The 439,109-nt window shown below is 46.6% G+C and overlaps 4 protein-coding genes and 1 pseudogene across 53 annotated transcripts; 4 read left to right on the top strand and 1 right to left on the bottom strand.

The window, feature by feature from the left end:
• The first annotated feature begins 32,236 nt into the window (after positions 1 to 32,236).
• On the top strand, positions 32,237 to 63,988 carry SFXN1 (sideroflexin 1). Of its 22 annotated transcripts, none has more exons than XR_014834778.1 (14): positions 32,242 to 32,317; positions 33,486 to 33,579; positions 44,318 to 44,490; positions 46,139 to 46,309; positions 47,022 to 47,120; positions 49,061 to 49,136; positions 49,992 to 50,077; positions 51,225 to 51,352; positions 51,975 to 52,024; positions 53,154 to 53,548; positions 58,866 to 58,967; positions 59,393 to 59,442; positions 60,010 to 60,057; positions 61,760 to 63,988. XR_014834778.1 is itself a non-coding variant. In XM_085006810.1 (13 exons), the coding sequence occupies exons 4-13, from the start codon at positions 44,327 to 44,329 to the stop codon at positions 61,854 to 61,856; spliced, it is 969 nt and encodes a 322-aa protein (XP_084862936.1). In that variant the 5' UTR covers positions 32,242 to 32,288; positions 33,486 to 33,579; positions 40,255 to 40,497; positions 44,318 to 44,326; the 3' UTR covers positions 61,857 to 63,988.
• Positions 63,989 to 139,506: 75,518 nt separating this feature from the next.
• THOC3 (THO complex subunit 3) lies at positions 139,507 to 431,077 on the bottom strand. Of its 25 annotated transcripts, XR_014838023.1 has the most exons (22): positions 430,735 to 431,077; positions 429,704 to 429,860; positions 427,628 to 427,832; positions 423,835 to 423,996; positions 423,615 to 423,715; positions 419,712 to 419,973; positions 417,499 to 417,672; positions 416,220 to 416,289; positions 415,144 to 415,220; positions 408,621 to 408,789; positions 407,496 to 407,598; positions 351,453 to 351,591; positions 336,886 to 337,022; positions 331,450 to 331,563; positions 330,904 to 331,137; positions 278,695 to 278,788; positions 274,632 to 274,781; positions 274,170 to 274,266; positions 270,396 to 270,467; positions 175,791 to 176,201; positions 174,309 to 174,391; positions 139,507 to 139,702 (listed from the first exon to the last, which is right to left on the bottom strand). XR_014838023.1 is itself a non-coding variant. In XM_003123664.7 (6 exons), exons 1-6 carry the CDS (start codon positions 430,999 to 431,001, stop codon positions 419,810 to 419,812), a joined length of 1,056 nt encoding a protein of 351 aa, XP_003123712.1. In that variant the 5' UTR covers positions 431,002 to 431,077; the 3' UTR covers positions 419,440 to 419,809. The 25 variants fall into 25 exon arrangements, 1 of the variants encoding a protein (XP_003123712.1); XR_014838022.1 differs by lacking the exons at positions 139,507 to 139,702; positions 174,309 to 174,391; positions 175,791 to 176,201 and adding exons at positions 265,111 to 266,384; positions 342,437 to 342,642 and having other exon boundaries at positions 419,702 to 419,973; XR_014838027.1 differs by lacking the exons at positions 330,904 to 331,137; positions 331,450 to 331,563; positions 336,886 to 337,022; positions 351,453 to 351,591 and having other exon boundaries at positions 139,507 to 140,776; positions 175,791 to 176,058.
• Positions 157,729 to 206,142, top strand: HRH2 (histamine receptor H2). Of its 4 annotated transcripts, none has more exons than XR_001303215.3 (4): positions 157,729 to 157,798; positions 178,574 to 180,162; positions 187,597 to 187,739; positions 203,386 to 206,142. XR_001303215.3 is itself a non-coding variant. In XM_005654980.4 (3 exons), exons 2-3 carry the CDS (start codon positions 179,084 to 179,086, stop codon positions 203,576 to 203,578), a joined length of 1,272 nt encoding a protein of 423 aa, XP_005655037.1. In that variant the 5' UTR covers positions 157,729 to 157,798; positions 178,574 to 179,083; the 3' UTR covers positions 203,579 to 206,142. The 4 variants fall into 4 exon arrangements, 2 of the variants coding, with proteins under 2 accessions (XP_005655037.1, XP_013843011.1); XR_014838019.1 differs by having other exon boundaries at positions 178,546 to 180,162; XM_005654980.4 differs by lacking the exon at positions 187,597 to 187,739.
• Positions 226,741 to 236,541, top strand: LOC146405574 (large ribosomal subunit protein eL32 pseudogene; annotated as a pseudogene).
• Positions 288,523 to 357,307, top strand: CPLX2 (complexin 2). Of its 2 annotated transcripts, none has more exons than XM_021084435.2 (4): positions 288,523 to 288,548; positions 351,915 to 352,034; positions 352,178 to 352,353; positions 353,101 to 357,307. In XM_021084435.2, the coding sequence occupies exons 2-4, from the start codon at positions 352,004 to 352,006 to the stop codon at positions 353,296 to 353,298; spliced, it is 405 nt and encodes a 134-aa protein (XP_020940094.1). In that variant the 5' UTR covers positions 288,523 to 288,548; positions 351,915 to 352,003; the 3' UTR covers positions 353,299 to 357,307. The 2 variants fall into 2 exon arrangements, with proteins under 2 accessions (XP_020940094.1, XP_020940093.1); XM_021084434.2 differs by lacking the exon at positions 288,523 to 288,548 and adding an exon at positions 344,872 to 345,071.
• Positions 431,078 to 439,109: the final 8,032 nt, after the last annotated feature.

Below are 439,109 nucleotides of genomic sequence, written 5' to 3'. Positions count from 1 at the left end.
CTCTACTTTCACTCGTTAGGAGTAAATGCATATGAGGCTATAATCAGGAACCTCTCCTCGACTCTTCAAAATATTGCAGAGTCTGCTGCAAAAGCAACAGACGTACAATAAAACCCCTAGACAATCTGGCCAAAGTTGTTCTTGATAATAGCATAGCCCTTGATTATCTTTAAGCTGAATAAAGAGGTGTCTGTGCTGTAGGCAATGCCAACTGCTCCACCTGGATTAACAATTCTGGGGAAGTTGGAGTTCCCGTCATGGCTCAGTGGTTAACAAATCTGACTGGGAACCATGAGGTTGAGGGTTCGATCCCTGATCTTGTTCAGTGGGTTAAGGATCCAGCATTGCCTTGAGCTGTGGTGTAGGTTGAAGACGCAGCTCAGATCCCGAGCTGCTGTGGCTCTGGCGTAGGCCGGCGACTACAGCTCCAATTAGACCCCTAGCCTGGGAACCTCCACATTCCACGGGTGTGGCCCCAGAAAAGGCAAAAGGTTAAAAAAAAAAAAAAAAAAACCGCAATTCTGGGGAAGTTGAAACTCAATTACATATGATCACTGAACAAGGCTTTAAAAGGTGATTCCATCAAGAAGTTTCTTGTTTCTTCTTTGTCTTTTTATGGCCACACCTGCAGCATATGGAAGTTCATGGGTCAGGGGTTGAATTAGAGCTACATACAGCTGGGGCCTATGTCCACAGCCACAGCAATACCAGATCTGAGCCACATCTGCATCCTCTGCTGCAGCTTGTCACAATGTCAGATCCTTAGTCCACTGAGCAAGGCCAGGGTGTAAACCAGCATCCTCACAGAGAAAATGTTGGGTTCTTAACCCGCTGAGCCACGGTGGGAACTCCAAGAGGTCTTTTTAACTTATTTGATTTTAATTGGTTTGGGTCGTGGGGGGCATGACTCCAAGTACATGCTAGACATTGGGAATTATTCTGCTTATAATAATCATAATAATCTCCCTGCTGCATTGTAGTTTCTCAAGAGCTTTGAATCCATGTTCACAGCTTCTAACTGCCAAGCAAATGATCTCCAAGCAAGTGATCTCCCTAACACTGAAACATGGAAAGAGAAATAAAGGGAGTGACAACTAAAAAAAAAAAAAAAAAAAAAAGAAAAAAAAAAGTGAGCTTGTAGTGCAACCTGTGAATACCACAAAAGAGTCAGCAAAAAACAGGATCAACAAAAGCTTTAAGAAGTATAGACTGGTGGCTGAGAGTGGCACTAATGCCTTAAATTTTGGTTATATCTCTCAGTCTGAGAGTTTGATCAAAAGGGAAGAATTGTTTTTAAAAAAAAGAGGTGTTCCCGTCGTGGCACAGTGGTTAACGAATCCAACTAGGAACCATGAGGTTGAGGGTTCGATCCCTGACCTTGCTCAATGGGTTAATGATCTGGCGTTGCCATGAGCTGTGGTGTAGGTTGCAGACGTGGCTCGGATCCCGTGTTGCTGTGGCTCTGGCATAGGCTGGCGGCTACAGTTCCAATTCAACCCCTAGCCTGGGAACCTCCATATGCCTCGGGAGCGGCCCAAGAAATAGCAAAAAGACAAAAAAAAAAAAAAAAAAAAAGAAAGAAACAACAGGAGTTTCCACTGTGGTCCAGTGGGTTAAGACTCTGATTGCAGTGGCCCTGGTCACTTCAGAGGCTCGGGTGTGATTACCAGCCTGGTGCAGTGGATCAAAGGATCCAGCATTACCAGAGCTGCTGCATAGTTGCAATGGCTTGGATTCAATCCATGGCCTGGGAATTTCCATATGCTGTGGGTATGGCCATAAAATTTAAAAAAAGAAAAAAAAAAAAAAAAAAAAAAAGAAGCAACAGGCCCAAAATGAAGCCACTTATGCTAAGTCCCTATTACACTGTTGGTGGGAATGTAAACTGGTGCAACTACCATGGAAAACAGTATGGAGATTCCTCAGAAAACTAAAAATAGAACTATCATTTGATCCAGCAATCCCACTCCTGGGCATCTATCCAGAGAAAACCATGACTTGAAAAGACACATGCACTCCAATGTTCACTGCAGCACTATATACAATAGCCAAGACATGGAAACAACCTAAATGTCCATCGACAGAGGAGTGGATCAAGAAGATGTGCATATACACAATGGAATATTACTCAGCCATTAAAAGGAAAGAAGTAACAGCATTTGCAGCAACATGGATGGACCTAGAAATTATCATGCTAAGTCAAGCCAGTCAGAGAGTGAGACACCAACATCATATGCTTACATGTGGAATCTAAAAAACGGACACAATGAACTTCTTTGCAGAACAGATACTGACTCAAAGACTTTGAAAAACTTGTAGTTTCCAAAGGAGACAGGTTTGGGGGGGGTGGAGGGATGCGCTGGGTGTTTGGGATGGAAATGCCATAAAATTTGGTTGTGATGATCATTGCACAACTATAAATGTAATAAAATTCATTGGAGTAATTAAAAAAAAAAAAGACAATATATCCAGCCTAACTGCAGTTTCAGCCTTTCTCAGGAGTGGAATTTTAAACCAATCAGCCTAGAATTTTGTAAGCACTATTGAGGTAATCTGCCTAAGCGCCCGCCCCCACCCCAGCCCCAGCGCCTAATGAAAGGTGACCTCACCTGAAATAATCTGCTCTTTTAACTTCTTTGTCCCACTCTCCTTTTGCCCATAAAAGCCTTCCATTTGGTAATCTTCTTTCCGCTTGTTAGATGGGATGCTGAATTCTGGAATCTTTGAATAAAGCCACTTAGATCTTTAAATGTACCCAGTTGAATTTTTGTTTTTTAACAGCTAAAGCATATTTAGACTTAAAACATAACTTGATAAGTGGTAGCAAATAAAAGAGGAGAAACCAACACAAAATAACCTAAATCTAAATTCTTAGGTTTGCAAAATAGCTCTAATATCTGAGGGTAAGTCACCCAGAGAACTCCCCCCTTCTCAAATTCCTTAGTTGGAGCTCCAGTCTTAGTTGGATTTCCAACATTGGATTCAGAGCTCACGCACATTAATCAACATTTAGTTACAAGGACCATTTTCTCATTACATCATTTAAAACCAGTTCTACTCCAACAGAGTTGGCCACAAAGGAAAACACATTTTTTCCCCATTTATTCTCAACGTAACTGTGCAAATGAACTTCCACTTGTTTTCAGGATGAGAGTGGCAGAGGGGAAGCTCCTATGAAAAACCTCTCCAATTTCCTGCTAATTTCTTCAAGGGACAGCATCCTGTGTCAGATGCAGTAATCCTTCTCTTTACGCATCTTGTACTTGACAATAGCAAGCAGTGAAAAAGCTAAATTCCATGAAAAGACAGAAGAGAAACAGGCAGATCCCTGAAATCTGATGTTCTCTCATTTTCCACTACTCTAGAGCAGCATATTGAATAGAAAAGCTTTATGCAAAACAGAAAGAAAAGCAAAAGCTCGGCAGATGGCATCCAGACGGCCTGCTATATGAGGGCCAGGAGGTAGAAACATGTTCTTCAAACTGCAGAATGGAGCTAAATTTCACCCTCCGCACACTTTTCTCAGTTCAAGCAGCTCGTTAGACATATCCTTCCTCTCTCCTGTGTGCACCTGGGGTTGACTGCCTGTTCCTTGATGTGACATCATCTCCTCTAGAATGAGATGTGCTCTCCCAGGGACTCTCTTACTCTGCTGTTGGTGAAAAAAAGCTTAAAAACACCTGGCTGTTCAGAAGTTTATAGCGCTAGTGATCACAGGAACCCAACAGGGGTTTCAAAATTAGGGAAAGAGAAATTACTAAAATAGAGACAGTCAGAAGAGTCATGATAAGGTAAAAACATACCAAAGAATTAACTGTTCGTGTTAAGCAAAATGCGAAGATAACATGGAAAATACATTAATAATATTATAAATATGTGAAAATATACATGTAAATGGGAAAAAATCAAAAGAAAACATGGAAAATGTATACATGTTAGGGTAGTAGGATATGACAAACATTTAAAACTTATTTTAGTGTAATAACAATATGATTTAAAAACTAATCATTTTATTTGAGTATAAATGTAACTGGGCCAAATCTTCCTTAAGTCTTTCATCAACCATCTCCTCTCTTTCATTTATTCAGCCAGTAGACAATTATTGAACACTTAATACAATAAAAAAGATTCTGCTTTTAAGAAATTCACGATTTAGGAGTTCCCATCATGGCGCAGCAGAAACAAATTCAATGAGGAACCATGAGGTTGCGGTTCGATCCCTGGCCTCACTCAAGGGGTTAAGGATCCGGCATTGCTGTGAGCTGTGGTGTAGGTCGCAGATGCGGTTTGGATCCTGCATTGCTGTGGCTGAGGCATAGGCCAGTGGCTGTAGCTCTGACTAGACCCCTAGCCTGGGAACCTCCATATGCCATGGGAGCAGCCCTAGAAAAGGCAAAAAAAAAGAAAAAGAAAAAGAAATTCACAATTTAATGTAGACTTATGATTCAGACAATAGTGATGATGACAGTTATAAAATAATATGCCCAGAAGAGAGCCTGGTATATTGTTGGCAATATAAAATACGTGTTAAATATATATTATTAACAAAGTGTTATATTCCACTTTGTCCAGAGGAATAACCTCAAAAAAATTCAATTTGTACTTTTTCTTTTCTCTTGTTCTCTCTTTTCCTTTTGTTCTTTTTGCTTTCTTTCTTTCCCCCTTCCTTCCTTCCTTTCTTTTTCAAAGAAAATGACAGGAAATTGCCTGAAATCACAAGGGTTTCTGTCCACTAGCTGGGTTGGAGTCCATGGGACTGCTGGAGACCAGAGAAAATTCTGAAACGCAGTGCTCTGGGACAAGTTCATCCCCTAGGAAGTGGCTGTGTATGGCAACTGGAAGAATAGAGCATTAGGGATTGTAACCATTGGAACCAAGGAAAGAGGGACCTTTGACTGAGCTCAGAGTGAAGGGAGGGGCTTCGTCTCCCTTGAAGACTCAGTGAAGCCTGAACAGAGATCTCAGTCACCACCACAAGACTGCACCAACACCAGTAAGAAGCATAGCCCCTGAGTTTCCTGGTCAAATGTGGGGACGGAAGGATCCCCATCCATCCATTTATGTAACCTTTATTGAACACCTATACTAAGAGAAACCCTCTTGTAATTACTGGGGATATACAGCGAATTAAACAAATAACTCTGTGGCTCTTGTGGTGCTTACTTAATGTGGGAAGAGACACCACGAGAATGTAAATAAGGGAGATCCTTTTGGATCGTGAAACATGCTATGAAGTATAACTGGGTAAGATTGTGGCAGGGAGAAGGGACTTCTTCTTTACCCAGAGTGGTCTCGTTGAGGAAGTGATATTTGAGAGGCGACCTAAAAGAACGAAAGGAACAGCCAGGCAAACATCTGCAGAGAGGTCTGCATTGAAGGATCAGGTAATACGAAGGCCCACAGTTGGCAATGAGTTTGATTTGTTAAAATTAATGAAGGAGGGCAGTGTAGTTGGAGCGCAGTGATAAATTAGGAGAAGATCAGAGATGATGTCAGAGGGTAGAGAGGCTGGTTCTAGTCTAAGAGGCATAGGAAGCCAGTGGAGGGTCTTAAAGCAACAAATATGTGATCAATTTATATTTAAAAAGATCACATTGCCTGCTCTGTGCAAAGGGATTTGGGGGAGCAGGCAGTAACTGGGAAGCCACTTAAAAGATATCATAGCTCTAGCACGAGAAGATGGTGGCAGGAACTAGGTGACAGCAGTAAGTGGTAAGAAGTGATCAGGCTCAAGATCTATTTTGAATGAAAAGCCGGTAGAATTTGCTAATGGACTGGATGTGAGGTGTGAAAGGAAGATATCAAGGATGGTCCTTGTGCTCAAGCAACTCATGCCACAGAGATTGAAAAGAGATGGAGAGCAGCCGATTGGAAAAACCGGGGGAGACTCAAGGGTTCTGTTTGGATATGTGAGGTTTAAGATGCCTTTGGGAAATCCAGGTGGAAACATCTATCAGACAACAGACTACATGACTTGAAAGTTGAAGACAGAGGTTGGACTGAAGGCAAAAATTTGAGGATCATCAACATATATAGATGAAATCACATCAAAAGGGAGAGAGGAAAAGAATTGAACAAAAAGCTCCAAGGCATTTCTACCCTTAAATGTCAAGAGAAGTGGATAAGCCAGCACTGGGTGTTAAAAAAGAGTAGCAAAACAGACGAAAAGCCAGGAAGAAAAAGGATGATTTCAAAGCCAAGAGAATGTTTTAAGAACGGGTCAATGGATGGCCAATATAAGAAAGCCCATTTGGTTTAGCAGGATGGAGGGAGCCTTGCCAAGGGTTGATTCTTTGAAGTGGTGGGGGAAAAAACTGATTGCAGTGGGTTGAAAAGATACGGGGAAGTAAAGATGGCAACTAGAGGTAACATTCAAGGAGCTTTGCTGTGAGAGTGTTCCTGTTGTGGCTCAGCAATAGTGAACTTGACTAGTATCCATGAAAATGTGGGTTCGATCCCTGGCCTCACTCCAGTGGGTTAAGGATCCAGCATTGCCATGAGCCACAGTGAAGATTGCAGATGCAGCTCAGATCTGGTGTTGCTGTGGCTGTGGTGTACGCTGGCAGCTACAGCTCAGATTCGACCCCTAGCCTGGGAAATATGCCACATGTGAGGGCACCCTCCCCATTCCCCCCCCCCCAAAAAAAAGAAGCTTTGCTGTGAAAGGAGCAGTGAAGTAAGCAGATAGTTAAGGAAACATGGGATGAAGGTAAGGAACTTTAAAGTGGGCTGTATTAATTAAGTCATGCTTGGGTGCTAGAGGGAATGAGCCAGAGAGAAGGGAGAGAGGAAATAACTATGGAAATATGGTCTTTTATTTTATTTTTGCTTTTTAAGGCCACACCTGAGGCATATGGAAGTTCCCAGACTAGGGGTCAAATCGGAGCTACAGCTGCCGGCCTACGTCACAGCCACAGCACACAGAATCTGAGCCTGAACTGCGACCTACACCACAGCTCACAGCAATGTCAGATCCTTAACTCACTGAGCGAGGCCGGGGATTTAAACCGCATCCTCGTGGATCCTAGTTGGGTTCGTTTTACCACTGAGCCAGGCAGGCAACTCCCTGGAAATATTGTCCTTGAGTAGAGGAAAGGACATGGGACCCAGAGCAAAATCAGAGCTTTTTGAAGAGAGTTTCTGGATTTCCAGGTAATAAATCTAATTAGTTGGAAAAAATTATAATTGCATATGCAGTTTTACTTCTGCTTGGTAAAAGCACCTTTCATGTATTATCTTACCGAACCCTCACATCAACCTTATGAGGTCACTATTATTACTATCCCAGTTTTGCAAATGAGAAGATACACTCTATGAGATTAAATAAGTTGCCAAGGTCACAAAGCTAGTAAACGGTATACTGCTGTTAACTTGTGGTCGACTTATTAACAGTAGTAAACGACAGTACTGTTAACAGTGACGTGAACAGAGTGTTCTGAAGGAAGCTAAATGAGGCCTTAAGCAACAGAGGAGGTCAAAAGAAGATGAGTGGGCAAGGGCGAAGGTATAACTCACCCACCCGGGGCATTATTCATTTGTTTAAAATTCATTGTCTGGTGTTCATCAGTTGCCACATTCTTTCCATATAGAAGTGCCTCTTTGGTTATTGCTGCTCTAACCTAGGTAACCTAAATGGATATGAACACTAACTAATAAGGACCCCATAAAAGTTCAAGCAAATTTATTTACATCCATCTTATTATTTTTAAAAGTCTTTTTTTTCAGTTTTTTTGTTTTGTTTTGTTTTGGGGGGTTTTTCGTTTTGTTTTGTTTTTTGGGTTTTTTTTTTTTTTTTTTTTTTTTTTGGTCTTTTTAGGGGCACACCTGCAGCGTATGGAAGTTCCCAGGCTAGGGGTGGAATCCAGAGCTGCAGCTACCAGCCTACATCACAGCAACTAGGGATCCGAGCCACAACTTATACCACAGCTCACGGCAACGGGAATCCTCAACCCACTGAGCAAGGCCAGGGATCGAACCTGTGTCCTCATGGATACTAGTCAGGTTTGTTACTGCTGAGCCACAATGGGAACTCCCACACCTCAGCTCTGAAACGTGCAAGAAATATAATGGTCCAAAAACCCATATTCTAATCAAAATATAGACTTGTCCCACCCTAAACAGGGCATCTAGTCATTGTATTCAAAAACAGTCCCTTTTTATAGGCAGAAGAAAACAGACAACTAAATCAGCCTGTGGAGAGAACTGCAAATGTTCTCTATCAAATCTTTAAGAAACACCACTCAATTCTGACCAACTATCTTCAGGGAAGCAACAGATTGGGCCAAATTCACCAGATCCAAAGGTGATGAAATAAAATTTTGTTTTTAGTCTTGTAACTCCACTGGATGATATTTGCCTTAAAATAATTTCTAAAAATAGTGTTTCAAGAACAAACTGTGACTGATTAGAGGGTTTTTTTTTTTTCATTTAGGTCCAGAAGATGTATGTTATTTTTTCTTCTCACATTCCACATGCCAGCTAAAGCCGCTTCTTTCTTTTACTCAAAGTATCTTCAAATATATCGCCTCCAGAAAAGGAAAGTTGCTAAACCACTACCTTCTATATAACCTCACTTATATTTCTTTTTTCCTCCATATGCACTGATGCATCCTTTAGATTAAGTAGCCACACACACACACAAAAATGCATACTGTTCTTTGTAGCATCTTTCTGTTCTTTCTTTCTTTTTTTTTTTTTTTTTTTTATAAGTGTATGTGTTTGTGTTGGCATTTAGGGGTATTTGTTCTTCTTTCTTCATTCCTAAAAATGCATCATCTCTGGAGTTCCTGTCATGGCTCAGCGGAAATGAATCTGACTAGCATCCATGAAGACTGAGGTTCAATCCCTGGCCTCACTCAGTGACTTAAGGATCCGCTGTTGCTGTGAGCTATGGTGTAGGTCGAAGATGAGGCTCAGATCTGGCATTGCTGTGGCTGTGGAGTAGGTCTGCGGCTACAGCTCCAATTAGACCCATAGCCTGGGAACCTCCATAGGCTGCAGGTTTGGCCCTAAAAAGGCAAAAAAAAAAAGAAAAATTAATCTCCTACTTTTTCAGTTTGTCTGTGAGTACACACACATACACACAGTTTTATATCCACATTCACTCATTTAACAATTGTGTATTGTGTATTGTGTGCTGGCACTGTTTAAATGTGTGATTTGTGGTAGTAAAGAAAATAGGTAAATTCTGCCCTCAAAAATTTTAGAATCCAGTAGTGATATTAGGCAAAAATAAAATATAATAAAAAAGTAGATGTACAGTGTAATGTCTAATATATGTCACTAGATATATAATATAGTGATAAGTGCTATATTAAAAAATAAATCTGGGCAAGGGCAGTATATTATACTTAAAAATAGCAGATGAGGGATCTTATAGAATATGGCTCTGGAATTAAACTGTGTTTTAAAACTGACTCTGCCACTTATGAGCTCGGTGACCTTAGGCAATTTAGTTAATCACTTGTGTGATTCAATTTGTATATCTATAAAGTGGGGATAATAATAGCACTAACTCAAAGGGTTGCTGTAAGGATTAAATGATTTAAAATATGGAGAGTACTTAGAGTAGTGCCTGGAATATAGAAAATTCAATAAATGTAAGTTATTAATATTATTAAGGGGAATAGGGGGTGATGAAGGGTGATTTTTCAGAGAGAATGTTTTCAAAGAAGCCTGTGTTGGAGTTCCCGTCATGGCGCAGTGGTTAACGAATCCGACTAGGAACCATGAGGTTGCAGGTTCGATCCCTGCCCTTGCTCAGTGGGTTAACGATCCGGCATTGCCGTGAGCTGTGGTGTAGGTTGCAGACGCGGCTCGGATCCTGCATTGCTGTGGCTCTGGCGTAGGCTGGTGGCTACAGCTCCGATTCAACCCCTAGCCTGGGAACCTCCATATGCCACAGGAGCGGCCCAAGAAATGCCAAAAAGACAAAAAGACAAAAAAAAAAAAAAAGAAGAAGAAGCCTATGTGAGGAGGTGAATGGAGTAAAGCACAGACTCCTGTGATGTCTGGAAGAAGAACCTATCAGGCAGAAGGGAACACAAGTACAAAGAACAAGGGAGTTGGTATAGCTTGAACAGAACAAGTAGGCAGGAACTGTAGGGAATGAGGTGGAAATCAGGGGCCAGATCTGCCAGTGCTTCGTAGGCATAGAAGAACTTCAGGTGGTGTTCTGAGGAAAGAAGCCAGCAGAGGGCTTCCAGCAGGGGGTGCACGACCAAATGTTTAGAAGGATCATTCTTGCTGCTCTGTGGAGATTAAGCTAAGGAGGGGCAAGACAGCTGGCTGTGAAATACTTTCCAGCACATCATTGCCCAGTATTCAAGATATATTAATAAGCAGAAAAAAGCAAGGTGTAGACAGAGTGCATGGTGTATATCTCCATTAAAAAACGTGTGTGTGTTTGTGCAAACGTACAGACACATGTATATGTATGCACAAACATTATGTATATATACACATAAACATTTTTACACGTTTTACATATATATACACAATCTATGCATATTATTTGTGTACTTTTCATGTGTATTTACCCTACCTTGGGAAAGATATGTCAGAAACCATTAACAACCAGTGCTCTGAGAAATACGTGTGTGTGTCTACCTATGGAATTTTATTATAAATACTTGGATACAAAGATGTCTAGAATAAATTTACAAACGATAATAAATTATACAATACTCTTTTTATAAGTTTCACATAGGGAACTGAGTCTCACAAGATGCTTCATTGATTTTTACCAAGCTCCTATACTCTTAGTCAAACTATGACTGCAATTGAGCAGCAAGGTTAGTTCTGACAAAATATTGATTGATGTGGTAAGACAAAAGTGAAATAACAAAGATGTATATTTGAACTTCACTCAACCAATAATGTGAGCAATTTCCACAAATGAACTAAATATCTATCTCCAACCCCCATCTCAATGAGGTGGTTACTTTTATCTTAGTTGGTTAAAATTCACCTACCTTCCTGTTTTCTTGGGGTTGAGTCTAGTTCCAAGCCATGTTGGAAGGGCTCATTGATCATTCATTAATTCAAAGATGCTACTATTTTCACATTCACACACACCTATCAAATGTCAATATTTCTATATATTCCTCATTTCTATCTGTCATGACTTTGGCTCTGTCAGGTGTTTCCATAAGCCACACTTGAGAGTCAGAATCTCTATGAAGCTAAAATTCCATCTCCCTAGGTTCATTATAGCATCTTCCAAGGAAGCATGAGGCAGGTTCCCTCTCCCTGGAACATATTAATATCTAGATTTTCAACATTTCCCCTCTTCTCTCCTCTCCCTTCAGCCTGATAAAATCATTTCCTGTCTGGAACAGGAACAAATACTATACTCTTTAGTGCCGTAATCCACAGTTTAGTAGACAGTGTAGCGAAAACTGGCTCGTTCTTTAGAGAAAAAGAATGTTGAATCCCTACCTCACACTATATACAAAAGTAGATTCTAGGAGTTCCCCTTGTGGCTCAGCAGTGAACAATCCTGACTTGGATCCATGAGGATGTGGGTTCAATCCCTGGCCTGGCTCAGTGAGGTGTGGTATAGTTCGCAGACACAGCTTGGATCCCGAGTTACTATGGCTGTGGTGTAGGCTGGCAGCTGAAGCTCTGATTCAACCCCTAGCCTGGGAACTTCCATATGCTGCAGGTGCAATCCTAAAAAGCCAAAAAAAAAAAAAAAAAAAAAAAAAAAAAGAGAGAGAGAGAGAGAGATTCTAGATGGATTACAGACCTAACTGTGAAGGCTAACACCACACAACTCAAGAATTAAATACTGGATATTGTCTTTACAACCTAGCAATGGGGGAGATCCTCTAAAACAAGACCTCAAAATCTCAAAACCTAAGGCAACCAGTGAATGGCTTTAAATACATCAGCATTAAAGATTTCTGTTCAACAAAACACAGTAGATAAAGTTAGCAGAAGGATGATGGGTTGGGAGAAGATATTCTCAGTGTTTACAGTAGACATGGAACACCTGCAAGGAACAAAGACAGGAAACCTGATATAAACAATCAACCAAAAACTAAAAACAAACTGGCAATGAACATGATCAAGCAAGTGCTAATAATAAGTAAGGAGATAAAGAGATTCTCAGAATCACTGATAACCAATACAGATCAACAACAATGCAGAACTTTGTCATCAAACTGGCAAAGATCAGAGAGAAGAATAACGTCAATTCTTGGTAAGATCTGAGGAACAGGAGGTTTTTTGCACACTACTGGTGAGCGTTTGGATATTGCTGCCATTCTGGAGAGTCCTCTGACAGTACATATGTAAATTAAGTGTGCTTGTGTATATAGAAATCTCATCTAGAGTCTTTATTAAACACGACCATAATTGGACATCTGAGAAGGTGTTTATCACAGAGCTGTTTATGGCATTGAAAAGTAGAAGGCACTCTGTGCCCACACGCAAAGTGGAGGAGGAAAATATGGTGGCTCCACTCCAAGGAACTGTATCATCTGTTAGAAGGGACAAAAAATATATGTGAAAACCATAGGAACAGATCCCCAAAACTTAGTGGTGAGTGAAAGAGAAGCCAAATGAGATCTACAGCAGAGTAACATTTCTGTAATTTAAAAACCATTCACCTAAAGCAACATTCTACATATTCTACAAAGACAGAGTAGTGTGTTAGAGCTGTTTCCTACGGAAGAAAGGAAAACAGACGAGGAGATGGGGATCCAGTGAATAAATAATATAAGGGGGTGTTTCTTCTCAACATGGTTTGTTTTTTGCTTTTTTTTTTTTTTTTTTTTTTTTTTTTGTCTTTTTAGGGCCACACCTATGGCATATGGAAGTTCCCAGTCTAGGGAACTTCTGCAGAGAAGGCTTCCTGGAATAGCCTCTCTAAAATGAGCCCCTTCCCAGCCTTTCTTTGCTCTTTGCTCTATCATCTTACCCAGACCTCTTTTTCTTTTTTTTTGCTTTTTTTTTTTTTTTTTTGCTTTTTAGGGCCACAGCCATGGCATATGGAAGTTCCCAGTCTAGGGCTCAAATCGGGACTGCAGCTGCCAGCCTACACCACAGCCAAAGCAACACAGCATCTGAGCTGAGTCTGCGACCTACACCACAGCTCACAGCAATGCCAGATCCTTAACCCACTGAGTGAGGCCAGGCATCAAACTGGCGTCTTCATGGAACCTAGTCACGTTCATTAACAGCTGAGCCATGAAGGGAACCCTTTACGCAGCTTTCTTCATTTCACCTTTTAATCCCTGAAATCCTGTATGCATTGGATTACTGTCTGTCCCCCATGGGAGGGACTCTGTCTCATTCACAAGTACCTGTCTAGTGCCAACACAGAATAGATGCTCAGTAGGTGAATGTTGGGTGGATGAAAGGATTGGACTTAAAGAGCAAGCAGGGTATCATATTCTTCTCAGAAGAGTTACAGAAAGGGAACAGAAGTGAAATATTATTTCTTCCCTATTTCTGCTCTATTATGCTAAGATTAATTTGACTAACGAACCGGTTTCTTAAAACCCATAATGGAGTGACTCAGCTTTCTCAAAATAATCAACATTGTGTTCAGCCTCCAGGACCTATTTAAGACAAAATTGGCTTCCAACTGATATTTAGCGTTGCTTTCTTTTTAAACAAAGAGCCAATTCAAGGTGTGCTTTTCAGACGCTTTGGATGTGAGACACATTGTGTTTTCACTCCCGAACAAGATTTTTTGGAGATTATTGTCTGCATATTTAAGGAACAAAAGCCTAAGGCTGGAGTTCCCATTGTGGCTTAGTGGTAACGAGCCTGAGTGGTATCCATGAAGACGCAGGTTCGATTCCTGGCCTCAAGCTCAGTGGGTTAAGGATCTGGTGTTGCTGTGAGCTGTGGTGTAGCTTGCAGACATGGCTTGGATCTGGCGTTGGTGTGGTTGTGATGTAGGCTGGCAGCAACAGCTCCAAATCTAACCCTAGCCTGGGAACTTCCATATGTGGCAGGTGTGGCCCTTAAAAATTTTTGTAAATAAAATAAAATAAAATAAAATATAAAAAGCCTAAGGCCTGTCTGCCCACTGCCCACCATCCAGCTCCCAGCTTCCATTATGGGCAGATGGCAGGTCAACTCTGCAGTTACCTTCAGTCAACTCCCCCTCCTCAAGAACAGGATGGGCCACTCTGCATCAACTGAAGGAGGATACAGGTCTTTGCTGTTGTGGATGCCGTGGCATCCCTTTACTGCCATGGCTCCCATCTCCAGCTGTACATTGAAGCACTAAAAATCCAGATTCCAAGTCCTGCCTTTTAAGACCCTGATATAATTTTTCTAGGTTGCGGCCTAGAAATTTGGATAAAATTCACAAGTTTTTGAAAGCTCCACATATGATTCCAAGCTGCAGCCAGGGTTGAGTCACTATTTTAAGGACTAGGGCAAATGGCATGAAAGACTCCTGCTGCTTGCACTCTGCTTCCAGAAATTCTCCAAGCTGCCTATTTGTCCATTCTGCTTTGCCGGTCCCTCGGTTTTTCCTACCTGGGCCCTGGCCCTGCTGCATTCTCTCCCTAACCTTTCCAGTGAAGGAAACTGGGGGACTTTAAGACCTCTCCAAGGAAAGAAAACTCAAAAACCTCTGGCGAAGAAAAGAGTTCCCAGACACTTATCACTCACCTGTCTCATTGTAATGCCCCCCTCCCAACTTGAGCAACCTGGCCTACTCCTCCCTGCCCCCTACTAGGAAGGCATGTGACCCACTCCTCACCCCACCCTTATAGGAGCCTTTTATGCCCCCAACCAACCAGCAAGTGTATGGCAAGACCCTTCTTTCCCCAGCCAATCAGCAAGTCAGCTGGTGTATCCAAAGACCTCTCCTCTCTCCCTGGACTATAAAAACAGACATGCCCATACACTCAGGGTTGGCTCTCCCTGGTTATCAGGAAGTTGTTCCTCTGTGCTAGCAGTTGTTCCTCTAATCTCAATAAACAATAAACTCTTCTTTCTCGTCACCTCATTATGAGTCTGAAAATTCCTTTTTCCAACCCATGCATGGACCACAACAGAACCCACAAGGATATGTCTTCCAGCTTTGACCTCACCCCTCCTGGGGAGGATTCCTACATGCCTTCTAGCTATATACCCTCTCCAGTCTGGGTGGCAGAGGGCTACACCTGCCCCTTCTCCCCCTATACCCACCCCTTGAGATCCACAGCCAAGCCCTCCCCTCCCCATACCCACAGTTCCCCACATGGGACCACCCATGCTCACCTACTCAACTCAACTGGCTTGGCCTCTATGCTGCCAAACATACTACATACTGTGTCCTCTCCTGCCTCTTTACCTTGCTTTCTCCTACTTGTCCCTTAAGCCACCTATTACCTCTGTCAGGATCCCTTCCCTGACATGTATACAGAAAAGGCCAGTTGGTCCTTCCTTGGGGATCCATGTCTGCTGCTTAGTCTACCTGGCCCCACCTGAGATGGGCCCTGAGTGTCTTACTGGCAAGCGGACTGTGTCTAACTCAGATCAGTGTCCACAGTACCTTCCTGGGGCTTAACCGGAGAAACCATCAGAGAGCATGGTGAGTGAACCCACAAACAAATGGGATATCAGAGAAAACTAGTAGATTTGCCTTGGTTCTCAGGTGAATCCCTGTTGGGGCTACAAGCAGTCATTTAGCATTGTTATTTTTAACTTTCCAAAGTAAGAATTCTCAGAATGCAATAGATCATGATGGAAGAGAGTATAAGAAAGGGAATGTATACATAAGGATGTGACTGGGCCACTTTGCCATACAACAGAAATTGGCGCAACATTGTAAATCAACTATACTTTTTTTTTTAATTTTAAAAAGTTTTTAGAAATTTTTTCTTTTGTCTTTTTAGGACTGCACCTGTGGCATATGGACGTTCCCAGGCTAGGGGTCGAATTGGAGCTGTCGCTGCTGGCCTACACCACAGCCACATCAACGCCAGATCCGAGCCACATCTGCAACCTACACCACAGCTCACGGCAACACCAGACCTTTAACCCACTGAGCGAGGCCAGGGATTGAACTCGCAACCTCATGATTCCCAGTCGGATTTGTTTCCACTGCGCCACGATGGGAATGCCAACTATACTTTAATAAATTAAAAATGCAGGTTTGCATGACCAGATTTGATGGAAAAGAAGCAAGTTAGTGAAAAATGGCCTGAATTTAGCCCAAGGCATTTTTTTTTAATTGTCTTACCTTATATTTAGAAGAATAACTTACCAACATTCAAAAATTAGGGAACTTATAGCAACAACAACAACAACAAAAAGACAAAATAAATAAATAAATAAATAAATAAATAAAATGAAGTTCCCGTCCTGAATTTAGCCCAAGGCATTTTTTTTTAATTGTCTTACCTTATATTTAGAAGAATAACTTACCAACATTCAAAAATTAGGGAACTTATAGCAACAACAACAACAACAAAAAGACAAAATAAATAAATAAATAAATAAATAAATAAAATGAAGTTCCCGTCGTGGCGCAGTGGTTAACGAATCCGACTAGGAACCATGAGGTTGCAGGTTTGATCCCTGCCCTTGCTCAGTGGGTTAACGATCCGGCGTTGCCGTGAGCTGTGGTGTAGGTTGCAGACGAGGCTCGGATCCAGCATTGCTGTGGCTCTGGCGTAGGCCGGTGGCTACAGCTCCGATTCAACCCCTAACCTGGGAATCTCCATATGCCGCGGGAGTGGCCCAAGAAATAGCAACAACAACAACAAAAAGAAAAGACAAAAAAAAAAAAAAAAAAATTAGGGAACTCTACAGATTTGGTAGATTTCTGGTTTCTCTTGAAACAAATTGGAAGATGTGGCCCCTTGGAGCTCATATATCCACGGCAACAATTTGCTGGGCTGGGACCCTCTGGTGGGTGGTGGGGGTCCTGAGCATTTGGCCCGGCTCCACCCTCTCTGCTGCTCTCATTACCAAGATCCAGACCCTCGGGGCCTTGGAGCTCTAAACCCTGGTGTCCATTAACCTTGTGCACGGTGATTAGCATGTACTTCATCATGAGCTGTGCTGTTAAGAGCATTTGACCTGGAATCAGGCAGACCTGGAGTCACAGAAGCTGTGGCCTTAGGTATATCACTTCACAGCTCTGAGCCTCCTTCTCTACCTTCCAAGTCTCACAGACAAAAAGAGGAGGCAGACTATGATCACAGAAATTTATGGGAGGAGAGAATTGCTCTAACAGCATGAATATCAGACATCACTACCAAAGGGTGTACCCAGTGGAGGGTATAATGCAGAGCCTGGCAAATTGAAGGTTAGCTTCCTCTGGGAGGTGTCTTTCAGCGGGGCTTTGAGGGATGTGTATCAGTTTGTCCAGAAATTAAGACTCTGGAGAAAGGCATTCAGGCAAAAGTTGTACAAAGGCCAAGAGGAGGAAAATAACCTTGGTATATTCTGGAAGAAGTGAGCTGGTCATTGTCCCTGTATCTGGGTGCACAACAGGAGGTGAAACTGGTTGGAGGTTAGGATAAGTATCAAAGGAGTTCCCATCATGGCGCAGTGGTTAACGAATCTGACTAGGAACCATGAGGTTGTGGGTTTGATCCCTGGCCTTGCTCAGTGGGTTAAGGATCCGGCGTTGCCATGAGCTGTGGTGTAGGTTGCAGTCGTGGCTCGGATCCCGAGTTGCTGTGGCTCTGGCATAGGCCGGCGGCTACAGCTCCGATTGGACCCCTAGCCTGGGAACCTCCATGTGCCGTGGGAACAGCCCAAGAAATGGCAAAAAAGACAAAAAAAAAAAAAAAAAAAAAAAAGTAAGTATCAAAAAGCCTTGAATGCCATACCAGAGAGATCAGACTTTATCTGGAGGCAAGAACCAGTTTTCAAATGGGGAGTAACGTGAGCTTCAGATCATAGAAAGATCACTCTGGAAGCAGAAATTAGGTGAAAGCACATGCCCCAAACATTAGGAACTATATGCAAAAAAATATCTGCTCTTTTAGCCATAGAGGGATTGTTTGGGAATGTTTATATCACAGCTCTTTTATTCATAATAACCAAAAACCAACTTATTTATTCAATTGAGCACTAATCTAGGTGCTGCTGTGAATGCATGTTGTAGATGTGGTTAACACCTGCAATCAGTTGACTCTGCATGGAGAAGATTGTCCTCCATAATGTGGGTGGGCCTCATCCAAGCAATTGAAGGTCTTAAGAGCAAATTTCCCAGAGAAGTGTAGCCTCACATGACTGCAGCATCAACTCCTGAGTTTCCTGCCAGCTGGCCTCTCCTACCAATTTCAGACTTACCAGCCCCCATAATCATGAAAAAAAAAAAAATCCTTACCAGAAATCTCTTAGAAAGAGGGAGAGAAAGAAGGAAAGATGGACATATGGATAGAAGGAAGAAAAGATGGAAAGAAGGAAGGGAGCATGGGAGGAAGGAAGGGGAAAGGAAAGATGGATAGATGGACAGAAGGGTGGATGGATGGCTAACTAGCTAGCTATAGAGATATAGCCCATTGATTCTGTTTCTATAGTGAAGCCTGACTCATACAAGTAATTAACCCTGCACAATTTACTTGAGAACTAGAGATGTTCATGAAAGTGATTACTGTGTGCCCAGCTCAGTGACTGCTAATCCCCAACTTCCCTTCTACTATAAGGCTCTGCTGAGTTGCTGGAGCCAGAACCTCCAGGCCCTCTCTCACCTGAGAAAAAAAGCAGAATGCACAAAAACAAATATGCCTGAATGAATGGCATGAATGGAGTCTCCTGGTCCAGTTAGTTGAGTGTATGACACAGCCTCTCAGTGGACTGGTCTACAGCCTCTGCATTGAGAAGAGACACTTGCCTATAATATATCAACAAGACTCTACTGTACGGCACAGAGAACTATCATCAGTGTCCTATCATAAGCCGTTATGGAAAAGAATATCTTTAAAAGAGTGTGCATATATATATGTATATTTATATGTGTGTATATATATGTATAACTGAATCACTTTCCTATACAGCAGAAATTAACACAACATTATAAATCAACAACACCACAATAAAATAAAAGAGATAACTAAAAAGGACCTACTGTATAGTGCAGAGAAATCTACTCAATATTCTGTAATAACCTATATGGAGAAAGAATCTGAAAAAAAAAAGTATATATGTAACAATCACTTTGTTGTACACCTGAAACTAACATAGTATTGTAAACTAATTATAATAAATTTAAAAATAAAGATATTGACAAAGGTAAAAAAAAAAAAAAGACCCTCGTCCCAGAGATCTGTCCTGCTGTATTTATCCACAGCACTCACAGCAAGGTACTGTACTCATTCCTTGTGTTGATTGTCTGTCTCCCATTCCTAGAATGTCAATTGCCTGAGGTCAGGAGATTAAATCTGTTCCTTTTGATGTAAAAATCCCCAGTGCCTGGAGTAAGTACTAGTGTGCAATTGGTGTGCAATTAGCATTTATTGAATAAAAGCATGAACGAATGAATGAACAATGACGATTACAGTGCAATCTGAGAAAATGTTTGTGAACTATAACTTAAGTGAAGCCAGCAGATCATAAAATATGTGCATCGTGAGTCTGACCACATATTTAGCAAACAGATAGACTCTCCCACTGGTCCTGCATTGTGCTAGTCACCAGAAAAGCTGAAGGAAATTGAGTTCCTTATTATATTTTATTTTTTTTTACTATTTATTTTATTTTATTTCATTTTGCTTTTTAGGACCACACCTGGGGTATATGGAGGTTCCCAAGCTAGGGGTCCAATCGGAGCTGTAGCTGCCGGCCTTTGCCAGAGCCACAGCAATTCCAGATCCGAGCTGTGTCTGTGACCTACACCACAGCTCACAGCAACACCAGATCCTTAATCCACTGAGCGAGGCCAGGGATCGAACCTGAAACCTCATGGTTCCTAGTTGGATTTGTTTCCACTGTGCCATGATGGGAACTCTGAGTTCCTTATTTTAAATGGTTCATGGTCTAGAAAGAATACAGAACTATAAAACCATTAAATGCCACCAGAGATACTTGTGAAGTGCAGTAGGAGCCAGGAAGCATGAACCCTAATAACAACAGCTCTCAGTTATCTGAGTTTACAATGGACCAGGTGCCCTGCTAATGTTAGCACATAGACACACAGATCATTTCAGGTAATCCCTGCAATAGCCCCAAGTGGCAGGTCTTGGTCTCATTTCTATTTTAGGAATAAACTAAGGCCCAGAGAGGTTAAAGAAACCATTTGTTTAGGATCTCATAGCCAGTCAGGGCAGAAATGGAATCAGAAGCCAAGTTGGTCTGCCTCCAGAGACTTTTTTTTTTCCTTTTTGCCTGGTGTGGTATGTGGAAGTTCCCAAACCAGGGATCAAAGTTGTGCCACAGCAGTGACCTGAGCCACAGCAATAACAATGCCAGATCTTTAACCCTCTGTGCCACCAGGGAACTCCAGAGCCTGTCTTCTTAAGCTCTGGTGCATATGTGTCCAGTCATACACAAGAGAGTTAAACTCAAGCACAAAATGAACAGAAGTTTGATGAGGTCAGAAAATTCTAGAAGAAAACATACTAAAAATCTACCAGGGAGAGTACTGGGAATAGCATGGAATGTGTACATAAACTTTTCCATGTCTTTCAAATTCATATGATTATGTATTCCTTTTACAATCATAAATAACTTTGCTAATAGAATCTAGAATCTAGGGTTTTCCTTTAAATGCTAATTTAAAAGAAAATATTGAGTCTCACTGAATTCCCTTTTCTACCTTGAGGAAACTTTCGTCTTACATATTCTGCAAAGATCTTTTTTTTTTTTTTGTCATTTTAGAGCTGCACCTGTGGCATGTGGAAGTTCCCAGGCTGTGGTCAAATGGGAGCTGTAGTTGATGGCCACAGCCACAGCAACACCAGATCTGAGCCAAGTCTGTGACCTACACCACAGCTCATGGCAACACCAGATCTTGAACCCACTGAGCGAGGCCAGGGATTATTGCTCACCTCACCGAATTTTCATTCAGAAATGCCCCCCCCCATCTTTGCTGACTTAAGCGTTGTTTTGTTTTTGCCATGCCCCGAATGGTTCAAAGTCCATATTAAAATGCCAGGGTTTTGCAACCTTTGTTGATGCAAGCCTAGCAAGAATTCCAAGGCCCTTAGCTTCCTTATCCACAAAGCTGAAAAATACTATTTTAATTTCCCTGGAAGCCACTTCTGAAAGATATTGATTTAAAACAATGGTGGGAACACATGTGGATACTTGCTTTTTGTTCTTTAAACCTTTCACTCATTTCTTCTTCCTTCATCTGTCTTTTTTCCCTGATTTTTAAAATTTAGTTTCATTCAACTCAAACATCACTGCTTCTGCAAACTACTCCCCCTGTCAGTTAGAGACTGAAATCCAACTCAAAAGAGCTTATTATTAATATATATGTGTGTGTGTATATATATATATACATACATATATAGAGAGAGCTTATTATTTATATATAGAGCTTATTATTAATATATTAATAATTATATATATATGTATATAATGGATGTGGGTGGATTTATTCACTCTTATAACTGGAAGCCCAGGAGGAGATTTGGCTTCAGGATTGGCTGAGCCCAGGGGCCTGCAGTGATGTCATCTGAATGCTCCCTCTCTTGCATCTTTCAGCTTAGTTTCAATTCTGCAAAAGAGCAAAAAAAAAAAAAGCAGCCCTGGAAGGCCCTGGTTCACATTCTCCCCACTTAGCAACCCTGATAGGGGCAGAGGAAAGAGATGACTGCTCTTTTTCCCTGTTGCTATATATAAATTGGGGGGAGGGGGAATTCTGTTTGGCCAAGCTTGGGTCTCATACCCTTGACAGTGGCAGGCATGAAAAGATAAAGTCCCATGATTGACAATCTGACCAGGATCAAATGAAGTGAGAGTTGGGAGCACACAGAAAGAAATACTGGGAAGGCAAAACACACACAAGAAAGGATTTTTGAAAAATAATGCCTCCAATTCTCTATACACCACATCATTTGTGATGTCACCTGGTAGTTCCTTCCATCAAAGGATGAAGAATCTGGGGCGCTCCCTGGTGGCCTAGCTGTTAAGGATCCAGTGTTATCACAGCTGAGGCTTGGTTGGATCCCTGGCCCAGGAAAACATACATGCCACGGGTGTGGCCAAACAAACCCCCACCCTTTTTTTTAATGGCTGCATCCACAGCACCTGGAAGTTGCCAGGCCAGGGACTGAATCCAAGCTGCAGCTTCTATCTCTGCTGTGTCTGTGGCAACACCAGATCCTTTAACCCACTACACCACAGTGGGAAATCCACAAATCCTTTCTTTAAAAAAACAAAAATTAATGAGGAGTTCCCTTGTAGCACAGAAGGTTAAAGATCCGGTGCTCACTGCTGTGACACAATTCCATCCTTGGCCCTGGAACTTCCACATGCTGTGGGCAGGGCCCAAAAATAAAAATAAAAAATAATCTGGGCTGGTCTTGTGAATTGGTTTCACCAATAGGAGGAAGCAGAAGTGAAAGTAGCTATGGTATTCTCTCTCCATCATCTTACTGGAAAAAAATGAGACTTGGAGCCAAACCAACTTAGTCCACTTGTCCTGGCTGGGGTCTCAAACAATGAGAGCCCTGCCAAGACCCCACAAGCCACCAATGGATGCACACATGAGTAAGCCTTGCAGAACCCAGCTCAGAGCTAAAGAACTGCCAGCCAACCCATAGACGCATGAACAAAAATAAGTATTTATGATTGTATATCCCTGAGATTTTGTGGTTCTTCTGTAGCATCATTGTGGCAACATATAAAGATACACTTTGTAACTACTAGACCTGTCTTGCATCCCCATTCTGCAGGCAGAGCTAGTCAGTCCCTCCTCCATGCTCTCATAGCACTTACATAGCCCACATTGTACTGTTGCAATTTTTTATCCTGAATTGTAACCATTTATTGTAACTAACCTGTGTATGTACTTCCTTGCCACCAAGTTCACCAAGGGAGGAATTTTTTAAAAATTATTTTGAGCCCCAGAGGTTAAGAAATCTGACTAGGAACCATGAGGTTGAGGGTTCAATCCCTGACCTTGCTCAGTGGGTTAATGATCCGGCGTTGCTGTGAGCTGTGGTGTAGGTTGCAGACGTGGCTTGGATCCCGTGTTGCTGTGGCTCTGGCGTAGGCCGGCGGCTACAGCTCCGATTGGACCCCTAGCCTGGGAACCTCCATCTGCCGCAGGAGCAGCCCTAGAAAAGGCAAAAAGACAAAAAAAGACAAATATATATATATATATATATATTTTGAGCCCAACACTTGGCACAGGATGTGGTGAAGAACCAAAACTGGTTAAACGTTCCTAGGAATTCTGAAGATGAGGAGTAACACCAAAAACTATCTGTGAAACCTACGCTGAGTGCCCGAATCCCCAGCCCGGTGGAACACCTTTTGTTATGCATCAGACTCATTTGTTTTTCCTTCTCTGTGAATTACATGATTCATGTTTTTCCTATGTATTTCTACTGGATTAATTCTCTTTCTTCTTCTTCATTTGTAACAATCTGGTTTTTTTGTTTGTTTGTTTGTTGTCTTTTTCTAGGGCCGCAGCCACCGGCATTTGGAGGTTCCCAGGCTAGGGGTCCAATCGGAGCGGTAGCCACCGGCCTACGCCAGAGCCACAGCAACGCGGGATCCGAGCCGCGTCTGCAACCTACACCACAGCACATGGCAACGCCGGATCCTTAACCCACTGAGCCAGGCCAGGGATGGAATCCGCAAACTCGTGGTTCCTAGTAGGATTCGTTAATCACTGAGCCATGCTGGGAACTCCTGCAACAATCTGAATTTTTTAAAAATATTTTCTCCCGGAGTTCTCATCGTGGCTCAGTGGTTAATGAATCCGACTGGGAAACACGAGATTTCGGGTTCGATCCCTAGCCTCGCTCAGTGGGTTAAGGATCTGGCGCTGCCGTGAGCTGTGGTGTAGGTCGCAGCCGCGGCTCGCACCCCGTGTTGCTGTGGCTCTAGCGTAGGCCTGTGGTTACAGCTCAGATTGGACCCTTAGCCTGGGAACCTCCATATGCCTCAGAAGTGGCCCTAGAAAAGGCAAAATGACTAAATAAATAAATAAAATATTTTCTCCCTATGTTTTCTTTGTCAGATCCAGGTATTGACAATATTTCATGCCAATCTGTGTGAACTCTTTATTATGGGATCATTGATATACACGAATCTTTAAATTTAATGAGGTTTAACTTTTTACCTTTCCTTTATATTCCATCCATTTTTGTTTATTTAAGAATGCCCCAGGTCATAAACATACCCTCCTATATTGTCTGCTAAGAAGACAGGAGTTTTGGAGTTCCCTTGTGGCACAGTGGGTTAAGGACCTGGTACTGTTACTGCAGCAGCTTCGCTGCTATGGCACAGGTTCAACCCTGGCCAGGGAGCTTCCACACGTGGAGGACACCACAAAATTAAAAGGCAGGGGTTTTGTTTTTCATATTTGGGTCTTCAATCTGTATGGAGTTTTGTGTATGGCATAAGGTAAAGATTCAATGTCCTCAGTATCACTTAGTGAATATCTAACTTTCCCCTTCACATGGGATGAAACTAATAGTAGATTCCTTCTACTTGGCTGCACTAAGCTATTTGTTGCACAAACACACCACCACTCTATATTCACTGGACAAGTCACTCCACCTTGCTCTTTTTCTTCAAAATTGTTTTGGCTATTTCTGGCTCTCTATTCTTCCGAAAACATTTTACAGTCTCTTGTCAAATCATCACACTTGTACACACTAGAGTTGACAGAATTTTGTTTAGAATTGCACTATCTACTTATCTATCTATCTAATTTTAGCATCAACAGTCTAAAGTCTTTTTCCTGGAGGCTGAGAATCTCCTGATCACTTACCTGATTTTCTGGGAATTTTTCTTTCTCCCTCATCTGAGTTATAGTTCTCTGTCTTTTCATTTTTATAGGTTTTTGGTGTGGTGACTTTTTTACAGATAATAGAGTTGTAGCCTCTCTTACTTCTGGTGTCTGCCCCCCCTGCGGCTGAAGTTAGTATGCAGTTGGGGAGTTGGGGGGGGGTGGGGTGTGGGGGGGGTGGCTTGCTGTAGGCTTCCTGATGGGAGGGACTGATGCTTGTCCCTGGTAGCTGGAGCTGATTCCTATCCCTCTGGTGGGTGGGGCTTTGTCTCTGGATGGGATTAGAGGCAGCAGTGTGCCTGGAGGGTCTTTAGGCAGCCTGTTTACTGAGGGGCGGGGCTGTGATCCCACCTGGGTTGTTGTTTGCCCTTGGGCTTCTCAGCACTGAGGGGTGGGGCAGATTTCCCCAAAATGGCCACCTCCAGAGAAAGGCATGCTGCTGAATACTCCCAAGGGCTTAGCTTCCAATGCCCTTCCCTGCAACAAGCCATTCAGCCGTTTTCCCAGAAGGTTCTCCAAGAACTGCAGTCAGGTTCGACCCAGATTCCTATGGAGACTTTGCTTTGCCCTGGGACCCAGTGCAGGTGAAAGTCTGTGTGCATCTTTTGAGAATGGGGTCTCCATTCCCCCAGTCCTGTGGAGCTCCTGCACACAAGCCCCACTGGCCTTCAATGCCAGATACTCCAGGGACTCTTTCTCCCAGTGCCAGATCCCTACACATGGCAGTTTGATGTGGGGCTCAGAACTCTCACTCCTGTAGCTGAGTCTCTGTAAACCAGTTAGTTTCCAGTCTGTGGGGCTTCCCACCTGGGAGGTATGGGGTTATTTATACCGTGTAATCGCCCCTCTTACCTCTTGATGTGGCCTCCTCTTTGTCTTCTGGAGTAGGATATCTTTCTTAAGGTTTCAGGTCCATTGCTCAGCCTTTAGTTGTGAATTTTGTTGTTTCTGGGAGAGAAGTTGAGCTGCAGTCCTTCTATTCTGCCATCTTAATCCCATCCTCCTATCTATCTATTTAATTTTATGGCCACACCCACAGCACAAGGAGGGCCTGACTCGATGCCAGATAGGTCCCCAGATGCCAGATAGCCCACCGCCTTCTGTTTCTCCTCCTTCTGCTTCTGAAGTTCCCGAGGCGATATCACCCCCACAGCAGATTCTCCAGAACCTATGAGCAGGAGTCTCCGTTCAGCTCAGGGAGCAGCCACTCCAGCATTACAAATGCCCTTATGGGAGACACAGTTGCCCCTGATGGGACCATACAAGAGGGGGGACGTTTTTATTATTACCAGCCCTTTTCCACTGCCGATCTCCTCAACTGGAAACACCATACTCCCTCATATTCTGAAAAGCCTCAGGCACTGATTGATCTCTCAAAATTCATTTTCCAGACACACTGTCCCACCTGGGTAGACTGCCGGCAACTCCTTTTTACTCTATTTGACACTGAAGAGCGCTGGCGAATTGCAACAGAAACCCAAAAATGGCTTCAGGCCAATGCAGGGGGTCGAGCAGACTTGGCAAACTGGGTGAGGGAAGCCTTCCCAGAAGAAAACCCCCACTGGGACTATGACACTGAAGAAGGGAAACGTAACCTAGAGAGGTACCGGCAGGCCTTCGTACAGGGGGCAAAAGCTGGGGCTAAAAAGCCCACTAATATAGCTAAGATCAGTGAGATACTACAAGAGCCGAATGAAAGCTCAGCCAAATTCTATGAGAGACTATGTGAGCCTTTCCGAACCTACACCCCTTTTGATCCCGAGGCCCCTGAGAACCAACGGATGATAAATGCTGCCTTTGGGGGACAAGCCCAATCAGATATCTGTAAAAAGCTACAGAAATTAGAAGGTTTTGCAGGAGAGAATGCCACTAAACTGTTGGAAATAGCCAACAAGGTTTTTATTAACCGAGACCAGGTGGCCCGCCGTGATGCAGAAAAGAGAATGAAACAAAAAGTGACTCTTCTGGCAGCTGCCCTGTCAAAACCAGTGCCCCTAGTGGGACCACCCCGTAGGGGACAAGGCACAAGACCAGGGAAAAGGAGTCCCCTGGAACATGACCAATGCCCTTACTGCAAAGAAAAGGGACATTGGAAAAATGAATGCCCCAACCATCCTGAGAAAAAAACCAAGGCCCCACCTAGCCGGAACCGATATGAGCCATTCAGCACCAACCTGATCGGCCTAGCTGAGTCTGATTAGGGGAGACCAGGCTCTCTCCAACTGGGCCCCTGAGAGCCTATGGTCAGAATTCAAGTAGGGGGCCACCCCATAGACTTTATGGTTGACACAGGTGCCGAACTTTCTGTGGTTACACAACCTGTGGCTCCCCTCTCAGGGAAAGAAACCCCATTGTTGGGGCCACAGGTAACCAAACCCACAGGCCCTTCTGCGGTCCTCGACAATGTCGGTTAGGAGGCCATGAAGTAATACATGAATTTCTTTACCTGACTGACTGCCCAGTCCCCCTGATGGGAAGAGACCTGCTGGCTAAAATGGGGGCACAAATTTCCTTTTCTACTGATGGATCGGCCCACCTTAATTGACAGAACCCCCTTCTCCTTTAATCATGGCTCTTGCTGTAAAAAGAGAAGAGGAATGGCGCTTGTACTCTTCCCCTTCAGAAATGGGGACCATTCCCCAGAACTAGAGACTAAATACCCATTGGTTTGGGCTGAAAGAAACCCACCAGGACTGGCAAAACGCCACGCTCCTGTCTTGATTGATCTAAAAGCCGGAGCTCAACCGGTAAAGCTAAGGCAATACTCAATTCCCAGAGAAGCTCGACTGGGAATCCAGGTTCACCTGGATAGGCTGCTTCAGCATGGACTGTTAATAAAATGTCAGTCCCCTTGGAACACCCCTTTACTGCCCGTGAAAAAACCGGGAACACAGAACTACCGCCCAGTACAGGACTTGAGAGCCATAAATGAAACAACAGTCACATTACACCCGTCCATCCCTAACCCCATCCCTAACCCGTATACCCTGCTAGGGCTGATCCCCTCCACTGCTGAGTGGTTTACTTGCCTGGACTTAAAAGACACCTTTTTCTGCCTCTGGGTGGCACCTGCCAGTCAGCCCTTGTTTGCTTTTAAATGGGAGAATCCACATACAGGGACAAAGGAACAGCTCACCTGGACTAGACTCCCACAAGGATTCAAAAACTCTCCCACTCTTTTTAGCGGCGACTTAGCTGCTGACCTGGCTGAATTTCCTGGACAAAAACTGGGCTGTGTTTTGCTACAGTATGTTGACGACCTCTTACTGGCTGGCACCATGGAGGCTCAGTGCCTAGAAGGAACAAGAGCTCTCCTTTCCCTACTGATGGAGGCAGGGTATCGGGTATCAAAGAAAAAGACACAAATCTGCAAAAAACAAGTCAAGTATCTGGGCTTCAACATCATGCAGGGCTGATGAATGCTGGGGACTGAAAGAAAGCAGGCAGTTTGTGCCATTCCTGTCCCTACCACCCACTGGAAGGTTTGTGAGTTCCTAGGGGCAGCAGGATTCTGCCGGATATGGATCCCTGGGTTTTCAGACCTGGCCAGGCCTCTGTATGAGGCTCTAAAAGGGGAAGAAAAAGCTCCCCTTAAATGGGGACCAAACCAGGAGACAGCGTTTCAGACAATCAAAACCAAACTCACTGAGGTTCCAGCCTTGGGACTTCCTGATGTAACCAGAGAATTTAACCTTTTTGTTCATGAGAAAAATGGGATGGTTTTGGGAGTCTTAAGAATTTGGGCCTTGGCAGAGGCCAGTGGCATATCTGTCTAAACAAATTGACTCAGTTGCTGCCAGATGGCCTCCCTGTCTCTGAGCGCTGGCAGCTACCACCTTGTTGGTGAGAGAGGCTGACAAGTTGACCCTGGGACAAAACCTCAATGTTAAAGTCCCACACTCAGTTGTAACCCTAATGGATACCAGGGGCCACCATTGGCTCACACATGCATGAAGGACTCAATTCAAGGGTTACTATGTGAAAATCCACAGGTAAAACTGGAGGTTGTACGAACTCTGAACCCAGCCACCTTTCTGCCAGATGAAGAGGGGCCCCCAGACCATAACTGCCTGGAGGATGGGTAGAGGCCTTCCCTACCCGAACTGAAAAGACAAGGGAAGTAACCAAGGCACTCCTGAGAGACATTATTCCCAGATATGGAATGCCTCTGACCATTGGGTCAGATAATGGACCAGCATTTGTGGCCGAAACAGTACAACAGGTGGCAAAAGCTTTACAGATCCGATGGAAACTACACTCTGCTTATCGCCCTCAAAGTTCAGGGAAAGTAGAACACATGAACCGGACCCTTAAACAGACACTGGCAAAGTTATGTCAGGAAACTGGCTTGCCCTGGGTAGACATGTTGCTGGTGGCCCTACTAAAAGTGAGATGTTAAACCCTGAACAGGAATAGTATTCTCGCCATTTAAAATATTATATGGGAGGCCACCTCCACTAATCAGTTTAAAAGAAAACACCAGGGAGTTGGGAGACTGGGAATTACACAAACAATTATAAGGACTGGGGCTCACTATTTCTCAGATACATAAATGGGTCACAGAATACCTGTGTTCTTAGGTATAACAGTACACCCCCACAAGCCGGGGGACCAGATTTGGATAAAGGACTGGAAAAAGGAGACTTTGAGGCCCGTATGGAAGGGCCCCTGCACTGTAATTCTAACCACCCCCACTGCTCTTAAAGTAACAGGAATAGATGCTTGGATCCATCATTCTAGAATTAAACCGGCTGGCCCAGCTGACGCCCGTGGAGAGTGGGAGACTGCCCTCGATCCGGAGAGACCTCTTCGCCTGACAACACAGAGAAGGAGACGATGATCTCAAAGCCCTGCTCTGACCACACCAGAAGCTGGTCAGTCAACGCACGGCTGAAGCTTGAGGAATCAGCAGCCTGTGAGCCCAAATGGAAGGAGGGTTTCAAAATAAGCATTCACATTGATGGAAGAGGGCTTGACCCTGCAGCTGTGCTACATTTCCAGAGAATCACGTTTGCGCTCCAAGCTGCCTCTCACAGTGTCTTTCATTCCTTTTATGAAGAGATAAAAAACACCCCACCTCCCATTCCGGCCACAACTAAGAACTTGTTCTTAGCCCTGGCAGAAACTATTGCACAAACTCTCAAGGTCTCCTCTTGTTATGCAAGCGGGGGAACGAACACAGGAGACCACTGGCCTTGGCAAGCCAGAGAACTGGACCCATTAGAGCCTCATAATGAGACTGCATGCCCCCAACTCACCAATGGGGTATGACTCCTCAGAACTGCTATTATAGGGAGAAATTGTCTTGCGAGGCGGGGAGGACGGTTTAATGTTTCAGTTGGAAGCCTAACATGTTTAGGCCTAAGGTATTATAATCTGACTGCCCAAAAGACTCAATGGTGGTCAGCCTCCAATCGCTCAGAGCCCAAGCTTAATCCCTTGTCTAACTTTTCCCTCCTTCGACAAACATGGGAAGATATCAGTACTAATATCCAGTGGTGGGCACCAAAGGGATTATATTGGATTTGTGGAAAAATGGCCTATTCCATACTCCCCCCCAAATTGGACTGGGACATGTGTACTGGGAACAATCAGACCTTCCTTCTTCCTGCTCCCGCTGTCACTAGGGGAGCAACTGGGAGTTCCTATACATAGGGCACAGGGTGCCCAGAGAGACCGGAGGGCTCTCCAAATTGGAGACCGGAAAGATGATAAATGGCCCCCAGAATGGATAATTCAATATTATGGACCTGCCACCTGGGCAGAGGATGGCTCTTGGGGATATCGCACCCCTATCTATATGCTGAACCATATCATCAGACTACAGGCGGTTTTGGAACTTATAACAAATGACACTGCAAGGGCCTTGACTATATTGGCCCAACAACAAACTAAAATGCGCAGTGCAATCTACCAAAATCGCTTGGCCTTGGATTATTTACTTGCTTCTAAAGGAGGGGTTTGTTGAAAATTTAACTTAAGTAATTGCTGTCTACAAAGAGATGACACTGAAAAGGTGGTAGAAGAAATTGCTGACCGCATGACTAAACTAGCCCATGTACCTGTACAAACTTGGAAAGGATGGGATACAGACAGTGTCTTTGGTAAATGGTTCTCTTGGTTGGGAGAAATTAAGACAATGGTCGGAATAATTATGGTTATACTCGCAGGGTGCCTACTTGTTCCCTGCCTTGTACCTCTCCTGATAAATATTATAAAAGGTTTTTATAAAAAAACATGGTTGAAAGAAAAACAGCCTCCCACCTGCTACTTATTAGAGGCTACCAAAGGGTTATGACTGGTGATGATCTGTAAAGGGGTGCAGATGCACCCTGAACATCAAGAGGGGGGAATGAAATGGAGTTTTAACTAAAGAACAACCCCCCACCCCCACCCCTTGGCTAAGAAGGCAGCTGCAAGCCTTTCCAGCTGTGCTAATCCCTATGCCACCCTTCTTGTAATAATGTAACAACTGTGTGCTCTCTGTCCAAGCCAGCAGCCCTGCTAATCAGGTACCCAGTATTGCTTATCAGTTCTGCTCTGTAACCTTGCTTGCTCAGTTTCTTAGGGAGGAACACTGCTTGGGGATTGGGGAGGTCCGGGATGCTTACCTGGGAAAATCAAGACCTTGTAGTGTATAAAAGTTACTGAGAACAAAGACCTGGCGCTCAGACTCTGGAGGTGACTCCTCTGAGCCCGCACCGGTGCTGAATAAACCTTGCTTTTCCATATCTCCGAGTGCTGTTTGTCTCCTTCCGTTGCCACAGTTTTTGCGGTTTCCGCAACAATCTCTCCGCTGGTTAACCATGGTGGCAGCCTTCGTTCTGGCCTTTCTGCCTCAGCATCTCCTTCTCTACAGCCTATTCACACAGCAGTCAGCTTGATTTTTAAAGACACGAATCAGGTCGTGGCCCTTGTATTACCTAAAATCGCCTTGTAGCCCCAGTGGTGCCAAATTCCACACTTCGGGAAACAATGGTTTAAATGAGTGAGTGAGTGGATGCTGACTAGGAACAGAGAAATGGTCAAGTAAGAAGTCATCCCTAGGGAAAACCAAAATGGAAAACACGGCACTGGCCTCAGCAGAGACCTATACCACGGTGAGGATGAACTTGAGGTTCACGATGGAGCCAGAGGCTAAAGCACGGGCACTGGCCATCGCGCCTGAACCGGGAGGATACCGCGCGCAGGGCGCAGCGACCGGGAGGGCGAGTCCAGGGCCGCCTGCGCGCGTCCGCAGCCCGGCCCAGCCCGACCGCGTGGCTCCGCACGGGGACGCGCTCCGAGGGCGCGCTCCGGGCGGCGGCGGCGCGCGGGGCAGCCGTGGCGGGAGAAACGCTTCCGGTGGCGGAGGAGGCGGCGCCGAGCAGGTCCTGCAAGCGGCGCGAGTGGTGGCCCGCCGGGAGCGGTGAGTCGCGAGCGATCGGCCCGAATGCAGTGAGTGGGAGACGCGCCGGGAGCCTGGCAGAGGGACACGAGCTGGAGCGGGGGCGCGCGCCTGCGGAGTGGTTGCAGGGAGACCCCCGGGCTGAGAGGTCAGAAGCCCCCAAACCATAGCCGGGACTCCCCCGGCCAGGGGCGTCCCTGCACTTTGGGGACCCCTGCCATCCCGCTGCCTGAACTCCCCACCTCCAGCAGCCTGACCTACTCCGAGATCACCCTGAGCCCCCGCAGTGGAGTGGGTCACCCCTGATGGGAGGAGGCCCACCCATCCACTCCCGCAAGCGCCCTGCCACGCTGTCCCCACGGCCGCGTGACGAAACTCGCCGCGGGGGGACACCCAAGATGGCTGCCGCGGGGACAGGCCACGATGGGGACGGGCGCCAGCGATTGAGAAGTGGCCCAGTTGCACCGAACCCCTGCCCCTCAAGTTCCTAGCTTCCTGGCTTCTCTTCCTTGCGCAGAGCGGGGCTCCAGGGTCAGAGACCACCTGGCCCCTGCCCCAGAACTTGCAATATGGTAGGAAAGAAAGAGGCTGGTAATTGGAATAGTGGTCCTTCTGGGACCTTGCATTTTGTGCTGACCTCCTAAGCTTTCCCACATGTTACAGGTCGCTAACCTTCTCAGAATGACAGTAGCCGCAGTGTCTACTTAGTGTGGGCTGGTAATTCGGGTCTACCTACTTTACACTCATCCAGCCCCAGGAGGTACTTGGCTTTGCCTTCCTAATACAGATAAGGAAGCTGGGGCTCAGAGAGGTTGAGTAACCTGCCTTAAATCACACAGTTGGTCACCTATAATCTCAGCTTAAATATTACTTCCTCAAATATGCTCTCGCTTGGCTGCTTGTTTGAAATTGCTCCCTCATGCACACATTCTTTATTAGATTACTCCTGTGTTTTTTCTTTAAGAGCATTTGTCACCAGTTGAAATTAACTGTTGACTTGCTTCTTTGATTCTCTGTTTGTGATCATGGCCTCTGTTTTGCTTCTCTCACTGTTCCCTGCATCAGGTAGACCCTCACTGAGTGCCTGAATGAAAAAGCTTAGCACAAGTGACTTCAAAGCTAGGGCACTTAACCACTCCATGGGCCTTCTGAATTCCCCATGGCATTTTCTGGATACTTTTCTCAAAGTCGTAATCTCTATTCTCCCTCCTCTTCCAGATCTTGACTTGGGTGCCTCTAGCTTTGCTTGTCCTTTGCCCATCCCCAGTCTACTGAGCTGCTTCCATGTTCCAGGCATTGTAAAAGGTGCAAGGTGGGTAGACAGGTAGATAAGGAGGCTTTGCAGCTCTTAAGGTGCTGATCTTGCCATATACAAGCTGTAAGATGAGAGGGAAACCTGGGAGGATGAGTGGAAGCTCCACCATCAGGTTCTGGGACCTCAAGCAGGTTCTTTCTCCCCTCAGGACCACAGGTATCTGGCTTGTAAAAAATGATGGTGTTTGGGAGTTCCAGTCGTGGCTCAGTGGTTAACGAATCCGACCAGGAACCACGAGGTTGCGGGTTCAATCCCTGGTCTCGCTCAGTGGGTTAAGGATCTGGATGGCCATGCGCTGTGGTATAGGTCCAGACACAGCTCGGATCTGGCATTGCTGTGGCTGTGGTGTAGGCCGGTGGCTACAGCTCCGATTGGACCCCTAGCCTGGGAACCTCCATATGCCATGGGTGCAGCCTTAGAAAAGCCAAAAAAAAGAAAAAAAAGATGGTGTTTGGAGAGGAGGATCTACCAGTTTTCTCCCCAGCTCTAATATGTAATTGCTTTAAGTATGGATTCAGGGGTTAGATTGAGTGCAAGCATTTGATTTAAGTCCCATGGGCTTTCAGGAAAGGGCTATCTGTGGTTGCAGTTGTTCAAGGAGCTATAGAGCAAAAGGTAGAAATAATTCTGGATCGGTAAAATACTTAGAATGCTCCTAGTATTTCATAAAAGTTTGAATGAAATCCCACGTGGGTGGGTATGGAAAGGTGTTACCTGTGAAGGAGGGGGTGCTATTCCTTCCCCCTCCTCACTTCCTGCAGAGGAAGCTGAGGGGACAACTAGAGGAGCAGTGACCCTTGGAGCAGATCCATTATACAAATTCTTTGCTCTCTGATGCCTTAGAATCTGATGCCTTAGAAAAATGGCATCTGGACATTGTACAGCTATAAATGTAATAAGTTCATTGAGTAATAAAAAAAAAAAAAAGAAATATGGCATCCAGAGTTCCCTTCGTGGCTCAGTGATTAAAGAACCCAACTAGCATCCATGAGGATACAGGTTTGATCCCTGGGCTTGCTCAGTGGGTTAAGGATCTGACATTGTGGTGAGCTGTGGTGTAGGTCACAGACGTGGCTCAGATCCCACATTTCTGTGGCTATGGCGTAGGCCAGAAGCTGTAGCTCCAGTTCGGCCCCCTAGCCTGGGAACTTCCATATACCTCGGGTGTGGCCCTAAAAAAAAAAAAAGGCATCTATGGAATGATTGGCCAGTGGGGATCTGCCATACAGAATAGGGAACTCTACCCAATATTCTTTGATAATCTATGTGGGAAAAGAATCTGAAAAAAGAATGGATGTGTGTGTATGTATAATTGAATCACTTCATTGTACAGCAGAAGTTACCACAACATTGTAAATCAACTATACTTCAATAAAAGTTAAAAAAAAATAAAGAAAAGAAAAAAAAAAAAGAAATATGGCATATATATCCTACTAATGCAAGCAGTGGGTAGATACATTTAGTTGGGAGTATAATTATGAATGGGACTAACCTTTCGCTTGAGGTTAAAGATAAGAAATAAATATAGTAAGTCATTTTGCAAGGCTGACTATTGTCTAGAAAGTGAAAAATTAAGTTAGAATACATGTCAAACCTACACTTATTTATACAAAGTTCAAAGTTATTACAGTTTTAGTTAACTACTATTCCTTTGTGAAATATTTTCATAGTATATATAATCTGTGATTTGATCCCTTAAAGTTGGTGGTAAAATATCCAACTGAATTTGTCCCAAATCCTGTAGTTTGGTAGTACCATATTATTTTTATAGGCTGAAGCCACCATCTCAAGTATAAACCAGTAGAATTTTTTAAAAAATGGGAGTTCCCGTCGTGGCTCAGTGGTTAACAAATCCGACTAGGAACCATGAGGTTGCGAGTTCGATCCCTGGCCGTGCTCAGTGGGTTAAGGATCTAGTTGTTGCCGTGAGCTGTGGTGTAGGTCGCAGATGCGGCTCGGATCCTGCATGGCTGTGGCTGTGGCTGTGGCCGGTGGCTACAGCTCTGATTAAATCCCTAGCCTGGGAACCTCCATATGCTGTGGGAGGGGCCCTGGAAAAGGCAAAAAGACAAAAAAAAAAAAAAAAAAAAGATAAGGGGAGTTCCCATTGTGGCTCAGTGGGTTAAGAACCCAGCTAGTATCCATGGGGATGAGGGTTTGACCTCCATCCTCCCTCAGTGGGTTAAGAATACAGCATTGCTGCAAGCTGCAGTGTAGGTCGCAGATGTGGCTCAGATCTGGCATTGCTGTGACTGTGGGGTAGGCCTGCAGCTGCAGCTCTGATTCGGCCCCTCGCCTGGAAACTTCCATATGCTGCATGTAGCCAGAAAGGAAGGAAGGAAGGAAGGAAGAAAAAATGGATAAGAACTTCACTCATCGTAAAAAACCAATTAAGAAACCCAAACCTGAAGTCGATGTTGAGGACTACTGGATTATGAACAAGGATTGTATTGTCACCTAGATGTTTTCAGGGTTTATTTTTTGTTTTTGTATTTTTTTTTTTTTTTTTTTGTCTTTTTGCCATTTCTTGTGCTGCTCCCCTGGCATATGGAGATTCCAGGGCTAGCGGTCCAATCGGAGCTGTAGCTGCCAGCCTACACCAGAGCCACAGCAACACAGGATCTGAGCCTTGTCTGTGAACTACACCACAGCTCACAGCAACACCGGATCCTTAACCCACTGAGCAAGGCCAGGGATCGAACCCACAACCTCATGGTTCCTGGTTGGATTCGTTAACCACTGAGCCATGACAGGAACTCCTAGATGTTTTCAGATTAATCCAAAAATAGCATCCACCTTTTGGACTGAGAGGCAGGGGTGGGGAGGATGGTGGCAGGGAGACAAACAGAAGGCAATCATTCCTCACGTCTTTCTGATTCTACACTGGCCCCATATCTCCACCAGACCCATCCCTGGAGTGGAGGAGGGTATGCAACAGAAAGCCATTACTGAGCGGAAATGTCCTTTGGAAGAATCTCCTTTTTAGTATGGAATTCAACTTCTGATCTCTAATTTGATAAGAAAGGAATGCTTGTACAGATGAGCAGCACAAAGCCAAATTAGGAAATGTGCTCTTTGAACAAACGTTGATTGCCCTTGCTGGCCATATCACCTCTAGCCCCACAAGTGTCAGGATCGGGGTATAAAGTCCAACAGAACTGCCACTTCCAGGCTGTGCTATGTTGGCCATGGCACTTGATTTCTCTGAGTAACTATCCAAAATAGGGGGAAATTTCTTAGCTGAGGTGGAAATTTAGCAATCTAGTAACCCATGGAAAGCCCATTGCCTTGCACACAGTGGACCCTCAGCCATGTCCCCCTACAGTGACTTTGATAGGATGTGTCTCCCATATCTGGCCCAACCAGACTCTTTCTTAAGGCTTTCAAACTGCAGTTGTTTCAACTAGCAATAAGATTCCAGTTTAATAATCTAATTATCATTGTTAATCTTCAACCAGGGTTAAAGGTCTTAGACCACGTATCTGATAAAGCACATTCCCTACTGGTTTGTTTTCTGTGAAGTTTTGGAAAATTCCTTTTTTCTAGTAGTGAAGCATTTTCTTGGCCTAAGGTTTAAAGTAAAATTTATCTTAGAGAAAAATTATTTTTCTTAGACATGTCTGATCATTTTCAGAAAGCTCAGGCAGCCAAGTACCATTCCATTCCTCCCCTGATCCCACCAGGACCACCAGCCACTATGTTTATGGGCAGGACTTCAGCCACTGAAGACAGGAGATGCCATGTGTGGAGAGCGACTTGTTAGAAACAATCCTACCTTTGTTTAGCCCTTTACAGTCAATAAAGGTTAATAAAGTCCTCATGTCCACCTCAGTTTGCTAATTCTTCCAACTCTGTCAGCCAACTCTCATGTCTATTTTACAGATGAGAAAATTGAGGCTCAGAGATGTGAAGTGACTCACCCAGTGACATGCCTAGAAAGAATCAGGACTCTAATCTATTGCAGGGGTTCATAACCAGTTCTCATTCCATGGTTGTGAGGGTAGGTACTTAGGGAACCGGGCCACAGGGCAGAGGGGGTCTTCCTCAGCAGGACCTAGCCAGCAACTACTGTGACTGGCCATGGAGTCATCTAAATATTTATATTGCCCCTGAACAAGGATAAAAGTCTTTCCTTAACTGGAAAGGCACTTCTTTTAGGGCTATACCCACGGCATGTGGAAGTTCCCAGGCTAGGGATCCAAGTTCGCGAGCCACCATTGTGACCAGACTGTTATGAGGGTTACAATAAGTGATTATTAAACATTAGTGTTATTATCAGGCAATATCCTAATTTTTTTTTCTTTTTTTTTTTTTTAAGGGCCTCACCCATGGCCTATGGAGGTTTCCAAGCTAGGGGTTGAATCAGAGCTACAGCTGCCAGCCTACACCACAGCCACAGCAACACAGGATCTGAGCTGCGTCTGCAGCCTACACAGCTCATGGTAATGCTGGATCCTTAACCCACTGAGCAAGGCCAGGGATGGAACCTGCATCCTCATGGATCCTAGCTGGGTTTGTTAATGCTGAGCCACAGAAGGGAACTCCCTAATTTTACTGATAAAGATAAAAAAACTGGGAGTGATGGGATAATGTGTACAAGATCACAGTGTCCTCACTGGAGCGTTTGAAATCGGATCAATTGCCTCCTCAAGCATAAGCTCCTAACCACTACACACCCCTTCCCTCATCACCTCCATCTGAGATCCCAACTTCTAGGGCAGTTAAGGAGGTATGACTTGGAGCCAGGAATTCACATTCAACTAATCAACTGAACTTGGTTCCTATACTTATTGGAATGAAACTGATCACCATTGTCTAATTGGAGCAGACTCTTTACCAGCCCTAAAGGCTTATGTGTGGTGGGAGGTGGTCCCACCCTGGAGGCAGGGGATGGTCCTTGCCCTTGCAAAGCTGTGCACTGACTGTGCTAACATCTCACCTAAAAGGGAGGCAGTAGTGACCTCCCAGAATTGTTTTTGATTTGTTTTATTTTTGTCTTTTCTAGGGCCGTTCCCTCTACATATGGAGGTTCCCAGGCTAGGGGTCTAATCGGAGCTGTAGCCGCCCGCTTACACCAGAGCCACAGCAACACGTGATCCGAGCTGCATCTGCAACCTACACCACAGCTCATGGCAATGCCAGATCCTTAACCCACTGAGCGAGGCCAGGGATCGAACCCAAAACCTCTTGGTTCCTAGTCGGATTCGTTAACCACCGAGCCATGACGGTACTCCCCTCCCAGAATTGTTCATCCAGGTTGTGATGTATCTTAAATTATGACTTGAAAAAAGATGGGGTTAACTACCATTTCCAGTTGGCCTGTAATATGTAATGTATTTATACCCGGAGAATCTCTGTCATGACACTCATTTTGGCTTCAAAAGCTTATAAATTCTGTGACTGAGTTATTGTAGATTTTAAAGCAGGTTTACTCCATTGAAATAATACAAAGTTTTGAAAAGTATGTACAGATTTGGACACAAGAGTCATCCCCACCCCAGGTTAGTAATAAGATTTGCCCAGGTTAGTAATCTGATTATTCAGCTGAAGACTTCATCAGCAGAAGTGGGTGATGTCCAACCACTGTAAGCTCTTTATGGGGATGGTATCTATAAGGACATTCAAGGGAATTTAGGTTGCATATTTTATTTGTTTTTCAACTTATCATTTACTGCATGTTGTGTCTTTCCAAATCCAGGCCCAAGCCAGTGGTGGGTACAGGAGAGGACTTCAGGGCATATTGAATGCATACATTAATTTTGTTTGTGAATGAATGAATAAAAAAAGACTTGGAGAAATTCATTTTGATGAGATTTCATGATATTATATTTACCCAAAATTTTTACCAAGGTATTGAATTTTAACAGTCTCTTCCCCCTATAAGAGATGATTTCTGTCCCCTTTGAGGGTTTAATTATTATATCAACATATATAATATGTAAAATAATATCTGTAGGATTGAGTCATTTAACTGCAGTCTAATGCATAATTATTAATGGCCCCAGATAGCTGACCCCCTTCGTTTATTGACTTTAAGTGACAAACCTTGACTTTACTTTTTAGCATAAGCGTGTCAGTCACCACAGAAATTTTTTTTTTTAATCTCACTTTTTTTTTCCTCATGCAAATAAGTATGTTCAAGGAGTTCCCTGGCGGCCTAGTGATTAAGGATTCAGCATTGTCACTGCTGTGCCGCGGGTTCAGTCCTTGGCCTGGGCACTTCTGCATGCTGCGGGTGTGGCCAAAAATTAAAGGAAAAAAAACCCTTTCATATCTTTAAAATCTAAATTTTTCTTTAAAATCATTCATGAAAAAGATCAAGTCAGAATTAACACCTCAAACTGGTCAAGCATCAGGAAACTCTATTATAACTATTTAAATATACGGAGACCCTCTTTCACCGTCAGTTCCTCTTAATGCCTCAGTTCTGGAATCTTCCATCCTCCCTTGCTTCTCTGCACCTCCTATTCTATCATTTCTTCAGAGCATGGTCACTGAATCTGTTGGAACAGCAGAAATGGGTTGATATGAGAAAACTATAACCTTTCACAGTTGACCATCTGCAATTATTAAACCAGCTGGTCACTGGTTAGCAAATTTTTCTTTGGGAAGCTCCTTACTTAATCATCTGTAGCTGTGATATTTCCATTGTTCCTGTCTCTTCTTCCCCAGCCTCTCTGAATTTCTGAAGATATTTCAGCCATTTGGCATTACTGTCAAAGCCTCAGGTAGACATGGCAACACTTCCACCTGCCGTGGGTGCAGCCCAAAAAAAAAAGAGAGAAAGAGAGAGAGCGAAGATCCTCCCACTGATGTCTTCCAAGTCTCTCCATGGCATCTTTCACTTCCTCTGGTTGCTGTAAAGTGGACAAACTCCAGGGTTAAGGATCCGGTGTTGCCACAGCTGCGGCAGAGGTCAGCCAAAAAAAGCTGATAAACTCACTCATTCTTTTTTTTTTTTTTTTTTTTTTTTTTGTCTTTTTGCCTTTTCTAGGGCTGCTCCCGCGGCATATGGAGGTTCCCAGGCTAGGGGTCCAATCAGAGCTGTAGCCACCGGCCTACGCCAGAGCCACAGCAACGCGGAATCCGAGCCACGTCTGCAACCTACACCACAGCTCACGGCAACGCCGGATCCTTAACCCACTGAGCAAGGGCAGGGACCGAACCCGCAACCTCACGGTTCCTAGTCGGATTCGTTAACCACTGCGCAACGACGGGAACTCCAAACTCACTCATTCTTGAACATATACCTTGGCGTCCCACTTAATCTGTCCCTTTGAGGTGTGGCATTTTCCCTTGCCACCTCTGCAGTTAGGTGGCCTAACGGTTATAGGATCTGGCATTGTCACTGCATGCAGTGGCTTGGGTCACTGCAGTGGTACAGGTTTGTTCCGTTCCTGGCCTGGGAACTTCTGCATGCTTCAGGCATGGCCAAAAAAATGAATAAATGAAAGAAAATAATAAAGTACAATACAATAAAATAGGACTGGCCAAGTAACCCAAAGGATCAAATATATCAGTTTACTTTCACCACACTATTGCTGATATTATTGGCACTCAAACACAAACCTTGCAGGTTTCAGTTTCAGGTTTCCAAAAAAAAAGAAAGGTAACACACCCACACACATCTTGTCCTCTGTAACTATTTTGAACCATTGTGGCTTCGGGATCATTCATGCCTTTGCCAGTAGCATCACGACATAGTGACTTCTGCAGTCTACTCTGCAAAAATTCCTCGTTGAGAAGCACTTGTTCTAAAACTGTCACCGTCCATTGTCATGAAATAGTTTCAGACCTGCATGGTCAGCGGTGCTTAAGAGCTCCCGAAAAAGGTGTCTGATCTTTGACGGGTGCCAGCCTTGGTGGGGAGAGGGGGGAAGTTCAGGGATCGCAAGTTCCGGGGTGGCTGCGCTCTTTATGAGTAAACGGGACCGCAAGAAACCAAGTCCATTCCTTCCCCTAGCATCCCAGAGCCTGTGTTTCCTTCCTACCAAGGTGCCCCCAGTGGCCCCAGCGGTTGGTCCGCGAGTGTGGGATGGATGATCCTGAAGCGCAGATCCCGGCAGCTGGTGGGCGCTTTAGAGCGCTATAGGCCACCAACCAAAGTGACCCAATTTGCCACGCCCTGGCAATGAGGCGGGAGGTGGGTGGAAAGGCGACGCGCCTGAGGGGCCCACACTTCGTGGCCAAGGTCATGGGGTATCTTGGACCCAGAGGCCGCTACAGGGTCAGGAGCCCCAACCCTGGCCCCCCGCTACCCGGCCCTCAACTGGAGGAAGACCAGTGACCCAGGGCAGCAGCAATTTTTTTTTAGCGTGGAATAAGAAAAGAGTTCTTCTTTTTTTTTTTTTTTTTTTTAAATTTTCCCACTTTACAGCAAGGGGGTCAGGTTATCCTTACATGTATACATTACAATTACATTTTTTCCCCCACCCTTTGTTCTGTTGCAACATGAGTATCTAGACATAGTTCTCAATGCTATTCAGCAGGATCTCCTTGTAAATCTATTCTAAGTTGTGTCTGTTTTTTTTTTTTTTTTTTTTAAACTGGACTCCTGGAGTTGCCGCTGTGGCTCAGCAGAAGCGAATCTGAGTAGCATCCATGAGGATGAAGGTTCAATCCCTGGCCTTGCTCAGTGGGTTAAGGATCTAACCATGAGCTATGGTGTAGGTCACAGCTACGACTCGGATCTGGCATTGCTGTGGCTGTGGCGTAGGTTGGGGTTACAGCTCCTGATTCGACCCCTAGCCTGGGAAACTCCATATGCCGTGGGTGCAGCCCTAAAAAAAAAAAAAAAAAAGAAAAAAAAGAAAAATTGGACTCCTAATTTTACAAACTTTTTTTGGGGTGTTTTTGTTTGTTTTTGTCTTTTTGGGGCCGCACCCGTGGCATATGGAGGTTCCCAGGCTAGGAGTCTAATCGGAGCTACAGCTGCCAGCCTATGCCATAGCCACAGGAATGAAGGATCCGAGCCGCGTCTGCAACCTACACCACAGCTCACAGCAATGCCAGATCCTTAACCCATCAAGCAAGGCCAGGGATCAAACCCGCAACCTCATGGTTCCTAGTCAGATTTGTTTCTGCTGCCCCAGGACGGGAACCGCTCCAGAAACTAGTTTTTTTAGAGTGGAAAAAAGTGAAAATTCTTCCTGTGCTTGAAAGTTTATGTGTGAAAATGCCTGTCTAATTGGAACCTGGAAGTCACTGCTAATAATTAAAATTTTATCTGGTTTGAGGTCAGCTGTCTTTGTAGGACTGTTCATATGGCATCTTGATCCACCTTTATGACTTTGAAATAGTCGAGGGCGAGGGATAGGCTCTCAAGTCCAGTTGGTATTTCTTATGCCAGGGTAGAGTTCTATTAAATTCCTTTTAAAGTAGGGAAAATAGTGCTGTATCAGTATCCTATTACTACTTAACATAAAAAAACCGTACATTATCTTTTTTGTACCCAGCAAAGAACATACCTAAGAACTAGGGAAGCACTGAAAAACAACTTAATGCAAAATGACCAGGAAAAGAAAGCCACTATTAGAACCAGTATTAGAAATGTAGGAAGAGGAAATAGGTATAAGAAAGCAATGGTTTGAAGCCTTAATAGTGATAAGATCCTGCTACTATCCTGTGGAGAGGGCTAGTCTAAGGAGGTCACCAGCTCGGAGGAAAAAGATTAATAAGGAGGATACAGCATTATTTTTCATGGTGAAAAACTGAAAATCACCTAAATATTGAAGGTGTTGCTAAATACATGAATATGAATATTTAGGGCCATAGGGGGTGCCGTGACATGAAGTGCAGGAGACAATCAGGATATTAAAATATAGAGTATGCTGTCAACTTTATTTGTTTAATTAAATGATAATATGTATAGAAAGGGTCTCCAAGGAAATATACCAAAACATCGACAGTGGTTATTTCCGCGTGGCTAAATTATAACAGACTCTGTTCCTTTCTGCTTTATTTTCCACAGGAAGCTTACGTTATTCAGAAGACTACAATAAGCATGTATTACAACAGGATAAAGCTGTTCTAAAAATAAGCATGTGTTACTCAGAGAAAGAAATTAATTGCTTTTGGGAAAAAAGTAATGGTTCTTAGCCAGAAAATACATATTTTTATGAGGAAAATTATAGGCTCTGTGTTACTACTCTTTGTGGGGTTGTCAAATGCGTTTTTCCCACTATGGCCTTCTTAGATTGAAGAACATGATTTTTCATTTTTGATTGGTGCTTTATATGCTGAATCAGGCTAAATGAATCCGAGTCTTTATTTGTAGAATTTTTAGCATGTAAGCCTTTTTTTTTTGCATAGTCACATCTATTTGTAGGAATAACAAATTTAGTAAATCAAAATGCAGCCATAGTTTGACGATGGTTGTTACATCCAGAAACAGGGTTTCAAACTTCAGAACCTAGTACTGTAGATGTTATTTTTAACTTTTTATATTTTTACTTTTTCTTAAATTATTTCTAGGTTTCCCCCACGTAAGGGATGAAAAACTATGATGTACTTATAAAAGGAAATATGGGGGAGATTATTGAAATTTGGTTGAGATCCACTGAGAGTTACAAATTTAGCTTTGAATTTAGATCATTTTTCTGTCATTTACAGCAAAATTATTTTCATCACATAGGAGTGAACGTGACTATGTGAAGATTAGTGTGACTAATAAAGTTTCTAAATGTATAGTGACATTGTAAATCTGAACTAGGCTTGTCTTTTGGACCCTCCCTAGTCCAGGACAATGTCTGGAGAACTTCCACCAAACATTAACATCAAGGAGCCTCGATGGGATCAAAGCACTTTTGTTGGACGAGCCAATCATTTCTTCACCGTAACTGATCCCAGGAATATTCTGTTAACCAACGAACAACTAGAGAACGCGAGAAAAGTTGTGCATGATTACAGGTAACGTTAACACTTATGCTTTGGGGCTTAATATATTAATAGATCTTGGGAGCCTATCATCTTTCCCTTAGTGATTGTTCAACATGTTTTTTGCACTTGAATCCTTTTTACAAAAAAAAAAGTAAGAAATAGAAAGACATGTTTTATCCCCCATTGCTGGCCTTTAACACAGATCTCCAGGGTCCATAGTCACCTGAAAATACGACAGCCAGCCCTCCAACTCATAGGTTCCAATCTCTGAGGTCCCCTTTCCAAACGCCATGCCTCCTGCTCTGTAGTACAACCAGCCCTGCATCCGCATCTTTCTGTCTCCAGATGGAGGCAGCATCTTGCAAAAAGCAGGTTGTCAAGAATTAGGGTAGATTGGTTGCTTCTTCTATGGTAAAGCCCCAATGAATAAACCTCACAGATGGTAGCTCAGATTGGAAGGATGCTGGTGGCACAGTCTGTAGGTTTGAGATGGACTCTGTCAGTTCAAAGAGCAGGCATGAGGTGAGAGAAGAGACCTGCTCTAAGGCAGTGGTTGCAACTTGCATATTTATTTTAATTTTTTGAAAAAAGTTTTTTAAATATTTAAAAGTTATACTCCGTTTATGGTTATTACAAAGTATTGGCTATGTTCCCCATGTTGCACAGTGCAGCCTTGAGTATACCTTATACCCAGTAGTTTGCACCTCCTACTTCCCCACCGCTGTAGTGCCCCCTTTCACTGGTAACTGCTAGTTTGTGCTCTATACCTGTGAGTCTGCTTCTTTTTGTTGTATTCAGTAGTTTGTTGTGTTTTTTAGGTTCCACATATAATTGATATCATACAGTATTTTGTCTTTGTCCTTTTTTTTTTTTTCTTTTTGCCTTTTCTAGGGCCGCTCCTGTGGCATATGGAAGTTCCCAGGCTAGGGGTCAAATCGGAGCTACAGCTGCTGGCCTACACCACAGCCACAGCAACGTGGGTTCCAAGCTGCGTCTATGACCTACACCACAGCTCACAGCAACGCCGGATCCTTAGCCCACCGAGCAAGGCCAGGGATCGAACCCGCAACCTCATGGTTCCTAGTTGGTTTCGTTACACTGAGCCACGACGGGAACTCCCAAAATACATTTTAAAAGTCATTTAAACAAAGAATATTTTGATCTTCCCATCGTGGCTCAGTGGTTACAAACCCGACTAGGATCCATGAGGACGCCGGTTCCATCCCTGGCCTCGCTCAGTGGGTTAAGGATCCGGCATGTCTGTGGGCTGTGGTATATAGGCTGGCAGCTGTAGCTCAGATTCGACCCCTAGCCTGGGAACTTCTTTATGTGCTGTGGGTGTGGCCCTAGAAAGACAAAAACCAACCAACCAAACAAACAAAATCAAAAAACCCCATGAAGAGTATTTCAAAGTTGAATACTTCCCTATTATCCAAGGTATTTTTGTTCCAAATTATAAAAAATTTGAGAGGTATGGGCTTGAAATGCTCATTTTTAAATGTTTATTATCCTTTGTGTTATTAGAATTTCATTAACTCTACGTAATCGATTTGTCACTCTCTCCAGACACAGAGGTTTTAGGTAAATGCAAACTTGAGACCCTTCTAGCTACCTTGCTCTAGACCACTGGTGAGATATTTGGGATGAATGAACATGTTATTTGCTGTTGTTTTCCTAGGCAAGGAATTGTTCCTCCGGGTCTCACAGAAAATGAATTATGGAGAGCGAAGTACATCTATGATTCAGCTTTTCATCCTGACACTGGCGAAAAGATGATCTTGATAGGAAGAATGTCAGCTCAGGTTCCAATGAACATGACCATCACAGGTTGTATGATGACTTTTTACAGGTAAGTTCTGGCACTGTAACAACAGTTACTTTGCTTTATGTTACAGAAGCTTAAAGTACACTTTTGTATGTGAGTGGTTTTATTGAAATAAATAGCATTTCATGCAGAGCTTCATTTTGGATAAATGTCGCAACTCCAGGAAGTCGTTTTACCTTTTCCCTCTGTTGAATAGAATTCTCCTGGTGGCTCGACAGGCGACTGAATTTTTCCCTAAATCTTAGACCCAAAAGACAATGAGAAAGAAAATGAAAAGAGCCTCTAAGCAAATTCTCTTTTTAATCCGTTCATATGCTATATCAGTATAAGCAGAGGTGTAGGTGTGGACACACAGGCTTACACATGCAGTGAGAAGGGACTAAGACTGCTTAGCCTACCATGGCTTTTGTCCCTAAGAGAAGGGGCCTAATGTTAATCAAGTGGCTACTCTGTTCTGGGCTCTCTCAAATTAAAGAGAAACATTGAAGTAAGGTAAAACGCCACCCTCCTCATATCCCTCTGAGTTGGTTGCTCTGAATATGCAGTGAATGAGGAAGCTGAGAATTAAACACCTGCCCAGCCACACTCATCCTGAGCCTTTGACCCAGAAGGCGTAGTGCCCCCCCCCCCCACTTCCTCTCCTCTCCGGGGGCTGGTGTTCAGATCTTCCGTTCCATTCCGCACTGCGGCTAGATCACAATTGCCCGTGGGTGTGTGATGGCTTGCTCTGTTTCAGGACCACGCCGGCAGTGCTGTTCTGGCAGTGGATCAACCAGTCCTTCAATGCGGTGGTCAATTACACCAACAGAAGTGGAGACGCCCCCCTCACTGTAAAGTAAGGCTGGACGTTTGGACCGTCCTCCGTATTTCTCTGGCGTTCTCTTCCTATTCGGTGGTGATGCCCTCCTGTTTCAAAAAGTATACTCCTAACAAATTGTTTATATTCTTCAGAATCTTGAGGGGCACATTTTTCAGTTGATTCAGTTCACGTTTTTCAGATCTAGGGTATGAGAGATGTCTTCTCCCTTTCTATCAAGATCATGGTTTGGGGGAGTGCCCGCTGTGGGGCAGCAGGTTAAGGATCTGGTGCTTCTCTACTGTGGCTGGGGTCGCTACTGAGATGCAGGTTGGATCCCTGGCCCCAGAACTTCTTTACATAGCAGGTGTGGCCAAAAAAAGAAGTAATGGTTTTTGCAGCTTGTCTTCTCAGACATTATCCATTAATCCATGCTCTTAGTGGCTCCAGTAGGAGAAGACATCTCTCATACCCTAGATCTCATTCCCCCTGCAGGACACACAGCAGGCAGCTCAGGGCTGGCCTGTGGGAAACGACAGTCTGAACCCCCCTCTACTCTGTGTGTATGGACACATCCCAGCATCAAAAGGAGCGGCACCAACAGTGTGCTCTCTGCAGAAATCAAGGGGTCTTTTATATCTGATAGGTCTTTACAATAGGTCATTCCTGGAGTGACCAAAAGACAGTGGATGAATTTAAATTTTCGCCTATCAAAAAAAATATTCGAACAGATGAAATTTCACTAGTTAACTCAGACTTTGAACCTAACTTGTGTACCACTTCAAAGCATTTTCTCTTTTAACTCTTAAATGGCTTTTTTTTCTTTTTTTCTTTTTTTTTGCACCCTGGGCATATGGAAGTTCCCAGACTAGGTGTCCAGTGGGAGCTACCGGTGCCAGCCTACACCACAGCTCATAGCAACGCTGGATCCCTGACCCACTGAGCGAGGCCAGGGATCAAACCTTCATCCTCACGGATGCTAGTCAGATTCATTTCCACTGTGCCACAATAGGAACTCCTTTAAATGGCTTTTGACTATCTGCAGTCTTCTGTTGTCATCCTAGGGAACAAAGAATACTGAAATCTTTAACCCAGCAGCGTTTATCACACCTTTATTTCATCCAATCCTTGAATTAAAATTTGTTTTAAATAAGAGAGAACTGCTTGAACTTAATTATATTTTGAGGATGACTCTTTTGGTGTTATTAAGATTTCATTAAGATGTGATTTTTAGAATGACAGCACTGCATTTTTATTTTCAGCATGTATATTGACGTTTTGAGAAGTATTTTTTTATTTAAGCAAATACGGCACAGACATCTATGGTGACATACATTTCCCCACATTTGTAGCTTCCTCACAGCCACAGCTGCCTTCCTTCCCCCCAACCCCCATATCATCTGTACATACTTGTGTGGTGTGTGGTTAGGTGATGTGTGAAGAATGCCATGTTTGTGTGGGTCTGCTTGCTTTTTATATAACTCTCTCTATTTGCAGTGTAATGATGAATGCAGTTTTATGGAATCTCCATTCTTTTTTTTTTACATTTATTTAATTGAAGTATATTTGATTTACAATGTTGTGTTAATTTCTGCTATACAGCAAAGTGATTCAGTTATATATATATATTCTTTTTCATATTCTTTTCTGTGACAGTTTATCACAGGTTATTGAATATAGTTCCCTATGCTTTAGAGTGGGACCTTCTTGTCTATCCATTCTCCATCTAATAGTTTGGATCCACTAATCCCAAACTCCGAATTCATCCTTTCCACACCCCTCTGCCTTGGCAATTACAAGTTTGTTCTCTATGTCTGTGAATCTGTTTCTGTTTCATAGATAAGTTCTTTTGTGTCCTATTTGATGGCCTCTCTATTCTGAATCATGCTCTTCCACAATTTCCCCTTCATTTCTTCCAAAAATGTTATACTTCAGTTTCCTGAATACATTCTTTTATTTTCTATTTTCCTTCTTTTCAGCGAACTGGGAACAGCCTATGTTTCTGCAACAACAGGTGCTGTAGCAACAGCTCTAGGACTCAATGCCCTAACCAAGGTACTCAGATTTGTATTTCCGTAATAAAGCTTCTTAATTTGTTCTCAGCTGCCTGGCTCTAAGGCTCTCTATTATTTATCAAAATAGTGCCAGTCCTATGACTTTTTTCTTCTAGCCATTATCTTCAACTGCTTTTTTTCAAATAGCTCTTTCATTAAGCTAATATCTGCCAAGACCCTGGTCTGTACCTGCAACTGTGTACTTTTTTTTTTTTTTTTTTTTTTGTCTTTTGTCTTCTTAGGTCTGCACCTGTGGCATATGGAGATTCCCAGGCTAGGGGTCAAATTGGGGCTGTAGCTGCTGGCCTATGCCACAGCCACAGCAACAGCAACATGGGATCTGAGCCGCATCTTCGACCTACACCACAGCACACTGCAACACCAGATCCTTAACCCACTGAGTGAGGCCAGGGATCGAACCTGCCTCCTCATGGATGCTAGTCAGATTCATTTCCACTGAGCCACGACGGGAACTCCCTGGAACTGTGTGTTAAGTGCTAAAGGCTCACCCACCCATACAACCTACTAGAGGCTGGGTAGCAAGCAGGGTGCCTCAGGGCATTCCTCTGAAGAGATGGAGGAGCCAGCCTCTGAACCCAAAATCTGGGGACTCCATAGCCCCCTTGTTCCATCAGCCACACAAAACCATCAAAATATCTTGGAAACAGAAATCTGCCTTGTCCCAGTATGCCCATGCAAATAGAAAAGGCCTCTAGAACACAAGTCCTGAATGTACTGCTGGTCTGAGTTTCTGTACAAATAGGACTCTGCATTTTTTAGCGGTTTTTAAGAAATCAGTATTTGCATTCAGTCCTCTAAGAAAAAGATCTTACTTTTGGAATTATCTTTTCCACAGCATGTCTCTCCACTCATAGGACGTTTTGTTCCCTTCGCCGCAGTGGCTGCTGCTAATTGCATTAATATTCCATTAATGAGGCAAAGGTAAGGTTAATATGCACTTTTTGAGAAGACTTGTCTTTGCCAGCAGGGTCTCTTGGAATAATTTGCTGCATTGAAACTTTAAAAAAAATTATCTTAATATTTACAGATGAAATTATGTAGGATCTGGGATCTGCTTTCAAATAATCTGTTGTTGGGGGTGAGGGTGAACCAGGCTGATGAACCAGGCTTCTCCGTGAGTTGCTAACTATTAAAGCAGGTTGAGAAGCATATAGGGGTTTAGAATGCTCTTCTACTTCTGTATGATAAAAAGTTTAAAAAACATCTCTCAGGAGTTCCCGTTGTGGCTCAGTGAGTTAACCCAGCATAGTATCCATGAGGATGCAGTTGCGATCCCTGGTTAAGGATCTGGCATGGCCACAAGCTGAGGCGTAGGTCGCAGACATGGCTCAGATTCGGTGTTGCCATGGCTGTGGTATAGGCTGGCAGCTGCAGCTCTGATTCAACCCCAGCCTAAAATAAAATAAAACAATAAAAATAAAAAATGTATCTCAGACTTACGTCTGTGCCCAGAAAGTGTATTCTCTAAAATAGGTTCTCTCCCCCAGCCCCTGCCAAATTTTCTTTTGGGGTTTAAAATCATATTAATTTATATCTTTGGAAGTATTTTTTTAGAGCTGGCAAAAATTAAAGGAGAAGAAAGAACGAGAAAAAGCATTTTGGAATGGATAACGAAAAACAGGGTAACGGTTGGAGCTCTAATAGTGTTAGTGACCATAGTTAAATACCCAATAGTGCCGTGTACTTGTGACCCTGTGTCAGTATAGTTAGTTTACTTAATAATTATCGTTTCTATCTCTCATTCGGAAAATTGCTCAGATTTGCACACAAGCATAGAAATTAGCCTTATCTTGAAGCTAGCGTATTCACCGGTTGAGCCTTATTGCTATTCAAAATGCCGTTCCTTTTTTTTTTTTAAACAAAGTTGACTCGTGTTATTTTACTTTTATGTTTGTCACACGAGGATTAAACTTGTTCTAGTCTTTTAAAATAGACTGGTTCCTGCCCAAAATGACACTTGAGTGGATTTTTGGATTGAGTAGGGACTTGGTCTTTCATAAGTACTGCTTCCAGCTGTTCCATGAAGACACCTGTGAACTTCTTTGCCCACATCTTGCTCTCTCTCTAGGGAACTCAGAGCTGGCATCCCCGTCACGGATGAGAATGGGAACCGTCTGGGCGAGTCGGCAAACGCTGCCAAACAAGCCATCACTCAAGTGGTCATCTCCAGGATTCTCATGGCAGCCCCTGGCATGGGTGGGTAGAACTCAGCCATCCATTCATTGATTCCATTCATTGATTCCGTACCTTTTGTTCTCCATGTTGATGTGACAGTTTAGTCTGATAAAAACCGTGAGTAAATAGAACTAACACTAGCTCACATTTGATGTGCATTATTGCATCTGATCATCCTGGCCCATTTGATATGCTTGTCCCTATTTTATAGATGAGGAAAACAGAAAACTGAGGCTCAGAGGAGTGAGGTAACTTTTCTGGCATCACTCAGCCAGCAAGGGGAACGTTTATACACCATTCCATGCAGAATGGACACCTAGGGAAGGTTGCATTTGTTTCGTTGGTATAGGAAGAAGTTCCTGATGTTTGCTCTGTTGCGTATTTAACGTTAAATGTAAAGTTCTCTTCAAGATGATACGATTTTCCGGTCAGCAAAGAGCATTGCGATATTCTTCCCAAATCTAGACAATGGAAAGAATAGATTTTACAAAATGCCAAGGTATTTTAAAGAAGAATTGCAATTACTTTTATTCTGCCAGTGTAAAAATAGCCCATGAGCCTTTTGTGCGATTGTTGGGGGTGGGGAAACATGAGCTGAAAAGAGACATTCATGAGATTAAAGTGGATCTCTCTTTACTTCCAGCCATCCCTCCATTTATCATGAACACGTTGGAAAAGAAAGCCTTTCTCAAGGTAAGCCCCAGTTCTACTTATCATGTCTCAATCCTTTCGATTCGTTTTCAGACTTCCAAATGTATGAACTTTTTTTTTATGTGAATAGTGAATAAAAAATTCAAAGGCCAGTGGCAGTTGGGCCCTTTTATGAAATATTTTTATTTCTTTTTTTTTTTTTCCTTTTTCTTTTTTGGCATCCCTGCAGCACTTGGGGCCAGGGGTCAGATCTGAGCCGCAGCTGCAACCTAGCCCACAGCTGTAGCAATGCCAGATCCTTAAACCACTGTGCCCAGCCAGGGATTGAACCTGTGTCATGGTGCTGCAGAGACACCACCTGTTGTGCCATAGCAGGAATGCTGAAATATTTTGTTTCTGATATCAGATCTTTGAAAAAGCTCTCATAAATCTCCATTTATTGAATGCTGCCCACTCCTCTTGAGAGGTTATAACTGAGGTACACACTCATCTTAGTATCAGTCAGATGCTTAGCAGGGGAATAATGAAGAGAAGGTGTGAATTTGGAAGAATTTGGAAGCTGCTATACATGCTATCAGAAAGGAAAAGATAATTTGGAGCAGTAGCTTCATAGAACACTGAATTTGGTGTATTTGTTTTTTGTTGTTGATCATATCTAGTAATGCATTTATCTTGTCAGCCGCCTCCTCTCAACTTCTGAAGATATTACTGGATGAAGCTCTCACAGAAAGCTCTGTGCATTTCCTGTGTTCCTTTGTAGCTTCCATGATTTAATGCAATCATAGTTATGCTTCATCTTAGCTTTCCAGTTCTTATAACAAGTAGGAAACAGTGGGACCAGGTGACTCACTGGTCTCCTGCTGTGTTTGGACACCAACACCATTATACCTGCCAGGAGGAATGAGTCTGGTTCCTCCCTGGAGGAGCAGGTGTACTGCCATGATCACTGTGGCTCTTTCAGGGTGAACTGTTTTGGGTCTTAGTAACAGAAACTCAACATTGAGGGGACACTCTCAGACTGAAAAAAAGGACATGGTTCACATACCAAACACTTCCAAAATGATTTCAGTGATTAGAAGATTCTAAACATCCAACATACATATTCCTTGACCTGTATACTTCCTTCTTAAGGCCAACACTAAATACTCTTTTTTTTTTTTTGGACCTCTAGGTTGGGAACCTCCATATGCCGCTGGTGTGGCCCTAAAAATAAATAAATAAATAAATACTTTTTTTTTTAAGTTTTTTAAAAAAATTTTTTATTAAAGTATAGTTGATTTACAGTGTTGTGCCAACTTAAGCTGTACAGCAAAGTGACCCAGTCATATATATATGTTTTTTCTCATATTATCTCCATCATGGTCTATCCCAAGAGATTGGCTATAGTTCCCTGTGCTGTACTACAGGACCCCATTTAAGTGCTTCCAATACAATCACCTTCTTAGAAAAAGAAGCCAAGAAAGTATCCTTTGAAGAAACAGGCTGAGGGCCTGATTTGACCAGCGTGTCAATGCATCCGCCCCGTGTGAAGGAAAGGGGACCCTCGTTCTTTCTTGGGAGCTTTGGGTACGTGAGCAAGTTGTGTTCCCTGAGCCTCTTCCTCTTGCCATCTTACATGTCTCTGTGATTTGCATGATAGGGTGTCACAGCCACTCTGTAGTGACTCAACTGTCCCGTTGCTCCGGGGAGCATTCCAGCGGGGGATCCACAGACCCCCTCCAGGCCATGACAGGAAGCCACACCCTCCTAAGCCCTGTGTCCCTATCCATCCTCTGTGTGGATTCCTACAGTCTTAAGTGTCAGATTCAACCGAAATATAAAACAATGGCACAGGTTTAATCAGTAACGCTGTTAGCAAAGACCAATATGTAATGGTGACCTCCTTTGACATTTTACCCACTTCGGTAAGCTTGTATTTTGAGGATTCATGAAAAGGCTTTGCTGAAGTCTCTTTCTGTTGCCACGTTTAGAAAAGAGGAATTCTTTAAAGCTGCTGAGGCATTTGTTTATGTGCTGGAACAGTGACTTGATCTTAAAATCACCAGATTATGTAAACAGATGAACTTTTCAGAGCTGCCAAAGAATTCCTGTAGGGGCCGGAACAGTGGCTAGATCTTCAAACTACCACATTATGTAAACATCTGGAACTCACCAACTTTGACATCTCAGTGATCTTCAGACTATCTGAAAAAAATTAATGTTCCTTCCTCGGTCCACCCCTGCTTTCCTAATGGAAAATGATTTGCACTTCGAGGGAGAAGACCTATCAAATGAATATGTATACATTCTTTTTCGCATGTTATCCTCCATCTTGTTCTATATCACAAGAGACTGGATACAGCTCCCTGTGCTATACAGCAGGATATCATTGCTTATCCACTCTAGTTCGCATCTACCAAACCCAAACTCCCAGTCCATCCCACTCCCTCCCCCTAGGCAACCACAAGTGTGTTCTCCATATCTGTGAGTCTGTTTCTTTTTCTGTGGATAGGTTCATTTGTGCCATATATTAGATTCCACATATAAGTGATATTATATGGTACTTGTCTTTTTTTTTTTTTTTTTTTGCTTTTTAGGGCCGCACCTGTGGCATATGGAGGTTCCAAGACTAGGGGTTGAATCGGAGCTACAGCTGCTGGCCTACGCCACAGCCACAGCAACACCAGATCTGAGCCACATCTTCAACCTACACTACAGCTCCCAGCAATGCCAGATCCTTAACCTGCTGAGCGAGGCCAAGGATTGAACCCGCAACCTCATGGTTACTAGTCGGATTTGTTTCTGCTGCTCCACAAAGGAAACTCCTGTCTCTCTCTTTCTGACTTCACTTAGTATGAGAGTCTCTAGTTGCATTGCAAGGGCATGTGTTCACCGAGGCAATGTTTGGATTCGCCTGGTTGTTCATTTCTTAAGTGATTGGCATGCCAACTTTGGAAGCCACGGAGAATTGAAAACCATGTTTAATAAACCCAACCTCCTCTTCCCATGGAAGTTAAGCAATATCAGGTTTTAAAGTAAGATGCGATTTCTGGGTGGATACAAGGTTTGGAAGTGGTTGTCTCATCATGTTTGTGTGGCATCCAAGTGAAATTTCACAAGAGAGGAATAGTAAGTGTGGGGCATTCCACCAACAGTGTACAATTGTGAGTTTGCAGGTGACTGTGAAAGCAGCGGGAGGCCACCTTCACTGGCAGTATCCCCATCACTGAGGCTTTCTCATTCCTTTCTTTCCACCTCTCAAATGCCACCCAGCACCCTGTTAGCAGAGGGATGTCAGCAGCCCAACTCTGGAGTAAAGACTCCAAGTCTCACCAGTGGCCACTGCGGGTGGGACATTATTCCATGGAGACTCACTGAGTGCTATGGCTCTTAGGCATACAGGGCTGCTAACATGTCCTGATCGTGCATTGGGATTCCAGAAATTCTACAAGAAAGGCTGCATTTGGACCTACATGCATGCTGAAGCGTTATGTCGCCAGAGAAAACATGTAAAATGAACTTGGTACTTCACTCTCCCAACCCAGCCACGCCTTTGAACTCCTGCGGTCTCAGTGTTGGAAAAAGGTGCCGCAGTGACTCTAATGTCTCTGTGACAAACACTGGAGAGGAGACATGGTTGGGCATATTGCATCATTTTCTTGCTGAGACAAACAGAACTTGCTATAGAGGCAGCCTGGCTTTTTCTTCCATGAAGCAACTGGCAAATGATATAAGCTCTTAGCCTACCGTTGCCACTCTGCCCTACAATGGATAAATAAATAGTGTGTTTTTTCCTCTCTTGTCTTCATTGGGGTTTTTAGCTTTGCTTGGTATCGTACCCTTCAATACTAATTTGGAGGTGTGCCAACTTGCTTCCCCTCTGCCTGCCCCCCTCCCCTGCTGAAGGGCTTCACTTGGAGCCAGAAGGGGCCACTGGCATCAGAAGCCCTGTGGCAGGGCTACGGGAGACGGTTAGAGTGGCTAGTGGGTCAGTCCAAGCGCCTCGCCAGCTGCAGAGTTTGGCTACAGCTGAACTGGTTCAGACCAGCGTGGAGGATGTTTTGAAAAAGGCAATGGCTGAAAGTGCTTGAGCTTCCCAGACAGACACCCCACTCCCACATTCAGGGTCGCTGCTACACAGAAAGATTGCATTTTGCCCACGGACTGAGCTCCGTAGGGTGAATGGATAGTATGGCCATTAGCAAAGCATAGGCAGAGGCAGCTTGTAGTCACATCCATATGTTTCCCCCTCCAATGCCCTTTCACATGCTGTTTGGAAAGGCAGGCTTTTCTGAGCCCCCTTGACAAAGGTTCAGAGATCATTTCCTCAGCGGTTAGTAAGGCCCACGTGGTTGGCGTCCCCCTTGGTCCGTGGACCCTCTGAATGTTCTCATAGCTCTGCAGCCAGATGCGCCTTCCCACGGGGATCTGCTTTTCTGGGCTTTTACCTTGGACGTGGCCAAACTCCTCTGCAAACGTGAAATGAACTGAACATTCTTGGCTTTTTTAAATGGTGAGCTTGGGGAACATTCAACATGACTCATCCTTACCCCCATGCCTTATTTTTTTCCCAAATTGGAGCGCTAGCAGAAAGCATCAGCTGCAGGCAGGTGACTCACAGAAATCTTTGCAGTAAACTGAAAAGCTTACTGCTTAAAAATCTGGTCCTTCGCCCAACAGTTTTCTTGAAGGACAGCTCCTGTGGTCTCTTTACCTTGCTGGCACTTTCATTGGGGAATAAAATTGGTATGGTTTGGGGCAGCTAAGAACTCCTCATTCCTTAGGTTCTAGTTCTTTTATATTTTCTTTTTTCTTTTTACTTTTTATTTTTTTGTTTGTTTTTATGGCTGTACCCGTTGCATATGGAAGTTCCTGGGTCAGTGACTGAGGTGCAGTTGTGACCTATGCTTCAGCAGTGGCAATACCAGATACTTTAACCCTCTGCCCCGGGCTAGGGATCAAACCCCCACCTCGGCAGCCACCCCGAGCCACTTCAGTTAAATTCTTAACCCACTGCCCCAGAGCAGGAATTCCATATTTCTTTTAATAAAGATGGACTGCTCTGGAGTTCCCATTGTGGCTCAGAGGAAACGAATCTGACTAGTATCCATGAGGATGCAGGTTCGATCCCTGGCTTCATTCAGTGGGTTAAGGATCCGGTGTTGCCTTGAACCATGGTGTAGGTCACAGAAGCAGCTCAGGTCCCACATTGCTAAGGCTGTGGTGTAGGCCAGCAGCTACAGCTCCGATTGGACCTCTAGCCTGGGAACCTGCATATGCCGTGAGTGCAGCCCTAAAAAGACAAAAAAAAAAAAAAAAAAAAAAAAAAAGATGGACTGCTCTGTCTGCTCAGTAGATTTTCAAGATTGTCTGCTGATTAAGTGTGAATGTAATATTTATGTGTTCACTCATTTCTTGTATTCAGCTGGATACAGACGTCAAAACTTACATTGTATGCAGTGGATGTGTGCATTTTATGTCATAAAGCTACTGGAGAAAAGGTCATTGGGAGCAGAAAGAATTTAGAGTCACATTAATTTTTGAGCTTTTACCTCATGGAATATATATCTGTTAAATTTATGGTTAGTGTCTTTAATTCATTTAAATTTTTCATTTAAAATATCCTGTTTGCAGAGTTCTTTGCTCGGTAAGATATGTCCCTCCCTCGAGGAGTTCTGTGATTGTCTAGGGGAAAACCTGAACTTCCACAGCTCACTTATTTCATCTCAGACTAAGTTCTGTTTAAAAAGTAGGGATGGGTGTTCCCACTAGGGCGTGTCGGGTTAAGGCTCTGGTGTTGATGCCGCTGTGGTGTAGATTGCAACTGTGGCTCGGATTCTATCCCTGGCCCAGGAACTTCCGTGTGTGGGAACTTTCGGATGCAGCAGAAAAAAAGATGAAGGGATGAGGGAGGCAGGAGGAGGGATGGCATCCAGGTTGGGTTTCATGGGAGGAGTCACAATTCTCCAGGATCCTTGTCATTACCGAGAGTCTTTGCAGCAAATCCCTCTGCATGAGCCGCTGTATCATCAGCCTTTGGTGTGTACACATCAGTCAAGATCACACACAGCTATTCGAGAGTCCACTTGAAATGAAGAGGCAGCTCTCATGGGCTCTCATGGGTTCATCTTCCTGCAGGATCTCATTCAGTGCGTAGCTTGCCTTCCCATCACCAAGTCTGTGGACCTACACAGATGACACACATCTGGGCAGTGCGAGGAGGAGATATGCCATCTCCTAATGAAAATCCTTCATCATCAGATGGAGCCAGTTACCCCAGATACAATATTTCCTTTTCCTGCTCTCTGAGGGGTGGGACCCCTCCTTGAGAGCTCTGTGGATCTGTCTCTGCTTGACGGCTCGTCTCCCTCCCTCTCTAGTCCACGCCTCTCCCTCTTCACATTAACCCAAGTGATGTACCTTTTCACCGAAGGCGTCTTCTCGGGGACCAGGGTACGCCTCTCACGCAAGCCTCCTTGGAATCATGACTTTTTAAGAGTGTGTGTGGACTCTTAACTAAGTTGGCTGATTTCATTACAACCAGTTCACAGCTTGGTTGCAGCCCTTTTGTGGCCTTATTTATATAATCTCTGTATCTCATCACTCTTTATATTGTGTTCTGTGCTTTTTGAAAACTCCCTTTTGAACACTAAAAATCTCACAGCATTATGCTCCCCAAAAGAGCAACCAACTCACTCATTTCTATTTAAAAAAAAAAAAAAAAACAGAGTGAAAGGCAAAAAATGTGTTATGCCAGCAGTATTTTAACCATACTGACAGCAACGAAGACCCAGAAAGGAAAGGTGTGGGGTGGGGTGGGGGGATGCTTGTTGGGTTTCTGCTGCAGGTCCAGGCACTGTAACAGGTGCTTTATGAATGTAATCTGGCATATCTTCACCCACAGGCTTTTAAGAAGCTGCTGTGATCCTCAGTCTACACAGAAGGAAACCAAAGCTTGGAGAGGGTGGGCTCTGCCTGTCCTTTCCCCGACAGTGGGGACACATTGGTAGGGGACAGAGTTGAATGCAGTTTTGTTTGTCTCCCAGCCTTGGAACCATGCTATGCTGCACTTCCCCAGCCAGGAAAGAAATTATAGCTAAGCAATAACAATTTCTCTAGCTCCTGTATATAGCCGGGCATCTCTCCAATAATATAGGCAAGGGGGGAAAAAAAAGAGAGGCTGCTTAATCTTTGCATGTGCATTCCTGGACAGGTCAGAGAGAGTTACAGGAAGTCAGAACTAACACATTTATTGCAGTGTTGCCCCCCCCCCCCGCCCCCGCCCCGCCACCGCCGCCCCACTGCATTTCACTAATCGAATTCTAGCTGGATCTTGTTCTGTGTTGGAGTTCCTTCCACGTAACCCCCAGAAGACATTGTCTCTAAGAGCCTGTATACAAAGTATTCAAAAGAATTTCTTTCTCAACACAGAGGTTCCCGTGGATGAGCGCACCTATTCAAGTTGGATTAGTTGGTTTCTGGTGAGTAGAATGACTTTGATGTCATTGATTTCTTTCTTTTTCTTTTCTTTCTTTCTTTCTTTTTTTTTTTTTAAAGACAAATATACGGCCTATGAAAGATGAGGGGAAGGGAGGATAATACAGGACGCAAGTTTTGAAAATGGGACTGTCCCAGAACATCTGAAATTTATGGTCCCAAATATTGGTGAGAAGTAAACTGTCTTTAGAGAAACCTACGACATTGGAGGCTATTTGCGTGATTCTTTTTAAAACTCCTTTTATCGCTTTGATTTAATTAAATTTATTTATTTATTTATTTTTGATAGGCAAGAAATAGATTTATTAAGACAGGACATTTATGAGAGATGCAAGTGGGAGGCAAGGTGGCTCTGCCTCTTTGATTTAAAAAAATTATTTTGGCAGTCCTTGGTAATAAAATTACACAAACAGGACATATTTTGTGAAGCAGTATAACACGCAAAAGAAAGAAGGGGGATTGTTATCAAAGTAAAATAGAAAAAGAATCTGAAAAGTCGACCCTTTAAAAATGCCCTGATCTGTCTTTTTTTTTTTTTTTTTTTTTTTAAGTTTGGTATTTGCTACACCTTTGTGCTGTGCTCTGTTTCCTCAGAAAAGGTATGTATTTGCTATTCTTCAGAACGATCACGAGTCTTAACTCTAAAACCAGTTGATGGCACAGGTCTGTTTCACTAGCAGGAAAGCTGTCTCAAAAACATACAAAGCTGGAGTTCCCGTCGTGGTGCAGTGGTTAACGAATCCGACTAGGAACCATGAGGTTGCGGGTTCGGTCCCTGCCCTTGCTACACCTGCAGCATATGGAGGTTCCCAGGCCAGGGGTCCAATGATCTGGCATTGCCGTGAGCTGTGGTGTAGGTTGCAGACGCGGCTCGGATCCCGAGTTGCTGTGGCTCTGGCGTAGGCTGGAGACTACAGCTCCGATTAGACCCCTAGCCTGGGAACCTCCATATGCCGCAGGAGCGGCCCAAAGAAATAGCAAAAAAAAAAACATACAAAGCTATGGTGTGGGTTCATAATGACATAATGACAACACTATGTGCTGTGTCTCAGGTCACTGCTGTGGTGTGGGTTTGATCCCTGGCCCAGGAACTTCTGCATACCACAGGTGCAGCCAAAAAAAAATAAAATTTTCTAAAAAACATTTTTTAAAAACAAATCTTTTTAAAAGACTACTTATATATCAAAATGTCAAAAGTTTCTCTGGACAGTTTCTCTTCATATTTTTATACAATAAGTATGCATTTATCACCAAAAAATAAGCCTTACTACGTATATACATATAATGCGTTCAAGTACATTTTTTAAATGCATAAAGCCAAGGCTAGCAGTGGTCACTCAGTAATGTGACTATAAGAGATGTTTTTTTTCTTGTACATTTCAGTATTTTCTGAAAGTTTTAGAATCGGCATGTATTATTATACATGGACAAAGTCTCCTTAGTGCAAGTGAGCTTTTAGTGCTGACAGTTCCACTGAGAGCATATATCTTCTTTCATGAATGGTGGACATTTTTACTGTTCTCCTTGGGAAGTGGCATGACCACAGATTTTTTTTTTCCAATACCATCAGGGTCTGAGAGTGTCATCACCATTCATGCTTGCCAGCGATGTGTGGTTTTTAAGGCTTTTAACAAGATGAGAGGTCAAAAAAGGGTATCTCAGAGTTTGGCTATCTCTTACCATGGCTTTCTTTGACTTTTTGTTGTTGTTGTTGTCTTTTTCTAGGGCTACACCTGCAGCATATGGAGGTTCCCAGGCCAGGGGTCCAATCGGAGCTGTAGCCACCGGCCACAGCCACAGTCACAGCAACACCAGATCCAATCTGCATCTGCGACCTACACCACAGCTCACGGCAACACTCAGTGGGATCCTTAACCCACTGAGCAAGGTCAGGGATCAAACCCACAACCTCATAGTTCCTGGTCGGATTCGTTAGCCACTGAGCCACGATGGGAAGTCCGCTTTTATATTTTTTTGCGGGGGGGGGGGGGGTCACACCCATGGGCATGTGGTAGTTCCTGTGCCAGGGATTGATTGAACCCAGGCCACAGCAGTGACCATGCCGGCTCCTTAACCGCTAAGCTACCAGGGAACTCCTCTTTGATTATGAACGCCAATTTTCTGAAAGTAACAGGGTAATCATTTCCTAGGCACATCAAGTATTTTTTTAGACAGGACTCTATTGCACCAGTCATGGGGTCAGGTAGGGAGTGGGGAGAGGTGGTCCTTTCTCTCCTCCCTTCAAGTTCTAATTCCCACCTCCACCCGTGCAATGACCTTGTCATTTCTCCTTTATCCCAGTTCCATGTCTGTGACAAGCTTGGAGGCCGAGCTGCAAGCCAAGATCCGAGAGACCTCTCCTGAACTACGGCGCGTGTATTTTAACAAGGGATTATAAAGCCCGGGGGGGTTGGAGGGGACCATCTTTGGCTGATCCTGCCCCCTGCAAGCTGGGTGTAGCCCAGATGGGTGAGGAACATCCTGTTTGCCCTGGGTTCTCCCGGTGACAGAGCCCTTTTCAAGATCCACATTAGCCTCTTAGAGTCACCCTACTGCTTACAGCACAGCACCTGGGGTGGGGCAGGTGTCCCCCACCTGTTGGCCCCCTTACATTTGAATCATGGGATAATTTACAGAAATACCCTTCCTATAGCTTTTATAGTCATTGTTTTTTCAAAGACGGTATCCCTCACCCAGAGTTTTCAAAAGCACTGGTAGGTGTAGAATAAATGTCCAGTCTATGCCCCACAAATATTGATTATCAGTGAAAAGGAAATCTGGGTAAAATACTGAATTTTTATCCCCCTCTTATTTCAAATCATGGAGATCTCAGTAATGAGTTGGGAAAACACAAAAGCTCTGAGATGTCACTGTGAAGTGACTCACAAATAAGAAGGGCAGTTTCCTTCCAGGTTGGGCAGGGGGCAACCCCTCCCCCCAAAAAATGATGAGTTTTTTTTGGATTTTTGGATACAAGCCCCTTCATACACCTCCTGAAAGTCATAGTAACAGACAGTCATGATGCAAGATCCCTGCAGTCAACAGCTGGCTGCTTTCGTAGTGCTGGCAGATTTCTTGTTGACTTTTAAACGTATTCTGTTTGAGATTCTTAGGAAGATATTGATCTGACCTTACACTTGTCTTTTTCTTCACTTATTGAAATCAACTAATCAAATAACTTCCATGTACAAATGTCCCGTTTGGGAAGTATATTCAAAGCCACTGCTGTATGGCTGGGTTCAGCCCAGCTTGTTTGATTTTTGATTTTTGATTTTTTTTTTTTTCCTTTGGAAGTGAGAGTACAGTTCCATCTACCTACATGTTTCTTCTTGTCATCCCGATAGCTCTCCTTGGCTTTCAGAGAGCTACAGGAACACTGTGTATGTGAATCACTCACTCAATGAATTTGGCTTGAATGCTGTGTCTGACATTCCACCCTCTTTGAAAATAATGAACCCACGCATCATTGTTTACATCATTTGTAGTAGTTGCACATATAATATATTTAATGGAACAGAGGTTGTGTTTTAATTCTATAAAGACTCAAAGGCAGATATAAGGGTGGTTATTCCATTGAGTGGAGACCACGCAATTCAATATTGTGACGACTTCTAAGTGAAAATCATGTAGAAACTAGTTTGGGCAGATTTTTCTTGACAATGTGACCAGACTGAATTTCCTCATAAAGAAAAAAATGTGTGTGCCTCGTGTCTGTGTTTCTCTTTTTCTCTGAAAGGATTAACGGACCTGAAGCTTTGGGTCACCCCGAGCCTTCTTTTATGCTGCCAACATTTTCTTATTTAGCTTTTCTGTCCTAAGCCATTGGAAACAAAAGAGCTTCCCCATGGCAATCTGGTCTTGGATATATTTTGTTGCCGTGGATGCTTCTCTTGAAAAATTGGCAAAAGCTGGAAATTCAAGGCAGATCCCCACGAGGTGCTTCAAGGGCACTTTTAACAAGACGTGAAAGCACTTGGGGTCTACCCCACTTGGCCCAGCAAACCCCAGAATTCTTCCCCTCCACCTCCAGTCAATTGGTAGCTCCATTTCAGAATCCTAACCATCACTGAAAAATTAATGACTAGTCAGAAGATTGACAAACTAACTGAAATTGTAATACACACTAGGATGGTATGACCAGAGTATCATTACGAAAGGGATAGAGCTTGGAGATGTGTCTTTTTAAACATCATTTATGGAAGCTTCTAACTCTCGATGCTTTTATAGAGAAATATGAACTGTATCGTTGAATCATAGTTTATAAAAAAGGAACAAAATGAACCAAGATTGGCAATCTTTGCTGATCTCTTAGAAATACCTTTTCTGGAGAAAAGTTCGCATGAAGTGCAATAAGCTTGTAAAGGTAAATAGTTATTAATATTTCTATGAGATAAAGAATTATGATTGTAAGTATTAACTGACTGGCAGTTTTTATTTCAGTATTAACACAGTGTCTTGCCAGCGTTGGAGTCAATGTATTATTTCGATTCAACTGGATGAAATGTTAAATAAACTCAGAATGAAAATAAATTCTCTCTTTTATTTGTATGTAAAGGATGGTGCAGTTTTTTAGTATTAGAGTCAATGGTACCTTTCATCCAAACTTAATGTCTGGGTACCATCAGTAACTCCTAATGGAGAGTTTTGTTTTTTGTTTTTTGTTTTTTTTTTCTTTTTACAGCCAGATCTGCGGTGTAGGGAAGTTCCCAGGGTAGGTGTTGAATTGAAGCTGCAGCTGCCGGCCTACACCACAGCCAGAGCAACACCAGACCTTGACACATCTGCAGCCTACACTGTACCTTGTGGCTATGCTGGATCCTTAACTCACTGCACAAGGCCAGGGATTGAACCCGCATCCTTTTGGAGACACTGTTGAGTCCTTAACCCACTGAGCCACAATAGGAACTCAGGGATATTTTTGTATTATGCCTTTAGCAGGAGATACATTTCCCGGCTTGGCTACCAGTCTTTCACCTTGAACATCACGGAAGCTGTGCACACCCCCCACCAGCCCCACACAGCATAATTCCAGGAATAATTATTATGAACACAGCAGGAAGGCGATTCTGCCTTAGACCTTAATGACTGATACCGTTGCACACAGTGGTGAGGTCAATTTGCTTTCATATTGTTTGTCAGAGTCTAATGTGGAACTAACCTTCGCCATAGTTCACAGAGAAAGTCTAAATTAACCCAAGGTCCAGGGAAGTGGGGGTGCATTATTAACAGACCTCAGGAAGAATTGAACAGTTGACTCTCCTTGGTCACCTCTGTTTTGCTACTGAAGCTCTGTTTCAGACTTGAAAGCCTTGTGAAGAACTCTCAAGAGAAGGTTTGAAATCCTACAAGAGTGTTGGGCATCTGAATCAATAGTCAAGTGTGAATTATAGGAGGAAAATCAATACTGAGTTTAAAGTTAGCTTTCTTAGGAAAACCTCTGATCTGGCCTCCTCATTATAACAGGTTATAATGATAAAATATTAAACCCCATTTTCTTTTTATCTCAAAATCTGTGCTTAACCAGTATTATTAGATACAGAAACACAATAATTTTAACTTTTGATATAGAAAAGACAGTGAATGGCCCAAAGTTGAGAAAGAAAATTTTTTAGCAGTGTAGTATTTATTTTTATAACCAAGATGAAATAAACAGCATAAAGTTATAGTCTCCCTATAGAAATCTAGAATTTTGACTCAGATATAAATAACAACCATTTAGAAGCTTTAGTGCTAAATTTAAAATTTGTCTTTTTGTCTTTTTATGGCCACACCCACAGCATATGGAAGTTCCCAGGCTAGGGGTCTAATCGGAGCTATAGCTGCCAGCCTACACCACAGCCACAGCAACACCAGATCTGAGCTTAGTCTGTGACCTACACCACAGCTCACGGCAACGCCAGATCCTTAACCCACTGATCGAGGCCAGGGATCAAACCTGCAACCTCATGGTTCCTAGTCAGATTTGTTTCGGCAGCGCCACAAACGGGAATTCCCCCAAAAGTTTTAGCATCATGAAAAGTATTGATCTAAACAGGATTTTCTGAAGTCAAATAAAAGTTTTAGTAATGGTTTTTATCTAATAAAAGCGTTGCAGAAAAATCAGAATTGTTACAACTGGACTTGCAAAAATGTATCTTTTTAAATTGAAGGCTAAAACTTCTCTTTCATTTTTACTTTTTTAAATTTTAAATTATTTAAATGTATTCAAGAGCTGAGGTCTAGGAGTCAGGGCCAGTACAATCTGGGTTGTATCCACTTTAAAAATATATGTATTTGGGCTACTGACATTCTCTGTGACCTTCAGTTTTGTGTGTCTGGATTGTTTGGAGAAAATAATTGGCTCTACCTCAGAGAGTTGTAGTCAACAAGGTAATTCCTGGATGTCAGGTGACAGACTGCCCAGCACATAGCAAACGTTCAACGGATGGATGCCTGTCGTGTATTTGTCTAGAGACACTGCACATGGATTCAGAATGCCAGGGCATCAATATGCTGGTAAGATTTCAGCATCCCAGCAGCTTCCTCGGGCTAACCCAGGGGAAGATAGTTTTTAACCCAGATTAAAATAGTTACAGGGAGACCCTTGAATCCATCCTTTTAAAATGTCCAGCAATTTAGGTTTTGCCTAAACAAGACAGAGGTAGGAAAAGTCTCTGCTCACAGATGAAAAACTGGGGCTTCAGTATTGCAAGTTCAAGGCTGTTTCTGGTCACTTGAAAACAATAGTAGGAGCCAGGGTCTGACACCCAAACCCACAGCCCTGTCCAAAAACGTAAACAACTGGAATGCTCTAATAAAATTAGTTTTTCAGAATGTGTGTTCTAGTATATTCAGAATGTCACTGAAGGAGTTCCCATTGTGGTTCAGTGGGTTAAGAACCTGACATAGCATCCACGAGGATGTAGGCTGGATCCCTGGCCATGCTCAGTGGGTTAAGTATCTGGCAGTACTGCAAGCTGTGTTCCAGGTCACAGATGCGGCTTGGATCTGGCATGGCTGTGGCCGTGGTGTAGGCCAGCAGCTGCAGCTCCAATTTGATCCCTAGCCCGAGAACTTCCATATGCTACAGGTGTGGCCATAAAAAGGAAAAAAACATCACTGAAAGCTGCAAAAAAATAAGATTACATTTGGTAGTGATGATACAGCCATTACTAAACTCTGGATAGGCAAATTATAGTCCATAGCCCAGCAACATCTGAGTTCGTTAGAAATGCAAGTTCTTGGGCCCCAGTCCTGACCTACTGAGCCAGCATCTGCAAGAGAACAGGAGTTCCAGATCCCTGTGAGAAGTTCCAGCTGTGTCTCACGGCCAGTGCTCCTGGAGACCTGAGCTCCACTGGGTCAATTTCAGATCAACCTCAAATGCTCTGTGAATTTGCCCATTTGCCCCTCATCAGATTCCAAGGAAACATCCAGCTTCAGCGTTGACATACTGAGGGACACAGGATCAACAGGCTTAAGAGGGCAGGGCTTTCTATCTTGTCCACGGCCATAGCTACATCCCCTAGAACAACTGGCACTAGCCCAGGAGCCCCCAGGGTCATAGTGTTCAACAGGGCACTTTTCGGGAATCTGAAGACATGTCCTCACATTGCTGATTTCCAATTGTGGAAAAGAAGCCACTTGGTGTGACAGAGAGGTCCTCACTAGAACATGAAAAGAACAGGGCGTCCCAGAGTTTCTGGGAACGTAGCTGGAAATGAACTCTCTTCCTGAGAACGGAGAGGCACAATGGCTGGAAGCATCCCAAGGGGTAACCACTGTTCTGGAGTCAGCCTGACTGGCACAGAGGCCACCACTGCCTCTGGAGCTTCTGGAGCAGAAGGAGCCCTTGGAACAACACACACAAGGGCTTGTTTAACCCTCAAGGAGCCCATGATGTGCCCAGAGAAGGCATTTGAGGCTCAGCGCAGTAAACAGATTTGTCTATCATCACCTTCAGTCACCATCTCAATCCAAAGTGTTTTCTGCTGTACTTCACAGCTTCTCCACCAATAGGCATAATTAGAACCGGCTTTGGTTCAGCATTTCACAGTCCTCAGTTCCTCTGGGTACCATCTCCATTAAAAAGGTGGGGAGGGAGTTCTCCAATGGCTTAGGGGGTAAGGCTCCTGCATTTTCGCTTGGATCTGGTATTGCTGTGTCTGTGGCATAGGCTGGCAGCTGTAGCTCTGATTTGACCCCTGCCTGGGAAAATTCCATATGCCTCGGGGGTGGACCTAAAAAAAAGAAAAAAGAAAGAAAAAAATAAATAAAATAAAAGAGTGAGGAAACAGTCTTGAAGAAATGAAAAACACAAACCTAACTTGGTGCATTCAAGAGGCTATGAAAGATCTATTCCCATTTCTCCCATATAGACCTGCAAACAAAATGTTCGTAGAACATGTACAATGCAAACAAGCACTCAATGGCAGGTGAGCAAGGTCGTTTCTAGAGAGTGATCTCGGAGAGACAGCAGTGAGCGAGGGCTTGAAGCAACATCTTAATTTTCTGCTCAGGAATTGAACCTAGGCAGCCTGGATGAAAACCAGGAATCCTAGCCACTAGACCAGCTAGAGGCTAAAAGCAGAACTGCCCTGATTCTTGCCCCTGTTGAAAACAAGAATGTTTCAAGGAGGCAAAGACTGTAAAAACTGGTACAAAGTTTATTATCAGAGACACAGGAGATGTGGGAGAGCACACAGGGAAGTACTTTATTTATTTAAGACAGCAGCAAGGCAGTAATACACACCCAAAGGAGGAATGCAGGTGCAGGCGTCACCCTAAATAAGGCATACGCCAGAGGGGCGATTTAAACCACTTATATGGGACATTTCTTCTGGGTCTTTGTTTTCCTTTGGCCAAGTATTGTGTTTTATTTCTCACACCTGACCGGACCCAGGGTCCTCCCTGATATGCATGCCCATCTTTTGGCCAAGATAGATTCCAGAGCAAGGGCTTACGGGACAGTTAACAGGACTTATTATGGCCTGGTGCCCCCTCCCCTTGGGCCCCTAAGAGTTTTTCTGCCCATGTGTAATCGGGGAGGTCTCCTTGACCCCAGAAGTGATTGATGTGGTCATCTAATCTTTTTCATTCCAGCAGAGCTCCGCTCCTGCCATTAACTTTCTCCTTGAGTGTCCGAGAGAAGCAAGGCCCAATTTATGCAGCCTTACAAGTCCCAGCTGTTCTCAGCCCAGAGGCCCATCAACCTCCTACCTCAATAGTATCCCATATGAGAATAATAGGAGTGATGGTTCTCAAGTGTGGCTCCTGGACCAGCAGCAGCAGCAAAAGCCCTGTGAACTAGAAATGCATGTTCTCAGGCCCTTTCTACACCTATGGAATCAGAAATGCTACCAACTTCTCACAAATCTCTCCAAAGAATTTTGATCCAATCCGTTCCAACTTGAGGATCACTGGGTGGAGGTGAGAATGAAGGCTAGAGTTGGATTCAGCTCGGTTCCCTGTACTGAGGCAGGCTAAGCCCTCTAAACCTCAGTTTCCTCATCTCGAAGATGAAGTGAATACTATTTCCATCATTGGGTTATTGGGAGGATTCAATGAGTATTACTAAATGGACAGCACTGCATCTGGTGTCTGGCAGAACACACACTCAGCCCATTGTAGGTAAAGTTATATGATCCCAGGGCCAAAAGTTTGACAACACTCTGTTGGTGATCCATCTGGGAAACCAGCCCTCTCCTGGCTGATGGTGGACATCCAAAGTGCTGTGATTTTCTTGCAAAAGAGTTTGGTGGTCTCTAACAAGATGTATAGGAGTTCCCACTCAGCAGGGTTAAGAGCCCAACACAGTATCCATGAGGATGCAGGTTCAATCCCTGGCCTCATTCAGTGGGTTAAGGATCCTACATTGCCACAAGCTGTGATGCAGCTAGGATCTGATGTTGCTATGGCTGTGGCAGAGGCCAGCAGCTACAGCTCTGATTTGACCCCTAGTTGGGAACTTCCATAGTGCCATGGGAGTGGCCCTAAAAAGCAAAAAAAAAAAAAAAAAAAAAAAAAAAGACTTACAAAAAGCATGTACTCTCCTTCTAAGAATTGATCCCATAGATGAATACACGCAGGCTCACAGGAGGCCTGGTTGCTCCTGTGGAAGCGGGAGCCTTATGAATGGAATGTCAGGGGAGGTGGAGGAAGGAGGGGTGGTGGAGAATGTTTCCAGAAGATGGTGAGAAACTGCTGGGGAGGGAAAAAAAGAAAGTGTACACTGTTGTGGGGTAATCCAAAGTATGAGAATACATTTTCCCTTGGGAAAAATTTTTTAATTTCAGAATTGGATTTTTGTAAAAGAGAAGGATAAAAAAGCATCAACTGTCATACATAGAAACTAATTTGGGAAGAAAGGCTATCTCTGGATGGTGGGATTTTAAGTGTTAAAATTGTATCCCCTTTGCTTTTCTAATTTTCCAGATTTTCTTCTGCTTCTAAATTAAAGACATATTAAATGCTTCACAAAAACAACACACACACACAAACCCAATTTTGTAATAGTAAGTGCATTGATATATATACACCTAAAAAGACATATTAGAAGGCTATACACCAAAATGGTTAACAGTTGGTGTCTCAGGACTTACAGGTAATCTTTCTTTTCTTTTCTTTCTTGTCTTTTTAGGGCCATACCCATGGCATATGGAGGTTCCCAGGCTAGGGGTCGAATCGGAGCTGTAGCGGCTAGCCTATGCCACAGCCAGAGCAATGCCAGATCCAAGCCTTGTCTGTGACCTACACCACAGCTCACGGCAACGCTGGATCCTTAACCCACTGAGCGAGGGCAGGGATCGAACCCACGTCCTCATGGATCCTAGTCGGGTTACTTAACCACTGACCCACGACAGGAACTCCAGGTAGTCTTTATTTTCTTTACCACTTTCTGTTTCTCAGGTTTTCTGGAACGCACCCGATTTGGTTCTAAAATCAGAAGGACATCAAGTTCAAGCCATTGAGTGACCTTGGGTCAAGCGTGGAAGCAGGTGTCTCTCAGTTCCCAAGTGCTGGGATTACTGAGCCATTCATCCACCTTCCCGTTAATTCCAGCTCCCCCGCTGGAAATGATGGAAACAGTATCTACCTTAAAGACAGACCTGAACCTGTTGGTTTGGAAGTGCCAGGCCAGAGAGCACCGCAGCGTCAAAAGACATCACCAGGGGGCAGCAATGGCTGCAAAATCGCGCGGCTGGAGCCCGCCAATCCCCCAACTGCCCGCAGGTGGAGCAAGGCTTAAGCCTCCAGAAAGAGCATCTGGGGATTTCTGAGGCCAAGTCAAGAAGTCGGTTTGGGAAGCTGCAAGAAGGGCATGATGTCTCCAGCTGCAGGAAGCTGGAAAGACGTCCTGATTTGGCGTCAGACAAGCAGGAATGGAGTCATCCATTGGGGCTCATTGTACAGGGGACCTGATTCCAGGAGGGGGGTGGGGGCTGGAACAGAGAACAATTTTAGAGCGGCCCAGATCCTGCCCCCAGGGCCACCTGGTCCTGTGACACAGGCCAATCACACCTGGACAAGGAATCTTAAAACCTTAAAGCCAGCAGGGGCGGGCAGCTGGAAATCAGAGAGGGCTTTAAGGAGTGGCATCTCAGCTGACACCTGGAAGAGGAGGAGAAATTTCTCACTGGAGGAGAAAAGGGACAGGAAGAAAACTATGGCTTCTAGGTACAGGGGTGAGTCCATGTGAAAGACCTGGAAAGACCACACACCGAAGGGAAGTATGGCTGAACGCCGTGTGCAAGGGAGGGAACTTTGGGGAAGATGCTACCAGGTTCTCAGGGTCGTGAAGGCCCTTCAGTGTGCAGTGAAGGGGGATGGGGGTGGGGGCAGTTTCATCCTGAAAACAGGGACTCAGTCTGGAGGGTTCTATGCAGCGGAGGAACAGCAGTCACTTTCTGCTTCCGTGATATGGGGCAAGTCGGTTCTCTCTGAGCCTCAGCCTTCTCATCTGTGCAATGGAGACAGTAACAGCCACCACAGGTCTTGCTGTGAAGCTTAAAATGAGTAAATGGTGAACTCGAAATCATGGCTGAACTTCCCTCTTCCATTTATTTCTCAACCCAGTGGGAAAGACAGACAAGCAGGCCATTTCCAGGAGGGTCCCAGTGTCAGAGGCAAACATTAGTCGTGCAGGGGAGGCTTCCCAGCTAGTATCCAGGGGCTAGGAAATGGTTTCATCATATGTGATTGCAATCAAGAGCAAGTTCTTTCCTCTTATGCCCATTTAGAATAAAAATGTATTTTAATCATGTGCAATCTCCAGGAAAGATGGTAGCATGAGAGAGCAAAAACTTTTAATAATAAAAAGCTAAATATAGAGATGAATTCCATTCGATTGAAATTCCAAAGGATGCCACCTCTGATACAAACCCTGAATAATAATTTCAGTCCAGAACATGGAAGGGGGGAGGGGATGCCAGGAACCCATGTCCCCAGCGGAGCCTTGTCAGGTGAAGCAAGAGAAAGGCTGGCCGGCTTTCCCACCGGACCTCGCAGAAGCTGACAGTGAAACCAGAAAGAAGCAAAACGTTTTCTTCCAACCTGGCCTCCTCCTCAGGGGAGGGAGTCACATGGGAAAATCCAGTGATGATGACCTGATGAGGAGGAAGAAGATGCTGTCACCAAGAGAGATGCTGGGCCTGGATTCCACTTCCGTGGCAAACTTCCAGCTTCCCGGGGCTCCTTTTGAAGGCAAAATATGGACAATGGGCTGCGGGGGAGGGGGAGTGCGGCGGAGGAGGAAAGGAATCCCAAGCTGCTAAGTAGAGCCCGCCAAGAAAAGATAGAGGGAGGCGGGCAGAAAAGCCACCTGGAGAAAGTGTGGACAGCAGCTCTCTCAAGTCTGGGAGTTGAGCGTGGGGAAGCGAGGGTTTGGGCGGGGCAAGGGGTGCAGAGAGGCAGCCATCGGGAACCGCCATGCTAGAAAGTGGGCGTGAAGAGGCCACCCCAGTTTGAGCGCAGGGCAGGGTTTCTCACCCCCGGTTTCAATTCAGGATCACCTGAAGAGTGTATCAAGCGTCCCAAAGCTCAGGCCCCGTCCTGATCAATTTCATCGCAGTAATTCAGAGGTGACCTGGGAATGGGCATTTCAGCCCTCTCCCCACCACCCAAGCCTCGGGTTCTGAGTGCAGCCAGGGTTGAGAACTGCCCTTCTGAAGATCAGGGGTGTACCCGGAAGTGATTTAATGACTTTGGAGGTGCTGGGGGAAGGGGAGGGAGAGTGGTTAATCGACTATATGATATGAACGTCCTGCTGCGAGCTAGGCATATGGACGTGCATTATTTAAATCCGCTCCACCACCATGAGCCCCCATTACAGACAGTGATGGGTAACATTCACTGAGCAGTTCTTTTACCCTCATTTCCTCTCACGACCCCCTATAAAATAATTATGACTCTAGCTGTCCCCACTTCCCAGATGCAGTTGCAGCATTTCAGGGACTTGCCAGAGATCAGTCAGCTCACCGGTGGCAGAGCGAGGCAAAACTGAGAGCCGGCACTTTCAGCTAATACACCCGCAACCCTTCTGTCCTGCCCAGGCCCTCCCCTCAGCCTGCCTTCCATCGCAGGCAGGGGCCAAGCCAGCCTCTGATCCCAACGGAACCACGACTAAGGCTCCAGAGGGAAGGAATCTGGAATGTCCCTGGACGCAAACAGCAGATGTCCCCAGGACGGCAGCCCGTTAATCCTGGAGAACGTGGCTCTGAAACAGATACCAGTGTGAGTAAGAGTTTGAAAAATGAAGCTTCTGGAGCCCTGCAGGGTGTTCCATTCCCAGCGCGCACACCTGCTTCCGGCATCCTTTCCCATCCCGGCTCCATCAGGCTCCGCCTTGAGCTCCTCCTCTGCGCTCTGCCTTGCTTCAAGCCTCAACCTCACTGACCTAAAAAGCTCTTTATTTTTACCACCAAAATAATGCATGCTCATAGAAATAAACTAAGATGACACAGACCTGTGTACAGTGATCGCATCCGTCGTCTCTTTCCTAATCCCACCCCACCCCCACCCCACACACTACCATCTCCGGGGGCGACTGGTCTGTATATCGGTCTGTGTTCGTCCAGACATTGCACATGCTTCTGCAAACCTGTGTGCTCACCTGTAAGTGTATTCGGTTTGATTTTGTCTATACCAATGAAATATACATATTCTACTACAATCTCATTTCCCCCCATAAAACATATGCCATGACTATTTTTCAAGGGAATATATCTAGAGCCTCCTCATTCTTTTTTTTTTGAAATTTTATATAATTTTATTGATGCATCTTTATGAGCCTCATTCTTGTTAAGAGCTTCTTAAGAATCTGAAACATTAATTCCTATAATCTACTAATCATTCTTCTATTGATGGACATTTCTGTTCTTTTCATGTTTTTGCTACTAACAACAACAAAAAAAGATGCTGTTGTGAATATCTTTGTGCCTAGTTTTATATTCTTTTTCTTTTTTTCTTTCTTTCTTACTTTTTTTTTTTTTTTTTTTTTTCGTCTTTTTAGGACTGCACCCGCAGCATATGGAAGTTCCCAGGCTAAGGGTGGAATTCGAGCTGTAGCTGCTGGCAGACGCCACAGCCACAGCAATGCCAGATCCGAGCCACATCTACAACCTACATCACATCTCACAGCAACGCCAGATACTTAACCCACTGATCAAGGCCAGGGATCAAACCTGCATCCTCATGGATGCTTGGCAGATTCGTTTCCACTGAGCCACGATGGGAACTCCCTAGCTTTATATTCTTATGCTGTTGTTTCTTTAAGAGACATTCCTAGATGTGAGATTGGCTAGGTCCCAGGATGTGAACATTTAAAATTTTGATATGATGATGAAAGCTAGCTGTATTTAGTGTTTATTTTGATGTGCTAGGCATTATAAGCACAAATTGTTTATTATCCCACTTAAACCTCTCCATCAACTCTCTAAGATAAATTCTACTATTATCCTCATTTTTCGCACAGGCCTAGGGAGGTTGAAAGACTTGACCCAAATCACACCAGTCATACATGGTATATCCTCCCAAAAGGTGGTATTGCAGCTACAGATCACATTTGAATCCTAGCCTGGGAACCTCCATATGTTTTGGGTTTGGTGCCCCCCCAAAAAAAAGTGAAAAAAAAAAACTGTAACTATATAATAAACCTTTAGAAAAAGGCAGTATTGGAGTTCCCATCGTGGTGCAGTGGTTAACGAATCCGACTAGGAACCATGAGGTTGCGGGTTCGGTCCCCGCCCTTGCTCAGTGGGTTAGCGATCCGGCGTTGCCGTGAGCTGTGGTGTAGGTTGCAGACGCAGCTCGGATCCCACGTTGCTGCGGCTCTGGTGCAGGCCGGCAGCTACAGCTCCGATTTGACCCCTAGCCTGGGAACCTCCATATGCCGCAGAAGCAGCCAAAGAAATAGCAAAAAGACAAAAAAAAAAAAAAAAAAAGAATTTCGCCTTAGCAATGGGCCATTTCCTCACACACTCCTCAGCATAGGATATACTCGTCTTTGAAAGAACTAAACATCTAAAGATGACTTTTTTTTTTTTTTTTTTTTTTTTTTTGCTTTTTAGGGCTGCACCTGCGGCACATGGAGGTTCCCAGGCTAGGGGTCGAATTGGAGCTATAGCTGCTGGCCTACACCACAGCCACAGCAATGCAGGATCTGAGCCACATCTGTGACCTACACCACAGCTCACGGCAATGCTGGATCCTTAAGCCACTGAACACGGCCAGGGATCAAACCCCAACCTCCTGGTTCCTAGATGGATTCGTTTCTGATGCGCCACGACGGAAACTCCTAATGTGACTTTTAAAAACTTTACTTCTCACTCCTTGGGGTGAACCTTCTGAGCCTTTACTGCTATCATCTGTTTTGGATCATTATCTCCCTTTCTTGGACCACTGGCTCCTGCTGCCAGGGTTCCCTCTTCCAGCCCATCTTCCTCCACATTGCAGGCACAGCCTCTCCTGAAGCCCTTTGACAAAGTCCTGGCTCCTTGGTCTGACATATAAAACTCTCCATACCTTCTCCCTGCCAGCCTGGCCAAGCAAGTAACTTCTCTTTGGCCCTCCTGTCCTTTTCCATTGGCTTTTGCAAACCAATACCATGTACTTTCACACCTCTGTGCACGTGCTCTTCCCTCTTCCTGTCAGACTTTTCTATCTTTGATATGCCTGGCAAACTCCTACTCGTCCTTCAAAACCCAGTTAAAATGAGCCTTATTGAAAGTGGTATGAAATCAAGGAGAACACCAAAACATTAATAGTGACAGTGAGCCTGCCAGTGATATTTATTTCAGTTTTATATTTTTTGCACTTTCCACATGTTTTGACATGAGTAACTATTACTTTCATAATTAGAAAAAAATAAACTTTAATGTTTGAGCCTTTTTCAGAGAAATGGCTTAGTCTTTGTTTTCTAAAGTCGTGCTTTAGGGCTTTGACCTGGATAATTCTAAATTAGTCTCTGAGAAGAAACTTGGCCTTGCCTCTTTGTTCATATTCAGGTCCAAGGACGTGTCCTTTTCCTCTGAGAAAATTTCCAGCTGCATGGCATGTAGTTGACCCTCAATAAGTGGCTGCTAAATGCATTAATTAATTAATTAATTAACAAAAAAGTCAAAGGCTCGCACACACGCAAACACAGACCCTTGGCTAAATTCTAAAGCCTAAGCTTCTCAGAGGTCCTGTTGTGGCTCAGCAGGTTAAAGACCTGACATTGTCTCCATGAGGATGCAAGTTCGATCCCTGGGTTAAGAATCCCGTGTTGCCACAAACTGCAGCATAGGTCACAGAGGCAGCTCAGATGTGGTGTTGCTGTGCCCTGTGGTGAAGGCCACAGCTGCTGCTCTGATCTGACCCCTGGCCTAGGAACTTTTATACACTGTAGGTGTGGCTGTAAAAAGAAAAAAAATAAATGCAAAATAAAGCATAAGCATCTCTTGCATTCAAGAGAAAATTCCTTCCCTGGCTCCTCTCCCACACATGCAGGGATGGGCACGTCCTCAAGCAAGTCCTTACATGAGACAGTTTCCCTCTGAGTCTTCAGTAGCTGAGAGAGCAGATGTTACATGTCTGACTCAGTGATGAACCTTGGATTCATTCCCCAAAGCTAGGAGGCAGAGTCTGAGAGCAGAGGGATGGAGGAGAGGCACCGGGGTATTCGGGTCTGGCTATTTCTGTCCAACGTGGATTCTTCTAAAAATAATCTTTGCTCTAGAACTTGATGGTGCAATGGCTGAACATCAGAACTACCATGGCCTGCCTCCTCCCCCGTTTATCTTTCACAGGGATTATGCCCAATAACCCATTTGCTCTGTTAATATTGACTGAGACTTTAATATGCCTCAGGCACTGCTGTCCTCTGTGCCTGGCCATTTAGTCCCCACAGAAATCCTCTGAGGTAGGAACTGATGTCACCCCATTTTACAGGTGAGAAAACTGAGGAGCAGAAAGATGATGTGGCTCCCCAGGGGGCCAAAGCCAACGGGAGGTGGCGCCAGGCTTGGCCTTTGGAGGCAAAGTCTGCACCTTTCCCAAAGGGAGAGGCTGAGCAGGTTTTCAGCATTTTCGTTTCTCATTCCTCTCACCTGGATATTTTCCAGATTCTCTTTACCTTCAGATTTAAAAATATATATATATATACATTTTCCTCCTTGGAATGTGTCTAATTGGGAAATGAAGTTTCCTGGTAATCTGGTCATAAATTCCTTAGCAAGAGCTGAAATGAAAGGCTTGTCCCTGGTAAAGTTGCATCAGGAGTGCCACCTTGGAGACATGAGGCAGATGGGAAGGAGAGCATTCCCTGTGCACAGAGCTGACAGGGAGCAGGGTGGTGGGGGATGCCTGGGTTCCCCAAGATTCGCAGCCCTCAAAGGCCAGAGGCTTGAGTTCAAGAGATGCCCTAGGTTAGAGGAAGAGCAACGTTGACTGACCCCCTTGCATCAAAAATGCACCTCCAGCGTTCCCGTTGTAGTCAGCAGAAACGAATCCAACTAGTAACCATGAGAACACGGGTTCAGACCTCACTCAGTGGGTTAAGGATCACTGAGCCGTGGTGTAGGTTGAAGATGCAGCTCTGATTCTGAGTTGCTATGGCTGTGTCATAGGCTGGCAGCTATAGCTAGCCTCCATGAGGACATAGGTTCAATCCCTGGCCTTGTTCAGTGGGTTAAGGATCTGGCGTTGCCGTGAGCTGTGGTATAGGTCACAGATGAGGCTTGGATCTGGCGTTGCTGTGGCTGTGGCTTAGGCCGGCAGCTGTAGCTCTGATTCGACCCCTAGCCTGGGAACTTCCATATGCTTCCAATGCAGTCCTAAAAAGACAAGAGAAACCCCACCAAAAAACAAAACCTCCATAGAACAGTAGAAAGGGGGGACTCTTTTTCTCCTCCCAGTGTCTGTGCTGGGAGCTATTTGCTTTCCTGTAATAAAGACTTTTGCTTGCTTGCTGCCTGTGTGTTCAAGAAGTTCATTCTTCAGCTCCGTGAACAAGATCTTGGATTCCAGTAACATCTTTCCTGTAACAAAACCTGAGACTGTGAGCCCCATGGCAGAGCAGCTCTCCTGGGTTCTCTTGCCCTGCTGCTCTCTGCCTGAGGGCACCTTCCTGATGAAGTCTCTTGCTTTGTCAGCACGTGTGTCTCCCCGGATATTTCACTTCCCAGTGTTAGGCAAGAGGCCATTCTCCGGCCCTGAAAAGGGTGCAACAGAAGAACACAAAACCCAGGCTTATACCCCTGTCCCAAAGCCTGTGGGATTCTGTGCACATGGTGCCAACTCTTTGGACCTGCCTCTTGCTTTCAATCTTGGTTTTGCTGCTTCTGAGCTGAGCGACTCCACCTGGGTGAGTCTCCTCGTACCCTCCTCCATCTGCAAAATCTGATAATCTGAGCAAGAGCCCACTTCATGCAGCTGTTAGAGGATGAAAGCAGATAATACAGAATGAAGGCTTGGCACCATGCCTGGCATACAGGAAGTGCTCAGAAAATAAAGGTGAGCCATTATTTCCTCTATCAGGCAGGAAACTCCATCCTGCCCTGAATCTGGATGATGGAGTCTCTAGGAAACCAGGGAATTGGGTTTTGTTTTTAGTCCATAGCTGGCAACAATTGTTCAAAATGTATCTTCCCCCAGGGAATGGGGACCGCTTTCCAAAGAAAACAATTGGGGCTGTGGAGAGAAGTGTTACGTAGCTTCTGAGAAAAGGGGACTAGAGAAATGTGGACCCTTTATTTCTGCATCTGTGCTCCATTTATCCTAAGAGTCTCCATTTAATCACACAGGGAAAGGCGGACTCCATGGGGGGCGTATTTGCATAATAAAAGAGGTGATTGAATTCAAATATGTGCCGTCTTTACCTTTTAGAGGCTCCAATCCTTTTGTTCTCCGTTCTAATCATTTCTGGCAGTTTTTTCAAAGGCTAAAGCATGTGGCACTGGGAGATATCAATTCAGGAGGAAAAAAAGCATTCATAAAAGGGGTTAATTTGAATCGTGGGCAGAAAGCCTTTTTCTTTCCCTCTCCTTTTTTTTTTCCTTGTGAGGGGCCCTGACCTTGAAGGGGAGAGCGGTGACTGACAGCAGCAGAAGGAAAAGCACCTGATTTCCTGCTTTCTTTTTCCTTCCTTCTTTTTTTTTACCCCCCAGCTGGGGGAGGGGATATTTCTTCAAAAGTGGCATTTTAAAACATTCTGAATGCACATCTATCTTTTTTAAAACAAAACAAGCTGTAAAATGGTTCCATAAATGCAAACAAAATATTGGAAAATGTACTTGAATTTCAATATTATAACCAGTTGGTGAGGCAGAAAGGCACTCCTGGAGGATCTACCATAGCCTTTATCTACTCAAAGTCTTTGATGTGTTTCTACTACATCCATTTTACAGAAGAGGAAATTGAGGTTTAGATGGTTCAAGAAATTCCCAGGAAAGTGCCTGAGGGAGAAATTTAATCTCATTCTTTTAATTTTTTTTTTGTCTTTTTACGCTGCACCTGAGGCACACAGAGTTTCTCAGGCTATGGTTCGAATCGGAGCTGCAGCTAGCTGCTGGCCTACACCACAGCCACAGCAACGTGGGATCCGAGCTGCCCCTGCAATCCACTGAACCAGCGTCCTCGTGGATACGAGTTGGGTTTGATACCAATGAGCCACAGTGGGAACTCCTGAATCCCAGTCTTTTTACCACAAGACAAAGCAAGCAATACAGAAAAAGGCAAAAATAGATACTGCTGATCCCCAAAAGAAACTCACAAAGAAAAAAAAGAGGGGAATGACTTCTTAGCTTTTATAAAGAGGAAAAATATATAAAATATAAAGAAAACTATAAGCAGAGAGATTCTGAAACACAGAGTATCAGAAATAGACCCAGAAAAATACAGGTTATGTGGAAACAGCTCCTCCGGGAGTCAGGGAGGTAATAGGAGCTGAATGAGGAAGTGAAGCCACCTGGAGGGGACCCGGGCATTCTGTCCCATCCAAAAGGGTGTGGTCAAGGATGGGGGCGTGAACTGAAGTTTAGCCCTTGCCCTCAGCCTCTACCGCAGCTGCTGGCCCGCAGAACCCCCTGAGCAGAGCTCAGGGTGGAGACCAGGAGTAAGGCACTCTGTGCTCTGGGAAAACTGGAAGAACAGGTCTTCAGAGAGTAAGTTTTTTTTTTTGTTTTTTTTTTGTTTTGGTCTTTTTAGGGCCACACCACGGCATCTGGCATCTGGAGGTTCCCAGGCCAGGGGTTGAATTGGAGCTATAGCCACCAGCCTACCCCACAGCCACAGCAACACTGGATCTGCATGCCACTGAGTGAGGCTAGGGATCGAACCCGCAACCTCATAGTTCCTGGTCGGATTTGTTTCTGCTGCGCCACAATGGGAACTCAGGGATAGTTAGATATTTTTAGAAGATTTTATGAGCCCAATTCTTGCATTTCTCATCTCTAGATAAACACTAAAATCCATCAATGATACTGATGTCTGTGACTAGTCAGTAGCAATCGCCATGAGGAAACTCCAGCGGGAAACGTGTATAAAGTGTGTCCATGGCTGCACGCACTTCTCCCCTCACCTTTATGGCACATCTCTTGATACGTCTCCTTTCCTTTTTGGGACAGCATCTGAAATAACTGCCTCCTGAGCTGCAGTTTGTGGACAAAACAAAAGGAGTCCTCTGTGGGAACAGCCACTCCCTAGGGTGGGCCGGTGAGCCCTGAGGGAACTCAGGAAAGAAACACAGACTGGCCCGCAGCTGAGGTGCACATCAAAGGAGTGATTCCCGAAGCCCAGACCCTTCTGTCTTCCCTTAGAAATGGGTTTTCTGTAAATCGGGTTATCCGTAAATCTTTTGTTCCTACTACCTTCCCTTTGCTGCAAAAACTCCTATATCCTAGCTTCCCCGCTTGCCTCCTTGGAGTGGTTTCTCAGGGTGGGTTGAGGATAGGGATCTGGTAATTCTTGTCTTGGCCAGAAGCTTTGAGTTCCAGCTCCTTGAAGAGGACTTAAAGTCCCACAATAGTCAATAAAGCCAGGCAATGAAGTATCCAAGGATACAGAAACCACTGATGGGGACAAGGTCATCTGGGTTGCAGCTGTGTGGGAGCAGGTGGAGGGAGGACAAGTACCTCAAGAGCTCCTAAGAGCTGGGAGCTGCAGAGACTGACAACAGTGATGCTCTGAGAAGGCAGCCTGAAGGTCTGGGGCATAAATCCAAACACAGAGCTGGGAGGGGGCTCCAAGGCTCTGATTTGCAGTTGAGTGCACCGGGTCAGAAGGGATCTGGGAGCTGGGATGACCTGGGGCCTTGAGGCTCTCCTAAAGGCCAAGGAAAGACACAGAGCCGCTTGGGGCAGGGTGGGGTGGGGGTGTTGGGGAATTGTTGAGAATAGTATATGGTACAATCGGGGCAAAAATTTTGTGGGTAAAAGTGAAAAAAGATAAAGGTTTAGATACTTTAGTGACCCAAGGATACAGATTGCTGACAATAAAGAGGGATCTGGCAGCACTGAAAGATAATATTTTGTAATACTTGGTGGAAGCAACAGAGAAGAAAGAGGAAATTGTGGGGTGTCAAAACAAAACCGCACCATGCCTGTGTTAAGGGCGGCAGGACAGATTTTATTCAGACAGGGGCAGTAGGACAGAGAGATTCAGTCCTTTAATTTTATTTATTTATTTATTTATTTATTTATTTATTTATTTGCATTTTAAGGTCGCACCTGCGGCAAATGGAGGTTCTCAGGCTAGGGGTCAAATCGGAGCTGTAGTCACCAGCCTAAGCCACAGCCACAGCAACTCAGGATCTGAGCCTCCTCTGCGACCTACACCACAGCTCAGGGCAACACCGGATCCTTAACCCACTGAGCAAGGCCAGGGATCGAACCCATAACCTCATGCTTCCTAGTCGGATTCATTCCCCCTGAGCCACAACCCACAACGGGAACTCCTGAAGGTGAACTTTATCATGGTGACATCCACTGGCAACATTTGAACTTGCTGATTATTCTTCAAAATGTGGAACAACAGACATAATGGGCACTATGAGACCAGGCAATAGGAAATAAACAGCACCACCAATGAGTAACAATTGGGAAAAAAGAAAAGAATGAATTGACACCAACCAAGCCTCTAACTGGCTTAGAGGAAATGCAAAGACAGACAAGCATGCCGAAAACAGCAGGGGAAAACAATCAGCTAAACCTAGAATATGCTAAGTTTTACGGGAGAATGGCCCAGTTTCCTCAACAAATGGAAAAAAGAAGAGAGAGAAGTAAGTTTTATAGATTAAAAGAACTGTAGGAGACCCGTCAACCACAACAGTGTGTGGGTCTTACCGAACGTAATTTGGACATTAAATAGTATTAAGGGATTGTTTCCTAATTTTGTTGAGTGTGATAATGGCATTGTGATTAGAGTTTTTAAAAGTCTTCATTTCATAGAAAATCACATTGTTGTTTTTATGGGTGTAATCATACCATGTCTTAAACTTGACCTAAAATAGTCCATCCCTCCTCTCCCCCTACCAACAAAAAGTTTGGGATGGAGATTGAGGAAACAGAAAGGCAGACGTTAATAATTGTCAGGCTGGGGAGTTCCCATCAGGGCGCAGCGGAAATGAATCCCACTAGGCACCAAGAGGCTGAGGGTTTGATCCCTGGCCTCACTCAGTGGGTTAAAGATCCGGCGTTGCTGTGGCTGTGGTGTAGGCTCGCAGCTCTAACTCCACTTCGACCCCTAGCCTGGGGACTTCCATATGCCAGTGGGTTTGGCACTAAAAAGCAAAAAAATAAAGAGGGCACTCACTGATGCTTCATGGGAATCGGGGGCCCGTGTTTTCAGATATTCTAGTTTTACAAAGAAGCTTGGAATTGAGTTTTTATGGGAACTCTCCCAATGTTTGTGTTAGCAGATTCTGCATTTCAAAAGATCCCTGCACCGCCCCACTGTGGACCCAGTGTTAATTGTGAGCCCCTCATCTGGACTTGGGGAAAAAAAGGCCAAACTCCATTGCTCGGATGAAAAGTAATTCTTTCTACTCTGGGAATAACTTGTCTGCTTTTGGTTTTAAACCTCATGGTTATTTTTGAAATGCCGGTTTATTTTCTCAAGGCCAACTGAAACAACAATTGATTTTAGAAATGTATTTATTTCCAGGTCTCATTTTCCTGCTGTGCCTGAAAGCTGGACCCCTGCCCAGTCCTCCCTTCCTCAGTGTCCCTGTGACACTGCCCTGACTTCCTTAACCCTCCTCCTCCCCCATGTTCTTTTTTAAAAATTAAAAAAAAATTTTTATGTGTGTGTGGTTTTTTTAGGGCCACAGCTGCAGCATATGGAAATTCTCAGGCTAGGGGTCGAATTGGAGCTCTAGCTGCCAGCCTCCACCAGAGCCACAGCAACGCCAGATCCGAGCTGCATCTGTGACCTACACCACAGCTCAGGGCAATGCCGGATTCTTAACCCACTGAGCAAGGGCAGGAATCAAACCTTCATCCTCATGGATACTAGTGGGGTTCGTTACTGCTGAGCCACAACCGAAACTCCCCCATCTTATCTTTTTAATTGAAATATAGTTGATTTACAATGCTGTGTTAGTTTCAGGTGTATAGCAAAATGATTCAATTTTATGTTTTTGGTTTTTTGAGCTGCACCCATGGTGCATGGAAGTTCTCAGGCCAGGGACTGAACCTGCACCACAGCAGTGACCAGAGCCGCTGCAGTGACCATGCCAGATCCTTAACCCAATGAGCCACCAGGGAATTCCCAGTTTTACAGTTTTATATAGATTCTTTTTCAGACTCTTTTCCATTATAGGTTATTAAAAGACACCGAATATAGTTCCCTATGCTATATAATAGGTCATTGTTTTATCTATTTTATCTATATTAGTGCATATGTTAATCCTGAACTGCTAATTTATCCCTTCCTCCATTCCCCCTTTGGTAACCATGTTTATTTTTTACATCTATGAGTCTGAGTTGTGTGTGTGTGTGTGTGTAAATAGGTTCATTTGTATCATTTTTTTAGATTCTACATATAAGTGATATCATGATTTCTCTTTCTCTGCCTGACTTGCTTCAGTTAGTATGATAATCTCTAGATCCATCAGGTTATTGCAAAAGGCATTATTTCATTCTTTTTATGGCTGAGTAGTCCATTGTGTGTGAGTGTGTGTGTGTGTGTGTGTACCACATCTTCTCTATCCACTCCTCTCTTGAAGGCCACTTAGGTTGCACCCACAACTTGGCTATTTTACACAGTGTCAGCGCTGTTCTGAACACTGAGGTGCATGCATCTTTTCGAATTAGAGTTTTCATCTTTTCCAAATATATGCCCAGGAGTAGGGATGCTGAATCATATGGTAACTCTGTTTTTTGTTTAAAGAACCTCCATACTGTTTTCCACAGTGGCTGCACCAATTTACATTCCCACAAATAGTATAGGAACGTTCCCTTTCCTCCACACCCTCTTCAGTGTTTATTGTTTGTAGTTTTTTTTCTTTTTTTGCGTTTTAGGGCTACATCCTTGGCATACAGAAGTTCCCAGGCTAGGGGTCGAATCAGAGTTTCAACTGCCAGCCTACACCACAGCCCCAGCAACTCGGGATCTGAGCCACGTCTGAGATCTATACCACGGCTCAAGGATCCTTAACCCACTGAGCAAGACCAGGGATTGAACCTGCATCCTCATGGATCCTAATCTGGTTCATTAACTGCTGAGCCACGAAGGGAACTCCCTTTTTTTGGCAGGGGCACACCCACAGCATATGGAGTTTCCCAGGCTAGGGGTCAAATCAGAGCTGTAGCTGCAAGCCTACACCACAGCCACAGCAATGCACGATACAAGCCTCCTTTGTGACCTACACCACAGCTCACCACAACACCGGATCCATAACCCTCTGAGAGAGGCCAAGGATCAAACCTGCATCCTCATGGATGCTAGTCAGATACGTTAACTCCTGAGCCATGACAGGAACTCTGCAAACTCCCTGTTTGTAGACTTTTTGATGATGGCTACTCTGACTGGTGTGAGGTGATACCTCACTGTAGTTTTGATTTACATTTTTCTAATAATTAGTGATGTTAAACATCATTTCATGTGCTTGTCGGCCATCTGTATGTCTTCTTTGGAGAAATATCAACTTAGATCTTTTGCCCATCTTTCGACTGAGTTGTTTGTTTTTACATTGAGCTGTGTGAGTTATTTGTGTATTTTGGAAACGAATCCCTTGTTGGTCACATCATTTGCAAATATTTTTTCCAGTACGTAGGTTGTCTTTTCATTTTGTTGATGGTTCCTTATAAGTTTGATTAGGTCACATTTGTTTATTTGTGCTTTTATTTCTTTTGCCTTTCCTCCTCCATCTTTTTTTTTTTTTTTTTTTTTTTTCAGTGCCGCACCTGCAGCGTGTGGAGGTTTCCAGGCTAGGGGTCAAATCAGAGCTGTAGCCATCGGCCTACACCACAGCCACAGCAATGCAGGATCTGAGCCGCACCTGCGACCTACACCACAGCTCACGGCAACACCGGATCCATAACCCAATGAGCGAGGTCAGTGATCAAACCCGAAACCTCATGGTTCCTAGTCGGATTCATTAACCACTGAGCCACCACAGGAACTCCTCGTCCTCCCTCTTTTAATGCCCTGTTCGTTCCTCACTCCTCTTTGTTCCCGCAGGTGGCACAAGTCAGGGCCCCCATTCCATCTCACCCTCACACACTTCCATGGGCAGGTGCCCATGATTTTTGTCACCATCATCATGGCCATGACACCGACGTCCCTCTCTCCAGGCCAGCCCACTCTCCTGATGATCTTCCAAGATACCTCACTGACATCTCAACTTCACAATGATCCAACCAGGAGCACCATAGTTCTTTCCCTGCTATTTCCCTCTCCTGAAGTCACTGTGAACAGGGCCACCACGCTCAGAAATCATAACCTGGGGTACCAAAGAGCCGTCTGACCTCAAACTTGAATCTACATTCTTTCATTGATTCATTCAACAAACACGTTTTGAGTGCCTACTAAAAAGCAGGTACTGCCTGGGAACTGGGAACACAAAAACAAGACAAAGTCCTTGCTCTGATGAAGCTGACAATATAAAGGCAACTCCACAACACAGCTAAGCAAAAGCTGATAGTGATTCTGAGCAGGTGACTTTGGGGCAGAGCCCTGCCTGGGTGGAGTGAAGAGTGAGCCATGTGGATATTTGGGGAAGAGGATTCCAGGCAGAGGGAAGGGCATGTGAAAAGGCCCTGAGGCAGTGGTGTCTTGGCAGATTCTACAAACTGCAAGTAGGCCAGGAAGGTGGGAATTGAGTGAGATGGAGGCAGAAAGAGAAGGGATCAGAGAAGGAGCAAGGAGCTGGGTGGTGCAGGATCTTATCAGCCACGGGAAGATCATATTTCATGGACATTTGTGTGCTATCTCTCTGCGTTCTGCTTGGAGAATAAACTGTAGGAAACAAGAGAAGTAAGGGAAGTTCCCATCGTGGTGCAGCGGAAAGGAATCTGACTAGGAACCTTGAGGTTGCGGGTTCAAACCCTGGCCTTGCTCAGTGGGTGAAGGATCTGGCGTTGCCATGAGCAGTGCTGTAGGTCGCAGACTCAGCTCAGATCTGGTGTTGCTGTGGCTGTGGTGTAGGCCGGTGGCTGCAGCTCTGATTAGACCCCTAGCCTGGGACCCTCCATACGCTGCGGGTATAGCCCTAAAAAGATAAAATAAATTTAAAAATTTAGAAAATAAAAATCCCTGAATCCACCTTTAGAAAGGGTGAATTTCATGGGATATAAATTATATCTCAGTTTTTAAAAAAATGAACGCTAGAAGATATAGGGGCCCTCTGTCTTGCCTAGCCTGTCCACACTTCCTATGGCGCCACTCTTGTCCCAGCTTTGCCCCAAATTGAAGTCAGAGCCCCTGCACTAGTCCTGCTGTTCCCTCACTGGCCCCTGTGAGCACCCAGAGGATGACTTTTAAAATGCAAATCACCCTTAAAATTCATTTTGCATTTAAAATGTAAATGTCTCTCCCTTAGGTAAAGAGCTCTCATTGCCTTGGAATCAAATCCAATCTTCCTGTGGCCTATAGGTTTGTCCCCTGCCTGCCTTCATCTCACCCCATTCCACTTCCTCCCATCACTATACTCCAGACACACTGTCCTTTTCTGTTTCTCAAGCCCCAGGCTTGTTGCTACTTTGGCGCCTTCCACTGGCTGTTCTTTTGGCCATGGTTCCCATTCCCACAGATCTCTGCGTGGATCTAGCACAGTACCTGGCACGTATGTGTCGAATAATAAACAAATCGTCCTGCATCTGCCACTTACCAGGGATGTGCCCTTGATGTCAAGGTGCCTCACTGTCCCAACCTGTGCAACGGGACCTCATAGGACCAACTGTGGAAACTTGGTGAGATGATGCACGTGAAGCCCCAACGCTAACTTCTTTTCTTATGGGGTAAAATGCCCACGTAGGAGTGTTCTCAGGTGGCTGTAGGGTGAGATCACCAAACCCTAGCCACTGGACCTCAAGGGCCAGCAGTCTCCAAGGTTATAACCGAAATCTAGTGTCTGAACCAGAATTGGAAAGAGAAATGACCCCCACTAAACTGCTCCATGCCACACTCTTTGGTTTCTTTTAAATTTGTGTGTGTGTGTGTGTGTCTTTTTGCCTTTTCTAGGGCCGCACCCGCAGCATATGGAGGTTACCAGGCTAGGGGTCTAATTGGAGCTGTAGCTGCCAGCCTACACCACAGCTCACAGCAATGCAGGATCCTTAACCCACTGAGCGCAGCCAGGGATTGAACCCGCAACCTCATGGTTCCTAGTCAGATTCGTTAACCACTGAGCCACGACAGGAACTCCCATCTTTGGCTTCTTTTAACACTGAGCTGGGGCGGGGGACAATGTTTTGAAGGGCTGTTTCTTCGGGTGCACAGACCCAGTCCCTAGTCCTAGAGGTGACTCACAGCAGATGCTAAACATGTGTGCCCGTGTGTGTTTCTGCATGCACGCACATTTGTGTAACCGCCAAGCAAAGCAGGCCTTTCAGATATTCACAAGATTGTATGCTGTTAACATTATCTTGACAAACACATTGGCAACCAAGAACTGAAAACATGTCCCAACTCTTTGCCCAGTAGTTCTCCATCCAAGATTGTTTCCTCATGATATTATCCGAAATACGAAATACGTTTTTACAGGAAATTTTTCCATCCCCATGTTTCCTTTACCAGTGAAAGCTTGGAAACTACATAGGGTTCAAAAATAGCAGTGATTAAGTCAACCAATTCCGGACACATGATGAAAAATATTACGGTCATCAAAATTCTATTTAGGGAGAGCTGATAATAACTGGGAGGGGAATAGGATACAACATTGAAATTAAAGGATGGTTACAACCTTGACAACAGCAAAACCTTATACACAGAAAAATACCCTAGAAGGAAATCCAATAAAATAGTAAAGCGCTACCTTCGGGGGGTGGGAATAAAAGAAGATGCTTTTTTTTCTTTATTATTTTCTCAGAGAAAATTTCCTAAATTATCAAAACACTTACTTGATGATTTCAAACATTGTAGAGAAGTAGGTGAATACAGCGATGCATAAGGAGGACCACAATTGTGAAGACCACAATTTGGTGTCATGGGACAGGAGAATGCAAAGGGAAACTGAGGCACCGAGTGGGCAAGGAGAGGAAGCTACCACTGAGTCCTTCGTATGGCTTATATCTCAACATAAGGCAGCTAGTGGGTTTATGTGCTCCAAATCCATGCCCTTCCCTCCATGGTCACCTGTCCTCAACCATTTTCATCATCAGCATCAGAACCGTTATCATTATCATCATCATCATATCATTATTGTCCATTTCCTCAGTTCAAAGACACCTAAAAAACTGTATTTCATTGCAGTATAATGTTGTGTTATTTTATGCTCTACAGCAAAGTGACTCAGTTATACATATAGACACATGTTTTTATATTCTTTTCCATTATGGTTTATCACAGGATATTGAGTGTAGTTCCCTGTGCTATACATTAGGACTTTGTTGTTTATCCATTCAATATGTAATAGTTTGGGAGTTCCTGTCGTGGCTCAGTGGAAATGAATCTGACTGGCATCCGTGAGGACACAGGTTTGATCCCTGGCCCTGCTCAGTGGCTTAAGGATCCAGCATTGCTGTGAGCTGTGGTGTAGATTGTAGATGTGGCTAGGATCCCACATTGCCATGGCTGTGGTGTAGGCCAGCAGCTACAGCTCCCATTTGACCCCTAGTCTGGGAACCTCCATATGCTGCTGATGCAGCCCTAAAAAGACAAAAAAAATTAAAAATACATATGTAATATTTTGCATCTGTTAATCCCCAAATCCCAATCTTTCCCTTCCCCCATCCCCTTCCCCTTGGCAACCACAAGTTAGTTCTCTATCAAAGACATCTTTCTTCATGTTTTTTTTTTTTTTGTCTTTTTGCCATTTCTTGGGCCGCTCCCGCGGCATATGGAGATTCCCAGGCTAGAGGTTGAATCGGAGCTGTAGCTGCCAGCCTACGCCAGAGCCACAGCAAGGCAGGACCTGAGCCACGTCTGCAACCTACACCACAGCTCACGGCAATGCCGGATCGTTAACCCACTGAGCAAGGGCAGGGATCAAACCCGCAACCTCATGGTTCCTAGTTGGATTCGTTAACCACTGCGCCACGACGGGAACTCCTCATGTTTTAACATTTCTGAAATCAGGATATTTCATGCCATCGATGTGGCAGTTTTTCTTTCTCTCCAAAAGTTTGCTAAATGAATGATTCATCTATAATCAGTACTGTCCTAGAATCCAGGAAAAACTGTAATTGGTGATTTTTATTGAGTAGTTATTGTGTGCCAGGGACCATGTATAAGTTCATCAGCTCCCTAGAGCAGCTGTCTAAAGGAAACATTTCCTGTACTATGTTAGCAATGAAGAATGAGGCTCAGAGAAACCAGTAACGTGCCCAAGGCCACCCAGGAAGTAAATGGCTGAGCCAGGACTGGACCTTGAAAGCATCATGCACTCTAGTTTGTCTCCTCCAGAACTTTCCTCCTTGGCCACTTGGCTGCCTCTACCCCACACTCTCCTGTTCCCTGGCCCTGGCTCCCTGAGCCACACAGGTGGCTTCTACCTCTGCCTCACCCAACACACAGCTAAGGGAAGAGCAGTTTTTTTTGTGGATGTTGAATAGATCATTCCCAGGTGACTCATCAAATCTCCCTCTGAGGGACCACGAGTCCTCCACAGACAGTCCCTTTGTTTCCAGTAGACTCTAGCTCTTCCATAGACACATGATTTAAGCTTGACCAATCAGAATGTCATATTCCCTTAATCATGATGATTGGGTCAGAGATGGACACCTGACCCACTTAGAGTCAATGAGATACCCTTAGCCCATTTCTGTGAAGGTAAGAACTATCCTGTGGCCTCTTTCTGCCTAGAGAGGAATTAGAGAGAAGGTAGGAAGGGCTGGATCTGCTGTAGCCACCTTGTGACATGAGGCCTGGTAAGAAAGCAGAGGCAAGAGAAGGGGCGAGAAAGAAACTGAGTGCTGGATCAAGCCATGCCAAACAGTAATCACACTTAAACCACCTGTGTCAGTTTAAATACAATGTTCTTTGCTAATAATGTCCAAACGCCACCATTTGGCATACAGGGCCTTCCTGATCTGGCTTCAACCTGCAATTTGAGCTTCCAGGCTTTGCACATGTCTGTGTCATCCATTGCTCTGTCTGCTTTGCATCACTCACCCTTCAGCAACAAACCAGCGATTTCCCTTCCTCTTAAAAGCTTTTGTAGATGCTGTACCTTCTGCTTCAAATGGCCTTCCAAGCATACACAGTCTTAGACGTCCAAAGACAGTGAGTTTCCATCACAGGATTTCACAGGCAGGAAGAAGGGCATTCAGAGGGGATGTTACAGAGAGATTTCAAGACATCAGATAGGGATTGGGTTCAGCCTGGGGTTTCTCTGGCCTGGGGGTTGATGGCCACCTATGCCAGGATCACCCAGGGGTGACTGTCGAAATATAAATTCATCAGTTCAAAAATTCAGCCCAGACCTACAGAATCAGAATTTCTAGGACTGGGTCCAGGGAATGTGCCCCTTTCTCAAGATCTCCGTCCTAATGCTTTTTGCTAACATTTGAGAACTTCTGGCCTACAAGAACATCAGGCCTCTTTGGATCCTGTAATCTTACAAAATGTGGGTGTTTATCAAAGTCTCAATGTCCCTCCCACCACTTCCCTTCCCAGGGGAATTCCTGGCTCCCATCTTTTTGTACCCTGTGAACTCTCTTCCTTGGAAATCATCTCTATTGTGCTGCCTTAAATGGGAAGGGAGGGTTTGCCGTAAAAGGTTTTATCAGCTGGAACTCCATTGCCTCACCTTTTCCCTGAAATACCGTGTGTGTGAGCAGAGCTTCTCCAAGTGTATGCAAAATCTGCTTAACACAAATGCTTTTCTCGAGCCTGTTCCTTCTGCCAAAAATGTCATTAACTTCTGTGTCTTTTTAACACAGTCATTGAATACCTACCCTGTGCCAGCTATCTACTAGGTGCTGGGGATACTGCGATTAAAAACAGACCTAGTCTGGAGTTCCTGCCATGGCTCAGTGGTTAAGAAACCAGACTAGTATCAATGAGGATGCAAGTTTGATCCCTGGCCTCGCTCAGTGGATTAAGGATCTGGAGTTGCCATGAGCTGTGGTGTAGGTCGCAGACGTGGCTCGGATCCCTCATTGCTGTGGCTGTGGCGTAGGCCAGTGGCTGCAGCTCCGATTCGACCCCTAGCCTGGGAACCTCCATATGCCGCAGGAGCGGCCCAAACAAACAGCAAAAAGACAAAAAAAAAAAAAAAAAAAAAAAAAAAGATCCTTTGACAAATGGAGCATCCCAGGCTTAAGGTCAGAAGCGATCCACTTCTTGGCTGTGGGGTGGGCGTGGGGAGGTACCTCTGGTTCCTCCAGGAAGTCATGGGATGTGGAATGCAGAAGATGAGTTCTCAAAGAAAACCTGATGCTATCATCAAAGAAGGGAGGAGGGAAGCTGGGCAGCTAAGATCAGCAGACATCTTCTCTTCCTGGATGACCCGAAACCCCGGCATATCTTTCAAGAGACAGCTCAAAGGTCAAATTCTATCCGAAGATTGCCTTGACCTTCACAAACGAATTTGCAGGTTCCTCCTCTGTGTGCCTATGCTCTGAATTGTAAGCACCTGTGGGCCTATCATTTTAACCCCCCAAAACCCACCCATAGACAGTACACCCACCAAGGTCAAAAATGCACTCCTATTCATCAGTGAAACCCTAGCAGCTCACACAGGGCCTGGCATATCCTCAGAACTCAGTTAAAAAAAAAAAAAAAAAAAAAAAAAGGCTGCACTGAATGTGGTACCATCAGCTGAAGATAATTGGGATCACGGCCCTGAGATTTCTTTTAATCTATCATTCTATATTCATTTGAAAGTCCAGGGCGAGTTGAGTGACAAATTGCGGAGACCTCTCTGAAGTGCCTTTCAAGTCACACAGCCAAATCAGTTCAGCAAATTATATGTAATCAACGAGGAAATCAATAAGCACTGCAAGCGCATTAAAGAGTTTAGCAGATTCATTATGTATTTAGCACATTCAGTCCAATTTGCAGGAAGTTCAGAGAAAAACAGGTTTAGCATGTAAACAGTGACTCTGATTGAGTTTTTGGAGAGTCCTGGCTGCACAGCCCTTAGAGGTGAAAGCAGATCAGGAACCTCAGCATCCCCCCACCCGACTATTTAGTCCAGCCTGCCCCAGGCCAGTCCCATGAGTCAGGGGTTTCATCTCCAAAGGCAGTGATGAGTACCTCACAGGTCATCTCTTCTTGGAAATTCTCTGGGGGGAAAAGGAAGGGGAGGGAGGAAGGATGTATGAAACTTCTTGGGACTTTTGCCTTTCCCTCAATTTCTCAGCAGCCTTATGCCTCTGAAAAGAGGTCATTTACTAATTCATCCAACAAACCTTGTCTGAACACTTGCTGTGTGCCAGGTCACAGGCCAAGCTCTAGGCTCAAGCTGAACCAGACCTGGATCTGCCTTCAAGCAACTCACAGCACAGCAGCCCAAATGGAGGCTCTGAGCCCCTCTGTCTGAGGAGGAGGAGGGGACCTTTGAGCAGGGTGCTGAGGAATGAAGAGGAGTGCGTGATGGGACATCTCACACAGGGAGACAAATGTCCTCAGAGGGACAGAGGCAAAGCAATGTGTTTGGCGAATGACACCGAACTTTAAGACAGCATGGGCGATGCCTCTTGCACAGAAATCATAGGGCCTCCTCCAGTCTTACTGGTTCAAATCCCTCTCACTGCAGATTCAGTCACTAGGGCTGGGGGAGGAGAAGTCATTGCCCAGCATCATCCAGCAAGTGGCAGACACTAAATGTGGCTTCTGGCCACAGCCCCACATCCTTTACAGATTCCCCTTCACCGCAGATGCCCCAGTCACCTCTGGCCACAAATCTTCCCATGTTCCTATTTCGTTTCTCTTTTTTTAAATGATTTTTTTTCCATTATAGCTGGTTTACAGTATTCTGTCAATTTTCTACTGTACAGCAAGGTGACCCAGTCACGCATACCTATATACATTCTTTTTTCTTCATGTTCCAATTTCTGAATCAGGCTGATTAGTAGCCCCAATTGGGGAAATCACAGGGCATACAGCCACTCAAATTCCCTTTTATTGATTTGGAACAGCTAACACCAATAGAAGAATAATTTACACTGGCAAGGATATAACATACACACCCACACTAGATTGTGGTTCCCATGGCAGACATTGCTAATCAAGCCCTGCATTGTTTCCCACTGATTTCTTAACCCCCGCACTCCAGGCAGCCAATTAGGAAAGAGTTGTCACTTAAATGAAAGCTGCCTGTCTTTCCCTGCACAGGCATTTAACTCTGCCAGCTATTACCAGGGTTCAAGCTGTAAAGAGTAAAATAATAAAGGGAAAAAGAGCAACTATCTAGCACAAATAATAAGAAGCCGAAGAAGTTCCAAAACAGTGGCCAAGCATTGATTGCAGAGCAGCGATGCGATACTCAGCAGCAAACACAGGCTTCAAATTTGGTACCTGCTGGTTGTATGGGCCTTTCTATCACTCTCTCTACAATAGAAAAGCAACTCAAGTTAATTTCAGCAGAAAACAGGAATCCACTGGCACATTAACGCCAAAGTGAAACTGGCTTTGAGGCAGGGGTTTACAGGATGTCATCTGATGTTTTCTTGGCCTCTCTTCTCTCAATCCTGCCTTCCCCCACTCTGGCTTCTTTCCCAGGCCACAATTGCCCTTTGAGGGGACAGGCTGGCCCAGCCTGCAGCCCCACAGCTCCTGGCCAGGAAGGAGAATGTCCTTCTTTCCTGTGGTTTCCACTCAGGTCCTAATTTGGGCTCGTATTGTTCCCAAATGGTGTGCACTGCACGTGGGGCAGGCTCCCCCAGGAAAGGGAAAGGGATGATAGCCAAAGGGGGTGGAATAGGTGACATAAAAATGGATGGCATTTAGAAAGCATGAAACAGGAGTTCCTGTCTTGACGCAGCGGAAACGAACCCGACTAGGAACCATGAGCTTGCGGGTTTGATCCCTGGCCTCACTCAGTGGGTTAAGGATCCGGCATTGCCGTGAGCTGTGGTGTGGGTCTCAGGCATGGCTTGGATCTGGTGTTGCTGTGTCTGTGGCGTAGGCCGGGGTCTACAGCTCCGATTAGACCCCTAACCTGGGAACCTCCATGTGCTGTGGGTGTAGCCGTAAAAAGACAAAAGACCAAAAAAAAAAAAGAAAGAAAGAAAACATGAAACAGCTCTCTGCCATTACGCTGAGGGCTGCCCACAGAAAGCAAAGGAAACGCTCTCAAAGCTTAGAGAGGATGGAGGGGGGAGGGGAACCTGGTTTGCTGTCTGTCCCTCCTCCTCCTCCCACCTAAGTGAAACAGAAAGTGAGAAGAACCCATTGTGCAGCTCAGGGCTAGTCCTGGGGGCAGGAGATGCCCCTGCAGCCTCAAACTGCAGGGATCAGCAGCCTCTGGATAAAAGAACTTCTCCTGACTCCCTGCCTTCCCTGGACAGCCAGGGGGACAGATGCAGACTCTGTCCTAACTGCAGGGCTGATGTAATTCAGTCCCTCCCAAACCACAGCCTCAGAATCCCCTGGGTCCTCTGCTGAAGTGCAGAGACCTTGGCCCCCTTTGATTCTGAGGTTCTGGTACACGACCCAAGAATCAATAGTTTAAAGGGGCTCCCCCGGGTGATGCCAAGGCAGCAGGCCTCTGTGCCTCACTTTGAGAGACTCCAGTAAAATTCCCTTTGGAGTCCAGTATCTGCAGCATTCAGTAGGTGCTCAGGAAGGGATAGCGCAAGGCTCTGGCAGCTGGCTCTGTCTGGCAAGAGCCCCCCAGGATGTCAATGGAAATGAATTCTCATCTGTAACAGACAGGCTGCACCATGGCTCCATCTGGAAAACTGCCCCATGGCGGCTGCCAACCCTCTCCCGCAGGGGCCAGCATGACTGGCCCAGGAGTGGATCCTATTCCAGGTGATTTGGGCCCGTCTGCTACTCCCTTTAAAGAGCTGGAGTTCAAGGAGTTCCCATCGTGGCGCAGAGGAAATGAATCCGACTAGGAACCACAAGGTTGCAGGTTCGATCACTGGTCTCCCTCAGTGGGTTAAGGATCTGGCATTGTGGTGAGCTGTGGTGTGGTCACAGATGCAGCTCGGATCCCCCATTGCTTCGGCTCTGGGGTAGGCCGGCAGCTACAGCTCTGATTGGACCTCTAGCCTGGGAACCTCCTTATGGCATGGGTGCAGCCCTGAAAAGACAAAAAAAAAAAAAAGAGTTCAGGAGTTCCCCTTGTGGCTCAGTGGATTAAGAACCTGACTAGTATCCATGAGGATACAGGTTCGATCCCTAGCCTCGCTCAGTGGTTTAAGGATCTGGAGTTGCTGCAAGCTGTGTTGCTGTGGCTGTGGTGTAGGCTGGCAGCTGCAGCTCAGGTTTGACCCCTAACCTGTGAACTTCCATATGCCATGGGTGCGGTCCTAAAAAGGGAAAAAAAAAAAAAAAAAAAAAGCTGGAGTTCAAAGTCATACGCCCTGCAAAGCAAGAGGGGTGGGACAAACATGAGAGCCAGGCCCAGTCTAAAGGGAAAACCTCTCAGAGAATTTCTGAGTTTTTTTTTAAAGAGAAGCCAGGAATCTGGATATTTTTTAAATGTTGAGTCTTATAATAATTAAATGTCTGATGATGTTTTTAAAACTTCAGAACTGTCAAGGCCAGCCAGAATATACCTATAAACCACAGTGTGAGTTTCTAATTTTGCTGAAATCAGTCTCATTCTCTGCCTTCTTTGTATCTAGGTGTAGCTACTGACTAAGTTCTGGCCAGTTGAAGTATTGAGGCCAACAGAAGTGTTGTGTAGGACTAGCTGCAAGTTTTCTTAAAAGGGACTTCCCTTCCTCTTTCCTGATACCTGGAATATAGGAGTGATGGCTGGAACCTCAGCAATCACATTAGACCCTGAGGTGACTTAGATAATAAAAGCATGTGCAGAGCAGAAAAGGAGGAGTCTGAGTCTTTTATGACATTGAGAAGCTGTCATACTAGCCCTGAGCTTCTGACTTCTATACTTTTTTCTATTTCTCATATATTTTATTTCAGTTATAGAGAGCCAAACTTAATCCCCTATGCCCTTCCTAGTTTCGATAAGGCCTGGCCATAATGCCTATCCGTAGGTTTCATAGTAAGACTCTGGACCATTCTAGCAAAACTCCTTTTAGTTGAACTAGTTTGAATGGGATTTTCTCACACAGCCTCTCTTTGCCCTCTAGTCATTCTCACCTCCCCATTCCTTACTCACCGAAGACTATGCTAACCATCATTTTCAAATTAAATAGTGGCTAAAGATCATTTTTTTTAAAAAAAGATATAATCATCACTGTCACACAAACACAAAATGAACATGTGTCAGAGATGTGATGTCGCTCATGAATCACAATGGAACGAAGATGATATAATGATATTATAAGAGGTTTGAGGGGAACCCAAGGAACAGGCTCTTGAATCAGCAGTCGGGAACACTGCCATGGATGTGTTCGCAGAGGCATAGCTAGCCTTCTGCGTGGCAGAAATCAATTGGGTCCCCACCGCAAATTTCACCTGCCTCGATGCAGACAGGGATCATTTGCTTTACTGTCCGCTTCTACAGCTTACAGAGATGTGAACTAGCTCAGCCACAGACCATGAAGGCCACAGAGCCCCAGAGAATCAGAAAACCTCAAAGGACCTGCCAGGTATTGTTTTTAAACCGAACAGCACCTGGTCATTCTCTGAGTATTCCTGGCCATTCTCTGAGTATTCTTGGCCATTCTTTGAGTATTCCTGGCCACTGAAGGACGTCTCATGTCGTCCCATGGGCACCCTCCCCTACCCCCACCACTTGACGTTGACCAATACCCCCTCCTGCAGGGCTGTCAGGCTTTAAATGACTCCACGCTCTCAACTCCCATGTTCACCTCTTCAGATCAATTTCTTGAACTCTGGCCTGTTTACCTAATAGACAAACTCCATCTGTCTAAACAGCTCCGATCTTCCTTCAAAACCCTGTTTGGCCCACAGCCTTCCCTCCCCTACCCCCACCACTTGCCCTTGACGTTCCTACCTCAAACAATACCTATGGACATTTCCCATCTGAACTGGGCTTTGGAGGAGGAGCAGGAGTTTGCCAGGCAGAGAACATTCTAGATTAGTGGGAATACTCATAGACTCACTGGAGGCGCTATTAAAAATGCCCAGACTCTGCCCTGAATTTCCTGTATTTGGAGAATAGCCTCAGTGCTTTTACCAGGACTCTCAGGGGGTTGGGGCATGTGAGGAGACTGAGTGGCTGATGGAGATGTGTAAATGGAGACTCACTGCCCCCTGCCAGTCCCGCAACTCACTCCCCTGCCCCACAGCACCAGCCTCCCCTGGGCGGCATCAGCGCTAAGTCATGGCCTCTGTGCATCTAGTTTGCAAATACCTGCCTGCCCAATACATAGAGCTCACTCTCCCGCCCCACCCCACCCCCAGCTCCCTCTCCAGTTTCTCTGTTCCCCTTCACCATGAAGGTTCTGCCTTCCATGCTTGTGGTTTCTCATTTTCTTGTTTGCCTTAAACCTGCTTCGGTCAGGCTTTTGGCCCAACCCTCCACCAAAACTGTTCTGCCAGTCACAGCCTTCCACACAGCCAGATCCCAGCTCAGTTCTCCATCTTCCCCTCGCCAGACTCTTGACACGTGGCATGTCACCCTCACCTCCTGACCAGGTGTCCTTCCTGGCTCAAGCCCCACCCTCCTGGTCCCCCTTTGCTCTCATTTCCCTTCTTCAGAATGTCCCTGGCCCCAGGACTCAAGCACCTTTTCTACCAATACCCCCTCCTGCAGGGCTGTCAGGCTTTAAATGACTCCACGCTCTCAACTCCCATGTTCACCTCTTCAGATCAATTTCTTGAACTCTGGCCTGTTTACCTAATAGACAAACTCCATCTGTCTAAACAGCTCCGATCTTCCTTCAAAACCCTGTTTGGCCCACAGCCTTCTCTGCCTCCCCATGAGGTCACCTGCTTCTTCCACCAGTGCAGCCAGAACCTTGAAGTCAGCCCCCTCGTCCCCCTGCTTTTCACACTCCTCGTGCCATCTGTCAGAAAATCCTTGTGCTGCCCCTGAAATGGATCCAGAATCCCATGACTTCTTGCTCTTGTTTTAAGCTGTTGTCTACTGACTTGGATCTATGGTAGCTCCTGAGAGGTCCCGGCTGCTACTGCCCTGGTCCCTTACACAGCACTTACTCAACACAATGGCCATGGTGAGCCTTTTCAATCACAGGTAGACCTCAGGGACAGCATGGCTTCAGTTCCAGACACCACAACAAAGCAAGTATTGGAGCATCATGATAAAGTGAGTCACACGAACTTTTTGGTTTCTCAGTGCCTAGAAAAGATACGTCCATACCACATACCATCTGTTATGCGTGCAACAGCTTTACGTCTAAAAAAACCAATGTACAGGAGTTCCTGTGGTGGTTCAGTGATTAATGAATCGGACTACCATCCATGAGGACATAGGTTTGATCCCTGGCCTCGCTCAGTGGTTTAAGGATCTGGCGTTGCCATGAGCTGTGGTGTAGGTCACAGATGTGGCTCAGATCCTGAGTTGCTGTGGCTGTGGCATAGGCTGGTGGCTACAGCTCCAATTCAACCCCTAGCCTGGAAACTTCCATATGCTTTGGGTGCGGCCCTAAAAGACAAAAAACAAAACAAAAAAAAACAACAACAACAACAACAAAACAAAGCCAATGTACATACCTGAATTTCAAACTACTTTATTGCTGAAAAATTCTAACCATCATCTTAGCCTTCGGCAAGTTGCAATCTCTTTGCAACAGTAAGTCAAAGATCACTGATCACCATAACAAACTTAATAACAATGAAAAAGTCTGAAATAGTGTGAGAATTATGAAGATGTAACACAGGGATAGGAAGATAGCCAACGATGCTGGAAAAATGTGCTAATGGACTGGCTTGCCACAAATCTTCAACTTGGAAAAAAAAGCACTACGTCTGGGAAGCTCAGTAAAGCAGTGTGATGAAATAAGGTCTGCCTCTATAAGTCTGATCAATGCCATTTTTCTGCTTAAAATAAATGCCCAGTGGTTCCCATTGCACTCAAGAGAAAAGCCTTTGTTCTAAGTTGGGCCCTTCCAGGCCCACAGGGTCTAAGCCTGTGCTCTTTCTAACCCTCTCTGTGCCACACTCCCCTGGCCCACTCTGTTCCAACAAGCTGGGTGTGCCCCCTTCAAGGGCCTCTGCTCTGGCTGTGTCTGCTCCTCAGAGCCACCCTTCCCCATATCTGCTTGCTAATGCCCCACTTCTTCAAGCCCCTGCACAAATGCGTCTTTCCCTGGTCACAGCAGAACCACCCAGCCACACCTGCCATTCATTCTCATCTTCTAAAATTCTGTGTAATATAAGGACTTATGGTGGGGTGTTTGTTTTGTTGTTTTGTTTTGTTTCGTTTTGTTTTTGTGGTCTGCATTTCCCCAGCTAGAATATAAGCTCCCCAAGGGCAGGGATTTTTTTCTGTTTTGTTCATCAATTTATTCCTAATGCCTTAAAGAGTGCCTGTCACATAGTAGTTGCTCAGTAAATAGCCATCATTGAATTTGTTCGATGCCAGGCCCTCAGCCACCACCTTACATGGCCATCCCATTTAAAGTCTCAACACTCCTGTGGGTAATTGCACAGGCAGCAGAGCAAGGCACGGCAAGGTGGAGGGACTTGCCCAAGGACACAGTGTAAGTGCCAGTCCAGAAGCTGACCCTAAATTTCGTTGGAGTTCAGGACAAGTTGCTGCCACACTGTAGGAGGGGCTGATGTCAGACCCTAAGGGTCCTGGACGCCCAGCTGATGATATTGGACTTTGTCTGGGCCAGGGGTTCCCACCCTTCAACAAGAATCAGGATCACCTGGGGGATTTGATAAAGATGGTTTTCTGGGTACTACTCTCAAGTCTGAGTTGGTAAGTCTGGGATGGGGCCAAAGATCTGCTTCTTTTCTTCATTCTTTCTTTTTTTTTTTTGTCTTTTTGCCTTTCCTAGGGCCACTCCCACCGCACATGGAGGTTCCCAGGCTCCGGGTCTAATTGGAGCTGTAGCCGCTGGCCTACGCCAGAGCCACAGCAACTCAGGATCTGAGACGCCTCTGCAATCTACACTATAGCTCACGGCAACGCCGAATCTTAACCCACTGAGCAAGGCCAGGGATCGAACCTGCAACCTCATGGTTCCTAGTCAGATTCGTTAACCACTGAGCCATGACGGGAACTCCTTTCTTTCTTTCTTTCTTTCTTTCTTTCTTTCTTTCTTTCTTTCTTTCTTTCTTTTTCTTTCAATAGCTGCACCTGTGGCATATGGAAGTAAGTTCTCAGGCTAGGGGTCGAATGGAGCTTCTGCTGCAGGCCTACACCAAAGCCACGGCAACCCCGGATCCAAGCCACATCTACAAATTATACTGCAGCTTGCAGCCATGCCAGATCTTTAAGCCACTGAGGGAGGTCACTCATCCTTACAGACACTATGTCAGGTTCCTAACTCCCTGAGCCACAATGGGAACTCCAGGATCTGCTTTTCTAACAAGTTCCCAGGTGATGCTGCAGCTGGTCCAGGGACCTCACTTTGAGAACCACTGGTTAGGGAAGGGGGGACAAGAGGGGCTTTCATCAGGAGAGGTGGGATCCGTTTCACTTTGGAAAGGGCCGTGCTCAGGCTGGATGGGAGGTAAGGAACGCCCGCAGGGCTGAGAACAGGCGGCAGCCTGAAGTGGAGCAGAGGGTGGCTGGGCTGAAGAGCAGGTTGGGCCGTCTCCATGTCCCCTTGTGCCCTCTCCTCCGGTGACAAGAATGAGACATCTCCTTGTAAGAAGATGAAGGCCTCCTGGCTCCTCACTCACTTGAAATTTTAATTATCTGCCAGAGCGTGATTTCCACAGCCACCCCCACTAGAGGCGGGTGTGAGACAAGCCAAATAATTCCAGAGCGCATGATTTCAGCAAAAAAGGAATCACAGCCTCCCTGGCAGCGCGAATCTAGAGGCAGTGGAGGAGGGAGTGGGCAGGGGCTGTGGACAAGCCCAAGGACTCAGTTTCCACAATTGTCAGATCAGTTACCTAAGAACTACCCAGCAGCACCTGCTCTGCCCCAGCCCTGGATGCTGAGGACTCACGATGGGGCTTTCCTGCCAGCACAGGAGGGACCGTTTTTATTTGCACTGCCAAAGTGTGAGGTACACACTGCAATCTTCATTTTAACAGCCGTGCATTTATTCAGAAGTCAGTGAGAAAAATGTGTGACTAGTATATCTAATCTGTGCTGTTAAGGAGAACGAATTTTTAGGTGGAGCTCACTCAAGTTTTTTTTTTTTTTAATTTTAATTAAAGTATAGTTGAAAATCATGACTTGCAAAGACACATGTACTCCAATGTTCATTGCAGCACTATTTACAATAGCCAAGACATGGAAACAACCTAAATGGCCAGTGACGGAGGCGTGGATCAAGAAGATGTCGTACATATACACAATGGAATATTACTCAGCCATTAAAAAGAACGAAATACCAGCATTTTTTGCAACATAGATGGACCTAGGAACTATCATGCTAAATGAAGTCAACCATACAATGAGACACCAACATCAAATGCTTTCGCTGACATGTGGGATCTTAAAAAAGGACAGACTGAACTTCTTTGCAGAACAGATGCTGACTCACAGACATTGAAAAACTTATAGTCACCGGAGGAGACAGTTTGGGGGGTGGGGGGGATGTGCTTGGGCTGTGGGATGGAAATCCTGTGAAATTGGATTGTTATGATCATTATACAACTGCAGATGTGATAAATTCATTTGAGTGATTAAAAAAAAAGGAAAAAAAAAAAGAAAATACATCATTGGTGCTAATGTAGACATTGGGAAGACATTTTGATACTCCTGAAACTTACTACAAAAATTTTAATGGCTCTCACAACTGTCTAGTTCTTGAGGCACAACTTGTACTTATTTTGGAGCAGAAATAACTCCTGATCATGCACATATTTTATAGACGATATCTACCACCTGATTATTTGTTGTTGTTTTTACAACATAGTAATTTCCCCTTTGGAAAAAAAAATTAAAGTATAATTGATTTACAATGTTGTGCTAATTTCTGATGTACAGCCAAGTGACCCAGTCATACATATATATACACTCTTTTTCTCATACTATCTTCCATCATGTTCTATCCCAAGAGACTGGGTATAATTCCTTGTGCTATACAGTAGGACCTCATTGCTTATCCATTCTAAATGTAATAGTTTGCATCTACTAACCCCAAACTCCCAGCCAGGACATGGAAACAATTTAAATGTCCATCTATAGATGAATGGATTAAGAAGATGTGGTACATACACACAATGGAATACTACTCAGCCATAAAAAATCACAAAATAATGCTTTGCAGCAACATGGATGCAACTAGAGATTCTCATACTAAGTGAAATAAATCAGAAAGAGAAATGATCAAATTTTTAAAGTGAGTTCATCTCAAGAAAATGTTCATTAAACAATGTGTATTCAGCAATTGTATAATGCTTGCTCACTATTCAAGGATGTAGTGATCCAATAAACAGAGCCGGCTCCTATTTATAATGTATCAACTTTGATGAGGAACAAAACACTCAGATGCCTGCTGGCTAAAAGTATAAAAAGCACAGGAAAATGAAAGGACAGAGGCAAAGAGGACCTTGCGTTAAAAACCAGCATCGGGGTTAGTATAAATAGATCATACTTATAGGTGATAAGAGCAGGGGAAATAATTTTTTTTTTTTTTTTGCTTTTTAGGGCTGCACTCGAGGCATATGGAAGTTCCCAGGGTAGGTGTTGAATCGGAGCTGAAGCCTCTGGCCTACACCACAGCTCACGGCAATGCCAGATCCTTAACCCATTGAGCAAGGCCAGGGATCGAACCTGCGTCCTCATGGATCCTAGTCAGATTTGTTTCTGCTGTGCCACCATGGGAACTCCTAAGAGCAGGGGCAATGATCTTAATTGAAGTTTGGTGAACATGCAGAGACGAATGGAATACATGGGGACCTGTGGCAGCCTCACAGACAAGCTGGACCATCTTTACAAGCATGATGTCCAGATAATTCCCTGCATTGTGACATAGGACAGGGTACCCAGAGTATCCTATAAAAATGTACCTTGTGCCTTGAAAGTTCAGTATACATCAAGGCAGACAGCTACGCTTAAAGACAGCTACGGATCTGTATTCTTGGAGAGGAGACAGGACATAGCATAGCATAAGGGCTAAAAAGAAAAATAGCAAAAACAGGGAGTTCCCGTTGTGGCACAGTGGAAAAGAATCCAACTTGGAACCATGAGGTTGCAGGTTCAATCCTTGGCTTCATTCAGTGGGTTAAGGATCTGGCATTGCCATGAGCTGTGGTGTAGGTCACAGATGAGGCCAGGATCCCACATTGCTGTGGCTCTGGCACAGGCCGGTGGCCACAGATCCAATTAGACCCCAGCCTGGGAACCTCCATATGCCTTGGGTGTGGCCCTGGAAAAGACAAAAAAAAAAAAAAAAAAAAAAATTAAAAAAAATAAAGAGGTAGTGTGTATAGATATATGACTGGGTCACTTTTCTGTAATTGACAGAACAATGTACATCAACTATAATAAAATTTTTTAAAAAATCTGTCACTCCACAACACTTCATGTTTCTGCTTAATTAGCATTGCAAGCAAGTCTTCGGCAAAGCCTGGCTCTGCACAATCTGGGTTTCTGTGAAGCCAACTCCGCTGGGCTATTTCTCCTCCAAGTTTGCATTGGCTCTTAAAGGAACTTTGCCTCTCACTCTCTGAAAACACCTTGAAATACACTTTGGATGCTCCTTCCTAAAAGGTTCACCCATTAGATTCATTTCCAGCCTCCTCTCCTTGGGGCAGCAGGTGGGAACTAGCATCCTATTTTAAGGAGCAGGCGCCTGGTGAAAACAGAGCCAGAGCTGGCGATGGCTTCGCCAGGGTCAAAGATGTTCTTGTTTGGAGCTGAGCAATGAGTCTCCACCTCCTGGACCTGACTCCCAGCATGCACGAAAGGGAAGGGACAGGAAGTTAAAAGTGGTGGAAAATAAGCAAAGAGAGTCTCCAGCAGCCACTGGGCGATCCTGAGAGGACATTTGCATGTGAGGGATGAGGGTGGACAGAAGCCAGGGACTGCCAGTCCTTCTCACAACAAACCACTGTCACTAATCCTGATTAACTCGGCTGTGGTGGTGCAGGTGGGCAGCAGAGGGGACAGGGAGCCGTTCCCAACCAGCGCCTGCAGAGCAGCAGGGGCCGGGCATGGTTGTCCCCCCCACTTCGCCCAGCCACCGTACCCCCCACTGCAGCCACAAAGGAGGCATCAGTTTTCCTCCTGAGTTCCCGGCTTGGAATCTTCAGAAGGCTGCTCAAATCTCTGGCCCAGCCAAGTGTGTGTTTTGTTGTTGAAGCCACAGAAAAATTCAGGGCAAGAGAAAAGACAAGTTGTGACCAAGATGCAGGGAAGGGGTGGGTCCATCCATTCTGCAAATTTAAGCTCCCTGCTCAGTCCAGCTCAAGTCCTGGATCCTAAATGCCCCAGAAGGGGGTCCAGCACCCTTAATAGGTGCTTGGAAAGTACTTGTTTATGGAGGAAAGAAGGAAAAGGCAGAAAGGCCTTTCTTTCTGGTTGGTCATCTTTTTCCCTCCTGTTTGTAGAGGGCTAGTGTTACAGCAGCTGCCCAGCAGCTCTGCACTGCAGTGTATCAGCTCTGGCGACAGCCCTGTGGCCGTAGTGTGCCAGCTCCAGCAGCTCTGTGGCTGCAGTGTATCAGCTCTTTCACCTGGCGAGAAACCACGCGAGCCCTCGGAGAGTTAAAGAACTCAGGTGTATTACACCAGCGGGCTCAGAGGAGATCGCTCTCCAGAGTCTGAGCCCCAAAGAGGGGTTTCACAAGGCTTTTATGGGCTAGTTCTTCCGGGTCCGTGCTTGGCAGACCAGAGTGAGAACTGTCCAGTTTACAGAAGCAGATGTGGGGGTGGGGGGGGTAGGGGTAATGGGCCGGGTTTTGCTTAGTCATCATGGCGGGGTCTCTCCTTTCTACATTTTTATCAGGGCATTTTCCCCTACATTTCTCCCTCTTGATGCTTTTCCACTTTCTTGGAACAAACATCAATTTTTAGAGGTCAAGTTGTGTCTGATGTGTCCAGGGGGGCATATTGTGTCCTGACTAACATTTGCAACCTTGTAGACTCTATTCATGTGGTTATGAAATGAGTAATTGCATTAAAAATTCAGGGCCCAAACAAGAGGGCAATGATGAGTATAGTCAGAGGCCCAGTTAAGTGTAGGAGCCATGAAGCCCAGTTTCAGTTCTTGTTCCAGTAGTTTGAAGATTCTGCCAATTCTTGCCTTCTCTTGGTTATTCGCTCTTTTAATTGTTGTGCCATGCCGCTGATTACTCCTGACTTGTTGGCATAAAGACAGCATTCTTCCTTAAGGAATAAACAGAGTTCCCCTTTTCTGCTGTCAGTAATTCTAGTCCCTTCCTGTTTTGTGATACCACCTCCGCCAGGAGTGCAGTTGTTGTTGGGCTTTTATGGCCATTACGGTGGCCTTCCAAGACTCTTGAACCATTATAGTCATGTTAAGTACTGATCTCTCTAACAGAGGTACTCCAGCAAACCAAAATAATCCTCTAAAGATAGAGGATTTTGAAAAGAGGCTGTTTTCCCACTTATATGCTAATTATCCCCATGGCTCTGCATGCTCCAGTTTTAGGTCTTTAGCAGACTACTGGATTGATGGTGGTGCTGGTGCTGGAGAGCAGGGTGTGGATGACGGCAGTGTTATTTACCTCTGTGTGTAATGTGTAGGTGAACCCACCTGGTGTTCCCTCCAGCTTGATGAGGTCCTCTACGGCTGTGGGGTGAGCCTCAACCTCAATGTCTCATACCCCTGTAGGGTTGTTCTCGTGCAATCATGCCCAACAATCAGTCTTGTATTCCAATTTTGACATTTGAGACACTATTGAACTCCATGGGTGGGGGAACCTGGATCTGTTTGTTGGTTATAAAGGCTGTTATTAGGGTGAAGAGCCCCCTCATTATATTTGTTAGCCAGTGATGAGGAGGACTCCCAAGGTACTGGAAGTCAGAAGATACGCCATACAAATAAACAACCTAGGGTCCTTTTCCCATTCCTGACTTCAAGTACAAGGGTTAGGGTGATTTCAATGGCTAACGTCCCCCACCAGAACACGAGTTCATGTTAAGCCTCGCATAGAACTCCTCAGGTTTCTACTGTGCATAGACTGACCAGCTTCCAGGGGTGACCAGAGCAGGGCTTAGCGCTCCCTAATGATGGCGAAGGGAGTCTCTGGAACTTGACCTTGAGGGGTTTCTCAAGGTGCTATATAGACTCCCAGATGTCCATGTCAGCAGCGGATGCAGCCTTCTTGACTCTGGTGTGATGGATCCATGGGGTAATACCTGTAACCTTTATAGCAGTTGGGGTTGCTCTGTGACACTTAATTTACAAATGTTAACCAATAACCACAAAGAATGTATTGAAGCCCATGTTTCTACACTGACTACCTGAATTAATATTCTGCCTCAATTCCCCCCTGAGTTGGAGACTGTGGGGAAAAGGGACGTCATTAGGGAAAGCAGTTAGGTCTCCACTCATGGGTCGGTCAAGTGGGCTTTGATACATTGCTTTGGGTACCCCCTCTATCAACATTTGAAGGTTGATAGCTTTTAATCAGGATGTAATGAAGTGAGAAATACAATTATACAGGGTCCAAATAAAAGGATCAAGATCACAATGAATATGGTGAAGAAATATTTTCACCACGAGGAGGAGGTCATCTGGTTCCACAGGGCAGCTCCAAAAGCTGGAGCCGGACATCTCATGAATCTACTGTTGAAAATCCAGCAGGGAATTAGACACATTCTGTGAACTATCAGGAATACAACATTTAGATTTTATAATAGCATAGGTAACTTGTATGATTTTTCTGATTTCTCTGGCTGGTTATGAAATATTGGTATGCCTTGGTCAGCATGTAATTAAAAGCTACCTTATGTCCTTGTGAGGGGTATGATTTATGGCACCACCTTACTTTTAAAGTTAACTTACTCAAATATATTCTAAACAGTTCCCACCATGCACAAAATTCTCTTCTCAGTGTCCACTTCCCACACACCTTGTATCATTTTCTGTATCCATATTAGTCTGTCCCTTATTTTCCAACCAGAGCAATCAGCTGAAGACAGACTATCTTTCTTTTGCCTTAATAAAATGCAATTTCATTCCTCATTCCTTCTATATTGAAAACACACACATTCTACTTTTCTCAAGCAACCATGAACTGTCCTTTATAATTTCTAAAAACACATGTTTTTCTTATAGAGACCATGTCAGGGTGGCACTGATCATATTGATTAATCATTCTTTAGTTTGTTTAGTGACTGATATCGCAGTGTCTCATTTGACTTCTGTAAAACCTAGGTATGATTAAGATATTTTACCTAATGTTGACAGCTGTAATGACATATTGTATTAATTAGATCAGCAAACTTCAATTCTAATTTAAGATATCAATTTAATACTGACTATTTCCCAGTTTACCTGAAACTAAAATTAATTCTGGCCAGTTAGTTACCTTTCATATTTTGAGAATTTATATATGTGAAGCCTTATATAAGGAAATGCAGGAAAAAAGGTATCTTTTAAATCTAATACAGTTATCCATGCTGCTGTTTCTGGAATTTGTGAAAGAGTGTAGGGATTGGGCACCACTGGATATAATGGGGCCAGTGTCTCATTTATTAGATGAAGGTCTTATACTAGGCACCAATCCGTTAAGTTTCTGCACTCCCAATATAGGAGTGTTACAAGGGCTGATACATTCAATTAATAATCTCTGTTCTCTTATGTTTCCTATATAATTGGGATAAGTCCCTGTCATGCCTCAGGTCTCAGAGGATACTGCCTTTGGCAAAGAAATAAATTCTGATCTTTAAGACTTATTTCCACCAGTTGAGTATTCTTTGCTCTTCCTATCTTTCCTCCTATGGCCCAGACTTCTGGGTCAATATATATTTCCATGAAGGCAGGCATAAACCTTGATTAGGCTTCATTGCCATGTACCTTTTTTTCCTTCTTTTTCTTTTTTTTTTTTTTTTTTTTTTTTTACGGCCACACTCATGGTATATGGAGGTTCCTAGGCTAGGGGTTCAATCATAGCTGAAGCCAACAGCCTACACCACAGCCACAGCCACGTGAGATCTGAGCCACCTCTGCAATCTACACCACAGCTCACCTCAGCGCTGGATTCCCAACCCACTGAGCAAAGCCAAGGATTGAACCCGCAACCTCATGGTTCCTAGTCAGATTTGTTTCTGCTGTGCCACAACGGGAAATCCTCCATTGCCATGTGAATTGGAGCTTTAACCTCTTACAAAATATCTCTTTCTAAAAGAGGAGTTGGAGATGGGATTAAGATGGCGAAAGAGAAGGACTGAAGCTCAACTTCTCTCCTAAAAACAGCAAAATTCACAACCAAAGGGTGAGCAATCTTCACCCAAATGAACCGGAAACCTTAAAAAATATCCTACTCCAGAAAAAAAAGAGGAGGCCACATCAAGAGGTAGGAGGGGTGATTTTGCGATATAGAAAACCCCATACCTCCCCAGTGGGAAGCTCCAATCTGGAAACTAACTGGTTCACAGAGACTCACCTACAGGAGTGAGAGCTCTGAGACCCACAAACTCTCATGTGTGGGGATCTGGCACTGGAAGAGCCCCTGGAACATCTGGCACTGAAGGCCACTGGGGCTTGTGCACAGGAGCTCCACAGGACTGGGGGAAATGGAGACCCCATTCTTTTTTGTTGTTGTTGTCCCCCCCCCCCCGCCAGGGCCACTCCCATGGCATATGGAGGTTCCCAGGCTAGGGGTCCAATCAGAGCTATAGCCACTGGCCTACACCACAACCACAGCAATGCCAGATCCAAACCGCATCTGTGACCCACACCACAGCTCACAGCAACACCAGATCCCTAACCCACTGAGCAAGGTCAGAGATCAAACCAGAAACCTCATGGCTCCCAGTTGGATTCTTCATTAACCATCAAGCCACAAAGGGAACTCCAAGACCCCATTCTTAAAAGATGCACACAGACTTTCACGTGCACTGGGTCCCAGGGCAAAGTAAAGTCTCCATAGGAATCTGGGTCAAACCTGACTGCAGTTCTTGGAGGACATCCTGGGAAAGCAGGGGTGAATGTGGCTTGTTGTGAGGGAAGCACATTGAAAGCAAAGCTCTCGGGAATATTCAGCAGGCATGCTTCAGCGCTGAGAAGCCCCAGGGCACCAAACAACAATCCAGGTGGGATCACAGCCCCGCCCCTCAGTAAACAGGCTACCTAAAGACCCCTCAGGCACACAGCTGCCTCTAATCCTACCCAGAGACTAAGACCCACCCACTAGAGGAATTAGAATCAGCTCCAGTGGGCAGGCATAAGCCCCTCCCATCAGGAAGCCTACAGCAAGCCCCCATACCGACTTCAGCCACATGGGGGGCAGACACCAGAAGTAAGAGAGACTACAATTCTATTATCTGTAAAAAGGTCACCATACAAAAAACCTATAATAATGAAAAAACACAACTATAACTCAGATGAGGGAGAAAGAAAAAACCCTATAAAGTCAGCTAAGCAATGAGATTCTCAGCCTCCAGGAAAAAGACTTTAGACTGTTGATGCTGAAGATGATGCAAGACATTGGAAATAAACTGGAGGCAAAGATGGATAACTTACAGGAAACACTGAGCAAAGGGATACAAGATATAAAACTTAAACAAGAAGAGATGCAAAATACAATAACTGAAATAAAAAATTCACTAGAGGCAGCTAACAGCAGAATACAGGAGACAGAAGAACGAATAAGCAAGGTGGAGGACAGATTAGTGGAAATTATGGATACAGAACAGAAAAGAGAAAAAAGATTGAAAACAAATGAAGAGAGTCTCAGAGAACTCTGGGACAATGTGAAACACACCAACATCCATATTATAGGGGTGCCAGAAGGAGAAGAGAGCAAGAAGGGGACAGGAAAAATATTCCAAGAGATAATAGCTGAAAACTTCCCTAACATGGGAAAGGAACCACTCACTGAAATCCAGGAAGCACGAGTACCATATAAAAAGAGGAGTTGGACTCTCTGGAACAATCAGAAAGGCATGAGAGAAAAAAATGGATTCCCAGTCACAACTCAAAGGTTGTGTAAAAATTTTTGTAACTTGCTTTCCAGAAATATGAATGTGGTGGATTCATGAGGGAGGGGCCCAGGATTGGAGATGAGGATGAAAAAGTGGCTCCCATATTCAGGAGGAGGTTGATAGTCTGTCTTCCTACATTTAGAGTCACCCAGGGCTCCTGAGTGGTGATAAGGACAGGAGCCGTTATGGAAATGTCCCATCAGTCTTGATCCTGGGCCTGAGGGCTCAACACCAGAGACCTCTATCTTTGGGGGCAGTCCCTCTCCCAGTGATCTCCCTAACATGTGGAGCATGGCCTAGGTGCTGTGGTCTGAGGCTTGGGGCATTCGCATTTAAAGGGTCCCTCTTTTGCACAAAGGCAACAGGCTCCAGGCATAGGTCTCTGCCCTAGTCCTCTTGCCTTGGAAGCTCCCAGGTTGACTCCCTGTAGCACCATTAACTACAGCCTCAGCCTTTTCTCTGTCTCTCCTCTTGTTCTCCTTTCATTCTTCCTGGCCCCAATTATAACATACTTGAGTTGCTTCTCTGAGGTGCTCTAGGTCCTGACCAGGGCCAAAAGCCAGTTTTTGGAGCTTTCTCCATAGATCTGGCACTGATTGTGCTATGAATTTATCCTTAAGAATAATTCGGCCCTCCATTGTTTCTGGGTTCCTTGGTGTATGTTTTCTCAATGCCTTTCTGAGTCTTTCTAAGAAAACTGATGGACTCTCTTGTTCCCCTAGTAAACCTCCAATAGTTTTTAACGGGTTTTACTCACAAGGCTTTTAATCCCTCAACTATACAAGTAATAAAATGATTTCTATGCCCAATTGTGGTTATCTCCCTCATCAGCAGACCAACTGGGATCACTCATAGGAACTGCCTGACACCCTGTGGGGAATCTTGTTCTATCTCTAATTTGCCTCTGGCATTTATATCATCATTCCATTCATCTTCCCCAGCTTTGAGCAGTTTCAAAGACTTTATGTATTTGTTTTTCACTTATAGTCAATGTCTGTTTTTGTAATAACATGACGTCCTTCCAGGCCAACTCAAAGGACTGCATGAGACCCTGAAAGACCTCAATACATCTGGGTCATCAGCAAATTTTCCCAAATCTGTTTTTATTTGCCTTAAGTCCTGAAGTGAAATAGGCGTATGGACCTGTATCGGTCCCCATTCTCTGTCTGCCTCTTCTTGTAAAGAGAGTAGAGGGGGATATAACTTTGGCACTGGAGGGGGAAGAGGAGCCTTGGGCGGTATTGGAGAAGGCTGATTAACTTCTGGAGGGTCTGACCCAGTTGGGCCAGGATATGGTGGGCACCTAGGTCTTGAGGGAGTTGGCATAATGTACTGAGAAAGTCCACAAGCCTTCCTCAGTGTAGTGTCTTCCCTCATTGTAAAGATCTGACATAAGGCACCTCTGACCATCCCCCTTCTCATCTACCAAATAGGTCTCACTGGAGAATAGTATTATCAGCTAGAGAGCCTTCAGACGGCCATCACTCTCCATCTGACAGATGATATAGTGGCCAGGCTTTTGTGCAAAAGAAAGTTAAATGTTTCTTTTTCAGAGCCTCAGGGTCAAACTTTTTCCAGTTCTTCAAGGCACATGTCAGAGGAGTTGCTATTGAGCTGTGCACCAGGCTTGAGGATGTGGCTCCCATCCGAAAAAGAGGAAAGATCAGCATCTAGTGCCTATTGTCCCTTCTTGGTTATGTGAGGCCGTCCCCTCTCTTAGAGGGAGCAGCTAGACATTAGTGGTCAAATATCCCATCCGACCTTAGGCTGACTGGAATTAACCACTCTTTACCAGCATAGCCTCTCTTCCCGTCATCCCTGCCCATTGCCTGTCTCTGGACAGAGGTAAAGAAAACCCAGGCATACAGGCCCTGCCCTGAGTTTTTGAATCCCAAGATTCGCTCTGACATGCCCTCTATTAATATTAGGAAAGTTTCTAAGCCACAGTTAACAGGTAAGTTGGATGAACCAGCTGTCGATTTCTCCAACCAGGGTGAACATAAATAGCAAAAAGCAAAACTGACATGCTCAGGCTCTGAGGCTAAACACTTGGCCTAAGTTGGCTGAATACTAGTTATGAACTCCTTTTCCCCCAGAGGCATGGTAACAACTCAGGGTGGTCTTAACATCTAGGTCTGTTTCCTTTGCCCCCACAGCTCTATTTGAGGTAACAGCAAAGGAAATGATGAAAGATCAGGTTAGTTAAGAAAATCCTTTTTGAAATCTTTGATCACACATTCTAGGACCATGGGTTTAGACTTGGGCGAACCCATGGTGTCTTTCTGTGGATCTTGTTTGTGGCCCGATATTATGAGACCTTCTCTGTCCTAGTGGGTGGTACCCCCGATAGTGTTGCCTCTGCTGTTCCTATAAGCAAGACAGCTGCCACTCAGCTCGCTCAATGGCCGGGGAGAACACCTGCTTTGTTGCAAGTGTCTCTGATCCACCTGGGCCCCGCATCTTGGGAAGGCACTCTCAGACAAGTTCTAATGTTTGGGCAAAGGACAGGGGGCCTCATACCCAATCCTCCTTATACCCTGAACTGAGACAGGGATGACAGGCTTGTCTCCCTGACTCAGATCCTGGGCCTCCATGAACTGACAAAATGGGCAGTCCCATGGTTTAGAATCTGGGATGGGAGTTCCTGGAGGCCCGGGGCCAAGGTCAAGTTAGATTGTCTCCTTGGAGGAATTTATGGCCCAAATGGCAGGAGCACAGGGGTCTCTGGCTCAGAGGCTTCTGGGTTAGGTCCCACCCCGTGTGGCCACCCTGTGCCGGTGTCGCAGACAAAACAAGGGAGGGTGCCCCCTTCTCAGAAGGTGGCCATTCAGGTGTCCGCCTGACCGCCCCCCTCTCGGGAGTTTAGGTGCCTCTTAGCAATTGGCTGGTTCGTATAAGCCCCGAACTTGGAATGGACTCGCAGGGAGGGAAGAGAACCCTCAGAGTCCGCTGCAGCCATAAGCCGTATGAGGTCACCACGGAACTGCAGGTTAGGACCCATTCGGACTCCGTAGCCACTAAGACCGTGGAGCCACAAACTCGAACCTGAAGCGCAAGCGAATCAGGCCGCTCATTCACCCGCACACACTCAGAGGTTATCACGATGCCTCCCACCCCCTGGGAGTCCCTAACTAGTAGTTCGATCAAGCACAACTTTCAATTGGCTACACCTGACAGTTGCTCCACCCAAGCAAGAGGTTCCTCTGCTTCCGATGTGGAGCACGAGGACTACTGCTCCGGTCAGGCACAGCTTGTAACCGGGAGCATCTCCTTCAGGGGGTGATCAGTCCCCTCTTCTGCCCACTGGGGCAAGACCTGACTGGGGTTGGCCCTGGGGCCTTACCTTGTCCGGATGCCTTCCTGGTGAGCTGGTCTGTCTCTCCACTGAGTCCGGTCGGTCGGGGTTCAGTCACCGGGGAGTCAGGAATGCTGCTCACGAAGGAGGACCCGGAATACCGTTGGGTGGAGCGCCACCTCGTTCGGTTGAGGCTCCTCAGCTCCCGGGCAGCCTTGCCTCCGTTTCGGTGGCTCAAGGGGCCCAGAACAGTTGAAATCTCACTGGGGCCTCCAGAAATGTTACAGCAGCTGCCCAGCAGCCCTGCACCGCAGCACATCAGCTCTGGCGACAGCCCTGTGGCTGTAGTGTACCAGCTCCAGCAGCTCTGTGGCTGCAGTGTATCAGCTCTTTCACCTGGCGAGAAACCATGTGAGCCCACGGAGAGTTAAAGAACTCAGGTGTATTACACCAGCGGGCTCAGAGGAGATTGCTCTCCGGAGTCTGAGCCCCAAAGAGGGGTTTCACAAGGCTTTTATGGGCTAGTTCTTCCGGGTCCGTGCTTGGCGGACCAGAGTGAGAACTGGCCAGTTTACAGAAGCAGATGTGGGGGGGAGGGGTGGTTAGGGGCAGTGGGCTGGGTTTTGCTTAGTCATCATGGTGGGGTCTCTCCTTCCTACGTTTTTATCATGACATTTTCTCCTACACTAGGATCTGTGTGAACTTCGCATATATTATCTTACTGCCTTCCAAAAGCCACCGGAACTTTATTTGCTTACTTATTTGTTTATTTATTTATTTATTTATTTGTCTCTTGTCTTTTTAGGGCCCCACCTGCAGTAAATGGAGGTTCCCAGGCTAGGAGTCCAATCAGAGCTACAGCTGACGGCCTATACCACAGCCGCAGCAACTCAGGATCTGAGCCACGTCTGCGACCTACACCACAGCTCATGGCAATGCCAGATCCTTAACCCACTGAGCAAGGCCAGGGATCGAACCCACAACCTCATGGTTCCTAGTCGGATTGTTTCTGCTGCGCCACAACAGGAACTCCTCCACCAGAACTGAACTTTAAACCTAGAGCCTTTGTGTTTTAGATCAACCAGATTGAAAATATCTGTGCTGGGAGTGCAATGGATAACCCCCTAAGAAATGCAAAAATTTCCAACCCTTTAAGTAATTAACTCTTAGAAACCCTTTACTTAAAAGGGAAAGAAATTCCTAATGAATTAGTGGATCCAGGCCTTGATCCACGACTGCTCCTATTGTCAAAAGGGAAGTCTTCCTGCAAAAGAAAGAAAACAAAGATCACTGGTCAGACAGATTCAGCCAGGAGAGGATGCAGCTGGCAAGGACTAAGACGTGCAGGGTACAAGGGACAGTCAGCAAACACAGCCTGGGGGAAATGCAACAAGACAAAGGAGCACATTTCCACAACAACAAAAAATTACTTTTAAAAACTGAGAGAGAGAGGAGTTCCTGGTGGCCTAGTGGTTATAGATCTGGTGTTGTCACTGCTGTGGCCCTGGTTCAATCCCTGGCCCAGAAATTTCCACATGTCCCAATCTGGGTTTTGGCTGGTTTTGAGTCAGAGGCATTTCAGTTTCAAGGAGGCCATGATGAAAAAAGGTTTGAAAACACTAAATTAGACCACACAAGTTGTCACATACATATAGATAAGAGGCAAAAGGGAAAATGTTGACTATTTACTGCTTATCTGATGGAGTATTGTTAAGGTTTTAGGTATGATAATGGTATTGTGGTTCATTTTTTTAGAGTCTTTATCTTTCAGAGACTACTACTGACGGAGTGACAGATAAAATAGAAAGTAGAAGAGAGACGAAGACAGAGATTGAGAGCCAGAGATAAAGGGAGTTTCATTGATGTTTCTCAGAGCAGCAACCTGTCTCATTGTTGTGGTGGGGATCCACATGCCAAGGGCATGTTCCATTCCCCCCCCCCCCAAAAAAAAACTGAGAGAGAAAGAAAAGAAAGAGATATGCAGGGAGAACTTTAAATAGGGTTTAGGAGAACACACCAACCAATTATTATGGTATGATCCATGCCATCCTTGGATCCCATTAGCACATGCATTTTAAAGAGAGATGACTGGGGGGGTCACCCCCTAAGGGAGCAAAATGTGCTTCTTGGGGGAGTGGAAGAATCTTAACTATTACAGCAGTATGTGGCCCTGCAAAGGGCTGCAATACCTATACAGTATATACACAGTTATTTGAAATATACAGTATATCTGTGGTATTAAATATGTTATGTATCTGTGGTATTAAAAAATTAAATATGCGGTATGAAATATAGAGTGTATCTGTGGTATCTGTAGTATTAAAATTTCATGGAGATGTTTGGCAGGGCTCTGTGAAATTTTAATACCGTGGGTACGGTCCTAAAAAGCAATTTTAAAAAAATCTATTTGAGCCAACATTTTCAAATGAGAGATTCCACATAAAACTCCCCATTTCCAGCTTCTTTTGAGAAATCAGATTCTCTGTACTTGTGAAACTGACAGCACTAATGGCCTGAACTTAGCCAAGACACAGATTGGGACTGGAACCCACACGCTGGGACTCAAACCCAGCCTAAACCCAGATTGGAACTTGAAACCACAGTTTTATTTTATTTTATTTTTTTTATTTATTTTTTGTCTTTTTGCCATTTCTTGGGCCATTCCTGCGGCACGTGGAAGTCCTCAGGCTAGGGGTCGAATCAGAGCTGTCACCACCAGCCTGCACCAGAGCCACAGCAACACGGGATACAAGCCTCATCTGCAACCTACACCACAGCTCATGGCAACGCCAGATCCTTAACCCACTGAGCAAGGCCAGGGATCGAACTTACAACCTCATGTTTCCTAGTCGGATTCATTAACCACTGAGCCATGACAGAAACTCCAAAACCTCAGTTTTAAATTAGAGTCACTCATCCTGTATCTGGACTTACTGAGGTTCAGGTTCTTCATGCCTCTTACACAGAATTCAGTGAGAGACAAAGTGATAGGCAAGAAACAGATTTATTAGGGTAGGGTGCTTGTGAGAGATGTAAGCAGGCAGGCCAGGAAGGATCCAGTGGGCTACAGTTTTATCATCCAATGGGAGTGGGGGACAGAAAAGACGGCCTCTTCCTCTTTTTTGGAGTAGTAGTAGCTCCTTCCTAGTCCCGTAAGATGTGTATTCAAATCAGCAGAAGGATGGTCCTCAAACTCCTGCCCTTGGTCTGAACCTGAATGCAGGCCTCATCCCATCCCCCATTGGTCACCATGGCTACCCCAGGTCATGTTGGAAATACCCAGGCTCACAATTCTGTTCATCTTCCCACCTTTCCCTTCCCTGCCAACCCTCAGTGTATGGAAATTATATTATTAACAATGGCCACTGACCCACCACCTGTGAACCAGGTAGAGTTTGGCCACATGATCTCATTGGACCCTCCAATCAAACCAGGTGTCTGTGCTACAATCATCTCTACCTTACAGACGACAACACTGAGGCTCAGAGAGGTGTGATGACTTAGTCAAAGCCACACAGCTATTTAAACCTGCTCTTTTGATCCCAAAGCCTGTGTTTTGTCATACCAGCTGCTGCCTCCTTCATGTGACCATAACACACAGGCTCGGTCTCCCAGATCTGTCGGCAGCCCTAATCTGAGAGTGGAGGGTAGAAGCCACTCCAGCCACCCCCTCCTCCCTAGGACCTGGCCTCTGTCTGGTTGGTTCCCTGGCAGGAGTGCATCTGCCATATTTGACACTTTTTGTTTTTGTTTTTGTCTTTTGTCTTTTTAGGGTCGCACCCAAGGCACCTGCAGGTTCCCAGGCTAGGGGTCCAATCGGAGCTGTCACCACCAGCCTGCGCCAGAGCCACAGCAACACGGGGTCCGAGCCACATCTGTGACCTACACCACAGCTCATGGCAATGCCGGATCCTTAACCCACTAAGCGAGGCCAGGGATCGAACCCTCAACCTCATGGCTCCTAGTCGGATTTGTTTCTGCTGCACCACAATGGGAACTCCTCCAGAGTGGATGATTTTTTTAGCATTCCCTCTTCTGTATGAGGAGGGTCTTGGATTATAATAATCTGAACTAAAAGAATATTCTGAAGTGAAATTGACATATTTTGTGTATAAACCAAAATTTGCACTATCAAATGAAAATATTATACCTCACAGTTTGTACTTTTTTCCACTGTTTTAAATTTTTAAACACAAATATAAGCTCTAAGTAGCCACATGGAATGATGGAACTGAAGAAACAAAAGTTCACTTTCTTCGTTTTTGCAGTTACTCTGCTTTCTCTTATTTCAAATCTGTTGCCCAAACATGGGAATATACAGCTTCATAATTCCTCCCAAAATGAACTTGAACAATTCCAGATCGTTATGAACTTACTCTCAAACCCAGGGTTTATAGCTGAGTCTGGGTGTACTGCTGTCAACGGTACGATGAGGAGTTCCCACGATTAATTTTACGTAGAATAATATATTTTTAAAGAGTAAGTAGTAAAAATGTGCTAATTTGAAGGTGATATGTTATTCCAACTCTCAGCAGTGACCAAAGCCATTGTTTAGGACTTAACATCAACAAATATTTTTTCAAGAAGGACTATATCATCACTATTTAGAATTGCAGGCACAGGGTGAACACAAGCAAACTGACTTTTAATTTGTCATTGTGGCTCAATTCTCAGACTATATACCCTGTTGTTCCCCTGGTCACCCTGAGTGCTCAGTCCCTCCAGAATAGACTTCCCTGAGCCCAGAAGGGACCCTGTGTGAGCTGCCCACTGAAGCAACAGAGGGAGGGAAAGCCCAAAATTTAGTGTCAAATTTGGCATTCCAAGCAAAAATTCTTTATAAACCACGAGTAGTGAAAACACCCATCAATACCCTGAACACACAACTGTTTCAGAAGATTCTAGCACAGTCTGAAGGTACATAGCTCCTGTGTGCTCACTATGCATCTGTGAACTCCTGTTTAATGTCAACAATCAAGTCTGATACGGACTCTCTGGACACTGAGTGTCTTATAATTCAATTCAGTTCTGACACTGGCCCGAATTGGTGCTGACCCCTTGTAAGGGCTCAGTCCCACAGACTGCCCCACTTAAGACAGCAGACGCAGGTCCCAGGTCGCCATGTGTGCTTCTCACCAACCAGCATTAAATTCAGGGGATTCCCACAACCTCCACCTCAGGTGTAATAATTTGATAGAATGACTCACAGAGTTCAGGGACGTGCTTTACTGATGCGAACCGGTTCAATGCTGCAACTCAGGAACAGCCAGACGGAAAAGGTGCACAGGACAAGGTATAGCGGAGGGGCAGGGGCTTCCACGCCCTCTCTGGACGCTCCGCCCTCCCAGCCCCTCAATGCGTTCACCAATCCAGAAGCTCTCTGAACTCCCATCATTTAGGGGTTTTATGGAGGTTTCATTCCGTAGGCATAAATCATCGGCCATTAGTGATTAACTCAATCTCTAGCCCCTCAGCCCTCCCTAGAAGTTAGTGGTGGCGCTGAAAGTGTGAACCCTCTAATCATGCCTTGGGCTTTTAGCAACCAGCCCCCATCCATAAGCAACTCGGGGCCCCGCCCACCAGTTATCAGCATATAAAAGGCTTTCTTTTTTAATTTAATCAATTACTTAATTTTTTTTACAGCCGCACCTGCAAGTTCCCCGGCTAGGGTCAAATCAGAGCTGCAGCTGAGGTCAGAGCCACAGCCACAGGAACACTGGATCTGAGCCACATCTGCAACCTACGCTGGAACTTTCGGTTCTGCTGGGTCCTTAACCCACACAGTGAGGCCAGGGATAGAACCAGCATCCTCACAGAGACAATGTTAGGTCCTTAACCTGCTGAGCCACGGCAATAACTGCCTTTTTATTTTTTTAATAAAATATAGTTGATTTACAATATTGTGTTAGTTTCAGGTATCTGTAGTGATTCAGGCTTTTTTTTTTTTTTTTTTTTTTTTTTTTGCAAATTATATTCCATTATAGGCTATTACAAGATATTGGGTATAATTCCTTGTGCTAAGCAGTAAATCCTTGCGGTTTATCTATTTTATGTAGACTAGTTTGTGTCTGCTAATCCTTTATGCCTAATTTGTCCCCCACCTCCACCTTTCTCCTCTGGTAACCATAAATTTGTTTCTATGTCTGAGTTTGTTTCTATTTTAGTATAGAGATTCATTTGTATTATTAAAAAGTCTTGTCTCCTCCCCACCCCACTCCTCATGAATATTCCAAGGGTTTTAGGAGCTCTGTGCCAGGAAAGGGAAAAAGAACAAATATATAGTTATTGTAATCTTCCACTTGGTATATACTATCTCATTTAATGTCTTCATCATAGTTTTGTCAGGGTGATACTGTCATCCCCATTTAAATGATGAAGAAACTGAACTGAGACTCAGAGAGGTTAGTGGCTTTGTCTAAGGCATCACAGCCAACCCAGGCTCTGGACAGTCCTGGGTCTTCCAGATCCAAAGGAGAGATGGCTTTACCTTGCTCAGCATGGGGTGAAAAGGAGGCTGGTTCTCTTTGACCATCATCCTGAAGCCAGAGGCACAGGAATCTATCTCCATTGACAGAGCCGGGGCTGTTGACCCTGGCAGAGAAGTTACCAGGGAGCTGACTTGAGCAGCAAGGAGGGAAGGTAGGGGTGCTTGTTTGTTCTTGCTTATTTAAAGGACGTTGTAGCCACCAAATGAAAGGGGGATCAAAGTGACCTTTTGGGAGTTCCCATCGTGGCTCAGTGGTTAACGAATCCAACTAGGAACCATGAGGTGGGTTTGATCCCAGGCCTTGCTCAGTGGGTTAAGGATCTGGTGTTGCTGTGAGCTATGATGTAGGTCGCAGACTCGGCTGGGATCCCGCGTTGCTGTGGCTGTGGCGTAGGCTGGTGGCTACAGCTCCAATTAGACCCCTAGCCTGGGAACCTCCATATGCCACGGGTGTGGCCCTAGAAAAGGCAAAGACAAAAAACAAAAAACAAACAAAAAAAAAACCAAAGTGACCTTGCGCTTTGGGCCAGGCAGCCAGACAGCTTCTAGATCAAGGAAGAGCATGGCTTGGGCGTCCAGGTGGCAAACTGCCAGTGCTCAGCCCTGGAGGAGACAGAGCCATAGGAGGACAGATCTGCATCCCTATTTTAGATTTTGGAAACTAAAGCTAAAAGAGGCAAAATGACTTGCTCAAGGTCACTCAGCCCCCAGTGCCAAAGTCAGGTGCTGAACCCCAGTCCCGTGACAGCATGGTCTGTGACGTATCCACAGTGCAGGGCGGCCCCAGGAGGGTCCAAATTTCTTCCTCGGAAGCCACAAACCCTTATCTCTCCCAGCAAGAAGTTGCCACAGCAGTGACGACTCTGCAGCCGCTGCCTACGACTTTTTCTATTCTGGGTACAGGGTGTGCAATTAACATAAGTCTGAATACATTTCTCATTTTTTAACAGGAAATAGAAAGACATGAGGAAAGAGATGAAAAAGCTCATGTTAACGAGTGAAATTGTGTGTCATCATTCTTTAGACTCCTTCTACCTCACTTTCTTCCTCCTGCCCAAGAAGCCCATCTAACTCACTCCTCTTTACCCCCCAGGCCCGGTTGAAAGGTCACATCTTCCACGGAGCTTTTCTGGAGCCTCCAAGGCAGAGTTGATGGCTCTTCCTTTCACACCATAATCTGCTGGGTATATCCTCTTCACACCCCACCACCCTGTATTCATCGCCTGGGGTTGTCCTGCCTCCAGTCCCCATGCTACTAGGGGAATGGCTTGGCCGAAAAGTTCTAGAAAGTTCTTTCAGGGCTGCAGGCTCCTTGACACTGTCTGCAATGCCCAGCTTCAGAGAGAAGAACCCCACACCCCAAAAGCTGTCGGGCTGGCTTCAGACTTGTTTGCACAACTTCCTGGTGGCTTTGCAGTGCACTCAGAGTCTGCGCAACCTCGATGAAAGGTCAATGGTTAGCCCAAGCTGCCGAGCGTCCTCCACGGAGTCCAAAGTTATCTCAGATGTGCCCCCAAATCAGATGGCAGCCCCCTGGGGATCCCTGGGCCTCCAGCCTCCTGGGCTAGGCCTGCTCTTAAATATTTCAATAAAAATAGCTCACACTCCCATTTGAGATATCTACATTTTCTCTTGGCAGCCTTTGCTCTTATCTCCTATTTCCTCTGAGTTCTCTCTCACCCTCCATGCTATCTTGGCTCCTTGCATCTCCCCACCCCAAGGCCCTGTGCTGTACAGAGGCCTAATCGATTTGCTCCTCTAAATTACCATGAACACAAGGTTCTGTGAATAAGAGATTTCCATGCAACATCTAGGAGGATGGAGGGTGGATCCTGCAACTCTCTCGGCACAGGGAACAGCTTTCATTTGAAGGTTACCCTAAAAGCCCACCAGGAGGATGCTCTCGCTGGTCACCTGGACCCTTCAATGCTTGGTGCTTGCTTGTTGACCTTCTTCTGCTCTTTCCCTTCCATGACAGCCTGGCAGCTCCTTTCAGCTTCTTGCGTTTCCTTTTTTTTTTTTTTTGCCTGCCCCTCAGCATATGGAGTTCCTGGACCAGGGATCAGATCTGAGCTGCAGTTGTGACCTATGCCAAAGCTGTAGCAATGCTGGATCCTTTCCCCCACGGTGCCTGGTGGGGATCGAACCTGCATCCTGGCACTGCAGAGATGCTGCTGATCCCACTGCACCACGGCGGAAACTCTGTCTTTCCATTTTAAATCTCCTCTCAATCAGAAAACTTCAGCTCCCTGGTCCCTCCTCTGTTAGAAGCTCAGGGCACATCCACAGCTCAGCCAAGGGCCCTGCACATGGAGCCACGGTCCTCAAGCTGCATGGAAAGCTGCAAGGCAGGACCATAACCATTTCCTTCTCTGTGACAAACTTCTAGGTCAGGGCTCCATCCTTAGGAACAAAGGAGGTCCCAGGGGCGGTGTGTGGCTGTTTCACTTTCCACGCTGTCCTCTGCATGGGGCCAGAAGCACTTCAAAGACAGAGACGGTCTGATGCGTTGCCCCAGGCCCATTTCTGCCCAGAACCTGGGAAGGATGATGGAAGAGAGGAAATGAATGGATGGATGATGACCCAGCGCAGACACCAAGAGGAAGGTGGGAGGAGCAAGGGGGCACTTTGGAGTTGAATTTACTGATTGTCACACATTCCTGGAGGGGTCCGGTCATGTGGAAAAGCACATGTCTATCTCTTTGGGGTATGGATCAATCATCTGACCCATCACTGTGGTCGACCGTATTCACTCCTTTCCTGCACCCCGTGAGCAGAATATACACCCTTAATCCATGGCCTTGGACTTGGCCGTGTGACTTGCTTTAACCAATGGGCCTGAGTGGGTTGACAGTGAGGCCATCCTGAGCAGAGAACTCCAGATGCATTGCCTATGGGTGTTCTTGCTCCCATGCCTCCAGTGTTGGTCATGAGATGATCTCACTCTGAGAGGACCAAGAACTGGAGACACAGGGGGTAGATTCAGATTCAAGCCCAGCTGAGCCACATACCAGGGAGTGAAAAATAACCATTTGTTGTTGTAAGCCACTGAGTCTAGGGGACAGTGTTTGTTATCTAGTACATACTGACTCATAAGGGCATCTAGTCTAACCTCTGCCCAATGCATAAACCACTCCTCACCATTTCTGCCAATTGGAAATCAAGCCTCGGCTTGCATACCCCCAGTGATGGTGAGCTCACACCTCACAAAGCTGCTTAATCCCATCTCTGGACAGTTAGATCCCAAACCATGTCCCCCTACCTGCATTCATGCATTAGTCCTAGATCCCTCTCTCCCTCCTTCCTGGCCTCAAAAAGCAAGACCACACCAGCACAACGTGACAGAGGCTAAAGCAGTATGATGTTGCAGCCCTACCCCCTGCCTCCTCCTCGGACCTCCAGCTGTTCCTATACCACAAGGTCTCTCATGCCTTCACCTCTCTACCTGCTTTCCTAGCCCACTGTCCTCCACAAACACAGAGCCTGAACTGACCATTGCAGCTCCTCAGCATGAGCAGTGGCCAGACCCTCATCTCTATCGATCTAGACAGTATGCCTCTGTGGGAAATGCCTGGTTAAAAGCACACTCTGGAGCTGGACAGACCTGGGCAAATCCCAGCCCAGCCGCCACCTGTTGTATCCTCTTGGGCATGCCATCACTTTATTCTTGGAACCTCCATTTTCTCATCTGCAAAATGAGGGCAATAATTGCCTCTACCTTATAAAAGCAATAGTACGCACCATACACTTAGCATAATGCCCATTGCATAGAAGGCACTCAGTCTTAGCAGAACAATTACAAGACTAATTGTTTACTCTGGACGCCTATTGAACGTACTCTTACCCACCTTTCTTGAACAATGTTTTCTTTGAAAATGGGTTTTTTGCATTATATTAAAATACTCGTACAACACCAGAAAGAACAAAGAGAGAACATCTAATCACCCAGAGACAACACTGTTAAAATATTAGCCAACGTCCTTTTGCAGAGATGTTTGATTTTTCCTGAGACAAGTACTACCCCTCGCCTGCCTCACGCAGTCCTGAGGGAGGGAGCAGGGGCAACAGAATGAAACAGCTTTTGGGGTTATGCAGGCTACTCGAATTCCAGCTTTGTCACTTTCTGCTGTGTGACCCTGGCTCAGTAATTTCACCTCTTGGAGCCTGATGGCATCTCTGGAATGTGAAGGGATTTTTTTTAACAGCTTTATTGAGATATAATTCACATATCATACAAGTCACCCTTAAGATATATAATTTTGGAGTTCCCACTGTGGCTCAGTGGGTTAAGAATCTGACATAGTGTCCGTGAGACTGCAGGTTCGATGATCCCTGGCTTCACTCAGTGGGTTAAGGATGCTGTGTTGCTGTGGTGGTGGTGTAGGCCCACAGCTACAGCTCTGATTTCACACCTGGCTGGGGAACTTCCATGTGCCACATGTGCAGCCATAAAAAAGCCATCATATAATATACTATCTTTTATGACTGACTCATTTCCTTAATGTTTTCAAGATGCATCCCTGCTGTGTGAGGGGATTTTTTTTTTTTTTAATTATTAACCTGGACGTTTTCACATGCCACCATCACTCCAAAGAACCAGGGCTGGCAATATTAACCCTGTAAGCATCCATAAATGGTAAAGTCCAGGTATCTTCCAACCTTTTGAATTCAGTTCTCATAACAAACCCATGAGAGGGTTTGGGGCATTTTACAGATGGGAAAACAGAGGCTCCTTAAGTGGGAGTCCAAGGAATTCCTGCAAAGAATGTTCACTGTCTGCTCACCTTGTACGGCTCTGTCCACAAACTAGACCTCAGCAGGCAGCAGTCGCCAGAATCCCCAGAGGATGCTCCAGCTGTTCCATCCTCATGGTTTCATTCCCCACACTCTTGGCTCTAGACCTCTGGGTCAGAGGTTTCCAAATCACACTGAGATCATGTTTATTTTAACGTCTTTTACTGGCTTTTAAAATAGCTGAGGGCTATAAAGCTCTTCGAAGAAAACAGGGGGAAACTTTACGGCATTCGATTGGGCAATGATTTCTCAGATTATGATACCAAAAGCACAGACAAAAGTAAAAATGAATATATTGGACTATATCAAAATTTAACACTTCGGCACATCAAAGGATACAAACCACAGAGTGAAAAGGCAACCCACTAGGAGAAAATAATTGCAAATCTTGTATCCAATAAGGGCTTAATATCAGAGTATAGAGAGAACGAATACAACTCTACAACAAAAGAACAAACAGCCCAATTGCAAAGTGGACAAAGGACTTCGACGGACAGTCCTTCGAAGAAGGTAACATGGAATGAAATCTTGCTGTTCACTACAACACGGGCGGACCCTGAGAATATTCTGCTATGAGAGATAAGGCAGACAAAGAAAGATGAATATGGTATGATCTCTCATACGTGGACTCTAAAAACATAAAACCAGCAAACACAAGAAAACAAAACTCATGGATCCAGAAAACAGAATGATGGTTACCAGGAGTGAAGGGGATGAAAGGGTGGAGGAAATGCAGAGGGTCAAGAGGTACAAACTTCTTCCAGTTCTAAAATAAATAAGCAATGGGAGGAGTTCCTGCTGTGGCTCAATGGGATTGGTGATGTCTCTGGAATGCTGGGACACAGGTTTGACTCCGGGCCCGGGAACTCCACATGCCGTGGGGCAGCCAAAAAAAAAAAAAAATTCATGGGATGTGATAGAAAAAAGAAAAATAAATTCACAGCAAATAAAAAAAAGAATATAATTTTTTTTAAAAAAAGAAGATATACCCACAGTCAACAAGCACATGAGAAATGCTCATCATTATGGCTCAGTGGTTAATGAACCAGACGAGGATCCATGAGGATGCAGGTTCAATCCCTGGCCTTGCTCAATGGGTTAAGGATTCGGTGTTGCCGTGAGCTGTGGTATAGGTCATAAATGTGGCTCAGATCCTGCGTTGCTATAGCTGTGGTGTAGGCCAGCAGCTACAACTCCAATTCAACCCCTAGCCTGGGAACCTCCATAGGCCGCAGGTGCGGCCCTAAGTAGACAAAAAGACAAAAGAAAAAAAAAAGAGAAAAAGAAAAATGCTCAACGTCACTAATCATTAGGGAAATGCAAATCACAATGAGGTATTTAGGATGACTACTGTCAAAAATAAACAAATAACAAATATTAGCAAGACTGTGGAGAAATTGGAACCTCTGTGCGCTGTTAGCAGGAGAGTAAAATGGTACAGTTGCTGTGGAAAACAGTGCGGTGGTTCCGTAAAGAATTAAAAATAGGATTACCATATGATCTAGCAATTTCACTCCTGAGAATATATACCCACAGGAACTGAAAGCAGAGGCTCAAGGAGATATCTGTAGAGCTAAGATCACAGCAGCAATATTTACACTCACCAAAAGGTGGAAGAAACCCAACTGTCCATTGGTGGAGGGATGGATAAGCAAGATATGATGCATACATACATTGGAAGATTCATCACACTTCGAAGGGAAAGAAATTCTGGCCCAGGCTGCAACATAGATAATCTTTGAAAAAGTGATGCTAATTGAAATAGGCCAGTCCCCAAAAGACAAATACAGCATGATTCTGCTTCTATGAGATAGTCAAATTCACAGAGACAGAAAGAAGAATGGTGGTTTCCCGGGGGCTGGAGAAGGGAGAAATGGGGAGTTATTATTTAGAGGGGACAGAGTTTTGGTTTTTCAAGATAAAAAATTTCCATGGATGGATGGTGGGGATGCTGGCACAACGGTTGAATGGGCTTAATACCCCTGAACTGTACACTTTGAAATGGTAAGAAGTTCAATTATATGTTATGTGTATTTTACCAAAATTAAAAGTACAAATAAGTGAATGAATGAATGAAAATAGCCCAGGGTCCTATATTTTCTTAGAAGCCACAGTCCTGCAAACTCTAAGAACAGAATGTGTCCTGTTGCTTCTTAGGCAGGTATGGGGTCTGCCACACCTGATACCCTTTTGGTCCAGGCCTGCTAAGGCAGCACAGGGCAAGGGATAGACAATAAGAGCAGCCCCACGCTCCCGTCACCACACAAAGGACTCACACTCACGCAGATTTGTTTCCCAGAATGCTGCTCAGGTGATGATTTTATGGATAAAGAAGAGGCTCTGAGAGGGTGAATCACTTGCCCAAGGTCACACAACTTTCTCAACGCAGAGAAAAGCCACAGACCCATGAGCCCTTTCCAAAGCCTGCACTCTTTCCTCAACCTCTTGGCAAACTGGCCCAGAGTGTGAGTGATGCTAACCGCTGCCTCAAAAAAACTCTCCGTTATCATTTCCCCTTTCAGGTCTTCATCCTCCCTTCACAGAAAATGAAAGGTCCAGGAGTTCCCGTTGTGGCTCAGTGGTTAACAAATCTGACTAGGAACCACGAGGTTGCAGGTTTGATCCCTGGCCTTGCTCAGTGGGTTAAGGATCTGGCGTTGCTGTGAGCTGTGGTGTAGGTCGCAGATGCAGCTTGGATCCTGCATTGCTGTGGCTGTGGCGAAGGCCGGCGGCTGCGGCTCTGATTCGACCCCCAGCCTGGGAACCTCCATATGCCGTGGGAGCGGCCCTAGAAAAGGCAAACACACACACACACACAAAAGGGAAAAGAAAATGAAAGGTCCAGGGCTAAGACGTCTGTGAATGTCACTCATTCAGTCCTTCAGCATGTATTACTGGGAACATCCTGTGCTCCAGGTACTTCTCTGGCCCCGTGGATGCAGCAGGGACCAGAGGGGCAAAGCCCCTGGCCTCATGGAGCTCACAGACAATAACCACATAAACATATAGGTGATTCTCAGAATAAAAGGGCCCCAAAAGACAAGGTCAAAGGTATCTGGGGAAGGCTGCCTTAAAGAGCAGCCTGGATAGGCCTCTAAGGAGCCAGCCATTTAAAGAGCAGCAGAGACCATTCTAGGCAGAAATAATAGCAAAAGTGATGGGAACAAATGTGGCTTCTTGGGGAAATAGCCAGGAGACCAGCAGAGCTGGAGGGTGGTGAATGAGGGGCGGGCAGATTGGAAATGGGTGGGGAGGCAGGTGCTGAGGGCAGGAAGCCAGGGAGCAGGGTTCAGATTTTGTTCCAACTGAAGAGGAGTGTCTTGGAGGAAGTGAAAGAATAAGGAAGTATCCTGGCCCTGAATGTGCTGTGCAAACTGTGAGGGCTGTGCACCTGTAAGAGGTGATACCCTTGCTCTCTTCTGGCGTCCCTTTTAGTATCAAGAGAAGAATTCATCTCCTGGGGGCTCTGTTTTCTCCCTTCAGGTCTGTCTTGATACTCTGGGCAAACGGACACACCTAAGAGCTAAATAAGCAATAGCTTGTTCTTCTCATTTCTTTCCCTGTTTACCTTTCTGGGCTCTGATAGGCTCTGGCCCTGGATTCTGACCTTTCCCAGGACCTTCCTACTTGAGCCTTCCCTGGGCAGGCAAGGGTGACCTTCACCACCTGGGCAGGGGAGTGAGCACCACCCTGGGCAGAGCTTGAAGGGAAAAAGACTTAGAAGGAAGAGAGCAGTGAGAAAGCTCCAGAAAGGGGGGAAATTAATGTTGGGTGGGACCTTGGAGATCAGCTGGGAAAACTGAGTCCTGGAGAGAGAAAGTGACTGTCTAAGGTCATATAGCAAGTTGACCCACGTGTGAGGCTCTTTCAACCATGGCCAGTAATCTGAGACACCCTCGTGCATAATAGCAATAATAACAATAACAACACTATAGCTAATAATCATTAAGTTTTCACTCTGTGCCAGACACTGTCCTAAGGCATTTACAAGTTTAACCTTTCTGCTTCTCAGAACAACGCTATGAGGTAGGAGCTCTTGGAGCCCCAGGTTCTGGAGGACACAGGCAATAGCTACTGGACAGGATTCACATTCACATCTGTTGCCTCCAGAGTCCCTCTCTCTTCTTTTAAATTGCAGCAGAGTTGATTTACATTGTTGTGTTAGTTTTAGGTGTACAGCAAAGGGGTCAGTTATATGCATTCTTTGTCAGCTTCCTTTTCATTATGACTTATCACAAGATATTGAATATAGTTCCCTCTGCTACACACTAGGACCTTGTTGGTTTATCTATTTCATATAGAGTAATGAGTATTGGTTAATCCCAAACTCCTAATGTGTCCCTTCACCTTTCCCCTTTGGTAATCATAAATTTGTTTTTTATGTCTGAGTCTGTTTCTATTTTATAAATAAGTTCATTTGCATCCTTTTTTCAGATTCCACATATAAGTGATATCATATGATATGTCTTTCTCTGACTTACTTCGTTTCGTACGATAACCTCTAGATCCATCTACGTTGCTGCAAAGGGCATTATTTCATTCTTTTTGTTTTTGTTTATGTTTTGTTTTTGGCCCCTTCCACAGCATGTGAAAGTTCTGGGACTAGGGACCAAACCTGAGCCACTGCAGTGAAAACATGGGATCCTTAACCCACCGCACCTCAAGAGAACTCCCTATTTCATTCTTTTTATGGCTGAGTGGTATTCCATTGTATATATGTACCACATCTTCTTTATCCATTCCCTTGTTGATGAACACTTAGGTTAGGTTGCTTCCAAATCTTGGCTATTGTAAACAGTGCTGCTATGAACACTGGGGTGCGTGTATGTTTTTGAATTTGAGTTTTCTCCATATCAATGCCCAGGAGTAGGATTGCAAGATCATATGGTAGTTCTATTTTTAGTTTTTTTAAGGAACCTCCATACTGTTCTCTGTTTGGAGGCCCTACAGACAGTGATGTGTTAGGACATACTGTTCTCCATAGTGGCTGCACCAATTTACATCCCCAGCAACCGTGTAGGGGCAGAGCCCCACGCCTAACAATTACACTGCCAAACAGAGGCTCAGAGCAGGGATATCGTTCGCTCAGGGTTGTTCCAGCTTACTCGCATTCATGCTGTAGTCACTGCCACACACTATCCCCCAAAGAATATGTCATGTGCATCTTTATATTGGTGGCACCAATATAAAGCAAAGGCTTGGCACTGAAAACACTGATTGAATTGGAACTAACTGTGGTAACAAGTTTTGCTTAAACGTTGCAGATTCATTTGGTACATGAAGGGGGAACAGAGGGAAACTGCAGGAAGGAAACAGATCAAACACCCAGCTGGTGGCTGCTGTAGTAGTAGAAAGAACATGGGCTTTTTGGAGTTCCCATCGTGGTGCAGCAGAACTGAATCTGACCAGGAACAATGAGGTTGTGGGTTCAATTCCTGGCCTTGCTCAGTGAGTTAAGGATCTGGTGTTGCTGTGAGCTGTGGTGTAGGTTGCAGATGCAATCCACAGCATTGCTGTGGCTGTGGTACGGGCCGGCAGTTGTAGCTCTGATTAGACCCCTAGCCTGGGAACCTCCTTATGCCAAAGGTGCAGCCCTGCAAAAAAATAAATAAATAAATTAATTAAATAAAATTCCCAGCCTTGGGGGCATGGGTTAACTCAGCTGATGGACATAAAGCTGGCCAGTTTTTTTCTGCAAAGGGCCGATAATAATTGTTCTCAGCTTTGTATTTGGTCTCTATCGCAACTTCTCAACTGCTTCTGTAGTTTACAAGTAGCCAAGTACAATGTATGTACAAAAACAGGAAGCAGCTGATTTGGTCCATGGACCATGGTTTGCCCACCTCTGAGACAAAGCACCTGGGCCAGTACACCCAGGCCAGGCACACACAGTGCTACATTTTTCTTTCATGAGCCCCGGGACCTTCTGCCTTTGTGGGTTTCTTCCACCACAATAGAATTACGTGGGCCCCAAAAATGTCTTTTTATGTGAAAAAAAAATTATTTTTCTTATGATTTTAGAATAAATTAAACTATTTTCAGGGGTTACTAAAAGTATTGTAGGCCCTAGACCCTGTGCCTGTGTGCCTGAAGGATGGGCCAGCATTTTGCACACAGCAGGTGCTCAATAAATGGAACTTTCTTTCTTGTCCCCTTTTCTTTGCCGGGTAGACCTATAATTTTGTTGGCTTGAGGTGCAATAAGAAAATACCAGGGACTGGGTGTCTTAAACCACAAACAATTCATTTTCTCATAGTTCTGGAGGCTGGACACCCACGATCAAACAGCCAGCATGGCCAAGTTCTGATGAGGCTTTCTTGGCCCTGGTACTCTCTCACTGTGTGCTCGCTTGCACACTGGCACTCTCTCACCGTGTGCTCACATGATCTCTTTTTTTGTGCAGAAGTGAAGGAGAGGTTAGAGAGAGAAGCTCCCGGCATCTCTTCTTACAAGGAAACCAATTTTATCAGATCAGATCCCCACCTTTATGACTTCAACATTCAACCTTAATTACTTCCTTAGGGGCCCCACCTCCAAATATAGCCATATTCTTGGTTAGGGCTTCAACATATGAATGCGGGGTTGAGGTAGGGGCACAGCGTTTTAGTCCATTACAGCCTGGAATTGAACAAGGAGGCAAGACAGCCTCTACATGGAAGGACCTATGAGTTCAGGCTTTGCCGTGAGGCCATCTGCGAGTTAAACGCGGGCTGGACCCTCGCTGGCCTTTGTCAGATAAATCATTTCCCTCTCCTTGTCCCCAGGTTCTTCTTCGATAAAATGGAGGCGATTATAATTTCTCTGTCATGGGGCTGTCATGGGATGTTTGGAAAGCATTCAGCCGAGACTGGCACATGGTAACTATGCCATGTTAGTAAGAGTGATAATGGTGGTGATGATGATGATGGTGATGATGGCAGTGGTGCTAAGGATAGTGATGATGGTGATGGTGATGGCGATGGTGATAGAATGATAGGATGGTAGTGATGGTGACGTAATGGTGATAGAGAAGATGATGGGATGAAAATGATGATGGTGAGGATCATTTTATTTAAAAAAAAACAAAAAACAGGGAGAGAGTGATTGGATGGCTCCAGTGTCTGGGGTTCCTCAGCGGAGCATAAATCATTTCCATCAGCAAGGCAAAGAAGGCCCACCAAAAGGAGTGTGTCCTAGCATCTCTGGGTGGGTACCGACACATCAGATACCTTTTTCTTGGTGTCCTGGAGCTACCATCCTACCATCCTACCCCATCCTAGCCTTGGCGCTCCTCCCCAAGGCTGCCTCCACTTGAGATGCCAGCCACAAGTCTCAGGAGCCACCCACACTTATGACTGGCTGGCTATAAATTTCCAGGTTCCCATGGCTCCCACAGGCTTGATAATTCTCTAGCATGACTCACAGAACTCACTGAAAGTGCTATACTTATAATTACAGTTTTATTTTAAAGGATGCAGATCAGCACGAGCCAAGTGAGGAGACACATATGATGAGGTCTGAAGAGAGGTATGCAGAGCATCTGTGCCCTCAGTTTGTGGACTCCAGATGCATCGCCCTCCTGGTGCATTGATGTGTTCCCCAACCAGGATGCTCCACCACGCCACAGTGTCAGAGTTTTCATTGTCATTTCATTAGGAAGGCGTAATTGAATAAATCATTGACCAATTAATTGAACTCAATCTCCAACCCCCTCCCCTCCCTAGAAGTCAGGCCGGCTCGAAGTTTCAATTCTCTAATCACATGATTGGTCTTTCTGATGACCAACCCCCATCCTAAAGCCACCTAGGGTCCCACTGTAAGTCTCCTCATTAGCACAGCAAAGATACTCCTATCATTCAGGAAATTCCAAAGGCTTTTAGAGTTCTGCAATGGGATGAAAACTCGATATATTCTTTATTACACCCCCGCTCCCTTGAGAAACCCCTTTTCTCCCTCCCCAAAGCCTTGATTGAATTTCCAGCTCTGCACTTATCTTTCTCAACCTGGGAGTTATCTTGCCTCTGGAAATGACCTTGGAAGGGGCTGAGCTTATCCTTCAACCATATGTAAACTCCTTCCGCTCACCTTTCAGTACCTACAGACCGTTCATAAATCTTCTGACCTGGATCTTGAGCTTCAGGCCTGAACCCCACTTCCTGGGCTAAAGCTGAGATCCCCTCACTTGCTTATATCATCTCCTGGATCTGCCCAGATTCCCCATCTCACCTGGCCACTGCTCAAGAACTCTGGCTGTGCTTTCTATTTTTTTTTTTTTAACTTAAATTCTTTTTTAAATTTATATTTAATTTTTAAAATGATTTTTAAAGGTTATACTCCATTTACAGTTATTACAAAGTATTGGCTATATTCCCCATGTTGTATAATATATCCTTGTAGCCTATCTTGCACCCAACAGTTTGTACCTCCCACTCCTCCACCTCTATATCTGCTGTGCTTTCTTAACGCATCCCAACTTCAAACTCTGAGCTTGCCTAGCCTCTAAGACAAGCCTGGAGTTATGGCTTGAAATGAGTCCTAAAAAGACATAAATTCAATTGCCAGTGGCACATACCCAGCTTTGCCATGTCTTGGCTGGATGACCTTGAGCGAGTCACTTCAAGTCCAGAAGGTTACATTTCCTCATCTGGAAAAGAGAAAAAGCATCCTCCATTAGTCAGGATGTAGGTAGGATTTGCTGTAGTAACAAATACCTCCTGACCATAATAAGGTTCTTTCTCACTCACACCCTCACTCATGGTCCTGTTCTTTCCTAGAAATACATCTAGAGCACATGGTCTCCAGATTCACCAGGGCAGAGGGAACAGAAGGGATGGAGGAGGTACACTGACTCTCAGCTGCTTTGGCCCAGAGGTGACTCATATCACCTCCACTCACACGCTAGTGATCCACAGTCATTCCATGGCTCCCACACACATACAAGGGTTGCTGGGGCAGGTCTATGTGCTATTTGGCAAAAGCCAACCATCTCTCCATGGACTCTTTGACGCACCAGGAGATGGGGACCATTGAGAAAGCTTCTGTAGGTAAAGACTCCAGCCAGGTAATCATGAATCAGTTACCTGATTCCCCCAAGAGCTCTGTCTGGCTTGGTGAGCCCTTTGGTCTTGACAAGAGAGGTGGGTCCCCTTTGTGCTGTTTCACAATGCAGCCCCCTTGCCTGCTGGCTGGCAGGGTAGGACAGGTCCTAGTGGTCTGGACACGGGAGCTGTCCAACTGGACTGAGATAAGCCCTGTAAAAATAACCACGTTATAGAGTTCCCGTCGTGGCTCAGTGGTTAACGAATCCGACTAGGAATCATGAGGTTGCAGGTTCGATTCCTGGCCTTGCTCAGTGGATTAAGGATCTGGCGTTGCCATGAGCTGTGGTGTAGGTCGCAAACGTGGCTCGGATCCTGCGTTGCTATGGCTCTGGCGTAGGCTGGCAGCTACAGCTCCGATTGGACCCCTAGCCTGGGAACCTCCATATGCCACGAGTGCGGCCCAAGAAATGGCAAAAAGACAAAAAAACAAAAAACAAAAAACAAACAAACAAAAAAACACACCCCGTGCCAACCTCCACACGGGGATCAGAGATCCTAACTTCCCAGCCCTCAAATCCAAGCCAGAGGCAGTGCTCATGTCAAATGTCACAGACCTTTATCTTGGCAGTCAAAGTTCAAAAACCATCTGACTTAGCATCGTCACTTCCTATTTTCTGGTAAAATTTCCTCCGTGCAGTTGCAACTGAGTGGGACAGAGGAATGCAAATTGTGGTGTCAAGAGAATGAGTTCATGGTCCAGGGTGTCATTAATTCCCAAAGAGTAAAAAAGAGGCTATGGGAGAATGGACAGGAGGAAACTAGACACTAGAGATGGCAAGAAAAGACGAGGAAAGGGCTGAGACATGATGGATAAATAAGAGTAAGGAAGCCAAGAAAAAGGGCAGGAAATGGCATGTGCCAAGGCAAAGAGGTGCACAAGTTCATTGTCAGGAGCTGGAAGGGGCTTGGTGTTACTGTAATATAAAGCCCAGGGTGGAACAGGAGATGTGACTAAAGGAGTAGCCAGGACCAGCTCCTTCCTTCCTTCATTTGTTTATTCATTATTTAAGGAATACCCAGAGTTCCTGTCATGGCTGCCTGTGGACATGAGTTAAAAACTCCCAGTTCCTTCATCCCAAGAGTTTAGAACAGAAGCAAACAATATCAATAATAACATATCAATAAATAATATCAATGCAATAAATAATAAATAATATCAATGCAACCAGATGATGGCATTCACAGAGGTGTGGGCCATCTTCAGTGGTGGCACTGGAGAAGAAGCAGTTAGTTCTGCCCAGGGCAGATACGCCAGGCTCCCCAGAACAGACAGGAACTGAAATTTGGGAGACCATGGGCCCTATTTAAGTATTGTACTTCCACAGCCTCCCTGCCTCACCTTCTGGGGGGTCCTGCCCCTGGGAACTCCTGATGCCAACTCCCAGCCTCGCTCAGCAAGCTGGCTCTACTCACCCTTGGCACCTTCCCCACTTCTCCTCTGGGGAAACCTCAAATGCTGGGCCCTCTCACCATTCCCCAAGTTATCCTTTGGCACTAGGCCGGACTTAGGCTTCCAGAAAGCTGGGGCCAAGTCAGATTCTGTGCCCTTGGAGGTTTTTTTTAAAAAATGTCCTTTTTTGACTTTTGCTCTGTCTGCTTCTGGAAGCTATGAATTCAAGTTTTCTACTCCCTCCAGATTTCACAAGCACACCAACAATGGACTTACCCTGGTATGCTCTCGTGGCCCAACAGGTTAAGGATCTGGCATTGTCATTGCTGTGGCCTGGGTTGCTACTGTGGTGCGGGTTTGATCTCTGGTCCGGGAACTTCTGCATGCCCCAGGCACAGCTAAAAAAAAAAAAAAAAAAGGCTTATCCTGCCCCTAAGAGTGGGTCCATCATTCACCTTTCAAAGAAGAGAAGACAGAGACTCAAAGATAAAAAATGGCAGAGGTGGAGTGAACTCCAGCTTCAGGGTTTCATGCAGCACAGCTGCCATGCCACCCACCACAGGTCAGTCAGGGTCAGGGCAGCTGCGAACTGGCCTTCAGTGAGAGCCTTAAAGCAATCGCTATTTATTCAACAAATAGTTATGGAGCTCCTACTATGTGCCAGATACTGTTCCACATACTGGCACTTCGTCAATGAATAAGGTAAACAAACACAGAACTTGGGTTTCAGTGAAAAATGATAAACAATAAATGAGCAAATAAATGAGTAAATAGGACCATTTTGGAGAGTGGTATCCTTATGAAGAAAATAAAACATGGATTTCCTCGGTACTGAGCCTGAATAGTATCCATAAGGATGCAGGTTTGATTCCTGGCCTCGCTCAGTGGGTTAAGGATCCAGCATTGCCATGATGCAGACTTGGCTCGGATCCTGCATTGCTGTGGATGTGGCACAGGCCTAGCCTGGGAACTTCCATAAGCCGCACTTGTAGCCCTAAAAAGTGAGGGGAAAAAAGAAAGAAAGAAAGAAAAGAAAACAGGTAATGGAATATGAAGTGATGGGAGGGGAGAGGGGATACTCATTTAGATATAGAGGTCAGGGAGAGCCGAAATGTTTAGCCATATAGAGAGCTCAGGCCAAGAAAGCAGCAAGTGCAAAGGCCCTGAGGTAGCATGAGCATAGCATGTTCATGAAACCCCCAGTGTGGCTGCAGCAGAGTGAGGAAGAGGCCAAGTGCTATGAGATGAAATCAGAGATATAGGTGGGACCTGGTCATGTAGGGCCTTCATTTGGGAAAGAGGCCAAGACTGACCACACCAGAGAAAAGTCAGATGGGCACTTGTCACAGAACTTAGTTGGGTTGTCCACTTGCTGGGGCAGGAGAGAAGGCTGCAAGATCTGAAGCCCCAGCTATCCACGTAGTGGCCTCATGGGGTCTGCTTACTGGAGGCCTCCTGGATTTTTGCATCCTTTTCTACTGTTAAGCCTAGTACTACTCACTCCACCAGCTTAAAACCTCTCTCTTTTATTTTCCCACTATGCACATGAATACCAGTTTGGCCTTAGAGGCCTTCTCTCTCTCTTTGAATTGTCCAACAACTCTGAAGTCTTTCTTAGTCCAAAGGTGGAATGCAGTCCTGCTTCTAAGCACCAGAGAGAAGTGAAAGTATGATCATTCATCAATGCTGCTTCTTCTGTTATTGCCACAAGGTGTCGCTGTTGAAAAGAGGTCTTGCACAGTCCTGTGGACAGCTATCTAAGGTAGCAACTCACCCTGGCAGATCTGACCTTCCTTGTTGGTGCTGCAGATGTGCTCCTTGCTTGGACTTAATTTCAGCTCTCTTGTGGAACATCCTATACTCAGCTCTTTCTGAAGCACCATCCCAAGCCAGCGTAGTTGGGTCCAGGGGGGCTTTCAGCCATGTGAACTCAGCTCCTCCCATGAGCCCAGACTCCCTTTTCCTTACTGATGAATCTTTCTTTGGAGGATGATTAGCAGATTCAGGTCAGGAACATCCCAATGAAATTTCCTAATTTTAAATATCAGGGAGTTCCCGTCGTGGCTCAGTGGTTAATGAATCCGACTAGGAACCATGAGGTTGTGGGTTCGATCCCTGGCCCTGTTCAGTGGGTTAAGGATCCAGCATTGCTGTGAGCTGGGGTGTAGGTTGCAGATGCGGCTCAGATCCCGCGTTGCTGTGGCTCTGGCGTAGGCCAGTGGCTACAGTTCTGATTCGACCCCTAGCCTGGGAACCTCCATATGCCTCGGGAGAGGCCCTAGAAATGGCTAAAATAAATAAATAAATAAATAAATAAATAAATAAATAAATATCAGAGAGCAGGCTTAGGGGTTCTAGTCCCTTCTTTTCCAAAAGACCCTTGTATAATTTGTTTTAGAAAAGAAATCAGTTGAAACTCATAGTTGCCAAATCTTCTCGTTTTTTTTTTTTTCAGTAAAAGAATTTATTTTTATGTGAAATCTCCAGACCTTAAAAATACCACCAAGGCCTGTCAGCTACAAAAAAATAAAGCACTATTAATAAATCATTTATTTAATTCCTGTCATACAAACACATCATACTTATATATATACTTGTGTATGTGTGTACTTTTCCAAATTTAGAAATCAGGTTTTTTTCCCTTCATCAATGAGAAAGTAAAAAATGGCTCGCTGTCAGCCAGACCGTGATGTTCCGATCTGAAAATAAATGATACTCCATGCTAACAGAATACAAACTCAATCCCCACGGTGTGGGGCTCACACTGGGCCACAGTGTATCTGTGTTTCAAACATAGCAGAGAAAAAGCCATTTAGAGCCACAGAAAAAAATCGAAAATTCCCCCTCCTTTGACAAAATGTGAATGATTCCTGCTTTTTTACTGCCTCCAAGATAAAATGCTTAAAGATCCCCAGTGATGACCTGCCCTTGCTCCCTGACAATATCTAATCCAGAACCTGCTTCCCTAATCCCACTTTGGAATCATCCAAGTCAAAACCAAAACCTCTAAGATATCTTCTCAACCCCCATTGCCATCCTCCACACCCCCATCCCCACCTTGTGCTTCCTCTGCGTGCATTCTCCCTTGCTGCAGCAAGACAAATACACCTACCTTTTGATTACAGGTGTGCTCCTGCTGGTCTTGGATGGGGGCTTTTAGCAACAGCGCATCTTCAGCACCATCCATCCACAGCTGTCACGAAGGCTCTCAGCACCCTCCTTAATGGCCACACCACAGCGCGTGTCGTTTGGATGGCAACGTCTCTGTGGCTTCTGTGTGTTCAATAGTCCCCAAGGAGTTCCCGTCGTGGCACAGTGGTTAACGAATCCGACTAGAAACCATGAGGTTGCGGGTTCGATCCCTGCCCTTGCTCAGTGGGTTAAGGATCCGGTGTTGCCGTGAGCTGTGGTGTGGGTTGCAGACAGGGCTTGGATCCCACATTGCTGTGGCTCTGGTGTAGGCCAGTGGCTACAGCTCCGATTGGACCCCTAGCCTGGGAATCTCCATATGCCGCGGGAGCGGCCCAAGACCAAGAAATAGCAAAAAGACAAAAAAAAAAAAAAAAAAAAAAAAAAATAGTCCCCAAGATCTGTTCTGTTAACATAATATCTCATCACACACTGTAACCATTTTGTTTTATTTTATTTATTTGTATCATGTATTTGCTTTATGGTAACTCTTGGCTTGTTTTCTGTCCTCCCCCCAGGACCATGAAGCTCCGTACAGGGCCAGAGACCCCCATCCTGCTCCCGACCAAAAGTCTGATAACAGCTGGGTGAATGGCGAACCGAAGCAGATGGGGACTGGGAGACTGTCCATCACCTAAGGGAAGAGAGCAAGAGGAATAGTGCAGGTTGCGACCCGGAGTCGATGGCACTGACCCTGGAAGGAAGCTGCAGCCTGTGAAGGAAGGGAAAGAGCAGTGCAGGCCTTGGCCAGCTGCCCACGAGCTGGGACCTCTCAGAGTCTATGAATAGCTTTCAAACAGGGGAGCCCAGCAATGCTAAGGTCCTGGGACCAGAATAAGTGTTCTACTAATAAGGACAGCAATGTGGTTGGACCAGAGGTGACACCCAGCCCTGGGACTGAGATTTTTTTTCCTCCTCATTCCCGTCAGCACCCCTGAAATTGTTGAGACAGAGAGCATTCTGTCTTTCAACTTACAGAATTGCAAAATGCCAGCGGTCCCCGCCATCTTTGCCTGCCTAGCTATGTTTTTAGACATCCCAGAAATCCAGAGAAACTCCCGGCCTCTGCCAGCACACAGAACTTAAGAGCAATGTCACTAACAGCTTCGTGGGTGCTGATTCCCTAGGGAAAGAAGGCTCCTCTGTGCTGAGTTTGGAAGGGAAGACGGAGCTCTTTGGAGCTGGGACAGGTGGGATAGAATCAGACAGGGGATCTCATACCTCTCTGTTCTAGGCAAGACATGAGCTGGAATTCAAATGTAGAAAAAGAGATTATGAACCACAGATGAGAAGTTACAAAACCAGAGTTCCCATCATAGCTCAGCAGTTAACAAACCCAACTAGCATCCTTGAGGACATGGGTTTGATTCCTGACCTTGCTCAGTGGGTTAAGGCTCTGGCATTGCTGTGAGCTGTGGTGTAGGCCAGCAGCTACAGCTCTGATTTGACCCCTAACTTGGGAACTTCCATATGGCATGGGTGCAGCTCCAAAAAGACCAATAAATAAATAAATAAATAAATAAAAGTTAGGAAACCAATTGTGGGGCTTTGAGCCAGCTGCTGCTCCCCGCCCGCCTGCAGCGTGCCATTCTAGAAAACAAGACAGTGGGAACACGTGGTTGCCGAGGGCTCTTTCCAAGCTGTGGATGGTCTGTGTTATGTGCTCTGGGACAAGTCACATGTGCTTTCTGATCTTCAGTTTTCCTGCCTGGAGGAAGGGAGACAGAGAGCAATAAATGCTGATTAGAGCAGTGTAGCTTCTGGGCCACACGTGGCGCTGGGCGCTGTGGATGCTGAGATCAAAGATGCTCTCCCAGTTCTCAGGAAGCCCGTCATCCGGAGATGGGACAAGAAAATAGCTCATCGTCATTGTCATAATGCTTGAGGGGCAATAAGAGGTGCTGATGGAAGGACGCTTCATAAAGATGTGACAGCCAAACCCCAAAGAATGAGTAGGAATTTCTCTGGGGAGGAAGGGGGAGGAACATCTGGGACAAGAAGCATGGCGGGGAAGCGTTTTATGTCAGGGGAGTATCTGCCTCACGGATGTAGGTTGGATATTTGCAGCAAAAGTCACAGGGTCCAGTGCCTGCAGGGATGGAAAGTGACATAGATGAGTGAGGGGGCAGTCGGCTGAGATCAAAGAAGATGTGGGGGAGTTCCAGCTGTGGTGCCGTGGGTTAAAGATCTGGTGTTGCTGCAGCTGTGGCATAGATCTGTGGCTTGGGAAATTCCATAAAAAATGAAATGAAATAAAATAATGAAATAAAATAAAATAAAGGGGTGGGGATGCAGAGACAACTCATGCCCTGTGGAAAGAGAGAGATTACTCAGTTCCCATCGAAGGCCCCTGGTAAGAATTAGCCCAGTGCCTGACTTTTCAGGAGGGAACAAAAATCTGAATTTTTAGCAGAAAGTCATCTAATTTGTAAATATCAGCTCCAGTGTGCCAGACAGGTAAGACAGGCTGGACACAACACTTGGCTCCTCAATTTGCAACCTCTGAGCAAGGTAGTCTCTGAGGTCCCTCCCAGCAATTCATTCCTAAAAAGGCAGGCATCTTAGGGATTGAGAGTGTGGGTTAGGGAGCTGAGAGGAGCTTAGTTCAAATCTTGGCACTGGCTCTAACCAGCTAAGTCACATAGTTTATGAATGTCACTGCCTGGAGTTGGGGGCAGGGACACTGTGGCCAGGCCACACCAGGCCCAGCATCGGTGAACCAGTTTTCCACTCCTGCTGCCCCTGACCCTGCAAGTGGCGGGGGGCGGGGCGGGGAGCTGCATGATTTCCTGGTGGGCTCAGGTCTCTGCAGGGCCAGGGAGTCTGGGGGGCCTGCAAGGGACCTGCAGCCTCCATGGATTTATTGCAGGCAGGTGCAGCTTAGAGGTAGATCCAGTTGCTGTCTGGAGATGGGGCCCCATGGAAAGACCTAGACAGATGTCTGCGTCAGGGAGGGGAGGTTCAAAACTTCCTTGCTTGGCCATTATGATATTGTGATTTATAATAAGAAATATATATATATATACACATACATATATATACACACATACATATATATGGTCTCGCTCTATATATGTATTATAAATAATATGGTCTTTGTCCCCATTTCTGGCACAGAACTTTAAAACCCTTGGAATTTCCTAAGCATTAAAAGCAATAAAAATGTCTTGGAATTCCCGTTGTGGCTCAGTGGTTAACAAATCTGACTAGGAAGCATGAGGTTGTGGGTTCGATCCCTGGCCTTGCTCAGTGGGTTAAGGATCTGGCGTTGCTGTGGTGCCTACTGAACCCCTAGCCTGGGAACCCCCATATTCTGCAGGTGGGGCGCTAAAAAAAAAAGAAAAAAAAGTCTTGATATTTGTAACAAACCTCTTTCAACCATACCTGAATTTATGTTAATGAGGTGACTAGTGGAAAGCCCCTAAGGTGGGGGGGCTGGTTGCCAGGGGAACCAACCACATGATTAAAGGTTGGAACTTTCAGTCCTGCCCACATCCGGGAAAGGAAGATAAATCAGAGGTTGAATCAACCTCCTAGGGCCAAAGATTTAATCAATTTTGCCTATGTAATGAGGGTTTTATAAAGGATGGAGTTTGTAGAGCTTCTAGGTTTGTTGAACTGGTGCGTTTGGAGAGGATGTGGAAACTCCGCCCCCTTTCCCTACACATCTCTTCCATCTTGGCTGTTAACTGGTGGTCTAGAAAGCAAAATATTTATTCTGAGCTCTGAGCCACTCTAGGAATTTAATCAAACCCAAGGAGGGGTGGTCCGTTGGAAGCAGAGGTGAGAATCTGCACTTGTGATTGGCATCTGAGGTGGGGCAGGGGGACAGTCTTGTAGGACTGATATAGGATCTGGTGCCACCTCCAGGTAGATAGGGTGAGAACTGAGTTGAATTATAGCACCTCCAGCTGGTATTGAAACTGACAACTTACTTGAACCTATCCAGAACTCAGATTGGGACTTGTACCAATGGTTTTTATTTATTTATTTATTTATTTATTTTTGTCTTTTTGCCATTTCTAGGGCTTCTCCAGCAGCATATGGAAGTTCCCAGGCTAGGGGTCGAATTGGAGCTGTAGCCACCGGCCTACGCCAGAGCCACAGCAATGCGGGATCCGAGCCACATCTGCTACCTACACCCCAGCTCACTGGCAATGCCGGATCCTTAACCCACTGAGCAAGGCCAGGGATCGAACCTGCAACTTCATGGTTTCTAGTCGGATTCGCTAACCACTGAGCCACAACGGGAACTCCTCCCACCAATGGTTTTTAAATTCGCATCACTCACCTGGTGTCTGGACTTACTGAGGTTCAGGTTCTTTGTGCCTCAGCGCAGAAGGAATTCAGTGAGAGACAAAGTGATAGGCAAGAAATAGATTTATTAAGATGAGATGCTTGTGAGAGATTCAAGTGGGCAGGCAAGGAGGCTTTTTCCCAAGAATTATGTGGGCTACAGTTTTATAATCCAAGGGAGGGCAATGGGGGTGGAAAAGACCGCCCCTCCCTCTTTCTCCCAGTAGTTGCTCCTCCTTGGTATCCGGTAAGAGAGTATTTGACCCTATAAGGTCAAACTAGGACTGTCGAGGTGCTTATTCAAATTAACAGAAGGGCAGTCCTCCCACTCCTGCCCTAGGTTGGCTGAATGCAGGCCTCACCCTGTTCCCCACCCAATGACCTGAGGCCTATCTCATGCCTCCACTAGTGAAGCAAGCCTGCCTTTTTTTTTTTTTTTTCCTCTTCTTCTTCTTTTTATGGCTGCACCCATGGCATATGGAAGTTCCCGGGCTAGGGGTCAATCAGAGCTACAGCTGCTGGCCTACTCCACAGCCACAGCAATGCCAGATCTGAGCCCCATCTGCAACCTACACCACAGCTCACAGCAATGCCAGATCCCTGACCCGCTGAACGAGGCCAGGGATTGAACCTGCATCCTCATGGATACTAGTAGGATTTGTTTCCGCTGTGCCACAATGGGCACTCCCAAGCCTGACTCATTCTGATGGCTCTCCCGAATGATCACCAACTCAGTGGCCCCTCTCCATCCGTGGTCCCCCAGTGGGGCCCCCACAACCACCCATGCAACTATCCTACTCCATCTCTATCAGCATCAGAATTGCTTGGTGGTTTTGGAAGAAAATACACATGGTAGCCACAAGGGTGAATAGGAATGGAGGAGATGGGAAGGGGTGGGATTTCCCTCCAAATCCTCTTGACATTGGACACTTCTGCTCTGTCCTCCTCTCCCATCCCCTGGTCTCTCAGTCCCCCTAATCTTATGCCTCTACCCTCCTCAGCCCTCCCAAGATTTCCTGTCCTCCAGCTCCAATCTCCATGTAGTCTTAGGCAAAGCACATTCACTTTTCCAGAGTCTCCACACCCAAGATCAGTATGACCTTCACACATCTGAAAGGTCATTACACTGAGTACATGCTTAGTAAACAGATAGGTCTCCCAGCTACCAAGGAGATGGGGTTGAGGAGAGGTTAGAAGTATTTTTTTGTATATAGTAATAATAAAACTCCTAGCATGAGAGCGCATTGCTTGGAGTTATAAAATATTTATGTCATTAATACTATTAAGAAATCATAATAGTGAACATCTGTTGCATATTTACACAGTACCAAGCAGCCCCCTAAAAGCTTTACCTACAATATCTTCATGTTTACAATGAGCCCGTGAAGCAGACACTACCTCTTCTCTGTCATAGACCAGGAAACCGAGACTCGGGGTGGTTGGGTGATTTTTCAAGGTCACACACTTACTAAGTGGATTCGCATCCAGATCTGCTGGACGCCAGAGCCAGGGCTCTGAACCACTGATGCCAGCAGGAGGAAACCCGATCTGAGAGCCTAGGTGCTCAGTCATTGTAGTAGACAAGAGGTGGCTTCAAAAGAGTGAGAAAAATGGTAGAAATACCCTGGAATGAACTTACAGGCAAGCAGGCAAGGCCAGTGCAGTTTAACAAAGCTCAACCAAGAAGGAAAGCTGGGATAAGGGAGCACAACTCATGTTCTTGAGGTTTTAACGTTGACGCTCCTCAAATTACACCATTAATTTGTTCGAATGCCAGTAAAAATCCCAATAGTGCTTGAAAGAAGATCTTGGCAAATTAATTAAAATTAATTTTGAAGAAAAGACTACTTAAGGGTAGCCAAGAAAATGTTCAAGAAATGGAAGAAGAAGGGGAGCTCAGGCTATGCATTTCTTCTTCCAGTGCATATTTATTGGGCACCTCTTACATACCAGGTGCTTGAAGATACAGACCATCTCTGTCCTTAAGAAGCTGACCGTCTAGTGGATACTAAAACATGCCCTAGAACTAGGTGCATGCAAATGGTGTGGCTCTGGGGCAGAAGCAGACAGGAACAGTGAGGGTCCAGACACAGGCTCTTGAAAGCAGGGGGTCAGAGATTTAATCTGGAAGATGTGTATTGACGGCTCTGAATGTGCTGCATCACTGCATCTCCCAGCAGTCCTGTTAATCAGGAAACTGATGATCCTCTCTTTACCCAGGAGGAGACATAAGTCCCAAGATCTCGACCTGCTCAAGGTCACACAGCCAGCAAGTAGCAGAGCAGGGCCCCAAATCCAAGCCTGTCCAATGCCTATGTCCCTGTTTGGAGGCCCTACAGACAGTGATGTGTTAGGATGTCAAGACATCTCAGATCAGTAGGAAAGGGTGGCTTAATCAATCAACTGTGCTGGAATAATTGAGAGATGATTAACTTGATTTTAAAAACAAATTTGAAATGGATTAGACTTTTTTTTTTTTGGCTCTCCCCACAACATGAAGAAGTTCCCAAGCCAAAAACCTGCACCATAGCAGTGACCCAAGCTGCTGCAGTGACAATACCAGTCCTTAACTCACTGAGCCACAAGGGAACTCCTGGACTAGATATTTAAATGTAAGGCAAAAATCATAAAAGCAATAGAGAAAATAAAGGGAAGTGGATCAGATATTTAAATGTAGGACCAAAGCCAGGAAAATAATTAGAGAAAATAAAGAAGAAAAAAGGTTTATAATTTTGACTTGAAAAAGGTGTTTCCCAGGGTGACATGAGGGTCTGTAATGATAAAAGATGGACAGATGTAACCCCACTGTGATTTAAAACTTCTTCATAGCACAGTGCACAGAGACAAAGAACAAAATAGAAGGTTTATTCACAACATATGTGATAGACAGTGCTTGAGATTCAAGGAGCTCTTGGAAGTCCATAGGAAGAGAAAAACCCCTAATAGAAAAACGGGCAAAGGACAGGAGCAGGCAACTCTGGAAGCAGAGAGAATCAGAGAGTGTTGGGCTGGTTGCTTGCTCCACACACGTCCCCTTCCATATAACAGAAAGTCATTGGGAATTAATGAGGCTCAATCTACATACACATGACAAAAGTGCAGGAAATTAACTGCGATAGTTTAAACTATACTTTAAAACTATATTAAAAAACATTTAATTTATGGTGTGTGTGTGTTTAGGATTCACACTGCCTGGGTTGGAATCCTGGCTCTGATATTATTAGTCATACAGCTTTGGGAAAATTACTTAATCTCAGTTTCCTTATCTGTCAAATGAGGAATAGTGGTATCATCTTCAAGAGGTTGTCCTCTGAGTATTAAAACCTGTATTATCGGAGTTCCCATTGTGGCTCAGTGGTTAATGAATCTGACTAGGAACCATGAGGTTGCGGGTTCAATCCCTGGCCTCACTCAATGGGTTAAGGATCCGGCGTTGCCAGTGAGCTGTGGTGTAGGTCGTAGACGTGGCTCGGATCCCTCATTGCTGTGGTTGTGGTGTAGGCCAGTGGCTACAGCTCTGATTAGATCCCTAGCCTGGGAACCTCCATATGCTGCCGGTGCAGCCCTAAAAAGACAAAAAAAAAAAAAAAAAAAAAAAAGAAAGAAAGAAAGAAAGAAAGAAAAAAAAAACAACCAACTGCATTATCTTGGAACAGTGCTAGGAACACACTAAATGCTCAGTAACTGGGAGCTATCATCACCATTCACAGAGAAAAGAAGCAAAACAAACAAATAAACAAAAAACCCCAAACCTAGAAGAATACACATCAAATTGTTAATGTCCACTCCTCTGAGAGAAGGGATGGGGGTGGGATAATATCAGCCTTCAGGCACATTTACTTTAATTAAAATTGTCATAACAAATATGTTTTCTTTGGAAACTAAAAGAAAGCAACGAGGAAGCTTTCTCCTCTGAGTGGAGAATAAAGAAGGAGAAGAAAGTGGAAACGATGGGAGGAGAGAAGCAGAGACCCCTCCTGGTCCCCAGAGGGTGAGCAGTGAAGGAAGTGGCTGTAGGGAGTGGGGAGAAGTGGCATTCAGCTCCCCACGAGGCAAGGTGGGGATTTGCTTGTGAAGCTGCTCCATGTTCTTACCAAAAAAAAAAAAAAAAAAAAAAAAAAAAAAAGCATTTTTTTTTTTTTTTAAACTTAGACTAGTTCAAATAGCTTTTTTTCCTGGTAACCAAAAAATCCTGATCAAAACAAGAGGCTGATAACATAAGAAAATAGACTCAGCCATACAGAGAAACAAAAAATAGCCAACTAGAACACAGAGTGATCCATTTTCACCTATCATATTAAAAAATATTTAACAGATTGTTAAATGCTCGGTGTTGAGGGGGGGCAGAGTCAATATTCACACATGGCTGCCACTGAAAGTATACATTTGGCCAACCTTTGGAAGAACACTTATCCAGGAATCTATTTGTTCTTAGATCTAGAGATTCCACCTTGGAGAATTTTCCCAAGGATAACTTGGATCACGTCAAGAAGATGCAAGTTCAAGATGATATTGATGGTATTGGTGAGAAAAGCTAGAAACAAACTAGATGTTCACTTGTAGGAGAATCATTAAATAAATGAGGTACCATAACCTAATGGATCACTAGCTCCTGGTAATCACGCTCTTGTTTAATGTGTGACGGGACATATACCTGGTGGGACCCAAAACTTGCTTTTAACCAATAGAACACCTCAACCTTGAGTGGATATGACTCTGTGATTGTCTTACTGAAGATCTCAACTTCTGTTTTGTTAGCAGATTCTCTGCCTTGTGGCTTTGATGAAGCAACCTGCTGAGTTGGGGGCCACCAAATGGCAAGCAATGGAGTGTGGCTTCTGGCCAACAGTCATCGAGGAACTCAGGCCATCAACCTCAAGGGGACTGAATCCAGTTAACAACTCTATAAGTAAACTTGAAAGCCAATCCTTCCCACTTAAGCCTTCACAGGAGTTTGGGGTTGGTAGATACAAACTATTATATTTAGAATGGATAAGCAACGACGTCCTACTGTAAAACACAGGGAACTATATCCAATCTCTTGGGATAGACCATGATGGAAGAGAGTATGAGAAAAAGAATGTATATATATGTATGACTGGGTCACTATGCTGTAGCAGAAATTGGCACAATGCTGTAAATCAACTATACTCTAAAAACAAGCCAAAAAAAAAAAAAAATCCAATCCAGCTGATACCTTGGTTACAGTCTCGAAAGAGACTCTGAAAGGAGGACCCAGCTAAGCTGCACCCAGACTCTTGACTCATATAAACTGTGAGATAATAAATGTGTGTTGTTTTGAGCCACTAGGTTTGTGGTAATTTGTTTTGTAGCCATAGATCATGGATACAGAAGCCATGTTACTGTTCAGAAAAAGGTACCTTAGATCTATCTACATAAATATGGAGAAATGTCCATGCTACATTTGTGTTTAAAAAAAAAAACTAGGTGTCAAAATAATATATGTGATATGATCCCACTTTTACAAATAAATGTCTAAAAATATTTTTATGAATGCTAAGGCTCTGGAATGAGATATAGATCAAACTATTTATAAGTGTCTCCCTGGAGGGAATAAGATTTCCGGAAATTCACTTAACCCATATGGTTTGAATTTTTCAACAAACTTTATTGTCTTGAGACTCAAAATGTAATGATGAAAGTATTTCCATTTAGAAGATACAATAATACTATTCGGTTAAAAGATCAAAGAACTCAGAGTTACTGCTGTGGCTCAGTGGTTAAGGACTGGCATTGCCACAAGCTGTAGTGTAGGTTGAAGACTCAGTTCGGATCCCGCATTGCTGTGGCTGTGGTGTAGGTCAGCAGCTGCAGCTCCAACTTGACCCCCTAGCCAGGGAAATTCCAAATGGCTTGGGTGTGGTCCTAAAAAGCAAAAAAACAAACAAAAAAATCAAAGAACTTAATAAAATATTTTGTCATTTGTGGGAGATGATGCTTCATGGCCAATCCAACACTCCCATTCCCAGCCCTCTTCTTGGCCTGCCATGCACACAGAGGCTGGAAGTGTGACCGTGTCACTTGGCAAGTCTCCTTGTAGGCAGGGGTAGCCACATGGCAGGTCTGGGCAAATGAGACAGAAGAAGTCCAAAAGAGAGACAAATGTCACTGGCTCCCTCCAGGCTCCCTTTCTGCCTGCCCCCACAGAGCACCCCCTGCTAGGAAGAGGCCATTAGAAAACCATGTGGCATGGGTTATAAAAGCAAAGGTGCGTCAAGCAAAAAAGGCTCGAAGGAGAGCCATGGGATCCAGGCTGGAAACTTGAGGCTGAACGTCCAGAGTAAGTAATACCTAAGCTTGGCAGGGGAGCAGATGGAGAGGAGAAAGGCAGAGTGGCTCCACAGAGGAACACGAAGTCACCGTATTCTCAAAGAACAGCACATTGAGGATGGCATCATATTTTCTGCACATGCTTGTGTTTCCTCCTTGAAGCCAGATGTGTTCAGCTGTAAATCATAAAAACCCTGACTCACAGGGGGTGTTTCATTATTGCACAAGTAAAAAGTCTTTCTGGAGCTGTTCCAGGAGACCCTCCAGCACGTGGGTTCTGAGTCTGTTTCTTTTCTTTTTCTTTCTATTTTTTTTTTTTTTTTTTTTTTTTTTTTTACTTTTTAGGGCCTCACATTCAGCATATGGCATATCCTAGGCTGGGGTTGAATCAGAGCTGTAGCTGCCAGCCTACAACACAGCCACAGCAATGCAGGATCGGAGCTGAATCTGTGACCTACACCACAGCTCATGGCAATGCTGGATCCCCCACGCAGTGAGTGAGGCCAGAGATTGAACCCCAGTGAGTGAGGCCAGGGATCGAACCCGCATTCTCATGGATACTGGTCAGATTTGCTTCCACTGTACCACCACAGGAACTCCCCTGAGTCTGTTTCTTTCGAGGATTTTTGGTTTTCCCCCTCATGGTCACAACATGGCTGCCTCAGCTCCACAGTCCAGAGAAGGAAGTAGCAGAACAGGCAGGCAGGGCAGCAGGAAGAGATGTGGCTTCTGTCCCTCTTTCTTGTTACAGGAGGGAAATTCGCCTCCCTCCCTCCACAACCCCCGTGCTCTAAAGATTTCCCCTGTGTCTCATTGGCCAAAGTGGTCAAATGACAATCTCTATCTGTACTGGAGGCAGGCAGAGCAAGTCTCTGACTTTCCAGCCTTTAAGATGGGTGAAGGGAGGACAAAGGCAGGGGAAATCACTGTGGTAGACCACAGCCATGCTCTCTGCCCTTGTTTGGTCCAGGGATAAACTGCCCAAGACTTCTTAAGCTGGGTCCCAGACTTAGCTCCAAACGCCTTGCTTCCCAGCTCTGACCCAGCCAGGCTCTCTGGGGATCAGCCCAACAGCATTCCCAGACCTGGCTTTTCCTTCATTCCAGGACGTTGTCTTCTTACCGGAGTACCCAGCTCTGGGATGCCTGTGTCCATTAACACTTCCTCCAGCTGCTTTACTTTTTTTTTTTTTTTTTTGTCTTTTGTTGTTGTTGTTGCTATTTCTTGGGCCGCTCCCTCGGCATATGGAGGTTCCCAGGCTAGGGGTTGAATCGGAGCTGTAGCCACCGGCCTACGCCAGAGCCACAGCAATGCGGGATCCGAGCCGCATCTGCAACCTACACCACAGCTCACGGCAACGCCGGATCGTTAACCCACTGAGCAAGGGCAGGGACCGAACCCGCAACCTCATGGTTCCTAGTCGGATTCGTTAACCACTGTGCCACGACGGGAACTCCCCCTCCAGCTGCTTTAAATATCTTCTCCCATCCTTGCTTCAGGACATGGCTAGTAGCTCCTATTTTGTCCATTAGTTCCGGTTCCCCAGAGAACAGAACCAAGAGAATGTGGAGAGAGAGAAAGAGAATTATTTTAAGGAACTGGCTCATGCCATGATGGAGGCTGACAAGTTCAAAAGCCACAGAGTGGGCTGGCTGGCTGGACACCCAGGCTGAATGCATCCTCTCCTACCCTAGATTCCCATGGTCAGTTTGTGTGTGCCTCTCTCTCCCTTTTTTTTTTTTTTTTTTTTTTTTTGCTTTTTAAGGCCGCATTCGCAGCATATGGAGGTTCCGATGCTAGGGGTCCAATCAGAGCTACAGCTGCTGGCCTACACCACAGTCACAGTAACACCAGAGCCAAGCCACAACTGCAACCTACACCACAGCTCACGGCAACACCGGATCCTTAACCCACTGAGTGAGGCCAGGGATCGAACTGGCAGCCTCATGGTTCCTCGTTGGATTCATTTCCACTGAGCCATGGTGGGAATTCCTCTGATGGAACGGTCTCTTTTGCTAGAGGAATGGGCTAGGAGAGAAGATTGGTTAAGAGCCGGGACTTTGGGGATGGCCAAGTGAATCCCTCAGCAAGCTGCAGGATATTGGAAAAAACTCTGACTTTCTGAGCCTTGGTTTCCTCACCCGCAATGTGGGGGAAATCACAGTATTGACCTCACAAGCGAGAATTATTGGAGATGATGTGTTACACAGAGAACATATCATCATATACAGAAGATGGTAGATACTCAACATGTTGTGTTTCTTCCTATCTAGTGAGCTAGAACAGAGGCATCTTGCAATCTTTTAAAGGCGCCGGGAAAATAGCCAAGTCCGGGCTCCTAGGAGTAGCATCTGTCTGGGGACTCCCAGCCCAGAGACCTCTCCAATGCCTCTCTCAAGACTCAGAGCACATGATGGCCAGGAAATTCTGCACCTGTCCACACATTCTAACCACCGTCTTGGGGACCCTACTACAAACCCAGAGCCATCCCAGAGCTCAGGACAGAGACAAGAAATAACTGATGACAAAAACCAGTGGGTTTCTTTAGAATTTTCCTCAGTCCGCTTCGTTAAATGTTATCACTCTGCCATGTCATTCATTATCTTAATTGTTGTAATCTTTTTTTCTTTTCAATTTTGAGCTGTCAGACTTGGCAGAGATTACTCATCCAAGAGAAAGCTTTTTTTTCTTTCTTTTTTCTCTTTTCTTATTTTGGTCAGATAGTGGTTTGGGTTTCCTCAGAATGAGAAGCTTCATTTGGCTTCCTTTGAAAAATGGTTCTTCTATATTCAGAGCAAGGAGGAATTTGAGGCCATCAGATCCCAAAGCCCTCTTGCAAGGTGGGGGGGTGCCTATTAGTAACAATGGTGACTTCCTATACGATCAACCTGCTCAGTGTCCAAAAGGCTTCAGATTTTCAGTAAAGAACTGGAAACCTTTGGAGCTGGAAGGGGTTGCGAACATCAACCCAAGCTGCTAAGTGGCCAACCACGAATTGCCGCACTTTATGATCTATGAAGGCTATCACTTCCCTCTTAAAACCCTTCAGTGGCTCATTTCATTGAGGATGAAATCCTCAAGCCTCACATGGCCTTGCACCAGTATTACCATCTCCAACCATGCACCCTCTTTCTCCTAGACTCCGCTGTGATGAATCCCTACATGTTCCTTACCAAGGCCCAGCCTGTCCCTACCTTGGGGCGTTGGCACCTGCTGCTCTTTCTCCATGGGACTCTTACCCCCCTTATCTTCATATTCCTGGCTCAGCTCAAATGTCACACGCTCAGAAAAACTTTCTCCAACTGTCTTAAACAAAGTGCCACCCCCAGTCACGCTCAGTTACATTACCCTGCTTTGCTTTTCTCATAGCGATTCTCTTTAGCTAAAATTATCCAGCTTGTTCATTGTCTTTTTACTTCTTCTAGCAAGTCAGATCCTTGAATATCTTGTTCATCGCTCTATCCCAGAGTTCACCCAGGGCCTGACACATAGTAGGTCCAAAATCATGTGTTGAATGAATGAACAAATTTAATGTCCATTTCTTTTTTCATGGGAGCCTTATCCAAACTCTTTGAGGCAGACATTACCATTATGTTTATTTAATGGTTAGCTGACGTGGTTGAAATAAAGACATTTTCACAGATAGCCAAGAAAAGCATGGGTGACTCTTCAGTTAAAGGTCATAAAATTAATTTTTACTAAACAATTAACTTCAGTTTTGTAAACCATCAAGTCATAATCCTGAGATCATTATAACAGAAGTACAAGACTGTTTCTGGGATTTCCCATTGTGGCTCAGCGGGTTGAGAATTCAACATCATGTCCACCAGAATGCAGGTTCCATCCCTGGCCTCGCTCATTGGGTTAAGGATCTGGCATTGCCACAAGCTGCAGAGTAGGTCATAGATGGGTCTCAGATCTGGTGTTGTCATGGCTGTGGTGTAGACCACAGCTGCAGCTCTTATTTGACCCCTAGCCCAGGATCTTCCATATGCTGCAGGTGCAGGCTTAAAATGGAAAAAAAAAGAAAAGAAAAGAAAAAAAAGAAAGAAAAAAGAAAAAAAGAAAAAGAAAGAAAGAAAATAATGTTTCTGAATGTTTGTAATCTGTATCAAGGATTAAATGTCCTACGGTGGATTTTTGAAAGATTTTTTTTAAGAATATTTTTCCACCGAGCCACAACGGGAACGTCTGAAGGATTTTATTTAGACTATGCGTGAATTAATATATGTAGATTAATGAAACTGAATGGTTTTTAATTTTTTTAAGACCATTTCCTAAAAGGGCTTAGAGATGCAGAAGGGGTTTCCCAAGGCCCCTTATTTAGCTATTCATTGATTTGTTAAAAAACCACTCCAGAGCTCACTGACTTAAAAAAAAACAAGCATGTGTCATTTCTCTCTCAGTTCTGTGGGTTGACTGCGTAGTTCTCCTGCGGGGCTTGCCCGAGCTCGCCAATATAGCTGTAAGAGCTGCGACAGAGGCCCTTCTGTCTCCACGTGGCCCTTCAGATGTCCTCACAGCCTGGTGGTCTCTGGGCATTACCCCGAGAGAGTAAAAGCTGAAGCTTCAAAGCCTTTTAAGCCCTAGCCTCAAAAATGGCACAGCATCACTTTTATTGTGTTCTATCCATCAAAGCAAGCCAGGAGGCAGGCCTGGACTAGGGGAAGGGACATAGACTCCACTCTCACAGGGAGGGGTTCTGTCGCATTGCAAAGGAGCCAAAGCCATACTGTGGCCATCTCTGAAAATCAGTCACAGATAGTAAGTGCTGGAAGCAGCTTGATTGACCTCTGCCTCAGCAAGGAAGACCATGGAACCCTGACTACCTGTGACTCTGGAAATACAAATGGCCTAATTTAAATCTACCTCTCACTCACATTATATGCCCACAGGGGGCTGGAAGGGCTTCTGAGACTGTACCCTGGGACCCAGAGTAAGGGACCCACCTCTTCCTGGATATCTCCTGAATAGAACCAGTTTTATGACAGACAGGAAAGGGATATGACAAGGACTCACTGGCCCAGAACCTCTGCCTAGAAGTGCCACAAATCAGAGTACCTGTCATGGCTCACTGGATTAAGGACCTGAGGTTGTCTCTGTGAGGATTAGGTTCCATCCCTGGCCCTGCTGTGTGGGTTAAGGATACTGTATGGCTGTGGCTGTGGCATAGGTTGACGACGTGACTCTGATTTGACCCCTAGCCTGGAAACTTCCATATGCTGCAGGTTCAGCCATAAAAAGAAAAAAAAAAAAAAAAAAAAAAAAGTCACCAATCACATCCACAAATCCAGCAGTGGCCAAACAGGTCAGAGACAATTTTTCTCTCTCTCTCTCTGGGAGGGACACTGAATATGAGTGGACAATAACCTCATCCACATGGAACCCATCTCCCCTCTTTGACAGAGCCAAAACATCCTTCACAGAGACAAAATCTGTCTTATTCTATTTCTATTATTGGTCCAAGTGCCGCTATCTCCTCTGCTCCCTCTGCCCCCAGAGCCCTGCAGGGAGGCAAAGGTCACTGGGGGCCTTCTCTTCCCCAGGAAACACATCCCAGCTCTTCCAGCCACCCAGTGTGAAAACCTACTACAGCCCGCCTGCTCACAGGATCAAGTCCAACGTCCTGCCTGTGTCCTTATAAGCCCTCCACGGTCTGATTCCTGCCAGCCTGGGAGTCCGCATTCCCTGAATGCCCCAGGCTGTTTGATGGCCTGTGTCTGTCTCCACTCTGCTTCCTCTGCCTCAATGGCCCTTCAGCTGCTCTTCACCTTGTCAAATGTTTGCCTTTGAAGATCTGCCTCCAAAACCATTCCTCTCTGAAGACCATTTTCATTACCCTTGGCAGGGTTGACCAACTTTTCCTTTTTCTAAACCCTGTCATGGTAGCATCTATGAATTCACTCACTTGGCCAGCACTTTTTTGAGCCTTTATTACTGCTCCAAGCTCTGGGAAACACAGGGAATAAGACAAACAAGTTTCCTCCTCCTTCACTCATTCCATTCTGATGAGCAAAAGCAGGTAATAAGCATGTAAACAAATGTATAGGAGTTCCCGTCGTGGTGCAGCAGAAACAAATCTGACTAGGAACCCTGAGGTTCCAGGTTTGATCCCTGGCCTCCCTCAGTGGGTTAAGGTTCCAGTGTTGCTGTGAGCTGAGGGGTTGGTTGCAGATGCGGCTCAGATCTGGCATTGCTGTGGCTCTGTCATAGGCTGGAGGCAACAGCTCTGATTCAACCCCTAACCTAGGAACCTCCATATCTCACACACGGCCCTTAAAAAAAAAAAAAAAAAAAAAAAGTATAAACAAAATAACTGGATAATGATAGGTGTCTTCACTATAGTAAAACAAAAGGTAGGGGTGAGAGGAAAAACACTGTGGCGAGGGGGTGACTGCTTTAGGTGGAATGATCAGGCCTCGTGGCCTCTCTGACATCTGAGCAGACAAGGGAAGATGAAGGGGAAGAGTATTCTGGGCAAAGGGAAGAGCCAGTGTAAACGGCCTGTGGTGTGGTCCAGCTTGGTCTGTTCCCAGCATAAGGAGGAAACTGCTGAGGCTGAGGCACACGGAGGAAGGTGGAGAGTGGTGAGACATGAGATCAGAGGGGTGGGCTGTGGCCAGATCATGTTGATGATGATAAGGCTCTTGGATTTTATTCTAACTACAACAGGAAGTGATGGAAGGGTTTTCAGCAGGGGAGTAGAGAGGTGTGATCTGATTCACACTTTTTAGAGTTGACCCATGTTGTTTTGTGAATGGCTGGTGAACAAGACTGGAGTCCCCAGGACAAGTCTGGAGGCTCTTGTTGTCCTCCCAAGATGCTGGTGACCTTGTTGCATGGCCTCCCCCCAAAAGCTGTGACCTTGGAGCTCTAGAGAACTGTGACTTTAGTCTCTGCATCTCAGTACATATGGAGCACAGGGTGAACCCAGAGTGACAGATTGCCTTAGGGTGATGTGTCAGTCATCAATAGCACGTGCCTAAAACAGACCCAGCGGAACCAGCTCTCTTTCCCTCTCTCTTGCCAAGTTTCTGTAGGAACCCTCAGAACCCCGTCCCCCATGTATCAGGTTCCCCAGGTACCCAGGGACAGCCCATCTGACCACCTGCCTCTCTTACCCAGGGTTAGCCACCCAGACTCAGCACAATGCCCTGGCCATCCCGCCCTCCCAGGGTGCCCCCTGCAGCTGAGGTTGGCAGGGCTATTAGCACAGCAGCCTTGACATCTGACATTTAAGAGAGAGTGTCTCCCATCTGAGCCTCCATTTTCTCATCTGGAAGTGGGCTTTCCTTACCCTCCAAAGCCCCCTTTCCCCAGACTCTCTTACCTGCCTCTTTTCTCTCAGTTCATTCCTTCCTTCCACTAGAACAAATCCACCCTGGGCTTTTCTTTTTTTGTCCTTTTTAGGGTCGCACCCAGGGCATATGGAGGTTCCCAGGCTAGGGGTCAAATCGGAGCTGTAGCTGCTGGCCTACACCATGGCCGCCGCAATGCGGGATCCTTAACCCACTGTGCAAGGTCAGGGATCGAACCGGCGCCCTCATGGATACTAGTTGGGTTTGTTAGCGCTGCGCCACCATGGGAACTCCTGCCGCTGGGCTTTTCTGGAAGTCCCCTTGCACTCAGCTAGTAGCTAACAGCTGGACGCTGGGTCCCAAGCCAGGCAATGGTGTTGGGGGGCGGGAGAGGAGGGTGTGGGCGACAGGCAGGGAGAGGGAAAAAGTGAGAGAAAGAGGGGGCAGTTGTGACAGAAAGAAAGACGCAGGGGGACATGTCAGAGCCAGAGAGAGGAGGAAAGAAGGTCCGGCAGAAAGAAAAAGAGAAAGTGTGGGAGAGTGTGGGAGAGAGTGTGGAGAGGGAGAAAAGCCAAGGCCAAGAATGTGAGTGTGTGCGCGTCGCGCGCGGAGTGGGGGAAAGAGAGGAGGGAGCGAGGGAGCGAAAGAGCCTTGGAGAGGGAAGGAAGAGAAGCAGCGGCCGGGAGCCAGGAGGAGCGAGTTGGGGGCGGAGACGAGGAAGTGGGCGCGAGGCGCAGGGCGCGGGCGGAGCGCGCCGCCCGCTCCATCCCTGCCCAGAGCGGAGCCGGCGCGCGCGCAGGACCTCAGCGAACCGAGCGGAGCCACCTCAGCGGCAGCAGCTCCAGGTAACGCAGCCGCCACCTCCCTGCGGCGTCTCGGCTCCGGGTGGGGTCCCCGGACTAGAGCTGGCCAGGCCGCCCCTGGCGGCTGCGCTCTGTTTCCCACGGCCGTCGTGCCCCTGACCCTGGGTTCAAGCCCTCGCCCCGCCGCGCGAGGGCGGTGCTTGACCTTGGGCAAGTCTCTCCCACCAAGTTAACCTCTGTGACCCGCGGGGGCGACGCCCTGGGGGGCCCTTGCGAGCAAGGGATGCAGCGCTCATCTGTCCGCTGCGGTGCCCCTGGCGTGAGAGCGGGTGTGTGTCCCCTCCGCCCCCTTGGGGGTGGATTTGGAAAATCCACTTTCGCTGAGAAACAGCCACTGTTTTGTCCCCGAGTCTGGGCGCTGGCGTTTTCTCAGGGAGGAACCGCTTTCTGCATAAGGAAAGGCTGTAGAGCTGGAGTCGGGGAGGGGGCCTCTAGCTCTTCAGGGAGGCTTGGTCCTCCCGGGCTGCCGCCCCATGCCTGGGAGCGAGGATCTGGCAGCGCACCGCCGGGCGGGAGCATCTGGAGGGCTAGCTTCCAGGATGAGCCGGGCATGTGGCCTCGGCTTGGAAACCCAGTTCAGCCGCTTAAGTAGAGCCATTGACCTTGAGCATGGGAGCCTCAGTTTCCTCTCCTATAAAAAAGGGGCGTGCTTAGGCTGCCTTCGAGGTGGTTGTGAGGATTAGGAGGTCGGGCAGGAAAGTATTTGTGGTCGTGGTAGTCCCCAGGGGCAGCTGTCATACCCTAACTCCCTGGCAGAGTCCTGGCGCTGGTTGCCTCCTGGGAACTCATTGGTATGTGCCAGGTCCTCTCTGGTCCCCTTTGCCAGAGATGGTCAGTGGCCCAGCTAGGCATGAAGCAGGGCCCAGGAGCCCCATTCCCCGGCCCAGAATCCTGAGGGTTCTTTCAGACATGAAATCTGTGAAATGACAGCTTATATCCAGTGAAGACTCTTGGCTGAATCTCTGTGAGCCTCAGTTTCCTCATTTATTATAGAAATTTATGAATTCTTCCCTATTCGTGAGATTCCTGTTACTGGAGGTGATAAAAGGCAATTTATAGACTACCTCAACTGCTATCTCTGACCCTGAGATGTGAAGAGAATTGAATAGAATGAGGACATTTCTCTTGCACCTGCCGTGTGCAGGCCAGGGACTTGATGCCTTATGTATATGGTATTGGCTGTAGTCATCACCATAATGGCGGGAAGCCAATGCCACCAAATCCCAATGTACAAATAAGAAAACCAAGGGGTCCGTGATTTCCGCAGAGACACACTGGTGGGAAGTGCCTGCACTGGGATTGGCCCCAGTTCTCCTTGACCCCAGAGTGCTTCTGACAGTACCAACCCACCGCCCAACGATGACTGTGAATGGTATCTAGCACAGGGACTGGCACCTGGTTAGTTGGTTTCTTGTTGGCTGGTTTCTTGTTAAACATATAACAGGAAGAGCCGCTGCATAATCACTGGAGAAAGTGAGTCCGAAGGCTCCAGTGGGGTGGCAGGAGTGCTGTGGCCAAGTGATTTCTCTCGGGGTCCAGAAGGACAGAATGTCACTATGCAACAGCATATAAGAAGCAGACATCAGGCTGACTCAGTCCAGCCCCCCAACTTCTGTTCCTTCCTCTACCACCTTGGTCCAGTTCACCTCACCACCGTTAACCTGGGCCTAGGCTGCTTCTCTGGGCTTCAAGGGCAATTTTTCTTCTGCGTCCTCCCCTGATGACCTGCAGAACTGACCCTCTCAGCTGATGTATCTAAGGAGAAAACAAGGCCAGCTGTGGTCCATCTCCACTAATGCCCCAGAGAGGGGGAAGCAGGGTTTAGGTCCCAATCCCAAGGATTTAGCTCTGCTTGGGGGCGGGGGGGAATGTCTATTGATGGGAAAACCGGTGTCCCAGCTCTGTGAAAATGAGCATCCCGGCAGGCTGGAGAAGTTCCTTTGCCAAAAATATTTTAAAAGAAGAGGAGGACATCCAAACAAAATGATGAGAATACGAACCCAGGCTCTTTCAAATGGAAAGATATTCTGTCCAATCTCTTGGGACAGACTGTGATGGAAGATAATACGAGAAAAAGAATATATATGTGTATATATAGATGAACGACTGGGTCACTTTGCTGTACAGCAGAGATTGACACAACACTGTAAATCAACTATAATTTTAAAAATTGATATGCTTTTCAGCAAAAAAAGAAAAAAGAAATAATAAGACTATGAACCAAGGCTCTTACAAATGGAAAGATATTCATCAATAATCAGAGAGCGCCTAAATTGCTGACAATAGGGGATCAATTAAGTAAATTGTGGGACAGCCACATGGCTACTGAAAATGTTTAATGGATGGAGACATGCTTCTGCATGTTCAGATCTATGGCATGGTCATAAATTGGTGGCAAGTGCTTAGAAAAAAGACTGGAAGGAAATAAGTCCAAGAATGTTAAGTGGGAGATTTATTCCCTCTGTATCATTTCTGAACTTTCTAGATTTTTATGCAAAGAGCATATACTATCATTAGTGGACATAGAACTGTCTGTCTACTAATGATAATAGACCCCACCCACTTCCACCTCCTCTTGGCCAGCGCCCAGGACAGGGCTGGCATATGGATGCTTGTCAGTAATAGGGACACCTCTATGTTGAGGCCTGGCAGTCACCTGAGAAGGAAGAAGGAATATTAAATGGTTAATATCACTAATATCGGACATTTGTTATGCCCTCACACTTGTGATAGTCCTATAGGGCAGGTACTATCCATACCCCATCTGACAGAGAAGAGACTGAGTGTCAGATACTTTCAGCCACTTGTTCAGCATCACACAGGAGTTAAGCCCAGGCCATCTAAATTCAGAGCCCACGCTCCTAGCCAGAGTCAGGAAAGATCAGCAGGTTCCACTGGCTGACATTTTAACCTCTATCACCGAAACCCCCGGGGAAAGCCACGCATCTCTGGCTTTACACGTAAAGAAATGGCTCAGCCATGATCTCCCAAGTGCCAGGCTTTGTGCTGGCTGCCGGGGACCCAAAGGTACCTAAGGTGCCCTTTCTACCCAGGTGTAGGGAGGGTATTGTGTAAACAGTGTCCTCAGGGCTTTGATTGGGGGGCGGGGGGGAGTTGTTTAGGAAACTCTGGGACCTCAGAGGACCCAGGGTGAAGGTTCCCCAGAAGAGATGCTATCTGAAATGGTTCTGGAAGGGTAAGCAGGGATCTACCAGGTGAGCAAGAGAGGTTAGAACAGTGCTTGGAAACTGGGCACAGTTTGGTGGTCCAGGGGACATGTGTCGATGTCTGGAGATATCTTTGATGGTCACGACTGGGGTGAGGGGTATGCTGACATCTAGTGGGTAGAGGGCAGGGATGCTGGGAGACATCCTGCAATGCACAGGACAGCCCCCACGAGGAAGAATTAACCTGTCCAAAACAGCAGTGGTGCTGCGTTGAGGAACCCTGGGCCAGAGGAGAAGGACATTCCTGAGCAGGGATGAGCCCGTGCAAAGCCGCCACACATGCTTACTCAGTGCATCCTTTGAGCCTGTGATTGCACTGCTGGCCATCTGGCCTCTTGGCTGCCATTCTGCCCCCACCACCAACCAGAATAGTCTCTCTCTCTCTCTCTTTTTTAAACATAAAAGCTTTATAGAGATATGATTCATGCCATAAAATTCACTTGTTTAAAGCTTCCGAGTCAATTGCTTTTGGTATATTCACAGAGTTATGTAATCATCACTGCTATCTAATCCCAGAACATTTTCATCACACTGGCGGTCACTCCCTATCCAAGCCTGCCCCCCTTCCCACCAAATCCCCTACCATTTACTTTCTGTCTCAGTAGATGTGCCTCTTCTGGACATTTCATACAAAGGGAATCCTATAGTGAATGACCTTTTGTGTCTGGCTTCTTTCACTTCACGGTATGTCCTCAAGGTTCATCCATGTCGTAGTGTGTGTGTCAGTACTTCGTTCCTTTTTATGGCCAAAATGATGCTCCATTGTATGGAGAGACCACATTTCGTGTCTCCATTCATCATGTGATGGGTATTTGGGTTTGGCTACTATGAATAATGTTGCATGGAATATCTGTATACAGGACATACATTTTCATTTCTTTGGGATATATACCTAAGAGTAGAATTATTAGGTTGTATGATAACTCTGTGTTTATTCCTTTGAGGATTTGAGGGTTTAGTCCCAGTGTGTTTTCCAGAGCAGCCGCACCATGCTACCTTCTCATCAGCAGTGTCTAAGGATTCTGGTTTCTCCACATCCTCACCAATGCTTACAATGTGACTTCAGGATTCTAGCCATCCTAGCAGGTGTGAAGTGAGATCATCGTGGTTTTGATTTGCATTCTGCGGATGGCTAATGAACCTGAACATCTTTTCAGGTGCTTATCAACCATTTGTATATCTCGTTTGCAGCACTGTCTATCCAGATCAGAGGCAGCTTTTAAAGCTTGGTTGTGTCCTTCCCTTACTTAGATTGAAATGCAGACCCCACAGAGGCGTGCAAGCCCTACACGACTGGCCTTTGCCCCTGCCTTCTACTGCATCTCCCCTCACTCTGCGAGCTGGTCCCTGTGCAAGTCCTTTGCAGAGTTGTTTCCTCTGCCCGGATCATCTTTTGCATAGCCTCAGAAAGGGCTTCGCTGTTCTCTTGATCTCCAGGGCCTTCCCTGCCCTCCCTTCCCGAGCACATCTCCAGGTTTCTTCTGATCATTCTTTTTACTATCTGCTAAGATCCAGAGGAACTGGCCCTCCTCTGTGACCCTGGGCAAGTGGCTGCCCCATCTGAAAAGCAGACAGGGGCATCCTGGCTGACCGTACAAGGCCTTTCCAACTCTACCCTTCTTTGATGCTGGCTTCCCTGTGACAGCGCTGCCAGGAGGGCGCCAGCCTGGCGCCGTGGCAGTGAGAGAAAGGTGGCTGGAGCCAAGTTGGTCATGGATTGGAGCAGGCGGCAGTGTGGCTGATTACTGCCAGCCCCGTGGGGACGGTCTCCAGGAGCAGGTGGCAGCCTTGACCCAGTGCCCAGCCTCCAGGAACAGCAGGAAGAACTGTCAACAGTTCCAACAAGGACTGGACACCTTGGCCACTTTCAGCTCTGGAATCACTCACTTTTCCTGTGAGAATAAGATTCTAACCTTCAAACCCTCTCTGAGTAGGGGAGCCATTGGGTCCCTCATTCAGCCACTCAACAAACACAGGAGGGTGCCAGCTTGGTGCCACGGCCCGTGAGAGAAAAGTGGCTGGAGCCAAGTTGGTCATGGGTCAGGGCAGGCAGCGGCATGACTGGTTTATCCATCTCTCTGTGTCTTCGACACACTGCCCAGGAGTAGGCATAGAGATGGATAAATATGACACCTGCCAAAGAATTCAGATGTAGTGGGACAGGCAGACAGGTAACAAGTGGCAGGACAGATGCAGCCCTGAAGCTGTGCTCAAACCTCAGAGACTGGAGAACCCACTGCCCTGGGGGAAATCAGGGCAGGATCCACAGAGCTGGGTGTGAGGTGAGCAGGAGAGCAGCGGGTAGAAAGAGCATGGCTGGGTATTCTAGGTGGAGAAATGGGTATGCAGAGACACAGAGCTGCAATGCCTCCAGGTGTGCTCAGGGCATTCAGAACAACTAGGTTTTACCTGAGGTGCCAGGAGCAGTGGAAAGAGGCGATAGGGTTTCCAATTCCCCAGGGCTCTGAGCATAAAAAGCCTGTGATGCCAGGCTAAGGAGTTTGGACTTTGTCCTGTAGGCTGCAGGAGCCACGCAAGGATTTTTTTTTTTTTTTTTTTTTTTGTCTTTTTGTCTGTTTTAAGGCCATACCCGAGGCATATGGAGGTTCCCAGGCTAGGGGTCCAATAAGAGCTGTTGCTGCCGGCCTACGCCACAGCCACAGCAATGCCAGATCCAAGTCGTGTCTGTGACCTACACCACAGCCACGGCAACGCTGGATCCTTAACCCACTGAGCAAGGGCAGGGATTGAACCCACAACCTCATGTTTCCTAGTTGGATTCGTTTCCTCTGTGCCATGACAGGAACTCCTTAAGTAGTTACCTTTAACCAGTGTCCCCATTTGGGGAAATACTGCCTTTTTCTAAAGGTTTATTATATAGTTACAGTTTTTTCTTTTCACTTTTTTTTGGGGGGGCACCAAACCCAAAACATATGGAGGTTCCCAGGCTAGGATTCAAATCTGATCTGTAGCTGCCGACCTATACCACAGCCAGAGCAATGCCAGATCCTTAACCCACTGAGTGGGGCCAGGGATCAAACCTGCATCCTTGTGGATACTAGTTGGGTTCTTAACCCTCTGAGCCACAGTGGGAACTCCCCTTTTCACTTTTTGATTGGATAAACCATTGAGGTGGTTCAGAAGTACAATATGCAGAGTTGCAGAAGGAGCGGCCCCCTCCACCCTGGCCCCATCTGCCTTGTCCCCTACTCAGAAGAGGAGGTCAGTTTTGTTATTTTGCTGTGATGGATCCTTTCAGATTTTCTTTATGCACAACCTATACTCTTCATATACAAACAAATACATATTCTTAGCCTTTGACATATTGAGAACGTATTACACACACTTCTGCATCTTTATGTTATTTTTCAGTCCCTGTAGAATTAATTCTCAAGGTTGAAAACTTTGAAGAAGGACATGTGGGAGAAGACAGTAACAAATTATAGTATCGCCATCCAAAGAAAACCACTGATTAGTAACCATGAGGTTGCGGGTTCAACCTCTGGCCTTACTCAGTGGGTTAAGGATCCGGCATTGCCGTGAGCTGTGGTGTAGGTTGCAGACGTGGCTTGGATCTGGTGTTGCTGTGGCTGTGGCATAGGGGCAGAATGAAACCTACAGTTTTGCATGTATTTAGACTTGAGTTGGGTGAGCATGTTTAGAAAGCCTGGCATCTAGACCAGAAGCCAAGAGGTATGAGTTGGTCCCCCAGGGATGGGGGCTGGGAGAGCGTAGCCGCGGGAGGAGACGAGGATGGCGTCTTGGGAAGAGAAGGGACAAGGAGGCCAGTGGGCAGTTGGAGGAAGGATGCTTCTGGGTCCAGCATGGTGCATCCCATAGAGCACTCACATCCACGGAGCCCTTTGTGAGTGACATTTGCCCAGTTAACCCCTCACAACAGTCAGATAATATGAGGACTATTGTCACATTTCATCTTCCCAGCACCGCACGTTGCGATTTTATTCCCATTTACAGGTGGGAAAACGGAGCCTTCGACAGGGTCCTGGCTCCTTTCTGCTACGTGGTGTTGACTTAGTGTGGGACAGGCAGCCCTAGGGGTCCTGAGGCGGACTTGGGTGGTTCAAAGATCAAACAACCATGCTGTCATATAGTGAATGGATTTGGTTTTGGTTCTCCTTCAGACTTTCCTCTTTAGATCAAAGAAAGGATCTCTAACACCTTTACAGCACAGCCTTTTTAACTAGGAGAGGGTTAGGCAGCAGTAGCTGCTCGGAGTTTAAGAACATTTGTTGTGGAGTTCCCGTCGTGGCACAGTGGTTAACGAATCCGACTAGGAACCATGAGGTTTCGGGTTCGGTCCCTGCCCTTGCTCAGTGGGTTAACGATCCGGCGTTGCCGTGAGCTGTGGTGTATCGCAGACGCGGCTTGGATCCCGCGTTGCTGTGGCTCTGGCGTAGGCCGGTGGCTACAGCTCCGATTGGACCCCTAGCCTGGGAACCTCCATATGCCGCGGGAGCGGCCCAAGAAATAGCAACGACAAAAAGACAAAAAAAAAAAAAAAAAAAAAAAGAACATTTGTTGTGTGTGTATGTGTTTTAAGTGTAGTTGGTTTCCAGTGTCGTGCCAGTTTCTGCTGTACAGCAAAGTGATGCAGTCATATGTATGTGTGTGTGTGTGTGTGTGTATCTCTCTCTCTCTCTCTCTCTCTCTATATATATATATATATATATATACATATATATATACATACATATTCTTTTTTTCATATTCCATCATGGTCTATCCCAAGAGATTGGATATAGTTCCCTGGCTATACAGTAGGACCTCTTTGCCTATGTATTCTAAATATAAGAGTTTGCATCTATTAACCCCAAATTCCCAGTCCATGCCATTCTCTCCCCGCTTCTCCTTGGCAACCACAAGTCTGTTCTCCATGTCTATGAGTCTGTTTCTGTTTTGTAGATGGGTTCATCTCTGCCATATATTAGATCCCTCATATAAGAGATATCATCTGGTATTTGTCTTTCTCTTTCTGATTTACTTCACTTAGCATGAGAATCTCTAGTTGCATCCATATTGCTGCAGATGACATTATTTCATTCTCTTTTATGGCTGAGTAGTATTCTATTGTGTATATGTGCCACATCTTCATAATTCATTCATCTGTCAACGGACATTTAGGTTGTTTCCATGTCTTGGCTATTGTGAATAGGGCTGCTATGAACATAGGGGTGCATGTATCTTTTTGAATTGTAGTTTTGTCCAGATATATGCTCAGTAGTGGGATTGCTGGATCATATGGAAATTCCATATTCAGCCTTCTGAGAAACCTCCATACTGTTTTCCACAGGGATTGTACCATATATTTTTTTAATTAAAAAGAATTTTTTTTGGCCATGCCTGTGGCATACAGAAGTTCCCCGGCCAGAGATTGAACTCCAAGCCACAGCAGTGACATCACTGAATCCTTAACCACTGGGCTACCAGGGAACTCCCCGGTTGTGTTTCCGCTGCCTTTATTTTCAGGGTAACCTTTGAGGGAAAGTAATCCAGGTGGTTACTGTGATGATAAAACAATTCCTTTTGCAATGCCATCACTTTAAAGAAAAATATTAAGTACAAAATAGAATTGGGTATTTTGTGGGTATGGCAAAAGTCATGGAGGTGGCACATGAGCGTGTGAGGTTTGGGAAGCACGGGAGGCTTAAGACAGGGTACACTGTTGGGGACTGGAAACAGAGGGTTTTTCCCACTTTCGTCCAGCTTCTCTGTGTGCCTTTGCAAAGTGGCCCTCGGCCCAGGCATTTGGCTTCTCTGTGCCGCCTTTGCAAAGTGGAATAACCATGATCACCCTGAAGGCTCCACTGATTCTCCTGCAGGACTCAAGATGAGGTCATGGGTATGTAGAGGGGCTGTGGAAAGTGGGGTAGGGCAGAGAGGATTACATAAGATAACCAGTGTGTGTGAATGTTCCTGGCAAGCCTTAGCTGTTTGCCATTGATATCTTTAAGGTGACCAGCTGGCTGCAGGACTTTTGCCTTGTACAAGCAAGCTGTACCCTGCTGGAAGGGCAACAACACCTTTCTGGAGTGAGGCTAGGGGAAAGAAGAAGAGAAGGGAAGGAAGATGCAGTGTTGGCCAGGAGGTTCTGGTGCCCGGCTGGTGTGGTAGCCGCTGCGACCGATGCTGATGGTGGTGATGATGGCAATGGCGGCGGTGATGATGATGATGATGATGATAATGGCAGTGATTATGGTGAGGGCGGTAGTAGCTATGATGATGGCTGGGATGGGGATGATGATGATGCTAAGGTGTCCAGGTGGAAGGCCTGAGAGCTTCTGTATCACGGAGAAGCAGAAACTCAGTTCTCTGGGGCTGCTTGGAAAAAGGTCTTAGATTTGTTCTCTGGCGCTTCAGAACTTTTCAGGAGCCTAAGAAAAATGTCTGCAAACTCACACACACATGCATGGAGACACAAATGCCAGATCTAAAATACCCAACATCCCCCCCCACAAAATTGCAAATAATAATTGTTTAATTGGCAGTCTATGACAGCTAGTCAGTGGCAGCTCATTATACCAAACAGCTAAATACAAATTCTGTTTTCTATGGAGTGTGCATATATTACAATGCCTTTATTATCTAGAGGGGTAGGCCTCTAAAAGAAGGAGAGTGAAGGGATCTATAAGGGTTTTAAATGCTCATGACCGATGGGCAAATAATTTGGAAGGTAGGAAGCCCCCCATTGTTGCAAGTATGCAAGGCAGTCAGGGATGACTGCCTCTCTGGGAAGCTGTGGAAGGGGTTTGTGAACATCAGAGGACCACTGAGCTTTGTTTCTACCCAGAGCCCTCCTAGTTTATTATTTTGGGGGCTCATGATTCTCTCTCACCCTCTCCAGACACACACACACACACACACACACACACACACACACACACACACACACACACACACACACAAAGTTGCCAGAAGAAACCTTTGAAACATTCTTAGCCCATCTCCCCAGTTTTCTGCTGAGGAAACTGGGGTGTGAATCTTGTGGGAAGAACACAGCAAGTCAGAATCACACCAGGGACGCAAATTCAAGGTCCGCATCCCCAGCCCTGTGCCCTTTCCACCCTCCCCCTGCCCTCTGAGCAGGTTTGGCTCTGGGTTTGCTGAGATTTGAGCTCCCCCAACCCCACTCTGCAAACATTGGGAATCCAGGGTCTCACCTTTCCCAAAAGAACCAAGGTAGAATTTTCATTTGACCCAGTCCTACCCTGAAAAGTTCCTCCCTGGGCCTTTCCCACACTTGCCAACCTGACTTGGCTGTGGGCTTTGGCCAAGTCACAAACACCGTAAACCTCAACTTTCTCATCAGTACAATGGAGATGAATAATGATGTCCATATAAGAGGGTTGCAACAGAGGAATTAAATGGGATAAAGCGTGTAAAATACTTAGAACATTGCCTGCACTTTCAAAGCACCCTGAAATGGGATATTATATGGTTAGGATGGTTGTTTCAGTATGCATCTGCTAAAGCCAATTAAGTTTAATTGAACCCTTATAAAGTGCCTGTCAGGGAGCAAGGCCGAATAGATCCTGGTCCCCACGCTGCTTATATTCCCATGGGGAGGGAGATATAATGGACAGATTGGGAAGCAAGACTAATGCCAAGAAAAAAACAATGTGCTCTGCAGAAAGCCACATGAGGGGAGAGGATGGAGGGCTAAGAGAGCTGCTTTGGCTTCAAGGAGGGCTCCCTTCACACAGCGGAGATTAACTCCAAGATGCCAACGTCCACATCAGCAGCAGATCACAGACCCAAGGAGGAGGGTGTGGCACGTTCAAGGCACTGGAGCAGGGCCAGTGTGGCCAGGTACCCACTGAGGTCTGAGGGTAAAGTAAGAGGTCAGAGGGGTGTGGCGCAGACCCCATGGGGCCTTGGGAGCCGAGGGGAGGGTATAACAGGAGAGTGTGGGTGTGACAGAAGCAGGAGGGTGGTGTTGGAGGTTAAAGGGAGTGCAGTGAGGTGGATCGGGAGCAATCACAAAAGTCTAGGCAAGAGATGGTGTCAGCTTGGACTAGGACCAAGATGGCAGCAACCAAGGAAAGTAACTGTGTCATGAGGTAAGTATTTTAGAGGCAGGATCCACTGGGTTTGCTGATGGGTTGGATGTCGGGGATGAAGGAAAGCGGACATCTAGGATGATGCCTAAATAGGTAGCCTGAGCCCCTGGTGGATGACAGGGAGGCAGAGGCTAGAAAAGAGACTCCGGGACCCTCCCTCAGCCTTCATTTATACACAATGTCCAGAAAAGGCAAATCTGTGAAGCCAGAAAGCAAGTTGGTGGTTGCCAAGGACCAAGGAGAAGGAGTGATTGCTTAATGGGTGTGGAATTTCCTTTTGGGGTAGTGAAAATGTTTTCAAACCAGACAGAGATGGTGGCTGCACAATTCTGTGACTGTGCTGAAGGCTACTGAATTGTCCACTTGGATTTTATGCCATGCGCCTTTCACTTAAATTGAAAAAAAAATGAAGGAGAAATAAAGACTTTCTTAGACAAGCAATATATCACCAAGGGAATTTGTTGTCACCAGATGTGGCTTCATGTTCCCACATCAACCATTGGCAGAGGCCAGGAAAATGGTGTGGTGTCTCTCACTGATAAGAGAAAAAAATAGTCAGTGAATGAGCTGGACTTGATGCATGTTTTGGGCTGGAGTGGTTGGCTGTGGACACTCAGAAACTATGGAGTCAGGCCTGGTTCAAAGCCCTGCCTGCCTCTTTACCAGCTGTGTGTCCTTGGACAAGTGACTTAACCTCTCTGACTTGAGTTTCACCATCTGTCAAATGGAAATAATAATTTCTGCCTCACAGAGATATTAAGTTATCTGTAGCTGCTCAGCAAATGGAAGGGGTCATTGTCTTGGCTTCTGGTTCAGGTCACCTTCCCTCACTGTGATGCCCAAGTCATGACACTCATCATAAGAAAATGTCTCCCTTCAGAGTTCCCATCGTGGCGCAGTGGAAACAAATCTGACTAGTATCCATGAGGTTGCGGGTTTGATCCCTGGACTTGCTCAGTGGGTCGGGGATCTGCAGTTGCCATGAGCTGTGGTGTAGGTCACAGATGTGGCTAGATCTGATGTTGCTGTGGCTGTGGTGTAGGCTGGCAGCTGTAGCTCCGATTTGACCCCTAGCCTGGGAACTTCCATATGCCCCAGGTGCAGCCCTCAAAAGAAAAAAAAAAAAAAGAGAAAAAGAAAAGACCTCCCTTGGAGTTCCCTTTGTGACTAAGCTGGTTAAGAACCCTACGTTGCATCTGTGAGGATTCAGGTTCCATCCCTGCAGCTTAGATCTGATCCCTGACCTGGGAACTTTGTAAGCCCCAGGGCCGCCAAAAATGAAAAAACAAACAAAAAACAAAACAAACAGACAAACCCACTGATTTGAAAAGATATATACACCCCAATGTTCATAGCAGCACTATTCACAATAGCCAAGAGATGGAAACAGCCTAAATGTCCATCAATAGAGAAATGGATCAAGAAGATGTGATGCATATATACAATGGAATACTACTCAGCCACAAAAAAGAATGAAAATTTGCCATTTGCAACAGCATGGATTGACTTGGCATTATGCCAAGTGAAATAAGCTAGATTGAGAAAGACAAACACTGTATGAAATCACTTGTATGTGGAATCCAAAAAATACAACAAGTGAGTGCAATAGTCCTTTTGATGACTGCCTTGCATACTGTCACAGGCACTTTTACACCATTTCCAGGTCATGTGATGAATTCTGAGAAGTGCTACTGCTGGCTCAGGAGTCTGAGTGTTTTTAACATGCATGGGGTTTTCCAGGCCTGATAAAATGTTGCCTTCTGCACATCCACACACAAACACACACACACGCAGCTGTCACTTGCCACTACCCACAGCATCAAATTTCATTCCTCCCAGTGCCCACAGCCTCTCGCTGCCCCCCTGCCACCCCGCCCCACCATGGCACGTGCTGCTCATTGCTGGGCTGCGTCTGTACTTCCAGGGGCGTGACCTGCCTTGTCCTTTCGGTTAGTTTCCTGGCCCCTGCCCCCTAGTTAGGCTTCTGGGTGAAAGGAGGAAGGAGCCCCAAATGGCTGTCAGCCTTTCTGCAGTGGAGCTGCACCTCGGCCTGGTGGCCTCTGTCAGTGGGAATAAAGGGCCCCTGGGAAGGCCAGAGATCATTTCAGTTCCTGCCGTCTGTGCCTCAGTTACACTGCTCAGCACCCCATATGCTGCAGCCACTCTAGGTCTTGCAGAGCTTCATCCTCCCTCCTTAAAGAATGAGTCACCGTGCAAGGTGACTCCCACTTCTTGGGCCCCTTTGGAACTCCTGACAGGGGCAGGGCTCCTGAGGGGCTGATGGCTAATGCTGAGACCGCTCTCTGAGGCTCTCAGCACCAGGTACCCAGAACACTTGAGATGGCCAATTACAGAGGTGGGGGGATGTTCTGAGAAATTACAGCCCCTAAAGATGAGAAACTGCCTGCCCGGGGACCCCGGGACATCAGCATCTTATTACCCGCAGTGATAACTGGACACACACAGTCTGCAGGGCCCAGCTAGGCCTAACCCCAGCTGCCACGCCCCCACCCCTGTTGTCCCAACCGGACAGCTGGGCCCGGAACCTTCCAGTTCTGTCACCCTTCCTTCCGCTCACATGCCCCCCGAGGTTTCCCAAAGCTTTTTGGTTAAAATCCGCCATCTTTCTGCCTCCAAGTTTTTGTTTGTTTGTTTCAGTTTTGGCCAACTTGTGGCATGTGGAGTTCCCAGGCCAGGGATCAGATCTGAGCTGCAGTCACAACCTAAGCCACAGCTGTGGCAACGTCAGATCCTTAACCCACTGTGCCAGGCCAGGGATCGAACCTGCATCCCAGCACTCCCAAGACACAGGTGATCCTGTTGCACCACAGTGGGAACTCCTGCTTTCAAGTTTTTATAGAGGCTGTTCCCTCTGTCTAGAATCTGTTTGTTCCCTCTCTCTGGAATCTGCTTGTTCCGCATTGTCAGTGAGTTAGCTTTTTTCTTTCTATACAGATCTCAACTCAGTATCCCCCACACCAGGTCAGGTCCCCCCACTATATATTCCTGTGGCTCTCTATATAACTGTTAACCCCTTTATATAACTGTTAACACACTGCAATTAAATCAGCAGCTCTGCCATAAGTTACTTCATGTCCCGCTGCCACCCACCATGCTGTCCAAGATGTGTCTGCTGTGTCTATAACAGCACAGTGTCTGCCCCGGGAAAGCGCTCAGTAGATATTTGAAGTATACATGAATGCTATTTCCTGGCTGTCTGGCTTTAGACAATAGTAAAAAATAAATTTTTTGTTATTATGAAATAATAACCCTGTACTATTATTATATATACTGTCATCTGCCATGTGCCAGGCATTAAGTGGTTTTTGTAGTTGTTTGTTTGTTTGCTTTTTTTGCTTTTTAGGGCTGCACCCGAGGCATGTGGAGGTTCCCAGGCTAGGGGTCTAATCAGAGCTGTAGCCGCCAGCCTACAACAGAGCCACAGCAACACCAGATCTGAGCCGTGTCTGCGACCTACACCACAGCTCACAGGCAACGTCAGATCCTTAGCCCACTGAGCGAGGCCAGGGATTGAATCCACAACCGCATGGTTCCTAGTCGATTCGTTTCAGCTGTGCCACGATGACGGGAACTCCGGCACTAAGTTTTTTATAGGCCTTTACTCTCTGCATTTTCACCTCTGCAAAGTGAAGAATGACATACTAGTATCCCTATTTTACAAAGGCGAATACCAAGGCTCGGAGAGGCCGCAGTCACGTGCCCAAGGTCACAAAGCTATTAAATGACAGCTTTGGGATTAAAACCCAGATTCATCCAAAGTTAAAGTCCTTGCCTTTCAGCCCCCACGGCTCCCTTCACTTCTCTGAGGGTCAATTTTTGCAGAATAAGGATCCTTACTACCCACTCCACAGGCTCAAACTGTCTTCCCTAGAAGGTGCCTAGCACACAGTGGTTGCCTGCCAAATATGCTTTTCTTTTCCTATTGTAATTGATGGCCTGGAAAATCAGATTCCTCCTCCAGGCCAAGTACAAAACCCTGAGCACTAACTCCCCCAACTGATTCCTCCAAATTGCTGGTTCCCTGAGTGACTGCCTGGGACTTAGGTACGCAAACCGCACAAGGGGAGCTTCGTTTCATTTCCAAAGGAAAAGGGCAAAAAAAAAAGTGTTGACTTGGTTTGATCAAATTTGATGAGAGGAGACCCCAGCCTCTAGATGGGTGGCTCTTCTAGATAGCCTTGTCCCTCTGTTGGCAGGCAGAACACACCACCCGTGGCCTCTCTTCTGGGATTTTGTGGGTGAGGAGCAGTGAGAAGGGAGTTAGGGTATCAGGCAGACCGGGGTTGTCCCTGGGCTGTACCTCTGCTGGTGGGCTGACCCACAACCCCTCAAGCCTCCATTTTCTTTGCTGCCACAGGGGAGGCTTGAGACAGGAAATGGAATCCCAGGTTCTACCCACCACAACTCAAATGGGGAAATCACCAAGGACCACGCTCGGAGGAGAATTTTCCTAGGGCCCTGAAAACGCAGAATTCTACCCACTGTGCACCCCCCAGAAATCACAAGGCTCTGTCAGAAGTGAGTATGAATGGGAGGTGGAGTGAAAGAGAATGGAGTAAGGACCCCCGGAGGACTTCCTGGAGGAGGTGATAGAGGAAGCTAGGTCTTTAAGGAAGAGCAAGAGCTCAGCAGGCCTGGAAGGGAGGAGGGGCATTCCAGGCAGCAGGAACAGCCTGTGCAAAGGCACAGAGTCAGAATGGGCCTAGGACTTTCCAAAGTAGGAGGAATTAAAAGCCACCAGAGCTGTTTCTCAAAGTGTTGTCTAACTAAAGGGCACTAAGCAGGCAGGAGCTAGGTCTGGAGAGAAAAGACGGAAGAACCTTGAATGCCACGGCGAAGATCTAGCTACACTTAGAGACAACCAAGGCCGGTAATAGGAGGTGATCAAAGCAGGTATCCCCACCCAGAGCCCAGCACAATGGACTTAACACATGACTGTGAGCACACTGATGGCACTTAACACACTCAGCCGTGGCTGCTCTCAAGGGCTAATTGGCCAGGGTGGCCTCCCAGAGGCACCTGATGTGATGAGTCAGACTCTGAGCTGGACCCTGCTTTTTCCTACGGCCGCATTTGCTAGATGGTAACCATCAGTAACGGTCAGAAGCCGGCCCAGGGCATCAGTGAGGGACACAGCCACCCATGAGCAAATTCTCCAGAAAGTACCTTTGCAGAAGATCTTCAAGCAAAGATGAGATGATGGAAGCAGAAGCAGTGTGACTCGTACAACTGCAACATCTGTGGTCAGCCTGTGGGAAGGGGAGAGGAAGTGGCTGAAGCCTATTTTAATGAATTCCACATAATTTTCACATGTACACATATACAGAGAGAGAGGGAGGGAGGGAGGGAGAGGTCGACCAGACAATTATTTCATCTACATGGACAGTGGGACAAGATCTAATGTACACTGTAGTGTTTTCTCAACATTTTGTGTGTGATTGAAATGTTTCACTATAAAATGCTGGGGGAAATTGGCCCATTCTCACATATCCATTCAGATGTACTAACTAGACCCATCAAATGCCAAGCTAAGGGCCTTTAGGTTTCCAAAGTTGGGAAGCCGCATACGCACACATACACACTTACATGCACACACTCATTCTGTGTACCATGGACCTCTCCCTTATATAGGCAACGGGAAGTATTTACTGTATGGATGGATGGATGGATGGATGGATGGATGGATGGATGGAAGGATGGATGGATGCAAAGTGGAGGGAGGTGGTCCAGATGCAGGCCCTACTGGAGAACAGACACAGAACCACACTAACAACGCAAGGTGTCAACAGTGATTCAGTCCAAAGCGCGGGGGTGGGCGCCCCTGCCTGCAGGCACTCAGGAAGTCTTCAGGGAGACGGACCCACAGGCAAGCCAGTTTTCAAAAGTTTCCTTTACCCCACTTCTCTTTCACAACCTACATCAGTACCTGTTTTTTGCTAACCGAAAGAAATCCAAAGAGAATTTTCACTTTTACGAAAAAAGCTGAAAAGCGAAAACAGCGTTCCAGTTTGTTTTTCGGCAAGCCATTACAGAGGCAGCCTGCACCCAAGGCTAGGATGGCACCACCAAGCTTCTTCCCCAGGAACCACACTCAGCATCTCGGCATCCAGCCTCCATTGCTCTGAACCTTGTCTGAGCATCTGTGCTCTATCTTGATTTATTTTTAGCACAATATGTCCTAAGATAACCTCTTCTTTGCTTGATGCCATTTTGGCTTTGGAAAGGTTTCAAAGGCATGCTCTCCTTTTGGATCACAGGGAAACTTGTGTTTGGAACGGGAGAGACTGAGGGAAAAACAGGGAAGGGCGGGACTCCAGGTGAAGGAGACAGCAAAGGTGAAGGCGGGAGGGAGAAGGCGCCCTGCATTTGGATGAAGTCCCAGTTGCCCCAGTGGCCAAGTTGGGGGACAATTACAGGGCTGTTTGGGGAGATCCACTTAGAAGGGCAAGCTGCAGACTGGTGCAAGCACAGGCCTTAAGGCAGGCTGGAGGAATGTGAACTGAGTTGGGATCCAGTTCTCTCTGGCCACTGTGCAGGGGCATGGCATCACTTGACTTCTCCTCAACCATTCAATAGAGACAGTGATTCCCCTCACGTGGGATGGTTGTGAGGATGAGATGATATTTCATCTAATATGCCTGAACTCACCTTGCTCAGAACTCCCCTGCAATACAAGTGTGCCATCGCTGGTTGAACCACTCCCTTGCTGATGGACACTCAGGCTGCCTGCCATTGTTTGCTGCTTGCCAACCTGCTGATGTCCTTCTCCATGGGTCTTCTCATGATGCTGGTTGTATTGCCACAGCCTAGGTTCCTGGAAGTTTCTTCATTCTCCCCACAAGTTACAAGATGGACTGAGCTCCACACAAAAGTTCCTGATTTCACAAAACGTCACTGGAGATTTCTGGGACCCAGGCTATAAAACAGAAGAACAATGGACAGAAGTGGTTCTTCTTTGAAACTCCATGAAAAGGGGAACCACTGCTGTTCTGTTCATCTTTGTCCCTCCAGCACCTGGAACAGCATTTGGCACATTGTAAATTCTGAAAGGCATATTGGCTGAAAAGAACAGAGGGAGGGAGGGAGAGGAGAAAGAGAGGAGTTCATTTTTAATTATATGAGAGACTGGTTTATTTAGATTTGAAAACCTCCCAACATTAACTAAAATGTCAGTTCAAAATACCTCATCCTGGAGTTCCCGTCGTGGCGCAGTGGTTAACGAATCCGACTAGGAACCATGAGGTTGCGGGTTCGGTCCCTGCCCTTGCTCAGTGGGTTAACGATCCGGCGTTGCCGTGAGCTGTGGTGTAGGTTGCAGACGCGGCTCGGATCCTGCGTTGCTGTGGCTCTGGCGTAGGCTGGTGGCTACAGCTCCAATTGGACCCCTAGCCTGGGAACCTCCATATGCCGCGGGAGCGGCCCAAAGAAATAGCAAAAAAAAAAAAAAGACAAATAAAATAAAATTAAAAAAAAAATACCTCATCCTGGCTGTTAAGGAAAGTCAGAGAAAATTTTGATCAGAAATAGGGTTTCTCAAAAAAAAAAAAAAAATCACTCTTGCTGCTACCCCCTCCAAAGTTAATTAAGTGTGGCGTCAAGAGCCATGCTGTTTAGGCTATTTATGTCATGAAAAGATCTTCTAAAAATAACACCCAGGGGCCCAGCCCACTAGGCTAGGTGGCTGAGCCAGCTGGAGAGGCAGAAGGTGACCAGGAGCCGTGATCCCGGCACCAACACAGTGGTTATGATTAAATGATGCTTCTTATATTCAGGTTGCCAAACCGCTCTAGGCAAGAGCCTGGGAGAGGCTTAATTTCTGTCACACACTGATGAGCTTGTTTCTGAGAGGGGTTCCGCTGTCGACTTGATTTTCTGCACACTCCTACATCCCAGGAGACTGACTTGCTGGCTGCTCTCTGGAAAATCAGGATCCACTTAAGAGAAAGGGTCCAGGAATCAAGCAGGGCCTGAGCTTGTTTGGTATCAAATGGAATCACAGAAAATCAGTGCTAGGAGGGAATTTCACCTGAGAAGCATCATGTGTTCAGCCACTATGTTGAAGTGATGTTTGCAATGGGACAGGAGCTGAAAAGAGAGGAAGGAGAGAAGAGAGGGAGGGAGGGAGGGAGGGAAGAAGGAGGGAAGGAACTAGAAACCACTGAAATACCGTGATGCGGTGCTAATAAATAAACCACAGCCACCACCCAGCGGACTGTTATGCATGAGAAAGACTGAGTTCTGTACCAGCTGACCTGGAAAGTGAGGTTTAGAGAGATGTTTCAAGCAGGTGTGGGGTGGGGCTGAAGTTGGCATACTACCACAGCAGACTAAATCTGGTCCTCTCCCTGGTTTTGTGCAGCTTAAGAATAGCTTTTACGTTTTTAGCCCAGAAATGGCTTTAAAGAGTTTGAGGGGGGGAGAAAAATCACAAGAAGAATACTATTTGGCAACACGTGAAAATGAGGTGGAATTCACATTTCAGTGTCCTTAGTAAAGTCTTCTGGGAGCACAGCCACTTTCAGTCACGTGCATGTCGCCTGGAGTTGAGTAATTATAACAGAGACCGTGCGGGAGGCAGAGGGGAAAATAGTTGCTACCTGGCCCTTTCCTGAAAAAGCTTGCCGGGCTCCTGGTTTTGAGTTTGATGGGATTTTGTAAAACAAGACTGTAGAGCACTGTTCTCGGCACTTTGTCAAGAGTCCGTGTTTTACGTTTGCTTGTTTTTTCATTCCTTTCATTGTCTCTTCATCAGATGCTTAATGCCTGCCCGTGGAACCAGGCACTGAGAACCAGCAGTGAGCCAAGAGAGGCAGCCCCTGTCCTCATGGAGCTTAGAGTCTGTGTCTAGATCTTTCTTTCCCCAGTATAAACAACCCTAGCCCCGCCCCCTCCCATGGTATCTCACGTGGTGACCTGGTGGTCCAGCCCCCTTGCATCCTGCCCCGATTCCTCCTCCCACTATGCATCCTGATGGCCTCAGTCCCTTCTGAGGGGAGGTACAAGACTGGCCCTGTGCTTCCTGGCATCGGAAGGTGGGAGTCAAGGTCTAGAAGGGTCCATCTTCTTTTTTTCTTTTCTTTCTTTTTTTTTTTTTTTTTTTTTTTTGTCTTTTTGTCTTTTTAGGGCGGTACCCACGGCATATGGAGGTTCCCAGGCTAGGGGTCCAATCAGAGCTGTAGGTGCCGGCCTATGCCATAGACACAGCAATACAGGATCCGAGCCACGTCTGTGACCTACACCACAGCTCACGGCAATGCCAGATGCTAAACCCGCTGAGTGAGGCCAGGGATTGAACCCAAGTCCTCATGGATGCTAGTTGGGTTCACTAACCACTGAGCCACGACGGGAACTCCTAGAAGGGTCCATCTTGAATCGGGTCACCCTCTCGGTCTGGTTTCAACAGGGTCAACACTCAGCCTTTGCCTTTTCAGCCCATGCTCTCCCGTGGACCGCAGATGGAGAGGCCGTAGTAATTGACCCCCATCACGTTGTGGATGGGAGCAGCCGCCTGCTATGGAAAAGGCTGCAGCCATGTTTCCACCTGATGCCTCCCACAGAAAACCAAAGCCACCTCCAGACTCCTGCCCCAGTGCCTCAGTCTCCACGCCCAAACTGGAGAGTGGAAATCTGCCCCGCCCTGGGAGGAAACCGGCTCTGCAGGAGGCTGTTTGAAGAAGGGGTTTGAACCAGGAACCTCACTTCGAGGACTCGCTGTCCCTCATTTTTATTCAAACTCATGCCCGACGCCTCCTAGGAAACGGCTTTATTTATTTCTAGGAAAATAGCACCGGGTCGATCACTGCAGACTCCCCAGATTTGGACACTTCTTTGGCTCTGCCCGGGAGCCTGGAGCCCAGAGGTTGACCTCACTGACACACTGGAGAGCAGGAAGAGAATCATCGAGGGGCCTTGGGCAAAGGAAGGAGCCATAGGGTCCCAGGATGGCATCCAACAGCACAGCCTCTTCCTCTTGTCTGGACCCTCTTGCATTCAAGGTCACTGTCAGCTTGATCCTCATCCTCCTTATCTTCATCACCATCGCTGGCAATGTGGTGGTCTGCCTGGCGGTGGGCTTGAACCGCCGGCTCCGCAGTCTGACCAACTGCTTCATCGTGTCCTTGGCTGTCACTGACCTGCTCCTCGGCCTCCTGGTGCTGCCCTTCTCGGCCTTCTACCAGCTGTCTTGCAGGTGGAGCTTCGGCAAGGTCTTCTGCAATATCTATACCAGCCTGGATGTCATGCTTTGCACGGCCTCCATCCTCAACCTCTTCATGATCAGCCTCGACCGGTACTGCGCGGTCACGGACCCGCTGCGCTACCCTGTGCTGATCACTCCTGCCCGGGTCGCCATCTCCCTGGTCTTAATTTGGGTCATTTCCATCACCCTGTCCTTCTTGTCTATCCACCTGGAATGGAACAGCAGCAGGATGGATCCCAGCGGGGTCAATCACACCATCTCCAAGTGCAAAGTTCAGGTCAACTTGGTGTACGGCCTGGTGGACGGGCTGGTCACCTTCTACCTGCCTCTGCTGGTCATGTGCATCACCTACTACCGCATCTTCAAGATTGCCCGGGATCAGGCCAAGAGGATCCATAACATCAGCTCCTGGCGGGCAGCCACCATCAGGGAGCACAAAGCCACAGTGACTCTGGCCGCTGTGATGGGGGCCTTCATCATCTGCTGGTTCCCCTACTTCTCTGTGTTTGTTTACCGTGGGCTGAAAGGGGATGAAGCTGTCGACGAGACTGTCGAAGCCATCGTTCTATGGCTGGGCTATGCCAACTCGGCACTGAACCCCATCCTGTACGCCGCTCTCAACAGAGACTTCCGCACGGCGTACCAGCAGCTCTTCCGCTGCAGCCCCACCAGCCACAATGCCCACAGAACTCCTCTGAGGTCCAACAGCTCTCAGCTGATGAGGAATCAAAGCCAAGAAACCAGGTGGCAGGAAGAGAGGCCCCTGAGGCTCCAGGTGTGGAGTGGCGCCGAGGTCGCCGCCGCCCAGGAAGCCACAGACAGGTAACTGCCCTGTGGTTTGTGTGCGGGATGGGGCATGGGGAGGGGACCCATGGTCACAGCTGTTCATGAGGTGCTGGTTTGGACGTTTGGTGCTGGGAACTCTTCGTGAGCACTTTGCAAATCACATGTTGTTCCGGCCTCCCAAACGCCCCCTGAGGTAGGCCTTTGTACCTCTGTTTTAAAAGAACAAGTCAAAACTCAGAGAATTTGGCCAAAGCCACATAGCTGGGATCTGGATAGAGTGCCCCAACTCCAGAACTGGCGGGGGCCCTTTTTTTCTAGTTACCTTGTTCTAGCAGTTGGGAGTCTTAAGTTTGAGGCCCAACACTGCCACTTAGTTAGTGGTCATTAAATGTTCGCTAAAAGCCTCCAGGACAGCCCTCAAGGGGCCACACACTAATGCTGCCTCGTACAGGTTAAATCAGCAACCCTGCTCTGGGCCCAAGTCAATGAGCACCTGTTACCCATCAGCTCTTCCTTTGGAGGTGCTCAAGTGGGAGAAGAAAGAGGGCTGGCCGGGTTGGGAAGGCAGAGCCTTGAAAGCCAGGCTCGGCCATTGTACTATGGGTCTTAGGAGGAGAAAGAAGGATTAGAACAAGGATGGGGGTAACCCAGACAGCTCTGTGCTTTGGAAAGAGGGCTCTGGTTGCCCCCTAAGACGTGGACCAGAAAGATGAGATGGGGACATCAGTGAAGGGAGGTGTGGCACTCGTCCATGAGAGAAGAGAAGAGAAGAGAGCAAAATCTAGGAGGCTATAAAAATATATATATATATTAGGCTCAGAGACCATTGGATGCCCAGGATGCAGGAGATGCAAGAGAGAGGATGTCCCAGGATCCCACCCCCATATGGTATCCAGGCTGAAAAGATAACAGAATCAGAGTGAAACTGAGATCAATTCACTGGTGACAACGCTAATGCAAGAGATTAAGGGGAATTATCACCAAAGACATAATTGGCCCAAGAAAGCTCACACATGGAGAGAAAATTTATAGGTCTGAGCAAGCCCTCACTGTTGAAAGGCGTTGGTAACAGGATGCTGGTAGACCACACACAAGGGCTCAATAAATGTCACTTCGTTTCTCTTTCCACAGACCATGCCTTTGTCCCCTAGAATGCTGGTCTATGTGCCTGACCCATTCATCCATCCATTCATTCATCCATCCATCCATCCATTCATTCATTCATTCATTCACAAACATTTGTCAACTTTCCACCACATGCCTGGAACTGTGCTGAGGGCCAGGTTTGTAGAAATGACATTTGGGGCATCTATTGCGATGAACAGGTATGGAAAGTCAGCTACACAGTCCCGGTCTCAGCTCTGCCTTCCTCATTTTGTGGCTTGAGCGAGTCTCTTCCCCTCTTGGGCCTTGGTTTGCTCATTTCATAGAGTGTAGGGTCTGTCCTCAGGCAGCCTGCCCTGGGCACCCCCTCGTCCTCTGAAGCACACATGAGTTCAGGGGTGCGGATAGGTTCTACCACCCCCAGTGGATACTCATCTGCTCTTGAGCATCGAGCATCGGACTTGAGAAAAGCTTGGGGGGACACTGCACACCCACACCCTCTGGATGCTGGTCCCTGTGGAGTGTTGTGGTGGTGGTGGTGGTGGTGGGGGCAAAACTGTCCAGTTGGACCCCTGGGCCTCGTGTCTCTCTGGTCCTTGCAGTGGCCAGCGTAGAGACTTGGGTCTCAGGCCCTCCACCCATCCACTGCTATCCTTTAGAGCAAGCCTCATTGCTCCTGCATCCTGCTTCCTCCCAGCCTCCCTCTCAAATCCATCCCCCAAGCCATCTTAAAGGCATCTCTCCAAAATGCAGATCGGGACGCTTCCAGTCTGGCCCTGATAGATCAGTTGACTCTGTCCTTCCTGCCTCACTCAGGAAGTGGCCTCCAATATAAAGCTAATTTAGTTCACAGAGCAAACAAAGGACAAAGCATGGGGTGTGGATTCTAGAGAAGGCAATGGGCGCAATTTAGTCGAGCATCATACCACTTCCTACTGCTCTTACTTGTGTGACCTGGTTAACAGGCTGCCTTTACCTTGAATCCTTAGGGAGACACCCAGTAGGTGTTCACCAGCAACGGCTAATCCTCACTGAACACTCACGCCTCATTGAACAGCCAGTTTTATGTTGGCCACTGTTTCTATGTATTCATCCTTCTTATCCCAGTCTTAAACCCATCTGTGCCAGGTGCTAGCGTACAAAGGGAAATAAACCAAGCTCCCCACTGAAGGCCACCACCCTTGTCACCTGTGATAGCTTATGGTGACAGACTAATAGTGGTTCCATGCAGCAGGTGCCAAGGATTGAAACCAGTGCGCAGGGCACCCACAGGAGTCAGCGCATGACCCAGAGAGCCCATCCCTGGGAGCAGACCTCAGAGCTGAACCTAAAATGCAGATGGAAAGGCCCATTCCTCCAGGGTGGTGCTGGACCCTTTAGACCCATGGCCTTGTCTCATCATCTGCACAATGCTGTGAAGGAGATGCTTGTATAGTTTCCATTTTACAGATGGGGAAACTGAGGCTCTGAGAAGTTAAGTTGTTAAAGGGACACAAGCTAGCAACACAGCCCAAGCCAAGGTCTGAGCAGAAACAGAAAGCGCAGCCCCCATTACTGACATCCTCTGGGTTGCAATCAGCATCCACCTCCTTTTCTGATCATCACAGCCACGCTGGCCACCAAGGCCAGCTGGGAGGCTGTGCTTGCCTGGGTCAGATAGCAGCTGCAGAGCAGAAGGGTCCAGCAGAGGAGGAGGGGGAACCAGCTGGAGGGCCTCGTACTTTGGGGAAATGGGGGTTCAGGAAACCAGGAACAGCCAGAGGTTAATTTTCTCAGGGAAGCTGCCAGGGCGATCGGGGACTTGTGTGGCCCTCCATGAGGTGGCTTCCATTATGACGATAGAGTGTCCTTCCTGTTCCCCATCTGGGGTCAGAAACCAGCACTGACCTGACCTAGAGCCCTTATCACTACCAAGGGGCTGGAGGTGCCTGCCTGAGCTGAGAATTCCAAGGGACTGATCCTACCTGCCCTAGTTGGTGATGGCAGAGGTGGAGGTGGGGGGGTCAGGAACAGCCAGCGAAGGTGAGATTTCAGGAGCGAGCGGCTGGCTGAGCCGAGTGGTCCTCTCTTCCCTGAGGCCAATCAGTAGCCTCCCCGGCAGGATGCTCTGTCTCCCCTTTCCTGACCCTGATCGGCCACCTTCAGGCTGCCCCTCATCTCCTCTCCCCTTTGCTGATCCCAAGCCCCCAGCTTCACCCCGTCCGCTCCCCTGACTCTGCTCAGTAACCTCCACTAGATACAAGCCTGCATTAGTTCCCAGGTTAGGGCTGCTGCAACAAATGACCATGAACTTGGTGATGGAAAACAAGAGTTTTCGATCAAGAGTCTGAGATCAAAGTGTTAGCAGGGCTAGTTCCTTCTGGAGGCTTCAGAGGGGAATCCACTTGCTTGCCTCGGCCACCTTCTGGGGGTCACTCACATAACTTGGCTCATGGCCCCTTCCTCCCATCACCCTGACCTCCTGCCTCCACGGTCACCTTTCCTTCCCCTCTTCTGTCACTAAATAGCCCTCTTATAATAAGGGTCCTTGTGATGATGTCTAGGGTCCGCCAGGATAATCCGGGATACCCTCCCCATCCCAAACTGCCTCACTTAATCACATCCACGAAGTCCTTTTTGCCATCTGAGGTCACATTCTCAGGTTCCAGCCATGGGACGTGGCTTCTGGGGGCCAGGTTCAGTGACCACAAGTCCCAGCTCCCTGGCCTGGCCTTAGAGGTCCTCCACCATTGGTCCCTGTCCCCTCCTGACACCATCCCCAGGCCCACACCCAGCCTCCAGCCCGTTCTGCCCCCACAAGACCAACCACTCCGAGTCCGCTCATTCACAAACATTCACCAAGAATTTGCTCCACTGTTGAGGGGGAAGCACTGAGCTGAGCAAAGGCCATCTTTGCAGAGCGATGTTATTTCAGCTCAGTGATTTTCAAAATGTGGGTCCCCAGCCAGTAGTAGCAGGCTTCTGGGAGCAAACTAGCCCACACTGGACCACAGGGTGGCCTTACCTGAGGCAGAGCTAGGAGTCCAGCCCTAGCTGACTGACCCCAAAACCAGGCTCTTTCCATGCTAAGATGCTGCCTAGACTTGAATTTAACCCAGACTCAGTGCTAGTCCCATAGACAGCGGATGGGGAAACTAAGACCCAGGGAGGCAAGTGACCTCTCTTGAGGCCCAGAGAGAGCTGGGGAGGGGCTGGGAGTAGACCCCTGGATCTCTGGACTCCTGCCCAGGGCTCTGGGGTCCTTTTCTATACCCTCAACTTGCCCAAGGCAGGGAGCTAAGACTCCTGGGCACCTGGAGGAAGAGTCTCTTAGGGTAGGGTACCTTCTTTTCTGCAGAGACCCCAGGCCTGCCGCTCTGCTACCCCCCAAGGCCTGCAGGTTGGAATCAGAGCTCAAGGAAGCCGAAAAAAAAAAAAAAAAAAAAAAAGGCACAACCTAAAAGCTGAGAGTTATTTGGGGCAAAGTGAGGACTATAGCCTGGGAGGCAGCCTTTCAGAGAGCTCTGAAATACGGCTCCAAAGAGGTAGGAGGAGAGTGCCAGTGTAGATGTGATTTGGGTGAAGGGGGAGCCCCACACAGCCATGCCCACATTTGAGAGAAGGTCACTGCTGGTCTCGTAAAGGTTACTACTCATCACATGGAGCAGATGTCACCATGGAGGGTTTTAGTGCTTTTCTAGATATGAGAAAGGGCAAGAATTGGGCTCATCCAATCTTCTCCTGGCAACATCTACCCATCTGAAGACCTGTCCTGCCAGTTTTCCCAGCGCACAGAGTGCCTCACTCTTGCTCCCCACTCTGAGCTCCTTTCAGGGGGTGCTGGGGGTCTGCAGCTGCAGTGGCTCCCGATTCAATCCCTGCAGAGGCAGATGACAAGTGCCAGTCTCCAGTTCACAAAGCCCTGGGGAGAAGAGGTCCAAAGTCAGGCAAGGACCCACGGGTGCCCCTGCCCCTCACAGTCCCCTTGCTGGGCCTCTCCTACCTGCCCTCCTTCCTCCTGCGGCCACACAAAAGGGAATGGGCTTTGCCAGATGAGAATGGACTTCCCTCTGCCCCTGCTCTTGGCATCCAACACAGAGTTCTCATCGGGACCAACAGGGCTGGCCCTGCCCCGCCTATACTCCCTAACTCCTCCTCTGGGCCCCTGGATCCTGTCCCTAAGCCTTGTCCCACCCCACACCCCCTCCTTCTTACCCCTCTGTGCACGGTCTGCTCCCCTCGACTGTAAGCCCACATCTAGGTGTTGGTCACCACTGTGTCCCTAATACCTAGCACTGTGCCTGGTTCCGGAGGTCCAGTAACACCTGTTGACTGCACAAGTGAATGAAGAATGAATTGATAAATGAATATCTCATTCTAGGTCCCCAAGAGCCCCAAGAATTGACTCATACCATCCCTGCTCTAGAGATCAGGGAACCAATTCTCAAGGAGGGAAGTTCCGGGGCTCAGTGGGAGCTCAGAAATTGCTGCTTCCCCTTTTCTCACTTTGACGTCACACCATGGCCTCCCTTCAAATAGTGGTGTCAGCAGCGGGCCTCGCAGGGGAATCCACCCACCCACCTGCTCTGAATCACAGCATCAGGGCGGGTGGAAAGAGCCCCACCCTCTCCCCAGCCCCAGGAAACGTGACAGGATCCTTGAGGTGCTGTAGGAATCCAGAGAGTTCCGACAATCTTCCTGACATCTGCAGGCAGTGTCCTCGTTTGGCCAAGGATGGGGGGCCCCAGGGGAGGGAGGCTGGCTTTCTCTTCTGCTCCAAGTCCAGTTTCCAATGGCAGAGGGAGTAAAAAATTTAATGACTGAGGTACATAGGCTTCTTAAGAAAGAGCTGTTGAGTTCCCGTCACGGCACAGTGGAAACGAATCTGAGTAGGAACCATGAGCTTGCAGGTTCAATCCCTGGCCTCGTTTAGGGGGTTAAGGCTTCAGCGTTGCTGTGAGCTGTGATGTAGGTTGCAGACACAGCTAGGATCCTGCATTCCTGTGGCTGTGGCTCCCATTGTACCCCTAGCCTGGGAACCTCCATATGCCCTGGGTGCGGCCTTAGAAAAGAGAGGAAAAAAAAAAAGGAACTGTTGCTCAGAAAGTTCTGCATGATTTATCCCTTCTGAAGCCCAAACTAGTTTACTTGAATCATTTGGACCGTTGAATAGACTTAACTTTTTGGCACATTGATTCCAGTATTTCATAATGAGCTCTTACTGGTGCTCTTTTGCAGAGTCGCCCAGAGCAGCTGGCCACACACACCCCTGCCCCGCCACCCCCAAGCCCTCCCAACCCCCACCCCACCCCTGACCAAGGGGTCTAGGTGCCCCCCAACACTGGAATCCTCCCGGCTGCTGCTTTGTCACCTCTGCCCTTGGGGGTCACACCACAAATCTTCTGAGGTTTCTTCCTGCCTCAGCGTGAAAGTTAGGGAGCCCAGTGAGTCCTGGCCCCTCACCAGTTAGAGGCTGGGTGATGCTAAACGAGTCGGGACAGTCTGAGCTCAGTTTCCTCACCTATAATACTATGGCAATTATCAGACCTCCTTTGCAGACTTGTGACAATAAAATGGAGCAAGGCCCTAAGTGCCTGTGGAGGCCTTTAGCACAGTTCTTGGCAGGTGGCAGGTGCTTCTTCAGACGTAACAGACATGAATTTTCCTTCTTTGGTCCCCACCTCTTCCTCTTTTTCTTTCTTCACATTTTGTCTCTTTTCTATCATTTTCTTTCATTTTTTATATAACAGTCTTATTGCGATAGATGCCACATACTGGACGTTTCACTCGTTTCAAGTGTCCCATTTCCTGGTTTTTAGCCCACTCAGTTGTGTAGCCATCACCACATTCAACTTTAGAACGTGTTCATCACACCCAAAGAAACCCTGTAGCCTTCAGTTATCACTTCCCCATCCTTGCATTCCCCAGACAACCACCCATCTGCTTTTCCATTGCTGTGGATGTGCCTGCTCTGGATATTTCAGATAATGCGTGGTTTCCTGTGCCCGGCTTTTCCACTTAGCCTGACATCGTCGAAGTTCTTTCTTTCTTTTCTGCCTTTTCTTCCATTCTGTTCTGTGGTTTTTTCCCCTCTCCCTTCCCTCCATCCCTTCCGTCCATGATCCCATTTCTCCTTCGCCACGTGCTTGGGCTTCAGGGCAGCTCTTGGTGGTGGCTAAGCCCTGGCCTGGGAGCTCTAGACGTGAGGCTATGCCATGGACCCCCAGGTGGCCCACGTCCCTACCTCCCGCCAGGGTGGCCTCTGGAAAGCCTGTTCTCAGGCCTGCGGAGGCTGGTGACCCGGGCGCGTACTTCTGCGCAGCGGCCGTGGGCAGAGCAGATGGGCTACAGCAAGGAATTAATCCTTTTCATCTTCTGTCTCTTCAGAGAGTTTGGGGAGTGAGACCCCACCCCCAGCCCCGGAGAGGAGGTCAGGGGAAGGAGAGCAGAGGGAGAGGAGGTGGGAAGCCTTTTACAGCCTCAAAAGTCAAGGAGAATAAATCGCGGCCCCCCCAGGAGTCACTTGAAAGGTAGAGAACCCCTCATTTACCCTCCTGCTGATTGTCCCTTTGAAGCCACCGGCGCCCCACCGTCACCCAGGTCATCCTCTCTCACTCCCTCCCTCCCTCCCTCTGGCTTTGCCCAGACTCTGCTCCCCGCCCTTCCCCCACCTTCTCTCTGGCTCCTTGGGACACAGAGCTGACAACTGCTGTGGGGCTGCCTTCCAGGGGCTGTGATGGGAGGGAAGGGGAGCCCCGCCTTTGGGGCAGACACTAGTAGCTTCGTCCCTATTAAAAAAAAAAAAAGAAGAAGAAGAAGAAAGAAAGGTGACCACTCTAGGTGCACAAATCAGGAACAAGTCCTTTCTCCAGTGGTCCCAGCCCCAGGGGCACATGGCTTGTGAAGCGGATGGAAGTCTGGGTTTCAGCCCTGATGGTTGCATGCAGAGAAGAGCCTGCACAACCACAGGGAGGCCCTGCAGACCTTCCAGACCCATGGAGACGGCGTGGGCGTGGTGGAGGGCCGGGCAGAGCAAGCCTCTCCTGCAAAGGGCCAGAGAGCAAATATGCAGCCCCCAGCTTCTCTGTCACCTCTACTCCATCCTGCCAGTCTAGGTGAGTGCAGGCAGAGACAATACATAAATGAATGAGAATGGCTGTCTTCCCATCAACCTTGATTTGTGGGCGCCAAATTGTGAATTCCATATCATTTTTGCCAGGCACAAAGTGTTATTCTTCTATTCATTTTTTTCCCCAACCATTTCGACAAAACAGGTGGTAGACCACAGGCTATGGTCTACCAACCCCTGGTGTGGGGGAAAGAAAAGGATGCCAATTCCAGCCCCAGCCCTGGAATTGGCTCTGTGACGTTGGGCAGGTGCTTGCCCTCTCTGAGCCTCAGCTTACTCATCTGCAAAATGGGGCTAGAAATACCTCACTGTAAGGACTGGGATGAGGCTTAGCACCAATTTATACAAAGTACCCAGATAGATGCTTGTAAGTGGTAGTTTTTCTTTCTCCTTCTTTCCTTCCTTCCTTCTACCTCTCTCCCTCCCTTCCTCCCTCCCCCACTTCCTTCATTCCTTCCCTCCTCCTTCCGCCCCCCCCACCCCCCTGCTGTGGCCCCTGTGTATAAACAAACAGCTGAAAAATCCAGGGCATGCTTGGTGGACTTGGGTCTCAACTGTGCCACTGAATCACTCACATTTGGACCCTGACCCTGAGCCTTCTGTCCTTATCTAAAAATGGGGAACTTGGATCTGTCTCCAGGGACCGTTCCAACACTAATCATATATAAATGCTCAACAAAGAGAGAAATTATGCCACCCCCCCAACTGTGTTTGTGTCAGGACTCTTCTGGCAAGGGCAGGGAGGAACTTGTTCCATACTAATGAATCGTTCTGAGTGTGGAGGCAGATGCAGTAAAACATGTCCTTGTCGTGGCCTGAGCTTGGAGTGCAGGGTCCCTGGCCGGTGCAGGGGCAGGCTGGGTGCAGGACAGGGTTCCTGGGAGCGCCCCAGCCTGGCAGATGGGGGCCCTGGGTTTCTCACTGTCCCTATCCCTGACTGGCTGTGTGGCCTTGGGAAGATCCCGTGCCTCTCTGAGCCCTGGTTTCCTCCTTGATCAAAGAGAGTTAAGGCTTATAGAAGCTGCCATTGCTCCTAAAGAAACAGCCATGAGTCACAGGGTTCTCTGGGGGGTGCTGCTGTGTTCTTTAAACCCATGGTAGTTGTTTGTGGTGGTGTTGGAGGACAGGACATGGGGTGTACCTGAGACCCAGTGGGCATTTTAGGGTGCACACAGCCGCTGAGGCTCTCCTGGCATGTAAGGACCATTCCTTCCCTGCCCAGAGATGGGCGGGGAGGTGGGGAGGAGTTTGTCCCAACTGCCAGAAAGTGACAGGTGGCTCTGCTTGTCCACATCTAATCATGCGAAAGGCTGCATCTTGCAAGGAGGGTTATAAGCTTTGGGGTTCAGGGGCTCGTGGATGAAACCCAGGCCTTCCTCATTGTAGGAATGCACACATGCATTGTCACCTCTGGGGGCAGACACTCTACATGGGTGGCAGGGTGGTCCCTGGTGGCCAGAGGAATTCCCCTTTCCACACTGATTTGGGAGACATCGAATATGTATAAATGCTTCATTATCATTGAAATGGAACATGAATTTTTCTTTTCTTTTCTTTTCTTTTTTTTTTTTTTTTTTTTTTGTCTTTTTGCCATTTCTAGGGCTGCTCGCTCGGCATATGGAGGTTCCCAGGCTAGGGGTCTAATCAGAGCCGTAGCCGCGGGCCTGCACCACAGTCACAGCAATGCGGGATCTGAGCCGTGTCTGCAACCTACACCACAGCTCATGGCAGCGCCGGATCCTTAACCTACTGAGCAAGGCCTGCAACCTCATGGTCCCTAGTCAGATTTGTTAACCACTGAGCCACGACGGGAACTCCTGGAACATGAAAACTGAACATCAGAGAGGAACTCCATTCCTGCTGCCCTCTTCCCCAAGCCCTGAAGTCATGCTCTCTCCTCCCTGTCTGTCCCTCCTGGGCAGATGTGGTCCTGATACCACGGCGACAGGAGGATCCCCCACACGAAGATTCTAAGCAGCTCTCTGTCTTAGGGGCTGCCGTGTCCTACTAATTCCTTCACTCACTCCTTCTCCTGTTACTGAGTCCAGGTTCAGACTGCTCACCTCATGACAAGCCAATAAATCAAGAGACAAATTGTTGGCACAAGCAATAATGACTTTTTCAGCAGGTCAGAAAACTGAGAAGACGGTAGACTACTGTCCCAAAGAACCATCTTACCCAAGTTAGAATTCAGGCTTCTTTTATACTGAGAGGGGAGGGTGTGTGGCTGGTTGTTGCGAACTCCTTGGTGTGGGAATCCTTTGTTCTTGCAACAGGTCACATAGGGCTGCCGGCTGCTTCAGCCCCCTGGTGTTTCCACCTTCCTCTGGTTCTGGAAAACCAAATGCCCTTGGACTCTCTCACCATTGTTTCTGCTGTGGGTGATGCTTAAGACATCACCTGCAGTTACTGCCTGAGCAGTCGGGGGCAGCACTGGCAATGAGGACAAGCAAGGGTAAGAACCCATGGCAACGCCTAGAGATCTCAAAATAGTGTCTTATCCCGTCGCACCTGAGCAGCACTCCACACCTGACACTGGGCCCCCATTCAACAACCCACTACTGGTGACGGTAACTTGTACCCACCACTGCTCTGGAAATAGCTGAGCTGGGTAGATGTGGGGTTGCCTGGGCACAGATGGTCCTTGGGCACCTGACCGCGCCATGCCTCTGGTTCTTCATCTGTAAACTGGGAATGTTGCTGGTACCCACTTCCCAAGGCTGTTGTCAGGGTTAAAGGAGAGACTAGAGGAGACATACAGGCCTGTGATCTGACCCGTGGGGAGCCCCAGTGAACACCAGTAGCTCACTGGTGGAGGAGGGGTTGCACGAGGAGGCTCGAGATAGGCTGCAATGTACCCCTGTTGTATTTTGCCCTTGTCTCCACATTATTTTTGCTGATATCAGCAACCCTGTGACCAACGTCTCCATGCAGAGAACATTGTGTTTCCTTCTGATTATTTCTCTAGAAACTGAATTTCTGGAACCAGAATCACGGCTGAAAGGGGAGGGATATTTTCGACCTTTTGTTACACTTCTCTTAATTGTTTCTGAGAGACAGGCTTATGGAATCCCGTGCCGCTAGCCACAGCTAAAGGCATCACTTCCCAGAAGCCACACAGGGGAGAAGGCGAAAGTCTTCTGAGAGGGGCTGACTAGGGCAGAGGGTATAGTCAGCCAGGAGAAGAGGTCTCTGGAATTTAAGGGTGGACCCAGGGGACAGGGAAGAGAGGAGAAGAGTCTCTGAAGGGGCTGAGGAGGGACCCTCAGAGGTGAGCCCACATCCGGAGCCTGAGATGTTCAGAGACAAGAGAGCACATAAGTCTCAAATCAGAAGGACCAGCATGGTGATGCCAGGGGCTGAGCCCAGGATGCAGCACCTGGCTTGCCTGGATGACCCTGAACAAATGGCACAGCTTCTCTGAGCCTCAGTTTCCCATCTGTGAAATGGGTGTGTGTCTTACAGGGGTGGGATGGAGTGAGGGATAGCAAATGCCTTGGAGAGTTGCCTTGGGTACGTGGGTTCTTTTCCCCTGAACACCCCCACAGGTGTGAGTGGGCTTTGGGGCATCCTTCAGCTTTAAAAAGCATTCCAGAGTTTTAGAGAGAGGATTGGGCAAGCCAGCCAGTCTCAAAGGTTCCTGGAGGGTTGGAGAGAGGGGGAGCGTGACCTGAGGTCTTCCCCGTGACTGGGGAGATCTGATCAGGACCCAGAGTTCACAGGCATGGGATAGGGGGTGGGCAGGGAGTCTCCAGTCTTGCAGTTTGGGGCCAACCTGGGCTCTTTCAAGGCTCCACCACTTGTTTCCTGTGAGTCTCTTGGGCAAAGGGACTAAAGCTCTTTGGGCTGTGATGTCCTTATCTGTTGGAGATAAGACTGATAGCTGGTAACTCTATCCTAAAACCAATGACTCTATCCTAACTCTATCACATGGACTTTGTGAAAGTTCAGTATTAAGTGCCTGACCCCGATCACTCTCATTGTTTTATTATTCTGCCATCTCATTCATCAGCAAAAAGTGGGTGGGAGTTCCTCTCGTGGAGCAGTGGAAACCAATCTGACTAGCATCCATGAGGATGCAGGTTCGATCCCTGGCCTTGATCAGTGGGTTGGGGATCTGGCATTGCCGTGAGCTGTGGTGTAGGTTACAGATGCAGCTCAGACCCCAGGTTACTGTGGGTGTGGCGTAGGCCAGCAGCTATAGCTCCAATTCAACCCCTAGCCTGGGAACTTCCATATGCAACAGGTGCAGCCCTAAAAAGCCAAAAAAAGAAAAAAAAAAAAAAGGTGGGTGATGTGGAGTTAGAGGAAGGGTTGAGTGGAAGTAGGGCTCTCCACGCCTTCACGCCTCCTTCAAGCAGCAAGCCCAATGTGCTGTAATCTTCTCAGTGCCCCTTACTGACTGGGTGACCTTGGGCAGTTTCCTAACCTCTCTGTGCCTTAGTTTCCTCCTTCATCAAATAGCAGGACTAACAGTACCTACCTCCTGGGGCTGATGTGTGAATTAACTGAGCTAATACTTACAAAATGCCTAGAGCCAGTTCTGGCCTGCAGGAGGGGCTCAGTGGATGGTGGCTGTCATTTGGTTGCTCTTAGGGCTCAGAGCACAGGCTTTGGACCGAGCAGTGGTGGCACAGAGGCCTGTCCCTCCACCCCCTGGCTGTGTGACCTTGGGCAGGTGCTTCACTTAACTCCTTGAAGAGCTAGTACCCTCACCTGTAAAGCAGGGGTGTGGCAGTGGCCAGATGGCACGCCAAACACACAGTAGAAGCTGGATGTGACTGTTGACTAGGGGCCTTAAAGAGGACCCCATGAAAACAGTCAGACCCACGCCCTGCAGCCTTGGCTCTCCCAGGGGTGGGTGTGTGCTCCTCCCCAGAGGGGCGCACTCCCAGCCCCCACTCCCCCAAGGGCACCCAGCCATGGGCAGGCACCATCACCCTGACCTGGGTAATCATAAATTCTTGGAAGAGGGCCAGTCAGGCCACAAGCTGAGACCATTCCTTGGTCAATTCCTAACACTTCTCAGTTCCAGAGCCTTTGGCAGGGCTCCAGCACCTGCCCGATTGTAGGTAGACCCCTCTAGCAAGATCGGCCCATTCTGCCTACTAAATCCCTTTCGGCGCTCTGCTCTTGCTGCAGCCCCAGGCTCCTCCTCCAGCTGAACCTGACTATTCTCAGAGCACAACCCACAGCTTGTGCTGCTCCCTTGGCCTCAAAAAACTTGTCCCCTTCCAAACACCCCTGTTCAATTTCTACTCGTTACCTCGGACCTAACTCCAATGAGGCCCACTCCATGGAGCCTTCCCCAATCCCCCGTCCCTGGGGCCAGAAATAGTTCTGCACACACCATCCTGTCCACGTACACTTAGAGGCACCTCCCCCATGCACACTCAGGCACTGACACACCCACTCTTGGGCGCTCACACACATACACACTCAGGCACCCCCACTCACACCCTTGAGCTCCCTGAGACCCGTAGCCCCGCCCTGTCCATCTCTGCCGCTCTCATTTTAGCTCCCAGTCAGTCCCCCTTCTGTCGTTACTGATTTATTCTGGTCCTCAGGAAGGAACCTACCACATTTGAGCATCCACAGCTGTGAGTTTACACCTGAGCTTTGCAATCGCATGATGGGCGAGGGGGTGATTTACCTGCCCAAGGCCTTGGTCTCCAGGTCTATGAAATGGGACACCTGCACTTGCCTTAGAGCACCACTCGCTAGAAAAAGGATGCCAGACACCCCTCTGGGGACCCAGCTCATGGGTGCCCAGTGCTCGCTTGTCAATTACTTACTACTCATTCACCAGTATAATTCACAGATGCCAGCCATGTGCCAGGCCCCACCGGGATACTCAAGTCATAGTTAACCCTTTCTTTAAGCTCCTGGTCTGGTCTCAGGTCTCCAGTGTTCAGGGGTGGGTATCCTGGGAGGTCCTTAATCAAGATCTTTTTTAGGGGCCTAAAGTGCCCTGATCCTCACCATCTGTCTCCCTTGTCATGGGGAGAATGTTAAAAGGGAGGAGGAGACTTCCCGTGGTGCAGCGGGAACGAATCCAACTAGGAACCATGAGGTTGAGGGTTCGATCCCTGGCCTCACTCAGGTTAAGATCCGGCATTGCTGTGAGCTGTGGTGTAGGTCACAGATGAGGCTCAGATCTAGCATTACTGTGGCTGTGGTGTAGGCCAGTGGCTACAGCTCTGATTCTCCCCCTAGCCTGGGAACCTCCATATGCCGTGGGTGCGGCCCTATAAAGGCAAAAAAATAAACTAAAAGGGATAAGGGTTTGTGACTGTTACCTATTATCTCAAAAAGTCCCGGGCAGGTCTGCGGGTGCCTTGCTTGGGTGAATCTCACCTCATTTGGCATGAAAACGAACATTTTTTTGCAGAGCTCCTGCAGGAAGCCTTTGCCCAGCCTGCTCTTGAGGCTTGAAAGACAGAATGACAGTTCCATCTCTGGACGTACAAGCGGGAGCCCATCATCCTGCCCCCTGCCCTCCATCCGCAAAGCAGATGCTGGTGGAGGCAAACCCTCTGTGTGTACGTCCAGAAAATTATGAGAAGGACCTGAAAAAAAAAATCACTTCTTTCATGAGCAGAGGGCTGAAGTTTGGTCATTTTAGGCAAATACTGGGTAATACTGGTTTGTGGTAAAAACCAAGTTTTTTGTTTTGTTTTGTTTTGTTTTGTTTTTGGCCCACCCCTGGGCACACGGGGTTTCCCTGGCCAGGGATCGAACCCTCACCACAGCAGCAACCCTCAACACAGCAGTGCCAACGCTGGATCCTTAACTAGCTGCACCACCAGGGAACTCCCCAACAAAGTTATATGAAGCTAACACGCCTATGAGTGGACACTGAGTAACTTGGCCTCTTGAAATTTCCACTTTGTGGCTTATGTTAAGACAACCAGAAATCAGCTCCACTTGGAGAAGAGGGACAGCCTTGATTTGAGCCAAAGCTTAAAGCAAGGAGACAGGGACGTGATGTGTTGTAGCTAGCTCCCAGGCCACTAGAGAGCCACTTCTCCCTTCTGGTCTCTTCCACTTCCCTTTCCTCAAGAAGGAGAGGGGACTTTCCTGTGATCGAGTTCCCAGGGTGTAGGTGACACTGCCCATCTGGGTGTGGCGGTTCTCCCAGATGATTGAGTGCACAATAAACAAGGGTCTGGGTTCAGGGGTCAGTCCCGCCTTCAACACCTGGTCCCTCCAGCCTCGGTTCTTGGTGACCCTTGGGGCAGAGCAGCTAATAGCTGTATCCATTATGGGGAACAAAGGAGGAGGGAGAGAAGGAGAATCTTCCAGAATTACTAGACATTTCATGTCTCCCATCTCCTTTCCTGGCTTCCACAGCCCTTCCCCTGGGTTCATGCCCATTTTACAGATGCGGAGATAGAGATGGGCTTCAGCAAGGAGGTGCGGTTGTCTAAGCCCCGACAGCACCGGGGTGAGGAAGCCTCAAACTTGAACGCAGGACTCCAGGTCCCAAATCTCACATTTTGTCCCAATCATCTTAATGCAGGGCTGGTGCTCAGAAGCTGAAACAGTAACCACCCCTCCCTGTCTGTCCCACGGCCCCTGCCCACAGGGCTCTTCCAGGCTAGTATCTGTGGGAAGTTACATATAAAGCCAGCATGAGGCACGCCACAGGGGGGTAAGGGCTGCCCCACTGCCAGGGAAAGTGCTTCTGATGCTGCTGATCTGTGAACTTGGGAAGTCAGAAGACAGGAGAATCACTGTCTAAACTGAGATTTATTGGGTTTTTCATTCGTTAGTTTGCACACACGATAGAAACCTGCTGTAAACTTGCACAGTGGGGGTTGTGATGAAAGCTCCAGAGCTTGCCTTTGGTCTGGGAGACAGATGGGTAAACCGATGGTTAACCCAGGGAGGTGAGTGCCTGAGTAGAGGGGCTCTAGGAGCCAGGCGGGAATCAGTAATCCTGGGAGACCTCAGCTTCCCTAAGGAGGTGATGCCTGAACAGAGCCTTGAGGCAGAAGTAGATGTTGCACAGCAAAGATAAAGGTGCAGATATAAGAAATAGATTAATGTGTGCATGTTGCAGTTCTATGGGACAATTTGTACTATAAGCAGTAGAGGGATGGAAAAGGGCACTGACCTTCATTATCTGTAGTCCTTACAGTAGTCTCGTGAGCTTGCTATTATTAACACATTTCACAGATGAGAAAACCGAGGTTCAGAGAGACCTGAGCAAGGCTTCTCTTACAGAGTAGCACTGTATTGAGTCCTGACCCCTGGTGGCTGGACATACTATAGCACCCTCGTGTGCAAAGATGGAGATTTAGTGAACATTTATTTAGGGATGATATTAGGACAGTGTTAACTGCCAATAGCAGAAACCCAGTTAAAAGATGCTGGGCTTGGTGGAGGTATGGAATTGGCTTAGAGAAATGAAGATATCAAGAGTATCTCCATGCTGGATTCAAGCACTTATACATCATGATAAATTTGTCATTATCAGACTTCTCACTGTGGTACAATGGGATCATCAGTGGCTCTGCAGCACCAGGACGCGGGTTCGATCCTTTAACACACGGTGCTGGGCCGGGAATCGAACCCGCGTCCTGGTGCTGCAGAGCCACTGACGATCCCATTGCATCACCTCACCCCACAAGGAGAGAGTGGGGACCTTTGGATCTCAAGGAAGAATCAAGGTCCCGTCATCAAGAGAAAGGGAATTGGTGATGGGAAGGTGAAAATGAGATGCTGCAAGAAGCACATCCTAGGTAACAGCCACAGTGTCATGTGCTCTTCTAGAGCCCCATTAACATCTCCTATCTTCAAGTGTCAAGGTTCAGGACAAAGATGGGCCATGGGGCCAGGAATGGAGTCAAAGGATAGGAAATCTATTAGAATCTCTAGATGTGTGTAATGTAATAGAGTCTGCACATTGTGGGAATCGAGATTCATTAATCTCTTATCCCAACTTACACTTGGGATGGATGGCAAGTAAGGGAGGAAGGGCTCCAGACCACAGGATTTTTTTTTTTTTTTTTTTGTCTTTTGTCTTTTGTCCTTTTAGGGCCACACCCGAGACATATGGAGGTTCCCAGGCTAGGGGTCTAATCGAAACTCTTGCTGCCAGCCTACACCACAGCCACAGAGCCAGATCAGAGCCGCTTCTGCGACCTACGCTACAGCTCACAGCAATGGCAGGTCCTTAACCCACTGAGTGAGGCCAGGGATCAAACCCGCAACCTCATGGTTCCTAGTTGGATTTGTTTCTGCTGCGCCACAACGGGAACTCCCACTAGAGATTATTAAGTGAAATAAACATGGTACAAAATTTTTATAAGAGGATAGAAATTCCATATGGTAAGGAGGAAGGAGAAGGAGAAAAACAGGCAGTTTAAAACAACAAAGACAAAGGGAAATTTTAGAAAAGCTAGAACAAATATAAAACACAGAAGCACATGGAAGAAATTAGTCAAAATACATCAATAATCATAGTACATGTAAGTGGAATAAGCTAGGTAGGCCTTTTTCTTTTTTCTTTTTTTTCCCCCATCTTTTTAGGGCCATACCCACAGCATATGGAGGTTCCTAGGCTAGCTTGAATAGGAGCTGTAGCCACCGACCTATGCCACAGCCACAGCAGTGTGGGATCTGAGCCACATCTGTGACCTACACCACAGCTCACGGCAATGATGGATCTCAACCCCCTGAGCGGGGCCAGGGATCGAACCCACATCCCTATGGATACTAGTCCAGTTCATTAATGCTGAGCCATGGTGGGAACTCCAAAGTAAGCCATTTTTATAAAAAAAAAAAAATCATCATACTTGATATTTTAAAATCCAAACAAATACTTTTACAAGAGATAGACTTAAGGAAATAAAAATGTTGAGAGTATAAGGAAGGAAAAATAAGATATACTAGGCAAATACTAGCCAAATGAAATCTGGGTGGTTATATTAAAATCGGACAAAATGAATTATAAGCAAAAAGTATGACTAAAGATAAAGATGGTCACCATCTTTTGAAAAAGAGTCAATTTACTAGAAGGATAAGAATTCTTAAACTTGTATGGACAAAATAAAACTAGCTTCAAAAAGTAAAATTGACGAAGTAAAATTGACAGAACTACAAAGATAAATTAATCCTTAACACCCTAAACAAGCAATATTAAGAATGAAAGAGATACGCTTACAGCTTCTGAGTGATTATAAGAGAGATACTAAGAACACTGTGATCAATTTATGCCCCAAACGAGGGAAAACTCAGAGGCAGTAAGCAAATTCCTTGCAAAAGGGAACTTGCCAAAACTGATTTGGGAAGAAATAGAAAATCTGAATGGTCCTATAACGATTAAAAATAAATGAAATGAATGAAACTCTGGGAGTACTTGGTTTTGCCGAGAAATTCTACCAAACACTCAAGGAACAGATCCACCCAGTCCTGCCGAAACTCTTTCTCGGGAAAGAAAAAAATGCAACTCTCCCCTGTTCATCTGATGAGGCCAGCGGATTGTAGATTCAGAAGCAAGTATGAGAAGGGAGATGATAAAAATGAGGGACAATGCAGATGTCCCACAACAGGCGACTGGATAGATAAACGGGAGCGTCTTCCCTTAATGGAATATTTTCTGACAGTGAAAATGAACTATGGGGCCGCATCAACACGTGTTAATCTCCAAAATACAATGTTAGACACCACCTGAAAAAAGGTAGCTACAGAAAACATCCTAAAACCTGAGCACATTTATATGAGTAAGGCAGACAGAATAACAATACATTGTTGAGGGATATATACCTATTTGCTAAAACAAGTTGGTTGCTAGTTAATTCTCTTTCTGAGAGGTGGTTGCACTGGTATCCATTTTAATATTCTTTAGCATTTTTAAGCCATGCCTATGTAGTTTTGTTTTTTTTGGCTTTTGTTTTTTTGCTTTGTAGGGCTGCACCCACGGCATATGGAGGTTCCCAGGCTAGGGGTTGAATCGGGGCTGTAGCTACTGGCCTACGCCACAGCCACAGCAATGCAGGATCCGAGCTGCATCTGCAACCTATACCACAGCTCACTGAAACGCCGGATTCTTAATCCACTGAGCAAGGCCAGACATCGATCCTGTGTCCTTATGGATGCTAGTTGGGTTCGTTAACCCATGCATACGTGTTTTTTATGTAGTCTCTTTGAGGTATTTCATTTAAAAATATCTAATGATGGAATCAGCCATGTGGCAAAAAGATGCGTCCGAATAGAGGAGCTATTTGAGATGTTTCTTTTCTTCTTTTTGTTGGTCTCTGCATTCTGAATTGTTTACTATGAACATGTGATAGTTCCACAATAATATTTTAAGTGATTTCGTATTAATATTGCAAGCCTTTTAGAAGAAGTGGTTATTTCCGGAGTTCCTGTCGTGGTGCAGTGGTTAACGAATCTGACTAGGAACCATGAGGTTGCGGGTTCGGTCCCTGCCCTTGCTCAGTGGGTTAACGATCCGGCGTTGCCGTGAGCTGTGGTGTAAGTTGCAGACGCGGCTCGGATCCAGCGTTGCTGTGGCTCTGGCTTAGGTCGGTGGCTACAGCTCCGATTCGACCCCTACCCTGGGAACCTCCATATGCCGTGGGAGCGGCCCAAAGAAATAGCAAAAAGACAAAAAAAAAAAAAAAAAAAAGAAGTGGTTATTTCCTAGCTTAGGGTTAGCTGGTCTTCGATAATTTCACTGATTTATCAGAGTTCAGGCTCCGTCTGGAGTGTTAATCCAAGGGTAGATACCCGCCTGCTTGGTCAAATATGTACCCTGTTGGCACAGAGAAGGGCCAGAGCCTCTGAAGTGCCAAGGATGTGACCTTGAGGTCCAGGTGAGGGCAGGTGTTCTGGGGAGGGTGGGACTGGCCAAAGCCACAGGGGGAGCGTGGGCCAAGCCAGGACTCCTGCATTGGCTAAGCCGGAATGTGCAACGCACTGAAGGAGGCTTGGGTGTTGGCCGTAGCTGTTGGCCGTGTCCTTGTTCACAAAGTCAGGCATCTAAATCTACAGCTCCTGTCTGATGGACTCTAAAGGGAAGCATGATGCTCCTCCCTCTCATCATGAGGAAGGGAGACGTGAACTTGATTCCTCTGGGGGCCAGAATGCCTTCCCAGATGATGGCTAGAGCTGAGGCCAGGCACAAGCTTCCCGGGACATCCAGAGGACCCACAGTGGGTCTCAGGTCCAAGGGAGGAGTGGTTCCCAGCTTGAAACTCGACCAGGAATGCTACCACTCCACCGCAGGCAGGGAAGCAAGAAACTAGGTAGCTCCTGTGGCTTCAGACAGAGCTGAAACCAGATTTTGTCCTGACCTGGCTGCAGAGACTCCAAGCAGACTTCTCCTTGCTCAGCCTCTCCTGCACTGGGGCCAAGAGGGAGCTGGCCTGGCCGGGAACTCACCAGGACACTCCCCAAACTGAAACCCCACCCCTCTGGATGGGATGAGACTCGAACCCAGCTGCACCTCAGATTGGGACTTGAACCCACTATTCCTGACTTGGGAGGGGACTCAAACCCACTGTCTTTTCATTGAAACTGTTCGCCTGGTCTCAGGACTTACTGAAGCTCAGGTTCTTTTGTCTCGGGGCAGAAAGAATTCAGCGAGAGGCAGAGACAGGCCAAGAGTAAGGTTATTAGCATAGGATGCTTGTGAGAGACACAGGCCAGGAGAGCAGCTCCAAGAACAAAGAGGGCAACATTTTTATAACCAAAGAGAAAGTGGGGAGGGAAGAAGGCCACCTTCTTCCTCATTCTTGGGTGGACATCAAGGCTTACATCGTTACTTCCTCCTGTAACCCTATATGGTCTAACGGGACTGCCAGGGTGTTATTTATTTATTTATTTATTTATTTATTTATTGTCTTTTGAGGGCTGCACCCATGGCATATGGAGGTTCCCTGGCTAGGGGTCTAATCGGAGCTGCAGCTGCTGGCCTACACCACAGCCACAGCAACATGGGATCTGAGCCTCGTCTGCCACCTACACCACAGCTCACCGGCAATGCCGGATCCTTAACCCATTGAGCAAGGCCAGGGATGGAACCCGAAACCTCATCATTCCTAGTTGGGTTTGTTAACCACTGAGCCACAATGGGAACTCCTGGGACTACCATGGTGCCATGTAAATCATATATGTGTATTAGCCAAAAGGTGGTGACATATATGAAAATATGGTAATTCATCTCAGGTTTTGGTATAATGTCCCCTTTCACTTAGTTTCTTTCCCCTGTATTTCTGTCTTGGCTCCATGTAAGGATATAGTTTTTCCAGAGTCCATTATCTTACAGACTTCTCAAGGCCAAAGGCAGGTCTTGGATCCCCTTTTCTGTGGGAATGGCCGAAGTCACTTTAGTTTCAAAACGTTCTGGCTGTTGCTTAGCTGCCAGATGTCCTGGGCACTTTCTGGTTGGTGTCTAGCTCATGGCAATCTCCGGAAGTCTCTCTCTCTCTTCCCCTGGTGGAGTCTCAGCTGTGAAACTCTTACTCTGTCCCTATCAAAGCCATAGTCACTTGCAAGTCCCCTTCCCCCGTGCAGCCCATAGTCAACCTCTCACCTGCATTATATGCACCCGCATCTCTATCCCACCTGACGGTTTTCGTTGAAATATATTTATAAGAAAACTTTATATCATCGCCATAAATGGAAATGCAGGGTCACTCGTGGGAAATTGAAAGTACTTGTGAACATAGATGAAATGACACAAAATAATGCCATCCAAATTTGGCCAGATCCCATTGTCTGATTAAAACTCTGAGCCTGCCCTGATCCCTGTGATAAAGAGAGAGACCTGCATGTTGGATGCTGAAAACACAGGCATGTGACACTGAGCCTTTCCCTCTGACCTCAGGGGTCTTGCAATAAAAGCGATAAAGGAATTCTTTCTTTACCAAAGTGTAGCTGATTTACAAGACTGTGTTAGTTTCTGCTGCACAGCAAAGTGATTCAGTTATATGTACACACACATTCTTTTTTATATTCCATAAAGGAATTCTTATTCACTGAATGTTGCAGAAGGAATAATCAGGTCAGCCATCCACTTCTTCGCAGGCAACAGGGCAAAGGAATTTTGTAGGCCCAGAAGTGGAGGAAATCCTCATCTTTCTGAAAACATACATCAAACATTTTATTAAAAAATTTCCGGGAGTTCCCATCGTGGCGCAGTGGTTAACGAATCCGACTAGGAACCATGAGGTTGTGGGTTCGATCCCTGCCCTTGCTCAGTGGGTTAACGATCCGGCATTGCCGTGAGCTGTGGTGTAGTTCGCAGATGCGGCTCGGATCCAGCGTTGCTGTGGCTCTGGTGTAGGCTGGCAGCTACAGCTCCGATTAGACCCCTAGCCTGGGAACCTCCCATATGCCGCAGGAGCGGCCCAAGAAATGGCAGAAAGACAAAAAAAAAAAAAAAAATTTCCTCCCAAGTGTTTGGCTAACTCACCTTCAGGGAGCTTCGATCAGATTGACTCAACAGATATCATCTGAGGACCTACAGTGTGCCAGCCACATAGTAGGTCTGAAAGGCAAGAACCTGGCCTTCAGGGACCATGCATTCTAATAGAGAGACAGACATAACTCTGTCTGATTTTAATGCAGGCTGAATAAATTTTTGTGTCTTCTTCTCCCAACCTGCCCCCAACTCATGCAAAACATGATGTCAGTGCTCAGGAAGCATGTCCTTAACACACAGGAAGAGCAGACATTAATTGGGATCCTCCTATGAGCCAGGCAATGCATGGGATACTTTTAGACCTATTTTATGACACTTAATCCTTTCAAGAACTGGAAAGGTGGTTATTTTTACCTCCACTCAAGGTTCAGAGGGGTGAAGTAACTTGGCTGAGGATACACAGCATGTTAGAAGCTCAGTTGGGATTTGAAAGTGAGTCTCCTGGATGGGGCGAGAAGTCCCTGTTGCATGTGGGAGGTCCCCCCCCCCAAACCCACCCCACCCTTCCCAGGGCCAAGAGTAACAGAAGCAAAGGCCAGAGGCTGGGTCTGGCCCCAGGGGCCTTGCTCAGGGGTCCCTTCAGCCCTAACCTGTGCTTGTGTCTCCCCAGGAAGCCAGCACTGTCCTGCACCGTGTGCTCCAACAACCTTCTGAGCTGCTGCAAGAGCCTTTGGGCACTTAGGTTCCTCCAGAGACACGTGGGAGGCCCCTCCGAGGAACAGCCAGGGGAGCCGCTGGCCGAGGAGCCCCCAAAGACACCACCCCAGGAAGCGGTGAGGACGCTGCCCTCTGAGGCTGTCTAGACCCAGCCTCTGGACACTGAAGATATTGGCTCTTGGTCACCAAGATTTGACTCCTGGAGCCACTAAGGGTCCAGCAGCACCCCCTCCCTCAAACCACCTAGCCTGAGCCTGGGGTCCTCCCACCTAGGGTGGGGCAGCCTGGTCTGTGCTCTGACTCCCCTGGGTGCCTGCAGTTGCGCTGAATCTCATGGGTTCAAAGCTCACGCTGGTGCTGGCCCTGAGTCATGAGCAGAGACCCGAGGACTTTCAGGGATGCAAGCTCAGGTGTGTACACGGACGCGAATGTGCGGAAACACGCGTGCCTTCTGAGCCTGACAGAAGGTGTTGCCACGAAGCGAGAGGGGAGAAGGAAGGAAAGGACAAGGAAGGACGTTAGCCTTTGATGAAGACCTACTATGCGCCAGGTACTTCACCCACAGGAGCTCATGTAATCCTTACAACGTGCAGCAGGGACCACCTACCTCCCTTCACAGCACTGGAGACTGAGGCTCCGAGAAGAACCAGGCCGGCCCGGGGCCGCTCAGCTAGAAAGTGTGCCTGGAACGTGGGAGGCACTTGAGAAGTAGTTGTTGAAGGAAGAAAGGAACAGATGAATGGACAAACGGGAGGATGGGTGTAAATCCAGGCCTCGAGCCCAGGCTCTTGACACTACACTGCCTCTCTAGAGAGGCCACGGTATGTCCTTGACTCAGCCGACCCTCCTGCTAGCGAGGCTCAGACCCAGAGCCTGGCTGGTGGGGGTGGGGGGGTCCCTTCATGCTGCAGTACTCACCCTCTCTGGTGCTTTCCATAAAGAAGGAGTGGCGTGGAGCAGACTTGCTGGGGAAAGTGTGTGGGGCCACGAGGAGAGGCAGCTGGAGGCCGGGAGGGACGCAACAGGTGTGAAAAGGTGAATTAGCCCTGCAGCGCCCCCTGCTGGATGGATGTGTGATCTGGGCGTGGCAGTGGATGTCTATGAGCGGCTCTTTACTCCTCGGTCCAGTGGAGGGAAAGCTCCCCTTTCCTATTTACAGGGTTGTCGAAGAGACCCAAGGAGGTGGAGGAGGTGACAGCTCCAGAAAGATGAGGGTGTCCGGGGGCTCTCCTCGCTGCTGCTGCCTCTTCCTGAATCCACCCTTCCCTGGGTTCCAAGGCTCCTTTCTGGCGTTCCCCGCCCAGTCCACTGGTACCTTTCAAGCCCTCTTCCTGCTCGCCATCCTCTCCCCAGCCATCAGATGTGGCCACTCCCCAAGGCTCTGTCCTGAGCCTTCTCCTCTGGCTGCAATTTCCAGCCCTATGAGGCCTCGTCCACTCTGTCTCATCAGAAGTTACCAGGAGTCTTATCTCTAAGGAGATTACCTACAGCTTTGTATCTGGGTCCAGGCTCCTTCTGTGAGCTTTCGACCAACTTTCACAGCTGCCTGTCTACAGCTGCACCTTGCCCTTCTTCCCGCACCTGCTCCTCTTCCAGGGTCCTCTTAGACAGAAGCTCTGCCATTGGCTTCCGAGGTCAATCTTGGTACCACCGTTCTCCCAGCTCCTCATAGTCCATCCTCTCAAATCCTGACTCCTCTGTGTACCACCCTTTACCTGGTTCTATCCACTTGCCCTGTCATCCCTCAGTCCCACTGCCATCCCCTCAATCAGGACAATTGAAATGGCTTCATGACAGGTGCCCGTATTCCCCACTTGCCTCCCTCCAGTCCACTCTCCACCCTGCAGCCACAATGGAGCTGTGTGAACCACAAAACCATGGAGATTCCATCTTACAGGAAGCCTGCCCACCCCACAGGGTCAGCCCTGACTGGCCCCTCCAACCTCCTCCTCCCCACGCTCCCCTCCATCTCTTCACCCAACTCCACCGGAATTCTCCTTCGAGCTTGTTCATCTCACTGCTCCTTGCAGCTACCAGATCACACAGCACTGTTCCCATGACTTGGGAAGCTTCTCTTGCCTTTTCAGCCACAGGATCTCAGATGAAATATTACTTCCTGACCCTGTTAGTCCAGGCTTCCCACCCCCACCCTCCAGAACTGTCCTTGGAAGCCACAGGCATGGTTGTCATTTACTGTCATCTGAGTGGTTCCCTGATCCCTGTTCATCTCCCCCACTCAGGAGGTCGAGTCCTGCCTGTTTTGTTGACCACTGGTGTCCAACCTTGTTGAAGACTGTTTGGCCTACATAGTAGGTGCTTAAAGTAGCTTATTTGCTAATATACCTAAAGGCATGATTTGCCCCAATGGCCCCCAGAGATGCTCAGTCTTTTGGCTGGATTCCTTCTGGACATCCCAGAATCCCCTCCTTGGAAGTTTTCCCAGGAGTCTGAGTCTCTAGGTCATGGCCAAGTAAATGGAGCATAAAACTGGTCTGTCTGATTGATCACAGACTCAGCTGGTGAGGTCTGAGGTCCAGGTGCCCATGTGCCCTCTGCCACTGCAGGTCTCTGAGCTGCCCCCACCCTCCTGGCGCCCCCCTATTGGCTGCAGAAGTGGGGCGCATGCTGCCTGGAGGAGAAGCATCTGGAGTGGGACCCCAAATCCATGTTTTGTGTTACCATCATGGTCCAATAAAGCTATCAAGACAGATGCTGCCTTGTGGTTTTATTTTTTAACTTCCTGATGAGGAAATACTCCCCAAATTTCATAATACGGTATGTCTTGATTTAGAAAAAGAATCATGATAAAATCGTTGGGGGTAAAGGCCAACTAGAAAGTTGCCTTAAAAAGTAAAAGAGTTTCCTGAAAATGACGTCTCATCTGGAAACACTATTAGAAATGAGGGATGGGCTGGTAGGAAGGATCAGACCTTTATCCTGCTCACCTGGTGACCCAAGTACATGGTAGCACTCAGTGTGTGTGGAATGGAATATTTCTGAAATTTTCAGATTCAGAGATGCTTTTGTTAGGTGGGAGAAAAAGGAATCTTTTTTTTTTTTTTTAATGGCCTCACCCATGGCCTATAGAAGTTCCCAGGCTAGAGGTCGAATTGGGGCTTTATCTGCAGGCCTACACTGGATTCAAGCACATCTGTAACCTATGCCGCAGCTTGCAGCAACGCGGATCCTTAACCCGCTGAGCGAGGCCAGGGATCAAGCCCACATCCTCACGGAGACAACACCGGGTCCTTAACCTGTAGAGCCACAATAGGAACTCAAAGAAATCTTTAAAAATGGACAACTTAACGCACATGAGAGAGGGTGCATTAGGTACAACTTTAAAAAATCAGGCCAATGGAAAAAAATCGTGGATTATGTGCAAGAAATGAAACCCACAGTCCCCCTTTGGTTTGGGAAAATGGAGGGAGGGAGCTGACCAGGGTCAAGATCATTGACCACAGCGTCAGCAGTGAGCAGTGTCCCCTGGGGTGGAAGGAAGAGGCAGAAGGACCAAGACACACCTTGGTGAATTTCCACAGGAGGCAGAGGAGAGATCGTGAGTCATCACAATCAAAGCTTAAGGGAGCTGATCCGCCTGAAATGGTTTCTCATGTATTTCAGGACAGAGAATACAAAGCGTGTTAAGGGATCCTTGGGGAAGATGAAAGTAGCAGACTGATGGAGTCATTAGATGATGTCAAGCAGTTCTCTGAAGATGGTATAAAAAGGCCAGGAAAGTGTCCCCTGCATGATAACCGTGCATGTGGTGAATATAAGGGCACTTCATAGAGGCCACCAGCCAGGGCTGGAAGCCTTGGAAACACAATTTCCAGAATCCCATGCCAACAGCTTTAGATCCCACCGCTGGGAAGCAGGGGAGAAGCAAAACCATAGTTGCTCAAAAGGCCAAGGGCGGGGGGTGGGGAGGGAAGGGAGGGAAAGAGGGCCCCCGAGTCAGGGGGCTAGAAGGAGCCACCGCAGGGGAGTCTGCGTGGAGCACAGCGAGCACGGCATCAAGAGGGCACTGAAATGACGAGGTCTGTGCTATGAAAAGATCATTCAGAGACTAGTTTGGGGACATCCACTGAGGGGGCAGAGGGTGGAAGCAGAGCGAGCGCAGGCAGCTCCATTGCAGGGGAGGGTTGACAACCACATCTTATTAGGAGCCACTCCAGACTCTACAGCTGACTTCAGGCTGTGGGCTGGGGACCCAGCGGAAACAGACCTTCCCTGCCCACCCCAGCCCCCAAGAGAGATGGGCTTATACTGAAACATTACCAGGCAATCAGGGAAGGAATGGGACACGGGGGCCATAGGTAAGGATGTGGGCCAAGGCAGCCGTGAACTTGTAAGGAGAAGGCTCCCAGGGCACATTGGGCTGCGTTTAAACTCAGGTTAGAAGTTTGCTGGGTGGTAGGAAGTGCTCAGGTGCCTGGATCGGGGGTTGGGCGTCCCATCTCAGCTAAGCAGCTGCAGTTCACATGCTTGGCTGATCAAAATCCATCTGGACCTTTGTGGGGAGAGTTTATTGTCTTCTCTCCATTTTGGGGGGCTTTTTCCATGTCACTCAAGCAGGAAATGACAGCCAAGGACACCCTTCTCCCACCACAATTCCCAAACCTCACCGAAATTCCAAGCATTCCAGGGATAACTCAGGAGCCATCAAAGGTCACCAAGAGCCCACTGAGAAAAGCCCCCTTTGCCCCACCAGCAGTCCTATGGGGCTCATGATTTTGTTATTTTGGAGGTCGTTGCAGATGTTGGCACCAGGTCCCCAACCTTCCCACTCAGGGTCACACAGAATAACCTGTTCTTGTGCCCTGAGATGCCACCACGTGAGACAAGGCACAGGCTTGGCTGGATCACGCTCTTCACTCCCTGGAGCTTTGTCAGGGCTTTCATGTCCCTGGTGGGCCTGGCAGGATTCCCAAGGAAATAGGGCTCCAGAGGGACCTGCCATCTGGGCTGTGTGACTCCCAGATAAACCTGTCCTTCACTTTCAGCTGACATACACAAGCCCTTCCATGCACCCAGACGTTACGTCAGCCCCTCTACTGGCACTGGTCCAGTTTTTCCACTGGGTACAGGTAAAGGACAGTATCCCCACCATCTGGGGTCTGAAGAGGGACAAGGATGCCCAAAGTGAAAAATCTAGGGAGGTGATATCACTGGAATTCCAACCCAGACCTGCTTGTCTCCAAAATCCATTTTATCATTCATATGATGAAATTCACTTTTAAGGATTAAGTGATCATCAGAAATCACCTCTTTTCAAAATTGTGACCTTACAGAGAAAGCCAGAGTTCCTTGGACCACCCCCATCCTTTTTCTCTAGGGATTCGCAAGGCAATCACTGCTACCAAGTGTGCTGGATGGTGTTTGGCTCAGTGTTGTTTGGTTTTCAACATAACAGTTCTGATGAACCTCAGGAACCGAATTTAATAATTTGTCTTCAAAGTTCAACCACATTCCATTTAGCTGTTCCCCTAGCTGGGGCCATCTGAATTGTTTCTACTTTTCGGCTTTTTATTTTATTTATTTATTTATTTGCTTTTTAGGGCCACACCTGCAGCATATGGAAATCCCCAGGCTAGGTGTGAAATAGAAGCTACAGCTGCCAGCCTACACCACAGTCACAGCAATGCCAGATCCGAGCCGCATCTGAGACCTACACCACAGCTCACGGCAATGCTGCATCCTTAACCTGCTGAGCAAGGCCAGGGATCAAACACGCAATCTCATGATTCCTAGTCGGATTCATTTATCGTTTCTGTTGCACCACGACAGGGACTCCCTAATTTTTGGCTTTTTAGATAATAATATGCTGGAGTCCCTGTTGTGGCTCAGCAGGTTAAGAACTTGACACAGTGCCCATGAGGATGCAGGTTTGATCCCTGGCTTCTTTCAGTGGGTTAAGGATCTGGCATTTCCTAAAGCTGCAGCTCGGATCCAGTGTTGCTGTGGCTGTGGTGTAGGCTGGCAGTTGCAGCTCCAATTTGACTCCTTGCCCCTGGGAACTTCCATATGCTGCACCTCTGGCTATAATAAATAAATAAATTAATTAATTAATTAAAAAATGCTTTTCCATTATAGGTTATTATAAGATACTGAATATACTTCCTTGCACAATACAATAGGTCCTTGTTGTTTATCTAGTTTATATAGTGTGTCTGTTAATTCCATCCTCCTAATTTATCTATCTCTCCACTTTCCCCTTTGGTAACCATTTGTTTTCTATGTCTGTGAGTCTGTTTCTGATTTGTAAATAAGCTCATTTGAATCACTTTGCTGTACACCTGAAACAAACACATTATAAAATCAGCTATACTTCAATTAAAATAATAATAATATGCTGATCATCTGAAACAGTGTTTCTTTATGCACATCTGCAAGTTGTGTTGTTGTTGTTGGAGTGTGTGTGTCTAGTATGCGTATGTGTAACTCTGGATCTGGAGCATATGTGTTGTTGAATAGTACTCCTGAGAGGTGCGGCTCATTCTAGGTCCCACCACCAACACTAGGGGGGCCTGGCTCCCCACCATCCACTTGTGCTTTTTCTACCTCCTTGCACACTAGTTTCTCCAAGCATAAGATGGGGATAATTACAGCATCTCCCAGGGTTGTTGGGGGAGTCAATGAAATCATACTTGCAAGGTACTTAGAACAATGCAATAAAAGAACTTAGATATTAGTCCATGCTCAATAAATGTCCACAGTGGCTACTACTAAAAAGCAAGTCATTCTAAGCACTCTTGTGCTCAAACACCTGCGTGGCTTCTATCACTCATAGATACAGACCAGGTTCCCTGGCTTGGCATTCACAGCCTTGCCAGATCTAGGCCATGTTCCCTTGGTGCTCCCATGTGGAAGTAGGTTCCAGCCATGAGATGTACCCACCCCACTCTGAATGGCTGCGCCTTCTTACTCTGTCAATTCTGAGCTTTTGAGATGCCAAGCCCTGGCAAGCTACCCCTCCCCCAAAGTTGGGGAACTCCCTCACCACCCTGGGAGCTCAGTCCAGGATGGGAGACCAAACCAGAGCTAACCTGGACACCCAACATCTCATAGAGATTTAGGGATGAAGAGAATTCTGAGTTTACTCCAAGTCTTTTTCCCAGGGCCTTGGGGTACATCTGACCTAGTGGGCTGAGCCCAATAGGACATTGAGAGTGACAGGTACAGTCCTCTCTGACCCTCATTTTCCCATCCATGAAATGGTGCTGCATACATTTTCCTTTACACTATTCTAACCTAAATGGCCTTTTAAAGAGAAGGCCCCTTCATTGTTAACTGGGTTCCCCTTTTTTTTTCTGTTGTGCACCTGGATGAGTCTGAAAACGAATTTATCTGCATAATGATGGAAGAAGAATTTGGAGTTCCTGAGGCACAGTCTGGAGTGGCAGATGGTGAGGAGGAGGGATGGGAAAAGAGGAACGAGACGAGAGCCACCAAGACAGGGACCATGCACATTCCCAAAATGACACTTCGAGGAAAAGGGAGTGCCTAGTGTTCATGTTATTTTCGTGATACGATGCAAACCCTTCGCCACCTCTCTTCCTACAAAAAGATCTCCAGAGAAGTCCACTGTCCTCATGCATATGTCAGATGAGGGGCTTTGGGGGGAAATCTAAGAAGAGGGTGGAGTTTCACATCTGGGTTCAGGACAGAAGGGACCCTAGAGGAGGTAGGTACCCAGAGGCAGGGGAAGACGATGAGAATCTGAGAACTTGAGCCCTTTGGGAAGTTACCAGAGTCTTGGGGAGGGCTGTGGACCTCCTAGATGGGAATGAATGAGTGGGATCAAACCAACCTTGTCCAGATCACAAGGGGCTGGGAGCCTCAGATGTCATTTCGGTTACACAGGGTTCATAAAATCTACTTGATAGCATTAAGAGATATAATGAGTAAGAGTATCCGATGGATACACAGAGACATAATTATTTCAGGTAGATTTTCTTCCTGGTTACACCCTCCAGAAAATGGCTGCCCCACAATGCCAGACACAATGTAATAGAAATTTCCAAGTTGAGGATCAGGCCTCACACAGCATCAAATGCTAAAGCACTGGGTGAATCTAAGCAGGTGTTTCAAACAGCCTGAAAAAGTTTAGACTCATATTACATGTGAGAAGAGGAGATGGGGGGGTGGTCTCTGTTCTTGGAGACTGTATCCTCAGAAATAGGTCACTAAAGATAGGCTCAGCTCCAGCTGAATTATAGTTTGAGTCAGCCAGGCAGGGTAGGGAGCTCTGAAACATCGTGGAAATAAGCCACAAATGTGTCCACTCAGATATCCGGGCCATTTTTTCTCTTAGCTGGCAAAATGTGCAGTGACCCTACACTTGCAACAAAATTAATGGCACCCTCTTTTGGAATTAAAAAAAAAAATCTCTTGCTGTGCTGACCTTTCTTTGGGTTTTTACTTTCTTAAATGATATAATTCACATACCACAGAATGATTCACATACATTCATTGAGATATAATTCACATGCATTTTAAAGTATGCAATTCAGGAGTTCCCATCGTGGCGCAGTGGTTAACGAATCCGACTAGGAACCATGAGGCTGTGGATTCGGTCCCTGCCCTTGCTCTAGGAACCATGAGGTTGTGGGTTCGGTCCCTGCCCTTGCTCAGTGGGTTAACGATCCGGCGTTGCCGTGAGCTGTGGTGTAGGTTGCAGACACGGCTCGGATCCTGCGTTGCTATGGCTCTGGCGTAGGCCGGTGGCTACAGCTCTGATTCGACCCCTAGCCTGGGAACCTCCATATGCCACGGGAGCAGCGCAAAGAAATAGCAAAAAAAAAAGACCAAAAAAAAAAAAAAAGTATGCAATTCAGTAATTTTTAGTATATTCACAAAGTTGTGCAACCATCACCACTAATTCCAGAACGTTTTCATCACCCCAAAAGAAACCCCATGCCCACTGGCAGACACTCCCCTAGCTCTGACAATACTCATTGCCTTTCTGTTCTCCATGGATTGGCCAATTCTGGATATTTTGCCATATATACCTGCAGTCAGAGAGCACTTGGAGTCTACAGTGATATCTGCTGAAATTCAAAACCCCAGTGGTCATTTTTTCAGCTTACCAATAAAAATCATGCGCTTACCAATAAAAAAACAACTTATTACCTAAAATTAAAACTCTTTACTATACCTCCCACTAAGTTATTTGATTTGGATACTTCCCAAAGGCAACCTAGGAAAGGAACCGTACACACACACACACATACACAAAATGGGAAATGTTTGCAGCATATTTTCAGAACTGACTCTGCCGGGACAGGAAGGAGTAGGCAAATTTCTGTTCATAGTTCTTACCAACAGCAAAATAAATTTTCCCCTGACCCAGATGCATAAATGTGAAACAGAGATTGAAAGACCTAGATTTGAAGGGATGCCAAACTATTTACCTGCCTGGGTACCCAAGCAGCTAGGGCCAGCCTTGATCCTGGTAGATTTGCTCAGAAAAGCCCTTTTCTATTGGAGATTTTACTCAAAACTTGGGAATAAGGCTAAAGGGTACCAGCATGTCCTCTGAGGGTCACATAGGAGTGTACTTAGCAGGCCTGGCCAGGATTATCTGATTCGCTAGAGGAATGTCCCTTCGTTTGATTTACTATTTACAATTGATTAGGGACCAGATTCTGCAAGTCACACATTAACTTGTATAAGAGTGATAAGTTGCAAATAATTTTCTTCTGACTCAGGAGAAATGCAAAGGATTTCTGCCCAGCAGAAAAGGTAAAGCCAAAGGTTTTGGTTTATTGTTTGGTGGAACACCAATTAATTTTGTGTTTAACTTAGCAATCTTATTTCAAGATTCTTCCTTTCTACATCTACAGCTATCTCTCAGATACTTCTTTGATCCAACTTTACCTTCTGTTTTTCCCCTCACTAATGGGTTTAAATTAATCTGTCGTGTGTTGACTATACATTTGTATGAGTCATTTTTTTTTTTTCTTTTTAGGGCCGCACCTGCAGCATATGGAATTTCCCAGGCTAGGGGTTGAATTGGAGCTGCAGATGCAGGTCTATGCCACAGCCATAGCAACATAGGACCTGAGCCACATCCGTGACCTACACCACAGCTGCATCCCTACCTTACAGCTTAACCCACTTAAGCCATCCTTAACCCACTGAACGAGGCCGGGGATTGAACCCGCATCCTCATGGATACTAGGTCAGGTTCTTAACCCACTGAGCCACAACGGGAATTCTTGAGTCATGTTTTTAATCTTTTAAACGTTGTACTTTGACAGAATGCTGGGTTTCTAACCACAGCCACTGCAATGCTGCTGGCAGGGTCATCCGGTTCATTGGACACAGTGAGGACAAAAATTTCCAAGACGTACAAAGATACTGGGGACCTGAAAATAAATTCAGAGCCTCCAAAATATGAAAATAAAAATGTAAATTAAAGAATCAATAAATGCTTACTGAAATATCTACAAGAAACAACATTTAAAATATCTATATAAAGTATAGCCTGTTGACTGCAGCTCACCTCAACTCATGATTATACAGAAATTATTTTAAGATGGAATATTCTCCATGGTCACAGCTTCTGATGTTAGGAATCCCTCAAGACAGAAAGGGAAGGCATGTGTTGATTTCACCCACTGTAAAGTAAAGTAAAAATAGCTATGTACTTGGAGACCATCTCTTAAAGGGACAGGCAGTCCCACTCACCCCATTTCTGAGATGAGATTGATATTGGGCTATGGAAACCCGGCTCCACCTGCCAAACCCATCTGGGCTCCCCAGGACCTGGCAGGAGAGGGTAAGAACCATTCCTGCCCCCCTCTGACTTCCTTTATCTCCAGGATACTGTGTCCTTTCTCTGCGGTCACTTGCCATGCGCCAGAGTCTCTGGGGCAGGCTGGGGTCATGATACACATCAGCCGTCCAGCCTGGCAACAAGACCCACTTCGCCTCTGCATGACCCACCAAACTCCATGGGAAATTGTACTAATAGGAGCCTCCTTTTACTACCTAGGGGCAACAGCCATCCAACCTATTTGGCTTCGTGGAATCTTTGCCCCAGGCTGTGATGACCTGGCACTAAGAAATACCAGGAATGTTCTGATTTCGAGCTGTCTTGTGGGTCATCCATTCACTGCTGGTATCCATGGTAACCCCTTAGGGGCAAAGAAGAGATCTCAACAGGGATTTCATATCCTCATGTCCACACATCATCAACTATTTTTAAAAAGATCCTCATTTCAATTTTTGATCATCCAGAAGTATCCATTTTGATCTGCCATGGATAGCAAGTGCGGTTATCAAATAGCATTACCGCCTTTTTCAAGCACAAGAAATTGAACCACACCAAGATCATCTTAGAGCCATGGGGCGGGAGTGAAGGCTCTTGTTCTCACCTCCCTGAAACTGTGGTCAGGCCCACATTGTTTCATTGTTGACAAAGTCAAATTCTATTTTGACCCAAGGTAAGAGGAGAAAGCAAATATGCAAGCTGTGGGTCTCAAGGCTTTTACCACGAGGGACCCCACTCCTCTCTCAGTCAAAACCCTAAGACCTGAATTGCGCTGCTGATCAAGTTCTAATGGAACTTTAGGGCGTGTTATTTATTCGTTTACACCTCAGTTGCCCCAACTGTAAAATGGGAGTGGCCATTAGTGTAAGGATCAGGTCATGATAGAATGAGATAATGTCCCCACAGTGCCCGGCACTTATTTGGTACCCAGTAAATATTTACTTTAAAACTCCCACGATTTTAAAATAAATAACTATTTCACATATCACCAAATAAAGGTCGTCAAGGTGTCTAGGTCTAAGATAATCCTGTAGTTTGATGAATGATGAAAAAATGCTAACCTGGGGGGACTTATTCTGCACTTTATCAGAAGATGTTTTCGGACCCTACCTTAAATGACTTTATTAGTATTGAATTCAATTGCAGTTCACCAGCTGGCATAATATTCCTGCTTGCAGAATATGTTTAAATATAAACATTGATTAGTTTTGATTTTGCAGTCTTATTTTTATTCTGGAATAATACGCAGGCAGAAGCTAGACAGGGGGAGGGTGACTAAAGCAGTGAGAAGGGACAGAAGGCCCAGAAGGGCCAGAAAGCCTGAGCTGGAGGTTATAAACTGCAGAAACTGCTATAGGAGCCCTCATGGGGTTGTTTAAATATTTACCCAATGTTTAAATAGAACACGACTTGGAAAGAATTGGAAAGGATTGAAATCCTTTATTTGGCAAGATCAGATCCATCCTTCTTCTTCCAACCAGGGGTCTCCAAAAACAAAAGTGACATGCTATTAGGAGAAAATGTAAATGCGTCACTTTCGTGCACTGCTGAGTTAAGGCTGCTGGGTTTACTCCCACTAAACTTGTTCTTCTGTCTATTCAGTCTATTTCTTGCCCCGCAGGCAGCTGTCAATCATGGTTGCCCAAACCTGTGGGCACCCTCTCCCTTTTCAGGTGGCTTCCCTTATTGTGAATTCCTCCTGCCCAAGGGAGAATGCAAACAGCCGCCTTTGCCAGCCTTCTTCGCCCCTCAGGTGCAGGCATGTGACTAAGACTTTCCCCATCAAAGGCAGGAAGCACCTTTCATTTAAAAAGAAGCTCTGTGCAGAAAGCGGTGGGCGGCCACAGCCACAGCTCCTGCCAGCCTGTTCTGCCACGAATCTGTGAGCTTTCTAATAACCCCTATGCGAATAAATCCTTTCCTGCTTAATACCCAGCTCCTGGCACAGAATGGGTACTCAGTGAATCCTAATTGAATGAGGTCTGGAGAACCAAAACCTCTGCTGAGCATGGCTTTTTGAGGACATGTCTGCAGCCTTGGGAAGAAGAGCTGGGTCCACTTCGACCTATGTCTTCCCTGATTCACTAGGAAAACAGGGGCCATGTCCTTCAAACCCTTGGTCTGGCAAGAGTTGGCACAGAGTGGACCCCTCCAATGAGTATTGAATCAGGGAGGAGGGAGCAGATGTGTGACACCAGCCCTCACCCCTGACTGGTATTTTTTCATGCCCTCTACCTCTTCCTGTCTCTCCGGGATGGCTTTATGTCCCTGGGGCACATGACCCATTGGAGAAGGTGGGACAAGGGGCTCTTCCAAAACCACCCTGGACTCCAGGCAAGGGGAGGCCCCTGCCTTGATTCCTGTGCCTTGTAAAATCCTCTCTTGGCCCTCCAGCTGCAGCTCCCTGGCGTCAGGAGTCTCTGGGGTCAAGAGGACGTGTCTCCTCCCCTTGTAAAGCATGCCTGGGGGAATTTGACCCCTGGATTTCCTCAGCCAAATGATGGGCCTGTGCAGGCTTCCGGCCAGATCCAACATCTAGAGGGCAGGCCAGGCCCCTTCTACAGAGGGGTCCCAGGGCGACTACTTGCAGGGGGAGTTGTATGGAGTTTTAACGCTTGAGTACAAACAAGACCTGGGGTGGAGGGAGTGGAGCCTGGGTGGGAACAGAAGGAGGGTGGCCTCACACCAAAGTCCAGTTCTCCCCTCCCACCCTATTCTGGTGCAAAACTCCAAAGAGTCCAAAAATTCACCTTCCAGGGAAGGGTTTTTTTGGGTTTTTTTGTTTGTTTGTTTTGTTTTTTTGCTTTTTAGGGCTGCATCCGCAGCAGTTGGAGGTTCCCAGGCTAGGGGTCAAATCAGAGCTACAGCGGCCAGCCTATGCCAGAGCCACAGCAATGCTGGATTCGGGCCACATCTGCAAACTACACCACAGCTCAGGGCAATGCCGGATCATTAACCCACTGATTGAGGCCAGGGACCAAACCTGCAACCTCATGGTTCCTAGTAGGATTCATTTCCCCTGCGCCATGATGGGGAATTCCACAGGGAGTCTTTAGGTATACTATGTCAAGGTCAAAGGATAGAAAGTATTGAATTTTAATAGTTTGTCTGTGTCCTTGTTACCTAATGCTCTATAACAAATTACTCCCAAACTGAGCACCTTAAAATAGCAGGCATTTATTAGCTCACTTATTAGTCTCTAGGGTCAGGAATCCTGGACCTGCCAGGCTGAGATTTCTGCTTCAGTCTCAGGAGGTTATGATTAAGGTGTGTCAGCCCAGGGGCTACGGTCTCATCCGAAGGCCCGACTAGGCTCACTCCGTGGTAGTGGGCTGTGCCCTGTCCCTCTCAAGCCGTGGATCATTTCCTTGCCTCATGGGCCTCCCCTACCTGGCAGGTGATTTCATCAAAGCATGCAAGCCAGAGGCAAGAAAGAGAGTCTGCCAGCAAGTCAACGTTTTGTCACCTATCACAGAAGTGTCACACATCACTTTTGACTATTGGTTGGAAGCAAGTCAGTGGGCCAGTCCATACTCAAGGGGAGAACGCAAAGCACCCCATTGCTGGGCCCAAAATGTCCCACCCCGGGGGCTCCAGCAGATGCTAGATGCTTCACTTAGAGCCCAGCCCTGGGCTGAGTGTACAAGGCTCCCACCACAGAGCCCAGAGCTCCCAGAGACCCACCCTGTACCCCGGACAGATGAGCAAAGCCCCATTCCAAGGGAGCTTCCGTGAAGGGCAGAAATTACCACCTCCAGTTCCAATTACCAGCTGAGCTAATTGCAAAAGTAATTGCAATTGAAGGATCTAATTATCAGGCTGGGCCAGTGAAAGCGCCTCCTCCCCGCCTTTGGGGAGACTCCCTCTGCCTCCTGGGGGCTGCAGACATGGTGGGAATCCCATTCTTGAGGAATCGGGAGGTCTGGCCTGTGTCCCAGAAATCAGATTGCCAGAGATAGGGCACCCCCAGGGAAGGCTCCCCAGCCCTCCGAGTGCCCTCTCCCCTTGGGTTTTGGTCCCAGCCCTAGACTCTTAAGCCACTTGACCTGCTCCTGTGCTACACACACAGGCACCAAATATGAGCAGAGGGCGCTCTGTGCTGGCATCTGCGTCTTGCCCTCCCCCTTACTCTTCCCTCCCCCATGGGTCTCTACACCAGGCACGGTCAGCTCCAGCACTCTGCCTCCCCTGTCTGGCCCGGAGCTTGTCCCCTGCCTGGCTTCTCTCAGAATATCCCTCCTGCTGTGTACATTCCCAGCCTGGCTCCCACAACTCACCTTCAGGACCCATTCTTGGCACTTTCCACCAGCAACACCCAGGGCTGCAGGGCACATCTGACCCAGGAAGGCCAGCCTGGCCTGGCCCTGCATGAGTTCCGTGCAGGGCACAGTGCAGGAGCTCACACATCATTGTGGAGAGGATGAAGATCAACGAACAGAGGCCACAGAGGTAGCCATCCTCCCCTACCTGATAGCTGCTCCAACTGCCTGCTGCCCTCCACTAGGCCACCTCCAACTCCTGCTCACACCCTTAAGGTAGCCATCCTTGGGCCAAGCCCTACATACACCATCAACACCCTTGGGAGGTTGGAGCTGGGCCAAGGCCTGCACAGATCCTGGACTCAGGTCCCAGTTCTCCAGGGGTGATCTGACAGAGGGGTTGGCAGTGGGCTCCAGGGGGGCTCATCCTCCTGGGCCCCGACTCCTTGCCCATGGGGGGTAGCACAGCTGGAGGGCAGGACAGGGTCTCTCAACACATGGGAACCATGGCAGGGGTCCCTCTTGTCTGGGCCTGAGGGAGGCAGGGGTAGGCACTGGGAAAGTTCCCGGTTCTGAAGAGAACTTTCCAACTCAGGAGTGGCCTGGCCACTCTCCTATTTTAATCTGTTAATGGGGCCTCATTGCCCTTACGACAGAATCCACACTGGTTTTTGTTTGTTTGTTTATTTTGTCTTTTTATGGCTGCACCCATGGCACATGGAAGTTCCCAGGCTAGGGGTCAAATTGGAACTGCAGCTGCCTGCCTACACCACAGCCACAGCAATGCCAGATCCTTAAGCCACTGAGAGAGGCCAGGCATCAAACCTGCATCCTTGTGGATTCTAGTCGTGTTCTTAACCTGCTGAGCCACAACAGGAACTCCAGAATCCATACTCCCTGACTGGGCTGACCTGTGGCTCTCTGCCCCATCACTTTATCCTCTGTGTTCCCCCCTCTCCCGCCACCGCTGCCACCATGGCTCCTCTAGGTTTGGTGGAGACCCTGAAAGCTTCCTCAATTTGGGGTGGATCTCTTGAATGAAAAGAATGCAAAATAAATGCAACATGGATTCCAGAGCCCTGGAAAGTGGAGAATCCACCGAAGCTCTGGACCATAAGTCTCACAGCTGACTTGCCTCTCCCTTCTGTACCCATGCGACCCCAGCTCCCCTACAATGCTCACCCCACCTGCTACCTTCCTTGACCAGCCTTTCCCTGGCCCCTCCTTCCACTCCCCATTCCTGACCAGTTTAGGCTCCCAGGATGCTCTGGGAGTGGCTTTGCCATGCCCATATATCGCTGTATCATGGTATCACTCTGAGAGTCCTATCCTCCCACTAGGCTGGGGTACCCTTCCCCCACAAGGGCAAGGGCTGTGCTGTCATCTGCATTTTGGCCTGGGGCATACAGGTGTCTCTGGAGACCTGTTGAATAAATTAATGGAAGAACAGGTTTCCCACAAATAAGTAAATCCATGAACATCTGTTACCTGTTCCAGAAGGCTTAAACATATCCAAAAGCCAGGGTGACCCCTTCAGAAAGTTCTCCTGGAACCCACCCACAGCTGCAACCAGCCTGAAATTCCCAAGCTCCATACTCCCAGACCCTGGAGACCAGGCATGGGAAGGCCACCAGGGGGCAGTGCGGGAACACATATGCTCATCCAGCAGGACCCGTAACTGCCCTTCCCTAAGGCTTCTTCCCTGCAGAAGCATCTCTGCCTGCCCAGCCCCACCACCCTGCGGCTCTGAGTTCCAGCTACTCCTCTGCACTGTTCAATGAGAAAACCAGGACTACAGCGTCAGACAGGTCCAGGATCAAACCCTAGCTCTGCCATTTCCATCCAAGCTGTGTGAATTTATGCAAATTCCTTCCTTTCCCTGAGCCTCGGTCTTCTAAACGGCAAGGTTGTTGCTATGCCCTCAGGAGTCTCCAGAAATGATAAACTGCCAAATGCAGGTTGACGATTGGTTAATTCATCATTAACCAATAGATTCAGTCCGCTGTCTGACTCCCAAATGATGCCACATTAACCCAACTTTAGCTTTAGGGGAAAAAAATGTTGAAAATGCCAATCCCATAATATGGTTATAAAAAGCTCTGATTTAGTCTCTATTAAAGACATCATGAACAGTTTATTGATTTTTTTTAGGGGAAATGAGAAGAAACAGAAGCAAACCCTTCGGGGTGCCAATTGAATTAGCAGTTGGGAGTTGATTACACAGGAGACGCAGCCAAGCACTGACATGGGTGCCTGTCCCTCCACTGTCTCCTGCCCTTGCCCATGGACAGTGAGCTTCCCAGGCTGCAAAAGAGGCTGCATGCCTCTCTGGAGCCCCAGCGGCCTGCACAGGAGCCAGCACACAGTCAGGTGCTCCACCAATGTGTCCTGCATTGCTCCGAGGAAGGCTCTGGGAAATACTTTTTCTCCCGCTCTCCGCTAGAGTTTCTATCTGCATCATCAAGAGTGCTTGGCTGCAAGCCCTAAACCCTGACTTGAGGGAACTGAGTCTATTGGAAAGATGTCAGGTAGCTCACAAAAATGAAGGGAGTGCTGGGGGCGTGGAGCTCAGCCCAAGTCCATGCCAGAGGAGCTCTGGGGTGGGGGCGCAACTGGGGAGAAGGCTTCTACTCTCTGCCAGGCTGCCCCCACCGGGATGAGGGGCCTTTGGCATCTCACCCTGAGGTAAGACCACCCCCTGGCCTAGCCTGGCCTGCATCTTGCTGGGCAGCCCTAGGACAACCCCACACAGAACTCAGGAGAAGCATATCTCCCGGAGAAAGGAGTAGGGAGGCTAAAGAATAGCAAAAGTCCACGGCACAGTCCAACAATGAGTCCAGGCCCCTGGAACTCCCTCTTATGTCCCTGGGTCCAGCCCTGCAGCGTGGAGCATGGCAAGTTGGAGATTTGCAGGCAGGAAGCAAGATTCCTCCTTCAGAGTACCTGAGAGCTGGCAAGACTCATGGAGGATGGAGAGGATGGGAAGAGAGAGAGATGGGTGGGAACTTGGGACAGACAGTCCTGGGAATTCATTGCAGCTTGCCTGCCATTTGCTGTGCAACCTCAGGCAGACCCCTGGCTTCTCTGGGCCTCAGTGATATCATCGGTTCATCATGGAGTTCCCTGGTGGCCTAAAAGTCAAGGATCCAGCATTGTCACTGCTGTAGTGTGGTTCAATACTGGGTTCAGAAAATTCTGCATGCCAAAGGTGTGGCCAAAAAAAAAAAAAAAAATCAGTTCATCTTGTTCTCAGCTGCAGGACACAAGTCCCCAGCCTTCCTGCCTGTGATCTCTCCATCCTCCCCACCCGCTGCCCAACCCCAGGCCAGGCCATAGATTTCAGGCTTGTTGTTATGGCAACACCCTCACTTCCAGGTACCCATTCATGTATTAATTAGAGTAATACAAGCCACTGAAACACAGATCCAAATAAAAAAGGGCTCTACACATCCGAATTTGATTTCTTCTTCACATTCCAGCCCTGAACCTGGATTCCTGGTCAGTAGGAGTTTCCTCTTCATCACTATGGGGGAGCGGGCTCCACTTATAAACAACATCCTCTTGAAAACAAGAGCCTTGTCTCCATCTTTCAAGTTAGTTTTTTGTTTGTTTGTTTTTTGCTTCTTAGGGCCACACCCGCGGCATATGGAGTTTCCCAGGCTAGGGGTCCAATTGGAGCTACAGCTGCCTGCCTATGCCACAGCCACAGCAACACCTTATCTGATCCGTGTCTGTGACCCACACCACAGCTCACGGCAACACCGGATCCTTAACCCACTGAGAGAGGCCAGGGATTGAACCCACAACCTCACGGTTCCTAGTCGGATTCGTTAACTGCTGAGCCACAAGGGAACTCCTCCTTCCATTTTTAGGAGGGAAAGAAAATGAGGAGGGCCACACCTGCTCCTTAAAAGCCTCAGCCCCCAAAGGGAGACTATTGCTTCTGCCTGCATTTCACTGGCCAAAATTCAAAACTCAGCCCATGGTCCCATCTAACTACAGGGGAGGTAAGAACCAGGGTGAGAGTGGATTTTGCCGGAAGTGGGCAGCAGTCAAGTCCAACCTCATTTTTGGGGGGCATCTCTCTGACCTACCCCACATCCCTAGCGGTGCATCTACTGTCATTCACTCATTCAGTAAATATTTACTTAGCACCTACTACGTGCAGACTCTGTGAGGGGAACCAGTGACACACTGATGAATCAGACGTCATCAAAGGCCTCAATGAGCTCAAGATCATTAGAGGCTATAAAAATGTGCAATGACACCCCACTGTGATCTGAGCTGGTAGGGAGTGTGTAGGGAAGGGGGGCTGATAGCATGTTGAAGGAACACAGGAAAAACCCCTCAGGGGAGATGACATTTAAGCTGAGTCCTGCCAGGTGGGTGGCAGTTGTCCCAAAGGAGGATGACAGGGACAGTCCAGAGCATGGTTCAGCCTGCTGTGTGGGGTGGGGCTGGTCAAGAGGAACAGACCTGAATTCTAACTTTCCTTTCTGGGTGAGCTCCTGGGAGATGATTCTGCTTTTGGGTAATGGATGGAAGGAAATCAGTGTGGAGTAGGAGATTCAGGTCGGATGCCAGGTCCTAAGGGGTATATTGATTCCCCGTGGCTGCTGTAACAAATTCCCACGAGCTTAATGGCTTAAAACAATACAAGTGTATTAACTGACCATTCTGGAGGGTCGGAAGTCCAAAATGGGTCTCAAGGAGGCTCCAGGGCAGAATCTGTTTCCCCACCTTTACAGCTTCTAGAGGCAGCCTGCATCCCTTGGCTCATGACCCTCAGCCTCCAGCTGCATCCCTCCCGTCTCTGCTTCTGCCCTCAGATCCCCTCCTTGGCCTCTCCTGCTCCCTTCCTTCCTTATTAGCACCCTTACCTGACTAGGTGATTATAGAAAGCCCACCCAGGTATTCCAAGAGATCTTCTCATGTCGAGATCCTTCACTTAATCACATCCAGGAAGTCCCTTGTGCTATAGAAGATCACACGTTCCAAGGATTAGGATGTGGACATCTCTGGGGGGCATTATGGTCACCAAGAGGATGCTCAGACAAGAAAAGGAACATCTGTGCAGGGGGCCAAAGCGCAGTGACAAGGAAGCCAGGGGTGTGCAGGAGTCAGAAGGAAAGGTTTCAGAAGCTGGTCTGCAGGATCAGGACCCCCAGCCCGCCACAGACATGTATTCATGCCCTGCCTACATCCACGCTCCCTCATCTGGTAACCGAACCTCAGCTTTCCTTATGAAAATACTTTTGCACATTCTTAACCCAGAGGTTGGCACATGAGCCAGCTGATGCCAACCAGAGCCTTCCATGCCTGGTTCGGGGTGGGAGTGACCCAAGCCAGGACCTGAGACCTTACTTGTAAGTTATTCCGGAGTGACTGGGGAATAATCGGCTGCTGCTTGTCATCTTTGGCCAACTCCTCTGAGACAATACACATAGAGAAAGAAGGCTTGAGTCATAAAGGAGACCGTAACATTGTCTGAGAATCTGCATCTAGCTCTGCCTGAAGCCAACACTGAACTTCTCAATTACGTGAACAATAACAACAGCAAAATCCCATTTGGCTTTAATCTCATTTCTTGCGGTGGCAACCAAGTGGATATTGACAAATGCAGCCTCCAGCACTGGTCTCTCTGGGGGCTGTAGGCAAAGTCTCTCTCCTTTTCCTCAATCTTCCCCATCTTTCAAAACCGTTTCATGCAACTTTCCAGGGAAGCTGCCCTTGATGCTCCACACTGTCAGCTCACTTGGTCCTGCTTAGAACACTTCCCATAGGATCCTGATCTCTGCAGTGGGCCACCTCACCCAAGTGCCTTCCCAGAGCCCCCTTGGCCTTCTCTGTCCTTTCACCCTTAGGTAAGGAGCTGCCCACCTGCTCTCTGGCTACTCTTACCTCCTAGAATATGACCTTCCATGAATCTGTGAGAACCAGATGCTAAGCTGCAGGAGAGTCAACAGCTGCCATCCTTGAGAAGGGGAAAGGGAAGCATTGTTGATGCTTTGCCAAGATTGCTGTGCCTTGTCCTTGTTAAGCCAACTCAAAGCTTCTCCCTCTGGGGTCTTCTCTGCAAGGCCGAGGTCAGCCAACAGAGGATCATCTGGCATCTTTTAAACAGAGAATCAAGAAGGGTCCTTGATGTTCCTGATGTCTCAGCCCCTCCACGTCTCTGCCTGACAGTCATGAATATCTACTTGAATGCCTCCAACAACAGGGAGATTACTACTTCTCTGGCAAATCATCCTCTTGCTGTACAGTGGGTCCAAGTCTGCTCCATAAACTTACTTTTCTTCCAGCCCTCAGGGAAAGCCTGACTGGCCACCTCTCCCTGCTGCCCCTCCACTTCCCAGTGCTGGCCCCAGCCCCAGCCCTCACTGGCTGTGCACTGGGACAGTCTCTTGAGTTTTCCACCACTACTGCCTCCCACCATATTTCCATGGTCCCCTCCCTCCTACTCTAAATATCTCCAGCTCTTCCCTGATGAGTCCCTGAATGTCACCTGGCTCTGACAGCAGGAAATGAGGGCCCAGCACCCCCAGGGTTCCCAATCTCACCCAGCTAAGTCATAACCTTAGCCAGGCCAAGAAGGAGAGTCCCCACCCACAGACCTCTTTCTTTCCTTGAATCTTTTTTTTTTTTTTTTTTTTTGGTCTTTATAGGGCCACACCCAAGGCATATGGAGGTTCCCAGGCTAGGGGTCGAATCAGAGCTACAGCTGCCAGCCTACACCACAGCCATAGTGACATGGGATCCGAGCCACATCTGTGACCTACACCTCAGCTCACAGCAATGCCAGATCCTTAACCCACTGAGTAAGGCCAGGGATCAAGCCAGCATTCTCATGGCTACTAGTCAGATTCGTTACCACTGAGCCACGATGGGAACTCCTCCTTGAATCTTAAGAGATCCTCATCCAGGAGTCAAATAGTCACTCACCTGGGGGCTCCATGCTGAGGGAGTCCAGGACAGTGCATTTCCTGGCAAGAGATCTATGATTATGTCCAGATCAGGAAACTGAGCATGGGAGAGGGGACCTCATATTGGAATTAGCCCTGATCCTTGTATCCAACTCCAAACGCTATAGCTCTTTGGGGATTCCAAAGAACCTATCCTCCCTCTGCTACATCTGGTTCCAGGCAGGCTCTCAGTAAATGTCTCAGGAAGAAAGGGGAGTGGGAGGAAGAAGGAGAAAGCATTTCTGAGCACTTATGTGCTAGGGGCTTTTACTGACACTTTATTTCATTTGAAACAAAGTGGTGATTGCTCCTGCCTTCGGAGAGGAAATGTGACCAGACCAAGGTCACCCCAGTTGGTGGATGTCAGAGCCAGAGTTTAAATGCAGCCTGTTCAATGCTGAGCCACCCCATGCTACGCCTCTCTCCACCCTTCCTTCCTTGGCGGGAGCATAGGCTACAGATGCTCCAGCAATGTCAGAGGCTGCTGCTGAAAGAACGTGCATGGCTGCTGCAGCTCTTCCCACGGAAGGAAGAGGATGTAGCTAAGAGGAAGATGCAATGAAAATTTGGGATGGAGGTGGGGGGTACAGCAATTTCTCCAGATCAGAACATCAGATTTCGTGAGCTCAGCGGCTTCTCGGGAGGAAGCTATTCTGCCCCAAACCAGCCTACTTCCAGAAGCCACCCCAACTCTGGTGGATGGAGCCACACTCTCCTCCCAAGCCAGTCATAGCCCCAGTAACTGTCCCTGGGTGAGCTTGGTATTTAGCAAGGACCAAGGGGCCTGTGGTTTCAGTTATTCTGTGAATGTTTGTCATTATTATAGATCCCCTTATCGAATTCCCACCATTGGATGCTGTAGGGTCCAGCTGTGCAACTCTGGGCAAATCAGTTCTTCTCTCTCAATCTGTTTCTCATCTATAAAATATGCATGATTCTAGTGCCTGCCTTCAAAGATTGTTGGAAGAAATAAATAGAATGAGTAAGCCCTCAAATGATGTGAGTTACTACTGTTATACTCCTTCTATCCTGATGACAATGTGGCTGAGAAGGTCCTGTTATTCCCATTTCACAGAAGAAAAAGCTGAGGCTCGGCAAGGTTCAGGACCTCTGCTCAAGGTCCAATAGGGAGATCTGGGCATGATACCGGAAGCTCCCTTTTTACCACTTCATCTCCACTCCTAGTGGTACATGGGGGACCAGGGGCTCTCAGGAGCATCAGGCCTGATCCCCCAGGCCAGTGGGAGAAGACAGACACATAAATAGACAGTTACAACTCCAGGGAGTAAGAGCTGTGAAGGCAGGCCTAGATGGGAGGTGGGGGGACAGAGAAGAGGCCCTACCCAGCTGGGGAGTCACCGAGGTATTGCATGAGAGGTGAGCTCTCCGCCAGGTCCGACAGGTGAGGGCTGTACATGGGAAGCGACTGCCACAGTGGTAAAGACATAGGCTCGCAGCCTAGCTCTGCCCCTCAGCTCTGTGATCTCAGAGGAGTGAGTTTGCCTCTCTGAGCCTCAATTTCCTCATCTATGTAGCTTAGTGACTGTGAGAGCGTGTCACTGAAAACACCTGATGCCCAGTAGATATTTACGGCTTACAAAGTTCTTTCTCCTCTCCGTCTCCAAATGCTTACTGAGCGGCTCATGCCTTCCTGAGCCTGGACGCAGGATCATCATTTTTTCCTGCTACGGGCAGAGTTCAAGGAGCTTCTGCGACTCGCCTAAGGTCACATCAGTTCAGAGTCCACCCTGCGTTCAAGCACCACAGAACGCTTGTGAAGAGCTCCTCACTTCAACGAATCCTTCAAACACCTCTGGGAGGATGAAGGGATTGGCTTTCATTTCACAGATAAGGAAATGAAGATGCAGAACGGAGGTTTTGCATGAGATTGTCAAGGACCCCGCCCCCTTGACAAGGCTAAGAACCCCGTGCCCATCCCCATCAGAGCACCTCTGCCACCTAGCCCCACAGAGAGCCCTGGACAGACCCCGAGGTCAACACAGGCAAGCTGGTCCCCCAAAAGGGGGCTTTATAAGTTGACTAGTTGTTACCGAGGTTCCACCTTTTGGAGGAAATAAGCTTACCAGGGATGGTTGAATTAGCTGCTAAAAGGCACAGATTATTTCTTCATTTGTAAAATAGTAGTGAAAATAATCCTTACTGCTGCTCCCTGCTGCCTTGACTAGCAGAGCCCTGACCTGATTTCCCTCTGGGACCCATCTCACGCCTCTCGTGGCCCATGAGACTTGCATGTCCCCATCCCCAGCTGCAGGCACAGGACCTAGCAGGGTTGGCCAGCATGTCACAGTTCTCCAGCTGCCAGCTTTGGATCCAAGACCCAAGATTCTTGGTGACTCTTCATGGGAAAGGAAAACTCTTTCCAGTGGTTCTATTGTGAGAAGAGGATGGAAACAAAATGCTGGTCTCCCCAAGAATGAGGGCAACACAGGGGAACGGAGCCAAGAAACAGACCCTGCATCCTGGGCCATTGTCTGATTGGGTGCAGCCTTGTCTTCAGCTAAAACAATCCTCTAAAATATTTCATTACAGACACCAAATTAATCTCCCCTTTTCCTTAAGCCACATTGACTCAAATTTCAGATACTAGCAACAGCAGAAACTTGACAAATCCAGTAACCCAAAGTGGAGCTAAAATATCACATTTGCCATGACGAAAATACAAGAAAGCACTAACATCTTAATGGTAGTAATTAAACAAACAGGAAAACAATCAAATTAAATACGAGAGTTTTATTTATCTAGAAGGCAGTACTTAAGGAGAAAATCATTTATTTAGGGAAGCATAAGGGGAAAAATGGAGATGTCTGTACTTCTGAAGAAGGCAGGAGGGTACTCAGAAGGCAAAACCATCATGGTTTGAGAGCTAACCATGTGTTAGGTGCTTCTCCAGCTGTGATTGCTTTCTGTCCTCAAACACGCAGCACTGTTGGTGGTTTTCTACCCTCTTTCACAAACGAAGGAATTGATGTTCATAGAAAACAGACTTGTGGTTGCCAAGGGGAAGGGGAGAAGGAGTGAGATGGATGGGGAGTTTGCGGTTGGTAGGTGCAAACTATTACATTTAGAACAGATAAGCAATGAGGGCTTACTGTACAGCACAGGGAACTGTATTCAGGCTCTTGGGATACAACATAATGGAAGATAATATAAGAAAAAGAATGTGTGTATATATATATATATATATATATATATATATATATATATATATATGTATGTATGTATGACTGGGTCACTTTGCTGTACAGCAGAAATTGGCACAACAGGGTAAATCAACTGTAATTACTTAAAAATTGCGTAAAAAGAAATCGATGTTCAGAGGGAATGGACACATAGACAAGCACACGTATAATTCGTACCCAGTTCCACTCTAGTCCAGTCCAAGGCTATTTCCTCATTAAACAGAGCCTTCAACAATAACTTACTAAGAAGCTAAGGCATATGAGAACTGAGGATGCCTCTGTGATCCCAGTCTCTGTTGGGCAACATAGGAACATCCTAGAAAGTCTCCCAAGTCCATGATAAAAATCAGGGCCAGCACCAATGGTGACAGGGCTCCAGAGGCCACCACTATCCCCAATCCCTTCCAGGATTTCCAAAGGACAAGGTGAAGGTTCAAGGGTGTCTGAGTGTAGAGCCTATGCATGTCCCATACGACCTCTGGACCCATGCAGCTCCTGTCTTTGGAGCTGGCAAATTCTCTCTGCTCTTGAGAAAAGCACTAACAGTCTGGCCTGAAAACCCTTTGACATTTCCCTCCATAAACAAGAAGAAAGCCCTTGAAGATCATTATACAACCTCTACCCACTGGTGTAAATGAAAGGCAAATCTTTTGTAAATTGTTTTCAAATTTCCATCCAGAAACTCTGCACCTGTGGGAGACACAAAGAACTCAAAGCCACGCTTAGCCAGGACAGGGTACGGGGCTACCATCGAATGGACATTTACGGTTGCAGCCAGTGCTGGGCTTCGAGCTTTCCTGAATGCCCCAGCCCTCTGTAAGGGAGGACACACTGGTCTCTGTTGCCCAGATGAGAACACGACAGTCCAAAGCAGGGGGGAAGCACAGAGTGACCCAGGGCAGAGCAGCTCCCTCTGTCTCCAGAGGCTCTCCTACTCTCATTTTACCACCCTTGCCAGTACACGAGAAACAGTAGCCAGGCAGGAGAAGAACTGAGATCTTTGTAGCTCTTTGTTGCTGCAAAAAGAAAGGAAAAGCACTAACAGTCCCCCTCCCTGGCATCTGCAGAGTAGGGTTGCAGGAACTCTAAGGAACAAAGTCACTCACATTCTGCCCTGACATCCTCAGAATATATCGCGGCGCTCTGGGAACACGTCTCCTTAGCCCCATAAATAATTGAAAATCCAATGCGTCCCATGGCATTTCTGCTGAAATCATCACTCACCCACACTCCCCGTGCTTCCTGCAGAGCCAAAGAAATTCTTTCTGATTTTTTTTTTTTAATGCAGCCTTTGGCTGAAAGGGGTTTTGGAATTCAGCCTCCACGGAGTGCCTATTCAGTACCATGCCCAGTCTTAAGCATTGGAGGCACAGAGATGACCTGGACTTGGCCCTGCCCTCAGGGAGCTTAGGTCCTGCAGAGAGGAGAGAGATTCAACAGACTATTAGGACTGTCACTGTAAATTATTTATCAAAATTCAGAGGAGGGGCCATCAAGAAAGGAGGAAAGCATGATAGGTAAGTGCAGACTGGACTGGCAGGGCTGTGCCTTGCAGGGGCAGGAGGGGGAGTCAAGGGGAGCACCACACTGGGAGAAAGGTGTTCTTGGAAAGGGGCAGGAGGCAAGTGGGGAGCCAGCCTAACAGCAGAAAGCTCTGCTATGAGCCATATGATTCTTTCTTAACCCTCAGATCTTGCTCAAGCTATTAAACTCATAAAATCACAAGTGTGATGGGGTTTTTTGGTGGAGATGGAGGGTATGCAAGGTGTGCACACCAATAGCTGATCTGAGGGGACAAGCACAGAGGCAGGAATTGAGGGCCATGTGGGCGGAAAGCCAGGGGCATGCAGAAATCAGGGAAGGTGTGAACTGACACAGGCTCTGCAACTGGCCAGTCAGTACATACTAGCTCCCATAGTCATTGGCTTAATAATGGACACATGATCCTAATCAGCCAATGAAAATCAGCCCTGTGACTTTTGCTGGAATGTCTAGAAAAGAGAATTTTGTCTCCCTCGCTCGCCCCCTCCCCCAGAGCTGCTGCTGATCACTGTAAGGGGAGCGCCTGCCTACGAAATGAAGCCGACATAGGGGAAAACATAGTTTTACATGCATGATTTAAGCTTCTCAGCATGACTGAAGCTCCCTGCACCATGAGATATTCAACTACACAAGCCAATCATTTTTCCTTTTTTGTCTAAGGGTATTTGAGATGGTTTATCACACTGGTGACCTCTAGGGTGGTGACAGTGGGTGCAAAGACCTATAGGTGGAAGATGGTCGGTGTGTCCAGATGCTCCCACTCAGCAGGTTATAGAAGGAAATGCAGTTTTGTGTAGGCGGATGGTGGCTAGGTCATAGAGAGCCATGATGTGAAGCCAAGCATGGGCTGTGGGAAGCAGGAAAGGACTTTAAGCAAGGCAGCGGTACAATCAGATATATATATATATATATTTATGGACTCACTCTGTTTATTCAAATGTGTTTAAAACCTAGAAAGAATTCCCCAAGTAGAATGTGAGCCAGACATTTTTCTTCTCCAGTTTTTCAGCATGAAGGTGCTATCCAAAGTACTAAGATTCCCAAGCGGACTCTTCCAGGAAAGGGAGCTTGCTGAGGCTTGTGGGAGGAAATTGGCATGCTGGCTCGTACATTTGAAATGCCAGCTAGTTCCCGTCCCTTGTTTCTGCACAAACTAAATCAGTCCTGAGCTGTTTGTCTCCCTGCTCCCATAGACAGGGAAGAAAGTCTATTTGTGCATGGCTGCTCCCTGAAATCAACCCCAGGACACACACCAATCTTTTGTCCTTGCCTCTGCCTGGGCTGATGGAACAAATACAACTTATAGACAAGAAGATGGGGTAATGAGTTCTTTATACTGGATGTTTGCAAACAGCCAGAATGATTCATACTTGTCTAGGGTTGGTGGTAGATGGTATTATTGGCCCCAATTCTTCAGTTTTTCCTACATCCAAGCCCTTTGTCATGTGATGAGTCTCTCTCATTTAAAGAATAGGGCGTAGGGAGTTCCCATAATGGCTCAGTGGTAATGAGGACTCAGGTTTGCTCCCCGGCCTCGCTCAGTGGGTTAAGGATCCAGCATTGCCATGAGCTGTGGTGTGGGTTGCAGATGCATCTAATACCTGGCATTGCCACAGCTGTGGTGTAGGCTGGCAGCTGCAGCTCCAAATCTACGCCTAGCCTGGGAACCTCTTTACGACGAGGGCACAGCCCTAAAAAGACAAAAAAAAAAAAAAAGAACATAGTGTATTTCCCCTTTCTTTGACTTTGGGCTTGGCCATATGATTTGCTTTGGCCAAAACAAGTGGATAAAAGTGACCAGGAGCCTGTTCCAGACCTAGACACTAACAGACCTAGGCATTTCCACTTAGCTTCTTGCAGTTCTGACATCACCAGGAAGAGTGTGAACCAATCAGGCCACTGTTGGAGGATAATTCTCCATTCTCCACACATCTTGTGAGCAGAGCCACAACAGGCTACAAATTTTCAGGTTCCACTGCAAAATGAAAAGGCAGGGTCTCTTATTCAAAAAGTATCAATAATCATTCAAGATCAATGATTGCTATATTCATGGCCCTGTGCATCTGCACAGTTCACACACCCAGAAAGTCAACCTGGCAGAGGCAGCGATAGCTTTTGTTTCAAACCAGGGGCAAGCAAACTACGGACTTCAGGTCAAATCTAGTCTGTCACTTTTTTTATTTGGCCCTAGAGCTAAGAATGCTTTTACATTTTTAAATGGTTGGGGGAAAAATCAAAAGAAAAACACTATTTTGTAACATACAAAAATTATGTGAAATTCAAATGTCAGTGTTCATAAATAAAGCTTTATTAATACACACATCTGAAAGGCACATTTCTTTTACATTGTATTCAGGGCTGCTTTCACACCACTACAGCAGAAACAAAGTTTGTCAATGCAACAAAGACTGTGTGGTCCATAGAGTCTCAATTGTTACTTGTTACAGAAAAAGTTTGCCAGCCCTCTTCCCTACTAGAAAGAAGAGTCACCTAATCAATTCCTGCCTGGATGGGCTGAGCACCAGCTAAACCACAGAGCTCTGAGAATGAGGGCTGTGGTTGTACACCCCTGAGATGTTGCATCTCTTGTGTAATGAGGCAGTCACTAACCCATCAGGCTTCAATCTAAGTTAAGGTTTCTCAAAGACTGTCATGTGGGATGACTTCACAAGTAGGTGGAGGAGTCCTCCATGGCATTGAATTGCATCATAAGAAAGCACTACTGTTTTCCATTCTCTTTAAGTCTTTATTTCATCAAGTAGAAAGCCTCTGTTTGTTTCTGGTAAGTCTTCAACGCTTTCCTCACTCCCAGCCATTCTTCAAACAGAAACAGAGCAGACCTTGAGCTCAGTACCTCTATCAGGTAAGGCATCTCTAGAATAGATACGAGTGTTGTTTTCATTGTATTTCTTTTTATGATTTGCCTTCTATTTCTGGCAAGCAATACTAATTTTCTATTTATGCCAGTGTGTTTGTTTCCTTTTAAAATGCAGTTGTTGATATAAAACTGGTGAGTTTATTTGAACAATAATTAGAAAGGGGGTATTATTTAAATCAAAATATTGAGCAAATCATTGTGAAGGTACAAGTAAATATGAGAAAAACATTACAAAGGTGGGGGACAAATGGTTGAGGTTTGGAAAGCATGGATAGAGATGACTTCTGAGAGGAGTCCCCATTGTGACACAGCTGAAACGGATCCAGCTAGTATCCATGAGGATATGGGTTCGATCCTTGGCCTCACTCAGTGGTTAAGGATCTGGCATTGCCATGAGCTGTGGTGTAGGTTGCAGAGGAGGTTCAGATCCCACTTTGTTGTGGCTGCAGCATAGGCAGGCAGCTGCAGCTCTGATTCAACTCCTAGCCTGGGAACTTCCATATGCTGTGAGTGCAGCCCTAAAAGAGAAAAAAAAAAAAGGGGGGGGAACTTCTGAGAGCCTCTCTTCTCTGGTTGCAGAACATGATGCTAAGCAGGTTAAATCTGGGATGAGTGAGAAAAAAGAATGAATATATGTAGGTGTGACTGGGTCACCTTGCTGTACAGTAGAAAATTGACAGAACACTGTAAACCAGCTATGATGGAAAAAAATCAAAATCATTTTTAAAAAAAAATCTGGGATGACCCTCCCTGGTTCAGGCTCTCTCTCTGATGCTCGTTAGCTGCGCAACCAGAATTGCCTCACCTCTCAGAGCCGTTATCCCATTGCCACAAAATAGAGATGATGTACTTGTCTCTAAACTGCAGTGAACACTGCTAGCTGCCTACCAGCGTGCCTCTTCCTCTGGCTCCTGTAAACAGAACCTCAATTTTGTTCAGGTATTTACTATCCCCCAGGTAAACACGAGCTTCAGGAAAGCTGATCCCAGCTCCAGATGTAGCCTAATTACCCTTGTCAATGATTTGTCCAGAGGTAGATTATAATCCAACGCTGGCACTGAAGCACAAGAGACTTGTGTGAACATTTCGTAGCTCCCAGGAGAGAGTCACTGGAAATAATGTTCTCTTATCTTTGCCTGGATATTATTGGTTCTGGATGTGATTCCTGGAACCAGTGTAGCTAGCTGCTTCTGATGAAACCAACAGCAGAACAGATGGGTGGACAGACCCCAGGCTTGGCAATATTGCTGAACTGCCCAGTCCACCGACCCCGAAGCTAACCTTCCCCTTGGAAGTAAAATATGTGGCCTCACAGAGCTGGGGTTTCTCACACAACCACACATTGGCATTTTATATTCCAGGTTCAAATCACTATGTTAGTACATCTGCCAAATGGTCCATTTATACCATTCTGGTCTGTGATTATACAGACAATCTTTGCACATAGGCATCTGTAACAGAGTCTCCCATTTGCCAGCCAGTGTTCCTTCCTCTTCTGCCTTACAAACAGAACCCAGATTTATTCAGGGTAACAATGTGTCCAGTTAAAAGGCTATGTTTCCCACTCTTCTTGTGCAGGTAAGTGCAACCACATAACTAAGTTCTGTCCAAGGATGTGCAAACTAAAGTGAATTGCAGGCATTCCAGGAAGACTGCCTCAAAGAAGCTGATACAGCCAAAGCACACTCCTTTCTGCCCTTCCTCTCTTCCTCTTCCTCCTGCCTCCAGTGGAGCTGTGAGAGTGGGAGGTCCGGGAGTCTTCTTGGATCACGTGGTATCCTTGAGGATGGAAGTCTTGTGCAGCAGAGCACAAAGATGGAAGGAACCTGGGTCCCTGATGAATTTCTGAAGCTTCTATATCAGCCCTGCACTCTACCTTCCTGCCTATTTGATACAGTAAAATAAACCCCATGTGTTTAAGCTCCGGTGACTTTGGGATTTCTGTTACATACAGTAGCACCTAATCCTCCCTGATATGTTTCTAATTGGAAATTCCTTGTTCTTTATCAAGAGGCTCATGTCTGCAAATATATAACAGTGTGGCTGGAATAATTTTCAGATACACAAAGAGCTAAGATTTAATACGATTTTTATTGACACTCAGATTCTTCAAAAAAAAAAAAAAAAAACCTTAAGAGCTGTTGGGAGAGTGAAAATGGATGATTTATGTCATGCCCTTAACTCAGAATCTCATGCACACAAAGCACCCAAGCAGTGATGCCTTCTAGGTAATTATTATTGTCCGCTGGTCCAATGCCTTGATTTGACACATGAGTAAATTGAGATCCAAAGAGGGAGAAGTGCCTTGTCCAAATCTTGTAGCCACTCAGCAGTGCAGGCAGGACTAGAATTCATACTTCTTTGCTCTTGCTTCAGAGGTCCTTCCCCTCTCCTGTGCCCTTTTGCAAGGTAATGCATTCTACCACCAGGGAAGTGTGTGGGGTGGGCGTGAGGAGGGGGGCTGGATACCCACATCCTTCCAGAGACCCTTCTTGTAGTGATCTTAGTCCACTGAAGCTGCTATAACAAAATAACACAGACTGAGCAGCTTATTGATTGCTCACAGTTCTTGAGGCTGAAAGTCTGAGATCAAGGTGCCAACATGGTCAAGCAAGGGCCCTCTTCCAGGTCACAGGCTTCTCATAGTGTCCTCACATGGCAGAAGGGGCTCGGAAGCTCTCTGGAACCTCTCTTACTAGTGCACTCATCCCGATCCTGAAAGCATCACCCTCGTGATCTAATCACTTCCCAAAGGCTCCCAATCTCCCACTGCTATCACCTTGGGGATTAGGATTTAGACATTTGCATTTGAGGGAGATACAAACATGCCAACCATAGTATCCCTCTCCTAGGCAGCCAGCCCGGGGAACACCTCAGTTTTCTTCCAAGTCCAGGATTCCATAACTTGTTCAGGACCAGGATGAAAAGGAAGAAGTGAAAATCCTTCGCTCTCCCATCTGTGTGCTTCCCTGTTTCTATGATGCCTGTCAGTGGGTATAATAAATGTGTGATGGAATGAAAACAAAATTGGAGAAAGTAAAGAGTCTAAACCTCAAGTTTTACCAACACCAGCTGCCCATGGAGGTGGCAGCCATCTCCTGCCTCCGCTCTCAGACCCCTCTTGAAGCCCAAGATCATCAAAAAGAGGACCAAGAAGTTCATCCGGCCCCAGTCAGACCAATATGTCAAAATTAAGTAGAAATGGGGGAAACCCAGAGGCACTGACATAGTTCAAGGGCCAGATCTTGATGCCCAATATTGGTTATGGGAGCAACAAGAAAACAAAACATGCTGCCCAGTGGCTGCCGGAAGTTTCTGGTACACAATGTAAAGGAGTTTGAAGTGCTGCTGATGTGCAAAAAACCTTACTGTGCTGAGATTGCTCACAACTTCTCTTCCAAGAACCGCAAAGCCATTGTGGAGAGAATGGCCCAGCTGGCCATCAGGTCACCAATCCAAATGCCAGACTTCACAGCAAAGAAAATGAATAGACAAGAGTTCTGCTGTGGCTCAGAAGGTTAAGAACCCAGCTAGTATCCATGGGGATGCTGGTTCGATCCCTGGTCTCAGTGAGTTAAGGATCTGGCATTGCCACAAGCTGTAGCAGATGTGGCTTGGATCCCGAGCTGAAGTGAATAGTGGGCTCGTGTGCACATTGTATCTGTGTTACCAAAACCATGAAACTTGAAAAAACTGTTTTACCAATACCTGGAACACAAGCAGGGTGGGTTTCTAACCTACTTCCTCCTATCTTTGGGGTTTTTGCTTGCCTTCCTTTCATTCGCTCTGTCTCCTGCTGGGAAGGTGGGCGCCATAGGACTTGGGGGTAGATAACACCCCCGTGGAAGAGGGGCTGGAGGTGTCTGATCTCACTCTAAGGCCTAAAGAGAAGACTCAAAGGCTCCAGAAACTGTTTGGATGCTGCCTCCCTGCTGAAGGAGTAGCTGTTATTGGCAGGACTTTATCAACATTTTCTTGGTGCTGTTATTAAGGCAGCCAGCTTGCCCCAAGCTGACGAAATTTAAAAGCAGCATAAAATGTTTTTTTTGAAAAAAAAAAAAAAAAACCTTAAAGCTGAGAGAGTAATGAATGTTTAAAAGCTTGGTTCATTTGAAACTTCTCTCTGGAGGAGATTAACCCATTCACTGATTAGGGGTTCCAAAAAAATGATTATTAGTGAATTCCCAAAACCATGTTAGACATTAAAATATCTCCAACCATTTAATTCTTAGAAGAACCCTATGAGGCAGGAATTACCAATCCAGGGGTAGCTGAGGGAGCTAGACTCACACCTGGGCCCATGAGATGGCACCACACACTCTGGTCTCCACTCTGGGCCCTCCTGTGTTCTGGTCTCCACCATGGGTCTGGCCTGGGATTCAGCCAGGACAGATGGCCAATGCAGCCTGCCCAAAGGCAATCTCTCATACTTGCCTGCCAGTTCTCAACTCTTCCAGCTTGGCCAAGAAGGTCAGAAAGCTTTTGGGGTGGAGCGTGGGGGAGGGGAGGGGAGAAAAGGGGATGCCATGGGGCATCTGCTTGGGCTACTTCCTCCATTCTGGTTCTCATTGCCTCAGAGGAGAAGGCTGCCACACTCCAAGAGAGTGGAGGGAAAGCTAGTCTTGGTGGCCCCCAGGGCAGAACTAAAGACCCCAGAGAGGACGCCCACAGAGAGGCAAATTTGAATTCCATAGATAAGCTTCTAACAGAGCTGTCCAACTAGACCGTAATGAATGTCCTGCCACTAGAGGTATGCAAGCAGAGGCCATGCCGCCACCTTCCAGGAATTCACTAGGAGCCTTGGGTGATCTGAGCACTCACTCAAAACAACCTTTTTTCCAGGAGAACATATCACAACCGACCTTGTGTTAGTATGTGCTGAGCACTTGCCCTGCCTGGCTCCACTCTGGGTGCCCATTCACTCCTAACAACTCTGCAGGGAGGGGTCATTGGATCCATGTGCAGAAGCTCAGAGAGGGCAAATATCTTGTCTAAGGTCACACCGCTTGACCCACGTCCTACTGTCTCCTGCATCTCTGCGTTAGTCACTCTGCATCCTACTTGATGTCAGCCCCATTGGCAGAAGGCAACATTTCCATAGGGGAGAACTTGTCTTCCTAACATTGAAAGTCACTACTATTTATTGTAAGTTTGCTACGTGCCAGACACTCTCCCATGTAGATGTTACGTAACTTAATTCATCCATTAAAATCATCTTTCTCCTTTGATATGTGAAGGAACTGACTTCCAAAGTTGAAGTCACTTGCCCAAGGCCACAGCTAACTAGTCAGTGGCAGAGCAAGCCTGACTGTGAGCTCGGGCTCTGCTTCATTTTGATGCTTAACTGTTCAGGCAGGGGGCAAATCCAGCTGTGAGAAATGGAGAATAAGAAGAGAACAATGAGAAAGAGGGGGAAATCGGGATGGTCTGGGGCAGCCATATGAACAAGCAGGGCTTATAGGGCTGTTGGGAGCCTGAGGAGGACCCTTCCAAACAAAGCTTGGCTGCAGAACAAGGGAGGCTGCCCAGGCTCCACTGGTTTGTATGGCTAGCTGTGTAGCCCTAGTCAAGTCACTGCTCCTCTCTGAGCTTGGAATAGTCCATGGTTTAAAGCAGAGCTCCAAGCCCAATGGGAAGAGGACAATTTGGGAAACTGAGGTAATTAGGCAGAGTTAGAAAAAGGTAAGAATCCATAAACCCAGACCCTCCCAGTCCCACTCACCAGTTGGCCATCTGGGAGTGCTAACTCACCTCCCTGTTCAGGAGGTACTTGGAAGTGGAGATCCCACCATCTGCAAAGCATTGAGTCCCAGCTATTCAGGGAAGGAGCTGCAGTAGCTCTTAGAATCTGTCTTAGGCTTCTGTACTCTCAGATCTTGGATATTCATGTACTTTGCCTTCTTCCAACCAGAACCTACCAGGGGCTCTCTTTCCCAAACCAACCAGCTTCTAGGGAGTTGACACTCTGGGTCTCTTTCATCCATTTTTTTATCCATTCAACAAACATTTGTTGGGCACCAGCAATGTACCCATCCCAGAGTTAGGCATGTTCAGGTTCATACTCTTGTTACTCAGGGGTAAGGTTAATTATTCCCCTTGGGCCAGAAAAGAGAGAGCAATTCAGCTATGGTCATATGACTAGGAAGGGGCAGGGTCCATACTTGAACCCACGACCTAGCTACCACACTGGCCAGCCCTGGTTCCCTGTGACTGAGACAAATCCACAACCCAGGGCCTGCTACTGGTACCATGTGCGTGTGGGTCTGAAGGTCCTGGATTTCCCACCGTCCTGGCACCTGTCACAGTTTAGCAGGTTACCATGGTATCGCTCCCCAGCACCCCGGGCAGCGGGGACCACCATCTGTTTACACGGCTGTCAGAGGAATTGATGTCATGCGAAATTGTCAGCTCAGCAGGATGGGAGGAGGAAGAGTGGGCGGCTCTGAAAGCTTCCAAGCCATCAAAACTCATCTCAATCAAAGCCACGAGCAAGTGCTGCTCCCCCGGGTGGAATGGAAGAGAAGAGGATAGGCTGAGACCAAAAAAAAAAATCCCAGGAGGAAGAAGCAGGTAGCAAGAGTAATGGTTAGTATCATTCTTTCCATTCTTACATTCCTTTACAAATCACAAGCTCATTTTGGCCTCTCACAGCTCTGGGAGTTGAGCATCACCATTAGCTCCATTTGACAGATGTTCTCAAATATACAACTGAGGCTCAGAGATGTGAACTGCCTGCTCAAGGTCATAGAAAACTGGATGGCAGTTCCAATAGGAAACAGCTCCCTGTTCCTCAGACTAAGAGGCAAAGAGTTGCTTTTGGACAAGATGAGAGGCAGGCCTGCTCTAGGTGGCCCTGCTTAGGGATGCAAGGGCATTTTGCCTGTTGATCACACCAACAGACACTGGAAGCATGAAGAGCATGGGCTGAGAGTCCCAACCTCTGATTATAGCTCTGACACAGCCGATGCTGCAATAAGGGACAAAGCAGCTGGTGGTTGCCCAGGACTCAACTAGGAGACATTTAATATCCCTAGAAATATAACTGGAGAGTGGAAATCCGATACTTGCTGCTCAGCATCCAACCCTCTTCCTCAGCAACAGCCTACTGATTCTCCTCTGGAAACAAAAAACTCCTTGAGTCTCACTCTGCTGGGGTTTGAGAGAGGCTGGCCCACCACCTATATAACTCAAGTCTAATCCAATAAATATCTCAATTCTGGGCCGCAGTGACTGTCTCAGGCATAGGCACATGACCCAAAGTGAGCCAATGACAGCCAGGAAGGAGACCTCTCCCTCCCTCTCCCTTCTGCTGGGCTGATGAAAGGAGATGATGTGGGCAAGACACGGGCCATCATCTTGTACTAGAGGGCAGAGCCTGCCTGAGAAGGGAGACAACATCAGTGAAAGCAAGGCCAGAAAGGGGAAGAGGTCAGATTTCCCCTGTATCCAACCAATCCTGAAGGAGAACCTATTGGACTTGCATGGACCAACACATTTCCGCTTTTGCTGAGATAATTGAGTTGGGTTTTCTGTCACTGGCATCACCCCTACTCATCTCAGTGAGGGTGCCCTATGGGATTGGGAGGAGTCACTGAAGAAGCTGGGGTAAGAGTGAGACCTCCAGGGCAAATTGAATAGCAGATGGTTGCTAAACTGACTTCAAAGGAGTGTAGGCAGGGTAACTATAGGATTTTGGTCCTACTGGGTGGGTTATGCAAGTTGGGACTGAAATGGAATTGCTAGAGTGAAGGGCAGACTGGGGCAGCCACCAGAGTCCCCTTTCTCCACCCTTCTCTGTGTAGCACCCAGCTTTGCCTCTAAATAAATGCTGACCAAATATTTTGAAAATACTGATTTGAAGGAACCTAAAATATTAGCCCACTTAAATGACCTGCTTGTCTCCAACTAGCCCAAGTACTATCAAATCTGGTAACCTTGAAAAAATCCTGTTCTTTTTCTGGGGCTCAGTTTTCTCATCTGTAAAGTGGGGACTCTCCTTTGCATTTTGCTGATGAGGAAAGGGAAGCAGTGAGGGGACAGGACTTGATTGACCTGCACTGTGGAAGCATCAGGAAGAGCTTAGAATCTCTCATCCCTCACTGAAGATCCTGGTCTTCCATTTTCGAATAAGCAAAGGCTTTCAGCTGGGAAGTTTTCCTTACTTTAAAAATAGAACTAAATAGAATGTCTTTCCTCCACTGAACGTTCCTGCCTTTTTTTTGCCTTTTTTTTTTTTTTTTTTTTTTTTTGGCTTTTTGGCTTTTTGGCTTTTTGCTATTTCTTGGGCTACTCCCGCAGCATATGGAGGTTCCCAGGCTAGGGGTCGAATCGGAGCAGTAGCCACTGGCCTACGCCAGAGCCACAGCAATGCGGGATCCGAGCTGCGTCTGCAACCTATACCACAGCTCACAGCAATGCCAGATCCTTAACCCACTGAGCAAGGGCAGGGACCGAACCCGCAACCTCATGGTTCCTAGTCGGATTCATTAACCACTGCGCCACAACGGGAACTCCTGTTCCTGCCTTCTTTGTCATAGATTAGTTGACCATATGTGCCTGGGTTTATTTCTGGGTTTTCTATCCAGACCACTGATCTCTATTTCTGTTTTCATGCCAGTACCATACTGTTTTGATTACTGTAGCTTTATAGTATAGTCTAAAGCCAGGAAGCCTGATTCCTCCAGTTCTGTTTTTCTTTTTCAATACTGCTTTGGCTATTCATGGTCTTTTGTGTTTCCATACAAATTTTAAAATATTTTGTTCTGGTTCAGTGAAGAATGTCATTGGTAATTTGATGGGGGGAGGGACTGGGATGGACTGGGAGTTTGGTGTTAGTATATGCAGGCTATGACATTTAGAATAGATAAGCAATGACATCCTACTACATAGTACAGAGAACTATATCCAATTCTTGGGATAGAACATAATGGAGGATAATATGAGAAAAAGAAAGTATGTACATGTATGACCAGGTCATTTTGCTGTATGGTAGAAATCGGCACAATGTTGTAAATCAACTAGTCTTTAATTAAAAAATAAAATAACTCTGTTGCTCATTTATTTTATATAATTAAAACTAATATAATATTGTAAATCAACTATACTTCAGGATAAGTAGATATACATGTAATTACTCCCTTAAGGACATAAACTGAAATATTTATGGGTAAAGGATTTGCCTCAAGATCATATGGAAGAGAGATCATAGATTAGTTGACCATATGTGCCTGGGTTTATTTCTGGGTAGAGTTAAATAGTAAAGAAGAACAGCCAGGAGATGTTGAAAACGGGGTGATGAATACATAAGGGGTTTATTATACTGTTTTTCTGCTTCTGTATAAATTTGAAATGTCCATAATAAAATGGTAAAAAATAAAAATAAGCCCCATGGCCTCCTATCAATGTGAGCTGCTCTGACATGTTTTAACACATTCCACCCGCAACCTGGGACAGGTCCAGCCCAAGGGAGTTGAAAAGAAGTGTTCCAGGATAATTAATGGAGATAATCATTTGCGCTTTTCTCTTATTGTGATTTTTGTCTTCCTGCATCTCAAACACATTAGTGACTTTGTGCTTCCTGACTTGCAGGCAGGCTGAGGCAGGGCAGGAAGGTAAGGTTGCTTGGGTCTTCAGTGAAGGGCAGGGGGAATATTATTGAAGTTGGCAAGAGGGGAATAGAAGAGGCTTCCCCAGCCTGGATGGGGTCCCACCTTGACAAAGCTCCTGAATCTCAAGGGCAGCATAGAAACCACAGAACCACTAGTTCTGCTGGAGCCGGGACTGGAACCATTTCCGTGGTGACCAATGGGCACCACTGATGCCTGGTGACAGAGGGGACCCTTTGGAAGCTTTGGCAAAGAACATGTGGTTTTATCTTAAACCAGGGGGGAAAGCTGCTCCCCTGAAGCCTGACATTGACCTTCTTGTCTGTCAAACAGGTTGGGGTGTTTGGATTTTAATTTAAGCCAATTTAAAGAAAATGGAGGAGTGTAGACATAGTGGGCACACAACAGGGATGGCAAAATAAAGCAAGAGGCTCTGGAGGCCAAAGAGCAAGATTCTGGTCTGGTTTTGCTGCTTTCAGGGCTGTGAGACCCTGGTCAAGTCTTTCCCCCTCCCAAGACCTAGCTTCCTCACCTGTAAGATGAGGGTGACGAACGGACACAATGGGCTTGCTGGGAGGAGGGGGATGAGGAGATGCCCTGCACAGTGCAAAACACTTTCCACTACCTTCTCTCTCCACCATCCCACCCGCCCCCCACCACCCTGCCTTTAGGAAGAAGCCATTTAAATGGAACTGTATGTAATCAATACACTGGCTGCAGAGGCTAATTCAGAACTTATTTCTGTTCCTTGATTAAATGACAGTTTAAAATCTGGTATCTCATTTTCTGGGTTGGCTCCACAGAGTCCTCTGGAGTCTTCTGCACACAGTGAGGAGACCCCCCCAGTTAAATCCACACACAAGGATAGGTCATCTGGAGAGCCAACAGCCCGGCTAAGAACCATCTTGCCCTCCAGCCCCCACATGGCAAGGAAGACGAAACTCACACTGTGACAACTCCTGATGTCCTCTAGTCTCGCTTCTCTTCTGGACTGCTCTGTCTCAGGAAATGGCATCCCAGCCCCCACCCTGAATCATCCTTAATTATCTCCATTCCTCACATCTCCACATCCCATCTATCAGCAAAGCTGCTGGTTTCCCCCAGCTCCTGCCATCCACCCACTTCGCTCCATCCCCACGCCGCCTCCCAATGCAAAAGCTGCCATCTTCTCTATCTAGAGCCTCCTCACTGGCCTCCCAACTTTCCCGGCCCCCCTCTCCTCCCTCCACATGACAGCCTGAGTTTGTCCAAATATAGAACATACTTAAAATATTAATCAAAATCCTCCAATGGCTTTGTACTAGGCTTAAAATAGAAAGCCACTTCTCATATTGGCATACCAGCATCTCCTAGCATCCACCTCATCTCATTGATCATGGACCCATCTTTGTTCATTCAGCTCCAGCCCCTCTGGCCTCGTTCTGTCTCTTAAACACACATGCTAAGCCTTTTCCTACTTACGAGGCTTCTGTATCTCCTCAGAGCTGCCTCCTTCTCATTCCTCAGGTGTCAGCTCAAAGGTCCCTCTTCAGAGAGGCTTCCCCTGACTGCCCCACTTAAAGCAATCCTCTCATCCTAACCGAACTTCATTGTGTAAGTGAGCCAAAGATAGTCGCTGTATATTAGCCACCTAGGTTGTTTCTTCAAGGAGGGCTGAGATCTGCTAGCTTGAAAGCCCATCAAACTCACATTGTTAGGCATTTCATTACTTTTTTATTATTTATTTATTTATCTATTTTCTTTTTAGGGCTGCACCTGTGGCACATGGAAGTTCCCAGGCTAGAGGTCGAATCAGAGCAACAGCTGCCAGCCTATGCCACAGCCGCCAGCTTATGCCACAGCCATAGAAATGTGGGATCCTACACTGTGGCTTGTGGCAATGCCAGATCCTTAATCCATTGAGCAAGGTCAGCTCAATGGATTGACCCACATCCTCATGGATACTATTCTGGTTCTTAACCTGATGAGCCACAGTAGGAACTGCCATTTCCTTATTTTTGAAAACTAGCAAGCAGGTTTTTAGCTATTTAAGACCTGCCTGCTTTTCACACTCCATAAAACTACACCGCACATCTGCTGGCCATTGATAAGGTAGAACTGGTGGTTATAAGACCTCAAGCTACTATGGCTGTTCAGAGGTCTCTGACCCAGGGGCTCCCCACTGTGATGCTGAGTGACACCACCTAGACTTGTAACCCTCATCTATGTCCCCCCTCCCCCAGGAATCCCTTCCGTATGTGACCCCTTTGCCATGAGGCTCTGGGCAGGCTCCTCCTATGAGAGACTTCCCCCGCCTCATGAAACCCTATTGAAGTCCCACCCAATAAAGCCTGCTGTGTGTTACAACCTCTCAGGGTCATATATTTTTCCTTAATGAGGCCTGAATTTCTTGACTCCTCTCCTCCCCCCACCCCAGACTCTTATCCACTACCTTGTTTTATTTTCTTCATAAAACTTATCACTCTCTGAAATTAGCTGGTTACTTTGCTTGCTTGCTTTTTGTCTCTCTCCTTTATTATAACGTAAAAATCCATGTAGTCAGTCAATAAGTCTATGAAAAGGATACATGCCCACTCTAGGAATCAAAGAAATTGCAGAGTACAATAATGAGATGTTATTTTTTCACGCACGTTGGTAAAATGTCTAAAGTTAAGGATGTGTTATTGCAAGAGGAAGGGGGAAAGGGTTACCCACATACTCTGCCAGGGGGAGTGTGAATGAGCATAGCATCAGGGAGGATAATTCAAAACTTAAAACATATACAACCCCTGACCAAGCAATTCCACTTTTCAGTAGCTACCCTTTTATTTTTTTGTCTTTTTGCCATTTTCTTGGGCCGCTCCCACGGCATATGGAGGTTCCCAGGCTAGGGGTCTAATTGGAGCTGTAGCTGCCAGCCTACACCAGAGCTACAGCAACGTGGGATCCGAGCTGCATCTGCAGCCTACACCAGAGCTCACGGCATCGCAATGCCGGATCTTTAACCCACTCAGCAAGGCCAGGGATCGAACCTGCAACCTCATGGTTCCTAGTCGGATTCATTAACCACTGAGCCACAACAGGAACTCCTTCAGTAGCTACCCTTTAAAAATCCAGGAGTTCCCATTGTGGTTCAGCAGGTTAAGAACCAGACATAGTGTCCATGAGGATGTCCTTGATCCCCAGCCTCATTCAGTAGGTTAAGGATCCAGCGTTGCCATACACTGTGGTGTAGGTTGTAGATGCGGCTCAGTTCTGGTATTGCTGGGGCTGTGGTGTAGGCCAGCAGCTGCAGCTCCAATTCAGCTCCTAGCCCAGGAACTTCCATATGCCACAGGTGCAGCCATAAAAAAAAAAAAATCCTTATGTCTGCATAACGAGGAATGTTAAGAAATAAATCAACAGAAGAGGACTCACACTTCCAAGAAGATGGAGTAGTTACACTTTCCCTATTCCTTTGTTAACTACAACTAAAAACCCTGGATGCTATATATAAAAGAGACATTAAAAGACTCTGAAAGGTGAAAGAAGGTAAACTGGCTAGGGACTTCAGAATCCAAGCAACAATACGGTGGTGAATTCCCTTGGGATTTTTGTTTGGTTTGGTGTTTTGTTTTTCTGTTGTTGTTTTTTTTTTTTTGTCTTTTTTTGCCTTATCTTGAGCTGCTCCCTCGACATATGGAGGTTCCCAGGCCAGGGGTCGAATTGGAGCTATAGCTGCAGGCCTATGGCAGAGCCACAGCAATGTGGGATCCAAGCTGCATCTGCAACCTACACCACAGCTCACGGCAACACCAGATCCTCAACCCACCAAGCAAGGCCAGAGATCGAACCTGCAACCTCATGGTTCCTAATCGGATTCGTTAACCACTGCGCCACGACGGGAACTCGTGGTGTTTTGTTTTTCTGCTTTCATTGGTTTTGTTTTTGCCTCATACATCCCAGACTTAGAGCCAAAAAAGCCAGCAACCAAGAAATGCCAACAGGCATAGACAGAAAAGACCCAACAAAAGCCTGCTTTCTCTAGCCAAAAGACTGGGGAAAGGGCAACCTAGAAAAACAGAAAACTTCTGGACAATAAACACTACTCTACCAGAGTCTCACCCTCACCCATACCAGAAAAGACTAAGTGGGGAGCCTAGAACTCCATCCTTAGCAGGCTATAAAGAGGCACCCCAAGCCCCCATCCCATCAACCCCAGCTGATGTCAAAGAAAACCAAGCAGGGAGAAGAAATGAGCAACCCCCTCCATCCATGGTGTCATGGAGGCCACCTGAGGAATAGTAACAGGGCACACCCTTCCTTCCTTACCAGATAGGTGTCAGTGGGGGCCACATGGGGAACTAGAACTCCCTCACACAGCCAGCAGTAATGAGGAGTTCATACCACCTTGGGTGTCAAGGGGAGCCAGATGGAGAGTCTGGACTTCCGTCCCTATCTGGCAAAAACAGAATAGCATTCAACTTCCCTTGCCAGAGAAGTTTCAAAAGAAGCTAGCTAAACTGGAAGGCTTAAGTAAGATACAGAGCCTAATAATTCCCAAAATGTCTAGGCCTCAATCAAATCATTTATCATACCAAGAACTAGGACAATCTCAAATTGAGTCATAAAAAGCATTAAGAGATGCTAACACTAATATGGCATAGATATTAGGGCTATATGACAAGGATCTTCAAGCAGCCATCCTAAAGATGCTTCAACAAGCAATCAGGAATATGACTGAAGCAAATGAAAAAAAATTGAAAGTTGGGCAGAGAAAGAGATAGTCTCAGCAAAGGGGCAGATAAGCGTAAAAAAGAATTGAATGGAAATTTCAGAACTGAAATATATAATAACTGAAAATTTAAAACTCAGCAAATGGGTTCAGCAATAGAATTGGAGAACAGAGAACCCAAAAATAGAACAATAGAAATTAGCCCTTCTGAACAACAGAGATAAAATAGATTGGAAAAAAATTTAACAGAAACTTGGGGACATAGGGGACTATAAAAAAGACTCAACATTCATATCATCAGAGTCCCAGAAAAAGAAGAAAAAGAGGGCAGGGCTGAAAAGGTACTAGAAGAAATAAGTGGCTGAAAGTTCCCAAAGTTGGAAGAGACATAAACCCACAGATTCAAGAAGCTGAGCAAACCCCAAAGACCCAGCAATGAAACCTCGGATATCACTTTACCTATAGAGGAAAAATGATTTTAATGACAGCATATTTCTCATCATAAAACATGAATGCCAGAAAGAAGTAGCACAATAGTTTTCAAGTGCTGAAAGGAAAGAATTGTATGCATCAAAAATATTCTTCAGGAATGTAAGAAAAATCAACATCCTCAGATAAACGAAAACTAAGAGAAATTATTACCAGCAAAACTACCCTAAAAAATGGCTAATGGAAATTCTCTACATAGATAGAAAATGACAAAAGAATAAATCTTGAAAAATCAGAAAGAAAGAATATTGGTAAGCAAAAATATGGGTAAATACAGTACAATTCCTTCTCCTCTTGAGTTTTCTAAATTAATCAGGAGTAGTGATAGTAATATATCAGCTGAAGTGGTTTCAGAACAAAGAAAATCACCAGAGACAGAGAAGGATATTATGTAATGATAAAAGAGTCAGTCCACCAAGAATACAGCAATTTTAAATGCATACGCACCAAAAAACAGAGCTGCAAAATATAGGAAGCAAAACCTGATAGAACTAAAAGGAAAAAAAATACAAATCCGCATATTCATTTGGAGGCTTTAACACACTCTCTCAATAATTGAGAAAATCATTAGACATAACAATTAGGGAGAAAATCAGCAAGGATATTAAAGAGCTTACCAACAACAAACAGTATCTAATTGACATTTATAGAACCACTCTACTCAACAACAGCAAAATACACATTCTTTTCAAGTGCGCATAGGACATATACTAAGGTAGACCATATCTGGGGCCATTAAAAACCAAAAGAAAGCAAACAAACAAAAACAATCTCAACTGGTTTAAAACAATTGAAGTCACGCAGAATATGCTCTTCAAACACAATGAGATAAAACAAGAAATCAATAACAGAAAGATAATAGAAAAATCTCCAAGTATTTGGAAACCAAACAACATGCTTCCAAGTAATTCATCAATCAAGGGATAGCAAAAAAGACAAATGAACCTACATATAAAATAGAAACAGACTCAGAGAGAGCAGGCTTCTGGTTGCCAAGGGTGAAGGGGAAGGAGTGGGATGGATTGGGAGTTTAGGGTTAGTAGATGCAAATTATTACATTTAGAATGTATAAGCAATGAAATCCTACTGCACAGCACAGGGAACTATATCCAACCTCTTGGGATAGAACATGATGGAAGATAATATGAGAAAAAGGATGTATGTGTATATACATATATACAACTGGGTGAGTCACTAAGCTGTATAGCAAAAATTGGCACAACATTGTAAATCAACTATAACTTAAAATTTAAAAAAAAAAACTACATTGAGCTGAGTGAAAGTGGAAATAGGGTATATCAAAATTTATGACATAACATAAGCAGTGCTAAGAGAGAAATTTCTAGCACTAATGCATACCTTAGGAAAGAATAAAAGTCTCAAATCAATACTCAAAGCTCCCACCTCAAGAACTTAGAAAAAGGAGAGTAATAAACTCAAATAAGCAGAGAAAAGGAAATAATAAAGAGAAGAGGATAAATAAACGAAATTTAAAAATAACAAAACAATGGAGAAAAGTCAATGATAGAAAGAGCTTGTTCCCTAAAAAGATCAATAGAATTAACAAACCTCTGGCACAATCAAGGAAAGGAAGAAGAGAGAATGATGAATGAAGCCAGGAATATTACTACAGACCCTGCAGACATCAAAGGGATAAAATACTCCAACAATTCTATACACATAAATTGACAACTTTGATAAAATGGATCAATTCCTTGAAAAACACACACCTCCCCCAATCACCAAATATTAAGTGATCCCCTGAATAGCTCCAAAACTATTAAGGACATTAAATTCTTAATTTATTTTTAGAACTTCCAAAAATAGAATCTCCAGGCCTGGATCACTGGACGATCTCCTGCTAAACATTTAAAGAAGAATGAATATCAATTCTCCACAATCTCTTCCAAAAAACAGAAAAGGAGGAAAGACTTCTTTTTTTTTTTTTTTTTTTTTGTCTTTTTGTCTCTTTAGGGCCGCATCCACGGCCTATGGAGGTTCCCAGGCTAGGGGTCTAATCAGAACTGTTACTGCCTGCCTATGCCAGAACTACAGCAATGCCAGATCCAAGCCGTGTCTGAGACCCACACCACAGCTCATGGCAACGCTGGATCCTTAACCCACTGAATGAGGCCGGGACTCAAACCCACAACCTCATGGTTCCTAGTCAGATTCATTTCCACCACACCAAGGCGGGAACTCCGGAGGAAAAACTTCTTAACTCTTTTTTTACGAAACTACTATTACCCTTATAACAAAATCAGATAAAGACATACAAAAAGAAAAAAAAGAAACTACTTACCAATATCCCTCATGCATATAGACACACAAAAAAACTTAACAAAATATTAGCAAATAGAATTGGCAGTATATGAAACAAATTATACACTATAACCAAATACTGGTCAATATTTTAAAAACAATTAATGAGACTCTTATTAACAGCCTAAAGAAGAAATATTGCAGGATGCATCAATTGATGCAAAAAAAAAAAAAAAAAAAGTATTTGACGAAATTCAACAGTCATTCATGCTCAGAACTCCCAGAAAAATAGGAATGGAGGAAACTTCCTCAACTTGATAAAAGCATCTACACAAACTCAACAGCTAACATTCTACTAAATGGTGAAAGCCCAGTGTGTTTTCTCCCTGTAAGATTAAAAACAAGGCAAGACTGTCTGATCTTGTCATTCTCCTTACTCAACACAGTGCTGCAAGCTTTAGCCAGTGGAATAAGGCAAGATAAGGAAATAAAAGGCATCCAGGCTAGAAAGTAATAAATAAAATCATAATCATGTCATCTGTCAGTATTAGCAGATGACATGATTACGATTTTACATGTAAAAAATTCCAAGGAATTTAAACCAACAAACCAAACAAACAAAAAACCCAAAACAAACCTATAACTTATTAAGTATAAGCAAGTTCAGTAAGGTTGCAGGATATAAGATAAACACACATACAAATACAATTACACATACAATTACACACATACAATTACACACATACAATTACACATACAATTACACACATACACATACAATTACATTTTTATATACTAGCCATACACATGTGAATGCCAAAATTAAAAACACAATAATGTTTAGAATCACTCAAGAAAAGAGAGAATATGTACAAATCTAAAAAGATGTGTATGAGATTTACATGCTGAAAAATATAAAATGCTGATGAAAGAAATCAAAGAAGATCTAAACAAATGGAAATATTTATTCTGTCCATGGATTGGAAGACTCAGCATAATAGGTTATTGTTTCCCCAAATTAATATACAGGTTTAACAAAATTGCTATCAAAAGCCAAGCAGTTTTTTGTGGATATAATTTCGATTATTCTAAAATTTATGTGGAAAGGCAAAGGAACTGAAATAACTAATGCAATTTTTTAAAAGAAGAATAAGGTGGAGGAAATCATTTTACCTGATTTGAAGACTTATTATGTAATTATAGTAATCAGGATTGTATGGTATTGGTGGAGGTAGACACACATAGATCAATGGAGCAGAATAAAGAACCCAGAAATAGACCCAAGTAGATACACTCAATTGACTTTCGATAGAAGTTCAAAAGGAATTCGGTGGATTTCAGCAAATGATGCAGAAGCAATTGGACATCCCTAGGGGGAACAAAACTCAACCTAAACCTCACATCTTAAATAAAAATTAACTCAAAATGAATTATGGATTTAAACGTTAAAATTATAAAACTTTCTGGAAAAATAATAGAAGAAAATCTTCAGGGTCTAGAGCCAGGAAAAGACTTCTTAAATTTGATGCCAAATGTGAATCCATAAAAGGAAAAATTGATAAACTGAATGGATCTCATTAAAATAAAAAAAAATATTTCTCTGTGAGAGACCCTGTTAATAGGATGAAAAGACAAGCTAAACACTAGAAGAAAATATTGCAAACTATGTTTCCAACAGGGATATCTAGGGAAAAGAAGTGTGTGAGCGTGTGTGTGTGTGTGTGTGTGTGTGTGTGTACATATATATGTTTATATATACATACCCATATATGTAAATATGTATTTTTGTGTGTATATATATATTTGAGAAGTTCTGAGAGTATGTAAATTATATATAATACAAACATACATAATATAATAATATAGTATATATATCAATCATCTTGTGATGATAGAATGGTTCTGTATCTCTACTGTACCAATGTTAATACCCTGGTTTTGGGAGTTCCCGTCGTGGCGCAGTGGTTAACGAATCCGACTAGCAACCATGAGGTTGCGGGTTCGGTCCCTGCCCTTGCTCAGTGGGTTAACGATCCAGCGTTGCCGTAAGCTGTGGTGTAGGTTGCAGACGCGGCTCAGATCCCGCGTTGCTGTGGCTCTGGCGTAGGCCGGTGGCTACAGCTCCGATTAGACCCCTAGCCTGGGAACCTCCATATGCCGCGGGAGCGGCCCAAGAAATAGCAACAACAACAACAACAACAACAAAAAAGACAAAAAAAAAAAAATATCCTGGTTTTGATATTTCACTATAATTTTTCAAGATGTTACCATGGGGGAAACTGGATAAAGGGCACATAGGCTCTCTCTGTATTATTCCTGACAAGTGTATGTCAAGCTACAACTACCTCAAAATAAACAGTTTAATTAAAAAGTAATTGTTTGCCGCATGGAAAATATTGTATTCAGGAGAATAAAACTGGAAACAGCCTACATCTTCTTAAGAAGCAAAATGGTTGTCTATAATGTCAGCTCCATAAAATAGAATATTGTGTAAAACCAAAAGGAAAGAGAAAAAACTTATCCCTGACCTGAAAAGCTGGGTTGCAGAACTCTGTATAGCATGGTGCTATATTAAAAGGCACACACACAGTGTGGCTATCTAAATGCTCTCACACTGCATTCTCTGTGATGGCAATATTACAACCAGGGGGTCGATACTTAATTTCAGGGAAGCTAAGAAGTCTTACTCTTCTTGTGTATAAAGCACAGCTATACCCAGAGTACATAGCAGACAAACAATATATCTACAGTATTAAAATATTTCATGGGGAGGGGAGATGTGTTAAGTATCAAAAACCAAAAATGTTTCAGAATTCCCTGGTGGCCTAGCAGTTGAGGACCTGGTGTGGTCACTCTTGTGACTCGGTTCACTGTTGTGGTACAGTTCTGATCCCTGGCCTGGGAACTTCCTCATGCTGTGCCTTTGGCAAAAAACTTTTAAAAGTTTGGGAAAAAACAAGAGAGAGATTCTTTTTTTTTTTTTCTTTTGTCTTTTTGCCTTTTCTAGGGCTGCTCCCATGGCATATGGAGGTTCCCAGGCTAGGGGTCTAATCGGAACTACAGCCACTGTCCTACCTCAGAGCCACAGCAATGAGGGATCCGAGCTGCGTCTGCAACCTACACCACAGCTCACAGCAATGCCGCCAGATCCTTAACTCACTGAGCAAGGCCAGGGACCGAACCCACAACCTCATGGTTCCTAGTCAGATTCATTAACCACTGAGCCACAACGGGAACTCCAAGAGACAGATTCTTTAAAAGGGCAATAATGAAAGAAGTTGAGAACTCCTAGCCTAGACTTGAATTTCTCAACCTCAGCGCTGCTGACATTTTGTGCTAGATAATTCTTCATCATGTAAGGCTGTCCTGTCATTGCAGGATGTTTAGCAGCATCCCTGACCTTTACCCACTAGATGCCAGTAGCACCGACATGCAGTTGTGACAATCAAAAATGTTTTTAGACGTTGCCAAATGATTGCCCCAGTTGAAAGCTACTAGACAAAGACTGGAAGTCACACACCAAACCCCAGCTGTGGGGCAGACAGTGCAGTAGGAGTGATGAATCCGTAGTGCTTTCATTTTTGACAAGGAGAATATATTCAAGGTTCACGTGTGTCATTAAAAATTAATTTTTCAAAAATTGCTCTAGCTGGGAAAGGCAGTCCTAGAGGGGGGAAGGGACATGGGTAGCCCTTGGGACTTGGAGCTAATCCCAGCCCCTTCCCTCCCTGCTCTAGGACCACCAGCAAGCGCCCCCAGCCCCCAGCGAGCCTCTGTTTCTCACCCTCCTCTTGCACATGCACCCCCATGCTGACACTCTCCACCAGGCCCTCCATTCTCCATGCTTTGCACCCAAACCCCCATGCTCAGGCAGCTCTCTGTCAGGAATGCTGTCTGCCTCTCCTCTGCCTGGAAAGCTCTTACTCATCCCTAGATTCCTTCCTCCAGATAGCTCTCATCACCTCCCATCAGCATTTAAAAGGGCCCTGTGCTGGGATCCCACAGAATGGTCCCACCATGCAAGATACACACACCATACCTGCCTGGTGGATAATCCACCTTGACTGCCCCTCCCCCTCCACTGCTCTCCACCTGGCCCTCAGCTGGGCTCCTCTACCCTCTGAATCTGGTTGGCTCAGCAAATGTGAGGCACCAGCAATGACGGAGTGGGAGGGGGGAAAGAGTGAGGTGGATGTTGAGTTTCCCGCTTCCTCCCTGCTGGCCAGCCCCATGGCCCTGCCTGGAGTTCTCTTCCTAATACCACAGCTCTGGCAAGACTCCTTCCTCTTGTCCTCTATCCTCTGAGGGTAGTCGCGGCTTCCCTCTTGCTACCCCATCTCTTGTTAGTGCCTCAACCTGGTCCCCATGCAGTAAATGCTCCTTTCACTGTGCCCACTTCTGCTGTCCTCAAATTGTTCTTGACAGGGCCCTGATCTGATACCCATCTCCATTCCCACAACTCTAATATGAGCTCCCAGGGGGCACAAGGGCTGAGTGCTTTCATTCTGTTTGATTTTGTTTCTAATCTCAGAACCCCAGTGGTCAGCACTGATAAGAACTAGAACATGGGCAAGGTTCAGGGAAAGCTCACTGAAAAAATGGATGAAAGAATAAAGAATGGATGGATGCACTTGCCAATAGAGGGAAAGACAGATGGGCGGGTGGACAGATGCATCCATGTATGATGGCAGGACGTTCAGACTCCACTTTTGCAAACATTAATAACCACTGAAATTCCTTGAATGCTCGCTACTTGTCAGGCATGGCTCCAAGCCTCCACCCGCTCTCTAGCCCGTAAGGCAAGAGAGGTTTTCATGAGAAAAGAGAAGCTCGGAAGGGTTAGGTCACTTGCTCAAGGTCACAGCTGGGAAGTGGCAAGGCCAGGATTTGGTCCCACCAGCCTCCAGAGTCTGCAAGTCTGATAACAGGGAAATGTGGCTGGATGACTCCAAGGTCCAACACTGCCGCAGGGATACTCCCCCAGGGCCTCTCCTATCCCATGCCTGCCTCTGACCCCCAGGCCCTGGGGGGCCCTTGCTCTTGGCACAGTGGGTGTGGCTTCAGATGCTTCCCTCTGAGACCACCCCCACCCCCACCCACCCTGCACTCTGAGGACATCTGGTTTGTACCTGTGGGGCCCAGAGAGGCACCAGGCCCCTTCCACTCCAAACTGACGAGACCTTGTTTATCTCTTAAGCAGGCAGGAGCTTTGCAGGTCTTTGGGTTTCTGCTCAAAGGAAAAATCTCCTCCCCAGGGAACTGCTGGGCTTGTGAAGAACAGCCTTAGGCACCTGCTCCCAGTTCTGGCTCTAGAGACACAGGCGTGGCCCATGATCCCAGCTCTGGAGTATTGTGCTGGACCCTTCCCCTCTGAGCCTCCGTAAACCAGGACCCCTAGTGCTTCCCCACTGGAAGGTGCGAGCAGGAGATGAGAGGTCATATAATTAAACTGCACAGGTAGTGAACAGCCATCACCATCACTCTCTCACGTGCCTGGCTCACCTGCTCCCTTTTCCACAACCATTTCGGCAGAACTGTTTGATTTAGCCATCTCTGTAAGGACAGCCAAGAACCTTTCCTCCTCATTTGGCAAATTAGGAAATTGAAACACAGAGAGCTTAAGGGGCCTGTCAGAGGTCACGCAGCAGGACGGAGGCAAAGCAGGGCTCAAACCCCAGGAAATCCCTGCCACTTCCCAGCACCCCATGTCCCCCACCGCACCTGGCCCCAGGCTCAGCTCTGTTGGGGGAGCAGCAGGCATTATTTATTTCCTGCATTATTTATGCATGGCACGTTTGGAACAGGGCCCTTGGTGATTAAAGCGCCTCGGGACAGAAAAGCCGAGCTGAAACATGAGTGAAAATATTAAAAGGAAAACAAAACAGCAGCATCAACAGGGATGTCTCCCGGTGAAAGCGCAGGAATACTGCTGAGGACGTGACCTCATCTCAGGCACTCAGGAGGTGACAGCGTCACCTTGGATTCTTCTTCTGGATTCTAGTCACCCTAGGATCTGGTCAACCAATGTCATCATCTACAATCTCTAGAGTTCTGGGGTCAGGCACACCTGATTTGCATCCCAGCTCTGCCAGTTCTAGCTGTGTGACCTTGGACAGGTGAACTTGCCTCTCTGGGCCACAGGATGCTGGCTGCTGGGGGCAGCTAAGGAGTAGGTGAAATGCTGGAGGTGAAGGCACAAGCAGAAGACCTGCTACATTTTAGCCTGAATCAGCAATAGATTTCTATTCTTCGTTTACATTCTAAAAAGCTTTTTTATATACAGTTTAGAGAGGGTGAGTATTCAAGCTCTGCAGCAGGAGGTCTGCAACACAAGCCTGGCTCCAACTCTTGTGATCAGAGAGAAGGTTATATAACATTTCAACATCTCATTTTCCATGTTTTTAATTGGGGCTAACCATCACCTCTATACCTGAGTTGTGTGAGGTTTAAATGGGATAATACATACAGGGGCTTGTCACAGTGCCTGACACAGGACATGCACTCCATAACTGTTACTAATATTTCCCATCTTCCCAACATGCATCCTTGGTAGTCAGGATATGGATCATTGTCCCTTTTTGCAAGTGATGGAAGTCAGGCTCAAGGGGATGAAATGGCTTGACCAGGTCACAAAGCCAGGTACTGGCAGGGCCGTGACCTCTGCAGCGGGCTCCTGACTCTGTCGGTACCTGATCCATGACAAGAATCCTAAGGTCATTTATTCACAGAAGCCTGTGTTCTTGGTCAGCTCTGCCCAAGTGAAATAGACTGGAAGACCGTTCGTTTAAAAAAAACAAAAACAAAAACAAAAACAAACAACCCTAGTCCAAGCTTCAGGCTGATTCTGGTTTCAAACCCTCTCCCTAGCTGTGTGACCTTGGTTGGTTTACCTAACCTCTCTGGGCTTCAGTTTTTCAGATTTAATTTGGCGGTATGATTACTGCCTATTCCTCAGGGTGGCCACGAGCGGGAAATGAGGATAGGTGTAAAAGTGCCCAGTACTGTGCCAAAGACACAGCGAGGGCTCAGAAAATGCCATCATTCCCTCCCCTGCCCCCATCAGTGCATCTGTTGTTGCCTCCCCTGGGGCTCCTGGCACCAGCTTCATGCCCAGCCAGAGGGACCTGAATGACTGGCGGAACCTGACATTCTGGCTGACAGAACAGCTTCGTCTCCATCAGCCTGCCCCGGCATCCCAGGCACCTGCCACAGCAGGGTCCTTCTACCTAGACACGGGGAGCTAATGAGACCACGAGGGGGCTGGGACAGGCCAGCCCAAGCCCCCAGGTCCTGCCTTTCTCTTCCTTTCCCCTTTCCTTCTCTCAGCTCTGATTCCTCTCTCCTTCCCTTCATCCCTTTTGAAACTTTCAAGGAAGCAGCCTAAGCCCTCTGATGATGATTCAAAAATGATTAACATCAAAGATGTACAAGGGGACTCAGAGCATCTTACTCTGCTCAAGGGGCACTGAGAATGCAAAGGCGAATCGTACACTGCGTTGCCCTTGAGGATCTCCAGAGAGAGTGATGCTTCAACAGAAATGTGCAAAACTCCTGTGGAGTTCCCATCAGGGCTCAGGGGAAACGAATCTGACTAGTATCCATGAGGACACAGGTTCAATCCCTGGCCTTGTTCAGTGGGTTAAGGAGCTAGCATTACCATGAGCTGTGGTGTAGATCGCAGACATGGGTTGGAACCTGCATTGCTGTGGCTGTGGGGTAGACTGGCACCTATAGCTCTGATTCGACCCCTAGCTTGGGATCGAATGGGAACCTCCATATGCCAAGAGTGTGGCCCTAAAAATTCCAAAAAAAAAAAAAAAAGAGAGAGAGAATGTCCGGTAATAAATTAGAATGATAACAACTGCCTTTTATTTATTTGGCGCCTTGTATGTGCTACTATTGGAGGTCACAGCTCCAGTTCAGAGAGGTCATGAGTATTACCTCAGGTCACACATCCAAGAAAGGTTAGAATTGGAATTCAAAAGCAGGAGTTCCTTGTCATGGCTCAGTGGAAACAAATCTGACTAGCATACATGAGGACAGGTTCGATCCCTGGTCTCGCTCAGTGGGTTAAGGATCCGGCATTGCTGTGAGCTGTGGTGTAGGTCGCAGATGTGGCTTGGATCTGGTGTTGCTGTGGCTGTGGCATAGGCCAGTGGCTACAGCTCCAATTCACCCTTAGCCTAGGAACCTCCATTTGCCATGGGTGTGGCCCTAAAAAGACAAAAAAATAATAATAATAAATTAAAAAACAAATCTCTCTGTTCTCAAATTCTGGGTTCCTTCTACTTCATCAAGTTTATCTCTGAATGTCTAAAACACAAAAGAAATAGTTATCGTGCAATATGCAAAATGAAGCAGAGCATGCGAGTTCCACGGTGGCCCAATGGGTTAAGGATCAGGCGTTGTCACCGCTGCAGCTCAAGTCACTGCTGTGGTGCAGTTCTTCTGATCCCTGGCCCAGGAACTTCTGCATGCTGCAGGCATAGCCAAAAAGTAAAAACAAAATAACAGCACAAAGAAAATAAAAAATTAACAATAAAAAACAAAACCTATATTTTAACTTTTTTTTAATTTAAAAAAAATTTTTAAAAAGAAAGTGAAGCAGAGGACAAATGACAGAGTGAATGCTTTTAAGGCCCAGGGAGGGGGCAGGAAACACTTCACAGAGCATTCTCATAAGCTGGATGTGGAAGGACGGTGGCGGCGAATGTATCTCCCTACGCCTATGTCTTTATTTCCACTTTCCTATCTCTGTGTCTCTGTAGATATATCCTCCTACCTCTAGATCTATAAGCTGGCCTCCCAACTTCTCAGCGACCTGAACAAAAAAGTGTCACCACTCCTCACTGTGTATGGTGATTACAACTGAATTCACAGAGTTGGGGCTGGTTAATCAGAGTTGAGTGGTTAATCCAAAAAGTCCATTAAAACAGGAAATAATGTAAATGAAATGTATGCTGCCTGTCTTAATTCACTCAGGTTGGTATAATCAAATACCTCCCACTGGAGAGCCCATAAGAACAGAAATTTATTTCTCAGAGATCTGGAGGCTGGAAGTTCAAGATCATGGTGTCAGCATGGTCACGTTTCAGTGAAGGCTCCCTTCCTGGATCATAGCAGCACCTTCTGGCTGTGTCCTCACATGGTGGAGGGGGCTGGGGAGCTCTCTGGGATCTCTTTTATAACATTAAGCCCATTCTGAGGGCTCCATCCCCATGACTTACTCACTGCCCAAAGGCCCCACCTTTGATACCATCACATTGGACACTAGTATTTCAACATATGAATTTGAAGGGGACTCAAATATTCAGACCATAGTTCTGCCTAAATATCTTATTCTAACTTAGCATATACATGTGCCTGTATCTGAACAGTATTTAGATGGAGGCCTTGAAGAATAGGTCTGTTGATGGAAATCTGCCTCTCTTTTCTCCATAAACTGTAGCCATAGAGTTCCTATTGTGGCTCAGCGGTAATGAAACTGACTAGTATCCATGAGGATGCCAGTTCCACCCCTGGCCTCACTCAGTGGGTTAAGGATCTGGCATTACCATGAACTGTGGTGTAGGACACAGAGGTGACTCGGATCCCATGTTGTTGTGGCCGTGATGTAGGCCGGCAGCTGCAGCTCCAATTCGACCCCTAGCCTGGGAACTTCTATATGCAGTGGCTGTGGCCAAAAATAAAACAAAACAAAAAACACCAAAACCCCACAAAACTGAAGCCATAATATGTCTAACATTTACCATTTACATTTTAGGCACCCTCAAAATGAAATAAGAAAAAGCATCCTGAATGCGGAATCCTTCTGGATTTTTATGCATATTTTCCTACTACTTTACAGGTCTCTCATCCACACATAATTGGACAGATTTCTTTTTTAGCAACTGACCTTTATGGAGTGTGTCCAACACATTCGGCTTAGTTCTTCGAATAGAAATAGAGCTTTCTTTCCTATACTTGTATTGAACTCCTTATTGTAAGTTATGCAGTTAAATATGATGTGAACTCATAAAATATGAGTGCAGAAAAGAGAAAGTGGTTGTTCCCAGGAAAGCTAAGTTGAATGCTTTGGATGCTCTCCATAAAAATGAGTTATTTCAAGGTAACAAGTACAACTGATTCCTGCTACACAGCAACTTGACTGGCAGAGCATATAGACTTGTGGCAACTCAACTAGAGAGTAACCTACTAGCCTTGGTTTTCACCCCCCACCAGCTTCAGAGTGGTGGGTCTAGTGACTCCAAGGAGTTTAAGACATTTTTCATCTCAGTTCAACAAGATTTTCCTGGGCTCCCCTGGGTGCTGGCAATTTAGGATGAGCTTCCAGTGTTTGCCATCTTTCTCCCCACTACACATGCACACATCTAAGCAGACGGTAGTGATCACCAAGGGGGGTTCCCCCCAGTTGCGTAAGAGCTCTCAAGGGCAGAGTTAAACAGACACTGCACGCTGGGCCCTGGGCACAGCAAGAGGAGTTGTGCCAAACCTACACCCTGGGGGCTTAGAGCCCAGTGCTGGGCATCAGTGAGTCTTGAATGAGCTTTTTCTCCAGGAACCAGTGTCCACCCCCGCCTCAGGCTCCCTGCCCATGCACAAGGCTGCCAGCCCATCTGTGTCCTTGAGAACATGCTGGGCTCCTGACCCAGGCAGCAGCTGGTCCACTACCTGCAGCCCCCAACCCGGCACCTGTCCAACTCTGAGACAGTGAGGACAGAGAACTGGAATCTGTGCTGGGAAGGAATGTGGAACTCATCCAGGGCATGGAATGTGCATCTCACTCAACCTGGAGCCAGAAAAAGCCCTGATTTTCAGCAAATTCGGCTCTCTACCAGCTCTGCAGAAGGAGGCAGGCACTAAGTTTCAGTTTCCTTATCTGTGAAAGAGGCATAATAAATGTCTACCTCATAGAGCTATTGTAAGTACTGAATAAGAGAGATGCCATTAGAACTCTTTTGATCGGAAATGACAGACATTCATTGAATTCTGGCTTAAGGGGGAAAAATGAGATGGTGTATATTGGTTCAAGGTGTAATTGAAAAGTTTAAGAGTCCATCTAACCTGAGAAACTAGGTTCTCAAATGACATCATCAGAAATCTTTCCATGTCTCTGTCTGCCTCTCCCTCTCAGTTTCTCTGTGTCTTTGTCTCTCTGTTTGTCTCTCCATCTCTCTCTCTCTCTTCTACTGTCCTCCAAAACAACCTTTATTTTCAGACAAACTTTCCCTTAAAGCAACCCTAGGCTTATTTTCACCAGCAAAAAGATAGTGTTTCTTTACCAGTAGTCTTTTATATACATATATATGTAGTGATTTTTATTTTTTTCCATTATAGCTGGTTTACAGTGTTCTGTCAATTTTCTGTTGTACAGCATGGTGACCCAGTTACACATACATGTATACATTCTTTTTTCTCACATCATCATGCTCCGTCATAAGTGACTACTACCAGTAGTCTTAAGATTGGCTTTAATTGGGCTTTGCTTGGCATACTTTAGGTTAAATGTCTACTCCTCAACCAATCACTGTGGCCAGGGAGGTACCATATTCCCACTGGCCAAGCTTAAGTAGATGTGTCTGTGTTTGAAACCCCAATTCCAGGTTGGCTCAACCCCACACAGTTAACAAGGACTGGTTATGAAGAAAGAGGTATCCAATAGAAAAATCAGGATGCTATTATACTGGACATGTCAAAATAATAGATATCGATAAATATGTATAGGAAGTCTGTTAAATTTCAACAAATGGGGTTATTTGCCATCCTTATCAACATCATCATCATTATCAGTCATCACTATTAACATCACTGTCATCCCTGTCATCCTCACAGGCACATAATAAATCCTACTTGTGTTCCTATGAGCCACTGCTCCCGTGTATCTTCTTCTACAACAACCCTATACCTAGAATAGGGCTCTTTGCACTCAGATAGGGTCTCTGAGAGCTCAAGGCTCCTCTGTTTGCCTGATCCCCTGAAAGTGTCCAGCCTCTGTCCTCATCCTTTTTCTGTGTTCTGAGATAGATAGGTGTGGTCACTGCTCTCACCCCAGCATCAGACCCCAGCCTCTACTCTCCTCATATCCTCATAGCTGAAGCCCCCTGACCACCACTCTACAGACTCAATTCTTCACAAAATCAAGAAGTTTGACAGAATTCCAGCCCCATCCTCTAAAGCACATCACACACAGTACCACAGTCCTGCCCATGACATTAGGACTTGTTTTCAGCAGTGGAATTTATCCTTGGCCCTATAGGCTCTCTGCATTGGAATTTATTCTGAGTCCTAGCTGGCTATCTGTATTGGATGAATACATCAGCAAACTTTTGGTTGCAAATAACGGAAAACCTCACTCAAAATGACTTTTAAAAATAAAAGGAGGAGACTTCCTGTCATGACTCAACAGTAACAAACCCAACTAGCATCCATGAGGACATGGTTTGATCCCTGGCCTTGCTCAGTGGATTACGGATCCAGCATTGCCATGAGCTGTGGTGTAGGTTGAAGTGAACCTGGAGGTGAAACCAAAGTTTGCCTATATTCCCAGGGACAGCCTGCCCTCTCTTTTCACTTAAACTCTCTTTTGGAGTTGGGAGACAAATAGTTTAAATTCTTTATCCTGAGTCTGGGTAAGGAATAAATTGAGTTTCTTTGTACTCCACTTGCTATTTTTCTGTAAGCTTGAAATGATTTCCAAATAAAACAAACAAACCAAAAACCCGATAGGACATGGCCCCCATGTTTCTTACCCCCAGGTGAGATTCATATAATCTTGATATTTGCTTTATCTTTGCCACAGAAATGATAGGAAAAGGGGAAAATCGACAAAGTTGTTCAGAATACAACTAAACAACTGGGAGTACTGGTCTGGGAAGGAACTTCTGAGCTTTAGTTGGCTAGATGTACATAAAGGAACAAAATAATCAAAGCCTTCCAGACAAAGATTAAGGGAGGGAACCAAAAAAATAAACACCTCCAAAGTGGAGCCAAATGTTACTTTATCAGGAGCACGTCTCCTGTCTAACTACCCCAAAGATTCATACAGGATGTGGGTTGATGAAAAGAGACTGACTTGTTTTCTCCCTTTCCCAATGGAAGTGTTTATAGCAATTATACTGTGCTTGCCTCATCATTTAGGTTGAGGGGAGGAGCATATAACTTGTCTGTTTAGTTCCCTGGTCTTTAGATCGAGAGGAATGGCACTCCAGGAACTGTACCAAGACACTGCAGCTGAGGAGCCTTGTCTACACCTGAACCTGATTTAGAAGACATGATCCTAAACTTGAGTCTCTGCCTGACAACACAGTAGATTTGGGGGGAAGTACTAGCATGAGTGAATGTATTTTACACATGGGAAAAACGCAAACTTCTGATTAGAAAGAGGACCATGGTTGTTTTAAAACATGGCCCCCAAACTCCTTGATGTTCCTCCCATTGAGAGGTTGCATCTGTGCCCATTCCCCTTGAATCAAGGTCAGGCATAGAGATGGGTTGACCCATGGAGTTTGATAGAAGTGACACTATTTGACTTCTGAGGCTAGATTAGAAATGGCCATGCATGCAGCACTATTCACAATAGCCAAGACATGGAAATAACGTAAATGTCCATCAACAGATGAATGGATTAAGAAGATGTAGTAAATACACACAATGGAATACTACTCAGCCATAAAAAACAACAAAACAATGCCATTTGTAGCAACTTGGATGGAACTAGAGACTCTCATACTAAGTAAGTCAGAAAGAGAAAGACAAACACCATATGATATTACTTATATCTGGAATCTAATATATGGCACAAATGAACCTATCTACAGAAAAGAAAAACTCATGGAGTTGGAGAACAGACTTGTGGTTACCAAGGGGTAGGAGGAGGGAGTGGGATGGATTGGGATTTTTGTGGTTAGTAGATGCAAACTATTGCATTGGGAGTGGATAAGCACTGTGATCCTGCTGTATAGCTCAGGGAACTATATCTAGTCACTTGTGATGGAACATGATGGAGGATAATGTAAGAAAAAGAATACATAGATATATAGATAGATGATATATATATATATATATATATATATATATATATATATATATATGACTGAGTCACTTTGCTGTATAGCAGAAATTGACAGAACATTGTAAATCAACCATAATAGAAAAAATGAAAATCTTAAAAAAAAAAAAAAAGAAAGAAAGAAAGAAAAGAAAAGAAACAGCCATGCAGCTTCTGCCTAGTTCTCTTGAGATGCTCACTTTTGGAATCCAGACAAGAGGAAGGCTGACCAGCCTGTGGCAAAGTCAAGAGGAAAGATATCCCTCAGTTCTCAATCCCAACTGAGCCCCCAAATGACCATCGACACCAACTTGCCAGCCATGTGAGTGAGCTGTCTCGAGGGTGACATCACCAGCTCCAGTCAAGTGTCCCCCATTGATGCCACATGGAGACGAGACCAGCCTTCCCCACAAAGCCTGCCCAGATTGCAGATTAGTGACCTAAGTAGATGATCATTTCTTATCAAACCACTGTCTTGAAGTGGTGTATTGTGAAGCAAAAGTAACTGGATCACCATGCAAATGGATGCAAAGGCACTTCAAAAGAGAATGATTTTGATATCAAGTATTGAGATACTCTTGGGAAAATTTTTTTAAACCATGAATATTTGTTCAGAAATGAGTCTCTTGGAGTTCCCGTCGTGGCGCAGTGGTTAACGAATCCGACTAGGAACCATGAGGTTGCAGGTTCGGTCCCTGCCCTTGCTCAGTGGGTTAAGGATCCGGCGTTGCCGTGAGCTGTGGTGTAGGTTGCAGACGCGGCTCTGATCCCGCGTTGCTGTGGCTCTGGCGTAGGCCGGTGGCTACAGCTCCGATTTTACCCCTAGCCTGGGAACCTCCATATGCCGCGGGAGCGGCCCAAGAAATAGCAACAACAACAACAACAACAAAAAAAAAAAAAAAAAAAAAAAGAAATGAGTCTCTTGATAAATGTGCTACAAAAATCAAATGAAAAATAAAGAATGTTGTAATGAACTGTCCAATTTTACTGAAAAAAATAAACTTCAGTAGTTGATGCAATTCTCACCTGTCCTTAAAATCAACACGGAGTTTTAATTACCACCTTTGTTAATTACATGCTATCATTAATCTTATTATTTTTAAACTCTTGGCAAAGTCCAAATCAAATCTGTTAGCCTGCATATATTACAAAAATGGTTCCCTACTTGAAGTCATTTTTATGGAGTGGGATATTTTTCTCCTGGTCCCCAATTATTCTTAGAAAATCAGATCTTCTTGGGAGTTTCCATTCAGTGACGAACCTGACTAATATCCATGATGACATGGGTTCAATTCCTGGCCTTGCTCAGTGCGTTGCCATGAGCTGTGGTGTAGGTCACAGATGCAGCTCAGATCTGGCATTGCTGTGGCGGTGGTGTGGGCCGGCAGCTGTGGTTCTGGTTCAACCCCTAGTCTGGGAACCTCCATATGTCATGTGTGTGGTCCTAAAAAGACATGGAAAAAAAAAAAAAAGAAAGAAAGGAAGAAAAGATCCTCTTCGATGTGCCTTGACCATGTCATGCTATTGTTGTATCCTTTGGCTGCCAGACTTGCTTCTTCCTTAGCACCAGAACGAGAGGATGTTTCCCAATCTTCCAGGATACCCTCCCAAGGCCAGCCTGCCCATCCTACAGCATATGTCCAGCCCTGCTTCACATCCACTGAGAAAGGGCATCAGGGACACCACAGCCCCACCATGCCCTGCGCTACCTCAGTACCCTGCCTCCGACTCAGCTTTTCCATTTATCTGAACCTCCCTGGTCTTTCATCTTTCTTCACCCTCTTCTCTGTGCTGTCCTCGGCTCTCCTCTTCATTGCAGATGTATACTTGGATTTTACCATCCTCTTCCAGGAAATAACCCAGACCTGTTCCAGCCAGTCCCCAGTGCCAGTTCACAATGCTGACATTTCTGCCAGATTGGCCTGATTTTTCACCAAGACAAATCAGTAGTAGTTAACCACACATTCTCAAGGAAAACTGAGGTTGACAAACTTCACACTGCCTTGGGGCTGGGTCTTGGGGCAGGAAGCTTGTGGATGGGACTTCACATTAGAAAATTCCAGCAAGGCATCTCGAGGGGGTGGCAATCACCGAAATAATTACCAGCCATACTAAAGGGGGACATTGGAGAAAACAGCGAGAACTTCATTGCAGGCCGTGTGTCACCCTGATCACGTCTATCTCTGGGGGTCGCACGTTTTCGGGCAGAGCCCAAGGCATACACCAGAAAACGCTGTCCTGTGGAGGAGATTGCTAGAGTAACCCATCTTGCAGAACAACGCTGAAGATTGGTCTTCCATGATTATTTTGTAAAAGACTTTCTAGTGTACAAGACACAACTGTGCCCAACTGTATATAGCTGCCAATTAGTTTCCTTGGTTTTTACTTTGTCTTTTGCTATCTGTGTTATGACTCAGTGTGGATTTGTGTTTATATAAATTTTATTTGTATGATTTCATGTTATTACTATTTTTTTTTTTTTTGTCTTTTCTAGGGCCACTCATACGGAGGTTCCCAGGCTAGGGGTCTAATCAGAGCTGTATCCCCAGGCGTACATCACAGCCACAGCAACGCAGGATCTGAGCCGCATCTGCAATCTATATACCACAGCTCACGGCAACGCCAGATTCTTAACCCACTGAGCAAGGCCAGGGATTGAACCCACAACCTCATGGTTCCTAGTCAGATTCGTTAACTACTGAGCCATGACAGGAACTCCTGTGTGATTTCATGTTAAACCTCAAATAAATGCTTCCTTATGCGATTGTTAAAAAAAAGAAAAAAAGAAAATTCCAAATCTAGTCCAACCTTCTTTCATCAAACTTCAGGGGCCCAGAACCCATATATAGGGGTTAGAATTCTTTTTCTTTTTGGATTTTGATTTTTCCATTATAGTTGATTTACAGTGTTCTGTCAGCTTCTACTGTACAGCAAAGTGACCCAGTCATATATATATATTCTTTTTCTCACATTATTCTTTATGTTGAAAGTATCAGAACACCCAACTCCAATTGGTTTAAACAATAAAGGAAAGGTGTTGCCTCATATAAACTGAAAAGGGCAGAGGTTGGCCTAGCTCAGGTCAGGCTTGACTCAGACTCTCAAACGATGGCACCAAGAATCCAATTTCATTCTAGCTCTCCTCACTACAACAGTAGATGCATCCTAAAGCTGGCTCCTCTCTTGTCATAGGATATCTGCCAGTATCTCCAAAGATTACTAAAGTCCTCTCACCAACAGCTCAATACAAGTCTCAGAAATAAGTCTTTATGTTAATTCAGCTCCATCAGAGAGACCATTATCTTCCCCCAACATTCTCCCTGCACTTCCAACACACACATGTGTACACACACACACACACCCTGAAAAGTATAAAGGGATGTAAAGAAAAAAATGAACACTCATACCATCTTAGCGTATGTTTTTTTCAGCATTTAAAATATCTGTATGTCTATATATCTATATTACTAGAGAGAGAGATTATATGTATTATATATATATACATATTTGTATACAACAAAAATGTTATATATAGTTTATACCTAACAAAACATTTACTCTATGCACTCATTTTGAACTTTTCCCCATGTTAATTAATATTCTTTTATAATATAATTTCTAATGGTACCACCTAATTCTGTCTCCTGTATCAGGGACCAAGTACCTGTTTATACATATCATTGAGTTTTCACAAGGACCCTGCCACACAGGCATCTTTGTTTCCATTTTGCAGTTAGGGAAACTGAAGCTTGGAGAGCCCATCATCTCTGGTCCCTGAGACTGGATAAACACTCACAAAGGACTTGCCTCTCAGTTGCCCCAGAGAGATACGAATAATGGTGTCCTTAGTCCCTGGATGCCACCCATAAACAATGAGCCAGGCTCTGCTTATCTGCTATTCTCTCTGTTAGGACTATGCCTCCCACCTAGTCATTAGAACCCTCTCTACCCCCAACCAGGCAGTGCCAGAGAAGTTGCTGACCCTGATCAGCTGGACTGCTTGTCTACTGCTACAATAAGCAGCTTGGTGGAGAGATAAATGGATGTGATTATTAGCTCAAATGAGGTTTAGGGATTATCTCTGGATTTTCTCTATCCTTGTGGCAGACACAATGGCCAAGGGAGGGACTGTGATTTCAGAAGCCAGGGGAGGGGATCTTTGTGACTTGAATTGTACCAAAGCTTGAGAGTCAAATGGGTTTGGGTTGGGAGCCAAGCTCTATGACCTTGGACAAGTCAAGATCTCTCTGAGCCTATTTCTCTGTACAAAGAAGTGGAGACATGCTCAGAATGTTCTTTCCCATCAGAAAAAGATCACTGTCAAAATTTGAAGGATTTTGTGTACAATTCTATAAAGTTCTACATGAGTTACTGTGAAGCATCTCATCTCCTATTGTGACTTCTCAGCAACATCTTAAAAGAGCAACTGAATTACTATTCAAAACAACAACAATAATAATAGCAGCCATGGAGTTCCCTTTGTGGCGCAGCAGAAACGAATATTGACTGGTATCCATGAGGATGTGGATTCCATCCCTGGCCTCACTCAGTGGGCTAAGGATCTGGCATTGCCATGAGCTATGGTATAGGCCACAGATGTGGCTCAGATCTGGTGTTGCTGTGGCTGTGGTGTAGGTTGGCATCTGTAGCTCCTATTCGACCCCTAGCCTGGGAACTTCCATAGCCCTAAAATGCAAAAAAAAAAAAAAACCAACCAACCAAAAAAAAAAAAAAAAAAAAAAAACAGACAGCATTTACTGAGCTCTTTTTTCTTATTTATTTATTTTGTCTTTTTAAAAATTTTTATTTACTTTTATTTTAGGGCCACACCTGCAGCATATGGAGGTTTTCAGGGTTCGAACTGAAGCTGTAGCTGACAGCCTACACCACAGCCACAGCAACACCAGATCTGAGCCACATCTGTGACCTGCACCATAGCTCATGACAATGTGGATCCTTAACCCACCAAGGCCAGGGATGGAACCTGCGTCTTCATGGATATTAGATTCATTTCCACTGAGCCACAATGGGAACTCCCTGAGCTCTTTTTATATGCAGGCACTTGACAGGCATATTACCATTTAATCCTCTCAATAATCTTAAAAAAAAAAAAAAAAAACAGATTCGATTCTATTCTCACCTTATGTATGAGGAAATTTGGTTTCATGTGGCTTGCCCAATGTCACAAATTTGGTAAGGGGTTAGACCAAGCCTAGAATATAAGTACTATTCCACAAAAGCAATATATATATATATATATATATATATATATATATTTTTGTTTTTTGTCTTTTTAGGCCCACACCAGCAGCATATGGAGGTTCCCAGGCTAGGAGTCTAATCAGAACTATAGCCGCCGGCCTACACCACAGCCACAGCAATTCGGGATCCGAGCCACGCCACGTCTGCGACCTACACCACAGCTCATGAAATATGGGACCCTTAACCCACTGAGTGAGGCCAGGGGTTGAACCTGCATCCTCATGAATACTAGTCGGGTTCGTTAACCACTGAGCCACGATGGGAACTCCCCCAAAACCAATATTTAAAGCTTCTGCTAAATTCCTTACTTGCATGTGCCGTGAATCATGTGGAATATCTTTTTTTTTTTTTTTTTTGTCTTTTCGTCTTTTCTATGGCCGCACCCTTGGCATATGGAGGTTCCCAGGCTAGGGGTCCAATTGGAGCTGTAGCCACCAGCCTACACCAGAGCCACAGCAATGTGGGATCCGAGCCCTGTCTGCAACCCACACCACAGCTCACGGCAACGCCGGATCCTTAACCCACTGAGTGAGGCCAGGGATCGAACCTGCAACCTCATGGTTCCTAGTCGGATTCGCTAACCACTGAGCCATGATGGGAACTCCAATCATGTGGAATATCTTGATATGGACTTGAACTGGCTTCATTTGACCCCTAGCCTGGGAACTTCCATAGCCCATAAATTCCACAGTAATTTTTATGCAACCTGATTGTACTGTTTTATGAGCATTTACCATTCTTGCTTCTCTGAGTCGTTGTTTCTTTACCTGTAAACTGGAGGTGATAACATTTCCCTTCAAGTGGCTGTTTAGAATTGAGTAAGGTAAAATAAGTGTTCAAGAAATAACATTTTTCCTTCTTTTCTCCCTCAACAATTAGTACAAATTGATTTGTTGGAATAATGACAGCTAGGATCTTAAGAACATCAATAAAAACAGGAAAACAAGTCATGTGTGAAATTGATAATGGTGGAATTTTTCAACCTACCTAGTCAGTGTGTCACACTGTGCCACAACTTTTGAGATGCTCTGCACCACACAGACGTAAGAAGTGGATGGCCTGGAAAATAGAGCGGAGAAGGTATCATTCTCATTGAGTCAACCAACATTCATTGAGCCACTTTTCCCAGCTCTGTGGGTTCAGAGAGAAACACAGCTGACTTGTTCTCATGGAGATTACATTCTGATGAGAGAAACTGAAAACAAATAAATGTCTCAAAGAGTAAGAAGTGTTTTCAAAAACGAAACAAGGTAATCAAATAGAGTGTAACTTATGATGAGAAGGGGCTATTTCAGAGAATGTAGACAGATACAACTTCCCAGAGAAGACGTTTGTACAAAGGCCTGAATGCTGAGAAGTAAGCAACAATGAAAAGAGCCGAGACCCTGAGCTGTGAATGAGAGGTGCACATGAGGAATGAAAAGACACTGTGTGGCTGGTGTGGAGGAAGCAAGAAGGTGAGAGGTGGAGCAATAGGATCTGAAAGATAGCTGGGACAGACCATGAGAAATTTTAAAGGCCTTGAGAGGAACTTAGTGTTTTATTCTGAGTTCAGTAGGAAGATTTATTAGAGGGATAGGAGGCTAATAACTTTATCTGTTTCATATTTTTATTTATTTTTATTTATTTTTTATGTTTTTGTCTTCTTAGGGCCACACCTGAAGCATATGGAGGTTAGCAGGCTAGGGGTCAAATCAGATCTGTAGCAGCCCACCTACACCACAGCCACAGCAATGCGGGATCCAAGCTGTGTCTTCGACCTACGCCCAGCTCATGGCAATGCTGGATCCTTAACCCACTGAGCAAGGCCAGGGATCAAAACTGGGTCCTCACGGATACACATCAGATTTGTTTCTGCTGAGTTAGGACAGGAACTCCTGTTTCATATTTTTAAAAGCCACATAGGGCCCAAACAAATACGAATACTTGATTTATGACAAAGATAGCATGCAGAACAGTGCAAGGGAAATTGGTCTTTCTTTCAATAAATGGTGCTGTATCAATAGGGTAGCCATATGGTCAAATAAAATTAATCTTAACCCCTACTTCACACCACACATTAAAATCAATTCTATGTGAATCGTAAATTTGAAGAAAAAGGTAAAATAATAAAGATTCTAAACGACAACAAGGAGAATGTTTTCATGACCTTGAATAGATAAAAATTTCTTAAACAGAAGACAAAAAGCACTAACTGTACAGGAAAAATTGATAAATTGAACTGCACTAAATTTAGCAACTTTTGTTTTTCAAAAGACACCATCAAGAGAGCAAAAGAGAAAACCACAGACTAGGAGAAGACAGTAACAATATATCTAGTCTCAAAGGATTCCTATCCAGAATATATAAAGGATTCCAGTACATCAATAAGAAAACAACAGATATGACAGTAGAAAAATTGGCAAAAGACATGAGCAAGCACTTCACAAAAGAAGTTTTCTAAATAATTATTAAACATGTAGATAAGTACTTCACTAGCCATCAGGTAAATTCCAATTAAAAGAACTACATGCACAGAATGGCTAAAAGTAAAAACAGATTACAATGCCAAGTATTGGTAAGGATATGGAGCAATGAGAACTCTCATACACAGCTTCTAAGAGTATAAACTGGTATCCCTGCTTTGGAGAACTGTTTGGAAATATCTACTACTAAAGTTGAGTATATGTACACCTCACACATTTGTTTCATTCATGGGACAATAAAAACGCTTACATATATATATATATAACAAAAGATTTTATATATAAAAACTCTTACATATATATATATATGCACAAAAGATTTATACAAAGTTTGAAGGCAAAAATTCATCAACAAATTGAGATATAGTCATAGAGTAGAATAATAGAGCGATGAAAAGCAACCCATTGCTGACAAAGGCAGCATGAATGAATCTCACAAACACAATACTGAGGAAATGAGGCCAAACAAAAAATACATTCTGTATGGTTCCATAAGTCAGCAACACTAATTTAGTGTCAGAGGTAAGAACTGTGGAAGAATAAGGTGATAATAACTCTTCTTTGAGGAAGAGTAAGGTGATAATAACTCGGGTGTCATGAAGGGGACATGCAGTGTTCCGTTTCATTCTCTGGGCACTGGCTGCACAGGTGTGATCACTTTGTGGTAATTAATCAAACTTGTTTTCACGATTTGCATTCTTTTCTGTATGGGGTATTCCTTTAATTCCTTAAATTATAGTTGATTTACAGTGTTATGTACATTTCTTCTGTACAGCAAAGTGACCCAGACATACACACACACACACACACACATACATACACACACATACATATATACCATATACATACACATATATATATATATATATATACACATTCTTTTCCTCATATTATCCTCCATCATACTCTATCACAAGAGATTGGATATAGTTCCCTGCACTATACAGTAAGACCTCATTGCTTATCCATTCTAAATACAGCTGTTTGCATCTACTAACTCCACATGGGATATATGTTTTAAAAATCACTTGGGGGGGCAAGAATGGAAACCAGGGACACCAGTTAAGAAGCTGTTGTAGTAGTCAGCTGAAGATGAGGATGATGTATACAAGATGGGATGTAGAGGAGAGGGAAAGAAGTAGACTAATTTAAGATATATTTTGGTGGAAGAGCTTAAATGATTTGCTGATGGATGGGATACTGAAGGAAAGGAAGAATTCGACAGCGGACCAAGCAGCTGGGCAGATGTGGAACCAGTGGTCCAGATGAGGAAGACCAGGAAAGGAGCCAGCACCATTTAGACACCTTCATATGTTACCTCATTTCCCACCCATCCCCAGCAACATTCCTTTTTATCTCAATTTAACAGAAGAGGAAACTGAAGCTCTCAGAGATTAAATTATTTGTCCAGGCTTATACAGGTCTGGGAGGAAGCAGAGTGGGAAAATCTGTACCTGGGAGGCAGCCATGTACAGAGTTGGCGCCTACAGACCCAGGTCAAACAGCCAGGGTTTGAAGCCTACCTCTGACAGGGTGCAACCTTGGGCAAGTCTCTTGATGTCTTTTTTCTTTATGTGTAAAGTAGAGATGAGGCACACCTCATAGGATTAATATATGTCAAAGGCTTTAAAGGGGCCTGATAAAAGTCAATTGTCTGTAAGTTAGCCATTATCAGGGTCCATGTGGACTTCCCAGAAGGGTGGAGAAACAGAAGGTAGATTTAATTCTGGAGCCAAGACTGAGTTTCATTAACATGGTGATTGGCCTTTTAAAACACTGAAACAAAAAATGGCATGTAATATTATTGCCACATAATAGAGACCATTGAGACCAAAATCCAGGAGCCAAAAGACCTAAAGTGCAGAGGAAATCCTGGCTTGGCTGGGTGTTGGCCGCCTAGGTGCCAAGATGATTTTCTGTATGTTGGAGAGGAAAACTGTTGCAATTTTTCAGCAGCCATTATGGATAACTAAATTCCAGCCTCCTCAAAGTGCTCAGAGGTAAGGGCCATGGGTTTTTAATTTTCCAGAGTCAGTAGTTCAAAGAATTCTGCGCTCTTAATTAAATGATGCTTCTCTCAAACCTCTCTTACTTAAATGATTACAGCAGCCTCTAAACTGATTCCTCCAATTTCTTCCTCTTCAACAAATGCTTAGTGAGCGCCTACATTGTACCATGGTCTCTGCTAGGTTCTAGGAACAATAAGAACAAGCCCAAATGTATGGACTCCTCATGGAAGTTCACGACCACATCACTCCAGAGTGATATTTTTGTTAGTAGAAAGCACTTTACATACTGTAAAGGACGGACCCAGTGTTGCTACTGTGAGATGATCAAGGTGATGATGCCAGTTGTTAAAGCAGAGCTCTTGCCTTTCAATGGCTCTCCATTGCCTGTAGGATAAAAGCATACAGTGAAGTCCAAACTGAATTCCACACTCATTTCCCATCTCTCATCCCTTTTGCCAGGTTTACTTTCCATTTCTATCGAAGCACAACCAGTCCCCTGGTTTCCATACCTTCGAAGGTATGGAAAGGATCTCGAATATTCCATTTCCTCTGTCTGAAACACTCTACCTCAGTCTGCCTGGAAACTCCCATTTAATCCTTCAAGATCCAGTTTCGACTCTGTAACTCCTCCCCACAGACAGTGTTCATCCCTCTGCCTCACCGTCTACGTGAGCATTTCTCAAATGGGATGAAGATATAAAAGAATGACCTAAGAATCACCTTAAAATCCTAGGTCCATCCCTACTCACCAGACACTCGGATTCAGTAGATCTGGGGGTGCATAATGATTGAGAACTCCAGCTTCAAGTCAAACAAACTCAGGTCAAGTCCCAGCTCAGCTCTTTACCGGCCTTATGACCTTGGCCAAGTTACTTAACCTCCCAAAATCTCTGTTAGCTCTGCAAAATGGGGATAGACATAGGCAGGAATGATAAGTTGAGACATCATGTGTAAAATACTTAGGACAGTACCTGATACCTGGAAAGGGCTGAACAAATTGAAATTGTTATTGAGAAGAATTCTATTCTGACCCTAGCAGTCTATCCATTTCTTTTCCAACCTACCCATCCCCAGCTTGAGAACCACTGCTGGACTATTTATAAAATTGTATTATGATCTATTGTTTCTGTGCCGTGTCTCTTACTAATGTTAAATCCAGGAGGGCATGGGCCATGTCTTAGTTCTAGATCCTCAGCACACAATACAGTACTGGGAATAGCATCACCACATAGACTGTGTGATCTTGGTCAAGTTAGTCTTGCTCTTTTAGCCTCAGATCTTTTCAATGTTGGAGAGAATAATATCTATCAGATAAGGTTGTTATGAATATCCAATGAGATTATGAATGTGAAAGTGCTTTTTATGATGTGGAAAGTGAGTTGCTATGGTGAAAGGGGACTGTGACTCGGACCTGTCATCTCACAGTCACACATCTATAACCCTCCACCTTCTCTTCTTCCCCAGCCCATGGAATATAAATGTGACCTTCTTTCCTTAAACATTCTCGTTAATTTATACCTAATAGAAGATTGCATGATGACATGCACAATAGCTCAAACCATTCCAGGAAGAAGGGGACTACAGATTCATTGGTGTGAGGTTAGTGCTCCTCAGAATGCTAACTACTGAGAATACTGCAGGGAATTAGACATTCACAACCTTTGCCCTAGTAAAGTCTCAGTCCCATTTGAGGGAAAGCCAATGATAGGCAAGAAAACATATAAATAAAATTTTTTTTGTTGTTGCATTTTTAGGGCTGAACCCGAGGCATATGGAAGTTCCCAGACTAGGGGTCCAGTCAGAGCTGCAGCTGTCAGCCTACACCACAGCCACAGCTACACCAGATCCAAGGCATATCTGTAACCTACACTGCAGCTTGCGGGAATGCAGGATCCTTAACCCACTGAGCTAGGCGAGGGATCAAACCCGCATCCTCATGGATACTACTTGGGTTCTTAACCCAAGAGCCACAATGGGAATTCTTGACCTCTCTCACATGTACATTCACTCAGCAGATATAATTCAATTCTATTATATGTCAGTCACCATGCTAGAAGATGGAAATACAGAGAAAAATAAAATATGCAACCACTTTTTATGAGCCTGGTAACAGAGAATATAGATACATAAGTAATTACAATACAATGTGACAAGAAGCCTTGTAGAGAGATGTAGAGGCTGGGGGATCTTAGAGAAGAGAATGGTTGTGCCTTAGGGATTAGTTAATATTCTTTGAGAATGAGGACATTTTAAATTGAAGATAAAGTACAAGTAGTAAAGGGAAGAACATTCCAGACAAAGGGAGCAGCAGGTGCTAAGGCACTGGGGTAAACCTGTTCCAAAAGAGTGGATATCTGCCCTCGTGGGAACAAGCTGAAGAGGAGACGCTGAGTCTTCCTGGCAAAGGGTCTTAAATGCCACAACGAAGAGCTTGCATTGTATTATAGGTACACGATACATATGGAAGGTTTAGAATGCTCCCTCTCAGGAATGGTGGGTGAAGGACTAGAGTGAGGGGCTGTAGGCAGCTGAATCAGTGAGTGGAGTTTGCAACAGAGAGGGTACAAGATCTGCATTTGGTCGTTAGTCACAGAAATGGAGAGATAGATATTTCCAAGGCAGGATGTCCTTTGTTCCCTAAGTAACAGGACCCCATTTGTCCCCGAACTTCACGGCAGACACGACTGTATGGGGAACTCCCACATGCCTCCCTCTTGTTTTCAGACACCTCTGCTGGCGCCCTCTCTCGTCCCCGTCGCCAGCCCCCGCCTCCTTTCTCTGGAAGCTTGGGTCTCCCTGGGAGCGGGTCTGCCCTTGGGGGAGGCCTCTCGGCTCTGTGCCCGGCAGCTCGGCTGACATTCGGGGCGGACGGAAGAGGGGTTCAGTGCCCCCAGCGTGCACATGTGCTAGTCGGGGCAGGAAGGAGCGCCTCCGCGGAGGAGTCCAGGAAGAGGGGGAGGGAGAGGCGCTCCAGAAGCTCGGTCCCGGGCACCCTGGTCGGCCGCGGAGGAGCTGCAGCCTCCAACAGGTTCGTAGAACGCGCGCGCGCTCTCTGTTGCTGAGCCACCACCTCCTCCGCTGGAGAAGGTTCGCCGGAAAGACCCCAGCCATAGGCCCCGCGCTGCGGGGCTCCCAGAGGGCGGTTTCCTCCGCCTGCCTGCCTTCTCCCGGTAGCGCTCAGCTGCCGCCGGCTCTTCCGGGGCGAGGCGGAGGGCGCCTCGGGCTCCTTCTCGCTTCAGCACCACCTCAGGGACAGCTCCCGCTCCCGCGGGGGTACTCCCCCCGGGTGAGCCCTTCCACGGGCGGACAGCCGCCGCCCCGCCAGCTCCTCTCCTGCTTTGGTTCGGGTTCGGTACCACCGCCGCGGAGGCCGGTCCCTCGCCCCCACGGGCTCCGCTCCCCGCGTCAGCACCGTGGCGGCGGGCAGCTCTCGGCGGGCGCCAGCTTCCTGGCGAGCAGGGAACAAAGACCAGGAACTGGGGCCTCCCGCGTTTCTTGGGAGTGGATGGTGGCACTGATGGGGGAATTTCGGCTACCCCAGAGCGGTGTCAGGGGCGACCTGGGAAGGGGGGCCTAGTCACAATCGCTCATCACCATCTTGGCTCTGTAGTTCGCCAAGGCCTGGCCATGCAATGGCGGGTCCCGGCTGGAAGTGGGAAAGAGGGTGGGAGGGAAAACAGCACAAAAGGGTCCCGGGCCACAGTTGGGCAGCCTGGGCCTAGGCTGGGAAGAAGGAGCGCGCCACCCCCTTTTTCCTCCAAACCCCCACCTCCACCCTAGCTCAGGACCACGGACTTCCTTCAGAGAGCCTAACTAGCACAGGTGCTTGAGGCCGGCTGCTGCAGTCACTGACTCTGGCTGTCCCCGGAACATCCCTAGAAAGTGTGAGGCTGAGTTTCCGTGGGGGGAGGGGGCCGAGAAACCGCGGGGAAGCCTCACGAAGCTGGCGGCTACACGCTCCCCCTCCCTCCTCCCCAGGGTTCCGCCCCCACCTCCAGAGAGACGCCTGCAAGGAAGGAAGGGGGAAGAGGGGACCTGAGCAGCAGGTTGTGAACAGGGCTTGGTTCTGGGAGGTTGCAAGTAGCAAGAAAAGAGGTGGAGAATCTCGGAGGTTCCCAAACAGGAAAGCCAGTTCAGCAGCAGGAGACCAAATGTGAAAGAGGAAACCTTTTCTCTGCTAGCGAAAGCTGGGAGGGCCCTTGACTCACGTGATCCTCTCCCTCACCGGGGAGAGTCTCCTGGGGAGAAGGGAAGACTTAGCTTGGGGGCAGAGGTGATTTGCCCAAGGTCACTCAGCAGTTTAGCAGCAGAATTGAGCCTAAACCCCGGGCTCTGCAAATCCTGGGCCTGTTGTGTAAGATTCATAGAGAAGTCTTAAAATTCCAGATGCTGGGAGAAGGGCAGAGTAGTTTCAGTTCTGAGTCCTAGTCTCAGCTCTGTCACACTGTCACCTGATCTTGGGAGAGTGACCTTTGGAGAAGACAATGGGTTAATAGTACCCATTTATAGTGAGGATTTAACGAAATACCTATATGAGATTAGGGCAATCCCTGGCACATAGTAAGTGCTCCAAAAAAAGGTAGCTACCATTCCTGCTAGTATTCCCTCTGTAAACATGTGCTGAGGACTCTTAATGCACTGGCTGTGAACTGGGGAGACGGAGAAATATGCCAAGAAGGCCACAGACCAGCACAGGAAGCAGAAAACAATTGCAATGTGATATGATTTGTGATGTAATCAAGGAGAGTATATAAGGCTGTGGGATCTCAGAAGCAGGAGTGATGAACTGTGGGAAAAGAGGAGGAAAAGTACCTTGGACAGATGGAACCATGTGTGAAGGTCCAGAAGTATGAAATCACAGCCACCAGGGTGATATCTGTGTGCCAGAGGCTCCTCGGTATGGGGACTGTGAAATGAGAGTGGAGAAAAAGGCTGGTGTCAGTCTCCAAAGGGCTTTTTGTGATGAAATATTTCAAACATAGTTTTTAAAATAGAAAGAATAGTATAATAAACCCCCACATACCCATCATCCAGCTTCAACAGTTGGCCAATTTTGTTTCATCTCTACCCACACCCACTCTCATCACACATACACATGCACACACAGGGAGGGAGGGAGAGAAACTTATTTTGAAGCAAACCCAAGATATATCATTTCATGCAGAAGTATGTTAAATATCAATAACGATTTCTGCCATTCAAATGCGGTTCCACTTTGGAAGTCATTAACTCAAATCATGACTTTCTCTCCTCAGTGTGTTCTGAACATTCTTATCCTTAGCAGAAAGTTTTGGTAAGCCACATACATTAGAGTAACTGTTTCAGGAAAAGTAAGGGGTATATCAACCCGCAACAGATTCTTCCAAGCCAGAATGATCTCCACTACCTACGCTGTGCCCAGAGGCCATGACTGTTGGCAAGGTTGATCAAAAGAAAAATAAAAGAGTGAGAGCTTTCCGTTGAAAGTAATCTGAATCATAAGCTCATAAAGATAGAAGACTTGAAATGGAAATCATTGATTTAAAAATCAAGCCCAACAGCCACATGAGGCAAGGATCAGAGACAGAGAGGAATTTATCCAAATTTCCACAAGGCTGAGACCAGAGCCAAGACCTTTGAATTCATGATCAAGAGTTCTATTCAGTTCACCATTTTGCTTAGAAGATTAAGCCTTAGAGTTCCCCAGCTCGTACATTTGGGATGCTATTTCCTTCCCCATCTCAAAGAAGCTTGAAGGAAGAGGTGGAAATGAACAAGAAAGGTCCCTCCTGATTCTCAAGAGGATGAAAATGTATGGAAGTTGGTCTCTCAGGTACCTTGACAAATTTCCCTTCTATATCCTTTTGGAGAAGGTTGAGGATGGTGGTACTTATATTCTGGCTGATGCACATTAGCAATGACCCTGCATTCAGACACTCGGACCTTATTTCTGTGCCTTTTTTGTCCATCCTGCTCGCTTTAACCAGATGCATGTGAAGCCTCTCTTTTCCAATTTGCCCTGAGTTTGGCTGCACATCCCTGTAGGCAACAGACCACCATTCCTTTGAGGTCTTAAATGAGGAGTGTTTGGCCCAGGAGGCCCTGGCAGGACTCAGAGCTCTTGTGCCTTCCTGGAGCATGATGTCTCTCCTGTTACTGATAAAATGTGACAGCCGTGATGACTGTGTGTGCGTGCTCCCATTGGGTCCTGAGCACCTCTAAGCCAGCATTTTTGCTTTTCAGGATGTCCCCAGGTATTGTCCTTGTGAGGGCAATACCTCACAAGTTTCCTTGAGTCTTAGGTAGACAAATTAAAATGTATGTAAGAAGTTCTAATCATCCCTGATGAAGAGAAGTCAGCCGAGAACAGTCAATAAAATTGCCTTATTTCTGGGAGTATGATTGCAGGTAAGACATAGGAAGATGATAAAGATAGTGAATTTCAGCTTGTGAAATTATCCCAGCTTTTAGCCTGAGATGAGACCAATTTAGATATAACATATTATATTATCTGAGCCTAGCTGAATTGTAGCATCACAAAGGGCCTTGGTGAGCATCTACCTTCCTTCAACATGGACTCATCGAATGGTTATTGTGTGTCAGGCACTGTTCCAGGTGCTGAACAAGACACCCCAGATCCCTGCTCTCATGGGGCTTATAGACTTCAGGTAGACACAGTCATTAACAACAATGAAAAGGTACATATGAAAACATTTAAATAAACAAACAATAGGGGAGGTGTGTCTGCAATGGTGACATGGAACTGAGGCTCAAATAATGAAAAGTCAGTTTGTAAGAATGTGAAGCAGGGCGTTGCATGCAGGGAAAATAGCTCTGGCAGAGGCCCTACTGAGAGCCTAGACTGTCTGGGATAAAAAAGAGGCCTCTGTGGCTGGAGTAGAGTGAGCAAAGGGGGAGAGTAGCAGCAAATGAGGGCAAGAATGAGGCAGGGACCAGACTGTGCAGAGCCTTCTAAATGCAATCAGTTGTCACTGGACGGGTTAAGCAGAGAGGCATGATAAAAACTGGTTTTACTTTTAAAAGCTGTCTCTGGTTGCTGCATAGAGAATGGATGATATTGGGATGCTGAACTGGGCAAGAAGGGGCAGAGAAGTTGAGTTGCAGCCTCCCTGCTACTGAAGTGCTCAGGATGCAGCAGAGAAGACAATGCAAAAACAAACAAACAAAAAATACAACAATAGTCTATGAGAAGGGCTGCTTTGAGAAGGGATGTGCAAGGCATTGTGGGAATAAAGAAACAGAAGAATTCATTCAGCCTGAGAGGCATCAGGGAAGGCGTCCTATTAGTGGACAATGGCTGTTGAATTATATCTAGAAAAGGAGAGCAGTAGAGTCAGTGCCCAGGAGAGAGAGGCAACAGAGCAGCAGTGGAGTTCATGGAGTGGGTGCCGGCTTGCCTGGGTCCAAATCCCAGCCCTGCCATTTAGCAGCTGTGTGCACTTAAGCAAGTTACCTACCTCTCTGTGTCTCTGTGGTCTCATCTTTAAAATGGAGATGATGAGAATCACAACACTAATTCCAAGAGCCTTCTGTGAGGATTAAACAAGTCAAAATTTGTGAAGCATTTAGACTATGTCTGGCACTTAGAAAGTGACAATAGAGTGGCGGTTAAATTAAAATGGAGCAAAGAGGGGGTGGGAGAGCAGAAAGCACATGCTGGAAAAGATTGAATAGAGCCTAACACTGAAGGGCCTTGAAGATCAGGCCAGAGATGCTCATCTTGCTCTATATGCAACAATGGGTCATTGAAGGCTTTTAAGCAGGGGGGTTAGGAATGAAGAAGATAAAACCCGAAGGCCCAGAGAGGGAAGACAACCTATCCCCAGTCACACTGCCAGTTACTGGACATTGTTATCTGTCTCCCCTACTGATCCAATATTATAGGAGGGCAAGGGCAATATATATTTTGTCGTCCCCCCCCCCCCCCATTGTAGCCTCAGGATTAGAAGAATGCCTAGGATATTCTCAGGAAATATTTTTGGATACATTGCTGAATCAATGACCACCCAGGGCAGGGAAAGTCAGAATCCTTGAATCTTCGAGAAGGTCAGTGCATTTTTGGACAGCGGAGAAATTGCTCTCAGGAAAATAGAACAAACTCCGGGGGATGTTGACTTGGGGACAGAGAGCTCTTCCAAATCTTAGCTTCTCCTGTGACACAGACACTGCCACCCACACTCCCCCAGGCGCCCCCTCCAGTGGCAGCAAGCATTGCTACATAGGGTTCAGAAGTTAATCTTGGTAAAGTGCCTGGAAGATGAGAATCGCTCCCCAGACATTCAGCGTGGTAATTGCCAGTGAGGAGAAAATGTATCTCTCCATTGGCAAGAGGCAGGACTTTGTGTTCCACAAAACCCAGCCATTAGAATTCCTGTCTCTGTCTCATCAGGAAGCTGTGACAGCCAGGCAGGCAAGTAGGGTCTTACAGTTCAAGCAGCAGATGGCAAAAGATTCAGAGGCACTCAGATCCAGCTCTTATGTTGCTGACCACCTACTCCAAGCAGGGAATGGGGCCAGGTGCTTCTTCAAACTGGAGAGAACTCCAGCCCTAGCACTTCTGAGTTGCGTGCTCTTGGGCAAGTCCCACCATTTCTCTGAGCTTCAAGTTCATCTGCTATAAAATGGGGATAACAGTGCCAGCCCACCTAGGTCATTTTGCTTTTTATTCTGACCATGTGTTACCTCTTCTCACAAATGTGGAAACTGAAGTTTCAGGGTACAGCTCATTGATTTGTCAATGCTCACTGAGGACTTATGATGGGCCAATTACTCTGCAGGAACTGGAAAGACAATGAAGACTAAGACAAATAAGACACAATCCAAGCTCTAGCAAAGCTTGTGTTCTAGTGAGGAGACAGGAAACAAGCGAGTGAACAAATTCCACCAAGTTATCTAAGTTCTAGGAAGGAAATAAAAGAGGGGGTGTGCTAAGGAGGGCAGGGGCTGCGGGGAGACTTGAAAGAAGACACACTGAAGCCGACACCTGGACGGGGAAAAGCAGCTGGCCATGAAACAAGTGTCCAGGCAACAAGTGCAAAGGTCCTGAGGTAGGAATAAACCTGATAAGGTCATGGGACAGAAACCTAGTGAGCAATGGAGGACGGTAGACAGGAGGGCAGAGAGGTTGACCAGGACCAGAGCAGGCAGGTCCAAGCAGAGGGGTGGCAGAATTTAAATTCCAAGTCACTTCTCGCCATCACCCCACTGGTAAAGGACCTAATGTGGCAAATCCCACGTCAGAGTGATCCCTGGACCACCCTCAGGCCCACAGTCCCTGCTGCCATCCCCAGAGCAGGTCAGCCAAAGGGCAAGCAAAGGGATGGATTCCCCTGCTGGGAAATAAATCCATCAGCTGGCTGGCTGCCGGGTGGGCACCCCAGTGCCTCACAGGCAGCATCCTAATGCCATGAGGCAGGAGGGGGAGGGAGGAGACACAGGGCCAGCCCGAGCTGAAGTGACTGGGTAGGAGAGGCACCTGCCTCAGGTGCCAAATGTAAGGAGATGCTAAAAAAAGAGAAAAAAAAAACCCTCAAGTCATGAAGACAAAAAACATTATGTGCAATACTTTTAAATAAAATTAATGCAAAAAAATCCATGATGAATCAAATACAAAACATTTTCAAATAAAGGCAGGATTCCAAAAGAGTCAGGTTGAGGGGTGAGTCATTTGTGTGCAGACTCCAATCCTGATCCTAAGATGTTCACTCAACTGCCAGGACACTTCCTGGGCCAGGGCTTTGTTCCCACTGGGAGCCAGCATCCAGAGCTGATCTGTTAATGACGAACCCAAAGAAGCAGTTCCCAGCAGGGGCCTCAGAGATCACTGCACTGCTTCAGTTGCAGAGGCAGAAGTCCAAGCAGGAGCCACACAGCTAGGAAGCGTTTCTTGCCCTGTAGCCCCGGTGCTGTGCAACATCAAGCAGTTCAAACCCACCCTTTGTATGTGATGGGACCCTCGGTAAGGCACACTGCCTCTCAAGAGTCAGTTTCCCCATCTGTGACCCTGGAACTAGTAAGATGTGCTCCCCGGGATTCAAGAAGATGATTTTTAAAGTCCTTTAGCACCTTGCTACTCATGTGGTCCACAGTCCAGCAACATCAGCATATCTTGAGAGCTTATTAGAAATGGAGAAGAGGGAAATCCCAATGTGGATCAGTGAAAACGAGCCTGACTAGTATCCATGGGGCTTGGATCCTGCATGGCTGTGGCTATGGCACCGATTTCACCCCTAGCCTGGGAACTCCCATGTGCCACAGGTACAGCCCTAAAAAGCAAAAAAATAAACATAAAAAATAAAATAAAAAATAAAGAAATGGAGACTAGTAGCCGATTATCAGACCCACAGGATCAGAGTCAGCATTTTAACAAGACCTCCCAGGTATGGGCATTCATGTGAAAGCCCAAGAAGCTGGTCAATTCTCGGCACATGGATGTTGCTCAATAAATGATAAGGCTACCCCTCTACCCACCAAACCTTGGGTTAGATCCCGACTTCAGGCAATTGGAAAAATCCAAGATGGAGAGAAGAGGTCCTGACATGGCCACTTCATTAAATTTTAAAAGGTCAAATTTTGAAGCCAGAGTCCGGCTGAGCTCCTTCTATGCATAACCATATAGAGCCTCCATTTGTTCATCTGGAAAATGGGAATAATAATAGCAGGAACCCTATAGATCATTGCAAAGATAAAATGAGTACAACCCTCAGCACAATGCTTAGCACAGAATAGGTGCTCACTAAATGCTTGCTCTTGTTTCTAGTGGAGGGAGGGAGTGTGGGGGATCTCAATACATTGCTGAGCACAGCCCATGTGATGAAATAGATAACACTTGGGAGTTCCCATTGTGGCTCATCGGAAATGAATCTGACTAGTATCCATAGGCTCAACCCCTGGCCTCCTCAGCAGGTTAAGGATCCGGCATTGCCGTGAGCTATGGTGTAGGTCACAGATGTGGCTCGGATCTGGCGTTGCTATGGCTGTGGTATAGGCCAGCAGCTACAGCTCCAGTTCGACCCCTAGCTTGGGAACTTCTATATGCCACAGGTGCAGCCCTAAAAAGACCAAAAAAAAAAAAAAAAAGAAAAAAAAAAAGAAAGAAAGAAAAAGAAATAGATAACATTTGTATAGCTCTTTGGCATTTACAAAGCATTTTCATTCATGTCATTTCACCCAACTCTCAATCCTTTAGGTGAGCTGGCACGAAATTTATTTACTTTACAGAGAAAAATAATCTAGGCTCTGAAATGTACAATGATGTGTCCAAGCAAACCAGGGTTTAAATCCATGGAATCTGACACTAAAATCCATGTCAGCAATGAATCATCCAACCAATAACCATGAAAAAGATAAAAACGGAAAGAGACAATTAATATTAGGCTCTAGGGATGGTGTCGTCCAATCTCCTCGTTTTATAGAAGGGCAAACTGAGGCTTGAGGAGGAAAAGAGACTTGTCCAAGGTCACTCAGACAGAGCACCAGCCCTGGGGTCAGAACCCAGTTCACAGAGTTCCCAGTCCAGTGTCCTGTCCAGAATCCAGACCCGTGTGCTTCATCTGATAGACTAGCCTCCATCTGATGAGCCCAGGGGTGCAGGCTGCAGGTGGCCAGGGCTGGTCCCCTGGGCAGGGGAACAGAAGGTGCCCCCAGCCCCTCTTTCCACTCCAGCCCAATCAGAGGAGGAGACTGCAGAAGCTGGAGTTGCCAAGGCGAGGCCTTTGGGGTTGCTAAGACACAGTTTGTGAGCCGTCAAGTGGCAGAAGAGGACTTGGCTGAGGCTGGGGCTACGAGAGAGCAGGACCTGCCACAGTGATCTTGGGAGCTGGGGAAGGACCTCTAACTCTACAGGGTGTATCAGCCAAGAGGAGGGTTGACTCTCACAGACAACCCTGTATCTCCACTCTTGACACCCCACCCCAGCCAGGAAGCCAAGTCAACTCTCCTGGCAGAAGGATAACCCCCCCCATCAGCAATAATCTCATCAAGCACAAGTCCGCAGCTCACTCCTCCCATTCCCCAAAACTCCCCTGACCCTGGCCCTAGGAGGAGCTCTCTAGAGCACAAAGCCAAGCCCTGCAATGCCCTTCATCACCCTTGGGATGAAGCCCACACCCTGCTAAACGTATCCCCTCAGACTTGGTCCCCATAACCTCCCAGCCTCGTCTTCCTCCCCAAGGCTCTGGCCAAACCAAATTCCTCCAAGTGCCTGGAAGACCATGCCTTTGCTGATATGGTTCCCACTGCCTAGAAAGCCCTTCCTGCCCCACTGTCCTCTAAGCCTCAGCTCCAGACTCACCATCTCAGGGAAGCCCTCCCTGCTGCCTCTTGGCAGTGAGGCACCTCTGACCAACCTGCCTTCTAGAGTTGGGTGTCATGTTGTATTTACACTCTCCGCTTTCCTGTTTGTGTCCCCATCAGGCTGTGAGCTTTTTACATCTCATTCCTAGAATAAACCCAGGTTCCAACTGTGCAAGATCAAGACATCTCTGAGCCTCCCCGCCCTCCTCTGTGCGATGGAGATTATGACCTTGGCCTTGCCAAGCTAATGAAAATATTAGAGATTATGGATGTGAAGGGCTTGACATAAGGCAGGTGCACTGAAACTGCTGCCATTGCCCTGTTCTTCATGTCGACACCACTAGCGCCCAACACAGAGGGCTCACTCATATACCTGCGCCTCTGAGTCCTTCACCTATTTTCTCACTGAATAATCACCCACTGTGTCACTAAAAGGCTCTATAAACAGCAAAGCCCCATTCAAGTATAGGTCGTAATAATTCTGATCATTAACACTCTTGATTCCCTTAAGCCCCTAGACCTGTGTCATCCAGACTTGCTCTCTATCCACCCTTCATTCACAGAACAAAATTTACTAAGTACCTACTTTGTGCCAGGTATCTGCCTAGCTCTTTGGGACTCAGCAGTAGGTCAACATGAAACACTTAACTGCACCACCAGCCTCTCTTTCTTCGACTTCTTAAAGGTCACCCTCCCGACCCAGCAGGCAGGTGGTCCTGCCTGAGGCCAGGGAGGTTCCCATTTGCACAAAGATGCCGAAGATGCTGGCACTGGGTGGTCTGCAGGCTCCACCCACACCCATACCTCCCTCCCGGCTTGTGCACCTCATCAGTCAGGAAAACAGTAAATCTGCCCAGTTTCCAATCCAGTCACTAGCTTTAAATTCAAGTACTGTCAGATCCCTGAGAGCAGGGAGCACGCCTGCCCTTTTCACTGCAGTTGTCACCAGCATTTAGAACATGGCCTGGCACAGTCATTCAGCGTCTTATTACTCATTCATTCACTCACTCAACAGATATTTATCAAGTCCTGCTAAGTGCCAGACTCTGGGGAACCAGCAGCAGGTCCCTGCCTCACTGAGCTCCTGTCTTAGAGGGATTAAGGGGGTGGGTGGATGGAGGAGATTTTATTAGGAAGTAACGGTGCCTTGGGGGAGCTGAGACTGAGGGATTGGGTGCTGTGTCACCCAGAGTGGTCCCAGAAGACCACCACTAAAGGAAAGAGCCTTGAGACAGCTGATCTGTTGGAATCCCTGCTTTGCCCCGTACCAGCTCTGCAATATGGGGCAAACCCCAGTCCCTGTCTCTGTTGATGAGGCCAGAATCTCTGCTTTCTGAGTCACCATGAGCAGGAGGAGAAAATATTTAAGGAGGAAGGGATAGGTTGTGCTCAGTTCCCCCACCCCATCCCCACCCCTACCCCCATCCTGAGCGAACACTGCGGGTCCCTGCCATTGCCAAGCCTTGGCATCCAGCCAAGAGCAGAGCTGACTGCAGTGGGTTGAAAAGGGTGAGGGCTGCAGGTTCTCATCAGACTCCACACACATCCCTGTGGGAAAATGAGCAGATCATTTCCCCTCTTGGCCCCTGTGTGTTCTCATCTATAAGATGGGAGTGGAACATTGACCTCCTTCTTCCTAACTATGTGAAAGCAGATCTAGCAAATTTGTCAAGCATTGACCAATGGACAAGTACTTACTGGGTACCCATTGCCTTTATGGGAATGCTTGGTGCCTCCCAGGAGAAAGAGGAAGGTAACTAAAATTTGAGGGGCTGCCATGTAATAGAAATCTTCACAGTCCTTATCTTATTTAACACCACCACCGATAATAATAAGCATTTATATGGCACTTCATGTATGAAGTTGGTGTTATCAGTAGCCCCATTTTATATATGAGGAGACTGAGGCTGAGCAAGATGGAATGGATTTCCCAGAAGCCAGAATTCAACCCCCCATATGACTGACAGTATATCCCACCCATCGACACCAGTCAGAAATCAGAGTTAAGCCAGAAAGCAGAATGGTCAATGGTACAAAGAGAAGCATTGTCTGAACCAGTGACCAAGATGGGCAACTGCTGCCAAGAGTAGGGGAGGTGGGGACAGGGGGATTGAGTCTGATGCCACGCAGGGCCCCATCCTGCCCAGCCCCTTGCTGGAACCCAGAGGATCAGGGTGGCTTTAGCACAGGTGAGGGGCACGCCCCTGGAGGGGCCTGGGGTTCAGTGCCCATTCAGGAAGCCCACTCCCCCCAGAAGCTCTCTCCCCTCAGGACTTAACACCCTCTCTCCTCCTCCAGGAAGTCGTGTGTCTCTGGCATGCTACCTGCTCTGCTCTGTGACTGAAGGCTCCGGCATCACAGCCCAGCCGAAGGTAAGAGTGCCGCCCAGGGTCACACCCATGGACGGTGTTCAGAGTGCCCCCCTACACCTGGTGAAGGGCGTCATGATGTCACTTCCCCTTTGCGATTGCCAAAAGCGCTCCTAAGCAACATGTTGGAATGATGTTAGCTTGTGTTACAACAGGAAAGTACTTTCTTGTGTGTGATACCTTATTCAATGATGCTCTTCAAAAGACCTTAAGGAGGTATTGTTCTCAGCTTCTGGACAAGGAAACTGAAACACAGAGAGGGAAAAGGACACATAGCTGGAAGGTGACTAAGCCTGAATTCCAACCCACTTTTTCTTGTCTGTATTCCCAAGTGGTCTATGCACCTTGTAGGTGGTTGGTATCTGTTTGATGAATGAATGAGTGAATTAATGAATTGCCCAAGATCAAGGACTGGAGGCTGGCTCTCCTCTCCCTCCCAGTTCCCAAGTTTTTCTGCTGAACTGTGGCTTTCTGTGTTGATGAGCTCAACACACCCTTCCACACCCCCACCCCAGAATCTCAAGCATCTCACGTGTGATGTTTTATTACCCACCCCCATGCTGCAGACAAAAGGATGAAAGGTGGACCAGTCAGCATTGGTCCCTCTCCCAGGTGGCCCCCAAGCTCCGATCGCACCCAGCATCCCTCCATCCACATCGCCTCTTCCCCACCACCCACTACCAGTAATCCAATGTGCATAGTTGTAAACTTGTTTCTTTAAATAAACAGTCTTGAGTTTCATACCAAATAGTCTTTTAAGAGGAGGAACGTCTCCAGGCCACCTCGTATTTAGCATACAGTGAGCCACATATTTGCACAGAGAGAGAGTGTGTGGATATAGAGATCGCTTGATCGCTATAGATATCGTTGCTCATCCAGATGGGAGCTATTTATGATGCTGAGTCACTTGCAGAGAGTGCCACTGAGGGAATCTAGGCTGGGCTCTGAGCCCCAGCATCACAGACCTCATGGCTCTTTGCCTCATCCTCACTGTTCACACATGAGAGAGACAGAGAGAGAGAGACAGAGAGAGTGGTCTCCCCTCGTGGTGCAGGAACAGAAGGAGACATTTTGGCCACAGTATATGAAGACTTTCTCATAACCTGATCCTGTTTCAAGGCATTGTCCTCCATCCAGAACACCGCACGCTTACAGAGCATCTCATCCAATTTATTCATTATATAGGAGCAAAACCTGAAACCCAGGGAGGAAAGGGACTTGCCCAGTGTCACACAACAAATCAGCTGGTCCCACAGCTCAAATTTTCTGATTGCTGTCTGGAGCTCTTCCCCAGCCCCCAGCAACCTTCTTCAGTGTACCTTCAATATCAAGCCATTTCAGCCCCTCTGGTGCTTCTGTTCTCTGTAAACCTGGAGCTGTCATTAAGCACTTCCTTCCCTGGGCTCCTCCAGGAGGGGAGTTGAGTCTGACTCATTTGGGTATCGGCCATGCTCAATGCAGGACCTGCACACACTAGGCACTCAATGCATGGGCACGGGGTGTTATATAAGACCAAACTTAGTACTAATTCCTGGGAACCCTAGTTCTCCATTTGGAAAAGCACCCATTTATCTCCACTCTCTCTTTCTTTTCTCTAAGCCAGTTCTCTATCTGTGCAAAAATAGACTCCCTCCCACTCACCACCCACCTCTACCCAATTCTATAATGAATCAATTTTATTAATAGGTTTTGGGATGGAAACTTGACAAAGGCTTTCTGTGAAAGTCACCCTTTATCTCTGTATATAGTTCACTTCTCAAAGCATTCTACTAAACTGGTCAAGTGGGATTTCGCCTTACATAAAATATTCATTAATCCACTCTTTCCCTCCATACAGAATGTGTTTGTTTAAGCATTTGGTGATCTCTATCCTTTATTATGGATTCTATTCAATTGTTCTAAGAGACAGTGGGATGAGATAGAAAGAAAGCGGGCTTTGGAATTAGGACTTGGGTTGCAACCTAGCTGCCCATTTAATGGCTCTGCATTCACACTGATTGCTGTGAGAATTAAATGACATAATGTCTGTAAGCTATCTTGCACATGTAAGTGCTTAATATAGGTTTGTGAATGAACAAATGAATGAATGAATTACTCAGGACTCTCATAAAACAGATCCTGAAGAGTGAGAAACCAATTGACCCTGGGGTCTGAAGTCTTGAAGTCTGACAAGTCCAGGAGGGTAGTCTGAGATGTCCTGTGAGGCAAACCCCAGGGATTAAGCTTCTGGTTGGATGGTCTCCAGGCCAGAAAGGGAAGTAAGTTCTTTCTGGTGGCCTCTTGTGGAAGGGATTCCCTCGGCTCAAGGAAATTTGAGTGTTGAACCGAGGTCAAAATAGAAAACTCCTTGAGAGTAAAAGTTGTGTCTTTTTAACTGTCAGATTCTAACTTTCCTCCAACCAGAGCCTGGCTTACGGTAGTAAGGCATAGATGAAGAGATATGCAGTAAGTGTGCATGGAGTTGAGTAGAATTGACTTGAGCTGACTTGGCTTGAATTGACTTGAGCTGTTTTACATTTTCCAATGGACCTAATACTATGGTCTCCCAAGAGAGAAGCTTCCTGGAACTCAAGCTTAGCTTAGACCTGGTCCCACAGCACATGCCTGGTCCCCAAGCCTGATGTACTGGGACCTTTGGAGCCTTCCAAAGATGGAAGCATCTCAGAGAAGACCATGGCCATAGCCAATACTGAGGTAAAAGTGTAGCAACTTGGCTGGGTCAAGGGGCACCACAAGGCTATGTCCTTTAGGAATCTTTAAAACTTACTGGAATTCTGCCAGGACCTTTCCATGTTTTTAGGGCAACAGATTCTTCTCTTCCTGACAGAGAAAGGCCCCTTGGAGGGGGGGGTACCCAGTTAAGTGGCATATGGCCTCTGGCTTTGAGGGGAGAAAACAGGTGGAGGCCAGAAGTTACACAGAGCCCCATACTGCAGATTCTGGCACAGCTATAAACTGGTCCTCCTGTTGAAGTGAGGGTTTGGGAATCTGAGTGATGTATGATTCTAGACTTCTATCAGGCAGTGGTTGCTAAAGGGAACAGTGACCCAGGAACCATAGTGAGGAATCAGACTATACATCTGGCATCATAATATAGAGGTCAGCCAGCATCACTGGGGTCTCCTTTACTGGCTCCATCTCAAGCACTGCCCATCAACAGGATGCAACCAGTCATCTGAAGGAGAAATGCGGGAACAAATGAGACTCAGCTGAGCAGTGGCTGCTCGAACCCTCATTGTATTTAGCTGTATTGTATGCATCCCTCTCCCACACTGGCTTGGGAACCCATCAGAGGCACCACATCTATTCTTCTCAGTACCCCCCATGTGCCATCTAAAAATCTTGGTACAGGTTAGATATTAGTGTTCAGTAAATGAATAATTAGGTCAGAGTAAGGCTTACAATGCCAGTGGAAGATTTCAAGAGGGAAAGATGGAAAATTTCAAGATTTCGAGATGGCAAAAGTCCAAGGTAAAGATATCCAGCCAGGAATCACAGCATAGATTCAAAAGTTGCCCCTCAGCAGTGTGGCTTAAAGGGAGAATTGGACTAAATGGAGTCAAGACAGTGTGATGCAGTGTGGGCTTAAAACAATGTTCCTCAGTGTCTCAAACTTCTGAGACAGGCTCTTGGGGTCATCAGAGGCTGAGTTTGAGCAAGAGACATTCCCCCAAACAATCCTATTTACATTTTTTAAAATCTTCAATTTTATCTGTTTTATATATCGGATTTCCACACACATTTTCATTTTTAAAGGACTCTTACAATTTTAAAAAAATGCATTTGGAAAGCACTAGCATTAAAATAGCCTAGGCATTTGGAGTTAGACTGCCTGGATTCAAGTCTCAGCCCCAAGCTTTGACATCTGTGGGAATTCAGGAAGGAACCCTTTTGAGCCTCCGCGTTCTTATCTATAAACCATCCTTCCAGAGATGTGTGAGCAGTAACTAAGATATTACAGTATTTCCCAAAGGCTAACACATGTGTGATTGATGGTGCGCACAATGGCTTTAGGTGGTATGTGGATGAACATTTATTATTTTAATAGCTCACAATTGATGCATGTTAGAAAAACATAAGCAGCACATTAGACTCTGTGATTTATGGAAATAATATAGCATTTCCTTTTAAAATAAAATTCTGTGCTTTTTGAAAGGCAAATCACTAAGTAAATGAATAGTACTGACATAGCAGAAATCATGAAGGTGGTACATGAATAACTGAAATGTGGGGAAAGTTGAGATAAACTATATAAAACCCTATCACAGTGTCTGTCATTCAGGAAGGGCTCAAAAGATTAGCTCATGTATCCTTCTTCTCTTGTTTTAACTTGCTGGGATGGCTGGTCCTAGAACAAAGCTCATCCATTTGGGCAAAGTAGCTGCCTAGGCTTGGTCAGTCTGGAATACAGTGTGTGGTGCTGCCCATGGGCAGGCAGCAGTGGTCAATTCAGGGCAGGACAGCAGTAATCAGGTGCCAGCAGCCAGCTGGCCACAGAATCTTAAAGCAGGCTGAGGCTGCTAAAGCAGCATCCACAGAGTGGACACCAACCATCAGTGGTCCATGAGATCACTTGAAGGATTATTCAGGCACCAGTTAAATACTGGCAAAGTGTTACCTCCTTTTTGGTTGACTGAATCAAAGATGAAGCCTCAACTAGAGGTTAGCATCTCCTAATGCCTCTTTGACACTTGTTGATCTTCCTTTTCAACACTGAAGCCCAGCCTTCAGCTGGCTAGAGTCTCTAGCTGAAAACGAATAACAATGTTGTATTTTCTGTGTATTTATTTTTACCATTACCTTCCATTTCTAGAACACAATACAGGTGTCCTATTTCTTAGAATGATCTCACGTTCCCTTTTCAAATATATGTATTAAAGGTTAAAAGGTGAGGATGTTCCTTTTGTTCAGTACAAAGTGAATCATTGTACTAGCAGGATATATACACAGAAACAAGATAAAGGTGATGCTTGAGCCAGAGAAGTTTTAGCCTGGCAGAGGCACAGCTCCAGAGCTCATGCTGGGCCCATAGGCAGGATGTCTTCCGACTCTCCCTACAAGGTGTGGGGCAAGCTAGGTCCTGGGGAGGGCAAAAGAGGCCCCATCCTAAGAAGGAGTCAGTTTGCTGGGCAGATGACCCAAGCCTCCGGACTGAGCCAGGGGTCCAGGGACCAGCCAGCAATCAGTAGAGTTAGGATGGCTCTGGAAGAGCTCCCAGCCCTCTAGTTTCTGGGTAGGCTGGGCCTGCAGAGGATAACCCAGTGGCTCCGGCAGGGAGAGGAAGGAGCTAAGTATCAGGACCAGGCAAGGCCTGACTCCACAGCCTGCATTGGCTAGGCGGTCAGGGGAATCTGGTGTGAGCACAAACCATTCACCAGCCTTTGAAGGGGCTGTGTACAAGTTAGGATGCACTGGTAGCAGGCAACAGAAGCCAAATCTGCCCTATGCCAACAGAAGAGAGGTTATTAAGAGATCACCAGGCAGCACCCAGAATCAAAGGGCAGGCTGGCAGTCAGGCTCAGGAAAGGACAGAGTGGACTAGGGGAGTCTCAGAGCAGAAACTAAGGCCATTCTTTTCAAAGCTCCTCTTGGGGATGCACCAGCCACAACTATTTTTTCCTCCTTGCCTCAGTCTGCTCGTGATTCACAGCCCCAGGAGTATATCCGCTGGCCTGCCATGTGCTTCATGCCCTCCTCTTGGCCAACAGAGAGCATGGAGGCTTCATTAACCCCCCTCCAAGTTTGAACACTGAGGAAGGGGTGGTTCCCAACAAGAAAATTAAGGAGCTGATGCTAACTGGAGGAGGAATGGAATCTGGGCAGCCCAAACAGCAAATGTCTACTATGAGGAGCCAAGACGGGGCCCGGCTATGTGGCCCCCTGGGCCTGACTCTCTGGGACCATCTCTGGGGCTTCCATTCCAGTCTGGGGCCAGTCGTCAGCCGAGACAGGGGCCTCTCCTGCTTCTCATGAGGGGCTCCTGGATCCTCTGATGGTCTGTGGGAGGAAGAAGCCTAGACAAGTCCAGTCTTGGGCCGCCTGCCTGAAAAGGATCTGCTGGACTGGGAAAGTCCAATGACAATTACTCACTCAGGGGTTGCAAACCCAACTGTCCTCCGGCTGGCAGGGAACAAATGCATGAAGATAACTGAGGTGACCTGGGATACGCATGCCTCTCTAAATGGCAGCCACAGTAGCTCCAGCCAGTGGTTGCCATATAAGCATGTGGATCCACCCAGTGTTGATTAATACCCTGGGAGGTTTTTTTTTGTTTGTTTTTTATTTTTTTTAATTTTTATTTTTGGCTTTTTAGGGCCACACCCGCAGCATATGGAGGTTCCCAGGCTAGGGGTTGAATTGGATCTACAGTTGCTGGCCTATACCACAGCCATAGCAATACCAGATCCGAGCTGCATCTACAACCTACACCACAGCTCACAGCAACACCGGATCCTTAACCCACTGAGCGAGGCCAGGGATCAAACCCGCAACCTCATGGTTCCTAGTCAGATTCGTTTCCACTGAGCCACAACATGAACTCCTATCCTTTTGTTTTGTTTTGTTTTGTTTTAAGTGAAGTCCCAAAGCCTGAATTTTATGAGACTCATTTTTTTTCTTTTTAAAAATGTTTTTAGAGTATAGCTGATGCACAATTTCTACTTACAGCAAAGTGACCGGTCATTCATACATTCCCTTTCTTATGTTATACATTCCCTTTCTTATGTTGTCTTCCACAGTGGAGACTCCCCATTTTTAAATACTGTTAACTACCAGAAAAACGTTTTAAATATTGTGCTGACCAAACAGTACAAACCACCAGTTTGTGGTCATTGCACTAACTTCTGTTCATCTACTACAACCCAACTTCCCAGCTGAAAAGCCCCACCCTCTGCTTGCCACCCTTTCTTTGGGTTCCCACAGACCCTGGATTTCCTCCCATCACAGCCTGGACACTCCGCCTTCTAAAAACTCATTTGTCTCCTCATGGGTGAGGATCGCCACCACGTCTTATGTCCATGCTCAGCACAGAGCCTGACACATTCTGAGGTGCTGTGGCATCACTTAAAGGGGGCCTGTGGGTACTGCGTTTGTCAAAGTGGCTAGGGTATGCAGTGTTAACGAATAAATCCTGAAATCCCTGTGGCTTAGCACAACAAAAGCTTGTTACTCTCTCATATGAAGCGCTCCAGGCAGCTTCCTTCCAAGCCGTGACTCAGGGATCCCGACCAGGAACACCACTCAGAAGCAGGGGAAGAGTCAGTGGAGAACTCACACCCCCTCTTAAATACCTCAGCCTAGAGTGACACTCATTGACTCTCTTCACAGCCATTGGCCAGAACTAGTCCCATGACCTGTCTATCAGGACCTGGAAATAGGGGTGGAATGCAGCCAGGGCCCATCATGCACAGGAAGCCATGGAGCTCTCATGGTCAGTGCGTGGAAGCACCTTTTAATCTGTGGGAGAGAATTTCATTAGCTTGAGCTTTTCATCTTTCCTCATTTTTCCAATCCGTAAATGTCAGGGAATGAAAATCAAATTGATGGAAAATAGAGGTCAAATGCCAACGAGCAAGCTATTGCTAGTGAGATCACACTGGCCCCTTGGCATCTCATTTGAGGTCCATGATGACCTGGAAGGGATGGCAACTATTCAAAGGGTCTCCTGCCTGTGTTTAGATGATGGTACATTCAGGGATCGTAACCCGCACTGTCACCTTGGCCAGAAATGTGGCTGATGGTGAGTCAGTGGGCACCCCCAGGGGCTCAGAGGCACACACCGTGCCTTCTACAAGCTGGGCTCAGTGCTATAGCAGATGCTTCCCTTAGAATAGACTCACAGGATCATATCTTATCTAGAAAGAGGGCAAGCTTGGGAACCAGAAAGACCTGAGTTCAAATTCCAACTCTTTCCTAATAAGTCAAAATCCCCAGCAAGACTCCACTTCTCTGAGATTTGGTTTCACCATCTCTAAAATGGGGACAACGATAACACCTTCCTCCCAGAATAATTTTGCAAAGTCTATGAGGTTATACCTGTAAAGGTAGTACCTCAGCTGACATCATTTCTCTTCCTTGTCCCCATTTGGGGTTGGAGGGACCAAATCTAACCTCTCACCAATAGCATTCCTGACCGCAGTCAGCCAGTCCCCATTTGCATGCCTCTGGAGACAAGAAACTCAACATACATCTGCTCCCCCAACCCCCAAACACCCTGCTCCATTTTTTGAACCACTCCCATGGTGTTTGTGATGAGAGGATCTGATGCCTCTAGGATGCTGCCCTGCTTCTCTGGGCCTGCAGAGGCCGACCCAGGGGCTCCGGCATCAAGAGCTGTCTGAGAACTAAGTGTGGTATGAACAAAGGAGCGGAGGGGTTCAGAATAGGGGAATATGTGTCTATTTCCAGTTTACAGAGAGGAGACAGAGAAACCTAGCACATGGGAGACTGCATCCCAGAGAAGAGAAATCACTGGAAGACCATCACACAATAACAATGGGGTCCAGCCTGGGAGTAAATGAGGGAAGCTGCAGAGGAGAAAATAGGAGCTCAAAATAAGAATGAGCATTCCACAGAGTTCCCATGGTGGCTCAGCAGGTTAAGAACCCAACATAGTGTCCCTGAGGATGTGGATTTGATCTCTGGCCTCGCTCAGTGGGTTAAGGATCCGGGGTTGCTGCAAGCTGCAGCGTAGGTTGCAGATGCAGCTCAGATTCAGTGTTGCTGTGCAGAATAGTTGGCAGCTGCAGCTCTAGTTAGACTCCTAGCCTGGGAACTTCTGTAGGGCACAGTTGTGGCAGGGAGGAAGGAAGAAGAGAAAGAGAGAGAGAGAAGGAAAGGAAAGGAAAGGAAAGGAAAGCAAAGGAAAGGAAAGCAAAGGAAAGGAAAGCAAAGGAAAGGAAAGCAAAGGAAAGCAAAGGAAAGGAAAGCAAAGGAAAGGAAGAGAGAGGAAGGAAGGAAAAAAGAGGGAAAGGAAGAAGAAAAGAAAGGAAGAGAGAAAGGAAGAAAAAAAGAATAAGAATTCCTTTAATCATTCCACAAACATCCTGTGTCCACCATGCCAGGCCCCATGCTGAGCACTGGCAGCAGCACCATGAGTCAGCCATAGGCCCTGAGCTTGGGGGAGTAGGTCAAGCCTGTGATGATAATATTAAAACCATATGGGAATCGTTGAGATGAAGGGAAATGTGAGAGCTCAGAGGAGGGCTACCTGGTCCACCTGGGCATAGGGTGTTAGGGAAAGGATGAAGAGGTAGACACAAAGGGGAAGGAAGGATGCCAGGTGGAGGGGCAACACTGGCAGAGACACAGAGGTGAGACACAGCCTGGCCTGTGGAAAGACCTACCCACTATCCTTTGCTGCTTAAGGCAGGAAGTGATGACAAGGAGGCTGGAGCAGGCAGCAGGGGGCCTTGAATGACAGCCATAGAGCTGGAACCTTGCTCCAGGCTAGAAGGGAGCCATGGAAACGTGGGAGGCTTTGCATAAAAATTGTTACTGAAATACAATCTACATTCATAAAAGTGGTTGTATCACATGTTTACAGTTCAATAAATTTTCACAAAGTGAACATACCCCTGCAGCCAACCAAGAAACAGAAACCAGCATCACACAAAGCCCCTCTTGCTCCCCTTCCCAGTCACCATCCACCCAAAGGAACCACTGTCTCAACTTCTAACCCCATTGATTAGCTGGCTTGTTTTTGAACTTCCTGTAAATGAAATCATGCAGTGTTTGTTTCTGACTTCTTTCACTCAACATTATGTTTGAGATGCTTTCCTACTGTTGCATCATGTTGCATCTTTTCACGGTGTTCATTCTCATTGCTGAATTTTATTCTGTTGTGCAACTAGACCAAAATCGGTCTAGGTGGATACTTGAGTTGTATTCAGTTTAGGGCTCTTATGAAAAATACTGGAGTTCCTATTGCGTCACAGTGGAAACAAATCTGACTAGGATCCAAGAGGATGTGGGTTCAATCCCTGGCCTCTCTCGGTGGGTTGAGGATCTGGCGTTGCGGTTAGCTGTGGTGTAGGTCGTAGACGAGGCTCAGATCCCGCATTGCTGTGGCATAGGGTGGAAGCTGTAGTTCTGACTCAACCCCTAGCCTGGGAACTTTCATATGCTGCAAGTGTGGCCCTAAAAAGCAAAAATAAAATAAAATAAAACAAAACAAAACAAAATAAAATAAAATAAATTAAAATAAAATAAAAAACCTTCCTCAGAGCCTTGTAGAGAAAAGCCGGTGAGCCAGCTTGGTAGCCCCTGGTTTATGTAACATATGCCCATTCCTTCCCTTGACCCTTCCAGGACTAGGGGGTTGGGGCTCCCCATCCTGCCCAGGGCCTAGTACTTTGGCTCTTGTCTCCCTGAGTAGCAGGGGCAGCATCCTTTTGTTTCATGAGCCACAACAGGCCCCTAGCGGGTTTCCTCACTGCTGGAGAGCAGGTGTGGCAGGGCCAGGAAGAGCATTCTCCACCCCATCCCCCACCCTGGAGCTCCAGCTCCCGCCAGCTGTCCACACTCAAGCTGATGCCACACAATGAGCCCCAGAAGGACCTTTCTCTTCTCAAGGGCCCTCATCTCAGAGCCCAGACACCTTTATTTGGGGAGACTTTCTTGGCAGAGTGTTCTGTCAGCGCCACCTCCAAGCAACCCTCCCACCCCCACCACCTACACAACACACAATGCCTTTCTGCCTGCACTTCCATCATGAACCCACTCAACCTGTAGTGAGCAGTCCAGACACCATGCTAGGCATAGGGACACCCGCAAGGTCTCTGTCCTTGTGGAGTTTCCCCTGCAGGGGGAGGGTTGGATCATAAACAAGCAGATGGAGACAGTAGAGAGGAAGACTTCAGATGGCGCCTGGGGCCATGAAGATGGTGAAAGGGAAAGCTTTGATGGAGAGGGGCAGCTGGGCAACCACTCAGTCCCGGCTCCTCTGCCTGCAAGCATTTGTCCTTCTCTGGCTTGGGCTCCACCTTCTTAAAGGGAAGGGTCACACTGCAGCCACGACTGGGGGTGGTCCCAAGATGTAGCACCAGAAGGTCCTGGCTGCAGCTGACCTCCAACTACTTTGCCCTCTTCCCTCCGTCATTGCCAAGTCTGATCAGCCCCTTCAAGGTCTGCCTGCTCCTCACAACTGTCTCTCCTGCCCCCAGCAGTGGAGAGAGGGGTCACAGGAACTCTTCCTTGACCCATCAGCTTTTCCTCACTCATCCCATAGACTTATCCCTCCAACTCTACCAGATTCACAGCAAACTGAGTGCTTTCCAGATGGTTCCCCCAACAAAGCCTTAGGGACAAGGCCAACTGAGCCCAATCGAGGCCAACAGACCCTCCTGAATCTCCACACCCAGGACTCTCTCTGTTTCTCCTTCTCAGCACTGCTCCCCGCTTCCCTCTGTCTTTTACCCTCTGGCTGACTCATTCTTTCTCTGTTTGTCTGTCTCTGTATCTCGTTTCGATTTCCCCCTCTACCTCCCTGTTGCTCTAATTCACATCCTAAATGTACTTCTTATCTGGACGTTAATTTACTTCAAATACTGATTTTTTTTTTAAATGCATTGAGCCCCTACTGGGTGCCAGGCATGGGGCAAGAAGCTTGGGTCTAATCAAAGATGAGTAAAGCATGGACTTCCCCGGAAGGGAGATGAGTCATGCACTTAAATAAGTGAAATGGGGAGGCTGAAAGTGACCGATGTTATAAAGGAGACACTGATGGCAGCTGAAGAACACCAAGGAGGGGGTTCCCGGGGACTTCATGGAGGAGGTGACTTTTCAGTCAGACCTTAAAACGTGGTCATCCCACAGAATGTTGGCTTTCTGTAGGGTGGAAGGTCATCTCCCTCAGACCAGTTGTAATTCAGTGCCTTCTTCTCTCAGATCTAAATCCTACTCTCCAGCATCTGTCGTATTTAATCTCTAAGGCATCCTGAATAAAGCATGGACTTTGTATCTGAAAGACCTGGGTCTGAGTCTCACTGACTCAACATTCTTGAGCTTTCATTTCATCATCTATAAACAGCTTCCTAGGGCTATTGTGAAAATCAAATAAGACAAAGGATGTAAAAAACGCCTTCCTACTGTTAATGAGGCTCATTACTGTTAATGAGGGCTCTTTTGAATGCAAGTGACAGAAACCCAACTTAAAATGGCTTAAAGTAAAGAAAGAAAAATCTAACATGGCTAGCTAGCATCAGGCACACCTGGATCCAGGGGTTCAAATGATGACCTCGAGACTCTTTTTCTACGTCTTCAATTCTGCTCTCCTGTACATTAGCATCACTCTAAGGCAGGCATTCCCCCTCAGCAGGGCAACACAGCAAACACCTTTCCACCAGCTGAGTGACCCCAATGGAAATAGAATACCCCATTCCCAATGGTTCTGGGAATCGGCAAGCTCTGAATTGCATCTCAGTGATCTGATTCCTAACCCACCCCTAGAGCCAGGCCTGGGTCACACACTCAACCTATGGGACTGGTGAGGACATGATCCTCCCACCCAATCCGTAAGGACCAGTAGTGGAAAAGGAGTAGGTCCTCCCAAAAAGGTGCTGTTACACTGTTCTAAGAAGAAGGGGTAATGGGTGCTGGGTATCAATTCGTTGGGTAATGGAGACAAAACAGAGGAAAAGAAGGTTCACTCCTTCTTATCTCTCAGGCCTTGGCCTAGCTGTTATTTCCTCCAAAAAGTCTTCTTTGATCTCCCAAGGCTGTTTTGGGTACCACAATCACCACCAGCCTTGTGCACCTACAGCACCTTCCCTTAGCATCATATTCATCACATTTATTATACCTTTCTATTTACGTGTCTGTCTCCTTTACAGTACTCTAAGCATTGGGAGGAAAAACACAGTGCCTGTCTTGTGTGTTGCTGCCGCCCTCATGTTGACAAATGCTGGGATACTTAGTAAACAGCGATGGATGGATGGATGGATCAATGATGGATGGATAGATGAGCGGTTGAATGTAGGCTGATGGATGGAGGATTAGATGGTTAGATGAATAGATAATGGATGGATGATTGAAGTAAATGAATGAATGAGTGGTTGGATGAATGGATTGGTGGATGGATGGATGGATGGATGGATGGATGGATGGGTGGATGGATGGATGTCTAAATGAATGGTTTAGGAGAAAACTAATGAGATTAATTTGAGATGTGGTAAGTTCAGGCTGCCTGTGAGCACAAAGAGATGTCCCTCAAGCTGCTGACAGATAAACTTGGAGTTCAGAGCTGGGCTGGAAAGAGGTTTGAGAGCTATTAGCATGGAGACTGTCATGGAGGCCCTGAGAGTGGATCAAGATCACCAGGGAGGAGGCAAGTGGTGCCTTCAAGGTCACACATCCCATAAATGACACTTGAACTCAGGGCTGCTGTGGTGTCTTTGGGGTCAGTCTGCTCTCCTTCCTTCCTTCCAAGGCCACCTGGCCACTAATTGAGGTGGCAGCACGGAGTTAACATCTCTCTCTCCCCCCTCCCTCCCCCTCCTCAAACCACTCAGCCAGAAGGGAGCAGCTGCCTGGGAGGACAGAGAGACAGATTATGTAAACTGTGATTGCCACCCACAGGAGGAGGAGGAGAGTGAATAGGTATTGAAATGCGCTTTCAATAATGCATGTCCTCCTCCGCAGAGGCCTGGGGCTAGGTGGAGGGGAGAAGAGCCTTAAAGGGACCAAGCTTCTGGTCCCCAGTGGCACCACCCACAGACCTCAGCCACATGGGCCTCTGTCTGCAGCTGGACAGAGGTGGACATCCACCCCAAGAATACTCAACCTTTTACCATCAAGTACACTTTTTATTTTCCCTCCGGGTCCCAGCAGATTTGAGTTTTTAAAGATTCTGTTTCCCCAACACACTGCATTTAAGTCATGATTAATTCATTTCCCCCATTTTTTATTAATCAAAGACACTTAACTGCCAGTCAGAGCTTTGTTCGGCAAGAGGTAAGTCACGAGGTGCCATCACTCCAACCCAAAGCTGAAATATGACAACATTTTTAGCCAGGCCCACCTTGCTGCTGGTAAGTGCCCTTCTTCCCCATCCCCCATGCGTTATCTTTGGAAAACCCCAGGTAGAGGAGCAGGTATTCTGCCCAGCACTCTTACTTCACAGAGAAGAAAAGTGAGATCCAGAAAGGTGAATGGATTTGCCTGAGGTCACATGATTAGTGGGAACTGGAGGCTGAGGCCTGACCTCTCCAGTTTCAGTTGACTTAGAACTTGGCAATGAGATAAGTCATCCAAGGGATGTGACAGCAAAGAAGGCAGCAGGGGGAAAGGCCTCAGAACCAGCACCTTCATCACACCCCTACTATGCACTTGATCCAGTAAATATCTTCTCCCACTTTGTTCTCACACAATGGCCCTGAGAGGTGGGATTACCAGTACTGGTGTGCCCATGAGGAAACTGAGCATTAAAGAGGATCTGTGGGTTACATAATCCACTTGGCTGGAAAGTGAAAGATCAGGATTGCTGCAGGTTCGCCCACTGACTGTGAAACTCATGCTCTTTCTACCTCACTGGCCTGGTGGGGATGAAGGCGAGAGTCACTCAGACTGGATCTGAACTTCTGCTCACCACTTAGCAGCAGTGTGAGTCTGGCTAACAATCTTACCTCTCTGAGCCTCATTCCCTAACTGGGATAGCACCTCTTCCTTAAGTGATGATGGAAGGTAAGAAGAGATGATGGGGTTCAAGGCTCCCATATACTGTTGGGGCACAGTGTTTGGAGATGGCATCCTCTCCCTCCTCTGCTCCCTTTTCCTTGTTTAAAATCCTCTAAGCTGGCAGAAGCCAGAGTGAGGGATTGATTGCTTATGTCTTTGGGGATCTCCTAGGCTGGGAATTAGGAAAACATTGCTCTGTTTTCCCTCTGTTATCAATTAAATGAACTGTCCTTCTCTGGTCCAATAATTCTAAGACAAGAGCTGAAAGGTGGGATGAGGCTCTCTCCCTCCAGTGTGAATGCTCTCCTGGTCATCACCATCTGCTTCCACGTCTGGTTTAGTTGGCTTCAGGTTGAGATGTCTTGAACATTCCCCCCACTCTCCTGGCAACCCCATTTATTTCCCCAAGGCAGGCTAACAAAAGATGAAGTGGAAACCTCAGCTCCCAGCAGCTGAAGAGGGTGACCTCCTGCCCTGCCACAGTTGTTCCCTGGACAAGGTGGTGGTTGAGTAATTGACTCCCTGGTCCCCTCCTCCAAATGGTTTTAAATGATGAAGTTCAGTAAATGTGGTAAGTGGGATAGGGCGCTAACAACTCCTTGGGCACTATGCAATGTATCAGAGGTTTGTGGGGCTCCTCCTGGTGCCAGATGTAAGCTAAGCATTGAAGACTCAGGGATGAATGGCACCTGGCTGTGTCCTGAAGGAATTCCCAGCCCAGAGGGAGAAACAGACCTGAAGACGAGCTAGGACCACCAGGCAGTTTAGGAACTGTGACAAGGGCTATGCAGCGTCCCATAGGAGCCCAGAAATGGGTGGGGCTGACTGAGTGAGAAGAGAAGCACAGGGAAGGTTGACCTTTAAGCTGAACCTGATGGAAAAGGCAATTTCAGACTGTGGGACAGATGGTAAGACAGGAGCATGTGAGAGCATTTGAAGGAGGAGTCTAGATTGTTTAAAGGTAAAGGGTTGAACAAAAGGAAAGGCTAAGTTGGGTCAGATGGTGAAAGGTCTTGAACGCCATTGCCATTGGTAATAGACTCCAGGCTTTGGCTAGGGAGAACCATGGCACAAGAGTGTGGACAGACTACCGTTGAAGAAAGACCTCTCTGTAGGAAAAAAAAAAAAAAAAAAGATTCATAGGGACTAAACTGGAGGCAGATGTTCTAAAGCCTGAGTGACAGTTCATGCAAAAATCAGAGGAGCCTTGAACTAGGCTGGAGAGGTTTTAGAGGGTGAATGAATTGAATTTGATGGTTGATTGGATATGGGGATGAGAGACAGGAAGGAATATCTCAGGATGGCATCCTGCTTTTTTGGACCTTACCTGCCCCTCTATTCTGCTTGGCCAACAAATATCTGGGCCAGCTCAGTTCCCCAGGGAAGCTTGGATAAGGATGGCTTCCTATCAGCTATCTAACAAAACTGAAGGAGAAGTTTACCTCTTGTACTCTCCTATTAGCCAACACACTTCCAATTGCAAGTGAAAGAAACTCAATTCAAAGTGACCTTAGCAAAAAGGGAAGTTGATTGGCATATGCGATGAGAAGTTCAAGGAATGATTTGTTTCCACCACAGCTAAATCAGACAACTCAAATGATGAGAGCAGATCTCAGTTTCCCTCCACATCTTGGCTCTGCTTTCCGCCCTGTTCACTTCAAGTTCAGGCAGCTTCCGGCCTCTGCATCTGCAGGCTTAGATGCCACAAAAGGAGACTTCTCAACAGCTCCAGCAAAAGTCCCAGAGCTCAGTCTCATTGGCCTCTCATGGGTCACATGCCCATCCTTGAACAAATCACTGTAGCCCAGAAGAATGGGCTGCTCTGATTGCCCAAAACCTGGTCATGTGCCCTCTCCTGGAGCACTCAGGCTGGGGGCTCAGCCCACCTAAACCATATGGAAGGAGATTGGGGGAGGAAGATTTTCCCCAAAGGAAATCAGGGGGAGCCTTACAGAAAGGGAAATGGATGCTTAGAGTACAAAATCACCAGCTAGCTTCTTGATTGCTTTTCCATAACAGTTTGGAGCTATCCAGAAGGACCACCATACCTTTCAGAGTTTGGCATCCATATTATGTTCTTGTACCCAGGCCTGTTCAACACACCTCTAAGGTCTAGGAGATCAATGAGCAGGAAGATGCACTTGACCTTTTGCACATTCCAAATAACAGCCAACTGAAACTATTCATTCATGTATTCATTGGCCTCTCATGTGCCCAGGCCAGCTCTGGCTGCCGTGAGTGATAGAAAGACTCAAACTCTTCTCTAAGGAGTTCAGAGTCTATTTTAGGTATATTTTTCTGATAATTTAGTACCGTCAGGTTTACCCTCCAAAAATTACATTTCACTGCATATTTTTGTCTGGCACTTGGATTCTTTTATTTGCTTTTAGATTAACTGCCTCACATGAAAATCACAAATTGAAAAGGCCTTTAAAATTCCCCTTTCACTTCTGAGTTAATTTTGTCTTCACTCATTTAAAAAAGAAATCAATTGTTATTGCATTTATTGAACATCCTCACTGAGGCAGCCTCTGGTGTGTTTGTGATTTATTCTTTGGAAAGCTGGGTATGAACCTTGAGAAGGTGTGGTGGTCCCTTCACAGACTAAGAGGGTGAAGCTCTGTCCTATGAGACCAGGGAACTGCAAAACAGAAGACTCAGGCATATGATCTCTATTGTCATGTCTCTACCTGCAGAAGTCCTTGCATGTTGATTCTGAGGGCATAGTTTGGAGTGATTGGGAATACATTTTTAGCTCAGTATGAATGAGAAATATCTAAGGACTGGAGCTGTTTACAAAATAAATAAGCAGAGTTCCCATTGTGGCTCAGCAGGTTAAGAACCCAACTAGTATCCATAAGGAGGCATGTCCGATCCCTGGCCTCACTCAGTGGGTTAAGGATCTGGCGTTTCCATAGGCTTTGATGTGGATTGCAGATGTAGCTGAGATTAGGTATTGCTGTGGCTGTGGTGTATGCTGGCAACTGCAGCTCCAATTCGACCCCTAGCCTGGGAACTTCCATGTACCATGGGTACAGCCCTTAAAAGCAAATAAAATAAAATAAATAAAATTTAAAAAGCTACCATAAGACAGTGAGCTCCTTATCCTTGGACCCGCGTAAACAAGGACTCTTAGATGGGAAGATGGGAAGTTGGACAAAATGATCTCAGCCTCTTCCAACCAAGAGATTTCTGAACCACGGGTTGAGGTGTACCTCAGCCATTGCCTTGCTGTGTGGCCTTTGGAGAGGGGCCACCCCTCTCTGAGCCTCAGTGACCTAGATAACTCTGTAGCTTCTTCCTCTTCTAAACCTTGCCTCAGGCATTCATACCTACCTCAGCACACTTGGGCAATTTCTGTCCCATGTATATCCCCAGGCGCCTAATGCCTGAGAAAAGCCGGGCAGTGAATCTTCAGGTGTGAGGCACCTTCTGTTCCTAGAGATGCTGTGATTCACAGCCATGGGAACAGACGGATCTGGGGGAGGAATCCAGCCCCTGGAGCAGGATGCAGCCCCCACACGCCTGACTTGGCCTCTAACACAGCATCATCTCCCTGCCCAGGACTGGTCCTCAATTCACAGACAATCTTGGGATTTGGCCTTGCCCATCAGATCAGGCAAAAAGCAGTGGAGGCTGGGGATCCCTGGTGGTTCAGCAGCTTAAAATCTGGTATTACCACTGCTGTGGCTCTGGTCACTGCAGTGGAATGAGTTTGATCCCTGGCCTGGGAACTTCTACATGCCACAAGTGCAGAAAAAAAAAAAAAAAAGAAGAAGAAGGCAGAAGAGGCTGATGCAGATACCACCATTGTGGAGGAGGAAAGTTTTCATGAGCAGGTTTCAAGCTTCTATCATTTGATTTTCTCAACAGCCCAGCAAGAGAGGCATTATCATGCCCAATATTAGGGGAAATCTGAAGCTCAGAGATGCTGGTGATTGTCAGAGGGAAGCCAGCAAATAAGCAGTGGAAAGGGCACTGGATGAGGCCCACCTGCCCCACACCATGCTTCTTCCCCAAGGATGCTCATAAACTCATTTTCCAGAAGGAGGCATAGCCCCTCCTAGGAAAGTGCCTCTTTGCCAGGATAATTGGCCAGAGATGGACCAGAATCTCATATCCCTCTGAATTGTGCTGGACCTTTTGGAGAGGCCACTTGCCCTCTCTGGGCTGATGTAGGCTCTCCAACACTAACACTCTAAGAGGCCGTGGTCCAAAGTCTCCTCACTCCGAGGTCTCCATCTGGGTGGGGAGGATGCCTTCTGGCCATGTATAGGCTGACACAGTATTTTCCACACTAAGATGACTCTGAGATGTGGACGAGAGAGGTCCCCCTGTACAGGTGAAGAAGCGAGAGACTGCACATTGTACCCAAGCGCACACAGTCAGGAAAGCACAGAGCCAGGTGTGAGGCCCAAACCCTTAATACTCTAATGGCGTCTGCCCAAAACTCACAGTCAGCCCAGGGCTGGCTGCTATAGGCTCCAGAGATGCAAAGTTCAGCCAGGGACAGGCTTGTCAGCCCTGGGTGCCACCAGCAGCCAGCTCCCCCTTCCCAGGGCCTGATTCTTGCACCATCAAAGCTCCTGAGTCAGTCCCAGGTCATTGCCTGGTGGCTCCCGTGACCCCCAGACAAGGCCACGCCCCTCAATGCACTCTCTGGGGTTCTGAAAGCAAGAATGCACAGTGCCTGGTTATCCAGAGGAGAGGCCACGTGGGCAGAAGAGGCTGAGGAAGAGGACAAGAAGGGCGAGCAGGCTTGAGGATGCCCGTGGGAACCAGGCCCATCCCCGCCCCCAGGATGGGGTTGGAGAGCAGCATGGGGTGGGGAGCAGCCGAGCAGGGGAGAGAAGACTAGACCTATATATACGGTGGCTTCATTTGCACAACTCATGAGAGAGTGAGAGGGGATTCACCCGCATCTTTCCATTGAAAACACTGATACTCAGAGACATGAAGCAATTTACCCCAGGTCACAAAGCCAGGGGATGGCAGGTATAAACCACTATGTCACACCACCCCCAGGAGGTACATGTTGCTCCCACCCAGGGTTGCAGGGCCAGCAGCCTTCCTCCAGGAGGGGAAGGTTTGCAGGGGAAGCACACCCCCACCCCAGCCATCCAGACACGCTCAGCCTCTGCCTCTTTGACTCAGGCCACAGGGCATGGCTGGGGAGACTGAGCTGCAGGCTGGTGGTCTCTTGAGGGTCCCTTTGCATACAGCGCCACAGGCAGGTGAGGAGCAAGTAAAATCTAGTCTCTGGAGTCCTTATTCCCCAGAGCTTTCCTGGAAACGGCAGGAAGCTATTTTTAAAAGCTGCATCCATAGGCTGTAACCTGGGAGATGGGTCCCTAGCCCAGTCTGCACCCCTGTTGACCAGGAGCAGTGTTTATCCAGCTCACCACTCAGCCCAGAGGTAAGGAGCCCTGGGCACGCCTGGGAGAGAGGGCAGGGGGACAGCCACCTGCCAGGGGAAAAGATGTCTGTCAAATTCCAATCATCCCCACCCTCCCAGCTGGAAGGAGCCTTAGATCCCCAAATGGAATGTGTGTGTGCTTGTGCACGCACGCTCGTGGGTGTCAATGAAGCTGTGTGTCTGTAGAGTATTGTAAAGTCGAGTCTTGTGGATCTGGGGGTGGTGTGTGTCCATGGAAGCCCAAATGTCTTTGTATCCTGTGCAAGGTGCCATGTAGGCACCTGGATATCTCTGTGCTTCTGAGGATCAGTCTGTTGATGCGAATCTGGGTGTGTGTGTGCGCGTGGGGGGGGGGGTAGGCTGTGTCTGTTTGTTTCAGTGTGTAGGTGTGTATACACATCAGTGTTTATATGTGTCTGTCAGTCTCCAGGAAGCCCAGGAAATAAATGTATACAACTTTAGATGCTGGAAGAGCGTTAGCTCTCTCTAGAGCTCAGTTCCTTTTTTCCCCAAGCCTCAAGTTACACAAGGAGCAATCAAAACTCAAAGAGAGAAAAGGACTTGTCCCTGGCAAGTCCCCAGGTCAGGCAGCACAGAGAGGACTGGAACCCAGTTCATTTCCAAAGTCAATAGCTGCTCCCTCCCTGCCTCCAAGCAATTAAGGACCAACTGAGTCCATCATCCATGAGACTTGGAATTGGCTGCTGAGAAGGAGGACGTGTCTAAGCGCAAGTGCATCTGTTCTAGGCTCTGAGTGGATGGATCACTCACTAGGACAACACGCCTTTGCTGCAGAGAAGGAGCATGAGCTGAGCCTACTGGCTACTGAACCTGGGGCCCACAGAGATCCTGAGAAAGTCTGGATGGTGCTTGCTTTTAAGGGGTCTGCAGGAGGTCAGGCAGGTAAACTCAAAACGATGACGAGGGGTAAAAGTGCTTACTTGAAGAGTTCCCTGATAGCCTAGCAGTTAAGGACTCAGTGCTTAGCTGTCACTGCCATGGCTCAAGTTACTGTTGTGGCTCAGGTTCGATCCTTGATCTGGGAACTTTTGCACACCCCAGGCGGAGCCAAAAAAAGAAAAAAGAAAAAAGGTGCCTACTCCAGGCAGATTCCTTTTTTTTTTTTTTTTTTTTGGCATTTTAGGGCTGCGTCAACTGCATATGGAAATTCCCAGGCTAGGGGTCGAATCAAATCAGAGCTACAGCTGCCGCCCTACATCACAGCCACAACAACTCGGGATCTGAGCCGCTTCTGTGACCTACACCACAGCTCACAGCAACACCAGATCCCCAATCCACTGAGCAAGGCCAGGGATCAAACCCACATCCTCATGCATACTAGTCAGATTAATTTCCACTGTGCCATAATGGGAACTCCCATGAACAGGTTATTGAAGGATTCTGTACAGAGAGAGGGGTAACTGATTCTGCCCAGAGGGTTGAACAAAGCTAGTGAGGAAGTGACATTTGAGTTGGGATTTAAGAGATGCAATGTGAGAGTTCCCATCATGGCTCAGTGGTTAACAAAACCGACTAGGATCCATGAGGATGAGGGCTTGATCCCTGGCCTCGCTCATTGGGTTAAGGATCTGGTGTTGCCGTGAGCTGTGGTGTAGGTCCCAGACATGGCTTGGATCTGACGTTGCTGTGGCTCTGGCACAGGCTGGCAGCAATAGCTCCGATTAGACCCCTAGCCTAGGAACCTCCATATGCTGCAAGTGCAGCCCTAAAAAGACAACTCCCCACCCTCCAAAAAAAAGAGAGAGGCAATGCCAGTAAGTGAATAAGTATTTCGGACATTTAAGAGAAAGGGCATTTCAAGCTGGGGGCGCAGATTATGCAAAGGCATCTTATGCACTTCCTGATACTTTGTTCTGGCAAGATCCAGCTCCTTCTTAGGCTACCCTAACCCTCTGCTTAGTCTATGCTCCATGTCTCTTGTCTGTGCTCCTGTTACTCCCACCATCTGAAACCAAATCATTCCTTCAACATATGTGTCCAAAAAGGTACCCAGCCCTGACAGTGGTATAGGAGATACAGAAGGGAATCAAGCACAGTCTCAGCCTCTAAGAGCAGGAGACAAGGGTAATTAACAGCCAACCAACCACAGCTCCTTGTTTTCTATGTGCCTGGTCCTGTGCTTAGGGCAACGAGGGCTGAGAAGACCATGGGCAAGAGGAAGGAAGCTCATTGGAGACTTTGCTATGCCAGCCGTGAGGTCCTGCCACAGCACAGAAAGTTAGGTCCTGATGATGCATTTCTGGAAGAAAGTTGAGGCTCAGAGAGATGAACTAGTTATTTGAGGTTGCACACAGTGTGCAGAGTCAAGCCAGGTCTGTGGGACTCTGGAATCTGGGTTCTTTCTGCCAGCTCCAGCTGACTGCCTGCATGACCAGGAACATGGGCTTTGGAAACTGCTTTTTCTGCTATTCTTTTGCCTGTAGCCATCTCTTTCCTGGGTCTCCTATGCTTTTAGTTATGTTCCTTTCAGAAATGCCAGTGAATCATCAGTATGCCCTGGAGCATACTGGAGCAGGCAGCAGAAGGCAGCCCAGCGTCTGGGTGGGATTTCCAAAGAAGAGGCTGGCTATGACAGGAAGGGAGAGAGAGAGTCCCCTCCAGTCTGGGGACCAAGTGACATCAGATGTGGGATCCCCATCCCCTCTCCAGTCTTCCATCCTGACCCCAGGTCCTTGTTGCCAAACCTTTCCAGAACCAATCCATTGACTGGATATGTTAAACCAAGGCTTCACGGGCCCCAATGCCAGGCTCTATGCTCAGAGCCGGAATCTAACAACGAACTGAGTAGATCCATGGGGGTCTGTCCTCAAGGATTTTACGGTCTGAAACAGGGATACACAGAGGCAAGTTCAATCTAATGTGATTCATGCCAGGACAGTGACTACCTCAGCCTGGGAAGTCAAAAAAAGTTTTGCAGAAGCAAGATCCCAGTGGAGTGAGGTAGGGCAGGATCAAGAGCGAAAGCTCCGGAAAGAGGCAGCAACACGGGCAAAGGTGAGGAGGCAAGACCGAGGGGGCAACTGGGGATGCCGCAGAGTGAGAAAAGCAGCTGAAAATTAAGCAGGGCATAGCCACTTGGAGATAAGATCAAAGTTAATTGTTATTATGTTAATATCTTTTAAGCAGATTGCAAATAATGTGGTGATTTTTTTTTAAAGGAAGAGCAGAAAACCATGACACATAACTTTAGATACTAAATACTATATACATACTAGATAATACGTACTAGATAAATACTAAATATTAGATACATAATACTAAAATTATTGGAGCCTGGTGCAAGCCAAAGCAAGAATTTAGGTTGTAAAATGACGCCATTAAAACCACGTGTTTATCCTAGCTCCAAGTCAGCTAGAAAGGCAGGACCTCTTTCCTGGTAGCATCTTCTAAAGGCTTAGGTTTCATTCGGATTGGCTGGGTTTAGGCCATGTGGCCTCCCTAAACTAGAGAGGTGCAGTGATCTGACGGGCTGGATTCGGGAATAGCAGGTCGGACAGTATTTCTTCAGACAGTAGACAAGGGGCTGTTACCAGAAAGGACACAGAAAACAGTCAGGTAAAGTCAGCCATGGTGACTTGGGATTTTGTCCAATCCTCCGACCTCCTACCACTGTCCTCCACAGCCTGAAAGACAGAGACCTGGAGCAGAAAACATAAGCAAACAGTAGCAACCATTCCCACCCATGCTGCCCTTTCAAGTTTATAAAGCCCTTGTCTCAGCTAATCTCTACCCTGCAAGGGAGCAGACAGGTGCCAGCATCATGTCCACTTCACAGATAAGGAACATGAAGTCCAGGCTGGAGGAGATCCCCAAAGTGGTGAAGCCATGGCTTGTGTTCAGATTTCCTAGAGTTGACGTTCCAGGGATCTTCAATTCTCAGAAACCCTCTCCAGAGGAAGTCCCAAGCTTGGGGTCCTAAGGAGTCACGGGGAAGGGGACCATGGTACATTGAATGCCTAGGGGGCCCTGGGTGCCAGGGCCAGTGCCAGCACTTTCTCACAGCCTCCCCATCATTCTGAGGCTTTGAGAGGAGCATTGACCTGGCCAAGGTCACACAGCTAGGAAGGGGAACCCAAACCCCAAGCCCTGCTTTTCCATGACCTTCACTCAGCTTTTACAAGAAAGACCTCCCAGCCACCGGCAGAGTGTCGCCCTGGGCTGCCGCATCAGGCAGGGGCGAATTGGAAGGCGGAGCGCTGAAAACTCCCCGCTGGGTGAGGAGTGGCCCCACCCTCCCCCTCTCCACCTGGAGCCAGGGCCATCTGTTCCCTTTTGTCAGGATGCAGGAGAAGATGAAACTCAATTTAAATACTAATAATACTTAACATTTGTCTGGAAAATGTTTTGCACACTAATTGCTGATTAATCCTCCCCAGGCCCCAGAGAGATTTGGTCTTTCTGTCCCCATTGGCTGATGGGACCTGGACCGGGAGGCTGGAGGGTGGGGGTTTACTGGGCAAGAGTCTGGTCAACCACCATCTCTCCTCAGCAGGATAGGGGTGGGTGAATATATTCATCCAATTCATTGTTGCTCCACAGCTAATGATAAAGCTGAAGGCAGAGCCCTGCCAGTTGCAGCCCCTTAACCTCTCCAAGCCTTGGTTTCTTTGTCTGTAAAATGGGAATGATGTTCCCTTTTGTTTCAGTCAATCATTCCCCATTGTTTGCTGAGCACCCACCACATGCTGGCCACAGGCCAGACCCTGGGCCTCCACACTGAACAGAACAGATGAGGTTCCTGCTCCCTCGAGACCCCGAAGTCTGGTTGGGGGACACAGATCAATTACAGCCGGTGATAGTGGTGTTGTTAGGAAACAATTTATGAGCATATATTTTTTTAAATCGTGATACACCTCAAAATTCTTCTGGGTGATAAAGTGACTCCTATTTTCCTGCACTGTTCATCTAGAAATCAGCTCAGTTCCCAAACTGGAGGCAGTGGCCACAGTGGATAGAATCATGGGCCCAGGAATTTTGTTGGGGTTGGGGACACCCTCATATATCCTGGCAAATCCAGGGCATCAGCAGCTTCCCACCATTTCTAGAATTTTCCACATCTCCCTTCTTTTGTCAATCACCTTTACACTTCCCCAGGGCTTCCAGAGCTGGGCCTTTCTTGTGGAGTTGGAGGCCAGGGGCATATGGACTTCCAGCTGTGTTCTTTGAAACCCCAATATTCCACAGGAGGCCCTGGGGGTCAGGGGTGAGAAGGGGCCCCTACATGGGTCTCTAAGCCCACCAGCACCCAAGCCAGCACAGCTTCCCTCTAACCTTCTTATCAACTTGCCTTCCACATCAAATTCATCTGAAAATAGGATTCCATTTCTTTAAAATAGGTTGGAGGGTCCTCACTGTGGCTCAGCGGGTTAAGAACCTGATACAGTGTCCCTGAGAATGAGGGTTTGATCCCTGGCCTTGCTCAGTGGGTTAAAGATCCGGCATCACATATGCAGCTCGGATCTGATGTGGCTGTGGCTGTGGCTGTGGCTGCGGCAGGCAGGTGCAGCCCCAACTCAACCCCAAGCCTGGGAACTTCCATATGCTGCAGGTGTGGCCATAAAAACTAAAATAATAATCATAAAATAAAATAAGTTGGAAAACAGCCACCTTCTTGGACATGGAGTCAGGAGACCCAGATTTAAATCTAGACTCTATCACTTAACAGCAGTGACCCTGAGCAGGGTGGATGTTTCACCCATAAAATGGGGTTGCAATCTAACCAGAGAAATGAGACCACATGAAGACACACCAGGGCAATGCTTGACTCAGTGGGGGCTCCGGAAGAGCATATTTTAATCTGAATCTCTTCCCCTGGGTATTTACAAGATGGAATAGAGCTGGGTTGCAACACCCAACTTCACCACCAGGTGGACCCTGTCTGGGCAGGTCATAAATTCTCCAAAACAAACTCATACCTTGGTTTATCAAACCTGTACCTTCGAAAATTCTGTGTGACCCATACATTTTAAAATGGGAAATGCCTCTCTCTTTTGTTTAAGAACTTAATGTCTACCCTTCCACAAGGGGTGAAAAAGCAGCACAATTCATGGCAGGGCTAAGTCACAAAGCGCACACAAGCCACATTGTCCCAATACAAAGCTGTGCAGTTATTCTGAGACACAGCAGGTCTGAGAGGGTCTGGTCTCTTCTGCATTAGTTAGTGCCAGAGAAAAAGATGAGTGTTTCCAGGAGGCAAGGAAAATGTTTTTCAATTGTGTTGCGGAAATATCCCTTGCTTCCACACGTGTGGGGAAGCAGGAGGGATCACATGTGTGCTATCTATAGCACATTGCGCTCAAAGAATCTCCTCCAGGCTAGGCACATGGGTGTCATCTCCGGTCGTCACCACATTTTGACAGAGAAAACCAGGGCCTGGGAATGTGGGTAAATTACCAGCCTCCCGCAGAGCAGATGGTGGAGTTGGGATTTGAACAGGGAACTCTCTAACTAGAAAGGCTGTGCCAGAACTGTTTGAAGGTAGAGACAGGAAAAGTATTGCATTCCATTACTGACTGATTCAAGAAGCAGAGAGCTTGAGGGGGAAAGTGAGGCTCAAACAGTGGCTGCTGAAAGTCCCCATATCTCTGGCAGCTTCTTACCCTACATCCCAGCCCCCCCCCCCACGTGGCCAAACGTTTCCCCCCAAAACTGCAAACTTATACGTGGATACAAACACTCAGTCAGAACCCATGGCTGCACAGGTGCGGGCTTTGTACAAAACCCCAGCAGGTGCACACAGGCTTACCCATGTGCTTACATAGTGATGCCCTGCCACACACACACACACACACACACACACACAGACAGCACATACACACAGGACACACACCAGGAACACACAGCCTGAACCTGAAGGTGGAGACAAGCCGAGCATGGAACTGCTGTGTGCCTGCTCCTGCTGCAGAAAAAAACCCGACTTCTGACCCCTAGATACCAGGGCCCCCCAAACCTCTTCCTCCCCACCCCACCCCCGCCCCCTGCTGTGCCAGAGGACTGAGGTTCTGGCCCAGGAGGGACACACAGGCCTCTCTATTGCAGAGGTGGCTCTCAGACCCATCCAAGGGCAGTGGTGCCTGGAGGGTGGGGAGGCAGGCAAGGGGCCTCCCTTCTTTGCCTTGGACCAGAATGGCATGGCCATTAGAAACACAGACAGAATGGAAATCCAGCTCCCTTTCTGCCCAGCTGCGAGTGACCTCAGACTAGTCTCTCTTCTCTCTGAGCCTCAACGTTCTCATCAGCAAAATGGGGGTATGACACCTGTCTTGTAAGGTTTTAGTGAGACATGAGATGAAGTGTGCAGAACACTTAGCAGGAGCTGAATGCATGTGAATCATCTTCCCCTTGACCTTGCACTTTCTGAGCTCACTGCTCGATGCAATAGACAGACACCCTTCAATGGGCCACCGGCATTTCTGCCCTCATCTCCAGGAGCTCTGAGAATGTGGAGAAGACAGAGATCCAAATTGATAATAACTGTCTAACAGGAAGGAGGGTCACAGGACACTCTGGGAGCCAGGGGGAGGAGGATGCAGCAGTGCAGGCTGCCCAGAGGAGGCGGTGCTGGGGCTGCAGGCCACAGGGGCCACATTAACATCAACAGCAGCAGGTCTCTCGTGGTCATCTCCTTGAACACCCTCCATGTGGATGCTGACTGAGCACCGACTATGTGCTGGACACTTTATATCCAAGTCCCTGTTCAATGAATCAACACTCCCAGAAATTCAGCAGAGAAGCTATTATTATCTCAGCTTACAGAAAAGGAAAGCAAGAGAAGGAATGTGAATTTCTCAAGGTCACAGAGATCAGGGCCAAGCCTGACACCAAACCCCATACTATTCCACTCCACTCCCCTCTCTCAGCTGCTGTCACAAAGGGCCCCCCCACAACAAGACTGTCTTCCTCCCCAAGTTCATGGGAAGCCACATGGCATCCTCCTGACTCGACATCTCTTCAGATGCTCAGTGCATGTGGAAGGATGGTGTGGGGTCGGTGCTTCCCGGTCCCCAGCCCTGCTCCTTCCGCCCCGTCTGGCCCCCTGCCTTATCGGCCCTGCTTGGCCACCTGCAATTGCCAGATGGTCTCTCCATGGCCCCAGCACTGGCCCGGCCCTCTGGGAGTTGAGACAGCCTCTCTTCCATCCTTTAGGTGACAGGTCTGGGCGGGGAAACCTCTGCCTCCCTTAGACTCTCTCACTGCACAGGCAAAGTGTAACAACCATTTCGCAGAGGAGAAAATTGAGGAAAGTAACACCAGAGGCCTCAGAGATGACAGCCAGAGGCCCCGGGGTGGGGGTGGAGGGAACAGTGGGTCTGAAGATCTAAAGAGCCTTCTCCTGGAGTTCCCGTCGTGGCACAGTGGTTAACGAATCCGACTAGGAACCATGTGGTTATAGGTTCGATCCCTGGCCTTGCTCAGTGGGTTAAGGATCCGGCGTTGCCGTGAGCTGTGGTGTAGGTTGCAGACGTGGCTCGGACCCCTAGCCTGGGAACCACCATACATCGTGGGAAGCAGCCCTGGAAAAGGAAAAAAAAAAAGACATAAAGAGCCTTCTCCTTCCTGCACCCAGAGAATCAGGAAGCATAGCTCAAAAGAGCAAATAGCCTGCGGGCTTCCCACGGCCTGGGCTGCTTGAAAGAGCGAGTTGCCCAGCCCAGCAGGGTCAGGCAGCCACAGGGAGGGTCAGGGGGCCAGGCAGACAGCATCAGCGACCCACTGTCTGGCAGCCCGGCTCTGAGTCAGCCAGACAAGGGGCAGCCGGTCAGACTATGACAAGCCAACAAACCGCCCTGGCTCACACCCTCGTCCACATCTCCCTCTCCAGCCCTGCCTCCTTGGGAGCCTCAGGAGAACTGGCCAAGCTCAGAAGCATCGTCATGAGGGCCTGACCTTCCTCAGCTCTTGATGAGGCCGTGGCGTACCAGCCAGAAAGCCCGGAGCTGCCGACTGCGGCCCAGGAGCACACACTGTGTTCTTTCTCTCTCTTCCACTCTTTCTCTTTCACACGCACACACACACACACACACACACACACGTGCATGCTTACTGTGTAATAACACATACATGCACTTACACAGTCATGCATATCCTCACACACCCGCACCTGAGGCACACAGATGTGTGCATGCACATACCTGCCTGTACACACATGCCTTCACCACAGCACACACAACACCTCCTCTCTGCTCACGTTTTTGCAGTGAAGGCACTGAGGTTTTCCCACCTAAATCCATCACTTAAAGGACTGAAGAAGCCTTTCAAGGGATCAAGGAGGTCACTCCTCACCAGCAAGGGGTTAATGAGAGATCAAGAGCGTCAGACAGGGGGTGGCTGGCTCTGCAGGGCCAGTGATGACCCTTCAAAATTGGGGGGTGGGGAGGTAGGGGGACCAAACCAGCAAGGAGAGGGTTTGTAGGAGCCACTGAGCTCTGGGGAGACCTCATACCCCACTCCACCCCTGAGATCTCCCTTCCCTGCTCCCCACACAGAGGTCTCTGTTTTGCTGCCTGCCCCTCTGAGGCCTTCCTGGTGTGGCCCTTCCAGCGCTGCTGTTGCCCTCCTTTTCCTTGTCAGGGGAGGGGCCATGGGAGGGGGTCACTCTAGAGAGAGCAGCCCTCCTGAGAAGGTGATATTTGAACTGTGGGATAACCTGCCAAGGGGAGGAAAAGGCAGATGCAAAGGTCCTGGGGCAGGAATGAGCTTGGTACTTCAGAGCAATAGGCAGAAGGGCAGTGTGGCTGGAGCTGGGAGGGCAGGGGGAGAGTTGGAGTAATGAACCATGGGTGGCCAGCAAGGGCCTGGCCACACAGTGCCTTGAGGGTCCCAGAGGGGCCTGTGGATTTTAGTCTAAAAGTAGTGGATCATGCAGGGTTATAAGTAGGGGAGGGACAGCTTTTCTTTTCTTTTTTTTTTTTTAGGGCCATACCTGTGGCATATGGAAGTTCCCAGGCTATGGGTTGCATCAGAGCTGCAGCTGCCAGCCACAGCCACAGCCATAGCAATGCAGGATCCAAGCCGCATCTGTGACCTACACCACAGCTTGCAGCAACACTGGATCCTTAACCCATTGATCAAGGCAACCACTATCCTCATGGATAGTGGTTATGGTCTTAATCCACTGCACCACAACAGGAACTCCTGGTTTGCTTGTCTTTTTTTTTTTTTTTTTTTTTTTTTTTGTCTTTTTTTGCTATTTCTTGGGCCGCTCCCGCAGCATATGGAGATTCCCAAGCTAGGGGTCTAATCAGAGCTGTAGCCACTGGCCTACACCAGTGCCACAGCAACACGGGATCCGAGCCGCGTCTGCAACCTACACCACAGCTCACGGCAACACCGGATCGTTAACCCACTGAGCAAGGGCAGGGACCTAACCCGCAACCTTATGGTTCCTAGTAGGATTCGTTAACCACTGCGCCACGACAGGAACTCCTTGCTTGTCTTAAGAAGACCTCTCTGGCTGCTGTGTGGACGACAGGTGAGGGCAGGGGCCTGAAAGTGGGGAGGTGGGTTTAGAAAGTAGTTGCTGCTTCCTGTGAGAGAGGGACAGTGGAGATGCTAAGAAGTGTTTCGTTCAAAAAGATACATGCACCCCTACGTTCACTGCAGCACTATTCACAACAGCCGAGAAATGGAAACACCCAAATGACCATCAACAGATGAATGAGTTAAGAAGAAGTGGTACATATATACAGGGGAATACTCAGCCATAAAGAAAGGATAAAATACAGTGAGATCCTGCTGTATAGCACAGAGAACTATATCTAGTCACTTGTGATAGAATATGACGGAGGATAATGTGAGAAAAAGAATGTATATATATAGGTCTGGGATACTTTGCTGTACAGCAGAAACTGACAGAACACTGTAAATCAACTATAATAAAAAAATTTTTAAAGGACAAAATAATGCCATTTGAGCAACATGGATGCAACTAGAGAGTCTCGTACTAAGTGAAGTAAGTCAGAAAGAGAAAGACAAACACCAGATGATATCACTCATATGCAGAATCTAAAATATGGCACAAATGATCCTATTTACAAAACAGGAACAGATCATGGACATGGAGAGAAGACTTGTGGTTGCCGGGGGTGGGAGGGGGTGTGGGAGGAGGGAGGGGGAGGGAGTGGGATGGCCTGGCAGTTTGGGGTTGGTAGATGCAAATTATTACATTTAGACTGGATAAGCAATGGGGTGCTACTGTACAGCACAAGGAATTATGTCCAATCTCTTGGTAGATGGAGATGGAAGATAGTATGGAAAAAAAGAATGTGTGTGTGTGTGTGAGTGGGTCATTTTGTTGTACAGCATAAATTGAAGGAACATTGTAAATTATGCTATACTTTAGTAAAGTACTATTTACTATACTTTCATGAAAAATAAAAAAAAAAAAAAAAGAAGAGTTTGGCCTCTTACACTTGCTGGTTGGTTAGGGGCATATAATGCCCTTGTAGGGGCGGGGCAAGGAGTGAGCCATCTACCTTTCCCAGTAGGCAGCAGAAAGGAGTAGGCCAGGTTGCTCAAGGTGGGGGAGGGCATTAAAATGAGACAGGTGGGGTGATGATAAGGGTCTGGTAATTCTTGCCTTGGCCAGAGGCTTTGCGTTCTATCTCCTTGAAGGGGCCTCGATACCCCACAAGAGTGATACAGTGGCCTGTGTCTGAGACCACGCCCCTCCCCGAAATCACTGGGACCAGACCTTGGTTGGGGGACAAGCAATTCTCCTGCCACATGGCCCCCATGGCTCTTTCCTCCCCTCCCCCGGAGGCTTACCTTGCAGCTACTCACTGCTGGCCTCGCCTCATGCATCCCTCAGCCTGGCCAGTCCTCTCCAGGGCTGGGTGACAAGCCCAGCACCAGCCATCCTGTGCCCCCAGGATCCCAATCTGAGACTCCACAGGACAAGCCCAACATGCCAACTCTCCAGGCCTGTGGGTTCCCAGGGGCTCGGGGCACATGTGGCCAGCCCTGCATTGCGTTAACAAGGTCACAGGGTGGGTAAGGAGCCCAGGGACCCAGGCTCCGGGCTTCCCACCGCCCTCTAGCTGCATGACCTTGGGCAGGGCATTCCCTTCCTCTGAAGCTCAACTCCCTTGTCTGCAAAAGGAAAAGAGGGTGGATTTATTGATCTCTGAGGGATTTTCCAGCTCCAAAGAGAAAGAAAGGGCAAAGCAAATCTGTTCCCCTCTCTGAGTGTCAATCAGCTTCCTTCCTCATGGAGAGGGTACTTCTTGTCCTGGGGGACATCGAGATGAATGGAGGAGGCAAGGGTCCCAGGGACACAAAAGGGAGACTCCAGACGGGACCCTGAGTATAGACACAGAGAAACACAGGGCTGGGGTTGGGGGGCTGGGGCGGGGGAGATGGGCTCATCTTAGGCAACGTGGGGCCACCGCAGGAAGCTTCTGAGCAGGGGAGTGATATGATGGAAGTATTTTAGGAAGATTCTTCTGGCAACACAGCACAGGTTGGATTGGAAGAGCTGTGTGGAGGAGTGTGAGCAGCATGCATGCCTGGAAAACGTTTATAAATGAGGCTCCCCTCTCTTCCAGCCCTCAGGCATCCGAGGCAGTCTGAGAAGCATGGGCTGAGGCTGGGGGCTTCCTCTTCTCCCACCCAGATTGCTTCCAAGATCCAGGGAAACTCAAACGGGCTCCTCTTCTGAGCTGCACTGGCCCCTTTGCCATGATGAAGTGCTTTTTTGGTGTGGTTGCAGCTGGGAACTGGGAGTTGAACCCAGGTCCACAGGACACAGAATCCAGGGCCCCTCCACACAGAGTCACAGAGACTCCGAGGTGGGGGCAAAACGATCCCTGGAGCCCAGTCTGAGCCTCTAATGGGCATCTTCTGTGCTCACCTCTGTCCCAGGCAGGGTTAGACAGAGTGGGAAGCCTTGCTCAGCCTGAGGCTCTCCATTCTAGGATGGGTGTGAGCCAGCAGTGGCAGATACAGACAGACCCCATTACTCAGTACCACTCAGGACGGATTTAACCCCGGCTTCCCCAAGTCCCACTAGTCAGCAGAGGAAAGAGAAGGCCACAGGCAGCCACTGAGGGGCGGGAGGTGGGGATGCTGCTGGCCCTGCCTGGGAACCAGGGGTCCAGTCTCTGGCACTGGCAGCTCTCTGCAAGGCCCAGGCCTTCTCGCCATCAGCGAGCTTCCTGACCACTGGTCCCGGCCATGCTGCCCCCTCTCCCCATCTGGCAGCTGCCATGCAGGGTTGATGATCGCTGCTGACTCATTCTACCTGACCTTGAGGGGCTCCCAGCCCAGCTCAGTTGGGAGCAGAGGCTCTGGTTGAGTGGGGGAGGCCCTGTCTGTGAGATGAGGGAGGGCTCCTGGAGGAGAAGTCCTGTGATGTGAGTCCTGATTGGATACCTTATGGGACGGCTGGGCTTTGATGCCTCCCTCTCTGGGTTCGAGTCTCCACATTATCACTTTCCAGCAGTGTGAGCTCCGGCAGGTCCCTCAACTGCTCCACTCCTCTGGGAGCTCCCTCCTGGCACCATGTGGGTGTTACAAAGTACCAAATACAGTGCTCTCGTAAACCTTAGCCTCCTCCTGGAATCTTACTAAAATCATCCCTTTGGGGGGATGAACACGTGACTCTGTGCATGACAAGCGTGGCTTTGTGCGCCTTTTATTTGCCATGTGGATCGAGGGCTTTCGGGGCCCCACATACACTCGTGTCCCCCTTGGGCGATGTGCTGTCTGAGCAGCGGCTGCAACCACTACAGCAAGATCTGTCAGCTAAGCATCATAAGTGAGGGGCCTGCCCCAATGCTGATTAAAATCTCCAAGTTTGTAAAGTTTTTTAAGCAAATTAAAGTGGATCCAAGATTTCCTGATACTAGTGTCACACTCAGAGTGACCTCAGGGCAGCAAGACTTGGGGCCGTGGGGTGAGAGGAGGCTGAGAGGACTTCCAGGCTGCATCGTTCAGAAAGGCTTGGGAAAGGCGACATTTGGGCTGGACAGTGAGAAAAACGCATATCTTGATGGACAGAAAGAGTGAGCTGGCAGGAGGATGTGTGGGTGGCAGACAGAGGCAGGAGAGCCGCCGCAGGCACAGGAAGCATCTGGAGGTTCTCTTTGGCTGGAACTTTCTGCATGTTAGGGGACTGACTGGCCAGAGCAAGAGCCGGAAAGGTAGGCATGGGCTGTGCTGCAAAAGACCTTGACCTTAGAGTTCACCTTGTGGCTCAGTGGGTTAAGAACCTCGCATAGTGTCGGTGAAGATGCAGGTTCGATCTTGATCCCTGGCCTCACTCAGTGGGTTAAGGATCTGGCATTGCCACAAGCCACAGTGCAGATCACAGATGCTGCTTGGATCCGATGTTGCCGTGGCTGTGGCGTACGTGGCAGCTGCAGCTCTTATTCCACCATAGCCTGGGAATTTCCATATGCTGCAGGTGCAGCCTTAAAAAGAAAAAAAAAAAAAAAAAAAGCTGACCTTGACTGCCAAGGCAAGGCACTTGGGCTCTGCCACCACTCCAGCAAATCTCAAAGCATGTCCCTCAGAACATCCCTTCCCGGGATGTTCCACAATGAAAGGTATCATGATTAAATAAGCTGTAGAAATGCCACACGCAGCTCTGTCGCCTCTCTGAGGATCATAATCCAAGTAGTACATCAAAGATCCTGAACGTTCCTGCAGGGAAAAATCTGTGTGACTTCATTTAGCCCTGCAATCCCCTCTCACTTGACCAAGGGCTCCCTTACTCACGGAATGCCTGTTAACACCTGCCGAATCCACTTGGAAAAAAAAAATGCCAGTGGAGAAAGGAGTGAGCTGCCAGCTGTTTGGAGCAGGGTCAGCACTGCGTGGTCAGCACTGAGCTCGGAGAGGAGCTATGAGTCAGCCCCACACAAGGGACATGAATGAAGATGCGGTGGAGGGAGCAGAGGGGTGGGGGTGGGAGACACATGGAGAGGCTGTGGTGCGGGAGCAGCTTATCAGCCTTAGGAACCTGCAGGGAGCAGGGACAGAGGGAGGGAGGCAAGAGATGGCACAGGCTGAGTGGTCCAGACCGGGACCTGGATATCCATGCTGACCAGGACTTTGGGCTGGAGGAACCAGGGAGATGGTAGAGCCGCCACCTGTGGCAGTTCTCGTGGGGGATAAACGAGACCAGTTAGGGGTGTCTTGTGTGGGAAGAGCCTGTGGGCAGGTGGCAGTACCTCTCTGGAGCTGTGAGCCTGTTTGCTTGTCTCTCTAAAGCTACCCTCAGGTTAGGGAGCTGGAAGGAGGTTCTACACCCTCTCTTCCCTGACCAAGCGCACGGTCACCATCAACTCCCATCAATTCCCTGTGGTTGGAGCGAGGGAACCCCTCAATGGAACACGCCAACGCCATTCATGCCTTCAGTATGTCTGGCCCACCCTGGGCAGGTCAGGCCCAGCCCAGGGCCAAAGAGATGACTCTGTCCTCTCTGGGACCAGCAGCAGTGCCAGGTCACCAGGCAGGCAAATCAGGGCCACTTGGAAGCTTGCGCAGAGTCCCCATGAGGCAGGAACCGACTCTGCCCAGGATTGTTCATGTCCTGGTTCCTGAACCGTCCTAAGAAAAGGAAAGGCACCCCAGGCAGAGAGGCAACAGCAGCTCGAGGTGCAGAGGAAGGCTTGGAGAAGAGGGCTGGAGGAAGAGCTCAACACAAGAAGTCACTTCTTGACCTGGGCCTCAGTTTTCCCACCTACGAAATGGGTGTAACCACCCCCATTGCAGCCTCCTCTGCAAGGTCCACAGAGGAAGGGCTGTTAACCCTCCCTCATCCACTTCCCAGGCCCTGCCAGGCACTGTGCCAGCTCCAGGGACCACTGAGATGAGTAAGCCTGGAGACCCAGGTGGCTTCCTTCACGCTCGCTACTGACAAAGGATATCTATTTTTTGCCCTCCGGGGCTTGGGAAGTGGCTATTGTTGGAAACAAAAGCCAAGCCTATCCTCAGCTCCCAGGGGCCAGGTTCCAGATGTGCGCGACTGGCAGCCGCGCTTCGGTCCTGGCGCGAGGCTGAGGATCCGTGGGCCGCTTGGGAAGAGGCAGATGTATTTTGACAAGGCTGCCACAGCTTCTACAGCATCCTGAGTCAAAATAAGCCCTTCTCATGGGCAGCCCCTGGGACGGGCTATTTCTGCACTATGTTCACATGGGGGGTGGGGGTGGGGACTCAGCAGCAACGGTTCCAGCTAAAAACAGAAGCTGCCTCAGCTGGAGACCACGACGTTCCTCTCAACAGAGACATCAGCTCGCCGCCTGTCGTGAACTCAGGAAGTCTTTGGTGTGGGCTCACACTCAGATGATTTCCCCTGAGGGTACAGACAGTCCAACCCCCGGAACCCTCTGATAATCCTCCCATCCCAGAGGGTTACAAATCATACAAATAAGTCTTTATGTGTGTACAAAACTTTCATGGGTGATGGTGTTTACTTGCCCATACAGTAACACAACGAGGTGACTGCAACTGTTCCCATTCTCAAGATGAGCAAACTGAGGCTCGGAGAGGTAACCTGACCCTTGAGGGGCTGAAGGAGAGATGATCTGAGTCCAAGGCTGTCAGAGTCTCTAGCGGAAAAGAAAGAGCCCCTGAGAACGGAAATGGAATTGAGGCAGAAGGAGCAGGGGCAGTTTCTGAATTTTATTGGATCAGGATTCAAGGGCAGGAAGGCATGTCACCAGAGTCTCTGCTCGCTGTGCCGGGCACCACACAAAGTCACTCCAACACAGAGTATCTCACTTTCATCTTCCAAACAGGCCTGGCCATTGGAATCATTATTCCCATTTTCTAGATGGGGAAACTGAGGCTTCAAGAGACAAAGTGCATTCCCTACTTGGGTATAAGGAAAACGGTTTCAGCCTGGGATCTTGCATCCAGTGACTGAGCTGCAAGGTCTTTGCTTCCTTGGTGCTGGAGGAGCTGAGGCCAAGGAGGGCTCAGGAGGGAGGGGAAGTGAACGTGGTCCCAGAGAGAGCAGGGTGGGGGGTTAAGGTGTCTACTGGTGTTTTCCGGGACACAGAACCCTGGCTCCCTCAGTGACTACAGGTGCTCCAGCGGTACCACTTTAAAGAGCAGGTAGTTCGCTGAGGAATTTATTCCTCCTTTTTAATTCTCTTTCAATGTGTCAGTGGCGCCTGTGAGAAAGTCTCAGGCTGGGTCCTTAGAATTCTCCAATCAGCCCCTCCCTTTCACTGATCTCAGGCTTGGGTCAGCAAGGGGTCCCCAGAGCACACAGCTGGGCAGAGCTGGACGTCTGCACATGTTTCCTTTTCACTGCGCGTGTGTGTGCATCCTGACCCTCTTACAGCAAGTGACACTGGGTTTCCGGTGTGAAGTGACAAGATGAGGCTTCCTTTCTAAACAAACACCATGAAGGGTTTTATTTTTGCAAGCGAGTGGAATTAGAGGGTGATGGGAAATAGATCGCAGAGGTGGTATGTAGAGACAAACTCATTGGAGGTACTACTCCAGGGAGTGAGGTGGGCTCCTCACCTCTGGACTGGGGCCCCAGCCTCACGCCGTGCCACACAAACTCGCTGGTGAGACCCCTGAGAAACCAGCTCCAGCACCCCTCCCTCCTGCTGAGCAGAATGGGCGCCAGGTCCTGTTTGTCTCTGAGCCCTAGTGCCAGCGCAGGCCACCGCAGGTTTGCTGACAGATGTCCCCTGAGTTATGCTGAAAGAAGGGGAGTTGGCCCTTGGGGGTAAAACCATGAAAAGAGAAACTTGACACCTCAAAGAGGCAACAGGACTCAGCAAGCAACTGTCCACTGGACCACTTTCCCACCAATATTCAAGTTCAGTTTCTAGAGAAAAGCAGGATGCTAAGAGGAGGTGCTGGGTCCACGGGGCCAGAGCTCAGGTCCATCTGCCTTTCACGTGCTAGATGACCCTGAGCAAGCCTGCCCAGGCTCCTCCCCCGCAGAGTGGCATCGTCACCGGGCCCACTTCCTAAGGTCCTGGGGAGGCGCACATAAATTCATGCAGGTAAAGAATTCACAGCAGCCCCAGCATGTGGCTTGCCCCCCCACCCTGCCCCCCGGTACACAGTGCCTGTGACGCCATGTCAGGCCCTAGCTCAGCAATTTTCAGGTGCTGTGTCAAGGCTGGTGTCAGTCCTGCAACACGGGCTCAGAGAGGTGCAGTGCCTTTCTCCAGGTTACACAGCCAGGAAGAGCTGGGGCCGGGGAGGAACCCAGACTCTCTGGTTTCATCCCCGGGGCACCCTTGAGCTCTCCCCAACCCTGGTTCCCTTGTCCTGTGGGCTCCTCCCTCTCCTCTCTGCTCATCCCTCCTGAGACCTTGACAATGATGACTCTTTTCCTTTCAACAGGGTACAGCCAGGCCTCCATCTGCTGGGTCAACCCTTTCGCTCCCTTTCAGCCTTTCTACTACTCTTTGCTTTTTTGTTTGTTTGTTTACCCCATGGCATATGTCTTCCCAGGCTTGTGGACGAATCTGAGCCTCAGCTGTGACCTACCCACTGTGCCAGGCCAGGGATCAAACCTGTGTCTCAGTGCTCCAGAGATGCCACTGATCCCGCTGTGGAACAGCGGGAACTCCCCTTTCTGCTATTCTTGCTGCTTTCCCCAGCCCACACTCCACCCCACCCCACCCCCATTAAAGTCACTGGGAGAGCAAGTTTTCTTTTGATTGCATAAGACAGAACCTCAACTCAAACTGAAGAAGCAAAAGAGGCCACATAACCTCTCTGAGCCTTAGTTTACCCTTAAGTATAATGGGGTCATAGCAGTACACATACCTATAGTTGATAAAAAGGCAATGCATGTTAAAGCCTAACAGAGAGTAAGTGCTCAGTATTAGTATCATTCTTTGTATTATTCCTTATTATTATTACTACTACTCAAGGGATGATGGTACTGCCCCCATCTTCAAAGAACTCACTATCTAATATGTACACAAAGATATGTAAGTATCCAAGATCACAGATGCCCTACAATAGAGAAGAGCTTGAGCGAATTTTGCAGTGTCAGAATGATAACAACACTGCAGTCAAACAGGTGCACAATGATCCAGGGCCACAGTGGGAGTGACAAAATTGCACAATTCATTTATTCAGCAAACATTTACCAGGTGCCCACCAGGGCCAGGCACTGTGCCAGGCATCAGCACTGCAGCAATGGCCAAACAGACGTCATCTCTGCCCCCGTGGGACTCCCACCCAGTGGAAGAGATAAACCGGGAACAAATCATTACTGAAGTTCAGTGGAGCTAAGAAGAAAAAGTACATTGTGCCATAAAAATGTCTACCAAGAAACAGAGCTTAGGCTGAGGGTGTAGTTGAAGAAGGCTTCTTTCCCGGAGGAAGTGGGGATTAAAGGGATAAGAAAGTAGAAACAGGGAGAGCAGCTGGATGAGATCTGGAAAGGAGAGATTACAAAAGATATTTAGGGGGTAAAACCAGCCTTCTACCATAAGGCATAGTGATCAAGGTACAGTTTAGGGCCCAAAATGCCTGAGATCTAATCCCAGCTCTGCCAGTACTGGCTGTGAAAACTTAGCCAATATAATAAATCTCTCTGAGCTTCAGTTCCTTCATCTGCATAATGGGCAGAATGCCAACTACCTCATAGGATTAAATGTGATAACATACGTTATCCTATTTTAGATGCAAACGATAGAAAAATTAAAATGGTTTAAGGTCACAAAGGGGCTGTATTAGTTCATGTAACTAAAAATTCAAGGGCAGATTTGGGTTTCAGGAAGAGCTTGATCCAGGAGTCATGCAATATCATGAGGGCTCAGTCTCTCTATTAGTTCTGTTTCTCTATGGCTTGGTTTCTCCCTTAGGAAGGCTCTTTCCACACCATGACACTGTAGCTCCAGGCTCACACTTTCTCAGTTCAGTAACTCCAACAGTAGGAGAATTTTTCTAATATTTCCAAAACAAGCTCCAGGACTGAGTACCCCTGGACCATCTTGAGTCCCATGTCTATCCCTAAATCCTAGTCCTGGGTTATGTACCAATCCCTAGGGCTTGAGGAAAAGAGGATTGGAGGACTCCATCCAAACTACATGGCCAGAGAACAAGGGAAGTCTGGATCCTCAAAGGAATACTAAGACGCTATACAGAATCAAAGCTATGGAACAAGATAAGACAGCCTGTGTCTGCCATAGCAAATCCAGAGACACAAGACAACCGTGCTATGGTAGTCAGTGATACACTGACAGTGTTGAATAATAACTCAGCATCTCCTCAGCCTGCACCCAGCCATGGAGTGAGCCCCATCTCCCATGGAGACAGCCTGGTCCCAAAAGAGCAGAGAAATGAGGGCAGGCTCCAGGACCAGACAGCCTAGATGCAAATCTTTTTTTTTTTTTTTTTTTTTCCTGTTTTTTTGGCTGTACCTGAGGCCTGTGGAAGTTCCTGGGCCAGGGATCAAACCTGCACTACAGCAGCAACTTGAGCCGCTGCAGTGACAATGCCTGGTCCTTAACCCACTGTTCCACAGCGGGAACTCCCTCGATACAAATCCTGAATGACACCTTGTAGCTGTGTGACCTTGACAAGTTTCGTGTCCCTCTTTGCCTTCTCTTTCATCTGGGAATTGGGGATAACAGAAATACCTCATAAGGCTATTGTGTAGCTTAAACAAGGTAGTATGTATAAAGCACATGGAACATTGGCTAGCACACAGTAGCCCAGTAAAGCTGGCTCCTGTTATGACCATCATTCCACAGGCTCTGAACCTCAGGAGTCACATTCATTCATCCCTCCTCACAGGTAAAGCCCTTTCCCATTTCTTCCAGAACATTCGCCAACAGCCGATGAAAGCCCACATTTGACCTCTCCCTTCCACTTGGTGGAATTAGATGTCAATACGAAACTTTGGGGTGGCAGGAAATCTTAGTGAGTAGATCCTGAAATCTGGGGGAGTCTGCAGCCAGCCCTGTGTTAGAGGGCACTCTTGCTAGAGGGCATCAGAGACCTCTAGACCACCCAGGCCCTGTCCTCCCAGAACCAGCACCTGTCCCACCCCAACCCGGGTTCAGGTTCTGTGCTAGTCTACTCAGGAAGCCAGCTTCTTCCCAGTCCATTTCCAAGGAGTCTAGTGGACTCCTGCTTGGCCCTGCAGGTATCCCGCTGTATGGACCCTGCCCCCCCATGCCCCACACTGCAAAATATCTAGGATGCAGAACTGATGAAAGAAGGAAGAAATGAGGAAACTCACTTTCATGAAGCACTCTGAGCATGCCCCACACTCAGCTGGGCCCTTGTTTACAGGTCCTCATTTAATCTCCATTGCGACGTTAGGTCCCACCCCGCCCACCCAGCCCCTGAGCTTCCGGTGAGGAAACTGAGGCTCAGAGAGGTGGACCCCAAGGTCACCCAGCCAGTGAAGGAAGGAGTGGGGTGGGGGGTGCCCTAGGCCTTCAGATGCAACTTGTCGCCACTCCCGCCATGCTCAGCACTGAGCCACGACGGGAATCTAACAACCGGCAGCCTGAATCCAAAGAGAGAGCAGGTTTCCAAGGAGAAGGAGGAGAGGTGTTGGGAACATGCAGTTATTTACAGGATGCCGTGTGGGTTGTTGCAGGAGAGAGGGAGATGTCCCGAGGTGAGGAAGAAGCGGGAGATGCTGGGTCCTCAGTTTCCTCATCTACAGATCACACCAGCCTCTCTGGGAGATGGAGCGGGAAGGAAACAGCACATGTGCAGGGCCAGCGCTGCACCTAGAGCACAGCCGGGTCTTGGGAGGGAGCCCGGTGGCTGTGATCTCCCTCAGGTCCAGGGTCTGACTCAGTTTCCCTAGAAGTGAAAAAGGAATCTGCTTCGATCCTTAACAGAGCCACTCAGTTCTCCAGAAATTTGTTAAAGAAATTGACCAGGCTAATGACAGCAGGGAACTTGGGGCTGGGGACAGGAAAATTCCACCAGAGACTCACCAGGGATTTGACCTGCTACTTGAAATCTCCTAGTCAATGTCCTTATCCAAGTTTGATAACATCCAGACCCCTCAGTGTGGCTGACAAGGACTCAAAGGACCTGGACTGCTCATCGCTCTGACCCCTTGCTCCCTCCACTCCCTCCCACCTGGGCTCCGTTCTGTCCTAGGAACAGGCCACTCAACAAACCAGTTCAGAGGGGGTCCTTCAGGCCAAATCTTCTGCCCCAGATCTTCCCACGTTCAGGTCAATCTCCAGTGTCATGAAAGGCTTTCCCATCTTTTTTTCTCACACCTCCCCCTTTTGTTTCTTCAGAGCACTCGCCCCTCTCTGAATTATCCATCTTTCCACTTACTTGTTAATTGCCCGTCTGCTCCCACCAGAAACAGCAGGCAGGGACCTCTTCTGTCTTGTCCACCCCTTATTCCAGCACTGAGACATGCCCAGCCCTGAGCGGGTGATCAGGAAAGAATGTGGAATGAGGGCATGGAAGCTGATCTTTCCAAAGCAGGGATGGGATGGCTAATTCTAGCGGCCATATCCTGGATGCCTTCATGTGTACGTGCACTATCCCAGCTCTATGGCGTACCTGCAAGCAACACAGCAATACTGCACTTTGCAAATGAAGAGGCTTAGGTTCTGACAGAGAGGCTGACTGGGACTAGGCTGACTGGGACTGTGGACTTGCCCAAAGTCCACAGTCAGGATAGGAACCTAGCTCCTCCCATTCTGCCATGCCCCAGGAGAGAAGTTTTTAAAGAGCTGTGAAAGGTGGTACACCCTATGAGGTATGGGCCCTCATTTGAAAGACCTTACCAGGATGCCAGAGTGCTCTGTGCCCAGGACTGGGAGCTATGTGCCTGAGGTGGACTTGACAAGAGCACACCCACACCCTGCTTACCTCTGTCCCTGAGTACAAGTAACACCACGCTTCCCAGCTCCTTGAAATCAACAGGTCCAAGGTATAAGGTCTGGCCAATCAATGTGAGCAGAAGTGTTGATATCAGCGAGAATCCTGGCAGGAAACATGGACTGGTTCATGTAGGCTATTTGGGGAGAGCTTCAGGAAAGTGTGGGCAGGACAGGCAGGTCCCACTGGGACAGTGCAGTTCCCCAGGGCCAGCAATTGTGGGGATCCATCATCACCTCTAAGCCTGAAGGGCAAGGAGGGAGTGGTTGCCAAGCCTAGAAAGGATACCTATGTGGAAAGGACCACTTGACAGGAGCTGAGACCTTCAGCCAAGGGATACCCTCATCTAACTCCTCTCCCATCTATAACCCCTGCCAGTAACTCTCATTGATAAAACCCAACCAGAAGCCCAAGGGCAAAGTGAGCCTGTTTATTGGTCCATATGGATGAGTCTCCAGAGCTGGGTGGAGAGAGGATCTGGAAGAGCAAACAGAAGCTAGCCTACAAGAGCACCTCCCCACTGGGGCCGTGGGGACCTCTTTGACAATCCAGCTCTCCATTCCTGCCGCATATTGAGACGGCAGCATCACCAAGGTGGGAGGGCCCTTCATGAGCCTCATCAAGCTTGCACAGAATCTCCCTCCTCCAATCATAGCATGGGGTGGTCTGACCATTACAGTGAGAAACAAAACAAAATAAAACAACAAGCTAAAGAGAGGTGTTGCTGAGGAAAAAGGCATCTTTTGGAAAATCTTTAAAAACTGATGACTTAGGATCAGAAAGCTTACCCAGGGCAGTGAAACTTTGAAATGATGCAGTCCAAAAACACCCCAAAAGTCACCTTGAGAAGGCCTGTGGGGCCAAGAATCAGAGGCCTTTCAAATCCATCAAATGGAAAGAGGTCAGATAAAGGACCAGCAAAATGCTTAATGATCATAGCTCTGAGAGAGAGCACAGAGATGAAAAGGAAGTATCCAGAATATCTGAGGGAGCCTTGGCCTTGACTGAGGAGGACCTCAGGGAAATTCTTGCTCCCAAATTGCCTTTTGGAAGTAGGGGCGCCAAAGGCACTGCTCTGACAGGCAAATGTTCCAACTCCAATTGACAAACGAGATGCAGACAAATCACCAGAAAAGGATGGCACCCGCCCAAGAATGCTGATGCCACTCAAGGGTGAAATTGCAGAGCTCTTAGCCAAAAATATGTGCATTTTTGAGGGGATGTGGCTATGTGAACCAGGATCTGTGGGTATGAACTTTGAGCTTAGGCAAAGCTTTGAGCAAAGACCCACAATGTGAGCTCCTCTCACTGAAGTCAGCATGACCTTGGGGACCATACTGCACAGGTGAGGAGGTGGCACAGAGATAGAAAACAGGGACCAGAATAATCAGCTCCTTCATGGAATGTAAGAATATTAAACAGAGGGTCCTGCCAGGGTCAGAGTCTGCTTGATTAGGCATTTTCTGGAGGAGGGGACACGCAGCTCCAATGTACAGATTCCAGCAGGTCTCTCACAGGTGGCAAAGCTAGAACCCTCATTCAGAACAACTTGAGTAGAAAAATGGCATTTACTGGTTACAGAATGGAAAAGTACACGAGCAGATTATGCTTAAAGGCACATTGGGATCTGGACACTCAAACACTGTCATCAGGAATTTGTCTCCCTCTCTTCTCTTGGCTCTGCTCTTCTCTTTGTTGGCATCACCCTCAGGCAGGCTCTCTGGGTGATGGCAAAAAGGTCCAGCTGCTCAGGCCAATAGTTTGCCAGCCTTGCAAATCCCATAGAAGTAGAAAGCTTCTTTCTCATTGGTTCCAGCTAAAGTCCCAGAGCTGACTCTTACTGGCTTAGCTTGTGTCACTTGCCAACCCTGAGCCAATCACAGTAGCCAGAGCTGATAGTGCTCTGATTGGCTATCTATGGGTCTAATGCCCACCCATGGACGTAGGGTATGGAGTCAGCCCCACCCAGACCATAAAGCCTGAAAGTGGGGGAGAACAAGATGCCAAAAAGAGACCAAGCAGGCCAAAATGTGTTTCACAACAGCAAATGATGCCAAAAACACCCCAATGACAAAATGTCACAGTGATGGGGCCAAAACATGGAAGGAACTCTTGGGGTTAATGTGTATGGACTAAGAAATGCAAAAAGGAGGTCAAATACAAGATTTAACAAGGATGCCAGCATGTAGTCTAAGGCCCAGCAAGGAGCCTAGGTCTTCAAGTCCCCCTCCTCCCCAGGATAGGGACCTCAAGGCCCATGTGCCAGGACAAGCCATTTCAACCCTGAGCAGGTAGGGCAATGCCATGAACAGATTTTACTTCTGCAAATACTCACTGAGCGTTCAGGAAGGAGGTCCTAAAGTTCGATGTTGGGGATTCAGGGAAGAACAAGACATAATCTTTGCCTTCAAGCAGCCTACCCTTCAGGAGAAGGAGACGGTCAAATTTATAACAGAGGAGCAAAATGAACATTGAGATGTCAAGTGCTCCCTAGAAGGGACTGGCATGTAGGAGAGGAGTCCTGGTAAACAGGCCAGCAGGGGAGGCATAAGCAGATCAAGGGAGGCCCTCCTGGGTCTGGACTTGATGCCGTGGGCAATCATGAGTCATCGAAGGCTTTGGGGCGTGCGAATGACACAAGCAGGAAGAAGTTTCATCCTCTTAATGGAGCCAGATCAAGCCCAGAGGAGAGTTACAGAGATGATCAAAGGGCTGACAATGGGCGGGTAGAGGGAGACGGCAGAGTGAGGACTGGAAAGATGAAGGCCAGGCAGAGCCGTGATCAAAGTCAGGCAGAGGAACACACAGCTTCCTGACGCCAGCCTGAGATGCGGATGGAGTGGCATCATGAAGTCAAAGAGAACATGGCTTTGTTCAACTCCTGTCTGGAAAGGTTAGTGTCATAAACACACACAAAATGTCGTTTATATAATGATGACCCCTCCCCCCCAAGAGGGGCTGTCGGCTGGAAATGGAGAATAAATCACTAACAACGCAGTTCTGGTAGAGTTCAGAGTGACAGTCATAAAGGAAGGCTGAGGGGCACCAGGGTGTCTGGGGATGTTCCCTATTCACTCATGAAAAGACCACTTCCTGAGGGTCTGCTTTGAGCCCGGCCTTCCTCTAGGCTTCCTCTTATCTTATTACATCTTACTCCTACCGAACTTCCGAAACGACCCTGTTCCATGTGTATTTACTGGAGCAGGGTCTGCTTCACCTCTCAGACAAGATAGGAATTTGTTGGGGGGTTTCTCTTGGTTGTATCCCCAGGACATAGAGGAGTCCTGGCACATAGGAGACACTCAACACATATTTGCTGAGTGAATGAATCCCTTAGGCTCCGTGAGTCCTCCTCCTTCCGGGCTCAAAATCCAGGGAGGAAGTCAGACAAGAAAACCAACATCAAGCAGCAAAGTTTCCTTTCAATGGTGCTACAATGAAGAGGTCCATGTGGGAGCACACAGGACACCCCTGACTCAGCTTGCTTCCCGGAAGGGATTCCTTGATGCTCTAGCTGAGCCATGCCGGTCAAAGTAAAACAGAGCAGGCAAGGCTCCTCTGGGAACAATCAGCATGGGTACAATGCTGCAGAAACACCAGGTGGCAGCGTGGCCAGGAGTGACAGAGAGCCCCGGTAGTTATTAATAGAACTGGAGAGAGCAGTTCTGATCATGAAGGGCCTTAAGGGCCAATTTAAAGGATTTGCACTTTCTCCTGAGGGCAAACGGAAGACATTAAAGGATTTTTGTGTCAGTCAAGATCCTTTTGTTTGTAAGAAAAAGAAGAAAAAAAGCCATCTAAGGTGGCTTTAAGGAGAACAAAAGGGAAGGGGCAGTTATTGGCTCATAAATATGATAAGACCTAGGAGAGCTGTAGGTACAGCTTGATCCAAGGTGGAAACAATGTCACCAGGCTAGGGTTTCTCCCTCTCCTTGGCTCTACTGGCTCAGCGCTGGTCCCCATTCTGAGGCTCCATATGGTGGCTCCTGGGAAACCCAATTCATACCTCACTGAAGCCAAAAAGAGAGTCTGTTTTCCTTAGCTCAAGCAAAAATCCCAGAATTGAGTGTCCCTGGCCCTGACTGGTCTGATTTGGGTCCTGGGACTATCCTGGGGAGGTCAGGGAGACCTGAGTGCTGATTGGCTTAGCCCAGGTCATGTGATCCATCCATGGCTCCAAATGAAATAGACAGGTTGGCTCCTCCAAAGCTGATGCCACCCGAGGGAGGAGTGGGCGCTAGGTGGCAAAATAAGCTGTGACCACCATGTGTTGTAAGGAGGGGAATGATGCAATCAGACCCGTGTTTTAGAAAGCTATGATTCTCCCACAGATCTGGAAGCCAGTTAGAAAGCCAATCTGAAGGCAAGAGCAGAGGCAGGAGCAATGGTTAGATGGCTGGAGTTCAGAACCAGGCTGAGCCGAACTGAGCAGAGGTGAGCAAAGGATGGCCACAGAGGGTTTTTTATTTATTTAAATCCTTAGGGTAGTGTTCCAGGATCCTGAACTATAGCCCCCATCACTTTTTGGGTTTTGTTTGTTTGTTTGCTTGCTTTTTTTTTTTGGCTTTTCTAGGGCCACTTCCCATGGCATATGGAGGGTCCCAGGCGATGGGTCTAATTGGAGCTGGAGTCACCAGCCTACACCAGAGCCACAGCAACGCATGATCCAAGCCATGTCTGCAACCCACACCACAGCTCACGGCAACGCCGGATCCTTGACCCACTGAGCAAGGCCAGGGATCGAACCCACAACCTCATGATTCCTAGTCGGGTTCATTAACTACTGCGCCACGACGGGAACTCCTTGCTTGCTTGCTTTGTAGGGCTGCACCTGCGGCATATGGAAGTTCCAGGGCTAGAGGTTGAATCAGAGCTGCAACTCCCGGCCTACACCACAGCCACAGCAACATGGGATCCTAGTGGTGTCTGCGACCTACACCATAGCTCATGGCAATGCCAAACCCTTAACTCATGGAGCGAGGCCCGGAATCAAACCTGCGTCCTCATGGATACTAGTCAGGTTCATTACCGCTGAGCCACAATGGGAACTCCCATCCCTCACCACGTTTATAGACCTTGGAACACCCAGTCCTATTAAGAACCAGCCTATGGCAAGGTCCCCATAGAGGTGACCTGGCAGGGTCACCCACATTCTGCAACCAGTTGCTCTAAAGCCGCAGACCCTGGCTTAGCTCCAGAAACCCACCTAAACACCCCCCACCCTGGAAAATGTGGCCACCTGTAGAGACACATCAAGTTCCAATGTTGCTGATGCCACCGCTCCTCAGCTGTGTTCCCTTGAACAAGGCGCTTAACCTCTCTGAGTGTGAATATCGCTATCTGAATATAAAGTGGAGGTGATGATATTTAAGGTAAGGCAGGCGCCGGTGTGGGGATTAAATCAGATAAAGATTATGAATCACCTACCACAGTGAGAGGCTTAGTACATGAAAATTCCTTCCTCTTCAAACTTTTCAGCGTTTCCCTGGCTTCATCTTCTCCAGACTTCTCCAACCCCTTGTCTGTTTGCCAAGTAAAAGGTGGTTTTGTTTTATTTTGTTTTTCTGCCAGAAAGAAACAAGTGGAGGGTGAGTGGCACAGAGAAGCCATTTTTAGATTTGTGGGTGGAAAATTCCTCCTGGTCTTGGGCCTGAACTCTAAGCCCTTTCTGAGCTTCCTTCAGATGATTCCCATTTGGGGACATGATACCCCGGTCCCTTGTGTGCTGGAGAGGAAGGGAGCAAGCTCAAAGCGAGGGTGAAGAAGGAGGAGAAATGCACTAACTTTTTTGTGCATTTCATCTCCTCCTTTGGCTCCACTCCCCCCTCTCAACTGTTTCCTCTAAGCTTCGAATTCTTCCTTCTCACTCCAACTTAAATGAACCCAGGGGACTCATGAGGTAGAGTTCTCTGACCAAGAAAATCATAAAAGGAAGCTTTGCCTAATGGTTGCACTGTCCCAAAGTCCAGAAGAAATCCCTGCCCTGCTCAGGTGTTGGAGAGAAAGAGGATCAACACTTGCTGAGACCACGCTGCTATTTCCTATTGTTTCAGCTGAGCCTCACAAAACCCTCAGAGGTCGGGATCATTTCCCTATTTCACTGAGTTGGAAACTAGGTCCGAGCAGAGCCACACGATCCGGAAGGGGTGGCAAGATCTCCCCGGTATCTCTACATGACCAGAGCCCAACATTGATTGTCTCCTCCTCGGCGCCTCTGAGGTGACTGGGGCAGCCCTGGAGCCAGCCTCCCTGTCCCTTCCCTGCTTTGGGCTTCCCATCCCATCTGGCTTGCAAGCTGTGTGTTTTTGATTCTCCTCCTTAGAGCTGCCTCTTCACAAGGATAGCACTTAGCATGCTGTATTATCGTCAACGGTTGGTGGCCATCTCTCCCCGCTCACTCCTGAGTGCTTCAAATCAGAGGCTCTGATCTGAAAGGATCTTGAACTTGTGAATTGGTCCATGTGTTATCTCTCTGGGGTATTTGCATCTCTCACTCTAGCATAAAGAGAGGGAAGAGAAACTCTGAAAGTTCTTATCCCTCTTTGCCTCGGAGAGTGCCTGGTGGGTCACAGGCTCTCCATCTATGTTTAATAAATGAACAATGGAGTAAAAAAGACCTACTGCATAGGGTTGTCATAAGCTGGAAGGGCTGACATCTGTGACATCCCTAGAACAGTGCTTGGCATGCTGGAGGTGTTTTAAGAAATGTGGTGCTGGAACACTGAGTTACAACTGGGAAGGAATACCTGACCCAGGAGTTAGGACTTTCATTAACTTGCTGTGTGGCATTGAGAAAGTCCCTTCCCCTTTCTGGGCTTCTGTTTCTTCAACTAGAGGACCAGAAATGTAGCTCTTCAGCACTAACATTTTATGTATATTTCATCTCCTCCCTTCATTCCACTCCTCCCCAAACACACACACACACACACACACACACACACACACACACACACACACACCTTGCATGCTTGCCCATCAATCTCCAGGACGGCATTCTATTGCCCCTCAGTTCTTTTTCTTTTATTTCTTGACCAGTAGCTCCATAAGCTTATTAACCTCTGTTATCCATGTTCCTCAGCGATGCCTGCATTAGTAAAAACAGCAATAATATCCCCTCAGATTAATTTATCAAATTGTATCAAAGAGCAAAATCTGTTTTGTGGGCCAGGGTGTGCTGGTCCTAAGTGGAAAGTAAAAGTCATGTCCAGCTCACTTGCTCCGTAAATGCAGCGGTTCTGCCGGCTGCCTTTGCACCAAGATGGAAAGAACATTTATCTTCACAAATGTAGGCAACACTGCGGAGGCAGCCCTGCAAGGGACAGGGGGGGAAAAGCCTTCCATTCCAAAAGGAGCGGTGAGGCTGAAAAAGAAAAATGTCTCCCAGAGCAGGAACAAAATCACATTGCACGATCACTTCCAACTCTACGATTCTAGACATTAAGATTCATAGAACTTAAGGTTCTAAAGTTGTGAGTGAAGGTGTGTAATTAGTTGAATCTAGTTTCTATTAATCCTAAAATATTCTGTGATTCCATGGTTCAATACTTGTTCCCTATAAGATTAGGACCCAGGCTCATATGATTCTCAGATTCTATTGACCCAAAGACAAGGGTTTTTCATCTAGGGGATGTATCCCAAACACCTGAGGTCTTGGTAACCATCAGAGATTCTTGGGATTTCATCTCTGAGATTTGGTTCAGTCCACATGAGATGAGCCCCAAGAATCTGCAGTGTTTTTAGTAGGTCTCTCCACCCCAGTGGATCTGAGTAGGAGGGGGCTACTCTTGGACATATGGTGTTTAGATAGCCTGTCATTCTAGATTCTGTGATTCTAAATGTGATTCTGAAATGGACCTTTACTTATGATTTGAATATTCCAGAACCCTTATTCTGATCCCATATGCTTAAGGACAAGATTCCAAGGTGTAAAGACTACCTTTCTGAGCAAGGCTTTCCCTGGGGGGCGGGGGGTGAGGAAGGGAACCAAGTGTCACAAGGGTGGAGGGGCATTCTGGAAGGGGGACCTCCTGAGGGCAGAGGGTAAACATTGATGCTGCATTGATTGCACCTGAGCAAGTCCAGTGCTAGGACTCAAATGAAGAGTCTTGGTGGGGTGCACTGGCTGGCTATGGGATGACATGAGCATCTGGGGTCATCACAAGGAGTTCCTGATGGACAGGGAGGGCCAACCATGTCCCAGAGAGTTGGAAAGGCTGACGTTGGAGGAGGGGAAACAGATGTTACAACAGAGAGCTGGAAAAGGAACCACTGGCAAGGAGGAAAGTATTTATCACCAAAACATTTTCCCGTGCCTGTACCAGATAATGGGGGAACTGCAGACTGGTGGGGTAGACATGAAAATGTAAGGTTTCAGGAAAACTCAGGATGAGAGGGAGTTAACTGTGTGGGGATATCCCAGGGTACAATGTGTGGGATGAAAGAGGACTGCCTTGACATGCTAATGAGTGCCTGGATCTGGGAGGGTGGGGATGGGATGAAAAGTAGGAGAGAACCTCTAAGGAGCTGGTAGGCAGATGCAGGACTAGGGAGGGGCTCTGAGCTGGGGGGGGAGGGTCTGGAATAGAGGAGGGCTCTTCAGGATGTTCACATACACAGACTCCAAGCACCACCCATGAATCAGGATGCAAATAGGGAACTTGGGACCCTCTTTCTAAGAAACCAAAGGGAAGAATGGAGAATCCAAAGGTTTCTGCCACTTCCCAGGTAGGGCATGAGCCAGCTGGTTAGGTTACCAAGGGTTTTTTCCCTGGTGGTGGGGGTGGTGGAGAATGAAAAAGAAAGGATCAGTCACTCTAGGTGCCTCATTTAACATGTATGCCTGCACGGTGGTGATGACACACTCCTGGCCACACATACAAATCCCTCTGCCCATACAGTGACAGTGACATGTATCCCAGCCCATTGTGACACACACCTGCACACTTATCAACAATGACGGCACCACTTCATATTGATGGTAACACACTATCGCCTGCGTCACCTCTCACTGACAGCAACACTTAGGACATACACCATTACACAGAAGCGGTGACATGTCCCCAGAACCTTTGCATCTGGCACCGTCTTTGTCAATAAGACCCTCTGTAGTTGTGCACGGCACAACCTGCATAGCCACTTATGGTACCTGTGCCTTATACCCAAAATATCACACAATGCCATTGACATGTTCCACTGAAACGACAACCTACTTAGTGCTACACCCCGTAACAAACTTGCACCAGAGTCAGTTCAAATCAGGAAGGATACACCACCACACACTGGGAGTCATGTGGTGACAGATCCACACCTGCCCTACTAGCACCTGCGTCCCTCCACATGGTTGCTGCCCACTTCCACTGGCATGGTCCCCAGAGGTGGGCATACACACAAATGCATCTGTGCACACCCGTGAGTTTGCCTTCACGCTGTGTCACTCCATGTTGAATGAGGCCGATGGGGACCCTGCCCTCGCAACCTGACAATGATGGCAGCCTCACCATTATTAGTGACAAGAGGGGAGGCACTCATCAGATAAGCAAGGTGGCCCAGAGCCCTTCCCTGTGCCCTACCCCCAGAGTTCTGTTTCTGCCTCTGGCACATAGCCACCCGCTCAAACCCAGACCAACTCTGCCCCTCCAGGCTCAGGCTAGAATGACAGGATGAGGAGTCAGGTCTGGAGCATTTCAGATGTCTCCCCTATACTGACCAGCTCACCTCCTGGCTGAGGTCCGGCCCAGCCGGCAAGCTCTCCCTCATCTCCCAAGTGACATCCAGAGTGCCCTTTGGACTGAGGCAGCTGCAGGGAAGAAACGGGCTGACCTTTGGACAAGCGCCATTCTCACTGATCACATTTATAGTCTGTGACAGTTGTCATTCCTCACACGCTGTTCCTCAATCCTCACACAAAGTACTGACATTAGCTCTCTTGATTGGCTTTTTAGTGAACATTCAAGGCATGTACATATCATTTTAAAAATCTGTTCAAATCTGGCCCCCAGCCCACAGGGCTCATAAATAAAAGTGGAAATTCAGTACCAGCTAGGGTAAGACGCTTAAAGCAGAGCCACATTCATATTTTACCAGGTAACCCTTAGAAGCTGTCTACAGGGCAGGCTCTGCAAGGACCAAGGAGTGGGGCGGGGGGGGGAGGGACTTGCAGCGGGCTGGATTAGAAATGCAGGAGATGAAAGGAATGCTGGCAACCCACATGACATGAGGACCCCAATCTGAGTGTGAATTCATGGCAGGTTTTTTTTTTTTTTAAGTGAGAAACTGGAGAACAGGGAAGATGATAAATGTCAATGTAAAAAAATACATCGGCAGAGCAAAAGTTACATTTCCATCGGCTGTGGGATGTGTCAGAAGAGAAGCAGCTCAGACTGGTGGAAGGACCCTAAGCTCAGTGTCAGGCAGGCAAGGGCTGGAATCCAGGATCTGCCAAAGACTCACTGTATCTCCCTGGGGCTTGCGTTCCCCATCTTGAAAATAGAGGTTTATATGAACTAAAGGAGAGAATGTAATTTATGCAGAGTACAAAAATGAGCACCTGAGACTCATTTGGGGTCATAATGGGGGCCTGATGGTTGTATGATTAGTAATATTATAATCATTAAGAAATGCCTATAACATTTAGTGGCATTTCTGCTGTCATAAAAGAGTTTAGAAATCATGTCCAGGCTGGTAACACCGAACAGGAGCAAGTACTCATCTCTCCACCATCTTTTTTTGGCAGGCACCATCAATGGCTAAGAGGTCATGATTTACCCTTAATTGTTCAAAGGATGAAGCCATCGAAATTGGACTGTGCTGCTGTTTTATTCACAAGCAAGATTTTCTGCAGCTAGACATGATTCATGTCAGTTCATGCAGTTTTTAATAGGCTCATGGAAGCTGAGGTTCAAAGGGAGGTTTAGCTATTATTTGCCACCCAACTGCCATCTTCTAGGGATGGGGAACTCACCACCTCACTGGAACTCACCATACTATGGCTAGACAGCTTTAATTGGTAGAAGGTTCTTCCTCTTAGAGCTTCTATCTGCTTTCCTTTACATTTCCCTCATTGCTTCAATTCTGTCTTCTGCTCCAGTAAAAACAATAGTCTTCCTTTTTCCTTGTAATAGTCATATATTCATTCAACAGGCATTTTTTTTTTAGCTCCTGCATTGCCAGGTTCCATGCTAAATGCTGGAATTACAAATTGAGCAAGTCTTACCAGTCCTTCAAAGGCTAATAATCCCCCTTCAGCATTCTCTCCTCCAGGTCAAACATTCTCAGATTTTTCAACCTTCCCTCATGCAACCTGATTTCCAAATACCCACCACCAAACCACTCCCTTCTTTTTTTTCTTTCTTTTTTTTTCTTTTTTTTTTGGACCGCTCTCATGGCATATGGAGGTTCCCAGTCTGAGAGTCCAATCAGAGCTGCCTACACCTCAGCCACAGGAACATAGCATCCAAGCCATGTCTGCAACAGCTCACAGCAACACCAGATCCTTAACCCACTGAGTGAGGCCAGGGATCAAACCCACGTTCTCATGGATACCAGTGGGATTCATTTCCACTGCGCTATGATGGGAATCATAAACCACTCCCCCTCTTTTCTAGCCATGCTTGAGCCTACTAAAGTCCATCTTGAAGCATTATGTCCAGAACCGTGCTTGGTATTTTTCTCAATGCTAAGTTAGATTTTCAGCCCAGCTTAGTCAATGTCTGTGGCAAAGGCAATGCCCATTGTGGAAAAATCCCAGTTGTAACTAGAGTGCTGCCCGCCAGGGCCCATTCACTGAGTTTCTGTTCTGGAAGAACAGGGAAGAAGGAGGGAGGAGGAGAAAGGAGGACTATGACTCTTGAAATGACAAGGATATCAGATCTCCCTGCCCAGAACTCCCCTCAGGCATTAGTGGCAAGTCTAAGTCACTCTAATCAAACAGCCTCCCCTCTGTCCCTTCCATTAGTGTCTACCTCAGGAAAAGGAAGAAAAATATAAATGCGCCTGCAGATGGGCCAACACAGCACAAAACAAAAAACTCATCCATAAAGGAAGGGACTTCCCTATAGCCAGCCCCAGAACCTATAAGAGGAAAACAGATGAGTTTCAGAAAGTGACTCTCCAGGCGAGGAAGGTGGGTCCATCAATGGCTTCTGACTTGTAGAGGGTCCCCCATTTTGAGGCCTTTGCTGTGAACAGGCATAAAGGAATAGTCCCCCTTGTTGGAATAAAACCATGCCTCCTTCCTCTCTCAGATCCTGTCCTTCCGCAGCTCTTGCAGCTCCCTTCTTGGAAGGAGGCCATCCCCTTACAGAAGCAGAAGTCGTTTCCACTCTGACATAACCCTGATTGATGCATAAACTCCTGCAAATCTTTCAAAGGCCTGGTGCAAGGCCCCTCCTCTCTGAAGCCATTTTCTTACACATCATGCTGGATTAAAGGAAGGATTTTGGAGCCAAAAGATGGCAAGCAGAATGGAGAAGTTCATTAGGATTGAGGAATAAAATGAAAAGTGAGTGTGAGAAGAATAGGAAAAGCAGGGGTGGGGGCCTACATTATTGCCCTGTCTCTTGGTTGTCCCTTTTCTTTCTGGGCAAAGGAGAGAAACACATGGCATTCTGGAATAAAGTTTGCCAAAGACTTCTTTATTCTTCACAGGATATCACATCTAGAAGGGACTAGAAAGTGACCAGCCCCAGCTCTATGGCAATTTTGCAGTAGTGTCCCTCTGGGTCCACATGGAAGGCTCCTCACCCTCTATGAGGGCCTTCCCCACATGATCCATCAATGTTTTCTGAGTGCTCCTGTGGCAGGACAGAATGCTGAGGGGCTGCAAAGACGATCAGAGTGTGGTTCCATTGTCCTGTAGGAGCTCACAGGCAAGAGGCATACAGAGGAAAAGGGGACCCTGAAACAGGTGTGTGCCTAAGGGTGGAGGGAGCTCTGAGGAAAGTGTGACCAGTTCTGCCTGGAGGAATCAAGGAGGCTTTCCTGAGCAAGTGACCTTAGAGTTCTGATAAAAAACAAAAAACATAACACACACCAAAAAAACCCTTCCTCCATCCCCTTACCCCACTGCCACCGTCAAGCTTGAAGCAGCAAACCTGAGGTCCTAAGAGCTGTGGCCAGGATAGGTGGATGCAGGGGGATTGCTGGGGGTGTCTGCAGGAGAGGGTGGAAGGAGAAGTGGAGGAGGAAGGGAAATGGAGTTTTTTTAAGAGAGGGGAAAGGAAGGAGAAAGGGAAAAGGAGCCGGAGGGGGAGGAGAAAGAGGGAGGGAGAAAGGAAGGGAGGGGAAGAAGGGGGAGAGAGGAGGGAGGAGAGTAGAGAAAGAGAGAGAGAGAGAGAGGGGGAGGGAGGGAGGGGGAGAGAGAGAGAGAGAGGGAGAGAGAGAGAGAGAGAAAATTTGAATTTCCCATCTGGAAGGGGAGAGGCAGCGCGTCAGGGACTGGCTGACGGGCGTGATTGGAGGGCGCCTCCGGCAGCCGCCCGCGGCAGTAGCCGTGGCCCCAGCTCGCCGGGCGGAGTTGCACGAGGCAGCGGCGGGAGCTGGAAGAGCCGAAGGAACCGCCTCGCTGAGTTCGGCCGGAGCCCTGCAGTGGCTCAGACGGTTGCGGGGACCGCCAGGTCGGTGCTGGCCACGGGCCGGGAGGGCGGAGCCGGGCTGTGGGCATCAGAGTCCGGGCTCTCGTCTTGAGGCCGCAGCGCAGCCGGGGAAGCTGCGGAGTACGGCTTTCGGGGGCATAGCTCCCCAAGATTGCCCGGGCGCGAGAAAAGGAGGCTGCGCGGTAGCAGCAGGCACTCTTCCGGGCGCGCTCGCCGTGGTGCTGAAAGGACAGCTCCCCAAGAGGGGGAAGCGAGCTGGCGGAGGGAAGGGAGTGAAGCAGGAGCCAACTGGGAAGGTGGGGTGGGCCCTGGAGCCGGAGACCCCCGGGCAGAAGCCCGAAACTACCCTGCTCCCGGGGAGCCAGGACCTCCCCGAGGGCGGCGGGAGACTCAAGTCTTAACCTAGAGAACAACTTCGAGCTCTTCGGGTAGGGATGGAGGCGTCGATCTAAGGTCCTTCAGGCTGTGGTTTTCCAGAAGCCCGCCAGGGCCCTCTTCGCCCGGTAGGCGAAGGGGTACAGTTCGGGTCCCGGAGTGAGTCAGAGGGCGGCGAGAGTAGGGCGAGCAGATCGAAGGGGGAGGGGGAGAACCTAAACGTTGACTGGGTGGGGGGGCCAATAGGACTATTTGTCACGAGAGGAGGAGGAGCCGAGGTTTGGTAGCACCCGTCCGTTGCCTAGGGTCATCAGGGACAATCTGTTCTACGCCCTCGCCGGCCCCGCTCTGCCCCCTCCCTCAGCAAAGTTTGAGACCGGGCCGGGTCTTGAGGTTGGAGCTCTGAGTATTGGGGGGAAGGGCACTCTCAGTGGCCAACGGTGAGCTCAAAGCAGAACTGGTGGCTACGGTGATCTCCTCAAGGGACCGATAGAGGGGATCCAAGACTCCTGCTCCCTCTTTTGCCGGGTGAATGCGAAACCCCCGCCACTTCCGCTCTTTTGCAGGATCGTCTCTACCCCCTCCCATCCTCCACTACCCCATCCCCCCCCAGTGCTTTTCCTTTCTAGGGGTGTGGGGTGGAGGTGGGGTGGGAGTAGAGGGACATCTCCTGTCTCTGTCACCGCCATTAGCGTAGGGTCCCCGCAAAAAGCAAATGAGTGCTGAAGTGAGTTGCGGTGAATGTAGTCTGGACATAAGCCATTAAAAAAAAAAAAAATTACGGAAAAACAGCCACAAGGACAAACACTGCAGGTTTGTCTGCTTGTCAGATGGCGGGGCCCAGTCCCGAAAACCCCCTGGGGTTTCTGAACCTGAGGAGATGCCTCAGCTGCCTTCGGGTTGGGATGGATTGGGAGAAAGCCTGGGAGGGGAAGCTGAAGGCGCGCCCTGCATCCTGGGCGCGCTAAAGGCACAGAAACGTGGTGCTGCTGCAGCAGCATCCCTCCCCCACCCCCCGCCAGTTTCCCCTCCCCCAGCCTAGCGTCCCCACTACCACCACCACCATCACCACCCTTCCCGCGCAGGGATAGTCCAAGGCTTCCTGCAGACCCGCTGAGGAGCGCCTCCTGGCGGTCTAGTCAAAATCCTTAACTGCACGTAACCTGCTGGACCTCAGCACTCCTACAGGCATATGGCAAAACATCTACAGACACACACACACACACATACGCCTGCACATACGCTCACGCAGAATTACAACGATGCCTAAGTTCAGAGTTAGATACGCAGGACCATACCTTGAATGAGCACACTCTTACTTGCTGACACACATTAAATTCAATCCAGCAAATACATCCTAAGGATCTACCGTGAGCTAGGAGATGTTGTAGATTCTGGGACAGGAAAAATGTACAAGATACAAGCCCTGCTCTGGAAGGAGTTCAGAGTCCCTGGGAAGGTAAAGACACATAGCTAGATAGAGTACATGAGCTGGAGGCAGGAAGGGCTGCTCTAGAAAGTGCCATGGGTCTCAAAAGAGGAAAACACCATCCCATCTCAAAGAGGAGAACTGGGAAATTTCATGGGAGGAGTGCTGTATGAGGGGGACCTTTGAAAATTACTGCTGCTGCTTCTGATGATGATGATGATGGTGATGGTGGTGATAGCTAACATCTACTGAGCACCCACTATGTGCCAAACACTAGGATGAGCACTTTATTTGCATTATCTTATTTAATACCCACAACATGACTTGGGCATAGGCATTATTGCCTCCATTTTATAGATAAGAAAAGAGTCATTCATTTGCTCAAGGTCACACTTAGTACATAGTGGAGCCCAAGATGTGAACTGGCAGAGATGAGATTAAGAGGGTCCAAGGTTGTGGAAATAGCATGAACAGATGCTCTTGGAAAGAATATGTGTGGAGGTACAGCTGGCACAGAACCACATGCAAGGGGTGGGAAATGAATGGTGAGGCAGGCAGGTGCTAGACTGTAAGACTTGAAGGTCGGCACAAGGACTCTAGTTGGTTTAACGAGGCCATGGGGAGCCATTGCAGGGTATGTTTGAATGAGCACATCTGCCCTTTAGGAAGATTAATCGGACAGCCATGTGGAGGATGGATGAAAGGTAGGAGAGGGATAGAGTTAGAGGTTATGCACAAATTCAGAATCTTGAGGCCCTGAACCAAGGCATTAGCAGCCGCAGAATAGGGGTGTGTGGATGCAGGAAACAGTGTGAAGCTATAGTCTCTGGACTTCTCCCTCAGCACCCAATTATAACTTGCCAATTCCTTGTGTGGTTTTTTGGTCCGATGTCTACCTCCCTAGCTGACTGAATGCTGTAAGAAGAAATGCTGTGATCTCCTTATTCCCTGCCACAAACCCGGCACCCAGAACAATGCCTGGCAGATGGTAGATGCCCAGAAAATATTTATAGTGTGAATGAATGAATGGATGGATGGATGGATAAATGAAGAATTCACTGACTTTGGAGTTTTCCATTGAGGCAGTTGGAAAAAGGCATGCTGGAGGAAAAGAGTTGAGTGGGAGAGGGAAGACTGAGCTGTATCTTTGGCTAGATTCAATTTGAGAATATCCAGGAAAGAGTTAAGTGTGCAGGCTGGGGGAGAGAGCGATCTGAGGCTGAAGAAGGGCAGAAACCAATATAGGTAGGTGAGATTCCCAAGGAAGACAGTGAGGGAGGGGCAGTGGGAGAGGGAGGCAGCAAAAGAGAGAAAAGACCGTCTGAGAAGCAGGAGGATGACCACAGGAGTGCTGTGTCATGGAATTCAGGAGATTCAAGAGGAAGGCAGAAAAAAGTGGGTGGGAAGGAGGGCGGTAAGGGGTCTGCATGAGCATGTGATGCTACACAGGAATGGAGGAAGAGGAGAAGGGCTGTGAAAATGCTTCCGAGTCTGGTGACTAGGAGGCCTCTGGAAACTCTGACTAGGGCCGTTTTGGCAGCAGTGCAGGGGCTGCAGATCTCTGATCTCAGAGAGCCATTGGGTTTGGCAGGGTGGTGAAGTAGTGGTGACACCAAGTGGAGACCATTTGGTCAGGAAGTTAGCGGGCAGAGATCAGAAGGATGAGGTTCAGAGCCAGAGCTAGAGAAGGAAGGGGATATAAGAGATGAACAGAGAAGAGATTGAAGATGTAAGGAAGAAGGAGTGATGAATGGATCAAGAAGGAGGTGTAGAGAGAGAAAATCTGGAGCTCAGGCAGATGGATTGGCTAAGAGCAAAGGAGGGAGACCTCTTCCTTAGCAACTGGAAGGGGAGGTTGCAGGAGTTCCCACTAGCTGGCATTAATTGTTTTGATAATGATTACGGCCATCATTTACTGAGCCCCCATCATATGACAAACTCATTCCATAGATTATTCCTAAGCCTTCAAAGTGGTGGTTATCATCCTCACTCTATAAAGAAAACCAACACTCAGAAAGGTTAAGTCATTTACTCACTACCACACAGCTAAAAAGGAGCAGATTCGGGCTCCAACTCAGATGTGCCTGACCCAAGAGCTCGTGAGCCTCCAACTGCACCGCACACCGCATGAAGTGGAAAGGGAATCACCTGATGAGTGGAATGGGGTAAGAGGAGATTGGGCCTTAAGAAATTGGTTAGGGGAGTCTCAACAGGGTGAAGACATTGCTTCACAGCTGGAAGGACCATGCTGGGAGTCGGCAGCAGGACTTTGGGGTGGACCCAAGAACCTCATCTAAATAATTCCGGCAGGCTGGGAGTAGGAGGCACCTGGAATGTTGGGAATGTAAGCATGCAGAAGACTCAGCCTTTGAGTAGATATCCTTTGCATGTGGGGGAGTCAGATGGTTATGTTTTCTGAATGAATGCAGGAAATAGAGGAGTCTAGAGAAAGAGGTGGTTTGGTGATAGAGAGGTGGCATGTTGAGTTTGAGCAGTGCCATGGGACATCCAGGGAGAAGTGTGCAAGAGGGAGGCAAGAGTATTTCTTGATTTCCTTTTGGCCTATTTCACCCCTGCTCCCCCCCTGCTCCCCCCCCCACACACTCACACATCCCAGAATGTAATTTGCACGAGGACAGCACTTCGTCTTTCTTGTTCACTGCTATATCCCCAGTGCTCAACACACTGCCTGACACATAGAGGCTCAACTAAAGGATGAATGAATGAAGGGGTCCAGTGCCCAGATAAGACATCTAGCCCCTGGAGAGGATGTGTTATCCTAGAGAAAGGTTAGAGACAGGGGCTAAGGTCAGAGTCCTGGAGAACATACTTTTGAAGAGACAAGAGGAAGGAAAGAAGCAGTAAAAGAAGGGAGGGGAGGAGGAGCCCTAGGAGAGGAGGGAGGGCAGGGGGAGGTGGAGGAGGGAAAAGAACTGAGTCACAGAAGCAAGGAAGGGGAGAGGTTTGAAGACACAGTGCGGTGGCCAGCAGTTCAAATGCTGCAGAACTGCTTCAACAGAAGCTCTGGGAAAAGGGCCCAGAAGATCATCTGGTCCAGGAGAGAGACTTGCCAGAGAAGCAAGTTAGGGATGAGGCGGGAACTAAAGCCCAGGTGCCCCTGTGGACCAATTTGAAACATCTCAAATTAGAGTCCTGCATCCTCTACCATCACCTGGCAGTTCCTTGAGCTGCATGTAAACACAGAAGAGGAACCCAAGAGTCCCTGAAATCATTCCATTATTAAAGTGTTCGTTTCCTGTTCTTAGAAATGCCGTCTCTTTACAATGTTTCGAGTCAAATGAAAACATCTTGATTGACTGAGCAGAGCCGCCTTCAAACTGGGGATTCTGGGTCAGGGTGTGTTCCCCGGCATTTCCTGGAAATCCTGTTCCTTTTTGGCATATCCTCATAAACATGCAGTCAGCAAAAGCTGACATTAATGAGCATCTGCTACCCACCAGGCACCTGACGCGTGTCTTCTCTTCCCCGTCAAACACTAATTACAAGGGTAGCTTAATACCCCTTCGTTTTGCAGGAAACAAACTGAAGTTTTTCCAAGGAGCCACAGCCAACGAGTATGGGGGTGGGGGTGGGAGTGGGGGTGGGGGTGGGGGAGATTTTAAAACAGTTGTATCCAATACCAAAGTCCCTGGCGACTGTTTTCTACTTCATCATGACTTTCTCTCCTCAAAACATCCTATCAGGTGATCTGGTCACACAGACACCCTCAAATAAACTCTCAGGCCCCATTTTATGAAAAGATCTCAGGCCGCCGATATGTTTTCTCATTTTGAAAGAAATGAGGAAAATCCATCATCGACAAATAGCCAGGGACCTTGAACTCAACCTGGTTGCAATATCCGGGCTGACTCTTCTGACACCATCTCCTAGGATTTCTTCTACCTCCTAGCAAATCATAAAGACCCCCAAGGCTGTGGAATGAAAGGCCCCAGGGAGTAGGCCTGGCCTCAGATGACCATCAAGGCACATGACACTTGGGATAGCTCATGGATGGCCCCCTCTGCACCTGAAAAGGGATCTGTGGTGGCTTTGGATGTGAAAGCACCAGGGAAACTGAATGGCTAAAACAAAAAGGACATCTCCAAGAGTTAGAGCATCCAAGTTCAAACTCTCAGGGATGTGGAAAGAAGGAGGCCAAGGGGAGAGGGAGGCATTAGCCTCTCTACCCTTCCCCCTCCCACCACCATTGGAAGAGTTCCATTTTTATGTATTTTGCATAACGAGATCCTCATTAAGATTTTATTTGGAGAGACTCTTCCAAGGCAAAAAAAATAATAATAATAAAAAGATAATAAAAACTGAAGGTCCATGACTTAGGGAAAGGAAGACTAACATAAGCTGAGTGCTTGGCACTTTTAAAGGCCCTGAGCGCCAAGAAGATTATCCTATCTCCAACCCCCTATGTATCTCAAAATAGAAATCAATATTAAGCTATAAAACACAAAACATACATGTATGGTGCAATAAAAATAACATATTTCTCCATTTGACTAGTTTCAGAAGCCTGGATGTGTTCAGCTAAAGCTGACTGAAAAAAATAAATAAATAAAGCTGGCTGTTCTCATTTTCCCACCCACCTCTGAACTGCTGCAGCCCTGAGCACAAGCTCACTCCTTCTAGGGGTTGATCCAGTGGCCTGGGCTGGAATCCTCTCCAGTCTCCACAGTAGCCCTGAGAAAGGAGGCACTGCCATCTCCGTCTTGCAGAGGAGGAAACCTGCATGCAAGTTAGGGTGGCATTAGGAACCAGCTCTGCCTGTAGCCAAAGTCCCAGCTTTTTCCCACATTCCTGGCTTCCACAAATCAGAGCAATATGATCAGAAGCCATTTGGCAGCACATATGTGCCTGGCACAGAGCAAGTGCTCAAGGAATAGCCCCCTTCGGTCTCCTCCCCCCGCCAGGTACCAGACACTTGGTCTTGGCCTCAGAGGACTGAGGCACAGGATGCCTGAACCAGGGTGAGGCTGCTCTCCATCTAACCCCACTGCCCTGCCTGGGCAGAGGCTTCTCCCATCTGACCCCCAACTCCTCTTCTGCAGGTCGCCACATCCCCCCCGAGCCAGGCCCGCCTGGAGCACTGCATGCAAATACAGCTGCTGGCTAGGACACACTAACTGAAGGCGTAGGCATGGACTTCGTCATGAAGCAGGCCCTTGGAGGTAAGGCCCTCGCCCTGCACCCCTCATGTGTTACCCAGTCCAGGCCCAGGTCGGAGGGGCCTCTGTGCACAGGCCCTGCCGCCTTAGCCCCAGGCTTGTCCCCCATGACCCCGCCCTCTTCCTCCCCAACCCATCCCTCGCAGGGGCCACCAAGGATATGGGGAAGATGCTGGGGGGAGAGGAGGAGAAAGACCCCGACGCACAGAAGAAGGAGGAGGAGCGGCAGGAGGCACTTCGGCAGCAGGAGGAGGAGCGCAAGGCCAAGCACGCGCGCATGGAGGCGGAGCGTGAGAAGGTCCGGCAGCAGATACGAGACAAGGTCAGTTCCGCCCTTCTGCCCACTCTAGAACGTAGCGGTTAAAGGGATCCCCCCAACCCTAGTCTCGGGCTTTCTTGAATCTTAGCTCTCACCTTAGACCTGGTTCTCTCTGAGCCTCACTCTTATCAGAAAAAAATGTCTATCACGGGAACACCCGCCTCAAGGCCCCTTATGGGGATTAAATAAGACAATGCACATAGGAAGTGGCCCCAAATGTTTGCTGCTGCAAGTCCACCACCACTTACCGGAAACCCTGGAGACGAGACAAGTTTGGAATCCGGAATGTGGGGACTTGGGGAAAGTCCCGTTGTGTCCCAAGCTTACACTGTTACAGTGTCACTCCCAGTGGGTGTGCAACAGCCACCCTATGCCAAATAGTTCAATCCTTGTTTGCTCACCCTGCCATAAATTAAAGCTATAAGTAGCCTTCCATCAGCTCAAGTCAAGTTTTGTCCCCAAAATTTGGCTGCAGGGAGAACTTCAGATCTTGGAGGATTTCAGAAGGGCAGAGAAATTATGTGAGCCAGTATTAATTTTAAAGGAAACCCCATGCTCCGTCTCTTTCTTACTGAACACCAACTGAAGACTGGCACAAACCCCAAGGATGGTATCCTTGGCTCCACTTTAGAGATGAGAGGCCTGAGGCTCAGGCAGTTCTCATGAGCTGCCCCAGCCTGTGTGCATGACCTTGAGACCCAGCTCTCTCCTTGCCCCATTCATGCTCTTCTCCACCCTCCCCCTCCCCAGTATGGGCTGAAGAAGAAGGAAGAGAAGGAGGCTGAAGAGAAGGCAGCCCTGGAGCAGCCGTGCGAGGGGAGCCTGACACGGCCCAAGAAGGCCATCCCAGCAGGCTGTGGGGACGAGGACGAGGAGGAGGAGGAGAGCATCCTGGACACGGTGCTCAAATACCTGCCCGGGCCACTGCAGGACATGTTCAAGAAGTAACTGGCCCTTCTGTCCCGTCCCCACTCCACTTGTTACCTTTTTTTTTTTTTTTTTCCCAGGTCTTTCTTTTCTTTTCATTCAGTTAAGTCTCAGTTCTGAAGGGGAAAACCTCAGTTGGCCTCTGCCCCTCTTCCCTGGCCAGGGGCTTCTCCCCCTCAGCATTCCTTCACCCCCCCTTCATCCCAGGGTAGCCAGCTCCCACCTCACTCCCAAGCTGCTTGAAGAGGAGACGACAGCTTTTCTCCAGGAGGGTGCGTTGAACCCGGTGCAAGAGACACTGGGCACCCCTCCTCTGGAAGCCTAAGGTCTATGCTACCATGGTAATCCCCATACATTCCTTCATGCTCCCCACTGCCAGGAGGACCACTGTCCCCAGCCAGCCAAAGTAATGATACATTCCAGCCCTGCCCAGCATGCTGACCTTTGACCTCTAATCCCCACTGGGGCCTCCAGGTCAGGGCAGGGGCGTTGAGTGGCCTGACTCTGAAGAAGGAAGTCAGGGTAAGCCTGCCCTGGGAGGGCCCACCCTGAGGCTGGTCTGTTCTCTTCTGGCTGGGCCTGGGTCTGGGCAGGAGGCTGGGGCTCTCCTTTCCACCCTCTAATGACACCTGGTCCAGGAGCACCCCTCCCCTATCCTGCACCCGAAGAGGCATAGCCCCTGCCAAGCCAGTCCCTCCAAATGGATCCTCTATGGACTTTAACTCATCTGTGGAGGGGCCCCAGGGTAGGGAAACCCCTAGGTCCTCCCCAACTCCACTTAGGTCCTGGGACCCCACTGCCAGGCTGAGCCCAGCTTGCCCAGCCAAGGGGCTGCCCAGGCCCCCCCCCCCAGAAAACACTTGGAGCCATTGGGCAGCGATGGCCAATGCCATGGGACTCCCCCATTGGTGCAGCCAAGCTGCCCCCATTCTTATCCACCCCTCTTCTTTACCCTGTCCTGTTCATGTGCTTCCAGAGCCCCACAGTCCCCAAGAGGACCCTTCCTGGCCAAATCCCCGAGCTTTGGGGGAGAAGCCAGGTCCCACTTGACAGAAGGTGTCTGTCCATTCATCTCACTGGCCAAGAACAAACTCTCCTCTGGGATGTGTGAGGCTGGAATTTGTTCTCCTCACTCCAAACTGTCAAGACCTGCTGCTCTGTCCACTGCTTGAGAACTGTGGGGCCATGGAGTAAATGAGAGAGAAAAGTGTGTGTTCAGGCATGAGTGTACATGGCAGAGGCTGCATCAGGAATTGTGTGTCCAGAGATTGTACAAATGAGCCTATGGTTAGAGTATCTTGAGATTTTGTATGTGTGTGTTAGTCATCATTGTTGTGTTAGAGACCATGTATGTTAGGCAGTCTTGCTTGAGGGGGTATGTATGAATTGAGATTGTCATGTGTGCATGCTAGCCGTCTCATGCGTGTTAGAGCTTGCATGTGTTAGCTTGTGCCTGTATTTGTTTTCAAAAATAGCATGTATGTCAAGAGTGATGGGAATGTGTTAGATGTTACAGAAGTACGTGTGTGAGAGAGTTGTCAGATAGGCTGAGACCGTTGAGTGTGTCTCTGTGGCTCTGAAAAGCCAATTGGGTATAAGATGTGTGCTTAGGGAGAAGGAACATAGGTAAGATGACCCCTCTTGGCCCCCAAACCATTTCATAGGTGGCTACATCCAACAGGAGACCTTGTCCTTGGCCTCGAGTCCTCCCACCCTTGGGGGGTTCCTGCCTGAAGTCCTCAGAAGTCCACAAGGACAGACCCAGGCAGTGCCCCAAGAAGCCATGCTGGGCCCCCACCAGGGCCTACCCCAAAAGCAGGGGCCAGGGAGGGGGCGACTTGCCTGCCCCAAAGCCCCTGCCCCATTGGCCCCAGTTTGCATTCTGCAGGTTTTCCATTTTAGTGAATTTATGCTTTTATTTCAGAGAGAGACACATGTCTTCTCTATCTGTTTCCAATAGTTAAAGCCATATCAGTTAGACTGCAATACTTTAAAGACGAGACAAAACAATCCATATGTTTAGGAAACCAGAAAAGTCCCCTGGTCTGTCCCTTCTCTAGGGAGCAGAGCCTCAGCAGCTCCAGCTCCCTGGACTTGCCCTTCTCCCCCACCCCCTCCTCTGTGCCCCTGTGTCCTGCCCCCCAGGGGGCCTGTGTCTGTGTCTGTGCCTGTGTCTGTGATGGGGAGCCACCTTGCACCCCTGTTGTCTGCTTGTCTGTTTCTGTCTGTTATCCTGGGCAGGATGGTCATTCTCAGGAGCCCCAGGGTTCTGGGGCAGAACAGGCAGGGCCTGGTCCTGGGGCCCCAGGCCTCCCCAGACCCTGTGTGTAGGCCCCACCTGGACACAGGGGTGGACCCCAAGTGCTCAGAAAGGTCTCCCTCTTGACAGGGGCCCACAGACCTCAAAGGTGGTGCCAGGGCACAGAGAATGCCCAATGGGCAGCAGGGACAGAGGCCTAGGGATCTTCAGATGAGCAGGGGGACCCAGCCATGCAAGACATCCCAGGAAAGCCTGAGGAACCCCAGATCCTCAGAGGGCATCCCTCTTGGTCTCCGCAGCCCCTCTATACCCCCCCAGAGTGGGCTCAGGGCTTTTCCTATATGAGAGTGCCTTCTGGGCTGGCTGGCTTAGTCTGGTGCACATCCTGGACTCCTCCAGACTCCTCCAGTCTGCTTCTGTGCAGCAGGACTGGAGGTCTTCCTGGAGGTGGGGACAGGAGGAGAATTTCTGCCTGGGGCATACCTGGCTCCAACCACTGCCAGGTGATTGCTTTGGGGTCCACGGGAACATGAGGATCATCATTCCTGGCACAGACCTCACTGAGGAGAGAGACTAATATGTGACCTAGAGAGGATGTCACATGTCACACACTTAGAGGGCACAAAATATGTGTGAGGTGCTCTGGCAGGGAAGGGGGTCCACATGAAGTACTGGGGGCAGGAGGTATATCAGGCCCACCGATGGGAGGGGGAAGAGTGAGTCACACACAAACGGGGCAGTGTGCATGTGACACGCTTAGGAGTTGGGGGCAGGGAGGGAGCCACCCTAGAATTCAGCGAGTACACACACAGAAACAGTATACAAGAGAGATGGCCCCCAGCTAGAGAAACAGCAAAGAGCAGTCATTGCATGTGGGTGAAGAGAGAACTTCAGGGAAGTTGCTTGCCACGGAAGGCCACTGTCATGCTCTGTGCCTGGGGGCTGACTGCCAGAGAGTAGGGAAGGATGTGGGATCTCCTGTGCTGGACACTGGCGATGGCCAGAATTTCCACGCAGGTACATCCTCTGCTCTGGCTCCAGAAGTTCCTGAAAGGTGTCCTTAACTACAGAGGGGTCTCCTCCAAGGCAAGCAGGAGATCAAAAGACTATCCCAGCGAGACAGTGAGTGGGGAGGGCTCCAGAGAGAAGGAAGGGGAACGAGAGACAGAACAGAAGTACGTCAGTTCAGGCTCTTCTCAGGTGGAAGAGCTGGTGGGCCAAGAAGCCACCCCTTGGCTAGAGTAAGATGGGGCAGACCACCAGCCCCAAGAGCCCCCAACACTCAGCTGACAGGATTGCCCACCCCCCCCACCCCACCCAACTGCTCCATCCTCCTGGGGTCCCGCAATCCCTCAACTGCACAGGGGACTGAGGGGGACGCAGACTGGCTCAGATGACAGGATGTCTCTTGAGCCTGAGGACATGTCTCCCCCCCTCCATGTCCCTCTTGCCCCCTTTTCCCACCTCCTTCACTGGGGAGAGAACAAGAGGTGCTCCTGCTCGCCCTCGGGTGGGGACGGAGGTCCTAGTGTGACCCAGGTGAGGATGACCATCCTGCTCGCACGGGGGGGATCCCTTTCCCACATCTGTGCTGTGTCCTTGTTGCTCTGCTTCCTTTAAATGTGTCAGTGCCTGGGGGGAGGGGAGGGGTGCCCCCCCGACCCCCCTGAACCTGACCAAAAGCCATGGCTGTTGTTCCCCCTTTGTATGATGCAGATGCTAAGATGTACCAAACCAACCATGACAACAAAGAAAAAACCTTGTACAGCACCTCTTGGTCTGTCTTCTGTCCGTCGGCACCGCCAGGCCTACCAGCTGAGATGAGGCGGGAGGGCAATCCACAGAGCTCAAGAGACCCTCAGAAAACCTTCAGTTTTACCTTTGCTTCTGGCCAGGACACTCTGGTGGTGATCCCAGACCCAACCAAGAAAAGAGTCAGGGCTGGCCCCAGAGATCCAGGGCCACTCACCTGCCCTTTGAAACTAAATGACAACCCCCAGAACTTGTGGTCTGGCCTGATTGTACACCCCACACCCCATCTCTGGCCACTTCCACCCCCCGCCCCCGCCACTGCACTCCCCCCCCAAGCTCTTTGCGTGGGGCTTCCTGGCACAGAGTCAATTTGATGGGTAGGCAAAGGTCTGTCACTGGTCATCCCACCCACATTGTTGGAGTTCCTGCCTCTGCCAGGCAGTGTTCAGGAGGCAGGAGACACAGAGAAAGGATTCCACTCAGCATTGCTCCTGGACACAGACACATCCCGGGCTTTGTTGAGGACTCAGGATCAGAACACCCTCGGCTGCCCTCTGCCATCGCCCTGCCTTAAGCTAGGCCTCTTCTTCTCTCTGCTTGGACAGGCACCTCCCATTCCCCACTCACAGATCTCCTAGCCTCTACCTCCTACCCCCAACCCCCTACTCCACCTAAAACTTAGATTTAGCCATGTCACTCCCCGGCCCAAGACCCTTCAGTGGGCGGTTGAGGACAACCTCGAAATGGTCAAAATAGCCCTGTGTGATATGGCCCCAGCTGGCTAGATCAGACCCACACCCAACTCTGCAGCAAGCACCCCAGGTCCCCACAAATACCATGCTATTTTGTGTCTGCCCATTCTGTTCCCTCTGCCTGAAATGAAAGCTATCCTTTCCCTCCCTGGTGTACCCCTAAATTCTCAAGATCCAGCTCCAAGGTCACCTTCTATGTGAAGCCCACCCTGACACAGCCCTGCCCCTCTGTCCACAGCAGACTTTTTTACTGAGTTCACACACCCCAGAGCATCATGGTTGAATGCTCAGACAGTGCTGGGTTTCTGGTGGGTTCTGTGGCCCAGCACAGTGATCTTGAAGAAGCCACTTAACCCCTTGCCAGTATTTGCTTGCAAGTAAAATGGGATAATAAGACTTTCACCAGGGCTGCGAGCATTGAATGGGGTGCTGTCCACTCACTCTGAGCACCACACGCCATGTATTCAATGAATGACATGCTGCAAATTCTGCTCTAATTGAGGTTGTTGCACATCTTGCTCACTTGGGAGCTCTATAAGGACAGAGCTGGCTGATACCCCGAGGCCTCCCAGCAGTCACCCTAGAATCTAGCTTACAACGAATGGGTGCTCAGGAGCCCTAATGCTGATGATCTCCATCCCCTCCACTTGGTGGCCACAGTCACTTTGTTCTTAGCTCTCTGCATTTCCTGGGCAGTGCACAGAGAAGAAAACATGACCCCTCCCTCTTCTATGCCCTAACATCATCCCACTCCCCACCAGTCCTCCCAGATCTGCTCAGGAGTCTGGGCTTGTGCATTACAGGTTGTAGGTCCCCTAGACTCTTGGAGTCTGGGGAGCTCAATGTGCAGTGGGAGGCTGTGTTAGTTATCTATTGCTGCATAACACATAACCACCAACTTAGTGGCTTAAAACGGTACATATTTATTATCTCACAGTTTCTGTGGGCCAGATGGGCTGAGTCCTCTGCTTCAAGTTCTCTCACCGGGCTGCAGTCAAGGTGCAGGCCAGGGCTGTGGTCTCATCCTGAAGGTTCAGCCAGGCAAAGACCCCCTTCCAGGCTCACATGTTTGCTAGCAAGATTCAGTTCCTATTGGATTGAGGGCCTCAGCTCCTGGCTGGCTGTTATCCAGAGGCAGTCCTCCATTCCTAGCTATGTGGACCTCTCCATTAGGGCAGCTCATAAGATAGCACCTTGTTTCATTGATGCGTGTAAGCCACAAAGGCAATAGAGAGCACTGGCTAGTAAGATAGAAGCCATAATGTATGTAACCCAGTCCTGGAAGTGACATCCCATCGCCTTTGTCATAGTCTATTGGTTAGAAGTCATGGGCCCCACCTATAGTTACAGGGAAAGGAATACACAGGCTACAAATACTGGGACAGGAATCACTGGGGACATCTCAGAGTCTTACCCCAACAGAGACAACGCCCCCTTCACTACAAAGGAGCACCAGTTGAGCAGGGCCTCATTGGAGCCAGACCCCAGGCCTTTTCAGCCACAGGGGGTGGGAGAAGGGTCTTAGAGCAGGGCAGGGGGCAATGGTGGGCTCTCCCAGAGCTTCTGCCAGACTGAGGCCATTCCCAGAGTTGGGAACTAGGTTCCGAGGGCCTTCCAAGACTGCGGATGGGAGAAAAGGAGACACAAGGGCTTCGGGTTTCCCTGGGAGTCCATCTGTGTGCTCCAGCAGCAGCCCAGCCACTGTCCTCTCAAGGCCCAGGTCCCTCCTCAGTAAACAACCCAGTACTGGGCACTCAGGTATTTCTCCTCTGCCCCCCTTTTCTCTCCTTTACACTTAGTGGCACCCCAAAGCTCCCTGGTGGGACATGCCAGCATCCTCTCACTTTTGGTCCTGAATGTCTTAATTCCCTCAGTTAAATAGTGCTTACTGAGCTCCTACCACTTGCAAGGCACTATACTAGGCACCACCGACACCAATCAACTGCTCTTTCTGTCTGGGAATCTATCCACTAATGGAAGAGACAGGCAGATAACTATACCAGCTACCCACTGCAACATGTACAGTGATACAGGCAGAACTGCGGCACTTGAGGAAGGCTCCCTGGAGGAGGTGACATCTGAGGTGAGTCTTAAATGAGGAGGAGCCAACCTGGTAGAGAAGAGCGGGACTCCAGGCAAAGGGGCTGGCATAGTCTGACACGGGTAGCGGGAGCCAGGGAGGTAGAGGTGGGGGGTGTCTGCAGGAACTTGAGTTCTTGGTGAAAAGCTGAGAGCCTGGGGACATCAACTAGGGTGGGCTGTCACACAGTGGGCTCTCCCTGTAGGCAATAGGGACCCACTGAAGGCCCTCGAGCAGAGTTGTGACATGATCAGACATGCAGATTGAGGCAGATTGTCATGGCTGGGAGGAGGATGAACCGGGAACCTGGGGAAGAGCTGGTGCGATGTCATGGTCAGAGATGGGGAGGCCTGAGCTCAGGCAGTAATGAAGGAGAGGGGAGAAGTAAGCAGATCAGAGGGCTGTAGAGGAGGACAGATTGGCAGGACTTGAGAAGTGGATGTGAGGGGCACAGAGAAGGGAGGGGTGTAGGTTAATGCCTGCATCTGTGTCTTAGGTGGTTCCATTCTTCAAGATCTGCGATGTTGGTAAGAGACAAGTTTGGAGGAAGATAATGGGTTTGGCTTGGAGCTTCTGGGTTTGAGGTGCCTGGGGAGAGTCCAGTAGGGAGTCTTGAGTGCAGGAGAAGCACAATCCATGTGTGCAGGGTGCCTGTCCTCAAATAGTGATGTGATGACCATTTACTTCACCACGGGGATCAAAGCACAGGGAACCAAGAAACCTAGACTGGGAAGAGGATTTAGAGTCAAAGCCATCCTCCCATGCAGCTCAGGGTCCCTCCTGGGCCATCTTTGGTAGAGGGCACTCTGCTCGTGATCCCTGCAGGGCGGGAGAGCGCCTTACAGTAGTACAGGCCTTTTCTTTCTCCTAAACGGAAAGCTGCCAGGAGGCAGGGGGTTAATGAAGCCTCCTCCGGCATCCCTTTAATTGACTGCAAAACCCTGCTTCCAGACCACTCACTTAGCACTTGTAATTAATTGGGGCCTCTTGCCTGATCTGAGAGATGATTCGATACCCCCCAAGGACAATGTTTTCTCCGCCGGGATCCTCCAGCTGGAGCCGTCTCTGCACACTGGACCCTTCATGAACACTACCCTGGCTGTGAAGGCCGACTCCTGGGTGATCTCAGGCAGGGCATTTCCCCAGTCTGGGCACAGAGTTGAGTGGTTCAGGCACATAGTACAGGTTGAGTGGGTTGGGCCAGGGCTGATACTAACCTCTCTTTGGGCCCCAGGCCTAGGGCATCTACCCCATCCTAGGGTGGGCTCAGTGGTCTCCACCTCCCGGCCACATGAATTCCCCACTGCTCTCCTAGTGAGAGACACTTGGCATGACCTTGTCTACAAGAGGGTCAGGACAGCCCATCTTAAAGTACATGGGGCAGGGGGACAGAGCTTCCACTTACTAAACCCCTCCACTGTATGTCCTCCACAGAGCTGAGTGCTTTAAAAGCACCATCTCTGCTCATCCTAACAGGACTCTCAGCGGTCAGGATTATGCCTGATTTACCCATGAGAACACCGAGGCTTAGAAGTAGAATGAGCTCAGGCTTTGGTTTTCAAACAAACCTGGCTTTGAATCCTGATTCTTTCTGTCCTATCTTGGGCAGATGACTCGGTTTCTCTGAACTTTTGTTTCCATATCTTTTCTTTCTTCTTTTCTTTTTTTTTTTTTTTTTTTTTTTTTGGCCACAGCATGCAGCAGATTGATGTGGGATCTCAGTTCCCAGACCAGGGATTGAACCTCAGCCACAACAGTGAAAGCAGCAAATCCTAACCACTAGACCACCAGGGGACTCCCTGGTTTCCTTATCTTAAAAAAAAAAAAATGATGAGTATAATAATGTTTAACTCCACTACCACCATCAGGGTCTCTGAGGGAATTAAATAAAATAATGGCTATAGATGCCCTAGCACAGTGCCTGGCACACAGCAGGTACTTTAAAAGTGACAGCCATTACTGCAAAATGCTACTATCACAGACTGATGAAGACAAGTAAGAAGAGGTGGAGAGGAAAAGAGGGAAAACATGTCGAAAGGAGGAGAATTAATTTCCATAAAAGTCCTTAAGTCATTCAAATAGCAAATTGGGAAACCCAGATTGATTGCTTAATTGATGATTACTTTTTAGGGCTGCATCTGCAGCACATAGAGGTTCACAGGCTAGGGGTCCAATCGGAGCTGCGGCTGCCAGCCTACGCCACAGCCACAGCAATGCAGGATCCAAGCCGCATCTGCGACCTACACCACAGCTCACCACAATGCCGGATCCTTAACCCAGTGAGCGAGGCCAAGGATTGAACCCTCATTCTCTAGCTGGATGGACTCTAGCTGGATTTGTTTCCACTGAGCCATGACAGGAATTCCAGAAGCCTAGATTTTCACTGTCATCCAACATAAGCTGAGCGGTCAGGGTAAGAAGTGAGAAGGGGGTCAGATGGGAGTAACTCTTTTCTAGGAAGCTCTCTTCAACTCAAAAGAAACTTAGCAATGTGTATTAGTTATCCATCACTGTATAACAAATTACCCCAAAACTTGGTGCCTGAAAGCAACAACCATTTCTTTTCTCCCAACAGTTGCTGTGGGTTTGGGAGTTCTGGAGTAGCTTGACCAGGTACTTTGGGTTGGGGCCTGTCATAAATTTACAATCCAAATGTTGAGCTGGGGCTGCAGTCTCATCTGCAGGCTTGACTGGAGCTGGAGGATTCACCTCCCAGACAGCTCACTCACATGGCTGGCAAGCCAGTGCTGGCTGCTGGCAGGAGGCTCCCTTTCTAGCAGGGCCTCTCCTGAGGGTTTCTTGAGTGTCCTCACAATATGACAGCTAGCCTCCTCCATAGTTAGTGATCCATGAGAGCCAGGTGGAAGCTGCCACATCTTTCATGACCTGGCCTCAGTTGTCACCCACCATCACTCTGCAAGAACCCTGTTGGTCACAGAAACTAGCTCTGATCCAGAGTGGGAGGATACTGCACAGGACATGAGCATCAGGAGGAAATATTTGGGAAGTCTGGGGGGTATCTTGGAGGCTGCCTCATTCACAGTGCATAACCTCACCCCACTCTCAGCCCCTGGTCAACAAACAGCCCTGCATTCACCCACCCATTCTGCAAACTCTTCCCAAGGACCTCACCATGGCCAAACCCTGGGCTAGGCATTGCCCTTCCGACATGAATCTGACAAGGTCATGGGAGTCCAGATACGCACACCAACAGCAAAGCCTGGTGAGCAAACATTTGGATATTCCCCATCAGTCCTGGTTTCAAGCCTGGCTTGTCAGGCTGAAGCCATTTGACCTTAAGCACATTATTTTCCTTCTCAGGGCCTTCATACAAAAGGATAATAATATCTACAACTACCCAGTAATTGCAGCAAATGTGTTAAAGTGCCCGGCACATAGCAAGTTCTCAATAAATGACAGCTAAAACTATCAATATTATTACTCTAAATAAATGGAGACTGCACTCCCCAATCCAGGCAGCTGCCCCATCTAGGCTTCCCCTGCCCCTGCCCAAAAGAAGATAGGGCTCTTGGACCCCAAGGCTGCCCCCTGGGTCCTGTCTGTCACCTCTTCCCAAAGGCCTAGCTGAGCCCCACCTTGGCTCCAACAGCCAGAGGCTCCCTGGCTGCCAGCCCTAATCAAAAGCTCCAGCAGAGACCTCAAATTGATTTGCCATCGTTTAGCTGGGAAGTGAGAGCTCTTCTTGACTCACGGCCAAGATCCATTCTGTGATAGCAAAGTAATCACCTCCGTGGCGGGTGTCCGGAGACTGTGATAAAGATCTAGGACAAAAAGTCTCCATCCTACCACCCAGAATCCGAGCCTCACTGCGCCTCACCTCTGGTTCCCATCCCTCCTACTGCCTGTGTGCAGCCCACAGTGTCTGTCCTCAAAGCCCCACCCCCCACCCCCATGCCCCACGTCCCTCCCAGGTCCTCCGAGTGTGCGCGTGCGCACACACACACACACACACACACACGCTATGTGTGGCCTAATGCATTGAGTGGCATTGCAGACAGGGGGACTTTCTGGGGATCCTTAAAACATACTGATGCCTGGTTCAAGCCTCCAGACATTCTGATTCAGTTGGTGAGGGAAACACACAGGGCACTGGGATTCTTATCTGTTCTCCTAGTGGTTCTAATGGGCAGAGAGTTGGGGAGCTGCTAGTCTAATGCCCACAGCAGTGGCTTCACCTGGATGCACGTCCCTCCACATTCATTTAGTCACTCGACACTTGTTTCGGGAGCACCAACTATGTGTGAGGCACTGTTCTAGGAGCTGAAGAGACCACCCAGAACCAAGTCATTGCCCTCATGGAGCCAACATTCTGGTCAAAGGAGGCAGACCAGAAACTAAAGAATAAGACAAATATATAATATGCTATGAGAATAAGTACTTGAAAAGTCACATGTGGCCAAAGTTACCTTTGTTTGACACCTGAGTCATCCACAGTCCAGCTTTTCACAGCTGCCCTGTCTCTGGTTGACCGGCTTCTGAGCCTCAGCCAGAGCCTTACTGAGTCTTCACCTCAGTTATACAGTGACCCCCAACTATCACAATGACTCCAACCCTGGCCACATATTAAGCCCTGACACCAGGAGAGGGGAAGATTTTGGGGGCTTTTTTTTTTTTTTTTTTGGTTTCTTATAAAGGCTGCACTCATGACACATGAACGTTCCCAGGCCAGGGACTCAATCCAAATTGCAGCTGTAACACACACCACAACTGCTGCAACACTGGATCCTTTTAACAGGAGCGGGAAAGTTTTAACCCCAAGGACAGAGAAGCCCTAAGTCTTGGTAATCCCTAGCCATTTGCTCAGGTCCCCAATGCTCCCATGAACCCAGCACCTCCTGTGGAAAATCAAGCCTCTCCAGCCCTGCCACAGATCCCAAACTTAGTTCTACTCTCCGAAACTTTCCCTATAGAAAACTTACCGGGTTTTCTAAGGATTCTTACTACTAGTATCTAGAGGCACAATAAAACAGATGGATTAAACAGATGGGAAAGGCCCCCAAGTGGTAAGGTTGTTGATGCTAGAAGGTTCCTTGGAGAGCACTCCACTTCATCCCCTCATTTTTCAGCCAAGCCCAAAGAGCTTACTAACATGCTCAAGGTCACACAGCGAAGAACCAGCTGGAAATCCAGGCTTCCTCTCAATCCAGTGCTCTCTCTGCCACCCTATCCTGCCTCCATAAGAGAGTATAGGGAGTGTTACCCATCTGGTAAAACAACTCCCAGAATTTCCTTTGGGAACCCACTCTTCCTCTGTTCTCTACCCAGGATTTGGGTCAAATCCAACCCACTCCACACCAAGTATTCCCCCAGCGCTGTGATCAGTTGGGAGCTAGATTCAGGAGCCAAGCGAGGCAAGGCGGGGCAGTGAGGTTTGCTGAGACCTGGAAGCTTCTCTGGTACCCTTGAACCTGGGGACTAGGGGGTGGGAGTGGCAACTGCCATGTTGTCATCTCTTGTGGGCTGAGGACTAAGCCAACCTGCGACAGAGAGGAGATTTGAGAGATGAAGAGAAATGGAGTTGCAAGGACATCCTCTGACCCTCAACTACATGGTAACTAGAGGAATTTCTACCTGCGTTTTTTGGGGGGTTTTGTTTGTTTTTTTCATTTTCGGCCACTCCATGGCATATGGAGTTCCCGGGCCAGGAATCAGATCCGAGCCACAGCTGCAACCTATCTGTATCTGCGGCAACAGTGGATTCTTTAACCTACCATGACAGGCTTCTAGGGATCAAACCTGTGTCCCCATGCTGCAGAGACACCACCAATCCTGTTGCACCACAGCAGGAACTCCTACCTGTGCTTCCTTTTTAGTTTCGTTAAGTCAATAAATACCCTTTGTGCTTAAATCAGTTTGGGTTGGGTTTCTATCACTTGCAGACCTGACAATGCAGACAGGAACCCCTTTCTGGCTCTCCCAGAAACTCTCTTACCTGCATCAAATCACCTGTTCTCTGACCCCCACCTACCATTTGCTCTCGATCTCACCCACTCTGAGAGTTTCACAGAGCATAGTCCCTAAACACACAAGGTTCCTGCTTCTCTGTTCCTCCACATTGTGATGGACAGAACAATGTCCCCCCTTCAAGGATGTCCATGTCCCAATCTCTGGAACCTGTGACTCTGTTGTTACTATACACAGTAAAGAGGAAGTAAGCCTAGATGAAATTAAGATGCTAATCATTTTACCTTAAAATGGGAGGTAATCCTGGATTATTCAGTTGGTCTCAATGCAATCACCAAGTTCCTTAAAGAAGAGGGAGGCAGAAGGGAGAACCAGAGAGATGGCAGCATGAGTGGAACTCAGCCCAATGTTCTCGACTTTGAAGGTGAAGAAAGTGCCCAGGATCCAAGGAGAGCAGAAAAGTTCCCAGAACTTGGAAAAGGCAAGGAAATGGATTCTCCTCTAGAGCTTTGGGAAGGAACCAGCCCTGTCCACACTTTGACATTAGCCCAGTAAGATTGAGCCCCACTGGATATCTGATCTCCAGAATTGTAGGAGAATTTATGTGTGCTGTTTAAGCCACTAAGTTTGGGGTGATTTGTTACAACAGTGATAGGAAACTAATGCATACATCAAAGGACCCTGATGTTGCATTTGGGAAACTGGTTGATATTTCATTTCTTCCTGCACCTCTGGTTGATCATTTACCGTTCGCCATCTAAGTCACTGGAATAGCAAGACCGACTAGACACCTGACCCTGCCCTTCCGGGCTCCCCAGCCAACTGGGGGCAGGGGACAGATATGCAGTCAGCTCTGATGGACGGTGCCAAGTGCCATGATTCAGAAGGGTGTGGGATGCTTTGAGAACCCATAGCAGAGGCACCAAACCCGCCCAAGGCAGGGAGAAGGGACATGTTCAGGAAGCATTTCCTGGAGGAGTCAAAAACTAAGCTTATAACCTAAAGCAGGGAAAGGCATTCCCAGGAGATGGAACTGCATGAACAAAGGCTCAGAGTGTGAGAGAATGTGGCATCTCATAAGCCGGATGCCAGGAACAGCAACATGCAAAGGGTTGGAGGGGTATGGAGGCAGAGGCTGCAGCAGAGACAGAGCTGTTTAGAGCTCAGAAGGCCAGGATGGGCATGGACTTCATCCACAGGTGTGGGAGCCATTAAGAATTTTAAGCAGGAGAGAGATATGGACAGGTAGCATAGAGGATCAACCAGCAGCTTAGAGACCAATGTGGAGACTCCAGGAAAAAAGGAAGGGTGTGTGAAATAGGGCACAGCGGAGGGGAAGAGAATGGAGAAGGAGATACTGGAGAGCTAATGAAGCATTGGAACAGGCTAGGTGTGGCTTGCCCATGGCAGGTCTGGGAAGGAACAGAGATGGGAACGACTGCATTTTCTGGTCTGCTCTAGTGGGCAGAAAGTGGCGTCCCTTCTCTGAGATGGCAGCACCACTGAGGCGGAGCAGGCTTGAGGCAGGGGATGAGAAGAGGTAGAGTCGGGAGTTCCCATTGTGGGTCATCAGTAACAAGCCTGACTAGTACCCGTGAGGGTGTGGGTTCAAACCCTGGCCTCACTCAGTGGGTTAAAGATCCGGCATTGCTGCAAGCTGCAGTGTAGGTCGAAGATACGACTGGGATCCTTTTTTGCTGTGGCCATGGCTGGCAGCTGTAGCTCTGATTTGATCCCTAGCCTGGGAACTTCCATATGCCGCGGGTGTGACCCTAAAAAGCAAAAAAAAAAAAGAAGAAGAAGAAGAAGAAGAAGAGGTAGAGTCAGTGGAACCTGGAAGCAGCCCCAGGAGATGTTCAGGAGGCAGCTGCTCAGCAGACCGTCTGAGCTCGAGGGAGGCAGCTGAGTCATCAAAGATGAGCTTCAAGGCTCTACCAGCGGACTGGCCAGGGGATAGTGGGAAGGAAGAAGAGGAGACGCCTGGGCAACACAGTCACTTAACAGCCTTCTCTACAATATGGAAGCAGGAAGCCGCCTCAAGACTACAAAGAGAATTGGCAGGATACTCAGAGACAGAAGGGACAGGGACCGAGGGTCCAGTAGACACCATAGCCCCCAGCCCAGCCACCATGGTAGCCAAGGAGCACCCCCACCCTGCGCAGGATGGCAGGGTACTTTGGAGAGGCCTAGAGACCAGCTCAGACGCCAATCCACCTCCCTGCCCACATCCAAGGAGGCCCAGGACACCATCCCCTGCTGCCAAGGAAGTGCTAGTACCATGGTGACAGGTGTATAGGCTGGAGAACTCCCAACCTCAGCCTTCCCCTCATATAATAAGAAGAAGGGGTTCTCTGGTCCAGACAGAGCGGAGCCAACCCCATCCCACCTCCCACAACTCCCACAGTTGTTTTCTTCCTTCCCCGGCCAAATTCACCATCCTAAAGAGCATTTAATAACTGGCTGCCAAGTCCCCTGGGGACAGACTAATGAGGCTGCCTCTACTTCCTCCAGGGCCTGGGGCTCTGAGCCCAGCCCCTCCCCGCCTACTCCCACCCCTCCTGTCAAACCTCCCACTCTTTCCCACTGAAGCACTCAGGCCTGGGGGCCTCCATCTGGGCCCCAAATTGTCAGGCTTTAGATGAGAAAGAGCGCTCCAGATTCCTGGAGAGACGATAAGATGAGGGAACGGCCTGGGGCAGGGGATCCTGAGGCCAGAAAGCCCCCGCCTGTGCCTCATATTTGAGTGTTCTCAGATCATTTGCTGAGCGGCTGCAAGAAACAGGCAGCACAGCCCACCCGCTGCATTTCTGGGAGGCATCAGGCTGCAAATGGGTCTCTGGTCCCCAGCACAAAGAACCGGGGCTTGGATGTTAATCGGATGTCTCTGCCTCCCAGTGTGTGACCTTGGGAGAAGCCTCCTCACTTCTTGGAGCCTTGGATCTCTGGTACCTAAAATGGGGACAATGATAACTTCCCGCAGGACGGATGAAAGGAGGTCATGTATGTAAAAGCACTTGACACAGGGCCTGGGGCCCAGAATGTTCACAACAAATTATATGCCAGAATGTTTCAAATTGCACTCCTTGGCAAGGTGAGGTATCCAATCAGGATGTGGCTGTTGCCCTGGAAACACAGGTTTCTCTGTAAAAGGGTCAGTGGATACCATGGGGACTAGCTCCCCTCTCTGTCTTCCTCTAGGCTAGTTCTTTCCCTCCAAGGATTGGTATTAATTCAGAAAACCCTTTTTCCTTCTCTTGCTTAATCATTATGAATTCCTGGAGGGCTTCCTCAGGAGGGGCTTGATGATTGAGCCCAAGGATCATGGAAGCTCAGATCCTTCCATTAAACCTCCTTAGTCCACACTGCAACCTGGACAGTGTGGGGAGGAAATAGGATGCTACCCACCACCCCAGCCACAGGGCTGACAGTGACTGCACCGGCACACCAGCAGGGGCTGTGGTACCCCAACCTGTGCTGCTGCCTGGGCCACATTACCTTCTGTAAAGGACGGCATGAGGGTTTTCCTGATCACCTGACTTCCCTCAGCCCTGGGTCATAGGAGACCAATGGGCAGGTCTGTCTCCACAGACCACTTTGTGGGCTACCCACCTCTGGGGTTCTATGAGGAATACCCCAGAAGACCTTGTTCATCCCTGCATCCCTATCCACTAATCAGAGCGCTTTTATACCAGACAGAAGCTTCCACACATAGGCTGACTGCCAAGAAAAACTCACAAATACTCCCTCCCATTTATCTAGCCATCTTCCCCCCACACCTGCTTGGCCCTGGCATTCACTGAGTGTCCCCAGGATAAACTGAGGACGGGGAACTCTATTGCCCCTGGGGGCCCACTATGTACATGAGAAAGATGGTGACATGGAGGCTTCAGTTAATGGAGAATCGGTCCCTCTGGGTGGCTAGCATCTCTCTACAGTATTGGAAATACGTGCTAAATACATCCTTAGGTGATCAAAGCAAAGGCAGAACCTATTATAAATGAAAAGGGGTCAAAGGAATGTCTATTCTTATTTGTTTGTATTCCCCAAACAAAACTGGAAGGATACACAAGGATCTAATATAAGAGTTTATTTGTGGTGAGGGGTTGAGAAGAGGGTGGATGGCAACGGGCGTGGGAGTTTAGACTTTTCATTCTGTTCTGTTTTGCATTGTTTTGATTTCTGAACTCTAAGAATCATTTCTCTGTTTAAAATAAACAAATTGAAAAATGTTAACTAACAAAAGAGGAAAGCCCCATTCGTGTCCAGCTGACTGTGGCCATGCAAAGATGTGGGCATTGCATTCCTGGAGTTTGCAGTTACTCAGAAAAAAAAACAGAACACAGGAGTTTAACATGAAATGCCCCATTTAAAATAATTAATTAATTAATTTTGCTTTTTAGGGCTGCATCCATGGCATCTGGAAGTTCCTAGGCTAGGGGTCTAATCAGAGCTACAGCTGCTGGCCGACACCATAGCCACAGCAACACGGGATCAAAACCACATCTGCAACCTATACCACAGCTCACAGCAATGCCAGATCCTTAACTCACTGAGAAAGGCCAGGGATTGAACCCAAAACCTCTTGGATCCTAGTCAGGTTCATTAACCACTGAGCCACGAAGGAAACTCCAAAATGCCCCCTTTTTAAATGTTTGTAATTATTGTTTCATTAATACAACACATAGTTTTCACTTGTTAAAATCACTGAAGTTGGGGTTCATCTTACAACTGCTGGCATGTCAGAGTTTGTGGGCATTTTTTTCCATAATGGTACATAAAATGGAGGCATACATTGCAATCAGTCTCAGTTCATTTGATGAAATAATACAAAAGTGGTGATGTAAAGAGATGTTTGTTCTCCAGTGGCCCAGTGGGTTGAGAATCCAGCATTGCTGGAGTTCCCATTGTGGCTCAGTGGGTTGAGAACCTGACACAGTGTCCATAGGATATGGATTCAGTCTCTGGCCTCACACAGTGGGTTAAGGATCTGGCATTGCTGCAAGCTGCGGCGTAGGTTGCAGTTGCCGCTCAGATCTGGAGTTGCTGCAGCTGCAGCTATAATTTGACCCCTAGCCTGGGAACTTGCATATGCCACAGGTGCAGCCATAAAAAGGCCGTTTTGCCCCAAATCAGGACAAACCACCTACAAAATTCACTCCAGGGTCAGCTGAGTCTTCGGTTGGCAAAGCATGATAGCTCGACGTCCCTCTCTGCTCAGTCCTGCTTCTTTCCCTTCCCTTCCACAGGTGTTGATTCTAAGAATAATTTTTAATAAATATCCTGTACACTAAATTCTGACACAGAAGCTTCTTTTTGAGAACCCAACCTGTTACATACAGTTGGTACCAAAAGTGGGTCAGGAAAGCAGACACTGGGATGAGAGTTTGGAGACAATCACCTGCTGCCCAGCTGGCAGTGCACCTTCCCCCTTCACAGATAGCCTCTGGCATGAGTCACCCATTAGGATGGCAGCCTGGGAAAGAATTCATCAACTGGTGAGATGCATTTGAGAAAGAAGGTGAAAGAACAACTATAAGAACAATTGAATTGGGTGGCTATTGATAAACCCAATTGATCTGGGAAAAGAACAAAAAGCAGAGTGTGGTTAATTGGCAATTAAAGGCTAAATGGGAAAGCCAGAGGCCCTTCTGTAGGCACTTAAAGAGGTTGTCATCTCCCTCTGCAGAGGGCAGAGAAAGCAAAAACTCATCCCAGGCTCTTGAAGAAGGTTCCATTCCAGCCAAGGTAGGTCTGCTATGCCATGGTTGGGACTCCAGTTAAGAAAGAGTGGATCGCTGACACATGAGGTGGGAACATCTGGATTGCCTGTCCAGATCCCCTTGAACCTTCTGAGCCTGCAGAGGGCCTGCCCCGACCTGCTGGGGCCTAGCACTCCCTCTCCACTTGCAGACCACAGGGGCCATGTCTGAACTCAGGATCTGGAGCAATAACTGGGGTTCAATTGCAGCAGAAATCAGCTATGGATATGTTGGGCCTGATCAGGAGAGACAGAGGTTAAGTCCCAAGGGAGTGGCAGCCCGTGGTGAACATGGGACTGGATTTGGACAGAGAGTGTTCAATCAGGAGGCCCAGATCATATGGTTGGATAATGGGAGTTTTTAACAATTTGGGAGCACTCTCTCAGGATGCAGGATTTAATACCCTCAAGCATACCCCAGGAGATGACTCAAACTCACTACCGAGGTGACTCCTAGAAACACGGGAAAAGCAGTGGCCCAGGTGAAGTCAGAAGCGCCACAACAGATGGGGGAAGAAGGAATTAACAGGCTCAGAGAAGTGGGCACACCGGGGGAGATGTACGGTAAGACTGGAAACCGCCGCCTGCCACAGAGGCCCATGTTACCCACGGTACCCAGAAGACAGACAGCTCAGCCAGGCTGTGAGGAGTGTGCTGGCTAGCAGGTTCTCTGCATCACTTGGAAGTTCAGTGATGGCTCTTCCCTGTAGGCTGGGGCTGGTAGGAGATGCTGTTACAGAACTGGGCTGGTTCACAGCAATGGGGATGATGGGAACATGAAACACAGAAGCCATCCAAAGGCAGAAGGGCAATTTTGTGATGAATGGTAAGGTGGAGGGGCAGACAATGAGCCTGGCCTACAGAGAGTTATGGTTACTAGCACACAGCATCCTCAGGACAACAGAGATGGGCTGCCAACAAGGGCACTACTCTATCTGCAAAATCAAATAAAATCAAGGATGGAGTTCCCTTGTGGCTCAGCAGGTTAAGAACCTGGCATTGTCACTGCTGCAGCTTGGGGGGCTGTTGTGATACAGGTTTGATTCCTGGCCCAAGAACTTCTGCATGCCTGCAGGCACAACCAAAAAGAAAAAGAAAAGAAAAATAAAATCAAGGATGGGTGGAGGAGACTGACAATAGTTTTTGTTTGTTTGTTTGTTTTTTGCTTTTTATGGCTTCACCTGCAGGATATGGAAGCTCCCAGGCTAGGGGTCGAATCTGAGCTGCAGCTGCTGGCCTACACCACACACAGCTCATGGCAACACTGGATTCTTAACCCACTGAGCAAGGCCAGGAATCAAGCCCACATCCTCATGGATACTAGTCAGGTTCATAACCCACTAAGCAATAATGGGAACTCCTGAAGGGTGGTAATTCTTATCTTCCCTCCATGTAACTCATTGGTCTGGCCCCCATGGAAACCACAGATGACCAGAAATGTAACAAGTGGCAACCCCAATTGCAGGTGCATTGCCAGCTATGATACAGCTGCTAGAGTAGATTAACACAAACACAGGTACATGTTATGAAGCCATTTGTTTGCTAAATGTATTCTCTTGGTCCCAATCAAGAAAGAGAATCAAAAAGGGTACACATTCACAGGGAACAAATGACAGTATACAGTCACCACTTTCACCAAGGCTCTATCATGGTGGTCCTCGATCAGGACCATTCAGACGGGTGGCAGGATGTCACTTTGATCCATTACACTAACCACAGATCCATTACACTGACCACATCATGCTGATCTGGCTGATGAACAAGAAGTATTGTTGTTCTTATTGTTCTTACTGGAGGCCAGAGGGTAAGAGGGAAAACTAATAAAGATCCAGGAGCTCACCACCTCAGTGCTATTTCTGGAAACCCAATGGTCTGGTAAATACTGAGACATACCTCCAAAGTAAGGACAAATTATGTCATCTTTCATCTCCGTCACGGAGAAGAAAACACATCACCTGATGGGTGGGCCTGGAAAACACATCACCTGATGGGTGGCCCTGGGACCTGGGAGTACTGCTCCAACCCCATATGCCAGGTGACATGAAGAGCTCCACACAGGGGATGTCACTTGGATTACCTAAGCAGCTGGGTGGTAACTGGTGATAAAGCTGAGTCCCACCCACGGGGTTGGGGAGGGCAGACATTCAGCCTCAATTTCCTCAGCTCCAACATGAGACCTAGAAGGATGCAGCTCGTCGGTCTTGTGGAGCTTCAAGGTTGGCACATTTGCACGGCTCCTGGCAGGCAGACACCTCTCTGCGAATGCAGCCATTACTATTCAGGAGCCATGGAGCTAATCAGCTTCGCTGCGGATGCAACAGGAATTCGCGGTCGGTGACTGGCCCGAGGAGGGGAGGAGAGGCTAGAATATCTCATTTTGACAAATGGCTTTTGTTTACCCACGACTGACAAACAAACGCTCCACGACATGTGGCTAATCACCTAAAAATAACTGCACATATGTTCCCTCTGAGGAGTGTTCCTTGCTAACAAGCACGGGGGCTGTGGGGCGCTGGGGAGGGGGGAGGTTCTGTGCGCCTCTCCCAGCACCCCTATATCCCTGCAAGAGCACCCCGGGAGGCTCTGGACACACATCTTCCAACTCCCCGCATCCAGCCTGCCACCCAGCTGCATCAGTCCCAACGAGCCAGCCTTCCCTCTGTGGACCCAGCCTTGGCCCCCAGCTGCTCTCCCAGGTCAGGCCTCAACACTTCCAGCCAGGGCTGAACCCTAGTCTCCTCACTGTCCTCCCAGCCACACCCTGTCTTGCTCTGTCCTGCCCCCTTAACTCACAGATCTGACCACCCTGCACCTCTGAGGCCCTGCTGACCTCACTTTCCCTGAAGTGATGGCCTAGCCAACAGCGCTCAAACCTTCCCAGTACCCTGAGCCCACCCCAAACTCTCAAGCCTCCAGGCTTTTGCAGGTGCCTGAAGGAGGGCCGCTTCCATTTACACCAATGCCTCAGTGCTTTCAGCCAAGATTATGGCCTTAAATGACGTCTATGCCCACGACAAATAAATGTGGTCTTCTCCCAAACTCCAGGCCCAAGTGTCCGATCACTTACTGGATGTCTTATCTTGGTTGTCAAGGAGGCATCTCAGGAGTTCCCATAGTGGCCCACTGGAAACGAATCCAACTAGGAACCACAAGGTTTCAGGTTCAATCCCTGGCCTCACTCAGTGGGTTAAGGATCTGGCGTTGCCATGAGCTGTGGTGTAGATTGCAGACATGGGTCGGATCCTGTATTGCTGTGGCTGTGGCGTAGGCCAGCAGCTGTAGATCCTATTGGACCCCTAGCCTGGGAACTTCCATATGCTGTGGGTGTAGCCCTAAAAAGCAAAAAAAAAAAAAAAAAAAACCCCAAAAACAAAAAACTGGTCACGTCCTAGGAGTTCTCTTGTGATACACTGGGTCACTGCAGCAGCTCAGGTCACTGCCATGGCACGGGTTTGATTCCTGGCCCAGGAATTTCCATATGCCATGGACAAGGCCAAAAAAGAAAATTGAAAAAAAAAATGCAAAAGTTAGTTGAGAACTATTAATTCAGTGGACCTATTAAATACACTACCATCATTTAATGCTTTAAGAAAAAAAAAAAAAAAAAAAAAGGAGCTCCTGTCATGGCTCAGTGGAAATGAATCTGACTAGCATCCATGAGGATATAGGTTCGAACCCTGGCCTCGTTCAGTGGGTTAAGGATCTAGCACTGCTAGGAGCTGTGGTGTAAGCCTAGCCTGGGAACCTCCATATGCCCGAGGGTGCAGTCCTAAAGAGACTAAACAAAACAAAACGAAAAAACAAATTAGTTATATCCAGTCCCTCCTCTGTTCCAAATCCTCCAGCAGGTTCCATCTCAGAGTCAAGCCAAAGTCCTACTCACAATGATGGTGGCCAGAACTGGCAAATAAAAACACAAGACACCTTAAATAAATTTGAATTTCAGAGAAAGGCAAATTTCTATGGGACACACTTACATTAAAAAATTATTTGTTGTTCATCTGAAATTCAAATTTAACTGGGTGTCCTGTATTTTTCCAGCAGCCAGACACAAGGCCCAGGATGGTTGGGCCCTCCTCCCCTCCACCTGAATCACCCCCACCCTCCCCTGCAGCTCTGGCCACCAGCCTTTCCCCAGGGCCATTCCAGGGATTCTTCTATCTCAGGGATGGTTCCCTCCACCTACAAAGTTTTCCTCTCCTCTCTCTCTCTCTCTTTTTTTTTTTTTGCTTTTTAGGGCCACACCCGCGGTATATGCAGGTCCCCAGGCTAGGGGTCCAACTGGAGCTACAACTGCTGGCCTACGCCCAGCCACAGCAATTCGGGATCCAAACCAAGTCTGTGACCCACACCACAGCTCACCTTTTGGCCCCACTCCCTTGCTTCCTCCAGACTCTGCTCAAATGGCAAGGGTCACCAAGGCTGGCCCCAACCACCCAAAACAAAATAGCAAGCACCATGACTGCTCAGTTTCATCTTTCTCTGCAGTCCATGTTCCCTCCCACCACAAAGTCGTCTCCTTGAAGGCAGAGATTTGTCTGTTTTGTTCACAACTGTATCCCCATACTTAGAACTGTGCCCAGCACACAGTAAATCCGCAATAACTATTTTTTAAATGAATGATGTCCTGGCTGTCCCCCATCAGGTCACCTGGCAACTCCTCCTCAAATCGTAGGGACAGCTGCATGGCCTCTCCTGTGCCAGGCTCACCTAATCACATGTGGGTGCTCCAGACAGAAAGCGTCGCCCCTCACCTGTACTCCCATCGGCTGGGGCTGCGCCTTTACTCAGCACAACCCAGCCTGTCCTCGTTGTTCCCGCACCCATGGCACCAAAGAACTGCAGGTGTGTTGGCCACATTTCCTGAATTAAAAAAAAAATGTGGGAGTTCCCATGGTGGCACAGCAGGTTAAGGATCTGGCATTACCTCATTTGTGGCACAGGTCACAACTACAGCTCAGATCTGACCCCTGGCCTGAGAACTTCCATGTGCCACTGGTCCAGCCAACAAAACCAGAAAAAATAAACTGATAAGGCCAAGCAATGTGAAATGAGAACCATGAGACAGACGATTCGAAATATCTGGGGGAAATCCAGGCACAGAGTCCCTAAAATCAACAGCTCTCCTTGCCCTATATGAGAGCTATTACCTCTCCCCTTACAGGCAGGCATCCCCACTAGTCTAGGAGCACCCCAAGGGTGGGAAATGTGTCTCATTCCCCTTTATATCCCCAGTGCCTGGTCCATGCCAGCACATGGGAAGTGCCCAGTAAATGTGGATGGATGAATGAATGAATGAAGTGCACATTTAAGTGAGTGAAGAAATAAATAGCTTAGGAAACAAAGAGGATTCTGTTCTAAGGTGCTTCTCCGTAGGCACGGGTTTGAGCCCTGTGGTCCCTAAAGGTAAACAACACCCCGCTGTTTAGGCTGCTGGGGAAAGAAGGATGAAGGAGGGGTGGGAGGAGATGAACATGGCCTTCCTCCCTCTGGTTCCCACCCCACAGAGCACATCACATCCCGATTATCTCGGAAGCCCTGAGAAGTGGCTGTTATGCCCCTCTGGTCCAGATGGAAAGACTGAGCCCCAAAGGATGGAGCCACGAAGGCCACACCATAAGGGCCAAGAGGAGACGGGCCTGGGAGTCAGCCACTACTCATCCTGCCTCTGCAACTGGCCCTGGGTTTCAATGACCATCAGAGAAGGGGAGTTCTGTTCCCCGGATGCTTTTTTGCACAGTCCACGGTGGTCCCCTGAGCAGGGAGGAGGGACAAGTCACACTGCACAAGACAACAGACCCTGTCACTTTGCTCCCATTTTCCCTCTGAGCGCCCAGGGGAACTGGTCTGGCTCTCCTCCCACATCTGCACTGTTCCCCCCTGCCACTTACCACAGTTCCCTGGCTGGCCCCCACCAGCTTCGGAGCCAGCCCAATGTAGGCGCCTGCCCTGAATCATCGCATTTGTCTCAATTTTTTTTATATTAATATCATTCTGCACTAATGAGTCCAGCCCACTTGGTCCCAGCTGGAGCCTCGGATGTCTGCTGATTAATTGGTACAGCGCTTTGAGAGGGAGGCGAGGGGAGGGGAGCGGGGAGAGAAGGGGGGGAGGGGAAGGAAGAGAGGGGTGGTTTCCAGAGTAGGAACAGGTTTCCTCTGCTCATCAGTGCCTTCCCCCCTGTACTTAAGCCTTTAGCCAGTTATGGGGCAGAAACTAGAAGGCAACTCCCTCCCTGGCTGTTACTGTCCTCAATTCAGAAGGAACGAGACATGTGGACCTTGCCCCAGGATGCAAAAGAGTGGGCCAGAGGAGAACAGGGCGGGCTTCTGCCTCATCCCAGCCCTGCCTGGTGTTGCCTAGGGCCAAGCGTTAGCCTCCCTGAGCTTCATTTTTCTCATCTGAGAAATGGGAACAAAAATCTCAGTAGAGCACACTTAGTTTAAAGCTTTTGAAAACTTGGCTTCCAATTCCAACTCACCCATTTAGGGGCTGGGTGGCCTTAGGCAAGCCACTTAACCTCTGCAAAATGCAAGCATTAATAGCAGCTACCTGAGTTGCAAAGATTGAATGAGCTCAGGAAGATGCAGTTCTCTAGCACCCAGCAGGATCCAGTGCCAATGACCTACTATCACCATGTCCAGCAATAGTTAATGGATAAAGCAAAGCCTATGACTCCAGAGGTGGAATATTACACAGCTACCAAAAAGGATGCACAGAAGCACATGTGGCCCAGGAAATGTCCATGTACAAATGCCTCTGCAGTATACCTATTTGAGGGCATCTTGTCTCCCTTTTACAGAAGGAGTATCCAAGCCACAAAGAAGGGACTTGATCTGTCCCAGGTCACAGGATAAGTTCACAGCCAAGCTGAGAATTGAGGGCAAGGAAGACCAGCCTCAGGATGCAGTCTTTCCTCTTTGCGACAATTCCTGCACATCAAATTTTAAAAATGGATTTATTGAAGTCATGAGCCTGTAGGCATTTCATTCTGGTTTCTGTCCATGTGCCCGTGATATTTCTGTGCCATAGATAATCACTTTTTAAGGCAGATAATAATCCCTGTCCTGTGCTCCCCACCCAGCTGACAAGTAGATCAAAGGAGCTAATGGCTGTGTGAGGGCTTTGGGAACAGGAAAGCGCTGGGCCCAAGGGAGCGATGGTCAGCATCATTACAGGACGTGGGCGGCTTGGATTAATATTACACATTCATTCATTCATTCAACAAGCATTCATAATGCCTAAAGGTAGATGTCCTCAGCCTAGAGATACAGCAGTGAACAAGAAATGGTATTCCTGCTGCCTTTTGGCGGGGGTGGGGGGTGGGGGGGGAATCCTCATGGGCCAGGGATCACACCCGCACCACAGGGACCCAAGCCACAGCAGTGATGATGCCAGATCTTTAACCTGCTGAGCCACCAGGGAATTCTGACTCCTGCTTTCTTAGAGCTGACACCCTTGTGAGGAGACAGACAATAGACAAAACAGATACAAGTACTACCAAGGAAAACACAGCAAGACAAGGGCTTCGGGGGAGTGAGGCTCTTTTGTCTATAGCATCATGGAAAGCTTCCCTGGTAAGGTGACTTGGAGGCTGAGTTTTAAAAATACAGAGGTAAATCATGCTATCAAAAGGAAATGCATTTCAGACCAAGGAAACAGCAAGTGCAAAGGCCCTGGGGCAGGGGTATATCTTTGATGTTCAAGTAATAGCAAGGCCAGCCAGTGTAGCTGGGGTGAGTGAGGGGAAAATGATAAGAAAAGGGGTGCAGTGGGGATACAGAGGATGTTGAGCCTTATAGGCCGTTGTAAGAACTTTAGAATTGATACCGTTTCCATTCAGTGTATCATCTTCTCATTTGCCATATTATTTACATTGCCTTTACCTTCCAACAACTTCCCACAAGGATGTATCAGAAAGTTTAGATAAAACCAAACTCGGTGTGGCATTAAGGCCTTTTGGAGTTCCAGCCCCCGTGTAACTTTCCGGCCTCCAGTCTCTTTGCTCCCTAAGCCCCCTTTCTCAACCTCTCCGTCCCACCTTTATGCCTTTGCCTATGCAGTTCCCTCAGCCTGACTTCGCTCAGGCTAACACTTCACTAATATCTGGTGACACCTCCTAGGTGTCAGGCCTTATGGGAGGTGCTGGGGAAGCAGGAACAAAACTGTCTCTGTCCCTGCTCTTCTGGCTTCTAGCAGAGAAGACAAACATTAACAAGGAAAGTGTGGGGAAATAAGTGTGTGACTTTCATGAGCTGTGGGGCCATGGCAACAGCCAGGGTCGCCACTCTGTGGTGTGTGTGGGGGGGGGCGGGGGTTGGGGTCAGGGAGAACCAGGAATGAGCAGGAGTCAGCCTGGAGCCAAGGTGGAAGAACAACCAGAGGAGAGAGGAAGAGGCTGGCCTCACACAACGCCATGGAGCAGTCCAGGAGTCATCTGGCCTTTATACTGAGGGCTGTTGAGGGCTTGGTGACTGGAAGGCTCCCTGACTCCCCACCTGGCACATCCTCTGCTGCCCAGCTTCCTCCTGGGTGCCGGAGCCAGGCCAGGAAGGGAGCTCAGCAAATAGGCAGCGCCTGCCCAGCTCAGCGCTGGGTAAACAGGACTCTGCCCTGCACCTGCCGCCTGGGCTCAGCCCACAGCTGCACAGGGATAAATATTTGCCTCCAGCCCCATCTCTCCTAATGAGGGTTTGGGTGTCTGCCAAGCAGACCTGGCCCAAGGGGAGCTGGCAGGAAAGGGGCCAGCATCAGGGAACCCTAGTGTCTCACTCTCTGGGGCGATAGGGTGCAGGACCCAGATCTGCAAGACCCACAGTCCAGCACACCCAAAGGTCTTCACCTGTGCTTTAGTGGGGTCTCGGGAAGTCTGATGCCAGGAAAACAAGGAGAGAGAGAGACCCCAAGAAGGGCAGCCCACTGCTTCTCCTGGCCACAGAGTGGCAGCCAAGTCCTCTCCACCTTCTCACTCATTCCCCATTTCCTTCCTTCCTTGCTGGTAGGAATATATTAATTTTTTTTTTTTTTGGTCTCTTCGTCTTTTTTTTTAGGGCCGCTCCTGAGGCATATGGAGGTACCCAGGCTAGGGGTCACATTGGAGCTATAGCCAAAGGCCTACGCCAGAGTCACAGCAACACGGGATCCGAGCCACGTCTGCAACCTACACCACAGCTCACCACAACATCGGATCCTTAACCCACTAAGCAAGCCCAGGGATTGAACCCACAACCTCATGGTTCCTAGTCGGATTCATTAACCACTGAGCCACGACAGGAACTCCAGAATACAGTAATTCTACATCAAGTAAGGGGTAAGGAAACTGGAAAATTATGCCCCTCCCCTTTGTGCCTTTTGAATGTTTTCATCTCATGCATTATTAGGTATTCAAATGAGTAAACAGGAGTTCCCTTTGTGGCTCAGTGGTAACAAACCCAACTAGTATCCATGAGGACTTAAGTTTGATCCCTGGCCTCAATCAGTGGGTTAAGGATCCAGCATAGCCATGAGCTGTGGCAGACCAGGCTCAGATCCCGCATTGCTATGGCTGTGGTGTAGGCCGGCAGCTGCAGCTCTGATTCGACCCCTAGCCTATGAATACGTGTAGTCCTAAATAAAAAAATAAAAAAATAAAGAAGTGAATGAGTAAACAAAATTGGAAGGTAATATGTGTTCATAATTTTGAAAAAATCAAATTGTAAAGAAAAGTGAATCCATTGAAAATAAAGCCCTCTGAGCCCTTGATCCTGCTTTCCAACAGAACCTCGCCTTAATGTAGGGAAGGTTTCATTGTGGTTTCAACAGAAAGAGCATCATGTGGCACATCCTGCTCTCCTCTATCGACGTGTGTACCCAGGACACCTCCCCACACCACACACCCGGGGCCACCTCGAGCTTCTCAGCTGCTGGAATTTATTCCGTGGTCTGGATGTATTGTGACTCATTACACAGTCCCTTTCGATGGGCATTCGTTTCCAGTTTGTTGATCTTACAAATAATACTGTACTGAATGCCCTTTTACTTGTATCTTTGCATATTTGCTGGAGTTTATTTATAGAATACATTTCAAGCAGGAGGCCAAGTGGCTTGTGCACAGCTACATTGAACAGAATTACCACACTACCCTCTCCCAAAGCTGTGCCATCCTTCCCCCCCACCACTAGCTCATCAAAGTCCCTATTTTTCCATCCTCAGATATTAGACCATTTTTAGCTCCAGGGTGAAAAACTCATGGGTGAAAAATAGTACCTCATTTCTTTTTCTTTTCCTCATGTCGCTTTCTATTTCTTAATTATTAGTGACATTAGACATCTTCCAGGTGTGTGCTTGTCCTCTGCTTTTCTTTTTCCGTTAACTGTCTCTTCACACACTTTGCACACTTTTTGGTAGAGGTGTTCTTTTTTTGATTTCAACAGTGTTTTCACCCTACTCTGTTGTGGGTATCGTGTTCAACAACCCCTCATGAAATTTGGGATAAATGGCCACATCCGTGTTGGGGCTTGCGAAACAGAAACACCTGATTACAAAAAAGACTCCTCTATTGCCTTATCAGTGAAATAGAAAAATATGATAATTCCTGTTAGTGACAAAAGCACAAAACTGTGTAAGTCAGAGTAATTTCAGGTGCAAGTGACAGAAAATCAACAAAATCAGCATAAACAAACACAAAAAGAAACTTATTGGCTCATGTGAATAAAAGCTTGGTTTTCAGGCACAACTGGATCCAGGTGGCTCAAACAACAACATTAAGCATCATATGTCTCTCTCCCCTTTTAGATCTCCTTTCCCCTGTGTTATATTTCTTCTCAACCTAGATGGACTAAGATGGACCTTGGTAGCTCAAGACATATTTTAACAGGTTGCCTATTCAACAACCATGAAGAGTGACTATTTTCCAGCAATTCCAGCAAAAATCCAGGGATTAGTTTTGATTGGTCCAGACCGGGTCATATGTCCATCATCAAGCCAATCATTAAGGTCTGAGTAATAAGTTACATAAGAAAGGGATGGGGATGAATTCTGGATGAAACATGTGGCCAGAGTATGAGAACAGGAAAATTTTTCTGCCATGACTAAAAGCAAGGGCAGGCTAAACTTACAAATGGTCCTACACTGGATTTTAGCTCTACCTCATCTAAGTGACCCTGGACAAGTCATTGCTTCCCTCTGGCCCTTGAGTTCCTGACCTGTAAGACTTGGGCATTAAATTCAATCACTGATTTTGATCTTTTACAGATCAAAAGTCTGCCAAGAGGCCAGCCAGTGACTCACCCACCTGCCCATTTTGTAATTCAGTCATGGTAAGGCCCTGGCCTCTGTGGGAGGGGAAGAAAGGATCTATGCTACTTCCTCCCACATCACAGTCATCCTCAGCATCCAGTCACCTGCCTCAATTCAGAGGCAAGGGTTTCCTGGAAATGGAATCTTCCTTTAGCAAGAAAGGAAAATGATAAAACTTTTGGTACCTCTGCCACAGACTCTATAACATTTACTTATTATAAGGTCAATCCTGAGGACAATGACGTTGTTTTAATGGATCAAAAAGAATAGGAAATTAGATATTTGATATGGATGACAGATGCAGTCATGTTTCAGCCTGAGCACTGACTTTTTAAAGTCCTATCCTCTTTGAAATTGTAAATATCAAGAAAATCCCAGGTTGCAATGAATACAAGGTAGAAAGGCTAGTGGCATTTAAAAGTTTGCTTTGCAATTTCAGTATCCTCTTTAATTATACAAACAGAAGCTTTAGTGTCAAGCCTGCACCCCACCCAGGTAACTGAGAGCATAAGAAACTCGGCAGGTCATCTCTGAAGTATTAATATTTAGCATGCAGCATATCTGAGAGGTTTTCAACCTGTGGCACTGATTACAATGTTTAAAGAAATATATTTAAAATGTGAAGTTCAAGTATGGTATTTGTGGAGGCCTCTGCTTTGGAAAGCACAGTACCAGTGTGGGCATTATAATGCAAGCGCCTAAGTGGAGTCCTGCTGGGTGTCCTCCAGCAAGATGCTTCACTTCATTCGGCGGTGGCTTTCTCAGCTGTCATGGATTCCTTAGCAAACCCAAGGAACTTGACCAAAGAAATAAACATTTTAAAAACAAAACACAGCAGGAGTTCCCTGGTGGTGCAGTGGGTTAAGGATCCAGCACTGTCACTGTTGTGACTCCAGTCACCACTGTGCTGTGGGTTCCACCCTTGACCTGGGAGCTTCCACATGCTGTGGGCATGGCCCAAAAAACCCCAAACGATAGTCCAAGCTGTGCCACCATACCATGCAGACATCTGTGACTCAGTTGGCTGTTTATAATTTAACAACCTGGGAGTTCCTGCCATGGCTCACTGGTAGCAAACCCAACTAATAAACACGAGGACGTAGATTCAATCCCTGGCCTCACTCAGTAGGTTAAGGATCTGGTGTTGCCGTGAGCTGTGCTGTAGGTTGCAGATGCAGCTCGGATCTGGTGTTGTTGTGGCTGTAGTGTAGGCCAGCAGCTACAGCTCTGATTTGACCCCTAGCCTAGAAACTTCCATATGCCACAGGTGTGGCCCTGAAAAGACAAAATAATAATAATAATAATAATTTAACAACCTGCAAAGAGCAATTAAGTTGAAACATATGAAACTCCTTGTGGGATTTTTTGGGTTTTTTGGGTTTTCTGGTCTTTTCTTTTTTGGCTGCCCCACAGCATATGGAGTTCCCAGGCCAGGGATCAGAGCCAAGCTGCAGCTGCAACCTAAGCCACTGCTGCAGAAACACTGGATTCTTAACTCACTGTGCCAGGCCATGGACTGAACCTGCGTCCCAAAGCTCCCAAGATGCCACTAATCCCGTTGCACCACAGTGGGAACTTCTGAAACTCCTATTCTAACAGATCAAAAAAAGCCAAATAAAAGCAATTTTGCATGCAATACAGATGACCCTTGAACAACATAGGTTTGAACTGCAAAGGTCCATTTGCATGCAGACTTTTTTCAATAGTAAATATTACCGTGCTACACGATCCATGCTAGGTGAGTCTGCAGATGCAAAACTGCAGAGACAGAGGAACTGCAGAAACGGAGGGTCGACTATAAGTTATAGGCTGATTTTCAACTGCATGGAGGGTCCTGACATATGAAAACTAGTAGCTTGTGGTCCTTTTCTAGCCCATAGACATATTTTATTTTTAAAAACACAAATTGAGACATCTCACATGAAAAACAGATTTCTAGTCTCTCTTTAGAAAAAAAATTCCTACGAGAAACTCTTTGATCATAGGTTGGACAAAGATATTTTGGCTTCAACACTAAAAGAATGACCCATAAAAGTTTATAAACTGGACACCATCAAATTTAAGAATTTCTGCTCTTGAAAGACACTGTTAAGAGAATCAAGAGTTCCCTGGTGGCTCAGCAGGTTAAGGATTTGCATTGTCACTACTGTAGTTTGGGTTACTCATGTAGCACAGATCCAATCCCTGGCCTGGGAATTTACGCATGCTGTGGGCATAGCCAAAGGGGGAAAAAAAAAAAAGATAAAAGACTGCATACGTGGGAGTTTCCATTGCAGCTCAGTGGTAACAAACCTGAGGATACAGGTTTGAGCCCTGGCCCCATTCAGTGGGTTAAGGATCTGGCATTGCTGTAAGCTGCAGTGTAGGTCACAGATGAGGCTCAGATCTGGCATTGCTGTGGCTATGGCATAGGCTGGCAGCTGCAGCTCTGATTTAACCCTAGCCTGGGAACTTCCAGGTGTGTGCGTGTGGCCTTTAAAAAAATTGCATACATGAGAGAACATGTTTGCAAATCATACATTTGACTTAGAACAATTTTTATGCTGCCCATATAAAAGAACCCTGACATCTTTAAGGCCACAGATTATATGACTCCATTTATATGATATGGCCCGAATAGGCAAATCAACACAGACAGAAAGTAGGTTAGGGGTGGCTTAGGGCTGGGACGGAGAATTGGTGATGGGGACCTGGGGGTGATAAAGGGTATGAGGATTCTTTCTGAGGTGATGAAAATGTCTTAAAGTTGACTGTGGCTATAGTTATACAACTTTTTTATTATACTAAAAATCACCGAACTGTATGCTTTGAATGAGTGAATTTATGGTGTGCAATTACATTCCCATAAAACTTACTCACAAAAGCAATTCTCAAAACACAATGAGGGGAGTTCCCATGGTGGTGCAGTGGTTAACGAATCCGACTAGGAACCATGAGGTTGCGGGTTCGGTTCCTGCCCTTGCTCAGTGGGTTAAAGATCCGGCGTTGCCGTGAGCTGTGGTGTAGGTCGCAGACGCGGCTCAGATCCCGCGTTGCTGTGGCTCTGGCGTAGGCTGGTGGCTACGGCTCCGATTAGACCCCTAGCCTGGGAACCTCCATATGCTGCAGGAGAAGCCCAAGAAATGGCAAAAAGACAAAAAAAAAAAAAAAAAAAAAAAAAAAAAAAAAAAAAAAAACATGAGAAAAAAATGTAATGGACAAAATATTTGAATAGATAATTCACCAAAGAAGATATACAGATGGTTAATAAGCACATGAAAAGACATTCAACATAATTAGTCATTAGGAAATGCAAATTAAAACCACAGTGAAATACCACTACACACCTATTTGAATGGCCTTTTAAAAAAAATAGTTTCAGGAGTTCCCTCGCAGCCTAGTGGTTAGGGACTCTGTGTTGTCACTGCTGTGGCTCAGGTTCAATCTCTGGCCCAGGAACTTTTGCATGCTGTTACTAAAAGAAATAGTGACAATACCAAGTACTGACAAAGATTCTAAGTAACTGGAACACTCAGGTGTTGCTGGTGGTGGGAATGCAAAATTATACAGTCACTTTGGAAAACAATTTGGCAGTTTCTTATAAAGTTAAATATATACTTATCATGTGACCCAACAATCTCACTTCTACATATTTACTCAAGTGAAATGAAAACCCATTTTCAAACACAAAAACTTGCACACAAATGTTTACAGTGGCTTTACTGTAATCACTAAAAAGACTGGAAAATAATCCTAATGTCCCTCAACTGGGGAATGGATAAATAAATTGTGGTACATCCATTCAGGACATACTACTCAAAAATAAAAAAATCAGTAATACACAGAGATGTAAATTTTTATTACATAACACTTTATATACAAAAATATACATACAAAATCATTTTTACTCTAGTACAGCAAGGCAAAACAGATTTTCTTCATTCCACAACTATTAGCAAAAGCCTCGATTCACGAATCTCTTTGCCACTACAATAATTAAAATATTTTTATATTGGTTTTTAGCAGAGATACTACTCATTTTCTCACTAAATGAATTTGGGTTTTTTTTTGAGTCATTAGCATTTATTTTAGCTTATGGAAATAATGACATCAACTTTTTAACTGAAGTATAGTTGACTTAAAATATTTTACTAGTTTCAGGTATACAACATGATGATTCAATATTTTTATGGATTATATTCCATTTAAAGTTAGTATAAAATACTGGCTATATTACCTGAGCTGTACAATGTACCCTTGTATCTTATTTATTTTATAGATAGTAGCTTGTAGCTCTTAATTCCCTACCCCTATCTTGTCCCTCCCCCATCCCTCTTCCCACCCACAACCACCAGATTGTTCTCTACATCTGCGAGTCTGTTTCTGTTTTGTTATATTCATTCATCTGTTTTAATTTTTAAATTCCACATATATGTTAATATATAGTATTTATCTTTCTCTGATTTACTTCTTTAAGCATAGTGCCCTCCGGGTCCATGCAAGTTGTTGCAAGTGGCAAAATTTACCATTTTTTATGGCTGAATAATATCCCATTGTGTATGTATGTGTGCGTGTGTACACATATATACATAAACATACCTATACATACACACACACATATATATACATATACACACATATCACATCTTCTTTATCCATTCACCTGTTGATGGACACCTAGGTCACTTCCATATCTTGGCTACTGTAAAAAATGCTGCATGGACACTGGAGTACACATCTTTTCAAATTAGTTTTTTCATTTTCTTTGGATATATACCAAGGAGTGGAATTGCGGGAGCATAAGGTAGTTCTATTTTTAGTTTTTCGAGTAACCTCCATATTGTTTTCCATCATGACTACACCAATTTACGCTCCCATCAACAGTGTACAAGGGTTCCATTTTCCTTCCTTAACATTTATTTGTGCTCTTTTAAAAACAGTTTGTTTTCTTTTTATGGCCACACCTGTGGCATATGGAAGTTCCTGGGCTAGGGATTGAATCGAAGCTGCAACTACAGGCCTACACCACAGCTATAGCAACACTAGATCCAAGCTGCGTATGCAACCTATGCCATAGCTTGCAGCTATGCCAGAACCTTAACCCACCAAGTGAGGCCAGAGATTGAACCTGCATCCTCATGGACACTATGTTGGGTTCTTAACCCACTGAGCCAAAATGAGAACTCCTAGAAAAATTTTATAGATGTATACTTGATTTACAATGTTGTATTAATTTCTACTGTACACCAAAGTGATTCAGATATATATATATCCATTATATATAATGGTTTATCATAGGACACTGAATATAGTTCTCTGTGCTATACAGTAGGATCTGTTGTTTATCCCCTTACGTATAATAGCTTACATCTGCTAACTAACTGCTACACCACAGCTGCAGCAATGCCAGATCCCTAACCCATTGCTCCCATAGATTTTTTTTTCTTTTCTTTTTTTTTTAGGGCCACACCTACTGCATACGGCGGTTCCCAGGCTAGGGGTCGAATCAGGGCTGGAGCAACACAGTAACACAGGATCTGAGCCATGTCTGTGATCTACACCACAGCTCATGGCAACACTGGATCCTTAACTCACTGAGCAAGGCCAGGGATAAAACCTGCATCCTCACAGATGCTAGTCAAATTTGTTTCTGCTGAGCCACAATGGGAACGCCATCCCACAGATTTTGGATATTGTGTTTTCATTTTCATTTGTCTCCAGATATTCTCTTATTTCCTCTTTGATTTCTTCATTGAGCCATTGGTTTTTTAGTAGCATGTTGTTTAGTCTCCACATTTGCATTTTTTCCATTTTTCTTCCTTTAATTAGTTTCTGCTTTCATACCATTGTGGTCAGAAAAGATGCCTGCTATGATTTTTATTCTCTTAAATGTGTTGAAACCTGTTTTGTTACCTAGTGTGTGAGCTATCCTGGAGTATGTGGATAGGTACTTGGAAAGAATGTGTATGCTGGTTTGGGATGGCATGTTCTGTGCATATTAAGTTCAACTGGTCTAATGTGTCATTTAAGGCCACTGTTTCCTTGTTTCTTTTCTGTCTGGATATCTGTCCATTGATGTAAGTAGGTGTTATAGTCCCCTACTATGTTATTATTGCCAACTTCTCTCTCTTCTGTTAGCATCTGCTTTGTATATTAAGGAGCACCTGGAGTTCCCTGGTGGTTTAGTGGGTTAACGATCTGACATTGTCACTGCTGTGACTTGGGTCACTGTTGTGGTGTGGGTTTGATCTCTGGCCCTAGAACCTCCACATGCCATGGGTGCAGGCCCCCCCCCCCCAAAAAAAAGAAGCTCCTATATCGGTGAATATATGTTAAAGAATGTTATATCCTCTTCTTGGAATGATCTATCATTATGTAATGCCCCTCTTTGTCTTTTATTATAGACTTGGTTTAAAGTCTACTTTGTCTGATATGAGTATTGCTACCACTGCTTTATTGTCACTTTCATTTGTATGGACTATCTTTTTCCAACCTCTCACTTTCAGTCTGTGTATATCTTTAGCTCTGAAGTGAGCTAAAGATAGCAGCTATTATAAACAGCATATAGACAGATCTTATTTTTTTAATCCAATCAGCCACCCTCTGTCTTTTAATTGGAGCATTCAGTTCACTGATATTTAAAGTGACTATTTTTTTTTTAAAGTTTACTGCCGTAGCCACTTTTATTTTATTTTATTTATTTATTTTTTGGTCTTTATTGTCTTTTTTGTTGTTGTTGTTGTTGTTATTGTTGCTATTTCTTGGGCCGCTCCCGCGGCATATGGAGGTTCCCAGGCTAGGGGCTGAGTCGGAGCTGTAGCCACCGGCCTACGCCAGAGCCACAGCAACGCGGGATCTGAGCCGCATCTGCAACCTACACCACAGCTCATGGCAACGCCGGATCGTTAACCCACTGAGCAAGGGCAGGGACCGAACCCGCAACCTCATGGTTCCTAGTCGGATTCGTCAACCACTGCGCCACGACGGGAACTCCTAAAGTGACTATTGATTGGTATATACATATTGCCATTTTGTTACTTGTTTTCTAGTTGTTTTTATAGTTCTTCTCTTGCCTTTTATTCTCTTCCTTTGTGGTTTGATGATTGTCTTTAGTGTTATGCTTGTGTTCCTTTTTCTCTAGTTTTTGTGTTATCTATTGTAGGTTTCTGACTTGTGATTACTATGAGGTTCATACATGTTGACACATAACTATACTTATATGTTTTAAATTGGTAGTCATTTAAGTTCAAACACATTCTGAAAGGTTAACATTTTTTACCCACCGCCCCCACATTTTGTCAGGGTTTTTGTTTTGTTTTTTGCTTTTTAGGGTCACACCCACAGTATATGGAGGTTCCCAGGCTAGGGGTTGAATCAGGAGCTGCAGCTGCCAGCCTATACCACAGCCACAGCAGTGGGGGATCCGAGTTGCGTCTTTGACCTACGCCATAGTTCAGAACAATGCCAAATCCCCAACTCACTAAGTGAGGCCAGGGATTGAACCCACATCCTCATAGATTCATTTCCGCTGAGCCACGTCAGGAACTCCCCATTTTGTGGTTTTGATGTCTTAATTTACATCTTCCTGTCTATCCCTTAACTGGTTAACATATTACAGCTGATTTTACAATTTTTGTCCTTTAATCTTTGTACTAGTTTAAGTTTATCCATAGCCTTTACTACATATTTGCCTTGACTAATGGAATTTTCTTTCCCTATAAATTCTTACTTCTTTTTGTAGCCCTTCTTTTTCCACTTAAAGAAGACCCTTTCACACTTCTTGTCAGGCCAGCTTAGTATTGATGAGCTCTTAGTTTTTGACTGGGAAGTTCTCTCTCTCTCTCCTTGAATTCTGAATGATAACATTGCTAGGTAGAGTATCCTGTGGTTGTAGGCTTTTCCCTTTCAGCACTTTCAGTATATTGTCCCACTCCCTTCTGGCCTGCAAAATTTTTGCAGAAAAATCAACTGATAGTCTTATGAGAGTTCCCTTGTATGTGAATCTTTTTCTCTTGCTGTCTTCAAAGTTTTCTTTTTAACTTTTGCCATTTTAATTATGATATAGCTTGGTACAGGTCTCTCTGGGTTCATCCTATCTGGGACTCCATGATTCCTCTACCTGGAATTCTGTTTCTTTCTTCAAGCTTCAGGAAGTTTTTCAGCCATACTTTAATCAAATACACTTTCTACCCATTTCCTTCTTTTCTCTCCTTCTGTGACCCCTATAATGGTTATGTCACCATGCTTGATGTTGTCTCAGAGGTCCCTTAGACTATCCTCATTTATAAGATTTTTCTGTGTTCTTATTGGATGATTTCTATTATTCTATCTTCTACATAACTTATGTGTTCTTCCGTATCACCTAGTCTGCTGTTAACTCCTTCTAGTGTACTTTTCATTTCCGTTATTGTATTACTCAGCTGCTATTATAAAATATTTCCTAGTTCTGTGTTAAAATTCTCACTATATTAATCTATTCCTTCCCCAAGTTCAGTTAGCATTATTATTACTATTGCTTTGAACTCTCTGTCTAGTAAATTATTTATCTGCTTCATTAGCAATCTTTTCAGGGTGTTTTGAATTGATCTTTCATTTGAAAACATATTCCCTCTATTTTTTTTCATTTTCTCTGTCTCTATGAACTTAGGCGAAACCATCACCCACCCCAGTCTTAAAGGGGTGTCTTTAAGTGGGAGCATCCCTATGTAGTCTGTGTGCGACCAGTGGCCTTGGTGGCAGAGCTGGATCTGAAGTGAGCCTGGGTCACATCTTCCCCCAGGGTGTGCTGGCAGCTACCACCATATTAGAAGGTGGAGCTGGAGATGGAGGGGCTATAGCCAGAGCCAGGCATGAGTGAGGACTTCTTCTCTGCTCAATGGCAGTCATCTTATCAGGGGTGGGTTTGGGGCCCAAGGTACTACAGCACAAGCCCTGAGAGTCAGGTCTGAGCTGGTTCTCTTCCCTCTAAGTGTACACAACCTCCTTGTCAATGGCAGCCTCTACCAGAGTAGAGACCAGTCCTGGAGCAAGAGGGACTAGAATGGGTGTCTGGTATGGGCTGGGGTGTGCACTGGGACAGTCCCAGGAAGCCAGTCAGAGCCCCAGGAGGTTTTCAATCTGTTGGTTCCATGCACATTCTGGTAATGGCTGCCTTTGCCCTGTTCAGAGGCAGGGTCAGATTAGTGGTGGCTCCATTCTCTCTAAATGTGCACATTCTCCTTGACAACAGCACCTCTGCCCTGGTGGAGAGCGGCCCCTGGGTGGCCCTGTCTCATGGCATTTATCAGACTGTTGGAATTGGCCATGTCCTCATTGTCCTCCCTCCCCAGACAGGAAACTCCTCTGTGCCCAAAGTGGCCTAGCACAGAATGGGTACTGATGAATGAATGATTAATGAACTGGCTAATAAGAAACAAGGCTCAAGTAAACCCACCAGGGCTGAGAAAGGAAACCCAAAGGAGGATCAACAAATAATCTGGAACCAGATTAAGGAAAGCTTTGAATGCCAATTTAAGGATTTTGGACTTTATCTTGTGGGCTACACACACACACATGGCAAATCACTCTTCTCCTTTGCCTGGAAGTCTCTCCCCTTAGCCATGTGACACTCCCTCCATTCAGGTCTCTGTTTAAATGGTCATCTGAGGAGTTCTGACCACTCTACGTAACACAGCACACCTCACCTGACCCTTTTGCCTCACTTTCTCTCCATAGAACTTAGCACCACTTCACCTGTATCAATTTGTTCACTGTCATTATCCCCTCACTACAGTGTAAGATCAATGACAGCAGAGACATTGTTTTGTTCACTGCTGTGTCCTCAGTGCCAACAATGGTATCCAAGTCAGAGCTTGAGAAAATATTTGTGGAATAAATGAATCCCAGTTTTACAGATGAGGAAATAACGTCTTGCAGCTAGTAAATGGTGGTGGTGGGACTCAGACCCAGAGCTTCTATCAGTTTGACTCTAAAGAATGTCCTTTAACAGGATCCCATGGGAAGGTCTCAAGGTACAGGTCTTGGAATCCGAAAGACCTTGGCTTAAATTCATGGTTCTTTACCATTTGGGATTCCCTGACTCCTTTGGGTATCTGTTGAAGGTTTTACTCTCTTTTCCTTGAGGAAAAAAAGGGCAAAGATGGAACATTTTGCAAATGACATCAAAGAGCTCATGGACACTCTTAAGTATCTTTTCTGAGCTTCCTGGCTTGTGTCTCTGGACAAGTCACCTCTACTCTCTAAGCCTCAGTCACTGCTCTAAATTGGGGATAATGAGGAGTTTCCACTGTGCTCAGTGGGTTAAGAACCCAACTAGTATTCAAGAAGATGCAGGTTTGATCCCTGGCCTTGCTCAGTGGGTTAAGGATTTGGCATTGCCATAAGCCATGGAGGAGGTGGCAGATGTGGCTCGGATCCAGTGTTGCTGTGGCTGTGGTGTAGGCTGGCAGCTGTAGCTCTAATTAGACCCCTAGCCTGGGAACTTCCATTATGCCATGGGTGTAACCATAAGAGAAAAAATAAAATAAAGTGGGGATAATGAAGCTGATCCCACAGGGTTGAAGGAAGATCCAAACAGCTCAGTATAAGCACCCCCTGTTCAAAATCTCCTTAGTTCCCATTTCCCTTTCACTACCTAAGCCACTGTGTGGCCTGGGTCCCAGGTCCATTCATGTGACTCTCAGACCCTTCCTTCCTATAACCCTTAGTCGCTCCACCAGGAAAGTGGGATTATTGCTCATTTAACAGAATGGATCAAATGAGACAGTGAAAGCCCTCAGGAAACACTAAAGCCCTAGAAACGCTTCCCAAGACATCCCCTCTGAGTGTCACAAATTGCTTTACTGTTTCAATTTAGGCTACAAAGAGCATTCTGCAGAGCCAGGCCTAAGGAGTTCAAGGATAATGCGGGTCAAATCCCATTATACCAAATCCTATTATAGTGCCACCAGCCATGGAAAGAGCTTGAAAGTGGATGCTTCAGTATTACTGAGGTCCTGAAATGACTGCAGCTTCAACCAAAAGACTTACTACAATCTCATGAGAGACCCTGAACCAAAACCACCCAGCTGCACTGCTCTCAAATTCCTAATACTCAGTAACTGTGAGCTAAACCTTTGTTGTTTTAAGCAGCTGTGTTTGGAGTATACAGCAGTACATAACTAATAAAGATGATAACAGAAAATTATAATATTCGTAGGTGTGACAGTGGCATTGTGATTATGTAGGGGGATCTCTTCATTTTTAGGATTTGTATCCTAATGAACTTAGGGGTGATATGCCATGATGTCTTTATGATTTGTAAATATACATACATACATGGCATATACACACACACATATACACACATAACAAAAATACTAACCGTTATTGAATCTAGACAGCAGGTATATAAGTAAAATCACTCTATTCTTCTTTCGACTCTTCTATATCTTTTAACATTTCACACAATAAAAACTTAAAGAGTTCCTGCTTCTGGCAAAGGAGTAATAGGATCCCAGTTTGTCCTCTCAACAAAACAACACAAAAAACATCAAAAGTATATGAAATATTTTCCTTTAAGATCAGGAACAAGACAAGCACGTCCACTTTCATCACTGTAACACAGTACTAAAAATCCTAGCCAGAGCAATTAGGCAAGAAAAAGAAACAAAAGGCATCCAAACGGAAGGGGCAAAGTAAAACCATCTGTTCACAGACAACATGATCCTATATATAGAAAAGCCTAAAGATTCCATAAGAAAACTATTAGAACCAATAAATGAATACAACAAAGTTGTAAGATACTAAATCAACACACACAAAAGTGTTGTTTCTATAAACAAATAATAAACATTCTAAAAAAGAAATTTAAAAAACAATTCCATGTACAACAGCATAAAAAAGAATAGAATACTTTTATCTTGATTGTGGTAATAGTGTCGTGGGTATATACATACGTCAAAGCTTACAAAATTACATACATTAAATTGTGCAGTTTACTGTTTATGAAACGTACCTCAAACTCATTAACAAATTAAATCACAATGAAACATGTTAAATGACACCAGAAGAATGTAATCTACAAAATCCAGACTATGAAAAAGTATAGGTAAGTTACCCATTTTCTCTTCAATAAATCATAAGAAAAAAGAAAGAGAACCACAGTGAACCTTATGTTAAATAGACCAAAGAGATCTATCAATTAATTACAATAATCCTGATTTTGATCTGATGCAGACATCTAACTAGAAATCTGAGCATTGACTGGATATTTCATGATATTAAGAAAACATTTTTAATTTTTAAGTATAATAATAACATGATTACATATTTTAGGGTCTCTTAGAGATTCATACTGAAATATTTATGGATAAAATTATACCATGTCTGAGATTTGCTTCAAAATAGTATAGGAGGGGAATAATTTTTTTTTTTTTGGCTTTTTGCCATTTCTTGGGCTGTTCCCGCGGCATATTGAGGTTCCCAGGCTAGGGGTTGAATCGGAGCTGTAGCCACCGGCCTACGCCAGAGCCACAGCAACGCGGGATCCGAGTCACGTCTGCGACCTACACCACAGCTCACGGCTATGCCGGATCGTTAACCCACTGAGCAAGGGCAGGGACCGAACCCGCAACCTCACGGTTCCTAGTCGGATTCGTTAACCACTGCGCCACGACGGGAACTCCAGGAGGGGAATAATTGACAAGTTATCTGTTGTCGAAACTGAATAATAGTTGTGTGAGGTTTATTATACCTGTGTTTCTCAACTTATTTTTCATTATGATCCCCCTAAAAGCTTTTTTAGACATTATTTCCTAATCACTCCTCCACCTCTAAAATTTCAGTACCAAGGACATACAGTTTATCTGTTTATGTACATAGCCATTTGCAGGACCACAAATTGTAATAGTTAGGATTTATTCACTCCCCCTTCCCCTAAGAACCAATTTTTGCACCTTTTGACCCCCTTTCCAACCTGGTTGGAGGATGTATCCATTATACTATTCTATCTACTTTTGTATGTTTTTAAGTTTCTATTAAGATGTTTTCAAATAATTTAATTTTGGAGGAGTACCCATTGTGGCACAGCAGAAATGAATCTGACTAGTATCCATGAGGATGCAGGTTAAATCCCTGGCCTCACTCAGTGCGTCAGGGATCTGGTGCTGCTGTGAGCTGTGGTGTAGGTTGCAGATGAGGCTCAGCCCCCGTGTTGCTGTGGCTGTGGTATGGGCCTGCAGCTGCAGCTCTCAATTTGACCCCTAGCCTGGGAACTTCCAGAAGCCATGGGTATGGCCCTAAAAAGCAAAAAAAAAAAAAAAAAAAAAAAAGAAAAAATTATTTTTTAAGAAAGAAGCAAAATAGGAAGTATTAGAAATATAATAGTTCGTATAAATATAGTGGCCAAGGAAGAGAACATGGAACCCTTTCTGAGCTGACTAGAACCAGGACTCAAAGAGCACCAAGAATAACCTGTCACTTGAGAAGCTGGTGGCGACAACTTTAAATCACTGAGGAGATTTACAGTTTCCTGAGGTAGGATCCATAGGAAGGGTTATTTGGCTTCAGGGAGGAACTGATCCATGAACTAGACACAGAGTCTTTACTCATATCTCCATAATTGTTGACCTCATTCCAAGACTGGCTTACTTACTGAGCCTAGGATGGATACTCACTAGGTGGTGACAGGCTTCCTAGTTCTTATCTGACAGGCAAGAGAAACTGTGCCCCTGTGTTTAAAGTCCTTAATTCATTGTGACTGGACCAGACTTGGTACTGCCCATCTCTGACGGTTTCTCTAGTGAGGGGATGGAATGTGCTGAATAGCCTAGCCCTAGCTAAGTGGTCCCCTCTGGAGTCAGGGGGCTAGGGGGAGTCAATGTTGTCAGAGCCACATAGCTCTGTAAACAAAAATCAGGGCTTTAGGAAGTAAAAGGGGAGAAATGTCATTAGAACTTCCTATTTTCTTTTGCATGTCTGTTTAATTCTTGCAGTGTCTCAGGATGAAGGATGTGCCTTTCAGTTATGCTATGCTAAGGGGATAAACAGGGTTGTCGGCTCCTTTTTTTTTTTTTTTTTTTTTTTTTAATCCCAAGAAAGGATGTGATTGCCCTGGACTGGGTCACATGCTCATGCCTGGTACAATCACTGTGGCCAGGGAGATGGGATACATGCCTGGCAGAGCCAGGGCTAAACACCCACACCACCCCTACCCCAGCCAGGGAGGGTGCTGGATTTGCAGTGCCTGCTTGGGTAGACAAAATAATAATAGAGTCTCAATGATATTTACAAGGCAGGGTTGTTGTACATGAAATTTCTCTTTCTCTTTGGCCTCCTGTGTGTTTTCAAATATCTTATTTCTTTCTCAACCCACAACCCCTACTCTGCCCCATATCTGCCAAACTAAAGAGCAGGTCCTGGAAAAAATAAAACAAAAACCCTTGGGTGAGTTCTGTCTAAGTAGGTTCTGGCTTCTCATACACAGCTCTCATTTAAAATAAATAAATCAGGAGTTCCCGTCGTGGCGCAGTGGTTAACGAATCCAACTAGGAACCATGAGGTTGCGGGTTCGGTCCCTGCCCTTGCTCAGTGGGTTAACGATCCGGCATTGCCGTGAGCTGTGGTGTAGGTTGCAGACGCGGCTCAGATCCCGCGTTGCTGTGGCTCTGGCGTAGGCCGGTGGCTACAGCTCCGATTCAACCCCTAGCCTGGGAACCTCCATATGCCGCGGGAGCGGCCCAAGAAATAGCAACAACAACAACAACAAAAAGACAAAAGACAAAAAAAAAATAAATAAATAAATAAATAAATAAATAAATAAATCAAAGCAGAAGGTATTCAGATAAGCCTGAGACTCAGATTCCTTATCTATCAGATGGAGTTAGTAATAGTCCCTACCTCAAAAAGTAATTGTGTATGCTATGAACTGGGTTGATGCAAGTGAAACAACTTCTCAGCAGACAATAGGCACTTAATAAGTGGTAACTATTATGTCCCAACCCATACCTTTAAAAAAAAAAAAGTTAGAAGGAATCTCACTAAAAATAAACCGTGCAAGAACATTCCAAAGCCTCCCCCTTGGCCAGGAAAAGACCCTATCACCTTTTTTCCAGGAAGCACCCGTCCCTGGGGTGTCACACTCCACTGTCCCCACCCGCAACTCTTGACACCCATACTGAGCCCCCTCTACCCAGTTTCTCAGAGCTCAGATCTGTGCATTCGCCTCCCACCACCTCCCTCCACCCTCCAGTCATCTGTGCTGCCCACCCTGGCAAGCTGTCTCCCTAACACCTCACCTACTCACGGTTTCATTATTTTATTTCTTCACCTTTGTTTTTCACTCAGAGGAAAGTGGGATCAGGGATAATCACAAAAGGCAAGAGACACTGGGAACTGACTAGAACTAAGCTCTAGCCCCCTGGTGCCACACCCTCTACCCACAGCTCCCAGAAGCCCATCCTCTGGCCTTCCAATGCCCCCCTCTTGCTCCTCATCCCTCTCCCCATCACCCTCACACCAAGTAACAAGTACTCTCCAGTCCCACCTCTTTCTCCTACCCCTTCCCTTCTTCCCAAGGTTGCCCATAAAGCCAGGCCCAATTCCAGACCCCCAGTTCCAGCAAAAATCCCAGTTTCTCCTGTCTGGCAGGATGCATTAGCATGCTCCCCTCTCTGGAGTGGGTCGGGGGAGAGGCAAGGGGAAAACCAATCGCTGAAACCCCTGACCATCTCTTGCTCCAGGCTCATTAACCCTGTGACCTTGAGCCCACCTATTTACTCCCCTTCCTCCCAAAATACTTTTTTAAAATGCATCAATAACAACTCTTAACTTCACATAGCTCTGTTTCACCTCTTGGGAACTACAAAGGCAGCACATGGTGGTGGGGACATGGCTTAATCCTTTACAGACCATGGGACTTTGGACAAACCTCTTTACTTCTCTGAGGCTCGGTTCCCGTATCTGTAAAATGAGGATGATCTGACACCCACCTCACAGGCTTGCTTTGACGAGCAGAGTGATCATAAGACGATGGGAACACACTCTGGGCTGTTGGTTGTTATAAAGGAAGGTTGCTTCTAAGGAGGGTTTTAAAAGAAAAATAATGAAATAAAAAGGTAATGGACACTTCTGCTTCTAGCAAGATGGAGAAATGGAACAGATTTACTCTCATTTGACACAACCAAAAAAAAAAAAAAAACCCAAAACAAAAAACATGGAACAATAGTTTTCAAGACAGTGGGCGTAAGGCAGCAAAGGATAATGATCCCTGTGAGAGACAGAAAATAAATGAAGTGAGCCCTGCAATTGTCCTACCTCATTGCCTGAAGTGAGAATCCAGGCTGCGGTGCAGGAAATGGGAAGGAAGGCAGAACTTGGTAAACAACTTGAGTTGAGGAGAAAAAGCTGGGTGTTGGGAAAGACTGGGGTATCTTCAGTATGAAGCACAGAACACCAGAGGGGGGAAAACACCCAGAAAGAGAACTCTGGAGGTCTCTGGAGCATTTAGCAAAACACAGAGCCATGAGTGCAAGTGCATAAGGAAGCTACCTGAGGCTGGGGAAAGAACGTCCAGAGGATTAGAGGGACAGCTCCCCATCCTCACATGGGGCTGGGAATAGCACCTGTTCCTACCAACCCGGCTGTAGAACTTGGGCAGAACACTCACTGTTTTGCCTTCATAACAAAGAATTATGAACTCTTCCCTCTATACACTCTGGTCCCATGGAGCAAATCTTAAAAGCAAGACCCTCCAAAATAAACTAGCAATTTAGCTGCTTTCCAAAGTAAAGCTCCAAAACAGTTTTTAGAAATATTAAAATAGCCAGCAACCAACAAGATAAAATTCACAGTGCTTGGCATTCAACAAGAGGTTAACTGGCATGAAAAGAGGCAGGAAATATGACTCATAATAAGGAAAAAAAATCAATTAAAACAAACCTAGAATTGACACAGCTGTTAGAATTGGCAAAGATGGACATTAAAATAATTATATATTGCATTATAATGGATTATATTTTAATACATTATATTATAATATATTATCTATTTAAAACATTCCATATTTCAAAAAGTTAACTGAAGCCATGGAAGATATATTTTTTAAAAGACTCTAATTTTTAGGGAATTTTTAAAAATAAAAACTACAATGTCTGAGATGAAAAACATACTGGGTGGGATTAATAACAAATTAGTCACTGCATAAGCAAATATTAGTGAACTTAAAGACAGCAATAGCAACTGCCTGAAATGAAACAAGTAGAGAAAAAATAAATTTCAATAATTAAAAGAGTATCAATAAACTATGGAACAACTGGAGTTCCCGTCATGGCTCAACAGAAATGAATCTGACTAGTATCCATGAGGACACAGGTTCGATCCCTGGCCTCACTCAGTGGGTTAAGGATATGGCATTGCCATGAGCTGTGGTGTAGGTTGCAGACAGCTCGGATCTGGTATTGCTGTGGCTGTGGCATAGGCCAGTGGATACAGCTCCAATTGGATCCCTAGCCTTGGAACCTCCATATGCTATGGGTGTGGCCCTAAAAAACAAAAAAACAGCAAACAAAACTATGGAACAACTGAAAGGGCCTTAATATGTATGCGGATGGAGTTCCTGAAGAAGAGGGGGGGTGGACAGAAAAATATTTAAAGAAATGACATCCAAAATGTTCTAAATTTGATGAGAACTATAAGCCTACAGATCCATGAAACTCAACAAACTCCAAGAACAAAAAATAGCAAGAAAACTACACCAAGACACATCATATTAAAATTGCTCAAAGCCATTAAACAAAAAGAAAATCTGAAAATGGCAGGGGGCAGGGAGGAGCATGTTGCATACAGAAAAAACAAAGATAAGGATAACACAGACTTCTCATCTCAAACAATGCAGGCAAGAATACAGACAGTGGAGCAACATATTCAAAGTACTAAAGAGAAAGACAGTAAATCTAGAGGTATACCTTGCTATTGGGTCACAATACTCAATATTATTAACATGTCCAAAATCATCCATGTATCCAACACAATCCAAATCAAATTATCAAAAATCTTTTTGAAAAAACTGGCTAGCTGATTCTAAAATTCATATGGAAATTCAAAGGAGCTAGAATTCATACACGACTCTGAAAAAGAAGAACAAAGTTAGAGGGCTAAGGCCACCCGATTTCAAGAATGACTATAAAATTATATTAATGAAGGCAGTACAGTATCAGCATCAAAGCTCAGAGGAACAGAAGAGAGAGCTGATAAACTGGCCTACACATATATGGGCTTTTGTGTGCAGAGGAAATGCAGTGGAGAAAACACAGCCTTCTCAACAAGTGGTACTGGAACAATGGGATATCTGCATGCAGAAACAAAGAAACAAACTTGGATCTATACCTGTCACATCTATAATCTCAAAAACGGATCAAAAATAAAAGTGTAGGGAGTTCCCATTGTGATTCAATGGGTTAAGAATCCGACAAGCATCCATGAGGATGCAGGTTTGACCTCTGGCCCCACCCAGTGGGTTAAGGATTTGCCATTGCCCAGGAGCTGTGACATAGGTTGCAAATGTGGCTCAGATCTGGCATTGCTGTGGCTGTGGCATAGGCCAGCAGCTACAGCTCTGACTGGACCCCTAGCCTGGGAACTTCCACATGCGATGGGTGCAGCCCTTATCTATTGAGGAGATAGATAATCTACCTGAAAAAGAATTCAAAGTGATGATAGTAAAGACGATCCAAGACCTTGGAAAAAAGGTGGAGACACAGAGAAGTTATGAGAAATGTTTAACGAAGAGCTATAGGACCTAAAGAACAAGCAAACTAAGATGGATAGCACAATATCTGAAATGAATAATACAGTAGATGGAATTAACAGAAGGATAATGGTGGCAGAAGAATGAATAAGTGACATAGAAGACAGAGTGGTGAAGATCACTGCCACAGAAAAAAATAAAGAGAAAATGATTAAAAGAACTGAGGAGAGCCTAAGAGCTCTCGGGACAACATTAAATGTACCAACATTCTCTCCCAGGTTCCATAAGGAGAAGAGAGAGAAAAGGGACCAGAGAAAATATTTGAAGAGATTATAGCGGAAAATGTCCCTAATGAGGGAAAGAAGACACTCAAGCTGAGGAAGCACAGAGGATCCCACACAGGATGAACCCAAAGAGAAATACAGTGAGACACATACTATTAAACTGACAAAAATTAAATACAAAGAAAAAATATTAAGAGCAACAATGGAAAAGTAACAAGTAACATACAAAGGAACCCCCATAAGGATAGCAGCTGATCTTTCAGCAGAGACTCTGCAAGCTTGAAGGGAGTAGCAAGATATATTTAAGGTGATGAAGGGGAGGAGCCTAGAACCAAGAGTACTATATCCAGCGAGGCTCTCAGATTTGAAGGAGAGATCAAAAGCTTTTCAGACAAACAAAAGCTAAAAGAATTTAGCAATTCAAAACCAGCTCTACAGCAACTACTAAAGGAACCTCTCTAAGCAGAAAGGAAAAAGCCACAACGAGAAGCAAGAAAATTTTAAAAGAGAAAAATCAGTAGTAAAGACAAAGATAATACAAGGGTAGAAAATCACCCATTTGGCAAAAATGATATCAAAACTAGCAGACATGAGAAAAGGAGATGACAAATGCAGATTATTGAAAATGCATTCGAAAATAAGAGAATTGTGAACCAAAATAATAAGTACAACAAATAAAAAAGAAAAGCAATCCAAACACAACACTAAAGATAGTCAGCAAATCACAAGAGAAGACAACGAAAGAAAGATTAAAAAAAAGACGCAAAGTAACAATTCAAAGCAATTAACAAAATGGCAATAAATACATACTTATCCATAATTACACTGAATGTAAATGGATTAAATGCTCCAAACAAAAGACAGAGACTGGCTGAATGGATACAAAAACAAGACCCATATACATGCTGTTTACAAGAGACCCACTTCAGACTCAAGGGCACATACAGACTGAAGGTGAGAAGATAGAAGAAGATATTACACGCAAATGGAAATCAAAGGAAAGCAGGAGTAGCGATACTCATATCAGACAAAATAGACTTTAAAATAAAGAATCACAAGAGACAAAAGACACTACCTAATAATTAAAGGATCAATCCAAGAAGAAGAAATAACAATTGTAAATACATATGCACCTAACATAGGAGCACCTCAATATATAAGGCAACTGCTGACAGCCATAAAAGGAGAAATTGACAGCAACACATTAACAGCTGGGAACTTTAATACCCCACTTATGTCAAGAGACCAAGAATCAACAAGGAAACACAGGCCTTAAACAATACTCTAGACTAGATGATTTAACTGATATTTATAGAACATTCTGTCTCAAAGCAACAGAATATACATTCTTCTCAAGTGCACATGGAACATTCTCCAGGATAGATCACATTTTGGGCCACAGATCAAGCCTTGGTAAATTTTTAAAAGGTGACATCATCCCATGCATTTTCTTCGACCACAATGCTATGAGACGATAAATAGAAATCAACTACAAAAAAAAAAAAAAAAAAAAAAGCAAAAAACACAAACTCCTGGAAGCTAAACAATATGCTATTGAAAAACCAATGGATCATTGAAGAAATCAAAAAGGAAATCAAAATGTACCTAGAGACAAATGACAATGAAGATACAACTACCCTAAACCTATGGGACACAACAAAAGCAGTTCTGAGAGGAAAGTTTATAGCAATACAATCTTACCTCAAGAAAGAAGAAGAAGCTCAAATAAACTACCTAAACTTGCACATAACACAATTAGAGAAGGAATAAAAGACAAAGCCCAAAAGTAGCAGAAGGAATAAAGATCAGAGAAGAAATAAATGAAATAGAGACAAAGAAAACAATACTGAAGATCAATGAAACCGAAAGTTGGTTCTTTGAAAAAATCAACAAAATTGATAAACCTATACCTGGATTCATCAAGAAAAAGAGGGAAAGGGTTCAAATAAATAAAATTAGAAATGAAAGAGCAGAAATTATAATGACTCCACAGAAATACAAAGGATCAGAAGTGACTACTGTAAGCAACTATATGCCAATAAAAAGAAGAAATGGACAGGTTCTTACAAAGGTACAACCTACCAAGACTGAACAAGGAAGAAAGTGAAAATATGAACAGACCAATCACAAGTACTGAAATCAAATATGTGATTAAAAACCTTCCAAAAAACAAAAGTCCAGGACCAGATGGCTACCCAGGTGAATTCTATCAAACATTAAGAGAAGAGTTAACACCTGTTCTTCTGAAACTCTTTCAAAAAAATAGTGGAGGAAGGAACACTCCCAAACTCATTCTATGAGGCCATCATCATAGATACCAAAACCAGACAAAGATACCACAAAAAAAAGAAAATTACAGACCAGTATCACTGATGAACATAGATGCAGAAATCTTCAACCAAATACTAGCAAACCAAATCCAAGTATATATTAAAAGGATCATACACTATGATCAACTAGGATTTATCCCAGGGATGCAAGGATTCTTCAATATCCACAAATCTATCAATGTGATACACTACATCAACAAACTGAAGAATAAAAACCATATGATCATCTCAATAGATGCAGAAAAGGCTTCTGACAAAATTCAACACCTATTTCTGATTTAAAAAAAAAAAAAAAAAACTCTCCAGAGAGTGGGGATAGAGGGAACCAACCTCAACATAATAAAAATCATATATGAAAAGCCCACAGCTAACATCATTCTCAATGGTGAAAAACTGAAAACATTCCCACCAAGATCAGGAACAAGACAAGGATGTCCATTTCTACCACTGTTATTCAACATAGTTTTGGAAGTTCTAGCCACAGCAATCAGAGAAGAAAAAAAATAAAAATAAAAGGAATCCAAATTGGAAAAGAAGAAGTAAAACTATCACTGTTTGCAGAGGACATGATACTATACTTAGAAAACCCTAAAGACAGCACCAGAAAACTGTTAGAACTCATCAATAAATTTGGAAAAGCTGCAGACTACAAAATTAATACAGACATCAATTGCATTTCTTCATACTAATAACTGTACAACCCACTTCAGGTTTTGGTTTTTGGGATTTTTTGTTTTGTTTTGTTTTTTGTTTTGGGCCATACCCAGAGCACACAGAAGGGATTCCCAGGCCAGGGATCAAACCTGAGCCACAGCAGTGACAATGCCAACCTCTAGGCCACTAGGGGGGGAACCTCCACTTTCAGTCTTTTTATTTTAACTTTCATTCTGAAATAATTTTACACTTTGGAAGAATGGTGAAGACAGAAGCACAGATAGTTTCCAAATACCCTCACTTCACCCAACTGCCCATAGTGTTAAGAACTTGAGTAACCATGGTACAATGACCAAAATCCATCATTTCACTCTCCCATCCTCTCCCTCTCTGGGACAGCCTGATGCAGTCCAGCAGGCTCAACCTCTCCCGTAAGCAGCTCTAAGCCCTAGCCTCCATTCCAGCTTTAAGTCTGCCACTCTGTGTGCAGCTGAGACTCCACACTCAGGACTGTCCACCTCCAGCCCTGTCTCTCGTAAGCTCCAGATCCTACAACCAACTGCATCCTAGTCTCCCCAGCAACTTCACAGATGACTCAAAAGCAGCATGTCTAAAATCAAATGCATTGTCCTGCCCCCTCCAAATCCTCCTCCTCCTCCTGTGACTTGAACTCAGCAAATGGCACTGTCCCCTGCCACCCAGACAGCTCAAAATCTTCTCTGACTCTTCATTCTCCCTGAAGTCCCACATGTGTTTAGTCTCCATTCAAGTTCCATTAATTCTTCCTCCATGTGCCACTCGGATACACTGCATAGGTCCCATCTGGACAGTCAGCACCTTGACTCAGGCCATGATGTCAACTTCACTACAGCTCTTAGAACAAGTTTTTGTTTTTGTTTTTGTTTTGTCTTTTTTGCTATTTCTTGGGCCGCTTCTGTGGCGTATGGAGGTTCCCAGGCTAGGGGTCGAATCGGAGCTGCAGCCACCGGCCTACACCAGAGCCACAGCAACGCGGGATCCGAGCTGCGTCTGCAACCTACACCACAGCTCACGGCAACGCCGGATCGTTAACCCACTGAGCAAGGGCAGGGACCAAACCCGCAACCTCATGGTTCCTAGTCGGATTCGTTAACCACTGAGCCATGACGGGAACTCCAGAACAAGTTTTAAACACTCCTGCACTTCCCTTCTCCCACCCCTGACCCAACTATCCTGGGTGATCTTTCCAAAATGCCCACTAACCTAAGTCATTTCCTACTAAAAAAAAAGAAAAAAAAAAAAAAAGAAAAACTTCTAGTGGTTTGCAAACGCCCAAAGGGTGACATTCTGGCTGTAGGTAAATAAGAACTTTTGACATCCTCTCTTGAGTATTAGCCAGCCAGTTCCCTCCAAGAAGGAGTCATCACATGAAAGGGAATTCCTCTCCTTTGCAAACCCACCAGGCATCCTCATGCTGTCCCCTCGGCCTGGAAGGTTCTTCCCATTTCCCCACTGGAGACTCCTATCCAAGGTGTGGCTCTGTTCTCACTGCCACGATGAAGCCTTCTCAACAATAAGAGGCAGAACTGCAAGTCTCCTTTTGTGTACAAACAGTCCTCTCTATATACCTAAAGGCAGCCTTCCATGTGTCTCCCTCCAGAGTATGTGAAAGCCTAAAGAGCAAAATCGTTTTTGACTTATTTTGATCCCTAGCACCAGCCCAGGACTTAGGGCTTTATAGAGGCACTGACGGCTAGGTGAATGGATAAAAAATAAGCAGATGTATTCATGGATGGGCAGAGTGAGAAGTACACTGACGGCAAGATGAACAGATGATGGATGGATGGATGAATGGATGAAGCAATTGTAAGGCAGTTGAAAGACAAAGATTTTTTTTTTTCTTTCTCCTTTTTCATTTTATGGCTACACCTACAGCATATGGAATTTCCTGGGCTAGGAATCAAATCAGAGATGCAGTTGCTGGCCTATGCCACAGCCATAGCAACACCAGATCCAAGATGTATTTGCAAGCTATGCCACAGTTTGCAACAATGTGGGGTCCTTAACCCACTGAGCCACAACTAGAATTCTGAGATTAAGTCTTAGTACAGCTCTTTTTCACAGAGCACCGAATAGGGTCTGGAATACAATAATAGATATTCAATATACATTACTGAGGGAGTGAATGAGTGATTGAAGGATCAAGTTATTCTGGTAAAAGTTTTGAATGAAGAGTCAGAAGACCTACTTTCCAGCTCTGTTCACATCCCCAAGTTATCTCCGTGAACATGAACAACTTAACATCTTCAATTGGCTCTTCCGTAAAATGGGTGGGCTGGCTTAAATGAGATCTAAGGTTTTTTCCAAACACACTCCTGTTCCCTGATTTGAAGCTGCACAAATCTAAGATAAGGCTATGGGATGGGAGGAGGAGCCACATTAGCACAAATGCGTGTTTACTTACAACTTGTCCTAATGCAGAGCTGATCCCAGATCTCTGCCAGCGCCGGGGGAGAAGAGTTAACACACTCCAGATGAGGTTCTGTTCAAACTGTCTGGCTCCCAGCCTGTGGTGGAAATGAAAGACAGGCTGAGAGAAGAGCCTGAGGGGTAATTAAGAGTGAAACATGAACCTTTGGGAGGTTGGACCCAGCTCAAGTTGAAAGGAAGGTGGAAGGGCCCAGCTCCACAAAGCCTCCAGGGCCCTTGGCGCTGGCCAAATGCACCCTTTACCCAGAACGACGGTTGTTTCTTCTCAGAGCACGTGGTCTGTCCTGCCAGGGTCACACCTGGACTCCTGGAGTGCTCTGGAGTAACCACTGAACTGAGAACACTTCTGTCACCAGTGCCAGCCCACTGTGTGCCAGGCACTGTCCATACATCACCTCATCACTTCTCCCAATAATCCTGGGAGGCAGAAACGATGGTCTTCTCCCCAAGGAGGAGAAAAACAAAGCTACTAAGTAGCAGATTGAAAATCTGAACCTAGGGAAGCTTGGCTGCCTGTCTGTGGACAGCTCTCCTGGAACTGGGCGGGTAACAATCCAGAGACTTCAGACTTCATGCCACCCCAAGTTGCAGTGACACACTTGCTGGAGCTTGTCTGGTGCCTTTGTGATGTGCTGTCACACTGATTCAAGTCCACAATGCTGGACCATCATTCCCACTTTGTAGATGGGGACACCGAGACCCAGACTCACTGGTGACATGACCCAGCCACAGTCACACAACTTGTAAATGGAACTGGGATTCCATCCTCTGACCCTGGGAGATCCAAGCACTTAACCAGTGGATTATTCTGTTCCCATGTGGTAACAGTAGTGGACCTCTGCGCATTTTACCTAAACATCCATTCTTCCCTCCTTTCTCTGGTGACCTCACATGAATTTTCTCTGGGGAATCACACCCACCACAGTCCACCTTCACCACCTCAGACCATGCTATTCGGGCAGCACTGATAGGCCCTGTTATCTCCCCTTCCTGGGAGAGTGGACATGTGATCCCTCCCGCCACAGTGACTATACATGACCAACAATGGCCAATGAGAGTTTCCTTCTATTTAGACCAGTCAGAGCTGAGTGTCTCTCACCTGCACCTAAGAGGCTCCAAGTCAACACTGGCCTCTCATCAGACTGAACTGTCATCATGTGTTTCCTTGGCTGTTCATCCACTGGACTCAGAGGGCATCTGAGGGCAGAGACTGGCTCAAAGTCATCACTGTGTCTCAGTGCCAGAGTCCAACCGCGACTGATGAACATCTGTTGGAGGAAGAAAAATCCAACTCCACTCAATGGTCCTTTGTTGAAGATGGAGGCACACTGGGCTCAAGAAGCCTGAATTCTCTGGTCCAACCCCTCCTTCTCCTCCACCATCTTTCAAGGCCTAATTCAAAGGCTGTCTCCTATGAAATCGGCCCTCAGCCCCTTCCTCACTCCAAAAAGTACTCTCAGCCACACCAGGACCTCTGTGGTTCTGGGTTCAATCCCTGGCCCTGAAACTCCCTCATGCCTCAGGCGTGGCCAAAAATAAATAAACCAATAAAAATAAAAGGACCTCCGTGGAATGGCCCTGCTTTGTATGGTAATTAATCTCTGACCTCTCCTAGTCCACTGAGAAGTCCTGAGAACAGGGTCCAAAATGGAGTATGTATCAAGCCAGCACCTGGCACCCTCCAGAGCTCAGAAAATATTTTCCTCAATTCAAGGCCTCATTTCATTCAATAAACATTTACCAGCCCCTCATATATGCCAGGTACTGAGAATACAGAAGTGACTCCAGCTTGATGCTTAAAAATATGATGATAATGAGAGCTAACGTTTACTGAGCTATTACTTTACATGCTTAGCAACAAGGTAAGCACTTTACATGTGTTAACTCATTTAACTGCAAACTGGTGAGGTGGCTATTATTATTATCCCCATTTTACAAATGAGGAAACTAAGACTCAGATGTCATGGAATTTGCCCAACGAAGGACACAGAGATGGTAGGTGGCAGAGCCAGGATTTGAACTCGGGCAACCTGGTTCCGACTCCATGCTCTTAACTGGCCAGCTATGCTGTGGGGTCATGAGTACATAATAGGCTGTTTTGTCATAAGCCTCGCCTTCTCCTTTCTGAGGTCTATACACCCCACTTCTGGGAAGGACTGGGGTAAAAGTAGAATTCACCATGCCTGGAATTCTGGCCGTGGCTCAGCGGAAATGAACCTGACTAGCATCCCTGAGGATGCAAGTTCAATCCCTGGCCTCCCTCAGTGGGTTAAGAGTCTGGAGTTGCCGTGAGATGTGGTGTAGGTTGCAGATGCGGCTCGGATCTGCGGCTACAGCTCCAACTCGACCTCTGGCCAGGGAACCTCCATATGCCGCGAGTGCGGCCCCAAAAAGACAAAAAAAAAAAAAAAAAAAAAAAATTGACCATGTCCAATATTGCTGACAGGAGAGCCTAGATTTTGGAGTGAGATACAGTGGTTTGAATTTCTACCAGCACCAATCATTGGCCCTATGTATCCTACTGTAACCTCCCTAAGTCTCTGTTTCTTCAGAATGAACAATACTTCACAGGCAGTTATTAAGGTTGAAAGAGCGAATACGTGAAAATCAGCATAGGGCCTGGCTCACAATCAGGAAGTGCAGGCTGCTGTCCCTGGTACCTTTTGTTCTCCTCCTGGAATAAAGCACCTCATCAATGGACAGGGCTTGGCACAAAGCACATTATCAAATATTATAAATATGCTTTGTGTTTTTTTCCTTCCCTCACCAATTCTATGACCTTGAAAGAGCACCCACATTTCTCTGAAATTATTCAACCAGTGCTGTTTACCAGGCCCCAAGAAATCCCTGCTTCCAGCCAGCCTTCAAAATGGATTAAAGATTTCAAATTCCCTTTATTTCTCCACCCACAGGATCAAAGGGTGCAGGCAAGGACTGGAAAGCGGGGGAGGAAAGCGAGATGGAAGAGGTCCCAAGTTTTGAACTGGCAGAAGAGCAACTGTGGTTCATCCTAGGCTCTGCTGAGCTACAGGGCCCAGGATGTTCTGCTCTGCCTATGCCCTTGAGAAATAAACACAGCTGCTAGAAAGTGGGGCGCTTCAGCCATGTCTAATCCCAGACCGCAAAACGAGCAAGAACTGAGAGGTGCCCTGCGATGCGAAGTGTTTTCCAAACACGTCAGCAAGTACACAGAGCAAGGAGGGAGGAGACAGTGCAGAGCAAATACACAATTAGGCTTCAGAACCAGAATAAAGGATGAATGCACAGACCCAGCACCAACTGGCAGGCAGCCTTCCTTGTGCAGCCTTGGCTCCACTGCCCTCTAGTGGCCAGACAGGGGCCAGCAGGCAGGTTTTAACTAGAGCCGATCCTGGATCACAGGGCTTAGAGCCTCAGAAAGAACCTAGGCTCCCCCATCGCCACCCCTCAGCCCCTGGTCTGGACCAGCCCCTCCTTCAGTTCTCCATTGTGCTTCTGCAACAGCCTCCTCCTATTATTATAAAAATAATAAAACCACCTACTGAATGCTGATTTCAGGCACTATGTTTCCACACACTGTCTCACTGATTTCTTAGAACCACCTTTGGAATTGGCTTGTACCCCATTTATAGATAAGGAGACTGAGGCTCACGTGGGTTAGAGAATTTGGTCAAGGCCATATGGCCAGCTATGGAAGATCTAAAGTTTAATCTCAGTAGCCCCCTGAGAGCTGGGCCCTATATATTATCTAATGGCTTAATAAGCAGCAACATCCTCTAGAAACCTGTTAGAAACTCAAGTTCTCAGAACCCCGACCCCTTGTAGGAAACTAAAACTCTGGGGATGGGAGCTAAGAATGTGCTTTTTAACAGGCCTATCAGGAAAGTCAGAGGCGTGCTACCCTGAGAAGCTCTGCCTTAAACCATGCAACTTCAAAGAATTCTCTCCCTAGACTGGCATAGCCACACCGCCCCAGGCAGTCTTCCCAAAACACAACCTCAACTGCCTGAAGCCCTTAATCCCACTACAAGGCCTCAGGCGCCTTCCTTAGCACTGTGGTCAGGCCCCTTCACAGCTGGCCCCAATGTGCCTCTATAGTCCCGTACCTGTCACTCGTCCCTTCAATCCAGGGAAGCAGAGGAGGCTATAAAGAGAACCTAACTGCTGGAGCCCCCTCGGTGTGGCATGAGCTCTGCCCTGGTGTGAGCACCTGGGATTTTACTTACTCTCCTCTGTGGGAGAATCAAGCTTCCAGAAATGGTACCTGGAGCTAAGAGAGGTAACAAGAGGTCCCTATGTTCACACAGCCAGCATGTGGCAAGGCCAAGAGCCCAGGACTATCTGACACCACAGCTCAGGGGCTTCCAAGCCAGAGGGGGCCAAACAGGTTAGGAAGCTGGGCCAGAGCCCCACACCTGTGGGGTCTGATGTCTGAATAGGCAAGGCTCCCTGGTCTTTAGTTAGTGGAGCCACCAGGCTGCGGTCCATCTGATTCCACCAAATAGCCTTCATGGGTATATCTGCAACCTGACTTTCTTCTGTGACCCTAATAATAGTGGACAGGAACTTGGAGAGCCCAGAGCCCTGATAGGATTCTCTGGTAACCACACCCGGAGGAGAGATGGGTCAGGTCATGACAGACAAGGCACAAGATTCCAAAAGCTTGGGTGGACACAATCCTTGATGCAGGGACTGTTAACGCACAGCCCATCCCCTGCTGCTCACCGCCCCTGCTCCCCATCAGCCACGCCAGGCAAGGCCGGTCCATGAACCCATGCCATGCCCAGACTGGCGCCTCTACTCTTCCTGAGGTTGCCCGGCAGACTCCTCACCATCCTTCTAGGACCAACACAAATGCCGCCTCCAGAAAGCCTTCTTCCTCCACACTTCAGGCACTCCTGTGCCATTTGTGACTCTACCACCTTCCTGCAGACTGGAGAACAGCAGGGCATAAGGCAGAACCCCCTGGGCAGTCTGGTTGGGGTGAGGCCTGAACATCATATGGTTCTATCATACAGCCAGGGACAGGAAGGACCAGCAAGGCTCTGGGATTTGGGGCCACACACAAATCCTGCTCATCCATCTGCAGTCTGGACTACTGGGGCAAAGAAACTAAGCTCTCCAAGCCTGTTTCATAAACTGCAACTTGGCAGTGATACCACCCACTGTCCTCGGTCACTATGAGGGTTAAAAGAGGGCTTCACCTTTTCCAGCTCAACACCACCCTAATTTTTTCCCTCCCCCACATTCCTGACAGTCCCCTTCCCCCACCAAAGCAAGGATTAATATTTTGGTTGGCATTCTGCCCAAACTGTTACTACGTTCCTATCCTTTTTTTTGGTCTTTTGTCCTTTTCAGGCCACACTGCAGCATATGGAAGTTACCAGGCTAGGGATCTAATCGGAGCTGCAGCTGCCAGCCTACACTGCAGCCACACTAACCCCAGATCCAAGCTGCATCTGTGACCTACGCCATAGCTTGTGCCAATGCCGGATCCTTAACCCACTGAGGGGGGCTAGGGATTGAACCCACATCCTCAAGGATCCTAGTCAGATTCATAACGTGCTGAGCCACAAGGGGAACTCCCCATTTTTTAAAATAAATATTTATTGAGCAGCTGCTTGGTAATGCCAGGCATAGTGCTGGAGACTGGGGACAAAGCAACGAACATGCCAGAAAAGGTCCCAAAACACTGGATGTTTAGTTGAAGTGATAGGTCACAAAACAAGCAAACAAATGAGTAATTTCTGATGGTACTCTGAACAAAGTGACAGCGAGCGAGAAGAGATCCAGCCATGACGCAGAGGGAAGTGACGTTGAGGAAGAGGTCAGTTAAGACCGAAGCACTGACAAGGACACAGCCTCGGAAGATCAGATCTGGGGAGAGTTCAATGTGAAGCCACCACAGTGTTTCCAGCAAGAGAGACACACCTCTGACTTCCTCTGAAACCACTCATACTATTGTCACCGCCACCTGGCTGCAGCTTCCTAGGGCAGGGACTGGCGATTTGCACATCTGTACCCTCAGCACCCAGCTCAGGCCTGGCAGCAGGTGACTGTTGAGTGACTCAGTGAATGAATCTTCTCGCCCTTCATGTGTTGTTTCCCTTCAGGTCACCAAGACAAACCTTGTCTCTTCTCTGGTGTCTGCCCACCAGCATCATGACAACTTTACCACAAATCCACACAGGCCCCAATGTTGATGGATGACAATCTTCAAAGGCTCCGACACCTTTACAGCTGTGTGGCTGTGAAGGTACCTCTAGGCTGTGCTAAACCTAAACACCTGGGATTTTGGACCCACGTTCAGGACAAAACACAGTGGAAGAACATAAACTTCAAACTAGTGTACTGACTGGGTAACCCTGGGCAAGTTCCCTAACCTCCCTGAGCCTCCGTGTTCATCTGTAAAATGGGTCCAAGGTACGCTGTCTGATTTTTCCTTCTCTCTCTTGTACAAGGCCCGGCAGTCAGAGGAAGCTCAGACATTTGGTCCATCAACAAGATTCCTTTCTACAAAGAGAACAAGAGGGTCTTCTCTCTCTACGTGTTGGACACAGGCCCTCAGCTACTGTTTCGGAGATGCAGCCCATCACACATATCCAGTAAATCATCATAGGCCTGGTCATCCTCAACCTGAATTCCACAGTGATATCTCATTTCAGGAGATAAACTTTTCTCCAAGTTGACTCTAATCCCCACTCTGGGTACAGCTGATGACCAGGTAGAAATGGCCTGTGCCCCGCCCAGATCTCCTTTGGTCCTCAAGGACATACATCCTGAGATGTTCTGACAGATTCTTTGATGTATCTGCACCCTTGAATGACCTGTATTCTAGTAACATCACAGAGAAGGAAAAAGAAAATAAGGTGAATTCAGCAGCTTGTTCCTATCAAATCCACGGTGACCCCGGGGATCTCCGACAGCATTCCGGCCAGGGCAAGTTATGAGTTATGCCAGTGACTCTGTGCTACGACACTGCTCATCGGATGAGCATGTTTTCACGCTCTGCCTGCTTCTCCTAAGGGATGAAAGACTAAGATGCTAGACGCCTTGAAGTTCAACAGCTTGTGGTTCCATGTCAGCAACAATTTCAAACATGTGAACTGCGAGTAAATTTGCTTTTTTTTTTTTTTTCTTTCTATTTCTTTGGGCCGCTCCCGCGGCATATGGAGGTTCCCAGGCTAGGGGTCGAATCGGAGCTGTAGCCACCAGCCTACGCCAGAGCCACAGCAACGCGGGATCCGAGCCGCGTCTGCAACCTACACCACAGCTCACGGCAACGCCGGATCGTTAACCCACTGAGCAAGGGCAGGGACCGAACCTGCAACCTCATGGTTCCTAGTCGGATTCGTTAACCACTGCGCCACGACGGGAACTCCGGGAGTAAATTTGCAATCGCTGGCTGAATACCTTTCAGTTTAGTGTCCCTAAACATTAACAAAGGGACTTAGCTCAAAAGGGGATGTTAAAAAATGTGTAAAATAGTCATTTTCTCCAAATTCCCCCCATCCCACCACACCCCCCTTATTGTGCACATAATATAATAAGCTTAAGAGACAAGGAAAGCTGTGTGAGGCACCAGGGTTTCCACTGCACAAGGATGGTGTATTAACACCTGCAAAACAACAGTAGCTACTTACCAAGTATCCACAATGTGACAGGCATTTGACACATGCCAATTCATTAACCCTCGTAAGCTGCATTGCCATTACGGACACTGTAAAGAAAAGCAAACTGCAGCTATGGAGATAAGCAATTTGACCAGTCTCCCAGTTCGTGGTGGCAGAATAAGGACTCCACCCAGATCTATCAGACTCTGCCCTACTCACCAAGGCCACACTGCCAACCGGTTCAAACTGACATCATCCGGAGCCTCACACCCTCTATCCCTTTTCTCCCCAGTCACATCTCACATTCCACCTGCCTATCTTCTCCACATCCCAGGACCCTGCCACCTCCTCACCTTTGATCCGACCTACAGGCCCTTCTCCCACATCCTCGGCTCCATCCTCACACCCTCCAGATTCAGACTCCCACTGAGTCCACCTCCTCTCCATCCAGGCCCTTCCCAGCAAGCTCAGCTAACAAGAGCTTATCCTCCTCCTGCCCCTTCTTCCCACGTCTGTGCACAGCCCCAACTTCTGCTCCACTTGTTCCCAGGCACGCCATCCATCCTGGGCAAACAGACTGCCACAGAAAGCAGCCCTCACATCTCTCCTCTGGACCTCCCACCACGCTCGGGCTGTGATGGATAAGTCTCCTCCCTGCACAGCGCCTTCTCCCGGAATGATGAACGCAGCTCGCTCAGCTCAGGCACGTGGAGCCGAGAAAGCTGGCGGACTGATGGCCTGTCTCTGTGGGCAGCCTGGGCTCATGTTAGACGCTGCTCCTCCTCACGGGGAAGGGATGTATGACGCATGTCCTGTGTGCAGGTGCCATGTCAGATGCGTCACAATCCCTTTATCTTATTTTATTCTCCTAAGGACCCAAGGAGAAGAGGATTCATCTTCCCCACTTTATGGATGAGGGAAATAAGTTCAATCACTGCTGGAGCCAGGATTCAAATCCACTTCTGCTCAAGTGTGAAGCCACCTTATTTCCAGGGCACCAGAGTGTCAGGAGGAGGAAAGGCAGCGATACCCACCTACACATGGGGCTTCTGAGTGTGTGCTGCATTCCTATACATGCCCTCTCTCCTTCCAAAGATAGGGCTTACCTCTTAATTCATCGGTGGGCTTTTCCTCCAATGAAGGTAGACATTTCAGGGTCTCTTTGTGACTAAAATCCTTAGAGAGTAGAAAACAAACATCTTTGAACAGAAAAGGGCTTAAGGGTGTATCTACTCCATTCCTGGTCATTCTCAACTGACACACACATCACACCCCAACCAGCCCATCACACATTCTCACACACACACACACACACACACTCTCTCTCTCTCTCTTCCGGGGGTCCCAGAACTGCCCTCTTCCTGCTTCACCTTCTGGTGCTTGACACCTCAGTCTCCTGCTATGTAGAGAACACAGCCTGCTTCAAACTTCACATGCTCTTTAGTTCTATCCAGGACTCTCTGCTCTAGCCTCACAACACATTCTGCCAGGAGCCTCGCCACCCATGACCCTCCCCCACACAGCCCCCTGCACAACCCTCCCCCTTCTTCCCAGCCTTACCCCCAACACTTTAGGGCTGAGGGAACAATCCTCAAGGCACACACACCTACACCTCATGGAAGCTCAACACTTGGTGGGTTTCCTCCTTCCCTGGATCCCATGCCGTAGGGAATCCAGAATCTCAGCAAGACACACCATCATCTTCACCTGACTTGAAATTCTAGTCACCTCAGCAATGGGTCACTGGCACAGCAAAACCCAGACTTTCCCTGCCAACAAGGCTTCAGTCCCAGTGTGAGATGTGACTGGGGAGAAAAGGGATAGAGGGTGTGAGGCTTCCGGCTTGCTGGTGTAGGATCACACACCTGGACTGACCAAATAAGCCATGGCCAGATGTGATTCTGCATGGCATGGTTCCTTCTCTGAACTAGAAAAATCACTCAGACCAGAGTGATCCCAAACCTCGGACAATATATCATCTCTCTAGGAGGGACCAAGACTTCTGAGCCACTCCATAACTGCTGGCTAGGCCTTGACAGTCAGTGAGGTCTGCCACAAGCTGGAGCTCTTTCCTCATGGAGATATGTCTTCCTGCTGCTACAAGTGTTCCCTGAGAGGAAGGCAACAAATCTCTTCTTGTTTAAGTGATAAGCTGAGTGGATCTTTATTTATACAAAGCCAGAGGAAAAAATCCACATGGATGGAAGAGTGGAGAACTGATCAACTATCAAGGATCTAGACCAAACCCGTAGCATCTGATTCCAGTGCTAAGTGGGGATATAGAGAGAAACAGCAACAACCACAGGAATGACAGATAATTACAAAAACAAGAAACAGTGCGCCAAAGTTTACGCCCAGTGACATGGACAACTCCGAACTTCTTACATAATGAGATGGCAAGTTGGTATGCAACTAAAAAGGCTTTTCTCCTTCCATACTTCAGGAGAGGTGGAGACAGAGGCTGTTCTGGGCTGCATGAAACTTCGCCGGAAGACAGGGCTCCATCATTCACACACCAACCTGGGCCGAGTTGACTGCTCAGAGCCAAGGTTTACTCATCTGTATGATGGGAAAGGCAAATGGAAACAGGATAGCCATTGCAACAGACAGCATATGGGCCTTGGACAGAGCGAATGTCCAAAAATTAAAAACGACTATTAATGGAGTCCCTGGTGGCCTAGCGGTTAAAGGGTTTAGTGTTGTCAATGCTGTGGCTTGGGTTCAACTCCTGGTTCAGGAACCTCTGTATGCCACAAGCACAGCCAAGAATAAAATAAAAGTTAAAAAGTTAAAAAATAAAAACATCAGGGAGTTCCCACTGCAGCTCAGCAGTAACAAACCCGAATAGTATCCATGAGGATGAGGGTTCAGTCCCTGGCTTTGCTCAGTGGGTTAAGGATCTGGTGTTCCATGAGCTATGGTGTAGGTCGCAGATGTGGATTGGATCTGGCGTTGCTGTGGCTGTGACCTAGGTCAGCAGCTGCAGCTCTGATTTGACCCCTAGGCTGGGAACTTGCATATGCTGCAGGTGCAGCCCTAAAAAGTTAAAAATAAGAATAATAATAAAAATGTCTATTAAGAAGCACTTTATATACTGCCCAAAATGATGCTGAGCACGCTGTACACTTGATCTTGTCAGACTTGATCAACCCCTTCAGATTTTCATAAAACTAAATGTTTTTGGAGCCCCCATGTGGCCCAGTGGTAATGAACCAATTAGCATCCATGAGGCTGCCAGGTCGATCCCTGGACTCCCTCAGTAGGTTAAGGATCTGCAGTTGCCATGAGTTATGGTGTAGGTCACAGACACAGCTCGGATCTGGTATTGCTATGGCTGTGGTGTAGGCCAGCAGCTACAGCTCCAATTTGACCCCTAGCCTGGGAACTCCCATATGCCTTAGATAGTACCCTTAAAAAAAATAAATGTTTTATATATAAACATGAGCACAGAAAAACTCCTAGAACGATATATATGAAAGTACTAATAGTGGTTAACTCCTGGTGTTAGAAACATAAGTTTTCCTTTTGCTAATTTACTTTCTCCAAAATTTTCTACAAAAACCACTAACTGAGGTATATTTCAGTTTGGGGTTTTTTTGGCTATGCTCATGGCATAAAGAAGTTCCCAGGCCAGGGATTGAACCCGCACCATAGCAGTGACAATGCCAGATCCTTAACTCTCTAATCCACCTGGGAACTTTGCTGAGGTATATTTTGATTTGGTGGTTTTTTTTTTTTTTTTTTTTTAATGCCAGAATGCATTAAAGTACAATGAAAACCAAGATAGTGCTCACAGGTAAATACCCCCTACATGAGCCATTTCTCCTTGAGGTAAGAGCTAATATATGCTTTGCTTTCTCTGAGGAGCTGGCATGTGCTTATTTTAATAGGAATTAGCTGGCTGAGACCCTCCTTCACTTTGTCACCAGAGTACAGACCCAGAATTTGAGTTCAATCATTCAATTAGGGCCTTTTTCCTTATTTTTTGCATATTTCTATTTGAATTCCCCTAGTCTTGACTTCCTATTCTAATTTATAGGCAGATAAATTATTCTGATTTTGTGTTTATTTATATTCTACCACTATTCTCAATGTTTAACATAAATTCATTGCCTACAGAATCTTTGTAGAATGAGGCCAGGTATACGTACACATAAACAACTTACGAGAGAATTACAATATTTAAATTCTATCTGCAATTTTTTAAAAACGGAACAACATGTTCCTTCCTATAATAACATAAGAAAATAATAATAATGATATCATAATTTTTAAATTCCTAAAAGTCCTGTAATTAAAAAGTCAGTTTTATTAAATGCTCAGGTCTCAAAATTATATATATTTTTATTATTAAAAAATTCCCATCCCATCTTACCCACCCACCCCCCCAAACTAGGTCCTGTCGAAGTAGAAGCAAGCCCAACAAAAGTCCATTGTATGCCCAAAAGCAGGAAGACAGGAGGCCCCGAGAACGAGGTATGCTGGTGTCATCACTGCAGAGCCCTCCTGCAAGGGCCAAGGCATGGGAAGAGCTAACATAACAAACAGAAAGGAAACTGGAATGGGCAGCCTGACAAGTATAACTTACTCCAACTTACAAACACTTTAGGTGCCCACCAGCTCCAAGAGGACAGACCAAACTAACTATGCAGTGGAAGCTTCTGCCTGGGCCTTCTCCGTACATCAGGTCCTTCTATCAGGAATCATTAGGAAGCCCAAACAGCTTCACAGTTCCAGCTTCCCGACTGCTGTCGTATTTGCCGTCTTTGTCATCACAGGCAAATGCCAGCAGAGGCCTTTTGGGGTGCCAAGCCACGGTGAAGGTCGGGGACTCACACTGCACCTCCCACAGCTTGTCTCCTAAAAATGTTGATATAGAGAAACCAATCAATACGTAAGAGACCACACTCATGAAGTACTTACCTACATTAACTCATTTAATATGCTTAATAACCCAGAGGAGAAGTACAATCAGCACCCCCATTTTACAGAGCACTGAGGCCCAGAGAGGTCACAAGCCTGGCAGCACAGGACAGTTAACATAAGAGCCTTTGCTCGAACCCTATTCTGCACCCCCTGAAAAAACAGCATCAGGAGCTGTTTGTTGAGCAGCCCTTCCAAGCCAGATGGATTATACTTTATATAATGACAATCTAGCAAAGCAAGTAATGATTTTAAATCCCATTTTTATAAAGAAGCAGGTGGCTGCACAGTTATGTCACATCTCAAGGAAGCAGCAGAGTCAGCACATGAAGTCAGTCTGTTTCCAAAGCCACAGATCTTTCTACTAAACAATGCCTTGCAAATAGATTTTTCCCCCAAATTTTATTTCTTCTAGTCGAAACTAAACATGATTTTTCCAAAGCCATTTTTTTTTTAGTCCTACTTTACTTTTTTTCAACCTTAGCATTAAGATCAATGCAATAAAATGTTCACAGCATGACGCTGATTTTAAAACACAGGATAGGAGTTCCCGTCGTGGCGCAGTGGTTAACGAATCCGACTAGGAACCATGAGGTTGCGGGTTCGGTCCCTGCCCTTGCTCAGTGGGTTAACGATCCGGCGTTGCCGTGAGCTGTGGTGTAGGTTGCAGACGCGGCTCAGATCCCGCGTTGCTGTGGCTCTGGCGTAGGCCGGTGGCTACAGCTCCGATTCGACCCCTAGCCTGGGAACCTCCATATGCCGCAGGAGCGGCCCAAGGGATAGCAACAACAACAACAACAAAAAGACAAAAGACAAAAAAAAAAAATAAATAAAAAAAATAAAACATAGGATAGGACATTCCCTTGTGTTGCAGCAGGTTAAGGACCCAGTATTGTCACTGCAGTAGCTAGGGTCACTACTGTGCAGCAGTTTTAATCCCTTGCATGGGAACTTCCACATGCCACAGGCATGTCTCCCCCAACTCCCAAAGAATGCAGGATATACTGACTGAATTATACATTTCAATATAATTGATATGCGAATTATATTTCAATAACCTGTTTAAACACATATCACACATATGCATGTGTGCGTATAGAGATCTTCAATTGAAGTATAGCTGATTAACAATACTGTGTTAAGTGTCAGGTGTACAGCATGCACAGCAAACTGATTCAGTTATACACATATATTTTTTCAGACTACTGTCTATTATAGGTTACTACAAGACATTGAATATAGTTCCCTGCATGATACAGTAAATCCTTCTTGCTTAGCTATTTTACATGGAGTAGTTTGTATCTGTTAATCCCATACTCTTAATTTATCCCTTCCCTGCTCCCTTTCCCCTTTGGTAACTGTAAGTTAGTTTTCCACATCTTTGAGTCTTTTTCTGTTTTGTAAATAGATTCACTTGTATTATGAGGGGTTTTTTTTCGGTTTTTTTTTTTTTTTTGAGTAACCTATTTCGGGGATAGTTAATGACTCTTCATAATGCTAGGACCTAGCAATCTACAGCTACATGTCTGAGTAAATTTCTGTTACATAGATATAAGGGTTTTGGACCCCTTCCATTGCCCTTTAGGCCTCTGACTCCATGCATGCATTGCTGCTGAAAGCAAACACTACAATAACTCTTCTGTAAGGATGTCTGGTCCTTCACAAAATGTGAGCAGCGTGGACTGAGCAATCCCAATTCAAAGGTTTACCCAAAAAAGATGACCACATACATAAAATGATACTCCTCACAGCATTATTTATAATGGTGCGAAAAGCAGAAGCCACCCATGAGTGGAGCAGCTTAGGTATATTCTGGGATAGCCAATGGAATTCTAAACCCCATTAAAAGCCGCAGTAAAGCTCAGCAGCCATGGCCATGGAAGAAGCTGTGACATCCTGGAGCAGCAGGAGAGCGTGCCTGCATCACATGAACAGGAGGGTTACACGAAGGAGCTGTGCACCTGGATGGCTGGACAACACCCACCACAGTGACAGTGGTAATCTCTGAATCATGGAATTGCAAACTTTTTACTTTCTTTAAAGTTTTCCATGCATTTTGAATTATTTTACTAAAGTATCATGTATTTCTAAAAACAAAAAGCTACATTAAAAAACGTGTTGTACAGGAGTCGTCGCTATGGCACAGCTGGATCGGTGGCATCTTGGGAGCAGTGGATCGCAGGTTGAATACCCAAGCCCAGCACAGTGGGTTAAGGATCTGGCACTGCCACAGCTGTGGTTTAGGCATGACTGCGGCTGGGACCTGATCCCTAGCCCAGGAACTCCATGTGCCAAGGGCGGCCAAAGATGAAAAAAAAAAAATGTGTTGTACAGCAGAAATTATCACAACATTGTAAATCAATAAAATTTTAAAAAATGAAAAAAGAGAGCAAGAGCAGCCTCCACATATGAAATATAAAAAGAAAAACCTACTTATTATTTTGGCAAATTTACTCCAAAACTTTAAATATCAAAAGCTAGAAAAAATGCTCTGTTTGTTCTTCCTTCGTTTGTTTAACAAAACCATGTTTAGGAGTTCCTACAGTGGCTCGGTGGTAAAAAAACCAACTAGTATCCCATGAGGATGAGGGTTCAATCCCTGGCCTTGCTCAGTGGGTTAAGATCTGGCGTTACCATGAACTGCTGTATAGGCCACAGACACGGCTTGGATCTGGCATTGCTGTGGCTATGGCATAGGTCGCAGCTCCAATTCGACCCCTAGCCTGGGAACTTTCACATGCAGAGAGTGTGGCACTACAGAAGAAAAAAACAAAAGACAAAACCATTTTTTTTTTAGTTGGGAAAAAAATAAAATAAAATCAGATTCTTTTGTAAAATGAACACTCGCCTCTCATTTTCCTATCTTCAAGTTATGTTTTGTTGCTTTTCAAAACAAGTCACATCTACTTTGATAATTTATTTTTTATTTATATACATTTATTTTTTAAGTTCACATACAAGCAAGAAAACAGGAAGAAATACACCATAATGCTAAAAAGGGTTGTATTCAAATGGTGGGATCATTCATTCATCTACCCATTCATCCATCCATTCATTCTTTCTCCTTTCTATATTTTAAAAATTTTGTTATAATAGAAGAATTAAAAGTGATTAAAATGCAAAAAATTTTCTTTTAGGGCCGCACCTGTGGCATATGCGGGTTCCCAGGCTATGGGTCTAATCAGAGCTACAGCTCCCGGCCTGTATCACAGCCACAGTAATGTCAGATCCAAGCTGCAGCTGCAACCTACAACACATCTTGTAGAAACACCAGATCCTCAACCCACTGAGGGAGGCCAGGAATTAAACCCACAGCCTCACAGTTCCTAGTCGGATTTGCTTCTGCTGCACCATGACGGGAACTCCACAGAACTGGCCCTTTCTTTCCTAACCCTTTGCTCCCTCATTACCTGACTACAGTAGTCATAATACACAAACTTGCCTTAAGGAGACAAATTCATGGATGCTAATGCTGGTTGGTGCAATAGTAACTTGCAGGAATGAAAATGCCTGACAGAAGTCCTGATGCCCCGAGATGAAAGAGAGGAATCTCGTTAAGATAGCAAGGGCTTAGTTACCTGTCTCTACTTCAGCAATGTCAATGAAATGATCTTCCGAGGCTGATGCCAGCATTTTCCCATCATGGCTAAAACTGAGGGTCCTCACAGGCCAATCCAGCCTATAACAGAGTAGACAGAACAGACATTAGTGTAACCCAAGGAGAGGAGGCCATAATTTCACCCAAAATTAAATAAAATTAATTCCTCCAATAAGCAAAGTTCTGGTAGAGCTGCTTACCTGGAAAAGCACCGAACACACACTAACTCATCCACATCCCAGAGGCTGACCAAAGCATCTGCACTTCCTGTGGCAAAGTACTTCCCCATGGGGTCAAATTTGATACAGATGCAGTTGGAAGGATGGGCATTGATGGACTGTACAGGCTTCAGCTCTGGGTAGCTGAAAAATAAGACAGAGAGCAATCAAACTGTGGGACGAGGACTGTGGTACTAACACAATAACAGGAGACACTTAAGAAAACCAGAGACAACAGAACAAACATCACAGACTGTCATTCAAGAAAAACTTTCCAGAGGTAAAAATATTTCCAAAGATATAGTGAAACAGTACACCACATACCTAAGAATAAGAACCCAGACCAACCAACATGAAGACATACGGTAGTAAAATTACTGGACTTTAAAGAAAATTAGACTACCACCAGACTTTTCAAAGAAACACCTTATGCCAAAAGAAAATGGGGTGACATAATTAAGAGACATGAGCAAGAAAATATGATCAAAATGTTTACATCTAGCAAGTGACTATCAATTATAAAGAGTTCAAATAATAAGCACAAAATAATAAGCACAATATAATAAAGTATCCATTGGTTTTCTAAGTATGTAAGTTGTAATAAGTATGAACTCAGGAAATACCGTTCCCATGAACTTTTCCTGAGTAATCTAGAGAATGAGCTTCAACAATCAAAATGACTAGATAAGTTCCCGTCATGGCGCAGCGGAAACAAATGTGACCAGGATCCATGAATATGCGGGTTCGATCCCTGGCCTCACTCAGTGGGTTAAGGATCTGGCATTTCCCATGAGCTGTAGTATAGGCCCCAGACATGGCTTGGATCCCGTGTTGCTGTGGCTGTGGCGTAGGATGGCAGCTGCAGCTCTGATTCAACCCCTAACCTGGAAACCTCCAAATGCCACGAGTATGGCCCTAAAAAGACAAAAAATTTAAAAATTGAAAAAAAAAAAATGACTAGAAACCTATCAGCCTAAGGCTGGTGATAGGCACTAAATATAGTTTCATGTAGAGACTGTGCATGTTTAAAGGTAAGGTATAAAATAAAATAGCTGTACGTTCTGACAATATATAGTACTAATTATTCTTTCTAAAGGAGGAAGAATGAAAAGAGCACATTCAAAAAGCAGAATTTTTTATTTTAAGTCATCAGATTTTTGGTGCTAACGGTAATATTGTTATTCTAAGATATCTGTTATGTTATATGAGATGAAGGTAATAAGTAACCATGGAATAGTCTATTTTATAATCCCCTGCATCCTTGAGAACCTGAATACTCAGTTTGGAAGGAAAGAGACATATCTGTAATACAGAAGTGGTTTACTAAAATTCCTATAGTCGTGAACTTTAATTGGAAAATTATCAGTATGAATGCACAAGGTAGGTATTCTATCTTAAAAATACATACATATATGTCCTAGCTCTGGAAGGTCAACTGGATGGGTCTAGAAACAATGACCAACCTGGCAATGAGGACATTCCTAGCTCCAATATTACTCGCCAGTAAAAAGATCCAGAAGATCAGAGAATCTTCTGATTAAAGTTCTAAGGCAGGAAACACACAAGACAAACTGAGAATATCTTGTCAAAACAAAAGAGCAAGAACTGAAGGCTACTAGGATCGTGGCCAAAAAATGACTTAGCAAGGAATTTCAAGAGGCTCCCACTGGCTAAAGATGAAATAATTTGAACTTCAATAAGGTTAACAGATTGAAACTTATCTCCTCTGCTTAAATTCATGAGTCCATAGTGATTCTTAAAGAAAAACAAAAACAAAAACTAGCTGATCATCTTTAGAGGTGATAAGTAACTAGTTCATTATCATATGACAAAGGGGAAGAACCAAGCCTTTATCATGCCTTCTCTAAATGTACTGTATTCCTGAGTAACTGAACAGATGACAGCACATGTCAGATGTCTCTTAAATGCCAATAAATAAGCAGGCATATGGAATCAGCAAAATCCAGACTGGGATAAGTTCCATAGGTTAACAGCCTGGTTTTTCAACAGCTAAATTCTAAGTAAAAGAAAGGGATGAAGGGGATCCCATAGCTTAACAGCCTTAAAACACATATCAAACTTTTTTAAATAGCCAAAATTAGAGTATCTGGAGATGCACACTTGGTAGCTAGAACAATAAAGAAATACTATAAAAGCTGACATAAAGAAACACTATAAAACTGTTTTGGGGGAGAAGGGGTTTTGATTAGGATAAAGCCCACAGACAGACTTCTTAGGTGGCCAGCAAAGTACTATTATCTGACCTGGTAGCGTTAAACAGGTGCTAGGCATATAACATATAATAGTTCATTAAGCTATACTGGTGACATGGTTTTCTACATCTGTTTTATTTTCTAATAAAAGGGCTTTAAAACAACAACAACAAAAAAACTGCCTATAGAATAGAATTAAAGTTGTTAAAAACAATATTCCAGGCCCAAATAATCTGCTCCCAAATTATATTTTGACTTTATCGTCCTGTGTCAGGACCTCTCATACCAACTATTCTCCAAATAAGTCACGCTCATTCACACTTGTTTTGTCCATTGTGCAGTTCTCTTTTGCTGATTCTTAAAATTCTCTAATTCTGGAGTTCCCGTTGTGGCACAGTGGAAATGAATTTAACTAGGATCCATGAGGACGCAGGTTCAATCCCTGGCCTTACGCAGTGGGTTTAGCATCCGGCATTGCTGTGGTATAGGCCGCAGATGTAGCTTAGATCTGGTGGTGCTGTGGCTGTGGTGTAGGCCAGCAGTTGTAGCTCCCATTAGACCACCAGCCTGGGAACCTCCATATGCTGTGGGTGCAGCCCTAAAGAAAGAAAGAAAAAAAAAAAAATTCTATAATTATTTCAAGGTCAAGCTTAGAAGCTGCCTCCTTCAACCCCCAATTCCCACAATCAATTTAGTAAGATTCTTTCCTTGGGATTCTACAGCAAACTTCCAGCTTCTCACACAGAACCTATTTCACCCTGCCTTGAACTACTCACCCAGCATAGCAGAAAGAACAGAATCAGAAAGATCTGAATTTCATTTCCAAAGTTTCATTCATTTAGAGGACAAATATTTACTGAGATCCTAACTGTGTATAGCAGGTACTGGGCTAGGCACTAGGGACTCAACAGCAAACAAGTTAAAGACAGTCCCTTCTCTCATGGAATTTATGGCCTAATGAAGGATACAGACAAGTAAACATGCAATTATAAAGTAGAAGGAGGAATGCTTCCAATAAGAAGGACATAAAATAAGCTTCTAACCCTGGGGTAAGATGGCATCCCCAGAGAGAAAGTAATATTTAAGCTGAGACTGTAAGGGTACGATTATGCTATAATTCAAGGTGCATGCAGTTCTAACGCTCACTAGCTGACTAGTGACTTAACCTCTTTGAGTCCCTGATCCTCATGTGTGAAATGGGAAACATACCATCAGCTCCTGAGGATCTGTGTGAGGACTCAGTAAAGATAAGGTGGAAGATTCTCAAGAAAGGTTAGAATTCTTCATTACTACAGTGAAACCTAGAACAAGGTGAGGGGTGCCAACTCTCTGCATTGTCAAAATCCAAAAATAACCTGAGTTGGCCCTCTGTACTCACAGTTCCATATCCCAGATTCAACCAACCACAGATTATCTGGGCAGCCCAAATCCGTGTTGTTCAAAGGTCAACTGTATCTGTCCTTTTGGCTTCTTCAGCATAGACTCACACCTAATTCATCTTGGTATCCACCACAGCACCCAATGCAAAGAGAGGACAGAACCCTAAGCTAAAAGTCCCTTACCTGAGTATGTTGATACAGCCATTGCCATTTGTCAGGAAGAACATGTTATTGTCATTATTCCAGGAGATTTCATTGACCTCGAACTTGAACTGCTCCTCTGCTTTGGAACGGTGTGTCTTGGCATCAATAAAAGTCACCACATCGTCCTTGTTGCCTACAGCAATGGTCTGCCCGTCGGGACTCCAGCAAATATTAATGTTCTCCCCTGGAAACCCAGATATAATCAGCAAGATATTGTTAGCCCATAACTCTCTAGAACTTCATTCTGTTATCACAAAAAGACTAGAACATCGTCAGAGCTCATTCACTAAAGTCTTCATCAATGGAAGCAAACTACTACTTACAAATCACCAACTACCACCACATTCATCTACAAAGTTTCCCTTAGTTCTCATATTTCTCTAAGGGACACTTTTTTATCCCGCGTTATAGGTGAAGAAATGAAAGATAAGAGAAATGAACCAAACTGTCAAAGCTGTGAAGCAAAAGAGCTAAAATCTAAACCTGGATTTGATGCCAAAGCCTCTTAGTCTCTCTTACACCTGCGCTTCCCAAACTCCAGCCATTCACATGCCATTTTCACAAATTTTTTTTTTTTTTTTTTGCTTTTTAGGGCTGAACCCACAGCATATGGAAGTTTCCAGGCTAGGAGTCAAATGGGAGCTGCAGCTGCCGGCCTACGCCTGCCACAGCCACAGCAACATGGGATCCGAGCCAGTCTGCAACCTACACCACAGCTCATGTCAACGCCAGATCCTTAACCCACTGAGTGAGGCCGGAGATCCAACCCACATCCTCATGGATACTAGTCAGGTTCATTTCCACTGTGCCGCAACAGGAACTCCCATTTTCACAATTTTTGTACTATCCATGTAACAGCTATACTTTTCTTCATTGGAGATTTTTTTTTCTTAAAACTTACCCCCCCCCCAATTTTTACTTAAATAAATTTAACTTCACTTTATCAATAAATTCTTCTCTATTAGGTATACACATACAACCAGTTTTTAATGTTCATCCATGTAACCACCTAAATCACTCACGTATCATCACTTGTTTACTTGGGGGAATGACTCCATCATTCCAACTCCAGGTACAGGTCTTGCCAACAAAGTCCAATGGCCCACATTGAATACATCAATTAAAAATTTCATCAACCTTAGGAGTTCCCATCATGGCGCAGAGGAAACGAATCCCACTAGGAACTATGAGGTTGTAGGTTCGATCCCTGACCTCACTCAGTGGGTTAAGGATCTGGCATTGCCATGAGCTGTGGTATAGGTCGCAGATGCAGATCCGATCTGGCATGGCTGTGGCTATCGTCTAGGCTGGCAGCTGTAGCTTCGATTAGACCCCTAGCCTGGGAACCTCCATATGCCATGGGTGCAGCCCTAAAAAACAAAATAAACAAACAAACAAAAAAAACCCCATCAACCTTATTGATTCTAAGACGCATTTTTTTTCACATTTCATTATCTCAAATTTTTGGTGTATCATCATTATCTGATAAATAAAGTGGTACATAAAATATTGATGCATTTCATAATCAATACCATCTTAGTCAATAAAATTTAATAAATGGCCTCAAGGTTTATAGGACAATACCTGGTAAAGAACAGAGTCTACAAATCCTAAGACCAGCTATTCTAGCCTATCAGCAGTTTCCCAAATTCTCCATTCCTTTGCACATGCTGTTCCCTTCTGGGGTTGCCCACCCACCCACCCACTGCACTCTCACCATTAAATCTCTATGGCTACTCCATGGGTTTGCTCAAATCCTGGGAGGCCCTCCCTAGCTCCCCCAGGCCAATTGAAGCACTTCCACTCTGATATCCACCTTGCAGCCTTCTCTAGTCTAAGATGATCCATGTCATACTACATTAGTTTTTTTATTATTATTATTCATATGTCTCTCTCACTGCACTAAACGATAAGGTCCTTGGAGCTGGAGACTATCTTGTTCAGCTCAGAATGTCCAATACCTACAGGTCTGTGCACAGAGAAGATACTCAGAAAACACTTGCTAAATGGCTATAAGTAGCTTATCTTCCTATTGCCCTCTCTCTGAGTAGTCACCTTTAGTGTTCACGGTGGCAATGCATTTTGTAGTCCTTACATCCCAGATGCGAATGGTTTTGTCTCCAGATGCAGTGACAAAAAGATCAGGATTACTTGGGTGCCAACAGAGCTGGTCCACGCTATCCCCATGGCCCCGATAATTGTTTTCTTTGACCTGAAAGAACAGAATCTATATGTCACTACACTCAGAGGTACCTGCCAACATATGTAACTTAACCTTATTCAAACCCTGTGACCAAAAAAAGTTTGGATAATTAAAAAGAGTCCAACAGGGAACTATTCAATATCCTGTGACAAACCATAATGAAAAAGAGTATTTTTTAAAAAGAATGTCTACATATGTATAACTTTATCACTTTGCTGTACAGCAGAAATTAATACAACGCTATAAATCGACTATACTTCAACTAAAAAAAAAAAAAAAAAAAGGGTCCAGTCTTTCAAAGCCTCTTCCCCCAATCTCTTCCCACTATTCTTCCTCTCTCCCCGCTCCCCAATCAGTCTGAACTGATCTGGGAATGGGTTCCGGAGCAACACTGTTACTCTTTTGCCCTCCCTGGCTTTTCTCCTTCTTTCAGGTCTTCCAGCCTTACTCTGCCACCAAGGATCCCAATCCACCTGCTCACTGCGAAGGCGGTCCTATCGTTTTGAGGGAGGCCTTCCTTACCACCACAGGGAGCTGCCCCAGCCACTCCTCACCACCACCCAATTCCTTCTACCACTCCCACACCCCCACCATCCTCCTCACCGCCACTGCCCGCTCATCTTCACATCTCACTACTACAACCCTGCACACCGCCACCTCCCCTTACTACCAGTCTTCTCTCCACCACCCCGTCCTTAACCCCCATCACCCCAACCCGTTGTCCCCCCCTCCTCACACCCCTTCCTCTTTTCCGCACCACGCACGCCACTGACCCCACACCCCTTCTTAGTCCTCCGCCCTCCTCCCTTCCACCCTCCTTACCACCACACCTCGCTTTACCACAGCCCCTCTCTCTAGCCTGGGCCGGGCCCCAGCAGCTCACCAACCGGTCCTTCTCCAGCAGGAAGACACTGGCCGTCTTGTCGAAGGACCCCGAGGCCAGGCGACGCCCGTCACAACTCCAGGCCACCGAGTGCACCTTGGCGCTGTGCGCCGGGAACTCGCGCGTCTTGCTGTGGCCGCGGAACAACTCCTGCATTCCGAGCACATAGCGCGTCGGGCCGCTGGTCACTGAACACCAGGGAGCCATTGAGCCGGGACCGCTCTGGCCCAATGCCGAGGGCCCCATAGACGCCGCGGGTACAGCCATGCCGAGCTCCCGGACGCCTGTTCGGCCTCCTCAGTCCAGGTGCAGTCAGTCCTGCCGCCCCCGCCGTCGCACGCATGCGCACGGGAGAGCGCACGGGAGAGCGTCCGCTCTTTTGCGCAGCCTCACTGTGGACCACCCCGGAAGGGACTACAAGTCCCGGCATGCAGCGCGCACCCGCTTTCGCTTTTTCAAACTCTATTGGTTCTGCTTTAAATTTCCTTCGCAATTAATGATTGGGAAGGTTTTTGGCGGGGTGGGAGGGGGTCCCTATTTTCCCCTTATCTACAGCTCGGTAGTCATATCTGTATCCCTGTTTAATCTAAAAAAAAAATTAACGCAGTTCTTCTAATCCTCAGATCTCCAGGAGTTAAAAACACCTTTTTTCTAGGGTTGCTCCCCACCCTTCAGCTCCCTTCCTCGGAGCAGAAGCCTCTTCTTGCTGGTGAAGGACCAGCTGGTGAAACTTGTCTGAGTAAAAGACAAGGGATTTGGGGGCGGGGACGAAGGGCTTGAGAAGGGCTGAGGGAAGGCTTTGGTGTTAAAGTGGCTGGACATTTGTACAAAAACAAATATTTTTAAAAAGTTAGTACATGCACTTGATAACAAATGTAGAAAATACAAACAGGAATAAGATGAAAAGTAAGTTTACCTCCTATATCCCTGAATTGCCCTTCCAAAAAGCAATAAATTTCTTGCTTGGCCTTCCCCAGAGAGTTTAGGTGTAAAAAAGCACCTTGGGAGAGGTAGATAGATGTGCATCCCACCCTCCCCTAAAAAATGATAGCATTCCTTACATAACTTGTTTTCAATGGTAAATGTACATAATCATTTCTTATCAGTATATGCAGATGTCTCAGTCTTTTAATGGAGGCAGTCTTTAATAATATAGATGCACAATAGTTTATTGAGCTGATCCCTCTGATGGACATTTTGTGTCCATCACAATTTGCTTTTAGGTCAATACTAAATGTCCTAAATGCTTTTAGGACAATTTGCTTTTAGAGCAATACTACAGTAAGCATCCCTATACAAATTTTATTGTGCACATATGCGCTTTTTTATTGAATAGATATTGCCAAAATACCTGTGGCTTGGAAGAGTGTCTAAGGTCCTAAGTACTAAGTGAGTGAGTCCACGTGTAAAGCATACGGCTGGCTCTGAGAGGGGCCTTAGGAAATGGGGTCCTTTTCTTTCCCCAATTCACTTCCCCACCCCTTTAAAACTAGAAATTCTTGGAGACTTTAAACTTTTTAGACTCCAAAGAATACTGATGATTTTAGACACCACTAAAATCTTGGGATGGGAGAATATTTGGTATCCAGTGTTCCCCCCTTAGCTTTCATTTTCAGGAATCCTCTTTATGTGCTAGTATTTTTGTTTCCCTACATACACTGAGCATTTATATCTCCTGGTCTCAGATAAGAACACTGAAGAACAGAGGTAAAACATCTTGCTCTGGGTCACATGGCTGGTATTAGCGCTATGGGACAGAGCAAAGATTAGGACTCAGGTGATACTGACTTCAAATTCTATACTCTGATTCTTAGAATCTGAAACCTCTATGTTTTAAATGTCATTTTTAATATTTCTGTATTAATTCTGTATTATGTAATGTGCTTTTTAATTTCATTTTCCCTTGTGTTCTTTTCCTATATTATGTAAACACAAATATTAGAACCTCAGATGTGATATATGTATCCCACTGCTCCTCACTGAGACTGTTGTAATAGCATATATCTAGAGAGGTTAGGGTCTCCTGGGCAAGGTAGACTCATTACAATGGTCAGACAAATGGGGGAAAAAAACAAAACTAAGGAAAGGATACAGAGCTTGATTTCAGCAGCTTAGAACTTTAATTCGGAAGCTGATAGTAATACAGTTCTATTGTATACCTAGGTAATATTGGGAACAGAGCAAATGTCCCCCCCAAAATAATAATGAACTCACTACCTATTATAAGAATTGTTTAGGGAGGATTCTGGGAAGATGACAGAGTAGAAATGGGAATCTGTCTCCCCACATAGGAAACAATTGCACTAGAAGAATCTATTTCCACTTCCAATACAAAAAGCATTCTGCAGGTTAGGCCAAGGAGTCCAAGGATAATGCAGGTCTAATCCCAGTATAAGAAACTGCAGCCAAGCTGCCTGGGACAACTGAGGACAAGTTGACTTACCCTCAGCTCCCTCTGGCCCAGCACAGAGCCTAGCACTCTGGAAGAGCTGTATTACCGAAAACTCCTTTCACCTGCAATCAACAAAGCTTTTTTAACCCACATGACCTTTTAAATTAGATGCCAACATTTAAAAATTAGGAGAGTTCATATACAAATTGAAGCTTCGGCTTCCCACAGAAAAGGGAGCTGATGTTGGATAGTTGAAACATGAAGAACATATGTGATATAGTACCTAATACCATATACAAGTTCCAGGATCAGGGATTGAACCTGCATCACAGCTGCAATCCAAGACACAGAAGGGACTGCAATGGATCCTTAACCCATTGCACCAGCAGGAAACTCCAGAAGAATCTCACTTTAAAGAAATTCTCTAAGAACATTTCAAAGCCTCCCCATGTCCAAGAAGAGACCATGTCATCTTCTTCCCAGGCAGCACCCTTCCCTGGAGTGTCACCTTCCAGTGTCCCCACCTGCAACTCTGACACCCATGCTGAGGCTCCTCCGCCTACTTTCTCAGAGCTTGGATCTGTGCATTCGCCTCCCACCACCTCCCTCCCCCACCGCCAGTCATCTGTGCTGCCCACCCTGGCAAGCTGTCTCCCTAACACCTCACCTACTCATGGCTTCATTACTTTATCCCCCACCTTTCTCACTCAGAAGAGGGGGAGGAGCAGGGAGAATCATGCAAGCCAGGAGATGGGCAGAGAGCAGTGGAGAGCCAGCTGCAACTCCAACCCCCACTTCAGCACACTCAACCCACAGCTTCCACAAGTCCACCCTCTAGCTGTCTGGTGCTTCTACCTCCCCTTCACCCACACACATCCTGCCATGGAATGGCCAGTAACTCTTTCTTTTCCCTGAGGATTTCAGACCCCTAATTCCACAGCTCTGGCAAAAAGCCCAATTCTCCTGTCTGGCTGGATGAATGCGTTAGATAGAAGACATCCTCTAAAGTGAGTCAGGAGGAGGTGCAGCAGGAAGACCACTCACTGAGACACCTGACCCTCTCTAAGCACCAGACTCATTAGTGCTGTGACCTTGAAATATTATTCTCCGAGTCCACCTATTTATCTCCCTCCCCACCTCAAAAATACTTTTAAAAATGTAACAGTGCCAACCCTTTCTTCATGTAGCTCCGTTTCCCCGCATAGGAACTACAAGGGCAGCACAGTGTAGTGAGGCTCAGGCTTAATTCTTCATAGTCCTTGTAACTTTGGACAAGTCCCTTCACCCCTCTGAGGCTTGGTGGGATCTGAGACCTAACTCACAGGCTTTCTTTGAGAAAAAAAAAAAAAGCAAAGCAATCATAGGATGATGGAACGCACTTTGTCAAGCTCTTGGCTACTATGGAGGAAGATTGCTTCTAAGGTGAGTTTTAAAAGAAAAATAATAGAATAAAAAGGTAATGGACACTTCTGCTTCCAGTGGGATGGAGTGATGGAATAGATTTAACCTCCCATATGGCACAACTTGGGAAAAAAAAACAGAAAAAGTATGAAACAGCAGTTTTCAAGAGCGTAGACCTCAGGCAATAAGGTAATGAACCATGTGCGACAGAAAATAGAGGGAGTTCTATGAGTGCCCCAGATTACTGCCTTGAGTACTGTCTAGGCACAGGGATAGGAAAACAAAGAGGAGTCACAGGCTCCTGGAGTTGGAGAGACACAGTTGAGAATCTGGGGAGAGCAAGGCAGCTAGTGTTCACAAGGCACAATAACATAGAGGGCAAAACTGGAAAGGAAACTCCAGATATCTGTGGAGCATCTGCCTTGGGCATTCAGTAGAGAACTGATCAGTTGTACAAGGAAACTACCAGAGATGAGAGAGAAATTATCTAAAAGGAAGAGTGAGAATAGTGCTTGAGTCCAGAAAGCTGAGAAGAGTACCTGTTCCTACCAGTCAGACTAGAAACCCTAATAATCTATGGGGCTCTGGATAATGTAAGCAAAAAGGTCTTGCTTTGGTAATGGAGAGTGATTAGCTCTAGAAAAAATGCTGCTCTCCTCCAACCTAACAGTTCTTGAAAGTAAGATCTGAAAGGATCAATGTTTTTCTAAGTAACTTAACTATATCCCCCCAAAAAGCTTAAGAATATTTATAGGAGTATTAATATAATCTAGCAACAAACAAGGTATAATTTACCATATCTGGCATCCAATCTGACTGACAGCATAGAAAGCAATAGAAAAAGATGACCAAGAATGAGGAAAAAAAATGGATCAACCTGAACTGAACCTGAAATGACAGAACAAGCTGACAAGAACATCAAATAGTTATTATAACTACACTCCACACTCAAGAAAATACATGGATGACATTTCTAAAAGACCCAAACTGAACTTCTAGAGATGCAAACTACAATGTCTAAGACAAAAAATACAGTAGATAGGATTAATGGAATATTAGACACTACAGAAGAAAAGATTAGTGAACCTGAAGATACAGCAATGTTTACTACAACAAAATAAAACAGACAGAGGGGGGAAAAATTCAGAGCATCAGTAAGCTATGTGACAACTTCAAGGAACCTATTACAGTCACCGTTTAGTATCCTTGGGGGATTGGTCCAGGACCATTTGTAAATACCAAAATCTATGGATGCTTGAATCCCTTGCAATTGGCCCTCCATATCTATAGGTTCAGCATCTGCAGATTCAACCAACCACGATCAAATAGTATTTTTGATCAATGGCTGGTTGAATCCATGGACACAGAACCTGAAGATATGGAGACCAACTGTATATGTGTAAATGGACTACCTCAAGGAAGTATCAAAGAGGACAGAAATAATAACTAACATTTTTTCAAATTTGATGGTATTTATGGACTGATAGATCCAGGAAGATCAACAAAACCCAAGCATAAGTAAGTAATGAAGAAAACTAAACAAAGGTACATAATTTAAAAAATGCAAACTCAGTAATAAAGAGAAAAACATTAGTCAGAAGGAAAAAAGACTACATATAAAGAAACAAAGAAAAAGATGACAGCAGAGGGGAGGGGAAAAAAGGCTTTATAATACAAAGAAATGCTGAGATAATTTACTAACAGCTGACCTGTACTACAAGAAATGCTCAAACAAGTCCTTCAGACAGAGCAAAATATTACTATATGGAAATGCAGATCTACGCAAAGGAATGAAGAGCACCAGAAGTGACAACTACATATATGACTGTTTTCTCATTATTTAAATATCTTTAAAAGATAGTTGACAATGTAAACAAAAATATCTACAAATGGTGGAGTTTATAATATATGTATAAGTAAAATATATGGTGATAATAGCATAAAATCTGAGAAGGAAGAAATGAAGTATAATACAGTAAGATTCTTATACTATACATGAAATGGCATAATGTCACTTGGAGGTAGACTGTGATAAGTTAAATATGTATACTCTAAACCCTAGAGCAACTATTAAAAGAGGAGAATAATAGAACAAATAGAAAAAAAGTAGCAAGATAGTAGACTCAATCCTAACTATATGAATAATCACATTAAATGTAAATAGTCTAAGCATCCCAAATAAAAGGCAGAAACTGATTGTCAGACTGGATTTTTAAAAACTCAATTTTACACTGCCTATAAGAAATGTACTTCAAATATACATACCGGAGTTCCTATTGTGGCTCAGCAGTAACGAACCTGAATAGTATCCATGAGGATGTCGGTTTGTTCCCTGGCCTTGCTCAGTGGGTTAGGGATCCAGTGTTGCCATGAGCTATGGTATAGTTTGCAGATGCGGCTCGGATCCCACGTTGCTGTGGCTATGGCATAGGCTGGCAGGTGTAGCTCCAATTTGAACCCTAGCCTGGGAACTTTCATATGCTGTAGGTGCAGCCCTAAAAAGAACTAAAAAAAAACCAAAAAAACAAAAACCGAAATCTTACCATTGTGACAAGGTGGATGGATCTAGAAGGTATTACACTAAGTGAAATGTCAGAGAAAGACAAATACTGTATGGTTTCACTTAGATGTGGAATGGAAAAAAAACAAATATACATACTAAAAAAAAAAAGAATGGAAAAAGATATATATTGTGCTAACAGTAGTCAAAAAGAGTCATTACTGAAGTTTTCTGGTAGCTCAGCAGGTTAAGGATCCAGCATTGTCACTGCTATGGTACAGGTTTGATCCCTTGCCGCAGAACCTTTGCATGCCATGGCTGCAGCCCCCCAAAAAAGAGTAATTATTTTAATATCAGATAACGGAGGTGTTTTATATATATAAATAGTCCAAATATATATATTATATATTATATATTATATATTATATTATATTATATATTATATATTATTGGGGTATCACATCCAATATTCCTGATATTAGTAATATGTATCTTCTCACTTTTATTGATTAGAATTTCTAGAGGTTTATCAGTTTAATGGATCTTCTCTAATAGCTCTTGGTTCATTGATTTTTCTCTACTGCCTTTCTGTTTCCTATTTTAGTGATTTCTGCTTTGATATTTAGTATTATTTTCTCCTGCCTACTTTGGGTAAGCACTTATTTTTTCTGGTTTCTTAGATGGAATCATGATAAGGAATATTATGAACAACATTATGCCGAAAATGTTGACAACTTATTTGAAATAGCCAAGTTCACCAAACGACAAAAGCTTACCAAAGCTCACCTAAGAAGGATTAATGAATGAGAATAGCCCTCATATAGTAAAGAAATGATGTTTTTTTTCCTCCAACTGAATTGCCTTTGCACCTTTTTTTAAAATTAGTTGTTAACTCTAATGGCAATGAACACAACTAGTTGAGCATACCTAGTGTCCAGATCTTGTTTTTAGTGTGTGTCTGTCTTTTGTCTTTTTAGGGCCATACCTGCACCATATGGAGATTCCCAGGCTAGGGGTCTAATCAGAGCTGTTGCTGCCGGCCTACACCAGAGCCACAGCAACACCAGATCCGAGCCATGTCTGTGACCTACACCACAGCTCAGGGCAACGCTGGATCTTCAACCCACTGAGCAAGGCCAGAGATCAAACCCAAAACCTCATGGTTGGATTTGTTTCTGCTGAGCCACGACTGGAATTCCAGATCTTAGTTTTCTTTTCTTTTTTTTTTTTTTTTTTGGTCTTTTTGCCTTTTGAGGGCCACACCCGTGGTATATGGAGGTTCCCAGGCTAGGGGTCTAATTGGAGCTGTAGCCACCAGCCTATGCCACAGGCACAGCAACACAGGATCTGAGCTGCGTCTGTAACCTACACCACAGCTCACAGCAACACCAGATCCTTGACCCACTGAGCAAGGCCAGGGATTAAACCCGCAACCTCATGGTTCCTAGTCGGATTCGTTAGCCACTGTGCCACGACGGGAACTCCCAGATCTTGGTTTTTAATACCATTCTTCAATAAAAGGATCCAGGACTCCTTGGAGAAGTGGCTGGTTTTAGGACTGAGACAGGAAATATACAAGATGAACCTGAAGCATTTTGCAGCATCAGAAAGGAAGTACTGAAAAAAACAAAATCGTGTATTGATGGGGGTTTGTCAAAAGAATATAGCAGCCAATTGAAAGAGTTCCCAATGGCCAACTTGAACAACATAAGCAACGGTATATAAATAAAGTAGTATTGGATTATAACCCAAAATATAAAATAAACATTCTTGAGCCTATATGATATAAATAATTAAATAAATAAATGGGAGAGTAGAGAAAAATCTCTCTTGCTGAAGAATTCCAAATAATTTATGTGGATAGTCCATCTTTAAGGAAAAGGAGCATAACTCCCCACTTATTAAGTGGGGCCGTGTACAGTGACTTTTTTCTGAAGCGTACAGTATAGAAAGGAGTGTGGGGGAGAATGATTTTACAGTGGAGAAAAGTGACAGACACTATCTCAGCCATGTGATCAAGCTAAACTTGAAGTGATAAATCATGTTGATAATATAGACCTTTGATAGAATATGATGAGAATG

The sequence above is a fragment of the Sus scrofa genome, chromosome 2 (genome assembly GCF_054392235.1).
Source record: "Sus scrofa isolate SSC_HxYL_T2T_F1_AM1 chromosome 2, Sscrofa_HxYL_maternal_Yorkshire_Landrace_v2.0, whole genome shotgun sequence".
Taxonomy (NCBI): domain Eukaryota; kingdom Metazoa; phylum Chordata; class Mammalia; order Artiodactyla; family Suidae; genus Sus; species Sus scrofa.
The sequence above is the reverse complement of the archived record's forward strand: the minus strand, read 5'-3'. Positions and strand labels throughout refer to the sequence as shown.

Bases quoted from the DNA above. Each gene is read 5' to 3' on its own strand.
- CPLX2 (XM_021084435.2), top strand. From the start codon at position 352,004: ATGGACTTCGTCATGAAGCAGGCCCTTGGAG. The intron at 352,035-352,177 runs GTAAGGCCCTCG...CATCCCTCGCAG, and splicing joins CATGAAGCAGGCCCTTGGAG to GGGCCACCAAGGATATGGGG. The intron at 352,354-353,100 runs GTCAGTTCCGCC...CCCCCTCCCCAG, and splicing joins GGCAGCAGATACGAGACAAG to TATGGGCTGAAGAAGAAGGA.
- THOC3 (XM_003123664.7), bottom strand. From the start codon at position 431,001: ATGGCTGTACCCGCGGCGTCTATGGGGCCCTCGGCATTGGGCCAGAGC. The intron at 423,716-423,834 runs GTAAGCAGCTCT...ACTCTGTTATAG, and splicing joins TGTGTTCGGTGCTTTTCCAG to GCTGGATTGGCCTGTGAGGA. The intron at 419,974-423,614 runs GTAACTAAGCCC...CAACATTTTTAG, and splicing joins CATTGCTGAAGTAGAGACAG to GAGACAAGCTGTGGGAGGTG.
- HRH2 (XM_005654980.4), top strand. From the start codon at position 179,084: ATGGCATCCAACAGCACAGCCTCTTCCTCTTGTCTGGACCCTCTTGCA. The intron at 180,163-203,385 runs GTAACTGCCCTG...GTGTCTCCCCAG, and splicing joins GCCCAGGAAGCCACAGACAG to GAAGCCAGCACTGTCCTGCA.
- SFXN1 (XM_085006861.1), top strand. From the start codon at position 44,327: ATGTCTGGAGAACTTCCACCAAACATTAACATCAAGGAGCCTCGATGG. The intron at 49,137-49,991 runs GTACTCAGATTT...TCTTTTCCACAG, and splicing joins GACTCAATGCCCTAACCAAG to CATGTCTCTCCACTCATAGG. The intron at 51,353-51,974 runs GTGGGTAGAACT...CTTTACTTCCAG, and splicing joins CATGGCAGCCCCTGGCATGG to CCATCCCTCCATTTATCATG.